At 39.7% G+C, this 487,587-nt stretch overlaps 1 long non-coding RNA gene, 1 other non-coding gene and 1 pseudogene across 3 annotated transcripts; all 3 read right to left on the reverse strand.

Moving 5' to 3' along the window:
- Positions 1-36,010: 36,010 nt before the first annotated feature.
- On the reverse strand, positions 36,011-37,009 carry LOC119528241 (annotated as a pseudogene).
- A 62,267-nt stretch (positions 37,010-99,276) lies between these two features.
- LOC119521696 lies at positions 99,277-484,328 on the reverse strand. 2 transcript variants are annotated; one of them, XR_005214400.1, is made up of 4 exons: positions 484,016-484,328; positions 371,385-371,528; positions 249,912-250,106; positions 99,277-100,810 (listed from the first exon to the last, which is right to left on the reverse strand). It is a non-coding gene; the product is annotated as an uncharacterized LOC119521696 (long non-coding RNA). The 2 variants fall into 2 exon arrangements; XR_005214399.1 differs by having other exon boundaries at positions 249,640-250,106.
- Positions 370,699-370,814, reverse strand: LOC119528411. The gene has a single exon (XR_005215710.1). It is a non-coding gene; the product is annotated as a U5 spliceosomal RNA (small nuclear RNA).
- Positions 484,329-487,587: the final 3,259 nt, after the last annotated feature.

Raw genomic sequence — 487,587 nt, forward strand, 5'->3', positions numbered from 1 at the left:
TTGACTTTAGGCCTTGAACCAGCTCTTCTCTTTGCCTGAGAACTTCTGTCCATGGCTTGGTCCTGCACATTCTTCATGTATTTGCTCATTGTCACTTTCTCAGTGAAGGTCACACTGGCCTCTCTATTTATAATTTATAATTGCTATCTACCCATTATCCATTGCCCTATTGCCCATCCCTGATTCATTTTTTCCACAGCACTAGTAGCCTTCTTACATTCTGACTAGAATGTAAGCTTTGCAGAACATTTGAATTTTTGTCTTGTTTATTGTTATATTCCCAGCAGCTAGAAAATCTCCTGGCACATAGTAAGTATTCAACATTGGTTGAATGACTGAATCTCTCACTTCCCCATGCCTCAATATTTAGATATTATAGGTTATGATGATCTACCCTAAGATAAATTGGGGGAGTATACATGTGTGAAGGGACTAATATTTTCATTAAATTATTTCCTATATGGTGATTATCATTTTATTTCATTTTGTAGAGTGGAAAGGCATTAAATTTGAAGCCAGATTAGACTGACTTCAAATTCTGGTCTTGCTAATTGTTAACTACCTTCAGAAAAATTATTGAGACATCTATGAAATTGATGTGATGAGGGTGACCGCTACTCAAGCTTTTGGAGAAAATGATGCTCCTTGGCTTAGATGAAGCATGTAACACAGGATCAGACATGGACTAGCTGCTCAATAAAAGTTGTTCTGAATGTTTGAATTGCATCAATTAACCAGGTGTGCTAAGGTTTAAATAAGGTTTAATATGTAATCCCTCGCTCCCCAGGAGAGCACTTTGACCCCAAGGAAGAAATCCCACTGGAGAAATTTCTAGTATGAGCAATCATGGAGGACATTCTTATTGGGGATAGATAGAGGCGAAGAGAAAAGGAGAAGGGTGGGTTGGGGAGATCACCCTCTCAGGATTCCTGATGCTCTGTGGGAAACCACTCTCCTTGGACCCATGAATGTCTGCGTATCCATGTGCCTTAAAAGAAACGCTGATTCAACAGATCATCCATGACTTCTATAATGCAGAAACTGATTGTCTTTGAAGATGAAACCCTTACTAGAATCTCTCCCACAGAGTTTAAATGCTGAAAGAGAGAAAAGGTGACGTGGGAGAAAAGTAGAGTAGGGTGAAGGGAGAGAGATGAAACAAAAAATAGAAATCATTTCTGCTGTAATAATTGCTGCATTAACACCTGACTGGCTACCGTGCATGCCCTGTGGCATGTTAAATGAGAAATCTCAAAGACGGGAAATACAAGAAAAATGAGACTATTTGACCCCAACAGTTGGTATTCACAGGCTGGCAGCAGTTGGCATATACAGGCTTATATTCCCCAGCCCACATATGTGGAGAGATGCTTGCTCCCAATATCTCCCTTCTTTTAATAAGCCAATATATATTGATTCTGACCTGGTTGCTACTTCTTCTCTGAACATCTCCTTTCATTTCAAGGCTTCTCGAAACTATAAAAAGCTTAATTTCCAGATTCCCAGGCTGGCAAGAAGGGCTCACTTTTTCAATCAGATCTCCCAGAAGTCTGACAGCAGTCATTACAAATGAGAAAAGGCATTTTGTATTCTTCCTAGCTTGGTAGGAGGCACAAGGAGCAGGATGAGTTAACTATTGAGGCAATGATAAAATTAAAACAATTGTACCTGCTACTCAAGTAGGAAGGATTACAGAAGATGTGGGGCAACATTCTGACATCCAAAAAAAGGGTCAACAGTCACTGAGAAATGCAGTCTGAACTTACGGTCAAAAAGTTAAAAATTATCCTCATTTCTGCTAGGCCTTTATCTTGGGCAATACAGTTCTAAAGAACATGATTTTGAACAGCATGATTAAATTTGAGTTTTAGAAAAGCATATGACTGGAAGGAGAAACTTCACCTACATTTGAAACAAACTTTTCATTTCTTAAGGTCTTGAAGTAATTGATAAGGATCTATTGAGAATCTATTATGTGCTTAGCAATTAGATCATGTGATCAAAAGAGAAGAAATATAAGCATTCCCTAATTCAAAGAGATTCCACTAGCTGGAAAGACAAGTATATACACTTAGAGCTTTATTTCTTAACATTCGTGAGGTCTTAGACCTCTGAGAATATAATGACAGTAGTGAAGGCCTGTCTTAGAGAAATTCAACTATGCACACAATTCTTTACTATGTTTTAGAGAATTCACCCACCCTTGAATTCCTCCATGTGTCCAAGCAAAGTTAGTCTTCCATATAAACTTTCTCATAGAACCCTTACTTCCCTTCTGGGAACATATATCACACACTTAAAGCAGGAATTTCCATTTTGTCACTAGCACCTCATAGACTTCTGGCATATAGTAAATATTGCTGCATAAATAAGCAGATGAATGGGTTAAGAATGTCTGCATTGGAGAGGATAAGAGAGTAGAATGTTGATGTTCAATGATTTGAGCCACACTCAGGGCTATTATGGATGATAGGAAAAGAAAGTCCAAGAGGGCTAGAGCAGTTGTGACAAAAGAAAAGGATTTATATGGGTAGAGCAGAGAAATGAGCAAATGGAATCATCAAGTCATGAAATAAGAGTGAAGACCTCTGGGTGGAAAAGTGAGTGATACCCTGGACTTCAGTCCAGGAATTAGTTGCCCCGTGGCTGTGTTGGAAAGGCTGTCTTTATGATGATATCCAAGGATTAATAGATTCCCAGGATCAATTAAAGCCACAAAGCCGGGGGTTGAAAAAGCAGGCAGAAACTGAGGCGATCCTGGCAGCGTGGACCACAGGCTGTGCCTGTGCAGTGAGGAATCTCTCCTCCCAACATCTTTGCATCATGGGACCTGGACTTAAATTCCTGGGAGGTGGCAGTGATGGCAAACTCTCAGATCCCATGCCTATCCCCAGAGGTACCAGACACACACACACAGGACAGTCAGAGGTGGCAGAGAGAAGCAGGCACTAATAATTTCCCTCCTGCAATGACTATACATGGCACTTCTCCCTCAAGGAGAGTCAGGGGCTAACAGGAAGTGGAAGGACAAGGGTGGATGTCAGAATGCAAAACCAACAAATTTCTGAGGGACCATGGGCAAAGTACCGAAGGCGCCTTCCCAAGTCTGTTTCATCGTATGTAAAAATAGAAATGACAATAATAACTACCTCAATGTTTGGGGGAAATTAAATGAGATAATTAGTGTGAAGCCTTTAGCTTAGAGTCTGGCATATGTTCAATAAATGTCTATTATCATCATTACTATCATTGTTATTGTATTATTTGGCTGGATTTGCAGGACAAGATTTGGTCAACAAGTGTATTTAACTTCAGACTCCATATTTATCCTATACTGAGTTCTGCATCTGGAAGGTCCAGAAGAGAACAAAGAAACTAGATGTTGGTGAATCAGTGAACACTATACAGAAAGGGTTGCATACTTACTTTCTACGAAATTAAAACACCTGCCATTGTGGGATGAACTATATCCCCCACAAAGATATGTTGGAATCCTACCCCCCGGTACCTGTGAGTGTGAACTTATTTGGAAATAGGGTCTTTGCAGATGTCATGAAGTTAAAAGAGGTCATATTGGATTGGGGTGGGCCCTATATCCATTGACCAGTATCCTTATAAGGAAGTGGAAATGTGGACACAGACAGACAGACAGACAGACACTAGGGGGAGAAGGTTGGATGATAACAGATGCAAAGCTTGGAGTGATGTGTCTCCAAGCCAAGGAATGCTAAGGGTTGTCAGCACCACTAAACTGGGAACAAGCAAGCATCCTCCCATAGTGCCTGCAGAGGCAGCGTGGTCCTGCCAACATGTTGATTTCAGACCTCAGGGCTCCAGCACTGGGAGACAATCAGTTTCAGTTGTTTTAAGTCACTCTCTTTGTAGTACCTTGTGAAGGCAGCCCTAGGGAATGAATATGAGACCGTCAGCAGGACCTGACAGTCCCATTGTGGCTGTGACTGTGAGCTTGGCCTCTGGTGCTAAACCAGTCAGGCTCTCCCAGTCTTCTGTCCTGCTGGGTTTTTTTTTTCATCTCCATCTTGAAGAACTAAGTCTTTCCTCATCTCCATCTCCATTCCTTCCCTGGTCTTTCAGTTTTATTTAAAGTCCTAGCATCAAGGATTTCTTTCAAGTTCACCATTTCCAAAGCCTGGATCGGCTTCTTTTCTTATTCTTTCCCTACTGTTCATAGTCCAAGCCAGTGGCTGGACCTCAGGAAGGCTCTCCCAGGCAGGCAGGAGGGGATTGGCATGCCCCTCTGCTTCTCACGACTCACTCGCTCTCTGTGCTACACTATGGGTGTCCGTTCACCCAATTTCCAGCCTGACGTGACTTGAACTGAGTATTCTCTGTGCAGCCTAAAAAAGAGTCCTATAGCCATTTAAGTAAAATTAAGTGTCATTTGTCTGATGCCTTGAAACGTTTCAGAGTCCTGCCTCTGAGATACCTCCCATGTTTCTTGAGGTCAGGATCTTCACTTTCAATCAACAACCTCATCCTATTTCATGGCTGGAAAGGTCTGGTTAAGGCTTTCTCACAGCGAATTTAACTTGTATCCACTGTTTCTGAATGGATGAAATTCATCCCAGATAAAATCTTCCAGAGAAAATCACCATCTTCTTTCCTATACTTTTCCCCCACCTTCAACACTGGGATAGATAGAAAACACTGTCAGGATTTGGGGAATGAGAGCAAAGTTAGCAGGTGACAGGGGAAATCTTTACTGCTTCCCATTCCCCTTTTCCATGTCTTTTCTGTGTAATATAAATAAAGGAAATCTATGTGACTGACCTAAGCAACGGCTTTGGATAGTTCTCATATTCATTAGGGACAAACATATTGAAAATCAATTTGCAACCATTTTCACAACTGCATATTATGTAGCAGCCAAAAAGTCATGACAAAGTCTTCATATATTCCTAAAACCCTTCTTATATAGTTAAACCTTGCACACTGACACATACATACCTCATTGAAAGCAGGTCCCACCTAATAAATAAGGTGAGAACATTATATTTATTTATGGCAAAGGATGAACAAAGACTCAGACCCATGATGTATACTAATAATCTTTTTCTGTTATCTTGATGTGTCTATGTATGGCCTTTCCTAAATCAGAAAAGACGGACACTATCGAAAACATATGGAATGCCAACCAAGACCTAATCTGCAAAGCAGGGGCTATTCTGAAAGTACAAGGCTAAAGATCACTCACAAAGATGTTGATGTCCTTATGTCTATTCATTTATCTGCTTGAATCAAAGGGTTATTACGGAGGAGAGGAAGAAGGAAGGGGGAACTCGATGCATGATTAACAATAGGGACAAGACAGGATGAGCTAGATCAAACTGTTCCATATGCAAATTACACAATGCTGATTGCATTGTAAGTGAGATGCCTTTATCTCTGCTTGGATATGCTCCTAAAAGGAAGATGTTCCCAGATAAAGCACAGTTTAATAAGGAGATTTTTCATTACAGAGTCCATCAGCATTTGCATATCTCTCCGTCAGCTGCAGGCTTTCTCTCTGTTTTCCCCCATCAGTCTCTTCAATCTCTCTCTCCTGTTTTTTCCTCCCTCTATCAAATTCCCTCCACTTGCACCACCAGCTTGTCTCTGATCCACATGGCTATTTTGAATCCTCATTTCTTTGAAAAACAGAAGTCAGTAAACATTTGCATGTTGTTGGCATATATTTTAGGAATGTGTATACTCGGTACAAATTAAAGGGAGTCCCAGAACACATGGGATTTAAATCTTTAAAATGGTATTTGAGCAGTTACTTATCTCTGAGGATTTTCAATCTAACATTGTCATGTTTTTTAAAATTTTAAATGGTTATTTAAATATGTTCTGGTATTGCACTATTTATATTTTTTTTTAGTTTTGTTTTTCATTTTCATCTTACAGAGCTGCTGATTAGCTATAAGAGTGCATGTTAGGAATACAGGCTTGGAGTTTGAAGTCCTGCTCTACCTTCTTCTGACATCTAATCTTTGACCTGTCACTTAACCTCTTTGCCTTCATTTTCCTTGTCTGTGAAATGGTGTCAATAATACCTACATCATATAATTGTTTAAGGATAAAATTATATAATGCATGGAAAGCAATCAGCACAGAGCTTGGCTCTGTTGTTCTGAATGCAATTTCTTCAAAAATATTAAATTTATAACATGTCTTGTACATGCTATGTATATTTATGTGTCTAGGATTTGTTGTGCAACTTAGCTAAACTGAACTATGTGTCCCAGAATTTCCTTCCTGGGCCACAAGAAACACTTTGCAAGAGATTTGGAAGGTAGAAATGGAGCAACATCCATCTTGCTTTTAACCCTTAGAAGGTCAGAACAGAGCCTGGGATGGTATTGCAACTTTTGCAGGTTATTGCTTAATTTCTGCCTTACTTGGTTAGAATGGAGCTGGCTTTAAGCTTGCTCAACTTCTGGACCAGATGTGTGTTTAGCTCTGTGAGAAATACCAGCTTCTCCTGAAGGACAGCTGCATTATCAATGTTACAGAGGTAGAGAGAGATCATTGCAGTTTCCAGGCTACCCTTGTGGGCTCCAGCTTCCTCTACTGTCCATCTTCTCTTCCTGAACACCTGAAATGTAGACTTAAGGCTCCAATACCAGATGCAGACATTCTCACATAGGCTGTGTAAAAACAAGCATTTCACAACATTGTATAAAGTCATATCCTGTATCTTCCAATTCCTATTCATATATGATTGAATTCCTGGCAATTGCTGATAAGTGAATTCCTATTTTAAATGAAATCCCATTTAAAAATTCCTAGAGGAATTGGATATTTCAAGTAATTTCACAACAAATACCTATTAAATATAAATAATACTTTAGGTAAATATAGTCACTCTTGGAATGATGTCATCAAGATGGCAATGTAAGACATATCCCATAAAATTCTCCCCTCAAAAACAACCAATGACAGGACAAATTCCACTTGCTTGAAACTCTGGAGATTGATAGAGCCTGTAGAAGGACTCCACAAATGCTGAGTCAAAGAAAGAAAAAAAAAAAAAAAAATCAAAAAAGAAGGTAGGAGATCTGTGACTTGGATGTGCCAGTCCAGCTCCTCCCCATCACACGGTCCTGCACAGATTAAGAGTCACACAGAGACAGCCAAGCCCAGGTACCTCAGACCACAGAGCCACTCACATCAGTGAGTCAGAACCCCACAGATATCCAGGCACAAGATCACAAAACTGTTGAGACCTAGAGCAGAAACCAAATGTCTAGTGAGTGCATGCATACAAATAGGCCCCCAGGACACAAAAGAGGCCCTCACTGCAACTGTTGGCAAAAGATGCACACACCCAATCTGGTCTCTAATTGCTGGAGCACCTAAACCAAAAAAAAAAAAAAAACAGGCATCAATGAACACTGACCTCATCTGACTCCCTGGGGTTGGCCACCCTAACGTGGGAAAAAAAAAGAGACCTGCAGGAGAACTATTGAAAGCATTGCACACATCTAGCTTGGTCTCTAATTACTGAAATGTCTTAAGGGGAAAAAAAAAATGGGCATTTTTGAATGCTAATGCCTTGTGGGATACCCTAACATGGAAGTTCCTGGAGGCAGAAAAGCCTCATGGAAAAAAGGGAAAACTGAATGGCTGTGAGGCAAGATGGGCCATAGGCTAAGAAGGTAATGAAAAGGAGGCACTGAGTGAGGGAAAGCAGTTGAGCAAATTGTAGGTACTGGGGAGAAATTTCTGCACAAAAACAAATAGAAAACATCAGGACTCTCAGAGAAGAAATAGGAAAGGAAAACTTCTCCTCTAAGTGAAGCAGTGGCATATAAAAGGATAATATTACAAGTTGCACAGCATGTCCATGGCAAAGAACAGGTAGAAGACATGGGAAAATATGAACAGTTAAACACGGCTGCTCTAAAGGTTCTATAGAAAAAGAGACTTAATGCAAAGCCAATCTATTATAAAATCCTAGGCAAGAGGGGAAAACTGACTTTCAGAGTTAGCAAATCAAAACAACCAGATGCCCAGATATCAGCAAGAAAAATTACAAGCCATTCTAAGAGATAGGAAGATATGGCTCAGTTAAGGAAACAAATTAAAACTTCAGAGGAGACACAGACTTTGGAAAACCAATCTAAATCAATTCAAGAAGATAAAGGAAAATGTGGCTAGAAATAGACTAAATATGGACATGAAGCTAAAGTGTGAACAAAGAAAAGAATTTAGAAAATTTACAAACAAAACATAATAGAAATTAAGGAGATGAAAAGCATAGTAATGTGGGGGGATTCTGGGAAGGTGGCGGCATAGAAAGAAGTGGAAGACTTAGTCTCCCCCAGAACAATTCATAAATGAACAAAAAACCAGTAAATAACCTGGAATGGTAGCGGGGAGACAAACGTGACAGTACACTCAACTTCCACCGACATGAATTGGGAGGAATGCCTGAGATCACAGCATAAAATCTGTAAGTAAAACTGCAGACCCGCGCTGAGAGCCGAGAACCTAGAGCCGGGAGCCCCTCCCTCACAGAAGCCGTGCCATGCACTTTCTCAGCCCAGCTCCAAGTGAGGTTTTAATATTAACTGCTCAACACAGACAGCGAATCCTCAACAAGCAGACAGAGGCTTTTGGAGACAACTGACCTTGGGAGAGTCGGGGGACATATCTGTCTCAGGATAGGGAGCCCAGAGGACTGGGTGCTAACTCTGGCTGATCAGTGAATCTGGGAGTTTTTCTGTCCCTTGCTCTCTCTCTGTGGAGAAAACCTCAGCTGTTCTCAGCCCACAAGGCATTGCAGTAAAGACAGCCTCAGACATTCTGCATTCTGAAATGAGCTGAGAGCCCTGCGGCACAGCCCAGCGGCCCAGGGCTTCCCTTGAGGGACAGCACACACTGATGACATAGCATGGCATTCTGTCGGCTGAGCTCCTGGAGGATCACGGCTGGGAGGGGGGGCCTGCTCAGAGAACCTAGGGGCGCTACGCCAAGTCCGGTGGTTTGTGGGACAGCGAGAGAGAGGGTCTGGGATTGAACTGAAATGAAGGCTTATACTCTTGCAGTGGCCTTGAATCTCCTGGAACCTGGGATATTTGAACAATAGAACTGCCCTTCCTCCCTGGCCACCAGTACACACGCCCCACATTCAGGGCTGACGGCTCCAGCAACACACCCAAACTGAGTTCTCCAACTGAACCCACAAGAATCATTTCCCCACACACTGAGGAAAAAAAAGTTGAGAACTGACTTGAGGGATATAGGTGACTCACAGACACCATCTGCTGGTTAGTTAGAGAAAGTGTACGCCACCAAACTGTGTCTCTGAAAAATTAGATCGATATCCTTTTTTTTTTTTTTTTTGATACAACTTGAAAGAACCCTATCAAGCAAAACAAATGCCAAGAGGACAAAAACAATAGAAAATCTTAATGCATATGATAAAACCAGACGATATGGAGACTCCAGCTCCAAAAACACAAATCAAGATTCCGGAAGAAACATTGTACCTCGCACAATTAATCAAAGAACTACAATCGAAAAACAAAAACATGGCAAAGGATTTAAAGGACATCAAGAAGACCATGGCCCAGGATATAAGTGCCATAAAGAAGACCCTAGAAGAGCATAAAGAAGACATTGCAAGAGTAAATAAAAAAAAAAAATAGAAGATCTCATGGAAATAAAAGAAACTGTTGGCCAAATTAAAAAGACTCTGGGTATTCACAATACAAGACTAAAGGAAGCTGAACAACATCTCAGTGTCCTAGAAATCCACAGAACAGAAAATGAAAGAACAAAAGAAAGAATGTAGAAAAAAATCGAAATGGATCTCAGGGATACGATAGATAAAATAAAACGTCCAAACTTAAGACTCATTGGTGTCCCAGAAGGGGAAGAGAAGGGTAAAGGTCTAGAAAGAGTATTCAAAGAAATTGTTGGGGAAAACTTCCCAACCTTCTACACAATATAAGCACACAAAGCATAAATGCCCAGCGAACTCCAAATAGAATAAATCCAAATAAACCCACCCCAAGACATATTCTGATCAGACTCTCAAATACTGGAAAGAAGGAGCAAGTTCTGAAAGCAGCAAGAGAAAAGCAGTTCACCACATACAAAGGAAACAACATAAGACTAAGTAGTGACTACTCAGCGGCCACCACGGAGGCGAAAAGGCAATAGCATGACATATTTAAAATTCTGAGAGAGAAAAATTTCCAGCCAAGAATACTTTATCCAGCAAAACTCTCCTTCAAATTTGAGGGAGAGCTTAAATTTTTCACAGACCAACAAATGCTGAGAGACTTTGCCAATAAAAGACCTGCCCTACTTCATATTCTAAAGGGAGCCCTACCAACAGAGAAACAAAGAAAGGAGAAAGAGATATAGAGAATTTTAACAGACATATATAGTACCTTACATCCCAAATCACCAGGACACTCCTTTTTCTCTAGTGATCACAGATCTTTCTCCAGAAGGGACCATAAGCATAAAACAAGCCTCAAGAAATTAAAAAAAAAAAAAAATTGAATCTACTCAAAGCACATTCTCCAACCACAATAGAATACAAATAGAAGTCAATAATTTTTGAACTATAACTCCGCTATTTACTTCCTACCTGATAAAAAATACACAAACTCTAAGGACAAATCAGTGGTTTTGAACTCAATGTAAAATATGTAATTTTAGACAACTATATAAAGGTGGGGGAATGAAGGACTATAGGAACACAGTTTATGTGCCCTATTGAAGTGGAGGTGGTATCAAAGAAAAACAAGATTGATAGGGATTTAAGAGGTTAATTTTAAGCCCCACAGTAACACAAAGAAATTATCAGAGAATATAACCATAGAGATGAAAAGTAGAGTTTGGGTTAAGAGAAATGGGGGAAGGGGCAATGGGGAGTTAAGAAAGGAGTGTAGGGTTACTGTTTGAGGTGAAGGGAAATTTCTAGTAATGGATGGTGGGAAAGAGCATAACATCATTCTAAATGTGATTAATCCCACTAATGGAAGGCTAGGGAGGGGGTGGAATGGGAAGATTTAGGCTGTATATATGTTTCCACAATTGAAAAAAGAAAAAAAAAAAGACAGTCTAACTGGATGACAATTGAATGCTAAGGATGAACTTGGATGGGATTGGAGGGTGGAGGACAGGTGGCTTGAAGGGACACAGTTGAGACATAAGGAAAAGGAAATATAGAATGTAAGCATTGTATCATTGTTGAATCTCTTATACCTCTTAGCTGCGCTTAATGGAATTACATAAAAGAATGTTCTTGTTCATGGGAAGTACATATGTGAATCATAGTGTATGTTCAAGTATGTGTGCAGTTAGCTCTCATATGTTCAGAAGACAGAGCAATAGATGATGGATGATAGGGAGGGAGGGAGGGAGGGAAAGAAATAGTGATGTGACAGCATGTTAAAGTTGGTGGATTGAGCTATCGGGGGAGGGGGGTCAGGGTATGATGGAATTCTGTGTATGGGACTAGTAAGGTTTTTGCAACTATTCATGTAACTTTGAATTTATTTCAAAATAAAACAAAAGAAAAGCATAGTAAGCGATTAAAAATACACTAGAGGCACATAACAGCAGATTTGAACTAGAAGACAGGACAATTAAAATCATACTCAGAAGATGTTCTCACAGGCATTGAGGACTGGCAGTTTGGTATGCCGAGCCCTCTCTCTATCTTGGGGCTTGCCCTTATGAAACTCATTACTGCAAGGGAGAGGCTAAACAGGCTTATAATTGTGCCTAAGAGTCTCCTCCTGAGTGCCTCTTTGTTGCTCAGATGTGGCCCTCTCTCTGTCTAACTAAGCCACCTTGGCGGGTGATCTCGCTGCCCTCCCCCACTATGTAGGACTCCCAGGGGTGTAAATCTCCCTGGCAACGCAGGATATGACTCCCGGTGATGAATCTGGGCCCAGTATCGTGGGATTGAGAACATCTTCTTGACCCAAAGGGGGATGCGAAATGAAACAAAATAGTTTCAGTGGCTGAGATTTCAAATGGAGTTGAGAGGTCACTCTGGTGGACATCCTTATGTACTACATAGATAATGCTTTTTAGATTTTAATGTATTGGCATAGCTAGAAGTAAAATACCTGAAACTATCAAAATCCAACCCAGTAGCCTTGACTCTGGAAGACAATTGTGTAATAATGTAGCTTATGAGGAGTGACAGTGTGATTGTGAAAGCCTTGTGGATCACACTCCCTTTATCCAGTGTATGGATGGATGAGTAGAAAAACGGGGACAAAAACTAAATGAAAGATAGGGTGGGATGGGGGGGATGATTTTGGTGTTCTTTTTTACTTTTTTATTCATATTCTTATTCTTTCCGGTGTAATGAAAAAGTTTAAAAACAGATTGGGATGATGAATGCACAACTAGATGATCGTACTATGAAAAGTTGATTGTACACCATGGATGATTGTATGGTATGTGAATATATCTCAATAAAACCGAATTTAACTATTAAAAAATCATATAGTCAGAAGAAAAGATAAAGAATAGAAAACATTGACCAGTGTCTAAGGGACTTGTGGGACAGCATGAAATGTATCAACATATGCATCATGGAGTCCCCAAAAGATAAGAGAAACAAAAAGGGATAGAAAGAATATTTGAGGAAATAATGGTGGAAAATTTCTCAACTCTCATAAAAGATATAAATATACATGTCCAAGAAGCACAATATATTCCAAACAGAATAAATCCTAACAGACCTACTTCAAGACATACTAATCAGAATGTCAAGTGCTAAAGATAAAAAGAGAGTTCTGAAAGTAGCAAGAGAAAAGAAATTATTCACTCATAAAGGACTCTTAATAAGGCTAAGTCCCAGTTTCACATCAGAAACCATGGAGGTGAGAAGGAAGTGCTATAATATATTTAAGGCACTAAAAGAGAAAAACTGCTAGCCCAAATTCTTTATCCAACAAAACTTTCCTTCAAAAATGAGGAAGAGTTTAAGACATTCACAGGTAAACAAAAACTGAGAGAGTTCAACACTAAAAGAACTGCCCTACAAGAATTGCCAAAGGGAGGTTTTTGGGTTGAAAGGAAAAGACGGGAGAGAGTTGCTTGGAACAGTTAGTTTGAGAAGCAAAAATCCTCAGTAAACTTAACTAACTGGGTAAATGCAAAACCCAATGGTACTCTATCCTCCTACTCTTTAATTCCTGTAAGAGTTAAACTACAATTGAATAGAAAAATGATCATATTTTCTGGTAATAGACTCACAAAGTATAAAGAGGTAATGCAGGACAAAAGCAACATAAAAAGGAAAGACAGAGGAATATGGGAGCAAAGAACGCATATGCTATTGAAGTTAAGTTGGTATATTTTCAAACTAGTAGGTTATAGACTTAGGTCATGCAGTACAATCCCCAGGGTAACCACAAAGAAAGTATTTAAAAATATATACAGAAACAGAAATGATAAAGGGATCAATAAGATTCATCACAAAGATTAACTATACACAAAAGGAGGCTGCAGTAAAGGAAAAGATTGACAAAAAAAGATATAACATATAAAAAACAAAGGACAAAATGATGGAAGTAAGTACTGCCTTTATAATAATATAATTGAATGTTAATGGATTAAACTCCCCAATCAAATGTCACAGATTGGCAGAATGGATAAGAAAACATGATCCAACTATGTTTTTACAAGATACTCACTTTAGACCCAAAGACACAAATAGGTAGAGAGCAAAAGGATGAAAAAAGATGATCCGTGCAAATATGAATCAAAAGAGAGCTGAGGCAACTATACCAATATTAGAAAAAATAGACTTTAATTAGAAGGCTGTTGCAAGATACAAAGAAGAACACTATATATTAATAAGAAGGTCAATCCATCAAGAATAAATAGCAACCATAAATATTTATGAACCTATCCACAGTGCTCCAATATATATGGGGCAAACATTGGCAAAACTGAAGGGAGAGATAGACATTTCTACAATAATAGCTGGAGACTTCAATACATCACTTTCATGAATGTATAGATCATCTAGAAAGAAGATGAATAAGAAACAGAGAATTTAAATAAGATGATAAATGAGCTAGATCTAACAGATAAATACAGAATAAGAACCCCAAAACTGCAGGATACAAATTCTCCTCAAGTGCACATGGATCATTCTCCAGGATAGACCATGTGTTGGGTCACAAAACAAACCTCAGTAAATATAAAAAGATTGAAAGTATACAAAGCATCTCTGACCACAATGGAATGAAGTTGGAAATCAAAACAAGTAGAGAACTTGAAAATCCACAAATATATGGAAGTTGAATAACACACTCAAACAACCAATGAGTCAAAGAAGAAATCACAAGGGAAATCAGTAAATATCTTGAGAGGAATGAAAAGGAGAATACAACATATCAAAACTTATGGGATGCCATGAAGCAGTGCTGAGAGGGAAATTTATAGCCATTAAGGCTTACATTAAAAAAAACAGAAAGAACTCAATCCAAAGACCTAGCTGCACACCGGAAGGAAATAGAAAAGGAAAAAATTGACCAGAAGGAAAAAAATAGTAAAGACTAGAATTGAAATAAATAAAATAGAGAATAAAAAAGAGCAATAGAGAGAAATAATAAAATCAAAACTTGGTTCTTTGAAAAATCAAAAAAATTGACTAAACCTCAGCTAGACTGAAAAAGAAAAAAGGAGAGAAGATGCAAATAATAAAATCAGAAATGAAAGGGGAAGAGGCATTGCTACTAACACCACAGGAAAAAAAATGGATCATAAGCACATGAACAACTGTATGCCAATGACTTAGACAACCTAGATGAAATGGACAAGTTCCTAGAAACACACAAGTAACCTACACTGACTCTAGAAGAAACAGAAGATCTCAACACACCATGTCTTGTAAGAAAAGACATGGAATGAGTTACTAACAACCTCCCAACAAAGAAAAGCCAGGACCAGATGGCTTCACAGGTGAATTCCACCAAACATTCCTAGAAAAATTAACATCAGTCCTGTTCAAATTCTTCCAAAAAATTGAAGAGGGTAGAATACTACCTAATCCATTCTATAAGGCCAACATTACCCTAATACCAAAGCCAGATAAAGATACCATAAGAAAATAAAATTGCAGATCAATATCTCTTATGAATATAGATGCAAAAATGCTCTGTAAAATACTAGGAAGCCAAATCCAATATCACATTAAAAAAATTATATACTGTGATCAAGTGGAATTTATTCCTGGTATGCAATATAAGAAAATAAATTTCATAGCATACACCACATTAACAGAGTGAAGGCAATAAGTCACACGATCATCTCAATTCATGCTGAAAAGGCATTTGACAAAATCCAGCACTATTTCTTGATAAAAACACATAGGAAACTAGGAATAGAAGGAAACTTCCTCAAAATGATAAATGACAGATATGAAAACCCACAGTTAACATCCTGTATGATGGGGAAAGACTGAAAGCTTTACCTCTAAGATCTGGAAAAAGACAATGATGCCCACTGTCACCACTGCTATTCAGCATTGTACCGGAAGTTCTAACCAGAGCAATAAGGCAAGAAAAAGAAATAAAAAACATCCTAACTGGAAAGGAAGAGTAAAACTTTCACTATTTGCAGATGACATGATCCTATATACAGACAGTCCTCAAAAATCAACAGCAAATCTTCTAGAGCTAATAAATGAATTCAGCAATGTGGTGGAATACAAGATCAGTAAGTCAGTAGTGTTTATATGCAATAGTAATGAACAATCTGAGGATGAAGTTAAAAAAAATGCCATTTAAAATTGCAACTAAAAGAATGATGTATCTAGGAATAAATTTAACCAAGGATGTAAAGGACTCATACATGGAAACCTACAAAACATTGCTAAAAGTAATCAAAGAAGACCGAAATAAATGGGAGGACAGTCCATGCTTATAGATTGGAAGGCTAAACATTGACAAGATGTCAATTCTACTTAAATTGATAAACAGATTCAATGCAATCCCAACCAAACTTTCATGTCCTTCTTTTCAGAAATGGAAAAGCCAATTATCAAATTTATTTGGAAGGGTAAGGGGCTCTGAATAGCTGAAACAATTTTGAAAAAGAATAAAGTTGTAGGAGTCACACTTCCCAATTTTAAAACTTATTACAAATCTACAGCAGTCAAACAGCATGGTAATAGCACAAGGATAGATTATAGACCAAGGGAACCAATTCGGGACCCTCACATCTACGTCCAATTGATTTCTGACAAGGATACCAATTAAAGGACTTCATCAAGAAAGTAGAAAGACAGCCTAGGGAATGGGAGAAAATATTTGGAAATGACATATCTAACAAGAGTTTAATTTCTAGAATCTATAAAGAAGTTCAACAACTCAACAACAAAACCCAATCAAAAATAATTGTATAATGACTTAAACAGACATTTTGCCAAAGAAGTTATGCAAATGGCCAAAAAACATATGAAAAGGTTCTCAACATCATTAGCCACTAAGGAAATGCAAACCAAAACAACAATGAGATACCACTTGACACCCACTAGAATGGCTACTATTAAAAAACAAAAGTGTTGGAGGGGATGTGGAGAAACAGAAACTCATTCATCGTTGGTGGGAATATAACAAGATGCAGCCACTGTGGAAAACAGTTTAGCAGTTACTCAGAAAGTTAAGTATAGAATTACCATAAGACCTGGCAATTCCACTTCTGAGTATGTAATATACCCAAACAAATTAAAAGCAGGGGCTTGAACAGATATTTGCACACTGATATTCATAGCAGCATTATTCACAATTGCCAAAATATGGAAGTAGCCCAAGTGCCCATCATCAGACAGATGGATAAGAAAAATGTGATATATACATGGCAATGGAATATTACGCATCCATGAAATAGAATGATGTATGGATGAGGGCCATACTAAGTGAATCTCATGGTCTTGAGAGCCACACATTGAGTGATGTAAGCCCAACACAAAAGGACAAATATTATATGAGCTCACTGATAGGATAGCACAAAACAAATTCATAAAGTCAGAAACTAGAACACAGGTTACCAGGGCCTGGAGAGGGTTAGGGAAGGAGGAGTTAAAGCCTAATTAGTACAGAATTTCTGTTGGAGGTGATAGAAAAGTTGTGATAATGATGGTGATAGTTGCACATTATTGTGAATGCAATTAACAGTAGTGTATAATATATCTCAAAAAGGTTAAAGGAGGAATTTTAGGTGGTATGTATGCCACTAAAATAAAAATTTTAAAAAAACTTTAAAAAATTACTCTCAAATGAAATAATGCCATGAAAAATAAATGCTACAGATTACAAAGGACTATGTAAAAGTTAGCTATTATTTTTTCATGACTAAATGCTCAATGAAGACAAAATCCACGTCTGATCTATCTCTGTTTCCTTCTAATGCTGAACCTGATACTAAATTTTTGATAAATGAAATTTTAAAAAATACAAGTGACATTTTAGGAAGATTGAAGTGGCAGAATGTTTTGTTCTGTTTTGGTTTTGGTTTTAGGTTTAAGTGAAATACAGTGAAGTACGTATATTTAAAGTATACAATGTGATAAATTTTGGCATACATATATACCTATAAAACCATTGCCACAATCAAGCAATCAAGACAGTGAACATATTCATCACTCCCCAATTTTCTCATGACCCTTTGTCATCCTTCCTCCTGTTTCACTATACCTTTGTTCCCAGACAACCACTCTTCTAATTTCTGTTGCTATAGATTAGTTTCCTATTTCTAGAATTTTAAATAAACAGAATCATAGAATATATTATCTCTTTTTTGTCTGGCTTTTTTTTTTTATTCCCTTTAGTATGTTGAATATATCATGCCACTGCCTTCTCGCCTCCATGGTTTCTGCTGAGAGATCTGCACTTAGTCTTATTGAGCTTCCCTTTTATGCAATGTGTTGTTTGTCTCTTGCTGCTTTCAGAATTCTATCTTTGCTTTAACATTTGAAAATCTAATTAGTAAGTGTCTTGGAGTAGGTCTATTTGGATCAATTCTTTTTGGGGTATGCTGTGCTTCTTGAACCTGAAATTTTATGTCTTTCATAAGAGTTGGCAAATTTTCATTGATTATTTCCTCTATTATAGTTTCTGCCCCCTTTCCCTTCTCCTCTCCTTCTGGTACACTTATAACATGTGTATTCATGCCCTTCGTGTTGTCATTCAGTTCCATGAGACCGTGCTTGTATTTTTCCATTCTTTTCCCTATCTGTTCTTTCGTGTGTAGGATTTCAGATGTCCTGTCCTCTATTTCCTGAATCCTTTCTTCTGCCTTTCTAAGTCTACTATTTATGTCTCCATTGTGTTTTCTATCTCCTTTGCTGTGCCTTTCATTCCCACATTTTGTCTTTCATTTTTTTAAGCCTTCAAGTTCTTCTAAATGGTCTCACAGTCTCTTCTTTATATCCTTCATCTCTTTTGTCATGTTTTCTTTCAGCTCATTGATTTGATTTAGATCTCTTTGAACATCTTTAATTAGTTGTTTCAGCTCCTGAATCTCAGTTGAGGTGTTAGTTTGTTCCTTTGACTGGGCCATATCTTCATGTTTCCTGGTGTGACTCATGATACTTTGCTGTCTAGGCATCTCATTTTGTTCAATAGCTTATTCTAGATGTCATTTTCTCTCTTTTGACTAGGATTTTCTTGTTGGTTGTCCTTGATCTCTATCTGGACTTTGTTTCTCTTGCTGGCCAGTTGTCAGATTGACTCTACCCCCCAGTCTTCCCCCCAAAATCAGGTGTCCACAGTGGCCTGCCACAGGGGTGGGAGGTAGGCACTGGGAACCCAACAAGTTCACTGTGTGTGGTAATACAAATCTGCTAGCTTCCAGTGGTGCTCTGTTTATCACCAGCCAAGAAGACTTGGGTTTGTTTTAGAGCCTTGCTTTAACACTTGGGTCTTCTATATTTCTCAGCCAAAACAAGGTTGGGTTTCTGTACAGAGCATGTAGACCAGCTCCTGTGGTCCTAAGAAAGGGTCTGGAACATCTTTATAAGTGGTTCAATTCCCTTGCACCTCCTGGACCATCCAGCAGATGGCACTGTTTGGTAGCTTAATCATCCACAGAAGCTGCTTTGCCTCTAAGCACAGGCTATATCTACACAGGTGAGCTGAAATGGCAAGATCCCTTTGCCTTCACTTTGCCAGACAAAATCTGGCTCAATTTGGGGCTCTGTGTGTGGCAGAGGACTCCCTCAGCTAACCCATCACTCCAGCCATCCCCAGGGCAAGGAAACGACCACTGGCTGCTGCTTCCCTCAAGGGTAGGGGAAGGGTTTTCACACTCAGAGCTGGAAACACAGTTTCTGTCCATGTTTTCTCACTCTCTTTGTCCCTCACTGACCTGGGTCTTGAAATGTTCTCTCCTGTGCCCCAGGTCTTCAAACGGTAGAGATATGTCTCACTACTGTGAGAGATTTTATAGTCTGTGTCCCTGGTGGAAGGAGTCCTGTCTGCTGATTCTGTGCCTTTCCCACACAGAGCCCAAGTTAGGGGGAGGGGAGAGGACTGGTTGTCCAGGATGGAAAATTCCTACCTGATATTTCTTCTCTTTCTTCAATTCGGTATTTGCAGGGTTCTTCTTCAGTCTATGTCCTCCTCCAGAATTCCAAACAATTCAGAATTGTCCTTTTTTTCATTGAATCTCTGGAGAGAAGTTTTCAGTAGCTGTTTACATTGTCATGTTGATGATGTCACTCCCTCTGTATAGAATCTGAGCAAAGACATATGGCCCAGCGGGTAAAAAGTAAAGTTTAAAAAGGAACACTAATCTTTGTGTGCCAGTTTGGATGTGTTATGGCCCCCAAAACACCATTACCTTTGGTGCAATCTTGTGGGGGCAGATTGGTTAATCTTTTTGATGAAGGTGTGACCTTTTGATTGGATGTTTCCATGGAGATATGACCCACCCAACTGTGGATGATGACTTTGGATAATTTCCATGGAGGTGTGGCCCCACCCATTCAGTGTGGGCCTTGATTAGTTTACTGGAACACTATATAAGCTCAGACAGAAAGAGTAAGCTTGCTACAGCCAAGAGGGACACTTCGAAGAATGCACAGAAGCTGAGAGTAGCTGCAGTTGAGAGACAGTTTGAAGACAGTCATTGAAAGCAGACTCTTGCTCCAGAGAAGCTAGGAGAGGACAAACACCCCAAGAGCAACTGAGAGTGACATTTTGAAGAGGAGCTGTGGCCTAGAGAGGAATGTCCTGGGAGAGAGCCATTTGAGACCAGAACTTGGAGCAGACACCAGCCACATGCCTTTCCATCTTACAGAGGTTTTCTAGATGCCATTGGCCATCTTCCAGTGAAGGTACCCAATTGTTGATGCATTACCTTGGACACTTTATGGCTTTAGGACTGTAACTGTGTAACCAAATAACCACCCTTTTATAAAAGCCAATCCATTTCCAGTGTTTTGCATTCTGGCAGCATTAGCAAACTAGAACACTTTACCTCTGTTTCTTCAAATTCCTTACCTCCTTTCCTCCTTTCTCTTCTATCAGCTTCTCACATACTAATATCCAGAATTGACCCCACTGTCCCAGCCTCTGTCTTCTCATATCTTCTAATCTTTAATGAGTAGATCACCTTAGCTTCTCTGGCTTTGTCCTTCCACCACCTTTTGGGCTCTGTTGTCCTATCTTTACCTTAATTCAAAATCAGAAAATACTCTTTAGTGGGAGGAAGGGGCAGGGAAAGAGTATGGTAGAAAAGACTCGATCATCCAAAAAAGTCACATCTCTACCATACTGAGTAAATAAAACTAGAATCTAAGAGAACCAGCCAGTTTTGTAGTATTTGACCCCATGTGACAGAAATTCAGGTCTTAGTAATACCTCAACTCAATTATCTTAATAGATCACCAATATCGATATTTGGTTTAGAATCACTATCTTAATTCAAATCAATAATGTAACATATCCCTAAATAGCATAATTCAATTACACACAAGCATTTATCCCCCAGGTCAGCAAACAATGCATTCCCTGCTTTTGTACAGCCCAGAATCTAGGAATATGCTTTACATTTTTACATCATTGGGAAAAAAAATCAAAAGAACAATATTTTGTGACACATGAAAATTATCTGCAATTCACATTTCAGTGTCTACCAATAAAGTTTTATTAGTACACAGCCATGCCCTTCATTTACATATTTACGTATTGTCTATGGCTACCTTCTTGCTATACCTGCAGAACTGAGTATTTGTCACAGAGACTATATGACTTGCAAAGTTTAAAATACTTGCTATTAGGCCTTTTACAGAAAAAGTTTATCCATCAACATCCCAGTCTTGTTTGGTTCAGGAAGTTATACTGGGATCTGCTTAATATTTAGACATGGTATATATCTTGCATGCACTCTTTTATCCATGAAAGATAGAGCACCACAGAATTATTTAACTAGTCTATAGAAAAAGTGTATATTTGTAGGAGAAATGCAGCCTGTGGTGCACTGGGTACCATTTTCCTTGTTATCAAAACAGAAGCAAGGACTTTTACAATTTTTGTTATTATAAGTAACTTATTTCAGGGCCAGACTACAATTCATTTGCATGAATGAATGTCTTTACTATATCAGTCAGATCCTAAATGTCTTTCTTTTTGCTCATCATTGAAGGTGACCAATTATTTTCTCATTAAACAGTGATTCTATTCTGCCCCAGAGATGGCTGCATTGCAGTGGCATTGTACAAGGTGCTTGCAGAGTAATAGTCGTGAGAAAAAAAGGGACACACATGAAACCATCTGCATTCCTTACAGATGAGAAGTACCATGGAGCCACTGAATCTGTTAGAAAAATTAGAGGTTATATTCATATCACAAAATTGAAATGCTACATTATGTGCATCTTAAGCCATAAAATTATTTCACCCTGCTTTTCCTCCCTCTTCACTTGTGTTCATTTCTTTACTTTGTCTTGAAAATCTCAAGTCCTGTTCTTGTTTCATGTAAAATCCAGGCTCACACCTCACCCCACCTCTCCTTGCCTCCTTAAGTCACTTATCCATCCTTCGAGGTACTCTGAGAACCTCAAGGTTACCTGTTCTAGTTTGCTAATGCTGCTGGAATGCAAAACACCAGAAATGGATTGGCTTTTTTAAAAGGGGGTTTATTTGGTTACACAGTTACAGTCTTAAGGCCATAAAGTGTCCAAGGTAACGCATCAACAATCGGGTACCTTCACTGGAGGTTGGCCAATGGTGTCCGGAAAATCTGTTAGCTGGGAAGGCACATGGCTGGTGTCTGCTCCGAAGTTCTGGTTTCAAAATGGCTCTCTCCCAGGACGTTCCTCTCCAGGCTTCAGCTTCTCTCCAAAATGTCACTCTCAGTTGCTCTTGGGACATTTGTCCTCTCCTAGCTTCTCTGGAGCAAGATTCTGCTTTCAATGACTGCCTTCAAACTGTTTCTCACCTGCAACTTCTCTCTCAGCTCCCGTGAGTTCTTTAAAGTGTCCCTCTTAGCTGTAGCAGCTTGCTCCTTCTGTCTGATCTTATATAGTGCTCCAGTAATTTAATTCAGACCCACCCTGAATGGGTGGGGCAACAACCCCATGGAAATTATCCAATCAGAGTCATCACCCACAGTTGGGTGGGGCACATCTCCATGGAAACACTCAAAGAATTACAATCTAATCAACACTGATATGTTTGCCCACACAAGACTACATCAAAGATAATGGCATTTTGGGGGATAATACATTCAACTGGCACATTACCAAATGCAAAATTGTCTCTTATTTGTTCCACAGTTAGTAGACTGAAAGCACAGGATGGAAATTTCAGTTGTACAGACCTGCCTCTTCCTAGAAGAAGTGTCAAAAAAGCAACAAGCCTTCTCAAGGCATTTCTAAAAAACAATAGTATTCAGTAAATTGCCTTGTTTATACCATTGCTGCAGGCAGAAATGCACAGTTAAAACTGATATTTTAAAAAGATATACACAAATTATATTATTATTAATGTATTTAAAAAGCTAAACCATTGGTGACCATTAAGTACCTGGTGTAGAGGGAGAAACATTTGAAGTTATCAAAGCAAAAATCTTGGTGTCAAAGAGAGAGAAGCTTTAGTTTAAACCTTCAACTTTTAAATGATATGAGATTTTAATTCATCCAAAGAGGATAGGGAAGAAACCAAATTGTTCAAGAGCTAACAGCTGAAAAGCAAGAAAACACTGTTGAAATCGGAGCTAATGAATTGGAAAGTTCCAGAGAGAACAGTTTGGAGAGGGCAATCACTTTAAACTGTTTTCTAAGTCGCTGAATTTTTTTCCATTTATAAGTAGTTTGGTCACAACAACACACACACACACACACACTCTCTTTCTCTCTCTCTCTCTCTCTCTCTCTCACACACACACACACACACACACACCTCTGACATCCTAATAGCCATGTTTCATGTCTTAATCTGGTAAGGCAAGAGAAAGGAACCATTTTCTTGGCTCTGATTCTGGACCAGAAAAGCAGAGCTCAATCCTGACTCTACCTACCAGCTGTGTGATTTTAGGCAGGAAACCAGAATATAAGTTCCATGAGGGCAGACCTTTTTGTCTATTTTACTGGCAGCTATATTACCAACAGAAAAGTCCCTGGCACACAGTGGGATCTCAAAAGGCATTTTTTCAATGGATGAATAAATGAGTGAATGAACTCAAGCTTCCTGAGCTTTTGTTTGCTCATCTGTGCAGATGGAATCATCACAATCCTACCACACAGGATTGCAGTCAGTATCAAAGAAGGACACATATATCCATGCTTCTTCTATCAACGAAGGACCCACTGGAAATATTCCTCGTTATCATCACCATCATCATCATCACAGCATTATGTGGCTCACAATGATTCCCAATCTGTTTCATTGCAAAGTGAAAATAGGAGAACTGCTTATCTCAGATGACAGGTGGAAAAAAATGGATTATCTATTATTATATGACAAAAATCTAAGAATTCTTACATGATAAACATTTTAGAATCATTATTATTAGTACCCTGCATATTCTGAGGCTGAAAAATCACAAAAGTCAGGATACAGAGTTGTCAAGTCATAAATGCGTTGTGCAATTAGCATCTTGAATAAACAATTATGGAACTCAGGCAATTGGAAATCTTTATAAGATAGGGGTCATTTTTACAAATATTACAGTACTTATTGTACCCAAGTGTATATTTGTATAACTCTTGTAATAATGCAAAATTACCCTCTGTTTTATAAGTAATGCTGCTCAGTTATGCTAAGGGAAAAACATCAAATTTGCAAGCCAGGCATATTTTTAGCATTAAAAACATGACCACAGGAATTGTGATGACAATTTAATTCCTTCAAAATCATTTTAGATATACAGTTCATAATTTTAAGGCAATTCATCCATATTCAATTCTTGAATTTTTAGCCCCCAATTTCTTGGATTCTGTCATATTTTTGCTGCTTAAAATTCCTCAAGTTAATTTGATTTTAGAAACGTGAGTGAGATTTGGAGAGAGACACCTTGAGTTTCATTTCCCTCTCCACCCCTCTAGATTTTTAGTGATGGGCAAATTGCTTTGAATTTTCGGCACTTCAGTTTCCTTATTTGTAAAAGTCAAGGTAAGGGCGTCAACCATATACATTACACACAGAGGCTCTGGAGTTGGGCTACGTGTAAAGTCTGACTCCTCCCCTTATGCTGGGGATTTAATCATGTCCCCGACTAAGGGCAGTTTCAAGTTTTAGTCTGCATTTCTGTGAGTAGGAACCCGTTTGTAAATAGAAGATGTCATTATTAGTTAAGGTGGGCTCATTTGTGAAAAGGAACTTCGAAGATCCTATTGAGATGAGGCCAAATTAAACTAGAGTGGCCCTGAATCCATATGACTGAACTCCTTATTAGGTAGAGGAAATTTGGATGCGGTCAGCCAAAAGCAGCCAGAAGAGCAAAGGCAGGGAGACAGCTGGCCGTGTGATGAAGCATTGCTGCAATTCTAGAATGCTACAGACTCAAAGAAGCCCCACCCCATACCTTGATGTTCTAGCCTCCAAAACCATGATACAAATAAATTCCAGTTTTTAAAGCCAATCCACTGTTTGGTATGTGTCATGGCTGCCCTGGCAAACTAAGATACCTTACTGACTGTGTACCTGGGTAAACTAAACATTTCTGGTTCTCGGCATCCTCTTTTGCCAGGTTGTCATGCAGAAGTATGGCTTGGCACTGTACAAAGTCACCCAGCAAGGGGACAAGGGAGAGCTGACGTCTTCCACTTGCTACACCCTGGGACATGAAAGGCTGGTGTCTGCCCATAGGAAGGAATGGACTTTCCTACCCATAAGTTTCCATCTTCTCCCCAAGCAGGTGGACAACCTTAAGACACACTTAGGCTAACTTAAACCTGTACCTGTCTCTGTTTGTACCTATCCTGTTCTCAGGATTAAATGAGATGTAAAGTGCCTAAACACTGGCGTACCCCCCGTTAGCTGTTGGGTATGACTCTAATTTCCTCTTGGTCAATCCCCTTCTTTCCCAACTCACTGCCAGTGCCGTAAGTGGTCCAGCTTCTCATCATCTATAGCCTCAAGTCTCCTGCCTCCATTGCAGTCCTATAATTCATTGTCCATGTGTAAAGTGATGTGTTGTCCCCATTAGGAATCATGAAATGGCCTCATCCAGAGTCCAAGCAGGGCTTCCAGGGGCCTTTACCATCTGTTGCCTTCCCTACCCCACCATCCCAAGCACTTTGCACTCTCTCTCCATGACCAACCCGTCTCCCTGCTTCTGTGCCCTTGGACCAGTGAGTATTTCCAATGCCTTTCCACCCATATCCTCCTCAAGACTCATCTTCTCTCAGCCATTTCTAGATGCTTGCCCCAAGCCTGCTCCCTGACCCTGGCCCATTCCATCCCCAAAGTAATTTGCCAAAGCCACAGAGCAAACAAGTGGTAAAGTACAAATCTGAACATCAAGATATCTGATTCCATTTTTACCTCTTTTCACTGTACTATTTGCTTCCTCTTATATACCAAACTGAATTCTGATTTGTTTCATAGGCCTCCAGCTTCTATTCATTAAGTAGACCCAAGGCTGAATTGGGCCCAACCAGCCTTCACTGTGCCCTCCTAGAAAACTGTTTTTAACTCCAGCATCTAACCTATCACACTGGACTGGAAGTGTTAACTTTTCTTATTTGTCTCTTCTACCAGGCTGCCTGAAGACTGAGTAGGGACTATGTGGCAAACAGGCCCTGGTACACAGTAGGTGTTCAACTAACACAGTGGGTGAAAGGGAGATGGGGCACATTATTGTTAAGTTCAAAGAGGCACTAAATGAAAAAGTGTTTTATTAGCTGTAAAGTGATACATTTTTGTTTGCCTTGCTTTTTCTTTGCTCTCACACCCTCAACATCATCCTTCTCCCACCTCGAAGACCAGAATTTCTATTCCAGGAAGAGAAAATCCTGGAAGCCATCTGTGCAACAAGAAGCTGAAAAATTTCCAATTTCCTTGGATAATACTTAATATTAAAGTTGTGAAACCCCTTAAGGCCAAGGACTAGATATTAAACATTTTTGCATCTCCATAAATACCTAATACAAAATAGGAGCTCCACAATGACCATTATTTTTGAATCTTGCATAAAGTTGTATAAAACTGATACCAGACTTCTAATATTGTACTATTTTCCACACCTCCTAAAATAAAGATGCGAATCTAAGGACCAACTGAAACTAAATAAACAAAAAACAAAAACAGTGTTGCTTTTGATTGTTTTGTAGCCTAGAGACTATGAAGAGTAGAGGGTATGTGGGTGTGTGGGTATGGGTGGGGGGTGTTTGTGTGTGTGAACATGACAGCCTCTTAAGGGAAAGAATAGGGGAGATCAAAACTTTCTGGCAAATATGTAACCCCCAAAGCTTTTAGCTCTAAAAGAACTAAATTAAGAAGTCTCAGGGTCCCTGTGAATGAGAGATTACATGTTTTGGAAGATTTGGGAGGGAATCCTTAAGTAATACAAGGATGGAATCTCATAGCTTGGGTGGGCAAGGGTGCAAACCCTGCTACTAGCTTTGGGCCAAGGAGTCTCAGGTCTTCAGATGTGCATGTTGGCTTGAGCAGTGGACCCCAGAGGGAGACAGAGTCAAAGATGCACCACCAAGGACTCACTTGCCAAGGTCTGCTGAGGCAGGATAGCCGGAGGGTACAGGCAACATCCTGGAGCCGGCTTGGTAAGCCATGCCACTCAGGTGAAGCTGGTCCTGAGGGAGCGCGGTCGACCATCAGGTGAAAGGGAGCTCTGGCTTCTACAAGACGAAGGAGGCCCAATTTCAGTGGCAGTGGCGTTTCCGTGGCTGAGGACGGAGCACATTTTGACAGTTGTGGAGTACATCCTGGGATGCATGCACAGGAAGCCTTGGCTGCCTGTAAAGGAAACCCTAAGCTGGAAAAGATATCACAAATTCAGGGCCCAGGCATCCAGCCAAACATTCACCCATGCTCGGCAGCCTCGAGTCATGTTTTCCTGGGGGGGTTTCTGGCCCCATGTGAGGAGGCACAGCATCACAGCAGCTTTGTTGTGTCAGGGTGGCACCTCCCTTCCTAGGAGCATCCCTATGACCGGATTGCAGAAAAATGAAGTCATTCAGGGTGAGGTTTTTCGGAGCCTGCTTAGATGGAGTAACACGCTCAGCTCCAATTTCTCAGAAATGAACTGAGCCACTTGCATTGCCAGGAATTTTCCGCCAAGTGCCTGTCGTGACTACCATGTGGTATAGACACCAGGCATGGCCCAGGACTGGAATTATGAGCACCTAAGGTTTCAGTGAATGCCAGTGTTTGAAAACAAAGAACAATTTAGAAGCCTTTCTCTGATAATGGAGAAGGCAAAGGAAGAAGAGATCTTTAGACAAGTTACATCATTTCCCTTCACAGCAATTCTACTTGGTAAGTCTTTTCATCCTCATTATGCAAACAAAAGTGCTGCTGCTCAGAGAGGTTGAATAATTTGCCAAAGCCAAACAGCCAGTAAGTGGTGAAGTCCAGATCTGAACCCCCAACCACCTGACTCCATTTCCGTTTTTTTTTCTAGTGTGATATCTGCTTCCTTCTCTATAACAAGCCTTATTCTGATTAAACATTGTCTCCGACTTCTGCTCACTAAAGAGAGTGGAGTCTAAATTGGGCCCAAAGTTTACCTCACCTATTCAAGATTTAGTTCATAGTTAGTGATAAACAATAAAGAAAAATGTCAGCTGTCACCCCTTCCTATCTCTCCTATTTTGGCAGATATTTTGTTGATCTTTAGCCAGGTGCCACATTTGGAATTTTTCCTCAGGCTCATTAAATGTACCTGCTTTATCTTCGGACTTCAGACACATTCAAGAAAACCCTCAAGCTGTAATGTTAGCAGGATCTATTGCTTTTCTTTCCCTTCCAGCTCACAGTAACTATCACAACAGCAATAATCAAAGCAAATTTGACATGAATCCTCTTTTATCAATAAGTATTCAAAATCATTTTAACTTAAGTGGTTGAAGAAAACTCTGAAGACTTGCCATAGTTTAAATAAAATTTAGATGAAAAAAAAATACCAGAAGAAACCATCTTAATTTAACATACAAAGAACTATATTTCAGTTCTAGCCAATTAGCAGTGTTCGATAATATTAAAATCTGTTGACAAAGAGTAGCAGATGCTCCATTTTCCTTGATGTTAATTAATTAAGTTTTTTACCTCAAAAAATTTTGGAGAAACCGGATCTTCTATAATCAAATAGCTTTCGCCTACACAAAATCTATGTCTGGAAAAACATATAAGTATCTCAATATTCAAAGAGGATAATTATCCTCTGAGTTCCCAAGCCTTCATTCTCTTTCTTGATGTTCCAACGCCAGTTTCCAATGAGATAAAGAGTGATAATAATTACATGGTGTAAATTCTCAGATATCTCTGGCTGACTCTTTTATGGCAGGAATGGCTCATTGGCAGTGCTATAAAATTAGAAGATTGTAATAAACCTAACAAGAAAAGCTCCACCAATTTTCAACCTAGAGAGAATAATTTTTGTGAATGTCGATTTTCTAACTTTTATCGTAGAAAATTTCAAACATATACAAAAGTAGAGAGAATTATATGGCAAAATCCCAATTACCCATTACCCAGCTTCAGCAACCATCAATTCCCAGACATTATTACTTCATTTATAACTTCACCCCACTCCCCTATTCCCATATTATACCACCTAATCCTTAAATATTTTCATGTGGATCCCTAATGATGAGGACTTTTTATTTCAACATAAGCACACTAGTTTTATTACATCTCTTTAAAAAATGATGCCTATTTCTTAAAGTCATTGTCATAACAACCAGGATTACTTCATAATTTTTGTTGTTTGGTTTCTTCGAATCAGGAGCCAAATAAGATTTATATGTTGCATGCAGTTCTAATAAGCAATACCGAAATATCCCTAATTTATAATAGCAAACATTTATTTCTTGCTCGTGTTACATGAGGACTGAGCTGTGGCTCAGCTGGGCTTGGCTGGGCCCAATTCTACTTGTCTTCCCACCCTGGATTCCAGGTTGAAGGAGCAGCGTCTATCTGGGACATACTGCTCTCAGGGTGGAGGGCAGGAATAAGGAGGCAGAGTCCAACTATACAAGCACATTGAATGCTTCTGCTTGGACTTAGTGTTGGTCAATCCACTCACATTCCATTCACCAGAGCAAGTTAATGATCAAGTACAAATCCAGTTTGATTCCTAAGCCAATGCCAAAGTTTTTTGTTTTGCTAAGGATGGGGGAAAGGAGCTATCCATTGAGAGCATTTCTGTGGCCCATTGAAGGATACATGACCTAAGAAATGAAAACATCATGGCGCATAGGTTCAGAGCCTTCTAATGCATTCACATTGATGGACACCCATGACCCTCAGCCTCTCACACTTCATTTTAAAACTGAAGGATCAGAAAATGTTTCCCCAGATAGAATGTGGACAGTGATAGGGCAATCGACGATGCAGGAGTGCAGAGTGTTCAATGAAGCTTGTTCTGAAGGGTTAGTAGATTGTAAGCCCTTACAGCAGTCATATCTGTTCCTGAGTTTTGACTGTTATTTAAGAAATGTTTATTTGGTGCAAAATTTATAGTCTCTGTAGCACAGTGTCTACTATAACCTGTATGGTCAATTTATTTAAACAACATGGTTGCATGGAACCTAGAATGGGAATGAGAGCTTGTTATTCTGTACAGGTTAATACGATACCCCAATGCACCCCAGAGCACTTTGGGAAGAAAACTAAAAAACGTATTTGCAAAGTTCCCTTGAGGGACTGGGGAAAAATATGGAGATATTATACTTCCTTATCTGGGGAATTCCTGATATTCCTGCAAGCATTAGGGAATCCCAATTTAATAAATCAAACCCTTGACCTTGAAGCTTGCTCTTATGAGACTTATTCCTGCAAAGGAGAAGCTAAGCTTAACAGTCACCCCCAGAGAACCTCTTTTGTTACTCAGATGTGGCCTCTTTCTCTCAGCCAACCCTGCAAACAAACTCACTACCCTCTTCCCCACATGGGACATGACTCCCAGGGGTGTAAGTCTCCCTGGCAAAGTGGGACCTGATTCCCAGGGATGAGTCTGATCTTGGCATCACGGGATTGAGAATGCCTTCTTTACCAAAAGGGGAAAAAGAAATGAAACAAAATAAAGTTTCAGTGGCTGGGAGATCTCTTAAAATAGAGTCGAGAGGTCGATCTGGATGTTATTCTTATGCATTATATAGATACTCCTTTTTAGTTTCTAGTCTATTAGAATAGCTAGAAGGAAATACCTGAATCTGTTGAATGGTAATCCAGTAGACTTAATTCTTGATGATAATTGTATAACTATATAGCTTTTATCGTGTGACTATGTGATAGTGAAAACCTGCTGACTTACACTCTCTTTAACCAGTGTATGGGCAGATAAGTAATAAAATAATAACAAATATATGTAAATAATAGGGAGAGATAAGGAGTATGGAATGGTTTTGGTCTTTATTATTTCTTTTTTTATTTTGTATATATTTTTTATTTATTTTGGAGTAATGAAAATGTTTGAAAATTGTGGCAATGATGCATAACTATATGAAGGTCCTGTGAGCCACTGATTGCATACTTCAGATGGATTATATGGTGTGTCAGTATATCTCAATAAAATTGCATTTAAAAAATGGCCCCCCACTCCCTAATGCATAACAGAGAGGAGCCAAAGTCACTTGCCACACCCTCATGGGCTTCCATGCTCCTCCTCCTTACCTTGGGTCATTGTGTTCTCGAGTTCCGGAGGACATTAAGACATCCCTTGAAAATAGAAGGTGACTTCTGTGGACAAATTTGCATGAAACCCAGCTAACAGTTTTCTTGGCAATGGGTCTTCCCAGAGACATTAATATGCACTATGTGTTGTAAGTCTTGAAGACAGGGTATGGAGTGGGCAGCATTTCTCAAATTTATTTGACCACAGATGCTTTTCAGAGCATCTTGAGGAAGCAGTATACTGGGGAAAGCCTTTGCAAAATGAAAGTCTTTCCTACATTGTCTGGGCTGCTTTTAAAAGAATCTGATCCCTGGGTCCTCCTTACCCCAAGAATCTAATTTAATTGGCAGCTGTGGGCCCCAGCGCAGAGAGGTATATATAAACTCCTCTAGGTGATTGTAATTGAGTTATTCCTTGACTAATAAAGTGTCCATTTTTTGTATATTTGCTTCATGTTACTGATGTGACCAGTGAGCTGGTTGTTTTATCCCCTCTGATGTTCACATATCCATACCCAGAAAGATAGATTTTATATGTTTTTGGTCATTATTTAAACAAAACTACTTTAAGCCACTCCTTGGCCTATGCCACCACTTCCAAAGCTGACTAATCATCAAAATTAAATAGAGCAATTTGAAAGATGCCTATTTCTAAGCCTCAACCCCAGGCATTCTGATCCGATAGGTTGGCAATAGGATACCAGGAAATCTGCATTTTTTCAAAGTTCCCCAGGTGATTCCTAGGCTCGGCCAGTGTTGGAAACCACTGGAGCACCCAACATGATTCTCTCTTCACCACCCTGAAATGAATAAAAGGTAAAAGAATACTCTAATCCTAATAAACCCTAATAGGAAAGCATTACAATTTTGAACCCACACACTCTATTTGCATAAATCAGAAAATTTTTAAATAAAGTTTAGGTAGTATTCTCTTTCCAAACAGTGGATATCAGTGGTAAACTATTGCTTCATGATGACCATCTATAGTTGAAGACCCAATATATTGGCAAATTTAAGGGACAAAACATGTGGAAAATTACATATGTAGCTCCATAAAAGGAAAGGGCTAGCATTATGGACATGGCAATATGCAAAGTTTGAAGTCATGGAAAGATAATGGCTCACTTGAGGAAAAACTTATAGAACTTATGCAGTGATATCTTCATCCATAAAAAGGAATGACAATAGTTAACCTGCCTGATAGGGGTGTGGTGAAGATTAAATTATATAATCCACATATAGTGCTGAAAATAATGCCTGTCACATAATAAGTGCTCAATAAATACTAGCCATGTGGTTTATTATGACATAATTGGTGGGGAATGATGCAAATATTTAATTCAAACATCATTTTTAAGCAAGTCTGTATGCAGAAACTTCGGAAAGGGGCACTGTTAAACAAAAGCAAACAGTGTGGCATTGAGCACTAAATAGCAGTCAGGGAGTTATGGTTTGTACAGTTTTTTAAAATCGGACTTTTTTTTTTTACAGAATGACATGTTTGCGTGAGAGTTCAGATATGGTTCATGGCATGAAAACAACATTTGATGTGCCTCTGATCGCCTCTGCCTAAAGAATACAAGTTAGTGTTGGAGCATTCAGCTGGGTGTTTTCCTCCCCCCATTCAGGAGGGGAAAGGAGGAAGAGGCGAGGGCTATTTGTGCACCGGCAGCAATTATCCTCTGAAACCCAGAGCCTGACAGGCGCTGCTCCTGGGCAATCGACACTGCTTCCTGCCACTGGCTGCTTAATGCCGCAGAGGTGCTGGGGCCTGAAGTGAGCGAGTGAACAGGTGGTGATTATGACTGACAGTGACGGCCTGTGCAGACGCGGAAGCGCCGAGCAAAACACCGCGGTTAGCTAACAAGAGATCGGGAAGGGTTTCTCGCTGGCACTGTGTCTCCCGTCTGACACTTCTGAAACTGGAGGCAAGGAGGGGGAAGGCATTGTGAGCCTCATACTCAGGGTATATAATAGGCCAGCTGAGCTAAAGGGAGACTGCTTAACATTTGTTCCTTTAGCAGTGATTATATCAGCCCCTGTTTTCATGTTGATTTGTACGCAGTGCTCTTTGCTGGCAATTTTTCCTTTTGAAAATGTGTCCTCTGGGGTCTTTCTTTGATACAGTTACAGCTTTCACACATACCCAGCATTTGGAGCAATTTTCAACAGTGGCAAAGCATCACGCAATAATCCATGAGTTGCGGAGGAGTTTATAAATCCCTCCAAATTAAACTTCAATTAAACTGTTTATGAATTTCTTGATATTGCTGTTCATAATATATATTTTTAAAAAGAGGTTTTCAAATACAGGACTTTTTCTCCCTCTGCTTCATGGATATACTTAGTCCCTTTCAGAGGATAAAGGAGAAAAATTGGGGCGTGTTCTCCCATCAGTACTCAGTAGTCATCAACTAGAGGCAGATTAACCCTGGAATTCAAAAAAGAAAATTCTATAATACTTAAGTATATTTGAGGGTGATTCTACCCGATTTCTTTCCTATAATGGTTTTACCTCAAATGGTTCTTACCCATCTCGTCCCTGTGTTGGATTTTCTGGCTCTACCAGTCCTAAGCCCTCACTGGTTGGTCCTGAAGTTACGAGACTGAACTCCTGTGATATCCAGAATCCTGTTGCAGCCCATCCAAGGGTTGGTTGCTGAAGGAAATAGTTTTCTTTTCTTCTTTAGCGATCTAGACTTAGTCCCATCTGCATGACGCCAAACAGATGTTTGGAGGGTGGAGACAATAATTTATCAACCCTTTTATAGCTTTTTTTTTTTTGTCTCGGCTTGAGAGAGTAATCCATTAAAAATCTACCTGAAATAATTAGCATTGTTTTTTGGCCACAATAATTGCAAAAGCTAAAATATAATTTAATTCTTTTCTCAATCATTTTGGAAGTTTCTACTCTGTGGATGCATAAAGTTACTGTAAAAAGGATATATGTTGACTATTCTTGTAGGGTAGCAGTGGCAAAGCATTACACAATAATTTATGAGTTGGGGAGGAGTTTATAAATCCCTCCAAATTAAACTTCAGTTTCTTATCTTGAACCGTACGCTCCCAAACTGCTAGGTTTCCTCCAAACAACACTTGAAATTCTTTGCTTCTTTAGGTTTCTATGGCAAAGCACTTTGCTGAATCTACTCCCACCCGTTTCTCCTTTCCTTATAGGAGGATTCTTCCTTCTTCCAGCCACCAACTCTCCAACAGGAGATATTATATGTATTTTTAATTTACAGGAGGTTTATTATAGGAATTGCCTCACACAACCATGGAGATTGGCAAGTCTCAATTCTGTAGGGCAGGCTGGAAACTATGAACTCTGATGAAGGTTTCGATGTATTCCCCTGGAGAAGCTGGCTGGCTGAAGTAGAGATAGAAATTCTTCTTGCTGACTAGCTGAATTCACCAGTTCTCCTTTTAAGACCTTCAACTGATTGGATGAGGCTTTTTTCATTCCTGAAAGCAGTCTCCTTTGGTGATTGTAGATGTGATCAGTCATGAATGCAATCAGCTAACTAATGATTTAAATCCGTGAAAAATCCTTACAGGAAAAATCAGGCCAATGCTTGTTTGACCAAACAACTGGACTCCATAACCTAACCAAGTTGACACATGAACTTAACCATCACAAAGGATAACCCCAAAATTTCCAACTTAGGCCTGGCATATAGACTGGTTTTTAATTGTATGTATTCTCTTTATCTCATGTAAACATGTTTCAAAAAAGTTCCATGTTTCCAAAAAGAAGCATCTTAATTATCACTCCTAACTGCCTAATTTCTGTCTCTTGGTACCACTGTTTTCTCATTATTTCAAAATTTATTATTTTCAAAATAATAATTCAATTCATTATTTTCAAAAATAGGTTTCAGGATACACCAAAGAAACCAAATAGCAAATCTTTAGTAGTAAAAAACTTAACAATGAAGTTTCAAAATATAGCAAAAGCCAAATATGACAACACACGTGAATAATTTATAACCTAAGATTCTTCAATCCCAGAAAACCAACATGGGGAGATCTCACTGAATGGTAGCACACATTAAACGAGAACTAATAACAAATAGAATTCTAAACATTTTCCCAGCAACTAAGCCACAAAATGGCAGCCTAGGAATACTATTAGCATTTTTTCTTCTTTCCCATCCAGTTGTTTTATTTAGATAGAGCTGGCTATCAATGAATACATGTATAAATCTGGGTAATTTTTTTCTTACTCAGTTACTATCATTTCTTCCTGTTTACCATTGCCTTAATTTTCTCTGGCAACATTTTTCCTTTGGGTTGACCAGTTATTTTCCCTTTGGGTTGACCAGTTGAACTCAACAGGTTTGGAACCTAAAGTGGGCATCAACTCTCATTGGAGTAGCACTTGGGAAATGTCATCCTAGAAAAGGCAAACTGTAACAACTGCTGTGGCCTGTTGGGACTGACAAAGTTAAGCATCCGTTCACAATGTGACAAGGTCTGGGATTGATCACTAAGAGAATGGCTTCTTTTGGGTCTCCGTGGCCCAGTAGTATACCGCGTGCTCCTGGGTGAGAACTGTGTGTGCAAATACCCACCCATTTAAGCTTTCAGTAAATACAAAACACCATTTTAAACCATTTCAGTAGAATAAAAAAAGATTGCATTTCTATTGGCCTGTTTTGCTTCTTGAACTGGCTTGGAAGGCTGTTCATAAAAGAGAAGATAAAACAGTTAATTGGTTGCTACTCCAAGCTCTTTAGACTTTAGCACTTCTGGTTTTTCAAGTCTCAGCAGTTTTTTTGCAGCAGTAATTGTATTCTTCATCACCATCACCACTGTCATGGAACCGAAGCCCCCAGGGACTGGAGTGATGTAACTGACTTTCTTCCTGGCTCCTTCAAAATCCACATCTCTGAACAACTTGGGCTTAGCAGTTATGGGATCTTGAATGCTTTTTATTCCCACATCAATGACTTCTGCTCCTTCCTTGATCATATCTGCTGTGATCAGATTTGGAATGCCTGCAGAGGGTACCACAATATCTGCAAGAATTGTATGTTTCTTCAGCTTCTCTTTGGGAGTGTAGTGATGGATATTGTAACAGTGGCATCACCTCCAAGACATTCACATGCCCCATCTGCATGTAGTAACATTCCAACATTCTTTGCTCTTCCAGCCACAATCACCTTCTTCCCTAGCTCTGGAATTCTGTTTCACTTGATTATTTCCCACATGGGGTAGCAGGGAGCATGGAACACATTCGCTGTACATTAATTACATGAAAGCCATCAAGATCCTTGTCTGCAGATCTTTCTCTCATCAGTGTGCTCTGGAAGATGCAGCTGAACAAGGAGGCCATCTACATTATCATCATTATTTAGCTTATTGATCAAACGCAACAGTTCTTCCTCTGAAATCGAAACTGGTTTCAAAATTGTCTCATTGGTGCTTCCTACACCTGCCGCCTCCCTGGTTTTGCTGAGGACATAGGAGTGACTGGCGGGGTTCTCGCCAACCAGAACCACGCTCAGGCACTGCCACCTCTTGCCCGAGGCCACCCATTCTTTTACTCCTGCTGCACTTCCTGCTTGTCTACTGGGCAGTTTTCTCTCCAGAAATGCTAACAGCTTCGTTTTGAACTGCTGAGCGGAGCAAGGGGTGATGCAGCCAGCATGGACACAAGAGAGTAGGCAGCCATGGCCGGTGCTGGTGCCTGCTCCAGGAAGCCATTTTTTATTCTTTTATTTGATTCTTCTTTCATTATACTGACTACATCAGAGATGTGTAGTTTGCAGAAAAACAGGGATTGAGACCAATCTTTTTGCAACTGTGAAAACTGCAGCCCATCTTTCATTATACTGACTACATCAGAGATGTGTAGTTTGCAGAAAATATAGGGATTGAGACCAATCTTTTTGCAACTGTGAAAACTGCAGCCCAAATAAACTAAATGGTCAAAGAATGTGCCAACCTTTAAAGACGCATTGGCAGGGCTGGAACTCATTCATCCACTTAAAGAGCATGTATTGAACGCACACAAGGGGCCAGGAGCTGTCCTAGGTGCTGGGAAAACAAAGAAGAGCAGGAACCTCTAACTTCTCCGTGCTGAGGGTTCAGTTCAGGTGATAAGTCATAACCAGATAATTAAAGAATTATTGTTCTAAGTGTAGTGATGGAGTAGCAGAAGATTCTTTTGGGAGCTCCATGCGAGGACATCTGATGGCAGAAGGAACAAAAGGCAAGGCCAAGAGAGAGCCAGGTATCCACTGTTCTTCATCTTCTCTCACCTATCCTTCATGTCCCTGCTAGACGCATGCTCCCAAAACAATAAAATCAGTATGACAGCACCAAAAGTTCTTAGGGATTGCTGTGACTTAGGGAAAGTCACAGGATTTATATAGCCAACCATGTTTTTACTTCTATTGTCTCTTCTTTCTGGAGTGGCTCAAAGCTGCATTTTATGTAAGCATTTTATTGAACATGCTTGATTCTGCAGGGTGCAAACAGAAACCAAGTTTGTATTTTCTACTATATTCTTTTCAAATGAGTTTGCTGAACTTACTCTTTCCTGACCCTGAATGAAATGCCCATTCCTCTCCTGGGATCAAATTATCCCTTCAGGTGGGCAAGACACTTTTAAGGCAGTCCTAGGTTGGCTCCCTTCTGTCGGACCCTCACCTTGTCTGTAGACATACACCCTCTCTGTGCCATTGGTGGGTGTGCCTCTTGCTTGGAATTGGGGCCTCTCTTTTCTCTGCTAGCTCCAGCCAGCATGATGGCTTTAGAGAGCCCCTGTGTTTACCAAACACCAGCAGGCACAGCCAACTCTCTGCTTGCTTCTCTTGAAGTTCCCTCCTTCAGTTGGCTTCAGTGGAAGGGAAAGCTCTCCTCCTTTCATCTGGGGTGGTGGAGGTTGTACAGCACACTGACCACTGTCCCTAAGCCATCCTCATTACCAATCTTCTCCCATCTCTCCTTAAAACTGGAGCCAATGGGCTGATGTTGACAGGACTGGAGTCACAACCTCCTAGCATTTGACAGATGGTCTGTGCACAGCTTTGGATTGGGGCTTGCTTGGCATCTCTCATATTGTCCTCAGTTTTTGACATTTCAGGATGTCACAATTTGCATCCTGTTAAATACAGAGAACCTCTAGGCTAGCCAAAAGCAATATAGCGTTATTGGGAAGTCCAGTTTTTACTTGTTATTTGGGGCAAATTGAGAGGGGCTAAGTTAGGTTGAGGGCAGCTAAACTCCCCCAACTACCATCGCCACCAAGAAGCCCTTGGCCTGTGACTCAAATATAAGTACATTGTTCATCTGATGAGGAAACTACAAGGGCCTTTTTCTTATCGAGAACACAATTTGAGGAACAAATTCTTTTGCCTAATTTTAAGGGTTTACCAATCTAACTAGATCTAAATATCTAACCCGGGACTTTCTTCTCCTTTTATGTTAAATTGAATGTAATGTTGATTGGCCAAATATCCAAAGTAGTATCCTAAAAATTCTTACCTCCCTGCCATGTGCTCAGATTCTCAATGAAGACCATTCACTAACAAATAAATAAAGGATGGATAAAATGTCTTTCTTCAAACCAGTTGTGCTGGTTTGGATATATTATGTCCCCCAGAAAAAGCCATGTTCTTTAATGCACTCTTGTGGGGGTGGATATATTAGTGTTGATTAGGTTGGAACCTGTTGATTGAGTGTTTCCATAGAGATGTGACTCACCCAACTGTGGGTGACAACTTTGGGTTATTTTCATGGAGGTGTGGCCCCACCCATTCATGGAGGGTCTTAATTAAATTACTGGAGTCCTATAAGAGAGCTCCCAGACTGAAGGAGGAGAGAGCAGCAGAGAGGGACTTTTGGAGAGACACTTGTTGATGCTTTAAGATGTTTGGAGATGCTAGCCCAGAGTTTGCTCTGGAGGAGCTAAGAGAGGACCCTGATGCTTAGATGCACAGGAGCTGAAGAAGCTAAGAGAGATAATCCCAGAGACAATTTGGAGAAAGCCAGTTTGAAATGCAACCTGGGAGTAAAGGACCAGCAGACCAGCCACATGCCTTCACAGCTGACAGAGGTGTTCCAGGCACCATCAGTCATTCTTCAGTGAAAGCATCCTCTTGTTGATGCCTTAGTTTGGATACTTTTATGACTTCAGAACTGTAAATCTGTGACCTAATAAATCCCCTTATATAAAAGCCAATCCATTTCTGATATTTTATATAATGGCAGCATTAGCAAACCAAATACTAGTAGCCACAAAATTTCAATAATTAGTGACGTGGGTGGGAAGAGGGTCTTTACTGGATTTTTTTTAGAGCCAGGCATTCAAACACAGAGGTTTGGGAGGAAGGATTTGAGGTCCAGGGCTCTAATCCATAGGACTTTGAGGTCACATTCTTGGCCTAGATAGTAACAATATACAAATACTTGTTTTAATTAGGTAGATCCATTTACACCATTATTGTTAAAAGAGAAGTTTAGGACAGATCAATAGGGATCCACATTCTTTTTTGTTGTTGTTTTAGTTAATGATTTTGAAGTACATGTAAAGTGGTCCAGGAAAACACAGTAGGTGAAACATTGGAATGTAGTTAAAATTCATAGCTTCAAATAGATACGTTCTACACTAAAATGAGTCAGTAGAAGAGACTGAGTTGAGACAAATAAGAACCCAAGCATTTTGAGTTCTGAAGTTTAACCGTATTAAATATGTTAAATCACATACAATAGAAAATCATAAAAGGCCTTTAGCCAAACATTTTAATCTAGGAGAACTCAAAATAAATCAATTTGAGAATGTGGAACATTCCAGCAAGCCAACAGCCTTCTGATTCTGGTTGCCCAGAGGTGAATTTGGAAGTTTCTATCCCCTGCCTTCAGTGGGGCTATCAGAGCCCATCAGCATACCCATGTTGTCAATTACCCCATCTCCTTCACAAAATGTGACTTGCAGTTTCTAAGTAAAAGTACTTTAAAGTGCATAAGTCATGCCTAGAACAGTTTCTCAAACATCAAAATGGACATCTCTTTCAACTCAAAGAATTAAATATAAATGACAACCCAGAGAAAGTTCTCCTTAAAACAGAAAATGAAGAGGAAACAGTCTGGCATTTCTAATCATTTTTTTTTTTTTTTACCAGCCCCCAAACTTTTGAGAAATGAACTAGGTCTTCCATGGAAAGAAACCACTGACTATAATTGCTTACTACCAAAACACTGATGTTTCTATTTTTGTCTAAAAGTGAGGAAAATTGCATTCCATTAAATAAGTAGTCAAGGAAGGGTGCATCCACAGTTCTGGTTGAAGCCGCAGAGTTAAATAAAGCAAGTTGGGCAACATGAGGAAAGAGCACTGGGCCTGACAGTCATTGTCTTATCTGCAACTTAGTATCTGTTCTTGCTTCAGTACAGCTGAAGTTGGCTAACCAACTTGATTTGCCTGGGTTTCCACTATGTCTTCTGCAAAATAACTGTATCTGTCTCACAGGGAGATAAGGATTAAATAAAGTAACCTCTCTTAGAGTGTCTGCCAAACAGCCGTAAATGCCTAATTAATATTACTATTCCTTCTTTCTCCTTTGCCAAGAAAACGTATGCAAATGAACCCTACCTTCAGCTGGACTTCCATCTACCCCAGAGATTCTCCACCTGGTGGCATACTGCAATCACTAAGGGAAGTTTTTAAGAATACCAACCACAGAACAATTAATTCAGGTTTTCTGGGTGGAGCCCAGGCATGTTTTAAAAATCCTCCAAGTGATTCTCATTTGCAGCCAGTGTTGAAAACCATTGTAACCATCTCTGAACCCTTTATTGCAGTGTGATTTATTAGGACATAAGGCTCTTAACAGTCTGATACCATAGTCCACACAGCTACGGAGCACTTGAAATGTGGCTAGTCTGAACTGAGATGTGCTGCAAAAACACCGGATTTCAGAAACTTAGAATGAACAAGCAAAAATGAAGTATCTTAATAATTTTGTAATGATCACATGTTGAAATTATAATATTTGTATATGCTAGGTTAAATAAAATTTATTATAATTAATTTCACCTATTTTCACTTTTTTAATGAGGCTACTAGAAAATGGCTCACATTATATTTCTGTTGGTTAGCACTGCTCTAATTCTTGGGTTCCAAAAGTTTGGTCACTGGACCACAGCATCAGCATCAGAAATGCAGCTCCTCAGGCCCCACCCCAGAACTATAGTGTCTGAAACTCTGGGGGTAGGGCCCATAATCTGCTTGAATAAACCCTCCAAGTGATTCTGACACACTGTAAACTTAAAAACCACTGCCTTCCATGATCCTCAAATAATATGTTCCTTTTCAACTGATTCTCTTTGTTTTCTTCTAAGCGGTTTACAATTTGTTGGAGAACAAAATTCCAAGTGCCTTTCTTTAGGGACCTTCTGTGTGACATTAAAGATGAGAGTATTTGTATCTAAGAGGAGTTCCTTTCTTTATGGGTACCAGGAAAACTCTCACCAAACTAAAATATAGAAGACATATTTTGAATAAATGAAACATAGGCTATTGGAGTTCTTGAATCTCTGTCACATCTTTTATATTACCCACCTAAATTTCATTTAGAATCTGTTAAATGCCAAGAAGTTTGGTATAAGGAGCCCATTTAAAAATGAATATTGTGAAATTTATATAGCACTAGATATAATCATCAAAATAAGGCTCTGAAGATGATGGCACTAATTTCTGACCTATTAACTTGATCTATATATTTATACTCGTAAGGTCTCTCTGGTTTCTCCAGAGCATGTTAAATCTCATCTGCCAATCCCTTTGTCATCTTTCCTTCAAATGGAAAAAGAAAATGATTCCAGGTCAAGCAGCTCCCTCATCAGAAGCAGTTTAACTTAATTTGCTTGAAAGGAGATTTGAATTCTCAAAAATAAGGCTAAACTGGAAACCAGCCAATAAAACACTGACATTCAGTGAAAGCTAAGAGTTGTGTCCCTTCCAAGCAGAAAGCACAGGTGCTCTGAGCATCTCTGAAGCTCTCAGGCATCTCTGAAGTCTGCTCAGGCTGCCGACTGCATGGGGAGAAGTCTGTCCCTGGAGCATTTTGGTGAGATGGTAGCATGACTGGAGTTGGCTACTGACAATGTTGAAGAGCAGGACAGACCCAAAGCAAAGGGAGAAAAAAGATAAAACTCAAGGAATCCATAATTTTGTCTGGGCTATATTGCCTGGAATACTCACTGTGCAAATTAATGATCTTAGAACAATAAATATGGTACTTTTGGTTCTATACTACAAGCAAGACATAGAAGTGGCAGAAACAGACATAATGGAAGACAAAAAGACTATGTCAAAGACAAAGAATACCAGATCTGATGCTCCAACTATCAACTATGTGAGCTGTGACTCCAAAAGAGCAAGTCATGAAAATTCAGCCATATAATAGGAAAAAAAAACTCAAGTCTAATGAAAATGAGATGATCAATACTAAATATAAAACACCATTAACATTATTGCTATAGTTAATACTTGGTGTAAAGTAAGAGTTAAAGACTCAGGCTCTCAAGTCAGACTGCCCTGTGTCTGAATTCCAGTTCTGCCACTTACAAGTTGTGGGATCTTCAGGGAGTTAACATCTCTGATGGTTTCCTATTTATAAAATGACCCTAATCCCATTTAATCCTTTAGAGCTGTTGATGGAATGAGAAGAGGCCATGTATTTTAAATGCTTAAACTAGGAACTACTCGGTAAATGGTAGAAATTATTTTGATAACTCACTATTATCATCAAAGTGACAGGTTCACACATATCAAAGAAGGAATCAGCATTTTAAGAATTAGGTCTACTGGGTGCAAAGTACTCTGTTGGTGTTATTTCATCCTGGCTGCACATCTAAAAGGTAGGTATTACTCTGTCTCTCTTTGCCAGGTGGGAAAAGAAGGCTCAAAACATTAAACAACTTGCTCAAGATCATGCAGGTAGAAAGAGCCAGAACCACAATTTATGCCCAGATCTATTTGGTTCTAGAATCTAGTCTTTCCACTGAACCATGCAGACTACTTGGAATTCTTATCACTGAAGGAAAAAAATCTCAATATAGCTTTCTGGAGGGAGAGTTGGTTTTCAATTTTTATAGATAGAAAGTTAAATTTTAAACAGAATGAGTAGAAGTGGATTACATGCAGGGATTATTAAAGTTTTTCTCAGTTTTTATTTGGGCACTCTAAGACAAGGCCCTTAAACTCTGGGCTAATTTTGAGTTCCATCCAATAGTAACAGGAAAACTGGTTCTTGAGAGATCTATCAGAACAGATGCCCAATTGCATATATGTTTAATTTTAACAAATAGTTTTTCATAACTATAGGAATTCTATATTTATTAAAAAAAAATCTGGCACATGAGAAAATATCAAATTGTGCTATTCCACCTCCATATGTGCCAGTAATCTATAAATATAGAAATGCAATAATTATCGCTAAAACTGTTACTTGTTAAAATTTTGAAAACAGATAAATTATGAATATGAATTTTAAAAATTGCTTAAGGAGTTAAGAAATGGATAAGGACCTAGAATCTCTGACTCTCAATCAGATTGGATCTTGAATGCCACCTAGCTCAATACCCACATTTGGCATTTGAACCTACTCTACCAAGTGCTTCTCAAGCCTCTGCTTAAATACCTCCCGTGAGTCTCATTTGCTGTTGGATTACTCTATTTGTTGCAAATAGCTTCCTCATGTTTATGCAAAGCCTGTTAATACTAATACTACACTGTATGGAGCCACCACTGCAATGCCAGACACTCTATTAGCAGCATTAGATTCATTACCTCTATCACAACCTGATGAAATACTCAAGTGTCCATAGCAGACACATTAATTAAGGTGCCAAAGATGATACAGCTAGTAGCTGGCCTGATCTGCCTGGCTCTGTTCTTACCACAGCTCCACAGGGCTGGCTGGTGCCCCACATGGGTTTAGTACCAGTTTGACTCACCAGGGGGCAAGTTCAATCCTGTTTCTACAGGACACCTCTTCAAATACAAATGCCTGTTATGTCTCCATAAATGTCGTCTTCTCCAGAGTCTTCAGTCATTTTTGTGTACACGATAAAATTCTGTGTTTCTTTACCTTTCTGGGCACTATCCTATGGAGGCATTCTAATTTCCCAACGGTCCTTTTCCAGCATAGCTAACAGAACCAGATAAGATGCACCAAGAATGACCTGGAGAGAGAGCAATAGACAAAGCCATCCCTTCCTCAGTCTGGATACCTATTTCCATCAAGAAAAACTCCTAGCTTTTTTGATTATCCCATATTACTATTAACTCCTATTACCTTTATAGTAAACCAAAGCCTCAAGTCCTTCTTGCTTTACACCCTCCACCTAGCATACTCTCTTATTCTCAAAAAATCATCTAACCATGTGATTTACATGGGAGGTGCCTGCTTTTATACACTGCCCTCCTTCGCCATAGCATTTGGCCAAGGGTGGTATCTGATCCAGGCCAATTAGAATCCTTCCTGGGGATTTTTTTTTTTTAACTGAGGCAAGAGAATTTTTTTCTTTCTTTTGATTAAACTGGAAACATGTGAGCCTGAGAGTTCATGAGTTTGTAGGGCCCAGGGCTCCTCCCTTGTAGAAAGAGCTAACAGAAGCACAAGGAAGATCGGAAATGAGACAAACTGAGAGTCCCAGCAGCACACAAGTTCTGAGGACTTTCACAGTTTGCTTAGAAGAGCCAAAAACCTCCTCTTTTGGGCCCAAACCATGTAAGTTGGGTTTCTGATGCTTACAACCCAAGGAGTCCGAATTCGCTGCTAACCAAATCCTTCCTTGAGCAGTTACTTAGCTTTTCAGATCTGATGCTGAATCTGACATCTATTTAATCTTCTTAGATTCAGACTGTGTTTCCAACGTATGAAAACATTTGGGGACCCTAATTTTGCTATCTTTTCCAGCTTCATGGCATCTACAAATTCCATTATTTAGTTAGCAGACCCCTCATCCAAGTAATTAACAAAAATATAGCATAAAGCAAGTCTGTAGGACATGCCCAGCTCTGCCATAAGACTCCTCCATCAAAATTGAATTAGTCGAATGCAAGGCATTAATTAGAGAGCAAGAGTGGGGGAGAGGAGAGGAGGGTCTATGAGAACTCTCTGTACTTTCTGCATAATTTTTCTATAAACTTAAAATTCTTCTAAAAAATAAAGTCTATTTTTTAAAAATGAAATTAGTCTATCAGTCAGCAATATTCCTAGAGATTAGATGTTCAGTCAATTCAATAATTGAGTTCAAGTGTTGAAGTTTCTAGTTAGCCCATAGTGCAAGCTCCCAGCCCCCATTCGCAACCTTTCTTCTTTGTGATCCATTATTCCAGTCTCTGAAATGCCTTTCAAGGGAATGACAATGCAACTTACAAACATCAAGTATTCAAGTCAGATTGAATTGTAAGGGAACAAAGTTAACATCTGGAGAGATCTGGTTCTCATTTTATTGTTGAGGAATCTGAGGTTAAGGGACCCAGCTATTGTCATTCACTTTGCTATGTACTTGAGTTTTTTTTTTTCCTTTTAAAATAATGAATGGGAATGATTAAAATGCTTTTCTATTGAAATAGTCAGAAGGTTTTTCTCTTTCAGATATGTGCTTTTCAGTAAAAGAAAATTTTTCTTCTTTATTAATGCTATCGCCAGGGTTGACTTAGATGATGGATTACCTGGGGAATACTGAAAGTGGGAATGGGAAAAAAATGTCAGGAATGACCAAAGACAAACTTTATACATTCTAAAATTGCGGAGTGTTAGCTTTTTCTGGGCTTTACTCCCGATGCACAGCAAAGTAGTGGCAAATACACGAGCTCTGTGGGCACATGAGCTCATGTTACACATCATTCCACTTTCCTCATCAATGCATCCTTCAAAGGGCTATTATGAAACATAAATAGATAAGGCATGTAAAGAATATTGTCCAGTGCCAGGCACATAGTGGTTTCTCAATAAATGTTAGTTCCCTTCTTTTCCAGTTTGCTAATGCTGCTGGAATACAAAATACCAGAAATGGGTTGACTTTTGTAAAGGGGGTTTATTTGGTTACAAAGTTACAGTCTTAAGGCCATGAAAGTGTCCAAGGTAAGGCATCAACAATAGGGTACCTTCATTGTAGGATGGCCAATGGCGTCTGGAACACCTCTGTTATCTGGGGAGGTACGTGGCTGGCATCTTCTTCCTTTGCTCCCAAGGTTGTGTTTCAAAATGGCTTTCTCCAAGGACGTTTCTCTTTAGGCATCTGCGGGTATTCTCGTAGTTTCTGCCAGGCAAACTCTGGAGTAGCAAAAGTCTACTTTCAGTGCCCATCTTCAAAATGCCTCTCTTGGCTGCAGCAGCGAGCTCCTTCTGTCTCAGCTATTATATAGGTCTCCAGTGATTAAATCAAAGACTCATGCTGAATGGACAGGGCCACATTGCCATGGAAACTTCAATCAAGAGGTCAAACCCTAATCAAAGGTGTCATTCACAGTTGGGTGGGTCATATCTCCATGGAAACAATCAAAAAGTTCCAACCTGATCAACACTAATGCATCTGCCCCACAAGATTGCATTTAAAGAACAGGGAATTTTGGGGAACATAATACATCCAAACAGCCCACCTTCCCTCCTTAGTTTATTTCTTCTTCTGATAATATGTACAAAGATATCAAAATATCCACATTCACTTTGGGGAAGTAAGAATAAGTAATTTCTCAAAATTAAATTTTGTGAGGCTCTTTGGTTGTTGTCGTTCCCAAGTTAAAAATGTAAACTGTGGATTTTGAAGCCATATATTCTCCCATCTATAAAATCCCCAGAAAGCCCAAGATTGCTTTCACTGGGGTCCTACAATATATCCACCTTGCTGAAATAGGGGAAAGTCCACGTGCAGAGGCAGGGACTGCTTTGAAGAGCCCGTGGTTCACCCACATCTGGTAGCCTGTAATTTTCTGCAACGTAAAGAACGGGCACTATTCAGAGCTCAGGGGTTCTGTTCCTTAGCAGCTCTCTAAGCTTCCCTCTTACTTCTCCCTCCTCGTGCTGATCCTGGACCTAAGAGACGGTGTAAACAGCAAGTTTCATCTTTCATATTTTCTCATTCAACTGACTCTGGTTTCACATTTGTAATAATATTTCTATCACCATCATAAAAAAAATGGCATGTCAGCTAACATCTTAGTATTAGGGGAAAATCTTACTGGTAAAATCCGGATCTTTGCAGCTCGTGGTAATCCCTTCCTCCTCTGAACCCTTAGCACTTACTGTCTGTGCTATTGAATAAGAATTTGTCATTTGGGGCTTTTTGACATCACTTTTTTGTTTTCTTGTATTGTCATCTATCACTGAGTCAGATTCAGTAAATTTGCTAACAAAATTTGACATCATCATTGCCTTGGGGTTGATTGTGAAACCCTAGGCTGTAGAAGAAAAACACACACAGATCTTTCTTTTTATTGTACTGCATATTTTGTCTGGCTTTGCTGTCTACACCAGTATAATCCAAATTGCCACTTAATACTTGTGATCTCCTGCCTTTCTCTCTCTCTCCACACTGCTGCCAAGATTATCTACTTCAAATGCAAATCAGATCATATCACTTCTGTCCTTAAAATCATTCCATTCATTTATTCAGTTCATAGATATTTTTTGACAATGCCTTTGTAGAGTTTGTGCATGTTGAGGATGCATCAATGAGGAGACCTGTTGTCAGGGTGTTCACAGTCCGGTGAAGAGACAGACATGACACTAACTGCAGTATACTGTGATCAGGGTGCCAGTAGATATGAGTAAAAGGCCCCACAAGACACCAAGGAACATGGGCACAAGGGACCAGGGAAGGCTTTTCAGAAGAGATAGCTCCCCACTGGATGACACCTGCCATTGAGAAGCTCCATTTCCCCACTTGGGCTCTCCTTGCCTCCTTGGAGCCCAGTATCAGAAGGCTGGCATTAGCCATGAACATCAGTGTCAACAAGCAAGAATCCTCAAGAGACAGCATTTTGAGGCAACCAATAATCTACGAGAAGACATTTAGAACATATTCTTGACAAAGGACTCTTAGTCAGAATATACAGAGAATTACTATAAATCCATACGGAGAAGATAAGCAACCCAATTTTTTGAAATGAACAAAACACTTGAGCACACACACGCTTCATAAAAGAGGATTTCCAAATGGCCGATGCACACAAGAAAAAGTGCTCAATGTCATTATTCATCAGAAAAACGCAAATTAAAACCACCTTGAGATATCACTACACACTTGCCAGAATGGCTAAAATTTAAAAGACTGACAACACTAAATATTGGTGAAAAAAATAGACCATATGGATCTCCTCTCCACTGCTGATGGGAAACCAAATTATTATAATTTATGCCTTGGAAAATTTTTTGGCAGTGTACAGGATTGGAGTAAGAATGTTCATAGCAGTTTTTTACAAAGCAAGAATTAGAAAAAATTCAAATGGCCATCAATGGTAGAATGAGTAAATATACTTTGGTATATTCATGCAATGGAATACTAAACAGCAATAAAAAGGAACAAACATATGCCACAAACAACATCCTGGATGAATCTCACAAGAATAATGTTGAGCAAAAAAAAAAACGAATTCAAAAATAGGCAAATTAACCTATGGTTATGAGAGTCAAATTAATGTTTACGTTTTGAGGATATTTACTAGGAGAAGGCAAGAATAAGCCTTCTAGAACACTAACAGTGTTCTGCAGCCTTGATTTGGGTGGAGGTTACATGGTGTGTGTGTGTGTGTGTGTGAAAGCTCTTCAAACTATACACATGATATTTGTGATCATATTTGTGTGCTTTACCAAATCCATGGATCAAAATGGTTTTCTAAATATGTTTTAAAACCCTTACACACCTTTGACGATCATCTTTCCTTGGTTGTAGACAAAGCTACAAGCTTCTAGAGACATTATCCATGAACAACTTTTCTCCTGCTCTAAGCAAAATTGTAAAAAGGAGAACTTGAATCAGGAGAACCACTTCCCAGCAAGCAGGAAGGACATTCTGTTCTGTACCACACACAGTTCCTTTGAATATTTAAAACATTGGGCAAAAAATCAGGGGACAAGGCCCAAATTTTCTCTTATGAAGGAATTCCACAGCCAAATTTAGTAGGGCAGAAGTTTATTACAGGAATTTCAGGTCTCTGACCAGCAGTGGTTGAATGGTCTCCATCTTCTTAACTGAATGAGAAAATATCTGTAAATCTGAAATACTGCAGCAGTGTCTCCAAGAATGGTTCCTTACTTAAAAGTAGTCATTATTGATTGGGCTGTGTCAATTCCGAGGCATTACAGAGCAGATACAATTAGAACAATAAGAGCTGAGGACAGAGTTTTTTGGTGACATTAGTGCCTCACGGGGCTTTCTCATCTGCATCGACTGAGTCAGTGTAAGATAAAAGCATTGAGTTGAAAAGCTCTGAAAGCCTCCTGACGGAAACTCCTCAGGAGAATTCAATCAGGCTCCGTGTGTCGCACTAGGAAGTGTCTTCCAGTGTGGAAGGGGAGGCGTGACCCCCTCCCACATAAGCAGACTGTCGCCCCTTCTCTCCACCTCTCCACTCAGCCCCCATAGAGCAGCAAACCCTCTGTCAGACGTCTGTTCTCAGTAGATCTTCTTAGACCCAACCTTCAAATGTGAGTCCGGTTAAAAATATAAATGACAGAAAGGAGTCATGTTAGCAATCATTGTGCATTTTATCCCTTCTGAATTGTCTTCCCATCAAGACAGGAAGGTCTGTGCATTCTTAGAACGACTCTAACATCCACCCATAGGGGAACCACCCGTGGATGGTCAGACTCTAACACAAAACCATGAGAATGACTAATGTAAAGCTTATTCCATGTCTATGTTATCATTATTGGGCTTGATGCTACACAAGACCAAAAAGATGGGGGATTTTTTTTTTAATTTTCAGTTACATTAAGTAACATTCTTGGAGCACAAAATAGAATTTGTTCCAGAGGTGAACAGTGAATCTTAGATCTCTTGTTGCTCCCTTAGTGATCTATGCCAGCCCAGCAAGCTGAGATCAGAAACCTTGGAGTGGTTTTGCCGACCCTAAGAAAAACTGTGCATTAGGGTTTGTCTGTCTTTGTGTCCCTGATGATGCCCATTCTTGATTTTTTTTTTTTTTTCTTTTTTTTACTGGCCAAGGATTACTTTTCTTCTTTAGGAATCATCCTACCCTATGAAACAGGAAATGCTCCAACTGGCATCAATTAACCACTGTTAATGTTAACTTTAATATAAGTATAAGCAGGTAATAGCTTAAGATGTGGCCTCCTTGATGGGGATATTTGTATTTTAGATGAGATTCAGGAGAGCCCTTTGGCTCTTACTCTCCAGACTCTTTACCTGACACTTTGCTCTCTGGGTTGCCTGAATCAAGAGCTCAGGGTTTCTCACTCACCTGATGAAATGGTGGTGCCACCTGCCTCACAGAGTAAGTACTTCTGCCTCCCAAAAGCTTGGGCAAAGGTTGAATTTGTAGCCTCTACCAGAAGCAATGATGAGCCTGGACTAAAATAACTTGAATAAGAAATTGGGGGCCGAGAGATTATCAGAACTGCTCTCAACACATGAGACTGCTTCTCTGTAATACATCCATAGCAGAATTCCAAAGGTATAATTTCCAGGATGTGCTTATTATCTCTTTGCAGAGAAGTAAAAACAATACATTAAGGCATACAGAGATAATACTGAAGCATCTAGTGATTCCATACAGGCCCAGAAGTCAGTTTGTTCAATGAGGTCCACCTCAAAGCTGACCAACATTACATTGTCTTCTCTGTTTTCTGTAATTACAGAATGGTTGGAGGTTTTGAAGATGAATCAGGATGGGAATTAACAGTTTGCATTTGCCTGATCTTGAATCTCCAGGGGAAAGATAAGAATGCAGATGCAAACTGAGCTAGAAACTATCTTCCGACCTGCTGGAAGCTCTTATTGTCTGTTTGGAGGAGGCTGTGGCAGTCCAAGCACCACGCTAGCTTCTGGGGATGATGAGTTCAGCGTTTGACAGCTTGAATCTGAAATACCAGAAGACAACTGGGAATGCTAGAGGTTGAGTAAGCACGAGGTCAGGACTGGAGGTAGGATTTTAAAGCCGTCTGTGGACAGAGCATGGCTGAATTCACTGAAGTCATAGGAGGAGATGAAACTGCCCAGAGAGAGCTGGTAGAAAGAAGAGAGAAGCAGGATGAGGGTGGTGTCAAGCGAGAGGCAACATTTAAGCGGAGGATAAAAGGAAAGGAGCCAATGGAGATAAAATGAATGAGTATCAAAGAAGTGGGAAGAAAACCAAGAGAAAAGAGTTTCAAGGAGGAAAAATAAATACTGATGTCATGCTAAGATGAAGATAAAAACAGATGATTTGACCTTTAGGAGATGATCACTGTTGACCCTTCCCAGAGCAATTTCTATGGAAAAGGGTGGGGCAGGGCGGCAGCAGAATCAATAGAACTAATGAGTCAAGTGTAGGTCAGGAAACAGAGGCATTTGCGTTAAAGGGAGTTTGAAAAGGATAACAGTTGAGGGAGACACAGAAATTTTCTTAGGATATATTTTTTTTTTTTTCCCTAAGATGAAGGAGATCTAAGTTCATTTGTTGCCAGAGGGGAAAGGAGCCAGTGGAGAGAAAAGAGTAACTGAAGATTTAAAAAAAGAGAGGGAATAATTGATGTAGTGGAGACTTTGGGGAAACAAACAGAGATAGGCTCAAGAGTTCACTACAGCAGGGATAGCCTGCAAAAGAGTGACGATAAGGATGGGGAGAAAAACTAAACAAAACGAGCTGGTAAATTGGAGGGCAGAAGTAAGACAGATTTCATTCTAGATGATCCCTCCTTGTATCAGGATAGAAAAGCAAGGAGGGAAGAGGCAGACTTCAAGACTCAGCCCCCTCCCTCTTCTCCCAATTTGAGTGAGAGCCTAGAGCAAGTGGGGTAAGAGGAGAAAAGTGAAGCAAAGGAACAGAGAGGAATCCATAAACAGAAAGCAGATTGCAAGGGCGAAAGTTCCACATATTTCCAGGTTTTGCCATGGCAAACTCCAGAACTTTCTCTAATCCTATGGAAAACCCAGCACCATAAGAGCCAACCTGGGAGAAAAAGCAAATGTGTTGAATCAAGAGTTGAGAGCAAGTAGGAAATTGATTGGATGCTAATATATTGATGAGCACACCACATGGCTGGGTTCTGTCTTTCCAGTATAAGGACTGATACCAATATTTTACTGAGCAGTCCAAAGCTGGGCTTGGAGGACTGCATACAATTACATCAGAGAACAGAGAAGACTTTACACAAAGTCCCTACATGTTACTTGTCCTGATTTTCTCTTTGATGCCTTTAATTACAGTTTGCCCCATTTCTGAGAGTGTATTTATGAGGTGCATTTTCTCTCCTTTCCTCTTTCTTTTCTTTTTACCCTGTTTTTAATATTTTTCCTAGTTGAAAGGTTTTTCTTACATCACTTTATTTGCCATCTCTCTACGATGAAGCCATACTGTATGTTGGCTGTTGAAAATTAACAGGCTTGGGGAAAAAAAGAGAAGAGGATAGAAAAAATTTCTCCTATAAGTTCTCCCATCTTAACCCTCGATACATCCATTTTCCCCATTATTTCCCCTGCCCCACCCAGGAGGTGTGAGGAAAGCAATCAGTGATGGTTTTTATAGGAAAAAATATTTTTCCCATTCATCCTTTCTCATCATCTTTGTCTTGCACTTTGGACTCAGCTGCCATTTATTGAAGATGTTTTCATGTCTCTGATACTGTTCTGATGGTGATGGTAACAATGCAAGGAAAGAGAAGCTATGGGATGGCTGCCCTAAGTTTCCAAATGTACAATCAGTCCCATGCTTTGGGATGCCACAAGACTCAAGAAACTGAGGCTGGATGGGGGAAACTGGGTCTCATTCCTCTCTTCAAGCCACTATGGATGCAACAGAATCATCTAGCAGGCCCCCTATATGTCACCAGTGCAGGAGTCATCCCCAGAAGGCCTCTGACAAGGCAAGTACACAGCCCTCCCAACCCTGGTGCTTGGCAGGCAGGAGCTGACAGTGCCCCTCCAGGGACCTGCACATTTTCCTCTGCTGGGTTGTCAATCTATTGCCTTCCGTGACAACTAAATTCACTGGAAAGAAAATCCAAAATTATTTCAGCAAGCAGCCAGTTTCTGAAATTTTCCAAATGTACACTTTTAGCTCTCAATTTCTTTTAAGCCATATGATGTAATTTGCCTCTCAATCCCTGAATGCCAAAATTCTGTGAGCATATCTTTGAAATTTGCCAAACTATGAAAAACTCAGATCTCAGTTTGGGTTTCATCCCCCTGCCAAAAAGGCAAAAATTACTTTCTACCCTTCTCAACATAAGACTATCAGCCTCAGTATCTCAGATAAAAAAAATCTATTAACTCTTTGACCATGTTTCTTCCTGTTTGGGTTAATGGGCTGTCCTAATTTTATTCAGAATTTTCATTTCAATAGCTTGTCAGTTGCTGCTTTCAGGAAATGCCTAAAAATCCTGAAGCTCCAGAGTCAACAGGTGAACCAAAAGACCAAGTTTCAAATGCAGCACTTTGCTTTAGGATGTAGTCATTGGTGATTTTTGAAGTCAGAACATTTTCCCACTGATTGGAAGTTTAGTAGGTTCTTGTTATGTATTTACTAAAGCTTTTTCATTCATCTAAAAGAAAAATAAAAAAGCCTTCATTCCGCTTCCCTTTCTAATTACAGTCCCATTTTTTGAGCAAGTAGTTGAAAACAAGAATTCCCCAACTCTCTAATCATCTCTCTAGCCATAATGTTGATAATCATGCTCCTACCAGCTTCCTCCTTGGCACAGCCCAGAGGTTCAAAACCTTTTATTTTATGCCAGTTAGGACTTGTTTTTCATGGCTTGCCTTCATGGGCCTAGATGCTCATGGGATGTGAATGATCACTGTGGATTTCTTTTTCTATCCCCAGCAAGTGATTTTAAACTTGTTCCATCTTCTGAATTGAGGGACAGATTGAGCTCCACCTGACAGGATTATAACTAGGGGGTACTACAGGTTACCACCTGCTCTTCGTTTTTTGTTTTCCCATTTAACTGATTGATTCAGTATGAAACCATTATGAAGAGAATTATTTCTCCCCTAACACCAGGTCAAATAAACAACTGGGGTTCACTGATTTTAACACATCCTGAAACTAGTGGTTCCTAACTATGGTAGTTTTGCACCCTCTCCCCACCCACCCACCAGCCCCAGGGGATATTAGCAATGTCTGGAGACATTTTGTGGTTGTCACAACTTGGGGGAGAAGGGATGGTTCTTCCTGGCATCCTGTGGGTAGAGACCAGGGATGTTGCTAAACATCCTGAAATGCACAGGACAGCCCCTCACAATAAGGAATGATTTGGCCCCAAATGTCAACAGTGACCATCTTAAGAAATCCTGCTTTAAACGAACCACAACCCAACCACTACAAAAACATCTTTATGATTGTTTCTGAGATATTTCTGGGTCCCCAGACCCTAGAAAATTGTCTGGCATATGATAATTGTTGATAAGCCTGTGTTACCAAAGAAAATATCTCTCATAAGCGCTCTAATGATTAATAACCTTCATCAGTAGGAGATTGTTACTTAGAGTCTAACTAGAATTCTTTTTGCTTTTCCTCCTTGTTCTGACCTTATTGAAGATGGAAAACAGCTGTGCACACGCTTCCGTGTACAGAATCAAAGGTCTTGACATCTATGTTTTGTGATTTGGGATATGAAGTCAGGCCATGTACTACACTCAAGTGTTGCTAGCCCTGTTTGGGGATGCCACAAAAGATTCACTGGGACTAACAATTAGGCCCACTTATACCTATATGAAGGCCCTCAAATAGAAGGACAAGAAATCTATCCTAACTAATCCCTGAGTAGGGGTCTGGGGGAGCAGGAGTGTCTAGGTCAGTCTGTGGTCAGGGTTATGGACAAAGGTTAGGAAGACAGCTCAGAAGGATGTCTCTCTAACACCCTTCCCAAAAGACCATGGGGTATAGGTTCCTGAAAAAAGGGATGTATTTCAAGATTCAGGGTAATCCAGAGAAACAAACCAACAGGAAATATATAAATTAGGAGATTTGTTGTAGGAATTGGCCCACATGACCATGGGGATTGGCAAGTCCAAATTCTGGAGGGCAAGCCACAAATTGGAAACTCCGATGAAGGTGACATTGAGTTCCCTGGGAGAAGATGGCTGGCTGAAGTAGAGACAGAAATTCTTGCTGACTGCTGAAATCCTCAGTTCTCGCTTTAAGGCCTTCAGCTGATTGGTTGAAGAAGGCAATCTCCTTTGTTGATTGTAGATGTAATCAATCAGAGATGCAATCAGCTAGCTAATGATTTAATTTCATCTACAAAATACCCTTACAGTAACACTCAGGTGAGTGCTTGCTTGACAAAACAACTGGACACCGTAACCTAGCCAAGTTGACACATGAACTTAACAAGTAAAATGATATTAGCAACAGCAGCAGACAGAATTGCTGTAACAGCAGTAGGCACAGCAAGTGGGAGGTGGGTGGGAAGTCAGAAATGGGGTCAGCATCCCAGAGAGCAGAGGTTCACTAGGGGCAACCCCATTGGCATGGTTTCCTAATTCCACATGGGTGACCCTCTTAGAAGCACTTAGAAATTTTTCAGTCTTCCTATGTTGTAGAGTCCAAACCCAAGCCCCATTATACATCACCCTAGGAGAACTCTGAGGAAGTACGTTTGGGGCAGAATCGAGAGAGAGTGTTGCCTCTTGTGTGTGATTGTACTTTCTCATGAAAACTCTAGTACTAAGTTGGAATCTCTGACATTTTAAAAAGTTATCAAAGCACCAAGCATCTCATAATCTAGGAAATTTAACGTCTTTTTGAAGCCATTTCCCTCCTTTGCTGCCTTCTATTGATTATCTCCCCTAATAGGACATATGGCTTATAAAGATAAAAACAATTTAGTTACTATGTATATAAATGCATATATAATATATAATTTATATATAAGTGTTTTAAAATTTAATTTATATATAAAATGGTTTCTGCACCAAACAGTTCATCAAATCAGTCATTAGATGACTAGATTGGCCAGTTTAAGTTTCATGCCCTTTTATATATGCCAAAACACTATCTAAAGAAGTACTAGATATCCCCAAATAGTGAAAAGAACAGAGGCAGGCTGCTTATTGGTTTTGAGTAATATAGCATCATGGTGTCTTGAAATCAGATAGTATGAGTCCTCCAACGTTGAGCCTTCTTTTCCAAAATTGTTTTTGCCATGCTAGTCCCTGTGCTTTCCATAGAAACTTGAGAATCACCTTGTCAATATCTACAAAATATACTACTGGTATTTTGATTGGCATTGCCTTGAATCCATAGATCAAATGGGGGAGGGGACTGACACGTTAATACCGAATCTTCCAATCTATGAAAACAATATATCTGTCCATTTATTCAGGTCTTCTTTGATTACTTTGATCAGTGTTTTATAGTTCTCTGCATACAGATCCTGCACATATTTTGTTGGATTTATACCTAAGTATTTCATGTTTTCTTGGAGGTATTTTAAATGGCATGTTTTATAATTTTCAATTCCCCACTATTCCTTTCTACTATACGAAAATCCCATGAATTTTTGCATACTGACTTGTTAAAATCACTTATTAGTTCTAACAGGTTTTTTTTTTTTGTAGATTCCTTAGGATTTTCTAGTTAGACAATCATGTTATCTGAAACAACTGATTTTTAGGCAATCAAATCAGTCTATAAATATGACTGCTTCATTTATTTTATTTCCAATATTTTTGCCTTTTATGTTTTATTTTGCCTTATTGCACTTGCAGAAAGTCTTCCAGTACAATGTTGAATAGAAGTGGTGGGTGCAGAAATTCTTGCCTTGTTCCTGATCGTAGGGGGAAGCATTCATTCTTTAACCATTATGTAGATTACCTTTATAGGTTAAAGAATTATCTTCTATTCATAAGTTGCTGGAAGTTTTTATCATAAATGAATGTTGACTTCTATCAAATGATTTTTTTTCCTACATCTATTCAGATGGTCATAAAGTTTTTCTTCTTTAATCTGTTAATATGGGGAATTGTATGAATGATTGTCAAATGTTAATCCAGCAATGTATTCCTGGCTTAAATACTCTGTTGAGATATACTATACTTTTCATACATTGTGGATTCAATTTGCTAGTATTTTGTGGAGGATGTTTGTTTCTTTCTTCATGAAGGATATTAGTCTGTAGTTTTCTTTACAGAAGTTAGGGTAATTCAGGCCTCATAGATTGACTTGAGAATTGTTCTCTTTTCTTCTATTTTAGGAAATATATTGCAGAGAATTGGCATTCTTTTTTCATTAAATATTTGTAGAAATCACCAATGAAACTACCCAGGCCTGGATGTTTCATTATTGAAATGTTTTAACAACAAATTCAATTTCAACAATGTATAAGGAAATGTTTATGTTTCTACTTTTTTTCTGAGTGAGTTTGGGTTATTTGTATCTCTCAAGGTATTATTTCATTTTAACTAAGTTGTCATTCATGTCTAAGTCGTTCATATCGAAGTTCATATCTAGTTGTTCATAATTTCTTATTATCTTTTTAATGTCTCCCCTTTAATTCTTGATTTTGATCATTTGTACCTTCAGTCTCTTTCCTTTGATTAACCTGCCCAGAAGATTACCATTATTTTTTCAAATTTTTTTTTAATTTTTTCTATTTTTTGTGTTTTAATTTCATTGATTCTTGCTTTTATCTTTATTATTTATTTCTTATGGTTAATTTTGGTATAATTTGCTCTTTTTTCTAGTTTATTAAATAGGAAGTTTAGATTATTAAAGGTTTTTTTTCTTTTTTTCTCATATGAGCATTTTAAAGGTATGAATTTCCCTCTAAGCACTACATTAATGCTCATCCCACAAATTTTGATATATTGTATCTTCATTTTCATTCAGTTCAACATATTGTGTAATTTCACTGAAATTCTCTTTTTGCCCTATGGGTTACTTACAAGTGTGTTGTATAATTTCCAAATTTGGGTGAATATTCTGGATATTTTTCTCTTATTCATATCTTTTTTAATTCTATTATGATCATAGAACCTACTTTATATGATCTTAATTCATTTGTATATTTTAATGTTTATTTTATTGCCCCAAGCATGGTCTATTTTGATGCATGTTCTGTGTGGACCTGAAAGGAATGTTCATTTTATGATTGCTGAGTGGAATGTTCTATAAATACGTATCTGGTCAAGTTGGCAATAGTGTTGTTCAGGTCTTCCATAATCTTCCTGATTTGATATTTACTTGTTCCATCAATGATTACTAAAGGAAGACTGTTGAAGTCTCCAAGTGTAATTGTGGATACGTCCATTGCTCCTTTCAGTTCTATCATATTTTGCCTCCTGTATATTAAAACACTGTTGCTAGATGTATACATGCTTAGGAATGCTATGTCATTTTGATTAATTGACCCATTTACCAATATATAATGTTCATCTTTATTCTTGTTTTGTTTTGCATTTTGAACTTTACTTTATCTGATATTAATATAGTACCTCCCACCTTTCTTTTGACTAGTGTTTGCATCATTTCCACATTTTTACCTATGCATAAAATGGTGTTTACTGTGGGTTTGTTATAGACAATATATATTTGGGTCTTGAGTTTTTCCTCCAAATGAACAGTTTGTATCTTTGAATTGTTTGTTTAGACAGTTTACATTTAGTGAAATTATTGATATGGTTGGGTTTAAGTCTATATTTTATTACTTGTTTCTTTCTAGTACTCTTTGTGTTTTGTTCCTTGATTTCTTTTCTCCTGCCCTTTCTTGAATTACTTGAATATTTTAAAAATATTTCCTTAATTGATCTATTGGAATTTTAGTTATATATTTTGTACTATTTCTTTAGTTATTGATCTTTTTCAGTCCTCTTTGAGTTAATATTTTACTGGTTCTTTTCTCCTCCTCCCTTTATGTTATAGTTTTCAAATATGTTATATCTACATACATTGAAATCCTATCATGAATGTTGTAATTTTTGTTTTCAACAGTCGTACATACTTTCAAAATCTCAAGAGTAGAAAAATAGTCTATTATATTTACCCAGATATTTGCCATTTCTTTTTTCACTCCTGAAGTTCCAATTTTCCCTCCCATATCGTTTCCTTTCAGATTGAAGAACTTTCTTTAGAAGACTGCTTCTTTTTTTCATCTAAGAGTATCTGAATCATTCCTGAAAGAGATTTGTTGTTGCTATTTTTTTGTTTTGTTTTTTTTATTATTATTATTATTATTATTTTGCTTAATATAAAAGTCTGGGTTGTCAGTTCTTTTTGTTTTCACTTTAAATAAGTTTTTCCACTGTATTCTGGTCACACGTGGTTTCTGATAAGAAATCCATGGATATTTAAAGTATCCCTGATATGTAATGCACCTTTTTTCCCCTTGCTATTTTTAACATATTTTCTTTATCGTTGGTTTTCAGCTGTTTGATTATGATGCATCTGGGTCTTCCTTTCATTGGGTTCCTTCTGTTTCACTTTTTTTGAGCTTCTTGAATCTGTAAATTTATATCTTTCACCAAATTTTGGAAGTTCTCAACAATTACTTTTTACAGATATTTTTCTGGCATCAATCTTTTTTTCCTCTCTTTCAAGGATTTTAATGGCATTTTTGTTGTTTTTAATGACATCTGTTGTTGTCCAACAGATCACAGAGCCTCTGTCCATTTTTTAAAAAATCTTTTTGCTCTCTATTTGTAAGATTGGATAATTTCTATTATCTGTATTTATATTCACTGATTCTTTTTCTGCCATCTCCATTATGCTATTGAAGTCTTATAGTGTTTTTTATTATTATTTCAGAATGTTCAAATATCTGTTCTAAAATATCTATTTGGTTACTTTTTGTTGTTTCTGTTTTTCTGCTGAGAACTTTTATCTTTCCACTCATTGCAAGAGTGTTTATCTTTACCCCATGAAGCATGGCTATAACAGCTGCTTTAAAGTCTTCATTTCTTAATTCTAACATATGGGTCATCTCAGATTGGAATCTGTTGATTATCTTTTCCTTGAGAATTTATCATATTTTCCTGGTTTTTGTATGTCCAATGACTCTGAATTGTATTCTAGATATATTAAATATAATTTTGTAAGACTTTGGGTCTTATAAAATTCTCTGAAGAATGTTGAAATTTTTGGTTTGTTGGTTTCAGCAAGCAATAAATTCAATTAAACACAAACTGCAAGTTTTGTTTCACTTTTAGTGGGTGTTAGTTCCAAGGCTTTGATTTTTCCAGTTTGTTGAAAAGTGTCTCATATTAAAATATTTAAAATTGAACTAATGCAGTATTTATGTTATGTGCCCCATAAGCCAACTTACTGGTAAAAGAGGTTAGCTAGCCCAACAGTGTAATATGGAAATGACAAAACTTTAAATCAACAATCTGCTAAGTTAGAATCATCATTTTATATAGCTAAAGGAATCAGTAGTCTGTAATAGCATCTCTTCCTCTCCCACAAGAGTGTGATTAGAAAGGCACCATATGGTAGCGGTCTGTTTTATATATAAATGGAGCAGAGGGAGGAGGAAGAAAGAAAGAGAGGCAGATGAAGGTACTTTGGGTTGTTAACCATGCATGGTAAGAAAAATCAAGATGAATCCCATTTCTTCAACAAATAGAACATCTACTATGCAAGGCAAGGTGTTTGCTACATGCTGGGGGAGATTAAAATGTATATGACAAATTTCCCTCTTCTTTAGGAGTTTGATCAAGGATATAACTTGTATGAATTATTTTAAAACAAGCTGAAGAGTGATAATTTCAAGAGTGGTGTGGTACATTGAGTTATGTAGCCCTCAAATAAACATATTCTTAATCTTAATCCACATTCCCTGGGTGTGAAGCCATTGTAAAGAGGACCTCTTGAAGATGTTGCTTTCAGTTAAGGTATGGCCCAATGTGGTACAGGTGGGCCTTAATCTGGATTACTGGGGGTCTTATAAAGGAAACACAGAACTCACAGAAGAGCTAGAAAGGAGGTACTACCATGTGACCAGAGATAGAAATACAAGCCAAGGGACTCCAAGAGTTGCTGGGAGCCTGCACCAGAACACTACCAACCCTGGGAGAAAGTATGATCTTGCCAATGCCTTGTTTTAGACTTCTGGCCTCTGAAATCATAAACCAATAAATTCCTATTATTTAAGCCAAAACCAGTCTACAGTATTTGTGAAAGCATCTCAGGCAAACTAAGATAAATGGTCTATATAAACCACAAATGGTGTTCTGAATGGAAGGAGGAATGGGAGAGTCAGTATGGATATCATGAAGGAGATGGAATCATTAAAGGAGAGGTAGAATTGGGAACACAGTGACGGGAGACGTACAGAGAGAACAGAATAAGCAGATTGAAGGTGGCAGAAAAATATAAAGCGTAGGAAGGAAATATCACACTGTGCAGTGTTTAGCTGAATAGTAGGAGATAAAACTGACAATGTAGATAAGGATGAAATCTTAGAGATTATTGGAAACTATGGCAAAAAATTGTAACCTTGAGAATTAATTCAGAGCCATACTTGGTTGTTGAGCAGAAAAAGAGACATAATCTGAGCTGTGTTTTTAGAAGACTCATCTGTACCATGTAAATATGGTGATTCATTTGGAGAGAGGGACATGGAGGTAAAAACATCAGCTGGATTATTACAATGATTTGGTCAAGAGGTAGCAAATGTCTTATCTGGGTAAAAAAAAATGAGGATGGAAAGGAAAAAAGATGGGTTAAAGGTATAACCAATTAAGTTCCAGAGTACCTTGAAAATAGAGAATAAGAGGAGTGATAGGCTGGGGAGAACATTTAGGAAGTTCAATTAGAAATATTGGGTCCGAATTTCTTGTAGCACAACCTATTAGAGACGTTTATCAAGCAGTTAGAAAAGAAGGGCTCAAATGCCCAGGAGAAGGGTCAACTCTAGAAATGAGGAGGTAAATGTGAGACCACAGTTTATATGGAATTGCCAAAGGAGCAAGAAAAAGAGAAAGGGAAGAAATATCCAACTTTCTAGGGCAAGAGGCAAGGAAGAGAAAGAAGTTTTGAAAAGGAGGTAGAGGCAATCAGTCCTGTACAGGGTCTCAGAAGACAAGGGAAGGCACAGTTTTAAGGTAGAATGGCAATGTTGCTGGGTGTTTAGGAAGGTGAGCACTGAGATACTTTGCAACTGAGACCACTGGCAGCTTAGCCAGAGCAGTTCCATCGGGTAGTGAAGGCAGAAGCCAGGCTGCAGGGTTAAGGAAGAAGGGCCAGGACTGGTGGAGCTGGAATGGAGCTCTCTTTTGAAGATGCCTCATAGTGAGGACCTGGGTTCCACGTACATGAAAGTAATGTGACCTCCAAAAGATAGACCTAATCAGGAAGGAATGGGGCACCGACAATTCTCTGGAGTCAACTGTAAGATGGTGTCAGATTTCCAAGGTAATCAAGACAAAAATAATTTGGGGAACAAGAAAACATGGAGCCTGACTGTTCTAGTTTGCTAATGCTGCTGGATTGCAAAACACCAGAAATGGATTGGCTTTTATGAAAGGGGGTTTATTTGGTTACACAGTTACAGTCTTAAGGCCATAAAGTGTCCAAGGTAACACATCAACAATTGGGTACCTTCACTGGAGAATGGCCAATGGCGTCCGGAAAACCTCTGTTAGCTGGGAAGGCACATGGCTGGCGTCTGCTCCAAAGTTCTGGTTTCAAAATGGCTTCTCCCAGGACATTCCTCTCTAGGCTGCAGTTCCTCAAAAATGTCATTCTTAGTTGTACTTGGGGTATTTGTCCTCTCTTAGCTTCTCCAGAGCAATAGTCCGTTTCTAACGGCCATCTTGACAATTTCTCTCATCTGCAGCTCCTGTGCTTTCTTCAAAGTGTCCCTCTTGGCTGTAGCCCCTATTCAAAACATCACTCACAGCTGCACTGAGTTCCCTCTGCCCATCAGCTCATTTATATGGCTCCACTGATCAAGGCCTACCCTAAATGGGTGGGGCCACGCCTCCATGGAAATATCCAGTCAGAGTCATCACCCACAGCTGGGTGGGGTGCATCTCCAAAGAAACACTCAAGGAAATCTAATCGAAACTGATAACGTCTGCCCACACAAGATTACATCAAAGATAATGGACACAATACATTCAAACTGGCACACTGACAAAAGAAGATTTTCCTCATTCAGGGTGATAATGGATTTTTCTTTTCTTCAAAAATCTCTCCCATCTTGTTTCAGAGAAAGAATTGTCTCCTGTCTTTATTGGGTTTATATTGCCAAAGAAGGCAAGGGAATGATGTCAAGTTCCAAGGATGCAGGCTACACGGAAAGAGCATTCTCTTTCCTAGAAGCTAGTGGAAAAAAAAAAAATAAGCAAAGCAATGATCTGGGAAGATTTGATGGCAAGCAGATGTACCACTTTGGTGTAACATTCAGTCTTGAAGCCAAACTATTGCTACAAAAGCTTTCCTGCTTCAGAATTTCCAGTGGGAAGCTCTCTGTCCCTCTCATTCTTCTCCGCTGCACTCCACTAAACTCCCCAATTTGTTTATCAGCCCCTCCTCATTGCCTTCTCATCCCCCAGCCACCACCTGCTTCCATAGGACACTAAGGAATTCAGCAGAAAGGGAAACAGCATCATAGAGGGCAGAGAAATGGGGTGTCTCTTCTTGCTTCAGCTATTAACTGTTGAACAGGGCCTCAGGGCTCCCCTCTTTGACGGTGGGGAATTGTAATGCATTGCTGTATCACTTCTTGCTTACTTTCACCCTCATCTACCTTTATCTACCACACAGTGGAGCTTACCAGCAAATTCATCTCCCTCAAGACTGACAAGTGATGCCTTCTATAGGAGGGAAAAGATTCTAAATCTAGAACTCTTTAAGGGACCAGTTCTCATGGGAAAGATTGGACTGGTGAGGTGTTCCTTGCACCCCTTTTCTCTCTCTCTTCTCTCCTCCTTCTGCAGGAACGTCTTAGATGATGAGATTTAGGGCCAGGAAAGCCTCTGCCCAGTGTGTGCCTTTGACTAGGAGGGATGGGAAAAGCTGGTGAAGGGTGGGTTAGTGTGGAAAGGAACAAAACACTGGTGTCTCATGCCTGGCTCCGCCTAAAGTTTAACAAAGTGAGACGTTCAGGTCACTAGACCAGACAAACAGAGGAGGGAGTGGCAAGAAAAAGAAGCCCAGAGGGAAAAAAAAAATGAAATTGCTTGGCCAAAGCGTCCATGTCTTTCCCTGTATAAATGCCTCTCAGCAACCTGAGAAAGGGGCAGGCAGTGGACAGGAGGCTAATATGGCCAGAAACAAAAATCACGGCAACAATCAAACAGGGAGATCAGGAGGGATGAACGGGACTCAGGAAGTCAGACCTGTGCCAAGATCTTACAGGTAAAAAAAGAAGACAAGTGTGGACTCATGAATTATGGAACCCAAATAGGCTCCGTTGTCGATGGACTAGCAGCATCGTGTTCTTCTAATTGAGGGTGTTTGGGGGGAGGAACCCGCTGGGGAGAAAGAGCTTTGCTGAGGCTGGGGAGTGGGAGCCGTCTCAGCCCTGCTGTCAGGGGCACACAGCAGGCTGGCACAGAGGCCCAGATTGCCCACCGTTGCACTCCAATAAGCTTAAAAGAACACAAATAATCTGTTATTAAACATCCCTATGCTAATAGCATGATTCTGTATTTACCCAGAGCTCTGCCGAGAGCCCAAACCTTTATCCAGGAGAACAGAACAGTTGATCTTAACACCTCTGAACAGATGGAAACTGCACCAAATGGGAGAAGCAGGAATAGAAAAGAAAAATATACTTCTCCTGTGCTAACCTTGGCCCAGAAAGGACATAATGTGTAAAGGGAAACTGTCAAGAGAAAAATCGCAATCTCTTCGGAAGTCAGTGTACCTTTAATTTCAAAAGTACAACTGAGTACCATTTTCTAGACAGATGATTCCCCACTTCATATCTCTTGCTGTTCTTTGGATAGCTTCTGTTATTTCTTTTCCATCTGTTATTTTCATTTATTTCAGCTAGATTTTTCCAAATTGGAGGATCTTATTTTGGGAACGATGTATTCCAGAAATGTTACCCCATTTAAAAAGAACGACTTTTTTTTTTTCAACTTGAAAGAATATTTTCTGAGTCTGGGAGTCAAGTATATTTTCTTCAGAAACTTGCTTCTGGGTCTCCTGGCAGGGCCCCATGATGAGTGGGTGGGTTTGGCCAGACCCCTGCTGCCCTTTGGCAAAGGGCACCATGTTGCTTCATTTCTCCAAGAGCTTTTCAAGTCCTCCTTGAGGAAGTTCTTCCACAAGGCTTAAAGCTCCCTCTCGGGTTTTGGCAGGCGAGGGAGCTGAAATCAAAATAAAAGGGTATTTGTGCTATATCCAGGGAGCCAGCTCTCAGCAGTAGGACCAGAACTTTCGGCAGGAGAACAGGGAGAAGGGAAGGGGAAGGGAAAGCTGCACCTCCATGGGGCATGCTGAGCAGAGCTAGGAGAGGGTGGGGGGTAGAGGAGGCATCAGGGAATTAAGGGACCCCTTAATTCACTTCAAAACGTAAGAAAAGGTAAAAAAGATACAAAGATGCCTCAATTTCCTACCCTTGGGTGACCTTTTGACTTTGAGTCTTCTCCTGGTTGTTAAAATCTTAACTATATGAAATTTAATGTGACACTTCTCTCGACTGACTTTTTTTAAAATTAAATTCAGTTTTATTGAAATATATTCACATATCATACAATCATCCATGGTGTATAATCAACTGTTCACAGTACCATCACATAGTCATGCATTCATCACCCCAATCTAGTTTTGAACATTTTCCTTACGTCAGAAAGAATAAGAATAAGAATAAAAAATAAAAGTAAAAAAGAACACCCAAATCACCCCCCCCATTCCACTCTATTTTTCATTCAGATTTTGTCCCCATTTTTCTACTCATCCATCCATACACTGGATAAAGGGAGTGTGATCCACAAGGTTTCATAATCACAGTCACCCCTTGTGATCTACATTGTTATACAATCGTCTTCAAGAGTCCAGACTACTGGTTTGGAGTTTGGTAGTTTCAGGTATTTACTTCTAGCTATTCCAATACATTAAAACCTAAAAAGTGTTAGCTATATAGTGCGTAAGAATGTCCACCAGAGTGACCTCTTGACTCCATTTGAAATCTCTCAGCCACTGAAACTTTATTTTGTTTCATTTTGCATCCCCCTTTAGGTCAAGAAGATGTTCTCAATCCCATGATGCTGGGTCCAGATTCATCAACGGGAGTCATATCCTGTGTTGCCAGGGAGATTTACACTCCTGGGAGTCATGTCCAACGTAGTGGGGAGGGCAGTGATTTCACCTCCCAAGGTGGCTTAGCTAGAGAGAGAGGCCACATCTGAGCAACAAAGAGGCACTCAGGGGGAGACTCTTAGGCACAATTATATGCAAGTTTAGCCTCTCCCTTGCAGTAATGAGCTTCATAAGGGCAAGTCCTCTGGACTGACTTTTTAAGTCTCATCTCCCTTCTACTTTCAATTTTCCTTTGGCTCAAACCATGATGGATCACCACCAATTCCAAACACACCATGTACTTCCCCACAAACACACTTGTGCATATAATAAGTTTGCCTAGTGGGGACCATCTCATCTTTTCTGTGCCTGGCAAATCCCTGCTCCCCTCCTAAAAACCCAATGAAATGTCTTCTTTTCTGTGAAGCCTCCTCTCTCTTCCAAGCCAGAGCTAGTCCCAGTTCTCCCAGCCGTGTTCTCCATACACACAACTCCCATCTCACTTATGGCATTTAATCTACTTTATCAGAAGTCTTCACTTGTCTGTTTCCCCCACTGGATGGGGTTCAAATCAGGTACTCCATCCATGTTTGTAGGTGGAATGAATGGGGTGATGTTAGGGTTTTCATTCATGGTGGTGATTGTGATTGTGAAAAGGCTTACTGACCCTGGTCAGGGCACAAAGCATGTCCACCTAGTCAAGTTTCCTCGTGATGTGTTATTGCACGGGCTTTAACCTCATATATTATCACTAAGCCTCTCTGTTGGTCACACTGCAACTTGGTGGGAAAAAAGTCAGAAGACTCAGACCCAAGAGACACTGGTTTTAAAACTGCTTCTTCCATTACTGGTTGTAACGACAATGTTGGAAAACCACTCAGTCTCAGTTCCTTCATCTGACAAAGGTGCTAATTGATGCCCTTTACCTTTACTTACATATTTTGAGGGACAAAATGAGCCAATAGATATGAAGGTATCTAATGGTGGTGTAAGAAAATGATAGGCAGTTGTGCTGGTTTGAATGTCTTATGTCCCACAAAACGCCATTATCTTTGATGTAATCTTGTGTGGACAGACATATCAGTGTTGATTAGATTGTGATTCTTTGAGTGTTTCCACGGAGATATGACCCACCTAACTGTGGGTGATGACTCTGATTGGATGATTTCCATGGAGGCGTGTTCCTGCCCATTCCATGTGGGCCTTGATTAGTTTACTAGAGCACTATATAAGCTCAGACAGAAAGAGTGACCTTGCTACAGCCAAGAGGGACACTTTGAAGAATGCACAGAAGCTGAGAGAGGAGCTGAAGCTTACAGAGACATTTTGGAGGCGGCCTTTGAGGGAAGACTTTTGCTCTGGAGAAGCTAAGAGAGGACAAACGCCCCAAGAGCAACTGAGAGTGACATTTTGGAAAGAAGCTGAACCTAGAGAGGAACGTCCCAGGAGAAAACCATTTTAAAATCAGAACTCCGGAGCAGACACCAGCCACATGCCTTCCCAGCTAACAGAGGTTTTCTGGACGCCATTGGCCATCCTCCAGTGAAGGTACCTGATTGTTGATGTGTTACCTTGGACACTTTATGGCCTTAAGACTGTAAGTGTGTAACCAAATAAACCCGCTTTATGAAAACCAATCCTTCTCTGGTATTTTGACGGCAGTATAACAAACCAGAACAGCGGTTTAATGGAATTTCCTCTCCATCACACCAATTTTTCCCTGTCAATGTGCTAATAAAACTAGAGTAATAATAATAAAATCTTAAATTTTTTAGTTCAGTTTCTTGCTCCCTCCTCCCCCCGCTTGTTTGCTGTAGGTATAAAGCACTTCCATAATAAATTCTTCAGGAAAGGGCATATTAGCATATATGAAATGAAATCCTATCACATTAAGATGTGCTTTGAAAGAACACTTGAATTTGGGTGTTGAGAAGAGCTGGAAATCAGCCAGTCCAACCTCCCATCTTATGATGAGGAGGCTAAGGCCAGAAGAGGTCATGTGGCCTGCACAGGCCCTATATGAGTTAGGGACAGGGCTGGGATTTAAGCCCAGGTCACCCGTAGCCAGATCAGTGCTCCTTGGCTCAGTGCTGCGGTGGCTCAACTGGAACCCAGCAGATGCTCAGGAAAACGGGCATGCATAGTCCTCCCCATATTGGAAGTGCTGACGTTCCTGGGCCAGAATGCATCCAGCCAGGCTCACGCTCTTTTCCTTTCATTCTTCCTTGCTCTGTTCCAGCCATTCTGGCCTCCTCACTCTTCCTTAGACAGGCCAGCATGCTCCTGCCACAGAAGCTGGGTGTTGGTCATTCTCCCTGCCCAAACACACCCTCTACACCATCCCATATCCCTAAGGCTTGTCCCTCCATCTCCATGAAGTCCCTGCTCAAAGTCACCTTCTCATTGAAAATTTCCCTTTACCACCCTACTCAAAATTGCAAAGCCCCCCCTTAGCACACCTCCATCCCCATTTTCTGCTTTCCTTTTGTCCCTAGCACTTACCTGTCTTTCCTTACTCAAATGTAAGCTCCATGAAGACAGAGATATTTGTCTATTTTGTTTACCACCATAACTCCAATGCCTGGAACAATGCCCAGCATATACAAAGAGGTGCACAAAAATATTTGTTGAATGAATAAATGTGTGGATGAATGGATGGATGGATGACTTGCAGCAGAAATCATTCCCGAGAGACACAGAGTGTGTTAGTTCTCATTGGTGTCCTCTCTTTGTAAGTAAGAACATTGTCACTAAAGGCCTGAAGAGCCCCCAGTTCACAGCAGGCTCTTCAGCCAAAACTGAGGCTGACTTATCATGCACAGCTCAGAGAACCCATCTTGGAAAACTGTCACTATTTCCTTTTGCCTGTCCTGAAGGTAGACTTCAGGCTACTAAGGCTAACTGAAACAGCTTACCAGGCCTAGGAGATCTTAAACTTCCCTAGGCGTTTTATCCCTTCTTGATGATTTAGCTGGCACCCTTGGATCTTTTCAGCCTTCATTCTTGCTAAGGGCAGAAAGATTGGTTGATTGGCTTGAACATGAACTTAATGTTTGTTCCTTAATTAATCCCTAATATCAATGCCTTTAGTGGCCATTGATGGATTCCAGCCTTTCTCTGCCCAGAGGGGGAAGCCACAATGACACCACAATGGGAGTGAGGTGCCTGAATTTGCCAAATCAGGGGCTATTACCAGTAGTTACAACCTTGGAAATACTGAACAGGGACAGAGAAATTTGGAGTCTGAGCTTCCTACCTGGCAGGTGGGCAGAGGCAGGAGAGAGATATGGGAAATTGAGCAGGGAGAGCATCCTGGAAGTGAAGCCCTACAGAGCAAGAGAATGTATACACATAAGTCGTGGGTTCAGGAATTCTGGCCATTCACTACAAGTGAGTTTTGTTGAGCCAAAGACAGTCTGAAAGAGACTAACCTGCAACAAGGATAAGGAGAGAGGTAAAGTTCCTGCTTGGGGTGATCAACTCATCTCGGTTCGCCTGAAATTTTCCTGGTTTTAGCACTGAAGAGTCCCCTGTCCCAGTAACCCCCTCGGTCCCAGGCAAACCAGGACTGCTGGGATGTAGGTGCTCGGCTGCATCGGAATGAGAGGTAGAGCTGGTCCTCTTGGGGCTCTCCTTTCTGAGCTGTGCAAGACAAGGGCATCAGTCGAGAGCAGAGGGGTGGGAATGCACTAAGGAGGCTCATGGGGAAGGCTAAGGATGGGAAATAGCTTTCATGAAGAAAGGAGAAAATGATGGTCAATCAGCGTGAAGGAAGAGAGCTTGAGGTGTTTTCCAAAGGAAGGTCTTCCTGACATCCAGATATACGGGTGTGTTAAAAACATCCACACTGAGGCTCAACCATCTACATCCTTCAGAAGGGAGGAATAATTCTTTTCAGACTTAGTTAATTAAACATAGTTTAATGAGTCCAATTCACCTACAACGTCTGTGTTTCATCCTAAGCATAGTCAGTCGTCTTTAAGCCAGATCAGGGGTAAATTCCTAAATCTCTTTGCCCAGAAATCTCCCTGGCTCCAGAGTCTTCGAAATTCAAAAATCAAATGTTGAGAAAAGGCTTTGTTACTAAGAAAAGAAGCAAAAACCTATTTCCTTTGCTTTGACCCACAACACATAAAAACTGATTAAATTAATCTGTTGTACTTGAAATTCTCTACAATACTGATAATGTGTATTCACACTCAATGAGACATACATTGGAGGCTGTTTTTCCAATCACAGTGATGGATTTGCCCTAAGCCAGTAATTTTCCATTTATTTTATCTTTTAGCAGCAGAGCCCTTTCATTCAAACAGAACAGTATATGGTACCCTGATATATAAAAAAGATAAAATTTGAGCTGCCACAAGTGAAGCAGGTAGGAGGATCCGAACCTTCTCATTCTCCTTGACAACATATGAGATATCTCTGTAGAATCCTCAGGGATCCGAAGAGCAAAGTTTGAAAACCTCTGCACTAAGACATTCATACTCATATAGGCAGGCCACAGTGATAGCCTGCACAAAGGATGAATAAACTTAAGGGCAGGGACCCATGGAGAAAAAATGAATTCTGCATAAAGAGTGCACACATCGTAAGAGCCAAACACCTAATCAGCTGAGAGCCCTTAGTCCAAGGGAGACTGTAGAAAAAGCCATGGATTAATTATAAAATAAGAACCAAAAGATAAGTTGGACCTTTTCAGGAGAGAAAATGTTTTTCTAAAAATGCCAAGAGCAATAAGACCTATCAGTATGCATGGCCATTTGCCCATAGGAGCATATCCTGATGCTGAACTATTTGGAGTCCTGCTGTTTCAGCCTCTGCCAATCACTGAACTTTCAAAACATTCCATATGGGTTCCTATGAGTCAGGTTGGAAAGAACGGTTCTAAATGATCAACCCTTGCTTTACGGGCAACCAGAGTGTCGACATGCTTAAAAGCTCCTATTTGCCATCAGGGTTTAGCCTGTGTACAGGAGGAATCAAGCCATAAATGAATGAGCAGAAGAAAATTTCATTTATTTTAGGATTGCTTTTTGTCTTCTCTTTAGAAATGTAGTCAAGTAACCACCTGTCCCTACCTGCTATGTGCTCAGACATATTTCAGTCACTACTGAAACACAAATGCTATGAGAATTAAACATAGCGAGGCAAAACAAACTACTTATTAAACTTAAACCATTAGGATGATGGAAAAGTTTCCTCCACTATTTTGTCAATTTTGTGTAAACTTTAAAAACAGCAAAAACAAAAAACTTTCATTCTAAAAGAAAAGGAGGAAAGTAAAGAGGGTCCACTGTAAGTCCATCAACAACCTGCCATGGTGGATTCTGTTACGGTGCATTCATATTTATATGCATAAAATCTAATTAGCTACACAGTGCATGTTGATATATAATGCATTTATATATGGCTTTCTCTGTACACAAATTGAAATAAGGATTGACTATGTCAGCCCACTAAGGAATTAAAAATCCCACTAAATGTAGGATTTCATTTAACCATTAGACCTGAATTATTTAGGATTTGGCTGCTTGCAAAAGAAAAAATAAAAAAAACAGATAAAGATCACTTAAACAAGACAAGAAGTTTATTTTCTCTCTCTTTCTCTTGCAAGTGAAGTCCAGAGGTTAGCTGAACAGGGCTGGTTTGGTACTAAAGATCCTGCATCCTCATCCTCCAGATCGAAGATGGCGGCATCCATCTCCTGGGCAGAAAATTCTAAAAGGGGATGAGAAGAGACAAAAGTATATAAAACTGCTTAAGAATGTCTCTTAAGAATGTTTTCCATGTGGATACTTCTGCTTTCATGCTATTGGCTACAATTCCTTCTCTGTAATTGTTAAACACTGCAATTCGTGTTTTATTATGGGGTGCTGCCTCACCCTACTGGAAATGTTACATAGATTATAAAATCAGAAAAATTCTGAACTCTGAAACAAATCTGGCACTAAAGGAATCGTGAAAAGGGATTGCAGAGCAGTGCCAAAAAACTGTTCGTCTAAAAGCCTCACTGTCAATAATGATAGTATTACTACTAATATTACCTGCTATTCTACAAGTTTGATGTTCTAAATCTTCCCATCCCACCTTCAAATTATGCATGGTGGCAATCTAGATGGAGTCTCTAACTGCTTTTCAGACCAGCATTTCTCAAACATGACATGAGTTCACCAATGAGTCACTGTCATCCCCGTGGATCATGACAATCAGCCATGGGGGACATGATCACGATATGAGTATGAATCACCCAAGAGTTTCAAAAAATTTGATAACTGAAAGTATATATTCTTAAATAGAGATTGAGAATTTGGAGCAGATACGCCAATTCCTGGAATGGGGAGTTGAGAGGTCAATGTAGAGCTACATTTTAATAATGTTAAAAAAAAAAAAGCATCTCAGAGTTCATAGAAAAATGGCATTTTTTTAAAAAAATAAAATATTTTAGTGTCTGGGAATCTCAGAGGAGATCATCAAAGCAAGTCTGAGGGGCTGTTTTGAGTTGTCCCATTTCTAATCTCAGGTTTTAAGAATTTTTTTCCTGCTTTGTAATATTTTCTAGAGGTTGTCCCCAAGCTTTCAGTTAAGTGTACCAGAAGAATGGCCCAGCCTGTGAAACTCAGCTAACAAGATGGTAGAACATGACAAGCGTGGAGAGAAGCAAAGTGGGATGGGTACCAAATGGCAGACTGGGCTAATATGTAGCCTTAAGGGAGGTTTTAAGAAGCATGAAGGCCTTATTTGGAATGACCCAGAAGTACTTGGGAAGTACCAGCAAACTTTTAATCATTGTCTAGGTGAAGGAAGGGAATATATAAGTACCAGGGTGTCCCAGCTCAGATGAAAATTGGGTACACACCTTTCTTCAGTTCAGTAAACCAGTTGGCCTCTGGTGCTACTGGGCTTCTGCCTGAGAGCTGATTTGCAGGTAAAACAATAAAAATATAAGGGCTAACCAGGTTTTGGTTTTCAGCCTGGCCCAGGGCTTACCTCTGAGGAGAGAGAAGCATTATCTCTGTTGCTACACAGCACACAGTTAACTTCTGACCCATGTATTGATATTAATACAAAATGTTTGAGGGTCTTGAAGATTTGGAGCCCCAGGATGCAGCCCCATTAACAAGAGCACTGCATGCAGACTGCAAAAACTTCAACTTCTGACACCAGCTGCAAATACTGCAGTAACTTTCTTCACCAGCTATAATGCTGTTCTGACTCTAACTACCCAGAGTTAGGCCAGAGAGATTAAGGGCAGTCTTACGAGGACTCAAACACCCCCAGACACAAGTTTGTGAGTCCAGGGCCACACTCACTTCTGAACTACTAGCTACAAATCCGGGGAGTTCCTACAATCCACCTTTGGTTTGATAATCTGCTGGAATAATTCACAGAACTTACTGAAGTTACTATACTTATGATTATCATTTTATTACAGCAAAAAAGCTGCAAATAAGAAGCAGCCCAAAGAAGAGATGGTCTGAGAAGGTCTCAGATGCAAGTATCCATGTCTTCTCCACATGCAGTCAGACTGCATCACCCTCCCGGTACAAGAATGTATCTTCTCAATCAGGGAAACTCCCTGGAGCTTCCAGCATCCCAAGCTTCTAAGGAGTCTCATTCCATAGGTGTGATTGGTGGAATCAATGCCCACACGGTGGAACTCAATTTCTAGTCCCCCTTCTCTCCCTGGAGGTTGAGCTGCTATGACATGGCTCAAAGCCCCAACTCTAATCATTTTGTTGGTCAGTCTAGTGTGGCCAGTCTCCCACCCCCTTCTGTGACCACCAGTGAGGTTGGCCCCACCTGGAGTCATTGCTTTAGATTAACTATCAGTTGTGCTCCAGGGCCCAGCATGAATTAACTCCTACCATGGGGAACTCCAAAGATGTGGAGATTATCTCCCAGGCACTGAGCAAAGACCAGCCAAGTTTTTTATTCTACTACAGGCCTTATCTCACAAGAGGATTGGCAGAAAGGGTGGGGATGGGCTGGCTTTCTCAAACAGGAGGCATTTCCAGAGCCCCGAGAAATATCAATAAAGACTCAGTCAGGGGTGCTATATCCAGAATCAACCAGACAAAGGTATGTTTGTGCCGTTGGCACGGTCTTATCTGAAACATGGCAAGGCCCAGGGAATATTGAGGTCACCAAAGATGAGCAGTTCAGTCTGTAGTGACTGGGAGTGCTCAGTCCAGGAGTGGAGAATCATGTCCAGGCATACCTCATCTTACTGTGCTTCACGTTATTGCGCTTCCCAGATTCTGCATGTTTTTTACAAATAGAAAATCGAGTGTGTCTATCGGCACCATTTTTCCAACAGTGTGTGCTCACTGTGTGTCTCTGTGTCACATTTTAATTGTATGTTTGGACATAATGCTATTGCACACTTAATAGACTATATTATAGTGTAAACATGACTTTTATATGCACTGGGAAACCAAAAAAATTATGTGACTTGCTTTGTTGTGGTGGTCTGGAACTACACTGGCAAGATCTCCGAGTATGCCTGTAAAAAGTTACAAAAGTGGGTCAAGTGCCAACTGAGGTCGGTAAACATATTTTGAGAACAGAGAGGAAGCACAATGGACCACATGTAAGATAAGAGATCTGGGAAGTCTTCAAGGAGGAGGCAATGTTAGAAATTACAGATAAAGGACAAATAAAGGGAAGGCATCCTGACAAAGGAGCAATATCTATAAAATAGGGATTTTTGGCAGAGTCTGAGAGTGCCTGAAAGACGCTCTCTGTGGCAAGGACTGGGGTGGGGCTGCGGAGGGCTAGTGAATGATTTTAACCAGAAAATCATCATGCTCGCCATTGCAATTTAGAAAGATAACTCCTGGAGCAGGGTAGTGGAAACTGGAGAGAGAGATGCTAGCAAGAGGCAAGTTAGGAAACCACTTGAATGGCACTGGTGAGTGTAAAGGCCTGAACTCAGCGTGTTCTCCTTTTTATTTGAAGACACAGAACGGAGCCATCGCTTGATTATATCCCCCACTGTCTTGCATTACACCACCCTCTTCTCCTGGACACTTTGGAATGGCACCCTGAGATCATTTGCTTTCCTATCTTGGAAAGAAATACTGTGAATGATCTCTGCTGGCCATCCATCATTTTCATGAAGGTTGAGCATGGGACAAAGAGGTCAGGCTTGCTGCTAGCCCTCGTGTATAGATCTGCTTACAGATTAGGTTTTCAGTTGAAAGACCATTTAAAGAAAATGAAATTCATGGGGAGGAAGAAGCGTTTTGCTTAACAGTTTTAAGTTTCCTATGGGCCTTCCTGAGTCATCAACTGACTCATTCCACCTGCTCAATTTTATTATTAATTCGAAAAAAAAAAAACCTCGATAACAATAGAGTCAAAATTATGCTACATGTTTTGATTTCTTTCCTCCCATTGCATAATTCTCTAGTTTTGCCCACATTTTGGCAGTTACTCTCACTATCCGTGCAACAATGAGAAACATTCTTTTAAAAATATTTCCAACCCCCTCACATTCTCATGAAATTGTTTCGGTTCTAACTTGGTTTCGGTTCTTATGTAAGATCCACCACTGTCTAATATTAGATCATTGTATTATGTGTGACATATTTCAAATGCATGGTGGGAGTTTGCTATTGAAAGAACTCTGTTTTGATTTCTTCTCTAAACCAGAAAAGAAGCATTTCACAATGTAAATAATCGGCCCCAATTTAATTATTTGTTATATACTGTTTCTAATCAAAATTTGGTTACCCTGAGAAGATATATGTTTGTTGCAGTTATCCATATAGGTGTGTAAGAGTGTGTGTACATGTGTGTGCTATAAAATTTAGAGGCTGATAATCTGACCAATGAAAAAAATTCAGTGAAACTGAAACAAGCAAACAAACAAAAAGCCCCACGCTGCCCTTATCTGTCCTTCAGGTGTGAATTCTGGGATTGTCCAAGGTTTCTAGAAATACCACCACAAAGCTGAAGAGTCAATCACCCCCAAGGTAAATGTTTTCTCTTAGCTTTCAGAACTTTGGTGAAAACTCTCTTGACCATTGGCTACTACATTTGAACCAAAAATGTGAAGTCATCTTTGTTGCTAATTTTACCAAGTCTTTGTCAGATTACCATTGTGAATAATAAGCTGAGAGATTATTTATATGTTTGAAGTTAACTTTGGAGGGAGGTATTTGCTTCAAGAGTGTGGATTGGAGAGTTTTCACATAGTGTAAGATGAGAGCATAGGGAAAGAAGAAGGTGGAGGGCAGTGTTGAGAAAGAGAGGAAACAAGATTTGTCTTTCCTTGGCAGGTTGAGTTTTACCAGCTGGCACTCCTCAGAGGCTATGATTTCCTCCCCAGGATCAGGTTTCTGATCGGCACACAAGGCCACTGGCGCTCACATTTGAATTAAGCTTCCTTGCCCCGTGAGAATGTACAAACGCTTAATCCACTTAAGCAGAACACAGAAAGCCTTCTAATAATGTATGTTTCCTGTAAACAGAATTCTAGTCCATACCAATTTATTTCAACATGGTTTTGCAGCATCTTCAACATTTCTGCTTCAATTGAAAAAGACTGTCTTTCAGTTCCTAGTGAAGTGGCTGGCAGTGGATGGGAGGGTGGAGGTAGCAGAAAAGAAAGAGAAACTTTGCCATAAAATCTTAGGAAAGATAAATAAGAAGAAAAGTAAATGCATGCTCAGAACTACTCTCCAGTGTTAGCAATGAAAGAGAAAGATCAGGGAAAGTAAAGAATCACCACCTTTTTCCTAACTCAAGCATTCGAGATACCATGTATCTTGGGGGAACCATAGAGGAAGGACAAAGGGTACAAGACTGGGAAAATATCCCAAGAATCTCAGCATCAGAAAAGCATTGGGTATCTTGTAAAGATACTGGACAGAAAAAAAACAAAAACAAAAAAAACACAACAAAATGAAAAGAAAAAACAAAAAGCAAAAACCTCTTAATATACACATCCTTGCAGAAAAGCAAAACAAAGCTACAATTATTTCCTTTAAAAATCCAGAAAATTGTCTAGCAGAACAAGAGAGTTTAAAAGAAAATTTGCATATGATTTTTTTTTCGTTTTACATATGAGGAAACTGAGGTTCAGAAAATTGGGGAAACAGAGTCATTCATCTACTAATTGCAGAGGCTGATGTGTGTGAAATGGCATCGAGGTTGTCTTTCTCCAGTGTGATGCCTTTATTGTTTTGTTCAAGTAGAAACAAAAAGCTTTGCAAGGACTTTCATAGATAGGCAATTGAAAATGCTCCTTTTAATCCTCTTCCCTGTGTAAGGTCTAACATTCTCCTCCCATAGAGAATCTCAGACACCCCATGTTTGAGAAGGGACCACGCCCCACTTGAGATTTAACCCTCAACAACTCTATTAAAGGAGTATCACTATTAATAACTAGTTACTATTATCTTAATTGTGATTGCTCAGAAGAATTTCCAGAAGCAAGTATGTCAACAATTATTATTGCTAACATCTAGAACAGGCACCTGAAGTTTCAAGAGGCTGGTGACTGCTTAAGATTATACAAGTTATAAGGAACAGACCAAAATCCAAACCTTGGTTCTTAGATTGCTGTTGGTTTAAAATTCCCTGTTCTCTCATCTATGTGCCATATGGATGATTTAGAGTGTGAATGAAAGACTTACAAACCTGTGGAAAAGTTAGGTACCTCACTAAGTAATTTTTATATATGCTTAATTTCTGCCCAATGTAACCCTGTTCGTGTTTTTGTTTCTTTTTTGCATGTGTTTTCTCCCCCTGCATCTATAATTGAAGCCTTTGAACTCTAAGAAAGACGCTTCAGGGGGAAGGATGACAAGCTTAAGGATATCAGGAAACTTCAGAAAAGGCCATTTGGCATCTCAGGTAGCATCGAGTTTCCCTTCTAACGGGGCGATTTTTTATTGCCTATTAGGTAAAAAGGCAAATGAGCACTTTTAGCCTTAATAGCATTCCTTTCCATCTAGAATGCTTCTGCCATTTCTCTTTTCTCCCTTGTTTCCCCATCAGAATAAAACATTCATCCATTCATTCAAAAATAAATGGGTGCATTTTGTTGACCAGGCACTAGGGGGCGTGTTAGGAGAGATGCGATGAAGACAGCCACCCACGTAGCAGCTTCATGTAGCAGGGCTCTGCCTTGCTGAGTCACGCTTTTCTGGCTCCAGTCCTACTTTAAATAGCAATTGGGGCTACGGCTCTGATTGTCCTTCTGGGTAAGGCTAGCACTCAAAATTTAGGGGTTGCCTTCCAGCTATGGAGAAAGGCAAAATATTTATTTATCATAGGATCATGGGCAAGACTCTGATTTTAGGGAAGATTATGGGGTAGGTCCAGAAACTAGAGTTGAACCAGGTGAAGCACATCCAGAAGAAATATCAGGTAAGTGGAGAACCAACAGCCAGTTTGTCCAAGCTGGCAATCTTGGTGACTGGCCATTTCCATGTGGCCAGGGGCTGTAAGCAGACAGATGTCAGGGTCACAGCCTCCAGAAGATTCAGCAACACTTTGTTGCAGACTGCAATCAAGGTGGCCCTCGAATTTCAGTAGCTGTGACGCCATGGGTCCTACAGCCTGCTGGGACTGGCATGAGAGGTGGGCCGAACCGAGGCAAACCTTCCTGCTCTCAGGGACACCATTTGGGATATGAAAAATCTCCTGGGGAAGAGTGTTAGCTCATATTGAAGCCTTCTCAGCTAATGTAGGAGCTCTTTATTATAAAGAAGAGTTCCAAGAGGGGGATAAATAGCCTTTTGAACAATAAGACCAAGGTTATTCTTTCTCAAGAAGCCGAATAAGTCTTGCTAATAAGGGGAATGTCCATTTCTCCTATGGGGCTAAACTGTGTGAAGAAAATGAATCCTTTTCATGGTGAGACGTTCTTAGTTTCCCTTTGGTAGCACAGGAGGAAGCAGGCCCAGCCATGGGATAGAAAGAGAAAACTCCAGACCAGAAATACACTCTATCTTCACTCCCACGCCAGGCCACAGCTCCCCACCCCGATTTCAAGTAGGAAAATTGTGTGCAAAGGAACAAACTCCACTGACAAAGGGAGCAGGATTTTCAGAAGGGATATGGATCTGGACACAGGGGCGGGTGAAATCCCTTCTGACCAGAGGGGATGAAGTCAAATACTGAGGTTTGGAGAGGGAAGGAAAGCAGGTTGGAGGGGATGAGGAAGCAAAAGCGACCACTTTCCTTGGAAGGCCTGAAGCGTGAATCTTGCTCCCTGCCTCTGTTCCCGGTATACAACTGAGGAACCCATGACTGGCTAACGTCACACCTCCCAAGCTGCTGACACTTGGATGACTACTCGCAGCCCTCAGTGAAAAAAATTCTTGAGCTGTTATAAGAGTTGAGTTTGCTGGGCATGCTGTAGCTTCTGCCCTCCACCCCTGGGGCTGAGGGGCGCTCGTCAAGGGGACCGATGACAGAGCAGCAGATCCAAGCCAAACCTCCGCAGCTTTAGAACTCATTCCCCTCCTATTCCCCACCCCCACCCACCCTCTAGGAGGATGGCTAGGAAACACTAGCCTCCCACCCCACCTTCCCCTTATGCTGGGTATGAAACTGCAAGCCCCCCCCATTCCCTGTGCAAAACTCCATCCGGTGTCTCCCCACATTTGAGGACTGCATGTGATTTCTGGTTCTGCTTTCCAGCTTCCAGCCAAACTCAGTCTAAGATACATTTGACCTTCCCCCTACCCTCACCCCTTCTCTTTTCACTGTCCCCATGTCAACCCAGACTAGGAACACAGCCCTTTCCCTCGATTCCCCAAAGACCTGAAGAGATGGAAGGCAATTAAATAGACAACGCCATGAAGTAACAACTCAAAATTAAATGCTAGACACTCCTTGTCTTTAATTTCTTTCGGTCACCACCACAAATGGGAATTTCTCACTGGCTGGTATATCCCTGAAGGCTTCCTGAAAGCCCCTCTCTCTCTCACTCTTTCTCCTCCCCCGCTTTTATGTTTCACCCCCTACACAAAGCCACAGTCATTTCTCATGCAGAGGACTCTAACTCTCTCTTGGGTTCCTTGCTTCTTTCCAGGCTAATCTCTTGAGGATTCAGATGTGGCAACAAAAGTTCTCTATCAACATAAATTTTGTTTAAACAAAAGGATAGCTAGTCTAAAAATAAGTTATGCTATTCCCTCATGGGCTAGAACAGTTGAAGTTGATTTTAGTAACATTCTTTTTTCCATTTCTATTACAAATATTTGGCTGTCTACTTTAAAATTGCTGAACAAGATGAAAATGAAATATGTGTATATAATATAATTATGTATAATATAGAGATATGATTAGCTCATAAAGCTTGAAACCCCAGTTGCTGAGCTCTGTGCTGTGTTTCTGGGGTCAGAAGAGGAGTAGAATCAAGAATGCTGAATTTAGATAGACGGAGATCAGAAGGTTTGGACGTTAGCTTTAGAAAAATGTAGGACTGGGTACGCAGACTGACTCTGAGTTTGGGAAGATTCCATGCTTGCTTTAGAGAAGAGAATTAGAAAAACATTCTTAATTTAAAATAAAATGTAATTGTACTGCTTTACTAAAATCCTCCCTTGTCAGCCTTCAGCAGAACACTCTTGGATTCAATTATAATGAATAACTGATGTAAAGTACATGTGATTTAAAACACATAGAGTTAAACCTATAATCGAGGTTATATATTTTTTCTAAATTTAATATAGTCTCCTTTAATCATACTTAGGATCTTAAATGTGCACATTTCAGAAATCAGTGATAAAGGTAAATTCCTAATCAATGCATATTACTATACATTTTAAAGTCATAATGCAATTTGATAAATTTGCAGATGCATTTAGTAGCAGCCATTTTAGAAAAGTGAGTGATCAGCTGGCAATTTTATTTACTAAAGCTAATTTAAGCAGATACTTATGAATTCATTTGGGCGAATCATCTCCCATTCAGCAAGCTTATAGTGAATATTTAGGACATGTGTTTACCACAGTAAATTGGTGGAAAAGCATCACCAAACACAGTAGATATTTAAATAATGTTACAATACTGATCTTTAAATAATGGTACAATACTGGGTCTGTTTTCCTAACAAATTTATAATTATACTAATAAGCATATGTGTTTCTTAAACTTTAGCTATCTTACATATGAAATTAGAAAATACAGACATTATGAGAAAAATTAAATTATTAGCCATGTCAACTCAGGAAACTTTAAATATTGAGTCATGCCACTAGCTCAATTTAACTTCCTTCTTATGTGTTTTTAACAACTGTAAGAGAAAGATAAGCTGCCTTGTTTTTTACAGCTCCCAGATGATTTTAATGTTTAGAAGAAATACATTTGAAACGTAATCAACCATAAGAATAGTGAAGTACAAATTAAAACAACTAAAGACCATTTAAAATAAAATTTTAAATGATAAGTTTGATGATTATATTGGGATGGTTCTGGTACAATTTCTGATATCAATTTGTATCAAACAATAGGCTATCAAGATATACCAAAATATTATAATATTTTAGAAATTCCTCTTACAAAATAATCCAAAAGAAGAAAAACGATATGCACAATATTCATCGCAGTGCTAAAGTGAAGGAAAAAAAATGGAAACAACCTACATGTCAAGCATGAAAATGGTTAAATTGTGTCTCTTCAATTTGGTAGAATATTATGAGGCAGATTAAATAATAACTGAAGGTTTTATAACGATATGTTGTTCAATATAAACTGAAAATGTGAACTATATGACTGCTTCTATATTATTGTAATAACTATTATGGACAAGTAATGGAAAAGCAGCTTAGAAGAGAAAATAAAAAAGAGTCTGCTATAAAGTAAAAATTCTGTAATAACAACTGCTCCACTCTGACCTCAGGCTCACCAAGTTTGGCATTATCTACCTGTTATTATGGGAGAAACATCCAATTTAAAATAGGTACTGATTTAAAGAAGGGATAAAAGAAGCATGTACATGTATTGGAGAGAAAAGGAATTACATGGTAAAAATGTGTTTCTTGATTAATTCTCTAAATTAAAACATAGGGGACAATATGGGTGTATTAGGGTTCTCTAGAGAAGCAGAATCACCAGGATATATATGAGATTTATTATAGGGTTTAGCTCACAAGATCATGGAGATTGGGATCTGCATTTCATAGCACAGGCCACAGGCTGGGAACTCCAATGAAAGTGAAGTTGAATTCCCCAAGAGAAGCTGGCTGGAAGAAGTAGAGGCAGAAATTTTATTTTCAGACTTCTGAAATCCTGTTCTGGCTTTTAAGACCTCTGATTAATTGGATGAGGAGACTCCCCTCATTGTGGAGGACAATCTCCTTTCTTGATTGTAGATGTAATCTTCAGTAGATGCAATCAGCTAACTATAGATGCAACTTCATCTACAAACTACCCTCACAGTGACAATCAGGCAAGTTTTTGTTTAACCAAACAAGTGGACACCATAACCTAGCCAAGTTGACACATGAAATTAATCATGGGCTAAGCCTACAATGGGTTAATAATACACATATGTAAACAAGGTAATGTATATCCAGGGATAATCTATTCTAAAATGATATGTTCTATTAACACCTCTGTGGAAGAAATTCAAATTTGCTCTTTACCTATTACAAAGACAATCTGTTGCAAAACTCTTTAAAAGTGAAGAGGCAAGAATTGGAACCATTTTGGCATGAACCCTGGCAGCATGGCATATTTGTTACATGCACACATTGACTCTGCAGTGAGAAGACTTGGGTTCTCACACCAACTCCACCACCTGCCCACTGATGACTCAGAGCAAGTCACAACCCCTCCATGCACGTGTCTTCCCTTACAAAATGTTGGTAATAATTGTCTCACTGGGCTATTGTGAGTTATATTAGTTAGAAAATGTAAAGCAATTAGAGCAGTACCTGGTCAATTATAAGTATTCAATAAATGATAGCTATAATTATAATTTCTGACTAGACATTCTGGTTCTGCCTCCATTTTACAATTACAAAAATCTCAGAGGCCAGGTATTTAGAATGTATATATCAATCTGTAAATTACTTATTCTACGTCTTCCAGTTTGCTAATGCTGCCATTAAGCAAAACACCAGAAATGGATTGGCTTTTATGAAGGGGGTTTATTTGGTTACACAGTTACAGTCTTAAGGCCATAAAGTGTCCAAGGTAACAGATCAACAATCGGGTACCTTCACTAGAGGATGGCCAATGGCATCTGGAAAACCTCTGTTAGCTGGGAAGGCACAAGGCTGGCATCTGCTTGCTCCCAGGTTGCGTTCCAAAATGGTGTTCTCCAAAGTGTTGCTCTTGGGGCATTTTGTCCTCTCTTAGCTACAGCTGCTCTTCAAAATGTTGCTCTCAGTTGCTCTCCAAAATGTCACTCTCTGTTGCTCTGAGGTCCTTCTGTCTGTGAACTCTTTTATAGGACTCCAGTGATCCAATTAACACCCACCCTGAATGGGCAGGGTAACACCTCCATGGAAATTATCCAGTCAAATGTTTAACTCACAGTTGATTGAATCACATCTTCCATGGAAACACTCAATCAAAGGATTCAAATCTAATCAACACTAATACGTCTGCCCCCACAAGATTGCATCAAAGAACATGGCGTTTTGGGGGACATATTACATCCAAACTGGCACACCACCGTATCAACTCCTTTCCCTTCCTAACTCCAAGTAATTCCTATCCAAATTAACTTTTATAACTTCAGGATCCCTGCTCCGCAGACCCCCACACGGATAAGTGAGCAGGAAGAGGGAAGATAGAGAATAAAAAGAGAAGACGGCTGATTTGGGTTCTTACGTAGTTTAAATGCTATGAAGCAATGTCAGAAAGGACCAAAGGGAATCAGACATTTGAACGTGGTGGTTTGGCAAACCAGGTGTTTAAATGGGCAGCATCCTTCTCTGTCTCTTTAGGAAATGTGACATTGGACTCAGTTCTCATATTGGTCTACAACTGAGTAAGAGTTATGCAGAAATCTGTGTCACACCCAACTCTTTATTTCTGTACTCACTAGAAACTTCCCGTGGCAGTGTGTTCCAGCATCATCAGCAGAGCTCTCTATAGCATCAATCCAATGGAACCATGAGCTATTTTCAGGATACTTCAAGCAAATAGATGGCAGAATTGTCAAATGCCCCAGGCTCAGCCATCCATTTCCATTGTACTCACCAGCATCCACTATCAGTTGTCACTATCCTGTTCTGCAAAGCTTTCTAGGTATTTTAAATATTTACTGTCACCACAACCACCTTGCCCATCTCTTTGATAATTATGCATGCAATCCCCAAGTTCTCCTTTTACCCTACCTAATGGGATGATAAGAGCCAGGGCCACCAGCTACAAAGAGGCAGTAGGTGAACAGCTCTCACCGTGGGAAGTGTGGGCAGTATTTAGTGTCAGAGATTTTGAAAGAATAGTTCTGATTTCTGAAGGCCAAACCCAAAATTTATTCCCGTTGAGAAACTAATTAGCTACTTAAATGTCGCTGACTAATCATCTAGGCTTTCTTTTACAAATTAGATATAAAATAAGATTGCCCTGATAACTTATATAGTATGTAATTTTAAAAAAAAGAAAGGAAAAAAAAAAAAACACCAAACGTGCAACTTGCAGCGGTACTCAAATGCTGTATCCAAACCAGCCAGGCTTGTAGCTACTCAAGGAATAAATGCACAAGGTAAGCAAGCTTGACAGACACCTATGTTGTCAATAGATCCAAGAAAAGGGTCTTTGTAGAGAAAAGGGGGAAACTGGAACTCACATTGTGGATGGTATGTGGTGCTGACAGTTGCTGGCACCTGAAAGCAATAGCTTTTATTGGCTGTCAGTTTAAGAAGAAGAAAAGAAAGGAAGCAGGGGGAAGAAAATATTAGCTGAATGAGTACAAGGGAAAAGATCAATAACTCCCTCTGATTTTTTTTTGGCAAATTGGCCAAGAAAGGGCTGAAGTCTTTACTGGCTGACAGTTCTGGCATCTTTCCCAAATAGAAACGTTGCAGGCAGAAAATGCACTTAGCGAATTTAGTGAGACAATTAGTTTGGGAATATGTATTAAAAGGCAAGAGTACAGACTAACAAATTGAGCATCATCAAGGCGCCTGTGTGCATCCCGACACTGTACGTCGTCAACCAGCTTATTTCACGTGGGGCCAGACCTCCCAGCTGGTGGAGGTACATGGATCCAATCCCCATATGTATTGGATCCCAACATCTGGCATCAGCAGTGAGAACACAGAATTTATCATTGAAACCAGGACACTTTGGGAGAGAAAGGAGGTGCCATTAATCAAACTGGGCATTGGGTGTAAACCAGGACTGCACCAGACAAACCAAGACGTATTGACAACTTATGAGAGGACTCTTCGCACTCCCTAAAAATCTGTTGATTTGCAGCCACAGACCATGATCCTTGATCCAGGTAGCTATTTCTCTAATGAGCCTTTAGTCACAAGATGGGAAGGGTCGAAGAGAAGATAACTTGAATTAAATTTGTCATCCTGCAGAAAAATAATAGTTCAAAGCCCTTGCCCTTCTGGCATGACAACACCCTTCTCCCTCTGTGGTTTTCACACTTTCCCTTCTGATCCAATCCAGCAGATTTTCAACCCAGAGTTTTCATTAAGGATTAAATAGGAATGGGTGAGCATCATGGTTATTCATTAAACTGCAAACGTAACTGCATGAAAACAACACATCAGTGTCCATTTCTATAATCCTGTGACATCCAGTAATTTGAAAAGAAGTGAAGGAAACAAGTACAGACCCAAAGTTCTAGTTTGTCCCCCAATGCAGAGAAGTTCAGTCCGTTGTGTCGTAACGTTTTCATTAGTTCAATTTTCATTGTTCTCAGTTTTGTGAAACTACTGTTTTGATACCACAGAAATGTAAGGTTTCCTCTCATATTTCTCTTTTTCTCATTCCCCGTGCCACTCCAGTCATCCAATTTTGAATTGTAATGGATGCACATTTGTTTTTTATTGAGTTTTGAATCAAGCCATGAAAAGACACTTAAAATAGAGGAGCTGAGACATTTGTGGCATTTTGCTTATAGTCTGGAACATGAAAAATAGTCACTTAGTAGCTGAGCCCTCTGACCACAGCTCTCCATTCTCCCTCTTTGCTGTGCGTCCGGGCTCAGGGTTCCAGGCATCTGCTAATAGGGGATGCAGCAAATTATGGTAAGTGCAGATAGAGTCATAATCCGCCTATATATAGTATATGTATTGGTTTACTAAAGCTGCTAAAACAAATTTAAGACACCCACTGGGTGTCTTAAAGCAGCAGAAATTTATTGTCTCAGAGTTGGAGATCAGAAGTCTGAAATCAAGCACCTGATCTCTCCAAAGTCTCTTAAGTATCTCTCCTTGCCCTGTCCAGCTTCTGGTGGTGGCAGGCCATCCTTGGCATTCTTTGACGTGTCATTGCAGTGCTTCAATCTCTGCCTCTATCTTCACCTGACACCTCCTCTTTGTGGATGTCTCTTCCGTGTCTCTGTATCTGAATCTCTTGCATCTTACAAGGACACCAGTCACTGGATTAGAAGCCGCCCTACTCCAGCATGACCTCATCTTAACTTGATCGTGTCCTATTTCCAATAAGGGCACGTTCACAGGTATCAGGGGTTAGGGCTTGAGCATAGGTTTTTGGGAGAACAATTCAACCTGCAAGAATATGTTTTACTTTCAAAGCACTGGGCGCCCATTTCACCTTTTTATTTTTAATTTAATTTAATTTTTTTAAATCATATTTTTTATTGTAGAATATAACATATTTACATAGAAGTGATAACTTTTCAAGGGCAATTTAATAAGTAGTTAGAGAGCAAATTTCAAAGAATGTTATGAGTTACAGTTCCACAGTTTCAGTTAATTCCTTATTGTGAAATATAACATACGTACAAAAAGATAATATCTATCAAAGTATGATTTAACACATATATAGGAAATTTCCAAAAGTGTTATGACTTACAGCACCATAATTTCAGTTATGTCCTTATTGTAAAATATAACATAACTACAAAAATGTGATAACTTTCAAATAACAATTTAACAAGTAGCTAGAGAACAAATTTCAGAGGATGCTTTAGGTTACAGTTCCACATTTCACTTCTTCCCTTCTATTTTAGTACACTAGCAACTAAGAAAAAGAAAATTATATATAGATTCAGTATTCATAATCCTTTGTTAAATTCCATCTTATCTGTTGCTACCCCTTCCTCTAGAAATCACTTTACAAGAATTTTGTGAAGGGTTATGAAGAAAATATATTTATGGCCATTTAGCAGATTGGGTGACTGAGGCTTAGAGAGGGAGAACTAATCACCCAAGGTAGTAGAGTTGAGGAGAGACAGATCTAGCAGCAGGCCCTAAGGTTTCCAACTTGTGTTCTGCCCACTTCTTGTAGAAACTCCTAACTCATTTCTGCCCCTTATGACATTAAGATTTGTCACCTTGTAATCCATACCCAGCCAATTTGCAAAGAAATCTACTGTTGATATTTAGTGTATACATTATAAGTAACAGAATCATATAATCTTGTTTTTATGAGTTCATCTAGTACTCAATCCAAGTATGGACCCATATTTGGAATCCCAATATGAGAGCACTTACAACTAATTATTTTACATAACTTCCTGAATTCAAAAACTTCAAAATTTCCAAGAAACATTTGCATAGTCATATAACCTGTGATGGTTAGGTTCATGTGTCAACTTGGCCAGGTGATGGTGTCCAGGTGTCTGTTCAGGCAAGCACTGGCCTAACCGTTACTGCAAGGACATTTATGGGTGGTTAATAAACCAGAAGGCTGGTTTATTAGATCATCAGTCAGTTGACTGCAGCTGTGACAGATAACATCAACAATGGTCATGTCTTCCACAATGAGAGAAGGCAATCAGCTGGATTTAATCCAATCAGTTGGAGACTTTTAAGTGAGACAGATAGAGGACCCTCACTTCTTCTTTGGCTAGCCAGTGAAGCGTTTCCTGAGGACTTCACCGAAGTTGCCAGTTTGCTGCCTGAGGAGTTTATCAAACATCTTCATTGGAGTTGCCAGTTTGCTGCCTGCCCCACAGAATTTGGGCTCATGCATCCCCACAGTTGTGTGAGACATTTTTATAAAATCTTATATTTATAAATATCTCTTGTTGATTCTGTTTCCCTAGACAACCCTAATACATAACCCAATGACATTCAAAGAAAAATGTCAAGGGCTCAAATGTGTAAGTGATCGAGAGATTCATTTCATGAAAATTTTAAGTTACTCCAAGTTTGTGAGTCCACTTTTCTCACACCACAGTACAGTGACAGCACTAGAAAATTTTCAGCTAACAGAACATCAGGACAAGAGGTACATGCCAGGACCACAAGCATAAACAGGGATCACTCTAGCTAAAGTACCAAAGAAAATTCATGGAGGAATTTGTAAAGATCATATTGACATAGCCCAGATTTTAATAGGCGATGCTATGAATGTTCTTTTTTCTTTTTTAACCATGGCTTAGACAACATTCTAACACTGTTCTCTCTTGGTAGCAGTGCGTGGTGAAAGAACTTAAAAGAACAAAAATAATATTTTTGCTCATTTAAAAAAATAGTGTGGGGTGAGATGGGGAAGAATAAAAGGAACATGTCTTGCCTTTGGGTTAAAGCCAAGGACAACCTTCAAAGGACATATTCTTCAGAGATCAAAAATAGAGAGAACAACTTGAGGAATGCGATTGAAACTCTAAGCGACATATGACGTGATGGGTGAAAGGTTTCTAGCATGCGACCTACTGAACTTGGGGGTCTGGGCTCTCAGGCAAGGCCCTCTTTAAGGCTTTTTGTTTTTTCAGTTTTGTGTGCCGGCTCTCTGTGCTTTGAAGTCCCAGCCAGCAACAAAGAGAAAAATTTGCACTGGTGTTTTTAGTTTGGCTGGGTGCTGCGATTTCGCTGTTTCCCCGGTATATGGACTGCAAGCTGATGTAGCAGGTTTAGTGGAGCCTGTAATAATCATGTAAAAATATCTCTCAAATGAGCAGACTTCAGATCTTTTAAGGTAGCTCATGAAGCCGTCATTACTATATGGTTACCAAGTTCATGAACAGCCTGTTATCCCTTATCCAAAGAAGTTCAGAAAGGAAAACAAACAGCAATAACAACAACAATAAAAAAAAAAAAAAAACACCAGTGCACCACCTATTAAAATGTAAAAGGAGCACTGAGTTCTTTCATGTCCACTCTCATTCCCTTGCTCTGGTTTCACAATGCTGTAGGGACATCCTCATTAGGACCTGTTGTTTCTAAATAGTCAGCGTTATTAGTGACAAACGGTTAGGCTATCAGTAATGCCCTGGCTTTTTGTTCTTGAAGGAAACATCTGTTCTTTTGTCAAGGAGCACATGCCCAAAACTCCGTGATTAAAAGCAGGGGACACTTGGGGGGGTAGTCAATGTGTCATACAGCCTGCAGCACGTACTTTGAACACATCTCGTGCTCCTGCCCCTGCAAGCTCCTTGGAAGCCAGAGAACTGCTCTGCTTAGTCACAGAGAGATCCCCACCCACAGGCCCCTAATCACCCAGGCTGGAGAGAGAAGGGAAGACAAGTGGGGAAGTGACGGGTGGAGCTGAGGGTGGGGGGTAATTGTCAATGATGCGACATAGAAATGTCTTTATATATTCACTTGGCAAGGTCTTCGTAGCCACCTACATGGATCTGAGCCCTTGAAGCAAGAGCTCATGGTACCCAGAATGCTATATCAAATGTACTGCTCATGGCTAGAGGACAAATGGAGCTGTAGACAAGTACACACTGGAAGGAACCACCTAGATCTTCCATGTTCTGACCTTCCAATTTTCTCAAAAGTGCAACTGCTGACATCTCATCCATGGTTCACCCAGATAACAAGCAGAGCAGAAGTCTCAACGTCTGGGGCTAAATCCAGTCTATTGTATTCAGCCTGGTTCTAGTAGTCTTACAAGCTAGAGCAAGCTCTCTGAGCATCTGTTTCTATAACTGTAATCCTGGAGAAATAATGGTATCTGTAGCATAGGTAAAGCACTTTAAAGCAGTGCCTGGCATAGAGAATCAGCTGTCATTACTAAGCATCACAGGCACAGTTCCAAGACCTGAGAGCTTTATAGGGGTAATACGATGCTTCAGAACGGGAAAAGAAAAGGATCAGCTCCAAAAGACAAAGAGGAACTTGCAAAATCCAAATGAGAGAGTGTTGACAAAAGTGTCCTCATAATTTAGCATTATAGCAAAGTCATTTACTATTAAATTTGCTATTCATAAAACTGTCATCACATTTGAAAACAATTACTGAAGATGATGGCTGAGAAGCCATAGTCATGCATATACAGTATTCAATAATAAAAACCCTTAAAATGGATACATTTTCATATTTGTGATATGATTCGGGATGAGGTCTCCAAAAGCAAGAGTGTCCAAGACCAAAGGAAGACTTGGGTTGCCTGGAATAGGAAGATTCTCAGGAGCCAATCCCCCAGCCTCCCGCCTTCCTCCCATTCCAAGGGAGGAGCCAACGTGGCATCAGGAAATGCAAATCTAAGGGACCAAAACAAGTCAAAAGCAAGAAAAGTCCAAAAGTTCCTGCATTAATCAACAGATCATGTACGTTAAATAAAGGATGAGAAGCCACATGTTTGGAAAGTCTATTCAACAACGATGACCAACAAGGCAATTGTTTGGAGCTGCCCTGCCATAAGCACTCAAGAAAGCAAATGTTCTCGATATGGTGCATATTCAAGTTTTAACTTGAATATCTTGTTTGAACAACCACTTTCTTTGCCTGAACACTCTTTTATACATTATAATCTAAATTTCAAGATAAGTCCTAATAAAAGTTTTTTAAATAAGATACTACTTTATTATGTATTTGGGGAGAGACAGGAACCTAAATCTTAACCAAATTTATTAGTTAAAAACAGGTGCATTCTGGGATTAGCAATATTTTATTTGCAATATTTTATTTCTATGGCAAACATTTCTTTAATTGATTTTTCTTCTTTTTTATGAAGACTTTAAGAACCACCAAAGCACCTATGGAAGTATATTGCACATTGTTACTTTCATGTTTTGGAGATTTTTGTAATGTCGCTACAAAGCTAAATGACATCTATGTTTCAAGGTATAATCAAGTAGATCGACATTTGATTGCATCTTTAATTTGCCTTCAGTTATCACAGGTCAAATTAACGAATGACTCATAAAACATTAATCAGAATGTGTCTGCTCAAGAAATGTAGTGATATCTTTAAGTAGATCAAAGATTTCCAAGTGTTAATGAGAAACTTGGAGTTGGCAAAATGATCCTTAAATTCCAGACCCTGTGAGATGCCCAAAGCTTCTAGAAAAATTATAAAAGGACCTATTTCCTTACATAATTCCAATTTCAGACCAATACCTGGCCAGATGCCATCACTGTAAATAATAATTTAAAAAAGGACACTATAATAAGTTAAATAAAAAAAGGCATAAAATGTGAAAGTAAGAACTTGATTTGCAGATGACAAAATAGTCTGTGTAGAAAATTGTAAGGAATCTAAGAAAACAGCTATAAAAACTGATAAGTGAATTTAACAAGGTTATGGGGTATCAGTTCACTATTCAAAAATCAATTATATTACTGTACACCAGCAATAAACAATTAGAATTGATATTTGGAAACAATAAAATTCACAACAATATAAAAAACAAAGCAAAAAAGTACTCAGAAATAAATTTGATGAAAGATATGAAAAATTTTACACTGAAAACTATAAAACATTCCTGAAATAAATAAAATATATAAATAAATGGAACAATATACCATGTTCATGAATTAGAAGACTCAATACTATTAAGGTAAACATTGTTCCAAATTGATCTCAGCTTCAAAGCAATCCCAATCAAAATACCATTAGATTCTTTTGGAAAAATTAAGAAGTTATTTTAAAATCTATGTGGTTATGGAAAAGACCCAAAGCCAAAACAATTCTAGAAAAGGAAGAATGAAATTGGAAGAATTTCACTACCTGAGTTCAAGACTTAATATAAAGCTACAGAGATCTAGACTGTGGTTTTTGGTGAAAGGAGAGACACAGAATATTGAAAGAGAACTAGATCCAAACTCACATGGTCAATTAATTTTCAACAAAGGGATCTTATATTTCAATGAAGAAAGGATAATCTTTCAACAAATAGTGCTAAAACAACTGGATATTGGTATGGAAAAAATAGATCTCAAGCCCTACCCCAAACCATAACCAAAAATTAAATTCAAATGTACTGAAGACCTCAAAATAAAGGTTAAAATTATATAGCTTCTAGAAAAATTATAGAAGAAAAATCTTCACCACCTAGGGATAGGCAAAGAATTCTTAGGACACTTAAAGCATTAACATTAAAGAAAAAAACCTAACAAATTAGACTTCATCAAAATTAAAACTAATACTCTTCAAAAGATATCACTAAGAAAATGGAAAGACAATCCAGCGATGAGGAGAAAATATAGATAAATAATAGAAAATAGATGGATAGATAGTAATCTCTCCACAAAACAGTACTAACGTATAATTGATTATCTTATATGAACTTCTAGAATTTAATACTACTTTATAGTGAGACAAATCAGATCTGTGGTTTCTGAGGGCAGGGATTAGGGGAGAATTATCTACACAGGGGCACAAAGGAACTTTGTAGTCTGATGGAAATATTTTATATCTTGATGGGACATTGGTTACACAGATAATAACATTTGTGAAAACTCATCAAACCCTACAATTAAAATATGTGCATTTTATTTGATGTAGATAATACCTCAATAAAATTGATTTTAAAATGTATCCAATTTAATTTCCACATCCCTAGATACTTTTTTATTATAAAAGTGAGACACATTTATAGATGCAGCCAAAATTCCTTTGCCATAACCTCAAAAATCATGTTTGAAAAATTAACACATAAAACCAGTCACTCCCATCACCACACACATTTACAATGTTCTTATTTGAGACCTTTTTCTTCGTATAATTTACCCTAGATAAGTAAGGTTTTCCCAAGTTTTCTGACAATTTGGCTAATCACACTTACATAAAGAGGTCACTAAGCTTGATTTCATCCATATGGTTTCAAAGTAGAAGTAATGTTCCCACTTAGACATGCAGGAAGTTTAATCTAACTCCTTATACTGAATATTTATGCTAAATTTCACAAGTCATACACCAATTGTGTATCTGCATAGATGTAGACATAGACACAGAAGACATAGCTATAGCTAAAAAGCAACCAATAAATTGAGCCCCAGCTGGGTGTCAGTCCCAGCCTGAGAGATAGTAGCAAGAAGTAAAGACCCACACCCTCCAGAGAGGAAGAAAGCAAGTACAAAAAATAGATGTTCCCAGATAGGTCGGAAAAAGCCTAGTGTTACAGTATCTCACATTACACACTCAGATCATAATCAGCTCGGTTAAAGCAAAACTCTGTAAGAGGTAACGTTTACCTGATTTGGTCCACCTTTGGCAACAGAACCCACACATTAGACATAACAATAATTGGAAGGGTCCTTGTAATCAGGCATTTTTCATTTTTATTGCATTTTTGAGTGCCTAGTGTTGATCTGAACACTTGAAAAAATCAGCTCATTTAATTCACACCATAACCCTATGAGATAGATGTTATTATTATTATTCCTATCTTACAAATGAGTAAAAAGAGTCACAGAGTAGTAAAATTACCTGCCGCCAATCACAAACTTATTAAGTGGCAGAGCCAGAATTCAATCCCAGGCAATTTGATGTCATAGTCTCCGGTCCTGGCTTTGTTGATGAGTGACCGACACACTACGAAATGAGAGTTACACATTTCACTGGACACACATGTGGAGCATGCAATGGTTGTGCTGTCGGTCCCCAGGATGCCTCACTGAGAGGATGTCAACCAACCTTTTACCAACGTCAGAGGGGCATTGTGTTGGTTCTTCTTGTTCCTCATTAAGTAAAACAGGGGTTCTCAAAGTGGGATCTCAAGAACAGCAGCATCAGCAGCATCTGGGAACTGGTTAAAATGGCAAATTTTTGGGTCCCACACTAAGAATTGAAACTCTGGGGGTGGGGCCCAGCACCCAGAGGTGTCCAGACCTCCTGGTGCTTCTGATGATACTAATTAGGGTTTTAAAGCCACTAGTCAAAAATATCATCTTTTGGTTTAGAGCTGTGGTCAGTCTCAGCATTTATTATCCTCCCAATCAAACTTTAATCCTTAGGCACTGAGTCTTCAACTGTTTTTTTCAAATAAGTTTTATTGAGATATAGTCACATACCCTACAATCATCCACAGTGTACAATCAATTGTTCACAGTACCATCATATAGTTGTGCATTCATCACCAAAATCAATTTTTGAACATTTCCATTACTTCAAAAAAAAATTAAAATAAGAATAAAGATACAAGAACACCCAAAATATCCCATCCCCCATCCCCCCTCTTATTCATTTAATTTTTGTCCCCATTTTTCTACTCATCTATTCAAACACTGAATAAAGGGAGTGTGAGCCACAAGGTTTTCACAATCACACAGTCACACCTTATAGTTATACAATCTTCTTCAAGAATCAAGGCTACTGAGTTGCAGTTCAACAGTTTCAGGTGTTTCCTTCTAGTTATTCCAATACACTAAAAACTAAAAAGACTTCAACTTTTGATTTGGAGAGATGGATTCCTTCTTGCAAATTCTGCCAAAGATGGTTGTGCTCACTGTGGCAAATGAATGTTCTCTTTGACAACTGCATTCTCATTGGTATATCAAGAATTTTGGTTTTTACTATGGCTATGGCACAAAAGTTTCAAAGTCACTTTGGCTGGAAAATGCTCTACCTGTTTTAAAGGAAAAACTGGAAGTACCTCATTAGATGGAAACAAGAATGCCACACTCCTTCCCATGGCCTCTCTTCAACATCACTCTGATAAGAAGGCTCAAGTCATTACTGACCAGTCACTTGGGCCACGACAGCTCTAAAGGAGAGAAATCTGTGTGGGTAAGGGTTGGTAAGGTTCAAATAGAGGAGGAGCAAGTCAGACAATGAATGTGGATTTCGCTTTTGATAGTAAAATATTATGCTTCTCCTCCTTGTAAGCATCAAGTGGGAGATGATCTCTGCATTGGACCAGAAACTAGAGTTCTACTTTAATAAAGCAAGAACACACATGCCCTCCCACACATGTGCTTTTTGGCAGTAGATCATGGGCTGCAGGATGCATAGGAAGTACAGAAATAAGGAGGGAAACCAAAGCACTGGCCTAGAGGCAGCAGAGCTAATTATAAATAGCTATTTTTACATTAAGAAATGAATAGCTTTGAGAAGAAAATAGCCAGTTGTGGAAATGAGTTAAAAGAGGGGAAGAGGATTTGATTAATGTTAATCTCTCAAGGATAGGAAGGGATGTCAGATATCTTCTAGTATAACCTCCTGGTTTTACAAAAGAAGACAGGGTCCTTCTGTTTGGAGTTGAGTGATTTTCCAACCAGAGCCAAGAGAGCTCTTGGGTGTAGGTAGGAAGGTGCTCAGACACTGTTCTCTTGGCTTCAGTTTGTTCTGGGCAGTTAAAGTCCCTATTTTCCTGAAAAGTGTCAAATGATTGAACTTGAGAGAAAGGAGAGATCACTGTGAACTAGGGGCTCAGGGGACTGGTTAATTAGAAGATGAAGCTTGATTTAAACATCAGATGGGATGAACACCCGAGCTGGTCCAAAAATCTGTGCCATACCAGGCCCAAAAAGATCTCATAAAAATGTGAAAAATGTCTCCACAGCTCAAGAAAACAAGGCTATGACTGCCCTCTCCTAAAAACAAACAGCCAAAGTTTTCTCTTGGCGACATATCTCCCAGGGACTCAAATTCCACTTTCTGATGAGCCTAACACAGAGGCAGGAACAACAAACACCCTTCCCCGGCTTCTATCCATGAGTCACGCCTGCCCCTGATTGAAATGGGGGCCTTTGTAGTATCTAACTAAGAAAAATTTTAAAAAGCAACAAGCAAGCAAGAGTAGTGTCATTGTGATGCTAATAGAAGATGCTATAGTTTAGAGTTGTTTCACGTCGTTCTTTAAAATTTTATAAATGATGTTTTTGCTCCTATCTGCATTCTGAAAAGATGTTCTTTTTTATTATCTGATACAGCTCCCCCTAACTCAAAAACAAAGTGAAAGGAGCAGTTAACTGTTGGAAGTGTTGACATTAGGTACAAATGAAGGGAAACAAGAATATAAAGCAATACCTCTTTGTTTCAGCCTGCCCCTGATGTTCCTGTGAAAATCCATCTCATTATATTCACGGGTCCTAACTTAAATAATAACAGACCCGGTGGGAGTCCGATGAGTGCTAAGGCTGCTATTGTCACCATCCTGAGAGGTGGGGGGTTCTTTCCCACGGGGGCATCACATTTGGGAACAAAGGAAAGGAACAAGGTGGCACTTCTATTATCCACATCGGCCCCTGGCATCCAGTTGAGGAAGTGGCTGAGGCCAGCTGCTCTTTCTCGGGTGTCCGCTGGGAATACACACGTGGGTGTGAGCACGCGCCACACAAAGGGAAGCGGAGGCGCCTCTCAGGGGCTTTTTCCTGGCAGAGTTGACACACGCACACGCGTACGTGCACACACCATTAAGTCTTCGCCCTCGGAAGCGAAAGTCTAAAAAAAAGTCAGTCCGTGCTTGTTTTTGACTTCCAGATAAGACACCTCGGGTCAACTTAGTTCATTTTCCTTTTACTTCAGAAAGATTATACCCATCTTTCTATTAAATTAGGTCTTGACTCAAGACGTAGAAGCACACCAGTTCTGTATTCCTGACAACACCGATGGAAAGAAATAGCCCTCTCCATGACTTATTAGAAATGAAAAGAAAAAAAAAAAAAAGCGGATGGGCGGAATCTTTGGAATCTTTTGATGCTCACACTGGCTGGATCTGATCACCCCTGCACAAAATCTGTCCTGTCCAAAAATCACATGACTCTGATTCATGCTGCTAATGGTTTCTCTTGCTGGAACTGCAGAGACAAGTTATTTCCAGGTTTCCTTTAAATGGCAGAGCCAAACATATTTGCTGTGGAGAATTGGATCCACACCCACTGCAAGTTTACTCAAACCTGATTCAGCCGTGATGAGGACTTCAGTTCACGTGACATGGAAAGCAGTTTTTTGTTCAGTGGCATCTCACCATACCATGGGCAGATTACGTTTTATAGTTCCTTCTCAAACGCAAAACAAGCTTTTAAATGGTGGAAGGGGGGAGGGTTAAAATCCAGTATTGCCAAGAAACATAAAAAGGTTAACCACCCATGTTGTTTTTGCTTCAGCCTTCTAACTACCTTCATTCCCTGTCTCCAAATAGGTACAAACATGCACACTTACACATGCATACACACACCCACACATGTACACACACACACAAAAGAGCCTATTTTCTTTCATTTTGACCTGTAGTTTAAATTGTGTCATTCTCTTAGAGCCTATACAAAAGGGTATTCACCTAATTTATACCATTTTCCCCCAGATAAGTGAAACTAAAGGGTGGAAATATATGTCTGCATGAAGAAGTGGGGACCGACACCGAACTTAAGAGCACATTCTATATTTCTATCATCTTATTTCAAAAAAATTCTTAATGTGTGTGTGCAATGCTCGGAAAATATTTTTTGATTGCTTAAACTGTGTCTGAAAATCAGTTGGAAGTTGTTTCTCCAAGCCTGCCAATTTACAGAGATAAGCTAAATGCCTGGCATTCCTCCATGTTCCTTAGCTGAGGATATTTTTCTTTAAAGAAATGTTTTTGCCAGAGAGTCCAAACACTGAACTACAAACCATAGACTCAGAGCTCAGACTGGAAATCTTCAATGGGTCCCAGAATCATTGTACTTTTATGCCAAGCACAACAACTGGCATTTTATTTTTAAACAGATAAAGCATTTCATCCTATGTAATTTCTTAGTGCTTAAGAAGAAAGTTAGGCACAATTAATAAATACAAAGTAAACTTCACAGTATTTCAGATTTTCACACGTTATTCTTTACCTTAATTTTATTTCAAAAAAAAATTTAAGTAGCACTTGTGGCTAATATTGTATTGATAAGTACTTTAATATCCCAGATAGTAAAAGTTTATTTTGAGAAGGAAATTTTAAATGTACATCATCCTTGTTGGAAAGAAGCTCAGAGATCAGATTCACTTTGCATCGTTTTAAGGTACAGTTCTGGGCTCAGATCAGTTCTAGCTGTAATGAGCTAACAATTAACAGGGCAGTTGCTTTTAAGTTACTCTTCATGTCAAATTGCAGCGTTGGTTTGTAAGTACCAAAGATAAAAAATCAACACAAAGATACTGGCTGTTAGTTTTTATCAATGAATAATCAATGGGAGCCATTAGAATTATGATTCTGGAATAAGGATGATCTTATCCAAGTTTTAATAAAATGCAGACTATATTCTACAGGTAGAGTAGACCCTTCCTTCTCTGACCCCTTCCTGTTTTCCAGCCTTGTCTCCCAGAAACCCTATTATGAGCCCTATTCCAATATTCCCTTAACCAACCCACTTTCAAATATCCATTTTTTTTTTTTTTTTTTTTTTTTTTTTTTTTTTTTTCACAGGCCTTGCCTCACCTTCTGGACTTCATAAACTCCTACTCATCCTTTTAGCCAAGGTTAAAAAATTACCTTTTATACAAAACCTTCTCCAAATACTCTCTCCTAAATAGCCCCAAAGGTTTGGAGATATACTCCTATAGAGTACTTAGTTCATTGTTTATCAAGTGATTATGTGTACTCTCATCTGTCTCCCACAGCAGATTGTGAGCAAGATTCATTTTTTTTTCATATTCGTGCCATCACAATGCCTTGAGTAGTATGTAGCACTTTGCAGAAACTCAATCAATGTTGAATAAAAGAAGGAATGAAGAAAGCATGGATGGAGGGAATTAATTAATAAATTTTTAATTTATTAATTGATGGATGGATGAATTAAATCTGGACTCTGGTGGGGTACTCCAGCAGGAGGGGTTCCCCCATAAACCAGAGTAAATCGAAGGCAAAGACACGATGCCATCACCTAAATAGTGGAAACATTCCTATGCACGCCTCAATGACAAAGCAGGTTCTAACATCACCCTTGAAAAGTATATCCTATTACACAGGACCTTCCCCTCTGCCATAGACTGTCTTCTCTGGATTTCACCCTTTTCCAGTCCTGAGCAGGAATTTTGGTATCATCCGTTGACAATGACATAAGTGCCACCTGACCCAATTTAGCTTAAATTTTAAACTCCTGCCTTCCTCTACTTTGGTTTGAAAAACTTAACTCCAATCTTTTTTTTTTTTCCTATAGCATTTCATTCTAGAGCATTCTATATGTCTTCTCGGCCATAAGTTCCAACATGGGCTTCACAGCCAAAACAAAGTAACTTACAGTGATTCCCATTTTTTGCAATCTAAGTTGTGAATCCTCTTCAATTTAAAAAATTCACCCAATTCAAATTTCCATTGCCTCTGATTTAGAAAGATCTACTTCTCCTGGGTCAATTCTATTATTAAAAAAAAGGTCATCCGATTGTTGTTTCTGTAGCCATGGTAATGGCATGGCCCCAATGGTCCCTCCGTGAGAGAGATTCTGGAATCAATAGTGACCAGTCCTGGACTCTTTCTCGAGCACTAATTCCCTGTTTCTAACTGGATATCTACTGGATGTCCTGGCAGAAATTTAAAGTGAACTCCTTTTTTTGGTTTTCTCCCACAAACCAAATGCGTCTTTCTCCTGAACAGCTCCTCCACCTTTTCATTGTTGTTATTTGTACCGCACCAGCCTCATTCACATATTCTAAATATGTGTCTAAATACAGTTTTCATTGCTTTCTTTCTTCACCAGAATCTGACTTGTCCTGACGACTGTGTTCCCATTTTTCTGATGGGTTTTACCCGAGCAACCCAGGCTCAGTCGTGTGGCTCGCGCAAAATGTACTCCTCTCCACCTCTTCCAAACTTTATGTAGCACCTACTTCCCAATCATAAGGAGCCCAGGCTTCATCCGTCTTGTTGCTCTGCAGCCTCTGAATTTCAACTCACAAGTTCCAGTCATCTCCTCCATATTCTGGAAGGAAGAAGGAAAGGGATTAATAAGGGCAGATACTCTCTCTTTAAAGACACTTCCAGAGCCACACCTGACACTTCCATGGATATCCCCTTGGCCAGATCTGACTCAAAAACCATACCTTGCAAAGGAGACTAGGAAATTTAGTCTTTATGCCAAATGCCCATGTGTTAAAATGAAAAACCTAGGATTCTATTGCCAAAGGAGTAAGAAAGAAAGGATGTTGAAAGACAACAGTAATATTTGCCTTGTCTAACCATTTCTGCCCTCACTTTACTCCAGACAAATTTCTAGGAGTCCTAGAAAGAGGCACAAAGTATGTCAAGAGAACATAAGTTAAAATAAGTGAGAAAAGAGAAAGCAAATCAAAGATAGAAATATGAAAGAAACCCCCAAATGCAGCTAATGCAAAAAGGCACACAATGAAGACTCGTGCACTTATGACGGGAAATTCCTGAACTTGGCTCTAACGTGTCTAAGAGCCAGCTCAAATAGGGAAAACTGGTCAGTTACACAATTAACAGTTTCCGCAAGAGAAAAACAGGCTGATTGTTCCGGAAATGCGGAGCTACTCAGGCCAGAGAGAGAGTTCTCTCAGGGGAATCATACCTATTAATTTTCACTTGGAAAGAAGCCGCTTTGTTTAAGGGGATAAAGATTGGTAAAGGGGAAAAGTGGCACAGAGAGAAGAATCTGGTGAGAGAAGACGATGAACATATTAAAATACCTGGTTGCAGGGATAGAAGTGGAATGAGGTGGCGATCAAATAAAACCTACTTGTGATTCAAAGGGCACGGGTTAAAGCTAAGCATATCAGGCTGGGCTTGAAGACATCTGGTCTAAATCCCACCCACATGAAGATAACTTGGATCAACCACGTCCCCTGTTGATCTATCCTATACTTTACGGAAACTTGCCACAGGAAGTGTCAAGCAAGGTGAGGCTTTATTAAGTTCAGCACCCCTGTGGGCTCAATCTCATTTCTCTACTATGAGGCTGTGTCAGCAGGTAACAGGAGAGCTGAGGGGATTCCCGTTCTCCACTAGAGTCCACCAAGCTCTGCTCCTGAGCTACTGTTTCCACTCCTCCATCCTGGGAAGGGAGCCCATGGGACCCAGCAGTCCTACAGGCTGACCCAGGGCCTGCCTTGTGGGGCAGCAGCAGTCTTAGGACTCACCCAAGAGCTGGATCCCTGCAAGCAATCAGTTACTTGGGTTGTGTCACCTTGGGCGAATAGCACAACCCTTTGATCCGTCATTTCCTCATCCATAAAAAGAGCATAATGACCTTGTTCACAAAGTTATTTTGAGGATGAATTGTGAGAATATAACCATTAAAGTTAACATCACAAAATATCAGGGATTGACTTAGACTCCTAGGGTTGCCATAACAAAGTTCCACAAACTGGCGGCTTAAAGCAATGTAAATTTATTGTCTCACACTCTGGAGGCTAAAAATCTGAAATCAAGGTGTGGGCAGAACAATGCTTCCTCTGAAGTCTGTAAGGGAGAACCCATTCCAGGCCTCTCTCCCGGCTTCTGATGGTGGCTTGCTGGCAATCCATGGTGTTCTCTGCCTCAGTTGTTGCACGGCATCTTCCCCTCTGTCTGTCTGTGTTGAATTCTCCCCTTCATATAAACGTGCTGGTCATATAGGATGTAGCCCACCCTAATCCAGTCTGGCCTCGTATTGACTAATAACATCTTCAAAACCCCTATTTCCAAATATGGTCTCATTCACAAAACCAGGATTTGGGACTTGAGCCTGTCTTACGTGGGAACACAGTTAAACCCACAACAGAGAATAACCACCGTTATTAGACTTACTTTCACCCTCTTACAGCAAGTGCCTCAGGATAAAACTAAACTGGGGGCAAGAGCCATTCCGAAGATGACAACTTTTCTCCGATCTGAGGTATTTCCTTTTGTAAGGTAATCACAAGTTTAAAACTACTTTAACACCTTCCAGATAAGGAAAATTGTGAAAACTGCAAAATCATTAAACAAGGGCCTAATTTTTATTTAGGGAAATAAGAACCTACGCCTTCCAACTTCATTCTTTTGTGGTTTCATTTAAAATTTTAAAATTTTGGTTTAGCGGAATCTTGTCTGCTTCTAACCTTCTCTTTCCCTTTCTTTTAATTGGCCCATATCAAGGGATCAATTCATGTCTTCTAAAACATGTGAGTGAATTCCTCTGAAGTCACCTGGAAGCAGTGAGTGGGGAGCAGAGAGGCCCTCAACAATTACCAGTGCTGCCGCCAGAGTGAGTGAGCGCTAATGGGGTGTGGGTTGTGTCCAGAATCCTCAAATGTCCCTCTGACCCGTCGTCAGTCATTAAGATGCACCAACATACAAAGTGCCCTCTAGTTGCTTCCTCTCAGCTCTGCAGAGAAACAGGATGTTCTGCTCCGATATTTAACCTCACTTGGGCTCTCTTCCTCAATATTATGGGTCAAAGGTAACTGCTAATGTCAGCTTTCAACTTGCCCAAACTGGAGGAAAATACCAATAGGACAAATTAGGCTGTAAGCTGCATCTGTTTGTGCATTATCCCAGCACAGAGGACATATAGGCACACGGAAAATACTCGATGAGAGAATGATTATAGTAAACAACTCTGGAAATTCATATTTTATTCAATTTACTGCACATGTAAGGGCAGGTGGTAAACAAATGAACTATATAAGTGTGTGTGCCGGTTTGAATGTACTATGTCCCCCAAAACGCCATTATCTTTGATGTAATCTTGTGTGGGCAGACGTATCAGTGTTGATTAGATTGTAATCCTTTGAGTGTTTCTGTGGAGATGTGCCCCACCCAACTGTGGGTGATGACTCTGATTGGATAATTTCCATGGAGGTGTTACCCCACCCATTCAGGGTGGGTCTAAATTAAATCACTGGAGCCATATAAATGAGCTGACAAACAGAAGGAACTCAATGCATCTGAGAGCGACATCTTGAAGAGGAGCTACAGCCAAGAGGGACACTTTGAAGAAAGCACAGGAGTTACAGATGAGAGACAGTTTGAAAACAGCCATTGAAAGCAGACTCTTGCTCTGGAGAAACTAAGAGAGGATAAATGCCCCAAGAGCAACTAAGAGTGACATTTTTGAGGAACTGCAGCCTATAGAGGAATGTCCTGGGAGAAAGCCATTTTGAAACCAGAACTTTGGAGCAGACGCCAGACACGTGCCTTCCCAGCTAGCAGAGGTTTTCCGGACACCACTGGCCATCCTCCAGTGAAGGCACCTGATTGTTGATGCATTACCTTGGACACTTTATGGCCTTAGGACTGTAACTGTGTAACCAAATAAACCCCCTTTTATAAAAGCCAATCCATCTCTGGTGTTTTGCATTCTGGGAGCATTAGCAAACTAGAACAGTGTGTATAGGTATGTGTATATACATATAATTTTTCTAGGATATGTTATTTTGAGAAATAGTAGAACAGGCAATAGAGACCAGGTTTTTCCCAAAATAATTTATGAGCATTGCAAAATACAGCCTTGAATTAACCCTAAATCGGTAGACTAAATGAGTGCATGGCAACAAATGAAAAAAATTATTAAAATTGCACAAGCGTTTGTCATTTTTTACATTATTTTTACATTTTCTTGCATAATGATTATAAAGTGCCAAGACCAGTAAGTTCTATTTTATTTTCCATACCTGTAGATAATATGGCATGCATTCATTAATTCTTTTTTTGTCAATAAACAATTATTTATTGTTTATTGTTCATCAATAAATAATTGTTGCCTAAGCACTATCCTGTGTAATTAATGAGAAAATTAAATATACTTCCATCCTCAGAGACTCTACATTCTCCTGGAGGAAGAAGACATCTGCACAGGTGATTCTAACACAGTGGGTTAGACAATGATAAAGGCAAAAACAATTGGTGATGGTAGCACACAGGCATAGTGCCTCCTCTTCAATCAAACAGAGAGAAAAAGGATTTCTGTAGCAAAATAAATCTTTGCTCAATCTTGAAATTCAAATAAAACTAAATTGAGGAAAGAAGTTGGAAAAAGGATGATCTAGGTAGAGGGACAATATGTGCTAAAGTCTGGAAGACCAATACAAGTGTGTCCTGTTGAGGAAACCAGAAGAAATTCTTTAGTGAACAGCATGAGGACCATGGGAAAGACTCAATCGCATACACTAAGCACGACATACATGCCACCACTCTTCCTTCCCATGCCCATGGCAGACATGGCTAATCAATAACAGCATGCCCAGAGAACCCAGACACAGCCCCAAACTCCTTCTCAGCATGGTGCTGTAAGAAGTCAATTCCAATCCATCTGAATGAAAGATGAAATCTATTTGCCATCTTTGCTATAGATGATGGGGAGCCTTTGAAGGTTGTAAGTAGGGGGATGACAGTAGTCAAAATTGTGGTTTAAAAAGATCTCTGTGGTAGACTCTAGATGGCGCATTTGAGAGCGGACCAAAACACAAATGAAAGGATACTGTTACATCTCATATACAAAACATTATAGTACATAAATTCTTCCCAACACCAGTGTTCAAAAGGGAATTTAAAATGACATGGTACAGAACTTATGGAAAGGGACTAAGCTGAAACTGTGTTTAGCCCTATAATTAAGACAAAATTCCAAAAAAGAACAGGTTTGCAAATGTTCCCTCAGAAGTTTCCACATCCCAGCTATACTAATATTTGCTCCTGGAGAATGAAGGTGCTATGGCTTATTAGTGGGAAAAAATCAGCCCATAACAAATATTAGCAATTACTACGGAGGGAAGAATGCTATTTGTAGCTGCTGTTTTACCAGCAGAGTAGAAATCTAGAAACTTCAATAAGAGAAACTCAACAAAAAGGGAATAATAATTTAGTTTTGTCTACACTGCTGTTACAGGCAGAACAGTCAACGACTTCAAAATAACCTTAACTGGGCTTGTTGAATTAAGAGACTGAATCATTCTTTCCCTTTTTTTTTTTTAATATCCCAGCAGAGCAGCCACTTGTCAGTCGATTTGTTTTTAATTCCCAGGCTTCCCTGGTTTGTTTGTAGCTACTATGTTTTTTTTTTTTTTTTTTTAAGTGCAGGAGGAGGGTTAGGGTTTTGATTATCCATGTCCCCCACACCCCCAACGAAGGGTTCAAGGGATACAGGGACACAAACAACTAAGTGGAGAGGGGATATATCAAGAGGGAAAAAACACAAGATAGGAAGGCTTCCTCTCGTTACACAAGAGGGCTTTCATAGGAATGGTTGGTAGGTGACAAATCAAATGGAGGGAATCAGGTATTTGACACCAGGCACTTAGCAAGAGCAGACAGGACGAAGAGATGTCTGGAGTCTGCTTTATATACAGGTAGTATTCTGCAGGTGAGGTACTGGCCCTTTTGCTGAGCGTTTCGCAGCACCTATCACTGTTATGTCTAGACTTCAGGACAAAGATATGGAACTGAGGAGAGGACAGGGGATGCCGGAAGGGGAGGCAGAGATGAGAAAAGGTAATGAGGAGGGGAAATTCCTTTCTCAAAAGACTCAATGCCAAACAAGAATCAAAGAACAAAGAGTTGTGCTGTTTCATTCGAGAGAGAGAAGTTTATTTAAAATTGGCAGGGGGAGATTGGGAGTCTGAGAACTCTGACCCTACCCTCTGTTGGCAAATGGATAACTAAAGTACAATTTTTATGGCTTTCCTGCTTGTTTGTTTGTTTGCTTGGGGAAGTGGGGGTAGGTACTCCAAAGGAAACAAGGAGACTATTAATCAGTTTAAATTAATGTATGTTTTATTGCAGAAAAGATTTAAGTGGAATTTTAATGGCAAAATGTGGGTGTCGAAAGGTTTACCAAAACTCATGGAGTCATTCTTCTTTGATTTTCACACTCCAAAAGCAAACGCTTTTGACTCACACTTAGTCTGTTCTTTCTCTCTCAAGGAAGAGCTGCTATAATCTACAGACCAAGGTTTCCGGACTTGCAGAAATGAATGGTAGAGAAATGGGGTGTGGTGGAAGTTATGCTTTCCTTCATCATGGGGACAGTTTGTTTCCAGACAGCAAGCCGTTCTGAGAGCCAATCATACCAACACGTAGGGTCTAGAATAAGGTGTCAAATGGGTCTTTACTTTTCCAGCACAGGAGCATCTACCTCAGATAGACATGCTAGAGTTCCCCTTTCATCTCTAGGCACCTCCTCACCCCAAACACTCCAGGATTCGTCTCTTCTTGCTTTGCCAGAGCAGAATATGGGATAATGATGCATGTTCTCTAGACTTCCCAGGGCCAAACATCCACAGTATAAATAAAAGGTTTTTTCTTGCTGGTGCAGACTACCTCTCCTAAGAAAATTTTGATCCAGCATTCAGTGATAACAAAATGACTCTCTCTTCTTGCAGTCTTACCAAAGACACTGTTCCTGGTAGGAAGGAAGGAAAGAAGACAGAGAAGAAGACATCTTTCCAGCCACAGGTGCTCTACTTTCCAATTGTGCAATGTTACTATTTCTTTCCATTTCCACACCTAGAGGCATTAGTAGAAGGGCAAGTAGGGTTTTGTTTTGTTTTGATTTTAGTTCTTGATGGTTTCTATTTTGATAGCACCTCTTCAAGGACCTGCCAGCTCAGCTATAAAAAAAATTTTTTTTTGCTCTGGATTGAAACTTGGTATTTATAGCTGCAGTTCCCAGAGCAGCCTTTAAAAAAAAAAAAAAACAACTAAATTTGGATTAAATCTGTTAAGACTCTCATCCAAGTTGGGAGTGAAAAAATAAAGTTCAGGAGCTTTATGATAGTTTGTGTTCCAAATATGTAAGAAAATCAGATTCTAATTTCTGAAAAAGAAAAACTGCCAGTCTTTGATTAAAATTTCTTCCTTTAGCATGTGCCTTTATCTGTAGATGAACTTGTCTAAATATATGGTATATTCATTCGAGAACTGCACACGCACTTTTTTTTTAGCTTTTGTTACTTTTATTTTTTTAATTAAATTCAGTTTTATTGAGATATATTCACATACCATACAGTCATCCATGCTGTACAATCAACTGTTCACAGTACCATCATATAGTTGTACATTCATCACCCCAATCTTTATTTGAACATTTTCCTTACACCAGAAAGAATAAGAATAAGAATAAAAAATAAAAGTAAAAAAAGAACACCCAAATTGCCCCCCCCAGGCCCCCATTTTTCTACTTATCCATCCATACACTGGACACAGGGAGTACGATCCACAGAGTTTTCACAATCACATCATCACCGCTTGTAAGCTACATTGTTGTACAGTCATCTTCAAGAGTCAAGGCTACTGGGTTGGAGTTTGATAGTTTCAGGTATTTACTTCTAGCTATTCCAATATATTAAAACCTAAAAAGTGTTGTCTATATAGTGTGTAAGAATGTCCACCAGAGTGACCTCTCGACTCCATTTTGAAATCTCTCAGCCACTGAAGCTTTATTTCTTTTCATTTCGCTTCCCCCTTTTGGTCAAGAAGATATTCTCAATCCCACGATGTCAGGTCCAGATTCACCCCGGGAGTCATATCCTCACACATACATTCTTGAAGACGTTTCAAATATTGAAATGTTAAGCAAACTCCAGGCACCCAACTCTCCATCCCCACTGCAGACTTCATCCGGCCCAGAGGACAAAAAGCAAAGCAGTGTGCGGCAGGCTCATGCTTTATGTCCCTTGCTCTCTGGCCCGACACAGCATAGGCAGACAAAGGGTGCCGGGGCTCCAAGTTCCACCAGGGGCACGTGTCTGTTCCCAGAAGCAGACCCAGCATGCACCAGCACCTGTTGACAGAGGTTGCTGAACTTGTCAAAGGAGCAGTTTGGTTTCTTTCATTTCATTTATGCCTCTCCTGTCTGTAATCCAAAGGGGTAGGGTCAGCCATGATATCAATCAATCTCTCGGCTACCTCCTCTTTATTTCTCAGCCTAGATACCTGGAAAAATATTTCTCTTATCTGCCTGTATTCTTATTCACATTTTTAAATTGTTTTCTGTTTCTTTCTTTTTTTTAATATGATGCAAAAATTAATCATACCACCCAGAAATTCAAAAGTAATGAGTTATTTTAAAAATAACTCTTTCCCCCTTTTGGTCAAGAAGTCACACTCCCTTTATCCAGTGTATGGACAGATCAATAGAAAAAAAGGGGACAAAAAGTAAGTGAATAATGCGGGGAGAATGAGATGTTTTGGGTGTTCCTTTTTACTTTTATTTTATTTTTATTCTTAGTTTTATTTTTTGAAGTAATGAAAATATTGACAAAATTGATTGTGGTGATGAACGCACAACTATATGATGATGTGGGAACAATTGATTGTACACTTTGGATGATTGTATGGTGTGTGAATGTATCTCAATAAAATTGCATTAAAAAATTAATCGTAACAGCCCATGTTCTCCTTCACTCTGTATTTTTCGTATTGGTTTCTTGTTAGTCCTTCCAAGGTTTCTTTATGCAAAAACAATAAGTAGGAATACATATTTTTATTTTCTTCTCTTTCATTATACACTATTGTGCACCTTGCCTTTTTTACTTAATAATATCACTCCACATTAGCTCATTGAGATCTTCCTCATTCATTTTTTATACCTGTGTGATATCACATTGTGTGATGTAGAGGCTGTCATACATTTTGTTCTGTGGACTTATGATTTTTCTAATCTTTATTAATTTTAAGCAATTAATAACCTATTCCATTTTTTTCAATTTTAATTCAAAAATTTATGTTTTATCTATTTAAACACATCCTTTTACTCTCTTTCCTCCAAACTTGGAGTCACATATTTCATTCATTTATTTTCATTGTTTCAGTTTTTATTGATATAATTATTTTAGGCTATGAATTTTTCTCATAGCAATGATTTAGCAGGATCCGAAGATTCTGATTTACGTTTTCATTGCTATTAAAATTCTGCATTTTTAGTTTATATTTCTCTTTGTCCCAAGAACTGCTTAACAGTTTGTTGGTTTGTTTTTAATATCCAAGTGAAAGGGCTTGTTTTGTATTATAGTTTCATTGCATTCTTTTCTGATAATTTTGATTTTCTATTTCTACTTATTTAGACTTTACTTAGATTTTCTTTGTAGTAAAATGAATGTATAATCAATTTTTGTGAAGGATCTATGGGTACTTCAAAAAAGGAGGTATTGTCCATTAGCAGGGCACAAAGTTAGATAGATAACTATAAGAGTTAACATTGATTATTGTTGATTAGCTTTTCTCTATTGTTACCCGTTTTCCTGGCTACTTGATATATCTTGTACTGAGAGGTGAATCACAGCCTCCAATCATTAGTGAGCTTCCTCTATCTGCTGTGATTTCTGTTTCATTTGCTGAAAAGATATCTTTAATTATGATATCTTATTGAATTATAGCTTTGAGCTTTATAAATTTCCTTTTGTGTCTAATTTAATGTTCTCTGGCCAGGCTTCTATTTTGTTTCTTATTAAAAGTGTGACCTCATTTCTTTTGGTTTGGATTTTTCTGGCCTAACTTTACCCCTTCTTTTATTTTGTTTTAGCCTTATCTCTTTAGCATAAAGTTGAATGTACTTTGTAATCCAATCTGATATTTCTTGCAATAGGTAAGTTTCGTATATTTTCATTTACTTGTGTGATAGATATGTGTGGTCTCTGGTCTTTAACATGAATTCATATTATGTTTCTACATGCATGTTTATACATATATGCTTATGTATATCTAATTTTCACATGTGATCTATTTTATTTGCTCTTTTTTGTTTGATACTGAATGTTATTTTTTAATATTTAGACAGTAATTTTTTTGTTCTTGTGGCTACTTGTATTAAACTTATATAATAATGCCCTTAATCTTCTTTTTGCTTTAGCCATTATATATTAGTTTGTGTTCTAAGCCATAAAAAAAATCAATTAGTTTGTAAGCTCTTCCTCTTCCTTTACCACCTAATTTTAAACAATAAAATTGTTGTCTTTAATTTATGCTTTTTACTATTAAATAAGCAAAAGACTTTGACTACCCAATTTGTCAGTTTTGAAGGAGAGTTTTTGACTCCCAGTTGTTATTTATGAGGAAAGCAATGCTCTTATACTAAATGCTCTTATACTAATTTCCACCTTTGCTTTCCATCCTCCCTTTTTTTTGTTGGTGTATAATTTCTATATTTTCAGAGCTTTTAAAATGAGCGTATTATTCTGTTGTACTTATCCATAACTTTAATTTAGTCATGGTTTCAACGTTAAATATATTTAATATTCACAACTAATCCTTTTCTTCAAATTTCCCCAATTACCCCTTGCTTGATGGAAGCTCATCCTCTAGTAGATTTCTCAGGAAGACAGGTTCAAACTGTTTGTCCATCACCTTTAGAACTGAGGAAAATCTTGGCTGGGTATAAAATCTTTGGCTCACACTTCTTCTTTGTGTACCTTGTAGGTTGCTCCTGGCCTCTGCAATAGGATATTGCTCTTGAGAAGCCTGATGCCAGCCTGACTTTCTTTCCCTCAAAAGGAATACTGTTTTGAATGGATGCAAAAAAAAATTCTTCCTTTATCTTTAAAATGAAATTTTGTAAAAAGTTATGAGGCAATGTTAACAGCCTGCATCAATTTTCACTTTCAATATACACATTTAAATCTTTTTTGTTTCAAGAAAGAGTCATGAACTACAGCTTAAATATTTGCTCCAGTCCATCATTTTTGTTTTCTTCTTTGGGAATTCCAACTGCAGAAATGTTAGATCAGCTTTGCTTCTCTTTTCTGTACCATTTTTTCACATCTGTTTTTAGAAATCATTTTGTTCTCCTATTGTCTCAGTTCTACCATTTATGTTCCTAAGTATTCTTTGAGCCAGGACTATTTTTCTTTGTTCTGCAGGATTAAGTCTTCATTTCTGAAATGGTCTTTTACTTCAAATGTTCTGCGAGCCTGTATTAATGTTGCATTTCTAAAATATTGAAACTTAGCTCCTGCAAGTATCACAATGCCTATATAGTTGTGTGGACCATCTCTTTCTGCACCAATTGAAGCTTAGACTTGGGAATGGAAATGGTTTTGTGGGGGCTGCTTCGAAAAGCCTGTCTATTTCACAAGCAGCCCACACAGAAAACTCAATGGAATACTATAGAATCCTGCAATCACTTAATGAAACAAGTCCATTAAAGCACATATATATTTGGGTGTGTGTGTGTGTGTGTGTGTGTGTGCATGCACATAAGTGTGTGTGAAATATGTATAAAACTTCTGTGTGTGTGTGTGTGTGTGTGTGCGTATAATCCCTTAAATATTTTATTTAAGTCAAATGTCTGATCAAAAGATGCGTGCTTTTGAGCGGGCAACCAGTGATTAAAGCCCAAAGTCGCTTTTTTTTTTTTTTTTTTTCATAAATCAAACTCACAATACATCTCCTGTGACTTTCTGTTTCTTTAAACTTGACAGAGAATTTAAGGACAGGTGGGGAACAACAAGAGGGCAGAATCCCTACAATTTTCCTGGTATCTTCCAGTCAGTCATCTCATTCACACCTAAAATAACAGCAAGGTTTTAATGACTTGACTTTATCAAATCTTCATGAAATGTTTATATTTGCTTTCATGGGCATAGCAACTCTTTTCTCGATTATATTTTACTATATTACATAATATTTAATTAAGATATGTAATTCCAATAACAAGTTCAACTGGCAAAAACTCTACTGGCTCTTAGATCTGGTGGGAGCAGCTATGGATTGGTTATCTGAGTCAGAAGCCCACTCTGGGTGGTGGGCATCGGTCAGTATGTTTTACAGTAAGAGTAGGGAGCACTAGTTAATTTTGCCAATCAGCTTGGTGTGCGTCAATTAAGAGTGTTTCTACTCTTTTTTGAATTTCTGTAGCTCCTTCCAGAGCACCGAAGCCTTTACAGATTTCTCCATCTGTTACAGACAGGAATGAGCCAGTCCCCATGAAGGAAGCAAGGGAGTTCTCTTTCCTACTTGACCTCTGAGAAACATGGGTGCAGAATTCTGCCATGGTGTGCTCTGTTACAGAATTATTATGCTCCCCACCTCACCCCTTCGTTCTTGCTGAATGTTGAGTTTTCTCCAACCGATCATTTATCATGGCCCATCGTTGCCTCCTGCTCTAGCAACTTTATTATCTTTTTAGAGTTTCCTATATTTGGGACCCTCTAAGAGATTCTGTGCAATTTTATTCTTTTGTTTTATTCCTCAGCATCAAGCTTATTGTCAAAACAATTTCACTGCTAATTTTCCATTTTATTTCTAATGAGGTAGCTAAGTTACATTAACAAGCTCCATTGAGACATATATATATATATATGTCCATTGAGACATATATATTTTTGACTAGTTTACAATATGCAGATTCCATCCATTAAGTGAGTTCCAGCTTCGAAGTGTTAAGACAATATTTAGAACAATTTGAAAGTCATGCCATGCACATTAGCACTTAGTGTCACTTCCATACTCCTAGGGAAATATGAGAGAGTAGCCAAGCCAGACAAAGGCTTGTGGAGAATCATGTGAGGAAAAGAATGCATTACTGCCTCTTGAGGCAACACCCATAAAGTTAAATTAGCATTTTTTGAGAACCATCAGAGCTAAGATCTTTTAATTGTCAAAGAACAAAACTACAGTCCTTCCCTCCTTTCTAGATTTTACGCTCTTACTTCCTTCCTTGCTTGCCTTCATACTTCCATTACTCCTGTTGGAGGCTTTCACTTCAAGATGTACGAGCCACATCTTGCACTCATAAAGAGGTGTTACCAAATATATATATATATATATATATATATATATATATATATATATCACAGAAGGAAAACATATTTAAATATTAGATGAGTCAAATGGTAAAATAATTTCTTATAAAAAGACCATTGATTCAGAATTGGATGAACGATCTCAATGAAAAACACAGATTAAAAATCTATGGTGCTCCGGTCAACCAAGATGGTGGCATAAAATGTTCCAGGGCTCCATTCCCCCACAGAATCTTTGAACAACTAGCAAAAGCTGGCGGAGTCATCTTACTCAGAGCTCTGGAAAATAGTTAAAAGATTGCAATAACTGGGTGAGTGCTGAATCAAGAAAAAGCAGCTTTAAAAAGTGATAGAAGTGTGTGGTGGCCTTGCTGGTCCCTGCTCCACCCCATCTGCAGCACAGTGTGGAGCTAGCCAGCACTCCCAGTGGGGGTCCCTGGCCCTGTTCCAGAAGGAGCAGAGTAGCCCCTGTATATATACTGTGGTACCTGCATGTCAGTGCAGGCTATCAAGTGGAATCCTGAAAGACTGAACCAGGAAACTCAGCTCTGGCTCACCCTCCCAGAACTTACCTGCAAGTAGAACAGCTTGTGAACAGCTAAAGCATGCAAAAAGCAATTAAATCAAAGCAGCCTGGGGCAAAGGATACAATAGAGTACAAGGATGGGTAGAAAGTCTATTTCATAGGGAGTAGAGGGGGATTTGAATTCCTGTAAATGGGGAAATTCTTAAGACCATTAGCAAGCAGCAGCCAAGGACAAGACAGGGGCTCAGAAAAGATGGAGAGGACCATGCACTTCATATTTGCCTAGGGCTGATTTTCTTGATAGGAGGGCTAAATTCTGAAAGAGAGCACCAGCCAAGGCAGAGCCAATTTGCAAAGACTGTGAAAGGTGTTTTTTCACTTTGATTCCTTTGTTTTTGTTAGCTCTTGGCACTCAAGGAACAAACAGCTCAGGGACAAATCCCAGAGTTAACATTTAAAATATTAAAATGCACAAGGTGCAACAAGAGATTACAAGACATAAAAAAAAAACAAAACAAAAAAACAAACAAAAAAAAACAAAACAGGAAGTTATGGCCCATCCAAAGGAACAAGATAAAATTCCAGAAACCATCAAAGGAGATAAACTGACTTTGTACATACCAGACAAAGACTTCTAGAAAAGTGATCCTCAATATTCTCAAGGAGATAAAGGAAAACACAGGGAAAATAATAAAGGATATCTGGAAAAGGATGGGTGAATAATAAGAAAGTCTCAATAAAGAGATAGAAATTTTTAAAAGGAACAAAAATACTAGAATTGAAAACCACAATAAATGAAATGAAAAATTCTATGCACCCATATGGATTAGAAAACTAAATATTATTAAGATGTCAATTCTACTTAAAGTGATTTAAAACTCAACGCAATCCCAATCAAAATTCTAACAGCTATCTTTGCAGAAATGGAAAAGCTAATCATCAAATTTATATGGAATGGAAAGGGTTTCTGAACATCCAAAGCCATCTTGAAAAATAGAAACAAAGTTGGAGGACTCAAACTTCCCAATTTTAAAACCTATTACAAAGCCACAGTAATTGAAACAGGATGGTACTGGCACAAGGACAGACATAAATCCAATAGAATCTAATTAAGAGTTCATGAATAAACTCCCACATCAATTGATTTTTGACATGGGTGCCAAATCCACTTAACGGGAAAAGAATAGTCTCTTCAACAAATGGTGTTGAGTAAACTGGATAGCTATATGCAAAAGAATGAAGAATGTGTATACATATATACCACATATACAAAAGTTAACTCAAAATCGATCAAAGAGCAAAATATGAGAACCAAAATGATAAAAGTCCTAGAAGAAAGCATAGAGAGACAGCTTCAGGACCTTGTGTTAGGCAATGTTTTCTTAGACTTGTACAAAAGTACACGCAATAAAACAAAAAATAGATAAATGGGACATCATCAAAATTAAAACTTTCATGCATCAAAGGACATTAATAAGAAAGCAAAAGGGCAACCTAAAGAATGGGAGAAAATATTTGGAATACATATATCTTATAAGAGTTTGAGATCTGGAGTATAAAAGAACTCGTATGACTCAACAACAAAAGTCAACCTGATTAAAAAATGGGCAAAGAGTTGAACAGACATTCCTCCAAAGAAGTTATACAAGTGACCAGTAAATACATGGACATCATTATTCATCACATAAATGCAAATCAAAACCAAAATGAGACACAATTTCATACCCACTAAAAGGGCTACTAAAAATGGAAAATAATAAGTGTTGGAGGGGATGTGGAGAAATAGGAGAACACTCATAAATTGTTAGTAGGAATGCTGTGGAAAACACTCTAGCATCCTCAGAAAATTGAGCATAGAATTATCTTGCAACCTGGCAATCCCAGTTCTGGTTATATACCCCAAATATTGAAAGCAGGGACTTAGATATTTGCACACTGATGTTCACACCTGGATTATTCACAATTGCCAAAAGATAGAAGCAATTCAAGTGTCCATCAACAAATGAATTGTTAAACAAAATGTGTTATGTACATACAATGAAATATTATTTGGCTATAAAATGCATCTACAATGCTACAACCTGGATGGACCTTGATGACATCATTCTGAGTAAAATAAGCCAGACACAAAGGAACAAATACTGTATGATCTCATTTACATAGAATAATTAGAATACGAAAATTCATAGAATCATAAACTAGATCTACAGGTTACCAGTGGCCAGGTGGATGTGGGGAATGGGTAGCTAATGCTCAATTGGTACAAAGTTTCTTTGGGGAGATGGAAAAGTTTGGGTAATCGGTGGTAGTAACAGTGGCATAATACTCTGAATGTAATCCACACCACTAAACTGTATATTTGAAAATAGATAAAATGATAAATTTTAGGTTGTACATATGTTACCAGAAAATTTAAAAAATACAAAACCATGAACCATGGCACTGGACAACACAAAGAGTGAACCATAATGTAAACTATGGAATATAGTTAATAGCATAATTTTAATAATATTGTCTCATTAGTTGTAACAAAGGTACTACACTAAAGCAAAATGCTTATAATAGGGAGAACTGTGTATTGGGAGGGGAGGGTTGCATAGGAACTCTATGCTTTCTACATGACTTTTCTGTAAAACCTACAACCGCTCTAATAAAAAAAAACATGGAGCAATAAAATATATATTCATAATATGATCACATTTTTTAAAGGTAAGCAGTATATAAATATATGTCCATACTCACACATTGGGTTTGACGGAATGAATGCTAAGAAAAAAAAAATGTAGAAAAATATATACCAAAATGTTAATATTTATCTCAAACAGTTACAATTTAAAAGGCCGCCTTTTTATTATTCTTCATATTTTTCTTGTATTTTTGGAATTTTTAAAACAAGAAAAGATTATTTTTTATTAAAAAAATTTACATTTGTTGGAAACAGAGGAACTCAGATGAATATATGCTACAAGTATATCAAAAAAAATTTACAACCCTATACAGAATTTAAGGTCCATCAGATCTATCTTATAGCACTTCCAGGGAAATGTACTCATTGAAATGCCAACAAAACACCTCTTCATCTCTTTGGCATGGACTTGGAGACATAACAGTCAGTTTCCAGTATGTTACATGTACGTAGCTCTGTGTAATAGGAAGATACAAAGATTAGGGAGAAACATTAGTCATAATGAAAGTGAAAAAAAAGCACATTTGAAAGTTAGAACCAAAGAAATATGACTACATTCATCAAGTTCAAGGATCAAAGAGACAAAGCACAGTGTGTCTTCATTCTACCCATGTGTCAATCAACTAGGGTATAACAGATCATATATGTCAAGTATCAATCTGCCCCAAGCAGTTGCAACTACAAGGCAAAAATCTTTGTCAACACACCACCAAATTCAGAGAGCATTGAAATATTATTACATGAAAAATTCTAGAGTCGTATATTGATTCCTAAAACCTTCTCTGCAGAAGCGGGCCAAAAGCAAAGTGTGGAAAACAAGATGTTCAAAGGCCTATGGAGGTGTAAACTGAAGTTAAACCGGGAATGGAGAAGCAGCAGAATGATTATATGATCCTCTTTCTGAGGAGTTGGAATGGAAGTCCTAAGACTTTCAGTGTTTAGGTAGTATTTCCAAAATATAAGATATATGTCAAACCCTCTCTTTTGGCCCTGGTCCATTTGAGCCCATGTTAAAAGAATTCTTCCTGCTTACTAATTTAGTAGAGGTGAGGAGGAGTGCTGCAGGAGAAATGAGAGCAAAAAAAAAGAAGGCATCTGATATGATTCTGACTGGCAGATCATAGTGCCAACTAAAAAGCAAAGTACTGATTCCCCAAAGCCCTCCTTATCTGTGATCGCCCTTCAAATAAGGTGGGAGATGGAAGGATGGAAGTTCAATGACAATATTAAACAAAATCACAATCAACTGGTCATGAATTCTTTCAACCAACAAATACATACTCAGTCCCTACCATGTGCCAAGCAATGTGCTAAGGCTATAACAGTGTCCAAGACATAGTCTTTGTCTTCAAGAAATTTACTTTAAGTTCAGGAAGAAGTTAATTAGACAGGATTTATGTAAATATCTCCTTTTTTAAGTTTTGAAATGTTTATTTCAAAATTCACCCAGTAATGAAACATTTAACAAGTTTCTACCATGTGATAAGTTCTGTGTTTAGGAATAGAGGCTTAAATAACAAAACCTGAGTCCTGTCCTCAAGGGTATAATCTAGCCATATTCAGATATATTAACAAGTAACCAAACAAACAAAACATAAACCTTCAGATTTCATAATACAGTATTGTCAGCCAGCCCCCATCCCTCAACTATAAGCATGTGGAAATAGTAGATAAAATAAAACAAAACTATGTTTAACTACAAAAATGAAATCAAAAGAAAGAAAAAGAATTCTCAAAGTGCTAATAATTTTATTATAGTTTTTTTCTGAAGATACATGGAAAATTTATAATAATTAACTACATATTTGCTTCAAAGTCCAAAACAAGACAATAAAGTGTATTGTTTGGTATTTTGATAAGCAAATTCTGAACACTAAACTCTGCAAAGATTTAGAAATGGGTTCTGATAACAGGTTGGGTACATTCATCTGAGATGTCTATTCCTAAAACAAATTAAACAGTTTTGTTGTTCTAATAAAAATACTATATATATTCATTTTTTTTTTTAATTCAGAAGTTCAGAAAACTACATGCCAAAGAAAAGCAGCAGCATTTAGAGATAACTAGTCTTAGCATTTTGGTATGTAACCTTCCAGATTTTTTTCTTTGTATTCACTCACTGAAACACAGTATGAGAGCATAGGTATGTCTATACATTTCTTATATTTACAAAAATTTAATATCATGCAGATCATCTTCTCAGACCACTTACATTAAAATTAGAAATCAAACACCATGCAGTTAGAAATTTGGAATCATTACTAAATTATTATTTGGTTTCTGGAAAGATCAAACTGAAGAATTTATAGAACATCTAAAACATAATAACAGCAGCAAAAATAAATAGGTTGCTTCACATTGAAACTTGTACGATATAGTTAAAGCTGAACATGGAGGAAAATATTAGCCTTATATATTAACAAAAGAAAAAATTTATAACAGCAATGAGCTGAGCATTCAAATCAAGAAGTTAGAAAACTGAGTAAATTCAGAGTAAAAAATACCTGAAAAAAGAAATAAAAAAAAAATTAATAATAGAAACTAATAAAATAGAAAACAAGTAATTTATCTGAGGAACAAAAAAAGGAAAATTTATCTGAATAGTCTAATAGAAATTTAAAACATTGGCAATATTGATCAAGAAGAAGAAATGGAGAAAGAATAGTCTTTTCAACACATTGTGTTTGGACAATGGGATAGCCACATGCTAAAGAATGATGAACTTTACCTCAGAGCATAGGCAAAAATTAACTTGAAATGGATCAAAGACCTAAATGTAAGAGCTAAAAGTATAAAAATCATAGAAGAAAACATAGGGGTAAATTTTCATAAGCAACAAAAGAAAAAAATAGATAAACTGAGCGTCACCAAAATTTAAAACTTTTGTACTTCAAAGGACACCATCAAGAAAGTGAAAAGACAACTCAATATATGAGATAAAATATTTGAAAATTACATATAAGGAACTTATATCTAGAATATATAAAGAACACTTACAATTCAATAAAAAAAAAATCTTAGTTCAAAATGGGCAAAGGATCTGAATAAACATTTCTCCAATGAAGATAGTTAAATGGACAATAAGCGTATAAAGAGAAGAGTGACATCATAAGTCATCAGGGAAATTCAAATCAAAACCACACTAAGATACTACATCATATCCACTAGGATGTCTAGAATAAAAAAATCAGATATTAACAAGTGTTGGCAAGAATGTGGAGAAATGGGAACCCTTATATACTGCTAATGGGAATGTAAAGTGATGCAGCTGCTTTGGAAAACAACCTAGCAATTCCCCAAATGGTAACAGAGAGTTATCATATGGCTCAGCAATTCCACTCTTAGGTGTACATGCAAGAGGAATGAAAGCATGTATCCACTCAAAAATTTGTACATGAATGTTTAAGCAGCACTATTCGTAGTAGCCAAAAGGTACAAACAAGTCAAACATCCATTTACTGATGAGTAGATAAGCAAAATGTGGCTTATTCTTACAGTGGAATACTATTCTGCCATAAAAAGGAACGAAGTACTGATGCAAGCTATAACATGGATAAACCATGAAAACATTAGGCTGAGTGAAAGAAGTCAGTCACAAAATACCACATATTATATGATTCCATTTATGTGGGGGTCTAAAGTAGACATATCTATAAGACAGGAAGTAGATTAGAGTTTTCTTAGGTGGGGAGAAGAGAATGAGTGGATGGGAGGGTGAGAGCTTAATAGTACAGGGTTTCTTTTTGAAGTGATGAAAATATTCTAAAATTTGCTGTAGTGGTGGTTGTATTATCTATGCATATAATAAAACTATTGAATCATACACTTTAAATGAGTGAATTATATGGTATGTGAATTTTTATCTCAATAAAGCTATTTAGAAAAAAGTTGAAGGAGAAATAAAGACTTTTTCAGACAAACAAAATCCAGGGGAATTCATTGCCATCAGACCTTCCATGCAAGAAATGTTGAAAGGAGTTCTTCAGGCAGAAGGAAATGATCTAGGTCAGAAATTCAGATGAACATGTGCTGGTTTAAAGCTGTTACGTACCCCAGAAAAGGCAATGTTCTTTTAATTCATTCCTATGGGTGCAGACCTATTGTGAGTGGGACCTTTTGGTTAGGTTCTTTCAACTGAGATATGACCCACCCAAATCAAGGTGGGTTGAATCCTTTACTGGAGTCCTTAATGAGAAGACAAAAGGCAGAAAAACCAAGAGAGCTGAGAGAGAGAGGGAGAGGGAGAGAGAGAGAGAGAGAGAGAGAGAGATGCCCCCAGAAGCTGAAAGAGCCACTGAAGCCAGAACCTGAAAGCAACAAAACCTGGAACAGGAGGACCAGAAAACATTGGCCATGTGCCTTCCCATATGATAGAGGTGTCCTAGATGCCAGCCTCCTTTCTTCAGAGATGGTATCCTCTTGTGATGCCTTAATTTAGACATTTTTACAGGCTTTGAATTGTAAATTTGCAAGCTTATAAGCCCCCTTCATAAAAGCCAACCCATTTATGGAGTATTGCATTTTGGCAGCTTTAGCAAACTGAAACAGTACACAAACAAAAGGAGTCAGAGAAGGAACAAATAAAGATGAAAGAAAATCTTTTCATTTTCATACTCTTAATTGATCTAAAAAGTACCTGTTTAAAGTAATATCAGTAGCATATATTCGGTGATTATAGCATATGGATATGTGAATTGCCACAATATCAAAGGAGACAGAGGGAAGAATTGTGACTATTCTAAGACAGCTGCACTACATGTGAGGTGGTGTCAAATGCAAAACTATGAAACTTTTGGAAGAAAACATAGTAGAAAATTCAGGTGACCTTGGGTCAGCCACAAACTGTGAGAAAATATTTGCAAAACGCATACCTGAGAAAGAATTTGTATCGAAAATATACAAAGATCTCTTAAAACTCAACTATAAGAAAACAAATCTTCAAGTTTTAAAATGAGCAAAAGATCTGAATGCCTGATGGCAAATAAGCTTATGAAAAGATGTTCAACATCATATGTCCTTAGGGAATTGCAAATTACGACAACGAGGTACAACTACACACCTTTTAGAATGGCTAGAATGCAAAAACTGAAAATACCAATTGGTAACAAAGATGGGGACCAACAGAAACCCTCAGTCACTGCTAACAGGAATGAAAATGGTGCAGCTATCTTGAAAGACATTTTGGCAGTTTCTTACAAAGCATAGATAAACCTTAAATGCAGTTTCCAGAGGCCTGAAGGGAGGGAAGGGGGGTTGAATAGATGAAGCATAGGGGATTCCTTAGGGTGGAGAATGATATTGTAATTGTGGAAACATGACACTGTTCTTGTCAAGACCTATAGATAGAACTTTACAGCACAGAGTGAACCTTACTTAATGTACACAAATTTAAAAAATAATTTAAGAGCTCATACGATTCAATGATGGAAGAAGAATATTATAAAACAAGCTAATTGTATTACAAATGTATGATACAACTTCACTAAATATGAGGGGTGGGGGGAAGGTGCTGACCTACTTACCATTGAAATGGAGCAGAGCCAGCAAGATTAAAGGAGCATAAACTGTACATAAGCACGTACTTTAACTGATAAAGTTGTTTCTCATGGGATACAGGTTCACCAAGTTAACAATCCTGATACATATCTGTGTGTTTATACATATGCTATATATGCATAATATATATACACACACACATATATATATATATTCTGGAGTTGAATAATTAAATAAATGGATGTTGGTTAGTGGGAATCAGGAATGTGAGTTTACAGATAAGCTATGGGAGAAGGCTATATGCTCCATGTGGTAATGGATTAGGATTTGAGACATCAGTATGAATGCATGTTTTTCTTTATACAGATGCATATGGTTACATACAGAAACATTTATATATGTGTATATATATGTATAGGTTAGTATACACCTCTTTATTTCCTTTCTCTGTCAACTGAGAGGGCCTAGAAGCAATGACATCCCAGGAGCAACATGCATACTTTGTACCGAGATCGTGGTTTCCAACACCATTCTTCAATTAAAGGAAATAGGGTTCCTTGGAGAAATGACTGATTTTAAGACCGGGGCAAGGATATTAAAAAAAAAAAAAAAAAATGAACCTGTAGTATCTTGAAGTGCCAGAGTAATGACGTGCTCCAGAAAAAGTGATGGGGGTAGGTCAAAAGGACACAGGAGCCAACTTGAAAGAGCTCCCAATGACCAAAGCTGAAACAATTTGAGCAGCAAAATAAATCAAGTGGTATGGAATTTTAGCCTAAAGTATAAACTAATATCCATGAAGACATGCTTATGTAAATAAATAAATGAATAAGTAAATAAACAGGGGGGAAGAGGCAAATATCCCTTGCAGAAAAATTCCAAATAATTTATGTAACTACTCCAGTCTCAAGGAGAGGGAGCCTAACCAATCGCTCCATATGTGTGGGCTGCACATAGTTACCTCCTTGCAAAGGGTACAGTATGGGAAAGGGAAAGTCTAGTAACTTTAAGTGGAGAAACTTGACAAAAACTACCTCAGTTAGCTGATCAAGGTCAATATAAACAGTGCAGTGACTCATCGCAGAGATAGTATGTGCCCTTGGTATGATGTGATGAAAATGGTACTTCCCCTCTGTGGTCGTCCTCCCAAAAATCCATACCTCAGTCTAATCATGAGAAAAACATCTGGCAAATCACAATCAATTGACATTATACAAAATACCTGATCAGTACTCCTCAAAACTCTATAAAGATTATCCTAAACAAGGAAAATATGAGAAACTGTCATAACCAAGAGGTACCTAAGGACATATGATGACTGAAAGGATGTGATATCCCAGGTAGGATCCTGGAAGAGAAACTAAAGAAATAAGAATAAAGCGTGGATTTTAGTTAAATAATACTGTGTCAATATTGGTTCACCAATTATAACAAATGTACCACACTAATGTAAGATGCTAATAATAGAGGAAACGATGTGCGATATATGGGATCTTTCTCTACTACCTTTGCAATTTTTTTCACAGTTTTAGTAAATCTAAGATTTCTCTAAAAATAGTTATTTAGAAAATAAAGTGTAAATTATAATTGCTCAAAACATGGAATTCTTAGGTATAAATCTAACAAAACATGCACAGGATCTGTATGCTAAAAATCACAATGCTGATAAAAGAAATAAGAAAAGATATAAATAAATGGAGAGACAGAGAGTGTTCATGGATTGGGAGACTTAACATAAGAAATATGTCAACTCTCTCTGAATTTCTATACAGGTTAACACAATTCCTATCAAAATCTCAGTATGTACACACACACACACACACACACACACACACACACACACACACCAGAAAATCTAACAGGAACTAGAATAAATATTGAAAAGGAAGAATTAAGTCAGAGGAATCACTGCCATTTCAAGAATTATTTTGTAGCTGCAATAATCAATCTCTGTGGAATTGGCAGAGGGGTAAACACATACATTAACAGCACAGAATAGAATCCTGAAAATAGACCCACACAAGTACAGTCAACTGATTTTGGGCAAAATTGTAAAAGTAATTCACTGGAGGAAGTGTAATTTTTCAACAAGTGGTACTGGGGCAATGGGATGTCCTTAGGCAACTAATGTGCCTTGACCTAAATCTCATGTCTTACACAAAATTAACTGAAAATAAATAATGGATTTAAACATAAAATGTAAAACTATAAAATATTTAGAAGTAAACAGGAAGAAATATCTGGGAACTTAAGCTTGGTTAAGAGTTCTTAGACATGAAAACCAAAGCACAATCCATAAAATAAAGAGTCAGTAAATTGGACCCCATCAAAATTAAAACCTTTTGCTCTGTGGAAGATCCCTTTAAGAGGATGCAAAGCCAAATTATAGACTGGGAGAATATATGTGCAAACAATATATGTGATGAAGGACTCATCTAGAATGCATAAAACCTCAAACTCAGCAATTAAAAACAATCCAATTAGAAAATGGGCAAAAAATATAGAGATATTTCACCAAAGAGAATATAAGGATGGCAAATAAGCTCCAGAAAAGATGTTCAAAATCACTAGCCATGAAGGAAGTATAAATTAAGACCATTATGAGTTATTATCCACCAGAATGGCTAAAATAAAATACTGACAACAACACATGCTGACAAGGATGCAGAGAAACAGACTCTCTCATACATTGCCGGTAGGAATGAAAAATGGTAGCCACTCTGGAAACAGTTTGGCAGTTTCTTAGAGAACTAAAAATGTGCTTACCATGTGACCCGGCAACACACTCCTGTGCATGTATCCCAGAGAAATGAAAACTTACAGTCACACAAAAACCCTGTGCCCATTGGTTCAGTGGATTCATATCAGGAACCAGGTGACTGCCCCAGATAATTGAGCATTGCCATGATGGCAGCCAAGTGAATTCCACATGTGGGTTCCAGTTTAACTCCGTATCGCATGGCTCAAATGAAATTTTTCCATTCTGCGTGTTTGGACATCTTAGGCAGTACAGGTCCCAGTGGAAGATTCAGTGAATGGTAATTGGAAGAAACATTTGGTTTCATTCAGCGTGAGGGTTATAAAAATTTAAGAAAAAGAAAATGAGAAGACATTAAAAAATATTTGGAAGGACAAAGTGACAGCTGTTCGTAATAAAGAGGATGCCAAATATATTGGCATATTATCCTCCTAAATAATTCTTAGTGGCTGCTACCAGTTCGTACTGTTTAGTCTGAACTTTTGAAGTTTTGTCTGAAAGTAACACCATCCAAGTAGTTCCTTTTGTCTCATTGAAATGGTCAGAAATGTAACAAAGTGTGAGAAGGAACAGAAGATTTATCAAGGCTCCAGAAAATGTCATTTATTCAGTTTTCAAAGGCAGTGAAAAGGAAGCCAAGGAGATGTCTTTATTCTTCCGTGAGGATTCTATTGCTCCTCATGTTCTAATTTATGAAATTTGAACTTAAAAGGACGAAAGGAAGCTCTATCAGCAGTGTAAATTGTATCTTTTCTGGAACTAGTTCTTAACGATTTAAATGGTAGGGTTATGTACCCTAGACTGACCCAATAGTTAAAGTAATACTCTGTAATACTCAAAACAGTCTGCAAAGCTGCATCTCTTGATTCATGTGTGTCCCAGACAAATTAAAGGCCGGATAGCAGAGAAAACACTGCTAATCTTTCATGACTGTTAGATGGTTTAACTGAAAGGGAATTGTGCAAACAAATTTCTCAGGCACACACACACAAAAAATGGCGTACCATTTTTCCTCAATTCAAAAAGTATTCATTTATTCCTTAATCACCAAAAGGAAAAGCTCTCCAAACAAAGCTAAAGAAAAAATAGGGAAATTCCACAAAAGACAATTTTTTATAAAATTTTGAAAATAGGCTTCAAAAATACTTCCATTCCTTCAAAGCCCACAAGGAGGTTAAGGGAGCCTGTGGCCACGGCAAGCCAGAATTAATATCTGACATTTGAAAGATGAGCTTGTTTAAGAATATGAAGACAGGAAGGCTACGTGAAATGAAATAATCTTGAGTCATTATGTGTCTACAATATTCACCTCACTCAGGCACACTCAGACATATGTTAAAGACATAACTGTCTCTACTTCCACTTTAGGTATTTCTTCAATAAATGCAACTCCAACCACAAAAGCAATTGATAATGTGGAATTACAAAAAAAAAAAAAAAAAAAAAGCTGTCAGAGGGCCTGTGTGGGAGATATGTTCACATTAAGCACAAGTGCTAGGAATCTGAGAAGCTTTTTAAATGGATTCAGGGACCTTTGAAAAAAAAAAGGTCTCCTCCTCCAGTAATTGAATTTGACACCAATGTTCTTTGGATGCTAGGGCTGTGCTGGGTATTTTCCCATCCACATCTCGGCTAAATTGGAGATGGTGACCTCTGATAGACTACAGCAATCCAGGAAGTAATAGAAACCTCACTTCATAGAAACTGGTGACAGGTTGGGATTAAATGCCAGGCTGGCCACGAACAGTCAGACTCCTCCACAGAGAGCCCATAGGCTTCCAAAGGAACACAGATTTTTAAAGCTTTCTATAAATGCTTCCTTTATAGAATGCTCAGACTAAATTGAAAATTTATGATCTAAGATCACTTTAGAATTGGGACCCAGGCAGGACTTAAATCCAAATGAGATGTCATAGGTTCCCAAATCCGTACAGCCTGTAGAGAACTTGGGAACACTGGATGAGAAGTTTTACGGCAGATAGACAAGGTTGATGTATAAAGATGTTCCTTGTGCTATTCTTTAAACAGTGAAGAGGTGGAGACACTGAGGTTTTCAAGAGCAAGGAATTGGTTAAGCTAAACATAAGGCGGAAGTTTGTGCCGCCAATTTAAATGCATCTTTTTAAAGAATAGTTAATTAAAGTAAAACTCTCAAGCTGTATTATTGTGAAGGCAAGATCTAGAATTAGACATGCAATGAATATAATATATGTGGCTATATAATATGTGTATAGAATAAAAGATCAGAAGTCATTGATCATCACTAGGAGACAGGATTACAAGTGATGTTTATATTATTTTTGCTAAATTATACATTTAATACAATGAATGTGCACTAATTTATAACCAGACAATTGAAAGGCAGAAGCAAAGAGAGTGAAAATAGGATTACAGTCCTATTTTAACCACTAAAATTTTTCATTAATTGATTTATTAAAATCATTGTATAAGATGTTCTAAGACAAAAGATATGGAGAATATATGTTTGCATAATTCCTCTTGTAGAAATTCATAGAACTGGATAAAAAAAGAAGTGAAAATAGAAAATGAAATTTCATGTGTTATAAAATCAGGGAAATGGCACAAACTTATACAGCAAACTGTAAGAATATATGTCTCTATAATTAAATTTGCATACTAAAGGAGTGGACTAAGCATCTCCCTTAATCATTCTCTTAATGATTAAATTGTTGAATAAATTCTGATACATATATATCATCATACGCATATATATTTAAAATAATGACTGAGATCTATGCTAACTGACTTATAGGTATGTATTATTAAAAAAGAAAGGCAGAAAAAATGAATATAGATATAGAATAGGTAAAGAACTCTATATACATACATATATATTATCTGCAAATATTCTCATAGATAAATATATGCATATTCAAATAGTTACACATTTTTATAGCACAATAATTTCCAAATTCCATGATAGAGAGTATATGTGCATAAAAAGGAAAACAGAGAGGTTATATGGCCATGGAAAAAATAAGAAAGAATTAACACATGCAAAGAATTAAACTTAAAAAAATTGAGGAGAGTGCCATTTAAATGTCAAGTATAATAATCAAAATTATTTTTAAAAATCACATATAAACTTCTGCTTCTTGGCCATGACAATGTAACTGGAACTGAACTTGCCTTGCTAACAATTGTAAAACTGGACACACTGTATGAGTCAACTGTTTTCAGACATTGATAGAACAGGCAGTACAAGGATACAATCCATGAGAGAAGGGAGAAGCATTAGACAAGCACAATAGTTGCTCTGACATTTACGTGGTTTTCTTCCAAAGGGTATTTTTCTGCCACAGATCAGGAAGGTGTAGACAGGAAGAGCAGCTGTCTCACTGAGTGTTGAAGCAAGTATTACAGTTCTAGGCTGCCGAAGTAGCTAAATTTTCAGTGCAGGGTAAATACAAAAAGGGAGCGGCATGAAGGAGGGGAGGGAACAAAAGTCTCATGGGGATTCACTGGGTTACTAGGCTGAGGATTGGATTGTTGATCAACCGAGTAAGATTCTGCGAGTCCAAGCAGTGATGGCTTGAGATAAGAGGAGAGAAAACAATAGTATTTGAGGTGGTGGAGTGCTGGGAGAGCTCAGCCACAATGCACTAAGCACAATGGGCATTCAGTGGACAATCCTCAAAGGCTACAGTAAAGCACATATCATAGAAATTAGCCAAAAACTAAAATAGACCAAACTTCACAAAGAACAAAAACAATCCTGACAAGTCCAAAAGAATGTTTCAGGATGTAAATGTCTGCTGGAAAAAAAAAAAAATTCAACACTTTTTATAGAAAGATGATATAATTCCGACTCCCTACAACATATAAATCACAATATCCAGAATATACTCCAAAATTACTAGAAATAAAAAGGAACAGGAAAATGTGACAAGAGAAAAATTAGTCAATAGAAACAGGTCCCTAATTGATCCAGATATTGGAACAGCAGACAAGACTTTAAAGGAACTATTTTAAATATATTTATGGTCTTAAAAGAAAATATGGATATAATAAATAAAAAGATTGGTGAACACAGAAGAGAAATATTGTTTAAAAGAACCAAATGTTAATTCAATAATTGAAATGTACAATGCCTGAGTGAAAAATTCATTGGATGGGCTTCCCAGCAGATCAGAAACAGCAAAGAAAAGAATTGGTGAACTTGAAGACAGATCAATAAAATCCATTAATTGTGAAGGTCATAGTATAAAAGGATAAAAAAATGAATAGAACCTCAATAATCTGTAAGAGAATATTAAGTTTCTAAAATTTGTGTAATTGGAGTCTCAGAAAAAGAAGAGAGAGAGAGAGAAAATGGGGCAGAACAAAAATTTGAGGAAATAATAGCAGAGAATTTCCCAACTTTGGTGAAAAAGATCAACAAAAAGCTCCAAGAAGTTCAGCAAAATTCAAACAGAATCAAAGAAAACCAGGTCTACACATATCATAATCAAACTGCTGAAAACCAAAGATAAAGAGAAAATTATAATAGTAGTCATAAAATAGCCACATTATATGAGAACAATAGTATAAACAAAGGTTAATGAATTATCCAAGATAATAAAATCCAGAAGAAAATGGAATGAAGTGCTGAAGAAAAAACAAATAACATGCCATAATTTTATATCCAGAGAAAATATCCTTCAAAAATGAAAGCTATTTTTCAGATAATAAAAATGAAGAATTTATCACCAGAAAACCTTCACTAAGAAAATTCTAAAATAAATTCTTCAGGCTGAAGGAAAAATATACTAGATGGAAATTCATATCTACAGAAAGGATGAATAGCTCTAAAAATGTAAAATATGAATATATGCATAAAGGACATTTTGTTTTTCTCTTAATATTTTTAAAAATATAACTCAAAAACAAAAATTATAATACTAATTAAGGGTTTAAAATTTATAGAGGTAATATATAGGTATAACAACAAGAGCACAAAGTACTATGGATTAAATTGTACTACACTACTGTAAGACTATACCTCTGTAAAGGATAAAACATTTACTCTAAAAAGGCATTGAATTTTAAACAATTACTAAGAAAAAAAAGAAATAAAGCTAAAATCCAATAGAGAAGTAAGAATGGAATAATGAAAATATTAGATTAACATAAAAGAGTGTTTATAAGGACAAATGGGAACAAAAAGCAGATGGGAAAATAGAGAAAAATAGCAGAGTGGTTGACTTAAATCTAACCATGTCAATAATAACTACAAATGTTAATGAATGAAGCATTCCAAATAAAAGGCAGAGATTGTTGGACTGGATTAAAAAGAAAAAAGAAAAGCTATTCCTAGTTGTATGTTGTTTACAAGAGATATTCTTTTAATAAAAAGAGACATATAGGTGGAAAACTTTTAAATAGAAAAATATACAAGCCAAACAGCAAATAATAAACATAAGAAAGCTTGAGTGGCTACATTAATATCAGACAAAATGGATATCAAGACAGATAACTACCAGAGATAAAGAAGACATTTCTTAATAATATAAGGATCAGATATAAGGGATAAATAACAATCATTAGTGTGCATGAACCTAATATGGAACTTAAAACACGTGAAATAAAATTTGACAGAACAAAAGGGAAAATAGGAAATGCTAACTAATATCTGGAGATTTTAACAGTATTCTTTCAGTAATTGAAAGAAAGAACTAGGGAAAAAATCAGTAAAGATTAATACAATACTACAAACTACCTTGACCTAATTGATATGCATAAAAAAAATACATCCAGCAATTGCAAAAGACACATTTATTTTAAGTGCACAGGAGATACAGAACAAGATAGATCATATGTGGGTCATAAAATAAGTTCTAATACATATTTCAGAGATCAAAATATCACAAAAAATTTTCTTTGACCAAAATGGAATCAATCTTGAAATAAATAATCAGATATCTATAAGAGCCTCAATTATTTAAAAGTTAAACAACATTCTTATAAATAATGCAAGTCTAAAAAATTCAAAGAGAAATTATAAAATATTTGAACTGAAAAATAGAGAAAATACAACATATCAACATTTGTGGGATACATCTAAAGAAGTGATGAGAGGGAACTGTATAGCTTTATATATTAATATTTAAAAACAACAAAGGTGAAACTCACCTTCCCCTATAAGAAGTTATAAGAGAAATTAAACCTAAAGTAGTTAAAAGAAAGGAAATAATAAAAATAAGAATGCAAATCAATGAAATAGAAAGGAGAATTATAGACCAATTTCTCTCATGAACAGAGACACAAATCTTTAAAATGGTAACAAATTGTATCCAGCAACACTTAAAAAGGATAATACAAGTTCTGATCATCTCAACATTTGAAATTTAAAATTTCAACATCCATTCATGATAAACTCTCAGCAAACTAGGAGTAGAAGGAAATTCCCTCAACTTGAAAAAGGACATTTTCAAAACACATGCAGCTAACTCCATATTTAACAGTGAAAGACAGAATTTTCCCCTAAGCCTGGGGAAAAGGTGAAGATGCCTGCTCTCACCAATCTATTCAATATTATAAAGAACGTTTTAGCCAGTGCTAGAGGACAAAAAGAAATAGAATGAATTTGAAAGGAAGAAGTAAAACTATTTGCAAATGACTTGTCTTCATAAAAAAGTCCTAAGAAATCTACTAACCAAATACTAGAACCAAAAATGATTTTAGTAAGTTATATATAAAATAACAAATTATGTTTTGATATACTACAAAGCAATTGGCAACTAAAATTTTCAAAAACAATTTTATTTGCAAAAGTATCAAACTACTGCAGCTGATAAATGAACGCCATTGGATACAGTCAATATAAAAGAATCTATTGTATTTCTATAGACTATGAAAAAACATTTTTAAAAATTAAAAAAATAATTTACTATATAACCCCAAAACTTAAAATATTCAAGCATAAATTTAACAAAAAATATGCAAGACCTCTACACTGAAAACTACAAACTATTACTGGGGAAAACTGACGAAGACTTAAATAAATGAAGAGATATACTTTGTTCATAAACTGGGTGACAATATAATTAAGATATCACTTCTCCCCAAATCAATCAACAGCTTCATCCCAAGACAAATCACAATGCAGTTCAGCTCTTTTTTTTTTCAAAAAATATATTCTAAAATTTATATGGATATTGAAAGGACTGAGAATAGCCAAAACATTTTTGAAAAAAAAAGAATAAGTTGGAGGACTTACAGTACCTGACTATCCAAGACACCCCGAAATCAAGACTTTATGGAATTGACAAAAGGATGGGCAAATAGGTCAACTGAACAGAATAGAGAATCCAGAACTAGACCCATACTTGTACTGTTGATTGATTTTTAACAAAGGCACCTAAGCAATAGAGCAATTTCCACAAATGGTATTGCAACAACTGTATTAACCATGGGGAAAAAAATGAATCTCGATCCTTACCTTATACAATACACAAAACTTATTCCAAGATGGACCATAGGTACAAATGGAAAGACCAAAACAATAAAGCTTCTAGGAAAAGAACAAAACAAAAAAAATCTTTACAACCTGGGTGTAGGCAAAGATGGCTTAAACAGAACCAAGAAAGCAATGGCCATAAAAGAAAAAAAAAATTGATAAACTAGACGTCATCAAACTCAAAACTTCTGCCCATCAGAATACATCATTAAGAAAATAAGCAAGAGTGAAAGAAAATATTTATAATATGTATCTAACAAAAGGCTTGTATTAATAATATATGAAGGACTACAACTCAATAGCAAAAAGACAAACTTAAAACTGAGAGACACATTACAAAGTGCTCAACATCATTAGTTATTAGAAAAATACTAACTAAAATCACCATAATATATCACTACACATCCACTAGACTAGCTAACATTGAAAAGTCTGGCAATCCCCAAATATTGATGAAAATGTAGAACTACTCAAACTCTTGAACACTGGCATAGGTATGCAACGGTGCTAGCCTTTGGCAGATCATTTGGCAGTTTCAAATAAAGTTACTCTACCCAACGACCTATCAACCACTCCTGGGCATTTACCCATGTGAAATGAAAATATTCAGCCACAAAAATACTTGTAGAAGTATGTGCATGCTTATTCTCTTCATAATAACCGCAAATTATAAATAACACCAGTGTCCAGCAACAGAGGAACGGAAGAGAATGGATAAACATGTTGTGTTGTATTCATACGATAAAATACTACTTGGGTAGTAACAGACTCTGATACAACAACACAGACGAATCTCGGAGACATCAAGCTGATTGAGAAAACTGGACACAAAATATTATGCACTGCATGATCTTATTGATATGAAGTTCTAAAGAGGAAAAATGATGTAAGGTTAAAAATAAATATACAAGTGGTTGTCTTAGGGAGCTGTATTGTCGGGAAAGAGCAAAAGGGAACTTCCTGGATAAAGGAAATGTTCTTTGTCTTTATAAGGGTATAGGTTGTATGGGTGGATGCATTTTGTTAAAACCCATCCAGTTGAAAACTTAAGATTTGTTTGTCTCATGGTATGTTAATTTTACCTTCAAAAAACATAATTAAAGAAAGAAAAAAAGATACTGGAAAAGATGGCTGTTCTGCCTCTGGATGTGGTCGCGTCTCAAACATGACACTTAGGGTTGCTGCCATCTTGCAACAATGAATAAATGACATTCAGTGAGAAAAGCCCACCTCTGAGGAAAGCAGAGCCAATGGAATCTGAGTCCTGACAATGCCAGTCCTGGAGCCACCCACACTGGATATTTTGGTGGTGGTGGGGTGGTGGTGGTAGTATGGGTGGGTGGGTGTGTGAGTGCATCTGTGCATGTACCTAAAAAGATGCATGATAGGTTGATCAGTAGAATACAAAACGTTTAAGGCTCCTAGTAATGGAATTTTAGTGATTTTTACTTCCTTATTGTTTATGTGTTATTTTAATGATTTCTACAAGCTGAGAAAAATAGAAACTAGATGAATTAAATTACATTATATTGAGAAACATAGATGAAAATCAGCATAAATGGAAAAACAGATTTTGTTCTTGGGGAGAAAGTCTATAGAGTAAAGGTGATAATTTTATGTAAATTAATTATTTAATCAATTTAAATTCCAATGATTTTTTTCCCCTAACAAGCTGATAACAGAATTCATTTGAAAAAAATTAACATTTGTGATTTGGGAGAAAATTAAGATAAAAAAATTGGGAAGATGCTTGCTCAACTATATAGACACATATAAAGCTACAATAATTAAAATCGTAAAATAGACAGTGTGTCTAAGTGTGTATGTGTATATAATTTAATATAGGATAAAAGAGGCATTTCAAGTAAATGAGGGGAAATGGCTTTCTAAATAAATGGTATTAAGACTGTTTGACCATTTGGAAAAGAAAGCCATAAATGAAATCAAAAGAAACACAATCCACTTGGAAAATGACAATTTGTAAAGCATGCAATAGACAGTGGATTAAAACAAACAGACCTCCTAGAAATAAAAAAAAACAAACAAAATAAACATCCCAATAGAAAAATGAGCAAGTCAGCTCAAATAGAGAAAAAAAAACACGCACTTTTAAACATAGGAAAAGATGTTCCCATTTGCAAATGTAAAATATGCGTATCAAGACAAAGAGATGTACATATTGGTACATCAAAAATATGGCTCTGTTAAATGAAAAGTAGAAATGGAAGTATTGATATGGAAAGTTTTCCATGTTATGTTATTGGGGAGAAAGTGATAAAAATACTATGTATCACATGATTCAATACCTTAGAAATGTATTTAATGATAATAGTAAGTATTAATATTTACTATAATTATTTTAAGACTGTATATATGTATGTGATATTTCTAAAAAGATAAAATGTTCAAAAATATCTTTGGGCACCTGGTATAGGTGGGGGTAGATTATGGGGTATTTCCACTTGCTAATTTATGTGTCAGTTTTTGAAAGTTTAGTGAGGCTGGAGCCAAAGTGATAGAACGATATAGTAATAATAATTATTCTAAAACTTATCAGGAAAATAAATGACATCAGAGTGCAGACTTCTGAGAGGTACCCCTCTGAGCTGTGCAGATAGCAGAGCTGATTCCCAGGAAGACATTCAATCATGTCCCCCATAAAGACATGTCAAGTTTTCATCCACGTTCCTGTGGTTGTGTATCCATTTGTAAATAGAACGACTGAAGATGTAATTATTAGTTAAGGTGTGGACTCATTTGTGAAGAGCATCTTCAAAGATCTTATTTAGTTGGGGCCAAATTGAATCAGAGTGGTTCCTAATCCAGTTGATTGGAGTCCGTATAAGGTGGAGGAAATTCAGATGCAGACAGTAGAAGCCAGAAGCCAGTGGAAACCAGAGGAGCTGGCATAAGGTGAGAGAGAGATGGCCATGTGATGGAGGATTGCCTGATCTCCACAGACTCCAGGAAAAAGCAAGCCCTCACCGTATCTTGATGTTGCGCTACACTTCTAGCCACCCAAACTGTGAGACAGTAAATTCTCCTTGTCAAGCCAACCCATGGTTTGGTATGTGTCATAGCAGCCCTTGGCAATCTAGGACACAGGGGCAAGGCAAGTGCTCAGGAGAGAGGTGAGGCGGGATGAGGACGGAACTGTGAAGAAATTGGAAAATAATTCAAGTGAGAGGAAGTAGGTGAAGATGAGGAAAGATCGTTTTTCCACTGGAACCAGAGGTGGGGGCTCTCGGTCTTAGCACAGGAGCCCTTTGAACTCAATGAGCAGGCTCAGCTCTAAGGTAAGGTCCAGGGCCAACATGGGTCTCAGAGGCCCTGTACTGGGTTTGTGCCAAGGTTCTTTATCTGGGCTCTTGAGTTTACTCAAGAACCGAGCCTCCTGATAGCTACGATTCTGGCAGCTATGTCTCTGGAGCTCTGCTGGGCATTAGCATCCTAGAGGTGTGGTGAACCAGCCCAAGCTGCCCTTGCTTCTTTTGACTCAAGCTCTGAACTCATCTCCACACTTCTCCCACCAGCCCCCTTCCTGAATAAACGTCTGTCTATTGGCAGGTGCCAGATCCCTTCACCCATGAGGCTAGCAGCCTCTAGAACATTCTCCTACCCAGGCCCATCCTGACGCTCAAGACTCATTTGATGCTCATATTCACCTCTAATCTTTTCCTTCCACCAGAACCTGTCCAGTCTCTAGTCAGTAATCAAACCTAATTTGGAGACCAGATGTGAGGAGTGTAGACATGACGTTAACAGAAATGAAACTTGTAAAGAAAGAAATCTGACTACAGTAAATTGTAATCTAATATATCCAGTTTTCTAAAGAGTGATTACTTGTGCTATTTTTCTTATCCTCACTACTTTGCTTGTCTTAAGCCCATTTAACTGAATAAAGAGGCACATATCTTGGGGAAAAAGTTGGTCAGACTTTAATTAAACAACTTTGTTTTCTATCTCATGAGTTTTCTAGTAAAGAACTTTGCTTTTCATATGTGCATGGAGTCCGGTGTCAAAGCAGGATGCTTTGTAACAAAGATGTTTCGTATAACAGAATATATGATATCTGCATGCCTCAAATCAATAATTTGGAATCAATGGACCAAATTTATGGATAGTATAGGCTAAAAAAATGATATTTTAATATAGATTTTAAAGGTCTGCACCATTAATCCAAAGAAGAGAGAAATACTCCAGCCTCCAAAGTATAGAAATTATTGACTTCGCTGATTTTTAAAAATTTGATCCCTCAATAAGAACAATAAAGGAAAAATTAATTTGTGGCTGACAGAGCAAATTTGGCAGTGCATATTAAAACCACAAATTATATCTTTGTTAGGGCAGCGAAGCATTACAATATAAAATGGAGCAGTGGGCAGACTAGAGCCATGAGTACTTATTTACTGGAACTGTTGATCTTATCCTCTAAAAACATGCAGCAGCATCTCATAATCAAATATACATGCAGCAAGTCATTGAAAAAATGTCAGAGAAATTTTGTCTGCTCAGGCTTCAGAAATATGTCTTTTCCCTGATTTTATCAGCATGGAGTACAGTATATTGTCTGTCTTTAAGGAGAAGCATTGATCAAAGCCTTATGAAGAGTTATATATCATACTTAATAGAGAATTTTACTCTTCTCTACCCTCATATTGTTAGCTGCTCTATATCAACAGGTAGCTTCTGCTCTCCTCTCATGCTTGACAGAAGCTACAGGCCAGAGGGCATGGGCCAGAGATTGGATCTGTAACAAAGAATGACAGTCTCAGAGTCTTTTGAAAAGGACTGTGTCAGGTATTTTTAACAATTAATATTTCAAGAAACAGACTTAGATTCTGACATCTCTTAGATAACTGCCAGACTGGTTCAGGAGTTCTAGGACTCTTTTGAATCCAGTACCCGATACCTCATGAAAGCAGACTGATGACCCAAGATTAACGGAAAAGGAATAATTAGGTAGGACAGCATGAATGTAAGAGGAACATCTCATTGTGGTAATTTATTTTGGACTAATGTCAGTAGCATTTTTAATGTTCTATTTTCTGGAGACTGTGTGAGGAAGCCCTTTCCCTTTCTTCTTGACCTATTTCTAACCTTCAGTTTAATAACCATGCTTTTACATCTTGTTCTCCTCTAAACCCAGAAACAAATATTTTATTGAAGGGTTTCTTTACTTTGAATAGCCACGTAGTCACTCGCATTAGTTTAACAAAAAGTTCTTGTTTCTTCTATTAGAATGTAATTGAGCAAATTGAATGTGCATGGCATGTCATATTTTAGAATAGATCTCATTTCATCAGTTATGAGAAGACTGCCATACAATGGAAAAAAAAGTTCTCCCAATGAAACTACTCTTGTGCCTGCTCTGTGGCTTACAAGGTCCCAGCCTTACAGGAAGTAAGATAGATCACTTCCTGGCAGTTAGGGGATGTTACAGAGAAAAGAATTCATACAAATGTGTGAGTACTGCAGGCAAAAGCTGATGGAGATAAATTTCTTTTGGTTTCTTAACCTTGGAATAGGATAACAAATATCGAGCAATATTTTTAAAAATCCCTGGAGAGTAGAGATTATTGAAAATCCAGCCCTAGCTTCCTTATAAAGTTTCCAGACAGAAGTATTTTTCGGGTCTTCATAGTTGCTTAACGCCATATGGTCTAGATTTGATAGCCATGTGATAGCTTATATATGTTAATGGACACTGAATGCTGTACCTCTATAAATGAATCAGGCCAAAATACAATGAGATCAGCCTTTTTTGAAATCAAGAATAATCCCTAGAGATAATATATAAACATAAGGAGGAACTATTAAGAAATATTACCCCAAACTTGGAAATAGACAAAAGGATGAAGCATGTCCTTTCAATGTCATCCTAGAGCATTATTTAACTGGACCAGCCAAGACTTATCTGATTCACTAGAGGCATATAACTTTACTTTAGGCTGTTATTCATTATTAACTAGCATACTTTACAAACCTATGGGAATAGACTTCGATCTATAAAAAATGAAAACTTTGCAAATGATTTTTGTCCTATGACAATGCAAGTGATTTCTGTCCTACAGATTTATCAATGATTTCTATCAGGTAGAGATTACATCCCAAAGGTCAGAGGTGATGGCCTGTAACTGACATTAACAATTTTTGTGGCATTAACTGGTTTCAGAAGCAATGTAGCATTCTTTCTTTCAGTGACCATAAATACTTCTGCCTCCCTTATACTTTTGAGGCAGCCTTACCAACCTGCCGGTTTCCAAGTTAATAGTAAAAACAAAAAACAAAAAAACAGAAAGAAAGAAAGAAAAGAAAAGAAAAGAAAAGAAAAGCTACCAAAGAATGGCAAGTTAAATGAACTGCACATTTTTTTTCATGAAAAACAAGATAGTCAAGATTATATTGTAGTAATACCTTTAAAGTGCTCAGAGAAAATACCTTAACTTAGAATGTTATACTTTGTTTATATGTCAATCCTGAGTGGGATAAAATATACCATCTCTTTAAAAGAACTACTAAAGGAAATAGTTCAATAATAAGAAAAATAGACTAAGTAGGAACAGATGAGATTCTTTTTTAAAAGAAAAGGCAAATAAGTACAAAATTGTCATATAATCCAGCAATCCCATTAATAGGTGTATACTTGGAAGAACTGAAAGCAGGGACTCAAATAGACATTTGCACACTGATGTTTATGGTGCCATTATTCACAATTGCCCAATGGATGGAGGCAGCCCAGGGGTCCATCAACTGATGAGTGGAAGGGCAAACTGTGGTATATACATATGATGGAATATTGTGCAGCTGCAGGAAGCAAGGAAATCATGAGGTTTGCAACTGCACGAATGAATCTTGAGGGCATTGTTTGAGTGAAATAAGCCAGAAACAAAAGGACAAATATTGCTTGTTCTCACTAATATGAACTAACTATAATGAGCTAACTCTGAGAGTTAAATCAAGAGCATAGGTTTTCAGGAAATAGAAAGAGGGCAGAGACTGGGCAATTGATGCTTAAGGAGTACAGCGTATTTAATGAGGTTGATTGTAGAGGTTCAGAAGTAGATCACACAATACTGTGCGATGACAGCAAAATATTGTAAGTATAATGAACAAAACCGAGTGTGAGTATGGTTGAAAGAAGAAGGCTAGGGTCGTACATGTCACCAGAAGGAACGCTAGAGGATAAAAACTGACACTGTATAACAATGAAACCTAGATTGGATGATGATGGTGGTTAATTGAACAAATATAAGAAAGTTTTTACATGAACTAGAACAATGATATGTCACTATTACAAGGTATTAAAAATGGGAAGGTATAATGGAAAAATACAATTAAGGCAAACTAAGATCTATAGTTAACAGTAACATTGTAATATGCAGGTATAATGGAAAAATACAATTAAGGCAAACTAAGATCTATAGTTAACAGTAACATTGTAATATGCTTTCCTTAATTGTAACAAAGGCATTATACCAAAGCTAAATGTCAATAATAGGGGGATATAAGGGAGCACTAAGGGATTTTTTTGTTTCTTTTCAGAAGTAATGAGAATGTCCTGATATAGATTGTGGTGGTAAGTGCATAGCTATACAATTATACCAGGAGCCTTGACTGTATGCTTAGGATGCATTTTATGGTGTGTGAACAAAACTGTTTTAAAAAATAAATAAAGGAACAAAATGAGAAAAAATAAAATAAAATATAAGAGAAAAAAAAGAAAAGGTGAAACTAAAATCCTAGAGAGCTGTAATATGAAACTAGGGAAATTAAAAGAGAGATGAATACACGTGAAAATCTTTTGGAGAATGAAATAATAATGAGCAACATTAGATTTACTTGCAAAATTTATAGTTCCCTGTGTATTTTTTAAGTTTAAATTACAAATATTATTAGAGATATGATTTATTTTATTCAAATAGGCATGTGGAAAAATAACAAAAGCCTATTAATCCCACAGAAGAGAGGAAAAGAAGGGAAAGAAGCAAAGGAAAAGGCTAGTAAATCAGAAAGACCATATTAGATGGTGGAAATAAATACAAAAACATCTGCAATCATAAACAAATGTAAATGAATTAAAGTCATCTATTAAAAAATGGAGATTATCAGATAGATTTTTAAAATATAGGTCTTTAGTGGTTTCAAGAAATACTAAAACAAACAGAGAAAAGGTGAAATAAAGATACAAAACGAATTCCATGCAATTACCAAAAGCAATAAAAAGGCAATATAGCAAATTATTACTAGATAAAATGGAATTTAAAGCAAAATAATTAATAGAGTTGAAGAGAAAACTGCTTGATAACAAAAGGAAATTATCTAAAAATAAAGTACAAAAATCATAAAATTATATGCACCTACAAGGATACTTTCAAAATATGTAAAGTCAAAAATTGGCAGGATTACAGTCTATCAGAGACAATATTATTGAAGCTAAAGAAGATTTGAGTGACAAATTAACAAGCTTAAACTAAGAGCAAACAAAAAATATCTGTAAAATTCTGCCTACTAGATCAGAAAGGATATTATGGTAAATTTCAAAGAAGTGACACAATTGAGATGACATTCCCTGGTAACAATACAACTAAGCTGGAAATCAAACAGTAAAGAGGTGACTGAAAATACATATGAGGGGTCTCTGTTGCTTTTCTCCTGTTAATTATAGAATAATTCATGGGCTAAAGAAAGATATCACAATAAAAACAACATATTCTGAACAAAATAAAATAAAGCTACTACATATTAAAACTTGTAAAATAGAGCTAAAATGTAAGTTAGTGAAAAAATACATGTCCTAGAAATATTTTTCTAAAAAGAAATATCAAAAATATATTAACTAATTATTCAGCTCATGAATCTGGGGGAAAATCAGTAAATTCAAAGATAAAAAGGAAGGAAGTAACAATGTAAGAGCCAAAATTAAGAAGATGGATTGGAATACATAAAGACGTTATTTTTAAGACAAGTATTTTGAAAAAAAAAAAAAAAAGAAAGTAAATAGCACAAAAAGTAAAAAAAAAAAAAATGCAAATAACACTCTTAGGGAATAAGAAAAGAAAGTAACCGTAAAGATATTCGAGATTCAAAAAATCCTAACAATAGTATCAACAATTTCATACCAATAAATACTAAAATTAAGTCAAAATGGATAGTTTTCTAGAAAATGAAAATCAACAAGTTACTCAATAATAATATGAACATTATATAACTTTACTTCTAGTATCTTTCCCCCAAAGAAGATACAAAACCCAGAATATTTAACAAATCTTCAATGAACAAATGTTTGTGTATACATAAAACAATTTCAAAGAATAGAAAAAGAAAATTCCCTAGATATCAAAACATGACAAGAACAATTCAAGAAAGGAAAATAATAGGCCAATATCATAAAAGTAGATGCAAAAAAATCTGAATAAAATATCAAACTTAATCCATTAATATAGCAGATTTTTTAAATCAACAAAACATAAACAAAAAACATACCCAAGCAGAATTTACCTGAGAAATGCAAGTGTAATTTGATATTAGAAAAAAAATCATCATATCAAAAGACAGGGAAGAGCAATTAAATGAGCATCTAATAAATGAAAAAAAGGCATTTAATCAAATTCAGTAGTCATTAATAATACATACCTCTAACTCACTAAAATTGGAGGTAACTTGTTTTTTCCTGCACTCAAATGTTCATAACAGTGTAATTTCTAATGGCCAAAAGTTGGAAACAAGTGTGCATCAACTTATGAAATGAATAAATGAATTGAATAAATTGTGGTATAGCCATACAATGGAATACACGACAACTATAAAAAGAAACAAAATACTGATACACACAAAACATGAATGAACTTCAAAAATACTATACTAAGTTAAAAAAGCCAATCAAAAAAGACTTTCATTCTGTTTATACGAAAAGACTAGAAAACGCAAAACTAATGTTGGAAAGCAGATCATTGGTTGCCAGGAGAAGTTAAGGATGATGGAAATGTTCTACATCAGGATTGTGTGGTTGGTACATGACTGTATACATTTGTTAAAAGTCATAAAAATTGTACACTTAAAAATGTTAAATATTATTTTATGTAAATCATGCCTCAATAAAGTTGGTTTTTAAAATATACTGTATTTGATTGAACCTAAGATGCTATTGATTGTAAGAGACCAATTTCAGAAATGTTAATACATGAAAAATTTGTATCTTAGAATCAATGAAATATGATATAGAATATGGAAAATGTAAATGAGAAATAAATACAGTATTGTGCCAGTATGAATGTATTATGTCCCCCAGAAAAAGCCATATTCTTTGATGCAATTTTGTGGGGCAGACATATTAGTGGGGATTAAGTTGGAACATTTGGATTAGGTTGTTTGCATGGAAATGTGCCACACCCAACTGTAGGTGATAACTCTAATTGGATAATTTCCATGGAGGTGCTACCCCAGCCATTCAGGGTGGGTCTAAATTAAATCACTGGAGCCATATAAATGAGCTGACAAACAGAAGTAACTCAGCGCAGCTGAGAGTGACATTTTGAAGAGGTGCTACAGCCAAGAGGGACACTTTGAAGAAAGCACAGGAGCTGAGAGAGGAGCTTCAGCTTACAGAGACATTGTGGAGACGGTGTTGGTAGCTGATGCAGACATTTTGGAGAAAGCCATTTTAAATTGCAACCTGACTGCAAGCGGTCGCCAGCCACATGCCTTCTCAGCTAACAGAGGTTCTCCGGACGCCACTGGCCATCCTCCAGCGAAGGTACCTGATTGTTGATGTGTTACCTTGGACACTTTATGGCCTTAAGACTGTAACTGTGTAACCAAATAACTGCCTTATATAAAAGCCAATCCATTTCTGGTGTTTTGCATTCCAGCAGCATTAGCAAACTAGAAAAAGTATCATCCAGATAAATCAAGAGATTTAGAATAAAAGCCAAAAAGCTTCTGGGAGGTCTCAGGGTAGAGGTGCTTCTGAGGTTAAAGATAAATAATATATAAAAGTGTACATTATACATAATATAATAATCATGTAATTTTGAGTCATGTGAGCCTTTCTAAACAGACTTAAATTATTGACAGGATTGATGACAAAGAGAGAGCATATATTGCAGAGTTTGAGACCACAGGCTCTGGAGTTAGACTGGCTGGTGAAGGTAACTTTTTTAAGTTTCAATAAGGAGTTCTAACAAAAAATCTACAACACATCTTATAGATAACGATACTTCAAAAATATTCCCTGCTATCTATTTTAGTTGTTCATGGTGCGGAAGTCTTAGCAATAATAATAATAGTAAAACCAAATTAAATGTATCAGAATTGAAAAGGAAGAATCACAACCTTTATCACTTATAGATAATGCAATTGTCTACATAGAAAATCCAAGAAACTTTGCAAAAAATGTTATTAGAACCAATAAGAAAGCTCATCAAGATTGCTGGATTCAAGATCATCATATGTAATTAGTAGTTTTTCTCTGTAACAGAATAAAACATTGTCTTATTGAAGTAGCTTAAAAAAATTCCCTCTGTAGGCTACCTGTTCTTTCTGTCTGGAAATCTGGAGGCTTTTTTCTTTAGCCTCTAAGTTCATGAATTTTGCCAGGATATGTGGATGTCTGTCTTTTCTCTTCAGTCCTCCTAGGATCTCTGTGAGCCTTTTCAATCTCAAGACCAGGTCTCCCCTTAGCTCAGGGATATTTTCTTTTAGTAATTGGTCAGTAATATGGAATTCCTATTAATCACATATTAAGTCTTCTGGATTTATCTCTGTCTCTTTTGCCTCATGATTTCTCTTTCTTTATACACTTGCTCTGTGCGCTGAAATGGTGCTTGTTCTTCATCCTTTGGTGCGCTGCTTAGGATCTCACCACCTCTCCACTCATTGTCCCAAAAAGGAGAAGTGCCCAGCAGGATATCTCCCAGCAGGATGTAATCAGAATCTCAGGCCTAATCTATGCTGAGCAGCATAAAGTTGTATGCTGCCAACTGGTTCAGGAGAGGGGAGGAGCTGGGGTTTGGGTGTTGAGAGTAAGCGAAATCTAATCAGGTTGCATATTTTCAGGATCCACTCCTGTACTTAGTCAAAAGATTCTATTCACATTAGCACCATATAAGATACCTAGAAATAGATGCAAGAGAAATGTATACTGAAAAATGTCTAGTCTTTTCAACAAATGGTGCTTTAACAAATAGTGTAATCTTTTCTACAAATAGAAAAACTAGACATTTGCATGGAAAAATAGCCTTCAAGCCCTACCTCACACTGTACACAAAAATTAATTTCAAATGTACTGAAGTCCTCACTATAAAATCTAATTTATAAAACTTTCAGGAAGCAAAATAGATTCCAAAAATAGATTCAAGGACATATGATCAATTAATTTTCAACAAAGGCACCAATTTATTTCAATGAAGAAATGTTATTGAAGGACTTAAAAGAAGACCTAAATAATTGGAGAGCTGTATCAAATTCATAGATGGGAAGGCTCAATATAATAAAAATGTGATGTCTCTCCAAATTCAATGCAATCCCAATAAAAGTACCAGCATAAAATGATGGCACTGGATGAACTGATTCTAAAATGCATATGGAAGATTATAAGTTCAAAAAGAGGTAAAGTAACTCTCAAAAACAAAAGAGAGAGAGAAGAAATATTCTATATGATATATTAAAGCTTATTTTAAAATTTGAATAATTATAGTAATGTGACATTAAATGCAGAGATAGAATTATAGCTAATTGTAATAGTAGAGAAGGACAAGTAATACATTCATTCATATTTGGGACTTTAATATTTGACAGTGGGGTCAGTCCACCAGTGGATGAGATCACACATTTTTTTAATTCCTGTTTACAATATTTTTAGCTAAAATTGAAGAAGAAATTATCCTTGACCAATATTTCATACAGAGACATTGGCATCCATAATAGGTCTTTGTATCAGTAGACAGGGGGCACCTACCATGCAGCTAGTATCTGAGAGAAGTTAGAGTACCACAACCCAGAGGAGTTGCCCTCAACTTCCAGGCAAAAAACTTTGAAGATGTTCCTGATGAAGTTTACAGAGATAACACCACACATAAAATACATTCACTACATCATTTATAGGAAGATCACAGCAAGAGTTGTTGAAGTCAGAGATGCACAAAGAGATGCAGGTTGTCATAAGTGGTTAATTTCATTAAAACAAAACATTTAACATGCAGAAGAAAATTGCATTATTTTGTAATAAAATGGGCGAGATGATGAAAACCTCTTCTACAAAGGCATTCATTGTTTACCTTTTGGAAGTTACTTATACTGTCAAATTTGCAGATGAGCTACACATTTTCTTTTACAAAATGACATGTTTCCAGTTTGCTGGCCTTTTTTATGATGAAAAGCAGCTTTAAGTTTAGTTTGCTACTAAAAAAATCTTTCTTAGAGGGAAAAAAAAAACAGAACATTGAATCTGCTCCTTAAGAAGCAACAAAACTTTTTAACAATGGATGAGAATGAGACTACTTTTCAAAACAGGCTATGGATTGAGCATTTTGAAAACAGATGTTTGGGTATGTTTCCATCATCATCCACTTTTTATTGCTACAACAAAGCAAGTGTATCTTCTATAAAGTTATCATATATGCATGCTTAAAAATGTGGAAACATACTTTTCTAATCTGTTTAAAAGTCATCTGATTGAATCATTGCCTTGGTTTTGAACTCAGGCCCTCTGCCACGTACTGAGATTCAATTGTGAACAAAGTCCAAGCCATCACAGAGTCTAAGTGGGATGACAGATTAGTAGATCGGCCTTTTCAGCTAAGTATGTTACATACTATAAAGGTAGAGCTCTCCTAATTCAGTCTTGAGGGGTAAATGAAAGTTTTCTGGGAGAAATGATATCAGAGCCAAAGTCTAAAGGATACATAAAAAGATGTGTTGGAGTGGGAGGTAGTATAGAGAGTGGGGTGGGGAAAAATTTGAGGTTCACCTTGGCAAAGCAGATCCTCTGGCTTTAGAAGGAACCTTGCTATTTCTGCTCTGACATCACAGCACTTGGTCCTGAACCTGTTTGGTGGCTTTTTCATCTGGGAATTGAGACTGGACATGTCAGTGAGGGAGACATGAAGATAAACCTGCTGCGATCATAACTGGAGTCTGGTTGCAAAGAAACTTCCTTCCTTTCCAGCACTTCATGAGATTCTATCCCACCCACAGTTCACCCAGTTCCTTAAAATATTATATTCCACCCATGTATCATGATCAACAATCTAACCTAGGATCAGCAATGCCACCCTTTATTTTTCTAGCTCTTCCTTTCTTATTGTTGACAAGAGAAGTCATATCTGAGATTAAGATTTGAACCCTGGAAGAAATGAGGTGATTTAGGCTTCTATCCCCATGATCCAATCTAGCTTAGAGTTCTTTTCACTGGGGTTTTGTCCCAAGCCCAGCTAGTGATGTACTGTTACTTTGATTTCCTTTGCCTTTTTCCCTTTGTGTACATCACCATCAGAAACCTCTTGGAGATTGGGTATAACCTGTGGGAGAATTACTGGACCCCTAACCCAGAAGCTCTCAAACTTGAAAGGACAACTGAAAATCATCTGAGGGTCTTGTAAAATGCAGTTTCTGATTGAGTAGTTCTGGAGCGGGATCTGAGATTGTGCATCTCTAACTAACTTCCAGGTTAACAAGGCCCTCGCCCATCTTGGTGCCTTCAAAGCCTCTCTCCAGGGTCCTGAAACAAGACAGTACCTGGTTCCTTTAAACAAAATTAGGACTTCAGTCTCAGAAGTTATATATACCATGGTATCGAAAGAATTTACCTGTGTGATTCAGGCTCTGAGTGTCTATAATCTTTGAGAAGAAATGAAAATAGTACAGGTATCTGTACTATTCCAACTAACAGGCAATTTTGAAATAGTCCAACTTCCATAAATGGGAACAGCATGAATTCTAATAATTAAGATGGGTACAGTTGAAATGAATTCCCTTGACAACATTTTGAACAGAATTATTAAACAGGTGATTGGTGAGCTAAGAAAAGGGAGCCCTAATTACTCAAGGCAAAGCCAGGTTCATTGACTATGTCTCTCGGACTATGTATGATGTGAGATGAGGCTAACCTCATTTCCTGTATTGACAGGGTTGCAGTGGAGATCAGGGAAGGCTACCATCATAACATGTCAAGATTTCAGTTAAGACATTTGGGAAAAGGCTATCATGCTGTCCTTCAGGAAGAGACAGAGAAATGGGAGGTGAACATGATTTACTAGTGGGTGGATCTGATTTGTTGGTACTGAACAGCCATGACGTTAGTATATCATAAGCTGGAAGTTTAAGACCCACCACTATTCTTATAATGACTAGTTAAAACTCTCACTAACAGCATACATGCAAACACAGAAATCATGTGTGATAAAGAGTTCTTGTTGTCTCCCAATAACTATTTTTCTGTTCTTTCATATAACAGATTAGCTAGGCAGATGAATGTCCAGAATGTCCAGAATAAAGACACTTTTCTTAGCCTTCTTTGGAAGTTGGTATGACCATGTGACTATGTTCTGTCCAATAGGATATGAGCATATGTGCTGTGTGTCCTTAAAATGAAGGGGTGCTCTCCTTCCCCTTTTACTCTTTATTGACTAAAATGTGGACATGAAGGTGAGTCAACTCAGCACTAGGGATGGTGTGGAAATAAGATAGAAGATGCCTGGATTTCTGACTGTGAGGCCATCCTAAAAGTCCTGGGCTGCTTATACCCAGACAGTAAAGAGAGAGAAATAAACCTCTATCTTGTTTAAGTCACTGTTACTTTAAGTCTCTGTCTAAGCACCTGAACCTATATCCTAAGTAATTGAGCATGTTTATCTGATTGGCAGAGGACACTAAGCTGGGGAGAATAACCAATATGTTCAACATCAATCAGGAGGCTAAGAAAATCTTAATAGGCTGGAATGAAGGGCCTAAACTCACAGGATGCATTTAAATAGTTTTTGCATTTATGTTAAAATAATCAATTGCATAATAAAATGTAGGAAGAGTCACCAGAAAAGACATTCACATGTTTAAAAAGGGGGGGAGGGGATGGATTTTATCTGTCTTGAAAACTCAGTATACACACAGTTTTAGGCTGCAGTAAGTAAACATAGTGTCTTCATCAGTGAAATTAAGAGCCCCACCCCTTGTGCCCTGGTCAGAGCCAAGAAAAACAGCCAGAGGGTAACCAGCAAAGTGTGCTAGAAATGCACAACCCTCTCCTGGGTTGGGCCGATTCCCCTGAACACATAGACAATGGTTTTCTTTTCCTCCCACACAGCTGTCAAACATGCTAGGCTGACTTTCTCCCTTCCTCACCACTTGACATCTCACACAAGCACCATTGCTTTAGGGTTACTTTCATTTGTAATACCAGTCTCACTTTGACCATTCAAAACTCATTTTCAGGTACCAAAATTGTCATTATTGAAGAAGGACCATTGTGAAAGGGAGACACTTCACCAAATACCTTTGGCTTTTGGATCATGTGAGTATATTAGCCAGTAACACAATTAACTTGTTTTTTTTTTAATTCCAGTATAAATCTAAACTTCACCACTATGTCCAGTTCAAAGCTTCTGCCCTTCCCAGTTCAGGTTAGGCTCATGGTTCAAAGCAGGAAGGAAGAAGGAATGATCTGTTCTCTCACACTCTCCTGGGTCTCTCCTCCCAATTACTCTGCTTCTTCAGGCAGAGAAGATCAGAACAAGGGTAGAGGGAAACAGAACCAAAGAAGGAAGAGGCGGAGGAGGAGGCTGGGGAGGAGGAGGAGGATCAGAAGGCTTTTCACTTTTCCCGAGCTGTGTGTATTCTCTCTCTTGGCTAATGCCAGCTGGTTGCCCAATCCTCCGTCATAGCAGCATCTGAATACTGGCTCAAACACAGTGCCCATTTATGGATTCATCAGTGACCCCTCCATAGAATCTCTGAACTACACAATTCCACGTCTTGGGCATGCCTCCATCTGAATTTATATCCTCCTTCATACCCTGACACCTGTATAATAGCCCACTGCCCATTACTGACCTCTTAAGCAAAAGCTGACTTCTTGAGCAAGAGCTTATCAGGGTGGCTGAGCCCAGATATCTTCTTTGGTATTCACTTGGGTAGTGTCCAAGATGCATCCTTAATACATTAGACACCAGCAGTACTCGCAGCTCCCACTGCAGCCTCTCTCCCTGCCCTTTCCTCACAGGCAGATTCCACCAGTTTTCTGTTATCACTGTTCAGGCAGGAAACCAGTGACTATCTCCATGTCACACAGGCCCTCAGACCCCAGGGTACCTATGCTGAGCTCCCTCAGGAGGACCCTCACTCCTTTCCACTTAGAGATGCCATGGTGCTCCTACGAGTTCCTACCACTCCCTGTGCCAGACTCAAGATCTTGAAGGTACCCCAGTCTCTATGAGCAACTTTCTTGGAGCCCCAACTCACTTGGACTGGGAGCACCCTTACCCATTGGAAAGAGTTCTGGTTTGCTTGTGCTGTCATCATGCAAAATATCAGAAATGGATTGGTTTTTATAAAGGGGATTTATTAGGTTACAAATTTACAGTTCTAAGGCCATAAAAAAGTCCAAAGTAAGGCATCAGCAAGAGGATATTTTCACTGAAGAATGGCCAATGGCATCTGGAACACCTCTGTCTGCTGGGAAGGCATGAGGCTGGCATCTGCTGGTCCTTTGCTCCCAGGTTGTGTTTCAAAATGGCCTTCTCCAAAATGTCTCTGGGCTTCTGTCTTTGCTCCTCTCTCTCAGTTCCTGTGCATCCTTGCTTCTTTCTCCCAGGGTGTTTCTCTCTAAGCATCCTGGGGGGGGGGGGGTCCTCTCTTAGCTTCTCCAGGACAAACTCTGGGCTTCATCTCTTAGTTTAGCATCTCCAAACATCCTTCTGTCTGCATCTCCAAGCATCTCCTAAAACGTCTCCAAGCATCAGCATCTGTGTTGGTTCTTGAACTCTCTTAAGTACCCCAGTGAACTAATCAAGACCCACCCTGAATGGGCGGGGTCCACACCTCCATGGAAACAATCTAATCAAATGTCTCACCTACAGTTGGGTGAGTCATATCTCCATAGAAACACTCAAAAAAAGGTTCTACCCCAAAGACTAATAAGTCTTCCCCCACAAGACTACATTAAAGAACATGTTTTTGTGGGGGACATAATAGATTCAAACCAAAACAAAAAGGAAGGAGAAAAGCCAAATATTTCACCGTGAACCTGAAGATCCCTATGCTAATCCAATCAATTCTCTCTTGGAACTCTCTTCTGCCTATGTAGGCTTGAAGGGCTGTTGGAGGTGAGTTTTGAAGGATGCATTTTCTCACCTCTTAGAAAGTCCTGCAGGGATGTCTGGCAACTCCCCCTTAGAAAGTGAGAGGATTTAGGGCTTGAAAGAAACTGCTAATTGTCCCCAAACTATGTTCTTCCTCATTTTATAGAAGGATATAGCTAAAAGCATATAGTTGCCCAACCAGTAACATTTTTTCCCTTGCTTCTTTGCAGTTAAGGTTCTGGATTCAAATTTAGTTCTAATAATCAGATAAACTTGCATGATATTAGAAGGCAGGAGGCAGGTACAAAGCAGCTTCTGGCCCTTGCTGCTGGCTGGCAAGGTCATAACTTCATCTTCAGATCAGGTTTTCCTGATAGTAACCCCAATTTGATCTTTGTCTGGACACTTTTTTGTAATTTCAGCATCAATTTCTCACCTGAAAAGTCAGGGAATTTTCAAAACCATCAAATTCAGGATCCTTCCTTTCTGTGTAACAGTCTTTATTTTCACCCTTCTCTCTCCTCTTACATTTTAGTATAAGTAGTAAGAAGAAGCCAGGAATCACCTTCAACAGCCTGTTTGAAATCTCAGGTAGATCACTCAGTTCATTCGTTTCCCGATCGGTGGTTTGAGGCAAGAAGTGATTTCCTTTCCCCTGGGCTGACCTTGCATTCCAATGCACCTCCGTGTGACATCAACAAGCACCACTGGAGCCCAAGATTTTAGGTTTAACTGTTTAATGCTTCTGTCATATGTGCTGCAAATCATTGACCTATGATTAATAAACAAACATATGCTGCTTGCCCAAATTGCATTTTTATCATGTTCTATTATATTACTGTATTGTTTATATTCTCATTATTCAGTAGGTATCTCGCTAATATCTACTTGGAATGCAAAAATGTAAATAACATTTAGCAGAAGCTTCATGAGGCATCCAGAATAGTGCCTTTATTTTTCTTAAATGTTTGATATGTTACACCACCCAGATAGAAAATAGAACACAGAGTGTAGCATACACACCTACTAACCACAAAAACAACCATATTGTAACACCAAAATATATTTGTAAAATTGGTCAAGGAAATTGAATTTAACATATGCTGTTATTATGCAAGTATTTTTAATGAAATAACACTTTGTATTTATATAGCACCTTTCTTCTAAGGAGCAAAAATATGGCTCAGATATTATTACTCATTCTCACACCATGCTTGACAGGTGGGTAAGTAGCAACATTTATACTAAGTTTTAATCGCTGGAGAACCAAGACACGCACAGAGAGCAAACAAACCACACACAGTGAGCAAGAAACTTGGAATTTACAAATTCCTAATGCCCAATGTGTTCTACTCACACATGCTTTTTCTTTGAAAATTTAAAAGCTAGTTTGAATACTGGTGAAAAACATAGAGGAATAGTTAAAGGATAAAATATGTCAACGGCTTATTCAGAGAGTTGATGGTAGCACTTAGACTGCAAACTGTTAAGACTGAAAAAACAATGCCCAGATATTGATCATCTATGGACAATCTATATTGCAACCCAAGTAAAAATTAAAGTATCCATCCAAAAAATGTCCCAAATTGTTGGAAAGGCATTCTATGGTTCTAACAGCTGAAGTCAAGGCTCATTCTCCAATCAGCTGTCACATAATGTGCAAGTGATCAACAGCAAATCACTTAGCTATAGAAAATAAATAAATTTGAGGAGCACAGGGATTCTTGCATAAAATTTAACTTCAATGGGATGGGAAATTTTGGATGATACATTCCTGAGAAGCTCTTTAAAAAATTATTCAAAGAACTAAAAAAAAGTCTCTTTAAAGAGAAATGCAAATTATAGACATAGTTAGAGCTTAAAGTATGTCTCAAATAAGAAAATTACCAAAGGATGAATTCCTTAAGAGTGTGAATGTCTTAAAAAGGTTTTAGTATATTTAATCTCCAGTTAACTCTTAATTATCCAAAGGTGCCAAGCCTATTTTTTCAGGTAATACGCATTTGGGCACACTCATGCCTGTATCCATGTATCTGACCAGCATCAGCAAACCCAGGGGGAAAAATCATACATGAAGGGAATAATGAAAATGTTCAGGAATAAATTTCTAAGTGAGTGGAGGGGTCAAGAGAGAGAAGTTACATTACATTCAATAACAAATTTCAATAACATGCAAAAATAATAGCCAACATTTATTAAGCACTTACTATGCACTAAGATGGGAATGGCACCAGTACTGTCCATGCAGTATTATCTCATTTAATCATCTCAAAACTCTCCTGAGACAGTCCCATTTTAGAGACTTAGGGAGGTGAAGAAAGAGGGCAGAAGTCATACAGGTATAAGTAGCTGGCTGACTCCAAAATTCATTTACTGAAGCTGCCTGGTATTTTCTTTGGCCCTTCACATCTTAATTAATGCAGAGAACTCAGTCTTGCCTTTAATTCTTCCCCTGCACCAAAGAAAATCTGAAAGTGACCCTTTTGTAACATTGAAAACCTAGAATTAAAAAAACCATTAAAATCTTATATATAGTAACATTTCCCATAGCAAGAATTCAGATAAAAGCACATATTTCCACTATTTTGATGTTCATGGGCTTAAATCTTATGATTCCTAGTCTTATCTTCATTTTTTTCCTATTTGACTGATTTCATACCTATCGTATTTCACCATGTAGCTGCAAATACTGTTAAGGAATCAGAAAAGCAAAAAGTCCAAAAATTTCAAGATATTTGATTGCCTGCCTCTTCAACAAAGTAATCTAGACAGAATATAGTAAATTACAAGGATACCTCTTTAGTTTATTAACTAATTTATTATTTAGTACCCCTGGCAGGTAAATTTCCTTTTCCAGAAAGCTTCTTGGCCCAAAAAGGTGAGGAAAAAACAAAGGTCCTTCAGAAGTCTCAGAAATTCCCAGCAGTTGGAGGTTCACTTCTAGAGAAGCAAGTCCTCTTTGGGGGCAGAAAGAAAATTCTGCATTCAGGAATGCACTCTGCAATCAACCCGCTTGCCTCCAATGGATAAATTAGGAGAATGATCTGTTGTTATAAATAAAGAAATCAGACTGGTCATCTCTTGCTTGATTTTTCCTCTTACTTCCACCACCAAATTGCTTTACTTTAATCTGACAAACCAGTAAGGCTTAGGACCTCTTCCTTCCCAGGAATCAAAGCAAGATAACGAGGCAGAGGACAGATCTCCCTCCAAAGACCTCACCCCAGGAAAAGGGGTCTTTATCCTTCAGCTCCTGTGTCTACTGCTGCTGGACTTTTTATTTTACTACATATATTCTATCAATTTTAAAGCACTGAACAACCTTTCGGCCACCTGGGGAAGCATCAGGATAAAACTTCATTCTGCTGCAAAAACACTGTCTTCCAAACTGAATCAACTCAATGTAACTAGTGAAATCAGGCTTTGGACAGCCTTCGCCTCCCATTGGAGGGGTCACCAATTTGCATTGTTCTGGCTTCCCTCCTGGTCTCCACACCCACTGTGTGGATCCACAGTGGAATTTCTCTTTCCACGTGAACCACAATTAAGTGCTTCTCTCCTCCTTATAATTTTGAAGAATACAAGATCTTTCTACCCGAGTTATCCAGGTCTTAGACTCAATTTCAAGCCACGAATACCACTCTCCATGACATTCATGAACACTTTCTCCCAGATTCTGCATCTCCTAGTGCATAGACCAAAGTCTTCTTCCCTCTCTTTTCCTCACCTCCTTGCTAATTCTCAAGCCATTCATGGTATTTGTTCTCTTGTCCAAGCTTTTAAATAACAACCATCGACTGCAGTCCAAGCACTGAGCTAAGTGATGGTGTGACACAGATGAATTAGACATGGTCCTTGCCATCAATGAGCTCATGTTCCTATGCAGAACACCAACCACGAGAACACTGGAGAACATGGTAGAAGGGCAAGGATAGGCTCAATTCCAGGGCATTATAGGACCCTCCATAAGAGCCAAATCATCCAGCTAGGAACCTTGTCCCTTTCTACTTACTCATCAGGTTCTATGTGCTTCCAGAGCTTAACTTCATTAAAGTGCTGAGTATTTCTCTTCCAATCAACTTCTCCACAGAGACACCAGGTAGACTTTCCAACTCCCAACCTGAATCATCATATTACTTCCCAGTCATATATACCTAGACTCATCAACCACTCAATCTAAATACTAATATAAACATCAGAATACTTAAAACACCTATAATCCAACACTCCTCAGCCCATGTTTCAGTTTTCTTAATCCACATATGATTTGGGGAAGGTGGATTTTCAATACAGTGTGTTTAAAATGCCTTTGAAATCAACAGATACTCACTTTATCCTTTGGCCTCAACTTCTGATCTTCATAAAGATGGAAAAAATAAAAATCCTCAGTTCCTTTTAATTCTCTTAACTCCTAATGTGGTTTTCTGCATGCATCTTCAATGATCGGCCTTTCTTTTTACCTATCCGGTTTGAATTACACTGGCTAACTTCAGAAAAATCATCTTTAGTAAATTGGCTCTGAAATTGAGGCAGAAGACATACCAACAGCCTCTCAGCGATTGTTTTAGCTGGGCTGTCAGTTTTGAAATAAACAGCCTAATAAGGGGTCATATATTTGAAACCCTTAATCATTTTATGAGCCACACATTAAATGTCAGTTGTCACTCTTTTTCTCATTAGGGGTCCTCAACAAACCCAAATACCATCATTTTCTTCCATTTCTAGAAAAAACAGGCACTTGAACATGAAATAAATTAAGCTACAGAGTGACTGTGACTGAAACATGGGGTCTGGAGCTAGAGAACCCCATTTGCTAGTTGGAGGATTTGGGCAAAGTATTTAACTTCTTTGAGCTTTAGTTCCCTTATCCATAAAACAACAATAATAATTCCTGTCTCACGAGGTAGTTTTGAGGATGGCTAATGAGTAGTAAGGACGAATGAAGCATCCATATCCCTTTGGGCTCCGCAGCCTCTATCATGGCCAATCAGCCCTTCCTTCCTCAACAGTCTCTCCCAGCCTGCCCTGGCCACACCCACCTTGGAATTCTCCTGCTGCCCTGGCCTCTTCCAGCCCTCCCATCCATGGTCTACACATGTTGGAATTCTTGACGTTTCAGTTCGTAACCTCTTCCCTTTTCATTTCACAGCCTCTGCCTCAGACATCTCAGCCACACTGGTAGCTTTAATTTCCAGATGCCAAACACCTTTAACTCGAATTTCAGACCTTTATATACAAGTGTTTGCACAATACCTCCATTTGGCAGTTGGGGGACTCTCTGACTTGACAGGTCTAAACCAAGTTCAAATTCTCTCCTTCCTTTTGAAATGTGGTAGTCTGCCCCCACATTCTCCATCTCACCTAGAGGTGCCACCACCCATCCAGCTGTGCAAACCAGAAACCAAAGAACCATTAGCTCCCCACCCTACCCCCCCAACTCCAATCATTCCAAGTCCTGTCCTTTCTGCCTCCTAAAGAGCTCTTAAATATGCTTTGGACCAATATATCATTCTACCACATCGGTCCAAGTGATAATAATCTGCCTCCTAAACCATCCCTTCCAATCCATTCCTGCACTGCAGCCAGAGTGCCCCTTCCAATGTGCGAATTTCATCAAGCCATGCTCCTTGTGATGGTTAATTTCATGTGTCTACCTGGCTCTGTTGTGGTGTCTGGTTGTTTTGCCGAGCAAGCACTGGCCTGGTTGTTACTGTGAGGGTATTTTGCAGATGGATTTAATCATTAGCCAGTTGATTGCATCTATGGCTGATTGCACCTACAGCTGATTGCACCTACAATCAACAAAGGAGATTGCCCTCAGCAATGAGAGGAGTCTCCTTATCTCAACAGTTGGAGACCTTAAAGGGAGAACTGAAGATTTCAGCAGTCAGAAAAGAAGAATTTCTCTCTCTACTCCAGGCAGCCAGTTTCTCCTGGGGAATTCATTGTCACTTTCACTGGAGTTCCAAACTCGCAGCCTCCCCTAGGAAATTCAATTTCACCTTCATTGAGTTTGCAACGTGGGTCCTATGCTATGGAATTCAGACTTGCCAATCCCCATGGTTGTGGAACCAATTCCTAAAATAAATCTATTAATATTTATACATACACACACACATACATACACAGACACATATGTACATATATCCTGTCAGTTCTATTTCTCTGGAGAATCCTGACTAATACATCCCTGCAGGCACCCTTTCACACCTCTGCATTACTCTTTGCATCAGAAACAAAACCTTAATGAGTCCTATAAAACCTCCTGACCTAGATCTAGCTACCTGGCCAGCCTCCTCGCCTGTCACTTCCCCATCCCCAGACCACCTGTCTTCCTTCCTTCTTCACCCTTAGCCATGCTTCAGACCACTGTTCAAATTCACTTCCTCAAGAGGCATTTAACAACCCCTTAAAGTAGCTGAGGCTCTTCTTTACACATCCCCATCTCATCACATGATTTCCTTTCATAGTACTTATCACAGTTTGTTATTAATTAGTAACATGTTGCTTTTTTAGTATTGTCAGCCTTTTGCTTTAGAATTTATGCTCCAATAGGGCAGGAAATATATCTGCTTTCTTATCATTGAATTCCCCGGGACTAGCCCCAGTAGAATTTCAATACACATTTATTAAATTATTAATTACTTATAAAATTATTTATCACTTCTTTAATTAATTAATATTGAGATAGGACAACAGAGAGGTGAAGAGCCCTGGCTCCCCCATCAAACTGTAATGTTGGCAAGTTGATGCTGCCCCCCAGTATCCCAGACCCCCACTCTAAAATTGGGTAGCTTGCTTGGGAAACTCAGCAAGACCACAAGGTAGCCTCACAGCAATCAGCTGAACAAAACCCCTCTTTAGCCAAAACCGATTTTTAAAAAATGCTTGCTCTTATTGAACATTAATTCATCCACAGAGGATATTACTTAAAAAAAAAAAAAAAAAAAAATGGAGTCACAGCCTATTGTGTTTTGCTAACAAATAACAATCCCACCAATACCTTTGGAGGACAGTCTCAACCCTCACCCCCTGTCAGTACAGGTCTCGATGAACATTTGATTCTCCCCGAGTCCTGTTTCTCTGCACTCAGGCTCTCCCGCAGACACGAGCTGATGCAGGTCCAGCAGCAGATGCTTCTCCTCCCCCAGCAGCGAAGCCGGCCGGCTCCGGAGCTGGAGGACTGAGGCTGGGGTCTGCCCCTCTCCTGCAGACAATCAGCACAGGCCCTCAAGCATGAGATTTAATTGCTTGTTCATTATCTCAGCTCACAGGGTCCACAAGGAGGCACGGCATTTCTGAACGCGCCATCCGACGGAACCCTGGGAGCTGTCAGATTAAAAATAACAACAGAACCCGGAAAACGAGCCCGTCTTTAGCCAAGGCTTTGGGTGCCGGTGACTCCATGAGAGGGCCCCAATCAAAACCCAGGGCAGCCCCTCCCTCGCGTTTGTTCAGCACTTTTCAATTCTGTTTGAGCAGGGAGGAGAGTGCCACAAAGAGACGGGAATCTGAACTCACAGCCCCCGAGTGCACCAATGTCCCTTTTCCACCTGATTGTATACTTAAAGTGCCTAAAAGTCAATAACTTCCCATGGTTTCACAGCAAAGCAAAAAGATTAAAAAAGAGACATTGTCCTTTTGAAGATGTGGAAAGTAATAAGTAAGCAGGCTGAATCCTCTTTGGATTTAAAAGCCTGTGCAGTGCTAGCAGTTCTGCTTTAAGGTGTCAAAATTGCCTTAAATCTTTAGCTTTGTTATACCCTGCTGCTACACAGATATAATAGAGCCAGGCTGACTATCTCAAACAATTTGGAGATCATTTTTCTTTCTAAAAACTTTGTTGAAATATATATATATTAGCACAGACTTTTTCCTTAACATTTTCTGTTTAAAAATATCATTTTTTTTCAGATGCATGTTAAGACATCTGAGTAGTCAAACAGTAACTCACTTAAAAAGAAATCATACACCATATATCAGGTTTTGAGCACAAAGGTTACAGCTAGTTCTCCACCCCCATTTTATTTCCACCTCCCTCTCCACCATCAGAGCAGATTTGACCTCGTCTCTCTAAAGGCAGAAAACTTCAACAAAGGAGGGGGAACTGTTTAAAGTGATGAAAAGGGCCCTGAATGAAGGATTATGTCTTTGATGAAGGCTGAAAGAAATACAGTGCTTAGGAAGTGGATAAAAGTCAAAAGCAACAATTCCTTCCTTTGGATGAAACCTTAAAGGTGCACTTTCACCCAAGATATTAAAAATAAAATACAAAAAATAAAAACAAACCAACAGACAGAGACCTGTAACTCTTCTAGTTCTGTGGTATCAGTGCTTCAGAATGATGAAAACCTACTGGATTCCCAAGGGTTTCTGCCAATTCCCAGGCTCCATGATGGGCTGGGAGAAAATATGAATCACTGGGCTCTTTTTGGGAACAGAGAAAGTCTCCTACCTCTCTCCCATCCCCAAAAAGAAGAAAAACTCCTGGCCCCCTCCCAGTGCAGAGCAGATGGACGCAAGCAGCCCAAGGAATTGCTCTATAGGAGAAATGACAGAGAGAACATGGTTTGGAATGGATGTTACAAAGACGCTCTTTCTCCCTCCTCTTTTTCCACCTTTTCCCCAAGACCCACCTTTCCCTCATTCATCTGCAGGTTCTATTCATGCTCCACTCCATCTGGGGCCTGACAGAGACATTTCCCAAAAGCAGGTGAAAAAAGAAAGTATCTCAGACTCCATCACCATCTGTGCTGGTTTGAATCTGTTACGTACCCCAGAAAAGACTATGTTCTTTTAATCCACACTTGTGGAGGCAGACCTATTTTGGGTGGGGCCTTCTGATTAGGTTGTTCCGTGGAGATGTGACCCCACCTATTCAAGGTGGGTCTTAATCCCCTTGCTGGAGCCCTCTATGAGAGGATAAAAGGTAGAGATATTTTGAAGAGAGCCCAGAGACTCTTAAAAAGAAAATTCCCCAGAGGAAGCAAGAAGGACCCACAAGAGAAGCTGAGACAGAAGCCCAGAAACATTTTGGAGAAAGCCACTGAAACCAGAAGCTAAACCCGAGAAAGAAGGATCAGCAGAGCCAGCCATGTGCCTTCCCATCTGACAGAGGAAGAACCCCAGATGCTATCAGCCTTTCTTCAGTGAAGGTATCATCCTGTTGATGCCTTAATTGGGACACTTTCATGGCCTAGTACTGTAAATTTGCAAACTAATTAATCCCCATTGAAAAAGCCAACCCATTTCCGGTATATTGCATTCTGGCAGCTTTAGCAAACCGCAACAGCACGCAACCCATTCTTATGTGCCAGAGACACACAAAACGGCCTTTCTGCATCTACCTGTTGTGTGTCTGTTGGATCGTGAACTACACAAGCAGAGACATTAAATGTTCTCAACAGTAAGAGTCCCTCCAAGCTTCACTTAGGTGGTTACGGCTGAATATTTACTAAATATTGAGGCAGAGAACTCTATAGATTGCCAGCAAGTCACCACCAGAAACCAGGAGAGAGGCCTGGAACAGATTCTTCCTGTGGACTTAAAAGAAGCAGGGCCCTGTGGACACCTTGATTTGGACCTTTAGCCTCCAGAACTGTGAGGTAAAAAATTGCTGTTGTTTTAAGCCACTCGGTTTGTGGTGCTTTGTTACCTCAGCCCTAGGAAACCAAAGCGAGATCCTATTGCTATTCTGTTATCATCGGGATGTTGTGTGTTTTTGTTGGAATGGCCCAACACAGGCTGCAATCATTTTATGAGCAGACCCCCTTGCTCTGCCTGTGCCTGCCTTGTCTGTGTTGCTTCAAAAGTCAGGCTCACCAGAGAGAGCAATTTCTTAATGGAAAGAATCTCTTATCAGTTTGGGCCACAAGCCTGGATCTTTGAAATGGCATGACTCAGATAGTTTAGCACTCAGAGAATTAAGGTTTCATATCCTGTAGTTTTCTGTCAGGTTTCCTTAGTCTCTTGCAGATGAGGGAATGAAATTACTGGAACCATTCGCATTTGTCATCCGTACAAGTACTCGCTGGGAGCCTACTACGTGCAAGATGTGGCAGGAAGTATAAAGACAAAAAAAGAAAAGAGCTCCTACCTTCAAGGATGTTAGTTGCTGACGGATCTTAGCGTTTATAAGCATTAGAAAGAATTTTGAAGGTTTTATGTCATCCAGATCCTTTATTTTACAGATGAGGAAATAGGGCCCTGAAATATTCATAACTCCTCTAAGAAGTGGCAGAGGTAATTCTCCAAACCAGATTTTCTGACTGAAATGAGGCATGTCCCTTTGCCTGCCATTTTCTAACCATTGAGAGACTTCAGCAGCAGCAGGTCACAGAGACCTGTCTGGTTGGAAAGCCAAGGGGTGGGAGATTCGTACATGCCCACTAGTGGAATACTTATGTGTTGGAGGCAAGAAGTAGTATTCTGAACCTAAGTGTAAGAAAGCGGGGTACAGAGCATTAAGTAACCTGCTGATGGCTAAACCATGAAAGGGATGAGCCAAGAATTCAAACCCAGAAGTGCCTTACCCAACAACCCATCCCAGGCTCTCTTTCCATTCCCTTTTGTTGTTCTCTTTGTTTCAACTCCATATGTTTCAGGCATCCCTGCGGATGTTGGTTTTTCTCACCTATAAAGTGGGAGCAATAATACCTGCCATGCATGTTCATTATGAGAATTAGATACAACTTATGAACCATCCTTATCACAGTGCTTGGTCTTCATGGGCCCTCAGTAAACAAGAGCTGCTGTTATCAGTATGAAGCCACCACATTCAAGGACAACCTCAAAGAATGAGCAGTTAGATGGTGTTCTGGTTTGCCAATGCTGCCGGAATGCAAAATACCAGAAATGGATCGGCTTTTATAAATGGGGGTTATTTGTTTACAAAGTTACAGTCTGAAGGCCATAAAGTGTCCGAGGTAAGTCATCAATAATTGGGTATCTTCACAGGAGGATGGCCAATGGTGTCCAGAAAACCTCTGTTAGCTGGGAAGGCATGTGGCTGGTGTTTGCTCCACAGCTCTAGTTTCAAAATGGCTTTCTCCCAGGACATTCCTCTCTAGGCTGCAGTTCCTCAAAAGTGTCACTCTTAGTTGCTCTTGGGGTGTTTTTCCTCTCTTAGCTTCTCCAGAGCAAAAGTCTGCTTTCAAAGGCCGTCTTCAAAATGTCTCTGTAAACTGCAGTTCCTCTCTGAGCTCCTGTGCATTCTTCAAAGTGTCCCTCTTGGCTGTAGCAAGCTTGCTCCTTCTGTCTGAGCTAATATAGTGCTCCAGTGAACTAATCAAGGCCCATGCTGAATGAGCGGGGCCACACCTCCATGGAAACCATTCAATGAAAGATCCCACCCACCTCTGAGTGATCACATCTCCATGGAAACATCCAATCAAAAGTCTCCAACCCTATCAACACCAATACATTTCCTGCCCACACAAGACGGCATCAAAGATAATGGCGTTTTGGGGGACATAATACATCCAAACCAGGACAGATGGGCAACTTGAGGGGAGACAACATATCAGGACAAGGGGACAGCAGATGGTAGGCAGAAGAGAGGGCTAAGCACATCAGACACAAGAGAATTCAGGAGGGTGATCTGAATCTGGACAACCGTGAAAGGTAAAGTTGGATAAAGAGACAACACCCTCCAATACCAGGATATAGGCTATGGCGGTTACAGGAGGCAGGCTTTGTGGGCGCTAAAGCAGAGAGTAACACAACAAAATCAGAATTCTGGAGGAGCAACCTGATCATGTTACGTTCAGTGAATGGAGCAAAGAGAAAGTTCAGGGGTGGGATCGTCAATGCCAGGGGATGGTAGAATTAAAAAATGTCTGGACACTTCCACCATGTACAGCTCCTGTCTCCATTTCCAACCTGATTGGTTTCCTTGTGGCCATCCTGTTCCCCCATTACTGCCCGTCACTGTTCTGCACAGGAAAGATTTCTTTCCCAAGACCCAAGGGGTTTGCAGATATAGATTCCATAAGGATTCTAGTCACTCACCTTCTACTGATTTTTAGCTTAAAACACAGTAGAAAATTATTGACATTATTTCCTTGAAAACCCTTCCCTGCCTGTACATGTCTGCGTCAATAATTGTCATGTTGGCAATTGGAAATGGGCCTTTGGCAGCTCGCCTAGGAATGTCAAATAGTCTCCATTAGGTTTGAAAGCTCTGAGTTTCCGTAATGGGCTGATACTCTACCTGATATGATTGTACAAAATTACATAATTGATTTCTGGGACACTGCACCACACAAATTTTATAGTTTTCTTTTATTTGGGGCCTCTGAAGGCAAGTGTGTGTGTGCTCATTTTCCTCAGTAAGAGGATTTCAAGTCTTGCTCCTGGCTGGTCCAGATTAAGCACCAATATTTTGTAAAGCTCTACACTCTTTCTCTAAGTTATTCTATACATCAAAACCTATGATTTTTCATTGGCTTCTAGGAGTTGATAACTAAAAGATGAGCCTGAAAATGTTGAGTCTCAGTACTTATAAGGTACACAAAGTAAGTAATGAATATATCCACAGTGTTTCAGTATTTTTGTCGTGCTCTTTTAGCTTGATGATGGTTATAAATGTAGATGTTGTTACATTTTCTTAGAGCATTTTTGGTTAACGCAGGCATTCTCTTCTTTAAAGAACGCGTTGTTTCTAACTTCTAGAAAGTCTGGTCAGGGAACAATGGCAAGGTAAGAAAGAATTGGCTTCTGTGTTATCTATTCTCTCTGTGTTGCAAGATATCTGTTGCAAGATTTCTGTGTAATCTATTCTCTCTGGATGCAGGGATGAATGGGGTTCCCATTCAGTCATGACTGTACTGTCTGCGCCAAAGCAGAGAGGAAAAGTGGAACCGGCCACATTCAGGGACACTGGGTAAATTGTCCCTAATTTCTAAACAATGGCCATGACAAATCTGATGCTTAGGGGAAAATAGGAGGCATTAGGCTGGATAGGTGCTTGAGGAACTGTGAATGCATTTGGAAAACAACATCTTAAATGAAGAGAGAGGGGAGTATTATCAGATACAAAAGGCATATAATAAGAATAATAATATTCTTTAAAGATACTGAAAGGCAAGAGGAACTGAGTTCAAAAAGAAACCATCTGAATGAAAGTTCTTTCATTTGTCTAATTAGGCTCACAAGCTGAATGCTGAAAGGAGTCACAATTAACCAATTTTCAAGGATCCTGATTTCCAGGCATGATTTTCAGTCTGAAGGGCTTACGAAAACATCTTCTTCCTTCTCCTTGAGAAATGCATTTCTTTTAGACAGGACTTTTCAAATGATCAATAAAATAGATTGCCATCAGCACACAATCCAAGGAAGAAAAGTGACAACCTGAACAATACCTGGTAATCAGGACAGAAATCATTATCCCTTGTTAGGTAACATGCCCACTTTTACTCAGGGTTCTAACTCACAACATCCTTAGCAAAGATGTAGCACACTTTTCATTTGAATGTTCTAGGGAATCCTGAGGCTACGAGGCTATGATGATCTCAAAAACTCCTTGACAGATATGTTTTCATGGTTTGATACTGTGACATCACCAGAAGAGTCACATTATTTCTTAAATGAGAATGAACTAAAATTAATTTTTTGAGATTTTCAGAACTTCCTGTGAAATATTTGGGAGGTACACTGAGATGTTACAGAAACAGTGCTCATTCCAGTCAATATGAATAGATGGATTATTCTATGCTCAGCACAGGGTTGGGCAGTAAGAACATGAGAATTAAAAATTCAGAACAGCCCCCACCCTTGTGAAGCCAAAACAGACACATACCCTAAAACAAAAAGTCCGCTCCTTTGCTATTAAAGGCAAGAAAGATCTACCCAAATCTTTCCAGAAATCTGTTAAAATTTCTGAAGAAATTTTAGCCAGATGAAAGAAAATAGAGAGAGAAAAATCTTTGAGAAAAATTCAGCCATTAGCCAAAGTAAGCTATGTTTTACCCAATTTCAGGAACTTTAAAAAATAAATTCCTCTGAAAAGGCTAATGTTTGAGTAAATTTCCAATGAGTTTTGGGGTGGGAGGCATTTTGTTAACATACTTGTGATGGCCATGTTTATCTCTCAGTTATTCTTACTTTCTTAGGCAAGTGTTTGAAATTCATAGTTCCTGAAGAGAAAGGTGAGGACATCACCCTGTGACAGGAAAGCCAAGTAACCCAAGGATTCATGGCCAGCCAGAATGCTACCAGACCCAGAAGAAAGAAAGCCTTCTAGTCTCCAAAACCATGAAACACTAAATCCCTGTTGTTTAAGCCTATCCATTGTGTGATATCTGTCATAGCAGCCTGACAAACTATGACAATTTGCATAGTTTGTCAACATAGAGGTGGAAGGAGGTTCCAATTCAGCACAATTGGGATGTCCTCCCTCCCACATGCATATTTCAAAAAAAATCTCGCTAGTGACTGCTGTGTATGTCAGGCTTGGAAGATACTCTTATCTAGATTCTTTCCACCTCAGCCCAATGGGGGCATAAACAACAACTTTCAATAACAGTAATAATAATAATAATAGCTAACATATAAGCATTTTCTGAGTATCAGCTCATTTAATCCTCAAACCAATCCTATGAACTAAATACTGATATTATTCCCATTTTATAAAACTTACCCAACATCATAGAAATAACTGGCAAAACAGAAATTAGAATCTGAGTCTGCCAGACTCAATGGCCTTCTTTCCTAAGACGGAATCCAAATTCCTTACACTAAATTAAATTTCTTTGATCCCTGTTAAAAGGCAGCCACACCCAGTAGAGGTCTGAGAATGTGCAAGTTTGATTCTTAGCTGTGGAGATTGGCTTGAGGCTCGCCAATCTTATCTCTTCTGACAGCACACGGAAAGACCTGTAGGATGTCCAAGGACGTAATAAACTTTCTTTTCTCAATATTTTCTTCTGGAGTATTTCTCAGATAATCAGCTGGTTCATGCCATCCCCTGTCTTATCTGACAATTTGCAGTTTTGTCTTAGAAAATCATTTCAGAAAAATCCCCCTTTAAAATCTCTTGAAACCACAGCATGTACAAGGGTGAAGCTTGCCAATTTATTCCAACAGCTCACGGGATATAGAGGTTGAAGATGACTTTCTAGTTAATCAATTACAACTCATGTGGGGCTGTTTTAATCAGTGCTTCAAGATGCACCTGCAAACAATTAACTGTCCTAGGAAACAAAAGCAAGAACATAGAAAGTTCTGTACTGGTGCAAAAGGCACCTTCATTTTGTGTCACCTGAGGTTGTTCAGTGTCCCCTCACATGGGCAAGGAATGATTTGGGGGGTCTTTCAATGCTGGTGATCATTATCCAGAATTCTGATTTCTCCAGCATGGTGGTCAGTAGGACTTAAATTCAGATGAGATGACAGTTTAGGATATTAAATACACACTGACTAAATTTGTCACAGAGATGTTCATATACTTAAAATATTTTTAAAGAAAGTTTGGCAAAATGCAAGCCTGGGATGTGACAGCTTTATGACAGATCTATCAAATAAAAAAGATAACAATGGAAACTCTACATCACTTATGGCACAAAAATTAGTAATGGGCTGAGCGATCTGAAGACTCACTTTGGCGTTTAATGTTCTCATATTTTAAAGTTATTAAGCAAATATTGAGATTTATTTCTTTTGCCTTAAAGAGACAGAGGGAGAAAAACCTTCCAATGAGAGTGTTTGAAAATAAAGAATGGCATTTCAACCCAGATTTATTGGACATGCAGCACTATTCTGGGAATTTGAGGGAACAAAAATTTGTATATATCTGTCACTGCTCCAGTGATAATTCATCTCAGGAACTTTTTTAAACAGGCAATAAGATGTCTGTTAAAAGCAGTGTTTCTCAAAGAGTGGTCCAAAGATATCCAAAAACAGAGTCACTTGGGTTGCCAAATAAAACTCAGTTTGCTCAGCCCCATCTTTGATATAATGAATCAGAATCTCTGGGGCCTCAGAATACAGGATTTTAACAGTCACCACATGACTGAGAATCACTAGTAGAGAAAAGACAGCTTGCAAAGATCAAATGTGAAAAGCACAATGCATGATGACAGAAAGTATTTTTCTGCAAGAGAACCCAGAGAAATTAAGCCCCAGTAGAAGTGATATTTTTAAAAAATTAAAATTTTAAAGATCAGAATGAAGAGGTGGTTAAATGCATCTACATAAGTAAAACTGAGTGCAGATGAAAGGATTTTATGAGAAAATCACATTTCTTTCAATAGAGATGAATTTGAAGTTTAACTTTTTATTCTACTGAATAGAAATAGGGACCTCAAAATTTATAAGATAACTAGATAGATTGACAGAAACCACAGTCCTTACTGTGATTAGCCAACAGCTTAAGAGAGCACTTTTTATTCTCTATTTTATGCTCTCCCCACTGTTGGCTTCTTTCTGTTGTCAACAACAAAGACTCCACACCAGTCTAAGGGGACAGGTTTTGAAGTAGCTATGAGAGAGACGGGTTTCCCCCACTAAAACAGCCAGCACAATTGATCTTTCGCATATCAGAACTGCTCAGTGGGAGGCTGAATTCTGAAAGCTGTTTGGTTGGGATTTAATATTACACCTTTCCATTTATAGCTTGGCTTCCCGATCACCTCCATTCAATGAATTAGGCACCTAGTCCCTCAGCCATTATTGGAACCTGGCACCAAGAGCCACTGAAAATAGATGTTACACAAGCAAAGAAAAGCATATTTTCAAAGGAAAAAGGTGAGATGCCCTACACTTTTTAGACCACAGGAATGTTTTAGTGCATTTGAACAGAATGTAGATGTAAGAGCAAGGTAGACACCCACCAATGAAAATACTGTAAGAAACTTGGTTATCTGTACATGAAACAAAATTCAGCTGCTCAGTACAATTCATGATGACAACTGTTGCAATGCCAAACTGTCCCCACGGCATTCTAAGTTGCAGTTAAGAGAATTATATAAAAAAACAATAGTATAAAATAACAGTTATGTAAAAAATAACAGAAGAGTCATCCAACACCCACTAGGATGGCTATTATTTTTTAAAAAAACACAATGGAAAATAATAAATGTTGGTAAGGATGATGAGAAATTGGAACCCTCTTGCATCACTGATGGGAGTGCACAATGGTGCAGCCACTATGCAAAACACTGTGGTGGCCCCTTCAGAAAGTTTAACACAGAACAACTGTATAACCTGGTAATTCCACTCCTAGGTATACACTGCAAAGAACCGAAAACAAGGACTTAAACAGATATTTGTACACAAATGTTCAGAGCACCATTATTCACAATTGCCAAAAGGTGGAAGCAACCCAAGTGTCCAGCAACAGAAGAGGGAATAAACAAAATGTGGTGTATCCATACTGTGGAATATTATTCAGACATAAAAAAAAATGAATAATGCTACAAGATGGATGAACCTTGAAAATATCATGTTGAGTGAAATAAGCCACTTATTGTATGATTCCATTTACATGAAATTCCTAGAATAAGCAAATAAGTAGAAAGAGAAAGTGTATTAGAGGCTACCGGAGGCTGGGAGAGGGGGAATGGGGAGTTAGTGCTTAATGAGTGCAGAGTTTCTTTTTGGGGTGATGACAAAGTTTTGGTAATAAATGGTGGTGATAGTAGCACATTATGAATATAATTAATGCCATGGAATTCTACAATTAAAATAGTTAAAATGGCAAATTTTATGATATATATATGCTACCACAATAAAATCTTTTAAATAATCAAAAAAAGAAAAATATATAGAAATGAGAACATGGTTCCCCTATAAAGAAAGTGACTATATCCATTCAACTGTTAGCACTCGAGTGTAGGGGAATGTTTTATGACTCTTCATGAAATTCCCAGTGTCTTACACACTCCTTGACTTTTGTAGGCATGCAATATTTTCAGAAGAAATAAATACATAAAGAAGTAAATTTATTTTGAAAAGAAAGAAAATGAAAAGAGGGTTTCCTAAAACTATCAGAAATCCCAAGGCATAACCTATTTCTGCACTGAGTCTTGCAATATTACTTCCTAAATGTCTTTCAAATCTTGTCCCTATGTCTGCCACACTCCCCTTAATCCAAACCACTATCAGCTCTTTGCTAGAAAACTGTAAGAAACTCATGCATTAACTCAATCCCACCTTCAGTCTTTTGTTCACATTTCAACCTCAGTCATCTGTTTGAAATGCAAATCTGATCTTGTCAAACACACACACACACACCATGCACTAACCAGTTTATACTATTTCAATGGATTCCCACTGGTCCTGGAACCAAAACCAAAAATTTTTAATGTGGCCACAAAGTCTGCATGGTCCGACCCCTGCCTTCCTCCACATGGTTACTCCAGGCTTCTCTCAGTTCCCCTGAGATGCCGCACTCCCTCCTGCCACAGGGCATTGGTGCACCCTCTGCCCTCAACCTGGAATCCTCCTCTCCCTCTCTCCTTCCTTTGCCTTCCTTCCTTTTTGTAATTACAAATCTTTTAGATCTCAGCTCACATATGGCTTCCTCAGGGAAGCCTTTGACAATATCCATGTCCAGATCACTTCCTTTATTACATATTCTTAAATCAACACGAGCCTCTCCCTTGCAGCACTTAGGAGAGCCATTATTTTGTTTTCATACATGATTAAAATCTATCTTCTTTGCTCTGTGAATGCTCTAGGAGAGCAGGAACTATGTCTTTGATTTTTCACTCACCAGTGTAACCCATCACCTAGCAAAGCACTTAGTATTATGATGGGTTCTCAATAAATATTTGTTGAATCCATGAATCCATAAAGGAACCAGTGATTCAGGGGTTCCCTATACATCTGTTGGTTTTATATTCCTAGCCTCAGGTTTGTTTATTTTTTAAAATATGGAAGGTTTCCACTTAGTTGTCAAACTGATATACATTTAAATGATTTCACCAAGTTAGTGATGACGTATAAGAAATCAGATCCAGCCATTTGTTGGAACCAGAAGTACAAAGGATTCCCCAGCAAAGGAGTCAGATTCAGGTATTTCCAATAACCATATCCACAACTTTTTTTAGGTCCTTCAGAAGCTTCTCGGATCTTTAGACTAAAACAACTGGTTCCAGAATGGCTACCATGCAATTTGATTTCATAAAGTTCTAAGCACAAAGTATGGAATTACAAGTCAGACGGCAGGATGCCATCAGTAGAAACAACTGATATTTTCATGGAACTAAAAGAGAAAATGCAATCCTGAGACCCAGATGACCAGCTAAATGCCCTCTCACTGAGTCTCATCACCTATGATAAGATATCCTAAGCATAGGCAGAAAGCTTCTGAAAGTTTTTTCTTTCTGTTTGAATAAAATGCTCCCTCTCAGGCTTGTGAATCCAACTACAGAATATTTGGATCAGTTCATGGGCACTCTATAGATTTTACTTCTAAAGAGCTACCAAAATATTTGTCTTTAATAAATATTTATTAAGTAATAAAATTAAGAGAGAGAGAGACTTGGGAAGTGTGTAAGGTAGAGAAAGTTGGTGTTACTATCATCACCTCTGTAAACATAAAAAACTCTAAGTCTAAGGCCAGTCACAGAGCTGGTGAGTGGCCCAAGCCAGGCTCAGATCCAACTCAACCTCCCACCCCTCCACCATCATCCATGCCTCCCCTTAAAAAATCCAAAAACATTTGCTGATCAGCTTTTGCTAGATTGTCTATTCAATATTTTATATCTGATCCAAAATGCATAGTATTCATCAGTTTCACACCACCCATGTTTATCTGTTACGACATTTTCCATGCAATTTTCCTAAAAGAAGGTCTTAAGCAGGTTTTAGAATTTTGTGCCACGCTAAGACAAAGGAAGCAATGCCTTCGGAGTTCCAAGCACGTTCCTTGCTATTTCACTCACCCAGAGGTCTGTTCTTTTTTTTTTTTTCTGTTTCATTCAAAAACCAATTTCACTACCAACCTGAGGTTAGCCACATTAATCTAATGTCAACTCTATTATTGTTAATTATTTTATGGTAGCTATATTTTAACAGAAGGGGTACAAAGATCCCTCATGTCATTTGATAGCCCACCAAGAATTATATTGAAATAACTACATTGATTTTCAGATCTCAGCAAGCAACTAGGACATAATTAAACTTTTATCTCTGCAAATTTTACTGTCTTTTTTTTTTTTAACCTAGTTGTCAACTAATCTTATTTTGCTTCTCAGGTGGACCTAAAATTTCATTCCATGCCTAAGAAATAAATTTAAATGAAAGGCATGTTATATCTGGATATGTCTCAAATAAGAATTTCCATGGGCACATTTTTTTTCTGGGTTCATTTTTTTTTTCTATTTCTTATTTGACTTTAATAAAGCCATACTCTGTTGAAGTTAAATAAAAGTGTTCCTCTGAGCACTTGGAGTTAAATTAAAATAGCTATAAATCTGAAGACGGAGTCATTTGAAGATTCTACTTGACCTACCTTAGAAGAGATAACCTGTAGCAATAGAAAAATCAGGATCTACCGGGACCTGCTCTGTCAAACGTGCTGTGAGTTCCCAACTTCTTCCTTCCTGCAACCCGTCTGTGGCTCACCTTCTCCCTCCTCACCCCATGATCTAGACCTTAAACTTGATGAGAAGGAAACTTTCTCTACACTTCTGGAAATGTCTTCTTCCATTAAAAAAAAAAAATAGCTAGTGAGGAAGTAGTATGATGAAGTAAGGGGGAAAAAAAACCCACCAGGCTGAAAATACACTTGAATGCACATTCTCATTAATTATCTACATCCCACTGGGCAAGCTACTTTCCCCTCCATGCCTCCGTTGTCTCATCTGAAGACATAAGAAGCCAGATTAGACTCAGGGCCAGGAATAGGGTAAAGCAAGCCAGGCAGTCACCTCAGGCACAAATTTTACTGGGGTGCCAAAAAATAAAAATTAATGCAAAAAATCCACAATAAGCGAAATACCCAATGCTTAAATAAAGACAGGCTCAGGATTCCTAATCTGATTTTTCCTTCTGTCTCAGTCAGACACTGTTACCGATCCTAATTTAGATCATCTCTAGGGCCCCTCCTCCCTCTGACATTCTGTGTCTAGGGTTCTAGTCTCAGCTGACAAGGCTGGAAATGGTTATCCACCATTTGCACCCAAAATCTGGAGTGTGACGTTCAGCCCAACACAGCCCAGTAGGAGTATTTTCATGGCGACCCTTTGACACCTTCCTTTTTAATTCTCCCCCTGTTTTCCCTGGGAGACCATGACTTCACACTGAATGGCTTCAATATCAGGGACTCTGCAAGTGATCCAGATTGAAATCACAATTTCATTTCCCTAAGAGCTTTCAGAGGGCAATGAAGCAAGCTGACCTGATGCCATCCTGTATCTGACTTGCATTGATTTGATCAAGCAACAGCTTCAGACTGAAGACCATTGTGGGGCAGACTTTCAAAGATTTTCTGAGGCTTGTCCTCTCCTAACCGTCCCCCCACCCCAATGTTTCCCTTCCCTGGTCTAGCTGGGGCATCCAGCTGGCCATCCCCAGCTTTCTGCTTCAGGGAAGGGATGGCATAGCCTAGAACACCAGAGGACAGAAGATTCAATTCTTGACATTAGAGGGCAAAATTTCCAGTCGCCTGAGAGTAGATTAGAATTGGTCCTTTTATTCCAAAGGGGAACTTGTAGTAGATTGAATCATGTCCCCCAAAAAGGCCTATTCAAGTCCTAATCACTGGTCTTGTGGGTGTGAACTCATTTGTAAATGGGAAATTCAAAAATCCCATTAAGATGAGGCCAAACTGAGTCAAGGGTGGGCCTGATATGACTGGGGGCCTTATAAGCAGAGGAAATCTGGACGCAGTGACAGAGGCAGAGACTGACTGCCAGCAAGCCGTCGCCAGAATGCTACAGACTTGGAGAAGGTATAGCCTGCCAAGACTTTGATTTTGGACTTCCAGCCTCCAGAACTGCAAGATAAAAACTTTCTGTTGTTTAAGCCAACCAATCTGTGGTGTTTGTCATTGCAACCCTGGCAAACTAAGCACTCTAGAAGCAGTAAAATGCCAGGGTAGAAAAACTATAAGCTGCCTCTGAGCAAGCAAGAGGACCTCATGGAGATCCTCTGTTCTACTTTGCTAATGCTGCCGGGATACAAACGTCTGCTTTCAATGGCCATCTTCAAAATGTCTCTGTAAGCTGAAGCTCCTCTCAGTTCCAGTGCATTCTTCAAAGTGTCCCTCCTGGCTGTAGCAAGCTTGCTCCTTCTGTCTGAGCTTATAATGCTCCAGTAAACTAATCAAGGCCCACACTGAATGGGTGGGGCAACACCCCCAAGGAAATTATCCAATCAGAGTTTTCACCCACAGATGGGTGATGCACATTTCCATGCAAACAACCTAATCCAAATGTTCCAACTTAACCCCCACTAATATGTCTGCCCCCACAAGACTGCATCAAAGAACATGGCTTTTTCTAGGGGACACAATATATACAAACCGGTACATCCTCCAAGCCCAGTGAAGTGCAAGGATGGGGAGGGGTAGTCTACAACGCCCCCAAGTCTGGCAAGGGTGCAGCACAATGATCTCCAAGCTCCTGCGACTATCATGGGGCCTCAGAATTAGAAACATTGAGTTATTTGACAAAATTAGACCAAGTTAGCAGCCTACACCCTCTTCCTTCCTCACTTGCTCTCCCTAAAACCCTATTTACCAAGCATAGTATGAAATAGGAATCCAGGATTATCACTGATGTGTACCAGTCTACACTAGATGAGGGTTAAGAACTGAAAAGTCCCACCAAGGATGCTGAGGGTGTCTCTGAACTTCGACTCACATCCAGGCTAGCACCTGTTTGTTCTTTTTCTATGAACACAACATTCATAAATCTGAAGGGGTAACCTTTTTCTGAAACTCTAGTTACTTAGATAATTTGATCTGCTTCCCCTATTGCTCCAGTATAGCCCATGCCTTGTGATTTATTAGTGCTTCCGTATTCTTCTTTCATATTTAAAAACCCTTATGCAAATCATGCCAGCAGCACAGCAAATGAAAGTTTTGCATTAATGCTCCATATTATTCACATACAAAAATTCCATTTAAATCTCATTAAGCTTGTGACATAAATCCAAACAAACTAGAAAATGCCCCGTTAAGGTGGAAAAGTGACATATGTCTTCCAGTCCCCTGGTAGAACAGGCAGAATAAAAAAATGATTAAGGTACTACCCATTTGGGACAATGTACCAATGGGCACATATGTTACTTTTCCACCTTTAACTGTTCACTGCCTTCCTGCTTTTATCTCAATAGCATTTAAATGAAGTATTTGTCAGCAACTATTTCGGGTAATGTGACGTATGTGATTCAGTGAGGCTGCTAGCTGAGTTTCTGGAAGCATAGCAGTATCCAGGGAAAATCATAAAAGGTCTGTCTGCTAACAGCATTTTTTGATTTCCCTCTAGGCCATTTCTTGGGGTTCAGGATATAATTTTTCTGTCATGTAGTATTAACAATAGACCTTTCCAGGACTCAAAGATAAGTGGGCCCTGAGCTGTCTGTCTCAAACTTGCCAAACACTGAAAGCCCTTCATGTCCTCATGCTTCATCTCTAATCCAGTTTTTCCTTTAAAACAATTATAATAATATCAGAGGATTACATAAGCTTTACAATTCTACCCTACCCTCTTCAGGACCATCACTAATTGCCAATTATTCTCATTTCAATTTTTAAAGTGTTTAGGTTAGAGATTTGGGGAGTCAGAGGCAGGAGCAACGTTGGCCTTTTTCAGTTGCAAATCTGAGTTTTTCTCCCCTCTTGATGTTAACCAGCACATCACGTTCGGACTGGAAGTCTGAATGACAGTATTATCATATCGGAATTATTTACATATTTTCTTCAAAGCAAAAGTAGGTCTTGGCAAAGTTTTCAGCAGCTGAAGGACTCCCTTGCAAGGCTTAATAAGAGTATCTGAAAAAAAGGTGTGATAGTCCCTGTTTGTTGAAAAGTACAGTGAAGCATTTAGCCAATGTTCCCAGCTCTCCACCGCTCCTGTGACCCTTCAGAGACTCCACCAGAAGATATGACATGCTGGCTTCTGGGACCCAAGGGCTCAGTTGTGTTCTCTGTGGTTGTCAAGAGCAATATGCACATATGTATCCTCATCCCTGTCTGTTATAGAGATAGAATGAGAGAGACAGAGAGAAGTGGAGAGATGGAGAAATGGCAAGACGATAATAAGTAAATAAGGTCAAAGCAACAAGTCCAATATGACTACTTCCTGGAATGCACTTGTCCTCTTTCACTTAATGAGCTTCTACTAATCCTTCACATCTCAGCTCAATGTGACTTCCCCAGGGAAACCTTCCCTCAACCTCCCTACCCATGCAAGGTGGAGCCCACTTGCAACATGTAATTACAGCATTGTGTGTGTCTTAGTTTGCCAGGCTGCAAGGACCAATATCACACAAGAGGTTGGCTTAAACAACAGGAATTTATCAGCTCATAGTTCTGAAGCTAGAAGAGGTCCAAAATCAAATTATCAGTAAGGCTTACTTTCTCCCAAGAGTCTGTGGTATCCTGGTGCTGGCTTGCTGTAATCCTTGGGGTTCCTTGGCTTTCCCATCACATGATGATGCCTTTCCTTTCTCTTCCAGGTCCCCATGGACTCCTGCCTTCCGGCTCCTCCCTGTGGCTTTCTCCTTATAAGGCCTCCAGTAATATGGACTAAGATCCTACCTTCATTCATTTGGGCCACACCTTAATTAAAAATAACATCTTCAAAGGGTCCTCTTTGAATGGGTTCACACCCAGAGGAATGCAGCTTGAGATTAAGAACATGTCTAAATCAGGGTACGTAACTCAATCCACCATGGGGTGTATTTCACTTTATAGCACTTATGAAGGCAAAGCAGTAAGGTGGATAGAGTCACGACCCCTGAAGCGACACTGCCTGAGGGTGGATCACAGCTCTGCCACTTGCTAACTGTGTGACCTTGGGCAAGGGGCTTACCCTTCTGTGCCTGAATTTCCTTATCAGTAAAGTGGAGATAAGAATGGTCCCTACCATGCAGAACCGTACAGATTAAATGAGTTACGCTAAAGAACATTTTTAAAATGCCTGGCATGTAGAAAAGGCCCAGTAAATATTACACCTCATTATCATTTTATATATATAATTGTATGAAAGCAAGTCGAGTTAGGGATTGTTTTGCTCACCTAGAACACAGCACAGTGCTTGGCTGAAAGATAATGATGGAAGACTATACACCACTGATCTGAAAGCATTCTTGTAATTGACAAAAATGTATAATTTTAGGCATATCTGCATGACATTTTCCTTTTTAATTTTCTTAAAAATATTATTGAGATATAATGGACATACAATAGCACATTTTGAAAGTATACAATGTGATAAGCTTTGGCATTTGTATTCATCCACAAAACCATCAAGATAGTGAACTCTTTGCAACCCCTCCCTCCAGCCCCTCCTCTGCCCTAGCAACTATTAATTTGCTTTCTGACACTATGGATTATTTGCATTATCTAGAAGTAGCTTCTTTCACTTGGTGTACTTTTGAGATTACTCCATGTTGTTGCATGTATATTTTGTCCTTTTTTACTACTGAATAATAGTTTGACCATTTACCTGTTTATAGACATATGGGTTGTTTCCAGGACTTGGCTATTGCAAATCAAAGCTGCCCTGAACATTCACACACAAGTCTTTGCATGGACAACATGCTTCCTTTTCTCTCAGGTAAATACCTATGAATGGAATGGCTGGCTCACATTAGGTGTATGCTTAACTTCTTAGTAAACTGCCAAACTGCTTTCCAAAGTGGAAAGAATCTTATATTTCCAACAGCAGTGTAAGAGAGTCCCAGCTCCTCCACATCCTTGCAAAAACTTGGTACGGTCAATTTAATTTTAGACATTCTAATATGTGTGAATGGCATCAAATTGTGGTCTTATTTGCATTTCCCTAATGATGCTGAGCACCTTTTCATATGTTATTTTTCATCCATGTATCCTTTTTGGCGAATTGTCTATTCGAATCTTTGGCCAATTTTTATTTTTATTGGTTGTTTTCTTTCTGTTGTGTTTTGTGAGTTATTTATATATATATATATTATTATATATTCCTTATCAGATATGTGTTTTGCTAATGTTTTTTTCCAGTCTGTGGAAATTCTCTCTTCTTTCTCTTATGAAAGATTCAAAGCTTTTAATTTTGATAAAATTTCATTTATCAATCATTTTCTAATGAATTATGCTTTGGGTGTCAAGTCTAAGAAATCTCCGCTTAACCCAAGATCATTAATATTTCCCCCATGTTTTCATCTAGATGTTTTATAGTTTTAGGCAGTACATTTAGGTCTGTGTTTCATTTTAAAGAGTTTCTTTTGTATGTTCTCAAGTTCACTAATCTTGATTTTTCATTATCTCTATCATGTCAAACTATCATTGTAATGTGAGGATAAAATAACAATAGATTCAGGAATATGAGGAATTAAAATTTTTACTTCCTATGCATCTGTGTTTAAGATGCTATAATGGGATATGGAATCTTGGATTGAAGAGCCAATCCAGAGAAAAAGTTAAGGAAAGTCTGAGATTGAGGCTTCAGAAAACCAAGCCAATCAGTAAGACCAGATCAGGACGATAGAGGAAAAAGAAAGGTTTCCAGAAGAGAGATGAGAAAGAAAAAAAAAAAAGAGAGAAAGAAGGTATGCTAATAGATTATTGGATATGCTTGATTAATTGAAAAATATTACTTTTATGGATTTGACAAGTTTTTGACCCAAGGTAAAAAGTTTTGATAAGTATAGAAATTTAAGCAAATAAAATTCCGCAATTAACTCCAAGAAAAACAATTTGTACAAAAAAGGAAATATAATAATGCTGTGCTACAAAGCTCAGCAATGAAAAATATTTATCTAATCCTAATATTGTAAAAACTGTCAAATAATTAACCAAACAATGTAATATAGCCCAACTGGGAGATTGAGAAGTTGGGGGAGAAATTGAAAGAGAGTTTAATCTTCAACTACTATTAGAGGGTGTTAGTAGATACTGCCTAAAATTAAATAATCAACAATAAAAGCATATTACTTAGAAATGTGGAGGTAAATACCTGAGGTAAATAACTAGAAGAATTTAAAGTGATTGCTTCTGAGGAGTAGGGTGGCAGGGAGGGGATATTAAGTGGGAAGATTAAGCCAAAGAATATTCCCAGACAGTGCATTAAAAAGCCAAAAAAAAAAAGTAAATTGTTCCATTGTTTAGACTCTGTGCATCTATTATGTTGATTTTTTTTTTCAAAAACTGATTTTTTTAAAAGAGTGGTTAGCTCAAATGTTTACTGTTCAGCTTCCTTTTTAGTGAGTCTCCTAACTAGAGCCTTTGGCTAAGGAAAATCAGCTAGAGAAATATGGCCACCCAGGGGAATGGCACGTAAATAGCATCTGCCTTTATTTTGTTTTTCTTTCCAGTGTGGGAACATCCCTCACATTCCGTTTCCTCTCTTAGCCCTCTTTGACTTCTACTCCCATCTTGGCAACCTTCCCCACCCAGAGAGGCCACCCTACTCTAAAACTGGGATAAACCACTGCAGGATTAAACCCAAGATGGAAGAGAGTGGAAGTTGTGGGATTATACTTGAAATATAACAGTTTCTCCTAAAGGGTGGCATCCGGCTGTGGGCTGTGGGCTGCTCCAGGCAAATGCAGTTCTCCTCCGGCCGCTGGGTGCCCGTGACGTCAGCGTGGTCTCCTCTGGCTGCTCTGTGCGGGGACGGGCGCGCTGGTGGATAAAAACAGCCCAGCTCAGACAATGCAGCAGCTGCCTTGCCTAAGAATAGAATCCCGTGTTTGATTTGAATTAGCCATTTGAAACAAGAGCAAAACAGCTCGGAAAGTAGTACCATCTGTTTTCCTTCAAGGCTGGGTCATAAATAACAAGATGAAAATATACTTCCTGTTCTGGGTTTGTGACCTGACCTGCCTTCCACGGTGTTGTCACTGACCACGTCTGCTATAAACGTCCCGGACAGTGACGCGGCAGCTGTCGGTTGGAAGGTGGTTAGACATTTTTGTTGTTTTGTTTTGTTTTTAGTCTCTATATTTATGAAGCACTCTTTTATTCCACCCATCCCCCACTCTTAAACAAGGAAATATAAATTATTCTCTGTATATTAAAAAAAAAAAAAAAGAGCAATTCACACACCAAAAAGCCAGTTGATCAAAATGTGCAAAACTGTTGCTGAAAATTCCTGTGTGATTGAAGGATATTTTCCAGGTCAAAGTGAATGAAGACATAAGGGAGGAGACAGCTCATCCAGCATCTGTTACTCAGGTAGAGATCATCCATTTCCTGAGCTAGGGGGTGGGTGGGGGGGGGACAGAGAGAAAGGAAGGATTCCACAAAAGCAGTCATTTCTCCATTCATAGACATCACCACCACTGCCCTGGGTCTGTCCTGCTGCACCTTCCAGCAATTGTGATCTATGACTCACCAGCTCACTCCTCAGTTATCTGTTCAATAGCTCATTCACCCTGAAAAGACGCCATTTTTGTTTCTTTGATGATGCCAAAGGGAAAGGCCAGGAAGGCTGCTAGGCCAGCCCGTTTGTGTGCTCAGCTGGGGCAGCTGTCCGTAAGCTGGGAGGCATTCAGATGACAGACGGGCAAATGTGGGATATACATAAAGGCCTGTGTCTGGGCAGGTTTTCATCGGCCCAGCCATAAAGGAGTTGTGCTGAGCAGTGAGTGGCTCCGCATGTTAAAACATTTGTATCCGCCAGGGTTCTCCAGAGAAACATAACCAATAAGGTATATTTACACATTGCGTACGTGTGTGAGCATGTGTGCACACGTGTACATGCATGCTTATGTGTGCATATGCATGTGTGTGTGCATGAATGTCAATGCATATATCTGCATTTGTGTGCATGTGTGATTTATATCAGGGAATGGCTTTAGCGATTGTGGGGGCTATCAAGTCCCAAATCGGTAGGACAGATGGGCACATTGGAAACTCAGGCAGGAGTTAATGCTGTAGAGTTGAGCAGAGTTTCTCCAGGAAACCTCGTTCCACTCCTAAGGCATTCATCTGATTGAATGAGGCCGTCCACAGTATGGAGAGCCAACTCCTTTACAAAAGTGAACTGATTGTCGAGGTTAGCGGTACCTAAAAATACCTTCACAGCAACATCTGGATTAGTGTTGGATTGGATAACTGGGTATGATCACTTAGCCATGTTGACACACAAAACTAACCATCACAATGCTCTTTTAAGAAATGATTTTGAAACAAAGGAAAGACTGAGAACAACAGAAATGTTGTAAGGCACATCCACGAATTAGTGAAGATGCGGCCTTCAAGCCTTGGCACCCCTGCTGGGTCCCTGCAATGGCCGTGGACACTGAGCATCAACAGAGCCCAGGCACAGCAGTCAGTACACCATCCAAATAGAGGAAAAAATCAGGAAGGACCTGGGCAACTCCTTCTCGGACTCACACACAAGCCTCCTGATGGGTTTCCTGTGTGCAGGCTCAGCCAAGCCAGACCACTCTGAGCCAGGCTGTCAGACTAATCTTCCCTAAGAAAAGTAAATTAGCCAAAAATCCTCCAATCATCCCCATTTCTGCAGGAATAGCCCTCTCTCCCAGTGTGCCCCCAATCTGTCCTTTCAGCCTCATGTCCATGGCTCCACCACCACCTGCCTCTGCTCAGGATTCCCTGCCCCTGCCCCATGTCCTTGCCCTTACCTGAAGGCTGCCCACCCAGTCTCCCAGGCAGGTCTCACACCACATTTCCCAGGAGCCTTTGCTCCCACCCTCCAGCCCAGGGAGCTTGAGGAAAGAACAAGAAGATCAAAGCTTGGCATGTCAATCAAAGCACGACATGTCAATCTTCTTTGTGGATAGTCAGCATGTAATTGTCATAGAGAGTCTCTGAGAAGTCACACTGTAAATAAAGCTGTTTACACTTTTTAGTCAGTGGTACCCAAACAAATTTCACCTCAGAAACCATTTTTATTCCTAACAAATTAGGATTTATTAGCAACCACTCAGGAAAGCACGAATTCAAACTCCACCTCTATAATGAAACCACTTCTGGACGCTGCATCTCATTGTTCTCGCCCCTCTGAACTTTACATTTTACTGTAATTACATTTACGTCTACTTTGCAGTTATTGTTTGCACCTCGATTTTGATACTTGCCATTGCTGGTTATCTTTTTAGATATTAATGTCAAAATAACATTAATAGTAATCACAATAGATACCATTAAATAAGAGCTAGCTACGTTCCAGAAACGATATCAGATGTTTTGCAGATACTATCTCTGTTTATTTAATTCTAACAAGATCCCGGGAGATAGGGGATATTATTCCCATTTTACTCATAAGGAAACCAAAGCTCAGAAACATCAGGGCTGAGTAACACAGCTAGTAAATCATGGACCTGTGGCTCAATTCTGGGTCTGTATATAATCCATATGCCATGCTCTTTCCTATTATTCTATACTTTCAACAAGACTGGCCACCCTTTGATAATCAGAGGCCACCACGCATTTATCAGTAACTGGCATATATATATTTGTGATACAGGTATATAACAGCATATAATTGCTCATTGATGTGCCTGGTGAAATTTTCAGACCAGCAGTAAGAAAACAGAATTGAAATGGATTAGAGGGTTTTGTAGAATCAGTACATATTATGCTATGACCTTTTTTGTTTCATTCTTTAAAAAACATATTGAAGAAAATTTTATATCTCTTAAGATAAATTCTTATTCTGGTAAAAAGTCCCTAATTCTTCACTTAAATATATTTGAACGCATTAGTACTTACCGGTAGAATTAATAAAAGATGGACATCTTTTAAAAAAATGACTTTGAGGGCCCTTGAGGTCTTCTTTCTAAGGTTGGCACTCCACGCATAGGGGATGCTCAGTATGGGGAATGTAACGGCTGAGTCTCTGTCCTCCCTGAGAGGCTATAGGAAGCACTGGTTAAGAGCATGAGCGATGGCACGGGAGTCCTGGGTGGTAAATTAGTGTCTCAAAGCCAGATTCCAGCACTGGGCTGCCTGGGTTGCAATCCCAGCTCTATCACTTGCAAACTGTGTGACCTTCTATGAGTTACCCAACCTCTCCTTGCTCCACTTTCCCCATATGCATAATGGGGATAACGATGGCACCTACCCACAGGGTTGCTGTGAGTAATTAAGGAGTTAATACATGTCAAATACCCAAAAGATGCCTGTTGCATAGAGAGCACTCAATCGTTGTTGGATGTTTTTATTCTATTTGTGGGTGTTATGGATTGAATGGTGTCCCCTGACAAGGTATGTTCTCGTCCTAACCCCTGGTCCGGTGAATATGAGCTTATTTGGAAATAGGGTCTTTGAAGATGTTATTTGTTAAGATGAGGACAAATTGGATTAGGGTGGGCCCTAATCCAACATGATTGGTGTCCTTATGTGCTGGTTTCAATCTATTATGTACCCCAGAAAATCCATATTATTTTCATTCAGTCTTGTGAGTGCAGATTTATTGTGTGTGGGATCTTCTGATTAGGTTGTTTGCGTGGAGATGTGACCCACCCAACTGTGGGTGGGACCTTTTGATTAGATTATTTCCATGGAGGTGTGGTCCCACCCATTCAAGGTGGGTCTTAATTAGTTTACTGGGGTCTTTAAGAGAGCTCAGGGAGAGAGAGAGCTCAGAGCCAACACAGACCCAGATGTCTGGAGATGTTAAGCTAAAAGATGAAGCCCAGAGTCTGCCCCGGAGAAGCTAAGTGAGAACCCACAGACGGTTAAGGAGAAAGCCACTGGAATCAACAGCTGAAAGCAACACAACCTGGGAGCAAAGGACCAGCAGACGCCAGCCACGTGCCTTCCTAGCTGTCACAGGTGCTCCAGACACCTTCGGCCTTTTCCTCAGAGAAGGTATCTATCTGTTGATGCCTTAATTTGGACATTTTCATGGCCTTAGAGCTGAAAATTTGTGAACTAATAAACTCCCATTGTAAAAGCCAATCCATTTCTGGTATATTGCCTTTCTGGCTGCTTTTGCAAACTGGAGCACCTTATAAGAAGGGGAGAGGAAAAACAGACAAGGACACAGGGCAGAGATTCGAGTTTTGCTGCTGCAAGCTAAGGAGCGCCAAGGACTTCTGGCCACCACCAGAAGCCAGGAGAAGGGCAGGAGCAGATTCTTCCCTACAGATTTCAGAGGAAGCATGGCCCTGCCAACACCTTGCTCTCAGACTTCCAGCTTCCAGAACCATGTGACAATAAACGTCTGCTGTTTTATGCCACTCAGTTTGTGGTCCTAGCCGACTAAGACAATTGGCTAAACAGAGCTCTTGGTTAATCATCCAAATGGCTATTTCTACATAATAATAGGCTAAACAATAGCGAATATTCACCCCATGCCAAATACATCCTAAGTGCTTTCTAGGTATCTCCTCACTCAAGCCTCACCACAATCTTCAGGCAATTACTATTTTTATCCTATTTCACAGATGAATGCTAGAACTATCAAAATTTTTTTAGTGTATCTATCCATCTTCCTTTGGCTAAGTCCCTTGCCTCCACACTGACCTTCGGTCTAATTAATAAGCAATTTTCCAGCGCTGGGGCATAAATGCCCCCAGAGCCCAAACCTGCATCTATGGCTGCAGATGCACCACCCACACAGCTCACCCAGAGCCCAGAGCAGTTCCCAAATGATAAGCTCACCATCCCCACTGCCCTCGGAACTCTAGTGCTTTTTGCTTTTCAGGCATGGTTGCTTCAAACTAACCAATCCTTGACTCCCGTGAGAAATCGGCCAACCTCCACACCTGGACCACCATGAAGGCACCAGCCCACGGGTCCTTCTCACACTGTCTGTGAGCTCCCCACCTGCTGGTTGAGGCACCAGAACCAATTGTGCTTCCTGTCGACCCCTCATGGCCCCCTTATCTCTCTGGGACCTGTAACATACTGTCTTTTTTCATGAATTCTGGCCTCGATTTGCCTTGGTTTCCCATTGTGTCACACCTGACCTCCAACTGGACTCAAATTTAAAACCCAACTTAATTAATTCAAAACAATGGGGAAACTGAAGGCCAACATGGAAATTATCTACCCAAGGCCATTTTAAAAAGTGATGGTGCTGGATTTAAACCAAGCTCCATCTGAATGCAAAACCCATGCACCTCACCCCTACTTAGTGTCCCTCCTATCATACATAAGATTATCAATTATAACAATGCTATTATGATCATGCCTTGGCTCCTGCCCTTCCCCCTGCTGGCTATGCCCGCTGTATATTGTCCCCACCTACCCAGACTCTACTCCTCAGTGAGCTTGACACATGCCCATTGTGCCAGTTTATATATATTATGTCCCCCAGAAAAAAGCCATGTTCTTTGATGCAGTCTTGTGAGGGCAGACATAATGGTGTTGATTAGATTGAAATTCTTTGAGTGTTTCCATGGAGATGGGCCCCACGCAACTGTAGGTGATAACTCTGATTAGATCATTTCCATGGAGGTGTGGCCCCACCCATTCAGCATGGGCCTTGATTACTGGAGCACTAGATAAGCTCAGACAGAAGAAGCAAGCTTGCTACAGCCAAGAGGGACACTTTGAAGAATGCACAGGAGCTGAGAGAGGAGCTGCAGATGAGAGAGAGTTAAAGACGGCTGTTGAAAGCAGACTCTTGCTCTGGAGAAGCTAAGAGAGGACAAATGCCCCAAGAGCAACTGAGAGTGACATTTTAGAAGAGGAGCTGCAGCCTAGAGAGGAACATCCTGGGAGAAAACTGTTTTGAAACCAGAACTTGGAGCAGACGCCAGCCACGTGCCTCCCCAGCTAACAGAGGTTTTCTGGATGCCACTGGCCATCCTCCAGTGAAGGTACCAGCAGCACTGGCAGATAGAACATCCATTCTGGCTGGAATCTTCCCCAACAGACACTGGCCTCTCATCTAGAACCATGCTTAGCCCTCATGGACTGAGATGCACCACCAGACTCATGAACTGTTTTCCCATATCTCCACCTGCATGTTAGCAACCAAGACAGAAGAAAATAGTCTGTGTTTCTTGTGTTTGTCACACAGTCCTTAACAGGACAAACATTAGTGAATTGATGAGCTTATTAGTCAATAAAACACATTAGGCTTCAGCTTCTGCTTGGGTATAGGGTGCCTGTTGTCAGTCACAGAATTTAGGAAAAACATTCTTCCTGATTGTTCTTGGAATTATTCTTTAGCTACCACATGATGAGAATAATTTGTCTATTCTAGATGTTTCTGCATGTTTTGTTAGGGAGGGCTATAGGAAGAGGCACATGTCCTTCACAGTCACCTTTTGCCTGGGTTAGTCTCATTTCAGCATATAAAACTAGGTCTTATAGGGATATCATTGGTAGAAGAAAAGGAACAAAGTTTTATGTAATGGTTATTTTTTAAGCTAAAAGAAACACGAGGGTAAAGGAAAAGACTTCAACGTTAATTTACCGAAAATCTAGCTGCATCCTTGACCTGCGCAGACCCCAATAAGGCATTCATTACAAAAGGATTAACACGTTTCTCCATCCTAACAATGGAGTCCTCTATCAATGGAAGGTGATAACAATATTTGCATTCATCCATGAGCATGGGATTCAGAGATTATGACAAAGGTCTTGACAGTATTCCTAAATGAAGTTAAGCAACTCCAACAAAGGGACAGAGCCAGTTTTACAGTCTAAAAAAGAATTTTACCATTTTTGAAAAACCCCAGCAGTGATCTGCTGGAAGCTAGTAGGGGTGCAATGAGTGTTGCCGACTGGTAGTATTTATCCTGCTGAAACCAACAGGCTGCACCAGCAACCTGGAACTGGACTCGGTGATATTGTACAAGAAACTGTTCTCTTGCTCTTCTGCACTATATATATTTAGCCTTCCCTGTCCCATGGCCCACTTGAATGGCTGTCAGATTTCAAAGTGGATGCAATGGCTCAGTGAGAAAGATGTAAATAAATACTATTTCTTCCCTGAGTGATTCAACATGTTGGAGCCATGTTGGACCAGAGAATTCCATTAGCATGGTAAATTTTAGGTATACATATCTAGAGTCATTTTTTCTTAACTAAATCCTTGAAATAGGATTTGGTACTTTTTGTGGAATGACATGACTCTTTAAAAAAAAATGTAGTATATATAAGAATAGTCAGGCCAGGGGAAGGGGGAAAAAGATTTATGAATCATATACACACCCTCAGTGGAATTTTTTCTTCCTCTTTCATGTTTGTCCTCCCATCTAGGTCAAATCAGTAATGTTGCCAAAGTCTTTACAGGCGTAAGAAAGCATTTTGCAAGCTAATAGCCTTAAAAGATGGAATGGAGGAATATCTAAGAACTTTCTTTCAAGGGGCATGTTTCCTCCATGAAAGAGTTGACAAAAGTGCCAAAATCCACCACATTTCTGCCAGTATTTGAACTAGTCATTTTATCCTCACAAGTTTGAGATCTTGAGTGGTATGAAGGGATGTGGAAGCATCTTTTACAGACTTGATGTGTTAGGAAAAGTTCTAAGCTGATCCCCTGTCCTAGTTTGCTAATGCTGCAGAATACAAAACACCAGAGATGGATAGGCTTTTATAAAATGGGGGTTTATTTCGCTACACAGTTACAGTCTTAAGGCCACACAGCATCCAAGGTAACACCTCAGCAATCGGGTACCTTCACCGGAGGATGGCCAATGGCGTCCGGAAAACCTCTGTTAGCTGGGAAGGCAGCTGGCGTCTGCTCCAAAGCTCCGGCCTCAAAACGGCTTTCTCCCAGGATGTTCCTCTCTAGCAAGCTTGCTCCTCTTGAAAACATCACTCCCAGCTGCACTCAGTTTCCTCTCCTTGAGCCAGCTCATTTATATGGCTCCACTGATCAAGGCCCACCCCGAATGGGTGGGGCCACGCCTCCACAGAAATATCCTATCAGTTATTGTCCACAGTTGGGTGGGGCGCATCTCCATGCAAACAACCTAATCCAAACGTTCCAACTTAATCCCCACTATTACGTCTGCCCCACAAGATTGCATCAAAGATCTGCCCCACAAGATTGCATCAAAGAATATGGGTTTTTCTGGGGGACATAATACATTCAAACCAGCACACCCCCTTCTCTTCATCTCCTTTGTTATGCGTGTGTGTTAACATGCAGTTGAAGAAGTACAAAAACAACTTCTTGTGTTACATATTTCTTTGTGTAACACAAATGGTTATGTTACATTACCTGTGGAAAAAAGAGGTTTTGCAGGTGTTATTGAGGTTATTAATCAGTTGACCCTGAGTAAATCAAAAGGGAGATTATCTGGGTGGGCCTTGGATAATCATCCTCAAAAGCAAAGTTTTCTCCATCTTGTGCAGAAGCCGAAGAGATTAGAAGAGTGAGAAGGAGTCAGCATGAGGGAGGTTCTCTGTTGTGAGCTGGAGGAAGCCATATGACAAGAACCTGAGAGCATCTTTTAGAAGCTGAGAATAGTCCTTGGCCAACAGCAGGCAAGAAAACATGAACTTCAGTCCTGCAGCCTCAAGGACCAAAATTCTGCCAACAGCCTAAGGAAGTTAGAAGTGAATTCTCCCTCATTGTCTCCAGCCTAGTCCAGCTGACACCTTCATTTTGGTCTTGTGAGCCTTAAGCAAAAGAACCCAGTTGAGCCCACTTGGACTTTTGGCTTACAGAACTATGAAATAATAAATGGGCATTGTTTTGAGCTATAACGTTTATGGCAATTTGTTACATAGCAGTAGAAAATCAATACACTTGATAGTAACTGAGAACCACTCTCCAAACTTCCCCCCTCCTTGTTCTGCACTATGACTTCTTTCCAACCAAATTTGTATTCATTGATTCCTTAACATACCTTTTGCTTTGCCCCAGTCAGCCTCTTGCCACATGTCATCTTGCCATCCCGTTTTCTGTTTAGCCAAAGCCTTTGAGAACAACACATACCTCATCACCTGAAAGAAACAAACCTGACACAGCCTGCAGTTCTCTCTCCAAAATCAATCACTTACCTGCATAATTCAACTGACCATCATATCCCACTTTGTGGCACCTTACCCCATGCAAGATATTCTTATTTTCTTATTTCCCAGTTAATTAGATAGTAAGACTGTTGAGAGCAAGGGCTCCTAACTTTTATGCCCCATTCTACTTAACATATATCTTGTACATCGTAGGTGTTCAACAAATATTTGCTCATTTGTTCTGTTCTAAAGTATCTCTCTTCAATGTTAATGAAATTAAATGACTCCAAAAATCTAAAGAAAACCTCATTAGCCAAGCAGCGGGAATCTCAGCAATGACCTGCCCCACATTCCTCTTGGCCTTTAACTATGGTGAACCCTAAACACACTTAAACTGTCAAAATTAAAAAATGGAATTGCAAAAACAAGATAATCACAGAAAATAATTTTTGCCAACTGATTTGTATGACTTTCAGTGACATTGTAAGCACCCACCTCTTCCCTGAGCTGCCAATTTGCATAGAAAGGGATGTTCTTTCCATGGCCTGTATGTATGTTTAGGAGGAATGCACTATTTGTATGCATGAATGTGCAGGAGATGGAGAGACCAGCAGAAAATATAAAGTGTTAAACTGAACTTTGTTAACAATTAAGAATTATCGACAAAACTGAAAAAACCAGAGTGAAGAAGCAAAGGCTGGAATTTATCCTTGGTGTTGCAAGCCATGTAGAATTGGTATAATCCCTTGAAACACAAATAGAGTTTTTAAATCCCTGTTAAGACATTTACTAAACTAAATGAACCTATTTTATTTTAAAGTTTTGGAGGAAAGCAACAAGCATGGAATTTGGAAAAATAATGAACGTCAACTTCACCACAGTCCAGTGACCCTCCTTGGATACTACAATCCAATTGCATAGTGTCACGTTGCTCTTTAACTGCATGAAAATTAAATTCAAACTTTAAAAATAATCACCATCCATTTTTGTTTCTCAAAGGAAAGTATGAAATAAACAATTTTACATGTATTTTATGTTCTCTCTTGTATATATAGAATCATAGACCCTGAGGGCTGGCTGAGACTGGGGCTATTTTGTTTATACTTCGGCATTAGACAAGCCCACACTTAATCCTTCCTTGATAGGAAATTCTCTTTCATTTTTAAAAGACTTCAGAGAAGGCGATTTCTTAGACTTTAACCTACTAAGGTAGTTAATAACTTTTCTTATTATCTAGTTTTAATCCTTCACACCAGGATTAAGACATTTCTTCTTCTCTGTTCACTAGACATGGTGGTGCAGATTTATCAGTCCCTTTCATATAAAAAATAATCATAGACTAATAGTAATTATGAAATTAGCTCTGTAATTTCCTAATAAAACATCCCAAGACTCCTCTGCTAAATTGTGCTCTTCTCCTAAATTTTCTGCAACTTCTCCTGCCCTCCTTTGTCTATAAACCTCCAAAATGCTCACCAATCTCTGTTAATAAATGCCTAATACTGAAGAAGTCCTTGGAAGTTGTTGCATGTTATTGATTGGGCACCTGTCCAGGACAGTATCTAAGGAATACAGGGTGAAATAAATCATCACAGGCTGCCGTCACTCCTACAAATAATATCATGGAAATAATTTGGTTGAACTGAGCATTGAGGGCAGTTATGAAATGTATAAATAAGTCACAGAAAAAAAGACTGAAAGGAAATAGATCACAATGTTAAAAACAGTTTTCCTTGGACAGTGGGGTTAGACATGTGTGTTTTTTCCTTCTTTACACTTCTCTATGTTTTCCAGACTCTTTGTTAGGGACATGTATTAATGTTTGATGAGAAAAATGTAAACAGCATGTGTAACTGTGTGTGTGTGTGTGTGTGTGTGTGTGTGTGTGTGTGTGTGTGTTGGAAGGGGTAAGGCAAACTGCCAGAGGGAGCAATGTAGGAAGGAGATAGTAGGGTGACTGACTATTCTGGTTTGACTGGCACTGTCCCAGTTTTAGCACTGACAGTCTCGCGTCCTAGGAGACCATCTGTCCCAGGTAAAACTGGGTGGTTGGTCACCTGGAGGCCAACCAGGTGCAGGGACATCCCAGATACTGCCATGGACAGCTGCGGGGGGAGTATGCCCAGAGTCATTATTTTTCCTGCCAACTGGAAACCATCTGCCACTAGCTCACAGGCTGCTCAGGATCCTTAATTTGGGGACCCAGAGTGACACCCCAAATACATGGAAAGGCAGGAACAGCTCTGCCTCGGCTGATTCAGGTCAACTTAATAAGATCATTGTAGAATGGCTCAGAATTGAAGGTTCTAAGTGTATTTGTTTATTTGTTTTGCTTTTTTCTTTCTTTCTTTCTGCTTTGGTCACAGGAACTTAGAAAGGCCAGGACCACAACTTGAGGGTCAACTTAAAAACACTCATGGTTTCTGCATCACAAGTTGTCTCTAGTTCCTGTAAATCACTCTCTATCAGTAGGGCCAGCTGCAAGCACAACTGTGAAGCGGGAACACAGATCTTGCATTTTTTCCTTTTTATTTCCTTTATTCCTTTTATTTCTGTAGGTTTACAGAAAAATCATGCCGAAAATACAGAGTTCCCATACACCCGCCTCACGCACAATTTTCCTGATTATTAACACCTTGCATTAGTGTGGTGACTTTGTCACAAATGCTGAAAGAATATTATTATAACTGCACTATTGACTTATAGCCCACAGTTTACCTTAGGATTTTCTGTTTGTGTTGTACGTTCCCATATTTTCTTTTTAAATTTTTATTCTAGTAACAGACATACAACCTAAAATTTCCCCTTTCAACTGCATTCAAAAATATAATTCAGTGCTGTTAATTACGTGCACCATGTTGTGCTACCATCGCCACCATCTATTACCAACTCTTTTCCATCACCCCATTCAGAAATGCTTGCTTTTCATATCTCTCCACGTGCCCGTCAGAACCTCCCTTCCCCCATGTCAGGAAGCTGGTGACTATCCAGGGGTCTTCGCTGTGCTGAAGCACATTTTTTTTCCGAAAGTGCTTTGTGGGAACAGTGGATCCATAGGAGACAGTATAATAGGATTTACGAGCAACAGTTTTAGAGTGAGCCATATGTAGCTCAGAGCAAATCCACAGGCAAATCCACTGACTTAGCTCCAAACATCCATTTATGCCCCTGTAATGGCAGCGATTATCGTATCTCCCTCACAGCCAATGCACATAATATGCCTAGAACAAGGACTAGCACAGAGTGAGCACCCAACGCATGTCAGCATATTTGATGAAGTTTAATATATATGTATATGGATATGTACACTTATCTATACATACGTATACATATACGTATATGTGTATGTATATGAAAAGGATCTTAATTCTTGTCTTCTATCATATACGATCAGCCTCAATCATTCATCTAACATTTACTTTAACATTTACTCACTGTGGACCAGATGGAGTTAAAAAAAAGGAAGCAAACAAGGATGGATAAAACATGACTTCTGTCCTTAAGGAGTTTCCAGTCCAGCACAGAGAACAGATGTAAACAGGTCATTTGGAACAGCCTGATCTGTTCCCTGACAGTTCTCTGAATAGCTAAGTGCATGGATAGTGAGTGCTCTAGAACTGACATTAGGAAAGTTTACACAAAGGAGATGACCTTGGAATTTAATCTTTTAAATGTTTTAATTTGATATGTTAAAAGTGTGTATATTTACTATCAAGAAATTCAAAACACAGAAGCAAAAAGAAAAAAAGATCTCTTGCAGTCCCAACAATGTGCATGTTTATATCCTTTCAGAATGTTTTATATACAAAATAAAATACATATGTATCTTTAGCAGGGATTATACCAAAGATATTATTTTGTAATCTCATTTTTCACTTAAATATGTATTATAAACAGTCTTCAATATCAATAATTAAGTACAACAACTTTTTAAGCAGCTACATAGTATTCTACCCTAGAGGCAGGCATGAATTTTTTTTAACCAACCCATCTGTGCTGGTTTGTATATATTATGTGTATATATTATGTCTTTAATGCAATCTTGTGGGGGCAGGTGTATTAGAGTTGACTAGGTTGGAACCTTTTGATTGTTTCCAATGGAGATGTGACCCACCCAACTGTGAGTGACACCTTTGGTTAGGGTGTGAACTCTGATTGAATGTTTCCATCGAGGTGTGGCCCCACCCATTCAGTGTGAGCCTTGATTAGTTCACTGAAGCCCTATAAAAGCTCAGACAGAAGGAGCTCACAGCTGCAGCTGAGAGACACATTTTGAAGATGGCCGTTAGAAGCTGATGCAGACATTTTGGAGAATGCCGTTTTGAAACGCAACCTGGGAGCCAACAGATGCCAGCCATGTGCCTTCCCAGCTAACAGAGGTTTATGAACACCACCAACCATCCTTCAATGAAGGTACCCTTTTGCCTTGGACGCTTCATGGCCTTAAGACGGTAACTTTATAACCAAATAAACCCCCTTTATAAAAGCCAATCCATTTCTGGTGTTTTGCATTCCAGCAGCATTAGCAAAGCAGAACACCATCTAAAGGTTTCCAATTGAGTTATGCTCAATACTCTTATTCAGTTGGGAACTAGATGATTTATTTAAGCCAACAGATGGCTTGATATTATTGCTAGGAAACAATCCAGGTAACATGGAAGATAGATCACAGCAGAATGAATTCCCAAGAAACCAATATTCCAGTTGGAGTCGATGCAGGTCTGAGCTAAGGCTATGGCAAGGCAGTGGGGAGAAGGGCCCATCCTGGGGAGCCCTGAGTTTGAATTTACAGGACTTGGTAACAGAATGTTGGGGGTGAAGGCAGGGGAACTGTCATGCCTTGATTGAGCATAACTCCTAGATGTTTATTAACCAAGATAGAGAACCCAAGAACAGTGTGTTTGAGGGGATGATGGACATTATGAGTCCAATTCTGGACCTGTTTAGTCAAAGGGCATGTGAAACATTGAGTGAGTGACGATTAATTTCCAAATTGATATGTGTGTCTGGAGCTCCAGATAATGTCCAGGAAAGAAAGGCAGGTTTGGAAGTCTCCAGGATGAGTAAAATGGTGACGCCTTGAGAATGCAGATGCTTATCCAAAAATGGCATGGGAAGTGTGCAGATCAATAGGCCAAAGACAGATTTGAGGGTAACGCTAAAATTTAAGAAAGAGGAACCAGCACTGAGTCTGAGATGCAAGCAAATACCCTCTGAGGTAGACAGGAAGAGACCATCACTGGAACAGAGCCTTGGGAATTGCTTATTGTTGTGCCAGTCTTGTGCTGCCTGAGGACTTGGAAAATCCTGAGGGACTCGTTAGCTCTTCTGTGGACCCACCCTTTCCCTGGGATACAACCACCATCTATGACTTGGTGATAAATGCTAAGGCCACATCAAAGGCCAATGATGGTGGGTGTGGCTTGAATGTTAGGACTGGGCAGTAAAATACCCAGAGGAGAATCCCTCAAACTCTCCTGGAGCACACACATGCTAACAGGGGTTGGCGAAAAAGAAAAAGAGAAGATTTCTATAGTCAAATAACTTTGGAGACATGGAATTACAGAGTTAAAAGAGATTCTCTACTGCAGGACTTTTCAGAAGATTTAATACTCTGTCTTGGTTCGCTATGGCTGTTGTAAGAAATACCAAACACTGGTTGGCTTGAGCAACAGGGATGTATTGTCTTAGTTTTGGAGGCCAGAAGTCCAAAATCAAGGTATTAGCAGGCCATGGATCTTCTGAAATCTGTAGTATTCTGGTGATGGCTCTCCCACAATCTATAACTGTGTCTCTGCCTCTGTCACATGGCTATCTCTTTCCCCTTCTGTCTCCTCCTTCTGTACCCAATTTCCTCTGCTCTAGGCTCTCCAGTCATAATGGATTAAGGCCCACCCTGATTTAGTTTGGCCTCCCCTTAACTAATAACATCTTCGAAGGTCCTATTTTCAAATGGACACACATCCACAAGACTGGGGGTTAGGTCTTGAACATGCCTTTGTGGGGGATGTGATTCAGTTCACAACATACACTAATGAAACTGTGCGTCTCCAAGAAAGAAGTGTGGTATGCAGCATCTTTCAAACATCTGTAACCACAGAATTCTTTCCTCACGGAGCACCTCCATAACAATTCACAGATCACTGGCATTCTGAAAGGGTGGTATGGGAAATAGTGACATAGAAAAATTCCAGAAAGGTATTAAATGTAAACCAAAACTCAACTACTTGCAAGAATAAAACAAAACAGCTAATTTATTTCATCTGCTACAAACTAGGCCAACTACCAAAGGAAGAAAAACAAAGAAGGCAAATAGTCTGTCCATGCCCTATTTCATCAATTCTGAGACATGCATTTCTTTTTAAATTTTTACATCCCTGAAATCCAAAGTCAGAATGTGTGTTAGAGCCATTGGTGTCTTACATTTTCTGCTTGCCTCATGACAATCACGACAGAGTTATTGCCTGAGCGTGACTTAACGCCAGCAACTGGGAAAAAGTCCCAGAAAAATAGATGCACTCGTGGAAAGAGCTCCGAATCAGATGGTTGTGGGCAGTGGGGAGTGAGGTGGTGAGTAACAAGTAGTTCAGCCGCATTCCTAAACTGGGGTCAAAGTAAGCAAGGTCAAGAGTCCGTGCCTATGGCTTTCTCTTATTTTACGGATTCTTTTAAAAAATGTTGAATCACCTGTGTCTTCAATGGTAAGTATATATTCAAAAACATGGACATCGATGATGAAAAAAGAAAAGTGTTTCAGAAAAGCTGGACTTCTGGATGTAAAGAAGCTTTAGAAATATTTTAACTAATTTAATCCACTTATATTTTCCTTTTTGCTATAGTCACAAAGGGATAGATAATAAAACCTATGTTTAAAGTTCAAAGAGCTCTTCAATTAAGTATGAAATAAATTCTAAGTGATAAGAATCATGTATTATAGTTTGGTAATAATTTTTCCTTCTTAGTGGTATATAAAATAACAGGACATTTGAAATCAGTCATGACTGAGAATTAATGAAACAGGTAACTGGCATTTAATAAATCTATTTTAACCAATTCACTCTTTCTTTCTAAAACATTTTGTGTTTTATTCTTAAATAGCTAAAATTCCTAAGGAAATTCAATTCACTACCTTTAGAGTGAAATTTGGAAAACTATCCCTAGTTACCTTATTCTTTAGGGTTTCAAAATTGTCAGTCTTCATTTTCTGGAAGTCACAAGCAAGCTCCTTGGGAGCAGGGCTTTGTGCTAGACCAATTCTCTGGAGACAACCTCATTTCTTCTAAGATTTTTTTTTCCTCTGCAATTCCCTTTTTATAGTTGAAGCCAGTGATAAGGTCATTTTGCCTCAGCTGATCTCAATTAAACCTCTCTGCTAAAGCAGGGGAAGGGAGTGGCCCAGCATTGTCACGTCCACTCTTCATTTCCTCTCTATAAAATGAGGAAATTTAGATAAGACATTCTCCAGTCCCCTACAGCATTAAAATCCTCACTTCAGGTTGACTTCACAAAAGAACCAAATGCATTGTCATATTTTATTTGCATTTCATACAAAACCAGCATATTGTAGCTAAAATTAATAAGTTTAAATACATTTCTTTCAAGTTCTCTTAGCATATTGCTGAACATTAAAACATATTACAAAATTAACATTTTTCAACAACTCACTGTCATGGATTGAATTGGGTGTGCCCAAAAGATAGACTGAGGTCCTACGCCCCAGTACCTCAGAATGTGACCTTATTTGGAAATAGAGTAGCTATAGATGGAATTAGGCAAGTGAAAATTAGGTCATACTGGAGGAGGATGGGCCTTTAATCCAATAGACTGGTGTCCTTACCAGAAGAGGAAATTTGGACACAGACAGACAGAGTAACAGGAAGAAGAACACCATGTGTTGACACCATGGATCTCCAGCAAGCCACTACCAGAAGTCAGCAGAGACACATGGAACAGATTCTCCCCTACAGACTTCAGAGGAAGCATGGCCCTGCTGACACCTTGATCTCACAATTCCAGCCTCCAGACTATCAGACAAGAAATTTCTGTTGTTTACAGTTTGCAATACTTTGTTACAGCAGTGCTAGCAAACTGAGACTGTCATGCAACATACAACAGCACCACTCTCAATTGTTTGCCTTCTGTTTATTTTTAATTGCATATTTTCTTATCTTAAAATTAACCAGAAGTGCTGGATTATAAAAAGATAATCATCCATCCATGGAGATGGGCAGTTACGATGAAGCTAACTAGTAGTATTATCTACAGTCATCAGACTACACGGTTGTGAGGTCAAGTTCACGTATGCCTTTTTCCCTGGGGTGTCCCTAGCACAGAGCATGGTGCATAGGATGCGATAAGTGCTCAACAACTATTTACTGAGTGAATAAATTAATGAATGAGTGAGTGGTGTTGAGAAAAAGAAAATTAGGGCAAAATGCCTGATACATATGTATGTTGTACACACTACAAACAAATATAGATGATTTAACTAGATTAATCTTTCTTCCAAACTTTCATCCCTCCAGGACATAGTCCAGAAATATAGTAACGAAACTTGCCCTGTTATTTGTCCCAGAAAAATGGATGATTGATACTGAAATTTGTATCATATTTGCACATGCATCTTCTCAATCACTAATTATAAACCAGACAGTTTTGACTGTAACAAAAGGGGACTCTTCATCTGTATTATTTAAATTCTTAGTTTTGAAGATTCATTAGCTTCTTGGGAGAATGCATAATGAGGAACACGTTGGATGGAGAGTTGAGTTTCCATAGACCAGGATGAATAGTCACTAACAGAGAGAAGGGAAGAGAACCCACAAACTCAGATGGGAGATGTTCTTTACTGAAAGAAAATCTACCCTCGGAGAGGAAAGAGCTGAAATCCTTGATGGTCTTATCTTAAAACGAAGGAGAGATGAGCTTTGGGTTGCACTAGGAAAAGCCCTCAAAAGGCCTCTAAGCGGGAGAGGAACCTAAGATGGCGACTAGGTGAGACAGAGAAAAAAACACCTCCGTGGAAAACACTAGATAAAAAAACAGAAAGGACCCAGAACACCGCTTCCAAAGTAGCACCAGCCAGACAAGTTCTGCTAAAGCCACAGGGAACGTGCGTTTGGTGAAACCAGGAGTCTGCATTCTGAAACGAGTGAGTGAGTAGGCTGATCCGTCGGCCACGCTGCAGGGGGGGAGACGCTGGGCTGGTTTTTTTTTTTTAAAAAAAAAGAGAGAAGCCTGGGAACAGCTGCAGACAAGACGGGAGCGGTCTGGACTAACACCTCGGTGTCTGGGGTGCAGGATACCCCTTCCCACACCCACTGCTGATTGTCTCGGGTCCAGGGAAACAAAGGGGAGAAACCCAGCCTCGCGGCTGTCACCCCAGCGGGCAGGGCTGCTCCTGCCCGGGGCCGAGCACACAGCACAGAGCCAAGCAGACAAGAAACCCAGCCTGACAGGGAGTCTTTCCTACAGCACCGCTCACACGACACAATATCAGCCGTGGACAGTGGCCTTGAATACACCCACGGCTGATTGTCCTGGAGCTGGGAGAGCGGAGCTGTGCGGAAAGGGGGCAGTTAACGTGTCCCATTCAACCATCTTTGAAGTGGGCTGGGAACGCACCTACACAGCCCGGCGGCCCAGGGCTTCCCTGGAGGCCGGCACTCACTTGTGCCGTGGCACGGCCCTCCCCCCTCAACAGAGGTCCTGGAAAAGCACAGCAGGGAGGGGGGAACCGCTCAGAAATCCCAGGGAACCTACGCCAATACCAAGGACTTTTGTGTCAGCGGCAGTGAACAACCTTAAATCTCTGGGAACACCTGGGAGGTTTGATTGTTAAACCTGCCCTTCCTCCCTGACCGCTCAGGCACACGCCCCTCATTGGGGGCAGACAGCACTGACAACACACCCAAATTAAGTGCACCAATTGGACCCCAAAAGAATCAGATCCCCACATACCACAAAGTTGGGGAGAACTGACTTGAGGGGAATAAGTGACTCACGGATGCCATCTGCTGGTTAGTTAGAGAAAGTGTATGTCACCAAGCTGCAATTCTAACAAAGATCAAGTAAAGCAAATACCAAGAGGCCAAAAAACAACAGAAAATCTTAAAGCATATGATAAATCCAGACGACACGGAGAACCTGAACCCAAACACTCAAATCAAAAGATCTGAAGACACACAGTTCCTGGCAGAATTAATCAAAGAACTACAGACAGGCAAAGAGAGCATGGCACGGGATATAAAAGAATTGAAGAAGAGCATGGCACAGAATATGAAAGACATAAAAAAGACCCTAGAAGAGCATAAAGAAGATATTGCAAGAGTAAATAAAAAAATAGAAGCTCTTATGGAAATTAAAGAAACTGTTGGCCAAATTAAAAAGACTCTGGATACTCATAATACAAGATTAGAGGAAGGTGAACAACAACTAAACCTCCTCGAGGAGCACAGAGCAGAAAATGAAAGAACAAAAGAAAGAATGGGGAAAAAAATTGAAAAAATCGAAAAGGATCTCGGGGATATGATAGATAAAATAAAACGTCCAAATTTAAGACTCATTGGTGTCCCAGAAGGGGAAGAGAAGGGTAAAGGTCTAGAAAGAGTATTCAAAGAAATTGTTGGGGAAAATGTCCCAAACCTTCTACACAACATAAATACACAAAGCATAAATGCCCAGCGAACTCCAAATAGAATAAATTCAAACAAACCCACTCCAAGACATATTCTGATCAGACTGTCAAATACTGAACACAAGGAGCAAGTTCTGAAAGCAGCAAGAGAAAAGCAATTCACCACATACAAAGGAAACAACATAAGACTAAGTAATGACTACTCAGCGGCCACCATGGAGGCGAGAAGGCAGTGGCATGACATATTTAAAATTCTGAGAGAGGAAAATTTCCAACCAAGAATACTTTATCCAGCAAAACTCTCCTTCAAATTTGAGGGAGAGCTTAAATTTTTCACAGACAAACAAATGCTGAGAGAGTTTGCTAATAAAAGTCCTGCCCTACTTCAGATACTAAAGCGAGCCCCACCGACAGAGAAACAAAGAAATGAAAGAGAGATATAGAGACTTTTAACAGACGTATATAGAATATTACATCCCAGGTCACTGGGACACACGTTCTTCACTAGTGATCACGGATCTTTCTCCAGAATGGACTGTATGCGGGGACATAAAAACAAGCCTCAATAAAATAAAAAATATAAAAATGAATTTGTTCAAAGAACATTCTCTGCCCACAATGGAATACAAATAGAAGTCAATAACCATCAGAGACTTAGAGAATTCACAAACACCTGAAAGATAAAAATGAGGGAGAGATGAAAATATTCCCGGACAATCAAAAGCTGAGGAACTTCATCACCAGTAGATCAGTCCTAAGCAGGCTGAAAGGAAGGGACACTAAACAATTGACTGAAACCACATGAAGAAATAAAGATTTCCAGTAAAGATCCCATGGTAGATATAAAGACCAATACTACTGTATGGTTGATTTATAACTCCACTATTTACTTCCTACAGGATCTAAAATATATAAACTGTAATGATAAATCAGTGGTTTTGGACTCAATGTAAAATATGTAATTCTTGACAAGAACTACATAAAGGTGGGGGAATGGAGGAGTATAGGAACACAGTTTACATGTCCTATTGAAGTTAAGTTGGTTTCAAAGAAAAACAAGATTGTTATAGATTTAAGAGGTTAAATTTAAGCCTCATGGTAAACACAAAGAAAGTATCAAAGAATATGACCAAAGAGATGAAAAGTAGAGTAGGGGTTCCAAGCAGTGGGGGAAGGGGCAATGGGGAGTTAAGAAATGAGAGTAGGGATTTTGGCTTGGGGTGAAGGGAAACTTCTAGAAATGGATGGTCGGAAGGTGATAGCATTGCAACTTTCTAAATGTGATTAATCCCACTAAGGGAATGCTATGGAGGGGTGGAATAGGAAGATTTAGGCTATATATATCTTCCCAAAATTGAAAAAAAAAATAAGGCAGTCTAAATAGACAACAATTAAATGCCAAGGATGATCCTGGACGGGATCTGAGGCCGGAGGAGAGGAGGCTCAAAGGGACACAGCTGGGACACAAGGAAAAAAAAAAAAAAAAAAAGGAAATATAGAATGTAAGCTTTATATCAATGTGGAATTTCTTGAACTTCTTAGCTACGTTTAATGAGATTGCATAAAATAATGTTCTTGTCCATGGGAAAGGTATATGTGAATTATATTGCCTGTTCAAAGATATGTGCAGCTTGCTCACATATGTTCAGAAGATAGAGCAATAGATGATGGGTGTTAGGGAGGGAGGGAGGGAAAGAAAGAGACAGTGGTGTGACAGGATCTTAAAGGTGATGGATCAGGGTATTGGGGGAGGGGGGTCAGGGTATGATGGAATTCTATGTAGGGGGGTTGTACTGTTTTTACAACTGTTCCTGTAAGATTGAACTTATTTCAAAATAAAATTTATTATTAATTAAAAAAAAAAAGGCCTCTAAGCAGACTTTCTGGAAGTTGCTCAGAAGAAGGGAGTCTCAGACTGAGCTGAGATGCCCACCCCAACCAAAGAACCATTGAGCAGAGAGAAGAAGAAGAGAGCCTGAGCAAAAACATCAGCTGTCCAGGGCCAGTGAGGAAGAACCAGCGCATCAGAAAAGTGCTGCCAAGGGACCCAGAAGAAAGGCAGAAAGAGGAGGGTTTCAGTCCCAGTAACCTTACTGGCTTGGGGCCATGGGCAAAAAAAAACAAAAACAAAAACAAATAAATAAAAAATTACAAAAAACAAAAAGCAGGCATTTTTGGAAGGAAGAAGATGGCAGCATAGAGAAGAGTGGAAGTTAGTTAGTGCCCCCAGAACAACTAATAAATGAACAACTAGTAAATGATCTGGAATAACTGCTGAGGGCCAACTGTGATTGTCCACACATCGTGCACCAACCTGGATTGGAAGGAATGCACGAGATCACAGTGTGGACTCTGTGAGTAGAAACTGTGAGCCCCCTCCCCCATGGCAGCCAAAACTGCAAAACATTGCTGTCATAGAGAGCAGCACTCTCTGAACAAGCAAATATAGCTGAGTCCAGCTCCAACTGGGGTTTTAATTAACAAATGTGGTCTGCTCAATGCAAGCTGCAAATCCCCAAAAAGCAGACAGAGGCTTTTAGTGATGCCTGACCTTGAAGAGCCAGGGGACTTCTCTTTCCCAGGAGGGGGAGCCCAGAGGACCAGGTGCTATCTCTGGCTGAAGGGTGAAACTGGGGGCCATGGACTGGTCCTGAAAGGGGCTTTCTGTCCCTTTGTCTGTCTCTCAACCTGAGCAGTTCAGTGGAGACATCCTCAGCCATTTTCAGCAACCAGAGCTCTGACCCAGACAAGGGTGGAGATAGCAGAGTCAGAGACAAAGAACCTGTTTAAATGCAAATGAAAATTCCCTGGGAGGGTGTATCTTTCCTAAGAAGAAAGAAGTGGTGCCCAGCTCTACTACCAGCCTTCCATTCAAAACCAAACCTCAGGGCCTGGGGGAAAACAGTCAAACCAGAAACAAGCTGAGAATTAAAGGGGCCACACCTCCTTACACCAGTTGGGAGTGACACGTTAGGAAAGGCACAGCAACTTGAGGCATCACAACTTGTGTCAATCTTCTAAGACACACCCTCAGGGAAACCTGGTGCTGTATATTTCCTCCTTCTGGGACCTGAGACAGTTCTGGTCTGGGAAAACCTGATTAGGGTAACCAAGGAAACCAGATGCCTAGACAACAGAAAACTACAACCTACACTAAGAAAAATTCAGGTATGCCCAGTCAAAGGAACAAACTTACCCCTCAACTGAGATACAAGAATTGAAACAACTAATGCTAGATCAATTCAAAAAGCTTAGGGAAGATATAGCAAAGGAGATGAAGTGTATAATGAAAACATTAGGCATACATAACATAGAAAACAACTGGCAGAATCCATGGAAATGAAAGGCACAACACAAGAGATGAAATACACAATGGAGACATACAACAGCAGATCTCAAGAGGCAGAAGAAACCACTCAGGAACTGGAGAACAAGACACCCAAAATCCTACACACAAAAGAACAGATAGTGAAAAGAATGGAAAAATATGAGCAATGTCTCAGGGAATTGAATGACAGCATGAAACACTTGAATGTATGTGTCATGGGTGTCCCAGAAGGAGAAGAGAAGGGGAAAGGGGCAGAATCTATAACAGAGGAAATAATCAATAAAAATTTCCCATCTCTTATGAAAGACATAAAATTACAGATCCAAGAAGTGCAGTGTACCCAAACAGAACAGATCTGAATAGGCCTATGCCAAGACACTTAATAATCAGATTATCAAATGTCAAAGACAAAGAGAGAATCCTGACAGCAGCAAGAGAAAAGTGATTCATCACATACAAAGGAAGCTTGATAAGGCTATGTGCGGATTTCTCAGCAGAAACCATGGAGGCAAGAAGGAAGTGGGGTGATATATTTAAGATAGTGAAAGAGAAAAACTGCCACCAAGAACCCTATATCCGGCAAAACTTTCCTTCAAATATGATGAAGAATTTAAAATATTCTCTGACAAACAGACAATGACAGTTTGTGAACAAGATACCTGCACTACAGGAAATACTACAGGGAGCACTACAGACAGATAGGAAAAGACAGGAGTGAGAGGTTTGGAATACAGTTTTGGGTGATGGTAGCACAGCAATGTAAGTACACTGAACAAAGATGACTGTGAGTATGGTTGAAAGAGGAAGGTTAGGAGCATGTGGGACACCAGAAGGAAAGAGGAAAGATCAAGACTGGGACTGTATAACTCAGTGAAACATAGAGTGCTCAACAATTGTGATAAAATGTACAAATTTTTTTTTCATGAAGGAGAATGAATGTCAACCTTGCAAGCTGTTAAAAATAGGGAGGTATTGGGGGGAAAATACAATCAATGCAAACTAGAAACTATAATTAACAGAAGCATTGTATTATGCTTCCTTTAATGTAACAAAGGCAATATACCAAAGTTAAATGCATGTAAGAGGGGGACATAAGGGAGGGATATGTGTCTCTTGGCATTGGTAATGTTGTCTGACTCTTTATTCTACTTTAGTTTAATGCTATCTTTTCCTTTTGTTGCTTCCCAGCTGTCATGTGTTTTTTTCCTCTTTTTTCTTTTTCTCTTATCTCTCTACCTTCTTTGACTCTTCCTCTTGTCTTTTGGAAGAAATGGGTATGTCCTTATATAGATAGTGGTGATGATGGTGAACACATAAATATGTGACTATACAGGGAACCAACAGTTGTTTACTTAGGATGGAAGGTATGGTGTGTGAACAAAACCATCTTTAAAAAATAGGTTGATGAAGAACCCTTGAGGGCACTGTATTGAGTGAAATAAGTCAGACACATAAGGACAAATATTGTATGGTCTCACTGATATGAACTAATTATAATATGTAAACTCATAGACACAAAATATAAGTTACCAGGATATAGAATGAGGCTAAAGAATGGGGAGCAGTTGCTTATTATGAGCAGAATGTTCAACTAGGGTGAACTTAAACATTTGGAAATGGACAGAGGTGACGGTAACATGTTTTTGTGAGAATAACTAACAGTGCTGAATGGTGTGTGAATGTAGTGGAAAGGGGAAGCTCAGAGTCACGTATGTCACCGGAAGGAAAGCTGGAGGTTAAAAGATGGGAATGTATAAAACAGCAAATCTTGTGGTGGGCAATGTCTGTGATTAACTATACAAATATTAGAAATCGCTTTTGTGAACCAGAACAAATGTATGACACTATAACTACAAGCTAATAATACAGGGGCATATAGGGAAAAAAATATACCTATTGCAAACTATATACTACAGTTAGTAGTATTTTAACATTCTTTCATCAACAGTAACAAATGTACTCTACTAACACTATGAATCAACAATGGAGGGGGTTGGCTAAGGGTATGGGAGGATTTGAGTTTACTTTTTTTGTCTTTATTTCTTTTCTGGAGTAATGAAAATGTTCTAAAACTTGAAAAAAAATTAATTGTGGTGATGGATGCACAGCTGTTTGATGGTACTGGGGGCAATTGATTGTACACTTTGGATCTTTGGATAATTGTATGGTATGTGGACAATCTTAATTAAAAAAAAAAAAAAAACAGGCATTTCTGAACATGTTTATTCCCAGCTTGGTTATGGCCTTAAAAGGGAAAAACAACACACACAAAAAATTATTTAACATATTCAGGACCCTGAAGCCAGCAGCATAATGTTTAAAGTTACAGGACTATTTGATAGGTTGGGGTAAGGGTAGAAATAAAGATGCATTTTATTCAACAACTCTAACTTGTACTTTCTTATACTAGGGGTGGGGCAATGCAACTGCTATGTTATCATCATTATTTAATAGGAGTTTGGAAGATCTCTCTTCACCACAATCACCACATTCATTCACTGGAGGAAAGTTGGGCAGGGAAAGGATCTATGCAGGTGACATGATTCCGTTCTCCTCCCACATGCATCATCTTCCCACCCTCCCTTCCTCTCCTGTGGAGGTGTGGCCCAGGCCAAATTGAACCCAGCACTGAGGGATGCAGTTCTCTTTGATTTATTAAAGAAAAAATCCTGTGAAATGAAATTTAAACCATTGAGCTACAAACAAAAAAGGGGTGAGAGCCAAGAGACGGGGATCTGAGTATACACCTAATAATGTTCAAGCATCACTCTTGATTTTAGGTGACTCTGTGGTTGTAAAAAAGATATAAAATACTGTTCTTATTTTTGAAACATGGATATAATTTTGCCTGCCATATATTGGAGCAAAAAAAAAAGTAAAATGAATGATGTTTTACTACTTCTAGATACACTTTGCTTTTAATGAAATATAAATGATTACATAGACCTAATTTGTTTTTTGTTATTTTGATGAGTTAAATTTGATCATTTCTTGCAGCAATTAATTTATCCCAGAAAACTTTTTTGGCTATTTTAATCCAAACACACATTATGTCTAATGAACTCTTATTGAATTCCATCAATAGAATCTAATATTATAATTGCACCATACTCAAAATACAGAGAGTCCAGGTTTGCATTAAACATACAGCCAGAGCAGGGGCAGCGGTACTCCTGCAGACAAGTAAAAAGCCCGGTGGGAATCCTCTGCTTTCCCTCTCATTGTCATTCAATAAATGTTTATAGAGTATGTTTATGTATATTAACACTGTGCTAGGCTCTGTTGGTATCCAAAATATTAAAGGATGCCTGCCCTTTAGAACATGATGAAAATTTTACACAACCACAACAATACAACTATTGATACAACAGGAAAGTATAGGAATCACGGCAAAATTATAAGTACAGGTACTGAGGAATAATGGGTTTAAAGGAGGGCATTAAAGACCACTTACGGGTTGGAAGCTTGTAGAAAAGCTTCATAGGAGCAGAACATATAAGAAGTCAGTAAGTGGAGGCAAGGAGAGAAAACTTGCTTGCTCTGCAGCACTTGCTAAGGACTTGCTGTATTAGTTAGGGTCCTCTAGGGAAACAGAATCAACAAGAGATATCTATAAATATAAGATTTATAAAAGTGTCTCACACAACTGTGGGTATGCACGAGTCCAAATTCCATAGGGCAGGCAGCAAACTGGCAACTCCAATGAAGATGTTCGATGAACTCCTCAGGAAACGAACTGGCAACTTCGATGAACTCCTCAGGAAATGCGTCACTGGTCAACCAAAGAAGTGAAGTTCCTCTATCTATCTCACTTAAAAGTCTCAACTAATTGGATTAAATCCAGCTGATTGCATTCTCATTGTGGAAGACACGCCCTTCATTGACATCATCAATCACAGCTGTAGCCAATTGACTGATGATTTAACAAACCAGCCTTCTGGTTTATTAACCAGCCACAGATGTCCTTGCAGTAACAGTTAGGCTAGTGCTTCCTTGACCAGACACCTGGACACCATCACCTGGTCAAGCTGACACATGAACCTAACCATCACACTTGCCTATGTAATTGTTGGACCTTCCAGAGTGTATAAGTTGCCAGACATGAGGCCACACTAAGGGGCTTTTCTAGAAGAGCAGAGAGAAGGCGAGAAGGCTGGGAAAACATGGTGATACCAAATTGCAAAGAATCCCAAATGCTAAATGTGAACTCTGGATGAGGAGAAGTCACTGGAAGTGTTGGAGCTGGGAAATGAAGTGACAAAAGCAATGTTTTAGAATGGTCATCCCGACAGGGATGTGCAGACTTCTTTGGAGAGGAAATTCATTCATTCAACAAACATGTTTTGAACCTCAAACTCTCTGCAGGAGAGGAGCCAATATACAACAAATATTCTTTCTAAAGTAAAAAGTCACATACAATTAAAATACCTGTTTATAGAAAGAGGTAAGGCCAGACCCTGGTGATATCTGAATCAGCTCAAGAACATGGCTAGCTGGCTTTCATCCACCTGCTGTTGTGTTTTCCTTGAGGGCCATGTCTTGAATTTCTAGTCATGGATCCTTTAAACTTGATTCCATCTTCACTCTTTCAACACCCTGCACACTCTCACACTCAGTGGATCAGAAAGACAATACGAACAGATCACAAGTTATGATCCAAAGAAGGACTTTGTAAGAATCATCACTCTTCCCCCAGGCATCAGAGATGCAGGCTCTGGAGGAGGAAAACCAAATATAATTAAGTAAAATTGTATTTTCCAATTTTCCAATTACACAAATCAATGATATTTTCCTCTATACCATACTGTATATCACATGGATTTATGGGCTTTAGGATTGATTGAACCAACTACCATCTGTATTACATCAGCAGATTCTGTATCTCTGGGTGTCAGCAAAAAATGAAAAAAAGAAAAGACAGTTGCTTTTACATTAAAGATGAAATCACATTGTGTTCTCAAAGCACACGTCATGTCGAAAATTATGCTTAGGCAAGACTTTTCATATAAATAATTTTCTACTGGGCAATTTATCAAAGAGTGCTTTTTTCTTTCTTTCTCTCTTTTTAAGGTTGATTTATCACATGTGCGTGTTTAATAAAAGGATAAAACCTTAAAAGATCATCTCTAATAGCAGACTTGGTAACAAGGAACCGAGAACTTCTTTCCTGGAAAATAATATTCTTTCTTAAACATTTATAGTTCATGATCTAGGTTCTTGATTCAATAGATAGAAAAGTACTAACCCTATCTTTCACTAATATGCTTTATGCTTGCATATGTTATTATATTTGCAAGTAGCTTCAAATAACCTATTGCCTATTCATCCTTTTGTTTCCTCTTGACAGTTCTACTTTTTTTATTTTCATGAAGCTAGCAAAATTTAAAATGTGGATTATTAGTGTCCAATTGCAGTTTTAAAAATAAGGACATTGAAACCTAGAAAGCTTAACTCACTTAAAAACATAAAGCTCATGCTTTTTCTTTTGTTTTAGTGTAATTGTTGAAGCAATATAAGAAGATTACAGGAAAGCTACAAAACAGACTATCTCTTATTGCTTCCTCTATCTACTAATACAGCCAATGTATTTAGATGATAGTTTTCTCTAGTATTTCCTTATATGTAGATATTTTATTGTAATTTTGATGATAAAATTTGGCATCCTACTTTTTAAAGTTACGGCAGGTTTCTAGCAGCAGCCCTCATTCCTCCACTACACCTGCCTATAGCCACCCAGAGTCAAGTCTAAAGAACCAAAGCCTTCACCTTTAAGCAGCAAAGTAGGATGACAGACTGCATTGGCATCTCCTAGGGAGACTCTGCCTGCCTGGGCCAATAGGAGCGCAGCGGGGGGAGCTCAGAAAGGCCAGACGGGGGAGTCTAGACTTCTTGCAATAAGCCTTGTGAAGCTCTCATTTCTGGCCAGACATGTGATCTAAAGGAGGTCGAGCTTTGGAAAGCCATGTCTAGAAGCTGAGTAAGGGATAATTGAGAGACCGAGAGCAGACACGGAAATAAGTAGGGACAGTTGTAATCATCCAGGCATGAAGTGAGTGGTCACTGCTTGTTTTAAGGTTGGAGAGTTGGAAATGGTGGAGAAAATGTGTGACTCTGACACCTGAAATTTGGAAAGGACAGGACTGGCCAGTAGACTTTATGTAGAGGCAAAAAGATAAAATGACCCAAAGGCCGACACTCTGCCCTCACTCCCCATTTCGGGAAGCTTCCTCTTGTGCACACCGCTCTCTGAATCCCCTCCTTTTCTGCCCCTACGCCCCCAAGAAAAGAATTGAACTGCTCAGAATCAGAGATATTGGTTGGTCCATTAGTGTGGGGTCACTGTGCCTCGGAAGGTGGGAACCAGGCTCCATCCCTACTTGTACTTCTTCTTTCTCTCTCTTTCATAGAATCCGGCACCTCCGCCCTGCTGTGCGCCTTCCAGAATTGATGTGGCTGGATGAAAAGTAGACTCGGAGCCCTCCAGGGACCAGCCCTCTCTGTCTTGCTGCAGGCCCACTGGAGTATCAGGTCCTGAGGCTTGGATCTGGAGGAGCAGGGGGCAGAGAAAGGGAGGGCAGGTTGGGGAATGGGACCCCACTCTTCTCCAACCAAAGCCCCCACTGTGCTCTGCCTCAGGGTCAGGAGCTTGTCCCACTGTTAACCGCTAGATTCCAATTCCCATTTGGGTTTTAGCCTGTGTATGTTTCTTCCTTGAGAATTCCAAAGGGCAGAGAGAGGATGACAGGCCTGGGTCTCCAATAGTAATTCTACCATAACACCCAAAATACGATCAAAGCCCCATCAGATCTCTTACCAGCTTCTAGCCACTGAGTCCGGAACAGAGTTCCAGACTGATTATTAGGGTGCCTAATATATCTTACAGACATTCTCTTCATTACCTGCCCATTTTTTAAATGAGAGTTGGCATTTCAAATCAAGAGAGTCCTCAAAAATCCTGGATGCCCAGCTCCTCTTTAAAAGTTGTGCCCTAATTCACAGGTGGCACTATTTGGCTAGAGTCAAGCAGGAACTGCCTCTTGGAGACTGTCATCTTAGTTCTCCTGAGCTACTATCACAAACATCACAAATTGTCTTAAACAACGGGAACTTATTGGCTCACAGTTTTGAAGCTAGAAGTTCAAAATCTAGATATTGGCAAGGCCTGATTTTCCCCCAAAGACTAGCGTTCTGGGGCTGGATAATGGCAATCCTTGGGGTTCCTTGGTCTTCCCATCACATGGTGATGTTCTCTCATTTCTTCCAGGTTCCCCCTGATTTCTTCTTCCCGTGGCTTTCTTCTTAAAAGGCCTCCAAGTCAGCCGAATTATGACCCACCCTGATTCAGGTTACCTCACCCAAACTAGAAATAACATCTTCAAAAGGTCCCATTTACAATGGGTTCACACTTGCAGGGTTGTGGATTAAGATTAAGAATATGTCTAAATTGGGATACATAATTCAGTCTACCACAACATGCAGGCTCTCACACTCACTGGACCAGAAAGATGCTCTAACCCATCTCTAACCTCTCCTACCACCAACACCAAGGACCGCTGCCTTTTCTTTCCATGCTTTGGTCAATGTGTTTCTTAGAGTAGTTAAGAGATGGACATATTTCTTATACCTATGTCTCCAGAAAAAGTAAGCGATATGAGTGACTATTAAGACTTCTAATAAGTCTAAGAGACAGACTACATGAATTATAGACTGAGAGCCCGTATTTCAAGAAAATGAGGATATTTCTACCTTTCAATATGCAAAACAAAAAGCTCTCCTCCTCCCCATATAGTTTTCGCCCTTGTCAATTTAGGCATTTAGGTGTGGCAATACCACTGTTTAAATGGTGATATGGACACATGAATTTTTACAGGAAAAAAATACCCAGTTCTTTCTTGTCTGCACAATAAGGAAACTTTGAAGATTTGGGCAAAACAATAATAATAACTACTACTACTATTATAATTATTAATTGAGCATAAATTAGTGCAGAACACTCTACAGGGTACTTCATGTAAATATCACTGTTCTAGTTTGCTAATGCTGCTGGAATGCAAAACACCAGAGATGGATTGGCTTTTATAAAAGGGGGTTTATTTGGTTACAAAGTTACAGTCTTAAGGCCATAAAGTGTCCAAGCTAAGTCATCAACAATTGGGTACCTTCACTGGAGGATGGCCAATGGTGTCCAGAAAACCTCTGTTAGCTGGGAAGGCACATGGTTGGCGTCTGCTCCAAAGTTCTGGTTTCAAAATGGCTTTCTCCCAGGACGTTCCTCTCTAGGCTGCAGTTCCTCAAAAATGTCACTCTTAGTTGCACTTGGGATATCTGTCTTCTCTCAGCTTCTCTGGAGCAAAAGTCTGCTTTCAACGGCCGTCTTCAAACTGTCTCTCATCTTCAGCTCCTGTGCATTCTTCAAAGTAGGGCTGTAGCTCCTCTTCAAAATGTCACTCGTAGCTGCACTGAGTTCCTTCTGTTTGTCAGCTCATTTATATGCCTCCACTGATCAAGGCCCACCCTGAATGGGTGGGGACATGCCTCCATGGAAATTATCCAATCAGAGTCATCACCCACAGCTGGGTGGGGTGCATCTCCACGGAAACACTGAAAGAATTACAATCTAATCAACACTGATAACGTCTGCCCACACAAGATTACATCAAAGATAATGGCGTTCGGGGGGACATAATATACTCAAACTGGCACAATCACATAGACTTTTGAGGTAGGTATCATTCTCCTGATTTTACAAAGAAGCAGGCTCAGGTAAATCAATGTGTCCCCAATCACAGAATTAGTGAGCATCAAGCTGGGATTTGAACCTGGGTCTTCTTGTCCCCAGGCCCACACTCTTCCAGTATTGTACTGCTCTGCTTTAATACAGAACCATGGCGGAAAAACATCACTGCGATATTTCGTTTGTGGTTTGAAAGCTATATTATATGCTGTTGCACAAAACTTAAGATGTGGGTCAAAACTTGCATATTACAGAACATAACTAGGTGGCAAGGTTAGTTACCATCCTAGGTTCTTGCACCAACCACCTGGCAAGGTAGTGAAGAGTAAAGGCACCTATCCCCATTACCAGCGGTAAGATCTTAGAGGCTGCCTAGCCCAGGCATTTTCAAACTGTGTTCCTTGGAACCCTAAAAGATCATCAGCGGAGCTTCAGGGCCATTTCACCAGCCACACTTATCTGCTACATTTGCTCACACTTCCTAGTAAGTGTAAATAAGGAAAGCTCATAAATCTCATTTTATTAAAAAAGAAGAGCAAGAAATTTTAGAGACCTGAATTGACTTCCTCCAAATCATGCATAACATATTAGAGGCAGAGATAGACTTAAAACTCCATGAGAGGGTTTCTGTGTTTAAGGCAGATGCTGGTGGCTGAGGTTATTCAGCAGGGACCATCGGAAGCACAAAGTGCTGGTGACAGTGCCTTCCTGCACTGCACTGTGTCATGCACATCGCTGTTTAAATGCTTTTCTCTCAAGTGTTATGCTAGATTATGGGCATGGAAGCTCTGCAAGTTCAAAGAGATTGTTCAATTTTTGGGGGGAGCATCAAGGATTTTTTTGATGAGCTCAATTGTTTTTCCTTTGACTCATCTCTGGATTCTAAATAATGCTCCTTCATTTCCAAATATGACACTGGCCTTCAGTGTTCCTAAAAATTGATGGAACTTACATGGGGGGAGGGGGGCTTCTATTAAAAATAGCATTCCATAAAAAATTAGGCAACAAAAAGTGATCTGGAATTTAAGCAGTTTAATCATCTATACAAATAGATGAAAAGGAAACAAAAAATCAATATGAATTAAAGGAGGGGAAAACCTGAAGACTCACTTGGAAAAATGTCAAATGTGAGAACTATCCTAATAAAATATTTCCTGATACCTAAATGTGATTATTATTTATCTTCATGAGGAGTGCTATGTAAAATACACTTATAATTTTGGCCAAGGTCAAACATGTAATTTAGTAATTCTAAACAAGCATATAGCTGCTGTTTTGAGTTGGCACAACAGCGATTTTTTCCACAACCTTGAAATTGGCTCATAGTCACAATAGCCTAAGGATTAATGACTTTCACTCCAGTGATACTTCCAGAGACTTGCTTCAGTGTTACGGCTTCCAGCCTATTTAATGAAGTTAAGTTTCCTATATTACAGTAGCATTTTATTAAAACCCTTTCCCCCTTCTGTCTGAGCAGATAAACAGACCATCCAACAAAACTATCTTTTATTACATAAAGAAAGCACATAGCTCAGAATCTGCCCACACCAAGCTACTAGTTCTCAGCCTTACTGCTAAATAGCAACAGAATTTCCATCTCAAATTCAGTCAATCCAGTTAAACCCCTGATTCCTCTGCCCTAATTAAGTAGCTGTTGAGCTAAATTGATCAAATCATTGGTTGATACAGCATCACATAACTTTGGCTTTAGTTTCTAAAGTAACTCAGAATCTGAAATTAAATTTCTTTCCCAAAAAACCCAAGGGGAGCGGGGCAAGATGGCAGACTGGTGAGCTATAAGTTTTAGTTACTCCTCCAGGAAAGTAGGTAAAAAGCAAGGAACTGCGTGGACTGGACACCACAGAGCAATTTGTCTTTGGGCATACTTCATACAACACTCATGAAAATGTCGAACTGCTGAGATCAGCGAAATCTGTAAGTTTTTGCAGCCAGGGGACCCGCGCCCCTCCCTGCCAGGCTCAGTCCCGTGGGAGGAGGGGCTGCCAGCTCCGGGAAGGAGAAGGGAGAACTGCAGTGGTAGCCCTTCTCGGAAACCCATTCTACTGATTCAAACTCCAACCATAGATAGACTGAGACCAGACACCAGAGAATCTGAGAGCTGCCAGCCCAGCAGAGAGGAGACAGGCATAGAAAAAAAAAAATAACACGAAAAACTCCAAAATAAAAGCAGAGGATTTTTGGAGTTCTGGTGAACACAGAAAGGGGAAGGGCGGAGCTCAGGCCTTGAGGCGCATATGCAAATCCCGAAGAAAAGCTGATCTCTCTGCCTTGTGGACCTTTCCTTAATGGCCCTGGTTGCTTTGTCTATTAGCATTTCAATAACACATTAGATCATTGAGGAGGGCCCTTTTTTTTTTTTTTTTTTTTTAATCCTTTTTTCTTTTTCTAAAACAATTACTCTAAGAAGCCCAATACAAAAAGCTTCAAAGAATTGCAATTTGGGCACATCAAGTCAAGAGCAGAACTAAGAGAGCTCTGAGACAAAAGGCAATAATCCAGTGGCTGAGAAAATTCACTAAACACCACAACTTCCCAAGAAAAGGGGGGTGTCCGCTCACAGCCACCATCCTGGTGGACAGGAAACACTCCTGCCCATCGCCAGCCCCATAGCCCAGAGCTGCCCCAGACAACCCAGTGTGACGGAAGGGCTTCAAATAACAGGCACACACCACAAAACTGGGCGTGGACATTAGCCTTCCCTGCAACCTCAGCTGATTGTCCCAGAGCTGGGAAGGTGGAGCAGTGTGAATTAACAAAGCCCCATTCAGCCATCATTTGAGCAGACTGGGAGCCTCCCTACACAGCCCAGCAGCCCAGAACTGCCCTGGGGGGACGGCACTCACCTGTGACATAGCACAGTCATCCCTCAACAGAGGACCCGGGGTGCACAGCCTGGAAGAGGGGCCCACTTGCAAGTCTTAGGAGCCATACGCCAATACCAAAGACTTGTGGGTCAGTGGCAGAGACAAACTGTGGCAGGACTGAACTGAAGGATTAGACTATTGCAGCAGCTTTAAAACTCTAGGATCATCAGGGAGATTTGATTGTTAGGGCCACCACCCCTCCCCGACTGCTCAGAAACACACCCCACATACAAGGCAGGCAACACCAACTACACACGCAAGCTTGGTACACCAATTGGGCCCCACAAGACTCACTCCCCCACTCACCAAAAAAAAGGCTAAGCAGGGGAGAGCTGGCTTGTGGAGAACAGGTGGCTCGTGGACGCCACCTGCTGGTTAGTTAGAGAAAGTGTACTCCACGAAGCTGTAGATCTGATAAATTAGAGATAAGGACTTCAATAGGTCTACAAACCCTAAAAGAACCCTATCAAGTTCAGCAAATGCCACGAGGCCAAAAACAACAGAAAATTATAAAGCATATGAAACAACCAGACGATATGGATAACCCAAGCCCAAGCACCCAAATCAAAAGACCAGAAGAGACACAGCACCTAGAGCAGCTACTCAAAGAACTAAAGATGAACAATGAGACCATAGTACGGGAGACAAAGGAAATCAAGAAGACCCTAGAAGAGCATAAAGAAGACATTGCAAGAATAAATAAAAAAAATGGATGATCTTATGGAAATTAAAGAAACTGTTGACCAAATTAAAAAGATTCTGGACACTCATAGTACAAGACTAGAGGAAGTTGAACAACGAATCAGTGACCTCGAAGATGACAGAATGGAAAATGAAAGCATAAAAGAAAGAATGGGGAAAAAAATTGAAAAACTCGAAATGGACCTCAGGGATATGATAGATAATATGAAACGTCCAAATATAAGACTCATTGGTGTCCCAGAAGGGGAAGAAAAGGGTAAAGGTCTAGGAAGAGTATTCAAAGAAATTGTTGGGGAAAATTCCCAAATCTTCAAAACAACATAAATACACAAATCATAAATGCTCAGCGAACTCCAAATAGAATAAATCCAAATAAACCCACTCCGAGACATATACTGATCACACTGTCAAACACAGAAGAGAAGGAGCAAGTTCTGAAAGCAGCAAGAGAAAAGCAATTCACCACATACAAAGGAAACAGCATAAGACTAAGTAGTGACTACTCAGCAGCCACCATGGAGGCGAGAAGGCAGTGGCACGATATATTTAAAATTCTGAGTGAGAAAAATTTCCAGCCAAGAATACTTTATCCAGCAAAGCTCTCCTTCAAATTTGAGGGAGAGCTTAAATTTTTCACAGACAAAGAAATGCTGAGAGAATTTGCTAACAAGAGACCTGCCCTACTGGAGATACTAAAGGGAGCCCTACAGACAGAGAAACAAAGACAGGACAGAGAGACTTGGAGAAAGGTTCAGTACTAAAGAGATTCGGTATGGGTACAATAAAGGATATTAATAGAGAGAGGGGAAAAATATGGCAAACTTAAACCAAAGGATAAGATGGCCAATTCAAGAAATGCCTTCACGGTTATAACGTTGAATGTAAATGGATTAAACTCCCCAATTAAAAGATATAGATTCACAGAATGGATCAAAAAAAATGAACCATCAATATGTTGCACACAAGAGACTCATCTTAGACATAGGGACACAAAGAAACTGAAAGTGAAAGGATGGAAAAAAATATTTCATGCAAGCTACAGCCAAAAGAAAGCAGGTGTAGCAATATTAATCTCAGATAAATTAGACTTCAAATGCAGGAATGTTTTGAGAGACAAAGAAGGCCACTACATACTAATAAAAGGGGCAATTCAGCAAGAAGAAATAACAATCGTAAATGTCTATGCACCCAATCAAGGTGCCACAAAATACATGAGAGAAACACTGGCAAAACTAAAGGAAGCAATTGATGTTTCCACAATAATTGTGGGAGACTTCAACACATCACTCTCTCCTATAGATAGATCAACCAGACAGAAGACCAATAAGGAAATTGAAAACCTAAACAATCTGATAAATGAATTAGATTTAACAGACATATACAGGACATTACATCCCAAATCACCAGGATACACATACTTTTCTAGTGCTCACGGAACTTTCTCCAGAATAGATCATATGCTGGGACATAAAACAAGCCTCAATAAATTTAAAAAGATTGAATTTATTCAAAGCACATTCTCTGACCACAATGGAATACAATTAGAAGTCAATAACCATCAGAGACTTAGAAAATTCACAAATACCTGGAGGTTAAACAACACACTCCTAAACAATCAGTGGGTTAAAGAAGAAATAGCAAGAGAAATTGCTAAATATATAGAGACGAATGAAAATGAGAACACAACATACCAAAACCTATGGGATGCAGCAAAAGCAGTGCTAAGGGGGAAATTTATAGCACTAAACACATATATAAAAAGGAAGAAAGAGCCAAAATCAAAGAACTAATGGATCAACTGAAGAAGCTAGAAAATGAACAGCAAACCAATCCTAAACCAAGTAGAAGAAAAGAAATAACAAGGATTAAAGCAGAAATAAATGACATAGAGAACAAAAAAACAATAGAGAGGATAAATATCACCAAAAGTTGGTTCTTTGAGAAGATCAACAAGATTGACAAGCCCCTAGCTAGACTGACAAAATCAAAAAGAGAGAAGACCCATATAAACAAAATAATGAATGAAAAAGGTGACATAACTGCAGATCCTGAAGAAATTAAAAAAAATTATAAGAGGATATTATGAACAACTGTATGGCAACAAACTGGATAATGTAGAAGAAATGGACAATTTCCTGGAAACATATGAACAACCTAGACTGACCAGAGAAGAAACAGAAGACCTCAACCAACCCATCACAAGCAAAGAGATCCAATCAGTTATCAAAAATCTTCCCACAAATAAATGCCCAGGGCCAGATGGCTTCACAGGGGAATTCTACCAAACTTTCCAGAAAGAACTGACACCAATCTTACTCAAACTCTTTCAAAACATTGAAAAAAATGGAACACTACCTAACTCATTTTATGAAGCTAACATCAATCTAATACCAAAACCAGGCAAAGATGCTACAAAAAAGGAAAACTACCGGCCAATCTCCCTAATGAATATAGATGCAAAAATCCTCAACAAAATACTTGCAAATCGAATCCAAAGACACATTAAAAAAATCATACACCATGACCAAGTGGGGTTCATTCCAGGCATGCAAGGATGGTTCAACATAAGAAAAACAATCAATGTATTACAACACATTAAAAACTCGAAAGGGAAAAATCAATTGATCATCTCAATAGATGCTGAAAAAGCATTTGACAAAATCCAACATCCCTTTTTGATAAAAACACTTCAAAAGGTAGGAATTGAAGGAAACTTCCTCAACATGATAAAGAGCATATATGAAAAACCCACAGCCAGCATAGTACTCAATGGTGAGAGACTGAAAGCCTTCCCTCTAAGATCAGGAACAAGACAAGGATGCCCGATGTCACCACTGTTATTCAACATTGTGCTGGAAGTGCTAGCCAGGGCAATCCGGCAAGACAAAGAAATAAAAGGCATCCAAATTGGAAAAGAAGAAGTAAAACTGTCATTGTTTGCAGATGATATGATCTTATATCTAGAAAACCCTGAGAAATCGACGATACAGCTACTAGAGCTAATAAACAAATTTAGCAAAGTAGCAGGATACAAGATTAATGCACATAAGTCAGTCATGTTTCTATATGCTAGAAATGAACAAACTGAAGAGACACTCAAGAAAAAGATACCATTTTCAATAGCAACTAAAAAAATCAAGTACCTAGGAATAAACTTAACCAAAGATGTAAAAGACCTATACAAAGAAAACTACATAACTCTACTAAAAGAAATAGAAGGGGACCTTAAAAGATGGAAAAATATTCCATGTTCATGGATAGGAAGGCTAAATGTCATTAAGATGTCAATTCTACCCAAACTCATCTACAGATTCAATGCAATCCCAATCAAAATTCCAACAACCTACTTTGCAGACTTGGAAAAGCTAGTTATCAAATTTATTTGGAAAGGGAAGATGCCTCGAATTGCTAAAGACACTCTAAAAAAGAAAAACGAAGTGGGAGGACTTACACTCCCTGACTTTGAAGCTTATTATAAAGCCACAGTTGCCAAAACAGCATGGTACTGGCACAAAGATAGACATATAGATCAATGGAATCGAATTGAGAATTCAGAGATAGACCCTCAGATCTATGGCTGACTGATCTTTGATAAGGCCCCCAAAGTCACTGAACTGAGCCATAATGGTCTTTTCAACAAATGGGGCTGAGAGAGTTGGATATCCATATCCAAAAGAATGAAAGAGGACCCCTACCTCACCCCCTACACAAAAATTAACTCAAAATGGACCAAAGATCTCAATATAAAAGAAAGTACCATAAAACTCCTAGAAGATAATGTAGGAAAACATCTTCAAGACCTTGTATTAGGCGGCCACTTCCTAGACTTTACACCCAAAGCACAAGCAACAAAAGAGAAAATAGATAAATGGGAACTCCTCAAGCTTAGAAGTTTCTGCACCTCAAAGGAATTTCTCAAAAAGGTAAAGAGGCAGCCAACTCAATGGGAAAAAATTTTTGGAAACCATGTATCTGACAAAAGACTGATATCTTGCATATACAAAGAAATCCTACAACTCAATGACAATAGTACAGACAGCCCAATTATAAAATGGGCAAAAGATATGAAAAGACAGTTCTCTGAAGAGGAAATACAAATGGCCAAGAAACACATGAAAAAATGTTCAGCTTCACTAGCTATTAGAGAGATGCAAATTAAGACCACAATGAGATACCATCTAACACCGGTTAGAATGGCTGCCATTAAACAAACAGGAAACTACAAATGCTGGAGGGGATGTGGAGAAATTGGAACTCTTATTCATTGTTGGTGGGACTGTATAATGGTTCAGCCACTCTGGAAGTCAGTCTGGCAGTTCCTTAGAAAACTAGATATAGAGCTACCATTCGATCCAGCGATTGCACTTCTCGGTATATACCCGGAAGATCGGAAAGCAGTGACACGAACAGATATCTGCACGCCAATGTTCATAGCAGCATTATTCACAATTGCCAAGAGATGGAAACAACCCAAATGTCCTTCAACAGATGAGTGGATAAATAAAATGTGGTATATACACACGATGGAATACTACACGGCAGTAAGAAGGAACGATCTCGTGAAACATATGACAACATGGATGAACCTTGAAGACATAATGCCGAGCGAAATAAGCCAGGCACAAAAAGAGAAATATTATATGCTACCACTAATGTGAACTTTCAAAAATGTAAAACAAATGGTTTATAATGTAGAATGTAGGGGAACTAGCAGTAGAGAGCAATTAAGGAAGGGGGAACAATAATCCAAGAAGAACAGATAATTATTTAACGTTCTGGGGATGCCCAGAAATGACTATGGTCTGTTAATTTCTGATGGATATAGTAGGAACAAGTTCACAGAAATGTTGCTATATTATGTAACTTTCTTGGGGTAAAGTAGGAACATGTTGGAAGTTAAGCAGTTATCTTAGGTTAGTTGTCTTTTTCTTACCCCCTTGTTATGGTCTCTTTGAAATGTTCTTTTATTGTATGTCTGTTTTCTTTTTAACTTTTTTTTTCATACAGTTGATTTAAAAAAGAAGGGAAAGTTAAAAAAAAAAAAAAAAGAAAAAGAAAAACAAGGAAAAAAAAAAGATGTAGTGCCCCCTTGAGGAGCCTGTGGAGAATGCAGGGGTATTCGCCTACCCCACCTCCATGGTTGCTAACATGACCACAGACATAGGGGACTGGTGGTTTGATGGGTTGAGCCCTCTACCATAAGTTTTACCCTTGGGAAGACGGTTGCTGCAAAGGAGAGGCTAGGCCTCCCTATAATTGTGCCTAAGAGTCTCTTCCTGAATGCCTCTTTGTTGCTCAGATGTGGCCCTCTCTCTCTGGCTAAGCCAACTTGAAAGGTGAAATCACTGCCCTCCCCCCTACGTGGGATCAGACACCCAGGGGAGTGAATCTCCCTGGCAACGTGGAATATGACTCCCAGGGAGAAATGTAGACCTGGCATCGTGGGACGGAGAACATCTTCTTGACCAAAAGGGGGATGTGAAAGGAAATGAAATAAGCTTCGGTGGCAGAGAGAATCCAAAAGGAGCCGAGAGGTCACTCTGGTGGGCACTCTTACGCACACTTTAGACAACCCTTTTTAGGTTCTAAAGAATTGGGGTAGCTGGTGGTGGATACCGGAAACTATCAAACTACAACCCAGAACCCATGAATCTCGAAGACAGTTGTATAAAAATGTAGCTTATGAGGGGTGACAATGGGATTGGGAAAGCCATAAGGACCAAACTCCACTTTGTCTAGTTTATGGATGGATGTGTAGAAAAGTAGGGGAAGGAAATAAACAGACAAAGGTACCCAGTGTTCTTTTTTACTTCAATTGCTCTTTTTCACTCTAATTATTATTCTTGTTATTTTTGTGTGTGTGCTAATGAAGGTGTCAGGGATTGATTTAGGTGATGAATGTACAACTATGTAATGGTACTGTAAACAATCGAAAGTACGATTTGTTTTGTATGACTGCGTGGTATGTGAATATATCTCAATAAAATGATGATTAAAAAAAAAAAAAAAAAAAAAAAAAAACCAAGGGGGCGGGGATGGCTCCATTACCTACTACCTCGGTTTACACATCTACCAAGAGAGAATTTTAGCTGTACTCAAACTCCTAGGAATAATGCTAGAAAGTTAGATAAATGATACACTTGACATCCTGCTGCCCTGCTGAAATGTTCATCGCCTGGGCATGGCAGGGAAGGGAACAGCCCTTTGCCCCATCTTGTTCTTTCCCCTTTGCCTGCTGATGTGCAGAGTGAGCCTGCACCCCCAGAATCCCTAACTCAGTCTCCAAGCGCGGCCGGTGAGCACAAGGGCAGGGACAGAGCAGGAGGAGCTACAGCTGCCCCCTGATGGCTGATGAACATGGCACCCTGTGAACTCAGAGCTTCTGGTAAGGGATTCTGAGGACCTTGAGGGACAAAGAGATGGAGGGAACAAATCACCTGTCTAGGTCCCTCTAGTCCTTCAGCCCCCTTCCCCACATCTCCAGAGGCCCTCAGTTGCCCACAGCTCCAGAGTGAACAACCTAAGGGACCTCAGACGTTGCAGTGTTTTCCAGGCTTTTCCTCACTCCCGTCTCCTCTCACTGCCTCTTCAACCCATCAGAACTCCTCGATAATGGGGGATAACTTATGAACATCACATCCCACTTTCCGCTTTGCATGTTGGAGCTTCCCGACTAGACGCAAAGCCCCTTGAGGAGAGAAACTGCCCTGCTCCTACACCATCTTACACATGGTCTCACACATAGAAATATTTGTTGAATAAATAAAGGAGTGAATGTTCTCACCTCCTGCCCCTGGGCAAGAAAGAAAATAGTATCCAGTGCTGAGTATACACTTCCTTTCCTATCCTTAAATCAGTGGGTCACCACTATTTGGCAGATGAAGATACAGGGATCAGCGCGGTCTAAGGCTAGGTCTGGCCTTGCACTCACTGCTCCCTGTGTCTGGAAAGCTCTAATAACACATCATCTCCAGCTGGACGACTCCTTGTCATCCAGCCTCAACTCAAAGGCCATCTCAGGGAAGCCTTTCCTGACCACTCAACCTCTAATCCCTATCACATCTCCCTGATGTACTTATCCCACTTCATCCCATAAGTGGCATTCACCTTATCTAAAATTATTTTGTTCACTCATATGTCTCCCCCTGGTTAAGCCCTAAGAGAACAGGTGAGGTGACTTACTGAACTTGCTCACTGCTGTATTTGCATTGCAAATACACAGTAGGTGCCCAATAAAGATTTATTAAATGAATGAATGAGTGGGTGAGTAAGGGGATAAGCTGATTCCCCATAAGACCAAGGACAGGTAATTAAAAACCAAAGCTGTTTGATTCCCAAGTCCATGGTTTTTCCATCACAGCAGTGGTTCCCCAACCTGCTAACCAAAAGAATCCCTTGGGGAGTTTGTTAAACTACAGATTCCCAGGTACCTCCCCCCACAGTTTCTGATTCAATGGGACCCATAATGTTTATTTTAATAATATTACTGATTCTTGCATTCAGGCATATTTTAAGATTACTGCCCTATATCATGCTGTGCTTGGTTTTGTCAGGATGGCAAAGAAATTTAGGGGGAGGAAGCCATTCCTCAAATTATGCCCTGTGGGCAGCTGCCTATGAGGAAGACAACCGTGGGAGACCGAATCTTTCCCTACCCATCAGTGGTCCGTTCCAAACTTATTGAACTTCTACTATGAGCCAGGCATTAGTCTAGGAGCTGGGAACATATTAGCGTGTGGGAGAGACAAGTTCTCTCTGTGTCAATAAATATGGGAAAAGCACTAGTAGAACTTTGAGGTGTTTGTGATGGGGGAAAGGATGGGTGATACTTCAGATAAAGTGGTCAGGGAAGGTCTCATGGGGAGGAAAATTTTGACTGGAGGCCTGAAAGATGAGAACAAGCCAGTTGGGCAAAGAGCCAGAGAGAATGCAACCCAGGCAAAGAGAACCCAGCAAGTACATTGCCCTGAGAGAGAAAGAAGTTGGCATCATCAAGGCCAACAAGATGGCCATGTAGCTGAAGTACAGTATAGTGCACAAGACAGAGATTGGAATGAGAGAAAGCCACCAAAAGATTGTCCAGGCACACTCATAAATGGTTAAAATAACAATAAAAATTATACATTTAAAAAAAAAAAAGATGGTCTAGGACCAGATCAGGGTGTGCCTGGTAGGCCATAGTTTGGAGTTTAGATTTCACTCTAAGTGCAATGAGGAGGCACTGAGGAAAATATCTAATGATATTAATTAAATGATCAGATTCATGCTTTGAAAGATCTTTCTGGCTGAAGTGTGAGAAGCAATTAGAAGCAGGAGGGGAGAGAGTAGAGGGTGGAGAAGAGTGAGGAAGTCATTGTAGTGATCCAGACATGAATGAAGTGGTATACCAGTTAGCTTTTGCTGCTTAACAAACCATTCCCAAAACTTAGATGCTCAAAGCACAAACGTTTATTTAGCACATAGTTCTGTGGGTCAGCAATCTGGGCTGGGATCAGTTGGTTCATTCTTCTGCTAGCCTTGGCTAAACTCACTCATGCATCTGTGGTCCACTGCCCGTCACGGAGCTCAGGAGATGATCAGGAAGACTGAGTCACATATCTGTCAGCAAGCTAGCCCAGGCTTGACCATGCAATGGTGGCCATGGGGTTCCAAAAGTTGTAAGAGAGAGCAAGCCCCAAACCCAAGCACTTTTCAGATCGCTATGATCTCATGTTTGCTATGTCCCATTGGCCAAAGCGAGTCACATGGACAAGCCCAGAGTCATGGTGGGAGGAGACTACTCCAGGCCTGGATTCAGGGAGGCATGAAAAAATTGGAGGCTGTTACCGGGAGCATGACCTGGGCTATGGTGGTAGGCATGGAGATGGGAAAGCATGAGAAGCAGGTGAATTCTGATTATATTCATCAGGCGAAGCCAGCTAATGGATTGGGGTGGGGAATGAGAGAAAGGGAGGAATGAAGGGTGGTCCCCAAGTTTGGGGCTTGAGCAACTAGGTTGAGGGTGATAATACTTGTTGACATGTGGAAGGTAGGGAAGAAATGACCTCTATCCTTTTCCATCCCTGCTTCACAATTGTATACAACAATATCTGTTTAATTTTATTTCTTTCAAACTTGAAAATTATTGAGGAGCCCAAAGAACTTTTGTTGCTGTAAATTATATCTATTGATATTTAATGTATTAGAAATTAAAATGAATAAACGTAAATATATTTATTACTTTACTTTTAAAAAACAATAAATCCATTCCATATCATAATAAAAAAATACAACTGTATGGAAAATAACTCATTTACAAAACAAAAGAAATAGCAATAAGAATGGCATTGTTTCATAGTTTTGCAAATCTCCCTAACATCTGGCTTAATAAAACACCTTTGAATTTTCATATCTGCTTCTGCATTCAATCTACTGAGATATTTGTTTTGGTTGATACATATGAAGAAACTCCAGTCTCACACAAATATGAGTTGGAAAGGGGCAGAGTATTTTATAGCCTTTTCAGATAATTGTGGATATTCTTCTTTGATACCATGCCCAAACTCAACAAGTGGTAGTTCCCTAAAGGTTAGCTGTGATATGGAATTGGAAACCATACTGATGAACTTCTCTTACTTGTTTATATTAAAATCCATTGGTCTAGTCTGCACTTCAAGTGGGTTTCTTAATTATGCATGATTTTGTAACAACATGCATTGATTATTTTGAAAATATTAATTCATTGATTTATGCAAATCTAACAATTGATGACTTTCATTACATAATATCAAAAACTCACACTCATTAATATCACCACCAACCTCACTAAAAAAGCCTTCAAGTAATGGGAAACTGTCAAGCTCATAGCAGTAGCTACAAGTTTTTCAAAATTCTAATTTTCACTTGAAAGCGCAAATTTTATCATTGGCAACAAATACTGTCAGTTGTATTCCTAGAAGTGACAGGCTCCCCTCATTCATTTTTAAAAGGAAACGTCTGCCAAATAGCCAAGTCTGAATAACCAGTTTGTCTGTCAGATGTTTTCAAGTAAAAAATAGTGTTTCATGAAAAAAAGCTGCTGGTTCAGCTCACAAGTCAGTCATACAACTGTTTGTCCTCCAGACAACCACTGTACTGCAGAACGAAGCAGAAGTGTTTTATATGTACTTTCCTTTTTTTCACACATAAATTTAAAAAGAAGTCTACTCAAGGGCCAAGATATAATAAAATTAATATTTTTTTTACTGCAGTGTTTATAAGTAAAACTGGCTCTCTTTTTTTTTTTTTTATTGTGAGTACATGACAGTGAAGAATAAGTGATGCTTATATATAAAAATAGTCAAAAGCACAGAAAAGATGAAAAGAAAAGACATTCTCAGGTTTAAAAACAAAACAAAACAGGGGTCAGTTATGGAGCAACATGAGTCTGAGAACAAAACAACAGCCAATACCATGCCAAGGACAAAAGGACATGGAAGTTGAGAATGATCAGAATGGGGTGGGTCTCCACAGGGAAGCCTTTTGGAACCCAAATTTTGAAGGGCAAAAGAGATGCTGATTGAATTGAGAAGAGAAAAGCCCTTTCATCTAGGAATTACTGTGCAAGTAAAGATAGAGCAGGGCGTAGAGAAGAGATGGGTTAATGGTTAAGAGCATCCGCTCTGCAGAGCAACTGACCTACATTTGGATTCTGGCTCTGCTACTTATGCTGCGTAGTCTCATGGGTAAGTAGTAGTACCTCTCTATGCATTAGTTTTCTCAGCTGTAAATTGGGAATAATAACAGAACCTGTTCCACAGGATGAGCATGATTGATGTGATAATGGATGCACAGGACTTAGTGGAAGGAATGTCTAACCATGCAACAAGCTTTCAAAACGTTGGCTAGCAACAGCAATAGTCATTGGAGGAGGAAGAAGAGGGGGAGAAAATTGAAGCAGGATTTGACAAGACTTAGAGGAAGCATAGCAAAGCAAACAGCTGAGCTGGAAGGGAAAGACCTCACAGAGTATTCAGGAATGATTCTGGACAGGGAAGAAGTGAGGAACAGTTTTTGGAGATCTGAGAATGCCTGGCCAAGAGGTTTGGATGAAATATGTTAAGCAGAAGGGAGTCACTGTGAGATGCTGGCCAGGAGAGTGAAGTGACAGAAAAATCAAGGTCTATGAGGGATATGTTCACTGACACAGTGTACAATGGAGGGGAACAAGCAGGGACAGAAGACAAGAAGCTCCACTGGAGCCTTTCGCTGGCGGCTTGATGAAGGTATGTCAAAAGCAGTAACTTAAAAAAAAAAAAAAGTACAAATAAAAGAGAAATGAGAAAAATGAAATGAGAAGAGCTGAAGTAGCCAGAGTTGCATGGTGTGGTGTGGTCTAACTACCACCCTGATCACACCTCCAGATGCCCGCCTGTATCCATTGGTAGTTGCCCGCTAAACAGATCAGTAAACTTTCCACTGAATTCAAGTGAAGCACAAGTGAAACTGCTTCATCATTTGGGGTTGAAGCTTAAAGCAAGCACACACACATGCACACACACACAGTGCATAGCAGCATTGGTGAAGATCCTTAAAACCCTTGAAAACCTTCCATCACCTTCAGGGTAAACCCCATCCTCTCAGCAAGGCACATGACACTTTTTGTGATCTTGCCCCTAACCACACACCAAACTCATTGCTTGACACTTCCCTGAGTGCATCTACTTTATCAGGATAGTTTTAGTTTAAAGGGACCAGAAACCAATTCCAACTAGCTCAGAAAAATAAGTGTGTATGTGCAGATGAAGGGGCAGATTTATTGGCATAGGCAACTGATGAGTCAAGGAGTCGCACTCCAGCCATATCACGTTAATTGCAGTTTTCCTAACCCTTGGCTCTCTTTGTGATCAATGCTGGAATGTGCAGACACACCCACTTTTCCAAGAGAACCCCTTACTCCTAGCTCTCAGTTCACCTGTCAGCTCTTCCTGCGAGCATTTCCTGATCCCTGCACAGTCCTGCCTCTCCTCCACATGGGGCAGTACCTCTTCTCCTTTCCCTGCTCCAATAACTCTCTATCCGGGTCCTGTTCCATGTCTCAGTTTACCAGGCTGTTATGACAGATACCACACAGTGGGTTGACTTAAGCCACTGGAATTTATTGTCTCATGGTGTCAGAGACTAGAAGGCTCACTCCTCCAGGGGTTGGGAGCATCTTGTGTGGGTTTGCTGCAATCCTTACGGTTCCTTGGCTTGCATCTCAGTCTCACGTCACACTGTGATGTCTGCTCCTTTCTCTTCCGGTTTGCATTGCCTTCCAGCTTCTGGCTCCTTCCCATGGCTTTCTCTGACTATGTCTGGATTAAGGTCTGCCTTCAGGCAGCTGGGCCAAACCTTAATGAAAAGTGACAGCTTCAAGAGGTCCTGTTCACAGCGGGTTCACTCCCACGGGAGAGCAGACCAAGACCAAGGACATGTTCTTTCTAGGGTACCTAACCCAATACCCCACACGCCCCAGAGAATGACCCCAGCATCACTTGGGAACATGTTGAATGTAGGAGCTTGGGCCTCACCTCAGACCTGCAGACTCAGAGTCGGCATTTTAACGAAATCCCAAGTGGATTCCTAGGAAGATCACAGCTGGAGAAGCACTACTTTAGAGGGTTTGGCCAACTTAACCATGTGAAAATTGCTTGTTTACATGTTAAGTCTTCTTGAGGGCAAGCATTTTTTGTTGCTAGCTAAGTTCTCACGGAGGGCCTGCTGCATGATATTGAACAATATGATAGTTGTTCAATAAATGCTTGCTGGATGGATGAAGGACTAAACAAATGAACACATTGAATGTGATTTGTTCTTACATATTTAGGAATGATTTCTAAACTAGGATTCAATAATCATCCAGTGGAGGGTTCATTTTATCTTTGTCAGGGGCAGAAACATTTGAACATATAGATAAATTCACTTTAAGGTAATTATTTTTAAATGCCTACTTATTTATATCAACAACACCTGTTCCTTTACTGAAAACTGCTCTTTGGTTTTACAGAGAAATTAAAATATTCCAATAATCAGGAAATATGTATGCTCTAAGAACAAAAACATATATGTGTGTATGTGTGTGTGTTTTTAAAATTAGGCCTTAAATGTTGACCAATGAATCTTTATGACAATTATTGACTTTGTGAAGCTCCCTCTAGATTAATATGCAGTAGAATCTGTGCATCTAAATGTTTTTTCAATCAATGTTTTCATTTGGGGTTTTTTTGGTTTTTTTGTTTTTTTTTTTTTCTATTTAACCATTCAACAGTGGTAAGAGCGGTTTGTCATTTTTAAGGCACAAGGATTAGGCTTTGACTAATTGGAAGATTTTCCCATTATTTAAATGAAACGTGTTTGCAGTTTCATCATCCGTGTGGCTCTAGAATGGCACCAACTAGCCCATCAATTTGTTTAGAAAAGAATAAATGAATAAGGAGACTGACAGCAATATTACCTCCCTTGCTCCCAGTTCCCCAGTCAGCTGCCTCTTGGCCTGGCTCTTCCTACACATTCACATCTCCCGATGTCAGCAAGTGCTGTGCATTGATGTGTTCACTGACAACAAAACACCAGGAATCCGGGGCTCTAGGCAGCCAGGAGTTATTCTGGCTTCAGGCTGCCTCTGCAAGTGAAGTTAGCTATCCTCCAGCTGCAGGAACGACTTGTTTATAATCCTGGCTCCCCTTCCCCAGCCAGAGCATTTAAAAGGACTGCCAGCAAGCACTTTTTGCAGGAGCTCTGAGATGAAACGTGCAGGGAGGTGTCATTGACAGCATTTAGAATTTGAAACTACTGATGCCCCATAACTGACCAAAAGGGAGAGAGACAGCGAGGAAGAGGGGGGTGAGATTTGCTCAGTCTGAAAGCTTTCCTAAGGCTTTAGCATTGAAGGTGTGATCTGTCCTTCCATGTGCTGTTTAAATGGTGAAAGAAGAGCGGATTCTTTTCACAGTGACAGAAATAAGAAGTAAAGGGCAGGGCAAATGAGACCTGAAGATGTTCAGATAAGGTTCAAAGTCATGGGGTTTAGTACAAAAAAAAAAAAAAAAAAAAAAAAACGTTAAGAGGCTCTTTCTTTCAATGGACTCATGTCTTCTCAATTTCTAATTTCTACATTAGAACTAATTCATAAAGCCCATTAAGAGTTTACCTACTGTCTTAGTTTGTTAGGGCTGCTACGACAAATACCACACAATGGGTAGACTCAACAACCAGAATTCATTGGTGCACAGTTTGAAGGCTAGAAGTTCCAAATCATGATGTCAACAAGGCGATGCTTTCTCTCGGGGCCAGTAGCATTCTGGCGATGGCTGGCCTCTGCCACATGGCCATGCTTGGATTCCTCCTGTACCTTTCTTGGACCCCTGGCTTCTATGTCTCCCAGCTTCTCTGGCTGCCTCTGAATTTCCTCTCTTTATAACCCCTCCAGTCTCAGGGATGAAGGCCCACCCTGATTCACTCTGTTCTCATCTAAAAGGCTCTTTGAAGATCTTTATCACAAGTGAGTCCACATCTCAAATGATACATCTTCAAAGGTCCTTTTTACAAATGGGTTCACACCCACAATAATGCAGATTAAGATTAAGAACATATCTTTTGTGGGGTACATGATTCAATCCCCCATACCTACCATTAGGTAATATGCTATAATGACCTTTTTCAATACCCTACACCATGTCATTCTCCAGGTACTTTGCATCGCTGCCCTCATGACAGAGTGTGGAACTTCATTCCTCAAAATGCAGTAGAGGCATCCTCTCCAGCCCCGGAGTTCCCACTGTCCCCTGAGGTCCCACGTCCTACTCTGAGCACACCAGGCCTGCTCTCTCTCTACCCATGCATGGACGTCCTCCTCCCCTGCTCTTTCACCTGGCTACGTCCTATTTGTGCCTCAGAACTCACCTTAGACAATGCCTCCTCCTCCAAGACCAGATCTAGGGTCCCCTTGATGCTCCCCCAGCCCGCAGCACCCTCTCCTAGTCAAGCACTTCCCTCTCCACCTTGTAATGGCCCCTTGAAGAGGTCATGAGTCATCACCACATATCTAGAACAAAGCAGAGCACCTGGCCCCAGATGTCCTTCAGAACCATCCCATGAAATAATCATGATTGCCTCCCGAAACCCAGCTATAATGCTCCAGGAGAGAAAAGTGGGGTTGGGAGAAGTCAAAAATGATTCTCTCTCCTTCTCTCTCTCTCTGTCTCTCTCTCCCCCTCTCCCTATCTCCCTGGAAAGAGATGACCATGTTTTCTCATTTAGTGGAAAGGAGTGTAGAGTAGGGACAAGCAGACAGAAAGATGCTAGTTCCAACCTTGGCCTCTTTCCTTTGCCCTCACAACTCTCCCCCACTGCTCAGCCAAGGAGAGGAGGGATTCTTCCCTGCAGAGAACTCCTACTCCCTTGTCCCCAAATCCCCGCCCAGAGCATGAATTCCCAACTTCTTTGTAATGTCCCATTTCCTCCTCCTGCCTTGCTTGGTGGGATCCTTGGCCATCATCTAGGCATCAGTGAGGCCCCTTCAGAAGGAGAGCTCCCAGAGCTGCCCAGGATGATGCTTCAGAGCCTTCGGTGCTGCCAGTGTCGGCTCCACGTCAGGATCACAGCCAACCATCCCTACCTCTGCTCTCCATTCAGCTTTTGCTTGTGCCAACTCTTCTCTTTAATCTCTAGATTAGTGTGCTTTCTTGCTCAGTGTCCAAGTCCCAGGATAAACGTTCACCCAAAAATGGAATTGCATTGCCTGGCAAAGTCGAGTTTATTGGTTTCTTGCCCATGATTTCTGTGGTACATTTCAGAGACTTCCTCCACATTGTCCACCACATGGCTCTCAAAAACCCTGTGGTCAGGAATCTCCATGGTGAGCTTCCCGGTAGCAGAGGGTAATTTTCCATGGACAGTCCACAAATTATCTCTATTTATAAACCCCCGGAATCTTTGGAGATTTGCTTCTATGTTGCACACAACTTCATTTATATCCCCATGCATCATCCCTTCTCACGCAGCACAAATGTAATATCTTGGTGGCTTCAATCCTTCCCTTTCCCCAAAGGGTTGCGTGGGATTCCATGACATCCTCTTACTTATGGTTCATTGTTAATGAATACAAGCCTAGATCCTTCCTTTGGTTTTCCCACATCACTGAGTTTCCTGAGTCCCTGAATCATTTCCATTGCTTTTGTCTTACTTTCTCTATTGCTACAATATCCTTTTTACACCAAAGTGATAAGAATTGAAAATGATATTCTAAATGAGACTCTGTTAGTCCTTTTATATAATGGTAGAATAATTCCCTTTGACTCAAATTCAATACACTCTATTCACACCTCTCAAAGCTGTTGGTACATTTTTGTATTGCTTTATCACTGTGGTTTCGAGTACTAGCTATTGTCACGTAGGATCCAGACTGATGGAGGTTTGGAGGTTATAACCCATGTGCTTTTTTGCCTCTTGCTTTATCACATCACTGTTGTGTGAAATCATGCACTAATGACATGTATTTAACATGCACTTCATTCAATATTGCAAATTTTATATATTAATTAGGTCAACTACATAAAGGGGAAGGCCCTTCCACTCCAAAGTTAGGGTAGGGAAGAAAATTACATTATTGACCACAAACTACACCAAATGCTTTATATGTACTATCTCCATAACCCTATAAGGCAGATATTATTATTGCAATTACTATTACTATTATCATTTTATTTTTTCCATTTTATAGGTAGAGATTCAGAGAAGGAGAAAAACCTTTACCAAAGGCTACAGTTGATAGGTATCAGGCCTAGGGCTGGAACCCAAGACTGCCCAGCTCCAAAGGCCACTCTCTTTCATCAGGGCCACAGAGCCAGCCACGCAGAGGACAGGTGGTATCATTCTCATCTGGATGGGAAAAATGGAGACCCAAAGAACATAAATAGTAAGTCAAAGAGGCAGTACATTATATCAGAAAGACCTCTGTGCTAGGATTAAGGAACCCTGAGTTGTAGAATCAGTCCTTCTCTTAAGCTTCTATAAGCCATAAGCATCTCTTGAGCAGAAGCTGAGCTTATTTAGTTTATCTATTGCTGTGCAATCTTGAACAAATTGCTGAACCTCTCTGGGCCTCAGACTTATCATCTGTAAAATGAGGGGCTTAGGGGAGGCAATCCCTTTACCCCCCTTGACAGTCAGTCTTGATTAGGTCTAAAACAGGGGTTCCAGGGCCAGCTCAATCCCTCTGGCCTTTAGTTCCCGTGTACTTCATGTGCTCCTGGTGTTCATCATACTTAGTCCGGAATACTTTTAATTTCCCATCAATGTCTTTTAATTGTAATTTCTTTCATTCCTTGGTTCTCCCCAGAGTGAAGGACATATGGCAAAACAAGGAGCGAGAAGGCACAGCTCGCTCTGCCTCCCCATCAAACTCCCATGCAGGCGGGGCGACTGCACTTGTCTGCTGTGTCAGCGACAGGAGGGCGCCGGGGAGGGGCCTCCGGTCCAATTCCTGCAGCTCAGCGAGTCACCCCTGACCAAGCACAGCAGTTACCATGGCAACCCTCCACCACGCTCCACGGAGGCCATAGGCCGCCACTGCAGATGCCACCACCAGCAGACACGCGCTCTGCTTCCCTCCCAGGCAGGCTTCTGACTCAGCAGCACTTCCATCCACAGCAGCAACAGGCTACCAGAGTGATCTGTTAGCACCAGGTTAAAAGGAGATCCAGGTAGGGAATCTCTGTCCAGTATCTCTTTCATAGCCAGAATGAACAAGGCACACGCAGTGCCAGACCTCTTCCACGTGGTGGGAGAGCATCCATGTGGGTCACTCCTCAGCAGACCCTGTGGCAAATAAATGGTCCACAAAGGGAAAATGATAAAAATGCAATAGTCCCTCACCGTGCTATGAACCAAGAATTATCCTCTTTGCAGTATAGAGTCTAAGCTTGGCAGATCCCTGCTGGCGCCTTGGATGTGCATACAAATTATCAGGGGATCTCGTTAAAATGCAGGTTGTGGTTCAGAGGTCTGGGGTGAGGTCTGAGAGTCTGCATTTCTTACAAGCTTCCAGGTGAGGCTGATGCTACCGGCCCATGAACCACACTTTGAGTAGCAAAGCCTTAGATCACACTACCTCCTTCTACACAGAAAGCTGACCCTGTCCAAACACTGCCATTTATTATTTCAATAAGGAATCAGAGTAAATATTAGCTGGTTCAAATCACACATTTCTGCAGGGGAGAGACTAAATCTGCTTGGAATAAATAGAAGAGCTACAATTTACTGAGAACTTGCTCTTTGCCAGTATACACACACACACACACACACTTACATGGACAGATATATGTAAAATACTGCACCCAGCAACCCTTGCTATGTAGTTGTGATTTAATCAGATTTCAAAGACGAGGGGACTAAGGCTCAGAGATGTTAAGCAACTTACCCAAAGTCACACCGTTGGTAAGTGCTATAGCCAAAGGCGTCTCCAGTGAAGCTGAGCATTCCGGGGCTTGAGTGGAGGGGGTAATGAGAATTTCTGAGACAGGTCGGATCCTGGTTCAGACACTCCAGCACTTACTAGAAGTACAGCCATAGAAAACTTACTTAACCCCTTCTAAGCATCAGGATTTTTGTGGGGTTTTTTTTTTTTTTTTTTTCTATTTTTTCATCTTAATGATGGGATTAGTAAAACCCACTTCCATGGTTTATTATTTGATTATCCCTGTTTTACAGTTCCAGGCACATGGTAGATACTCAGTGAAGGCTAGTTTTCTTCCATTCTTTAAACTGATCAAGGTTTGAAAAAGGGCAATTCAGGATGAAATCAAGGAGTAGAAGAAAAGGAGGTGATAGCAGGACAGTACTCTGGTGCTTCTTATGAGGGTAAGCAGACCAGATTGGGGAAGGTGAGAGAAAGGAGTAAAACAGAGAAGTAGAGGACATCACATGTCCAGGCTGGACAACCAGGTAAGAAAAATAAGGAACCATTGACAGAGCCAGCCAGATTCAATAACCGGGGTTCTTCTTGGGAAGTTAGTTGTACCAACAAAGTCTCTCCTTCCCTTTTTTCATTGCTTCCTTCCTTCCCTCCTTCTTTTCATCCATATCTCCTCCCTCCCTCCCTCTCTCCCTTCTTCCCTCACTCCTTTCCTTCCTTCCTTCCTTCCCTTTCTCCTCTTACCATGAAGTACATGATCTCCCTAAAAAGTACCCACCACACTATTGTGGTGCCTCTTGGTCTTAAAAGGGCATGTTCAGAGACATATGGGATTCTTGCTGGGTCCCTAATTCTTCTCTGTGTTCTTCGGATGTCTAACTCCCCAGTGTTCAACCTTTATCCGTGAATTCTAGGACACTGTAAAATTTGTATTCCCCACACATCTATATGGAACACATTCATAAAAATACATTTTGTCTCAGACAATAGGTTCCACCCAAATAAACACAGGAAGAAGAGGGAATGTTTTCCTCACTTTCCCAGTGAGTGAACCAGCACTGTTTCCTCTACTCATTCAGACCACAGCAGATTCAGATCCACGATCACCAAACCAAATTCCTCCCAGCTATACTTCCCAGTCTCTCCCGCATTTGTGTCTGGACAATGGAATATGGGTGGAAGGGATGAATGCCACTTCCAGGCCTGGCCCCTTAAAGCAACCCACACCAACCTCTATTCAGTTCCGAATGAGGGAAAGAGGACCTTGAAGACACAAGATGGTAGAGCCACAGAAAGCAATAAGTCGGGGTCCCTGATTTGGTGCTTTGAGTAGCCACCTAACCCATATTAGAGTGTGTCATGAACAAGGATTAAATTTCTATTACATTAGGCTCTGCAGTGTGTTGGGGGTGGGGGTGGAGGTTGTTACAGAAATTATTACTTATTCTTACTAAAGCAGAACTGTAGTTCTTGACTCATATTTCCAATAGCCTTGTGTCAGTCCCTGCCTTCCCCAGTCCTGCTCAGCTTCAGGCACTAAGGATTTTCAGACTTCATAGAAGTTCAGCCCCAGCAGCCCATGAGAGCTGTTTTAGCTAAGCAGGCAGCCTTTCCACAAGTTCAGGTCAGATTCTACCCAGGTAGAAGAGACTGATGGTCAGAGTGATTCTCTGTAACCCTGCCTCAACCAGTACCAAATCCCTCTGCTACCTCACTGGACTGCCCCTTGAGCACTCCAGCACTCCAGCAGGTCTAAGTGGGGAGTAGGGGAGGAAAAGAGGAGAGAATTGCCCCAGAAGGCACGCTCCATCCTCCCTGTTATTGCTAAGCTTCACAATGTATTTTCATCTGGTCCTTTGGACAATCTGACATCGAAGACAATCTCTCCCTCTATCACAAGTTTCTGATCCTACATTCCAGTTGTTTTTCAGACAGTATAACTCAAGAGCAGGGATTCTCAAACTTTAATGAGAACCACATACAGATTTCATGGGGAGCTTTTTAAAATGAGGATTTGATTTTGTCAATCTAGCATAGACCCAAGATTTTGCTTTTCCAGCCAGCTCCCAGGCGATGCTGACGTGGCTGATCCACAGGCTATACTTTAACAAGGCTCTAGAGGGAAGGAAAATAAAGGTACTGATAAAGGGAGATAGATTATACCCCTGGAATTCTGACTCATTCCATTTTGCCTGTGTCTTCAAATAAAGGAAATTCTACCAGTTGAGATTGGATCGTCCTATTGTGAAGTCTTTCCTATGTGGGGGGTTTCTGTCTTCTATGGAGATATCAGAGTGTGATGCCTAATCCTGCCACACCCAAACACAAACACTGTACTGGTTTATATATATTATGTCCCCCAGAAAAAGCCATATTCTTTGATGCAATCTTGTGGGGGTAGGCAGATTAGTGTTGATTAGGTTGGAATCTTTGGATTAAACTGTTTCCATGGAAATGTGACCTACCCAACTGTGGGTACTAACTGTGATTAGACTATTTCCATGGAGGTGTGGCCCCACCCATTCAGCATGGGCCTTAATTAAATTACTGGAGTACTTTAAAAAGATCCACACAGGCCTAGACGCTTGCTGCAGCTGAGAGACACATTTTCGAAGATGGCCGTTGGAAGCCGACACTGACGTTTCGGAGAACACCATTTTGAAACGCAACCTGGGAGCAAGCAGACACCAGCCACGTGCCTTCCCAGCTAACAGAGGTTTTCCGGATGCCAATGGCCTTTCTCCAGTGAAGGTACCCTATTGTTGATGCCTTACCTTGGACACTTTATGGCCTTAAGACTGTAACTCTGTAACCAAATAAACCCCCTTTATAAAAGCCAATTCATTTCTGGTGTTTTGCATTCTGGCAGCATTAGCAAACTGGAATAAGTACCCAAGGTGTTTCCTGGCCCACCCATTGCACTGGTCATGAAAACCTAGAGATAAGAAGGGAGAGCTTGCTTTCCTGAATCACAGCAGGGACAATCTGCATTTCTCTATCAGATGCCACAGAACCAAATCTGAGATTCTAGAGTCTGAAAATTGTGGTACTGGGAAGGAGTGTAGAGAGCATCTTACAGATCATCTAGTCCTGTAGTTTTTAAACTTTATATTACTTGTAGAATCCTTTCTTCCAATGCAAACATACATGAAGCTCAAAATGAAAGGAAATAAAAAGAAGGGGTCTCTGATTAAAGAAAGATACGACTTTCAGAACCTGAGTCCTTTTAACAGCAATTAAAGGACTCACTAGGTCTTGCTGCAACTTAGTGGCAGTAGCAGGATAAGAATACAGATGTTCTTTTATACACCTTGCTGCCTTCCCCTCAATGTCCACTATTCCCATTTGTTTAGGGCAGCTTCCTTAAATGTAGAATAGTAGCGGGAGCACAGGCACTGTGGTAAGGTCGGTCTGGATTTAAATCACAACTGCCACTTATGTTCCATGTGATACTGGGCAAGTTACTTATCCTCTTTGCATGTTGGTTTTCTCGTGAGTAAAATGGAGAGAATTCCTATATTGCGGGGTTATTGAGAAGATGAGACAATGAACTTAAAAGTCCCATCTTACAAAACCAGGGAAATAGTGGGCACCCCAAAATTAGGAGCTCTGGTGTATTGTCCACATCTGAATACACTCAACTGTGAAATCCATCTCCATTTTGGAGGAGTTTCACTCAATGGCTTCAGAGCCCTCTCATGCTAAGGAAAACCCGACCTCCAGGGACAGTGAGGGCTGTGGGAACACTTCTCACCACTTTCGGACTTTACTCATTCAGCCAAGCCTGTAGACCACGATAATGACAAAAGCAGCCTTCCGACCCCATGAGACATGTTTGACGTCTTGAGGAAGGCTTTAAGCATGTACCAAAGAAGACTCCAGACCACCCTCTCAGTCTAGACCCCACTGAGCTCTACATATAAAGGGCCGGTGATGCCACCTATAAAAACTAGGTCCTGGGCCAGCTGGAGGGTGTGCCCCACCGGAGCAGGAAAGAGGGCTTTCTGCAAGGCTCTCTTCTCACTATGGTGAGGAGAACCAAAGAGACAATTATATGACTGCTCTGCTTTTTATGTTTCATAGAATTTTAAGGGCCTTTGAATGGTGTGTCCAAGCACATTTTTGGAGGAGAGGCTTCTTTTTAAAGGATTTGGGGGATCGGGGACAAGTACCTCTCACACACTTATAGGATACGCAGCTGACAGCCCATGGCAACTGCAAACATCATATAAATGCACAGTAGGTATGGGTTCAAGCCTTGATTCCTGTAGAAACAGCTAGATACTAAAGATGGAAAGAAAAAGGAAGAACACACCTCCATTTGAGTTATTGATCATTTTCCCCTAAATGAAAGCACCCTGGAGGTGCTGCTGCATTTCTCCATGAAAGGTCTGGGAGAACCAAAGCCATCAGAAGTGCTCAGAATGCCCATTGAATGACGCAGATATCTCCATGCCATGCTGGATCTGCTGAGTCAGAATCTGCAAGAGGGGTAGCCAGGATCTGCCTGTCAAACAAACTCAAGAATTCCTATGTAGTTTCTAGCGTATTAGAATAGCTAGAAGAAATACCTGAATCTGTTGAACTTTGAACTGTAATCCAATAGACTTGATTCTTGACAATGATTGTATAACTATACAGCTTTTACTGTGTGACCATCTGGTTGTGAAAACCTTGTGACTGACACCCCCTTTATCCAGTGTATGGGCAGATGAGTAATAAAATAAAGACAAAAATATATAAATAATAGGTGGGGATAAGGGGTATGAGATGTTTTGGGTGTTCTTTTTATTTTTATTTTTTTCCTTTATTTTGGAGTGAAGAAAATGTTCTCAAATTGATTGTGGCAAGAATGTACAACTATGTGACGATACTGTGAGCTACTGACTGTATACTTTGGATGGATTATATGGTGTGTGAATACACATCAATAAAATTGCATTAAGAAAAGAATTCCTATGTAGACACACAAACGTGTGAAACTACTTTGTTGAGAGATAATGATTATTTGCTCTTTAATGACAATTAAAGCTTACCATGATTGCCACTGCTTTGATTTAGGTATCCTGGTGTTTCTGAGGGGAGGGCTGGTTTGGGTGGGCTGTGATAAGCAGGTCACCAAGAGATCTGCTTGAAGGGGGGAAGGGGGAGAAGGGCTTGGTGGGGGAGGGTGTCCATTTCAGATCCCCCACCCCCACCGCCAGTCTCTCAAGGAAACTACCCCTGCCTCATTCCCTCCCTATCATGATGCCCCCATACTCTCCTCCTTCCTTCTCCCCATGGGTGTCTGGTGGCCTCTTAACTTCATAAAAATCCCAACTTCTAAAACTGCAGACTGAGGAGGTCAAGTCAATTCTTCATGTTTTATTTCTTTTTGGCAGGGATTTTTCTTTCCCTCTGGAACAGAGCCCAACCTGCTCTTGTGGTCCCCACTTAAAGCACTTCTCCTTACCTCTATTTCTGTCCCCTGGACTGTCCTGCCTGCCCCCCCGCCATCCCCAACATCATCCTAAATCAGTGACTTTAGATTGGTGTCCATCTGAATCATCCAAATGGGTTAAAAAAAAAAAAAGATTCCTGGATCCCAGCTCTAATGTCCAATGGACACTGGAAATTTTAGAAGCTCTGCAGGTGATCCTAATATGCAGCCAAGGTTGACAACCACTTCATTAGATCCACTAGCAAGAGCAGCTACATTGCAAAGAAAGGTAAATGACCCACGATTCTCCACACTGGCTACACTTTAGAATTTCCTGGGGAGCTTTAAAAGTCACAAAGTCCTGCCCCACCCACCCCTGCTCCTCCCACCACCAGACCAAATAACTCAGTATCATTGGTGATGTAGACCAGGTGTCAGTAATTTTTAAAACTTCCCAGATGATTCTAATGTGCAGCCAGGATTGAAAACGATTGTAGACCACAGATGTGGCCAGGAAGCAATCCCTGGAGAGAGAATGGCTGAATGGCTGCCTGGTGGGTGGAAGCAAAGAAGAAGGAAAATATTCTCCACTTACATTGCCATAGCAATGAGTGGCTTTTTTCAGACTCTGCTTCTACTTTATCTTTAACTACCTTATCCCACTGTTAGCTGGTTACCTGCCTGCCAATATTTGTGCATAGGCCCCAGGAGTTTACATCAATAAGGCACCCACCTGCAGACTGAAACATGGCTATTATGTGGCACGATGTTGGCGTGATGACTTCTGTATTGCAAAATGATTTTATCTGCTGGTCTTTTCGCTCTTTCAGTCTGTGGGAGAGGAGAGAGCCCAGAAAACTCCAAGCAAGTTAACAAGCCTGGCTGAGCAAATGTATTTGCCGCTTCTGAACATCCACTGTCAACTGTCAGTCTTTTCCCAAGTTAGGATCATTACTAAGAAATGTTTTCAACATATGTATTTTTTTTTTTGCAATGGATACTTGGGGTTCTCAATTTTTGAAATGCCTAGAGCTACTTTATTACCTGTTTATTACATGAACCAAAGGAGAAATTTAGTAATGTATTCAGTTTTTAAAGGGGAAACATCTGGCACTAAAACCCAACATATATACATTAAGAAATAATCAGGGAGAGATACAATTACTCAAGGCTATACAAGACTAAAGAAGAGACAGAATAATTAAAAGAGCCAAAAGGACTTTTGAATTCCTAGATTCATTGGTCATTCCAACTGTTCTCATATTTACTTTCATTCAAATTTCCTGATTAAAATACAAGATTGCTCATTCTTCACCTATTAAAAGAATAGGATTTAGTGTGTAGATTTTGTACTCTCCCTTGATTTCCCTTTATCTGCACTCTGCTTACAGCCTTATGCTCACTATACTACTTAATCAGCTCTCTTCCCATAGGAGAGGTGACGGACAGGGTAGGGGAGAGCGGTGTGGGTAATTTCTGGAACTGTCAGTCCCTTTTGTATATAGTGACTATTCTGATAAAGTCTTGATATTAGGGGAGTAGAAGCTATTAATTAAATTAGTTTGGAGAATCATCTTTAGAGTTTGAGTATAATTAGTTCCAAGTCGTGTATTATAGGCATTGAGTGCCTCCCCAAAATCAATTCCAATTATTTCCTGCCAATAGCATGTTGACTTCCCATTGGGCAATATAACCCTCCAGCTTTATTCAGGCAGCACAGAGCAGCTGAGTGTGAGCAAAGAACAACACAGACAAGTCATCATGGGAAGCAGTCAGTCCATGAGCTGTGGTGGAGGTGAAAGTCTTCATTGTAAACAGCCCTATGAACACCAGTCTCTGCTAACTGAGGAGTCAAGAGTAAAAGAATTCTCTCTCACACACTACCCAGTGAGATAAGAAGAAGTCCTGATAACCACCATCCTGGCCTCTCTACTACAAGAACTTCTTGTAAATATCTGCAATAATTAAAAAGAAACCAGCATAGAGCTATTCAAACATATTACAACAGCAAAGAAGGAAAAAGGGATCAGGAAAAAAAAATGACAGAAAATTTTTTAAAAAATTGCCCCAGAACAAGAAATTTTTGACTTAAAAGTATTTAAAAAATTTTTTGTTTAATTTTTTAAAGTATAAAACTTCATATAAATGTATTTTGAACATTGTCTCTGGCAGTGAATGCCAAGATTTTAAGACATCTGTTCTAAGAAATTCTTCCACCAACTAGAACATTTTGATCTGCTCCAGTTGTGCCCTAAAGTCTCTACTTGGCACACCCTCAGAGGGAGAAGAAACACGAAATTTACATTTCAGTGTGCCGCCAGTGGAAATATCTGTTTAAAAATGTTTCTCTCTTCTTGTAGAGAGACTGGAAATTTCCATATTTTCCATAATGGGAAAGAAAACGGATCGGGAGTTGTCGGACTAACTGCAGTTTCTTTTCCACTGAAAGAAAGGAGTTATGAGAGAATTGAAATGTGATGGAGAATGACTTCTGTTGGTAATGTTTAAATACTTCAGCACACAGTTCCGTAAGTTGTGCAAGCCAGCCTGATCTGCAAGGTTGGAGCGGTGGCCTCGCCTGAAATGAGGAGGACTCCCAGGTAAGAACCAGTGTGACACAGAAAGGAACACACTATGGTTTCTGGTAACTCCACTCCTAGATTAAGCTGTGACTGACGGCACGTACAAATCAAGGAGAAAAAAACTAAATTGAACCTTATACCTTGGTTTCATTAAAATCTTACTTTTAACGTATCATTATTGAACCCAGTCCTTGGAAATATTGCCATCTCCATAGAATTTTATTTTTGCAAATAAGGTCTGGAAAATTCATGGGTTTGAGTGTGGTGAGCTTGAATAGATATCTCAGACAGGAATCTGAGCATGCCTAATTACAGGTTCTATTATCTAACCAGTGAATAAACCAATTCAAATCATTTCAGCAAACATTTATTGAGAATATTTAGTGTAAAGAGGCCTGTGATTTTGCAAAGTTAAATATACAAATAATGATGAATATTGTTTTCTGTTAAACTAGTTAAGAACCAGAAGAGGCCCTAATTAACTCAAAGAACATGTTCTTAAAAGAGAGAGAAAGAGGGAGAGAAATCTACAGTTTTGCTGAATGATTATAACAAATAAGTCCCTAAATATCACTGCACTATGCAAAGTCATGCAATAAAAGTCACAGGGCTTATGGGGAAACACTCAAACTTTTGGGGTACAACACTCAAAAACTTTGTGACATGTGATAAAAATAAAAGACATTAAAAAACAAGAATATTATCCCTTTTCTGTGTGCATGTTATATTTCATAACAAAAAATGTTAAAAAATAAGAATCTAATAAAAATAAAGTGCACATGTAAAATGTTAAGAAATAGATGCTACAATAAATATGGCAGTTTCCCTCAAAAAAGACTTAAAGTCTGCTTGTGGAAGCGACCATTGGAAAGGCGGCTGCTGGCAAGTTTTTGTGAAGTGATGGAAGGTTACTGAAATCAGATGAAAAGTTGTAATACCACTCACCATATACTCAGGGGTGGCACAAAACACACATGGCAAACTGAAGGAGCTGGCAGATGTTTGAGGTGTGTCGTTTTGTGTATTCCTACGAGGCTTAGTTCAGCTGGGGACAGTTCTCACCTTGTGCTCGAATTGTTGCCTTGTGCTCGAATTGCTGCCTAATGTATCAATCCCACTGGAACAAATTTGTAGTCTCGAGAAGACACATTATAGCAGAATGAACCGTCATATAAATGTTTCTTTTGCAAAACAATGTTCTTCCTCATTTACCCCAAAGCCTATCAGACTATTACTTTTGTCTAAGCAATAAAAAAAAAAAAAAAAAAAAAAAAAAAAATACAATATTCCAAAAACACTATTTGTGGTGTTAGCATAAGAGTAACAGTAATTGCTAAAACGGATCTTTATGAAACGCTGGATAACTGTCCCACCCCCAAAAATAGGTTCAGCATCCACAGGGATCTTTAGATTCCACGGAAATAGGCAGCCTGTGGATCCGGGAGGTCCTCAGCCCCCATATGTGAGAGAAGGCTTCCTTATATCTCTGGCAATGCATACCACTCCTTCACTAACTCGTGGTGCACTTCTACTTAAGATATCATGTATTGGAAGAAGGAGTGCTGAACAAAGTATCCTGCAATTTCTCTTCCTTTCATCCTGTATTCATTTTTCCTTGCACAGCCCCTTAGGACGAAAATCATCATTTGCCTTGATTTATCATTTTAACATTTGTCATCTCCTATCTGATATGGGGTGGGCATTTGGGCACAACAAGCAGTTAAAGCCAACCCCTTTAATATTTATGAAAGAATATAGCTTTCCCCATACTATCTTAATTATTTACCCTGAGTAAGTGCACATGAAGTCATAGGCTAATGGGTGGCATATTTTTATATGGGCTCTTATTCCAGTGAAGCATTTCAAATGCCTGGTAGTGGTGAATCCTTAGAGCACCATGAATAAGTCCGAGGCTATAGGAGCAACGAGGCGTTAGGATATTCTGCACAGATTTCCCTCCTGATACATGCAAGTCACCTTAAAGGACGGAACACAGCACCGACATCACTTTGATACTTAAACCAATGGCATTTGCCTCAAGATAACGCCACCAACTTCTCTTTATAGGTTTTGGCTTAAATTTGCTTGGCTGTACATAAATTACTCTTCGGGGTTCAATTCCTGCGAAGAGAATATAATCCAACCCTCTGCTATCAACGCAGCTACAATTTCATTCCTGTGCCAAGCAGCAGGGAGAGAAACCAAACGTTGGCCCCCAGTGAATTAGTCTATCTGCCCCAGTTTCCTAACACTCAGCCCATCTCAGACAAGTGACTGGGTTTTAACTCTTTCTTATCAAGTCTTCCTCCTAAGCAGTCGGATTGCATTCTTCTTCTCGCTTCTCACCCCATTACTCACAAAGAATATCTTTTCCCATGAAACCTGAGCTAACGTGCTTGGCAACCAATGCTGGCGTTAGCAGTAAAAAGTCAGGTCTCACTATCAGAAGCACATTAGCATGCAAAATATTGTTATAGGAAGAAAAAAAATCTGTCGATTGCTGGAGCATCGCTCCATTGTCTAAAATGTTGCTGTTCTCAGTGAGAATGTTCACTCACCTCTCTTCTGAGATAATGCATGTTCAGATCATGATGACCTTTTACTGCTATTGAGGGCTGGCCCTGGATAGGAAGGAAACACTGAAACTACATTCCAATTAGATTCTACACAAATGGGGAAGGGTGCTCCTTCATATGGAAACCGAGATAAATGGAGGGAAACAGTTAATTACTGTACACTTTGCAGGAACTGTTAGTTTAAGTGAGACTCACTTGATAAAGGATGAAACCCAATAATAACCAGCACTGTAAAGGTATGAAGAAAACTGGGTAAAGGAATTCAAATTAAAGGGAAACAGGAGTCGTTGCACAATATTCTGAATTTATCGTCTCCCGCCCAGCGGTCAGTTAGGCAGGCAAACGAACGGTTAAAAAGCTCCACTGAACCATAATCTCCAATCGTTATACTTGAATGGCTCCTCTCAGTATAAAAGAAGCTCTTCAATAACCATAGATCTGATTTCTGTTAATTTTATGTAACTCTAACAGAGTCATTAACATACGTGGAAACCACTGCTCGGGCAGCCCCTACCTCCCCCACTCCCCTCATTTCTCCTATGAGCGTATGTCTTGAAAATTTAATTATTACCAGTGGAATTCCTGCACTAACTAAAGGCTTTTGCAGTCAAATCAATAGTTGATGAAAAAGTGGTCCAAAAAAGCCATGTTAAATGCATTATCCTCCTTCCATTTCCACCTCCTCCGTATGGCTCCTTTCATGATGTTACAACAGGAGACCCTCAAAATAACATCAGTTTCAGGGAGTTAAAATGCCTAAGTGTTATCCAGAGGTGGCTATTATATATTTATAAGGGCTCCCCTATGTGCTTCTTCGGGATTTATTGAGTGCTCGAAGGATCTGTTTGGCTTATACCAATGATGCCAGGCTGATCTGAGAAATCAAGGAGAGAATACTCACAGCCTCACTGGACCGGTAGGAAAACATTTCTGGGTTATCATGGTGGCTACAAGTAATGGGGACCAGTTTTACCTGTTATTTAGAAATGGTCATAAGTCATCTCCCCCTTTCTTGCTGACTCTCACCACCCCCCACCTTTCTGTTCTAATGGAAGAGTCCAGATGCTGTGCTGTCTCTCTTTGTGCTTTTCTACCTATGGAGAGTCTCTGGCACAAAACAACTCGCCTTTGGGGAGAAAAGATGCTCCAGTGTTGTGTCCTTTGCTGCTACTGGTGGAGTGGGCTTTGGGGCCCGACTGCGACTACTATACCGAGACGGCCATCAGAGATGGTTCTGTACAGAAAGCATCTTACCCAGGCCCGGTGTCGTGTTCCTGATGTTCTGCAGTTCTCCCCACATGTGAACATTTGTAAACATATGACACATGCATGTTTATGAAGTTACTTGGTTCTCCAGCAGGATGGTCAAGGAAAGCCACAAGCAATGCAGTGCATGACGGGATCATGAACATACAAGGGCTGGCAGCCCGCAGAAGAGGCAGAATTCGATGAATTCTCAGGATCAACAGCAAGTTCTTTCCTAAAGTGCTGACAGGCCAAATGGGTACGTGAGAATCCTAATATATAGGACCAGGCATGCAAATACAGCCCAGATCTCGTCAAAGTGATAGCGCAAGCAGTCGCACATTATTTGGAAAATTCAGCCTGCTACATCTTTCCTGCTAAATTGTCCAGATAATTACTTCAATCTTCCATTTCACTTTGACTTAGAACCTTAGTCACAAGGTAACAGCAGATCACTGTACCAGGCAGAAGTGTATCTGCTTACTTATTTATAATGTCAGCCGATGGACAAGCAACTTCCAGGTGCCTAGCACACCCTCAGAAAGTTTTATTCTAATAGAAGTCAAAACTAAGACTCAAGAAAGATCAGCAAACATGGAGAATGATCCATTCCGAGCTGCATTCAGTGAGTGAGATTAGAATTCAATGACAGCCCAGGACCCAGGACTCAGTGAGGGCTTCCTGGAGGAGGCAGTATTGCCACAGACTCTAACAGATGCCCAGCTTTCCCATCCCACAGGGACTATAAATATAAATATATTATATATATACATACACACACACATCCCGCGGGTAAACTGAAGAAGCCGCTCACAGCCAGCAGTGGCCAGAGTCACCAGCCACCCCAGAACAGGCCGGCAGCCCCGAGGACTGAGAGGTCATTGTCCCATCATCCTGGTGACCCATTCATAGCCCTCCAGGGAGACTTGGCTCTCAAGCTTAACGGGGTTGGGATTTGACTAGGCAGAGGGAAGATATGAGAAGAAAGAAGAAGCATGTGGTGCAAGCTAATGTGTAATTCCTTGAACAGCAGGTGTGGTTTTTGCAAAGAGAAATGCAGCAAGGAAACAGTCTCAGGAGATGATGTGGTCCAGTGGTTAAGTGTCCGGCTTTAGAACAGACAGTCCTGGGTTTAAGACTCTACCCTACCATTGGTGTGTGGTCTTGGGCAAATTATTTAACATCGCCATGCCTCAGTTTTCTAATCAGGAAAAAAGGGATTATGATAATATCTACCTATGATTATAATAATTCCCATAAACCTGTGTTGTGAAGAATAAATGAGATAATACAAATAAAGCACTTTGCACATAGCCTGACGCATGGAATGTTCAATGACTATGATATTATGATATTAGTCGTGAGTGTTATTATTCATGGTGCCAAATCATGCACAAAGATAAAGGACAGCAGTTTAGGAGGTGGGAATGAGGGCTAAAAATACAGATTTTCAGAAAGCTGGGTCATGCAAACATTTTGTGCATTTGCTGATGTAGAAAAAAAAAGTGAAAAACAATTATTTCAGAAGGAGGCACCCTGGTCAAATCAAAAGACCATGGAATGTTTCCAACAGCAGTCTAGAGCCAGTTAGGACTCCTGTTTCCAATGATTCATTCAAATGTGAATCTGTGAAGCAGCCCGTTTTCTCTTCTCCCACTGTGTGTGTATTCACTTGTGCAGCTGCACAGACTTGTGGACATAATTGCAATTACCAAAGGAGCCACACATCAGGGTCACAGTGGCTGCACTTCTCCACTGAGGGCTCTTTCAAGGGCTATCATAGCAATGCTGAGAAAAAACAGAGTAAATATTGGAGGGCCATCCAGCAAAAGTACAACAAAGTATCAACTATCTTTAGCGCAGCCAAGCCTAAGTAAAAGTTCATTGTGGAATCTGAGATAAAGCTGAACTTCTCTGAAACACAAGAGAACATAATTTTTAGCATAGTCAGTTGTGACATATAAACACTCATAATCTCCAAAAAGAGAAAAGAAATGACAAATTTTCAATACCTAGTATGGCGCCATGTACAAAGTAAGTGATCCATTTATATTGGTGATGGATAGCACCTTCCTATTTGCAGGATATATTCATCAAAGTTTTCTCAGGAAGAAAAAGATTTGCAAATGAGAGATGTCATAAATTGTTCATTTTGTTTTATTATTTAGAAATAGACATTTCACTGCCTAAAGTGAAATGTCCATATAAAATACATTTACAAAGCACTTCATTTACAAGTTACTTTACATCTATTTATCACTCTGAATTGCACCATTACCTAGGGAAAACTGCAAGAGCATTATTAACTCCTTTTTACAGAGGAAGAAAACGGCCTTAAAGAAATTAAGTGACTGGTCCTAGATCACTTGATTTGGAAAGAGTAGGACAAGACTTGAATCCAGGTCTCCCAGCTATGGTCCATTCCTCAGCATGTATCCACTCCTTTTATGGAGTCATTGCTCGTGGTGCAGAAGTCAAGGTTAAGAATGACTGAGTATGATTGTCCCTGCATAGCAGCTGGGGAGGCCTGGTCAAGTCAAGGAGACCCTACATGGCAAAACTTCAGAAGCTTGAGCACGCAGGCACACTGACAGCCTCCCAAGTGGACAGGCTCCACTGGTGTTTAAGGGAGTGCAGAATATGAGCCCTGAGGTGCCCTAAATGCCACGATGAGGAGTCTACGATAGATCCCTTAGGAAACTGAGAGCCATGAAACGATTTTTAAAGGGGTTGACATAATAAATATATGTTCCAAAAAGTCTAGCCAGGGTTGGGGCCTGGATTTCAGGGAATGGCAGAGATACAGAGGGCTTGGAGGTAGGAAGACACGTGGGAACAGCTCTTTGGGAATATCTTCTATGATAGCTCGGGTTAGCATAGGCTCATATCATTCTAGAAGGTGGACAACTACCTCCTCCATTGGATTATTTAACTTCAGGTTCCAATGACGCATAGTTGTCTTAGTCTGCCAGGGATGCTGTGACAAATATCACACAATGGGTTGGCCTAAACGACAGGAATGTATTGTCTCGTGGTTTTGGAGGCTAGAAGTCCAAAATCAAGATCTCAACAAGCCAAGCTTTCTCCAAGTCTGTAGCCTTCTGGTCTGGCTTGCCGCAATCCTTGGGGATCCTTGTCCTGCATCTCTGCCCCATCACATGGCTTCTCCTTCTGGCTCCTTCTGACTTCTACTGACTGTGTCCAAATTTCCTCTGCTTTATAGAAACTCTAGTCTTATAGATTGAGGCTCACCCTGATTCAGTTTGGCCTCATTGAAATAGGATCATTAAAGGTCCAGTTCACATGAGTCCACATTTTAATAATACCATCTCCAAAGGTCCTAATTACAAACAGGTTCACACCCACAGGAATGTGGATTAAGACTTGAACATGTCTTTTGTGGAGGACATGATTAAGTTTTGATCTAAGGAAGAGATCATAATAACAATCATAGTGTGAGTTATACATTGCAAAAACTGGCTACAGAACTTTGCCTCCCAGATAGTCCAATAGCACTTTGACCTCAACAAGAACAAAACTGAATGCATTACTTTCCCCAAAATACCACTTCTCTTCTACTTTTCTCTCTCCCGGTAAATAGGGCACCTCCATTCCTTGGGATGAATCTGGTATTCATCCTAAGTACATTCCCTCCCTTATCCCCATACCCCCACTCAAAACATCCCTATATGTCCCCTCCTTTAAAATCTCTCATGTCTGCCCCCCCTCATAATTCTCCCTCCTTAATGTCTCTCACATCTGCCCCCTCTTCACTTACCGTGTTTTGATCAGAATCTCCTATCTGAACCCTTGTCTGCAAACTTCCCCTTTCGAATCTATTCTCAACACTACTAATAGAGGGATCATTAGAAAACAAAAATGATTATGTCACTGGCCTGCTTGAAATCCTCTGTGGGCCCCTCACTCCCTAGAGTAGAAGGTCCAAACTCTTATCTGTTTTTCTGTCTATAAGGGGTAGATGCCTGTTGTCTCCAGCCAATCATCTCCATGCACCTCACTCCACATATGCTCTGCACCTTAATGACCTCCTCCCAAGCCCTCCCACACCTGCTGTCTGCCGGGAGCTTGCCGACTCAGCCCATGTCAATCATCTATTCTGAGAAAGTTTCACTCAACCACCATGATTCATCAGGCCTCAAAGCAGAAGCCATTGCTCTCTTCTTCTGTCAAACCATTCCACCCATTACTTACCACTACAACAGTTCTTACCACATCATATTAAAGCATTTTTTTAATGCTACCCGAGGACAGGCATGCTGCCTAATTCATTTTTGTGCCCAGCACGTAGTGCACAGTATAGAACAGATACTCCAAACACTTACATGAATTAGTGTCTACATGGTTGTTTTTTTTTTTTTTTTTTGGTTTTGTTTTTTTTTACTTTTTATTTTGAAATAAATTCAAACTTACAGGAACAGTCGCAAAAATAATACAAACCCCATACACAGAACTCCAGCATATCCCAACCCCCCTCCACCGATACCCAGATCAACCAACTTTAATATTTTGTCACTTTACCATTTCTTGCTTTCCCTCTCTCCCTCCGTCCCTATCTATCATCAATCATCTATTGCTCTGTCTTCTGAACATATGAGAGCAAGTTGCAAACATCATTGAACAAATAATATAATTCACATATACATTTCCTATGAACAAGAATATTTATTTACATAAATGATTTTAAAGACTAAATGATTGAACTAACAAATGAATGAATGCTGGGCACCTTTTTACTTCTCCATCCTCAATTGCATGAATCCCTATAGAATCTGACAGCAGATATTTAAGACACATACAAATATATGTGTGTGTCTTTGTGTGCACACGCGCATGTGTGTGTTTGGGTATTTTGCAATCAATTTTGTTATGTTTTGGTTACACTTTACCCATAAAAAGCAGCTTGGCACTTAACTTTGCATGTGTCTATATTTGTAACAGATTTAAAGAGCCCGTGATTAAAATGTAAATCTCCACATTCCTGTAAATGAATTAGAAGCTAAGTTCCCTAAATTGGTTTTATTTATCTTCCTTAGATCAAAACATTAGCCTCTGCATCTTGAAAGCAGAAAGTTCGAGATGTTTTTGGTAAATGACTGGTGAGAGTGTTAAAGTATAGCACCTGGCTTACTAACCAGGATGCCCAGTTTACCAAAATAGTCTTTTTTGGTGGGGCACTGGACAACTAACAGCCATTAGGTTCATCAGAGTGACTTTCAAAGTCTTTATTATTCTCCCTTAAAGATTCAAATTGGAAGGTTTTGTGAGTGACCCTGAGACAGTCTAAATAAAATACAGTCACACCACCTTGAATAATACAATGCCTGGCACATAGGAGACATTGAATACATACCTGTCATTGTTGAATGACTCCTCCCTGCTTGATTACATAATACTCGAGAGCAGGAACTGTCTCATTAGCAGTGCTACCCCCAAAGAGGCAACCACTTTGAATAAGCGAGTGCTCATGGGTATTTGAAATTGGGCAAGACAGACGCATTCTTCAAACAGTTTTTGTGTTGGTTCCATTACATTAAAAATAGAGTTCATTGGTCTCCATAGGTCCCAGTCATTATTAAATTGAGCACTCTATTTGACTTTTACAGGCACAAATCAAATACACACCTGCAAATGTGAGCTTCCATCTGGCACGAGGGATCTTAACATGAAATCAGGGGTATCATCTAAGGAGAAGCCAGTCTCAAAATTGGGAAATAGAAGCAGTGATTCATAAATGTTGCTTCTTCATCTGCAACAGTGATCAGTTACAAATAAGTAAAGTGAAGAGCATTCTCACGGTTAACTGTTTCAGATCACCATCTGCAAAAAGAACACAACAGGATGGAAATTGCTTCTATAAAGTATTCAAGACAATTTAAACATCTCATGATATGCAATGGGGCTCTCCAAGATGTGCCAGATGCTATTAAGTACAGCATGCTCTATGAAAAAATCATGCAAAATGCATTCACCAAGTGAATTCTATTGCAGGGCAGAAAGGGCTAAATACAGAAATCAACCCACATTACCTTAATTGGGGGGCATTTTTCCTACTAACTCTCAGATATAGAACATGAAAAATGAGAACAAATATAAAGCTTTTTTTTTCTAGTCAACAATATACTTTCAAAGCATTCCACAGCTATAGTTCACCATACTCCAGAATGCGTACCCATTTCTCATTAAACAAGAATGAGGTTTTGCTATTTACATTTGTATTGTTTTTGCTTGATACAATAACCTTGGGAATTGTTTACTAAGGGAGCCAAAATGGGAAAGACGTACAGTGGCTAAAATTAATTTTAGGCATTCATTCATTTATTAAAACTGTTTTTAAAAGGAGCAAATATTACAATAATGGAAATAGCTGAAGTTGTGGAACTGTGATCCATGACATTCTTTGAAATCTGTTCTCTAATTGTTTGTTAAATCGTACTTTGAAAGCTATCACTGTTATGTGTACATGTTAAAGTTCACAATAAAAAAAAAATGCCTTAAAAAAGGGAGCAAATATTGACCAAATCCAGGGAAGTTCTGGTAATCTGTTTACAGCAGCAATTGACATGTGTAAATCCATTTCTGCTTTATGGACAATTTATACTTTTTTTCATATTTTTTTTTAAAAAAAGAATCTTACCTATAAGACAGGTAAGGCAAATATTATTTAATAATAATAATAAATTTTTAATGAGGAAACTAAGGTTCCTGGTGATTACATGCTTCACCCAAGGTCACCAAGGAACCAGACCCCATTCCTACAACTTCCAGCTCAAGACCCATGTTCTTTCTCCCCAGGGCTTCTCCAGATGCTGCCAAGGGGAGGATGCAAGAGCTGGGCAGGGCAACTCAGGCCCTCCGACCCTGATATAGGTCTGTTTTATGTATCATTCATTGAAAACAAAATCTTTAATTTAAAAAGTTACCTTTTTTGAGCTTAAAAACCTATGCACTTCACTGGTGTTTATGGAGGCATTATTCATGATTTGCAATGGGTGGAGGTGGTCTAAGTGTACAATGACTGAGGAACAGAATGGTGAACTGTGCATACAATGGAATATTGAGCAACTACGAGAAGGAGCGAAGCTATGAGGCAGGCAAAGAGGTGAATGGATCCTGTAGACAGCATGTTGAGTGAAGTACGCCAGAAACCAAGGCAAACACTAGAATGCCTCACCAATATGGACTAACTACAATGTGTAAAGTCAGAATCGAATCTTAGAGCACAGCCTAACAGGGAAATGATTATTGAAATGGTCCCTAGACTGTAAGCTCTTACAGCAGTCACATCTATTCCTGAATTGTAACAGCTATCTCCAAACGCTGAGATGCTGATTTCTTTGTGTGTAACCTGATTGGTCTCTGGAACATTGGGTATCTTTGTGACACGTGAAACTCAGAGCTACAGCTCGGCAGATATGAATATCAGTATTAATGCATACAGCAACTGTTAAAAAAAAAAAAAGCAAAGCTGAAATAGAGCCCAGACTTCAATTAGAGATATGAATAAAGCAGATCTAGTTAAGACTAGAGCAAATTGGGCCAAAGGGTAAAGGTTGAAACTGACTGTGTTCAAACTTTAATTTCCATGTGAGACCAAGGAAAGAGATGTTTATTTGGTGTAGGATCTATATTTTCTAAACAATATAACTTTAGTCAGTTTGTTCAAACACTACAGTTACATGGAAATTTGAATAGGAAGTGAGCTATGGTAGGTCTGCATAGATTAGAGTGAAAAAGCAACACATCCTAAAGTAGTTTGGGTGGAGAATCAAACTATATATTTGGGAACCCCTGAGGAGCTGGGGGAGGATGCGGAGATGTTGGACTTCCTCACCTGGATTGTTGCTGATGTTCTCACAAACACTGGGGACTGACGGTTTGATGTGCTGAGCCCTCTGTCTTGGGGCTTGCCCCTATGAAGCTTGTTACTGCAAAGGAGAGGTTAAACCTGCTTATAATTGTGCCTCTCTGTTGCTCAGATGTGGCCCTCTCTGATTAAGCCACTTTGGCGGGTGATCTTGCTGCCCTCCCCCCTACATGGGACCTGACTCCCAGGGGTGTAAATCTCCCTGGCAACACAGGCTGACTCCCAGGGATGAATCTGGACCCGGCATCATGGGGTTGAGAATATCTTCTTGACCAAAATGGGGATGCGAAATGAAATGAAATAAAGCTTCAGTGGCTGAGAGATTTCAAATGGAGTCAAGAGGTCACTCTGGTAGACATTCTTATGCACTATATAGATAACACTTTTTAGGTTTTAATATATTGGAATAGCTAGAAGCAAATGCCTGAAAGTACCAAATTCCAACCCAGTAGCCTTGACTCTTGAAGACGATTGTATAACAATGTAGATTACAAGGGGTGACAGTGTGATTGTGAAAACCCGTGGATCGCACTCCCTTTATCCAGTGTATGGATGGATGGGTAGAAAAATGGGGACAAAAACTAAATGAAAAATAGGGTGGGATGGGGAGGATGATTTGGGTGTTCTTTTTTATTTTTATTTTTTATTCTTATTCTGATTCTTTCTGGTGTAAGAAAATGTTCAAAATAGATTGGGGTGATGAATGCACAACTATAAGATGGTACTATGATTGTACACCATGAATGACTGTATGATATGTGAGTATATCTCAATAAAATGGAATTAAAAAAAAAAACAAACCTATGCACTTAAAAACCAGGTTCTGAATACAGAGCAGGAAATTCATGTGTTTAAATCATAAAGCTGGAGAAGTAAAACTCAGGATACAGCATACTGAGCAAGACAGGGTCTGAGAGCAGAAGCCAGGACCAGTTCCCCAAAATCAGTGTTTGCTGCATTTTCCATCCATTTGTCCTTCATCATCACCACTGCCTTGGTTCCTTCTCAGCAGTGGTCTCTTCTGACCTGCCATAGACCCACCCACCAACCCCATCTCACGTGAAAGTGTCGTACTCAATCCCCTCCCAATCAAATAGAATCAGTTTGCTTCAACCAATTGGAAACTAACTCACAAAGTTGTGTGCATCTTTCTGTAGAGGTAGATGGAATATTACTTTTCAAAGCTGTAGATACTTGTGCCCAAGGCCTGGGCCAGCTAAGGCTCTTGCTAAAAGACACATAGAGTTGAATAAAAAGGGCATTAAGAAAAGAGCAACACTTTGGTGACATATCAAACATGGAAGCATTTGACAGAACAGTCCACTCTACAAGAAATATTTTATCCATACACTATAGATCATCATCTATGTGGACGGGAAACTGGCATAGAGGACACCTGGAAGGAAAATAAGTATGGACAGTGAGGTGGAGTAACAGCAGAAGATGCAATGTGAAGGAGATAGGATCTACAGGGGTGATTGGAGATAGGAACATCAATGATAAATGTCAAGTGTAGGACCAGGTGAGCCCACTAGGAAAAAACAGAGATGGCAGGTGGGGGAGATTGTTAGGCAGAAAAAAATACACATACTTGATGGGACTTGTTTGGGGATGTCAACAGGTATCAAAGTTGCACTGTTCGGGCGGTAGTGTGAGACTAGAGAGAAGAAAGGGCACAGGTCCTAGACACCCACTGAGCATGACAGTTGAAGCCATGGTAGTAGGGGAGAGAGCCCAGAAAACTTGGAGAGGGAGCAGAAAAGGTGATTAAGGATGATTAAGAACTTAGATTCTGTTGTCAGAATGTCTGGGTTTGAATCCCAGCTCTGCCATGTACCAGTCCTGTAAACTTGGTCAATCATTTAACCTCTCAGTACCTCAGTAGCCTCATGTGAGAAATGGTCATAGTGATAGCGTCTGCCACATGGGGTCATGGTGATCGTTAACTATGTCAATGTATGGAAAGCTCTTGGAACAATGCCAACAAAAGGTGTATTAGTGTTACAGAAGGAAGCATCAGAGAGCATAACGTAGCAATGATAATTTTATAAATGACAGATGTTTACCTTTGTGGAAGAAAACAAGGAAAGAAAAAAGAGTAAAAGAAGAAAAGGGAAACCTAGAGCTAGAAGCCAAAATGGGGAGAACCAACAAAATGAGTTGTCACGGAAATAAAGAGAGAGAGGGTTTTAGGCTGGAGAAGTTAATTAACAATACCAAATGCTAGAACAACGGAAATTATACCGAAGAAAGGATCCCTGGATTTGAGAAGTTAGAGGTCACTGATGACCTTCCAGAAAGCGTTTCAATAGAATATTAGAAGCAGAAACCAATGTTTAAGGGATAGAGTGAGGAGTATAGAAAAAGAAACAGGAAATGTAAGCTACTTATTAAAATTTTTTAATGGTAAAAGAAAGAGGATTTAAAAAGTTACTAATGGGGGTAGAGAAGATTTGTTTCAAGACTGGGAAGTCTTAATACAGCAAAAGACAGAGAACAAACAGCTCTTGGAAAGAGAGGATGAAGAAACAAGCTTAGATGAGTTAAAAGTATAGAAAACTGATGGTTTCAGGTGTGTGAGAAAGTAGAAGGGTACTTGACTCACAGCACAGGCAGGCGTGTGGACGAGTGAAGGGCCATTCTTCCCCTGAGGTAGGAAAGGAGAAGGAAATGACAGGAGAAAATACAAACAGCTTAGTAGAGAGGAAGGACATCGGAGTGAGTTGAATTTGAATGGGAACACTCTTCTCATTAAAGTTGAGTCAAGGTCATTTCCTATGGGTGCTTGAAGAGAACTGGATTGAGAATTCAAGAAAAATAAGAGTCTAACTTAAAAAATACTCCTAACTTTGAATAGGAAGTGAGATACGGTAGGTTAGTATAGGCTGGAGTGAAATAGCAACACATCCTAGAGTAATTTGGGCAGATAATAAAAAAACATATTTACAGCCTCCCCCTCCCCAGCCCCGAGGATCTGGGGCAAGGTGCGGATGTGTTGGACATCCTCACCTGGACTGGTGTTGATGTTGTCACAAACATTGGGACTGGCGGTTTGATGTGCTGAGCCCTCGAGCATGGGACTTGCCCTTATGAAGCTCATTACCACAAAGGAGAGTCTAAAGTTGTATGTAATGGTGCCTAAGAGTCTCCCCCTGAGTACCTCTTTGTTGCTCAGATGTGGCCCTCTCTCTCTCTAACTGAGCCATCTCGACAGGTGAACTCGCTGCCCTCCCCCCTACGTGGGACCCGACTCCCAGGGGTGTAAATCTCCCTGGCAACGCAGAGTATGACTCCTGGGGATGAATGTGGACCCGGCATTGTGGGACTGAGAGTATCTTCTTGACCAAAAGGGGGACGCAAAATGAGACGAAATAGTTTCAGTGGCTGAGAGATTCCAAATAGAGTCGAGAGGTCACTCTGGTGGACATTCTTATGCACTATATAGATAACACCTCTTAGGCTTTAATGTATTGGAATAGCTAGAAGTAAATACCTGAAACTACCAAACTCCAACCCAGCAGTCTGGACTCCTGAAGACAATTATATAATAATGTAGATTACAAGGGGTGACAGTGTGATTGTGAAGACCTTGTGGATCACATCCCCTTTATCTAGTGTATGGATGAGTAGAAAAATGGGGATAAAAACTAAAGGACAAATGGGGTGGGATGGGGGGATGATTTGGGTGTTCTTTTTTCACTTTTACTTTTTATTCTTGTTCTGGTTCTTTCTGATGTAAGGAAAATGTTCAGAGATAGATTGTGGTGATGAACGCATAACTATTATCATACTGTGGACAGTGGATTGTATATCATGGATGATTGCATAGTGTGTGAATGTATTTCAATAAAACTGAATTTAATAAAAAAAAAAAATACTCCTAGTTCCTGTGTGAATGTTTCAAATGAATGCATAGGAAACTCAGTTTCACATTTTTTGTGACTCTGTATAACAATACTTGGTGGCAAAGAAGCAGGAAGTAGAGTCCCAGTGTGATGGTTGGGTTCATGTGTCAACTTGGCCAGGTGATGGTGTCCAGGTGTCTGGTCAAGCAAGCACTGGCCTAACCATGACTGCAAGGACATTTGAGGCTGGTTTACTAAATCATCAGTCAATTGACCGCAGTTGTGACTGATCACATCAACAAAGGGCGTGTCTTCCACAATGAGAGAATTCAATCAGCTGGATTTAATCCAGTCAGTTGAAGACTATTAAGGAAGAAAGAGAGCGGACCTTCACTTCTTCTTTGGCTAGCCAGGACGCATTTCCTGAGGAGTTCATCGAACACCTTAATTGGAGTTGCCAGTTTGGAGCCTGCCCTATGGAATCTGGACTCATACATCCCCACAGTTGCATGAGACACTTTTATAAAATCTCATATTTAGAGATATCCCCTCTTGGTTCTGTTTTCCTAGAGAACCCTGACTATTATACCCAGGTAGGCATGTAAGGCTTGGATGGAAGTCCAGAACACAGGTGTACCAGCACACTAGGGAGGTTGAGGCACCTGACCAGGTTGGAGAGGGGGCTGTGAAGCCAGGAGGGACTACAGGGAACAGAATAGCAACAGGCAGCACAGGGCTGCAGATTTGAAGATAGGATATACAAAGCGAGCTTTGGGAAATGACTATTAGTTCGATGGTTCTGGCTGAGAAGACAGGTAAGGACAGAACCCCAGAGCTTGAGACTTGAGAACTACCGATTGGTGTTAATTCCTTGATAGAGGGGCTGAGGGAGAGAGTAGTAGATGCAAATGAGCAACCAGGATTCCAAGAGGGAAAACTCACTCACCCTTCTTCTACTAATGATTGTTTGTTTCCTCCAGATTTAGCCCAGGAACTAAAATTAAAAAGTAAATGATAGACATGGTGTAACTGTAGCCTTTAACATCCTTTGAAATTTGCAACTCATTGAATTGTGCTTTGAAAGGCTTCAACTTTCTGTATATATCATATATTGCATAACAAGGAAAGAACTGAAACTGGAACTGTAAACCTTAACAATTTTTGAAATTACCTATATAACTGCTTGTTGAGCTGTACGTCAAAAGTTAACACCTTTCTGTATGCATATTTTACTAATAATGGAAATGGCCGAAGTTGTGGAATTGTGACCCATGACATTCTTTGAAGTTCGTTCTCTAACTACTTGTTGAATTGCACCTTAAAAGTTATCACTGTTATGTATATATGTTAAAATTCACAATAAAAGAAAAGTATTTTTTAAAAAAAGTAAATGGTAGGTTCAGAAAGGCAATTCCTACATTTTGTCATGCATTTTTTTGTTATTATTATGTTGTTGTTATTATTATCACTATCCCTATTCTGTCATTTTTAAGGTACTCTTTGGAAAGAAGACAGACAACTGCACAGGCCACAGCCCATTTTCAGCTCAGTTGTGCTGACCAGTTTATTCCTATCACCAACAACAAAATGACTCTTGTCCATAACTTTCTAAAATAACAGAGGCCAAAAGTTTGGCAAGTTCTTTTTCCTGAACTTGCCAAATTTACGTGCTTCCATGACTTGAAAAAATGCTTGTTCTTTAGCTTGGAGTGCTTCTCATATCCTTATCTACTTAAGAAAATTCAAACTTATCCCTCAAGTCTCAATTTAAGTCTTAATTGTTCTGTAAAGCTCCCACAGGCTCCCCCACAGAGGAAGTACCACAGGGACAGCATTTTGCAAATACTCTGATGTGTACCCCTTTCATTGGTAAGCCTCATTCTCTTCCTGCACACAATCTACCATCAAAGACAAGGCAATAAGGCTTAGCTCTTCTAGCAAGAAAGAACATAACAAGCAGACATCCTTTTTAGGAGAAGAGGAAATGGAAAATCTGACCTTTTCAGTAAAGAACAGAATAGAAAGAAAAAAAGAAACTGAAGGAAGGAAGGATATTGGTAAGATGTGTGTGTCATAGCTTCCCATATTTGAGGTCGGCTTGACAGCTTAGGTTGAAGAAAAAGACAAAAGGTATGTGTTCTGTGCTCCAGTATCCATTTAGAATTCAAATGAAGGTGGAAGACGGCTGGGCTTGGTGATCCATTAGCATGTGCAGCGCCTGCATTAAGTAAAATCGGTAATGTGCTGTGGTGAAGGAGAGCCAGCCTGAGTTATTGCTCCCAGGTATTCCTCAAACTCTGCATGTTGGAAGAAGCCCCCATCTGCCCCATGGAGAAATGGAAGGTTGATGGTGCTTGCCAGAGAGATGAGTAGACAGGAGGATGGTAATAGGGGGAGATGGTCGGAAAAGTCATCAGGTAGCCAGGGGCCTCAGGGACCTTGTGAGGCATCTGCAATGGCAGAGAGCACTGAGGAGAATCCAGAAAAGAAGGGGAAAACCACCAGGCCAAGGTGTCACAAGCTCAAGTCCACCCACCCAGACTCCAACATGCTCAGTGAGCAGGTGGACAAAGGACACTGTGTGCAGTGTCAAGAGGACATAGAGGCAGTAGAGGGACAAGCAAACATGCTTATGAGACATTTCTCTTCCTCCCCAACATGAGAGCAAGAGTGAGTCAACCCCACCACCACCGTCACCATATACTCATGTCATTTTGGAATAGGTCACTGTTGGAGATTGAGTTATGTCCCTTGGAAAAGACATATTCCTGTCATAACCCCAAGTCCTGTGTGTACAAACCCATTTGTAAACAGAAACTTTGAATATGCTATTTTTAGTTAAAGTGTAGAAATCACTTGTGAACAGATCATCGAAGATCCTCTTTAGATGAGGCCAAATTGAATTGATTTGGAAAATTCTGAGCCCATCCACATAGTGTGCTGTAACAATAGAGGTAGAAGTGGCTCTATTAGTTCCCAGGAGATGAGCCCTCAGACAAAGTGACCCCATATGAGGGTGTGGCTGAAAAGCTGTTTGCTAAGGAGGTTAGATGTATGATTCATGGATCTAGTCAACCATCTCAGAGGAAGTCAGGTTGGAAATGCAGTTATCCAGGAAGGATCTGTGGAAGATCCTTTTTTCTGATGGCTGCTCAGACCTCAGTTTCTATGGTTCTCCTCCAAACTACATAGACAACCAACAGGGTATTTGAGAATGTGCATGAGCAGAAGTACTTCCAGCCTAGACTGAATGGGACAGAGACAGGATGAAATGAAGGAATGCTGACTTTAAGGGCAGAACCATAGAAACTGAGGTCTGAGCAGAAGGATTTCTTCAGAATAAGAGGAGTTTCCAACCCAGTCTTGAAGGTAACAGGTCTTCCATCCTAGCCTGCAGGAAGAGTGTGTTTACACTGGCATTTGGAAAGGAAGGGCTCACTCCAGTGTTTGGATGGGATGGGCCTTCTACCCCAGTCTTAAGGGAGACCTTGGTCACCACCCCAGTGCTTGATAAGGATGGGGCTGCCACTCCAGCAAGCCTGGAGCACAAAGCACCCATCCACAGATGACTCTCAGACATTGGAAGCAAACGGAGTTTGCCCTGTTGTGTTTCAGACTTGCTTGGGACCCATGATCCCTGTTTTCCTTCCAAAGTTTCCCTTCTGGAATGGGAATATCTATCCCATGTCTGTCCCACCATTGTATTTGGGAAGCAGATAACTTATTTCTAGCTTTCACAGGTCCACAGATGGAGAGGAATTTTGCCCCAAGATGGACCACACCCCAAAATGATTTTGATGAGACTTTGTACCTTGAGATGAAATGGTTGAAGGCTTTTGGGATATTGGGATTGGATAAATGTATTTGTATGTGGGAAGAACATGTCTTTTTGGAATCGAGAGGGTGGACCATTAGGGATTGAATCACATTCCCCAAAAAAGATATGTTCAATCCTAACCCTGAGTCCTGCAGGTGTGAATTCATTTGCAAATAGGACCATTGAAGATGCTATTAGTTAAGGTGCAGACTCATTTGTGAACAGGATAACTGAGGTTTTGAGAAGTAAGACCCTGTGTTTCCGTCTTCTGATTCTAGTCTAATCTCTGGCATATGACAGACCCCTGACAAATATTTGCAGAATTAAGGAATATAAGAATAAGGGTTTGTAAGGCAGTGTGAGGGTGACTAATGAACATTCTTGACAGACATAACAGCAGAACAGACTCAAGAATGCACACCAGAATGTTAATCTTACTCTCTGTCTTGGATTCTGATGGCCTTTGTTTCTAAATTTTCTATTTAATCGCTGTTTGCCTATATTTTTCCCTTTCTTGCTCTATGGAAGCATTAAGGAGACAGGAAAATAGGAAAGCTGACCTCCTAATGAACACTTTAAAAATAATTTTGATCAACTCCTCCCCACTTTTGTATACATTTGGACGTTAAAGTACATGTGCAGGAAAATTGAGAGAAGCAGGTAAGTAGCACAGACAGGAAGAAGCCAAGTAAAAAATGCCCACATGCACACATAAACGCACACACTTGCACACATTTATGCCAGAAGAGACTGAGTACAATTAACTAGAAAGGTATACTTTATACCTATATTTTGATAGACATAAGTAGATACACAGATAGATACAGATAACTAGATATAGATACCTAGATGATAGGTAGGGTAGGTAGATAGACAGTAGACAGATATGCTGAAAAAATATATAAGGCAGGTACAAGATAGTTTACCTGCAACCCAGTAAATCATTTCACCGTATTTTCTCTCCAGCCTTGCTCCATAATAGGGAAAAATAAAAAACGTAGCTAAATGGTTTTTAGAATTCGCCTTTGCAACTGCATACGGGAACACCAAGGTGAATTTTGACCAAACTCTGCCGAAAGGAATTGTGTAAAATAACGCAGGGATCTCCAAAGGAATTGGAATTGGAATTGGAAGGAATTATCGACCTGAGCCAGACTGTCTGTTGATTGCTCGGCACCATTTCCTCCTCCCATAATCCCCCTTGTCTTGCAGGGCTGGAAATGTGAAATCTACATTTCCCAGAATTCCTGCCTGCAGAGTTCCAGGCCCAATTCTACCCGTGAGGAGCATTCATGTGTGATTTGGAATGCAGAAGACAAACAGTCATCATGGCATTGCTCCTCTGGCTGCCCGAGGTGCATGTGAGACCCTGGCAGATGTGGGTTTTCTCTGTGAACCACATTCTATGTTGAAGCAGGTGCATGTGACAGTTTACTGGAGGTTTTACAACCTCCTGCCTCTGTGAAGGCTGGTGGCAACATCTGAGAGGGAGCACAGGCCTCTCCTGACCTTCTAATCATTTTTTCAGGTATTCCCCTATATTAAACCCATAGCACATATTATCGTACTATGGAACAGAGAACACATTTTTGGGAAACGCTGCCTCTGGATCATCTTTTACAAATGCCTCTCCTCCTCTCCATATTTAAATCATCAGCAAGTGCTTTTGACTTGCCTTACAAACTAGCTTGCATAGCCACCCTCCTTCTTCTATGGCAATCACGCAAGAGTGGGCCCCTCTTCCTTCATGCCTTTCCAGAGGGTGGGCAGCTTTCAGCTCCTCACCACTCCCAGTCATCCCAGTGATCCAGCACAATGAGCAGCAAATCCAGCCCCATTCGTCTCATTAGCAGTGCTTCTCCCATATCTCACACACTGCACTTATGATCAAAATCTTCTGTTGCCCAGATCCCAAAGATATTTGGGTGAAGAATAAAAATACATATTCGGGGCCCCCTGAGGAACTGGGGGAGGATGCAGAGGTGTTGGACTTCCTCACCTGGATTGTTGCTGATGGACATTGAGGAGTGACAGTTTGGAGTGCGGAGCCCTTTGTCTTGGGGCTTGCCCTTATGAAGCTTTTTGCTGCAAAGAAGAGGCTAAACCTGCTTATAATTGTGCTTAAGAGTCTCCCCCTAAGTCCTCTTTGTTGCTCAGATGTGGCATCAACAATCAGGTACCTTCATTGGAGGATGGCCAATGGCATCTGGAAAGCCTCTGTTAGCCAGGAAGGCACGTGGCTGGCATCTGCTCCAGAGTTCTGGCTTCAAAATGGCTTTCTCCCAGGACATCCCTCTCTCAGCTCCTGTGTGTTCTTCAAAGTGTCCCTCTTGGCTATAGTAAGCTCGCTCCTTCTGTCTGAGCTTTTATAGGGCCCCAGTGAACTAATCAAGGCCCATGCTGAATGGGTGGGGCCACACTCCAGGGAAATTATCTAATCAGAGTTATCACCTACAGTTGGGTGGGTCACACCTCCATGGAAACACTCAATCAAAGAATTACAATCTAACCAACACTAATAAGTCTGCCCACACAAGATTGCATCAAAGATAATGGCATTTGGGGGGACAGAATATATTCAAACTGGCACACAAGGCATGCAGCCTTTTTCTAGCTATACCCCATTTAAACTAGCCATTGAAAGACCTGTAATTCTTTATTATGGCTCTTTTTAGAACCATAATAACATAAATTCTCATCTTTCTGAAGCTAAGACTGCCCACAAAAATGAGGTTGAAATGTGTACAGTGCAAGTCAAATAACCCAATTTAATCTCAAATAACGTTAAAAAAAATGACAAAAAAAGTGGGGTTTGAATGACAGAGCCACTTAGAAATTTGTATCAATTCTCTACCATCAATGAAATAGGTCCAGTACCAACAGCATTTTCCATAGACAAGTAATTTCATTATTTATTACCTTTTTCAATATTCTATGAATAAATTAAAAAGCAGGTATAGAGAAATTTTGTTAAATAAATAAAAATATAGTTAGCAACCGTCAATGTCCCCTAGTTATGATAGGACTAGAATCCGCTTACGTTATAATAAAAGTTCAATAATTTATCCTAACATTAACAAAACATAGAGTTTTGCAGACTAAAAGAAAATATTCCATAATATTGAATGCAATAGCAATATTATCAAAATTATTTAAGGAAAAATTATTTCTTAAAAACAAGCGTACAAGTCCCTCCATCATACTAAGATGTCCAGCACGTACAGGGAAGATGTCACTGCTACAGCTATGCTCAGCTGGGGTGAAGCTATGAAGGATACAGTCCTGTACTGTCCATCTCCCTTTATGCAGTGCCACCATTATATTTTTTATGAGTGAAGGGCCTATTAAAATAATATTCACTTTATTGTTAGATATCAAAATTGCCTGGATATGACACAAAGACTTGGTTAGATGCCACAAAGAGCAGACAGTTCTTTAAACATACAAACTAAGGAGCATGGAAAGTGCCAGGCTTAGGGGTTGTTCCAGTTTGCTAAAGCTGCTGTTATGCAAAGTACCAGAAATGGATTGGTTTTTGTAAAGGGGATTTATTAGGTTACAAATTTACAGTTCTAAGGCCATAAAAGTGTCCAAAGTAAGGCATCAAAAAGAGGATATCTTCACTGAAGGAAGGCCAATGGCATTTGGAACACCTCTGTCAGCTGGGAAGGCACGTGGCTGGCGTCTGCTGGTCCTTTGCCCCTGGATTGTGTTTCAAAATGGCTTTCTCCAAAATGTCTCTGGGCTTCTGTCTCTCTTAGCTTCTCTCAGCTCTCTGCTTCTCCTCTCCATGAGCTCTCTTAAAGGACTCCAGTGAACTAATCACTGGATGGGTGGGGTCACATCTCCATGGAAGCAGTTAATCAAACATCCCCCCTAATTAGAAGACTAATAATACTGCCCCCACAAGATTGCATTAAAGAACATGGCTTTTGTGGGGGACATCATAGATTCAAACTAGCACAGGGGTTCCTGAAGATTTTACTATCTCAGGATCCCTCTTTAAGGAAAAGAAGACCAAATTATAAATAGAGGATTGTTATGGAAGTACATATTTATAAAAAATTGAGGGGAAAAATCTCTACAAATTACACAATTTAAGCTGACAAATACCACCAAGAGCATAAAAATCCAAAACAATAATATTTTTATTGACTAAATAAATAATATACTTCTATAATCCTTTTTTTCTTCTGGGCTGGCTATTTTTTTGACCCCCTCTTTCAAAGACAAAAAAGTTTATATTCTGTTCTATGCAAAGAATAGAAAGATAATTCAGTCTTTCCTCTAGCATGGTAGATAGGAAATGCTGCATTAATGAATATATTGCTGATATGAGAGAACTCCCATTTTGACTAGGTGTTGATAAGAACCAAATCTTCTCCTCACAATGTTAGACAACTGATGAAATTTTTGCGAACTGGCTTCTGGCAACATACATTACAAACTTGGTTTCTGCACCACACACACTTCCAGGGGCAGAGGAGAGAGAACTAGCTCATGACACAATATAGCATCTGGTCCAGGAACTTTGTGTCTCGTTGCCTGGGGGCTGCACGGTAGATGGGAAGTGTATGTCCCTGCACCGGGAGAGCCTGCAAGGCCTTACTATACACGGAAGCAACTAAAGGTCACAGCCCCGTATTCCACCAAACCCAGAGTAAGCCTCCTGTCATCTCACCTCCCCCTGAGCTATCTCAAAACTGTCCCAGACTACTCCCAGGCTATCCAAGGAGAGGAGACATGTGACCGAAGAGAAGTTGGAGCACAGGGATAGTGCACTGAGTTAACGGAGGTTAACATATATGATTTGGACAAATTTTACAAAAATATACATCCCTGTAAACCCATTTCTAGGATCCCTCACAGGGCCTTGGGAGAAGCCCTTACAAGTGAGGGAGCTGACAGTCAAGCTTCAATAGTTTCGTGGTGAGTCTAACTCATTCAGGAGATGAAGATTAAAGAAGAAATCCCAGAGCAGAGACAGACGGATGCCTCAGACAGAAATAGCAGAGGAGTCAGCCCCAGCCCCGCTTCTGCTCAGGCCGCAGCCTGCCTCCTGCAGCTGCGCAGAGAATGAGGCTCTGCATTGGGGCAAAGCACATCCAGCTAGAGACTGTTTAAAAGAAGCAAAGAAAAAAAAATATGCTAAATAGTATAGCCCCATTTTTGCAGGTAAAAAACAATTAAATTACAGCTGTTTCATATGGATTAGCCTAATAATTAAAGTGAATTGAATGTTTACCATGTGCCATGACACAACTCTCATGCACTGACTTCTTAAATCCTCACTATATTCTAAAAGGTGGGGCTCTTATTATTCCATATACTTTAGTTGGAAAACTGAGGCTCAGAGAAGCTAAGTTCCTTGTCCAGGTCACAGAAGTAGCAGATAATGAAATTGGGCTTTGAACCCCGGCTCACCAGGCTTGCCATGCCATGCCACCCAGCGGAGTTGCCTTTGCGTTTAATAATTATTTATTTTTAATTAGCAACACCCATGGATAAAATGAAGACTATATTAAAGTTCTTTATAACCACTTGTTTCTTGGAAATAATTATTTTTTAGAGTCCACTCTAATCCTGTTTGCCAGACAGGAGGTTCTCCTTGCCAAAGGATAATTAGCACCAGGAAAGGGGCACTTACAATGAATACAGAGATCAAAATTAGTAATAAATAATGAGGGAAGGGTATGGCTTCTAAGACTTCATTTTGGTGGAAAACTTAGAATTAAGTCATTAATTTTTAGGATGAGCAAAATAAGGAACCAAGTTTGGCAAGCAGTCTAATTATACTAAATGTCAGATAAGATTATCTGAGATCCTTTATTTTATGTTTAATTTTCTTCACATGCTTATAAAGTAGATCTTTTTATTTGGGAAAAAAAAAAAAAAAAAAACCTTTAAAGAAATCATCACTTTCCCAACAGCATCTCTTCTTCTTTTTTGGAATTTGGAAATTCAGAACTTAGGAGAATTCATCTAGTCTTCATCCTTATTGAGTTTTTCTTCTTCAGCTCTTAAGTGGTTTAACTCTCCCAGAATCTCATTTGAAGATGACTTTTGTTACTGTTTGAGCTGCCTTCCCATGTTTCTTTCATGTACTTTATGAAATTCTGCCTCTTTTGAAAGAATTCCCATTTCACTTTGTAGTTGAAATAGCACTGTGTTGTCAGATGTTTACTACTTGGTGAAAATCAAGAAGATTATGGGTCAGAAAGATATTGAACCCTTGAAGTACACTGATAAGATGGGTGGGGAGAGATGTTTACATAGGGTGACAGTAAACGTTTTCAGTTTTTAATGAACATCTTTGTATTATGGCAAAAATATGGTTTCCTAGGCAACCTCATAATGCCAGGGTCTCTGATAATCATAACTCAAAACTGAGACCCTTCTCACATCTTTGCTTAGAACACATTTCCCAAAGTGTATATTCCAGGGACCCATCATTCGCAGAGAAGTTATGTGTTGATACATATGTGGAAGATGGATAAGTAAAGAATAAGGGAAAGCTATGATTGACCACAACACCGAATTAAAAATAGACAAGTGAATTTGAACACTGCAAGAATTCTGCAAGACTATTGCGTGCTAGTGTTATAATTTTGAGTCTCTAACAGTGAGATACAACATGCAGTGTTTTCCAAACATTGTTTATTTGACCATGGAACCTGCTTTTCTAACTTCTAATAGGAATAGTGTTTGGAAGAGTACACTTTAGGAAACTCCTCCTTAGAAAAAATCCTTCATGTGTAGCTGGCACAAGGTTATACTTCAGTTCATTTAAGGTGAATGTTCACAAATTCTAACTCCAGGACATCTGAATTAGTATGACTTCTCTCTGTTAAATAACAATGGCTAGAGCTCAGCTTCAAGTGGTTTCGAGAATAGGACTATGGAATGTTAAAGTAGAAGCACTAGGCTAAGGAGAATTTTGTGGGCATTGTTTCATTATCCATTGGAGTATCCATTATCCATTGTTTCATTATCCATTGGAGCAGGATAGGATAATCCCTAAAGTTCCTTGCAGTTGGTAGGACGAGAACTAATTGAAAGAGAAAACTCAGAGCAGAAGATGCTGAAGACATGAAGAAAGGACCTAACCAACACTAGGACCTTTAAAACCAATCATTCAGAAGTTATGTAACTGAAAACATGAGATTTCTTTCCTCCTGCAATGTCTGATCTAGCAGGGGGACACCCCATAGGCAGATTTCTTTGCAAAGGAATGAACCTATTTTAGGGACTTTTTTTAAAAAAGATTATCAAGCTTAGGCATGAGTAAAAAAATCAGAGAAAGAAGGAGGGTTGAACATGTAAATTTTGTGACTGATAAGTAAAGCTGACAAGAAATAAAGTTTGCTGAGGAAACAGTTCATATCTATGAGAACTATTATCAGAGTAAACAACATATTCAAAGAATTCAGTTAGTTACTTATTCCACAGTTAGCAAAGATTCTGTGTTAGTATCCTAGTGTTAAAAAGTTATTAACTTTAAAACTCTCTCTTTTTTATCTGTTATTTACTCATTTCTACCCTGTTCACATCCCCCAAAGAGGTGCGTTGCCTTGCATTATTAAATCATATAGAATAATTCAAGGAAAAAGATAAACCAAAACCAATTAAGAGGGAGGCATCTGGGTTTAATTACTCATTGCAACTGAGTACTCCAATGGGCTTTCTATTAACTGAAAAACCTAAGGAAACTCACTGGCTTCTTAGTAAAAGGAAATATCCATGTTCATGGAAAAGAGATTCATTCATCTTCCAGGCACTATATTCCAAGAAGATTATACTGCATGCATGTTTCTGTAAAAAGCAATAGATACAGAAAGACTCCACTTACAATTTTGATCCCACCCCACACCTTTCCTCTCTCTTTCAGCCCAAATTCTGACCTGCTTCGAGGCATCTGAAAGGGTTACAGTGACCTGAGGGTTCTATCTGTCCCATTCTGCAGAATCTTCAGTGAAAGGAGTTAACAGGTTGAAGAAACCACCCTCCAGTGCGATCTCTGTAGAAGGTGGAACTTGGAGGGCTTGGAGTGCCTCCCCCTTAGGAAGAGCTTTGGGTCTGGATTGCTAAGAGGAGCCAGGTCAGCACCTAGGCAGGGATGGGAGGGGCAGAAGACTGAAGAGTGGAAGTTTCATGCTGGCTCTGGCCTAGGTTATAAAGGCAACTGAGGTTTCCATGCTACACAGACAGTTTCAGTAAGAGAAGCAGTCCTGGAGACAGACTTGGTCTCCTTCTTGTGTTGTCAATGCTGGTAGATTGCAGATCTGTTCAGTTTGGCTAAAGTCACAGATATATTCTTAATTGGAGTATTTCCCAAATAACACCACCAAAAAAGCTCTAAGGAAAACCTTCAATTATCATTATCACAACCTTACATGGCACTTTACAGTTTCCTTTCATTAATTCAATCTAGCCCAGGGGCTTATCATCTCATCACTTCAACCTGGAAATCCTTGGAAAACTAAGGCATATATGTTGGATTTTTTTTTCCTCAGGAGCTACTCAATGCAGGGAAAGATTTTAGAGAATCTAGAAGAGTGGATGGGCAAAATTTCCCTTAGACTGTCCCTTCAAATCAAAATTCAGTTGGACTTGCAGCAAATTCTGGATTGGTTGTTTTTAGAGTTGACTTCCCTGACAAGTGATAGAGTCAATGTGCCGGTTTGAATGCATTGTGTCCCCCAAATGCCATTATCTTTGTGGTCTTGTCGGGGCAGACGTTTGGTGCTGGTTAGATTTGCTTGGAATGTGCCCCACCCAGCTGTGGGTAGTGATTCTGATGGGATGTTCCCATGGAGGCGTGGCCCTGCCCATTCAGGGTGGGCCTTGATCAGTGGAGCTATATAAATGAGCTGACTCAAAGAGAGGAACTGAGTGCAGCTGGGAGTAATGTTTTGAAGAGGAGCAAACTTGCTAGAGAGGAACGTCCTGGGAGAAAGCAGTTTGGAGGCCGGAGCTTTGGAGCAGACACCAGCTGCCTTCCCAGCTAGCAGAGGTTTTCCGGACGTCATTGGCCATCCTCCGGTGAAGGTACCCGATTGCTGAGGTGTTACCTTGGATGCTTTGTGGCCTTAAGACTGTAACTGTGTAGTGAAATAAACCCCTGTTTTATAAAAGCCTATCCATCTCTGGTGTTTTGCATTCTGCAGCATTAGCAAACTAGAACAGATTTTGGTACCAGAGAAGTGGGGTGCTTTTGCTGCTGAGTTTGCAAATACCAAACATGTTGGAACGGCTTTTTAAATGGATAATGGGGAGTTTCTGGAAGAGTTGTGAGGAGCTTGATAGAAAAGGCCAAAACTGCTTTAAAGAGACTGTTTATGGAAATATGGACTCTAAAGATACTTCTGATGAGGACTTAAGCGGAAATGATGAATGTGTTGTTGCAAACTGGAAGAAAGGCGACCCTTGTTTTAAAGTGGCAGAGAATTTGGCAAAATTGAGTCCTGGTGTCAGATGGAAGGAAGAATTTGGAAGCAACAACATGGAATACTTAGCTGAAGAGATCTCCAGACTACATGTGGAGGATGTATCCTGGCTTCTCCTTGCAGCTTATGGTAAAATGCGAGCAGAGAGAGATAAACTTAGAACTGAACTCTTGGTTTCAAAGAAACCAGAAGCTGATGGCTTGGAAAATTACGAGCTTCCAGGGGGTGGAATCCCAGAAGCTACAGCCCAATGTGAGGATGTTACCAAACATGGAACCCAGCCACCATTTCAGTACAAGCCAAGATTGGAGATGGAATTATCCAGAAAGGATTTTGGAAAGTCCTATTTTCTGATGGCTTTGACCCCTGTATGCTTCATGCAAAACCAACAGAATTTTTGCGAGATCTTTATAGACAGAGCCATTGCCGGTCTGGACTGGAGGAGACAGACAAGGAACAAATTGAAGGAAAAATTTCTTCAAAGACAGAGCCATGGAGGTTGAGGTCTGGAGTCAAGAGGTTTAGGGCTGGGAGAATGGAGCAGCCCACACGCATGGAAAGGGTGAGTTTGCCCCGGAGGTCGAGGGCGGGCTTTCCGCCTCGATGCTCTGGAAGAGTTTTGCCACCTCAGGTCCCAAAGAGGGTGGAACACATTTCCAGGGAACTGGGGAGAGCCTGGCTGCCACCCCACTGTTCTGAAGGGGTTGAGCGTGTGCCCCGGAGATGGAAAGGAAACCAGGAGCTGCCCCAATGTTTGAGGAGGGTGGGGCCAAGAAGGTGGTCTCCCCAATGTGTGGATATGTTGGAGCACTCACCCAAGCATTTGGAGAGGAAACAGCTGCCAAAAAGCCCCTTGGGAAGGGTTAGGCTCCCGCTCTCTCAAGCCCCAAGGATGCAACGTTGTTCTATAAATGACTCTCAGACTTCGAAATCTAATAGAGTTTGTCCTGCGGGTTTTAGGAACTGTTTTGCTCCTGTTAACCCTGTTTTCCTTACTGTTTCTCCTTATGGCAATGGAAATGTTTATCCTATGAATGTCTCTCCTTTGTATATTGGGAGCACATGATTTGTTCAAAGTTCACAGATCCACAGCTAAGGAAAGATTGTGCCTTGGGACTGACCACGCCTAAATTGATTTTGATGGGATTTTGTGCTTAACTTTTGTTACTGAAATGATTTGAGTTTTTGTGATATTGTTATGGGATGAATGTATTTTGTATATGGAAAGATAATGTCATTTTGGGGTCCAGGGGGTGGAATGTGCCGGTTTGAATGTATTGTGTCCCCCAAATGCCATTATCCTTGTAGTCTTGTCGGGGCAGACGTTTGGTGCTGGTTAGATTTGCTTGGAATGTGTCCCACCCAGCTGTGGGTAGTGATTCTGATGGGATGTTCCCATGGAGGCGTGGCCCTGCCCATTCAGGGTGGGCCTTGATCAGTGGAGCTACATAAATGAGCTGACTCAAAGAGAGGAACTGAGTGCAGCTGGGAGTAATGTTTTGAAGAGGAGCAAGCTTGCTAGAGAGGAACGTCCTGGGAGAAAGCCGTTTTGAGGCCGGAGCTTTGGAGCAGACACCGGCTGCCTTCCCAGCTAGCAGAGGTTTTCCGGATGCCATTGGCCATCCTCCAGTGAAGGTACCCGATTGCTGAGGTGTTACCTTGGATGCTTTGTGGCCTTAAGACTGTAATTGTGTAGCAAAATAAACCCGTTTTATAAAAGCCTATCCATCTCTGGTGTTTTGCATTCTGCAGCATTAGCAAACTAGAACAGTCAATTAAAGAGAAATTTCTGAGCCTTAGATGCCAGATATACAGAGGCAGAACTGAAGAGCTGCTGAGAAAACACTTTCATAACTCTCACCTTTATGGAATGCCAGCCCAAAACCACACCTGGTGGTATCTCAAAATGGCCTAGAGCAGTAATTCTCCACCTCGGCTCTATGGACATTTGGGTGTTGTGGGGGTGGGGGAGAGAGTCCTGTGCATTGCAGGGTGTTTAACATCCTATCAGATATTCACTAGGTGCCAGTAGCCCCTCACTCAGTTGTGACAACCAAAATACACCAAATTTTCCCTGGGGCCAAGGGGCAAGGAGCAGGGGAGATTGCCCAAGGTTGAGAACCACTGGCTTAAAGTTAGCACCAAAGCTTTTCACCAAAATTGGACATTAAATCTTCCCAGGTGCTCAGACAGCTATTAGGTCACAACCACCTGACTGCTGCGTGAAAGAAAAAAAGCATCATTTTGGTCTGAAAACTTTTCAGGTTAAGTCTTACTGGCTGGCAACCTCAATCATTGTAAAATCCCAACATGGCCCCAGGAGAACTTCTGGTTTTCAGTAGCTCGAAATCCTGATGAGTCCACCAAGATAATAGCTGTCATTGAAAGACACCAAGAACTTCATAACACAGACAACCACAAAAAATAGTCTTTAATATACTAGAGGTTCATATTTTATCCAGACCACCACATGCATTATCTTATTTAACTCTGAATGAGATGTCCATTTAGACCTGTCTAGTCAGGACAAAGTAAAACTCCTCTCTGAGAAATTGTGGCCAACCACAAAAATTTTAGTTTTCATATGGTTGATACTGATCTTTCTAGTAATAATCAGGCACCAGGCTCCTGGGTGATTTATGGCCATCCCAATAGGTGATATGACGATTATGTCATCAACATAGAAGTTGATGTGTGTCTTTCTAGTTCCCGCAAAAGGCAGAGAAGCATGCAAATTTTTTAATTACTGCATCATTACTTAAATATGCATTTAATACAGCAACATCATTTTACACCACTTAGAATTGGAATTTCATATCTCAAAAGACATTTCTTTCCCACATAGATTTTGACAATAATACTGTGAGTTGGACTTTGAGAAACACTAATAGCCTGGGATAAATAATAAGATTTTAAAGATTGGCCCATAAAAACAATTCCTATCTACATATTAAAAACCAATGAAACAGCAATAAACCTTGAGTAAAGTTTTATGTTGTTCTTACATCATTTTATCGGTGGCCTCAAACGGAGTACAACAATGATCTCTCCTAAACTAGTTTTGCATAAAATCTAAACCATTTTAGATTAGGTTAACTGTAGAACTACACATTACGTGAATGTCCAATGGAGTGCTGACTTGATAATTTCTGAGCAATTGTGATTCCCCATTTTTGAGTCTATCCTGATGGAATAACACCTGAAGAGTTAACTTAGCAAAGATTGGGGCCCATTACTCAAGAAAGGCTCTAAACAATGTGAGACAGAAAAAAAAAAATAACCTGCTGGCATTCTCTTCAGCAGAAGGTGAACAAAGGGCTTTTTATTTATTTTGTTGTGTGTGTTTTTTTAATTATTTTCAGAATGAAGGGCTTTTAACGGGCAGATGGTTTGTTGAATCTGAGATAAAAGAGACCAGAAATATATAACACACAGCAGGACCCTTGTAGAAAAGTCCAGTGTAATTAGACATTTGATCATCAAACAAGATTTATGCTCCTACAATCCTTACAGAATCCATTCCATAGACAGCAATGTCCTCAAATCTACATTTGGCTGTTTGGGACAAGAAAATCCAAAGATTCCCTCCAAAATCTATTATAACCTGATTTTGGGAAAGGATAAGTTGCTTATGAAAACATCTGGACTTAATAAGTTTACATATGACTCATCTGGATTCTGCTTGCAGTGTTGTCTTGATCACAATGGCCAGGCCTCAGGGCTGCCTGGCAGGCTGTATCCCGCCACAACCCAGCAAGAAGGCCATCTTGGCCAGAAATCCTCACACTGGGATGAGGACTAACTTTATGGGAATCACCTGGGCACTTGCTAAAAATGCAGATACCAGGCCCCCACCCGAGAGCTACAGAATGAGAATCTTAGGGGAGAGGAAGCCCTGGAGTCTGTATTTTAAGAAGCACCTAAAGGTAATTCTAAAGCACACTAGACTTTGAACCTCAAAAGAGTGATATATGCAACTAGATCTTAATTTATGTCCAGAGGGCGGGGCAAGATGGCGGAGTGGTGAGGAGCAGAATTTTGTCTCTCCCCTAGAGCAGCTGGCAATTACCAAGAACTATATGAAACAGTGCTTTCGGGGTCTCCAGTAACCAGTCACACACTGGACGCAAGTTTGGAATTGGAGGAAAAGCTGAGATCGCAGCGAACATTGTAAGTTCCCCGGACCAGGGGTCTGGCTCCCCTCCCCACCCAGACCTCACAGACTGTCTTGCTGCCGGCTCCCTGAAAGGGGGGGAAAAAAAAACAGCAATGTGCTGAGGGCAAGAAGGGAGGCTCAACCCAGCCTCAACTGCAGAATTAATTAACAAATTAATTAACTAACTTTGGGAGCTGGGGTGCTAAAGAAGGGCTGGGCTCTGAGAAGTGGGGGTAATTATCAGACAATAGCCCAAAGCATATCTTTAAATGCTCTATTCTGACACTGACAAAACTTCCAGGCTGGGGAAAGACTTTTAAAAAAGACTCTTTTTTTTTTTCTTTTTTCTTTTTCTTGTTTTTCTTTTCTGTTGTTTTTTTTAATCTAAAAGTAATATATGTGGTTATTTTCTATCGGAAAGCCCAGGTTGAGGGACTAGGCTGGGCTTGGGGGGAGACAGAGTATCCACAGTGTCTTTGAGTTCCGTATTCACTACTGAAGGCCTCCACCCCTCCGTCTTTAATTGGCAACTCAGGCTGACCAAGGAATCTACCTGGAGAGGCCCCAAAGAGGAGAGAGGAGAAGGGAATAGTGCCCCTGAGAGACAACTGGAGTTCTGAGGATTGGGAGAGTGGAGGGAGGCCCAGCTCAACTGGCAGTCCTCCTTCTGGAAAGTCAGACCCCAGTGGCTGGAATTCAGATTCCGGCTTCAGTCAGCCACGCCCCTGACAGGATCAGAGTCACCAGGAGAACTAAAGTCTCCATACCTCCTTACACTGGTGGGGGAGCTGCGGGCTGGCCACCGCCACCTGCTGGACAGGAGAGGAAAAGCACCAATTCTAAAGGCCTCATAGGAGGGTCTCATTCTCAGGAAAACTCCATACCCTCCCAATGAGACCTGGGCCTCACTAGACTGGGAAAATCTGACTAGGGTCGACCATATCTTAGGAGACCCACTCACAAAAAGGCTACATAGAGGCAGAGCAAGAAACAGAAAAAACAAGAGGGGAAAAATTCTGATCAACTAAACAGAACCTAAGTTAGAGGTCTAGAATAAGTTGAACTGAATAACAGAGGCCAGAGAACAAAGCCAACCAACAAGAAAACCACTAGGTAAAAGATATAAAACAAGCTCCAAAATAAACTAATTAAGAAAATCAGATGCCTAGACAACTTAAGATAACAAGCCATACCAGGAAACATGAAAACATGGACCAGCCAAAGGAACAAACTAATAGCTCAGCTGAAATACAGGAGTGGAGGCAACTAATGCTAAATAAATTCGATGAAATGAAGGAAGATATAGCAAAAGAGCTGAAGGATATAAATAAGACACTGGATGACCATGAAGAAGAATTCATAAACTTAAAAAAACAAATGGCAGAACTCATGGGAATGAAGGCCACAATGGAGGAGATGAAAAACACAATGGAGGGACACAACAGTAGATTTGAACAGGCAGAAGAAAGGATCAGTGAACTGGAAGACAGGTCATTCGAATTCATACACACAAAAGAACAGATGGTGAAAAAAATGGAAAAATATGAGCAGAGTCTTAGGGAGCTGAGTGACAACATGAAATGCACAAATATATGTGTTATGGGCATCCCAGAAGGAGAAGAGAGGGGAAAAGGGGCAGAAAGAGTAATAGAAGACATATTCACTGAAAATTTCCCAACTCTTATAAAAGACAGAAAATTAGAGATTCAAGAAGTACAACATACCCCAAATAGAATAGATCCCAATAGACCTACTCCAAGACACTTACTGGTCAGATTGTCCAATGTCAAAGATAAAGAGAGGATTCTGAAAGCAGCAAGAGAAAAGCGATCCATCACATACAAGGGAAGGGCAATAAGACTATGTACAGATTTCTCTGCAGAAACCATGGAGGCAAGAAGACAGTGAGTGGCATGATACATTTAAGATACTGAAAGAGAAAAACTGCCAACCAAGAATTCTATATCCAGCAAAACTTCCCTTCAAAAATGAGGAAGAGATTAAAACATTTTCAGACAAACAGACACTGAGAGAGTTTGTGAATAAGGGACTGGCACTACAAGAAATACTAAAGGGAGTGCTACAGGCTGATAGGAAAAGACAGGAAAGAGAGAGTTGGAGAAGAGTGCAGAAATGAAGATTATCAGGAAAGGTAAAAGGAGAGGAAAAAATAAGATATGACATATAAATTCCAAAAAACAAAATGGTAGTAGAAAGTACTGCCCTTACAGTAATAACACTAAATGTCAATGGATTAAACTCCCCAATAAAAAGACACAGACTGGCAGAACGGATTAAAAAACAGGACCCATCTATATGCTGTCTACAAGAAACTCACTTTAGACACAAGGACAAACATAGACTGAAAGTGAAAGGTTGGAAAAAGATATTTCATGCAAACAACAACCAGAAAAAAGCGGGAGTAGCTATATTAATATCAGACAAGTTAGACTTCAAAAGCGAAACAATTAAAAGAGACAAAGAAGGACACTATATATTAATAAAAGGGTCAATTCATCAGGAAAACATAACAATCATAAATATTTATGCACCAAGCCAGAATGCCCCAAAATTCATGAGGCAAACACTGCAATCACTGAAAGGAGAAATAGATACCTCTACAATAATAGCTGGAGACTTCAATACACCACTCTCATCAATGGATAGAACATCTAGACAGAGGATCACTAAAGAAACAGAGACGTTGAATTGTATGATAAATGAACTAGACTTGATAGACATTTATAGAACACTACATCCAACAACAGCAGGATACACTTTTTCTCAAGTGCTCATGGAACATTCTCTAGGATAGACCACGTGTTGGGTCACAAAGCAAGTGTCAACAAATTTAAAAATATTGATGTTAATTTATGTCCAGACCTTTACCTTTTGGGTTGTATGTTTGATCAGTCATGGTGAAGACTTGTTGAGCACCGGATTTAGTTTGAGGAAGTGCTAATTAAGTTTGAATTCCCACTCTTGGCCATAACCACACATATTTGAGACATTATTTTAGAGTAAAGCCACACACACAACACACATTGACACTTACAAAAGATAATAAAAACACTTACCTGACACCTTTCTCAGGATGAACCGCTGCTGTGACTTTTCTAGAGATGTTAGTTTGACCCTTTGAATGGGTGTTGCATTTGCCAGAGAAAACATGGAACCACACCTCCTCTTCTTGACATTTCAATTATTCATTATTGAATAATATTCAATTATTTAAAAATGAAATAATTAAGTTTCATTTTTAAAAGATGCTCTTCATTTCTGCATGAAAGGCTTACAAAGGTTACTCACCATATATACTTGGCTCATATATACTGCTCTTACACGGCAACTTATATGCTCTAATAAATAACATCTTTTCTCTTTTTTTATTTACCAATAATCTATAATTATTGTTACCCAATAGCAAGATCTATAGCAAAAGAAATGGGAGAAACTTTCATGAAAAGCAAATGCATGCAAGGAATGAAAAGAACTTAACACACTATTACTAAACTTTCACCTCATACCACCTACCACAAAACTCATTCAATTAAAGAGATAGTACCCTTCAGAAGGACAGTTCATTCTTCAAGGAGAAGCATGAGACTTTTGAAACTTCTGCTTAAAAGTGATGATTGAAATCAGATCTTTGTTAAGAGACAAATAGAATGCATGCATATATCCACATCTTATTCCTAATTTCATCTAGTGAGCATATTATTAAGTGTACACAGGGATTCAAACCCTGGTGTTCTGCCTCTAGAGCTCACTCTTTGGACCAATATACTCTAGTACCTCTCAAACTTCAGCATCTGCCTGGGACTGCTGCCTTTTGAATAGGTCTAGGAATGCAGGTAGGGATTCATTTAACCAAAAATTTATCTCCCATCTTCATTCAGACAAGGATGTCTGAAATTCTGTCTCTTTTGCCTAAGTATTGTTCTCTTTTTATGGTGCTTTGTTAAGATGTGAATAGATGGGGATACATAGCTTATTCAGTTATTCACATCTTAGCATGAATTAATTTGATAGTTTTCTTATACCAACTGTGCAACCCAGGGCCATAAAGATGTGCTAAGTGCATGAGGTGCTACAAATCAACAAGCTCAGAAGGGGAAGGTTTGAGAACAAACTTTTCCTCTTTGAAATTCTCCTGTGAATCAAGACGTTTTTCCTTCTGTCCAGCTTCTGTCACCTGAAGCCTAGCACTGCGTACTTCACAAGGGCACAGGTTTCAAAGGCTCTTCCATAAAAGTCATTCTTACTGTCCATGAGGTTTTATAGAAGCACAGAGCCTTAGTGTTTATTTTAAATGCTAACCTGTCTTACCTAGAGTTAAGGGTTCAGTAGTATCAAAAATTAAAAACAAAAACATTATGGCGGTATAAGTAAAACACCAAATGCAGAAAATATAAAGGAAATATTAATAAATTTTACTTCTTTCAAAACCTCGAGATGTCAACATAGACCATGAGCAAAGTTGGGGGAAAAAAAAAAGAAAAAGCAAAGAACCAACTAAGAAAACATATTTCCAAAATACATGCCTGGAACTTGGGGTCATATTAACATGCATTGTCTGATTTAATCCTCAAAACAGTCTGTGAAGTGGACACTGTTATTGCGGCCTTTTTCCACAAGAGGAAATTGAGATTTAGAAAGGGTAAGCAATTTTCTCAACGTTACACAGATAGTAAGTGGCAAAGCCGTAACAGTCTCCAAAACCTAGTCTCTGACTCACTAGGCTATTTACCCCCCATGTTTATTAAAAGGGTACCAAATATACATTTAGTGGCATGGAAGGATGTTCCGCATGTATAAATTTAAAACAGAGATTACAAGACAATGCACAATATGATCACATTTTTATAAAAAATGTACATTGTGTCTATATACAGGTATGTATTTGTTTATGCACACACAAGCAGATCAGTGTGTTTATCTTTGGAAAAGGACTAGAAGAATTTATTTCAAGAGGTCATGTGCAAACCATGAGACCTTTTAATTGAAGGACTTGGGTTTGGGGTAGACAGGGTAACAAAAGCACAGAAACAGGACCCAATTTGGAAAAGAACAGAAAACATTTACAATTAAATGGGATGCAAAAGTGGAAAGCAGAAGGAAAGAAACACAAGAAAATTTAAGAAGCAATTGTGAAATACATTAGACTATATTACCAGTAATTTTAGTGACTGCTCACTTAGAAAAGGTTTCCTTAAAAAGAAAAATAGAACAGCTTTTTCCTAGTTGAATAATAATAGAGAGAATTTTAAATACTTGATTGTGTTTCTTGCTTTTTGACATTGTTTATATTTGTTATTTGTATATATTAATACATAAGTAGATTTTAAATAAATCCTACCCAGGGACCATTTTTAGAATTTTTGATTTTTCTGACATTCCTCTTTTTTTAACTAGACTATTGAACTCCGTAAAACTGCTTAAGAATACATTATGATTGTAAAGAATACTGCAGCCGAAAATTAAAATTAAAATAATGAGTATTTTGTTTAAAATTATATCCAATTCCTCCAACCCAAGAAAGTGCTAGTGCTTAAAAGAATGAGCTGTCCTTGGTTGTAAACACACAACACTGGTGGGTATTTTTAATCCTAGTTACTTCATTGTCCCCAGGGGCTGCTGCAGCTAGGAATATGTTAGTCCACCTGAGTGTCATCCAAAGGGTACAACCTCAAACCCAGATGTGGGTCTCGGCTCCCATGCATTTTTTCCAGCCTCCAGGGTGCATTATTGCCTGTCCTGGGGACTACACAAATTCCACAAAATAGCTTGAGCAAACCCCTTAGGCAGAAGCGTGAGCCCGCCTCTTCATCTTCCTTTGATGAAATTTCCATTGACATTCAAGGAAGTCTAAACCCAGACATTGCAGCCTCTCTCTGACTCAAGGCTTTTATTTCACAGCTATAAAACATTAACTCCAGCACCACTGTGGAAAGAGTAATAGCGGGAGAGTCAGAAGGCAAAGGTTCAAGTCACAGTCAAGTCTCTTGCTTGCATTTGTGATTTGAGACTTCTCTGAGCTATAATCTCCTCTCCTGTAAAATGGGAATAATACCAACTCCCTGTCCTTCAGAAGGCTGTGCAGAAAGCACGCATATACATGGAAGCCCTTCGTGCCTGCAAACATAGCTGGTGGATGGACCAGTGAGAACAGACACGGGTCCCACACTGCACCGATAGCCTCCTGCTGACTAACCCGGCCTGCCCGAGCAGCCAGCCTCATCCTTCTCACCCCAGACCCTGCAGGCCCACCACCTCTAAGGAGGACCGGTTTCTCAGTTGCCCTCCTGGAGGACTTCTGAATTGCCTTCTTATGCCCAAGACCCTGTGTGCTGACCCCCAAACAGTGCAAAACAAGTTTCCTTGAATCTAATATCTGCCAGTTACGAATGCTCGTGTTTTGTGTATTTCCATTCATTGCAACCTCTGCTTTCTGCAGCTGGCGCCAATTTTGTCAAAAAGAGGGCTTGGCAATAATGGTATTGAACAAATAGCGCCAAGTCTGGTATTTTTAGATACGTTAAAATTCTTTTTCAGCACAGTGTGAGGGCCTGAAAACCTGAGGCCATACCCTAAGGCTGAGCGAATACTGATAAGAGCTTTATCCAATTTATAAGGCAAGAGAAGGAAATAATTGTGTGTGATGGAATTGGACAAATAATCCCGCTCCAAACAATTATGAAATACAATGTAATTATAGAACAGTGTGCCAGGGTCCAGATTCTTTGCTTTCATGAATCAACAATGGTCTAGAATTTTGATGCTTATGGGCTGCTCAAGTAACCAAAAACTGTAGGCAACTAAAAACCAATATAAACATGTTTATGTGGGTCATGCACTCTTTCTCTTTGTGAATTGATTGTTTAGAATGTCTGTGACCTGGTGAGACCACAAGGCCTGGGGCACACCCTGTCTCCCAGCAGGTAGAAGGCGATTCAATTGATGTCAGGGGAAAAAATTCAGTTCTATGTGTCAATGAGAAATTCGTATCTTACTGATAATTTCTTGGAGAGAGAGGGAAAAAAGTTTCATATAGAATCCACGGAGCAGAAATGGATAAAATTTCCCAACAGTTTGCTCTGTTCTCCACCCGAATGTTTCCTTTTTCCCACCAATGATGATGCCTCTCCCCCACTCTTCATCCACAATTACTCAGGACAAGTAGTTTCCTGAAATCAAGATATTTCCATAAGATATGTCATAACTTATATATCTCTTGTATCTTTCAGATAGACCAAAGGGAGAAGAATCATCATGCTGTATTTATAGAATCATGAACAGAGAGCCAAAACAGGGGATTTGTATTGCAAAGTAGTGGAAACAAATGTGGATAGATACGGGGTAGACCAGCTGGCACAGTAGGTCTCTCGAAAGCTTAGACGACAAGTCTGGGCTTGATCTGTCCCCACTCTTTGACAGAAGGGATGATACCTCGAGTCTTGACACCATGCCAAACAGTAATAGCGAAAGGGTTCTGGGCCTGAGTTGGTGAAGAACGAGATAACAGAGGAATATCTTCAAATACTTAAAGAGCTATCATATCTAAAAGGAAGCCAATGTTTTGGTTGCTATTAACCCAGTGGGCAAAATTGGGTCCAACTGGTGCAAGCTTTGAGAGATTGGATTTCATCTCAATCAAAAAAAAAACAAAAAACAAAACAAACACATTGATACCTAGAACTGTCCAATAATGAAACCAATTACATCCTGAGTCCCTGTTGCTGGAAGTGATAAGCAAAGAATGGAAGATTGCTGGGGAGATCATTTCTATCTCCAGCAGGAGACTGGATTTCTGTGATTCCTTACCATTCCAAGACTCAAAGGACACTAGAGGACCATCAGATATTTGAAGCCAAGGGCAATGTGATTGTTTTTAAAGTGTTGTATTCAAAAGATCTCTGAGAAGTTTTGAAACCTAAAAACTTTTCAGTACCAAATGAAAGAATTGAAGGCACCCTGAGATATCCAAAGACCTGGGTGGAAAATTATTGCTCAGAATGAAAACTGATTTGACAAAAGTAGTATTTAAAAAAAGAGTGCAAGATTTGTAACAGCTATCAAAGTCTTAAAGATAAGAACTTTCTTCATGACTAACACTTTTAAAGATAAGTAGATCAAGGCTTCTGCATCAGAGATTTTAGAACATATTTCAGTAAGAATGACCCATCACCTTAACATTCTATGTACAATACTCAATTACAGCAGTTGTTCAAGATCAAAAACTTGTAGGATGTCTGATCTATTTACATATATTTGAACTCACAGTTGAAGGGATTCTTTTTTTCTCCATAAGTAATTAAAATAAGGCTCTCATACTATATTTATGCTTCTAAAGGGAACTTAAGCTATCTCTTCCACAGGTAACATGCTTGGACAAAACCCTTATTTTAAAAATTCAAAGACTCCAGCCTCCTTTTTGGTTCACCACCACCTGATAGTTCTTTACCTGTTCATTTGTGAAGGAAAAGGCCACAGCCAGTTCTCCAGGTGTTCACACTGAGCAATGATCAAAGTACTGGCTCTATTTTCTCTCCTTTCCTTTTCCTTTCTGTCTTAGTTTCCTGGCTTCCATGACAAATACCACCCAATGGTTTGGCTTAAGAAACAGGAATTTATTGGCACATGGTTTCAGAGACTAGAAGGCTTCCTTCCTCCCAGAGTCAGTAGAGTTCTGGCAGGCTGGCAATCCTTGGGTTCCTTGGCTTTCCTGTCACATGGGCAGTGAACTCTCTTTTCTCTTCTGGGTCCTGTTGACCTCCAGCTTCTGACTCCTTCCCACAGCTTTTTTCCTATAAGGTCTCCAATAATAGTATTAAGACCCACCCTGGTTGGGTCAGCTACACTTAACCAAAAAATGACATCTTCAAAAGGTCCTATTTACAATGTATTCACACCCACAGGCATGTTGCTTAAAATTAAGAGCATGTTTTCTCTAGGGTACACAACTGATCTGCCACACTTTCTTTTTCTTGCACTGTGACTAAGAGAAGGGTTTCTGCAGGGAACATGCCATCTGAAAAACCCTAGGTAGTGATTCAATCATTTGCTGAACATTCCAACTGCTGGAGCTAAATGGGCTTTGCTCAGGGGTGGTGGTGGTTACAATTCGATTTGCCCTACATACACTGGTACACACCCACACAAACCAGAGCTTCCTCTCCTGGCAGAACATGCACATTGGGCCAAATGGCTTAATTCTCTTTCATCATTTAAAGAAAAAGAAAGAAACATGTTTTTCATGATTTTCAGTTAAAGAGAATGCTTTACCTTATTTACTAGAAGGGGTTATGAGGGAGGAGAAGGAAGATAAGAGAAGTGATGAAAAGTCTAATGGCTTCCTTTGGTCTGGCCATGACCAGGTCAGTCAAACCTACAGAAAATGGCAAATTCAAGTTTATGATGCCAACTGAGGTCATCCGTTAATAAAAAATGCAACCTCACTGGCTGAATACTGAAATATGTGTAAAGACTCTTTTGAGAGGTTTAGAAAGGGAGAATGAAAAACAAAAGGAAAGCCTAAGCTTTTTGTATTTTTTTTTTTTTTTTGTATTTCAATCAGCAAAGAAATATTTTTTAAAACTTACTAGAGGGTGACTCCAGGTTTATTTAGTCTGGGGGAATAGACAGTCTTTAAGTACATGAAGTAATCCTGTCTATATGATAGCACAGGTGTTCCAGTTGTCTGAGGTAACAGATTTTGGAAACAGCAAGAGACCTTTAGGTTAAACATCAGAAAATATTCTTATTCTTAACACACTGGAGCCACTGAAATAGAGTGGAGCTAACACTTTGTGGCAAAGCTGATATGCAAATTAAAACTGGTGATTTCTGCTTAGAGCTTTGGTTTGGGAGGTTTCGTAGCTTCATCTCCAAAGCCTTGATTCAAAACCACAATATTCAGCAAGTCACTGAGATTTCAGACTTTCATCTGAAACCCAAACCAATAAATGCAGCTCCTGATGCAATTCAGGGTCTTGGAATCTCACTAAAGACCGAAACTAAACCATGGAACTCAATCTCAAAAACCCACTCTTAACCAAAGGAACAAAAGTTCCTCTTTAAGGGTCAGTGAAAAGATAAGAGGTGGGGAAACTCTTGCTGGAACAGTACATTAGTTGCTACATTTAAACCCCTACCACAGTATGGGAATGTGATTGAGGTTTCAGAGGAAAACCATTCATGGTCTGAAATGTAGCAATTATTGGCCTATTAATATAGGATGTTAGTCACTATCAAATACTTTCTCTGAAAGAGGGGCGTGGGGGGAAGGAATGTTTGCTTCAAAGGTAAGTGGCCAATTTTTTTTCAAATAGAAAAGAACAAAATTAAGAAATTTGCCAGGGCATGATCTCATACTCCTTCAGATACAAAAACTTTCTGATGAACATGAAACCACAGCTGGCAAGATAAGAGTGTCGTCAGTGCCTTTTGTGCACAATTCCAAGCTTGGAAATTGAAGGATTGTTCAAATCTGCCCCAGGATTAGTGAGAAACAGAGGAAGGAAGTGAAGGAGGAAAAGAAATAAAATTTTGCAAAAGGTTTCCAGCTTGATGACGTTCCGACACCAGGGCTCGTGATAAAGGAGAAGGTGGCTGTAATTCCTCTCTCCTTTGCCCCTGCATCTGGGAAGGCGTTCACCCATCCTGGCCGCGAGGAGGAGGACGGTGCCCACGTTGCAGGTGAGGCACTCCAAGGATGACACCACGCTGCAGTCCCACACTCACCCGCTAGACCAGAATCCTCTGTTTTCTCTGTGTGGCCCAGTGCACATACTCACACATGCATTTACTCACACACTCATCACATGCTTTTACACTGACTCATTGGCCCATGGGTAATTCACCCCCCGGTGCGGCAGTTCTAGGCCTTTTCAATGGCGGTGCTGTCCGTGTGCTAGACGAGCCCACTAGCAACCGGGGTTCCTCTCCACCCTGCACCCCAATCCGGGCTAACTGTGCCTCAGTTCCCACCCGGCTGGAGGGAGGTCACCTAACAGAACCACCTGCAGAGGAAGCTTGGCTCTCCTGAGCGTTTCCCTTAGTGGAGAAGAAGGCTCAAGGGGCAGAGGAGTCAGCTTATAAAGGGGGACATGTGGTTAGGCAAAGAAAAGACCTGCAGGAGAAATGGTGAATTCCTCAGATGCCTGCAAATGATAACGGAGTTTTGCAGAGAGGGGAAGGGGGCAGGGTGTTGCTCAGGAAAGATTTCTGCAGATTGGGGGCTGGCGGTTGGATACTAACCAGGGAAGGTAATTCAGCAAAATTGGAACGCACAGGCGCTCTGTCTGTAGGCAACTCCTGCAAAGGGCAAAATTGAGGAAATTGAATAGAGGTTTGTCCCCTGTCTCTCAGCCTAGTGACCCACTTTCCTAGAACTTCATAGCCCCCAGATCCCTGCCCCTCGCTGAATCATCTGGTGAACCAACAGGGAGGAGACATTGGGCCTTGGGATCCTAACGTAGGCGGAATAAGCAACGTGGGCCTGATCCACTTTATGAAGAGAGACAAAATCTCTCTCTCTTCCCCAGAAAATCCTTTCTGGGTCATCCCTCACTTCCAGTGTACCTACACACACACCCCTAAAAATATCTCTTCCAGCTCCCTGTCAAGGGGCCTGGAATTCTACGTTTAGTCACCTAAAAAATGTAAGTGTGCTGTTCCGGAAGGAGAGCCAATCATTATGTGTTAAAGTTGTGGCACAAAAGTACTTTTTCAAAGAGTAACCAGTCAGTTATCCCAGGAATGATGTGAACAATAAATAAGTGAATGCTGAGAGAAAGATCTGGGGCATGAGATACTGTCCAGTTGGAGTACCATGGGTAAAGAAGCACATGTATGCATGTTTGCACACACCACACACACTGTTGCAATACTCTCACACATTCATGCACATACACATGCATTTACTCACATACACATTTGTGCACATACACACTCATGCACATACTGACACATATGCACATACACCTACTCATGCACACACATGCTCGCACATCCTTATGCACATATTCACACATGCATACTCACACATTTGTGCACATACACACTCATGCACATACCCACACACATTCATGCACATACACATGCACATTCTCTCATACTCATGCACATACTCATGCACATACACTCACACATGCATTTACTCACACATCCACATACTTTCACACACACTCATGTACGTATACACTCATGCACACACTCTCAAGCACATTACACACACTCATGCACATGGCCACACTCATATATACCCACCCTCACTCATACACATGAACTCTCCATGATTTTGCCTAAGATTGGTTTTCATCAATTGCCAGAAGCCCAATGTGGCTACTAATAATTTTGTTACATCCACTTGAAATGGCTACAAAGAATCGCATGTTACGTAATCATTGAAGGCGTGGTTGCCTCTGACCCGCAAGTGCCCCCTGGATGCAGTGAGTCGCAGTGGGACGAGCATGCACTTTAGCATTTAGATTTGTAAACTAATTCTCCAACCTTCTGACTCAACTACCTGAATTCACATTCCAGCTCTCCCTCTTAGTAGCCAAACAACCTTGGGCAAATTATCTGACTTGTCTGTATCTCGGTTTCCTCATCTTTAATATGAGCATAGTAACAGAAGCTCCTGGCTCATAGGGTACCATGAGAAGTGAGGCTGACAACCCATGCAAAGCATGCAGTAGCACATGCTCACTAAAAATTAACAATTATTGCTTTGATTGTCATTATCTGCAAGACTTTGGGCAAATTATTTTCCTTCTTTGAGCCTCAGATTCCTCATCTGTAAAATGGAGATAATCTACTTTTACAGGAGTGTTGTGAGGTTGGAAAACCATGTGCAAAGTGCTCAGCACAGTGCCTTGGAGACTGAACAAGCACTTAATAAATGGCAGCAGCGGGGAGGAAAGGACAGGGGAAGGGGGGAGAAGAGGGGAATGAGCGAGAGGAGGAAGAGGGTTTTGACATCAACAATGTTCAAGCCAAGCCAGAGAATTCCCAGGCATCAGCCTTCACCCACCCATTCCCAGGACAGGAAAACACTGAGCACCCCTTCACCCCTGCCTACGCCTGGCTGCCAAGCAGAAAGCTGCTCATGACATTTATCTTGCCAGGTAGCTTCTCTTTGCCAAATCAGTTTGAAGCCACAATGACAAAGACCAAATGAGCCGGTCTGAAACTACGTAGGTCATAACCCAAATTCTGGGCCTCTCTGATATTTAATTGTTTCTTTCCTTTTCACGTCTTTCTCTAAGCTCCGATGTGGGGTAGTGGCTTGGAGAACTGACTCATCTGCCCATATTTGTTCATTACAGCTGTTGCTAGGAAGTTATTATGTAAATGACTCAGCTCCTCAATCTCCATTATGATTTTTTTCTTGTTATTGTGAGATGGAATTAAGCACTAGCCTGGTGATGAGTTTTCATTATACTCTTCCCCATTTTCCCCTCCCCTTTTATCAGTAACTTTAGGACTCAATCCTTTATATTTCAAGGACTTTAAAGAAGATATGTAGAAATTATTAAGTATTTTAAGGGGGGATTTCAAAGAGAATTCAGCTTCTCTCTCTCTTTGTAGTGTCAATATTTAGTACCTGGCTTTTTTAATTTTCAAAATTCAAATTAAGATATCATGCTCCTGTAAGCTTCACTACCTCTAATAATCAAAGAACAAGTTTCAACTTGACACATGGATGAGGTAATGCTGAGCCATATTCATTACCAACACTTCCTTAAGCAAGTTTAATAAAGATGAAAATCATCCAAGATAAAAGGAGTAGTAAACACTACTGCTAAAAGTGAAAAAAAAGAATAAATACCACAAAATCAATTTGGAAATCATAGGACTAAGTTGTTGGAATTTTTTTTGCCACATTCCAAAAGATCTTTGCTGCATGTCCCAAAGTGCAAAGTCAATATAATTTTTACCCCCTGAAGGTATATCAAACATGTATGAAGATTTCAAAACAAGCCCAGCAGGCTTTCCAACAAATGGAAAGTACAGTTGCACATTTCATTTCAGCTACCTATTTCTAAATCATTGATTTTTGTAAAAATGTCATACTGTACAGAAGAGAAGTCTCTCTTTCTCAATAAACATACAGTAAACTTCCCAGGAAACACCAACGTTTTTAGTAAAGTTAGAAAGCTTCAGAGAAACCCTCGAAATTCAATTATCTCTCCCATCTTATGCACAAAATATCCAGTGACTTCAATTACACACCAGCTTTCATCCTTGCACTTTGGGGGAGTTTTAAGCCTAAAACAAGCAGTGAATTGGTCCTACCCTGCTGAAAATTTGTGGGCAGAACAGTGGGAAACAACTACTTACTCTTTAGTTTCAATACACTGAGGAAAAAGGGTTAGACTTATTGCTTGAGGTAATAAGGCCGAAGCTGTAAGGGGTAAAAAGACTTCAGGTTTACACCTATAGTTTTATTTTTCATGATGCTTTAAACTTCAGGCCAAATCTTCAAAATCTGGAAGCAGCACTCCCAGGTAAGAAGACAGGTTCAAATTTAGGGTCCTCTCCAAAACGATCTACATTTGACCTAATTTTCTGCCGTTGAAAATGGGCAAACAGAAGAAGGAGGAAAAAAAAGAGAAGGAATAAAAACTGTCAAGGTAGAAAGGCTACCACAAACTCAAGTATGCCCAGGGGAAGTAAAGCCAAATCCCAGAGTTCACTGATGTTTCCAGAAGGGAAGCTTAGGAGACACAACAATCAAACGTGATACGTGAGCCATGTTGAGATCTTGATTCAAACAAATAGTAAGAAAGACATTTTGAAACAACCAGAGAACTTTAAATATGGACTGGGTATTCAATGATATCAAAGAAAATGATTAATTTTGCTAGGGGCAATTGTGCATTGCATGTACATAAGGAAATGGCCATACTTTTAATAAACGCACACTCATGTACATAGGGGTGAAATGAGATGATGGCTAGGATTTGCTTTAAAATAGTTAAATGAAAAGAAAAAGAAATGAAGAAAAGACACAAGGGTGGGAAACTCTGACTAACTGTCATATCTGAGAGAAGGGTACATGAGAGTTCATTATACTATTTCTACTATTAATACTTTTGCATCTGTTTGAAAATTTTTACAATGAAATATTTAAAGGAGTTACCAAAAAAAAAAAAAAGGCTGAGAATCACTAGATCAGGGGGGTTAAACAGTAACTCTGGTATTTATTCGGTGGCAGGAGAAAGAAACAGCTCCAGTAACTAGTGCTTGAGTAACCCTGAGGCTCTCAGGCATCAGGGTTAAGATGCACAAAGTTCTTTAGTTTAAAAAGCTTATTGGCTGGTTTTCCCCCTCCTTCAATGCTGAGCTCAATGTTCTTATTAACCAGATGTTGCTTTCCGGGAAGAAAAAAAAAAAAAAGAAAAACAATTGAGGGAAGCCCACTAATTATGGCTCAACTGTAGCACAGAGCTTGCTGCAGACAGTACCTTATTAATTGCACTATGGTGTTAGCTGCACCATATTAGAAGGAATAGTGGGGTGCAGAGGAGGGAGGGGTCCCTTCCATCTGAAATAATCAGGGAAAGTTTCTTAAAGGAGTCGACTTTTCAGCTGACTATAGGATTTCTTCAACACCTTCCTATACACATAGCTGTCCTGGCACGTATTGAATGCTATTGAATACTCTCATCTCTCCCTCCTCATATATTGCTAATGGTTCAACTCTAGAAACAAAATAAAATCCAAATTCTTCAGTCTGTCATTTAGGGTTCTTCATGAATGGATCGCTTCCTGCCTTTCCAGCACTTTCCCTCCTTATCCTATCCCAGCGAGCTTATCTCTCCAAACTCCCTTCAACTCTGGCCACTCGGCATGTCCAGGTCATCCAGTTCCAAAACCAGAGGAAAAGAGATGGACGCAGGTGCCCAAGGTGGGGACAGTGGGCATCCACTGCATCTGCTGTAGCCCCTGCTTAAAAAGTAAGCAACGCTGACACCAGTTAAGAAAAGTATTTTTCATTATTGGCTCTCTACACCTAAATAAAACCCTCCATAATGAGCTCTGAGGGGACATTTCCACCTGTGCCAATTTGGATATATTATGTCCCCCAAGAAAAAGCCATGATCTTTAAATCCAATCTCATGGGCTATTGGGATTAGATTGTTTCCATGGAGATGTGACCCACCTAACTGTGAGTGACACCTTTGGTTAGGGTGTGACCTCTGATTGAATGTTTCCATGGAGGTGTGCCTCCTCCCCATTCAGTCTGGGCCTTTATTATCCCACTGGAGCCCTATAAAAGCTCAGACAGAAGGAGTTCACTGCAAGCTGCAGCTGAGAGACATATTTTGAAGACAGCTGTTGAAAGCTGATACTCTGGAGAACACCATTTTGAAACGTAACCTGGGAGCAAGCAGATACCAGTCACGTGCCTTCTGAGCTAACAGAGGTTTTCCAGACACCATCGGCCATCCTTCAGTGGAGGTACCCTATTATTGATGCCGTAGCTTGGACACTTTTATGGCTTTAAGACTGTGACTTTGTAACCAAATAAACCCCCTTTATAAAAGGCAATCCATTTCTGGTATTTTGCATTCTGGGAGCATTTGCAAACTGGAACATTGCCTATTTGGAGAAAGTCTTCTGCAGCTTCTCTATACCAGGAATAGTTTCCAGGTAATCAGGCCTTGCCCCAAATACTGACTTGGTTTGGATTCCTCCAGAAGCAAATGCTGAATACAAGGATTCATACGAGTAGGTGATTTGGGAGGTGACTGTGGACTTGTAGATGAGGCAGGTACCAGGGATAGAGAAGGTAAGAAGCCAGTAAGGAGCACGTTATCAAGCAAGTGACAACTGTGGGCCATGGAATTTGACCCACTGGGGAACAAAAGGAGACAGAGTCCCTACAACACATACCAGGAATGATCCCCCCAAAGTGTGAAGGAGCTGGGACACTTATCCATCAACTCCTGCCAGTCACTGGTTAGAGCTCGGATGGGGAGGGGGTCATATCAATTCCCCAGCCATCCTGCTCTGCACCCCACACTTGGCCTACTAACTCAGGAAGCCAGAGAAAACCTTCAGGCAAAAAAGTTGTTGATGCTGGGAGCTGGAAGCTGGACCTGTGTGCCTGGAAATTCTAAATACCATTGATAAGGTTACTCTGATGCATACCCCAGGTCTCTACACACACATACATATATCTCTATTAACTTGTGAAGTCCTGTTTATTAAAGCTCCTAAGACAGACAAAAGCACTAAAATGACATCATATTAGTATTCAGTGAAGTCCATCTTTGCACATTATCTTTCTGCAGCTGGGGTCAGCAAACTAAGTTCCATGGGCCAAATCCAGCCTGCCACCTGTTCTTGTAAATCAGGTTTTATTGGAACGCAGGCATGCTCATTTGTTTACTATCACTGCATTCTGAGGTTCATGCTACATTGTCAGAGTGGTTGTATCAGAAACCCTATGGTTTGCGCAGCTGAAAATATTTACTATCCGGCCTTTTTTACCCCCAGGACCCATTGTGCAAGGCTAAGTTCAAAAGTAATCCCCTTTAACATCCTCTGATTGGTCCTTCTACCCATAAACAAATAGTTTCCTAATCAGTGAGCCTGTCTTGCTCCATCCATTCCTTGATTTGTCTTTTGTTACATGGCTTTGTGATATTCACTTTCTTTTCTAGCTCACCACCACCACAAGAACGGAGTTTTATTAATTTTTAGATCCTTCATGGGTAGACATTCAGTAAATGCATATTTGAATAAATTGAATTCATTTGGGGAATTTGATCTCCATGGTCATTGAGCCAACCCTGGCTGGGTTCCAGAAAGTGCAGAGAACATTCGTGGTCAGCATTGGACACATGAAGGTCCCTCTGCTCCTAGTCCAAGGTTTTCTGTTATCTAATGGCATATTCAATTATGCCATTCCTGCCTCTCTACTGCATGCCCATGAGTTAAATGTATTTAACACACATGCATTTTTGAATGAGCAACTCAAGGTTCTGACTTCAGTATGCACATCCTGTTCTTGGCCAGGACCGCAATATCTTGGTGACCCCCTCTACTTGCCCTCTTGGTGGCCATGATCTACCTTCCTGAAAATTCTCCTCTACCCAACAACCCATTGCTCCTAAGAACAGATCTCAAAAGTCCCTTGCAGTTACAGCTCTGTGACCCATTATCTCTCAAAACCAGCTTAGGTGTCAGTAACAAATCCTTCACTTTCTAAAGAGGTAAATCAAAGCTACAGACATCACTAGGAAAAAAAAACGGCTTTTCATTATTTCTGCCTATTATAACCACAAGGGTTCAGACAGTACCTTTCAGAACTGCTGAAACAGTAAACAATAACAGAGCATCTTCACCACCTGATAACGAGAGGCAACTTACCTTCATCAAAATAAATCTCAGCAGACTTCAACACCATTCGAAAGAGTTGGAGAAGATAAAAAGGAAAAAAAAAAAAACCTTAGTGGAATGATGTTTTATTTATATCCTGTAGTTACGTCCTGCTTTTTAAAAATAGGCTTCTCACACCTTAAATGCAGGTGAAATCCACAGCTAAAGTTAAGGAAATGTGTTGCCTGCTTAGTGATTTTTCTTAATATAATTCAGAAAAAGTTAAGCCAAACCATTGACTAAAACCTATGGCCACAAACACCCTATTGGCCTAACTCACCTGGGACCCACTTAAAGAACCAAATTATGCAATGTTTTTAAAAATATCTATGCTCTAATAGATTTTAAAGAGGAATTTTTCCCTCTTCAAGCAAGACAGGACTTAATTTTCAAGACTTACAAAAATAGCTGTTTCTCCACTAGATCACCCTCCCAGTCAGAATCATACCCGGAAAAAAGCTGGCAACACTCTAAATATATGTCAAGTATATATTCTAAGTAATACTTTACATTCTATAGGCATTTTATTTTATATCCTGAAATAACTTCATTCCTTCCAATATACTCCTACCATACCAAGAGAAAATTAACAAACCATAGTCACACCTGAGCATTCCTATATCAAGATCATCCTCAATATCTTGTCTGTTATTATTAGATTACTGTTTCCCCTTCCTCAGCTGCTGTCTATCTCTAAGTCCCCTATATTCTACAATATAAGACACTTGTTTTACATTTTTCACCTTTGTACTTGTTGTATATCTTTAAAATAATCCTGTAGAACACAATGGAAAGAGTTGAGAAGTGATCTAGCTCGTTACAGATAAAGAAACTAAGGGCATGATGGGTAGAGTAGGTATTATCATCTCCATTTTTCAAACAAGGATGAGCTAGCCCTGAAAATGTTAGGTGACTTGCCCAAATTCACAATGAGCACAGAAAATGACTGGCGGCAGGTCTTCTATCTTCCTGGATACATTTCTTTCTTCTGCATGGATACATTTCTTTCTTCTGCATTATGCTGACTTCTATGTCCAACACTGACTTCGCTTAATTATACTTCTGATGCGTTTTTACAAACTTTAATTAAAATTAAAAGCATCACAATAGAACAGCTTAAGGTTATCACAAAAGCTACAAAACTAAATGAACCAACTGGCATTAATATGGGAAATTTTTTGCTTTTCAACAGCTTTTCCCCACAATTTGTTAAATAACTTGGCCTAAACTTTGCAGAGAAAATGTGGAAGAAAACCATTGAAAGAAAACTTCATAAAGTTTGAGAAGTTAAACGTTATTAAAATGCCAGCTCCTCTCCAACATGGTATTTTAGGTGATATTTTACCCATTCCTCACTGGAGAAAAGGTCTGAGATAGAATACCCACCAATGACACTGATAAACCTGAAATAAAACATTTACAGAAAACAATATAACCTCAGAATGCACTTAAAATTTTTCAATCAACAGCCACATGATGGGCAATGCATTAGCTAATATTTTCAGATAAATGTGTGGAGAAACATGTCCATCCTATGAGAAAATTACAATATTCCAGCAGGAGATTTTCTTTCCCTAGCTATCTCTTTTGAAAAAGATTTTTATCAGTGGGATTGAAAGCAAGAAAGACTACTCATCCATTAATAAAGGACAGGCAGAAACAGAGTGTACTCACTGGGCTACAAATAGTAGCCCCCAAGAAAATGATCCATTCAAACAATAATCTCTTAAAATGACATTTGACTATTTTATATCCAATGTGGTCTGTGTTCAATTTAATTTTCATCTAAATTTAAAATACAGAAGTCCAAAGTCATTATTTCCTTTGGAGTTGAATGAAGCAAGACATTTGGAAGCACAGTTTAATTTTTAAAAGTCATAGCATCACTAAAGGAAGCATAGCCAGTCAATTTCTACTTTGGAAGTATGCAAAAGCTGCCCTAGATGTTTCAATGCAAAGTGCTATACTATAAAAAGGAGCAAAATTAAGTAGTCAAATGTATTTGCTACATTAAGGCAAAATGAAAACTACTGTGATTAGAGCAGTTTGAGAAAAATGGATCTAAAATACTTTCTGCTTAAATTATAGCAACAGCTACAATTAAAAGAGCACTTTGCTACTTATGCTAACAGGCAGATCACTTTGGTGGGTAGTCTGGTGTTTTGGTTTTTAGTTGCTGCCATTGTTGCTGTTTTTTTTTTTTTATTGTAAGCCTGGCAGCCTTACGGCAGCCAGTTCCAAACCCCACTTGGGTTCCATCTCTAGCCCCCCTCAATCACTCTCCTGGGCAACTAGGGGCTCTGCAGAGGTTCTTGAAAAGGCCATGGGAAAGAAAAGGCTGAAATCAGTTTGGCAGTTCCTCCGAAAGTTGAACATAGGATTACCATCCTCCAAAAGCTGAACACAGGATTACCATGTGGTCTGACATTTCCACTTCTATAAATACCCAAAAGAATTAAAAGCAGGGACTTCAACAGATATCTGTACACCAGTGCTTACTAATAACAATAGCCAGAAGGTGGAAGCAACCCAAGTGGCCATCAACAGAAGAATGGATAAACAAAATGTGATATACATGCAATGAAACATTATTCAGCCATAAAAAGGAATGAAGTTCTGTTACATGCGACAACATGGATGAACCTCGAAGATGTCATGTTGAGTGAAATAAGCCAGAAACAAAGACAGCTATTGTATGATATCACTGATAACTAGAATATAAAATACAGAGTAGGACAGTGTGTATCCTCTTTTGTGGTGAACAGGATAAGGAGGTTGGCCGTGCTCTGGGGCCAGTGGAGAAAAAGGAGGAGGGGGCCCAGAAGTGATTCTGGGAATCTGCTCAAACAGCAGTTCTGGAAAGTTTTCATGGCTGAGGAGCAATAGCAAAGAAAACAGGATGGAAGCAGCTTCTCTTTGCCCTTTATTATGATGCAAAAGTGATCTGAAGTCCCAGGAATTTCACAGCGACCCTAACTGTCCTGGGGCCTCTCAAGTGCAGAGCTGGAGCACGTGACCCAACCACACCATTATCATCTGCAAGGAAAAGGAGTTTCTCCATCCCGGAAGATGCCAAGCATCTGTGTTTCCTATAATCACACTGACAGTTGCTGGATGTTTCACCTAAATGTCTTCTAAATGAAGATCCCTCTTTTCCTTGTAATTTATGTAAGTGACTCCACACACACCCCTTTTCAAGCCTGAGGACCTAAGATGTAATTCATTTTATGATATAAAGGAATCTCTGTTCATTTTAGCAGTTGCCTCTGCAAGGAAATATTTCAAACACATTTATAGTGAATAATCACAGTTACATGGCACAGATTGATATGTGAAGTTCCCAGAATAGTGAGCAATTAATACTGAGCATACTACAAATCACTGGGTCTGGGCAGAAGATGGAATGCTTCTTCCACACACCAAGAAATGAATCTGCATGCCAAATGTGTCAGAGGAATGAGATCGTGGGTTCGTGTTGTAGCTGTGCCGCTTAGCGATGTACAATCAATGCACTATTAAGGCACAGCCCAGAGATAGGACACTCAGGCAGAGCCAAGGAGAGGGCCAGAGGACAGCCACCTCTTCCTCTGTGCCCGGTGGCATTTGCGGAGCACATGGCCTATGACATACCACAAAGTGCCCTGTAGTCCAGGTTGTAATAAGGTTCAACTTTAGAGAAAAGATTTAATTCATTTATAAGAATTCTGCTGGATGGTTCACTTAATATTCACCTGTCCTTTGGGTTTTTAAATTTTTAAATAAGTCAGCTTTTAAATAGAGTTCTCTTTCCATCTGGAAGCTTGACCACTGTGCTGGTTTGTATATTTATGTCCCCCAGAAAAAGCCATATTCTTTAATGCATTCTTGTGGGGCCAGACTTATCAGTGTGGATTGGGTTGCAACCTATTGGTTCAATGTCCATGGAGATGTGACCCACCCAAATGTAGGTGACAACTCTGTATAATTTCCATGGAGGCGTGGCCCCGCCCATTCAGAGTGGGCCCTGCTTAGTTTACTGGAGCAGTATGTAAGCTCAGACAGAAGAAGCTCATTGCTAGCTGGAGTACAGACAGACATTTTGAAGAGGGCCATTGGAAGCTGATGCAGACATTTTGGAGAACGCCATTTTGGAAAGCAACCTGGGAGGAAGCAGACGCCAGCCACATGCCTTCCCAATTAACAGAGGTTTTCTGGACACCATTGGCCATTCTCCAGTTAAGGTACCCTTTGTTGATGGACAGTTTATAGCCTTAAGACTGTAACTGTGTAACCAAATAAATCCCCTTTTATAAAAGCCAATCAATTTCTGGTGTTTTGCATTCCAGCAGCATTAGCAAACTAGAACAACCACCTTCAGCTTCTCTTCTATTTGCACTGGTGCCAGGACAATCAGAATTAAGAAACACAGCCAGAGGAAAGAGGGGATATTTTATTTTAAATAATGATTGCTCAAAATGATCATTTGTAACTTAGACGTTACTCATCACTGGCTTATGACCTTAGTTCACAAAATGATGATTTAATAAATGTCCTCAGGGAAAACACACTCTCTTCCCAAAAGCTTAATCTACTCCCAAAGAGTAGATCAGCTAAGATATTATCTTTCTGTAATGGTAAAACTAAATAGAGCTTAAAATATATTAAAATATTTAAGTGATATGTAAAGAAAATATAATCTTTTCAATAATACTATGCAAATTTTTTAAAAGGCCCTGCGTAATATTATATTCATTACATTCTAGTTAAGCTAAAATAATTAAACCAACATGTTAAGTGATGATAATTTTTCTTAATGATGGAAATATAGAAAAAAGCAATATGATTACATATATCAATATTTTCTATTTTCTCAATTGTATCATATTTTATATTCTATAAATAAATCTATTTCATATGTAGAAACACCATCACTTGCTCAAAATGATAGTTTATATGAATAGTCTAACTGTAAATACAAATGTGCCTTATTAGTTAAATACATTTTATTTTTCAGTGTTGGGATTCACAATTTATGTCTTGTCATTGAAAGGAGATACTTCTTTGATGATTCATTGAAGTTAGCCACAAGTAGCTAAAATGATTATTCAAAAATATGAGTTACTTCCAAATTTAATAAAATAAAACAATGCATAGAACCAAAACTATTCAATGAAACCAAAGAATACACACACAAAAGACCCATACATAGGCACATCCCAGTCAAATTGCTAAATATGAAAGATAAAGAGAAAATCCCAAATGCAGCCAAAGAAATAGGACATATTACATATAAAAAAAGAAAAATAATGACTGCAGTCTTCTCATCAGACACAATGAAAGCCAGAAGACAATAAAATGATATCTTTAAAGTAGTTTTAAAAAAAAAAAAGCTCTTCACCTAGAGTTTTACACAGCAAAAATATTCTTCAAAAATTAAAGCAAAATAAAGTCATTTTCAGATAAACAAAACTGAGAGATGTGGTTAATGGGAGAACTTCACAGCAGGATTAAAGGAAGTTCTTCAGCTACAGGAAAACTGTGAAACAGAAACTCAGATTTACCTGAAGGAATGAAAAATGCCAAAAATAGTAAATATCTGGATAAATATAAAAGAATTTTTTCTTATTTCTGAATTCCTTTAAAGGGAAATTAACTATTTAAGGAAAAATCAATAACAATGTTATCTGGGGATTCATAGCATCTGTAGAAGTAAAATGTATGACAGCAGTTGCACAAAGGATGAGTGTGCTGGTTTGGATGTATTATGTCCCCTAAAATGCCATGTTCTTTGGTGCAATCTTGTGGGGTCAGATGTATTAGTGTTGATTAAGTTGGCAACCTTTGATTGAGTGTTTCCATGGAAATGTGACTCAATCAACTGCAGATGAGACCTTTGATTGGATAACTTCCATGGAAGTGTTGCCCCACCCATTCAGGGTGGGTCTTCATTGAATCACTCCTACAAAAGTGTTCACAGACAGAGAGAGTGCTGCAGCCAAGAGAGACACTTTGAAGAACTCACAGGAGCTGAGACAGACGCTGGAACACAACCTGGGATCAGCAGATGCCAGCCACTTGCCTTCCCAGCTAACAAAGGTTTTCTGGATGCCATTGGCCTTCCTTTGGTGAAGGTATACTTGTGTTGATGCCTTCATCTGGACATTTTCATGGCCTTCAGACTGCAACATTGTAACCACATAAACCCACTTTATAAAAGCCAATCCATTTCTGGCGTCTTGCATAATGGCAGCATTAGCAAACCAGAACAATGAATATAAATGTTATATTGCTGAAAGGTTCTTACATCACATTCCATTACATACGAAGTGTTAAAACAGTGGTCAGTGATAAATTAGGGATGCATACTGGAATCCCTAAAGCAACCACTAAAAAATGAAACAAAGTGATTATGGTCAACCAGAAGAAACAGCCCCCAAAAGATGCCCATGTCAAAATCCTGGGAACCTGTGAATATGTCACCTTACATGGGAAGGGGGGTGATGTGGTTAAGTTAGGATCCTGAGATGAGGAGAGGACTGTGGTTTATCCATGTGGGTCCAATGTAACCACAAGCATCCTTGTAAGTGAAAGGGGAAGGCAGAAGAGTCAGAGAAGGAAATGAGGTGACAGAAGCAGAAGCCAGAGTGATCTGATTGCTGGCTTTGAAGATGGAAGGGGACCATGAGAAGGTGGAAAAGGCAAGGAAATGGATCCAAACCTAGAGCCTAAAGCCTACAGAAGAAACACAATTGCCCCAATGACTCCTTGATTTTAGCCCCATGAGACTCATTTCAGACTTCTGCCCTACAGAACTATAACACAATAAATTTGGATGTGCTAAACCACTAAGTTTGTGATAATTTTTTACAGCAGCAATAGGAAACCAATATGGTTATATAACTTAAGAAGAAACCATAGAGTATCTTCTTAATCTAGAGTATTATATTCTAGGGTATCTTATTGTAGGGTATTAGAATAGCTAGAAGGAAAGAACTGAGAGGGTGGAACTGTAAACCATAACATGCTTTGAAATTTGTTTATAGCTATTTGCTAAATTGTAATTTAAAAGCTATCAGCTTTTTGTATATATGTTATATTTCACAATAAGGAAATAACTGAAACTATGGTACTATAACTCATAACAACTTTGGAAATATCCTATATAACTATTTGTTAAATTATACTTTGAAAGATATTACCATTTTGCATATATGTTATATTCCACAATGGGGAAGTGACTGAAACTGAGGAACTGTTACCTATGATAGTCTTTGGAATTTGCTCTGTAACTGCTTGTTAAATTGTACTTGGAGAGTTATCACTTCTTTGTATATGTTATAATCTATAGTTTTAAAAATATGGAAAAAAACAAGATACCACAGGAGATAAACTGGAATGAAAAAAATACTAGATTCATTCACAAAAGGCAGAAAGGAACAAAGAACTGATGGAATAAACAAATATCAATACATATCAAAGGACTGAAACCATACAAAGTATGTTCTCTGATCATAACGCAATTAATTTGAAATCAGTAAACAATATACCTAGTGATCCCCCAAATATTTGTAAATAGTGCATCATATTTCCAAACAACTAATGATTCAAAGAGTAAACCATAAGGCAAATTAGAAAATATTTCAAATTGAATGATAATGTAAACTTAACATATTAAAATTTGTGGGATGTAGCTAAAGAAGTGCTTAGAAGAAAAAATATAGTTTTAAAAGTTTATATAAGAAAAGAAGTTAAGTTTAAAAGTAATGATCTAGATTTTCTCTTTAAGAACTTAGAAAGCAATGAGCACTTTAAACCCAAAATGACTAGATGGAAAAAATAATAAAGATCAAAGCAGAAATAAATAAAATTAAAACAGACAAACAATAGAGAAAATGAACAAAGCCAAAGTTTCATTCCTTCAAAGGTTAGTAAAATTAATAAACCCCTAGCAAAACTGATCAACAAAAAGAGGAAGGAAAAAACACACAAATTGCCAAGTTGTTTGGCATTTTCCAAAAAGTTTAACATAAATTTATGCTATGATCCAGTAAGTCCCCCCAAAGTAAATTTACCCAAGTAAAATTTAAACCTATTTTGACAAAAAGACTTATTTAAGAATGATCATATTGGGAGCGTGGGACAAGATGGCAGCATAGGGAGCTGTGGAATTTGGTTAGTCCTCTGGAACAACTAGCAGATAGTAGGGAACAATTAGTAAATAGCCTGGAACAACTGTTAGGGGACATCTGGGACCAGATCCACATTGTACACCAGTCTGGAATGGGTGGAACAGCTGAGATAACAGCATAGAACTATAAGTAAAGCTCCCCAAACTTTGAAGCTGGCACCCCTCCCTCACTGGCATAGGAGGCTGAGTTGAATACTTCCCTGTGGGAAAAAGAAGTAGTCTACTAGGAGGAAGGGAAGGTAGCTCAATCAAGCTCCAGATGTGGTTTTAATTAATGAATTTGGACTACTCAATACAAGCTATGAGCACAGATAAACCCAGAGCAAGCAGGAAAGGAACCCAGACATTTCTCCCAGCAGAGGAAGCAGGGCTGATGGCAAAAAAAATACATAAATAAAAACAGAGGCTTTTGGAGTCAACTGAGCTCAGAATACTGGAAAAGGGCTGTATCCCAAGAAAAGGGGCACATAGAACTAGGCACCAACTCTGGTTCTTGACTGATAAATGGGGAGCTAGGAACAGGATCTGAAAAGGGGATTTCTTTCTTTTTTCCTCTCATTCTAAGTAGCTCATTAGAGAAAGCCTCAGGCATTTTCATTTGTCAGAGCTGACCCAGCAAGGGTGGAATTCAGATAGTTAGAGAGACAAAGGAAGAAATCAAGTTTTGGAGATAAATCCCTAAAAGGCTCATCTTCTCTAAGAAAAGGGGGAGGCGGGGCCCAGCTCAAGAGGCTGCCCTCCGTCAGAAAACTCAGACCCTAGGGCCTAGGGGAGAAGAAACACAAACAGCTTAAGCTTGGCTTCTGACACTCTCAGCCCCTGGCAGGGACAGGGTCTACTGAGAATTAAAGGCAGCACACCTCGTTATGCCAGTGGGTGACAAGCACCACCTTCTGGGAAGGATAGGAAAAGCAGAGCATCTAGAGGCCTCACAAGAAAGTCTGACAACCTTCTGGGTCTCATCCTCAGGGAAACCTGATACTGATCACACCCTTTCCCTGAGACCTGGGCCCATATGGTCTGGGAAAATCTGATTTGGGTAATCAAGGAAACCAGATGCCTAGACAACAAAAAAATTATGAATCACACTAGAAAAAATGAAGATATGGCCCAGTCAAGGAACAAACTTACACTTCAAATGAGATACAGGAGTTGAAACAACCTATTAAAGATCTTCAAACAAATATGCTAAACCAATTCAAAAATCAAATAAATGAGTTGAGGAAAGATATGGCAAAAGAGATGAAGGAATATAAAGAAGGCATTGGATGAACATAAGGAAGAACTTAAAAGTTTGAAAAAGCAATTGACAAAACTTAAGGAAAAAAAGGCACAATAGAAGAGATTAAAAACACAATGAAGACATACAACAGCAGACTTGAAGAGGCAGAAGAAAGGATTCAGGAACTGGAGGACAGGACATCTGAAATCCTGCACAATAAAGAACAGGTAGGGAAAAGAATGGAAAAATATAAGCAGGGTCTGAGGGAACTGAATGACAACATGAAGCAGATGAATATACATGTCATGGGTGTCCCATAAGGAGAAGAGAAGGTAGAAGGGACAGAAACAATAATGGAGGAAATAATCACTGAAAAATTTCCCATCTCTTATGATAGACATAAAATTGCAGATCCAAGAAGTACAGCATATGCCTAACAGAATATATCTGAATAGACCAACTCCAAGACACTTAAAAATCAGATTATCAAATGTCAAAGACAAAGAGAGAATTCCGAAAGCAGCAAGAGAAAAGCAATCCATCACATACAAAAGAAGCTTGATAAGACTATGTGCAGATTTCTCAGTAGAAACCATGGAGGCAAGAAGGAACTGGGGTGATATATTTGAGATACTGAAAGAGAAAAACTGCCAACCAAGAACCCTATATCCAGCAAAACTGTCCTTCAAATATGAGAGAGAGTTTAAAATATTTTCAGAAAGACACCGAGAGAGTTTGTGAACAAGAGACCTGCTCTACACGAAATAGTAAAGGGAGCACTATAGGCAATTAGGAATAAACAGGAGAGAGAGGTTTGGAGAAGAGAGTAGAAATGAAGACTATCACTGAGAATAAAAAGAAAGAGAGGGGGAAATCAAAATAAAATAAAATATAATAAAATAAGATATGACATATAAATTCCGAAACTCAAAATGATAGACAGTAGCCATTACATTGAGTGAAATTAACCACAAAAGGACAGATATTCTATGGACTCACTAATATGAACTAACATTGATCAGCAAAATTTGGGAGTTAAAGTTGAGAACACAGGTTATCAGGAGATAGAAAGAGGTTAGAAATTGGGCATTTGATGCTGAAGAAGTACCTAAGGGTCAACAGGACTGATTGTATGGATCCAGAAAAGGACTGCATAATACTGTGTGATGGTAGCACAATATTGTAAGAACTCTGAACAAAGATGGGTGTGAGTACAGTTGAAAGAGGAAGACTGGGGGCATGTATGACACCAGAAGGAAAGATAAAAGATAAACACTGGGATTGTATAACTTAGTGAAACCTAGAGTGGTCAGTGATGGTGATTAAATGTACAAATATAAGAATGTATTTAAAAGAGAGAGAACAAATTAATGTTAACATTGAAAGGTGTTGAAATTGAATGGTACAGGGGAAAAAATACAATCAATGCAAACTGGAGTCTACAGTTAATGGTAACATTGTAAGATACTTCCATTAATTGTAACAAAGGCAATATACCAAAGCTAAATGTCTATAAGAAGGGGTTATAAGGGAGTGGTATGGGATTCTTGGTGGTGGTGGTGTTGTCTGACCTTTTCATTGTATTTTACTTTAATTTTCTTCTATCTTTTATATTTTTATTCTTTTTTTTTTCTCCTTTCCCTCTTTCTTTGTGGAAGAAATGAAATGTCTTCATATAGATTGTGGTGGTAAATGCATACTAGGAATCACTGATTGTTTACTTAGAATGGATGATATGGTGTGTGAATAAAACTGTTTTAAAAATAGAGGGATGCAAGTGCTGGAGAAAATATGGAGAGAGGGATGTACCTATTCACTGCTGGTGGGGAAGAAGTATGGTGCAGTCCATCTGGAGGGCAGTGTGGTGATTCCACAGGAAGCTAACTATGGGGTTGCCAGATGGTCCTGCAACTCAGTTATTGGGTATATACTTGGAAGAACTGAGAGCAGGGACATGAGCGGACATGTCACACTGGTATTTATGGCAGGAGTTTTCATGATTTGAAATGGATATAGGTGGCATAAGGGTACATTGACTGATAAACAGAATGGTAAACTGTGGTGTATACATTCAACAGAATATTGAGCATGGCAAGAAGAAATGCAACTAGGTGAATGAACCTTGAAGACAGTATGCTGATCAAAATAAGCCAGAATTGAAAAGATAAACATTATAATGTCTCATTAATATGGACTAATTATAATGTGAAAACTGAGAATTGAATCTGAGAGCACAGGTTATCAGGGGAAGGTTTATGGTAAAGGCTCCTAGATTGTAAGCTCTTACAGCAGTCACATCTATTCCTGAGTTGTAATGGTTATTTCTAAATTCTGAGATGATGAGCTATTTGTGTATAACCTGGTCAGTCCCTGGAACTTCAGGTATCTTTGTGACACCTGAGACTCAGAGCCAGAGTTTGGCAGCTCTGAATGTCAGCATTACCCCATACAGAAAATGTTAAAGAAGCTGCAAATGAGATCAGACTTTAATTAGAGATATGAAAAAAAAAGGACTTGGTTAGGACTAAGGGAAATCAGACTAAAGGGAAAAGGATGATATTGACTATGTTTTAAAACTTCAACTTCTATGTGAGACCAAAGGAAGAGATGTTTATTTGGTGGAAAATCTATATTTTCTGTAGCACGCTATATAATTTAACTGTATGGTCAGTTTATTCAAACACCGTAATTACAGAGAACCTTGAATAGGCGGTGAGATCTGGTTGGTTTGTACAGGTTAGTGTGAAGCCCCGATACATCCCAGAGTAATTTGGGCAGAGAATAAAAATGTATTTGCAAACCCCCCTTGAGGGACTGGGGAAAAAATTGGAAATATTAAATTTCCCCACTTGGGGAATTCCTGATATTCTCTCAAGCATCAGGGGACTACCATTGTAGTAGGCCCAGCCCTCGATCTTGGGACTTGCCCTTATGAAGCTTGTTACTGCAAAGGAGAGGCTAAGCCTACTTAGAATTGTGCCTAAGAGTCACCCCCAGAGAACCTCTTTCATTGCTCAGATGCGGCCTCTCTAAACCAACACTGCAGGTAAACTCACTGCCCTCCCCTCAACGTGGGACATGACTCCCAGGGGTGTAAATCTCCCTGGCAATGTGAGACATGACTCCTGGGGATGAATCTGGACCCAGCATCGTGGGATTGAGAACATCTTGACAGAAAGGGGAAGAGAAATGAAACAAAATTAAGTTTCAGTGGCTGAGAGATTTCAAATGGAGTCGAGAGATCACTCTGGAGGTTATTCTATGCATTATATAGATATTCCTTTTTAGTTATTAGTGTATTTGAATAGCTAGAAGAAAATACCTGAAAATGTTGAACTGCAATCCAGTATTCTTGATTACTGAAGACAACTGTATAACTATATAGCTTATATGGTGTGTAAAAACCTTGTGGCTCACACTCCTTTTATCCACTGTATGGACAGACAAGTAGAAAAATGGGGACAAAAAGTAAATGAATAATGGGGGGGGCGGATTATGAAATGTTTTGGATGTTCTTTTTAACTTTTATTTTAATTTTTGTTCTTATTTTAATTTTTAATTCTTAGAGCAATGAAATTGTTCAAAAAATTTGTGGTGATGAATGCACAACTATATGATGATATCATGAACAACTGACTGCACACTTTGGATGATTGTATGGTATGTGAATATATCTCAATAAAACTGCATTTAAAAGCAAAAACAAGCAAACAAACAAAAAGAATGATCATATTGGCTTTCTTTATAATAGCCAAGAACTAGTAAATAACCCAAAATGTCATCAATGGGAGGAAGGTTAATCTGTTTACAATGCAATACTACTTTGCAATAAAAAAGAACATGCAGCTAACATAGACAATAACATTGATGAAGCTCTAAAACAATAAACTGAGCAAAAGAAGCCAGACACAAAAGAGTACATACTACATTATTCCATTTGTATAAAGTTCAAAAACTACACAAAAAGGTAACCTATAGTGATAGTAATCAAAAAGTGGTTGAAGAGAAGAGGATTATGCATAAACCAAAACTCATTGAACTATATCTCAAGATCTGTGCTTTTCACTGCATATAAATTTTATCACAATTGTAAAAAAAATCTAACAGGTAAAAAAAATCAAAGACCTGGATAGAAAAAAAAAGGTTTGAAAATTCTGTTGTTCCTTGAGAGAAGCCTATCATCATCTTGTAAAGCAAACTAGGGAAGCATTTTATTTGCAACAGTAGGTCTTTGCAAATGTAGATTTTCACCACTTGTAATGATCAAAAAGAAATAAAAATTGATTGGATGTTCAGCATGAATGAGTGTTGTCCTGTTAAAGACCACCTCCCCAGTTTAAAGTTCTTATTCAAGCTAAGCCATGACAGCCTTCACACTGATTTGTCATTAGAAAATAAAATTTCACCTTAGCATACCTATATTTTAAGTGTATTATCTTATTATTTAATGTGATAAGAAAAAAACACAAATATATCACAAATGTGTCTTTTTAGCATTTTGGCAACTGCATTTACATATAATTGGTTTCTTGCATTATCCTATTTTTTTATGCATTTAAACAATTTTAGAAGGACCACAAAGCCTCCACCAGAATCCATGGCTCGAGACAGAGTAAGAACTCTTGGAAATAATATTAAACTTCACTTTAAATATATATGCAGAAATCCAATAATATTATACTACTTTATACAGTAACTTGCTTTTTTGATTTTTGCTTAATAATATAAACCAACATAATTGCATGTCATTATATAGTCTTCTAAAGACTATTATCCTTATTTAACTGCATCATTTTCCATTCACCAGATATTTTAAAGAATATATTTTCCAAGTAATTCTAGCCTAGCATCTTTCTATCTTTTTATGGTTGGAGAGAAATCTGGTCCTCGCCAAAGAGAGGAACTACAAATCCCACATGGTTAAGGAGAAGATCCCGGGGCTCCTGTAGTACTTGGGTTAAATGCTTTTGTTGCAACAATTTCATTCCACCAAATAATATATTCACTTTGTTCAATATTCAATTCTGAAGCATCTACTATGTGTCAAGCATATGAAGAGTAGGGGGGGTTGCAATTTTAAATAGGGTGGACAGGGAAATTCTAACTGAAGTGGATAAAGGAGAAACCCATGCAGGGATATATGCAAAAAGAAAATTCCAGGCCTGAGAAACAGCCAATACAGATGCCCTGAGGTTAGAGTGAGCCTGGCATATGAAGGGAAAGCAAGAAGGCCAATGTGGTTGGATTGGATGAGGGGGAGAATGGTAAGAGATTTTGTCAGAATGGTAATAGGAGCCAGACCATGTAGGCCTGTACAGGTCACTGAAAGAACTCTGCATTTAGACAAGGGGAAATGGGAGCCATCAGAGGTCTTAGAGCAGAGGAGGGACTTGATCTTCTACAATCAACAGAATCACTCTGGTGCTGTGCAGAGAAAGGGATGTGAGGGGGTGAAGGCCAAAGCAAGGAGACTTGGAAAGAAACCATTACAATAAACCAGAAGCATACATCTGCTCCCCTCTAGAGTCAACTATGGGGAGTCGAGGATCATGCTTTACTCATCCTAATATCCCTCCAGTATTATGAATCAAGGTGAAAATTAAACCTAGAAGGGATCTAGAGGCAGGTATCAGTCATTAGATCCTATATATGATGGAGAAAATACACACTTTGGAGTAAGACAGACCCTGGGTCAAAGTAGCACAGCTTCTTAGCAAGCTACTCAGCCTTTCTGAGATTCGATTGCCTCATTTGTGAAATTATGGATGATGCACTTACTTCATAGAGCTGTGGTAGGACTAATGAAATAGTATCCAGTACTAACAAACTTCTCTAGATATCAGTTTCCTCAATTATGAAATGCAAAGTTTTGAAAAGATGGGGGGGTCCCACTTAATTTTATGATTCCTTGAATATATGAACATTCATCAGTGTGTCAACCAACATGTATTGAACTTCCCATGGTGCAGCTAGACAGTAGAAGTGAAAGACCAGGATCCAGTCCTTTCAAATTGTGGTTCTAATAGGCCCTGACACCTAATCAGACTCAATGATCCAAGTATCCTTTGACATCCACTGCGATACACTTGGCTGCACTTGCAGAAGTAACCATTTTTGTAGAAACCAATTATTGGCCAAATGATCTGCACCATTTTGTAGATAGATGTGTCATGAACAGTGCTAAGTGTCAAAATACATTTACACAAAAGAAGTAGAGAAAAGGTCATTATGGGGAAGATAAATGTTGATTTTCTTGGCTTTACTTGGGTGTAAAATAAGAAGCTTAACTCTCTTCATTAATACAGGTGATTAAGCTGATTATACCATTATAACGAGTAATCGGTCAGATTGCTAGATTAGGCTCATTCGTTGCCATTACTCAGACATGCATTTCTTGTAGGTGTTTCTTCCACAGGGCACAAAAGAAAGCAGAAAGTTTGTGTTTATAGGTCCACAATCCCTTATTGGAAAGTCAATGTCAGATGGATTTAGGAATTCAGAAATGTTCGGAGTTCAGATAGGTAATTTGGCACGTATACAATTTAGTACATAACACATGCTTGGGACAGCACCCTGCAATCAAATAGTAAGGCATATGAATAGTCACATGAAACAGGATAAATCAAGATTATAAATAGCCTTATGTCCACTCAGACAAAATTCTGCTGCAAACTGAATTCAAGTCAGCTCAGGTTTTGCCACCAACTTAGAAACAAAATTTTAGATTTTCAGAGCTTTTTGTATTTCAGATTTGTGGATAAGGGATTATGGGCTGTATTAATGTAATTTAAGTTATGTAGACGTCAGCTGGCTACTTGTTACCTAAAACTTCTGTTGGTACATCTAGGTTATACACAATGATCAATAACCAGAACTAGGATGGGAACGCCTTTTCACTAAATGCTATGTGCACTCAGCAGCCAAGGGAGGAAGGGCTAATGCTACTCCCTGCTTCCATTCCCAGAGCAGACAAAGCTAATGGGTCATGACCTCTGCTGTGTGGAGCAGGGCAGCAAACCCTGGCCAGTGGGTCAAATCCAGCCTCCTGCCCCCTCACAGCTGCCAGTGTTTGTAAATAAAGTTTTACTGGTACACAATCACACACTTTCTTCTGCCTATTGTCTTGCACGCTATAACAGCAATGTTGAGTCTTTGCAAGAGAGACCACATAGCACAAAAAACCTAAAATATTTTCTATATGACCCTTTACCAAAAAAAGTGTGCCATCTCCTGGTCTAAACATAGTCTCATAGTCTTTATCTCAAACAGTAAGTTACCAAAATATCAGAGATGGCAGTCAAGATGAAACCTGGAAGAGTATGTCAAAATTATTCATAGTAGCCTCCATTAATAAATAAGAAGCAATGGCCCTGCTTAAAGGGAATGTTGTGATTCCACTTATCTCAAGATTCACTGATAATAATATTCATTGATAATAATTATACTGTGTACTTCTATAGCATAAGACACACAAATACCTCAAGTCTCCAGAGCCATAATTAGAATTCTTTCCATTTTAAAAAGATGAGAAATAGAGGGCAAGAAAGGCTGGAAGTTCTTATCAGAACCAGCTGGCACTAGATCTGTCTCATCTCGTATTTAAAAATAACGAAAACAATGGCTGATCTTTCTTCTGCAGCTTATCCCAGTGTGGTACCCTATTACCCTGGGGTGGATGTGCAAGCTGAGCAGTGGAGGAAATATTCCCAGTATAGTACTAGATTCACCTCAAATTGAGGCCTGAATCATCTTGACAAAATATGGCTCAACATCAGTGGTTAAATAGTTGGCCTGTTCAAGTTTTGTGTCAACATAAAAGAGCTTTTAATCTTGTCTCCATTTTTAGTCAATGTAACCCCACAGGGAGAACCTATGGGGTTAATTACAACCTAATGAATGAATGGATGCTCTTCACATAACCTAGAGCCATTTCCATGGATGATTCACACTTTGAGATCACTCTGCTGACTGGTCATCCACCAACCAACAAAAATGCCAGTATTCAGAGAATTACGACATCTTCCCTCAATGTCTGTGCACAGAATGTTCCTACTCTGCTGTGCAGGGCTGTGTGCTAGACCCTGTGAGAAATTTTGGAAGCATAACCCTTGCTTCTTGGCCTCAATAATCTTACAATTTAATTGGGAAAGCAAAGCATGCACTCATAAAAAGTAAATCATTCCAGCTAAATAATTCCAAGCAGTTTGTGATCATTTGCCAAAATGATACCTTGTTTGGGTCCAACTTTCCAAACACTTTAGCAAAATTCACAGTGTAGTTCAAGACTGTATGGAAAAATCTTTCTCATCTAATATCATTAATGCATGTTTTAAACAGTGAGCTCTCTATTTATTTTGACAACTATTCCCAGTGCTGGGATGTGGCAAGCAAGCATGAAAGGATGAACAGTCATCCCTTGACAACCTAATTTTATAATAAGGATTTTGGAAGTATTTATGGGACAATTTTTATCTTATTTACTATCCTTTCTCATAGAGAATCTTAGCATCCCAAAACATTATAGATTGAGGCGGTTTAAATGTATGAAATATCCCACCACTGTTTACAAAGCTGGAGACAGAGAACCGGAGTTTAGTGACTTCCCAAAAGTTGCATTGTCAGTGGCAAAAATAGAATGGATTATAGGTCTCCTAACTCCAAGCTGGGCAGGGGGTGAAGGGAAGGATAGGTTACAATAACTCAGGCATAAAATTGTAATAATCTGTCTGATAGAGAACAGCCCTCGGTGTGTCCAGGTCTTTTGGAAGAAGAGGATGGGTCAGCGGGGCAGCTGAAGAAAACAGCCCAAGATGCAAGATAAGGGTCAAAGAAAAGACTTGGGGTTTTCAGATGGGAGGACATCCAACACTGCTTTGGAGACAGAGTATCTGTAACCATCTCCACCTGCCAAAAGAAGATAGAATAATATTGGCTGGGCTAGAAAGCAGAGTATGGATTCATGGCCCTCTTTTCTATGAAAAGAACTAAAGAAAGGATGTTCTTATCAAGAGAGAAAAGAGTCATTCCTGAACAGACACCAGTGTTTAGGGTGACCCACAGTCCCAGCTGGCCCGGTTTGGGCACTGAAAGTCCTGGGTCATGGGAAACCCAACAGTCCTGGGCAAACCACGATGGTTCATCACACTAGAAGAGGGGCCACAGGTGCTACCGCCATGAGGACATTTACTTGACTTGGATTTGGCTAAATAAATCTGCTTTTGCCTCACAGTCCTCTCTAAAGTTTAGTGCATACAGGAAGGTCATCTTTACCATATTTATTAAAGATTGATCACTCCTCCAGCTAAGTTGTTGAAGCTTCAGACTAAAAAGCCATCACTGCACAGCAAGTCCACATCTGGTGACCTGTTGACCAAATCACCCAAGAAAATGCTTCCTTCTGGAATAGTCTTTGTATGAGTCAATCTGGGATGTGGTTTGTGTGTGTGTATATGTGTGTATGTTTTACCATTTTAACATGGAAGAAGATAACCTTGTTTCTCTTACTACTATTTTTTGCTCAGACGGTACCTTTGTCAAAATGTCTGTGATTATACAGTGAGTGACAAGCACAATGTAAGTCCTTACAGGTACTTTTTCCTTAAAGTTACTCAGTATCTTAGAAACTTTATTTTTAGCAAAGTGCTTTTAATAAGAGGTTTTTGAAATGACAGTATCAAAGGCATCGATGAGAAAAATTTGGTTCCGTGCTCTGCAAGGTTGGCCTCTGGTCGACAGCAACCCCTTCCTGGGGGCCCATTCCCATCTCTATCAGTCCATGCTGAGGAAACACAAACCAATACTGATAGTGGCCTGAACCCAACCTCATCACAGAGGAAACTCTCTGCCCTAAAAACAAGCCTCTGCTCACCAAACCCAAATCTAAATGGGCAAATGGATTTTGGATCATACACTCCTCACAGCTGACCATGCTGGGCTCCTCTAGGTAAGAGTTCTAGTCCCTCCTCTGTATCTAACCATCATTTGACCTGCTTCAGTTTTGGCCTTTGTAAAACAACATCACTGGACTGGAATGATCTCTAAGTTCCTTCTAGCCACAGAAACAGTTGATAGTGAAATCAATCAACATCTTTGCATTAATTCACGTAATGAAGAATTAACTTATTTATTCATTCAACAATATTGCAGGACTGACTCTCTGCTAGTTAGTACCTAGGCAATGGGATAGGGGCCATCTGCATTGGTAAACAGAACACAGAATTCACAGCTTACTGGGAGAGAGACGATAAACAAGAAAACAAAACAGAGGTCTAAGTATGAATTGAAATGACCACATCAAGCAAATGGAAGGGGATAATGGAAGAGATCATTTGCTGGTTTCCATTTTTTCAATGAAGCATGAGGGAAAGTCACCAGCTCAAAGTGTGCACTGGGGAGAAGAGGAAAGAGAGAATATTTGAGAAGAGAGAAAAAGTATCAAATAGTCATCTCAGAGGAGAGGGGGAAAGGAAGCTTACCAGAGAAGTGTGGTAAGACAGCAGGCAGTATTGGGCACCCATCTGAAATCTGAGATCAAGAATTTAAAGGGAAGTCAGTTTGCTCTGTGGGATCTCTTCCCATTGGCTCGGAGGCTCAGACGCAGGCAGGAAGAGGCAAACAGTTGAGTTCATCAGGACAGTTGTTCTTGACACTGATTGGGCATTAGAACCATCCAAGACCTTTTTAAAAACAAATTCTGATACCCATTCTCCTCCCTAGAAATTTGGATCAAGTTGGTCTGTAGTGGGCGGGGGTGGGCGGGGCAGATACGGATATATTTTAAACTCTCCAGTGTTCTTAAAATACTTTAGATTATGGGTTTTGAAAGGAGTGTAAGATAGCCAAAAAGAAGCAGGAGATGTCTGCATGACATTGATAATACTGACTAACCAAGAAATCTAAGAGGAACAACAACAAAAAAAAGAATGCTAGGAGGGAATTAGTGAACACTGAGAGCTTAGGGGATTCAGTGGATGGAAATGAGGTCAATGAATAACTATTGTGGGGAGTTCTTGAACAGTTGAGCTGGAAGGATAAAAGCCTTTCGTAGAAGAGTGGGCATTAGCACTTGAGATATTTAAGAGATTTTCAAAAGATGTTATGGTGCAGAATTCTAGGATGGGACCCTGGGAGCTGGTAACTGATGGTCAAAGAAAAAAAAAAATGAAAGACACAGAAGATGAGAAGGTCAAGGAATTGAGAGGCCAGGATGTGGTCTCGACTATCCAGCTGGATGCTGAGGTTGCCAAGAATAGTCAAAGGAGTTGGGGAGGAGAGTGTGTGACCAGGGCCACCCAGTCTCCCAGAGCCAGCAACGCAGCTGGGGGTTCTAGGAACTTAGACTGGGAATGACGGGCTCCAGCAGGTCAGGGGCCTGGACCAGGCAGATGACAGGCTGAACTTTAGGGTCTGATATAAGAAAGAAGGGAGGATTTTCTCTGGTCAGGGAGTGTCCTTTGCACTCCAGACTCTTCAATCCAAAGGAAAGCCCAACATCCCCATTGGGTGTCTAACAGCCATCTCAGCTTAACAATGTCAAAAACTGGGCCCCAGATAACCCCCTCCAAATCTGTTCCTTCCAGAGCCTTCCCAGCACAGGCAGTGGCATTTTATTATAATTTTTTTTATTAGAGAAGTTGTGAGTCTACAGAACAATCCTGCGTATAAAACAGGATTCCCATACACCACCCCATCACCAATACCTTGCACTAGTGTGGAACATTTGTTACAACTGTTGATAGCACTTTTCTATAATTGTACTATTTTTAACAATACATAAGATTATTAAAATAATATTATTAATAATTGTCCATAGTTTACATTAGGTTTATGTATTTTACCCATATACCTCCCTCTTATTAAACCTTGCATTAGCGTTGTACATTTGTTATAATTCAAGACAGAACACTCTTATACTGGTATTATTAACTATAGTCCTTTGTCTATAATAGGATTCACTGTGTTACACATTCCTATGTTTTATCATTCAATTTTCATTCTAATATATATAAATCCTAGAGTTTCCCCTTTTAACCACATTCACCTATACAGTTCAATGCTGTTAACTAAAGTCACAATAATGTGCTACCATCACCACCATCCATTTCCAAAGCTTTCCTATCAGCCTATATAGAAAATCTGTACAAGTTAAGCATCAACACCCCATTCCCTAAACACAATGTATCTCCTGGTAACCTATATTCCAGACTCCTAATTCCATGAGTTTGCCAATTATAATTGTTTCATAACAGTGAAATCATACAATATTTGTCCTTTTGTGTCTGGCTTATTTCACTCAGCATAATGTCCTCAAGGTTCATCCTTGTTGTCGCATGCATCAGGACTTCATTCCTTTTTAAAGCTGAGTAATACCCCATCATATGTAGATACAACATTTTGTTTATCCCTTCCTTGGTTGATACACACTTGGGTTGCTTCCATCTTTCAGCAATTGTGAATAATGCCACTATGAACATCGGTGTACAAATATCTGTTCAAGTACCTCCTCTCAGTTCTTCTGGGTATATATCTAGTAGAATGATTGCTGGATCATATAGTAATTCTATATTTAGCCTCTTGAGCAACTGCCAAACTGTCTTCCACAGCTGCAACACCATTTTATATTCCCATCAGCAATGAATGAGTATTCCTTTTTCTCCACATCCTCTCTAACACATGTGGCTTTCTGTTCAGTTTTTTTTTTTCTTTATAGTGCCCATTCTAGTGGGTGTGAAATTATATCTCATTGTGGTTTTGATTTGTATTTTCTAATAGCTAGTGATGTTGAGCATCTTTTCATTTGCTTCAGAGAAATGTCTATTCAAGTCTTTTGCCCATTCTTAAATTTGGATTCTTTGTCTTTTTATTGTCAAGTTACAGGGTTTATTCATATTCTGGATACTAAATCCTTATCAGATAGGTGTTTTGCAAAAATTTTCTCCCATTGGGTAGGTCATCTTTTCACTTTCTTGACAAAGTCCTTTCACGCACAAGTCTTTAATTTTCAGGAGGTCCCATTTCTCTATTTTTTCTTTCATTGCTTGTGCTTTGGGTGTAAAGTCCAAGAAACCATTGCCTATAACAAGATCTTGAAGATTCTTCCCTACATTTTCTTCTAGGAGTTTGTGCTGGTTTGGATATGTCTTCCACAAAAAGCCATGATCTTCAATCCAATCTTGTGGAATATTGGGATTAGGTTGTTTCCACGGAGGTGTGGCCCCACACATTCAGTGTGGGTCTTGATTAGTTTACTAGAGCCCAAAAGAGCTCAGACAGAAGGACTCAGTGCTATAGCCAAGAGAAACATTTTGGAGACAGCCATTGAAAGCAGACTTTTGCTAGTCCAAAGTTTGCCTGAGAGAAACTAAGAGAACACTTCCAGATGCCTAGAGAGAAACGTCCTGGGAGAAAGCAATTTTGAAACCAGAACCCTGGGACAAATGCCAGCCACATGCCTGTGCCTTCCCAGATGACAGAGGTTTTCTGGATGCCATCGGTATTCTTCAGTGAAGGTACCCTATTGTTGATGCCTTTGTTTGGACACTTTCATGGCCTTAGGACTATAACTCTGTAACCAAATAAACACCTTTAAAAAAGCCAATCCATTTCTGGTGTTTTGTATAACAGCAGCATTAAAAACAAACTGGAACAGAGTTTTATGATCCTGGCTCTTATATTTAGGTCTTTGATCCATTTTGAGTTAATTTTTATAAATGATGTAAGATAGGGGTCCTCTTTCATTCTTTTGCATATGGATATCCAGTTCTGCCAGCACCATTTACTGAGCAGACTATTCTTTCCCAATTGAGTGGACATGGCAGCCTTGTCAAACATCAAATGGCCATAGATGTGCGGGACTACTTCTGAACTCTCAATTCAATTCCACTGGGCAATATATCTATTCTATCCTAATAAGACACTTAGTCTTATTGCAGTTCCCTTGTATGTGACAAATCGCTTTTCTCTTGCTGCTTTCAAGATTTTCTCCTTATCTTTGGCATTTGACATTTGGATTAGTATGTGTCTAGGAGTAGGTCTATTAGGATTTACACTGTTTGGAGTATGTTGTGCTTCTTGAACATGTATATTTATGTCTTTCCTAAAAGCTGGGAAATTTGGGGCCATTATTTCCTCAAATATTCTTTCTGCCCCTTTTCCTTTCTCTTCTCCGTCTGGGACACCAATGATGCAGATGTTTCTGCACTTCATGCTGTCATTCAAATCCCTGAGACCCTGATTTTTCCCATTTTTCCTCTAGCTCTTCTTCTGTCTGTAATATTGCAATTGCCTGGTCTTCTAGCTTGCTCATTCTTTCTTCTGTCTATTCAAACCTGCTGATGTGTGCCTCTAGTGTATTTTTAATCTCTCCTATTATGCTTTCATTCCCATGATTTCTGTTGTTTTTTTTTTATGCTTTCTAATTCTTCTTTATACTCACACTCTGCTTTCTTAATATCCTTTATCTCTTCAGCCATATTTTCCTTCATCTCCATGAATTTATTTAGAGATTTGTTTGATTATCTTTGAATAGTTGCTCCAAATTCTGTATCTCCTCTGAAGTTTTTTTGTTCCTTTGACTGAACTATATGTTCCTGTTTCTTGGTGTGGCTTGTAATTTTTTACTGATTATAGGAATCTGATTTTTTTTTTTTTTTAATGCATTTACTCTGGAGGTCAGTCTCTCTCTCTTGCCTAGGGTTTTATTGTTGATTGGATTTATGCTTGGGGACTTCTTTGACACTTGGTTCGACTTATTCTAGACCCTTAGAATAGCCTGTGTTTAACTGATCAGATTTTTTCCAGCTCTTCTTCACCTGAATCTTTCCCTGTATATACGGTATAATTTTTGAGATGGCACTATTTGGGCAGTTGTTTCATCCCCAGGAGAAAGCTTCCTTTCCTCTGTTCCTTCTCTGGGAGCATTGCTCTGTTCTGTTTGTTACTGATTTGACTCTATAGCTTTTTAATCCTCCTTTTGTTGTCTCTAGGTGCTTTTATCTGGAGGGCAAATTCTGGGAGGAGGGTCACCCAGAAAAGATTTTCCAAAGACTGAATTTCCCAGTCAAAACAGGGGCAGGGGACCATGAAAGGGGAGTGTAGAGTGGTTTCAAAGTGCCTGGGGAGAAGATCAGGAAGGATGCCAAACATCTCTTTGATGCCTCCTTGAATTTGTGCATTCCTGGTCTGCCCAGCAGATGGCACTCTTGAGCCAACCGTTTCTCATAGTCCTAAGGTGCTACTGTGCCTTTAAATCTTCACCAACTCCACCTGTGTCAGGGGCGGAGTTGAAACAGAGGCTTGCAGGCTGCTTTTGTCTGTGCTCAGTCATGCCCACCATCCCACCCTGTTCTTGGGGAAGAGGAGTTTTATGTCCCTTTTTTACAGCAGCAACCAGCCAAGGACTGGATCCTCAGCCTGCCATGAGAGTGGAGGATGGGCAGCAGCCATCACTGGTATGGAGACAGCTACTCATAGTTCTTCACCGCAGTTTATCAGTCTCTTCCTCCCACCCTTCCTGGATGCTATACAGTGTTCTCCTGGCCTCCAGAGCCCCAGAACAGTTGTTTCAGACAGTTCTTGGCTGTTCACTAGCTGCCTTGAAGGGACGGACTGAGTCCTGGAACTCCCTACTCCGCCATCTTTCCCAGAAGTCCAGGCAGTGCCTTTTTACCTGTTCAGTTGCTCAGGCCAACTTCCATGGAGTCACCTGGACTCTTCTCTTCCTCTCACTTCCTGCATCTGCTTTTTACCACTTCCTCTGCCACCACCCAGATCCAAAACCAGCATTGCAATAAGTTCTGAACAAGTCTTCCAGCTTTCATCTTGACCCCCTACAGTCTATACCTAACCCAGCAGCCAAAAGCTAAGTGAGATTACCCCTCTATGCAAAACCCCCAATGACTTTCCATCTCACTCAAAGTAAAAGCCAGAGCCTTCAATAGCTTTCAAGGCCTGACACAGTATGACACCCTGTAGTTTTAACCCTACCTCCTATTACTCTCACCCTTGTTCACTCAGCTCCAGCTACACAATTCTCCCCATTTTTAATCAGACACACCAGGCATGCTTCCAACCTTCGATATTTGCCCTGGATGCCTCCTGAAACACTGAAAGAAGTTTCTCCCAGAAAGCCACATGGCTCACTCTTTATCATCTTCTCAGTGGGGCCTTACAAGACCACCCTATTTAAAATTGCAACCCTGGCTTTTGACACTCATTATCCCATTCCTTGTTGCCCCTTTCTCACAGCCTTCATTACCAACTAATTATTGATAATATCATATATAATATATTATTTATCATGCTTATAGTCTGTATCCCCACCCTAGAAGTAAACCACATGACAACAGGGATTTTGTCTGTTTTGTTCACTGCTACACCTCCTGTGCTTTGAATGACACCAGACATGTAGGAAATACTTAACACGGGTTTGTTAAATGGATGAATAAATAAATGAATGAATGTGACCACTCAGGAGGATAAGTGTCTAGGGCTTGCCTAAAGCATGTTTGATCTGAGTTTTTCTTGGGGATACAGATACTTAGGTCAAGGAACATGAGGTCGGACCAAGGTCAAGATAAAACCTTTAAATCCTTGACTAGAGAGTGTGACTTTATTCTGACACCCACTAGATGAGGGAGTGAAGATTATGAAGATTATAAATATATAGTTTGTACCTCCAGCTAAGAAGCACACATGTGACTGAAAATGGTGAGGGGGTAGAAGAAATAAGACAAGGACTAACACCAAATTCTACCCTAAGAAAAACACTTAAACATTTGCAAGCATAATGTTGAGCTGATGCTTCAGTAGAGAGTGATGGTCGTGTAAATGTTATAGTTTTTTGGATAAAATGTGGTTCTCCAAACATGAGTCAGAGTTCCCTAGAAAGTCTGGAATTTCTAATAATTAGGTTTCCTCAATGCAGTAGAGAAACATGATCTCATCTCTCCTCTAAACAGCTGTGTTTTCCAGGGTAACAAAGCTCAAAATTTATCTTTAAATGATATTACTAGATGAGATAAAAGAAAACTAATGCTCCTCTATATTCTCTGCCTAATGTCATCATTATTGCTTTCCTTTTAGCAGCCTCCTCCATTGTTTGCTGTTATTCTTTTAGCTGCCAAAAATATTTTAAAAGTCAAAGAGAATGCAGAAAACAAGAACCCTGTATGATTAATATTTTTGTTACAACTGGAATTATGGGGGTGATATCAGTTCGTCCCTTCGTATTTCATGTCCCAATGAGTAAATCCATATTTTGGATTGGCTGTTGATCTCTAGTCTATAGGGAGACCAACCATTGCTTAAATACAGTGAAGAGGCATCAATACAGCCAAGGATCAAACATAGGAACAAAACTTTGGGCTGATCCTTCAAGAGAAAGTAGTTTAGGGGAAGAAGAGAATAGAAGTTTTGGGTTTAGGGAGTCGTGTGTGTGTGTGTGTGTGTGTGTGTGTGTGTGCGTGTGTGTACAAGCATGTACACTTGATGTAAAGTTTAATTGGGCTAGGTTCCACCAACAATACATGTTTTTTAGTTAAATAACATCAATTCAACAAAAAAATCTAAAAATTAAAATAAGCTGTGATAGCCATGTGTGTGTGTGTGTGTGTGTGTGTGTATAAAATTAAATTTAAGGAGCTAATGCCCCTGGTAGAGGTGAGCTGAACTACAACTATGGGGTAGAAGTGGAGGTGAGGGGAGCAGTAAAGCAGGTTGTGATTACACTAGTGTAGGAGCTTTCCGAAGCCCTGACACTTCAGAAAAATCTAAACAAAATAAAGAAAAATAGATCTGAAAAATAAAACCCCAGGAATAAAGGAAGGAGATAAGTGATTCCGTTAGGGAGTTAGTAAATTTGTAGGGCTCTGAATCAAGGAAAGGCCCCAAGATCGCCATAGGCAGGTCAAGGGACCATGAGCCAAGTCAGGGAGCCCTGCAGCTGTGAGGTGGGTGATACAAACTTGACTGAGCATGAAACTAGGACTCCTCCTGAGAAAGACTGTTTTTCCAAAATTGCATTTGGAAGTGAATGAACTAGTGATAATACATTCATTCATTTATTCACTCCTGCATTCAATTATTGAGCTTCCACAGCAGACTGCTAATTTGGTGGTCCCCAAGGAACCACTCGTCCCAATAGTCTCATCTTCACGTAGTCCTCCATATTGATTCCGGGCGTGGCCAGGTAACTGGCTTTGGCCAATGGACATGGGCAATCGTGATTGAAGCAGAGGCTGGAAAAGGCTTATCTTCTTAGAGTGCCGTCTCTTGGGGGCCCTGAGCTGCCATGTAAGAAGTGTACTTAACCTGATGAAGAGCTCACATGGAAGAGGCGACCCCTGAGATTACACAGACAGAACTGAGAAACCCCAGGAGAATCAAAGTCCCAGACGTAAGACTGCACTCAAGTTTGATTACTTAAGGCATCAGAATGTGAGCAAAAATGGCACCTTGAACACTCCAAATTCCATAGGCATAACACGGAGCAGGGACGAAACTTGGGGAAATCTGGGGGAGTGAGGGTGACATAAATTGGTGCAACCAGAGGAGACACTGTAGTAGGCAGTTTTCAAGGATGGCCTCCAACAATTCCTCCACTCCCTATACTATACACATATGCCATCCTTCACATCAGGAGGTGTCATGAGGGACATTTCAGGGTTTCCAAATTCTTAAAAGAACTTGAAGCTTCTCCTTTCTTAATTTTGGAAAGTTTACCCTTGGGTCACTCCCTCTCAGGGCCCAGTTTCCATGCTCTGAGAAGACCAAGCACATGGAGAGGCACATGGAAAAGAACTGTGGTCCTCAGGCCAAAAGCCACAGCTGAGCTCCCAGTTGACAGTCATCAACTGCCAACCACGTGAGTGAGCCATCTCAGATGTTCCAACCCAAATGGCCCCCAAATGACGGCAACCCCAGCCAACATCATGAGGCACAAAAGTGCCTCCCAGCTGAGCTCAGTCAACTGAGAATTGTAAGAGATAACAAATTGGGGCTGTTTGAAGCGACTAGAGTTTGAGGTGGGTTGCTACACAGATTTTTGTTTCCAAAATCCTGACAGATATTAATCTTTGCAATTCAGAAGTGAGGATTTGGAATTCCTAAGAATTCTCAGGTATTATCATGAATTATTTTTAAACTATTTCCAACATTCTTCATGATCTTTACTCACTATTAAGGATAACATTTTAAAGATTTAATAGATAAGATATATTAAACATAGTAGTATTTTCAAAAAGCTGTAGCCTATAAAGAATTACTAAACACTGGAAAACACCAGCAAACATAATCAAGGTTGTATTCAAATAACACAACATTTAGATCTCCTAGCAAGCACTAACAGAATCATATATCTAACCAGCCCATTTAAAGGCTTATTTTGCTTCCAAAACATGTTATTTCTGGAAATACCACTCATAGGATTTGTATAAAATATTCTATGCATATAATAATTAATATTTATTTTATTTTCAAGAAGTACCCACCATTAGAATCAGACAGAACCACAAACACATATGTATAACATGGCAACAGCTACAGCAAGGATGACTGATTATATCATTACCACTTCTCTCCTATCTGCCCCTATCCCAATTTCCAGAAATGCTGACCTTCAATTCTGCAAATCAGTGTTTTCTGTTCTTGCTTTCTATTTGATGTCAGCGGATTCCTTCAAACCGGGAACAGTCTCTATGTTGACTGTTAAGCATTAATTCTTACAGAAGTATTATATTATTTTTCTCAATTTCATGACTGATTTTTCTAGTGATCAATGATTTGAAAAAACATACAAATTTCTCCAGAAATATCAGAAAAGAATTCCCACATAGAAACACTAATAGTAAACCATGATCAGCTGGAGTTTCCAGGTACCGTGTTAATGAAGGTAACAAAAACCTGATTCCTACCATCACAGAGCTTACAGTCCAATAAGGGAAACAGATACTAGACAAATGATCAGAGACACAACTATAATATAACAAACCAACATGGGCCCTGCATTGTACATCATGTGAAGATGGGAAGCTGCCAAATGAGAGGAAAGAGAAAAAGGTTGGATTCTAAGCAAGTATTCTTGAAAGGAATCCACAGATATTTATACCATTAGGGCAGTGACTACAAAATTATCCAGGAGAAACAAAATGAATGCAGTTGAGAAGGGATGTTTGGTTTGGGAGCTATTCTTAGAAAGACCATTTTGCCATGAAAACATCAATATGGCTGTAATTTTAGGTCAATGGAAACCAGTATTTCCAGGCTACTGCAGCCTTCCTACAAGGAGAAGGTTTTTAGTGAAACGCCTTAATTTATATGATCACTATTTACATTTCCTCATAATTTACACCATTTTCTTCAGTCCCATTAATTTTTTTCCTTATGGAAATCATCACAATTAATGTTACATTTCCTGTAATTTGTGATCATCTCTCTAAAATCTTGGCAAATATTTATTGCCAACAACTAGACTAAAAAGAAAGAAAAAGTTGCTTATATAAGCTTCTAACAAGCATATAGCATCTTCCTTTTAGATACCTAATTCACCAAGTTCACCCCAAAGAAATGATTCATTCTTCTGGGTGGCTATTTCTGAGTTAACGCCCAACCTGACAATAAAGATGGCACCTATATATCCAACCCCTGAGAACCTGAGATAGTTCTATCATGAGAATTTTTCTAGGTGTTGGCTGTGGGTTTAATTATTGTGACTATAAAATATGATAAGAAAATAACCTGATTAAATTAAGAATTCCATTGGTTTCCATTGCTATTTACAGTGATCCTCCTTATACCACCAGGTAATTTCACATAGGCAGAGGACAAATTTAATAATGAGCAGAGCAGGATGTAAGACCATGGAACCCCCTAGTCCAGCAAGCTTTAATCACTACTGTCGCTAAGCCTTATTCTCCTCTTGTAAAATGCTCCATCATCCCCATGAGCCAACAACCACTTGGGACTAGTTTTGAGATCCCTAAGATATAAGTTGAATTGAAGTGAGGAGAATGAACATGAGAAAGAGAAGGAAATGGACAAAGAGAATTAAGATGATGGATTTTTTTCAACAATGGCTAGAGAAACTGATTGAATTAACATCTGTATGTTTTGAGAAACCAGCATAGTTCTATGAAACCCTCTCAAAGATTTGCCATAGCTCATGAAAATACCTTGTGCTTATGTAATGAATTGCTTTCCAAGAACTCCATGCAATTCACAGCTGATCCACCTAACATCTCAGTATTATAGAGGAAAGGAAGGAAAAATGAGTTGGCAACTTCGGAGCTTGCCAGAGGAGTCACCATCAGCATCATCCAAGGCAGGGTCCCCAGCTCAGGATTCACAATCTTCAGTGCCAAGTGTGATCCTCCCCAGCCCACAGTTCCAATAAAGTGGTTGTGAATAATGGATTCGTTCACTCCTTCACTAAACTCAAAATAATCACAAGGGCTTGGGCAGTCCCTTTCCCTGCTTCTCCTGACCCTGCCTCAGAACATTAACCATGATCAGAGGCTAACCTGAGAGTGAACTTGGAGGAAACTTTAGGGGAGTCAGTTTATTCAGAATTTAACCAGATGAATTTCAGTGTTAATTAGACCTCTAGAAACACAACATAAAATGTTATATGGGTTATTTGATTCTCACACCTCATAAACTGAATGGAATGGATTCTGACCTGCATTGCTTCTGCTGGTGAATGATTGGTAAGGATGGGCAAAGGGGTTTCTAGTATATTTGGCCTGAATGTCTCTCAGGGAAGGCCCTGCAGATCCTGGTTCCTTATGCTGAGGTACAAGCAGTGGTGGAATGGTGGAGTGAATACTTCCACGTAACATCTTTGATGAGATCCGAGTCTGTTCCAGCCCCTTTTCTCCCTTGGGACATCATAGGCTAATACAAGTTCTGTGCAGATACATAAAAAGGACGTGTTAGACATGCTTTGCAACTCATTTTTTTTTAAACTTTATTTATCAAGAAATTTTTTAAAAAATTTCAAACAAAACAAAACAAAGGAAAAAGAAAACCAAAGACTCCTTCTTGAATTCCCATACTACCATTAAATGGAACCCTTCTCCCCTCAATTGACCCTTCCCTTCCCACTCTTCTGACACTTGGCCTCTTTAATCAACCAAGCCAATACACTGGCTATTCCTCTACAAGATATGACTTTTATGCCTTAAGCCAAGCCATGTCACAAACATCCCCCCTCCCAGGACTAGCTACCTAATTTGCAGGACCTAGCACAGAGTAAAAATGCTGGGTACCTTGTTCAAAATTGATTAAGAATTCAAAATGGCAGCAAAAGAGCATTAAACCAAGTGCAGAGAGCTTCTAAGCATGATGGACCTGAGCAACTAACTACATAGGCTGCATGCCCATGGAGCTGACCCTGCCTCTCCTTCTCCATCCTTAGAGGTAAGAACGTACCTCTCTAACAAGCTTTCTCAGATAAATGTCCATTTGACCAGAGTACATGGGCTTATATGCTGATTTTTGTATTTATGTACCTTCTTGCCATCAGGATTATAAAATCCTCCTCAAATATAAACCTGCTTTTTATTTTTTATCCCTCTGAAGTACCTGGTGCAATGCTCTGTACATAGCAAGTACCAATGAAATGATTGTTCTCTAAATAAAACTGCAGAATCATCACAAACTGCCCTTTGCCTTGATAGGGTTTCCATGCTTGGCTCCAGCTCAAGTGGCAACACCACTCCTCTTGAGAAGTAGAATCCTATAACCTGGTATCTTCAGGGCAGCTCCAGGGAAGGTTAGGGCCCACGGCAGGAAAGCATGTTGCAAAGTACATCTGCACCTGGAATCCATTTATTAGGCCTGCAGAAAGGACAGTCCCTGCCAGGAAGTCAAACATTCCAACCTTCTTTGAACCTTGCCTCCAGAGCCATAGCAGTAAGAAACAGGGATGGGGACAGCTGAACTGACATGTGGCTCCTCAGAGGCCAGCCACAAGGCACTGGGGGGTTATATCCACAGAGCATTTCACTTTCAAAGCCCGTGTTCATTCTTGATGTCACTGGCTATAACTTTCCCATTGAACTACAACATGGCCATATCTCATCAGGGTGCATGTCTGGTTGCTGATGTCAATCATTTCTTTTTTGTGTCCCTCCCTGGCTGCAACTCGGGGTGGCAGGTGGTTCTTGCTTCCTGCTCTATTGATGTTGGTTATTTTTATGATGCTATTTTTCTCTTGTGCTTTGATACCTATCAAGTTCTCAACTCTGCAGCGAATGGGGGGTTATCCAAGAATCAAAGCACAGAGTTGGTGCAGATGGAAGAATGTTGATGGGAGCTGATGCGATTTATTTCAAAGGAATCTGCCACCATCCATCATTCTTGGAATATCAACAGTGCTCTTGCATCCAAGAGCACCCTCCATAAAAAGTGAGCCAAATGCTTCACAAATGCTGATCCATTCATCTTCCATCATGTGCACGAGCTCCATGTTAATTGTTCATGTCTCCGTCTGGCCTTAAGAAAAACAATTACAGAGAAACCTCATTTTTCTGAAGGTCACCTCTTTGCCATCCTCCATCATTCAGTACATACTGAGAGCCTGGGAGGTCTCTGAACAGTCAAAACAGATGCACCAAAGCCCTTCCTGTTTGTTCACAGAAGCAGCCCTCCCCCAAACCCCATTATCCTTATTTTAAGTTTGGTTATGTAGTTTCATGGACAACAAAGATGAGGGGCTGTAAAGGCAGGAAGAAGAAGAAGTCTACAGGCAGTCAGAGTGACCACAAGATATATAACATATTACAGCTGGGAGACAGAGATTAGTTTCCAACCTCAGCTCCCAGAATTCCATGCACACCAACTGTATTAGTTAGGGTTCTCTAGGGAAACAGAATCAATGAGAGATATCTATAAATATAAGATTTATAAAAGTATCTCATACAACTGTGGGTATGCACAAGTCCAGATTCTGTAGGGCAGTTGGCAAACTGTCAACTCCAGTGAAGATGTCTGATGAACTCCTCAGGAAACAAACTGGCAACTTCGACGAACTCCTCAGGAAACACTTCAATGGGCAGCCAAAGAAGTGAAGGTCCTCTATCTATCTCACTTAAAAGTCTTCAACTGATTGGATTACATCCAGCTGATAGAATTCTCTCATTGTGGAAGACACGCCCTTCATTCATGTCATCAGTCACAGCTGCAGCCAATTGACTGATGATTTAATAAATCGGCCTGTTGGTTTATTAACCAGCCACAAATGTCCTTGCAGTAATGGTTAGGCCAGTGCTTGCTTGACCAGACACCTGGGTACCATCAACTGGCCAAGTTGACACATGAACCTAACCACCACACCAATCCTCCTGACATCATAGACTCAACCTCATCTCCGAGAATTCCATGTTGTCCACCCTCCAGACCCCCATGCTTTCCCTGCTCAAGGCAGCATACCTTCACATTCACACACCTGTGCACATGTTGTGGTCACTGCCTGGGATGCTCTTTCCTGGATTCTCTGATCATCAACCACCTACTCATCCTTCAAGACCCAATTCAAATGGCCCCTTCTATGTGACACCTTCCAATAACATGTTTGGCCCCCCTGTACCACTGAACTAAGTGTGGCTCTTAACGTGTGTGTCTTCTTCCCCCCAGACTCATTTTGGCACAGATAATTTTGAGTACATCTTTGTGTCCTCACTGCCTAGAACATAGTAAGTGCTCAATAAATATTTGCTCAAAGAAAGAAGGAATTACCTATGGAAAGTAGACAAAGTAACTAAAAAAAATTGTAAAAAAGTCCCGGAAATTATCATCCTGAAATACAACCACTAGATTAAATGATGAATGATGACCATAATGATTACAATCAATTATTGAAAAAAGGTTAAAATACATTCCATGTCCTTTGTTTGGAAAGGCAAGTCAGAATGTAGTGTATTTTAAGAAAGATTTTGATAATACCTGTAGAAAAGTTATTTATTCAAAACTCCTCATATAAAATAATATTGAACAGATGAGGAGCTACTAGCTACATTATTTACTCAGTGTTTAAATCAAAAGGAATTGGTATTTCTAAGATAGGAACTCTGAACCATAACTTCAAGCTTTGCTTTCCCTCTCAGCCTTAGCACAGACTGGGTAGGAAGCACCTTGTTCTCTCAGCAGAGGCAGAAAAAAGGTACAGTCCTTATTTAAGTAATAGAAATGGGATGAGCTGCAATAAAAATATATCCACCCAAACAAGTGGCAACCACAAATAAAAGGAATTTTTCTCTTCCTAGAGTGAGAAGATTTTGTTCATTTTTTTTTTCTTTTGACGCCATTTTGTTTACTGTTCAGCCCTATGAAAATACATGGTGCTATCAAAATATTTATTAATAGCCATAATACTTGTCCAAACAAATAAGCTATTTTTGTTCTGCTTTTCAAAAGGCAAGCTGGGGGGGGGGGGGGGGTGCTATGCACGCAAATGGATCATCCTCTTCATCCCTTTGTGTTTAACTTCACAGGATGACACACTTAAAATTCAATCCAAACCACCTGGGGAAGCAGCCACACATTACAAAATAGTGAATTCAATTTCTATAGGGAAGGTGATAAAACCAATTGTTGAATGTCTTCTGGGCATCTACTGCGAATTTAGCAAACCATTCCATAAGTCTGAGACCATTTTAATTCTGAAATATGTTTGTCTTTCAAAAAGAAATACAAATTTAGCATCTGATGTCCTTTTGAGTTAAATGTTTTATTATTATAACTGTAGAAAAGAATCAACTTTTTGCCAACCATATTACTTAAATTCAGTCATCTCCAGTTCTGCACCTTCACTTCTTGACCCTGATTTCTATTGTCCAGAAGAAGCAGGTGAGATGAACAGTGTGATGGTTAAGTTCATGTTTCAGCTTGGCCAGGTGATGGTGCCCAGCTGTCTGGTCAAGCAAGCACTGGCCTAACCATGACTGCAAGGACATTTGTGGCTGGTGAATACACCAGAAGGCTGGTTTATTAAATCATCAGTCAATTGGCTGCAGCTGTGACTGACTATATCAACGAATGGCATGTCTTCCGCAATGAGAGAATTCAATCAGCTGGATTTAATCCAACCAGTTGAAGACTTTTAAGGGAGAAGAGAGAGAACCTTCACCTCTTCTTCTGCCAGCAGCCTTTCCTGGGTAGTTCATCAAAGACCTTCATCGGATTTGCCAGTTTGCTGCCTGTCCTATGGAATTTGGACTCATACATCCCCACAATTATGTGAAACATTTTTATAAAATCTAATATTTACAGATATCTCCTGTTGGGTCTGTTTCCCTAGAGAACCCTAATTAATACAAATAGGGAGAATGACAAGGAGAGAGCCCAAAAAAAACGCTGTGCAGGGCTAGAAAAATGGCACATCTTGTAGCTTCCCCAACACCCCTTTCCCATCCTCCACCAATGTTCAAGGTTAAAACACTCTTTTTTTCAAAGTCATGAGCAGATACATGGTAGCCCTGCAAAGTACCCTCCAGTTCTGAAAATTTGCCCACTGCCAACAGCTTCAAAAGGAAGAACTACTTTAATCTCTGGCCAACAGCCAGACCCAAAGAAAGTCATGCCAGGCTATAGCAAAGCCAATCCAGGCTGGCTGCATTTATAAAGACAGTTGCTCATTGACACCCAACTTAAAGCAAACAGCTGAGACTGTTAGGGGATGAGGAGGAAGAGCAGCTTACAAGGGTCAGAACCAGACACAGGCATTCCACAGACCCTCTAGATACAGCCCTGTGATGGCTTGAATTATATCCCCCACAAACACATGTCCAGGTCTCAATCCCCATCCTGTGGGTGCAAACCATCTGTAAATAGGATCTTTGAAAACGTTATTAGTTAACATGTGCCCAGACTGAAGGAGGGTGGGCCTTAATCTGGACACAGGAGGAGACAGATGGGGAGAGAGATGGCCCTGGGACAGAGGCAGGGATTGAGTTATGGATTGCTGGTAAACCACCCCAAGAATGCTACAGCCTTCAGGGGAATCATGGCTCTGCTAACACATTGATTTTGGACTTCTAACCTCCAAAACTGTGAGATAATAAATTCCCATTGTTTAAGCCAACCCATCAGTGGTATTTGTCACAGCAGCTCTGGCAGACTAAGACAACCCCCAAGTGTCCACCCAATGTGATCCAAAGGAAGGCCTCCTGGGTCAACCATAACTGATAGTTCTGTGCAAAGGCATTTAAAATGTGTTGTTCTGATAGCCGTTCCCAGAGTCCTCTAACTATAAGGAAAACAATATTTTAGTTAAGAATGAAAAACACAATGATCAAAACCTTTTCATTCTAACTCTATGACCAAGAAACTAGGAAGACAGGAAGAATGAAGAAAAGTCATCCACAATCCCTGCCTTTCTACCATAGCCTCTAAAACAATACAGAATGAAAATAATCCACCAATTATAGCTTATATGACACCAGAAGGTAAGCTACATCAAGTGTCACTGAAACAATGGGGTGGAATTCATAGACTTGTTCTCAAGATATTTTCTGGTCTTTCTAGGCACGGCTAGCAATAGTGTCTTAGACAATAGAATTATAGGGGGGTTGTTTGTGTGTGTTTGTTATACATGAAAGGAAAACGCACAGTTCATCTATCCAGACCCCACCATGCAGATCAGCAGGGACTTGTCCCCAGCCCCATCCTCCAGCCCTCCCCTCTTGCCAACCAGGCTCTTGGTTGGGCTTCACCCATGGGAAATACTGGCAGGACCCTGGAAGGAAAGAGGAAAGGAAAATCTAGGGTATTTCTGCTCCTCTATTAGCATCAGTAGGGGTCACTGGCAGAGGCTGCCATCTCCTCTGAAACTCCAGGTCCTGCCAGATAACCCTCTCCATGGCCCTAATTCCCTCTGGGACACTGGACAGAAGGGCTCTGTTCTGGTTTGCTAGAGCTGCCATTATGCAAAGTACCAGAAATGGATTGGCTTTTATAAAGGTGATTTATTTGCTTACAAATATAAAGTCCTAAGGCCATAAAAGTGTTCAAACTAAGGCATCAACAAGAAGATACCTTCACTGAAGAATGGCCGATGGTGTCCAGAACACCTCTGTCAAATGGGAAGGCACATGGCTGGCATCTGCTATTCCTTTGCTCCTGGGTTGCATTTCAAAAATGGCATTCTCCAAAATGTCTCTGGGTTTCTCTTAGCTTAGCATCTCCAAATATCCTCCTGTCTGCATCTCCAAGTATCAGCAAGCATCTCAGTCTCTCTAAAAGTCTCTCTCAGCTGTTCTTGGGGCATTTTTTTCCTCTCTTAGCTTCTCTGGAACAAACTCTGGGCTAGCATCTCAAAGTGTCAGCAAGGGTATGGGCCTCAAGCTCTCTTAAGTAGTCCAGTGAACTAATCAAGACCTACCCTGAATGGGCAGGGTCAAATCTCCATGGAAACATTCAATCAAGAGGTCACACCCTAATCAAAAAGATTAATCAATCTGCCCCCACAAGATTGCATTAAAGAATATGGCTTTTGGGGGACATAATATATCCAAACCGGCACAGATCCCTTTTCCCTTTGTCCCTTCAACCCTAGGGGTGGTAGACATTTCTCACACACTGATCTCTGGCTTACCCTCATTGGTGTAGGTTACCAATTCCCCGTCTATACCCTCTATGTAGAATACTGTTGTTCTGGTTTGCTAAAGCTGCCAGAATGCAACATACCAGAAATTTGGTTGGTTTTTACAGTGGGGATTTATTAACTTACAAGCTTATAGTTCCTAAGCCATCAAAAATGTCCAAATTAAGGCATCAACACCTTCTCTCTGAAGAAAGACTGCTGGCGACCCAGGACACCTCCATCACTTGGAAAGGCACATGGTCATGTCTCCTGGTCCTTCTCTCCCAAGTTTCGTTGCTTCCAGCTTCTGGCTTCAGTGGCTTCTTCTCCATTTCTCTGGGGCTTTTTCTGTGAGATTCTCTTAATTTCATCTTTTTTAGCTTCTGTATGTGTTTTATCCTCTTATAAAGAACTCCAGAAGGAGCATTAAGTCTCATCTTGAATGGGCTGGGTCACATCTCACCTGAAATAACCTAATCAAAAGGTCCTACCTATTATAGGTCTATAGCCACAGGGATGGATTAAAAGAACATGGCCTTTTCTGGGGGATAGAACAGCTCCAAACTACCACAACTGTTATGGACTGAATGGGGACCCCCAAGTCCTAAACTCTGATCCTCAGAATGTGAACTTAATTGTAAATAGGAACTTTGAAGACGTTATTAGTTAAGACAGGGCTAAACTAGATCAGGGTGGACCCTGCCCTGATATAACTAGTGTCTTTCTAAGGAGAGGAAATTTGGACAGAGAGAGAGACAGAGAAAGAGAAACAGCCATGTGACGGAGGCAGAGACTGAGTTATGAATTGCCAGCAAGCCACCACCAGAACCCACACACTTCAGAGGAAGCACAGACTGCCAACACCGTGACTTTGGACTTCTAGCCTCTAGAACTGTGGGACAATAAATTTGTTGTTGTTAAGCTCTGGAATTTTGTTACAGCAGCTCTGGCAAACTAAGACAACTACCTAGAGTGCCTTTGACTCCCTGACTCAACCCTGACCAAGACACCTAATACAAGAATCTTTTCTAAAATATTTCTGCAAGTTAGCTTTGTAAACTTTGCTTATATACTTCTGAAGACTTGGAACTTACTACCTCGCAAAACATCCTAGTCCTAATAGATTGGTTTAAAAATTCTTCCTAATGTTGTGCCAAAATACACTTCCTGGGAACCCCTATCTACGGTTAGCCCCCTAACTTCATAGAATTAGACCACAGGTGCCCCTTCATACCAAGGTGAGGTTGGGGTTTGAATTGTGGTCTGATTTAAAGGGTTTAAATTTTTAACATATTTCATTGGTAAGTACTGCAGGAAGTTAAAAATAAAGCTCCAGAAGATATTTTATCCTGCTGCCCTCTTCCCAGAAAGTACACAGATAATAAAATAAATCTAATCAGCATTCCTTTTCACTTAGCTGAAATTAAATTTTGCTCACATAGGTAAGTGGCTAATTACATGTTTAGTGTAAAGAAATGTCCGAGGACATTACCTTATTTACTTTCCTCTTGTGTCAATAGATGAGGGGACATCAGCATTCAGATGTAGGTGGCAGCAGCTGGCTGCTGGTGCCAACTCACCTTTTATGGCCAAATGCAGAGCAAGGAAAAGCAAACAGCAGAGACACTGGAATTAAATTGCCTTCAATCCCCAATCCAGGCAATATGGGCATTGATTTAAAGCAAATGCAAGCTATCAGAGAGCTGTTTCTAAAATGGCTTGATATCTGAGGTCTAAGAAGTCTTTGTATTTGTTTGTTTGAGGCAAAATTTCTTGAGGGCTTGCAATTGGCCAGGCATTTCTTATGTTACAGATTCCACATCGCAACCTCATGCGGTAGGTAATATTTTTATACCCATTTTGCAATGAGGGAAACCAAAGCTAAAAGTCTGAGCAACTTTCCCAAGGTCAATCAGCTGCTGAGAGATGCAAGTCTGACATCAAAGGCCATGATTTTAACTGTGGCATTGCCTCTGGAGCAAAGGTGGCCCATTCCTGACATACCACAGCTGTCATATTTTCACACTTAGTGATTGCTGAGAACCTGTGTCACTTATGCTCTCCTTTAGTTCTGTGAATGTCATTATAATGGTTATTTTGAAATCTTTTTCTAATAAATCCAACATCTGGTCACTGTCACAGGCAGTTTCTGCTGCCTGCTTCTTTTTTTCAGTGTGTGGTTCATACTTTCCTGTTTCTTTGCATGTCTAGTAATTCTTTGTTAGTAACTGGACATTTTAGAGAATATATTGTAGCAATTCTGGGTCTGGGACTTGTAATTGCTATTTGCTTGTTTAAGTGTTTAGATTGTTTTAGTGAAGTCTATTTTAGTGAGTCACACCCCTCCCCAACCCCCAATAGTGATAGGTCTCCAATGTTGCTTCTCAGGGAGGCACTGCTTTGGGGATGCCCACAGTCACCCTGGGATGACAGTGTTATTGGTAGGGCTCTCTTTCTCCCCCTCCCTAACCACACCCAGCTGTTAACCTCCACTAATTGCTAAGTGTGTACTCTATTGTTTTCAACAATGCCCTGGAGCATAAATTCCTCTGCAAACTAGTCCAGTCAAAGTATGGCTCCTTCCATGGAAGGTCAGTGTTCTATATTTGCTCTGACCTAGGAGGGCTCCTCCAAGCTTTCTTATTCCCCATTCACTCCAGCAAACTACATGACCTACATTATCTTCATCAGATCTTCAGTAGATCCACAAACCTCCTCCCAATTCCTTTCACCACAATCTCCATTGTTTTTGAGAGTGCTCTCAGGTTTAAACTTCTCCATGCACTGTAGTAAGTGAAGTCAGTTCCTTTGAGAAGATAATTAGAAATTATCTGCTTCATGGCCTGCTTCTTCCCCCAGGCAAAATCTCTGGTCCAATGCTCTGGAGCTGGGGGTGGGGACATTGCAAGTTTCTCTCTGAGTGATACCCCTGCTCTCTAGGAGCTGAGTGCTTGGTGGAGCATTGGCGGGGGGAGCAGAAAGCTGCTTGAGGTTCTCTCGGTTCACCTCTCCTGGAGTGGAACTACTACCTCACGAGCTGGAGGAAGGACTATCAGGTCCTCAGTATTCTCAGCCCACCAAGCTCCAGGTAAAGGGGGATGGGGCAGAAGAAGGGATCTCCACCTCTGTGCCAGCTGGAATGTCCCCCAAAATGCCATGTTCTTTAATGCAGTCTTGTGGGGGCAGATGTATTGGTGTTGATTAGGTTGGAATCTGTTGATTGAGTGTTTCCATGGAGATGTGACTCAATCAAATGTGGGTGAGACCTTTGATAAGATTATTTCCACGGAGGTGTTAACCCACCCATTCAGGGCAGGTCTTAATTAAATCACTGGAGTCCTATCAAAGAGTTCACAGACAGAAAGAGCTCACAGCAGCTGAGAGTAACATTTTGGAGAGCACCTGAGAGACATTTTGGAGACGTCTGCTGAAAGCAGACTTTTGCTGACTCTTTGGGGATGCTAGTCCAGCATTTGTTCCAGAGAAGCTAAGAGAGAACAAAATGCCCCAAGAGCAACATTTTGAAGAACACACGGAGCTGAGAGAGGAGCTGGAACACAATCCAGAATCAGCAGACGCCAGCCATGTGCCTTCCCAGCTAACAAGAAATTTTCCAGACACCACTGGCTTTCCTTTTATGAAGGTATACTCGTGTTGATGCCTTAATTTGGACATTTTCATGGCCTTCAGACTGTAAATTTGTAACCAAATAAGCCCCCTTTATTAAAGCCAATCCATTCTGGTGTTTTGCATAAAGGCAGCATTAGCAAACCGGAACAACCTCTCAACTGCACTTGCCTTGGACTTGGCCTCAGCAACAGGTAGATGGGGCCAGGACGAGAAATACTGAAGTCCTGCTCCTTGTTGGAAGAAAGCCGCCTAGCTGGGAGCTAGGGGAGAGGAATCCCTGTGTTCTTGGCTGCAGCAGTCTGGAGTGGAGTCTCTGACTCACTTAGCTGGGGGGAGTGGAAGGGAGAAGCATTGGTTCAAATACCACAGACTCTCCCCTTTCTTACTGAATTTTTGTAGATTTTCTTGAGTAGATATTTCTTTGCTGTTTCTCCTTAGACAGAAGCTTTAGATGATTTCCAGAAGCTTTAAATAACTTTTTATGTATATAATTTTCACCAGTTTCACTGGGGAGAGGGTCAGAGGAGCTTTTCCCACTGTCATGCCGGAAGTTGATCCCTCAAGTTTTTATTCTCTATGTCACTTATGAAAGAAACTTAAAGAAAACTCAAAAACATTAAGCTTCTTTGTAGCACCGGTCATCTCTCACCTGTTCAAGCTTCCTCGTTTGGCCTTGTCCCAAGAAAATGACTAGCTCCTCAGTCACCTCTTTGGTGACAGACCTCCCATATGGTGGCTGTTTCTCCGCTCAATGTCACTCTGCTGATCGTCCCAGTCTGGAAGCTGCTGTTGTACATGGCACGCTGACAGGGAGAACACTTTCTGCAAAGTGTTCAGGGAATTAAGCAGACTGTACAATTCACAGGATTGTTAACGAGAACTGTACATTTAACTCCCCCTGCTCTGAGCAGGACCCTGGAGTATTCCTTTTTAAGTCAGGGAAAACATAAGTGCAAATAATCCCACACAAATAGAACTGCCCTGAATTAGTAATGCTCAGATGACTCTATGCACAATTATTCCAGCCCCTGATTTTACTAATCAAAGCTTATGCTTATGTCATTACATTTTACTTGTAACACACTCCAAACAAATGTTCCAAGTGTCAGGAAAGGGAACTTTTCTAGTCTTTTTGTTTTTTCCTGATTTTTATACATCCTAAGTCATTGTCAACATTCTTCCAGATTTTAAATCCATTTCATTTCCTTCTATAATGGTTTTGAATTATATATGGAAACACAGTTAAATAAAACCTGCTTGAGCCTAACGATCTGAAATTTGTCACATGTAGCCTCTAGATAAATAAAAAGAAACAAGCCAAATCACACTGTCTACATGATCACGGCAAATACAGAAGGAAAATGTTTTCCCTTCACTATGAAAAGTTCATGACTAAAATTATTGTTCGGCAGTGAATTTTCCCTTCAAAACATACCTCCAAATAGTTTCTCCCTGGTTAAGCATAGAGGACAGAGGATGTGATACTTTTATTGATAGTGACCTGGGTGGTAGGTGAGCTAATTCAGAGAATACTAAAAACCATAACAAAAGTCATCAACTTTTCATGACGCCAAACTCTCCTTGGAAACGAGCCAACTGATTCTTCCTTGTTATGTTTTAGGAGTCCAACCAACTACATTGAAATAAAAGGCATTCCTATGGCCCCCAGAAAGCTGACTACAAGAAAGCAAATAGCTGGATCCCACTGAAAAATCATATTCTCCTAAAGGGGGAGAGGTTGGGCGGTACAGGTGCTATCTGTGGTCCCAATCCAAACTGACACTGCAACTTCAGAGATTCCACCAAAATATATTTTACTCCATGTGCCCTGAAATAACAAAACCTTGTCTAGAAATACAGGTGCAGGGAGGGGGAAAGGCAATCCACAGATGTCAGCTTTATTGTGAATTTTATTCTCACACTGCAAGGACTATTTCCTCATTCCCCCTGACACCTGTTCTTGCCTATAAATTAGCTTGCAAAATTTACCACACTTTCCCAAAAGACAGAAGATAGCCTTTTGAATTACTTTCATTTGTGTATGCCAGTCATGATTTAATATATAGTGAAAACAACAGTCATCTCTCTTCCACTTTCCTTATCTTTCTTGGCTCATAAACCCCCATTCTTTCCTACCTGTTGTATTTTTATCAGGGTTGGCACGGTTACTCCTCTCCCATGTCCAGTTTCTCCATTTTCTACCCTTCCCTCTCTCTCTTTGATTTTCCCCTCTGAACAAAGAAATTGGCTTGTTGCTTATTGTTTCTCATAACCCTCTTGCCCATTTAAAAACCTCCACCATTTAGCATTTGGAAAATAAATTTTGGAAAGCCAGGATTCCATTTTCAATATTGCTCCTCACTTGAAATATGTCCCACTGTGGTCTAGTTTCCTACCAGAAATGAACTCCTCAACACAAAAATTACAGCTTCCCAAGCCCCAGAAACTACTTATGTGTTGACAACTTGAATTCCAGTCATTTCTTCTAAAATAATGGATATGTGTTCTAAAACTCTTTTTGTTACAGAATGCCATGCAATAAAAATAGCAAAGCAGAGCAAATGCTGTCAGTGCTTGACCCATGCCCCTCACCCTGGCCTGCACCTGTATTTCTTTGGCTCGGGGTTTCTCTGGCCTCTGAAGTCCACTTTGCCCACATAGGAGACTGGAAGTGCTGGGAAAATAACACACACACACTCCCAGGAGCTGCTCCAATCAATATCTAAGGAGCTGGAGTACAAATACCCCAGCTCTCTTGCCCCTCAAGTGGGATAACTCATAAACATGTGTTTTGCACTGTTTCCTTGAGTTTCCCCAGGGGTATGAAGTTACAGTCACCCACAGTGGTAGCTGTCCTAACACACCCTTTGTTGGTTGCCTTCCCTTCCCTGTCTCACTTCCCCTTCAGCATTCAGTTAGACTATTGGCACTCAAATTCTTGGTCCACTTCTGGAAAACCTAAACTGAGACACAGTGCTATGAGAAAAAAATGGGCTGGGCAGACACTCAAAATCTGTTCCATTTCTTAAGTAACACACAAAAAAATAGAGGTAGGAGAAAAAGAAGAAGTGGGGGGGAAGAAGGAGATGAAGAAGAAGCTGATAAAAAATACTACACAGTTTTAAATATCTTAAATTCTTAATAAGTAAACAAATAATAAGGTATTATTTGGCACTTTAGCTTGACAAGTGGTATGAATTTTGCTTGGTGGAAGTGGGTGCATGAAGTATTGTTGTTTTTGAATTATGAAGAAGAGGTGGAAGAAAAAGCATCCTAATTTTTAGAATGAAATGTCACCAAGAATGGAGAGCTACTGCCCTGTATTTCTTTCTTCTACACCAGCTTAAAGCAGAAATCTAGCTTTTGTTGTTTTGTTGGTTTCCTCTTTTCATAACGAAACTGCTTGTTTTGTTTCTGAGACTGTATAACACAAAGTACTAGCCTGTTATGTTTGACATTAAAAGTCATCATCTTCAATCCACTGCAGGTGCTTGTGAAACCCATCACAGCAGATGATAACTGCCATAGAAGTTATTTTAACAGCGAGAATTGAGTACAGGGAATTGGTTAAACAGGAAATGGATGACTGAAAAGGCAAAAGGGAAACACTGAGACAACCTCAGGAAGCATCTGCCACCCCTAGGGCTGGAGAAACAAAGGAAAGAAGCAGGAGTTAACAAAACCTAGAAGGAGGAGCCCCACTTAGCTGGACTCAGACCTCTGGGAAGGGGGAGGGTGACCAACCACTCTGGTTTCCTGGAACACCAGACTCTCCATGCCAAACCCAGGACAGTCAGTCATTCCATGGGAGGGAATGATGTTTGGCTGGGGGTGATACAACCAACACTTGGAGGAAGGACTCCTTTTCCCCCTTCTCCCCCCAGAGCTGGGGGTCAGATATATGATCAGGGGAACCTGCCAGCTGGTGCTGGTACCTCTAAGCTGATAAAATAGATCAGGTTCCGGGAGCATGGGAACCAAATGCTGCTCCTCTGGCTGCCAGCCTCCCTCCAGCACATCCACTGACAGAGCCTGACAAGGAACAGTTGGCAAAGGGCAAAGCAGAAAGATGGTTTGCTTCACAAAGCAGAGAGTAAGGATGGGTTTGGAACTGAGAGCAATTGCTTAATAACCGATATAGCCATGGTGATGTGTTCAGTGTCTTTCTTTTTCTCTTTCTTTCTCTTTTCTATCCATTTATTTATTTATTTATTTATTTTTGGTTTTGTTTTATTTTGTTTTGTTGGTAGCATTGTCCTTGATGACAATTCCTTTAGGTCTATTGCCTACTTTCACAATTTTAAAAAACATTTTTCTGTTTTTTTTTGCTATTTCCTCAATAGTTGAGGCCTTCCTTTCTTGCTCACTACTTGGATTTTTATAACCATGACTTTTATTAGTGTCTGGATTGCTGTAATAAATACTTCCACCAAGAAAAATACACTCAGTAGAACAGTATAGGAAATTCATAGGAAAATGCATGAGAGTAAACCAGGACAAGAGGGAAAGGATAAGGTGTGTTGTGTGTGTGTTTGCAAATCGATAAAATCAGTTGGATGGCATTTTTCTGTGTTCACTCACTGTTTCTCAGTAGCTTAGTTAGCTTGTGAAAAAAATCGCATTTGAGCTAACATGATTTTGCATTTTGGCGAATTTATTCCCCTGTTCATCTAACACAGAATGACAAATGTTTGACTCATCAGAGACAGACATTTTAACAAGCGAGTTGGTATAAGAAACAACGGCCATCTCACTGACCTGAAATTCCAATGATAGGACTCTGGACATGCTCCTATCTGGAAGTTTCTTAATGTGTCTCTCTAGAAATAGCTTTATAGTCTGCCTTGTATCTTCCATGCCCCTAAAAGAGTGTTAAACCAAATTTACTTGATTTACTTGAAGACCAGGTTATTCCTCTTAATTTACTAACACTGTATGGAGGAGTTCACATATTCTAACTATAGGATCTCTATTTCCCAGGATTTCTCAGAATACTTCAATCCCAAATAACAGCCGAGTCACTTTAGTAGGACCCAACCCAGAGCTCCGTACACAAGCAATCTTTCCAGATCTCCCAGTTTACCCACCTACCCCTGCCTGGGTCTATACAACCCACACTCTAATACCTACCCCCCACCTACCTCCCACAGTTTAAATCAGGGATGTAATAACTAGACAAAAAAGCTAGAACCCTCGGCTTATTTTTTTAACTACTTTAAAAAGCAAAAAATAAAACTCTTTAATGACTTTCATCTTCAAAGAAATACCAAATTATGATGTATCGTTTATTTCAAACTGTAAGTTATTTCTGGGTTTGTTTCATGTTTCCAGTCTTCGGCTACACTCACGTCATCCCCAGTCCCTGTGAGGGTCCCTGTGGGTGGAAACTCAGCTTCACAAAATAGGTCACCAGCAGACTCAGGCCTGAATCCTGCAATCCTGAAGCGTCTTTATTTCAAATGTAAGCAACAATAATCTTTTCATCAAATTTGCGAAGGTTTCTGCATGTTTGAGAAACCCTCAGGGTGCCGCTGCCTGGGCACCCCAGTATGTCACAGAGACTGGTCACAGCAGGCCTGGCATTAGGTCTGGACATAAAACGTAATGGTCACTCTATTTGCATATAACTTTTTAGTTAATGATTTATTCATTGGATGAGCACATGCTGCCCAATGAAAACAAACATATCCCATTCTCAAAAGCCACAGAGAAGCTGAAAGAACTTCAAATAAGTTTCTTCCAGATCATCCTTCCATTGTATCCTCATGGGGAATATTTTTCCTCTTTTTCCAAGAAGGGTTTCCTTCTGGCTTTGTGCTCCTTGACCTTTTCCCATGGCAGTCAAAGGCCCACTTGGGCCTTAAGACGTTAACATCACAAGATGACTGTTGAGATGAAATCCAAAATAAGAAAACGATTCCCTGAGCACAGGACAGGCAGGGCACAGGGAGAGGTCACAGCCAACTGCAGCAACCCCATCACATGAGAATAATCAAGGGCAAAATCGGTGATGCCAGCCAGTTCTTAGTCTTTCTAGGACTGAGGGATCCTCCCTGCAATGTTTTTATTCGGCACACAGCATGTTCAGTGATGGAGAACATCACATGGTACAAGAAATGGAAAAGAATCCTTTGCACATAGAACAGATGACACCTCCTTCTGTTTGCTGTAGACCCTGGGGTCATTTTCTGTGAATGTAGCCAAGTAGAGTGGTTTTGGTTGTTTTTGATATTTTTTTTTCTTTTTTGGTGGGGTGAGGGTGAGCTAAAGCCATAGGAAGAAAAATGTGATGTATGTGTCCAGTATGAACTATTTTGTTTTTGTTTTCCAAGAAGAACTATTTTTGATAAGAATAAATGGGCTCTACTGTTAGGATCTACTGTTAGATCTTTTAAAGATGGCAAGGAGTTGCAACCACCCTTAGGAATACTCAGTGGCCTAGAATCCTTGGGAATGGACTCAAATACCTTTGGATAGAAAATTAACAGAAGCAGCATCAAATCGGGATGCTGACAGCAAAGCCTAATGCCCTCCTCACTCTAGCTTCTTTGCATCGTCTACTCTAAAGGTGGTCTGAGCAATCTGCAGGGCAAGAAAACTTCCTCTTCTTGCCTGTGACCATGTGGTATTCCCTATTCCCTATAACAAACTTTGGTCCTATTCTATTTTGCATACTAACAACTGTTCACTCCCTGTTCCACATACCAGCCATTGGTCCTACTCAACTCCTTATACCAACAATTGGTCATATTATACTCTCCAAGCAACCTGTGAGAATCCAACTGGTTGATTAGGAAGAATGCAAAAATTCTGAATACACTATGCATGGTTCTCTTGTTTGAGTATTTAGTTTTAACTTCTTTACTAAAAATTCATAAGTTTACAGTCCATGAGGACAAGGACTTTAACTCAATACTGAATTTCCAATAACTGTCTAGCACAATGTCTACCACATACTGGACTCAATAGGTGAAACTGTTGCATGAATGGCATTGGTTGGAGGAAGGAAACCATACCCTTTAAAGAAATAATTCCAAAAGTAATTCAAGCCACTGAGATATAAGAAGGATCTAGATTAACATTCTTTCAATATTAAAAGGCATCTTTTTAAAAGAATATATGAAAATTTGAGTCTCTTGTTTTATTTGAAATTATTTCTGAAAATCATCAATTCCATTGCTATTTGTCCAATACATCAAGTTGTGATCCTCATTGCACTTTTTATATGTGTGTGCATATGTATACATGTATCATAAATGTATCACAAAGTAATAAAAATGAAGAAAATAAAATATGGTTTGAATCTCTCCTTCTTGGACCTTGTGATAGGTTGAATAATAATCCCTAGATATATCCAGGTTCTAATCCCCAGAATCTGTGAATGTTTTATATGACGAAAAGGACTTTTCATATGCAATTAAGTTAAGGATATTGAGATGGTGCAATCATCCTGGATTATCTGGGTGGGCCTTAAATGTAATCACAAATGGCCTTATAAGTGAAAAAGGGAGGCAGAAGGAGATTTGACTACAGAAAAGGAGACGGCATGGTAATGACGGAGCAGAGACTGTAGTGAGGCACTTTGAGATGGTGGAAGGTATCGCAAGCCAAGGAAGATGAAAGCGACAAGGAAATGTATTCTCAGAGGCTCCAGAAGGAAGCAGCCTGGCCAATACCTTAGCCCACTGATATTGATTTCAGACTTCTGACCTCCAAAAATATCAGAGGATAGACTTGTGTTGTTTTAAGCCACTAAACTTCAGATAATTTGTTTCAGCAGAAACAGGAAACTAACATAGATGTCCTTTACTGAGGGAGGTACAAACACATTGATCAGAAAGCTTGTTTGTCTAAATTATAAGCTTCATGTAGGTAGGGACTGACTTGTTTTTTCACCAGTGTTGCCAGCACCTAATGCGTTGCCTAGCACACAGTAGCAGGTATTCAATCAATATTAGATGACTACGTGAGTTACATGTGCCTTGACCACGCAACTGCTTCTCTTTGGATGCCTCCTGAGAAAGACCTAACTCTTTCACTATTTCACTTAAACCTCACTTACTCCAAGAAGCCAACCACTCAAAAGTAATCTATCCCTTCCCTCTGCCCTCATGACACCTGGTTTGTCCTAGCAGTTAAGACTGTGAGCTCCTAGAAGACAAGAACCTTCCCATTTCAAAATTTTTATTTACCTCGCAGTGCTTACCAAAGGTGCTATGAATGTTCAGGAAGCTTAATAATAATAACAAAAGCTAACTTTTTAAAGGTCTGTTGCAAGTGATGGGCCTTGCGCTGTTCTAAGGACCGGAAGTGGATAAACTCATTGAATCCTGAAGACAACCCTTTGAGACAGTTATGATCAAGATCCCATTCTACAGGTGAGGAAACTTAAGCCCAGAGACATATAGTTAATAAACGAGCAAGAGCCAAATCTACACAGTTAGGTTTCCAAGTCCACCTCCCTTAATCAGGAGAAAACACCAGGCTATCTCTATGGAGCCAGCTAGACACGGTTTTTGACCAGTCAGAGCTATAGATTAGGCAATCCTCTGGCTCCCAGAACATAGCAAGGGCATAAAAAAAAACTGAACCAGTGATGAACATGCAATGCAGTAGCTTTTATGTCTTAGATAACATGTGAGGAAAGTAATAGATGATTTTTTGTGTGCGTGGCAATGGAGGAGCTCATTAAGGGAGTCCCAAGGAAAAGAAGATTTTGAAAGATTATGATTCATTTTCATTCTCTCCTGTCCTTCTTCCCTTTTGATATGGGGTAAATTTTAAAGTTTAAAACTTTAAACTTTTCAACATTCAATTATTTTTAATTCAGTTTAAAATGCCTTAATAATTGGACAAGTAAATAGGAAATGCCCTCAGAGGCATTCCTTTTACAAACTTTGGAATTAATCACATTTTGGCCTTCTTTGTCAGGCATGCTTCACTATCTTTAAATAAAGGGAAATTAAAGAGGTCGTAAACTTGTGTTGAGCCTGAACTGTGACCCAAATGGCTTCATCCAAAAACACTCTGTGTCTTTCATGCCCTCAAATAGCACTAAAAGGCAAGAGTGCCGCTTCTTAATCCTTTCATTTCAAGTATAACAGAAACACATAATGATGGAATTTACTAATACTTCACAAAGATCCTAGCATATTCTGTGTAAGCAACTTTCAATTACACAAAGAACCTTGACGATCACGTGCTTAACATTCACATTTTCATTTACTTTTGAGTGATCCCAAATATTGATATCAAGCAGTGATTTAGAATGGGATAAGACTAGCTGCTTCATGGGTGTGTTTTGAGGATTTAAGATGTCCTAGGGGTAGCATTGTCCACAAACTTAAACTACACACGCCACAAGGCTGGCATGAGTGATAGGCCAGAGACAGGGAGGGCCCTACGTGCCCAGGCACTTCATCCCAGCCACTGTTATTCTGAGATTTGGAGAGTCACAGAAGTTTCTCAAAATGACAAGAGAACATCTTTCTTACCACCTTATCCGTGTAACAGTTTGTGAAGGTGATTTTTCAACAGCTATGAAAACTAAGATCCACGTACTTTCTGACCCAATAAACATACTTTAGTAATTTGTATTATAGATGTATTCACCCCTGGGCCCAAAGACTTATACGCACATGTGTTGTGATAGTGGTCAAATGCCCAGCAATAAGGAACAGGTTTTTGGAAGTATGGCACCTCCATAGACTAGAATGAAACTGATTGATCTATCTATATGGCTGATTTAGAACCTCACTGAGATAAACTAATAAGGAAAAGGTGTAAGGTGGGAACAGTATAAATAGGGTGCCATCTATGTTTTTATAACTCAGACTATTTCAGAAAGGATTCCCAAGAATGTGGGAAGAGCGAACACCCATGGGAAGCAGAACTAGAGATCGGATCTGATGGGAAGGGGATTTATTTTCACTATATGTCCTTTAGTACCATTTGAGTTTTTCTCCAACATTGAGGTATTACACTCTCAATTTAAAAGCTAAACAATTTTTTCTTATACGATAGGATCAACATTCATTAATTCAGCAGTATGACTGGTGGCATCAGCCTTCTATACTAGATGAATGTAAGACAGAGCTACAGGAGGTGGACTGGAGTGTATGGTGGTTGGTAGGTAGGACAAGACACAAACAACCCTGAACTGGTTTGTGCAAAATCCCTTGCACAGGTCACTTGCTGATCTGAGCATCCATACTTTGGGGTAAAGTGTGTCTACCTGGAGGGAAGTTAAAAGAAGATAAAGCAGGAAGACTTCCCTGAAGCAGCGTGGTGAAAGAATAAACAGTTTTGGCAGCTTGGAACTTTTATTACCACTCAAGTCACACCTCACTAACACTTCCTCTAGAACGGGCCAGCCCAAACAACAAAATTTGTGTAACTAGAGCGTTATAATTTTAATAATATGCATTTGTTGTTATGCCTTATCTTGTAGCAGTGTAAAACACTTAAGGAAAATGTCCATATTTTAAAACATAATCATGTTGCATAACTTAGACAAGTCTCTAATTATACAAGAATGAATTATTAAATGAAAAATGTAATTAGATGTTTAAAACGTTATTGATAGCTCACACTAACAAAACAAACTATGAAATATATTTTTGAGTGTCTGATTCAGGCACCGTTTTTATAGATTTAATGTCCTTGAGGAATATCATATCTCCTGAAGATTTGGAATTTGATTTAACTGAAAGATATAGGGGGAAAATTTGTAGCCGGACAATTCCCCATTGGCTCTATATCTAAAGATGATCAAAAGCATGAGTTATTCCAGCTAAGGCTAGCAATAATTTATGCTGAATAAATTATCTACAATTTAGCTTCTTTCTGCCAGGGGCACAAGAAGAAGTTAGGCAACGTAAAAAGCTGTGTGCATGCTAACTTTAAACTGCCTGAGATTGCACAACTCGCTGGCTCAGCGGTGAGCCGAAACCCATTCCTAGTCTCCGCCCAATCGCCTTGTCCAGCCATGCTTTTGACGGACAATTGTGAAATGCAGAAAGCATGCCCTAGAAATGAAGTGGAAGAATAATACATCACTTAGAAGCAAATATAAATATATAGAGAACAGGGAAGTATACTCAAAAAGATGTAGTTACTGATGCAAGTGGCAAATGCAATTAATTCTCTAAAGCAGAAAGGACTCCAAAGCTAAGGTTTACCTACAAATGCTGGTACAAAACTTTAACACAGAAGTGATGGGCAGTACAAAAACAGTTCAAGAAGGTACCCTGCCCCCCAAGAATCTCCTTGTGAGATGTGGAGTCAGATGGGGTTATGGAAGGCTGAACTGGCTCATTGTTCTTGTCATTTCTGAGACAGCTCAGCCCATACACTCCTTTCCACGACTGAGTCAAAGGCGAGAACCTATTGGGAGCATGGGCTTATACTGTCTAAAAGGCAAATGCATTAGAATGTTCAATCACCTTGCTAGCTAATGATCAGACCCTTCAGACCATCAGGGATCATTATTCCAGCGTATCACCAGTGAACTTTCCAGAAAAGCTAATTAAAGGATCCATTAAAGTGCTTACCAGAAAGTTAGGGTTTATCAGAGAATCTCATTCTTATTTGAAGAATTTGCAAGATTTTTGTCTTGTCTGCTCCTACCACCTTTCATTTCCTTTCTTGTGATCTCTAAAGATGAACAGAATTAATTAGGGAGATTCTTATTTTCCTTTTATCATAATGTAGGACTCTCATTATTTCCCCTTTCTCTAATACTGTTTGCTATCGACCTAATATGGAAACCCAAAAGAATTACAGGCTGGCAAATACTTTTCAGAGACACCCTTGTCTAGGGCAGTACTAGTCTACACTTTCCCAGAAAATTCTTTAGGGATTAAAGCCCCGTGTATCACTCAGTGTTCTCCAAAGAAACAGAACCAATAGACAATACTTATTTAAATTAATTGTCTCAAGCTTGTGGGGCTGGCAGGTCTAAAATCCCTAGGACAGGGCAGGAGGTTGGAAACTCAGAAGTTGAAGCTGCTGTCTGGAGGCGGGATTTCTTCTGGAACCCTCAGGTCTTTGCTATTAAGGCCTCCAATGGATTGGATGAGACCCACCCACACTGTCAGACGTCATCTCCTTTACTAAAGTCAACTGACTGTAGAGGCTGATCCCATGTACAAAATACTTTCATAGCAACATTCAGACCAGCGTTTGACCTAAAAACCAGACACTATAACCTAGTTAGCACATAAAACTAACCATCACACTCTGCTTCTTTCACATCAGAAGGTGTCAATTAGAGAATGTGGGGGTCTTTCCATATCCTTTACTTAGTGTCTTCCAAAGTAAGGTTCCCAGAAACTAGGGACTGCAAAGACAATCTACTAGTGTGTGAGAAGAAAATACTTAATCTCTTTTTATTTCTTTACCTTTGTCTTATCTGATGATAACTTATATTTTTATATATGTTTTACAACACATACTTCAGCAATGTTTATACATCATTTAGAAGTAAAAATAAACCACCATGAATCAGGACAGTGGGCTCAAAAGGGTTTTACTGATGACATGAACACCCAAAAGAGACAACGGCACTGGTCTGGAAGGCCACAGCATCCGTTTAGGATGGTCCACCATGTGCTTTGTCAACAACCATCTTAGAATCCCTACTGTGTGCAAACCTGACCTCTTCCAACTTCCCAAGGATCAGACTCCACGTGTGAAAAAGAATGAACAGCCACTGGATCAGTAAAGATTCAGAGTCATCTGTGATTTAATCTTATTGTTCTCACATTCAGAAATCTGGAGGGATGAGCAGGTGAAATTGCTAAATAGACCCCAAGTGATAGATTCTTTCCCCTACACTGAAAAAACTACAGAAAAAAAAAAAAAAGAAAATGCCAAAAACACCTGCAAGTTTGATTCACTGAAAGCACTAGTCAAAAATCTAGCCTTTCAAAGTAGGGACTGGAACAGATATTTGCACACAATGTTCAAAGTGGCATTATTCACAATTGCCAAAAGTTGGAAGCAACCCAAGTGTCCATCAACTGATGAATGGATAAACAAAATGTGGCATATACATGCAATGGAATATTACTCGGCCATGAAAAGGAAGGGATTTCTGATACATGCTACAATATGGACAAGCCTTGAAGACATCATGTTGTGTGAAATAAGCCAGAAACAAAAGGACAAATATTGTATGATCTCACTTATAGGAAATAATTAGAATTTGAAAATTCATAGAGTCAGAAACTGGGTTACAGTTTATCAAGGGCCCAGGGTGTGGGCGGATGGAGTAGGGAAAGGCGAGTTACTGCTTAATTGGTACAGAGTTTCTGTTTGGGGTGATGGAGGTTTTGGTAATGGGTAATGGTGATGGTGAATGTAATTAACAATGCTGTGAAAGTTGTTAAAAGGGGAAATTTTAAGTCATATATACATTACCAGAAAAAAAAATTTTTAAACCATAGAACTATTCAACACAAAGAATGAACCCTAATGTAAACTATGAACTATAGTTAATTGCATAATTATAATAATATTGTTTCATCAATTTTAATAAAGGCACCACACTAATGCAAAATGTTAATAATAGGGAAAGCTGCAAGGTGATCATTTCTGGGGAATCTGTACTTTATGCATGGTTTTTCTGGAAACCTACAACTTCCTTAACTAAAAAAAAAATTAAGACAAAATCTAACTTTCCTTCTTTCCCCTAAAATTAATGTCCAAATTAGCATCATCTTTTTTTTTTAACTGATTCTTCTTTTGTGTTGTTGGGTTTTTTGTGCATGTTGTGTTTTGTGTTTGTTAGTTATAAAGTAAGAAGCGACTATGATGGAAAATCTAGAAAACACATAAATATAAAGGGAAAAACGTTGTCTGTGATGACACCACTTTTTTTTCCCAAAATAAAAACTCCAGAGTCAAGGATCTACTGGAAAAAATGTAATGGAGTCATCATCGTAATTATTACTCCACCAGCCTGGCCACCCAACCTCACCGTTTGGGAAAAAGAAGTGGTACCTCTCGGATGCAGGCACCAGAAGAGCAGGAAGCTTGCTCTGCCCATCGCAGACCCCAGAGCCTAGCCCAGGGACTGATGCCCAGCGGTTATCCAGTACATACTGGTTTGATGAAGCCAATTTTCTCTTTGTAAAAATACAATAGCAAAGAAATTAGAAACGGGAAAATAGGACAAGTCAAATTAACCTGTCTGAGATTCCGCTTCCTTACTCATTCCTTGAACAAACATTTATTTATTGGGCCCAACCTTGGGCCAGGACCCATGCCAGGTACAGGGAGCACAAAAATGAGTAGGCGTATGGCCTCCTGGGAGAGGACAGCAAGAAACGAGATGGCTAAAATACAGTACGCGGAATGTAATGAATGTCACTGAATTTGTATGCTTGAAGGCTATTAAAATGGGAAATATCATGCTGTATGTATTTTACCACAATAAAAAAAAAACTCAGAGCAGAAAAAAATACAGTGACTGACGGTCAACATGTTAGACTCCTGCTCAAAGCCAGGCCCTCCTGCACATGGAGAGGGAGCTCTTTCTGCAGAGGGTGATTTCTGGGCTGGTTGAAAACTCAGACATATTAAGATTTTCCTCTGGGAAGGAAGGTGAGAAAGGGCAGTAATAAAAGCGACTTCCACTGTACCTGCAATGTGTTATTTCTTTACAAAGAAAGCTAGCAAATAAGGCACAATGTTAATGGCTGTGAATTCAGGAGTGTGGGAAGATGAGTGTTTGACATATTGGGTTTGTACTGTTTTTAAACTTAATTTTTTGGGGCAGGAGCAAAGAAGGATAAGTAGGAATTAGCCTAGCAAAGATTGGATGGTCCTGAGAAAGATGCAGTGAGCAGAAGTGTGGGAGCAAGAGAACACAGGGGTTCTGCAAATGGTTAGAGTCCCGCCGGCCTCACAAGGTTGCTAGAACATTCAAGTGAAATAGGAAACGTGAAAATATTTTGCTAAACCTATAGCTCTGTGGTGTGGTCTTTGTGTGTTTTGCTGTTGTTTTTGTTGTTTGGCTGTTTGTTCTTATCCCTTGGGGACCTAGGAGATGACAATTGCTATAGTTTGTCCTTTCATACAAAAGACCCTGGTGGATTACAACAGTGGCAAAAATCTTTCTGAATAATAAAAGTATTTCCCCTTCCCTTAATCTTTATATTCAACTACACTATCAACTACTAACGGAAAATTGATTTTGTTATTTCTGACGCTGCGTCTATCTTATCTATGGAGAAGCCAAAGGGAAATCCCTATGGATCCAGATGGAGAGAACTATTCTTTACACATTTTTGTATATGATTTTGAAGGCTAAAGAAAACAGCAAAATCACACACAAAAAAAGAAATTTGTGTCCTGCAGAGTAAAGCTCAGTACCTGGAAATTTCACTGCAGGAAGTTGAAATTGACAGATAGAACTAGACCAGCTTCATAATATCACTTCACAAATTCACAGTGAAAAACGGTTCTGAAAGTCTAGCTTTTTTCCGCACAAAGACGATAAAATGGAAGAAGGGAATGGGGCATTAAAAGGTCATCTTCTCTAGACTTCTACCTCAGACAAAAGTGCATATTACCAGACAATATAAAGGACTACCTATACTATACTGTTTTGCTTTTTTATTTTTTTAATATTCAGAGATATTTAAGATTCCCTTAGTTACATGATCAGTGACCAGTTAGCCTAGAGAACTTCTAATTGGACTCATTGTAGTTTAGACTCATTTTCATGTGTGTGCGTGTGTGTGTGTGTATGTTTTTAATTCAGTTTTATTGAGATATATTCACATACCATACAGTCATCCATGGTGTATAATCAATTGTTCACAGTACCATCATATAGTTGTGCATTCATCAACCCAATCTATTTTTGAACATTTTCCTTATACCAGAAAGATTCAGAATAAGAATAAAAAATAAAAATAAAAAAGAACAACCAAATCATCCCCCCATCCCACCCTATTTTTTGTTTAGTTTTTGTCCCCATTTATTTACTCATCCATCCATACACTAGATAAAGAGAGTGTGATCCACAAAGTTTTCACAGTCACACTGTCACCCATTGTAAGCTACATTGTTATACAATCGTCTTCAAGAGTCAGGGCTACTGGGTTGGAGTCTGGTAGTTTTAGGTATTTACTTCTAGCTGCTCCAATATATTAAAACCTAAAAAGTGTTATCAATATAGTGCGTAAGAATGTCCACCAGAGTGACCTCTCAACTCCATTTGAAATCTCTCAGCCACTGAAGCTTTATTTTGTTTCATTTCGCATCCCCCTTTAGGTCAAGAAGATGTTCTTGATCCCACAATGCCAGGTCCAGATTCATCCCCGGGTAAACTCATTTTCTATTGTTTGATTCTCTAAAAGGATGAATTGAAAATTGGTATTGCAAGAATATCATTGATATGCCTGTACAGCATCACTGCCACCTGTCACGGGCAGTATGGTAAACTAGATACTCCAATCAACCCATTTGCCATAAACAAACAAACAAAAAAATGCTTAATAAAATAAGAACTGGATAAAAGCCAAAACTTTGAATGATTAGCAGAGCCCCGAAGCTGGCTCTCACCTGAAGTCATCTGCCAAACCAGATGAACTTGAGTTTTGGTCTTTTTGGCCTCAAGAGGCACAAGGGACAGCAGACAAAGCCTAAAGTGAAAGGAAACAGGACATACACACACCACCCCTCATAAAGATAGAACCCCAAAAGCCTGTATTCTCAATAAGGGTAAACCAAAAATAAGTCCCCCACCCTCTGGGGGACCACAAGGGAAATTCCTTCTTGACCCTTGTTGTTGAAAGACGAAAGTCTTCCCTGAGATTTTGTAACCACAAAAAGACTCCCCTCATGTGAGATTATACTCTCTGGCATTCTGGAAACCAAGACTTTTATCCTAAGGGGATCCCAGGTTAGCCATGACCCCCAAGCATCTGACTAAAGCAAATACAAATCCTCTCTGAAGGACTCCAACTTCAACACAGAACTGATAAAGTTCCCACAGATATAAACCCAGAATATATGGGCCACGGGGAAAGCACCACTAAGGAAACAAGATTACTGGCTTGATATGGGAATTATTAGAGACTCAGAATATATATTCAAATAGATGTTTAACAAACAAAATGAGAGACTGGAATACAAGTAAAGAGTAAATCATTATAAAAACCGACCAATTATATTTTTAAAGGAACCAAATAGAACTTCTAGAAATGAAAGCTATTAAAACTAGATACAGGGCTTTAACAGCAGATTAGACACAGATGAAGAAAGAATTGTTAAAAGAAAGACAAATCTGAGGAAATTATCCAGAATACAGAGCACAGATTTTTTAAAGAGATGAAAATTATAAAAGTAAATAGAAAACAAGGATAAAATAAAAGAGATCAAAAGGAGAAACACTGGTTCTTTGAAAAGACTATAATAATTAAATGTAGTAACTGTTGGAAAGTTTATCAACAAAAAAACAGAGAAGGAACAGATTACGGGAACAGAAAGGGGAACATAACCACAGATGCTATAAGGCTCAAAAAGGTAATAAAAAGACATTAAGGAACAAGTTAATGCCAAAAAATTAGAAAATCTAGTTGAAATGGACAAATTCACAGAAAAGAAATATTGACAAAACCAACTCAAGAAGAAATAGAAAAATTATATGACCCTTAAGAAATTGAATCAGTAACTTTGTTTTCCTACAAATAACATTCCATGCCCAGAGAGTTTTACAGACAAGTTCTATCAAACATTTAAGGAAAAGATTATTCCACTTTATGCAAGCACTTCCAAAAAAAAAGAAAAAAACATGAGAAGTTCCCCAACTCAATTTTTGATGGTTATACCAAAATTTTTGTACCAAAACCAGACAAGAAAAAGAAATTTAGGCCAAATTCACTGCCAAACTTAGTTGCAAAATCCTAAACTAAATAGTAGCATGACAATACCATCAATCTGTGGAAAAGATAATGTTCTTAGTGTTCTTTTTTTCTCTGTTGAACTTTGTCCTCTATCTGGTAAGTAGTTTACAATTTATCGAGGTCCATTCTTATATTTAAGGCTGTTAGCAACCCATCCCCAGTTCGCGTACCTTCACAATTAAGTAAAATAAGTATCTTACTTAAGTATAATTTATATTCCCCACAATTTTCTAAAAATTGCGATAGCTTTCAATAAAAACTCAAATACACAAGGAATTTAGATTTACAATAAAAGTGTACAGTCCCAAAAAGCAAAAGAATAGAAAAATTGCACCACAGACCAGGGATGGTATCTTGTTACATATGAGCCCAAATTTTGGATTGAGTGTCTAGTAGACAATGAATTTCTAATGCACACTGTAAAAAAGATAAGGAATATCAAGAGGTGTTAAAAATTTGTTGCCTGATAAATGTTTGCCAAGAAAAACAAGCTTTTCTACATTGTAGAATAATTTTACATATAGATCGACACATAAAGGAGAATATTTGTTTATCTGTATATCTGTTTGATGTTGTCTCCAGCAGCTAGGATAGTTTCATGCAATCCCTTCATACACATCTATACCCCCACTTCATCCCTGCCCTCCACTGTGCCTGCCTAATGGTCACTAAATCAGAGTTCTCCCTGGTTTCATTTATCCAAGAAATGAACCACTTACCTCCTGTCTATAAGGATAGTCAACTGGATGCATGGGATGGGATGGGCAGGGGACCAAAGGTCCAACCACTCCATATACAGACAGGCTTCCCCCCAATCTCCCTGACTTCTGCATGGTGTCTCACCCCTCCCTGCCTTCCACAGTAAAGGGAACCTCAAGTCCTCCTGCTCTCCAAGTTCCAAGGGGTGACGTGGCCCACTTCTCCATCACCACACTGAGGTGAAGTCATGGTTTCCTCGACTCTGCTCATTCAGTTGCCACTCCAGGCTTCCAGAAATACTCCCATTTGCTGGGTGTCTCCTCTCAACTTCCGTTTGTGCTGGTGGGTTTATCTATTTTTATTCCTTTGCTGCCATTTTAATGAGGGTTAGGGAGAGAGAAGAGATGAAAACATGTAGACAACTGTCCATGTGTCTCCAGAAGGTCAAGGTGAATTTTAAACAGCTTGGGTGATCGTATGTGCCCATGATATAGGGCAGACTACCTCCCAGACTCCCCTTTGTTTTGAATTTCCTATTAAATAGCTGGCTCTTCCTGGGAAGACAGAGACCATGACTTACCTTTGATGTAGTCCCAGGACCTAGAACAATAAATATTTGTTGAATGAATTAAATTCAGATGTTTTTATTCTGGATCATCTACAATGAAATCATATCTACCATTGATTTGTTAAGCGCCTTGTATGTGCCAAGTCCTGGTCTAAGCACTTTACAGATATTATTTTATTCCATTTAATACTCATGACAGTGTCATAATGTAGATATTATTAGTCATGCTTACAGATCATAAAACTGTGTATCAACTGGGCTAACTGATTTGGTGATAGTCATCCAACTAGCTAAAATGTGTCAGAACCAATATTCACATCTAAATCTCCCTCAAGTCAAAAACCTTGCTTCTTCCACTGTATCATACTTTCCCCATCACACACACACTCCACCCCAGAGTCTACCATCCAGAGAAGGGAACAGAAAGGATACCTACACATAGAAATTGCTTTAAAGGGCTTAAATCCAGAGAACAGATACCAAACAAAGATGGGTTGCAAAAATTATTCAAACCAAACCTAAATGTTGAGAGCTTATTTGCATTTGGCAGTTCAGAGTTGAAGAAAGCCTGCTTTTCAAACTTCATAATTAATATGTGTTGCACATGGCAGTTCTAGAAGTGCTTTCAAACACATTATCTTGTTTAAATAGCTAAACAAAATGATCAAAAGTCAACTAGATGTGAATAAGGTGCTTTTAAAGTCCTGAATGAAGAGTTTTAAGAGGCAATTTTTAATACAAAAATATAATGTAGTTCAGAAGAATATCTGAATTCTAAATTCAAGCGAATTAAGTATCCCCAACTGTATGTATGATTCAACATCATATTCCCCAAGAAAATATTTGGACTTGGAATTATCCTTTGAACAACATATTTTCATTCAAAAACATATTGAAATATAAGCAGCTTTCACAACGCTTGCTTTCAGAATCATAGAATTTTGGCTTTGTTGAAATTACTTCTCCCATAGCTTCCATTCCTTCTGCATACACAATCTGATAACCAAATCATGAAATAAAAACAGAATTTTTCTCATAGCAAAGGATGCCATGCAATTAGATTCACCATATTTTGAAAACTGACTACAGACAAAGGCCTGTGCTAGGCATCTTTGCATAGCTAAAGCTGAACAAGGCATGTTTCCAAACGTCATGGCACCTACATCTAAAGGAGGAAACAAATCCAGGCAGCCCAATGCAAGGCAGGATTCTGGATACAAGGACAGTGAGTGGGACCAAAGAACCAAGCCAATGAGGGGATATATGAACTGGACTTGGAAGCATGGGCTGGATAGATCTAACAGGGATCTCAGAAGTGGGAGAGAAGGGTGCCCAGGATCGGGGTCAGAGTGAGCCAATTCCTGAACCAGAGGAGATCGTAAATCAAGGAACAGCAACTTATCAGATATAAGGGACTGGGGGTGTGAAGTCATTTCTCAGGGCTATCGTAACAAAGCACCACAAACTTGGCAGCTTAAAACAACAGGAGTGTATTGCTTCACAGTTCTGAAGGCCAAATTCAAGGCATGGGCAGGGCTGAGATCCTTAGCTTAATTACATATGCAAAGACCATTATTCAAAAAAAGATCCTGCTCAGAGGTTCCAGGTGAACATATCTTTTTGGGAGCCACAATTCACCCCTCTACAGGACATCTCATATAAATGTATAATTTTAAAAATAAACTCTCCTTGGATGTGAATTTCCTTTTTTTTTTGTCTTTGTTTCTTTTCTGGAGTAGTGAAAATGTTCTAAAACTTGAAAAAAAAATAATTGTATTGATGGATGCACAGCTGTATGGTGGTCCCGTGGGCAACTGATTGTACACTTTGGCTCTTTGGATAGTTGTATGGTATCTAAACAATCTCAATAAAAAAATGAATAAACTCTCCTTGCACTTACATTTTTTATCAGTTGGATCAAAAAAGTATCAAAGTAAAAAATTCTTAAAGGCAGTCTGATTACTTTTTTTTTTTTCTGAATTTATTTTTCAACTAGTCAGTAGGTTTCTAAGATCATGGTCCAGGTGACTGTTCCCAAACCCACCTCTCACTTACATGGGGAGAAGCAGCAGCCACCTGATTTCACTAAATCCGCAGCTGCCCCTCGCAACTGGCTGTGAGTAATACGGCCCTGTACAACCCTTCACCTTCCATACCAAGAGGAGAACTGATCTCCATATTTGAAAAATTGCCCTGCAGAATCCTAAGCAAGGGACATGAATCAACAGCACTGTAAAAATTATGGGAAAAAAAATAACATCTAAACTAATCCAAAATTTACTTTGTGCATGCGAAGAAATTCAAAGCTGAACCTGAAGAATGGATTTTGTAGTGCATCTCATAATTGCTTTAATTATGGAAAGCTCTTTTTATTGGATTTAGAGCTGCAATTTGATGGTCTTTGAGTACTGGATAAGGAACTCGGTAATTGTATAAAATGATGGACAGGCTTTCAGGCTCCTGCACATGATTTTGACTCTCTGACGTAAGTGTAAAATTGATCTGAAGTCTGTATAGGTCTATCAACGATGCTCAAATGTAAGCAATACAGTTTTATTTGCTCTAATTCAGTACAGAATATTCTTTTGGTGGGCAAAACTCAACCACATCTCTTAGAATAGAGAGTACAAATTATGTCATGCTATAATCATAGCAGTTATAAACTAATTTAACACCCTGAAGAAGTTAATTAACATCATTAAAAAGTGCATCCAGTCAAGTATAACATGTGACCCAAATAAATAATTAAATGAACTTTCCTCCTCCAGGAGTGACATGTTCCAGAGCTGTCCTCCTTCATCAGACCTGGTCAACGATTGTTTGAAACATCTGACACCAACCACATTAGACGATTTCCATGAAGGTGTAAACTTACATGGCAGCCTAATAAACAACTTAAGTTTCATGGCTGACATTGATTTATACATCTTCTAAAGAGATGGTGCATGAACGATCAGAACAGTCAATAATGCAAGCAAAATGTATGGGCTTGAGATAAGAGAGCAGAAAACAAAATCAATGCCTTCCAGCTATTAACAGCATGCAGCAGAGTTCATAATAGATAGCATTAAACTTGAACAAGTTGCATCATTCAAATACCTCAGAGAAACTGTCACTCCAACAGTAATTGCAAGAATAGCGTTCACATAAATGAGTATGTATGGCTTTTGTTGGTCACTGAAGGCATTTCAGCAACTAAAAGCTACTTGCATGAGTTGTTTAGGGTACATTCTTATTGCAAACATTTCAAAGAAGGTCACTAAGCCTACTAATAAGTATCATCAGGTACATAAAATTTAGATAATAAAGAAAGTCGATACATTGCTATAAACCTTCACATACCAAACAGATGCACGAAGGGCAAAGCAATCAGCTGCAAATGGACGCATTCTTTTTCTTTAAAGGAATGAAATGGGATGGAATTAAACATTGCTAGCTTGTAATCAACAGTCATTTTTAAGCCCTACTGGTCAGATAACTTCCTGTCTCAGAAACATGAAAAGACGTCTAGTAAAGCATTCAGTGTAGCAGAGTGGCGAGGCACATTGGCTTGGGGGTGCGGATCAACCTGTGTTTGATTCTCATCTTTGCCACTTAATACCCTTATCACTTAACCTTCCCGGTCCTCTGTTTATTCATCTGTAAAATGAGATTAATTATAACTACCTTGCAGTGTTGTAATAACACATGAGGGATGCCTGTAGCCCCTGAATAAACTGTGTTTATCTTCAGAATATGTATGAATTTGTGTGTCCTTGTACCAACTTTCTTCGGAACTAGTAAATTAAAATAAGGCATTTCTAAACAAAGGTCAATCCCTGATAACCTCTATTTATTATGAAAGTTTTGATGTTCAAAGTCCGGAGCAGGTACCTTACTGAAGCAAATGGTAAACTGCTTTCTAACAATTTAAATGCATTTTGGAGAATGAAGCACTAAATGTGACACTCACATGCACATGTTTATCTCTGTCCTTCATCTTTCTTTATACATCAACCAGGTAAAGAGAATTCAGATAATCTTAGCTCAGAGGATCCTTTCAGATTCTACATCAGCCACCCACAGCCTTGCATCTCAGCAGCACTTTCCATTATCTGCTAGTACTGCTGCAAACTACAAGCGCAGCTCCACCATTTTGAATTTCTCACACCTTTTTTTATAGGCAACATGCAATAATGGAGAGTCAGATGGCTCATCTCTAACGGTGATTGGTAACTTTTCTCACACAATCGTACCAATTATCACCTTTCTTTCTTCATCTGTAAATGTCTTGAACAGCGCCGAACTAAGTAAACACTTGGTTGAATAACTACATACGAAAAATTGTCATGATGTTAGGAATGCAAATAAATGGCTGTGTCTTGGGACATCTGGGCTAAAATATTGGCTTAGATAGGAGAGTGTCCACAGTCCCAGCCCTATGCCATCATTCAGTTACGGAAATGGAAGCACAGCCTTTCCATTAGTGGAAAGGTAATTCTTCAGCAAAATCTGAAAACCATAGAGTCCTCAACACACAAACATCCAAGGGAATCAGACATCTTTCCATTGAGCTCCACAATGAGCTCCACAAAGAACTATCAGTGGCATTTTCACCTGACCTCATGCTTCATTTGGGGCAGCCCAGACCAAGAAGCGAAAGCAGGACCAATCATTCAGAGTAAATTATTGTCTTCTATCCCACTGGAATAAAAGACTGTATGAAGATGCCATTTTCCCATTCCTATGTACTGAACACCCATGGGTTGTAACTAAAAACATGCTGCAGAACACTTTGTGAAAGGGTGATACAGTTGTCAGGTTGGGAAATTGATGGCCATTGAAATGGCCAAAAATAACATCATTAAAAACAGAAAACTGAATTCCTGGTTTGGTCCTTTGGGTTGCATCTTTAAATCAGAGGTTAAAAAGGGGGAGGGGAGGGGGGAATGGAGAGACGCTTAATAGTCCTGATATCTCTCTTCTAAAAATCATATACAAAAGCAAAAAACAATAAAGCAGAACTATTGCTATTAAAGGAAACAGAGAGTGGCAGCTCAGCCCATGGAGCAGGCTTTCAAGCCTCTGCTAATGATCCCCTCTGTGCCCTAATCACACTGGGTCCTCAGAGGGAAGGTGTTGTTCCTTGTTCCCAAAAAAGTTACAATCCCATTGGGAAAGCAACAATAACAAATATGAGATGACAGAATAACAGGAGAGAATATATCATTTCACCTTGTTTATGTGCGTGATATAAACTTAAAATTCTGTATGAGTACAGAGGAAAGAGAGAGAGTTGAGGCTGGAACAAACAGGGCCTCTGTGGACCGTCCCCTCCCCAGGCACAGCCCTGTCCACCCTGTGCCTTTGATGTGCTGTTTCCCCAACCACAGGTGTCCCCCATCCCTGCCCAGCCTGCCCATCTACACTGCTCCAGAACGCCCAACACCTGCATTGACCCCCTCCGTAAATCACCACTCCATCATTATAGACATCCGAAATGCATTCGTATATGGTTGATACAGAGGAAAGAAAACCCTTCAGGATCTTTCATACACTGCTTGTGATAATGGAAATTGGTTTGCCCTCCTTTGTACAAATCCTTTGACCCATTAATTACACTTCGAATAATTTCTCTTAATGAAAATTATCAAGATGGTGGTGTTGTCTTAGCCACAAGGATATTAGTTGCAGCATTGTTTATAATAGTGAAAATTTGAAAATATTCTAAATGTCTGATCATAGGGAAGGCAGCCATTAAATATGATGTGGTAAATGAGTATTTATTAACATAGATATATATTTACAACATATTGAATGGGTGAATAAACAGGATACCTCACAGTGGATACAACAGGATCCTAAATAATACTTAAATACCTATATGTGTAAAAACTATCTATCATTGAGTGAGGTGTATTCATGTTTTTACTTTATTGCTTTTGCTGTTTTCCTGATTGTTCACTGATAGAGAAAGCAATCCACAGATGTGTATGCCTATTCTAGCAAAATTAACACTTTCCTTTTTTTTTATTATGCAATATTTTATGCCTACAAATGAGTTTATGGAATGATGTAACAAGTGCATGAATTCCTACCACCAAGCTTGTACAACTCCTTTTTTTGGGCAACTTTGCTCTCAACACAGGAGTATGGGAGAGGAACAAAAGTGGGCGGGAATGCTGAAGTGCTCTGTATATTGACCCTCCAGCAATGTGAGGTTTATTTCTGACCTGCTTAAACTTAGTTTTTAACTCCTAGACTATCTCTAAAAAACACCCTTTCTCCCAGCCTCTGCGCCAATAATAGTAATATATATAATGCAGTACAAAGAGGCATGATTTTTCCCAATCCAGGGAGATGTTACATGTGCTGTTGTCTGCTGGCTGCAGGGACTGTGTCCCAGCCTGCTTGCTCACCTCCTGATTTACTTAAATCTTTCTGCTTCCATCAGCCACAGGGAATGCGGACACTTACGGGTAACAGCTGACAATTTGAACAGAAAATACAGAGAAAAGCTGTGTAAAGCAAGTGGTTCAGATTATAGCTGTTGACTTCTAATATTATTTGATAGATGAGTCGGCTGCAATTATCCTCTGCTCATGGGTTCCATTACTGGAACAAGAAGCACACAGAATAAGGGCAATTTCCCAAACAATATATAGGACCACTTAACTTTGTCAAGAGCCAATTCTGCAACTGCAGTCCTCCTTGGTTAAAGATAAAAAGATAATGTGCTGGCAGCTTGACATAAGCATGTGGTTCATACCACATTAACTGCCTTTTGTTATTTCAGCCATGCTCTAGTTAAGGCCAAATTGGATATTATTTTTAACTAAATGTTTGTTTAAAACTGCAGCCATGAAATCTACTGTTTTCCCCTAAAATAAAGGAAAAGGGGGAAAAAAGCCCTAAGAAAAATTTGAAAATCCTTAAACAAGAGTGAACAGTTTCCTTCTTCATTTTCATGAAGCTTCTTTGTAACTAGCTATCCTTAAATTAGTAGAAAAGATTTCATTCTTAAAAACAGAAATTGTAGTTTAACCTCATGTTACTATTTCAAAGGAAGCTCTGTCTCTAGGGGAAGAAGAAAGCGATACCTTTCTCTTATTAGCGAATTTGTGAGGTTATAGAAAAATCATGCATAAAATACAGGGTTCTCCTATAACACCCTATTATTAACACCTTGCATTGGTGTGGAACATTTGTTACAAACTGATGAAAGCACATTTTAATAATTGTACTATTAATTATAGTCCATGGTTTAACTTGGGGTTCACTGTGTTGTGCAGTTCTATGGATTTTTTTTTTAACTTTTGTTGTAACATACATAAAATCTAACACTTCCCCTTTTTAACAACATTAAAATATATAATTCAGTGCTATTAATTATACTCACAATGTTGTGCTACCATCACCACCATCGAAAGTAATACATTTTGAAGGACAAAAATGGAGTGCCTGAGCACTGAAATGAATTGTTGCATCCATGTCAGCTATAAATTCACTTTGCAGTTTGGATTTGGATTGAGGCATTGGGTGGTATGAGTTTTGGAAATGTTAGATTGAATAGGGAATTCTATTCGCCCCATAGCCCCACACCCTTACCACCTTGGAGAGGGGAAAAAGAATGGAAGAACCTGGGGAGATAAGAAAATATTTAAATCAGAGAAGCACAGGATGGCTACTTTAAGTATCTTGATTGATGGTTTTATGATGAATAAATCCCTATCAAGGAAACTCTAGAATGGAGGAGGTAGTGGACACCAGCAAGCTGGCTCAAAGGAACTTGCCTTTACTTCCTAGATAGAGACCACAAGAGTAAACTGAAATATTGCCTTATTTTCTACTTAAAATCCCACTGATTTTTTCTCCTCTCTTTATTCATGTTGCTTTGATGTTAAAATACAAGAAAGTCTAAACCCATACAAGACATTGGACTCCTTTCCTTCCCTCTCCTTTTCTTTTTTGCTCCCACTTTTCAAATAGTAAGCAATTGGCCAAGCCTGACAAGGGTCAGGGCTGTGTCTTCCTTGACCAGGTGCTCTGAATTCTCATAGGTATTTACCTAAGAGAGGCCCAAGTCCTCTAAAATTCTGGGTCATCGTGAGCATAAGTGCCTGTCGCTGGTCAAAAAGCACGTGCCTCTTCAATAACACTCGAGAGACATGGTTAAGTCTGTTCAGTTTAATTATAACATTCAGGATTTTTAAAAAATTCTTTCTCTGCTCCTAAAGTCTTTTAAGTCTCTTTTAAAAGAGCCTCCATACAAAAGGTAACTTCATTCTAGAGAGAAAGAAACTCAGACTTGGCCATGCCACTTCCACTTGGGCATTGATTCGATGTCTTTTTTTTTTTTTTTAACAAATTCAAAAAGAAAGGGGACATGATTTAAAACTAAAATAGAACCAGGCACATTGTACAAAGGATTATTTCAAGTAATTCTCCTTGAAACTATAACAAAGGAATGTTTCCTGGGGATTAAATGGACTGTCAGGTAATCAGAAAAGTTCTTTCAGGTTTTTCCTCAGGAAGAAAAAGAGCACTTTGGATGGATTTTGTTCCTGGCATTTTGTGACACTTTACAGCTTATTCCCTGGCGTCACACCGATTTATTTTATTATTCATGAGCTCCATGAAGGAAGGAATGATCTTAGAAGTCCCCAGCTGGACCACACTAATAGATCCTTTTCCTACCCTCCATCTACTGTTACTTTAATATGGATAAGATTGTTTTATTAATGAGAGCAAATGGGTTTCCTGAATATCATCCTCTCCTTTGGTCACTCTGGAACCTGATATACTTGATTAATTGATTTTCAACTTTTTGAGCACCCATACTATTTTGACATTGTTCTTAAAAAAAAAGGACACAAATGAACAAAAGCTGTACCTCCAAGAAGTTACATTCAAATGAAACAAGACTGACCTCCATTAGTAACTGATGACCCTACAGTCAATTATCAATTATTCATGTAAAGATTATCCACAACACACTTTGGAGAGCATCCATTGCGGATTTCTAAATCCCAGGCTTTCCTACTTCTCAACTCTACAGACTTAGGGGATACAACGTGAAACACCTCCCAACACTATAGATTTATGTACAGAGCACAGCAAGCCAACTGCACCCAACATCCTATAAATCTCAATCTTCATTCACTAAGCAGAAATGGAGTGCTTCAAATAAGGTACTCTTCAAGGTAGTGCAGAAATACATAAGAAGTAAATGGGTATAAAGTGCAGTAGATGCCCACAGATTGGTGTGGCTAATTCTACATGTGGAAAGGAACAGGAAAGATTTCTATGGAAAGACAACCCTTGATTTGTGGACTACAAATTGAGTGGGTATTGAAGGGTGGGGCAGAATGAGAAGACACTGAAAGCAGATACATAGAACTGTGAAATGTGAAATGATGCAATGCACAATGGGGTTTACATGTCCTTCAGTGTGACCATAGGGTTGGCAGGTACATGGATGGTGATGTCGTTACTAACAAGGATGGAGCTGAAAAGATAAGCAGGAAAGTGTCCCTGAGACTTTGCTACTTTGAGATTTGAAGGGAAGGGGGAGTCTAGCATGACCCCCTGGAATAGAGTTTAGGTAACAAAACAGCTAGATGCCATCACTAAGATTGGGAATACTGGAGGAGAAACAGCTTCAGGGGGGCTGAAATGTCCAGTTTTGGACATTTCTCTCACTATAGCTCTGATAACCAGAAGAAGTTATGATCCTAAATATCAACACATGAGTTGCCTGCTATTGAGCTAATGATCAACTAAAACTAACCAGTTCTTCTCTCACACACCTCCACTCAGCAAATTAGGCCTCCCATAATTCTCATGTGTACAGTTGGGTTTTTTTTTTAAGAGTTGTTGTTTCAATGCTTCTGCATGTACTAATTCAGACCGGAAAAAATCCAGTCAAGGTTTGTTTATTTATATTGCTTAATCTCTTCTTTTTCTAATTTAGTATAGACACTTATTCTTCTGCTTTACTTTGGAGATCTAGACAATATACAGGCTATATTGTGAAACAACTTATAAGGTCAAAAGGAAACATAGTCACAATTAGTCTTAGAATCAGCCCACATTTCACTCTGGCTGCAGATAAAATGGTGCCAAAATGTCTAGCAAATGTCACTGGGAGGCAGTATATTCATTCATTCATTCATTCATTCATTCAGCTTCCAGCAAATCTATACTGGGGACTTACTAAATGCCAGGCCAGGAAACACCATAGTGAACAAGGAGCCTAGTGGGATCCTGCCCTCAGGGAGCTTACACTTTAGTTAGGTGGACACAACATCAGGCAGTGTTTGGTGCTATGAAGAAAATAAAATGGGAGAGAGCTGCTTAGTGGTGAATGGCTGCCTTAGATAGGGAGGTAGGGAAGATAACATGGAAATGGAGAGCTGAAAAGCAAGAAGAAATCAACCAGGCCAAAATCAGAGGGGGAAAAAGACATTCCAGACTGAAGAACAGCAGAGGAGCTAAGACTGGAACTAGCCAGCTGTGTTCAAGAAACCGTAAAAAGACTAGCATTGCTGGAGCAGAGTCAGTGAAGCACAGAGTGAAATGAGCCAAGGGGCAAAACCAGCTGTGACGGTTATGTTCACTTATCAACTTGGCCAGGTGATGGTGCCCAGGTGTCTGGTCAAGCAAGCACTGACCTAATGGTTACTGCAAGGACATTTGTGGCTGGTTAATAAACCAGAAGGCAGGTTTATTAAATCATCTGTCAAGTGGCTGCAGCTGTGACTGATTACATCAATGAAGGGTGTGTCTTCCACAATGAGAGAATTCAATCAGCTGGATTTAATCCAATCAGTTGAAGACTTTTAAGGAAGAAGAGAGACAACCTTCTCTTCTTCAGCTATCCAGTGTCTCCTGAGGAGTTCATCAAACATCTTCATCAGAGTTGCCAGCTTGCTGCCTGCCCTATGGAATTTGGACTTGTGCATCCCCACAATTGCTTGAGACACTTTAATAAAATCTCATATCTACAGATATCTCCTGTTGGTTCTGTTTCCCTAGAGAACCCTAACTAGTACACCAGCCAAGCAGATTGTGGAGAAGCATGAGTAGAGGAAAGAGCAAGAGCTTCAGAGACATGGGAACGCAAGCCTGGGTCTAGCCCTTTTTGCCATGTGACTTAACCTTTCAGAAACTTTTTTCATTATTTATAAAAATAGAAGTAAATCATTTTTATCACTTGATGAGGGCAATAAATGAGATAAGTTCCTGGCACATCAAAAGTCTCTAAGAAACAATCCTTCCCATCCCTCATTCCTTTCTTCTTTTCACGGTGTTCAAGGAAGGCTGTGTGGATTAATCAGGCAAGAAAAGAGCCTTTTCTGGTCCAAATATGAGCAATCTTCTTTCATGCAGCTCCTGATTTCTGGAGCTGACCTTCAGTATACTCTACTTTCAGGAATGCTCGGAGACCAGGGGTCAGTGTTGCTAAGATAGATCAAGTCACGGGATAGTGGAAAACGTTCCCCTGTGAGCAGGAGACCTTCAACTTAATTTCCCATGTAACCCTGGTATTTGTGAACTAAGGTCTCTCAAGTTAAAAATAAAAGAGTAGATAACTCTGCAAGATAAATATTTTTAAAAAATCAACAATTACTTTGAGGTCCTTGGAGGAAGGTATTTTAAAATGCAAGTTATTCTGCTTGATCATCTCCTATCCCTCACCTCCTGGGATTTCAGAGGGGAACAGGGAGTAGGAAATGTTCCTGCTTTGCTGACTTCCCCTGCAGAGCTAGCCTTTCAGACAATCATTTCTGAGATCTTCTGCAAGAGCCTCCTTCCACTTTGGTCACCTACCCAACATCCCTCCATCTCTTCTGCATCCCCAGAAGCCCCACAGTAGCCCATTCCTGCCCCTTGGTACCCATCCTTTTCAGTTTTAGCTTTTCCTCCTAAAGACAGAGGCAATTTCTTTTCTCTGCAGTTCTATCTCCTCTCAGAACACACAATGGACTCTCACTCAAGGACCCATCTCTAGAGTTATGTGTCCCCAGGCTCTCTTGCTGCCTGCATTTTGGCTAGATACCCCTGCTGCAAAGGAGGGTAGAGAAAACAGTCACAACTAGCTCACTCACTGTCCCAATTGAGGGACCTCGTGAAATGCTTGCCGGCTCTCTTTAAACATTGGCTTAATAAAAAATACGGGCCAATCTATGTACAACCTTTATCTTCATTCTCAGTAATACTCAGTCCTTTGTCTTGCTTTGATATTTGCCCAATGAACAAGACAACTGTGAGATTTCATTTTACAAGGTTAATAAGTCTTCATAAAATCTCTCAAAAACTGTGTAATTGGGGGGGGCTGAAAAGTAGCCCCCAAAATTATGTCCACATCCTAAAACCCAAAACCTGAGAAGGTAACCTTATTTGGAAAAAGTTCTTTGTAGATGCAATTAAATTAAGGATCTTGAGATGAGGAGAGCATCCTGGATTATCTGGGTGGGCCCTAAATCCAGTAACTTGTGTCCTTATAAGAGAGAGGCAGAGGAAGATTTCACACAGACAGAAGAGAAGGCAACATGGCCACTGAGGCAGGTTTTGGAATGATGCAGCCACAAGCCCAGGAATGTCAGCAGCCACTAAAAGCTGGAAGAGGTGCAGAACTGATTCTCTCTCCCCTAGAGCCTCTGGGGGGAGTGTGGGACTGCTGACACCCAATTTCAGGCCAGTGAAACTGATTTCAGATATCTGGGCTCCAGAACCGAGAATAAATTTCTGTTGTCTTAAGCTACCCAGTTTGTTATTTGTTCCTGCAGCCCCAGACAACGAATGTATTTTGTTTAGAGGATGCATCTAAGATAGTATGATTTCACATGGATGAGGAGCTTTACATAAAGGCTCCTCCTGTCAGTGAACATCTAAAGTTGGTCCTCAAAATCCTGGACTCTAGTATCAAACCACAAGCATCCATATTCTGGCAGAGGGGCTAAGGTGCAGAAAAGCTAAAGAAGAGCTCATCAATATGCATTTGTTTTAAATATCAGTTATCAGAAGAGTGGCGAGCCAGTTACTAAGGAGACCTGAGGTTTAACTCGTTGGATGCTAAAAGATTTTATTTTAATGTTCTTCAAAGAGATCTCTCTCAAATGAGCCTTAAACCTTCCTACCAGTTGGAGAATACAAGAAATAAAAGTAAATTTTTCTTAATGACAGAAGAAAAATTGAGTCAATGTAGGATAAATATGAACTGCTGTGATATGCTATGGATGTGACTCCATAGGTACAGATTTTTACATGGTAAATGGCTCATTCCCAATCTCCCTGCCCAGGTTTCCACACTGTATTGACTGACACTGATACCTTCAAAGGCTGTTGAACCACAGCACCTCTCCCTTCCACTCTCTCTCCCTTCATTCTTTCTGCAACCAATTATTGGCATTTCCAGAAAACCCCTGAGTAAGAAGGGGGTATTGATGTGATATGATGCATTATGATGAGTGAAGTCCCTACACTAAAATACTACAGGCAAGGACAGATATAAGAAGAAACCTGGTAGTGCATACTGGTAATCATGGGTTTTTTATTTTCTAGATTGTTTTGGTATGACTAAGAACAGGAACAAAGTGGAGGGAAATGTCCCTCTCAGTAAAGCAGAAGAACGCTGAATAACAGCCTGCCATTCACCAAACATTAGACCCAGAGGAGCCCAGCACTTTAGCTATGGTACTGAAAAGAAGATTCAAATGTCACACATGAAGACAAACAGGAGACCAAGGACATTCCGGATATGCATTTGTGAGCTGGATATTGTTTGAGGATGAATAAAGAGGGGAAAACAAGGACGTGTAGAACAAAGGAGAAGGAATCCACAACCCAGACACTCAACAGAAGAGTAATACTTAGAAAATGATCCTGAAAACTTTTAGAAAATTCTTTTTGCACTAATAGAGTACCAAAAAAAAAAAAAAAAAAAAAAACAGGTTTCAATAAAGAGGAATACCAATAAGTGGAATCTTAACACTTAAAAAGCAATCGAGTAAATGGAACAAAAGACATTAGAGGTTAAGAGGAGAAGAGTGTACAATATACCTCTTAAAACAGAAGAGAGAAGCAAAAGAGGACATTTCACCTTTGACTATAACACTTAGAGAAACAGGTCTGATGATGTTTAAATACTCAAATGGAAACAGCAATGATATACAGAATAATTGGGGGAGAACCTAGTTAAACTGTAGGGTCAAGGATTGGTGCTAGGAGGAAGTGACCTCTAGTTGGAGCCCTGAAATATGAGCAGGTATCTATGGATGTCCCGTGAAGGCTGTGTCCTCAGTGCAGTGGGGAGAAAGGGTCAGGAGGTAGAGTCCAGGGAGCTGCGGGGGATGGCACAGGAGGAGGGAAAGGTAGGACAGGCAGGGTCAGGTAGGGCCTGGTGGCATTTATCCACCAGCCCCTGCAGGGGTCTCAGCAAGGGAGGGACATGACCTGCTTTCCTTTGGAAGAGCACTCTGGTTGTGGAACAGAATGAAGGTCAGTGGTGAGTGCGAATGGATGTGGAGTCAGCCAGAAGGCCTCCAAACAGCATAGCAAGAGGTGGAGGTGATGGAGTGAGGGGGACTTGGATGGCGGCAGTGGTGACACACAAAGTGAACAGATGTCAAACGTTCTGTAGGAAGAATCAATAAGGCTTGGAGGCGTGGGAATCTGGGAAAGGAAAGAGTCCAGTTGACTTCCAAACTTATCTCATAGCTGGAGGCATCACTGATCCTGCCCACAGGGGAAGAATAGCATGTCTGGAGGCAAAATTATCTTTCTTTTCCTTTTCTACGTCATACATATTTTATCTAGTAAACATGTAAAACAGTATTTCATTTTAAAATATTTAGACTTAAGCCAACTTAAAATAATTTGGTGACAAAGTACAGGTAGGGAACAGAGCAGGAAAAAGAAGCAGCAGAAAGGAAAGGGGTATCATGTTACCTATTACGTTGAGGGAATTCTCTTCTATTCCTAGTTTTTTTAGTGTTTTTATCAGGAAAGGGGACTGGATTTTGTCGAATGCCTTTTCTGAGTCAACTGAGGTGATCATGTATTTTTTTTCCCCTTCATGCTTTTAATGTGGTGTATTACATTACTTGATTTCATGTATCAAACCACTCTTGTATTCCTGGGGTTAATCCCACTTGGTCATGGTGTAGAAGTCTTTGAATGTGTTTTCAGATTTGGTTTGCTATTATTTTGTTGAGGGTATTTGTATCTATATTCATAAAGGATATTAGTCTGTAATTTTTTTCTTTATGATTTTTTTATCTGGCTTTGGTATTAGGGTGATGCTGGACTCATAGAGTGAGTTAGTAAGTGTTTCCCCCTTGTATTAGTTAGGGTTCTCTAGGGAAACAGAATCAATGAGGGGTATCTACAACTATAAAATTTATAAAAGTGACTCACGCAACTGTGGGTATGCATGAGTCCAAATTCTGTAGAGCAGTCAGCCAACTGTCAACTCCAAGGAAGATGTCCGATGAACTCCTCAGGAAACAAACCAGCAACTTCGAAGAATTCCTCAGGAAATGAACTGGGATCTTCAACAAACGTGTTCGATGAACTCCTCAGGAAACAAACTGGCAACTTCGACGAACTCCTCAGGAAACGCTTCACTGGGCAGCTGAAGAAGTGAAGGTCTCTATCTGTCTTGCTTATAAATCTTCAACTGATTAATTGGATTAAATCCAGCCAATTGCATTCTCTCATTGTGGAAGACATGCCCTTTGGTGAGTCATCAGTCACAGCTGCAGTCAATTCACTGATGATTTAATAAACTAGCTTGTTGGTTTATTAACTAGCCACAAATGTCCTCGCAGCAATTGTTAGGCCAGTGTTTGCTTGACCAGACAGCTGGGTACTATCTATCACCTGGCCAAGTTGACACATGAACCTATCCATCACACCCCTCTTGAATTTTTTAGAAGAGTTTGAGCAGGATCACTGTTAATCGTTCTTGGAATGTTTGGTAAAATTCACCAGTAAAGCCATCTGGTCCTGGGCTTCTCTTTGTTGGGAGATGAGGTTGATTACTGATTCAATTTCTCTACTTGTGATTGTTCTGCCAAGATTTTCTACTTTGTCTTGAGTCAGTTTATGTAATTTGTATGATTCTAGAAATTTGCCCATTTCTTACAGGTTATCTAATATGTTGGGGTGCAATTGTTCATAGTATTCTGTTATAATCCTTTTAAGTTCTGCAAGATCAGTAGTAATATCCCTACTTTCACTTCTGACTATAGTAATTTGCATCTTCTCTCTTTTTCTCTGTCTAGCTAAAAGATTGTCTGGATGAATTGACCCTATTATCAATATACAGTGTCCTTCTCTGTCCCTTGTAACAGTTTTCAACTTAAAGTCTGTTTTGTCTGATTTTAGGATAGCCACAGATCTCTTTTGGTTACTAATTCCATGGAATACTTTTTTCCGTCCTTCCACTTTCAACCTATTAGTGTCTTTAAATTTAAAGTGAGTCTCCTGTAAAGAACATACAATTGGGATTCTTTTATATCCATTCTGCCAGTCTCTGTCTTTGACTGGAGAGTTTAATCCATTTACATTTAAAGTAACTACTGATAATGCAAAACTTACTTCTGCCATTTTGCTATTTGGTGTTTGTCTTACAACTTTTTTGACTCTCATTTCTTCCATTTTACCTAGTTTTGTATTATTTGATCTTTTGAATTCTACTTCTTTTAATTAATACTAGTTAACGAGTATTAGGATTTTAATAGTGGCAAATTATTTCATTGCACAAATATATTTGATTTTATTTAACCATTCTCTCATTATTGAGTAGAATTTTTTCCAATTTATTGCCTTCGTATGAACATTAAATGCCTTCATAAGAACATTCTTGAACATAAACATTATATGATACCTTATGATCAATTCAGTGATGCAGTTCAAAAGATAAGAATTTTAAGGATTTTGAGGTATGTTGACAAATTGCCTTCCCAAAAGGATGTCAGAGGGGCCAATTTCCCCATAGCCATGCAAAAAAATGCTACACAGCCATGCTACATAGTCATATAACACAATACTTAGGAGCATGAGTGTTCTCTAAAAATACCTGTAGGAGAATGGGGTTTTATTACATATTTGGGTTATCTCCAAAATTAGGTTCTTCTTTGGATAATATTAAAATTAATTTGTACTCCTTGACTAACTATGTAAACTGTAACAGTTTACAGATATTAAAGAACTGCCTCTACCCTAGAGTTTGGATAGTACTTATGCTATTAATAATTATAACCACCACATTGGGGGGATTATTAATTTAGATTTAAACTAAAATTTGTTTAAAATTATAATTCAAAATTAGATCTGTTATTTTGCCATTTTCCATGTAAAAACACCAAGCAAAATATACATTTACTTTAACACCTGCTTCTAGTTAAACACTATTTCCAAAATTAAGAAATATAAAAAAAAGAGTTCTTTGAATAGAGCTGTGAACAGAGAAACAACTTCTGTATTACAACAATAATGATAACAGAAAGTGTGATTAGACCACATTGAGAGGGCCTGCTTGCTTGTTTTTCTCTTATATTTCTATGCTTCTGCAAACTCATGGGAAATGTTCCTTGAATACAGTTAAGAAGCTGCATCTTTTCATTGCATTGCATTCCTAATGGACTGCAGTGAAATCTTGAAACTGATGTGACAGATAGCTTATCTCCGCATTGGATTAGGATACCAGAGTAAGTTTCAAGAAATACACCTACTCCAATATACCCCATGGCAAGGGACAGTAAGGGGCACTACAAACCCCCAAATAAAGTATATAGGAAAAAATATTCAATTATCAAGGACGGAAAGAATAATTAACCCAAAAAAAAGTTAAGATCTTGACTACTTAAAGTAAACATAAAAGAAACAACAGAAGTGTAAATCAATGAAAAATGACATATCCATTACAGCACAAGACATGATACCTATTTAAATAAAAGTTAGCTGCATACATGGTAATTTGCTATTCAGAATTCTCAAAGACTAAGTTATAAGTGCCAATCTATTTGTTAGATTAAGAAATATATTATTTATAATACACATGGATCATAACTATACATGCTGTAGTGATTTTTTTTTTAATCTTTGTACTTTGTTATTAGCCCTGAAAAAGCAGGGCCTCAAAAAATTGGGTATAAACTCGGAATTGTTTCTCTCCATGGAAATCTTTAGTACAAGATGAAAGATTTATACAATCTGAAGAGAAAGCAGAGTATGCTGTAGTGATTTGAAAAACATGTTCTTAAATTTAATCAATTCCTGTGGGTGTGGACTCATTGTAAGTAGGACTTTTTGATGAGGTTACTTCACTTAAGAAGGTGAGGCCCACCTCATCAGAATGGATCTTAATGCTATTATGGAGTCCTTCAAAAGCAGAGTGAAATTCAGACAGAAAGAAAGACATAGATGCTGAAATCAACAGAACACAGAAGAGAAGGGAGGGGCTCAGACATGCCAGCATGTGCCTTGCCAGGTGACAAACTAAGAACCAAGGATCACCAGCAGCCAGCCCCAGAACACCAGTCTTCAGGAAGAAAGCATCGCCTCGATGACACCTTGATTCGGACTTTCTCTTAGCCTCAAAACCGTAAGCAAATAAATTCCCATTGTTTAAGCCAACTCATCTCACAGTATTTGCTTGAGCAGCCTAGGAAACTAAAACATATGCAATATAGGGTTTATGATCAATAAAATCATGATACTGAGACAGTTTCTGAATTCCTAGAAGTAGTGGAATGTATTATTTTAAATATGCACATGGAATATAAATGGAAGCTCTATAGTACCTTTGAATTGCATCATGACTTTCCATTCAACTGCTCTCTTCAAATGGCAGCAACTTGCAAGTAGATTCTACAAAGTGGAAGGCTCTAGGGGAGCATTAGGCACTCATATCAGGCCAGGTACATTCAGATCAGAAGATCTTTTTCCTTGATATGGAAAAAAAAAAATATGTTTAAAAACTGTTATGTTAAGCACAATGGAAAGCTGACTCCTTTAAAAAAAAAAAAAAAAAAAGGTCTATATATAAAATAGTTACCAGCAGGAACTTTTAAAATGCTAGGAACTAAAGCAGAGAGCCTAGCATTCATTGACCGCTAAGACCCTATGAATCACAATGGAAGTAAAGAAATCCTTTATGTCTATAATTTAGTCATCCAGGTAAAGTTTTCTTAAGAAGGTAAAAAACAAAACAAAAAAAAAAAAAAAAAGGAGAGAAAAGACAAGAAAAAGAAAGAAGGTAAAGAGAAGAGACAAGGGGAGGGAAAGGAAAAGCCACGATCTCCATGAGCTCATATTCCAAGGCCTCCATTTCTGACCACATAGTAAAAAGAAAGTCAAGACCCTAGAGAAAAAGTCACTGCAGAAGGAAAGACTCCTGAGAGGAGTAGGGGTCCCTTAACTCCTCTGTGAAGATGGCAGCAAAGAAGTAAGGGCTGTGACATTGGGTGTAATAAAACTTGATGAAAGCATCTTGAAGGCTTTCAAACTGATACTGCAGAAGCCTGCTAAGCTCTAAAAAGATTGATGCAATAATTGCTTTATGATGCTTAGAAACTCTGCAGGTAAACAAAAGCTAAAGGCTGAAGTTTCCTTGGCTGCTCAAGAAAATACAATCAATGAGTTGGCTTAAACAATGGGAATTTATTGTCTCACCGTTTTGACATTAAAGAAGTCTAAATCCAGTCCAAATCAAGGCTTCATCAAGGTGACATTTTCTTCCCCAAAACTGGCATTCTGGGGCTGGCTGCCAGTGATCCTCGGACCTGGGATCCTTTGTCACATGACAAGGCACACGGCAGCCTCCTAGGCTCTCACTTCTCTTCTGGGTTCCATTGAAATTCAGCTTCTGGCTGCCCCTTCTGTAGCTTTCTATCTGTCTAAATTTCATTCTGCTGGTAAAAGACTCCAGAAACAAGGTTAAGACCCATCCTGACTGAGTTGGACCACACCTTAATTGAAGTAACCTCTTCAAAAGGTCTTAATTACAATGGGTTCACACCCACAGGAATGGATTAGATTGAAGAATATGTTTTTTCTCAGAGAACTTAGCTCCACATCTCCACAAGGTAAAAACTGTCTTGTCATGGAGTCAGAAGCAGACTTTCAGCTTACTGGTTTAAATACCTTAGCTACCAAATACTTTTTTCAGGAGAAATCGTATGCAGAGGATCATGAGAAGTAGCTAGTGAAAAAGAAGAATGGTCCAAGCAAGGATGGAAGGCTCATCCACTTGTGCCCAACCAGTTCAACAACCCCCAAGTTGACTTCAAAGAGCATAGTTTGGAAATGACTAATCTGGTCCAGCACTATCATTTTACAAATGAAAAGAAGAGAGAGACACACACAGAGGTGTTCAGTGACTTGTCCAGGTCCACAAAGGTGCTACCAGAAGTTGAAGTCAGGGTTTCTAACGCCCAGCTCAGTGTCTTCCCCAAAACGCAATTCCGCTTACAAAGGTATTTCTTTATACCTTGTTTCTTTACTATTTTCTCTTATTGTTAATATATAAATATATCCAATTCATATCTATGCAGTACTTTAAATAACATTTCAAAATACAGGTGTTCTGGTTTGCTAATGCTGCCTTTTTGCAACACACCAGAAATGGATCAGCTTTTATAAAGTGGGTTTACTTGGTTACAAAAACAGTCTTAAGGCCATAAAGTGTCCAAGGTAATGCATCAGCAATTGGGTACCTTCACTGGAGGGTGGCCAATGGCATCCGGAAAACCTTTGTTAGCTGGGAAGGCACGTGGCTGGCATCTGCTCCAAGTTTTGGTTTCAAAATGGCTTTCTCCCACGACATTCCTCTCTAGGCTACAGCTCCTCAAAAATGTCATTCTTAGTTGCTTTTGGGGCATTTATCCTCTCTTAGCTTTTCCGGAGCAAGAGTCTGTTTTCAAAGGCCATCTCCAAAATGTCTCTGTAAGCTGCAGCTCTTCCCTCAGCTCCTGTGCATCCTTCAAAGTGTCCCTCTTGGCTATAGCAAGCTTGCTCTTTCTGTCTGAGCTTATATAGTGCTCCAGTAAACTAATCAAGGCCCATGTGGAATGGGCAGGGCCACCCTTCCACAGAAACTATCCAATCAGTGTTATCACCTACAGTTGGGTGGGTCGCATCTCCATGGAAACACTCAAAGAATTACAATGTAATCAACACTAATAAGTCTGCCCACACAAGATTACATCAAAGATAATGGCATTTTGGGGGATATAATACATCCAAACTGGCACATCAGGTTTGTTTTGAAAAAAAAATTTATGGAAGTGCATGATAAGTTCTTTGAGTCTTAAAATACTTCTCATGACAAACCTATCTCGTTAATTCCTAGAAAGTCCTGTTAACATGATGCCACTGACACAGTGCTGAGGAGGAAACTGTGAACCCTGTGAGGCTCATGTTGCAAATTCAACCTATTTCAGTGTCCAAAATTTTCAAACTTAGTTATTGGGGAGATAAATCGTTTAACTAAAGTGTGCCAGTTTGGATGTATTGTGTCCCCTAAAATGCCATGTTCTTTGGTGCAGTCTTGTGGGGGCAGACATATTTATGTTCATTGGGTTGGAATTCTTTGATTGAGTGTTTCCATGGAGATGTGAGTGAATCAACTGTGAGTGAAATGTTTGATTGGATTATTTCCATGGAAATATGGACCCCGCTCATTCAGGATGGGTCTTGATTTAGTCTTCGGAGCCCTATAAAAGAGCTCACAAACAGGACCTCAGAGCAGCTGAGAGTGACATTTTGGAAATGGCCACTGAAAGCAGACTTTTGCTCGTAGAAACTAAGAGAAGACAAGGATACTAGCCCAGTGTTTGTTCCAGAGAAGCTAAGAGAGGACAAAATGCCCCAAGAACAACATTTTGAAGTAAGCACAGGAGCTGAGAGAGAAGCTGGAACACAACCTGGGATCAGCAGATGCCAGCCACATGCCTTCTCAGCTAACAAAGGTTTTCTGGATGCCATTGGCCTTCCTTTGGTGAAGGTACACTTGTGTTGATGCCTTAATTTGGACATTTTTATGGCCTTCAGACTGTAGATTTGTAACCAAATAAACAACCTTCATTAAAGCCAATCCATTTCTGGTATTCTGCATAACGGCAGCATTAGCAAACTGGAATGCAAAGAAATAAATTCAAAGATTTTTTCTAAAAGCATATGGCAAAAGACAGTATAATATCTTCAACACAAAAAGTAACTGACAAGCAAGAAACTGATACTCATCCAAATTATAATTACGAATAAGAACAACATAAAGACATTTAAAAATCTACGAAAACTAAGAGAATGTATCACCCAGGGACCTTGTTTTTAAAAAAAGGAATTCTGCAGGAAAAAAGAAGTGAACAAAGAAGATGTGGAATTTGAGATCAATATGGAACTTTATTAAAAAGTTAGTAATTCAATTAAATATTGGCTATAAAAATAACTCTAAACTACAAAACAGCCAACAACAATTGCTAGGTACACATGTTAAGATTCTTATTGTGATTGAAAGAAGAAAATATTGAATAACTACAAACTTTTTTTAAAAAAAAGCATAGTTAAGTAAGCAATTTTCAAATTACAAGTAACCAATAAACACTAGAAATACATTCTGCAGCTTCCAAATCATCTGAAGAAAATGAAATATTAAAAATTGTATCAATATAACAAAAGGTAGGAAAGGGAGGGAAAAAGCAAAGAAAAAAATAGTGGACAGGAACCACAAAATAAGATGGTAGAAGTAAGTTCAAATATACAAGTAATAATAAAGGTTGTAAATGAATTAAATGTATCAGTTAAAAAGAGCTTATCATATTGATATTTTCAGAGCAGCCATATGTTGCTTGCAAGAAACATATCCAGAACAAAACCACACAGAAGAATGAAGAATTGGAAAAATATATACCCCTCAAACACTAGACAAAATAAAGCTGAGTAGCAATATTAATATCAAGCAGACTTAAAATTGAAAAAGCATTAATATGAACAAAAATGGCAGTATGTAATAATTAAAGGCAACCTGAAAATAACAAACATGAAATTTATACTTAACATAGCCTTAAAATATATAAAGCAGAAATTGGTAGAATTACATAGAAAATTGATAAATTTGCAATCATATAGGGAAATTAATTCAGTTAGAATACAGAAATTCAGAACAAAATTAAACAGCTTGATCTAATAACAGATTATAAGAGAACCCATTCCACAAAAAGACATATTATATCATCTTTTCATGACATGAAACATTTACAAATATTGTATGATACTAGGATTTCAGAAAACTTAAATCATTCAAACCATCTCCTCTGATCGTGATATAAATAAATGAATAATCAGCAATGCCAAGAAAACAAAAACATAACAAAAATATATGTTGGGATATTATAAAATGAACTCAAAGTCTGAATTAATGTAAAATTAATGTAAAATTACTAGATATCAAAATATTAAATTAAAGAAAACAGAAAGATACAAATTAAAGAAACAGAAAGCAAAAAATAATAGAAAGGATAAAGAAAATGCAAAGCTGAGTCCTTGAAAAAACTAATAAGCAGACAAAATTTTAGCTAGTCTGACGAAAAATAGAAGAGAAAAGGTAATTAATATGGGGACAAAAATATACAGTAGATGCTAAACATCATAAGACAATACTATGAACATTATGTAATAAATTTTAAAATTTAGAAGAAATAGATACATTTCTATAAAAATATAAATTTCTAAAAGTCACTCAGGAAAGAACACAAAAAGGCAAATAAACAATGATTAGAGTAATTGAATTGATAATCAATAGACCAACCATTTTAGTAAACATAAATGAAAAACCTCAAATATAATATAGAAAATATTAGAAAATTAATTTCATCAGTGTACAAAATAATTTTTAATAATTTTTTAAACATATGTCCAAGTAGATTTCATTCCAAGAATTCAAAGATGACTCAATGCCAGACAATTCACTAATATGTTCAACAGAGGAAAAACTATTAATATATACCATATTTAAGAGATTTAAAAAGAAAAATAATCATCTCAGTAGTTGTAAAGAAAAGTGATAAAAATTCAACCTTAAGTATTTACAAACATACTCAGTAAACAAGGAATAAGTGAACCTTCTTTGTAGCATATGCTCTTTATAAGGAAGCTGCATAAGTATCATACCTAATGGTAAGACAATAGACGCATTACCATTAAAATCAGAAATGCAAAAGTGAATATCACCACTCCTATGCAACATTGTACTAGAGGACCTAGAAATCCCAGTAAGGTGATAAATTGTACAAAGATTGGTGTATAGGTCATGGTCCTCCAGATGAACAGAAACAGTAGGATATACGTATATATATTAAGAAATTTATTTTAAGACATTTGTTCATGCAATTGTGGGAGCTGGCAAGTCAAAATTTGTCTGACAGGCCAGTAGGCTAGAAATTCAGGCAAGAGTTGGTGTTATGCTTTGGGGGCAGAATTTCTTCTTCTCCAGGAAACCAGGTTTTTGCCCTTGATCTTTAACTGATTGAATGAGGCCCACCTACATTATTGAGAGTAACACATAGAACCTTACCTCACACCATACACAAAGTTCAATGCCAGTGGGATGAAACAGCCAAATATAAAAAGCAAAACTCTAAAAGTTTTAGACATATAAGAATATACATATAGACATTTGTGCACTTGGGGTAGAAAAGAATTGCTTATACAAAATAAAAAACACAAAACCAAAATAAAAGATTTAAAAATCTAATTATACTAGAATTAAAAACTTCTGTTAAAAAATGGTAAATAAAATTAAAAGACAAATTCAATCTAAGAGAAAATATTTGCAACACATAATTGACAAAGAATTAGTAACCAAGAGATATGAAGAACTCCTAAAAATCAATGAAGCAAAATAAAAAAGGCAACCTAATGGAATGTGAAGAAGAAGAGATAAACAAAGAATATAAAGAGGTAAATCACAGAAGAAGAAAACCAAAAAATCAATAAATGTTTAATTACATCACTCTTGTTAGTAATTAGGTAGATATAAATAAAAACAACAGTGAGATACCCTCTCACACACATCAAATTGGCAACCATCTTATAGTCTGACAAACAAAATACTGGTGAGAATATGAATAAACAGGGCTTTCATACTCAGCTGGTGGGAATGTAAATTCTTAAACCTTCAGAGCAATTTGAACATATCAGTGTCCATGACCCAGTTATCCTACTGTTATGGCTATTTGCAAAATTTTGATCTCAGGACCCCTTTACATTCTTAAAAATTATTGTAGGTTGCATCTACAAATATTTAGAATATTATAAAATAAAACAGAAAAATTTAAATATTAATTTTTAAATCACAATAACATACCTATTACATGTTAACATTAATAAAATTTTATGAAAAATAACTATTTTTCAAAAACTAAAAATATTCAGTGAGATTTTTGCAAATCTTTTTAATATTTGACTTAATTGAGCATGACTGGATTCTCAAATCTACTTCTACATTTAGTCTGCTGAAATATGTTTTGGTTGAGGGATATGAAGAAAATCTAGCCTTACACTTGGAATGGATCTTTAACCTATGCATAATTTTGTAATATCATGCTCATTTGGAAAATGCTAGTTCACTGATTTAGGGAGAACTCCCAAATGTGGACAAACTTCCTCACCCAGTACCAAAAAATAAAAGTCTTTGTTGATATCATCACTGATTTCATGAGGAAAAGTCTTCAAGATTTAAGAAGCTGTCAAGTTCATTGTGTTAGATTTTTCAAAAATTCTAAATTTTTGTTTGAAAGTTCAAATTTTATCATTGGAAACAAATAATATCAGTTGTTTAACTTGAAGTGACAACAACACATCATTCATTTTTGAGGAAACAAAGGCACACAAATCTGAACGACCAGAGTTTATCTGTCAGACATTCTTTTAAGTAAAAATGGTACTCCATGAAAAAACAGCTAGTTCAGCTGGTAACTTAAACAATTTTAGTATACAGTATAAGAGCATTATGCATGCTCCACCCTTAGTAACAAAGAATATTAAAAAGATGTATTCAAGGATTGAGATTAGTTTTCAGTGCTTCACTAAGGACATTCCTAAATGATTGGCTTTTTTTTTTCTGTGAGTGCATGATGGTGAAGAAGACAACTACGAAAATGGTTTGTGCCACTGCTAAGTTTTCAGCAGTTTGACCAATCTCTTTGACTTTTCACCATCAGTGCAAATACCGACATAGTGAAAAATGAAAATAAAATCTTATTGTTAAGAAAATAGTTTCAACCTTGATGACCTCCCGAAAAGTGTAACATGAACCCAGATGGTCCATAGACCACAACTTGAGAATCCTTGCCCTAGTGAAATGCTTGTGCACACACCCAAGCAGACATAAGCAGCTCGATATCATTTGTATAACAAAAAATTGGAAGCTACCCAAATGTCCAGATAAATAAATGTCCAGAACAGATAAATAAAATAGTGTACGTTCATTCAGTGGAACACTAGACAGCATTGAATGCTGAGTGAACGAAAGCTATATCCATTAACATGAATAATTCTTAAAAGCATAATTTTGAACAAAAATATGGATTGCAAAAGAAAAAGAACAGTATTACATCACTTAGAAAAAATTTAAAATTTTGCAAAACAATACAATACTCTCTACTTATTAAGTATAAGGACATGTGGTATGTATATATGTATTCTCTATATTAACCCCATTAACCCCACTCTTGTGTGTATGTTTGAAATATTGTGTACATGTTTTTTGAAACCATTTTTAAAAAAAGAAATTAGTTCTAGGTCTATAATTCTTAAAAATAAAGAGTCTTTTCTGCTTTTTAAAATCACCATTAATAAATATCAAATTAAATTCAACTAATGTTCCTTAAATTTAGATGTAAAGAAGAACTAAAATTAAAAAACAGTCAAGTTATATTGGCAAATGGTTATCTTCAGAGATTGATAACAAGTGTTTCCCACATCACCAGAGAGCATTATACCACTAGAAATATTCTAGGAAAATTACTAACATTTTTGATCTTTCATTATTGATCCCAGACCACATCCTGTTTGGTTATTTGTGACAATTTTTATTTCAAAAAAAAAAAAAAAAGAAAGAAAATCATCCCTGAGACTTTAATCAGTGTTTTCTTCCTTTTAGTTAAACTCTAGTACATCAGTATGCTTATAACCCACAGCATCTCAATAAGAAACACAGGATAAATGATATTAAGAAGGAGAATTTCACTTGGTCTAATGGGAAAATGTATTTTAAATAAGTAATCGTAAGAGTAACAGGATATTAAATAAATCTACAGAGTCAGAATTAGATTAGTGGTCATGTAGGACTTGAAGAATAGAGGGATTGAGAGTTGACTGCCAAGGGGTATGGAGTTTTCTTTTTGGAGTAATGAAAATGTTCTAAAATTGATTGTGGTGATGAATGCACAACTCTGTGATTATACTAAAAGCCATTGATTGTACACTTTGGATGGATTGTATGGCATATGAGTATATCTCAATAAAACTGCTTGTTTAAAAAAAAAACTGTACAAAAAAAATAGTAGCAGAATTTTTAGAGTGACTTTTCCTAAGACTCAAAGCCAAGGACAAAGATAAGTAACCCCTTATCCCCACCCCACTCCACCCCCAAAAAGAGCTGAAATTGGACCAGATAAATCCTGTGGGTTTACTAAGAATCAGCCAACCTATTTAAAACCAAAAGCAAAACCAAAAGGCTAGTGAGAGTAGAGAAGGCTAAGAATGAAATTAACAGTCCACCTCGTGTGGGGTGAATACTATGACTTTTCATTCCACAAGTAAAGGGTACTCCAAAAGAATCTGTCACAGATATTGGGTTTGTCTTCCAAGGGGAGAAATTGGCATCTCATCACCCTTGTTGTTTATCTGCTTATGTACTGGTCTTGCAGATCTGCCTTCTAAGAGGGTAAAAAATTAGAAACACTACACAAGGTAGGAACAGGAGCCACATAATTTGTTCTCCACCATCTGGTGCGGCAAAGACGTGTGACTCTCGCTTGCATGCACCCAAGAAGGGGTCATGAGTCAGCCATGTTGCAGATACACCATACCATGTTCTGGCCTGGCCACCCAGGCAAGGTGCATGCTCAGCAAGTGGCAGTGGGGTGTTTCATGGAGGCAGGAGCCGAGTGAGGATTTTACGAGGTCAAGAAAGAGACATCCCTCATAGGAAAGCTGTGTAGTGGAGACAACACCCTCCAAAGGGCTCACACCCCTAGAGAGAGTCCACAGAGATTTAAAATAAAATTTCCTAGTGGAACCAGCAGCACTCCAGAAAGGAACTCCATCTGGGACCAGACCCTAAGGGGACCCTTGACCACTCTCCTGTCCCCTTTCCCACCCCCAGTACAGAGGAGCAGTAGGGGGTGGCAGTGGGAGATGGTAGTAGGGGATGATGGAAGGAGGAGTAAAAAAGAGACCCCAACCCCTTCCCACTGAAAATCCCTGGGCCTAAACTGCTGAATTGGAGAGTGGGGGTGGAGAGATACGTTTTCAACTGAACTGCTGTGGATTTTTTTAATAACCAAAAGGGATCAGAGATCTAAGAAATCTGCTTAAGATTCAATCAAAGGATAGGACAGGGAGAGTCAAAAGCATGGACTAGATTCCAAAACTTATTACAAAGCTAAAGTAATCAAAATAGTATGGTACTGGCACAAGGACAGACAAATTAATGAACAGAATAGAACTGAGAGCACAGAAATAACCCCACACAAATGGTGCAACTGCTGTGGAAGGCAGTTTGGCAGTTCCTCAGAAAGTTCCATATAGAATTATCATATGACCTGGCAATCCTACCCAACAAATTGAAAGCAGAGACTTAACCAGATAGCTGTGCACTAACATTATAGCAGCATTATTCACAACAGCCAAAAGGTGAAAACAACCCAAATGCTCAACAACAGATGAATGGAAAAACAAAATGTGGTATATACATACAATGGAATATTACTCAGCCTCAAAAAGAAATGAATTTCTGATACATGCCACTATATGGATGAATTCTGAAGACATCATATTGAGCGAAATAAGTCAGACACAGGGGACAGATAGTGTCTGATTCATTTATTCAAACTAGCTGGAATATGCAAATGCATAGACAGAAAATAGAGTACAGGTTACCAGGGGCAGGAGGGAGGGGGCATCAGGAGTTAATGCAAATGGGGACAGAGTTTCTGTTTGGGGTGATGGAAACATTTTGGTAATGGATGGTGATGAGGGTAGCACAGTTTTAGGAATGTGATTAATGTCACTGAATGGTATGCTTGAAAGTGGTTAAAACAGGAAATTTTATGTTGTATATGTGTTGTGGTAGTTTGAAGCTGCATGTACCCCAGGAAAACATGTTCTTCAACTGATTCCATTCCTGTGAGTGTGAACCCATTGTAAGTAGGATCTTTTCATGAGGCCCACTTCAATCTGGATGGGTCTTAATCCTATTACTGGCATCCTTTATAAATGGAATGAGAGAGAAAGCCACAAGAAGCAAGAAGTGGAAACAAAACCCAGAAGAGTAGGAAGAGACCAGGAGACACCGCCATGCACTCTGCCATGTGACAGAGGAACCAAAGATCACCAGCAGTCAGTCCCAGAAAGCCAGTCTTTGGGGAGAAAATATCACCTCAGTGATATCTTGATTTGGACACTTTCCTGGCCTCAATATCATTAGTAAATAAATTCCCATTGTTTAACCTGACCCATTTCATGATATTTGCTTAAGCAGCCTAGGAAACTAAAACAGTATGATTTCAAATTTTTTTAAGAGTAACTAAAAAAGACAATGACAATTAAATATAATATACGATCTTGAACTGGATCTAATAATGGAGGAAAAAAAGGCCCAAAAGGACATCATTTGCATATATGAAAGAATTGGAATACAGACCAAAAGCTTTATATCAATGTTAAAGTTACTGAACATGATACAGGTATTTAAGGTAGTTATATAAGTGAATATTCTTGTTCTTAGGAAAGGTACATGGAAGTATTGTGTGTTCAGGGAGCATGATGTACACAACCTACTCTCAAATGTTTAGAAAACTGATAGACAGATAGACAGATAGATGGGTTGATACTTAGATGAATGGATATAGAGAATGATACAGCAAATGTGGCAAAATTAAGAATTGGTGGATCTTGGTAGCTGGGTGAGGATATGTTGGCAATCTTTCTATGGGTTTGTGTTATTTTTGCAATTGTCCTTAAGTTTGAAATTATTTCAAAATAAAAATTTTAAGAAAAAGAAAAGCATTGACAAAGTCAGTAATTGGAAGAAACTAAAATAAAATCATGTCTGGCTCATACCCCCACCAAATTCAGAACATGTAATAAGCTGCATAGATTTGATGAGTGTTGGAAAATAGGCCAGAGTGATGTGGGAACATTTAGAAAGAGAAGTTGAAGGGAAAGAATTGTAGGTTGAGGAAGAATTAACCAACCAGCCAAAGGTGAAAGTGGGGTTGAAGTAGAGATGGGAGGAGTTGGGGTGGGGTGGAAAAAGGAAGAGATTGCAACTCTGAGAAATCAGGGCCAATACGACTATTTGCTGCATTAACCGAATCAGATAAGCCACAATAGACATCCAATCTCTATACACCTCTGGATCCTACTTGCAGCCTTAAAGAGTGAAATGCTCATTTTTAGAACAAAGCTGAGTTAAGGGTAAGTGTACTGTACTAAGTTAAAGCACAGGCTGTGGCACCAAAATGCATGAGATCAAATCCTGGCTCATCCACTTAGTAACTGGGTGCTTCAACTTCCTCAACTGTGAAATGGGGGTAATAATAGTGCCTAGTCTTCAGGTGGTAGAGAAGATTGAGTGAGACACCTGGAATAATGCCCACCATTAGCAAAAAGTGCAATAAATGCCATGCCATTAGATGATTAACTGAGCTAATATACATGAAAGCCCTTTAAAAACTATAAATTACTGACATCTATGGCATTATCATGATTGAGTTTTGCCTCTGGCTGTTTAATGCCATGAGGCTATTCTCTCTTGGAAGTGAGCTTTCTGAAGAAAAACATTCAATGTTGGTTTGCAGGTGCTGCACAAAATTCATATGGCAGAAAGAACTCTTTTGAGAAGCTTCTAATTTGTACTGGGAAATTTATTCTCACGTGGAGATTTGTAACATTGTCAATATAGAAACATAGTAAAACACATAAATGCATACATAATAGCCAACAACCTATGAGCATGTACAGATAATACCTCTGAATAAGCATATATAATGACTATAACCCACAAATGAAGAAAACCTTCCTTTTTACTTTCTAATAAAATCATTTTATTGTTACTTTGCTATCAGAGTTATCTGGATTATAACAAAGCACACAGTAGGTACTCAGTAGATTTCTGTTGAGGAGGAGGAGGACATAATGAATTGTGTATATTCAAGATGTTGTGGTGTTTTTTGGCCTGATGGATGACTTCTTTCAAACTGGTTTCTAAGTGTGTTTACCTCTTACATGAATCCCATTTAGTACAGAGCCACACTGAATCACTCTCATGAGCAACCTAAGGACAAAAATCAGAATCACCATTTTTTTTCCTGCATCTTATTAAAAAAGGAAACTGTGCCATGAATTTTGAACAAAATCTAATGCATAAATACATATTTTGGATGATTCAATGCTGGCATATCCAATTCAAATGCTACCATATTATAAAACCAACTGTCTGCTATCATTCACTTATAATTTAAATATCTGCAGGTTACTTCACGTCTTTACATTTTCCTTAGAGGGTAGAAAGTAAAACCTAATAATCAATTCTTCCCTCCACCCACCCTTAAGGAAAAATACTGAGAACCCATGATTCAAGTACCACAAAGTCACCATTGCTTTATGTTGCCCTGTTGCCTTCCTTAGGTGCTCAGCTTCAGTGACTTGGAATTAGCACCTGTAAGCTCTCCTCAAACAATTGGAAGCAATACATGTTATCTGATACATTTAATAGCAAAAGCATACATCTGTAATCTATCTACTACATACATATAACTGCTTGCCATTTTTGTCATATTTATTTTAATTATGGCACTTTGTAAAAATGATATGGTCCCTGACTGGAAAAAAATGGGGGGAGGCAAGAAGGAAGTGGTGTGATATATTTAAGACACTGAAAGAGAAAAACCACCAACCAAGAATCCTATATCCAGCAAAGGTGTCCTTCAAATATGAGGGAGAGCTCAAAATATTTTCTGACAAACAGACAATGAGAGACTTTGTGAACAAGACACCTGCCCTCCAGGAAATACTAAAGGGAGCACTACAGAGTGAGAGAAGACAGGAGTGTGTGGTTTGGAACACAATTTTGGGAGATGGTAGCACAGCAATGTAAGTACACTGAACAAAGGTAACTATGAATACGGTTGAGAGAGGAAGGTTGGGAGTATGTGAGACACCAGAAGAAAGGAGGAAAGATAAAGACTGGGATTGTATAACTTGATGAAATCTAGAGTGTTCAACAGTTGTGATGAAATGTACAAATATGTTCTTTTACGAGGGAGAACAAGCAGATGTCAATCTTGCAAGGTGTTAAAAATGGGGAGGCATTGGGGGAGGGATGCAATCAACGTAAACTAGAGACTGTAACCAACAGAATCATTGTATTATGCTTCCTTTAATGTAACAAAGGTGATATACCAAGGTAAATGCAGATAAGAGGGGGGATAGGGGAGGCATGTTAGACACTTGATATTGGTGGTATTGTCTGATTCTTTACTTTGATTTAAGGTTATTTTTCCTTTTGCTGCTTCCTAGCTGTCATTTTTTTTTCCCTCTTTCTTTTGCCTCTCTACCTTCTTTGACTCTCCCTCCTGCCTTGTGGAAGAAATGTAGATGCCCTTATATAGATAGTGGTGAAGGTGGTGAACACATAAATATATGACCATACAGAGAACCATCAATTATTTACTTGGGATGGAATGTATGATGAGTGAACAAAACCATATAAAAAAAAAAATGGGTTGATGACAAAACCTTGAGGGCAATACACTGAGTGAAATAAGCCAGACACATAAGGACAATTATTGCAGGGTCTCACTGATAGGAACTAATTATATGTAAACTCATAGACATGAAATATAAGGTACCAAGATATAGGACGAGGCTTAAGAATGGGGAGTGGTTGCTTAGTATGAGCAGAATGTTCAACTAGGATGAACTTAAATGTTTGGAAATGAACAGACATGTCGGTAGCAAGATGTGGGAATAAATAACAGTGCTGAATGGTGTGTGAATTAGGTGGAAAGGGGAAGCTCAGAGTCATATATGTCACCAGAAGGAAAGTTGGGGGTCAAAAGATGGGAATGTATAAAACTGAATCCTATGGTGGGCAATGTCCATGATCAACTGTACAAATACTAGAAATTGCTTCCATGAACCAGAACAAATGGATGACAATACAACTAGAAGTTAATAATAGAGGGGCATATAGGGAAGAAATATATACCTATTGCAAACTATATACTACAGTTAGTAGTATTTCAACATTTTTTCATAAACAGTAACAAATGTACTATACCAATACTATGCGTCAACAATTGAGGGGGGTTGGTTAGGGATAGGGGATGATTCAAGTTTCCTTTTCTTTTTTTCTTTTTTCATCTTTCACTTTATTTCTTGTCTGGAGTAATGAAAAGTTTCTAAAAATTGAACAAAAATTAAGTGTGGTGATGGATGCACAGCTGTGTGAGGGTACCCGGGGCAAGTGATTGTACACTTTGGCTCTTTGGATAATTGTATGGTATCTGAACAATCCCAATAAAAATTAAAAAGTTAAAAAAAAATGATATGGTCCCTGACTGGAAAAAAATGGGGGGAGGGGAACTAGAATAGGAAAACTTCAAAGTGACATCACAAGATTGCAGACAGAGAAAAAGATAAGGAGGTAGACAGATAAATAAGAGATAAGATAAATGAGATAAGATAAAATAAAACAGAGATAATAGGTAGGTGGGTAGGTAGTGAGGTGGATGAGTGGGTAAGTGGATAAGTTGATAGACAGATGATAGGATGGATGGATGGATAATAGATAGATATAAATAATTGTGTGGAAGTAGATAACTGGTAGGTAGGTAGGTAGATGGGTAAGTGGATGGATAGGTAGCTATAGATACATAGGTAGATAGATGATAGGTAAGATAGGTAGATGATAGGTAAGATAAGATAGATAAGGTAAGTTAAGAGACAGAAGAGATGACAGGTAGGTAGGTGGATAGGTAGACAAACAGACAGATTACAGATAGTTGACAAGATAGATATAGAGAGAGATGATAGAAAAAGAGAGAGAGAGCCATTTTTAGATGGAATTGAAAGGCTAAAAGAATCAAAATCTCAATTGCATTGCAAGTCAGCTCAAAAGTATTGATTCATTGAGCTCATAGCTCATCAGAATGTGTCAGAAAACACTAACAACAGTGCTCATTATTAAGGGTTTACTCTGCTGCAAGCACTGAGCTAAGCACCTCACCTAAGCTTTCCACATGGATTGTCTCACTGAATCTTCAGATAACCTTTCTAACTCACAGAAGCTCAGAAGGATGTGAGACATTTAGAGACATGCTCTGACACATCTCGGAAAATGGGCTCCAGAGGACAAGTTCCAGACTCCTTCCCCCAAGAAACATATCAGGGGAGACAGACCCATTGACTTCATGATTAGCAAGGTTGGAATTGAGGCATAATCTGTGTTGTGCAGCCATGATGAGATATGAGGACAATTTTTCTATGCACTCTCTGAGAAGATACCTAATTTCAAAACCACTACCATAAATTGAGAAAATATTCTTATGAAATTTGATTAATCACAGAATATCTCAAATATTTGATATTGGAAATATACCTATGTTGCCAGAATGTGATTTATTCATATGATGGACAATGTTCATGTGCACAAGGTGCTTGATGTGCATAGTCAGGGAGCTCAAGGGTGTTTGGCAGATGACAAACCAAGAGATCAGCCACAGACTCTGCATTGCAGCTGCTGCCATACTCTCCCCGTGCCTCAGCCTTCCTCATCTGTAAAATGAAGGTAGTAACACCCACTTCAAAAATTAAATAAGACACTTTTTAGGTTGAATCATAGGGAAGTGCCGATACGCAATCATTTTTGGCCTTCAAAAATGGCAATTTCCTATGATTCACCAGTATCTATATAAAATGCTTAGTACAGACTAGCACATAGTAGTATTCAACGAACAGTAGTGGTGGAATGAGAAGGAGAAGGACAAGCTATTGACTCATGAACCCCTATCAATAACTCCCATCACTCCCCTGTCCACCCTCCCACCAACCCAGTGTCTGGGGCCATGCAGGAGAAAACAACAAACCAGAGAATCAGTTAAAAAAGAATTTGTGTAAGTGGTTTTGCCACCACAATGTGACATTAATGGTGTTGGGAATTGAATCATGTACCACATAAAGACATGCTCAAATCTTAAGATTTGACCAGGCAAGACAGCACCAGAATACCACAGACTTCCAGGAAAAATCACAGCCTGTCAAGACTTTGGACTGCCAGCCTCCAATACCGGGAAATAATAAATCCCTGTTGCTTAAGCCAATCCATTGTGTGGCACCTGTCATAGCAAATCTGGCAAACTAAGACAATTGGGTAAAAGGTTGAATTAGTTAATAGGTGATGTACAGATTCATTGAATTTACTACCCAGGCCATCTCTGCCTTGTGGGTGGGGTAGCCGAGGGTTGATAAAGCACATTTCTATTGCACTTGAAATAATGGTAGACAAGAGGCTGACTGGAGTCTGGCCCAAATACAGAGAGGAAAGTTCCAGAACTTCTATATGGAGTCATGTGGAAGAAGCCAGCAAAAGATATGCATAGAAGCTCAAGATTTCATGGTCTGAAGAGATGATGTAGGACTCAACCTTCAGATGTTCTTGCTGCAAAAGGAATCTGTGCTCTCCTTCACAAACTGCCAACTGGTTTAGACTGCTGCTATATTAAGTTCCAGATAGCGAATTAGAGAGGAAAGAGAAAGGGAGAGTGTGCCTGCAGAAGACTAGGCAGTCTGGATATTATTCCACTTTATACTATTATTTTGCTCCATTTTTAAATATTATCACAAGTACAAATTAAGAATTTTAATCAGTTATGTACCGCCTGATGAGATTCCATACATCTCATTCACTAACAAATAGATTAATCCCTTGGTTTTTTCCTTTGCCTGCTACAAAGAAAATGTATTTTTCAACATAAGAAAGAGTGGTGCTTGGAAGCAAGTCTTTATGAGCAGTCTCCACACTAGACTAAGACTTGTTTATGTTTAACACAATCATCAAGGTGCTAGAGTATATTTTTTATTAATCAGCTTCCTCATTTTCTAATTTTTCAAAAACCCACCAAGGTGTTGTTTACATAATAATTCTGAAATTTACACAACATCATAGTTGCAACTATAAAATTATTTCAATATCACACCTTATCATTTTCCTTATTGTTATTTCAGTACAGTAATAATTAAGAGATCCATTCAATGTGTACTTTTCAAGAGACTGCTATGCAAAATAAAAATGAGTAGCTGATTCTTGTCATCAAATAGCTCATAGTTTAATTTAGCCTATCTCAAACAAGGATGCATAAGAAAATCTAACATGCATGGTCCCACCCCACCCCAAAGTTTCTGATTCAGCATGCCCGCTGTGGATTCAGGAATTGGCACAGTCAACAGTGGCCAGGGCTCACGACACACTTGGAGAAGCACTGTTTCATGAGCTACAGAGAATAGATTGAAAAGCCTGCCATGACACAGACACCACTGTTAGGGCCTTGAGATGGTACCCAAGTTTCCTCACAGCCCACAAAGTAACAATATACCAAAGGCACTAAGAGTAAACATCCTGCTTCTAAGTAAGAACTATTTTACTATGAAATCAGTGCCATTTTAAGACTCATGCATAGTGTATTAATTAGAGTTCTCTAGGGAAACAGAGCCAACAAGAGATATCTGTAAATATAAGATTTTATAAAAGTGTCTCACACAACCGTGGGGATGCACGAGTCCAAATTCTGTAGGGCAGGCAGTGAACTGACAACTCTGATGAAGGTGTTTGATGAACTCCTCAGGAGTCACTGGCTAGCCGAAGAAGTAGTTAAGAAGTGAAGGTCCACTCTCTTTCTCCCTTAAAAGTCTTCAACTGATTGGATTAATCCAGCTGATTGAAATTTCTCATTGCAGAAGACATGCCCTTCATTGATGTAATCAGTCAAGGTGCAGTCAATTGACTGATGATTTAATAAACCAGCCTTCTGGTTTATTAACAAGCCACAAATGTCCTTGCAGTAATGGTTAAGCCAGTGCTTGCTTGACCAGACACCTGTGCACCATTACCTGGTCAAGATGATACATGCACCTAACCATCACATATAGCAAAGCGAAGTAATGCTTTAAGTCCATTTGATTTAAACCCAGAATTTAAGCCCAATCTCACATTCTCTTTGGTGGAAACCAACAAGAGGGACTGATCAATGCCTACATATCAGACTTCTATATTCTGGAAGACAAATATTAGTTGTCCCTTCCTGGCTCTGTAATCTCATTTCTTTAGCATCTCCTACTAAGGTTTATCTAATCACTTCCTCTCCTCTTCTCCAGATTCTCTTCACCTTCTCTAAACCATAAGATAATTGGCAAGCAGAACTGCCAGTAGCCCACACAGTTACTTTATGTGAATTAGAAAATGGCACCCCTTCCTCAAGGCACTTTACTTTCATCTCATGGAAAATGGTCACAGATATTAATTTTGTTAGGACAAGTTACTGCTTGGTGCCAGAAATCTGTCCTAACAGAAACACAATTTTATAATGCCTATAACACGAACAGCAATCCCTTTCTATGGGTGCAGTTTGCTGTGCTCCCCCTGACACCACACTTGGGGATCCTAGCACATGAATTTTGGGGACATTTGTGTCTTTCATTTAAAAATTTCTACTCTGGGTCCAAATACTGATTCTTCTCACCACCAAAGAAATGGAGGTGGCATAGCTCTTTGGATGATAATTAGGACCTACATCTTTAGGCAGAATTTCACTTTTCCCTAAGTTGCTGCCTTGTGGGTAGGATGTTTGGAATAAGTTGGATGACTGGGAAATTAGACCTTTTATAGGCATCCTATTTGGGGGGGGGGGGGGGGAATAATAGCATCAGCTCAAGTTCTCACCATTTAACTAGAGAAAAATGCAGGGTGGGTAAAATCGGCATATACACAAAGGCAAAGAAATATTTTGTCAAGAAGTAAACTGCAGTATACAAGGATGGATAATAACATCTATAGATGTGCCCTAATCTACAAAATGAAGTGGAGAATTAAAGCAATCAAGCTTTCTTTCTTCTTTCCCTCCCCTTTTCTCCTACTCTGCTCACTTTCAAAGGAAAGCACTATCTGAATAATTGAGGCAAGGGGAATTTTTTTTCCTTGAATAATTCAGGAAATTGCCTCAATTTTCCTCTTCACTTTTCACTACATTTACTTGTGTAGACTCAGTCCACATCTACATAATAAGACTGTATTGCTAGTGCACAATCAACAAGGTATTTTTTTTCTCTTTAATTTTTCAATTGATTAAGTGGCACTTGACTTTATCAACCACACATTGATCTGATTTCTTGAGGGAAAAAAAAAGAGAGAAGACTGGAATAGCCACCCTGATCTAGCCTTCCTTAAGCTCTAGCTGCCTGAACCAAGCAGCTGGCTACTTCAAAACAGTGAGCAGTATTCTCGCCAACTAGCACATTTTCTTACATTATTAACAGGGTTGACCTGCTCCTTTATAAATCAATACGATCACAATTTAATTCTGGGGAAACTGGACACAAGATGATGTAAGAATGCTTCTTTCAAAGCAAATAAAAGTTGATCGGCCTAAACCCCATTACAGATTCTGTATCAGAAACTTTGGGATTCAGAAATGACTTTGAGACACTCTCAGATGGCCCATTTCAATTTAATGAGGTTCATTTACGCAGATACATCAGTAATTTTTTGAAGCCAGGCCTAACAAACACATACATTCCCATTTATATCTCTCTATTTTGATGCTTTCCCATTATTTGAAAGTGTTTCAAAACATTCAAGGTAGGGACAAACATTTTCACTCTTGTTGCTGTATCATTCATGGAAGCATGCCCGTTTTATTGTTGCTGAGTAATTTTTTTCCCTCACTAATTAAGCACTCACAAGACAAAAGTACAAACACCACTTGGTCCAGAAGCTTCCTTGGAACAGCACAGCCACAGTTGATTCGAAAGGGAGCATTTCCTGTAGAATGTCAAACACTTTCCTCCCAGACACAGGTCACGGCTTCACTTCCCCTCCTTGGCTTTATTAAACGTGGCATGATCCCTGAATGAAAATCAAGCCAGGCCCAGCAAGGGGCTGAGTTATTAAATATCGCCACTGTTAATGTCAACCTGATAGTCATGTGTTTACAATGGAACTATCCACTCACTGTCCTGAGGTCTTAACAATTTCTCTCCCTCCCCTGGCTTTTCATTGTTTGTTGCCCTGCTGTGGTCCCATTTATTTTTAATTCAATTTAATATTTTTTTTTGTCTTTTCTTTCTTTCCTTCCTTTCTACCTTTCTTTCTTTGGGTAATAATATATACATTTTTGCCTTTCAGTCCTTACCTCTTTGTTTTCCTTGGTTTCCTTGTTGCAAAAATAGCTCTTTGCCCTTGACCGAGCCTGGACACAGATAGGAAAGCACTTTAGCCTTTAGCTCTGCTATGGGAAAGCCTACCTACATTGCTGCACCTAGCCAGGAGGACACCCCTTTAATCTAAATGCACCCACACCTGCTAAGCACCTCGGCTCTAAGTGGGCAGCAGCCCCATACACTCCCAGTCTTCCTGGATGAGTCCTAAGGTCATGGACTTCAAGGTCAGATGAACGTGTGCTGGAGCCCCAGCCTGGCCACTTACAGCGTGATCCTCAGCAAGTCACATATACTCCCAGAGCCTCAGTTTCCTCCTGTGTAAAATGGGGCTAATCTAATTGTTGCTGGTGTGAAGGTTAAAGGGAGCAATGAAAGAGAAACCACATGGTGCCTGGTAGATGCAGATCATGACATGATCGTGCTGTTTGATGAACGTGCCCTACAACCCATGCATGAGCTGACCACTTTAGTTACATGGTCTCACAGCAACACTCTGGATTAGTGTTTCATTATCCACATTTTATAAGTGAGATCACTGAAAACTGTAGTAAGGGCTCTAATATAGGTCTAATATAGGTCATGATGATCCTGGCCATGACAGCAGAGCCCCAACACACACACTGATGGGGCAGGCACAGTCGTGACGGATGAGAATCATTGTGCTCTCAGCATCACTTCTGCTTCCCTGCACCTGTGTCCCCCTCAGCTGCTCAGCCACTCCCTCTGCCTGCTTCTTCCTTGTGGAAACAAGAAGTGGGGTGCAGCAGGGAGGAGAACAGCAGCCACAGAAATGTGGTGACACAGAGGGGAGCCAGGGGAGGATGCAGTCTCAGGGTCTGCAGAAAGCAGAAACTGCGGATGTGATGGAGGCCCTGCCAGGTGGCCCTGCTCACCTGGCTGCCAGGCTTAGTATATGTTGGGATTGAATCATGTCCCCCATGAAAGACACGTTCAAGTCTTCATCTGTGTTCCTGTGGGTGTGAACCCATTTGTACATGGGGCCTTGAGAAGATGGTACTGTTAGTTTAGGTGTGGCCAAACTGAATCAGGTGGACCTTAACCTGGACGACTGGAGGCCTTAGAAAGAAAGGAAATTGAGACACGGTCAGTCAGAGATAGTGACAGGAAAAAGCCAGAAGTCATCAGAAAGCAGAAGAGCAGACTCAAGGAGCAAGGGATTGCCATGTGACAGAAGACTGCCACCACCAAAATCCTACCAACCCTGGAGGAAGGCATGGCCTTGCTGACAGCTTAATTTTGGACTTCTGGCCTCCAAACCATGAACCAATAAATTCGGGTTGTGTAAGCCAACCCCTTGTGTGGTATTTGTCATAGCAGCCCTGGCAAAGTAGAACAATACTCAACATTGGACCCCAGGGCTACCTCTGTAGGACTCCCAATGACTCAGCAAGGCATAATTTGCAGACTCCGCAATTGGCAATACAGACATTTCAAACATTACTAACACCATTCATAGTAGGATGTCTTTGAAAGTTTAATCTCTGGTCCACTATGACCTATTCTAAATCGGTAATCAGACCTGCAGATATTAATTAAACTTATGGTTCTATTTATTGTGAGGCTCTAGGGATAGAACAGACAGCAAATAGCAATCAGTACTTCTGAATGTTCTCTTTGGCTTAATTACTGTTCCATAGTTAGTCCATCAAATTGATGTACAATCAACAAGGCTGTACTTAAGATATTCCGCTCGTTTAGAGCGAGAATAGTCAGGAGCAGCTAACATTTTCTCATATCACCTAACTCTAATCTAGCCCATCACATATCAATTTGGCAGAGATAATCTCCCTCTCTCTCTCCCAGTTAGCATCTTTCTTTTTAGATATAAACCAGATTGGCAGTGGAAGGTGCTCCAGACTAACAAACTACATCATCCTACCAGGTCTAAACAGGACAAAGAGAAGGGCCAAGTTAGCAAGCATCCTGTGGTTTTTAAGCCTCCTCTACAGCCAACACAGATAATTAAAAGTATAGATTCCTGGAATCTAAAGGGACTTTAGAGGTTATCTAATTCAACCACCGCATTTCATGCATGATGAAACCGAGACCAGGGAAGCAAAATGGCTTGACTGAGGTCATACAATGTCTTAGTCAGGGAATTTTGGGTTGCAATAAAGAGAGACCTGCTCAAGCTAGCTTAATTAAGTAAAGGAAGATTTATCAGAAGAAAACAGAAGACTCTCAAAGAATCCAAATGGGGCCTTAGAGGAAATGGAAAATTGTCAGCCTCTCATCTCTACTGCTCCCTTCTTGTATCTGTCATCTCCTAATTCTTATCCCTCATGATTCCAGCTTGCAGGTAGCTTTGAGTTGCCTTGATACCAAAATCTGATCTCACCTATATGATCTTCCAGCTTCTGTTCCAAACACCTTCTGACTACAGGTTCTGTGTCTCTTCAAATCCTATAAATTAAAAATTTGATTGGTTCTTTGTATTGGTTTTATAAAGTAGCAGTAACAAAATACCAAAGACTATCAGGCTTAAAAGAACAGAAATGTATTGTCTCACAGTTCTGAAGTCTATCTGGAAAGCTGAAATCAAGGTTTTAGCAGGGCCATACTACCACTGAAAACTGTAGAAGACAATTCTTCCTTCCCTCTTCCAGCTTCTGCTGATTTGCCCCCTATGACTGTGGCCGATTGAATTATATACTCCAGAAAACAGGTTCTTAATCTTAGTCCATTCCTCTGGGTGTGAACTCATTGTAAATAGGAGCTTTTGATAAGGTTAGATTTAGTTAAGGTGTGGCCAACTAAATCAGGTTGGGTCTGAATCCTATTACTGTAGGCCTGATAGAGAAGGCTTCTTCACAGAAGAAGCCAGAAGTCAACAGAACCTAGAGGAGAAAGAAGAAGACATCTCCATGTGCATTGCCATGTGACAGAAAAGCCAAGGACCAAGGGTCATCAGCAGCCAGTTCCAGAATGCCAAAGTCTGTAGGGATAAAGCACTGCCTTGCTGACACCTTGATTTTGGACTTCTAGCCAATGGATTCTCATTGTTTGAGACAACCCATTGTATGGTATTTGTTTCAGCAGCTAGGAAAGACAGTTTTGGGTACCAGGAAGTGGGTGCTGCTATTATAAATACTGAAAAATCTGGAAATGGCTTTGGAATTGGGTAATGGGCAGGAGCTGGAAGAACTGTGAGGTGCTTAATAGAAAATGCCCACGTTGCTTTGAAGAGGCTTTTGGGGGAAACACAGACGCTCAAGGTACTTCAAATGAGGTCTTAGAGGGAAATGAGGAATGCATTATTGGAAACTAGAGGAAAAGCAATCCTTAAAGTGGCAGAAATTCTGTTCTAAAATTGTGAGAAAATTGTGTTCTGATGTTGATGGAAGGCAGAATTTGAAAGTGACTGAATTTGCACATTTAGCTGAGATTTCCAAGCTAAGTGTGGAAAGAGCAGACTGATTTCCCCTTGCAGCCTATTGTAAAAAGCAAGAAGAAAAGGTTAAGCTGAGAATTAAACTGCTAAGCACAAAGGAACCAGAAATTGATGGTTTTAAACATTCTCAACCTATCCAGGTAGCATGCTCTGAGACTGGGGCCAGAAGCATCTCTGTCAGGAATCTCCCTTAGTAAGAAGTAAATCACCACAAGGAGGGTAAGGGTTTAACTGAACAACCCTTTGCTATGGAGGGTATAGCTGAAAATGGATCCAGGCGGCCATTTAAGTGGAAATCAGGATTGAAAATTCAGTTATCTAGGAAGGATCTATTGAAAGTTCTATTATCTGATGATTTGGACTCACTTTGAGCTGCACTCAAAGCTTACAAGGTTTTTGCAAAATTTGTATGAGCAGAACTGATTGCCAGTCTGGACTGAAAGGTACAGAGAAGGGACAAATTGAAGGAAGAATCTCCAAGGGCAGAACCAGGGATGCAAAGGTATGGACCAAAAAGATCTCCTTGGACCAAGAGAATGGGCCCACCCAAATGGGTGGAAAAGGAGGATCCGCCTCTGCCCTTGGAGGGGGCACACAATTTGCCCCAGTGCTTTGAGGGGGCAAGCCTTACACCCCCATGTTCAGAGAGAATGTGCTACCCCAATGCTCAGCAGCAGTGGGGCACATACCTTGGCATTCGTGGGGAGCCTGTTTGCCTCCTGATGCTCAGAGAGAGTGGGGCCTATACCCCAGTGCTGGAGAGAGAATGGCCACTGTGCAAACACTTGGAAGGGGCAGGACTGCCACTCCATCAGGCCCAGAGGACTAAGTATCCAGCCACAGAAGACTCTCAGATGTTGAAATCTAATGGAGTTTACTCTGCTTGGTTTCAGATCTGTTTGAGACCCATTATCCCTGTTTTCCTTCCAATTTTTCCCTTCTGGAATGAGAATGTTTATCCTATGCCTGCTCTATCATTGTAATTAGAAGCAAATAACTTGTTTTATGAGTTTCACAGGACCACAGACAAAAAGAAATTTTACCCCAGGATGGACCACACCCATAACTAATTTTGAAGAGACTTTGTACTTACCATTGTTCTCTATGGCCTAAGGCTTTGGGGATGTTGTGATGGAATGAATCAATTTTACATATGGGAGGAACATGTCTTTTGGGGGTCCAAAGGGCAAACTGTGGCAGATTGAATCATCTATCCCCAGAAAAACATGCTCTTAGTCGTAACCGATTTCTGTGGATGTGAACTGATTGCCAATAGGCGCTTGTGATGAAGTTATGTTTAGCTAAGATGTAGCCAAGTGAATCAAGATGGGTCTTAATCCTATTACAGGAGGCCTTGTAGAGAAGGCCACAGAAGAAGCAAGAAGTCAACAGACCCCAGAGGAGAAAGGAAAGACATTGCCACGTGCATTACATTTGACAGAAAAGCCAAGGACCAAGGATCGCCAGTAACCAGCCCCAGAACACCAGTCTTCAGGAAGAAAGCATTGCCTACCTACTTCTTTGATTCTGAACTTCTACCCTTAAAACCATGAGCCAATAAATTCCTGTTGTTTAAGCTAATCCATTCAATGGTATTTGTTTCAGCAGCAAGGAAACTAAGAAAATATCCAAATTTCCTCTTATTATAAGGACACCAGTCATAGTGGACTGGGGCCCACTCTAATCCAGTGTGGCCTTATCTTAACTAATCACGTCTTCGAAGATCCTATTTCCAAATAGGATCATATTCACAGGGCTAGGAGTTAGGACTTGAATATATCTTTTAGGGAGACACAGTTCAACCCATAACACTCTTGGGATGGGGGTTCAGGCATGGTACAATCTATGGTGACCTGGATGTATGGGCCACCTAGGCCTAACCCACAAGCAGGGACTGTGGGGCAGTTCCAAAGAAGAAGGAATGAGTAGACAGACACCCAAAGTAGTAGGGCAGCTGTGCCAGTTTGAATGTATTATGTCCCCCAAAACGCCATTATCTTTGATACAATCTTGTGTGGGCAGATGTTTTAGTGTTGATTAGACTGTAATTCTTTGATTGAGCGTTTCCATGGAGATGTGACCCACCCAACTGTAGGTGATAACTCTGATTAGATAATTTCCTTGGAGGTGTGGCCCTGCCCATTCATCATGGGTCTTGATTAGTTCACTGGAGCCCTATAAAAGCTCAGAAGAAGGAGCGAGCTTGCTACAGCCAAGAGGGACACTTTGAAGAATGCACAGAAGCTGAGAGAGATGCTGCTGATGAGAGACAGATTGAAGACAACCGTTGAAAGCAGACTCTTGCTCCAGAGAAGCTAAGAGGGGACAAAGGCCCCAAGAGCAACTAAGAGTGACATTTTTGAGGAACTACAGCCTAGAGAGGAACATCCTGGGAGAAAGCCATTTTGAAACCAGAATTTGGAGCAGATGCCAGCCACGTGCCTTCCCAGCTAACAGAGGTTTTCCAGACGCCAATGGCCATCCTTCAGTGAAGGTACTCGATTGTTGATGACTTATCTTGGACGCTTTATGGCCTTAAGACTGTAACTGTGTAACCAAATAAACCCCCTTTTATAAAAGCCAATCCATTTCTGGTGTTTTGCAATCCAGCAGCATTAGCAAACTAGAACAGCAGCCAACACTAGTATCTGGATTCTCTTGCTCTGCACCCAGGACTCTTCCTAGCATATCACATCACCTTTCAGTTGCAGTCCAAGGACTGTCTTTCAACTGAAGGGATGCAGGGTTTGAGGCTAGAATTACTTAGAAAATGGTGCTTGAATAATGATGGCTTAGAGGGGTTACATGCAAAATGGGAAGGAAAGCACTGCAGTTACCTAGCATATGAAATCCACATCCATAAATATAATTAGAGAGAGAACTTCAAGAACAAATAAGAATAATCAAAACAGAGAGGCTGGACATCCTTCTCTGCAGTCTCCATGAAAACATGTTTCAGTGGGGTTAAAAGCTCTCTGACCAGATCAAGTAACCCGAGTGATGAGCTGAATTCCATAAAATCACCTTCCTCTCCTGGAAGAATCCAGTAATGATATTCACATTGCATCCCCCAGTAACTGAACTACCTCAATTTGCAATTACTGTTTAGGGAGGAACAAATGGTGTTGTTTTAAAGTCAGAGCTTAGTGATTTCCCATTTCCTCTCTCAGCCTAGATCAAATTTCCCTCCAGTTAGTGAGTGAGGCAAGATGCAACAAGCTCATTCATATTTCTCTTCTGATCCTGGACCACCTCTTTCCTGCTACTCTCTATTTTATAGGTGAAATACGAGAGAGATTTAATGAGCTTTTTTGCCAGGTGGTGTAGGCAAAACATTATCTCAGGTAAGAGCCTGGACTGATGTCTTTGAAAAGAAAGTCACTGTCAGTGGAAAAGGTGCTGAAGTGGCAGTTAGGAGAACCAAGCTCTGGAGCAAAACAACTGTGGGACCAGAGCAGAGCCCCTTTGATCCTGAGGATGGTACCATGGTGCTGAGCTCTAAGTGGTCTTTTATGCCCTGCTTCAGCAATGCCCAGCCAGATCTTCCTGAGCCCCCATCACTCTGGAAGGTCCTATCTCCATCACCCCCATCCTCCCACCCCCAAGGCCTGCTACAAGGAATTTCCATTGTGTGGCTGAGGTAGCAGGGAGCAGAAAGCAGAAGCTTTTGTTCTACCCTTGGCTCTGCCACCACTCAACTCACGCAAGTTATTTTCCTTCTCACACTCTTTTTCCTCATTGCAAAATAGGAGATTTAAACCAGAATAGTAGATCTTGACCTTTCCAGATTTTTGAAAAATCTGATGCATGCTATGGACACTGTCTCCAGGGACATGCATACATACATCAAGTGTTGTGTACAATTTTAAGGGATTCATTTAACCTCCTGAAACCTGTCCTTGAGCCTGTTAATGATTTATAAATCTCACATTAATATCCATTAAACTATAAAACTCCAAGACTTGTCTAGTTCTGGAAGCCCATGAAAACCAGTTATCACTCAATAGATGGAATGAAAGAATTTCGACACACTGTGGGACATGAGAGGTTATCAGTTCCACCATCTCCCTTTACAGATGAGGAAACTGAGGGTTAGAGAGCTTGAATGGGTTGTCCACAATCATAGTCACTAGGGCTGGAAGTAAATCATGGCCTCGGACTCAGGTTCCAAATGCTGCTTCAGGGCCCCGGGGAGCTTGGAAGCATTGAGGATACCTGGCTACTGGTGTCTTGCTTATATGCAGCTCCTCCTCCAAGAGCTCACAACCCCCGCCCCTCTCCCATGGCCTTGCTATATAATCTCCTAATTTGAGAGGCTAATAGAATAGAATATTGTCCTGGAGTTCCATGCATTTCAACAAGAGAGACTGGATGTCACCTTGAGATACACTGTTTGCAACAAGAGCAACTTGGGAGTCAATGGGCAGTGGTTAGCCAAGAAAATCTCAATACCCCAAACACAGTTTTGTTTCACAGGGCAGAGAAAAGTGAATACCCTATTTGGTTCTAAGGGCACTAACAGCATTCCACTGGTATCAATCAATGCAAGAGGAGAAAACGTACCTCCTCTCTCAAGAGTGAGAGCTCTAGCTTGAGAAAATATCAGAAAATTCATTTATGTCCTGCCTCACCTAAAACCTCGGGCTCTTTTGATAACAATACTGCAGAGTCGTGTCACATCCTATAATTCATACGTATGGGAGAGAGGCTTGAAGCATTTTCCAGAGTTTGTATAAAATCCAGATACTTTTTTATTTTTACCAGTCTCAACTAGCAGTGGGTGTCTGGGTGGGTGGATTGAATGACACATTAGTGAGAAAGTTTCCTCCTCTTGTAGAGCTCCTCGGAAAAAGGAGTCAGAAAGACATCATTTGAGGAAATGACAGGCGGATCATGTTGTGCTGCCAGTGATGAAAAGGGTTTAAAACTGTCAGAATCCTGAATTCAGAACAGCGCTGGGACAGAGAAGGGAGAGAACCCAACTTTACTAACCTCTGCCAGGGCTGCGCCTTCATTTCATGCAAAACCCCTGGAGAAGCATTTCGGTCGTTCCCTCCTCTCTTTTTCAGCATCCCACAGCCAATAAAATGGGTCCTAGTTGTCGCCACGCAACGCGTGGACGCTCCACCTTCCACATGTTTCCTAGGCAGCCCGGCCCTTCGCCCTCCCTGCACGGGCTCCGAAGGTTTCCCCAATTATCTCCTCCACCTGCCACATTAGAAAATAAAATACGTGAGTTGCCAGAAATTCAGAGTCTGAGGACATGCCACGGTGGCAAGCCATGACACTAGAACAGACGGAAAACTTCTCGGGAACAAAATGTGCACACAAAAATGGATTCTGGCTTTGAAGTGTGTATTCGCCGTGCTGCTTTCAAGTCACTTGAAAAGCCCAAGCTCGAATCTGACCTACTTAGGCAGTGTTCTTATTTATGTCTCAGACAGAGGAGCTGTGTATTTAGCAAATGAGAAGTGTTCATCCCCTGTGCCCACTTCCTCGTGTTTGTAGTTGAGCAATTTTTGCTTTTTAATTTTTCCCGAATGTCTCCATTAAAGTTAAATACTGTTTAAAAAAATCTTTAAGTTCCAGGAATTCTGTATAAATGCCCTCAGATTTTCATTGACTGTGTGGGTCGATATTGTTTAAAAAAAAAAAATTAGACTGCAGTGGATCTGTGTTTATTCGTTTTCTCTTAAACAGCAAGCCAAGTGTGAGGCTTGTGTGTTATTAACACTGAAGTTTGGATTTACTGATGATCCAACATGCAAACTGCTTAAATCTCTGTTAGAAGAGTCCACATGCAAAGTGAAGTATAGAATTGAAGCTATTATCTAGCTGACTCAAACCAAAATAGACATTAGTTTCAATTATCTGGGTTTTCAGGAGAGAGCCTTTTTAACCTTCATTATCAGGATAATTACCTCCACTCTCACTCTTTGTACACGTAGTCAAAACTGTAATCTCCTATAAGAAACAGCCATCTCAAGTCTTTTTGGAAGTGGTGGGTATAGAAATAAAAAGTACATTAAATCCATGAAAAGAGCACATCTTCAAAAGAAATGTTGATTCTCATAGCTTTGTTTAAAGGAATCCCCCAAAGAGAAATGGTTCTTTAGGAAAGTCACTTACTCAAGAAAGTCACATCACTTAGAAATTCAGACCCCCTTGGATTTTGTCAGAAACAGAAAAGGGCAGCTTTAGTGAATCCTGGGTGTACTGTTTCCATGCATGTTAGAACTTATTATTTTTCTTCCTTATAACTTTGCTAAGCCTACCCTTTCTTATTGAATAGGGAGGCATTAAATGAATAGTGTGTGAGAGTGAAAAAAAATGAACTGGGGTTTTAATATATTAAGTACTTTCTCTTCCACTTCTCAAAACAGTTTTACATTCAGTTTTTAATAGTATGGTTTTATCAGCTTGGCTTGCCTCTTTTCAATTAAGCAAAGGCATGTGGTGTACTTGTGGCAGTGTCTTTCACCCCACAGTCTCCTGAGCAGTGGCCATGGAATTTGATTCTCCTGCACATGGAAACATGGCCCAGAAGGCAGTCATGGATCATCATCATCACATTGATCACCATCATCGTCGTCATTGCCATCAACACCACCACCACCACAGAGACACTCTGCAATTATCTCACTTGAAAGTGTGGCCCTGGTGTACACATCTTCCTCAGTTCCTCACTCCTTCTCTTCCTAAGGACTTTCCCAGATCTGCACATACAGCTTTCTCTCCTCCCAGGAAAATCAGAACTCCATTTCTAGGTAATACTGTTGACTCCATGCCTACTGAGTTGGCATACTTTGCATAACCCACTTAACCCAACATGTTCAATGAAAATGAACACATGCACAAGGATGTTTTCCTAGCCCAGGTGGCTCACAGATCACATTGTTCCTGGGCTCGTCTGGATACAGCAGGACCCTCAAACCCAGCTCCCACAGCCCTAACTAACAGACCTAAAATATGACACCGAGCTCCAAATGCCCCATGCTCTCCGAACTTAACTGGGAAGGATACTAGTGTGAGAATTAAATGAGGTGATATTCATGCACAGAACTCAACAAATGACTGGCACAAAATAGACAATGTTGTAAGAATAACTTCTTAGTTCTTCCATCCACTGTGCGACTTTTAACCCACATTCCTTCTCTTCCCATTGCTACCAACATTCCTACACGTTTAGCTCCATGTTGCAAAACTCTTTTCTTTCCCTTATCAGCCCAAATATTCTGATTTGCACTGAACTCAAAGATTAACCAGGAACCTACTACGTGCTTGATGTGTGGTGCCAAGACTTGAAAGAGCCAGTGCCCTCCAGTTAAACAAGCTGCCAGTGGGTGTCCATTGGAGCTGCTTGTGGTCCTGCTCACACCAGCGGAGATGCTGGGTTCAGAGAGCAAAGTAAATGAAATACAGCTATGTTGGCTTCTGCTCCATTAGGAAAGGGAAAAATCAATGTTTGCCAAATGTAGAAGGACAAAATCAATAGTGAAAGAAATTTTATTTTCAACCTTCTATGGGAGTATTACAAAGAAGAGAGAGGGAAAATTATTATTATTTATTGATGTATATAGCACCTTCTGAAAGCCTCAAAGTGTTTTATGGGATTACAAACTGCCTCGTCCCTTTCTGCGTACAGACCACTCTGTTTTGCCCACAGCCCTCTCCAGAAGGGTTGAGAACAGGAAGTATTGGGGCAAGATGACACCTCGGCTAGAGGATGATTACTTACAGTTGGTGTCTTATTTATTTATGAAAAAACAGAAAGCAATAATTAGTCAAGCAGTGAAGAGGTGAGCACACTGTAATCTTGTAGAAAGCTCCTGAGGAAGAAGTCTCCCCTTTAGATTTTCGATGGCATCATAATATATGTTGTTTGGCAGAAAGAAGAGAAAAAACTCTCTCCATCGTTCTCCAGCGTTCCTTTGTTGGAACAAGCATCACATTTGAGGAGCATCAGCCACCTGCTGCCAATATCTTAATGCAGTTCCTGGCAGAGGAGTTTTGATAGATGGCTTCAAAGCCAGGAGTGTAAACTACTGAGCAAAACTTTCCGGGGAATGAAACGTCAAAGGAACGAGGCTGCGGAAAGCAGCATTTCTGGAGGTTGGCGGTTGTCTAAAAAAAGTCTTACAAAGGGAATAGTCAAAATAAAATCCTACAATCCTACCTGAGTAGAGTGATTGAAACTTTTCAGTCTCCTCTCATGTGAACCCTGTAACAATTCTTTGGGAGAGAGAAGACAGGAATTATTAACCAGCTTTAGAGAGGCTGATGGAGTGTAAGTGACTTGTCCCAAATCATTCAGCCAGTTATTGGCAGACCTAAGAATGAAACCTGGTCTTCAGGATGCCTAGAGTCAGAAGCAAGATGAGAAATTATGTAGCTCAACTTTCTATTCAAAACAGGAATCCCCTCTGCCGCATCCCAGATAAGCAAGCAAATCTAGTGACAACAAACTTCATCACCTCCTAAGAATTGCATTCTATTTTTAAATAATATTCTATTTCTCAGTTATTAAAATACAAAAATCCACCTTCACATCAAGTCCTCTGATTTATCCTCATTTTGCCATCTATAACTGTCCAATCTAGTCTCCCTTCCATGTGAAAAACTTGCAAGCAGTGAAGGCTGCCAGGTTTGTGCCACTGTCTACTCTTTGACAGACATCTCCAGTTTCTTCAAGAATTGTCTCCAGACCTTTCCCTCTTCTACCCTGGACAGTTCAAATTTGCTTTGATTACATCTTTTTTTTTTTAATTAAATTCAGTTTTATTGAAATATATTCACATATCATACAATCATCCATGGTGTACAATCAACTGTTCACAGTACGATCATATAGTTATGCATTCATTACCACAATCTATTTCTGAACATTTTCCTTACATCAGGAAGAATCAGAATAGGAATAAAAAATAAAAGTAAAAAAGAACACCCAAACCATCCCCCCCATCCCACCCTATTTTTCATTTAGTTTTTGTCCCCATTTTTCTACTCATCCATCCATACACTAGATAAAGGGAGTGTGATCCACAAGGTTTTCACAATCACACTGTCACCCCTTGTAATCTATATTATTATACAATTGCCTTCAGGAGTCCAGACTACTGGGTTGGAGTTTGATAGTTTCAAGTATTTACTTCTAGCTATTCCAATACATTAAAACGTAAGAGGCGTCATCTATATAGTGCATAAGAATGTCCACCGGAGTGACCTCTCAACTCCATTTGAAATCTCTCAGCCACTGATACTATTTCATCTCATTTTGCATCCCCCTTTTGGTCAAGAAGATGTTCTCAATCCCATGATGCTGGGTCCAGATTCATCCCCGGGAGTCATATCCTGCTTTGCCAGGGAGATTTACACCCCTGGGAGTTGGGTCCCACGTAGAGGGGAGGGCAGTGAGTTCACCTGCTGAGGTGGCTTAGCTAGAGAGAGAGGGCCACATCTGAGCAACAAAGAGGCACTCAGGGGGAGACTCTTAGGCACAATTATATACAAGTTTAGCCTCTCCTTTGCAGTAACGAGCTTCATAAGGGCAAGTCCCATGATAGAAGGCTCGGCACATCAAACCGCCGGTCCCAATGTTTGTGATAACATCAACACCAGTCCAGGTAAGGAAGTCCAACACTTCTACACCTTCCCCCAGCTTCTCGGAGGGGGCGGGCTGTAAATACATTTTTTATTCTCTGCCCAAATTACCCTGGGATGTGTCACTATTTCACTCTAACCTATACTAACCTACCGTATCTCACTTCCTATTCAAAGTTCCACGTAATTGTGGTGTTTGAACAAACCGACTTTAGAGTTATACTGTTTAGAAAATATAGATCCTGCACCAAATAGACATCTCTTCCCTTGGTCTCACATAGAAGTTGAAGTTTTAAAACACAGTCAGTTTCGACCTTTACTCTTTGGCCCAGTTTGCCCTAGTCTGAACCAGATCTGCTTCATTCATACCACTAATTGAAGTCTGGGCTCTTTTTCAGCTTTTTTTTAACAGTTGCTGTATGCACTAATACATTCATATCTACTGAGCTCTAGCTTTGAATTTCAGGTGTCTCAGAGATATGCATTGTTCCAGAGACCAATCACGTTATATACTAAGGGATGCTTTGATTACATCTTAAAATACTGTGCCAAGAATGCAACCAAAAATTCCAAATATCATCTGACATCATGAGACCATAAGGCTATTTCCTTCTGTGATCTGGGTCCTATTGGATTTGCTTCATTCACACTGTTGACTTTGAGTGGGCAACTCAAAATGCAACGTCTTTTTCAAGGGAACTGAATGATTTTCCAGCCACCAAACCTTCCATCCTGTACCTGTGCAGTTGATTTTCTAAACCTCCATGGAAGACATTATATTTAGCAATATTAAATTCTCTCTTCTTGTTCACACTCATTATTTCAGCCTGTCATGTTCAAGTTTTTATAACTCCTGATTCTGTCGTCTCACACACTATTTATCCTGCCATAGATTTGTGTTTCAGACCTTCTACATCTTCATTCAAATTATTAATAAATCAATTAAGTGAAATAGAGCCCATAGTGGAGTCCTCTGGCAGGCCATTGAAGAGGGCCCCCTTGGTCAACATTAGCCCATCCATCTGCACCCTTTGGTCATTCAACTAGCAATGGATTTACCTGACCAGTATTTAGTCTTCCTGTTAGGTACTGCTTTAGGGCTGCCACAGATAATGGCTACTTTAAGAATAAGAGGGATGAAGTATGCTCAGTCTCCTTGGACCCATTATCTTGCTTTTGGTCTATAGCTCCCCTTTGAGGATTCCTTTTGCCACTCCAGCTTCCCCTGAAGCCTGATGTTCCTCCTATAGTTAGCTTTCCTCTGAGTTTTGACATTCCTAGTTCCCCATCCCAAGGAACCAACTTGCCAGCTGACTTTGCTCCCTTGTTCCCTTTGCCCTCTTGCGGTGTCCCTTGTTCCTGGGGTTAGTCTATCACCTCACACAGCTTCATCTTGTCTACACAAATATTTTTTAGTGTAGAAACTTAAGAAACTTTCTCGAAGACCCTGACAAAATTCAGATACACCATATAATAGCATTCTGCCACCTATTAAGTCTAGTCACCTTATCAGAAAAAAGAAATGTATTCACCTCTGCATGAATAGCTGAGTACAGCTTGTGTAAGTGGAGTGAACCTCTGTATGGTCTTAAAGCCCTTCGTTCTTCTAGAACTATCCCTCTCCCTCACACACCACCTGCAGGATTTCCACATAGGACAATGTAACCTCACACCCAACTATGGTTGGCTAGTCCAGGTGGTCAACTGCCCCAAGCTGAGCCCATCAAAATTCAACAGGAACTAGCTCTGAAAACAAAGCAGAGAGGCCACTGTCTCCTTGGCAACTAGACTGTTAGGACATGGTGCTTGGAAATGTTGACCACCACATTTATCATCATGTGGACCAAAAGGAAACCCCCTACTGGTGAAGGGAGAGAAGATGGAAATGGAAGGGTGGAAAGAAGCAGAGAAAAGAGAGACCAAGTGAATCCTAAAAGCTCGAAGACCCCGGTTCCTTTTGTTCCTCAGACAAGCCACGTTCCTCTCCTTGGGTCCCAGGAGTCACCTAAAATCTTTAAGTCAAATCCCCATTTTTGCCTGAGCAGGTCTGAGTTGAGTTTCTGTCACCTGCCACCAAAGAATCCTAAGTGATACTGTGAGGGACACTGACCCAATCCCCAGAGCCCCCAGCCTTTCTTTCAGGACTGCACCAGTGGGATTGTTCACCACTCCCCCCAATCCCCATGCAATCCCATAAAGAGCCTCATGACCTGGAAAAAAGAAAGGTAAGTAAATAAATGTAACTCCCCTACCCTCTCTATTTGAGGTAAATTAGGGTCATGAATAACAACAAATAAGCAAAGCCTCTCATTTTTTCACTATCTAGAGTACCATCAGCTAACATGATTCCTTTGTATCATGCTGTTTATTTAAGTCTTTCTTTTTATTTTTTCTTTCTTGATGACCTCCTCTTCACAGGCAAAGGAAAGCCCCTCTGCCAGGCCACAGTCCAAATTTTTAGACAGTTATAGATCATGGGGAGAGAAAGCCTGTAGAGACTAAGGAGCTGAGTGTGTCTGCTTATTTTTGCTGCTTTGGGTTGAGCAGTAAAGGGGCTTTCCAGTTGAACAACCCCTATAAGCATGGCACAAAGGTTTCATGATACTGTCATGCTTCCTCTCCTCCTGCTCACAGCCCAGGCAGGTCCCTGGTAGGTACCTGAGACAGTCACATTTTTATCACACTTCCTGGCTAAATCAAAACAGCTTCTAAAAGGTAGACAGGAAAAAAGCAAAAGTGCTCTTGAAAGCCCTAAATTCAGTCAAATTCACCAGCATAGACACAACAGCTAAATATAGAAAGACTCCATCTGTTTGAGGTGAACAAAGAGTGTCTAGAATCTGCTCTTGGAACCTGGGTGTCACGTGGAAGTCACTGGCCTCCCTGTTTAGAAGGAGGAGATTTTCCCTCCAGATCAACTTGTGCATTGCTAGGCAACATGCACATGGTGACCATCAAGCTCAGTTGACCATAGGGAGGCTCCCTGCAATTTTCTTGAGGATATACCCGGAGAGAGAGCCATGGGGCTTAGATTTTAAGTCACCAGAGCATATGGACATTCCTCAGGGTCAGATCTGTGTTTGGTTTATCATATTCTTCCCCTCTACTACCTCCCATAATCAGGACTAGCTATAAAATTTGCAGCAAAAAAATGAAAATGCAGGGCTCTTTGTTCAAAATTTATTACAAATTTGAAGACAACAATTGTAGAGCATTAAACCCAGTGTGGGGCCCTGACAAGCAGGGGGTCTTGGGTGACTGCACAGTTTGCATGCCCACAAAGCCAGCCCATCCGTGCTTATTGATGAGTTGATGAACCAAAGAACAGGGGCCAGAATCAGAAGGGAAGGCAAGGCGTCAAGTGCACCCACACATCAAGCAAGCAATCCATTTTTATTTATTTTGGGCTTTATCTTGGAACCCTTGTGAGAAAGGGTAAATAAAGTTTCCTCAAGTTTATTGTTAAAAAAAAGTTTAAGAACCACTGATCTGCAGAAGCATTTTTGTAGAATTTCAAGCACAGTGTCATTCATATCTGGGTTCTTAATAAATCAATTCAGTTATGGATTGAAGAGATGAAGCCGTCCAGATAGAGGATCATAGAAAAAGCATGAGCCAGCATGTGAAATTTAAATATATTTTAGGGCACGCTGTTCACTTATAAATAACCTGTGAGCTCATCGGTTGCTCTGCCCGTTCCCCTGCTCAAGACCATCTCTCATCAATGTGGTTTCATGCCACTTCCCCTATTTGTTACTTTACATTTTCATTTTTATCCATGACCTTGGTCCGGCTGATTAGCACTCTTGTAAAAACGCCTATTTGTAGGACTCCTGTGAGAAGATGACTGGTGTTTAAAGAATGTGTTAAGAATGTGTTGGAGGCCTGCAGTTACCTTGAGCTGCCCTTTAAAAGCAAAGGATGAGGATGCTTACCAAGCATTTTCTGAGAAATGAGTGTAAATTGCAGGAAACTGTGTGTAAAGTAAAGGAACTGCCTAATATAATTAGCCACACAGGAAATGTAATGGGTCTGGAAAACAAATGTGCAATTTATGAGGAAATATCAATTGGAATAATGTAAATAATGGGTTTTTCACTGAGGTTTTTAGTAACTTGTGGAACTAAGGCTGTCTGTCATTAGGCAAGGAAGTGCTTATCAAAACCTAGAAGGGTTTTCTAAAGATACTCTTTAGAATGTCATATCATCCTAGTGGAAGATCCTTAATTAATTGTGAGGTTTTTGTAAGGTATGCTAATGGGCCCGGCTGAGTTTCCCAGGTCTCCTGCAACCCTATAAAATGTGGTCTAGCTCTTGACCAGGATTTTCAGGGGGAAGCTCAGCTCTGTGCTCTCATTTGATGGTGAACTTTTCATTCTTTTCAGGTTCATTTAACTGTTTCCTTCTGAAATGATCAGATATTCATAACATTGGCTTGTTTAATATAGATACCTGATATGAAATTATTATTGATGTTCTTGTATGTTTCTCCAAGAATTAATTTAGCAACTCTTCTTACCCTTTTCAGGCTCACCTCCTCTCTCTTTGAAGCAGTTAGCCTCTTGACATGAAGAAAGACATATATATTTAGTAAGCCCAATAGTTCATTACATAAATGGACATGTAACACAAATCACTAAGTCATGATTAAACCACATAAGCTCTACCTGAGGCTCGTGCTTAGGTATAGACCTTTTTTAATTAAAAAAAAAATCTTTCTATTTTTAAGTGTTTACTCTTTACTATGAAAATCTGATTATTACCTAACCTGATTACCCTAACTCAATCCTACTATATACCAAAGGGGTTGAACCTGGAGAAATAATGGCAGTGAAATGCAAACACTCAATAATCAGTGCTTCTTAAATTCTTAGGTGCAGATTGCTAACAACAGAAAATTGAACGAACTACTAAATATCATGGAGAACAATATTAACAAGTATATTTTGCAACTCTGTTTCAGCTCCACAGTTGTCTCTTGGGCTAAGAAGCCCTGCTATTTTGTACAACCACAGCTCCTGGCCTTGCCACCTTCTATTCCTCTTCTCATCTCCCTGGGGATGGGGTCCTTCAGTCTGCACACATGCAGGGACACAGAGGGCCTGCCTACAAGGGTCTCTTCCATGGTGATTCTGTCCCACCAGCCTGTCTTCCCTCCTGCTCTTTGGGGGGCTGCCTTCCCAGCGGCAGTCTTTCTCTCTCTGCTCCCACCTTTGCATGGCAACCATAGGAGTTCAGGAAAGTACACCAGCCTCTGAAAAATGCTGCAGCTCTAACCATCTGTGCCAGTTTGAATATATTATGTTCCCCAGAAAAAGCCATATTGTTTGATGTAATCTTGTGTGGGCAGATGTATCAGTGTTGATTAGATTGTAATTCTTTGAGTGTTTCCATAGAGATGTGACCCACCCAGCTGTGGGTGATGACTCTAACTGGATAATTTCCATGGAGTTGTGACCCCACCCATTCAGGGTGGGTCTGAATTAGCTCACTGGAGCACTATATAAGCTCAGACAGAAGGAGCAAGCTTGCTACAGCCAAGAGGGACACTTTGAAGAATGCACAGAAGCTGAGAGAGGAGCTGAAGCTTACAGAGACATTTTGGAGATGGCCTTTGAAAGCAGACTTTTGCTCCAGAGAAGCCACGAGAGGACAAATGCCCCAAGAGCAACTGAGAGTGACATTTTGGAGAGAAGCTGAAGCCTAGAAAGGAACAAGCTGGGAGAAAGCCATTTTGAAACCAGAACTTTGGAGCAGATGCCAGCCACGTGCCTTCCCAGCTAACAGAGATTTTTCTGGACACCATTGGCCATCCTCCAGTGAAGGTACCCAATTGTTGATACCTTACCTTGGACATTTTATGGCCTTAAGACTGTAACTGTGTAACCAAATAAACCCCCTTTATAAAAGCCGATCTATTTCTGGTGTTTTGCATTCCCGCAGCATTAGTCAACTAGAACACCACTAGCATTAGCAAACTAGAACAAGCACTTCTTCAGATTGAGCAACTCAGAATTAGAGGATGGAAAAGTACATTCTTGGACATTCTTCTATGCCCTGGGCAACAAATGGCCGAAGGTTAAAAATTCAGTTCACAAGACCTTCCTAGTCTCATCAATGGGTCTTACATGACCCTATTAGAGGTATAGTTGGCTTCTTGGCATCAGCATGCTTTAAAGATAGAGGTGGTGACATTTATTTCCACAAAAAGAAAGAAAAAAAAATAGCCTCTTTCTTAATCTTATTTCTGGCCATCACAGATATCCTTCTTTATAATTACTTGGGCTATTGCTATTATAGCCATCATTTTCACTATTTACTCTTATGGGTACTTGGAGGCTCATAAAAATGTGAGCTTCTTCAATGCTTAAACAGCACATGAGATAAATCAGAGGCACAGAGTATTGGCTGACACCGGATGAAACCTGACTGGGAACAGCTGGATCACTCTCTTGACTAAATATTTACAAAAGGCGTGATTGTATCACTGAGCAACACTGTGCGAATATAACAATTTATCAATCATCTTGTTTAACAGCAATCCCCACAGGGAGGGCTGCATTCCCGCTTAACAATAAGAATCTACTGTTTGCTAATTAATTTACTTATTTTCACTTAAGGTTATTTTAGACACGTATGCCCTTGTGTTTTAATAACAGCACCTTTCACGCACAGACCAAACAAACATTTTACAGCCAAGAGAGAGGAGTGTTAACTAGGAATCCTGACTCACACTCGGTCCTCTGGGGTTAGAGTGAAGAAGAGCGGACATGTGAAGGCATATTCTGTGGACCTGGGTGCAGATGATGTTGCTTATTCTGGAAAATAACAGAAAAATGAAAAGACGGGAGACAGCAGCTTCCTCAGTTTGAATAAAGAAATGTTAGCCAGTTGTTTTTTATATAAAAGCAGTCTCTGTTGGAGAAGTCCATCATTATCAAACAGAGCACAATTTGGTCCAGTAACAAGTTTTAATGAAAGGAAGTAGAAGTCATGGTTTCTGTCCTCAAGTTTCCTTCAGCCCCATGGGAAAGACAGGTTGAACTTAGATAAGTTGCATAATATCACAAGAAACACAGATGTAGACCTCTACAAAACCAGTTGGGGGAGTAATTTTGGGAAGATGACTATATCAACAGAATAGATTTAGGATCTTCCAGAATCCCTACCTAAAAACAGATAGAGCATGTAGAGAGCAAAACCAAAACACCTGGACAACATTTTTTAAAAAACTAGATGATATGGTTTCCCTAAGAAACCCCAAAATGCAAGTGGGTAGTCCTAAATTGCCTACAGCCCCAATACCTGCATGTTATTGCCATCTGTGCAGGAGAAAATAAAAAGAAGCAGCAGTCTATGAACAGGAGAACCCCAAAAGAACCCAGGTATTCATTGGGAAGTGTGGTGGGCTCATCTGAGAAGAGCAGCTGAAATTGCAAATGGTGTTCACTTCCTAAAGTGGGTGAGTGTGGGGGGCTTTGATGAGAAGGTTTGAAGCGGCTGGAGTCATCCATCTTCTAAACCTCCAAACTGACCAGCCAAATCTCCCTTCCAGAGACGGGCCCCTCACTGAGGAGAAACTGTTGGGAATGTAACCAAAATTGAGCGAGATAGAATCAAAGGAAAGAGATGGTCCAGATAAAAAATGGGCAAGGGATGGAGGGAAACAGGAAATCTCAGAAAGCAAGCTGCCATGAGCTCTTTTTAACACTACACAAAAACAACCTAAGAGGGATGTGGTGGTTTGGAACTGTATGCACCCCAGAAAATCATGATCTTAAAGCTATGCCTGTGGGTGCAAATCTATAGTAAGTAGGACCTTTTGATGAGGTTACTTCAATTAAGGCATGGCCCAGGGTGGGTCTTAATCCTCTCACTGGAGTACTTTAAAATAGAATGAAATTGAGGCAGTGAGTACAAAAGCCATGGGGACAAGACGCTAAAAGTAACAAAACCCGGAAGAGAAGGGAGAGACCAGAAGATGCCACCATGTGCCTTGCCACACGGTAGAGGAGTCAAGGATCATCAGCAAAACCATAAGCTAATAAATTCCCATCGTTAAGCCCACCCATTTTGGGTATCTGCTTTCAGCAGCCTAACAAACTAAGATTTCAGTACTGGGGGGGGGGGGGGTGCTATTACTGAAAATAACAAAAATGTGGAAACAACTCTGGAATTGGGTAATGGGTAGATGCTGGAAGAATTGTGAGGAGCTTGATAGAAAAGGCCTAGATTGTTTTGAAGAGACTGTTGGTAGAAATATGGATGCTAAAGGCACTTCTGATGAGGCCTTAGAAGGAAATGATGACTGTGTCATCAGAAACTGGAAGAAAGGTGATCTTTGTTTCAAAGGGGCAGAGAATTTGGCAAAGTGAGTCCCGGTGTTGGATAGAAGGCAGGATTTGAGAATGATGGAATTAGATATTTAGCTGAGGAGATTTCAAAGCTAAATGTGAAAAAAAAGCAGCCTGGCTTCTTCTTGCAGCTTATAGTAAAATGCAAGAGGAAAGGGATAAGCTGAGAATTGAACTCCTGGGCACGAAGAAACTAGAAATTGGTGGTTTGGAAAATTCTGACCCTCCAGAAAGCAAGTCCCCAGAGAACAGTGCCCCATGTGAGGATTTAACTGAACATGGAACCAGTCAAGCATTTCAGTGTAAGTCAGGATTGGAAATGCACTTATCCTGGAAGGATTTGTGGGAAATTCTTTGTCTAACGGTTTGGAGCCCCATGTACTACAAGCAAAACCGACAAGTGTTTTGAGATCTGAATGAACAGAACCACTGCAAGCCTGGACTAAAAGGAATGATAAAGAGACAGATTTAAGGAAAAATGACTCTAACGGCAGAACCATGGGAGCTGAGGTCTGGAACAAACACATCTTCTTGGGCCAAGAGTATGGGTGAGTATGCCCCAGCATTTAGAGAGGGTGGGCCTTCTGCCGCGTTGCTTGGGAATAGTGCTGCTGGCCAGGCTTCAGGGATGGTGGAGCATATTTCCTGAAGATTGCAGAGTCTGACCAGCACCCCACTATCTGAGAGGGTTGAGCCTATTCCCCAGGGATTGCAGAGAGTCTGGCCAACACCCCAGTGTTCTCAGAGGTTGGAACCTTCACCCCAGTTATGGGGGAAAGCATGGCCACTGCACAAGCACTTGGAAAAGATGGGGCTGCTGCTCCATCAGGCCCAGAGGACATCATTCTCGAGATAACTGTCAGAACTTGAAATCTAACAGAGTATGCCCTGTGGGGTTTCGGGATTGTTTGGGACACATGACCCCTGTTTTCCTTCCAGTCTTTCCCTTCTGGAATGGAAATGTTTATCCTATGCCTGTCTATCCTTTGTATAATGGAAGCAGATAACTTGTGTTGTAGGTTTCAAGGTCTACAGACAGAGGGTAATTATACCCCAAGAGAGCCGACACCTGTAACTGATTTTGATGAGACTTTGTACTTAGCATTGTTCTGAATGACTTAAGGCTTTTGGGATATTGTGATAAATGTATTTTGCATATAGAAAGAACATGTCTTTGTGGGATCCAGACGGTGGAGTGTGGTGGTTTGGAACTATTGGGTACCCCAGAGAATCATGTTCTTAAAGCTAATCGATTCCTGTGGGTATAAGCCTATTGTAAGTTGGACCTTTTGATGAGGTTACTTCAGTTAAGGTGTGGTCCAGGATGGGTCTTAATCCTCTTACTGGAGTACTTTCTAAGAGCATGAAATTCAGACAAAGAGTATAAAAGCCACAGGGACAAGAAGCTGAAAGCAACAAAACCTGCAAGAGAAGGGAGAAAACAAAAGATGCCACCATGTGCCTTGCCACATGGCAGAGGAGCCAAGGATCATTGGCAGCCAGTCTTTGGGAAGAAAGCATCACCTTGATGAAGCCTTGATTTGAACATTTTTCTAAGCCTCAAAACTGTAAGCTCATAAATTCCCATTGTTAAGCCAACCCATTTCATGGTATCTGCTTTCAGCAGCCTAGAAAACTAAAACAAGAGAAAGTCAAAAAGTTAGCAAAGCTCTATGAACTCATCCTCCTTTCAAATGTTCAGAAAAATTAAATCCATATAAAAAAATAAACAGAAAATATGGAGGTCAATTCCCACACTAAGTGACTGTATTAGTTTCCAAGCTGCTATGACATATACCACACAGTGGGCTGGCTTAACAACAGGAATTTATTGGATCACAGTTTCAGAGGCTTGAAGGCTTGCTTCCTCTTGAGATCAGTAGCATTCTCGCTGACCGGCATTCCTTGGGTTCCTTGGCTTCCCCACCACATGGCAATGTCCTTCTTTCTCCTTCCAGGTTCCACTGATTTCTGGCTGCTGGCTCCTATCTATGGCTTTCTCTCACAATGTCTAAATTTTTTCTACTTTTAAAGGACTCCAGTAATCTGTATTAAGACCCAACATCATTCAGTTGGACTATACCTTAACTAAAAATAACATCTTCAAAAGATCCTATTTACAATGTGAATGAGGACCAAGACCAAGAATATGTCCAAATTGGGGTACATAATTCAATCCAGTACAGTGACTGTAAGAAAAAATAAAATAAGTATTAGAATACTATCCCAACAAACAATGAAATCATGCCAGGAAGACATGAAAGACATCTAGCTCACTATTTCAAAATGAGCTAGAAGTCATTAAGAAAATGATATGATATGAAAGAACACATGTCAAAATAAGAAAAACCCAGAAATGAGGGGATGAAAAAACTCAAGAAAAAAGTTGTCCATAAAAGCAAATATCATATTAGAAATATAGCTGTTTTGGTTTGCTAAAGCTGCTGTAATGCAATAAACCAGAAATCGGCTGGCTTTTACAATGGGGATTTATGAATTTACAATTTACAGTTCTTATGCCATGAAATTGTCCAACTCAAGGCATCAACAGGACAATACCTGGATTCTGAAGACAGGCTGCCAGTATCTAGGGCTCCTCTGTCATGTGGCAAGGCACATGGTAACGTCTGTTGGTCCTTGTCTCCTGCATTTCATTGCTTTCAGCTTCTGGCTTCAGTGGCTTCCTCTCTCAGATTCTCTAATGCTCGTCTTTGAATTTCATCTCTTTTAGCTTCTGTATGTGTTTTATCCTCTTAAAAGGACTCCAACAAGAGGATCAAGATCCACCCTGAATGAGGTGGGTCAAATCTCAATTGAAGTAACCTAATCAAAAGTCTCACCCACAATAGGTCTACACCCACAGGAATGGATTAAAAGAATATGGCCTTTTCTGGGGTACATATCAGCTTCAACTACCACAAAGACTAAATTATAAGGAACACAAGAACAAATAAGCACAATAAATAGTGACTTAGGGAGGTGAAAAGGGGGGAATTTTTTAAGAAAGAAATTTTTAAAAAGATTTTAAAAGATTCAAGAGAAGATGACAAATATTGGAGACAGGCAAAGAAAATCTAACATGTAAATAATAGGAGTCCCGGAAGAAGAAAACCAAAGCAAGAGAGAACAAATAATAATAATAAATATAATTCAGGAAAAAGAAATCTTGCTGAAAATTAAAGAGAAAAAGAGGTGTGAAACCATATGTTGAAAGAACACTCTAAATACTTAAAAATATCATATCAACCTGGAATGATAAACAATCTAATACATATTCTAATAAAATTGCCAGTCTTTAAGGAAATAAAAGAAAAAATCATTTGGGCATCCATACCATAACAAAGCATGTGATTTGTTAAAGAAACAAAATAAAGGTTTCATCAGACTATTAAACAGCAATTCCTTATGCCAAAAGAAAATAGAAAAATATACTTAAGATACTCAAGGAAAGAAAATATAAGCCAAAGATTTTACATCCAGCAAGACTGACTTCAAGTAAAAGTCCTGTTAACATACAAAATTCGGGAGACTTTGTTCTCATGAGCCCTTCCTAAGGAATCTATAAGAAAACAGGATTCCAACAAACAAAACGACTAAAGGGGAATTAACAAAAAACTTCTGATGAGTATTAAATATATAGTTACTTGCACTATTACGACTAAATGAGGGTTAAAAGATAGAGATTATAATATGTGATGGCTGAATAATCTGGCAATGTTAGGTATAATGCAGCCATTTTTTTAATGGAAGAAGAAGAAAAATAATGTATTTCCTGTAAACTGACAGCTACATTCCAGGAATTGATCAGATTCAGGAATTGATCAGATTCAGGCTTGAACCCTTTGGAGAGACTATAGGTGGTGTATGCTCTTCTATCAGGAGAAACAAAATGCCTGGTCTTCCCTCTTTTTTGATACAAAATTTATTAAATTATTTCCATTAATTTTATTTAACTGTTTTCAGTAATCAAAATTGGTGGTAACAGTACTAGCATTGCTATTCCTAGGCTTTTGTATGTGTAATGTGGGATAAAGCAAATGAGTGACTATGATATATTCTAATTCCATCACCCCCTGTGTCCTTCTTGATGTGGAAGAAGGAAGATACCTTTGTAGAAGAGTTTAAGTAAACAACCTGTAGTCCTAACCTTGAATTAGAGGTATCAGTATGAACTCATGAGATATTCTATCTTCAATTACACACACATAGACACATTTTCTAGCTCTGTCTATTGGAAAAGCCTAGAAATGATGTGCAACCCAGTAACAATGAATATTCTCAGTTTCTAGACTGTGATCTTGAAATGTCATTTCCCATTATTTAAAAAGAGGAGGAGCATCTTGGAAAGTGGGTGGGGCAAGAAATGTAAAGATGAGAAGATAAAGCTGGTACAGCCTGATATACCAGATGTCAAGAAAGCAATCAAATCTATTCGAGCTTCAATAAAGATAAGAATTGCAAAGTATTGAAACCCAACATACAAGTTCAAATCCAAGGGTTTATGTTTGTTTGTTTTTTTAAGTGGTCATTTTCTGAGGATGACAGAAAAAGAAGCAACATCTCAAAATCTGGGTAAATAAAAGGAAAGAATCAAGAATTTACTGAGCCCTTCTTATATGAACTGAGAATACATTATCCCAGTTGAGGAGAAACATTATCTTACGAACTTATCCTGGCTAATAGAGAAAAGCAAAATGGTACAATTAGAACATCACCATTTCGTCACCTCCATGAAATAATGCATCTAGACAATGAGCATCCTAGACATTGAGGACCAGCAGTTACTATCATCAGAAAACAGTGGATGATAACTGTGAGCCATTGATTATATACTTTGGATGGATTGTATGGTGTGTGAGCATATCTCAATAAAATTGCATGTTAAAAAATTAAGGAAAAAAAAAGAGTGGAAAAGCACAAGAAAATGTGCTCAATTTCACTAGCTATTAGGGAAATGCAAACCAAAACCACAGTGAGATATTATTTCACACCCACTAGAATGGCTACTATTAAACAAACAGGAAACTACAAGTGTTGAAGAGGATGTGAAGAAATAGGAACATTTATCCTCTGCTGGTGGGAATGTAGAATGGTGCAGCTGCTTTGTAAGGTTCCTTGGGAAGCTAAGTATAGAACTGCCATTCAATCTGGCAATCCCAGTACTAGGTATATACTCAGAAGAACTGAAAGCAGGAACACGAACCAACATTTGCACACTGATGTTCATAGTGGCACAACTGCCAAAAGATGGAAATAACCCAACTGTCCATCAACCAATGAATGGATTAACAAAATACGGTATTTACATACAATGGAATATTATTCAGCAGTAGAAGGAATACAGTTCTGAAGCATGCGACACATGGATGAATCTTGAGGACATTATTGGAGTGAAATAAGTCAGATGCAAAAGAACAAATACTGTCATGATCTCACTAATATGAGCTAATTATAATAAGTAAACTCATAGAGTTAAAATCTAGAATACAGGTTACCAGGAAATAGAGTGAAGATAGAGAATGCAGATACCTAACATATGAAGAAGTTTTAACTAGGCTGCACTTAAAGGTTTGAAAGTGGATAGAGGTGATGGTGGCACAATATGGTGAGCATAATTAACAGCACTGAATTATGCACATGATTGTGGTTGAAAGGGGAGATTTAGAGTTGAGTATGTAACTAGAAGGAAAGCTAAAGGATAAAACAGGGGACTATATAACACTACATCACTGTGTTGGATGATGACTATGGTTAACAGTACAAATATAAAAATGTTGTTTCATGATCTAGAACAAATGCACGTCACTATTACAAGGAGTTAATAATAGAGTGGTATATGGTAAAAATGCACCTACTGCAAACTATGGACTATAGTTAACAGTAATATTTTAATATTCTGTCATCAACAGTAACAAATGTCCACACCAATACTATGAGTCAATAATAGGAGGGAATGAGGGGATGGTCTGCACTGGATGTTTTTTTTTGTGTGTGTATGTGGGGTTTTTTTAGAGTAATGAAAATGTTCTAAAATTGATAATTGATTGTGATGAAGAATGTACAATTATATGATGATACCATGAACCATTGATTATATACTTTGGATGGATTGTATGATATATGAATGTATCTCAAAAAAATGCTTTAAATTTTTGAAAAAAAGAGTGAAAAACAGGCATTATGTTCCTCCACATGAAAAAACACAAGGCCACCCAAAACCTTGCCAAAGGAATTGAAGCTGAGTCTAAACCAGTGTCTATATTCAGATGCCAATTTTCAGGAAATAGAGTTTGGAGGGATGAGTCAAAATACCCCATGAGTATACGAGCAGCAGGCAAATGGCCCAGTTTTTCAACACATAATTTTGAAAGAAAAGAAAGGCATGTAGGGCAGCCTGTAGATTAAGAACTGAAAGGATATATTACATAAATGATGTCTAAGGATGCATAATTGAGTGACAAACCCATATTAAAAAGTATAAGGTAGTGATCATGCAAGGAAGTCAGAATAGTGTTTCCTTTTGGAGGTAGCAGACTGTGGTTGGCTGAGGCACATGGAGAGCCATCTGGGATGTGAGGCAAAGTTCTATTTCGTGGCTTGTGTGGTGTTTACAAGGGTGTTTGTTCACCTTATAAAACTCTACTAAGCTATGTGTTTGTTTAGTGTGGTTTTCTATATCTGTGTTTTATTTTACAATGAACAAGGTTAAAAAAAAAAAATCCCAGAAAAAAGATACAAACACTATTATGGTGTAAACAATAGGGGTCTTTGAGTCAGACAGTCCAGATTTAAAACCAGGTTGGCCAAAAGGAAACTGTGGGACCTTTGTTAAGTTCTTTAACCTCTCAGAGCTTCAGTTTCTACTTTGAAAATGGCAATAATAGGACCTAACAGTGCCAGCTGTCTAAAATATACTCAATAAATATTTGTTTTAATATTTTTTCTCCCTTTCTTCTCTTCTTTCTTCCTTCTTAAGTGTTTCCTGGAAGGACTGGCATGACTGAAACTATATAGGATTAGTTAGTGAAGAATTTAGGAGGATTCAGGGAGGAATCCTGAGCAGGATACATAAAAAGAAAGAGGTGGGATATTAACCCAAGAATGTGAAAGACTGTCTAGATGGGAGGTAGGAGGGTTTATAGGAAAGAGCAGCTGAGTGATACAAATGGGAGATCAGTGAGTGAGTGTCCTGGATACAATGACTAAGGTAGAGTTCACCAACCCAAATATCCAGAGGATGGGAGATAACAAAAATGAGTGAAGCCAGACTCAGTGTCCATAAAAACATCAGCCTGAGTACACTTACAAATGGTGACGGACCCTCAGCCTCTGCCTCAGTGAAACAAGAGGGAGTAGATGGGACTATCAGACTTCTAAACCCATGTTCAAACATGTTGTTTTAAAAAGTCTGACTACCAAGATCATATATTCTATAATTTCTCCATTTGCCCTTCAAATCCTTGGCAAGGAAAATAGCAATACATCCCCATGTTAGAAATGTGTTGTGCCTGCTGGGATCACAATCATCTGTGGAGCCTTCTTTCATGAAGTGTTGGTACATTGAGGAGAAGTCTTTACTCCATGCATGTGTAGCATAAATATAACAAGATCCTAATCCCCAAACTATAAAATAGCAAGGCACACTAGAAAATAAATTGGGTCTATGCATTAATGTTTATTCATATTTACATTGCTGCAAATTTAAAGAAATGCTCATTCTCATTGGATATTTTTTTAGATATTTATTTTTGAAGATAGCATCCACCCAAGCAATTCCTATATCCTACCAGCAATCAACAAATAAGCATGATACCCCAAGAGAAAATGAATGAACCAGGTCCAGAAGTCGGGTCTTTTAGACACCAATGGCAAGAGATCAAGCAACCACGAGTGAAAAGGTGATTAGGAAAAGCCACCTCTGCTGAATATATAATAAGAGCACTGTGCTAAGTGCTTGTTTGCATCACCTCCTTCAATCTTCACCAACAACCCTTTGGGGTATAACTATTAATGGCCCCATTTTCCAGAAGGGAAACTGAATTCAGAGGTGTTAAAAGCTTGCCCAAGGTCACACCACTGGTAAATGGCCAAGGCAAGATTCAAACCCGTGTTCTCTGACACCAAAGCCCCATACCCTGTCCTCTCTGCTGTAGCTGCTGAGAAAGCCTGCATCACATTCGCTCAGGTGATTATTCTGGTTCCTCTCCATTTGTTTCCAAGAGTCCCAAGATCAAGAAACGCCAGTTGGAAATTCTGACAGTGAAAGCATCTGAACCTCAGTAGACCTAACCAACCACTGCAAACTGGATTGAGGTGATGGGAGGGGGCTGCCACAGTGAGTGACAGGTCACTCACTACCCCACTACCAATGTGGAACAGAGAGAACACAGAATGTGCAGCTTGAGACTAAGTTCAAATTCCAGCTCCAAGAGTTCATGCATAATTGGCACAGAGTTTCTGTTTGAGGTGATGTGAATAGCTTAGGTAATGGATGATGGTTACACTGTAAACATAATTAACAGCACTGAATTATATATATGAATGTGGTTAAAGGGGAAATTTGGGGTTATATATATACCATTCTATAATTAAAATTAAAAAAACATAGGGCTGTACAACACAAACAGTGAACTCTAATGTAAACTATGAACTTTAATTAATTGTACACTTATAATGATACTCTTTGATTAGTTGAAACAAAGGTACCACACTAATGCAAAATGTTAATAATAGTGGGGGTTACATGGGAACTAGGTTTTTGCTGCATAATTTTTCTGTAAACCCACAACTTCTCAAATAAATATATATATATATTAGAAAATCTCCTTTCATAAAAAAAGAAAAACTATGTCTACTCTACTAGGCACAAACCAAGCACTTTTTTTAAAGCCTGTTAGCTTGAGGCCAGGTGTATGATTGAGTTGCAAAAATACATTCTGTTTATTCTCTAAAATAGCCTTAAAATTCAAATTCAGCAAAATTCAGTTAACTGGGGAAAAAAAATTCCAATCCCAACACAGTAGCTATGTGACTTGGATAAGTGGGTTAACCTCTCTGATTGTTTCCTCATGTGTAAAATAGAAGTCTAAAGCATCCCACTCCACAAGGGTTGTTAGGAGGATTAAATAAGAGAATGAGTATACAACAGCCAACAAATGCTCGAAGTTCATCTTCCTTCCCCCAGTAACCCCACCACCACCACATACTTCATCCTCATATTCCTAACAGGTCCATCCCTGTCTGGGAATGAGGCCACTATTACCTTTTGTTTGGTTTTGTTCCTTTTAAAGCACCCACACATCATCCCAAATTCAACATACTTGAGAACATTTATTCCTACAATGTATTCAAAATCGGTCCAAAATCTCCCATGAAAACCTGTCCTGGAAATAATCTCACTCCCCAAATAAGTCATGATCTTCAGAAGGCAGAGAATGTTACAGATAGACTTCTCCAAATGACATCTCAAGATTATCTGCTCTGAACATGAAAACTGAGCCAACACAAAAACTTCTACAGTGTAAAAGAGAGAAACATCAGCCTCTCAGCTGTCTCCCTTGGCTTCCTTTCTGTCTAGGCTGGGTAAAAGAGGAATCCAGGAAAGCAAGTCATTTCTTTGTTCTGCACACAGCGCCTTGGTGAAGGGAAGGAGCAGGTGAGGCTGCAAAGGAGCACACCCCAGCCCCTGCCTCGGTGCCCGGCTGGCACCCCCGTCACGGCCCAATACCCACCCCTCACAGACATAGCTTCCTCTGGTTTCATCATCCAGGAGAAAAAAGAGGGGGGATGTTAAATGCTGCTTAAGGTGTCTCTGTTGTACCAAAAGCCTTTGCAGGAGGTTATTAACTTCAAAGGAGAACTAAATTTATCCTAACTCCTTCTTTTCCTCTGAACCTCAGAAAAGGCCGAGGCTGGGACTGTCTGCACATCAAGGACTCCTGGAAGAGTGTACAAGCCCCAGCTCCCATTCCTGGGCACCGAGTGATTTTTAGCCCACTCTAGGAAAAGAAAGGAATTTTTTTCCAGAGGTGTACAGGTTCCCTGCGTAAACAGACAATTATTATGCAGGCTTCTTGTAGGTAAAGAAACAGAAATTAATAAACAGTTCTGCTAACATTTTAGCTTCTCAGGTCTTCAAACTGCCATACTTTATCTTAAAGAGAAAATTCTAAACCCGAACAAAACTTCCTCTCAAACTCCTACTACTTATTATCCAGAAAGCATATTTTTAAACATTTTGACAATGCATTTTAGTTCCTATAGAAATTTAACTGAGAAAAGAGATTTGCTTGTCATTTCCCCCACCCCTCCATTTGTGTGTATAAATTTAAATGATGTTATTGTTAAATAAGGTTATTTACTATCAAAGTACTGGTTTGAAGAATGTTTTACCTTAAAAGAGGTATTCAGTCTGCCTATCCTTATTTCACTTCTAATCAACAGTCACCAGAGGATTTTAATGTTGGTGACTCATACTTCCAAAATCTTCTCCCACAGTGCCCTGGCTATACCAATTTCTTCCTTTCTTTCTCCATCTCTTTCTCTCTCTCTCTCTCTCTCTCTCTCTCTCTCTCTCTCTCTCTCTCTCTCTCTCTCTCTCTCTCTCTCTCTCTCTCTCTCTCTCTCTCTCTCTCTCTCTCTCTCTCTCTCCCATCTCTCTCTCTCGCCCCCACCCCTCCCTCTTTATCACTTCTCTGTCTCAGAAATCACCATTCCATCACATTCTCAAATCTCCCTCAGTAGCTCTTGGGCTCGTTAGTTTCTCATACAACTTTGACTGCCCTGCAAGGGCGCTGCCAGCCACCCCCTCCCAGGCTTGGCACCCAGCCCTCCAAAGACTCAGTAGATGTTTCTGGTCTCGTTGCTCCACCGCTCTGACAGAAAACAGAACAGCCTGCTCCTCGGGGCTCGTGTTCCTGTAGGCCTGCCTTGAAGAGTTCCAACTTTGGAGGATGCTGGTATGGAGAGTGGTGCACCCCACAAAAGAACTTCCAAAAACAATCAGCAGAGAGAGGACTCACCACCCACATCCGGAGGGCACTGAAGGGGTGCGCACCCTCTGAGCCCCACTGAGTACTAAAGAGGAGGAGCCCTTCTTTAGGTCTCTCACGGTCTTCCCCAGAACCTAGGCGTCTGTGTATTGGTGGGTAAGTGCACCCCAGACTCTCCTGAGTCCTGCTCAGAGTGTGCTTTGCTAAATGGCTCCACGGTGCCCCTGTCCTCCTCATCGGGCACAGAGCTTGCTGCCCAGGGGTTTCTAAACTCCCAGAGATACCTTCACTGTTTGCTGCATCCACATCTCACTCTCTAACCTGAACAAGCTCTCCTGCAACTTTCTGTCTCCAGCATCCTTCCCATTGCATTAAATGGAAAGGATATTTTGAACCCTGCTTTAGTGGGAATGGTCAGTTTCTGCCTAAAGTCCCAGCAAATCAATTCTGAAGAGCCAAGAGGCTTCCTGTGTTACAGGCTTGTCCATTCAGTCTTTGCCTATGACTGACACTGCGGAGGCTGCTTATATATATTCTTTCAAATAAGCCAACAATATGCTGCCTTATGGTGAAAGCCACCCCATCTCTCTGCTCCTTGACGCTCTATACTATATATTAATGAGGTAGGTCCAGTTGAAAGTTCACAAACCAAACATATTCATTAACAATCTGAAAATAGATTCTTCCCCACGTGATTTTAAAGCCTTGAGTCCCTTCCTCCAATGTTGATTATCTTGATTTTGCTACAAAAAAAAAAAAAACTTTTAAGGATAATAGCTTTGAAAAATTAGTATACATAATCACAGACTTTGATATTTTCTACAATATTAATTTCAAAACTGAGCACACTATTTTGCTAAACCAGAGTAAGCTGACTACAAACTATTGTTCATTCACATTATATCCATGGAACTGGATCTATAATATTCATCCCGTTATTTCCCATCTTAATGCAGCATGCAGCCATTTGCCCCTGTTGACACTGGGTGGTTTAATGGGCATGTCTACATGAGGCTAAGGAATGCAATCACACTCAACCACCTGACCAAGAAAAGACCATCCCTTCCCTAATCTCTGACGGTGCAGAAGACACTCAGCAAGTGTTTACTGAGCACAAGAGGGGAGCATAGCCATGCTTCAGGTGCTTTAGGAAATGGGGTCACTCTGACTTTTTTAGCCCCAGGGCGTAACACAGCGCCTGCCCATAGCAGATGTTAAATAAGACATAAGCAGTGTCAACACAGACAAGCAATTACAACATTTAGTCATTTACACTCATAATCCACTTCCAGTTGCACTTCCAGTTTCCTCTGGAAACAGGTTGAAACAAATGGGCTGACACATTGGTCCTGTTCATGGAGCCATGGCTAAAAACCCAAACTGAGGATGAAAGTCAGGGAAGCCACTCAGAGGAGCTGGCCCTGACACCTGACAGGTGGGTGGAGCCCCTGGACCAGGCTGAGACGAGAGGAAGTGAGGAAGCACCTCTACACCCCAGAGATAAGGCATGGGCAGTTAGCACCCCAAGTGTATGTGGGAGCTGTCTCAGGCCTTACAGCTGGTAAAGGACATGAGAAGCTATAGTTCTTGTACTTCAAACATCCTATATTGTTAGCAAGAGATTGAGCATGCTTAGATGTCCTTAGAAGCATTTAGGAACTGATCAATGGCTGCCAAGACTGTCCCACTCTGAAAGTTAACATACTGGAAAAACTTTAAGTCAATTCTGTGTTTTCCTTCACGGTTTGATGCTATAAGTATTGAAGTCACAATTTTTTGCATCAATTTTCCTGGCAGTTAGAATATATAAAATAATTCCCAAGACTAAAATGAGATAAACAAATCCTTCAGGTAACAGTCCATAATCCTTTTATTTCTAGAGATCTATGGCAGTTTGAATGCATTATGTCCCCCAAAATGCCATTATCTTTGATGCAACCTTGTGGGGGCAGACATATTAATGTTGATTAGGTTGGAACCCATTGGTTCAGTGTTTCCATGGAGACGTGACTCAATCAACTGTGGGCGAGACCTTCCATTAGATTATTTCCATGGAGGTGTTGCCCCATCCATTCAGGGTGGGTCTTTACTGGATCACTGGAGTACTTTAAAAAGGGCCACACAGGCCCAGACAGAGAGCAACTGAAAGTGAAATTTTAAGAGGAGCTGCAGCTTACAGAGACATTTTGAAGGCAGCCATTGAAAGCTGACATTTTGGAGAAAGCCATTTTGAAACACAACCTGAGAGCAAGAAGATGCCAGCCACATGTCTTCCCAGACAACAGAGGTGTTCCAGATGCCATTGGCCATCCTTCAGTGAAGGTACTATGTTGCTGATGCCTTCGCTTGGACACTTTTATGGCCTTAAGACTGTAACTTGGTAACCAAATAAACCCCCTTTATAAAACCCCCTTTATAAAACATGTTCCTGGTGTTTTACAAAATGGCAGCATTAGCAAACTGGAACAAGATCTAAATATCGTCAGGCTCAATATTGCTAAAAGTAATGTTTCTGAATCCTAATATGCTACAAATATAATCGTATTTAATAACTGAGGTATTATATTTTAATCTTTATTTTATAACTACTTTCATTTATTCCACGCCTGGTCTCTAGACCATGATATTCATATTTTTATAGGGCAATTAAATAATAAGAGAATGAAGTAATTAAAGGTTGTTTGTTGTTAAGGCAGTATCAATATTCTCCTTAACTGGATTAGGATTACAACCCTCAGAATATTGCTATCACATGAGGTCCATGTCATTTTAAAAAGAAAAAGAAGAAAAATGAGGAGGAGGAACAGATGATTCATGTTTGTTAATGTGAAATACAATTTATTAGGTATTTTTTCCACAGGAAAAAAAAGCTTTTGTTTTATTCTCAAACATGAAAAGTCATTTCTGAAATTTTGTCAGTAGATTCTGAAAATTTACAAACAGTTGGATCTTTAAAGCAGTTGATCATTTTACTACCAATACCTATGACACGGGTCCAGTTACCTTGTCCATTACCTTTTGAAGATGAAGAAATCCTAAAAACCTCAGAAGGAATAAAAATCTGACCAGATAAGTTTTATCCTGGGAATGCACAGATAGTTTAATACTAAGGATTATATTATACATCACATCAATAACTAAGAAACACTTCAATAAGTGAAATCAATGCCAAAAAGTCCTATTTTCTATTAGAAAGAAAAGGGAAAGAAGGAAGGAAAGGAGGGAGGGAATGAGGATGGATTAGTAGAAGAACATATCATCAATCTAATAAAGAATATTTATTTTACACTATCAGTTAACATTTAATTGCAAAACACTACAAGAACCCAGATAGGAATGTCTATCATCATAACTACTTAACATTCCTCTGCAAATTCTAATTAAGGAATAAAATATTAAACATATATATGTTATAAAAGATAATATTTTATTGTACAATGATATGTAGCCTTATTTATTGTGTGTTTATTATGCATATGTAATATAATTACATGATTCAGCTAATTATTACACAACAAAAATACCAAAAGATTTGTCTGTGAAATTCTGAGTTTCAGTAAGAGCATTCAACAGAGTTGTTACTATTTGATAAATACACAATATCAATAGCCTTTATAAATACCACAGCATAAATTGAGCTTGTAAAAGAAATAGAAAAATCATTCCCAATATTGACAAAAATTCTAGAAACAATCCTATCAACAAATGTAAATATTTATATGGAGAAAATTAAAAACTTTCCTGATAGTCATAAAAGAATTGAATGAATAGAGTGATAATTCATGTTCCTGCATCAGAAGACTGAGTATTTTGAAGATGCCAATTCTTCTGAAATTTATTTTTACCTCTATCAGAATCAAAATCAAAATATCAATAGCATCCAGGAAACGGGAGAGTGAGAGATCCAAAAAAAATGATTCAAAATTATGTCTGAAAAAAGAAAACATACAAATGGCTGGGTAAGTTTGGAAGGAAAGGTATGAGAGGAATTTTGCTCTGCCAGATATTGAAACATAAAGCTGAATAAAACAGCAGGATCCTGGTCAAGGGCCCCACGCTGATCAAGATGTAGGCATGAGACACTTCAGGGCTCTGTTCCCCTCCACAGAAGCTTTGAACAACCAGCAAGAACTGGCAGAAACATTTTCTCAAAACTCCAGAAAACAGTTAAAGGACTATAGTAACAAAAAAAAAAGCACCAAATCAAGAAAAAGCCTATTTAAAAGCAAGTCCTAGCTGGCCTCTCCCCCACCTCCCACCAGCTCAGCCCAAGGAGCTGGTGCATGCTCCCAGTGCAGATCTCAGTCCCAGTTCTAGAGGAAGCAGAGTAAACCTCATGCACGTCCTGGGAGCATGTATGTCTGGCTCAGTCCATCTGGTGGTGACCTGAGGGGCTCACCATCCAAGAACTTGCCCTGCATTCAGAAGGTGGCTCAATGAGCTCTCCTACAGAATACTATGGGAGAACAGTGAAGTTGTGCTGCCTGAGGCAAGGGATTGCTGGTGATAGGACATATGGTGCAGTGCCCAGGACTGTAAGGAAACCATTTCCTAAGAAAGAGGGGACATTAGTATCCGTGTAAATGAGCTAGTGCCTAGGGCAACAGGTGCATGTCTAAGAAAAGGCACAAAAAGTGGCAGAGAAGCCCCTACCTTGGCCTGGAGTTATACTCTAAACTCATTGTATAAGCTCTTAAGGAAAGCACTCACAGAGATCAATCTGCAAAGACTAAGAAAGGTTTTTTTGTATTTTGTTTTGTTTTGTTTTATTAGCTCCCAGCATTCAAAGAAAGCTCCGTCATAACACTAGCTGGATTCAAGCTTAAGGAACAGATACCTCAAAGTCTAAATTCCAGAGAAGTGTCCAGTTTTCAACAAAAGATTACAAAACACACAAAGAAACAGGAAGTGATGACCCAAGCAAAGGAGAAAATTAAAGCATTACAAACCATCAATGAGGAAGACCAGACCTGGGACATGCCAGACAATGATTTTTTTAAGTGGCCCCATATATGTTCAAAAAGCTAAAAGAAAAAAAAAACTAAAGGAAATCAGAAAAATGATAGGATGAATACAAAGAGAATATTAACAGACAGATGGAAATCATGAAAAGAAAACAAACAGATCTGAAGACCACAGGAATGAAAATTAAAAATTCAGTAGCAGATTGGAGCTGGCAAAAGAAAGAATCGGTGAACTTGAAGATAAGACAAGTAAAACCATACAGTTAGAGGAGCAGAAAGAAGAAAGAATGAAGAAAAGTGAACAGAACCTGAGGAACTCATGAAACACCATCAGGCATACCAATATACACATTGTGGTAGTCCCAAAAGGAGAAGAAAGAGACAAAAGAGCAGAGAGGATATTTAAAGAAATAACGGCTGCAAACCATTAACCAAAGACATGGATATACACATCCAAACTGCCCAACGAATGCCAAACAGTATAAACCCAAATAGACCCACACCATGACATAGTAAAATCAAACTATTGGAAGACAAAAATAGAGAATTCTGAAAGCCACAAGACAGAAGCTCCCACATCAGGGAACTCAGTAAGATTTACTACCAATTTCTCATCAAAATGGAGACAAGAAGGCAGTGGGATGACATATTTAAAGTGCTGAAAACAAATATTCCTACCCAAGAATTCTATATCCAGCAAAACTGCCTTTCAAACATGAGGGAGAGATTATGACATTTCCACATAAACAAAAGCTGAGGGAGTTTTTCACCAGTAGACCAGCCCTACAAGAGATGCTGAAGGGAATTCTGCAGGTTGAGAGGAAAAGACACTAGATACTAGATAAAAGCCACATCAAGAAATAAGGATCTCTGATAAGGGAAATGACAGGGGTCAGTATAAATGCCAGTACTATTGTATTTTTGCTTTGTAACGCCACGTTTTACTTCCTAGAGGATCTACAAGGAAAATGTACAAAATATAATGAAAAATCAGTGGTTTTGGACTCATAAAGTGTAAACATAATATTTGGGACAAGTACTTATAAAGATGGTGGAACAGAGGGGTATAGAAATGTTGTTTGTGTATACCACTGAAATTAAGTTTGTATTATTTAATTACAATATTAAGTGTTATTGATTAAGGATATTAAATTTAAGCTCCATATAGTAACTACAAAGAAAATACTGGAAAATATGCAAGCTCATAGAGACAGAGTACAGGTTGGGGGTGGATGGCAAGAGGAATGGGACATTCATGCATGATGAGTATAAGTTTCAGTTGGGGGAGGTAAGAAAGATTTAGTAATGGAAGGTGGTGAGTGTACCACAACATGGTAAATGTGAATAATCCCACCGAATAGTATGCCTGGGAGTGGCTCAGATGTTGTGTATATGTTCCCACAATTTAAAAAGAAGCATGAGCAACTAAATGCAATATATGATCCTGGACAGGAGCTAATCATGGAGAATAAAAGGCCCAAAAGGACATTTTGGGGACATATGAAAAAATTGGAATATAGCCTGTAAGCTATATCAATGTCAAATTACTTGAACTTAATAACTGCACTTAAGGCAGTTACCTAAGTTAATATCCTTCCTCTTAGAAAATGAACAAGGCAGTAGTAAGTGCTCAAGGAGCATGATGTATATAACCTACTCTCAAGTGTTCAGAAAATGGATTGCTATATAGACAGACAGGTAGATGGATGGACTGACAGACTAATGAGTAGATAGAATGATACAGCAAATGTGGCAAAACGTTAAAATTGGTGCATCTGGGTATCTGGAAGGAGAAGGGTATGTATGGCGTTTGTAGTTTCTGTAACTGCCCTGGAAGTTTGAAAGTATTTCAAAATAAAAAGGTTTTTTAAAAAACAGTACTCACTTCGTAAATCAATAGAGACAAAAAATAGGGCCAGATATATAAAAGAGTTAAATGTAAAAGCCAAATATAGAAGAAAGAGACAAAGAAACACGGAGGTGGGGGAGAAAAGGAGGAAAGAAGGGAAGGAAAATGAAGGGAAAAGGAGGAGAGAGAAATAAAATATGGCACAAGTTTAGTTAACCTCAAGATAGGGACAGACTTTCTAATCACAAAAGCAAAGAATTCAAAGAAACATTAATATTTCTAATCACATAAAAATTTTCATGAAATACTTTCAGCCTATTTAAAATTTAAAAAAAAAAATTGTCAACCAGAAAAGCAGGAAAAATATTTGCCACAACACTGATAGACAGAAGTAATAGACTTATTACAAATCAATATGAAAAATACTAGTACCCCTTAAAAAAATACCAAAGGAAATGAACAGAAATTCGTAGAATGAAAATACAAATTTCCAAAAAAAGAACTCATTAGTAATAAAAGTTCTGCAATTTTTTAAATGGTGTGTCACTTCCCCTATCAAATTGGCAAAAAAACATTTAATTTTAAAATAAAACAATAATTTTAAATGCTGTCAAATAAGCATGCTATAAAATGGACATTCTTAAACACTGCTAAAAAGAATGTAATGGATACAAACCTTCCAAATAGCAACTTGGAAATATGAATAATAAAAATCACCCTTTGCAAATTTATACTAAAAAAATAGTCAGAGATATGGGCAAAGATTTACATACAAAAATGTAAATAACAGCATTATTTATAGTCTTAAAAAAAATTGGACCCAATCTACATGTTCAACAAAGTTAGAAGGGCTACATTTATTATGGCATATATTGACTATATAACGGAATATTAGTAACATAACAGAGCCACCAAATTCATGTTTGATAAGGCTATATAATAGATTGCTCAGAATATGTTACACAAAGCAGGGCACAAAGGCTTTATATAAAGACCAAATACAGACACAGGTGTACTAACATATAAATTGGAGGAAAAAATACATCAAAAAAGTAGGCAACAACTATTTCTGAATAGTTGGATCATGGGTGTTAATTTTTCCCAATAATTGGAACATCAAAATATGCTCACAAGTGATAAAGTGATGGGCAAAGCATCTTGAATTTCATGCACAGCTGTTTCTTTAATAAGAATGCTAATTCCTCAGCTATGTCTGAATGAGAATTGCCACAAACCACAGGGTCCCTCTACTTCCCTTAGTTGTGATCTTGGTCCCCAAAACTCCTCCTCGTAAAAGCTTAAAGGGAACCCTTACACACTGATGGCAGAAAGGGAAGGAAGAAGACAGAGTAGGGAAGAAAGAATTCTTTCCCATCAAAGAGATTTTCCCATATGGGGATGACATTTGTCAGTTCTCTTTTCTCAAGGGTAAATTTCATCTCTGCTAATCTCATAAGCTAACATTAAAATTAAATATGGCATCCTGCTTATCCTACTTCATATAACATTTCTCTACATGTGGTGATCCTCAAGACTGTATATTTACCTATGAAACTCCCATCGGACTTTCTCAGACTTTCAGATTGAACCAGATCTAATAGCCAAGAAACAGGATTACTGCTATTTACATTTGACTTACACACTTACAGACTGACTGTCCTTTAAGTATAACTCACTTTGGGTAGATGGGCATGAAACAAGCCATCAGTGCCAGGACCTAAGCAAGATGCTTTCAATTAACTAAAGCTGTAACAGGGTAAATAATGCCTTAGGAACCTCAAAGAAAGCATGCATCTTCCAAAGGGCCCCATTTTATGGGAAGTGGGAGCATAATTAGGCCTGGAAACACTTGCCTCAAAATATTAAAGGAGAAAATGGGCTTGCAAAACCTGTTTGCTTCAGATCTGCTTTCCAACTTCAGCGTACTTTATTAGACCTAATGGAAATTGTGGGTAGACACTACGAGGAAAAAACTTTCCTAAAAGACATAGGAAACCCCATTAGCTTAGAAAGGATTTAAGAATTTTCCTTTATGCAGAACAACTCTTAGGCTTATTTACAAAATTTACTGAATGTTGGAATTGATGTGGGGAAGTAATTTAAAGTGCCATATCAAATTAGCAAACAAAAGATAGAACTAAAAAAGAGAGGAAGGGAAGATGGAAATCAACTTAAGTTAGAAAATAAATACAGTCTCTAGATGGGAAAGGAAAAAATGTTGCAAAACTGTTGATGGGGTATAAAAAGTCAAGGCAAGACATAAAGATTAGCAGTTGGGCCCCCATGCATTATCTTGAGCCTTCTCCAGGTTTGTACACAGCCTCGAGCATAAGATGCTCAGAATCAGGAACTGTCTTTGCCTTGTACCTTTAATAGGGCAATAATAATTATCAATGAGTAGACCTCAGCATAAAGAAAGAAAAATTATGCTCCCTAAGGTATTTGGACGGGATTCAAACTTAATATCTACCTTCCTTTAATCTAAACATTGATACTTAGAATAAAAAGCAAAATAAGGAAACAAGGAAAATTCCTGCTCATTGGTTGAGGACCCAATTTTGCCACATGCCCTGAATTTAAAGGCCAGCAATTTAAATAGCTGACACTTTCCTACGGGTATTCTGATTTTCTTGAACTCTGTATAGGCTACTGTCACTCATCATCACTGATACATACTTGGGCCCTAAATTACCAGCTAATTTTGTTAGGCATGTTTTAGAATCTAAAAAAACGCACATGGTTTGAGCCAAAGTTTCCTTTATTTTGACCTAATTCTTCTCTTAAGTCCAGTGTGAAATTTGTTCTAAAACCTAGATAGCCAGTATTATTTATTTATTAGCAATGATAGCTAATGTTTATTGAGAGCTTGGTTCAAAAGCCAAGCCCTGCTCTAAATAGGAGAAATTGGTAGCCAGATAATTCTTTAAATGAGCAGCTACTCTTTTATTCTTACTGCAGGAGGAGAAACAAAAGAATGAGAGGTATTATTCCCTTCCTCTTTCTGCCAGGTGCTAGGACGGCACTGTAACATCCCTCCTATTTGGAGGACAAAGATACAGAAGTCTGCTGGGCATCTGGAAGGTGAACACTGCCCAGGCTTTCATTGGGAAGTGTAGGCCTAAAAGGTGAGAGAGCTTTCTCCAGGGAGTGCTGCTGGTAACAGAGGTTGGTTCGACTGGGGTAGGGGGTGGGGGGAATGGGGCCGATGATTGGGGAGGGTGGGTTCCCTAAGGGGCAAGGTCTTACTCTCTGATGAGCCTGGACAGACAGAATCGATGACCCACCACCTGAGGTAAGATTCCTCTTGCCATAAAGAGAACACAACCACCAGCCTCAGCCAGGACATCTCAATCTCATTGACCTTGAGGGTGGATGTCTTGTAGGGCTCCTTCTCCCATTTTCTGGTGCCTTGAATTTCTGAAACATTTATATGATCCTATGTTGGGGAAGCCAAGTAGTGCTCAGGTGGAGCCAGCCACATGGACTCACGAGAGCCAATTGTTAAATTTTCAGGAATTTTATGAGCCAGGTTTTAAACACACCTATGATTAAAAATTAACTTAGATAAACTTACAACTAAAATTATAATCAATACTCAAAAGTCATTGCTTCCTAAGCAGTTGACTACAGTTTACTATTATCTGTGCTTTTGGTGTTATTTGCATTTACTGTATCTGAAAGGGATGGTACTTGCCAACTCCCCATGCAGTGATGTATTTTAGTAGCTTGATACTGGACTTGGAGGCAGTATTAACACCACAGAAATCAACAATCCCTATGAATCAGGGTGTTCTGGTTTGCTAATGCTGCCAGGATGCAAAACACCAGAAATGGATTGGCCTTTATAAAGGGGTTTATTTGGTTACACAGTTACAGTCTTAAGGCCATAAAGTGTCCCAGGTAACATATCAACAATCAGGTACCTTCACTGGAGGATGGCCAATGGTGTCCGGAAAACCTCTGTTAGCTGGGAAGGCATGTGGCTGCATCTGCTCTGGAGTTCTGGTTTCAAAACAGCTTTCTCTCGGGACGTTCCTCCCTAGGCTTCAGCTCCTCAAAAATGTCCCTCTTAGTTACTCTTGGGATGTTTGTCCTCTCTTAGCTTCTCCGGAGCAAAAGTCTGCTTTCAAAGGCCATCTCCAAAATGTCTCTGTAAGCTGAAGCTCCTCTCTCAGCTCCTGCGGGTTCTTCAAAGTGTCCCTCTTGGCTGTAGCAAGCTCACTCCTTCTGTCTGAGCTTATATAGTGCTCCAGTAAACTAATCAAGGCCCATGCTGAATGGGTGGGGCCAACACCTCCACGGAAACTATCCAATCAGAGTCATCACCCACAGTTGAGTGGGTCACATCTCCATGGAAACACTCAAAGAATTACAATCTAATCAACACTAGTATGTCTGCCCACACAAGATTGCATCAAAGATAATGGCGTTTTGGGGGACATAACACATTCAAAAAGGCACACAGGGCTTGATTTATTGTTCTAGCCCAGGAGTCAGCAAACTATGGCCCACCAGCCAAATCTAGCCTGCTACATGTTTTTGTAAATAAAGTTTTACTTGAACAGAGCTATGTCCATTTATTTACACATTGGCTATAGCTGCTTTTGCTGCATTCACTGCTTTCTCTTTTAATGGTTAAGTAGCTATAACATAGACTCTCAGGCCCGTAAAGCCTAAAATATTTATCATCTGGCCCTTTATAGAAAAAATTTGCTGGCCCCTGGCCTAGACTTAAAAAAGTAATGGAGAAAATCTTAAAATGAAGGTTAAACTTAATAATGTGTCTTTAACTATAGTTGTGTTTGATTAGTATGAAAAAATTAAGGAAATATTCTTCTAATATTCAAAAACTATTATCTAATTCAGCAAAGAAGATGCTCAAATCATTGATGAACTAGTGAAATTCTGAAATATGTTTTCATTATTTCACTTTAAAATAACTCATTGGCGTAAATGAAAATATCAACAAACATTCATGTTGGAACTATACTTGGCAGGTTAAACCTTTAGCAGGAAGCACATCACTGAATCCAGCTGAAGCTTGCCATTGAATTCCATGCCATTTTGGTGAATGGCAAGCCTTTCCGCTAAATGTTTGATTTTCAAAAAGAAAGTAACTTTACTAAAATAAACTCTTGTACTCAAGTGTTGTGGAGTTTATTCATAACCTACCATATATATTGTGTCATTTAAACTTCCCAACAACATAATGAGACTGGTATTAAAACCCCATTCAATAGGTGAAGAATTTAAGAGATAGAGAGGCTAAGAAACATAACATAACGTTGCAGTCTCTTGAAAATCCGAGTACACTCACTTGAAACTTAGAGTTTTAGTGTCCATTGTGTGAGAAAATACTGTTAACTCGGTTATACTTTAAAATTTGTATTTCATGAGTCACAAAATCTATATACATTTGGAAAAGTATGTGTGAAACATTTAATCCTTTTTCAGGGGGTGTTTGGTATGGATTCACAGCTCCTTGTAATAATTCAGCAGTGACCTCAGAGTTCTGCAGCCAAAGCTGGAACCTATGAAAGTAATTCTTGTGGCTCACCCTAAGGTTCCTCTTGCTGAGAGACCAGATCCCCCACCACATATTTTGGTCCTAGACTTTGCTTGCTTTCTCTTTGCCTCCATTGTGGATCCCTTCCCCAAGAACTGTTGTTCGCGGTGTCTCTGGGACACAGCTGGCTTCATCAGATATCAAATGACATCTTTTCTCCTTACGGGTCTTCGATGCCTCCTGAACCTTCCAGGGTGACAACAATGGTTTCTGAGCAATGTCTCAGTGATGAGAGAGAGAGAAGACACCCTTGACATGCTGCAAGCAGGCAGAGAGACTACAGTGAAGGATTTGAGAGGAAGAAGTAAGAGGCCCCTGGGACAGCTTTCACCTGGTAAGTCATAGGGCCTGACTCATAGTTTTAAAATATGGCGTCATGAACATCCATAATGGAGAGAATCCCATCACATCCTAACCTTCATTCTCACCCCAGAGAAAAGGAGCCAGGGCCCAGTCCAGATGGTGACATCCCCTTGGCCAAGACCAAGCTGGGAGACAACTGAGGGGAACCAGGGGTGCAGAGGGACTAGAAGCTCCCACCCAAGACGCCAAAGATGGGGATCTGAGCTGTCACAGAATAATAAGAGGCCACAAATCCAAGAGACAGGATCCGGAACAGCAAGGTCAGGAAGTGGTGAGCAAATGGCTGAAAGAGGTGCTGCTGTTAATAGTTTACTTTGATGTGCTGCCAGGGCCAAGAGGCCTGGGTGAAGAGCTAAGTGTAAAGAGATAATATAGACAGCAAACAGATTTTTTTATACGCTTTCTCTTTCTTGGATCATTAATAGTCAGGATTTTTATAACAATAGACTAAAAAAAACACATAATGAATTTAGTAATGCTTTAAAATTAATCAATTGCTTAATTCAAGAAGATGAATAATCTGGACAAAAGTAGCATGGAGAGAGGAAATTGCACAATTCTTTGTATCCAAACATTGGGCAATGAATGCCAAGCTTTTATTAGGCATGTAGCTGAATTCATAGCCCAAATTTCACCATGTCATAGTGAAGTTCAGGGGTGTGTTAGGTTACTGCAGACAGATTGAGAAGACAGGGTCTCCCCCATCGCCCACCACCAACACCATCCAGGAAATACGGAAGGTATGAGGGAAATTGCTATGATGGGATACCGCCTTTGATGAGAAGGATCTCGTCTTTGTTTCCTGACTGCTATGCCAAATGCCACACAATGGGTTCAGCTTAACAACAGGAATTTGTCAGCTCAGGGTTTCAGAGGCTAGAAGGTTTGCTTCCTCCCAGGATCAGAAGTGTTCTGGTTCGTCAGCAATTCTTGGGTTCTTTGGATGTCACATCACATAGCAATGTCCTCTCCTTTCTCTTCTGGGTTCCCGCTGACTTCTGGCTTCCAGCTCCTGGCTCCTTCCTCTTTTATTAGGCCCCCAGTAATCCAGTTAAGACCCACCCACCCTCATTCATTGGACAACACCTCAACTAAAAATAACATCTTCAAGAGGTCTATTTACAATGTGTTCACACCCACAGGAGTGGACTAAGATTAAGAACTGTTTTTTTAGCCAAGATACATAATTCAACTTACCAGAGATCTTTATACATTTTTGCCCTTGGAATGAACAAACATCCTATCAAAACTAAATCTGTACAAGGTGCTACAGCCTCTCCAGCCACATTTTGCTTACCAATTCCCTACTTGGCCTTTTAGGATCTCACACACACTCCCACTGGCTCCTTTTAAGTTCTTTTTCTCCTTAGTTTCCATAACGCTAGACTGTCTATCCTCGTAACCAGGCCTCTGTCAGAAGAAGAAGCCAAAATGATTTGATGTGTACAATATGGAGATTGAAGGAGAGGCATGGGGCCAAGACAACATTAGTATTTCAAATGTGTGTTTCTGAAGCGTGTTGCCAAAACAGAAACTGGAAAATTGGGAGGGAGACAGGGTTTAGGGGAGAGTTTTCGATATGTTCAGCAGGCTCTTGGAGAGATGGATACCCAGCTTAGGACAGAGGGCCATCTATATAGAGTAGTTCAAGTCCTGGAAAAGAAGCAGCTAGGTAGAGAAAAAATACAGGTCACTCTAAATTCAGCTTCCTTCACTGCAGCTCAGTCATTGTCACTGACAAATTTTTCTTTAAAACACTTCTTATTATCTCCAGTTCCAAAGTGGTCCCTAGTTTAACCAATTCTAACCCCCATGGCCTGGCTTTCTAGACCCTGTGTAAGCCTCCCATTTTCCCACTGGATCTCCGTCTCCTCTGTGACAACCACCCCTTCTGGCAGGAGGCTCATCCTGCCTGGGCCAGCTATTGTCTCACCTTGGAGGGCCCCCCACTTCTCTCCCGGCCAGAGGATGAATCGCCCCAACCAGGCCGCCGTCCCCTTCACAAACTTCTCCCTCATTCCCCTCCCCTGCCTCTTTATCATGAACCATCAGGAGAACATTATTTATAACGTAGAGCCCATTTTCTGTTTTCCCCTACCAGCATCTGAGTGCATCCTTTTCCGGACTAAATTGGCAAGAGGGCTCTATCTTCCACTACTTTGATGATCCTCTGAAACACCCTAAAACAGAGTAGGTGTGGAATACATATTTAATGGATGGCTGGCTGGCTGGATGGATGGATGGATGGATGGTTTAATATGTGAAAACATGCCTCAGTAAAACCAAAGAATTGATTATTTGCAGTATCAAAGGAGTTCTGTTTGACAAAATTATTCATTACATATTCTTTTAACTACTTCCCAGCTAGACCTACAATTCTTTCATTTCTGAATATCTGATAGCCAGTACAGTTTGAGCACTGACACCACCAAAAGATATCATGACCAGTCAGAATGGATATCAGCCACAAATGACTCACACATTAGCCCTGCCTTTACCAAACAGAAGCTCTTACATAGATGCTCAAAACCACACCTATTTTGGAATTTAAGGTATACTGTTTCTTAAAGTAATGTAGAAGGTGAAAAAGCTCTGTCCTGGAATGCTATGAAATTCTTTATCATCCCATTTAAACCTCACAACAACTCAACAACTTACACCTATATCATCCCTATTCTACAGATGAAAAAACCAAAACTTAAAGAGCCTTAAGTAATTTGCCCCAAAGCACTGCCAAGAAATGTTGGTGTTGAAACTCAAACAGATGCTTATTTGACCCAAACACTACAACTACACTCTTACACACACACACACACACACACACACACACACACACACACAGTCTAGAAGAAAGCAAGGAAATCATCTAGATGGTCCAAAAGTGGCCAAGAAAAATGGATTGTAAGGTTTAAGTTAACAAAAGAATGCTGAGAAGGTGACTTTAAAACAGCCTGAGTCTATAAACTGTGTTCAGACTATTAAAGTCTCTTTTAAAAAGAGAACAAATGGGTCTCAACGTAACAGGAGGAATTTCATTATTACATGGATTATCACAAAGGTTGTGAATTCCCCTCCTGGGAGAATGCAGGGGTAGGAGAGGCTCAGACTTGTGGAGATGCAGCCTGCCTGCCTGGGGGCAGAGAGGTGAACCGGGTACCCGTGGGCCTCCCTCAGCATCCGAATTCCCACAGTGATACTTGTGAAGCTTTTGAGTTCCTAGAAGAAAGGCTGTCTAGAAACACTAGGTGAGTGTCATAAATCTGAGTGTATATTTTATCCTCTGTTATCATTATAGTCCAACTGGGTGGGGTGCATGTCTGACACTCTTAAAATTAAAGGGGCCATGTCCCCTTTGATTACAGGGCAAGTTCATGAACTAACTTTCAAACTAACTCCAACTCGTATTCAAACAGCATCTTTTAAATTCGAGCCAAGTGGTGAGTTTGCCTTAATGTGAATAATTCACGGAGCAGGGAAGATGCTAGCTTCATTTTAATGTCCTTACAGCAGGCACTATATAGATACATTGCTCCAGAGGCTGAGTTTGTTAAGATCCTTAAACAGCAATACCAAATAAATGCACCTTTCTAGGATGACCCAGTCTTCTGAGGCGGATAATGCCTAGTGAAAGGTGACCCACAAGCCATCCTGTTTTCAGAATCTCCCTGAAAGGATAAGTGAAACCAAATGCATGCCCATTCCAGGAGATGAGAAACACCAACATATTGCAGATGCTCTGAGGGATAACTCTATGTCAGATCTAAGATTCTTCTGTAGCAGATATATCACCAATGGTCTTGCATTTATTTTGCCAAATTCTACAAGCTCATATTAAATGGCCACCCTTCTTGTGGTTTTAAAAGGACTCCAAAGCGAGGACCACATCCTTCTGTCAAGCTTTTAATTTGTTAACCAGGCTTGTCAGCCACTGCCACTGCTTCCTGCTTCTCCTCTGTGTTCCCTACCTCCCCATCTGTCATTGTGAAGCCTGGGTACAATGCAAACAGTGTTTCAAAGCTGTGTACCCTACATGTCTTCTAAAATAACTTCATCTTAGGGATTATCCAGATTTTCATTGTCTAAAAAATATTATTTTGTATGTGGCATTTATATAAATGTCTGGATGGATTCAGGCTGGTATTTGCTAAGCTTTGTGCAAAATGGAATTGGCTTCTAAGGCATTGGTATATATGGGGAAAATTGGAAAACAATGGAGCTATTTCTGTGAACATTAAAAGGTGGAAACTATATCTTCTACAAATGATTTCATACCTAATTCCCAAGATTAATGCTTCCTATTATTTACAGAGCAGCCAGTGCCAATGGACGGAAGCTTCACCCTAGAATGTAGTCTGTTTTAGTGCATTCGACATATTGACAGAAGCTGTAGGAGGCTTCTGATCTATTGGCATTTGTTTATTAGGAAGAGTCAGAACATATATACACACAGCCACCAAAATCAAGCTTGGCACAGTCAATCCTATTTTTTAGTTACCTTTTCAATTAATGAGATACAGTATTGAATCATGGAGGGCCCCTAATAGGGTAGCAGTACACATGGATCATTGAGGTGACAGAACGAGCTGGGTAACCAAGCCATGATCCAGTGGGGTTTCTGCTCTAGAGACACATCCTGTGCCTTCCCCCCAGAAGACATCAACACATTTACAGGCATGCACCTCCAAGCCATTTGATGGCTATCTGTAAAAGCAGCTGAATTAATGGGGTGAAGATATCTCCCAGAAATTCACCCCAAACTCAAACCAAAACCAAACTTAAAATCCAGAGTTATTATTCATCAAGGGGTGGAGCATTGGTTTCCCACTGCTGGTGGACCTCAAGACCTCAAATTTAATATTGTCTACTCTGTTACAGCACAGTGGGTCACTACTACTATAAAGTAGAGAATAATGGGGAAAAAAATGTGGTGTGAGAATTTAGAAATAACGTTGCCTCTTACATTTGAACTAAATAGCTACAGATCAAAGAGACATGAAAAGCCTCCTAAAAAATATATGTCAGGAGGGATTCAACCACATGGAAACACAGAGAAAAGACAGCTTCAGGCCTGACTAAGAGGGGAGGGTTTTCTGGCCCAAGGACACATCAGCTGAGAAAGTTGCCTGGAGCTGGTTCTCAGAGCATGATGCCAGTCAATGCTCTAATTCCTTCACCAGGCCCTTTATTGAAAGTTCATGCTCACCTGCAACCTTCCAATTATCATGCAACTTCCCAGATCCCAGCCCATTTCAAAAATGATAAATTAGCATTCTGGTCTATACATCAGCCTTCTATGAGTTTGGTTAATGTTGGTCATCCCTGTGAGACAGATTCAGTCAAAACTGACGGCAAAGCTGCAGACCCGATCCTACTACATGTAATTAACTCACTCAGGATATGATACCACCACCACCACCACCATCACCACCACCATAGCACCTGTTCTTCACCAGGTGATAGCTCTCTGTCTTGCCACAACCACCATTTCCTTCTGTATATACTGCTAGCAAAATGCACAGGGGTATGTAAAATAAAGCAACCTTGTGCTCTGCTCTAGCACAAAGCTTGGCAATTTCCACTCTTTGCCAACATTGGAAAGCCTGATGGATGCAGTCACAGATTCTTAACAATGTGCAGCTCTATTTTGTGCCCAGTCACACAGGAGAGTCATTAGGTGTACAAGAGATGAAGAAGCACAGTTGCATCATGGGTAGGAGGTCAGGGGTAAAGGTTCACCCAAGGGGGGGCTGGAATCCATTCATGAGCCAGGCATCCATGGCCTCACCCTGCTTCTGGATGTCAAGAATTTATGTTTAAGCCGACAGTGATATTCTGAAAATTCCAGTGATGCAAAACCTGAAAAAAATGCTGGCTGAAGTAAAGACCATTGCACCTACAGACAACAAGCATATATTTAATGCATTTTAATTCATAGTTGTCTTGATCTGCATTATGAAGTAATTTTTATACTCATAAGGTAATGTTAACTGAAAATAAAGCAGGTCACAAAATTACATATAATATGACCACAATGTTGTTCTAAATATTTTATATATAACTTTATACTTGATGTATTAAGAATCTACACCAAAATTAGATTAGCTTTAAATATGAGGATTACAGTTATTACTTCCTATTTCATACTTTTTAGAGTCTTCCCCCATGGTTTTTAAAGCAACGAACACATACTATTTACATAAGTGGTGAACATACAATACATTTTCAATTTTTATGTATGAAACACTCTGATCGCACCACCAAGGCAACAACAAGAATAAGAATAAAATAATCCTATTTGGGGAAGAAATGTTAACTGAGTAAATTCTCTGTTTTGTGGATTGATTGGCTTTTTGACAGTTTGAGGACAGAGGCTGGGTTTTTAAACTTTATATACTTATATTTTGTGAGTATTTTGTCCTCTACAATGCCTGGCCCAGTTCTGGGTATAGAGTACTCAGATAACTGGTTATTTTAAAAAGTGAACAAACAGCAGCAGCTGAACAACACATAGCTGCGGACTGCAAGCAGGTGATGCAAAATAAGCGAAAAAGCCTCACCTGTGGAACTGAAGGGCAGAAACACAAACACCAATGAGCCCATGAAGAACAATCCTGACTTCTCAACCAGACCTGGCCACGTCCTCCAAGAGAAGAAACCAAGCCACTTGCGGGATTTCTTTCAGCCTCATTCTCTTTGGCCCCTTGGTGGTGCGTGCAAAGGAGAAGGGAGGCTTGGGGTGCAGGGTCTGAACGCGAGACGACCGCGCTTGTCCCTGACTCCTTCTGAGGTCACCGCCTGTGTCTGGGTTTAATTATTGTTGCAAGCAGCCCGTCCCCCCAGCACTGATGAAGCATTGTCGGTTCTCTCTCCCTGCTCACTGGGCGAGAAAATATTTTTCATTTCATACATCATTTACAATTTGCTGCTATGATTCTAAAAAATCAGCAGGCTTTATCAAGTTAATGAACAAGAAAAACCTATTTGGTGAGCGTGTTAATTTTCTGAAAGTTCTGCAGAGCCCAGGACATCAGACAATAGGCAAGGGGCAGCTGGGCACACCAGGGAGTAGCTCCCTCCCCAAATTCACTCCACCCAGCTATGGGAGTACCTGGCGATTTACTAATAAGTAGGCAAACACATATCTTAATAGAACTTGAACAGCAAATGCATCCCTTACTGTATGTTCTCTGCATTGCCTCCAGGCAGGAAATTTCGGGACCTTGGGCAAATGTCACCCCTGGCCCAGTTAATTTTCTCTTCCGGATACTATTCCTCACGGCTTCACACACAGGAGCAGCCTCAGGGACAATTCAGGTCAGATGGGAGAAGAGCGTAGCTAAATCAGTTTTCAGGATTTTCAAAATGATATGAGACTACTCAGGGAATGATGAAGGGATGAAGGCGAAAGCCTAGACACTTGGATGAAATGGCTCTGTCAGAGGACCAAATTAAGATACTGAAATGAGCCTTAGTTTATTAAAGGATCCTTTTAGAGTTCTTATTCTTATCTATCAAAATCTCTGCTACTTGGGCTGGTTAACGACATCTCAGCATTAATCTGCCCATGAAACCATTGAACCAGAAGCTTCATATTACATTCTCCATTCTCTACAATCTGACTTTGACTTTCCTCTTAAGTCAGACAGTTGAAATTAATCTCCAGCAAGTTCATGGGCACTTCACTAGAGCTGCGAGCCAGACTCGCACCCAGAACTGAGAAGGCGTGATGTATTTTTTTTGTCCACTCACGGGAGGTGTTCTTGTTTGCTAAAGCTTCACTGAAGAAAGGCCTACAGCATCTGGAACACCTGTTAGCTGGGAAGGCACCTGGCTGGCATCTGCTGGACCTTTGCTCCTGGGTTGTGTTGCTTTCAGCTTCTGATCCCAGTGGCTTTCTCTTTAAGCATCTGTGGGTTCTCACCTCACTTCTCCAGGACAAACTCAAGGCTTCATCTCTTAGCTTAGCAACTCCAAACATCTGGTTTCATTGTCTCTGGGCATTTTCTCTCTAAGCGTCTCTCTCTGTGTCAGTTCTTATGGGTTCTCCTTGCTTCTCCCAGGGGCAAACTCTGGATTACATATCTTAGCTTCTCTCCAAAATGTCTCTCTCAGCTTCTCTGAGCTCCCCTCTGTGGGCTCTCTAAAGGACTCCAGTGAACTAATCAAGACCCACCCTGAATAGGCGGGGTCACACCTCCATGGATATAATCTAATCAAAGGTCTCACCCACAGTTGGGTGGGTCACCTCTCCATGGAGACAACCTAATCAAAAGGTGCCACCCTAATCAAAAAACTGATAAGTCTGCCCCCACAAGACTGGATTAAAGAACATGGCTTTTGTGGGGGACATAACAGATTCAAACCAACACAGATGTGAGGATTTGGGTCTTAATAGAGAAGGGGAAATGTGTGCAGTTCTATTAAATGGAAACACAGATAGCTACAATTTCAAGACTTAGAATGTTCCTCTCTCTACACAAAATTGACAATGGGCAGAGGTAACATAATATGTTATAAAAACTCATTTAAAGATGGTCAATTTCTGGACCCCCTCTTCTCATAAAGACAACCACCTATAAACACACACACACTCACATGCAAGCTCAAAACTCCTGGATAGCTTAAATACAGTAGATTATTTAGATTAAGCAAACTGCACTGGAGACAGAATACTTTTTTGCTGAGAAATCTGCTAAACTGGTTATTTTCTAGATAAGATAAAATGCAAAACAGTCTATTTCAGAAAAGATACAAAATAAGTATCACTATTTTGGGGGGGAACATAATTATGTTTTGTTAGAGAATATAAATCCAGGAAACACTTTTGTATTCTGATATTTTATGGTATTTTGTTTGCTTTCTTGCCGTGGTTGTGATAAACAACAGTTTTCAAGAACTGAGAACATAGCCAAGCTATTATCTCAGGATGAGGGGCTCGGTTCATACCCGAAAAGGAGGACAACAGCAGGAGAAATGTCTCAGGGGGTGTCCAGTGAATGTTTAGGAATGTTAGTAAGACACATCTTCATTAGCGAATAATTTCTGAAGAAATGGGGACAGAGTTGAGAAATGCAGACCAACCAGAATGAGGCCCAGGATAAGGGCACAGTTCTCCCAAATGAGGCTCAGACGTCTGCCTCAATATCCCCTGCCAGGAAGGACCACACACCTCCCTGCAGAATTCAGCATCCAGGTCACCTCCAGGGCTGTACAGAACAGGCAGCGGGGCCAAGAGTCTGCCCTGGGTAAGGAACCTAAAAGAATCACCCTGAGTCCTTGGAGCACAACCCTCAGGCACTAAATAACTCCCCCATCTAAACGTGAGGCTCTCTTTTCCCAGCAGAGTATGGAAATACTTCCTAAAAGAAAGCCTATGTAAAAGATTCTGCAGGTCTACACTGCAAAAGTAAGTCCTTGCCAGGCAACTCCACAGGAAATCTCAGAATTCCCAACAGAACCCACGCACCAGAACAGTAAGGAAACAGTAAGGAATGAGATGGGAGAGCCAGGCAAGAGGGAAACTGCCTGGGGCAGACCTGGGGTGGAGCAAGGGGCATTCTGGTAACTAGGAAGAAAGCCTCCTTCCCTCCCTCCTCCCGCACTGTAGCACAGATCTTAAAAGCCACCCAGCCCAACTACTGGGAGGGAGCCAGTAACACCATCCTACCCAGCTTGCAGCTAACTCCCTGGGGTTGGTACAGTTTATGGGGACCCCCAGTGAGTCATACCCTATGTAATTCCCTCCCCTTGAGTGCAGGTGGAAACTGTGACTTGCTTCTAGCCAATAGAATATGGCAAAGGTGATGGGATAGTCCTGTGATTATGTTACATTATAGAAGATTTCATCTTAGCAGACTGTATGGAGAGATTCTCTTGCTGGCAGCAGTAGACCAAACAATACCCCACCAAAGATGTTCAGTGACCTGTGACATTACATTACATGGCAAACAATGTAATTAAGGTAACAGACCTTGAAACAGGGAGATTATTCTGGATGATCTGGGTAGGCCCAATCTAATCACAGAAACCCATAAAAGCAAAGAACTTTCTCTGGCTAGAGTCGAGGAGATGCAGCAGAAGCAGCAGGAGAAATGCAGTGAAGGGGAAGTCAGAGAGAGCCCAAGCTTGAGAAGGGTTTGATGCACCATTTCTGGTTCTGAGATGTTAGGGGCCACGTGCAAGAAGCAGAGAAAGACTTCTAGGAGCTAAGGGTGGCTCCCAGCTGACAGCCAGCAAGGAAGCGGGGGCCTCAGTCCTGCAACCACAGGGAACTGAATTCTGCCAATGACCCCATAGGCTTGAAAGAGGACCCCAAATTCCAGATAGGAAAGCAGCAGCCAGATTGACACCTCGTTTGCAGACTTATCAGGCCCTGTGCAGGGGACACAGCTACGTCAAGGCCTGATTCCTGACCAATAAACCTGAGAGATAATACAAGTGTGTTGCTTTAAGCCACCAAGTTTGTGGCAACTCATTACACAACAATCTGTAACTAATACACCCCCTCCCGAGTGTATGGTCCCCTGCTTCTTCCTAACCACATCACCCCAACACCTAAACAAATATGAACATCTGATTCAGGACTGAGAGTACAGAGGCTGCTGTGTAATATATAAAAGCATAGGATAAGGATCTAACAAGACTGAGCAAATCATCTCATTTCCACAGGAATTTAAAACCAGGTCTGTCGAAGTCTCCAGATCATGCTCTGTTCTTTCCTCTGCCCCCACAGCACCGCCTTACTTCACGGCATAGGCCAATTCTCCACTGAGAACACAAAACTATCTTTAATTCCTTTCCATGGCATTTGCCATCAAGCCTGCTTGGGAGTTATGCAAGAGTATCAGTCTATTACTTTATTTTCTAATGTTTTTCCCCTAAAGTATTTTCATCCAGCTTGATGACAACACCCAGCAGAATCCTTTCATGTAGAAGCGACAGAAACCCCAACTCAAACAGGCTGGGATGACAACAGGATTAGGATTGAAAAGTCAAGGCCAGGCAGGGCAGGCAGCCCTGGTCCCAATCTACCCATGGCTCTGCTTCCCTCAGTGTTTGCTTTATTCTCTTGGGCCCCGGCATTCATCCTTCTTTCTACCCCAGAAGTTACAACTCAGGTCCGGAGCCTGACTCTCAATGGCCTTTCCAGGCACGTCACCCCTTCTGAAACAGGCACAATGGAGAAGAGGGCAGAATTCACCAATCGGCTAAAGCCTGGGATATACGCCCAACCTCAGAGCAAAAGCTGAGTGCTCCCCAATCCCTGTGGACTGAGGGTCTGGGAGGGGTTGTCTCCCTAAAGAAAGCACAGGGGAAGCTTCCAGAAGAGGGAACACACACAGAGACTGGCTCAGCCAAAAGCTTCCCCTTCTGTGAGCCACCTTGATTCATCCAGAATAGCTCCAGCTGGCATTTGGCTATTTCTAAACACAAAATCCACTTTCCAAGACAAAAGCTGTTGTACCAGAGACATCCACATGTGATGTCTGGACTAGGCCATGGCCTGGAAGGTCCCTTCCACCCATAGATTCTAACTCCAGTTGGAGCATAATTGGAATCCACATCAGGTCTCCCAGTACGATTATATTTTAAAGAAAGAATGTTCACCTGACAAGGATGTTGCCATATAATTGTCTGAAAAACCATTCCCATCACTTCCTGGCTACACCTTAAGGGGTCATCTCTGCTGCTCTCTGTGTTTAAATGGTCAGCCCTGCTGACCAATTATTGATGGACACCTTATGGCCTTAAGACTGTAACTCTGTAACCAAATAAACCTCCTTTATACAAGCCAATCCATTCCTGGTATTTTGCATCCCAGCAGCATTAGCAAATTAGAACAGGCGTTATGCAAGAATATCAATCTATTACTTTATTTTCTAATGTTCTCACTGGCCGCTGCTGCCAACACTCAGACACCGAATGGCTGAATGTCTATGTAAAAGTAAGAGCAAAAGATGCTGGGGGGGGGGGGAGGGGGGGCGCGTGCCAGGTGCTGAGCTTGCACTTTTCAACTCCCCAAACCTTGCTTTTCAAAAGCACATTTCTTCAAACAAAGCAGTTACAAGTCCTTAGTCAGTTGAAGTTCAAAAACAAAGATACCTTTGAGTTTCCTAAACACATTCTAAAAGAAAAGGTTATTTTTTTAAGTTTCAGGAAAGACAGATGAATTCTGAGGGGCTTCAAATCCAGCCAAACAGAATTTAGCTAAAACTTTCCCCTGAGTACTATTTTGAGACAGAGACTGGGCACCAAAATTTTTAAATCTGAAAGGGGTTTTAGCTTTCAAAAAAGAAAAAGGCATAGTTGGAAGAAGATGAATAAAGGAGCTAAATAAGGAAGTCCCACCAAACACATAAGTGCCTTATATTAAGATACCATCAAATGAACTGTTCATACCTTCTCGATGGATGTCACTTTTGGATCCAGATGATAATTTTAGGGGAAATCACTCAAACTTCCCCGAGGTAGAATAGTCACTAAATCTTTAACCTATTTCAGTGATATAATATACTGCTCTCCTATTTTTAGTACGCTGCAACTTCTTTAGCATAATCTGGGGGGAGGGGGAACGCTTCATCTTCCTGCAAGCAAACCAAATACATTATTTCCTAGGACCAAAATATAATCATCAATGTTATTTTAATAATCAATTTCAGTGTAATGGCAGGATTTGCTTCAGTTGCATTTAAATCATAACGAAGCTCAATAAAAAGAAAATGAGAAAGAGAAAATATTCAGAGGATTAACAAAACACTCAAACAAAGGGGACCTTTTTAAATTTCATGATGTGATAAAGTGATAGCCTTTTGAATAGACAATTAGGCTCATAAACCCAATACACCAAGGGCTTAATTCACAAACACACATTGCCACTAATACATTTGCAGAGGAACTGTATGCTTAACAGGATTAGGATATGGCAAATCATTCATTATTAATGGGAATCTACGCTGCCTAGGTTTTCATCCCCAGATAGACCAGTATTTAAATCAAATAATTTAGTACAATTGCAGGAGCTTCATTCTGTACATAGATTGCTCACGGGTAGCTCAGTATTTCCTGGCCTGGAGTTGGGAACCTTTACCAAGGGCATTCTTAACCTGCCTTACTCCTGTTACTGGGAGGATCTAGATTCTAGAAGCTCTGTGGTTTGCCATGGTCACCCATAAAATGGGAAGTTACCACCTGGCTCTCCACCTGATAAAGTCATTTTCCTCCCCAGAAGATGGTAAAGTAGACCATACGCCATACTCAGTGTTGGCACTTTAGCACTGATCAGCAAATGTGGGGCACATGTCACAAAGGGGTTCAGACAAAAAAACGAGTCTAGATCAAGGGTGTAATTTACAGAGTTGCCATTTCAACAATGACTCAAGGGCCCTGTCATCCCACAAAAGGACATTGGAGACTTTCCTCACTTTGCCTTATTAAAAAAAAAACTGGCTTTACATGTCGGTGTACCAATGTGATGTGGTTTGAGGGAAGAGAACAAGGCAAGTTTTTATCCTTATTATTAAGCGGTGAATTTGTGCCTAGCAGAGGGTGACCAACTGTCTGCAGGGTTTCCCAGGAAGAGGGACTTGACAGCTTAAAACCTGAAATGTCCCAGGCAATCTGAGACAAGCTGGTCACACTAGTGAAGCAAAGCATTTCCATTATTTCATGTTATCCTCAGTCTTAGGAGAGAGATATCCCTATTTGTAGATGTGACATCTAGATGTCAAAGAAGTTCAAAAATCTTCCCAAAGTCAAAGCCAGAGGAGCTGGCATTCAATCCCTGCTCTCCCCAGCTTCTCTGCCCATTATCTCCAGCAATGCTTAGGCAACTAAATGTGAGGCCAAGCAGAAGCAACTTGCTATTCCGCTCCCAAGGCAATCGCCCCGGGGAAATCAAGGCTTTCCAGGTTTTGAGAGTAATGCTTCCCATGATCTGAGAATAAACCAGGCCCTTGAGAAAGGTCACACCAAGGATGAATTCAATTAGCATTTCACCTCCAGCACAAAGGTCAGGCAGAGACACAGTCTAATTGGGAGAAGGGTGTACATCAGAACCACCTGGGGATCATTTTTCAATCTGGGAGATTCTGGTTGGGGAGGCTTAATGGTGTGCCTGGCATGTGTTTTCAAATAAAGATCCTGAAGGCCCCCAGGTGCCTCACAAAGCCTTGACACCCACCCATTCTGTGGCCGGAGCTTTTCCTTCTACTGCTAGGTCAGTGCCTGCGCTTCCTAATGTGAATGGGGTGAGCCCCCTGGTAAGCAGCATTCAGCAGTCAGATAAACCTATTCAAGGCATACTTTAGGGGAGCACAGCTCTGCTATGCAACTTTGGATAAATCTCTTAATCTCTTAGTGCTTCCATTTCTTCTGGAGGTAATACTGCCTACTCCCACGATAGCATATGGAAAGAACTGAACACACTGACACCCCAAGAGCAGGCTCAAATATCCTCTCCCCCGCGGCACCCCACTCATCCTCAAGCAAGATCCGTAACAATCACATTATTTTGGTTGAAAGGAGGCTCCAATCAGTGAGCAGACATCATGGACATTTGCCCGTGCATCCTGGCTTGTGTCCAGCTCTCCATTTTCATCTCACTGAGCATCCCGATTGCCAACTGCTTTGGAATAACGGTGTCCCCCTTGTGACCTTCCAGAGCTGGTCCAGGGAGAGGGGCTTCAAGGGGTGCCCCTGATGATGAGATGATAAACGCAAAACATAAGGCTCTTCTTATTAGACATGTCCACTTTACCTAAGGTTTAATGCAAGTTTTTAAAATAGCAAGAGCTTCAACGGCATTAATCATTAATTATGGTTTACAATAAGCAGTAACATCGATTCAGCCTCTGAAATCCTGAATTCTTAAGGCCTGGTATATCCCAGAGAGGAAACTATAGTGTGACGAAGAAAGCCAGGTGAGAAGTATTTATTTCACTTCCCTTTTCAGGCTCCTCTACAAGTGTCGTGGCCTCTGAAAGTCCTTGGACTGAGGACTTGGCCCTCAGCCCTTCTTACCCTGCATTCTCTCCCTAGGGGATTTCATCCATTTTCATTTTATACCTAAACCCAGACATCGTTTCTGAATATCAGCTGCCAATCCTGACCCAGGGTGTAGGGGCACCTCAACGGCAGCTTGTCCAACACTCAATGCTTTTGTCAGTAAATGGGGTGTCCCTGAGCTCAGAGGCACATACCAGAAAACCGGGCTAAGATCCCACTGCCTCCCTCCCTTTCAGCCTGTGCTTCTCACCCACCCCACAAGGGGTGGTAGACTAAATCATGTCCCCCACAAAGGCATGCTCATGTTCCAGCCCCTAATCCTGCAGTGTGAACTCATTTGTAAGCAGGATCTTGAAAGATCTTAGGAAGATGAGGCCAAACTGAATCAGGGTGGGCCTTAGTCCTATGTGACTCAGATCCTTATATGCAAAGGAAATTTGGACACAGAAGTAGAAAGCACAGGAGGAGACAAAAGAAGACAGATGGCCATGAGACATTTCTGGTATTTTGCATAACGTCAGCTTTAGCAAACCAGAGCACCGTCTAACAGGTTCTTCATGCTTTGCAAAGCTCTTTTTCACATACGATCTTACCAAGACTGACAACAACCCGGGGAGACAAGTCATGTAGGTATTACTGTTCCCATTGCACAGATAAGAATAGAGGATGTGGGTCACACAACCAGTAAGGCTGGGCCCAGTCGCCACACTGCTGGCCTAGAGCTCCTTAACACGACACAAACAGTATAGCTTTTAAAGAATGACTTTTGGGTAAAGCACCATGTGCATCTAACAGGGAATTGGTCTGATCATATGGGATTATTGCCTGGGTTCCATCAGAGCCCCTTCTGTTGTGGGTTGCTGGCAAGCCACCACCAAAACCTATAGACTTCAGAGAAAGCACGGCGTGCCTGGCAGTACCTTGATGTTGGACTTTTAGCCTCCAAAACCATGAGACAATGTATTCCTACTATTTCCATCAACTGGTCACCGGTTGTTTGGTACAGCAGCCCTGGAGAACCAAGAAGCCAGGTCTCGCCAATCCTACTTCAAGATGCAACCTTCTCCACTTATGGCCAGCCCACCCCCTTGGCCTGGACAACACCGGTAGCCTCCCAACTGGTCTACCACATTGACTTTGCACCTCAGGTCTACCCTCCACATAGCATCCAGACTGACCCTTTCCAAAACATTGGGTCACGTCACCACCCTGCAGAATAGCCTTCCGTGGCTTCTATTGCATGACAGGTGGAATACAAAACCTTTAATACAGCCTCAGTATCTTGCATGATATGGCTTCTGATGACCCTTCCAGGTTCATCTAAAGCCACTCTCCCCTGGATGAAGCCTCCAAGCCTTCCCTCGTGTGGCTGTTCTTTTTGCTGGAAGTCTCCCCCGGCTCACTCCTATTCAATGTCAGGTCTCAGCCCAAAAGCCACTTCCTCAGAGAAGCCAGTCTTAGGCTTCCCTGCTATAATCTCTCTTCTCGCCCTTCATTTTTCCTGTGTGGCATCTGTCAGCTCCTTTACATGTTTATTAGCGTGGGGTGCTGTTTTTTAATGTCTTTCTCTCCCTCACTGTAGGCCTCATGTGAGTAGGAACAATGTCTATTTGTTTTCCTCATCTTGGAAGAAAGCAGAACAATGACTGGCTCCTAGGAGGTGCGCTATAGATATTTGTTGAATGGCTGACTCTAAATGCCTGTCTTTGTGGCATGATGAAATATAGGGGCATGCGGACTCTAAACTAAACCCCATTAGCACTGGTACTAACACTACTCACGCCAGGAGGGCTGAGGGAACTCAGAGCCACCCATGGAGAGGGATGAACATCTGCTGTCACTGTCCTACAGCTTACAGGGCACTCCAGACCAAGGAAACCTGGATGCAGGATAGCATCTCTGCCAGTTTGGATGTATTGTATCCCCCAAAATGCCACGTTCTTTGATGCAATCTTGTGGGGGCAGATATATTTATCTTGATTGGGTTGGAATCTTTTGGATTGGGTTGTTTCCATGGAGATGTGAACAACCCAACTGTAGGTGGTAACTCTGTTGAATTTATTTCCATGGAGGTATGGCCCCACCCATTCAGCATGGTCTTTATTTGATCACTGAAGTCCTTTAAAAACGCTGGCACAGAACCAGAGCTAACTGGCTTAGCTCAGAGATGCTTGGAGTTGTGGTCTCCTGACATTGCTGCAACTTTTTTTTGAAGATGGCCATTGAAAGCTGACGCTGACATTTTGGAGAATGCAATTTTGAAACACAACCTGAGAGCAAGCGGACACCAGCTACATGCCTTCCCAGCTATCAGAGGTTTTCTGGATGCCACTGGCCTTTCTCCAGTGAAGGTACCCAACTGTTGATGCCTTAAGACTATAACTTTATAATCAAATAAACCCCCTTTATAAAAGCCAATCCATTTCTGGTGTTTTGCATAACGTCAGCTTTAGCAAATCAGAGCACTGTCAACAGGTTCTTCATGCTTTGCAAATCTCTTCTTAATGTACACTCTTACCAAGGCTGACAACAACCCAGGGAGGCAGGTCGTGTAGATATTACTGTCCCGTTGCACAGATAAGAATAGAGGATGTGGGTCACACAACCAGTAAGGCTGGGCCCATTCTCCACACTGCTGGCCTGGAGCCCCTTAACATAACACAAACAGTATGGCTTTTAAAGAATGATTTCTGGGTAAAGCACCATGTGCATCTAATAGGGAATTGGTCTGATCATATGGGATTATTGCCTGGGTTCCATCAGAGCCCCTTCTGTGGTCTCTAGAACATGGTCCAGGTGATCATTTTTGATGCTGTCATGAGAAGCAGTTATACACAACTCTTGGAGCTTGAAGAGAAGTCTCAGCCAGGATGTTTCCTGTCTATCTAGCTTTAAGGCAATCCCAGGGATCCATTAAGAATAGGACAAAGCATTGTCATTTTTCCTTCAAATATACAGTAAAAGGAATTTTAATCCTACCCAATTGGTGACAAGAATATTCTAACAGAATCATGATCTCCACCCTCAAACTGAAGTTCCTGATATGGTATTGACAGCACTCAATTTGTCTCTCCCTCTACCTTAGCCAGGCAGAGGAACCAAACGAAAGGAAAGCAAAAGCAAAAACAGGTTGGTATGCCAGACTTGTTCATCTATGATGTTTTTCAGGCAGTGTGATCGTCAAGTACCTGGTCATGATAAAAGGACTTAAGATGCATTCAAGAACTACACAAAGACTGTGAAAGAGGAAACCCCAGTGCCTGGACTCAACATGGCCACGAAAACACTCGCTGCAGGTCAGAGACCAAATTCACTCACCATGTAGTGCTTTCCTGTGCACTCTAGGCCTTGGCAACTCAAGGAAAGGGCTCCCTCACTAAGGAACACTAGCTTCTCTTCGCTTACCTGACACCTCTCGAACCCAGCTCCTCTCCCTCTCAGGTACCACGCACGGCCTCTGCTCAGGCCACTGTCAGGTTTCCCCTGGACTGCCACCAAAGCCTCCCAATCGGGCGCCCAGCCTCCTCCCCTCCTCCAAGTCAGCATACGCTTTTCAAAGATAAACCTATGGTCTACGTTGTCCAAGACAAATTGCAGGCTGAGGCAACCTGAGGCTCCACAGTGAACTCCCAGGGCTGCTGCGGAGATTTTTAATTTTTGAAGGAAAAAACAACACTCAGGATCTGCCAAGTCCTGAGCAAACCACAAGCTTACTCGAGGTAGTTCACATTTGCATCACTGGATTGCACATTTCTGGCAATGACGCCAAATCCATGTGAAGCTGGGTTTTCCAGATTGCTGTGAGAACAAGAAAATACCTTGCAAAAATTAAGATGAAGGAGGAAATGGTGGCAGTGTACAACCTCATCCCAAGTTTTGAGAAACTGTGCAATGCCCAGTGGTAAATAAGTATGGTTATTTAAGAAAGAAATGAAAATATTATTTTTTTCATTAATTTATCCATGTTAGCTTTCAAAAGACCACTAAATTGTTAAATCATATATACTTATCAAGTTGTTTGAAAATGACTAATCAACTGAACTGTCAGGTGTTTCTTTTGGTCTAGGGTCACCATGAAAAAATTACATGAGATCCTAAAGCGTGCCATAAACCAAGACACCATCTAGGAAGAATACTTACCCAAAAAATCCAATCTAGATCAGACTCCCAGTTTACAGGAATTACAGGAGACAGAGGAGCATGTCAAATGACACCACAGGGTGGCCCACAAATCTCAACTGTGAGCAGCACTATAGGCCCAACAACCTTGTTCTTAATAAATAAAATGCAGAGAGAGACAGAGACAGAGATAGAGACAGAGACAGAGAAAGGGGGAACCCCCAAATTAAAAGAGACAAGAGACATATCAACCAGTTGCAATATATGGACCTCACTGGATCTTGATTCAAATAAAAACAATTATGAGCAAGTTGGGGGAAATTTTAAAACTGACTTAGTATTTGATGTTTTAAGGAATTGTTAATTTTTTAAGGTAGATGATATCGTGGTTATTTTTAATGAGTTCTCATCTTTCAGAGATATACATATTGAAATGTTTACAGAAGAAATTATATGATACCTGGGGCTTATTTCAAAATAATCTAAATGAGGGATAGGGGAGAATAAGTGAGAGAATAGATAAAACAAAGTTGGCCGTGAATTGATCAGTGCTGAGCTGGTTGACGGAGATGTGAAGGCTCAATACATTATTCTCTCTACTTTAACATATATGCTTCAGATTTTCCACAATAAGCTGAACACTTATAGTTTTGGAAAACCTGTGTGTGCTGCTCCCCTACTTAAATCCTTTGGTGGTCCCCTGTGTTCTCAATATAAACTTGTGAGCAAGATGCCTTCTCTCTGCTCACTGCTCCTCTCCCAGCTCCCCATTGCTCTGCCCGCTCAAGTGATGCTGTACTTCGCCCATCGCATCTTCTCCTGGCCTTTGATGACACTTCACCTCTGTGTGAAACACTCTCTCCCTCCTCTTCCTCTGACACATCCCCTCAGCATTCAGAACTCAGCAGAGTCACTGCTCCCCACAGCACGCTTTAGCTGGCTCCCGTCCCCAACACTGGGGTAGGAGCTTTTCTGAAATGCTTTCATGTTAACACATTTTCCCTATAGTAGAACTTTTTAAATGGCACTTTAATTTTCCATGAAGTCACTCAACTGTGTCTAGCACATAGCAGATACTCAATAAATAACTGTTGAATCCATAAAAATTAGAGAATGAATAAAAATGAACAAATATTAGTGTTATTGTTGCAAGTAGAAATGAATCTTCCCTCTTACCTGGAAGGAAGGACCTAAAAAGCACCTGTGAGAACACAAAGTCCACCTCAGTGTGTCAAATGATGGAGTCATAAGGAAGCAAGCCAACATCACGGTTTCAGAGAAGCAGGACTCTCATCAAGGAGTAAAAGGTTGGCAGGGAGTCCAGTCTGGTTATGGGAAGCATAACTCCAGATAAATCCCATCCTCACCCTCCAGATACTTTTCAAAAACTAGGAGTCACTTCTTCTGGTGCCTCAGTTTCCTCACTTGGATCTCAAAAGTCTCTTCCCTTTCTATCCCAGTTTCTGCCATACACCCACCAGCCTTCATTTCTTCATTATTTAATAACTAGCCATTGACTGCTAACTGTTCCAGATTGCTAATGCTGCTGTTATGCAAAATACCAGAAATGGACTGGCTTTTATAAAGGGGGTTTATTTGGTTACACAGTTACAGTCTTAAAGCCATAAAGTATCCAAGGTAACACATCAGCAATCGGGTACCTTCACTGGAGGATGGCCAATGGCATCTGGAAAACCTCTGTTAGCTGGGAAGGCACACGGCTGGCATCTGCTCCAGAGTTCTGGTTTCAAAATGGCGTACTCCAAAATGTCAGTGTCAGCTTTCAAAATGTGTCTCTCAGCTGCAGCCAGCTCCTTCTGTCTGAGCTCTTATATAGGGCTCTAGTAAACTAATCAAAGCCCACACTGAATGGGCATGGCCATGAATCCATAGAAATTATCTAATCAGAGTTATCACCTACAGTTGGGTGGGTCACATCTCCCTGGAAACAACCTAATCCAATGGTTCCAACCTAATCAACACTAATACATCTGGCCACACAAGATTGCATCAAAGAACATGGCTTTTTCTGAGGGACATAATATATTCAAACCAACATACTGACCATGCCCAAGCCTCATCCCAGACTGCATGCCAGTCAGTGTGACAATTCAAACATGATCATGGGTCTCAAAACCTGACAGAGAAGACAGGTACAGAAATAACGACCCCATAGAATAGAATGAACTAAGTAGCAGAAGAGAGGAATGGGCAAAATGTTACGGGCGACCATAACAGAGCTAGAGATCTTCCAGTTATGGAAACAATAGGAGAGGCAGAATTTGAACTGAGGCTTTGAAAGGTGGGTGGAATTCTGAGAGGTGGCATACCCATTGGAATGCTTTTGGCTGCAAGTAACAGCCTGCTTGAGTTAGATTTCTAGGAAGGAAATGTATTCTCAATGGACTGAATCCAGAGGCTAGGGCTCAGCACCTCATCGGTTCCATCAGAAACTTGTTCCCTCCCCCTTTCTCCTCTCTCCCATTGTCAGGTGGGTTTCAACAGGGAGCAAGAAGGCTACGGCATTTTAAACATCATTTCCAGACACAACAAGGTTCTAAGGAAGAAGAGGAACTCTTAGGCTGGCTGACTCTTCCTGTAGCTCTCTACAAGAAGAAAACAAAACTTCCCTAGAAGACCTGCAGCCAATGTTAAGTCAAGGCACATGGCCAAAACTGGGTGAAGCACCCATCCCTGAGCCAATCCTGGGCCTGCCTCACCATCTGGATTTCAGTGGGGATTACACAATGTCCAGTCCAGGTGGGATTCATGTGCTTTGCCTTAGTCATTCCCACATTCTAGACACAGTCATGCAGGTGTCTTCCACATTCTCTCCACAACCCAAGCCAGTTGTGATCTAAAGAAACAGCCATCATGTAGTTCCAAGCACAGAGTCTGGAGATAAGAAGAGACCTGAATTCAAATCCCACCTTGCCTTTTTCTATCTCAGTGGCTCCAAATCCTGGCTGCACATTAGAATTACCTGGGGCCCATACTGGACCAAATAAATCTGAGGTCTCCAGGTGTTGGGGGCCCAGACGTCTGATGTTTTTATTTTTTTAAGCTCCCCAGATGATTCTGATGCTTGGAAGATTGAGAACTAAGACTCTGGGGTCCTCAAACTTGAATGTGAATCAGAGTCACCTGCTGCACCCCACTCCAGAGTTTCTAATTCAGGATGTCTGGGGTGGGGACCAAGAACTTGCATTTCTAAAAAGCTCCCTGATGCTGCTGGCCCAGATACCACACTTTGAGAACCACTGCTTTACCCGCTCTTCATCAAATCTCTACTGTTCTCAGAGCCTTGGTTTTCTTTGTCATCTACTGAGGGGATTAAATATAATGTTCAGAAAGCCCACAACACATAGCAAGCTCGTGGCAGGTGCTCATAAAACAGGAGGCATTATTCTTAGTGATGTCACCATGGGTTTGTCAGTGTGCTGTCCAGGTGTGACCCTGCACTGGGCCAGCCCTCCATCCTACCCAGGATTTCTTTGTCTCCTCAAAATGTATAAGCATTAAAATGTTCATTCTGCTTTTTGCACTGGCTCCAACTCTCTGGAGTTTTCTTAAAGGATGATGCTTATCAGAGGAAAAACATCTGTTCTGCTTTCTTTAATCTCTAATTTATCTAATCTCCATTTGTAAAAAGGTATATTGCTAATGAGTAAATTTCTGCCAAAGAAGGGAAAAAAGATGCTTGTTTCAATTACTTATTCTTCTCATTGACTTTACCCTGGATGGTGCAATATCACACAACATTAACATAATGAATGGACCACTTTTTTTTCTGGCATCTTCATCACTGGCCACTGATAGAGACTTCTGGAATAAAAAGATGTATGTCATTTTCCATGTCCCTACCCCTAGCACCAGACTCCCAAATGTCTCAGTAGTTCTTGTCCTCAGACAAATGTCCTTACCTCACCCAAGGCACCGCCCTAGGAGAACCCTCTGCAGATGGTGACCATGGCAGACAACAGCCACCAGAGGGCGTCTCGGAGCAGCGCAGCCTGCCCCCTCCAGAGCCAGCTCTGGGGACTGTGCCAGCCACTCCGCCCGCTGGGGCCCTGGCTGTGCAAGCCCAGGCTTGAGGGGTTGTTTCTTCATTGGAAAGGTTGTTTTTCAGAGTCGGCGGATACCTAAATTTGTTGTTTGTTTGGGGTTTTTTCCCATTTTTTTAAAATTTAAGTTAACACAATGATGTGATTTGCACCCATGTGTTTATGCAAGTAAATGAAGATGAAATTATTTACAAGAATGAAAGTGGATCCAAAGAAAGCAGATGAATGTTTAGAGCTGGGGGCGGGGGCTGTCAAAGACCTTCTGAAATGGACCCCTCATTTTATAGGTGAGGCAACTTGAGGATCGGAGAATTGACAGAGTCACAACTAATTAATGGCAGGTCAGAACCAGACCCAAACCCATGCCTCTTGCTCTCAATTCTATGTTCACACCACAACCACCCTATCAAAGCAAAAAGACTCGGAGGGCGGGCACAGACAGCTGTTAGCCCCAATTTCCTCCCTTATTCTGTCTTCTAGTCTCTCTTACTATCCAGCTCAGGAAGGGCATCCAACTCACCCAAGCACTTACACGGTGTGATCCCGCTGCAGGGAAGGTACAAAACAGAAAACAAACCAAAGCAGGGAAACAGCGAAAAGAGCTAGCATTTGCATAGATCATACAATCACTTCACAAAGCCCTTCTGCATACCTGATGACAAAATAAAGGAAATTTAACTTTTCGTGTGTTTTTTGTGGGGGCTTTTTATTGCTGGGGAGGGGGGGTAGATTCCAGTTGTGCCAACTGAAATTAACGCAGCAAGCCATCAAATGTGCCAAGGCCCTTTAGTCTTTGAAATCCCACTCTGACGGGGGGGTCTGATCAGACTATAGGACTTGGGACAAAGCAGAAAAAGCAAGGGACACAGAAGCTGGGTGTCTTTATCCAGGTAAAGTTTTCCAGTGTGATAATTCACAGAAGAAAGTCTGACATTAATCATGAGCTATATCCTCAGGCAACTAAGGATTAATTTTACAAGTAGGTGTGCTATTTCTCACCTCTACTTTTGTTTTCTAAACAAAACCTGAGAAGTTTCATGTTCCCATTATTGGGATTCTTACTATCGGTTATCCATGTGCTTTTTACACATTACATCATTTAATTCCCATACACACACCATGAGGCAATGAGGATTGCGCAGCTGGCAAACCGAAGTCAGGATTCTGATTCAAGTGCAATCTCCAAGCCCAGGTTGGTCACTGCTGAGTGGCATTAGCTTATTTTAAATTCTCATCCTTCTACCCAGAAGAAGGCAGTGGTCCTTAGAGGGAAACATACTCTCTCCTCAAACCAAAGTGTCAGCCATTTATTCCATTCAAAAATCCTGGTTTGGGTCCCTTCCTTTGCGGCAGTCCCTGGGACAGGTTCGTTGAGAAACACCAAGATAAGAGGGTCCCAGCCCTCCTGGAGCTCACATATAATACACAAATATTTGTTGGATCCTATCTGTCACTTGTGCTCACATTTTGGAGTATTGTGGAATTTCAAAGGTAGTACTAGCATGGCGTGTATTAAACGAAACTGAAAAATACTTGATTGGACAGCATTCAGGTGGGAAGATGTAGTACCACCATTTTCACTAAAACTCTCTGCCTAAGTTTTTCCAGGCTTTACTTAAGGCTGCAGAGACATGCTATTCCGTGAGATTTGTCAGCTTGGTTGAGTAACTTCAATCATGTATTAAAGTACATTGCCAACATCCCAGACAAAATTTGTCTAAAAAAATCAAATGGCATGTTCTCTGAAACCGTATTTATTCTAGGAAAACTGGGAGCAACACAGAAGCTCTAACCCCTCCTGTTTTATATGATAAATACCAAATTTTCTTGAACTCTAATCATTTACATAAGATGAAGCAACACTCCGAAAAGGTTGGCTGATCCTAAAAGGATTAAAATCTGTCTCAGTGGTCCAAGAGCCTCTTGTAATTTCAGCTGCTCATCGTCCTTGACTATATTTGCCAAGTTTCTGATGTGAAAATGCTGAAAGTATTCAACACTGCTTCGGTTCGGGACGTCTGCAGACACGGGTGGAAAGAGACGCTGTCTGACTTTCACTCTTCTATTCCCTCGGCTCCCACCCCAACGTGTTACCAAGGAAAAGGAGGCATTCTCTCTAGTTTGTGGTGAAGTAGGAACACTCGTACCAATAAATGAGAAACATAAAGGAAGAGTGTTTTGCTTCTACTAAATAACCTGAAACAAAAATAGGAAAAATTCATTACCCATTAGGATGGCTTAGAGCTATATATCCCAGAAAAACATGCTCTGAATCTTAATCCATTCCTGTGGGTGTGAACCTTTGTCAATAGGACTTTTTGATGTGGTTAGTTCAGTTAAGGTGTGGCTCAAATGAATTAGGATGGGTCTTAATTCTATTACCAAAAGTCTTACAGGGAATGCCATAGCAAGAGAGAAAGCGGAGGGTGAGCCAGAAGTTGGAGAGAAAGAAGTCACTGCCATGTGCGTTGCTCTATGACAGAAAAGCCAAGGACCAAAGACCGCCAGCAGCCAGCTGCCAAACACCACAGTTTTCTAGGAGAAAGCATCACCTTAAGGCTGCCTTGATTTAGGACTTCTGGCTTCGAAACCATAAGCCAATAAATTCCCATTGTTCAAGCCAATGCATTGCATGATATTTGTTTTAGCAGCCAGGAAACTAAAATAACACCCATGAACAATGTTTTATTTTACCGTCTATGTACTCTAAGAGTGAAAAGATAACACAAAGGTTATTTCCACTAAGTAACTCTCTGGAAAACTTTTGGATAATATTCCAAAGGATAGAGAAGAATTTATATTACAAGTAAGAGATGAAGATTGTACCCAGCTACTTACTTAATTTGGAGCTAGATGGATAGTGCCAAGGAATCTCAAACTCCAAAACCAAACTCAGGATAGTCTCCTCCCAAACAATACCCATTTCTAGTGTTCCATTTATCAGTGATCCACAACTGATCCAGGTACCTGAGGCAGAAATTCAGGGGTGCTCCTTGAAACTCACTCTCCCTCACCCCCAAGACCCATCACCAAGGAGTATTTCTTTTACCTTCCAAATATTTCTCTGAATCTGTCTCCTTCTCTCCATCTTCAACCTAGGCTCTTACTTGCTTCACTTATTTAGTCTTCAATTCAATTGCTATACTTTATAAAATAAATCTGATTATGTTACCACCAGTCTATCCCCACTTAAAACTCTTTAACAGCAGAATGGGGCCCTAGTCCTAATTACTGTGACCACTTCCTAGCTGCCCATCCCTGCCCCCAGGTCCCTCTCTGAAGGACAGTCATGTCACTTGCTTTGGCCATAAAAATGTGATCAGAGGTGATCACATCAGGCTGAGGAGAAGCCTTAGGGGCATCACGTCACTCTTTCCCCTCTGCCATGAGAAAGGCATGACCCAGAAGCAAGCTGCTTCTCCAGCCCAGGTCACACAATGAAGAGGACATGTCAGCACAGCCGCAGCCCACCCATAGCCAAGGTGTAACGGCAATGAGAAGTGTTTGTTGCTGTGAGCCACTGAGATTCTGACTCTGTTTGTTACACAGCATTACCTGAGGAGCACCAACTAATACACAAGGCTTTTTCTTACCCTTAGATTAAAATCCTAAATCCCTAACTTGGCTCCGGAGCTCTTCCTGAGTTGACCTCAGAGGCTCTTTTCATTTCCATAAATTAGCCTTGCCTCCTCCCAGCTGTCCTATGTACTCTCTTTTCTCAGGAACCCTCTCTCTTGCTGTGTTGTTAATGGCAATTGTAGACTTCAGCTTAAAAGTCACTTCTTTAGGGAAAGGGTTTCCTGACTCCTCATTCTTTCAACCACACACCTCTCCTTCATAGAATGGATCTGATTTATAATTACACACTTATGTACTCAAGCGTTTTATAGCTATCTTTACCTCTCCTTTATAGCAATAATCACAATTATAATTTCTCTGATTATTATTATCTACCCCTCCTCCAACCACTACACACTCAAACACACTCTCTAAGTCTTGTAAGAATAGATACTTTCCGTTTTTGCTCACCATTGAGCACAAGGACTAGCAAATTGCCTGGCACATAGTAAATGTTTAATGAAGTTTTTGAAGGGATGAAGGATTAGTAGAGGATTGAATGCTACAGCATAAAAGTATATGGTGAAATGTGAAAATGACAATTATTGAAAGCATTTGCAGAATTGAGAACTATGAAATATGTGTATTTAACTGAAGAACAGTAACAAGATTATTGGAATTGGTAAGTCTGTCTTCTCCCAGATCAATAACAATCCTGCTTCTGAAGAACATACCATGACCTTGCTCATGCATCTGTGGCCTTACAGCTGTGGTTCTCAAACCCAGAATACATTGGAATCACCATCCCCAAATTTTCTGATTCAGTAGGTCTGGGTGGGACTCAGGAGGGAGAGTTTGCATCTCTAACAAGTTTCAGAGGAGGCTGATACAGCTGGCCTGGGGATAATACTGTAAGAACCACTGCCTAATAATTTACAGAGCACTTTCACAGGCAACTTCTCTTCCTTGAAACAACCAAGGTCAGACTCAGCAATCTCACCACAAGTCCAAAGCCAATCTGCCTGCACCAGCCACTGGCCACTTCTACTCAAGGAGTCATTACATTTACTTTGAAATGTCCATCTTTAACACACAGAGACACACCAAGGATGAGGCAATGAGACATCACAATCTGAGATTTCCCTTTATTTTTGTTTTATGTTATAAAATGTATGATTTGTTCAGTAGAATTGGGGAAGTGGAGGGGAAATGAGATTGTCACTTCTGTTAAGGGAAAGTTAAATTCATATGTGCTTCAAGAAGTTAGATATTAGCATGAAGAAAGTCATCAGGGCAGTGACCCCCACTGTTCTAGTTTGCTAACACTGCCGAAATGCAAAACACCAGAAATGGATCTGCTTTTATAAAGGGGGTTTATTTGGTTACAAAGTTACAGTCTTAAGGCCATAAAGTGTCCCAGGTAAGTCATCAACAACCGGGTACCTTCACTGAAGGATGGCCAATGGCATCTGGAAAACCTCTGTTAGCTGGGAAGTCACATGTCTGGCATCTGCTCCAGAGTTCTGGTTTCAAAATGGCTTTCTCCCAGGACATTCCTCTCTAGGCTCCAGTTCCTCCAAAATGTCACTCTTAGTTGCTCTTGGGGCGTTTTTCCTCTCTTGGCTTCTCTGGAGCAAAAGTCTGCTTTCAACGGCCATCTTCAAACTGTTCCTCAGCTGCAGCTCCTCTCTCAGCTTCTGTGCATTCTTCAAAGTGTCCCTCTTGGCTATAGCTCTTCAAATGTCACTCACAGCTGCACTGAGTTCCTTCTGTTTGCCAGCTCATTTATATGGCTCCAGTGAACTAATTCAGACCCACCCTGAATGGGTGGGACCACAACTCCATGGAAACTATCCAGAGTCATCACCCACAGTTGCGTGGGTTGCATCTCCATGGAAACACTCAAAGAACTGCAATCTAAACAACACTGATATGCCTGCCCACACAAGATTACATCAAAGATAATGGCATTTTGGGGGACATAACACATTCAAACCGGCACACCCACAAACACTGAGACTCAGGTTGAGTGAGGGTCTCTTTCCTCTACTTCAGCCATCAAAAGCCATCCAGTTCTTTCTGCACACTCTATCCTTCACCTAAAGTCTCCAGCAAAACCAGCTCTCAGAGCCATCTAGCTACAAATAGCTGTGATGGCTTAAAGGAGGGATCAATTTTCCTTCATTTGAGGTAAAATTCATATAACATAACCATTTTAAAGTTAACAATTCATCGGCCTTTAGTACATTCACAATGCTGTGCAAACCACCACCTCTATTTAGTACCAAAACACTTTTATCACCCCAAAAGGAGACCACGTACCTGTTAAGCAATAACTCCCCCATTTCCCTCCCCACTGCCCCTGGCAACCACCATTCTGCCCTCTGTCTCTATGGATTTACCTATTCTGGATATTTCATGTAAATTTTGTGGAATCATAAAATACATGACCTTTTGTGGCTGGCTTCTTTGATTTAGCATATGTCATAGCATATGTCAGAACCTAATTCCCTTCTATGGCAGAATAATATTCCATTGTAGGGATATACCACATTTTGTTTATCCATTCATCTGTTAATGGACAAAAGGTCATTCCATCTTTTGGCTTTTGTGAATGGTGCTGTTAGGAACACGAGTGGATTATTTCTTTGAGTCCCTATTTTCAAATGTGGGGGTATAAACTTAGGAGATGAATTCCTGGATTATATAATAATTCTATATCCAACTCTTTGAGGAACTGCCAAACCATTGTCCACAGTGGCTGAACTATTTTACAATCCCAGCAACAATGAACAAGGGTTCCAATTTCTCCACATCCCAGTCAACACTTATTTTCCATTTCTGTTTTGTTTTGTTTTGGTTTGATAACTCTCTTAGTGGGTATGAAGTGGTGCCTCACTTCAGTTTTGATTTGCATTTCTCTAATGGTTAATGATGGTGGGCATCACTTTATATGCTTCTTGGACATTTGTGCTTCTTCTTTGGAGAAATGTCTATTCTTAGCCTGGTTTTTTTGATCAGATTTTCTATTTGTTGTTGACTTGTAAGAGTTCTTTACATATCCTAGAGAGTAGACCTTTATCAGACACATGATTTGCAACTATTTTTCCCATTCTGTAGCTAGTCTTTTCACTTTTTTGATAACGTTCTTTAATGCACATGAATTCTTAATTTTTATAAAGCCCAATTCATCCGTTTTTCTCTATTGTTGCTCATGCTTCAGTGTCATATCTAAGAATCCATTGCCAAACCCAAGGTCATGGTGATTTACTCAGAGCAAGTTTTTAACAAGGATCTGAACCTTCAACTGAAATAATTAAAATTTGAACTAGAATATCAAGCTAAGCAAGGCCACTTTTCCAGGTATCCCAAGGAGGAAGAGAAATCAAAGTGCAAAGGGTCAGGGTTGACAAAGAGAGAATCGGAGAGAAAACCTGAAGATGTAATGTGAGAAGTCATGGGTCCAGGCAGGGGAAAGGCTTGGTGGCCAAGAGATACAAACAGACTAGCATGATGGGCACCTGGACACCGCAAAGGTTATGCCACCCTTGATAAGAGGAAATTACCTTCTCTGTTCTGCCACAGGCCCACTGAGGGCTGTCCACATGTCTTTGATCATTGGTAACTTGGCCATTTTTGCTTAGTTAAGATTGAAGTTTGCAGATGTATCTAAAGGGAGTAGAGGAAGAGGGGAGCCAGGGGTTTAGAGCGAAATTGTGCAGACATCCTGCCCTCTCTTGTAGGCTAAAGGACGTAGCCCTAATGCAAAGGTAAGGGGGGCTCCATAGAGCTTTGATCCCAAGAGATAAGCAACAGCCACATTAACTTCAAACCCCTGCAGGATAGAGGTAGGGTGACAACAGGAGACCACCCATCTGTTGCTGGAGACTAACAATGACCAGAAAGGGGAACCTTGATCCTGTTGGGACGATAAATAACACATCAGGCACCAACTGGGATTTGTACAGTGATCACATATTTATATCTGGGGCACACGTAACATAAAGGAAACCTCATACAGAAATCCTGATTGGAAAAAAAAAACTTACAGTTATTCTATAAATATATGATACGGAAGACTTAGAACAGCAAAAACAAAAACAAAGAAGGCTTAATACTCTCTTAGTTAAATAAGCAAGCAATAGAAAGAGGGAAGAGCTAAAAATAAGCTAAGCCTTGGAGGGCGGCAGAGCCTGCAGATCCTCTAGCAGCCTAGCCTCAGCTTTCACCCGTCTCCCTCCTCCTGGGCACTGTCTCTGGCTGATAGTGTCAGGTGTCCCCTCCTCCCCCTGACATCAGCCCCTCTCCCTGGCTCTCCTGGGAAACCCTGCCTCTCTCTGCTAAACCTGTACCTCCAGCTTCCCACCAGGAAGCATGCTGGAAAAAGGGGAGCGTGGGAAAGCACGCTCTCCAGGGCTCTGCCTTTTGCATGAGGATCACATTCAGCATGGTGCAGCACAGCAACATGCAAAAACAACCAACGAAACCCCAGAATAAAAACCAGCAGTGTGGGTACTGGGCAGATCTTCTGCTCCGGAATGGCAAGCATCTAAGAAAAGCCTCCCCAAGCTATATAATTCTTAATCACTTAAAAAATGTATTGAATGGGTCTCATGGATGTTACATTTACCCATCTGGTTCTATTCCTTGCCGCCTTCCTCTTTTTCTATTTTTACACATAATCAGAAAAATATATTTTATTAAGCCCCAAATTCCTCTTTATTTTCCTGAGTCTGCAGTGCCTAATGTGGTTAGTAGCTGTCCAGCCACTCCGGCCCACACTATCTTGTCTCGTCGCCTCTTGGTATCTGATACAACCATCGGCTACTCAGCGCCGGGGACGGAATGTCCAGAACCCCCCAAAAAAAGGTGGGGATGGGGCAGAGGGATTGTCGGATTTCACCTTGATCTGATCGAAACCCATTTCCATCCCTGAAATGTACGTTTCTCACTTAATCCCAATTCTTCACACGTGTTTTGGGATATGATTTAACATGAAATGTGAAATATTTACTTTGTGACACCCAGAGCTGGTCCGTATACTGATTCCACGGTGCTAATCACCATGGAGAGTTGCAATTTAAGACTGGAACTGGCGAGAAACACCTCCCTCCCTGGAGAGTCACAGCTCCGTCTCAGCAAACCCTCCACAGTAGGGAGAAAGCTGAGGGGACAGAGCAGGAAAGTATCATGTGCAAACCATGCTTGCCCCACAACAGAGCCCCCTGTTCCCTTCCTCACAGCCCCCACCAGCCCACAACATAATGCTATAGTCCAAAACCAGTGGCCCCATTTACCACCTGTCATCTCTGAGATGCAAAAAATATATAGCATTGTGCACTCTTTTCCATTTCCTCTTATTTTCCTGAGAGGAAGAAGAGGTTGAGAATGCAAATTTTGGAGCCCCATATTAGGTTCAAATCCTGAATCGGCCATTTTCTGTGATACCTCAGACAAACCATATCAAGCTTTCAGCAGATTTAGTTTCCTCTCCTGAAAATCGAGTTGATAGTAGCACTTACCGTGTCTTAGTTTGTCTGAGCTGCTATGACAAATATCACACAATGGGTCAGCTTAGACAACAAGCATTTATTGCCTCACGGTTTGGAAGGCTAGACGTCCAAAACCAAGATGGTAGCAAGTCCATGCTTTCTCCTGGGGCCAGTAGGGTTCTGGGACTGCCCATTATCCATCACATGGCAAGCTCTCTCTCTTTCTCTCTTACTTCTGGCTTCTTCTTGTGGCTTTTTCAAACTATGTGTGAATTTCCTGTGTTATTAAGGCCTTCAGTCATACAGATTAGGGCCCACCCTTATTTCATTTGGCCACACTGTAACCAATAATAATATCTTCAAAACTCCTATTTACAAAGGGAGGGATATTGGATTTTTTTTATTTCTTTTTGGAAGACTTGGGAATGTTCTCATATATATTGTGGTGGTGAATGCATAACTGTGTGATTATACAAGGAGCTATTGATTGTACACTTAGGATGGATTGTATGGTGTGTGAATAAAACTGTTTAAAATAAACAGAAAACCACAAGTGTTGGAGAAGATGGGGAGAAAGAAGTATAACTATTCACTATTGGTGGGGATGTAGAATTGTGCAGCCACTCTGGAGGGCAGTGTGGCGGTTCCTCAGGAAGCTAAGTATAAAATTGCATATGATCCAGCAATCCCATTACTAGGGATATATTCAGAAGAACTGAAAGCAGGAATGTGAACAGACATTTGCACACCAATGTTTATGGTGGCATTCATGATTGCTAATGGATGGAGGCAGCCCACAGGTCCATCAAATGATGAGTGGAAGGGCGAACTATGGTGTGTACATACAACGGAATATTGTGCAGCTGCAGGAAGGAATGAAGTTTAAAAAAAAAAAGTCCTATTTACAAATGGGTTCACACCTACAGGAATGCAGATTGAGTTAAACATGTCTTTTTGGGGGGACATGATTCAATCCCCAACATGCCTCATTAAGGTTTAGTGAGAATTAAATGGGGGTAATTCATGTAAATAATTCATGATAATGATGGAATACAGGAAGTGATCAATCAGTAGTAGTCAATAAAACCATTTCATCATCATTACCATATGGGGTTCCTATAAAGATAAAATGAGGTAATGTTATTGCTGTGGTTGTTATAAAATATAGAAAGGCCAACTAACATTGTACTGCACCGTATACTTCATTATACAGGTAAAAAAGCTAAGATGGCAAAAGCTTAAGTCACTTGTACATGGCAAATCAATGTGAAAAGTTAAACTTCAGCATCATAATTCAGTATGTACTAGCCCCAGCTGTGGATCTATTATTATTCCCAGGGAGAAACCCACGATGGCGACAGCTGCCGAGCAGCAGGGACTCATCTCCGTAGCCCTGCTGGTGGTTTGCCTAAGAACATGGAGGCTAATATCTCCTGCTCCACTGAAATATTGACTTTGTGGCCCTCCAATTTGGTCTGTATTCCAATTCCATGTTACTGCAAATCCAAGGCAATGCTTGCAAACATGTTACTATTGGGATCAAGGGTTTGGTTTCTGTACTACTGCTTCATTCAACTCCAGGGGCTCCTTTCTCATGCTATAAAATACAATATACTGCAAACGGTGCTCCCTATAGTTGTCTAAAGTGTGAATTGAAGGAAAAGCAGAAAAGGAACAGCTCCAAACCTGAATAGAGGAGAAACGAATGAATGACCCATGGAAGTAGGAATACTCAAGGGACTTTTATGAACAAGAAGTGCTAATAATCCATTCTAACATTATTTATGGTACTAAACTGTGATGCAGTTCCCCTCTACCGCACTGAACTATATCCATCCTTGAGTTGATGGTACTCTGGAGCATGGAGGGAGGGATATACTGGTGGATGCTTAACAAAGATGCTATCCGGGAAATAAAAGCCTTGATATGTAGTATTTCCCAGTCTCTATGGTATAAAATATCTTTCCAATGGTCGAGTCCAAGCTACCTATATGATGTCACTGAATGCAGAGTTTGGAAGAGAAGCACACAGTCAGGGTCATGGCTGGAAAGAATGTGAAGACAAGAGGTCAAAAAGACAACAAATGTAAGTATTAAAAAAAAAAAAAAAAAACAGAATTCAACAAAATTAAAAATCCAAAAACAGCAGTGACTAGGAGAAATGGAAGTCACCCCCAAGAACTTCTATAGTTATTTGAAAGAATATTTTTCTACTGGGTATAGGTTCACACAAGATGACTTGGCAAGCTAAGGGTGCAGATATTTCCAAGAGTCACCTAAACAATGCACAGAGATGGAAACTAGGAGAGCTGAAATATGAGCAAATTCTCAGCCAAAAGCATACATGACAGGTTGTTTTTCTTGTTTATGAATATAAGCAAAAATATTATGAGAAAGTCAAAGGGTATAAGGTTTTCTGAGCTTCAGATTGGAGGATATAAATCCAAACTCTATTTAATCTCTTCAATCATCTCTTGTGAACTTGAGCAACTTGCTCCCCAGGCCTCCAACTGCTCTTGCCTCAGTTTCTTCCCTTATGAAATGAGTGTGTTGATCATGAATTTCCTGCCCCATAGAACTGTACAACTGTCTTTTTAAATGAATAACAAATCACAGCAACTTCACTTACACCTAATATTGATACAGTTCAGAATTCAGATCACCTTACAGAATGATCAATTTCAAAGTCCCTGAACCCAAATATCAACAAACAAAACAAGAAAAGTGGTTTTTTTAAAGAATGCCAATTAAGAGAAATTGAGTAGCTTTTTTCAGATTCATCTCCCTCCAGTAACTAGAACACATGGACAAAATATGAGAAACATCTGCTTAAATATGCGAGAGAACCACCAAGGCAGCAAGGACTTCAAGAGAAAGGAATTCTGGAGAAATGAGCACGACATTTGGCATCACTTTTTCCCTCTGGGCACTTTTATTCAAAAGTAACAGCTGAGAGACTGGAAAGTTGAGCAGAAATTTCAGTACTGTCACAAAAATTGGAATACAGGACCCCTCAAGGAAGAGGGTCCTACTAAACACACAAGGCTTTTCATCAGGGCTCTTAAAAGGGTAACTCCTAGAAGGAAGAAGGATTTATGGTTTTCCACGTAGAAGCACATGGAACTATGTGAGCCCTTACAAAGACTGAAGCTGAGCTTGAATAAGCTCAACCTCTGATTGGATGAAAGGGATCAGCCTCTATACTCCCTGCCTGCCAGAAGCAAAAGTAAATTCCCTTAGGAGGATGATAAAATCATCCAAGTCTCAAATCATCTCAATATTTTCTCATGAACAACATTTACAATTCAATCAAAAATAACTAGGCATGCAAAAAAACAAAAATGAGCCAAATCCCAAAAGAAACAAAAAAAATAGAAACAAGCTCACAAGAAATCCAGATATCAGAGTTATCAGTTGTAGAATTTAAAATAACAATTAACATGTCCAACAAAATAAATGTGGCTAATGACAACTTCAGTAGGTAACTAAAAACTATAAAACAGAAACAAATGAAATTTTTGAACAAAAAAACTTAAAATTAAGAAACCCATAGATGGGTTTAACAGCAGATTCAAAACAGTAGAAGAAGAGTTTATTCAACTGGAAGATAGTTCAGAAGAAAATAACCAGATGGAAAGACAGAGATCAAAAAGAACAGAAAGTACAAAATAGAGCATAAGAGATATAGGACAGCAAGAAAATGTCAAACATCTTAAACTGGAGTCTCAGGAGGACAGGAGAGAGATAATGGGGTGTAGGATGAATTTGTTTCATGTCAACTTAGGCAGGCTGGAACTACTTCTGCCAGAATTATGTTCCCTGGATATTGTGGATTAGTGTGGGTTACAAGAGACCTTTTGTGCAAGCATCAGAAGGCAGAAGTAAAGTAGCATCCATATTCCTTTTACACTCAGAAGGTCATAACAGGGCACAAGGTTCTGTTGCAGCTCACAGAGCTTGTCATTCACCTTCCGGCTAACCCTGTTTGCTTAAGGAATTAGCCAGCTCCCATCAGATCTCCTCCTTCAGCTCCTTCAGCTTCTGGGCCAGGTGCATTTTCAGCTCCATGAGAAAGGGTGCCAGCTTCTTCTGCAGGAAATCCTCATCATTAAAGCTGGAGTCTTGGAGGCAGGGAGAGATTAATTTGGGTTCCAGTCCATCTTTATGTATTCCCGATATTCCCCTCCTACCTGCCTGTCCTGTTGAGTTCAGGCTGCAGCAACAGACACAAAAGAAACTTCTTTCCCTAAACTATTTAATCAGCTTGGGCAATTTTCATAAGGTCAAATTCTTACAGAAAATCCCATTTCTATATGTGTATGTGTGTGTATACTACATCTCCTAGTAGTTCTGCTTTTCTGATTGAGCCCTAATACATGGTGGAAGCAATCTCTGAAGTGATAATAGCTGATACTTGTCTAAACCTGATGAAAGACACTGAACCACAGAGTCAACAAGCAAGATAGAGGTAATTCCCAAGCATGAAAATTATAAAGAAACACAAACCATAGAAAAACTGCTAGAAATTGAAAACAAAGAGTAAATATTAAAAAGCAGAAACAAAAAGGCATGTTACCATCAAACAAGCAACCACAAAACTGACAACAGATTTTTCAATGGAAACAATGGACCCAGCAGGTAATGAAATACTTTCAAGGAACTGAAAGAATATAACTGCCAACCTTTAGAATTAGATTCTAATTCCATATGCAGCAAAACTACCCTTAAAAATGAAAGCAACCATGTGAAAGGAAATGAAATAAGCTTCAGTGGCAGAGAGATTCCAAAAGGAGCCGAGAGGTCACTCTGGTGGGCACTCTTACGCACACTTTAGACAACCCTTTTTAGGTTCCAAAGAATTGGGGTAGCTAGTGGTGGATACCTGGAACTATCAAACTACAACCCAGAACCCATGAATCTCGAAGAGAGTTGTATAAAAATGTAGCTTATGAGGGGTGACAATGGGATTGGGAAAGCCATAAGGACCACACTCCACTTTGTCTAGTTTATGGATGGATGAGTAGAAAAATAGGGGAAGGAAACAAACAGACAAAGGTACCCAGTGTTCTTTTTTACTTCAATTGCTCTTTTTCAGTCTAATTATTATTCTTGTTATTTTTGTGTGTGTGCTAATGAAGGTGTCAGGGATTGATTTAGGTGATGAATGTACAACTATGTAATGGTACTGTAAACAATCGAAAGTACGATTTGTTTTGTATGACTGCGTGGTATGTGAATATATCTCAATAAAATGAAGATAAAAAAAATAAAAAAATAAAAATAAAAATAAATAAATAAAAATAAATAAATGAAAGCAACCAACTGTCCCAAAATCTAAAGAGAGACAGACACTATATAAGGGTAAGATAAAATGGGAACCCTAGCTTACTTGACGTAGATGCAAGTTGACACTGGTAAGAAGAGTCAGCTAGGGTGGCTGGTGAAGGCTAAGTATGCAATGGCAAGAGTTGAAGCCCCTGCGAGTCGAGGAAATTGGTGAAATCTGTTTCCTTCTCAGGCTTTCTCTGCACAGACCATACCAGGAACTCACAGAAAAGAGTGGAAAGAATCCTAATTCCTAAGAAATTGTCCCTTGAGGTACAGACCTGGAGGAGGGAAACAGCAAGCAGACCCTTTCCCCTATCTCCTCCATGAAACAGAAACCTTAATCTATAGAAAAAAAGGGAAGACAAACACTGTTGCTCTTAAAACACCAGTGAAAAGCGATGGCAGCTGGTAGAAGAGAATCACTTTACCTGTACATGAGGGACAGGAATACATGCTGGGACCAGAACTACAGCCAGAGGAGGATTGGGGGCACTAAAAAGGAAATGCTTCTGAGTTTTAGAAACACAGTGCCTACCTAAAACTGAGGTTTAATCAGAACAATAGAGGATCCCTATACATTACTCCATCACCTCAAGACAAACTAGCATTGAGTAATAGCAATGGTGGAATACTCCTGGGAGAGGGACAGAGAGGGACAGGAGCATAGAAGAGATTTTCTGTGCAGCACAACACAAAAGGAACACCTAAAGCTGAGGATGGAGCATACATTAAGGGAAATAACCCTCAGGCAAATTTATTCCCACCATAAATACAGGATATAATTAGAAAAATTTGAAGCCTGTGGTACACTGAAAATAACTACAGCAACAATAAACCTCAAACCCGGTCCAATTCCTAACTAGCTTAGTTTAAATCCCTGCACCAAAAGGTATAGCAGAGAAAAGGGTGTTCTTAGTCTCTACTGCTTACACAAGATGTCCAGTGTGATGGTTAAATTCATGTGTCAACTTGGCTAGGTTATGGTGTCCAGTTGTTTGGTCAAGCAAGCACCAGCCAGATTGCTACTATGAGGGTATTTCATAGATGGATTTATATCATTATCAACTGATTGCATCTATGGCTAACCACATCTACAACAAAGGAGATCACCCTCAGCAATGGAGGGAGTCTCCTCATCCAATCACTTGGAGGTCTTAGAGCTAGAACTGAGGATTTCAGAAGTCAGAAAGAAAATTTCTGCTTTTCTTCAGCCAGCCAACTTCTGGGGAGTTCAACACCACCTTCACTGGAGTTTTTGGCTTGCAGGCTGGCCTACAGAGTCCAGACCATCAGATTCCAGAATCACCTTTTCTGAAGTTTCCAGCTTGCGGCCTGCCCTACAGAATTCGGACCTGCCAATCCGCACATTCTCATGAGCCAATTCCTAGAATAAATCTCTTTATATTAACACACACACACACACACACACACACACACACACACAGAGCTTATCAGTTCTCATTCTCTGAAGAACCCTGACTAATACATCTAGATTTCCAAAAAAAATTATCAGGGATATGAAGAGGCACACACACACAAAAAAAGCACAATCCAAAAGCGCATCAGAACCAGATTCAGAAATGACACCAACGGTGGAACTATCTCATAGGGAATTTTAAATAACAATGATTAATATGTTAAAGGAAAGGGAAAAGGTGGCAAACATAAAAGATCAGATGAGAATTTCAGCAGAGAGATTGAAACTTAAAGAATCAAATGGAAATGCTATAAATTTTTTAAAAAGAAAAATGAAGAATGTCTTCAATGGAATTATTAGTAGATTCAATCAGCTAAGGAAATAATGAGTTAAAAGGTCAACAGAAATTACCCAAATTTAAACATAAAAAGAAAAATGCATTCATACACATACATACACGCATAAATGTACCCTTTAACATATATTTACAATGCCAAAAACAATAAACAATGAAAAATCTTGAAGGCATACAGAACAATAAGTCACATTATATACAGAGAAATAAACATAAGAATGAAGCAGATTTCTCATCAAAATTCTTACAGCAAGAAGATAAAGGAATGAAATCTTAAAATAAAAATAAGGCTGTGAACCCAGAATACTATACACAACAAAATTGAAAATGAGGGAGAAATACGTATTTTGCAGACAAATACTAAGAGAATTCATTGCCAGAAAACCTACTCTATAAGAAATATTAAATGAAGTTCTATAGAAAGAAGGAATATGATACCAGACAGACACATAGATCTATCCAAAGAAATGAAGGACACCAGAAATGAAATAAATCAAGGTGCAATAAAATGTTTTGCTTATTTTTAATTGTTTGAAAAGATAACTGATGGTCAAAAGGAAAAATAATTGTCTTGTATTATGTGTTTATAGTATATAAAAAAGAAAATATATGACAACAATAGCACAAAGGATGGAGGGAGGAATTGAGAATGTATTTTTGCAACATCCTTACATTATACATGAAGCAGTATAATATTGTTTTAATGTAGACTTTGATTAAATGAAAGATGTATATTGTAAACCCTAGGGCAACTACTTAAAAAAATTTAAGAATTATATAAATAATGTCAAGAGGAGATAGTTGAATTTTAAATGTTCAATGAACACAAGAAAAGGCATGAAAAAAAGTATTAACAAAACAGATGGAACAAATTAAAAACTGCTAACAATATGAAAGATTTTAATCCAACCATATCAGTGATCACATTAAATGTGAATGTTCTAAACACACTAGTAAAACAACAAAGATTGACAGATTATATAAAAAAGCAAGGCCCAGCTACATGCTATCTACGAGAAATCCCCTTTAAATAAAAAGATATTTAAAAAGTAAACGGATGGAAAAAAGATATACCACGCAAACACTAACAAAGAGAAAGTTGAAATGACTATATCAATACCAAAGTAGACTCAAGAATGTTATAAAGGATTAAGAGAGATATTATGTGATGATAAAGGGGTCAATTTTTCAAGAAGATATAACAATCCTAATGTGGATGCACCTAACAACAGAGTTTCAGAATATATGATGCAAAAAACTGATAGAAATGAAAGGAAAAAGAGAAAACTCCAAAATTATAGTTGGCAAATCAACAGAAAAAGTACATGAAAATCAGTAAAGATACAGGAGATCTGACTAACATGATCAATCAAACTGACCTAATTGATATTTATAGAACATTCCACCCAGCAGAAGCAGAATGCACATTCTTTATAAATGCACATAGAACATTAATCGAGAGAACATATTCAGCCATCCAACAAAACTCAAAAGAGTACAAGTCATACAAAGTCTGTTCTCAAACTATAATGCAATTAAACTAGAAATCAATAATAGAAAGATATCTAGAACATCCCCAAATATTTGTAAATTAAACAATATGCTTGTTAAATAACTCATGAATCAAAAAGGAAATCTTAAGGAAAATATTTAGAATATTTCAAACTCAACAAAAATGAAAATCCAGTTTAACAAAATCTGTGGGAAGCAACCAAAGCAGTGCTTAGAGAGAAATTTATAGCATCAATCAAATGCTTGTATTAGAAAAGAAGAAAAGTCTCAAATCAGTAATCTAAATTTCCACCTTATAAAACTAGAAAAGAAGAGCAAAGTAAACCTAACACAAGCAGAAGGAAGGAAGTAATTAAGATAAGAGGAGAAATCAGTGACATTAAAAACAGAAAACTGAAGGCATAATAAAGACATTTTCAGACAAACAGAATCTGACAAAATTCATCATCAGCAGATCCACCTTAATGGAAATGCTAAAGCAAGTTCTCGAGGCAAAAGCAAAATAATCCCAAATGAAAACATGGAGATACAGTTTATTAATTACTATAGCTGCAGTAACAACTTATCAGCAACTTAGTATCTTAAAACAACATAATTTATTATCTTACAGTTTAGTGGTCGGAAGTCCAAACTGGGTCTCACGGGGCTAAAATCAAGGTGCCAGCAGGAACATGTTCCTTTGGAAACTCTAGTGGTAAATTAATTTCTTTGTCCTTTCCAGTTTTTGAGGTCACCCACATTACTTGACTCACGGCCCATCCCTCCATCTTCAAAGCCAGTAACATTGGGTTGAGTCCTTCTCACATTGCAATTTCATTGGTTCTTTCTCTTCTGCCTCCCACTTCTACTTTTAAGAATTCTCATGATTACAATGGGCCCACCCAGATAATCCTGGGTAATCTTCATATTTCAAGGTTGATTTATTAGCACCTTAATTCCATTTGAAACCTTAATTCCCCATTGCCACGCAAGGTAACATATTTACAGGTTCTGTGTAGGATTAGGGTGTCGATATCTTGGAGGCGGGGACATTATTCTGCCAACCACATACAGGAAGAAATGAAGAGCAACAAAAAGGGTGAATAGATGGATAAATCTAAAAGAATATTGCTAATAACAATGATGTTTTATGGAGTTTTAAATATAGGTAGAATTTTAAAACATGAAATGAATGGCACAAAAAGGCAGGATTGGAAATAAATGGAGGTACCTTCATCTGTGGTCTGTGTGTTGTCCAGGAAGAGAACAAGGCATGACTCCACTTGATTTTAATAAGACAGTGATTTTTTAATCTCTAGGCCCTTGGGTAACCAGTAAAAGAATGTACAACTAACAATAGAGCGGGGACATGGAGTAATTTTTAAATACTTAATCCAAAATTAGGCAAGAAAAGAGATTAAAAGGAACATAGAATAGGTAGAACAAATGGGAAAAAATCCTAAGGTGGCAGATTTAAAATCTAAAGAATACCATTTGAAAAAGTATGGTCCAGAAAATGTGAGTAAATTATCTACAATCACAGAGTTTACTCATGGCAGAGAGCAACCATCATCTGTACAGCGTTTCCTTCTCCACCATTTCCTGTACTCCACTGCCTACAATCTCCTGGTGATGGAATCCCCTTTTCTCCAAGGCAGCCCCCATCTTTCTGGGACTGTTTCAGCTTCATGGAAAGCTCTCTCCTTCTATATTTGTTTGTTGTGGTCATGCATAGCATGTCAAATAAAATTTACCTGCATTGTAAATGGCCAAAAGCAATTGTCTGTACCTGAGCCCTAATATAATGGCAGCTGAGTGTGCTTGACTTCGAGAGCAGCATAGCACACAGAAGTGCATTTCATAGCAAATCACTCACCTCAAGTGAAGTAACCATTCGCAGGCCCATACAGAATCCATTGTGCACTCAGAAACATCCCACGCAAAGCCGTGAATACTTGCATTAGTGCTAATTAATCTAAGGTAGCATGAGCTCAGAGAAGCCCTGTGTTTGCTCTCGAGAATAAAAGGGAAGGTAGGTGTTGTGAGGAAGGAGAAAGAAAAATATCTTTTTGCCTTCTAAACAGAAACCGACTCCAGTGGCTTGATGACTGTTTTAAGAATGAGTGACCACTTCCTCCTTTCTCCTCTTTAAATATTTTATTTGAATCATCTAAACTACACAACAGAAAAAAAAAAGGGGAGACAGAGAATGGTTTAAAAAAACAAGGTCATTGATATTGCGGGACAGATCACCACGGAGAAGGGCTTATCAACATGCCAGTCATTAGCCGTGCTTTCTTTAGTTTAGCCAAAGCTTAAATAAGGCAGCATCTAAAAATGCCAACATTCTACTTTCCCGTCCCAAAGAGATCCATGTCCACGAATGGGGTGAGACAGTTCAGATACGGTACAATAAACGAATCTCTGGCACCCCTTCATATTTTAAATCATAATATGCTTGATTTTTATGCTTCCAATGGCTTTTCTATTCTCCCTTTAATATATCCTTCCCACTGCCATTTTATCTTCTACTACTTTTCAACTTTGTTCCATGATTACTGTGCTTTTGGAAAAAAATCATGACCATTGGTTCCTTCTACACTACAGTAAATGAAAAATAAAGGTGGAAGCAGCACCTACCTCAGCTTTCCCTTCCCTAACATCATCCTGCCTCCTAGAGATGCTTGTCATTCAGTTCAACCAACTCTTATTGAGGCCCATTCTGTTCACTGCTAGGATTTAAGACCTGGCCCCCTATCCTCAAGCAGCTCTCAGCCCAGGGGGGACAAAGACATGTAAGCAAGCACTGCGGTGGCGATGAAGATACGGCTGGCCCCAGACTAGCTCATGCAGTAGACCACTGCTTCCCAGAGACCGAGAGAGGATATGAGCACAAGCCAAGGCCACTGCTAACGACCCCAACAGTAACACACACCCAGAGGGAGCACGTTTTTCCTATGAAAACCAACTCACCCATTCTCCCTTATGCTTCCATCAGAAACCATTTCAAATAGCCACTGGAACTCTCATACACTGCTGGTGGGAAAACAAAATGGTAAGGTCAATTTGGAAAACTGCTTTGCAGATTCACTCTACAAACCAGTAATTCTACTCCTAGATTTTTACCCAAGAGAAAGGAAAATTTATGACCATGCAAACACACTTGTATTTGGATGTTTATAGCAGCTGTATCCATTTTTTAGCTAAAAAATAGAAACAACTGAAATGCCATCAACCATTGATAAGACTAATAAAACGCTACTCAGAAATAAAAACGAACAAACTACTGGTACACATAACAACATGGATGTAAGGAGCCACACCCACTTACCCAGACACAGACATCCACAATTTCAAGAATAAAAACTTCAAGGTGGAGGAAAAAACACCTGCATATGCTTTGCATAAGCCGTTTTTGATCTGAAACCTTTGGAGGTTCAAAAACTATATGAATATTTTAGAACTGTTTCCTAAAAGTTGAAACCAAGAACTTTCCCCTTTTTTAAGACCCCGAATACCATCAGAATAATGACCAATAATACAGGTAAACATGATTGGATCATGGCCAGCCCCGGTTTACTTTTTAATTGATGTTGTTGATGTTGTTTTTCTGAAAACAATGAGACACTCACATACTAATAAGGTAATTATGAGGAGGCTAGACCAGTGTCCATCAAATTACTGTCATAAAATTAATCCATGCTACACTATTAATATGCTCAAATCCCAAGGATTTTAGAAACAACCCAAATTAGGGTTGAATTCCAGGTCTTTGCATCATAATAGTAATGACAGCAAAGCATCAAGGCATCACGGCACCTGGACCAAAGACTTTTACTTTCCCTTTTCTTTAATCGAGAAAATTGAAGCAACAGTCAACTGCACTGCCAGAAGATGTATTGTTTTAAAAATGTCTGAGTAGTCCTGGTCCTTCTAGCTGGTATGATGTACTTGGCTTCAGGTGGTAGGTACAGATGGGCTTTCCCAAGACCCACATGGGAATCACCTGGCAAGTATCCAATTTGGAGGGGGTGGGGGTGGGAAGGCAGTTTCTAATCCCTGTTCTTTCCTCCCTTGGTAAGAGATGGTCTTTTGGGGCATTCAGTCACTTGAGATACTGAGGGGTAGGTGACACCTGTTTCTAATTGAATCATAAAACAGCAAGCAAATACAATTTCTAAACACAGAGAAACTTATAAGAAGGAAATGTGCCAATGTTAGTATTCTTATCTCATGTTGCAAGACGTGGATATCTTTGGGAAAAGAATTCATAGTTCTTGGTATAACTTGATTAAGGATGGTGACTATTTATTTCTCTTGTCCCCAAAATAAGGAAAAAGAATCATTACACAGTGATATCAGGGGATCTCAAGATTTTTGCAAGGGTCTCCAATAACATCAAAGTATTTGCATTTTTTTTTCAAAACGATACTCGGGTGACAGGAAAGGATTAACTTCTGATGATAGGAGTTTTAGACACATTTGCAGTCTTGGAGTTTGGGAATTATTTGAGAATAAGTCATTTTAAATCCCACCCTATAATTTGAAAGATAAACACGTCAATTTTCTTGTCATAACATCACCTTATATGTCGGAAGGAGCACTAGACAGTGGGTCAGTGCCCGGCTATGAAATCTGCTAACTCTGCACCCTTAACAAAGTCATTAACTCATCTGGCTTGTTTCCTCTAATATGAAATAATATTTAGACCAAAGTTTCTCAAATGTTAATATGCATCAGAATTACCTGGGAGTCTATGTAAAATGCAAATTCCTGGGCTGTCCCCAGAAACCTGATTGGTCAGGGGTGAAGCCTAGGAATCCAGGAATCTGCATTTTTTTTTAATTCTCCTCAGGTGACTCTATGCATTTGGGCTGTGGATCTGAAAATCACTCTGCCAGATGATATTTGATGTTTATTCCAGCTGAACATTTTATGATATTGCCATTTATAAGTGAGGCTACAGTAGGAAGTGGTATCACTGAAGCCAATATTGCTATCAACACTCAAAGCAGAGCAAAATATAAAGAAATAACAGTTTTAGGGAGAAGGCTTTGAGTCTATAGCCAGAAATATTCTGGCAATTTTTTTCAGCATTTTACATTTTAACAACCAGAACACATTTTTTAAAGTATCATCATATTTGATCTTTGCAACTGAAAAATTTACTTTTAAACAGATAATCTGCATTTAACTATAAAGATGAAAAATAACATCCTTTGCCCTGTTATTCTCCTGAGAATTGTGCACATTTTTTACATTAGATATTTAACATAGAATAAACATCAGAATCAACCTTTAAAGTCTATGGGTAGACAGGGAGGTTTCATTGCAGCAGGGATCTTATTGATCATTCCAATATCCTAATACCATTCCCTAAAAAACTGATCTCCCCCCAGGATGGCTGAAACCTGAAATTCCACAATAGTGGTTTTCTTCCTTCATTCCTAACCAGTGCCCATGACTACAGTGGTTTGCAGGCACCCGCGATGGAGGAAATACACTAAGCCTGGGATGAAAATAAGTGACTCTACCATTTCCCCAGCATCTGCCTATGCAGACGTTGCTAGTTGATCATGTTATTCTTCCCACCAAGCAAATAAAAGACCCCAAAATCTTCAACTCAATGCTTAGGGCAGCCACTTTCATTTGACTGAAGTTGCATAAATTTAGTCCACCACTTATAATTTTCATTCAGTAAATCTGTATTGTAGTCTACTATGGGCCAGGAAGTACGCTCAGATAATTTCCTGAAACGAGGATAAAGGAGGATAGGAAAACATACGAAAGGCGGGAGTTTCCGGGTAAGATGGCGGAGTCGGGAGCTTCAAGATTCAGCTCGTCCTCAAGCTCAGCTAGGAATCAGTCAGGAACTGTCCGAAACAATTGTTCAGGGGCTCCGGAGACCGGAAGAACGCTGTACCCCATCCAGGAAGAGCGGAAGGAAGAGACTGGGAACCTGGAGTGAAGAGCAGCGAGGAAAGCTCTCCCCACTCCCGAGGAGGCCGCCCCGGGTTCCAGTCCGTGACTGGAAATCAAAGTCCTCTTCCCGAAGAATGGGGCGGCGGGCCACGGCTGAGCATCAACTAGTGCGGCTTTTGATTGGTGAATTCAGAATGCTGGGTCTGGGCTTTGAGGGCAGCTACAGTCTCAGCCTGCCCAGGACAAAAGCTGCAGCAGCCTCTGTTTCAGCCGCACCTCTGCCCGGGATGGAAGTGGAGGGAATTTAAAGTCACAGTGCCCTATTAGGGCTGCGGGGAACAGTTTGCTGAGGGGCAGTCCTTCCACAAGAAAAAGTGGTGGGGTGGGGGGCAAGGATCAGCACAGTTTGCAACTTTTGATTAGTGAATTCAGATTGCTGGGTCCCAGCTCTGTGTTAAGGCACAGTACCAACCTTACTTAGCACTGCGAGGAGCAGTGATAAAGAGCACCAATTGCTGGGCACGCCAGGAAATCACAGATTCGGGGGGGCATCAAGGAGAAGTCTGGCGTCTGTTCTCGTTTGCTAATGCTGCCCTTATGCAAAATACCAGAAATGGATTGGCTTTTATAAAAGGGGTTTATTTGGATACAAATTTACAGTCTGAAGGCCATAAAAGTGTCTAATCAAAGGCATCAACACAAGTACTCCTTCACAGGCGGATGGTCAATGGCGTCCAGAAAACCTGTTAGCTGGGAAGACACGTGGCTGGCATCTGCTAATCCTGGGTTGTGTTCCAGCTCCTCTCTCAGCTGCTCTGCTTTCTTCAAAATGTTGCTCTTGGGGTGTTTTGTCCTCTCTTAGCTTCTCCAGAGCAAACACTGGGCTAACATCCCCAAAGTGTCAGCCAAAGTCTGCTTTTAACAGTCATCTCCAAAATGTCTCTCTAAGCTGCAGCAGCGAGCTTCTTCTGTCTGAGCTCTTATATAGGACTCCAGTAATCTAATCAAGACCCATGCTGAATGTGTGGGGCCACACCTCCATGGAAATAATCTGATCAAAATTATCACCTACAGTTGAGTGAGTCACATCTCCATGGAAACAACCTAATCCGAATATCCCACAAGATTGGATTAAAAGATCATGGCTTTTTCTTGGGAGGCATAATATATCCAAACTGGCACAGCATTCTTCCAGATCTCCTACCCAGGGCACACTGGAACCAATCTATGCCCCCTTCATGGGTCTCTGACCCTGTTTTGACTGAGAAATATGACTTGAGAAAATCCTCTCCAGGGCAACCCTCCTTGCAGAATTTGCCCTCCAGATACAAGCAGCTAGAGGCAATGAAAGGAGTATTAAAAAAAAAAAAAAAAACCTATAGAAGAAAATAAAAAACAAATACAACAGATCAACATTCCCAAAAAAGGAATAGGGTAAAGGAAGCTTTCTCCTGGGGGGTGAAAAAAATAGCACAAATAGTGCAATCTCAAAAATTGTACTGTATATCCAGGGCAAGAAACAGATGAATAAGAACTGAAAAAATCAGTTAAACATGAGCTATTCTAAAGGTCTAGAATAAGTTGAACCAAGTGTCAAAGAAATGCCTTAGCACAAAGTCAGTCAACAAGAAAACCCTAAAGGGTATGGGATGTTTTGGGTTTTCTCCTCTTTTTTTTTTTTTTCTGTTTTTCCTTTTTTTTCCCCTGGAGCAATGAAAATGTTCTAAAATTGATTGTGGTGAAGAATCCACAATTCTGTGATAATACTGTGAGCCATTGATTGTATACTTGGGATGAATTTTATGATGTATGAATATATCTCAATAAAATTGCATTAAAAATATTAATAGCAAAAAAATGGGTAAAAGACTCGAATAGACATTTTTTCCAAAGAGGAAATATAAATCACTAAAAAGCACATAAAAAGATGCTCAGCATCACTAGCTATTAGGGAAATGAAAATCAAAACCGCAATGAGATATCATTTCACATCTACTAGACTGGTCACTATTAAAAAACAGAAAATTACAAGTGTTGAAGAGGATGTGAGAAAATAGGAACACTGATTCACTGCTGGTGGGTATGTAAAATGGTGCAGCCACTGTGGAAGACAGTTTGGCAGTTCCTCAGGGAGCTAAGTATAGAATTACCATATGACCCGGCAATCCCACTGCTGGGTGTATACACAGAAAACTGAGAGCTGGGACACGAACAGGTATTTGCACACTGATGTTCATAGGGGAATTATTCACAATTGCCAAAATATTGAAGCCACCCAAGTGTCCATCAAATTATGAATGGATAAACAAAATGTGGTTTATACATACAATGGAATATTATTCAGAAAGAAGGAATGAAGTCTTGATGCATGCAACAAAATAGATGAAACTTGAGGACATTATGTTGAGTGAAATAAGCAGGACTCAATAGGACAAACATTGTATGATCTCACTAATATGATGTCATTATAATAGGTAATTCATAGAGTTAAAATCTAGAATATAGGTTACCAGGAGATAGAATGAGAGTAAAGAATGGGTAGCTGGTGCTTAATTTGTGCAGAATTTTTAATTTGATTGATTATAAATGTTTGGAGATGGATAGAGGTGATGGTAGCACATTATTGTGAGTGTAATTAACAGTGCTGGATTACTTGTGCAATTGTGGTTGAAAGGAGAAGGTTAGGGTTGTGTATGTCACTAGAAGGAAAACTAGAGGTTAAAACATGGGGATAACATAGTGAACCTTGTTGTGGATGATGACGGTGGTTAACAGTCAAATGTAAGGATGCTCTTTTATGAACTAGAACAAAAGTATATCACTATTACAAGGTGTTAACAATAGGGTGGTATATGGTGAAAAAAATACACCTACTGTAAACTATGCACTGTAGTTAACAGTAATATTTTAATATCCTTTCATAGGTTGTAACAAGGTACCATACCAATGCTAAGTGTCAAAAATTAGGGGGTAGAAGGGGTATCGAGTTTTTCTTTCTGGAGCAATGATAATATTCTATAATTGATTGTGGTGATGAATACTGCAAGTCATGGACTGTACACTTTGGAGGACTGTATGATGTGTGAATATATCTCAGTAAAACTGCTTTTCTAAAATATGTATATACACACACACACACACACACATACAAAAGGCATTCAAGAAAAACTTTGTCCTACTTCACAATTTTGCCTAAAGTTGGCCTCGGTAAAGATACAGATTGTGCCCATTGATAGGAAAATGGACACATAAATTGTCATATATTCATCCAGTGGAATAATACCCAGCAGTAAAAATTAACTACAGCTATATGTGTCAACATGGATAAAACTTAGAATATTATGAGTGATTGAAAAAGAAAAAAAGTAGTCCCAGAAGACTGAGTGAGGAACATAGAAGGAAGGAAAGGAGCTGAGCATGTACATAGACATAAGT

Source organism: Choloepus didactylus, chromosome 2, assembly GCF_015220235.1.
Source record: "Choloepus didactylus isolate mChoDid1 chromosome 2, mChoDid1.pri, whole genome shotgun sequence".
NCBI classification, from domain to species: Eukaryota; Metazoa; Chordata; class Mammalia; order Pilosa; family Megalonychidae; genus Choloepus; species Choloepus didactylus.